At 45.8% G+C, this 456,190-nt stretch overlaps 3 protein-coding genes across 11 annotated transcripts; 1 reads left to right on the top strand and 2 right to left on the bottom strand.

Moving 5' to 3' along the window:
* Positions 1–70,760: 70,760 nt before the first annotated feature.
* RAB3A (RAB3A, member RAS oncogene family) lies at positions 70,761–207,235 on the top strand. 3 transcript variants are annotated; one of them, XM_029614339.1, is made up of 5 exons: positions 70,761–70,929; positions 118,874–119,101; positions 141,596–141,714; positions 167,870–167,994; positions 204,433–207,235. In XM_029614339.1, exons 1-5 carry the CDS (start codon positions 70,900–70,902, stop codon positions 204,621–204,623), a joined length of 693 nt encoding a protein of 230 aa, XP_029470199.1. In that variant the 5' UTR covers positions 70,761–70,899; the 3' UTR covers positions 204,624–207,235. The 3 variants fall into 3 exon arrangements, with proteins under 3 accessions (XP_029470199.1, XP_029470200.1, XP_029470201.1); XM_029614340.1 differs by lacking the exon at positions 70,761–70,929 and adding an exon at positions 71,149–71,400; XM_029614341.1 differs by lacking the exon at positions 70,761–70,929 and adding an exon at positions 72,356–72,497.
* MPV17L2 (MPV17 mitochondrial inner membrane protein like 2) lies at positions 164,964–334,332 on the bottom strand. 6 transcript variants are annotated; one of them, XM_029614345.1, is made up of 8 exons: positions 334,188–334,283; positions 323,557–323,816; positions 309,247–309,408; positions 277,705–277,781; positions 268,576–268,704; positions 237,670–237,753; positions 206,284–206,319; positions 167,510–167,604 (listed from the first exon to the last, which is right to left on the bottom strand). In XM_029614345.1, the coding sequence occupies exons 2-6, from the start codon at positions 323,744–323,746 to the stop codon at positions 237,670–237,672; spliced, it is 642 nt and encodes a 213-aa protein (XP_029470205.1). In that variant the 5' UTR covers positions 323,747–323,816; positions 334,188–334,283; the 3' UTR covers positions 167,510–167,604; positions 206,284–206,319. The 6 variants fall into 6 exon arrangements, with proteins under 6 accessions (XP_029470206.1, XP_029470203.1, XP_029470202.1 ...); XM_029614346.1 differs by lacking the exon at positions 206,284–206,319 and having other exon boundaries at positions 164,964–167,604; XM_029614343.1 differs by lacking the exon at positions 237,670–237,753 and having other exon boundaries at positions 167,469–167,604; positions 334,237–334,332.
* Positions 334,333–347,708: 13,376 nt separating this feature from the next.
* On the bottom strand, positions 347,709–373,890 carry IFI30 (IFI30 lysosomal thiol reductase). 2 transcript variants are annotated; one of them, XM_029614349.1, is made up of 8 exons: positions 373,682–373,890; positions 370,827–371,006; positions 370,005–370,079; positions 355,458–355,553; positions 351,633–351,786; positions 349,541–349,542; positions 348,841–348,909; positions 347,709–348,384 (listed from the first exon to the last, which is right to left on the bottom strand). In XM_029614349.1, exons 1-8 carry the CDS (start codon positions 373,808–373,810, stop codon positions 348,301–348,303), a joined length of 789 nt encoding a protein of 262 aa, XP_029470209.1. In that variant the 5' UTR covers positions 373,811–373,890; the 3' UTR covers positions 347,709–348,300. The 2 variants fall into 2 exon arrangements, 1 of the variants encoding a protein (XP_029470209.1); XR_003858397.1 differs by lacking the exon at positions 349,541–349,542 and having other exon boundaries at positions 373,682–373,886.
* Positions 373,891–456,190: the final 82,300 nt, after the last annotated feature.

Raw genomic sequence — 456,190 nt, 5'->3', positions numbered from 1 at the left:
TCTGACTCCAGCAGATGCGGGTGGGGGGACTTAAGTTCCCCACAACTTTGTCTTAGTTATTACTGTTTTTTCTCTCATTTTCTTTTAAGGGATCAAGTAAAAGGTTATATATTTATTGTGTTACTAATTTCTTTAATTGGAAAGTCAAAAAAAAAAATTTTTTTCTTTCACAAAACTTACGGTTTGAGTGACGGTTTGTTACCTCACCGGGGCTTGTTTACAAGCCTTTTTCTCTTTCTTTCTTTCTTTTCTCTCGTTTTGTCTTCGGCTGGGGTAAGTGTTTTCTTTTTTATTAAATTCTAGGTTACTTCAGCGTATTCTTCGTAGAAATTTCGACCGCGGGTGCATGCTGGTGGTCCAGCCTCTCCCCACACTTCCCCCTCCTCCCTCCACAACGCTCTCTATTCGACCCGCGGTCCCGCGAAGTTCATTCCCCGGGGCCGCCGGCTGCCGGGAAGGAGATTCCCCGGCAGTCCTTCGGGTCGACAGGGGGGAGTTTTTCTTCACTTCTCGCAGTTTTTCTCAGAGCGAGGCAAATCTTGCCGCGCTTGTTCGCCCCTCCCCCTCTCCCCTCAGCGTTTTTTTCAATGCCGCGCTCGGCAGCTTGTGTGGCCTGCGGCCGGCAGGGAGTTAAAATCACCAGGGAGGGGCGTTGTTCGGACTGCCTCCCCGATGGGGAGACATGTCCTACTGAGGGGGACGCCGAGAGAACTTCTGACCGCGACTCAAGAAAACGACAGGCCCCGTTCCCGATCAGCACAGAAACGGCGGCCATTTTAATGTCAGACTCCGAGGCGGGGTTATCAGAGGAGGATTCTCCGATTATTCCACCACCTCCTTCGAGGAGTCAGCGGAACTTAGCAGATTCTGGACACCGGGAGGGTGAGGCCTCGGGGGCCCCTTCCGGAGGTTTCTCTGCTTTTTCTCCGGAGTTTATTGTTTTAATGCACAAAGCTTTTCTTCATTTCAGGGATGCTTCTTCGGACATTCCTGGTCCCTCTCCTCCGAAGTTGGCTCGGTTAGGGGGTTCCCCCTCTCAAGGAACTTCTTCTCCTTCTGCTGTTCCACCTCAACCTTCCAAGGATCCTCCAGCTCCGGTTGGGTGTCCAGGGGGTGACCCTTCGTTAGATCCTTCAGGCGATGACCCCACTCTGCTTTCCCATCTTGAGGGAGATGATCCAAGGATCCTACGCATTTTTCAATCGGAAGAATTAGAGGACTTGATTCCTCATATTCTGACGGAAATGGACATCGACCCTCCACCAGAGCCTGTTGGACCACAACCAAACGTTAGGAAGGGTGACCCTCTCCTTGCTGGTCTAAGACCTTTGGCCAAGGCTTTTCCAACTCATCCTTCTTTTCTCCAACTCATTTCCCGTGAGTGGGATACTCCTGAGGCCACCCTCAGAGTTAGTAGAACTATGGAGAAGCTCTATCCACTCCCACAGGATTTTCTGGACATCCTCAAAGTTCCTGCCGTGGACTCGGCAGTATCAGCAGTGACCAAACACACTACCATACCGGTCACGGGAGGTACGGCTCTTAAAGACACTCAGGATAGAAAATTGGAAGTCTTTCTCAAAAGGATTTTTGAAGTTTCCGCACTAGGTATGCGAGCGTCCATTTGCAGTGCTCTTGCTCAGAGAGCAGGTCTGCGCTGGGTACAGCAGTTGCTTACCTCACAGGAGTTACCAGATGCTGAGGCCCTACAGGCGGATCGGCTGGAGGCCGTGATGGCATATGGGGCGGATGCCTTTTATGACCTTCTCAGAGTCCTCGCCCGTTCTATGGTAGCGGCAGTCTCAGCTCGACGCCTACTTTGGCTGCGAAACTGGTCTGCGGACGCATCCTCTAAAACGCGCCTAGGATCCCTTCCTTTCAAGGGTAAGTTTCTTTTTGGGGAAGATTTGGATCAGATCATTAAATCTTTGAATGAGAATTCAGTTCATAAGCTTCCAGAAGATCGTCCACGATCCTCAAGGTTTTCCTACTCTTCTTCCAGATCTCGATACAGGAATCAGCGGAGGACACGAAACACTCGTCAACAAGCTCCTCGGAATCCTTCCTCTCGTTCAGTCTCCTGGAACCGGCCCTTTCGAGGGCGCCGTCCCGGTAGGGAGGGTCAGGGACGGGGTTCCTCTAATTCCTCCTCCTTCAAGGCAAATCAATGATGCCAGTCGGACCCACGACCCGGTTCCCCGGCTGGGGGGCCGGATCTCTCTCTTTTACAGCGAGTGGGTCCAAATTACATCGGACCAGTGGGTCCTGGATATTCTAAAGAATGGCTACGCATTGGATTTTGTCCATCCTCCCAGAGACAGGTTCCTTTTCTCTCCTTGCGGATCCAGTTACAAGCAAGAAGCTGTCGCTTCCACTCTTGACCGACTTTCCAGACTGGGAGCGATATCACCTGTTCCTCCCTACGATTGGGGTCGAGGTCATTACTCCATCTATTTTGTTGTCCCAAAGAAGGAGGGTACTTTTCGTCCCATCTTGGACCTCAAGATGGTGAACAGGTCTCTTCGAGTTCCACGTTTTCGCATGGAGACTCTTCGATCAGTTCTAGCAGCGGTACATCGAGGAGAATTTCTAGCTTCCTTGGATCTCACCGAGGCCTACTTGCATATTCCTATTCTCAAGGATCATCACCGCTACCTAAGATTCAAGATCTTAGGTCAACATTTTCAGTTCCGAGCCTTACCTTTCGGTCTCGCGACGGCTCCACGGGTCTTTACGAAAATCATGGTAGTGGTGGCAGCTGCCTTGCGCAGGCAGGGCGTTCTGGTACACCCTTACCTAGACGATTGGCTCATACGTGCGAAGTCATGGGACCAGGGTTGCCGGATGGTCAGAATAGTGCTCCGCATGCTCCAGTCTCTCGGGTGGATTGTCAACTATGCCAAGAGTCACCTAGTTCCTTCCCAGTCCCTGGAATTTCTGGGGGCACATTTCGACACGAAACAGGGCATGGTATTCCTCAAGAAAGAAAGGGCTCAGTCCCTTCGCGATCAGGTTCTCCGATTCTTGGATCTTCGAGAACCCACAGCATGGGATTATCTTCAGCTCTTGGGCACGATGGCCTCCACTATCGATCTTGTCCCGTGGGCCTTTGCCCACCTCCATCCTCTTCAGAGGTCTCTGCTCTCCAGATGGAAGCCGGCCTCACGAGATTACCAGATGGTACTCCCAATTTCGATGGCTACCGTCAACAGTCTTCACTGGTGGCTAGAATACCGAAACCTAGCTCAGGGAGTCTCTCTGGACATACCGGAGTGGATAGTGGTCACCACGGATGCCAGTCTATCAGGATGGGGAGCGGTCTGTCAGGAGAGCTCCCTACAAGGTCGATGGACGGTGGAACAAGCCCGCTGGCCCATCAACCGACTGGAGACCAGAGCGGTACGTCTGGCGTTAAAGGGGTTCCTTTCTCGGTTGCGTCACAGAGCGGTCAGGGTTCTTTCCGACAATGCGACTACAGTGTCCTACATCAACAGACAGGGAGGCACACGAAGTCTTCAAGTATCCTTGGAAGCGGACAAATTAATGCACTGGGCGGAAAGACATCTGTCGCGTCTGGCAGCCTCTCACATTGCGGGAGTAGACAATATACAGGCGGACTTCCTAAGTCGTCGACGCCTGGATCCCGGAGAATGGGAACTCTCGGGGGAGGCGATGGATTTGATAATCTCCCGATGGGGTCCTCCCCACCTGGATCTCATGGCCACAGCAAGCAATGCAAAGACTCCACGTTTCTTCAGTCGCAGAAGAGAACACGGCGCGGAAGGAATCGATGCTCTAGTTCTGCCTTGGCCACGGAACATTCTACTTTATGTCTTCCCACCGTGGCCTCTTGTAGGAAAAGTGGTTCGAAGAATCGAGAATCACCACGGTCCAGTGGTCCTCGTGGCACCGGAGTGGCCTCGCCGACCGTGGTTTGCGGATCTTCTTCTCCTGACCACGGAAGGCCCTTTACGTCTCAGCCACATTCCACGACTACTACGGCAGGGGCCCATATTTTTGGAGCAGGCCGATCGCTTCTGTCTAGCGGCCTGGCTTTTGAGAGGCGCAAACTGAGGCATAGAGGCTACAAGGAAGAGGTCATTTCGACTCTATTGCTTGCTCGTAAAAGATCTACTTCAGTTACTTATGTAAGAGTTTGGAAGGTATTCGAAAATTGGTGCGGGTCTCACGACATTCAGCCTACCAATGTGTCCGTATCGCAAATTCTCTCCTTCCTTCAGGAAGGACTAGATCTCAGGTCTCGCTTATAACTCTCTACGAGTACAGGTCGCGGCTCTGGGCGCCCTCTTATATAGTGGTGAGGGATCGCGTCTCTCCTCTCATCCGGATGTGGGTCGTTTCCTTAGAGGAGTGCGTCACTTGAAACCTCCGTTACGTCCTCCTTGTCCTTCCTGGAATCTGAACTTAGTTCTACGAGCACTTAGCGGTTCACCTTTTGAACCCTTAAGATTTTCCTCTCTTAAGGATCTGACTTTTAAAACTATTTTCTTGGTAGCAATCTGTTCAGCGCGACGCATTTCAGAACTACAGGCGCTATCCTGTCGAGAACCGTATCTCCGTTTTTCTGATGACGGAGTATCTCTCCGCACGGTTCCATCTTTTCTTCCTAAAGTGGTTTCGGCCTTCCACCTTAATCAGTCAGTTGAGTTGCCTTCCTTCAAATCAAACGAACCCAGGGATTTGCGTTTTCTGGATTTAAAGCGATGCCTGTTGCGTTACTTAGAAGTTACTAATGAGTTCCGTCTTTCCGACCATCTCTTCGTTCTCTGGTCGGGTCCCAGGAAGGGTCACATGGCATCCAAAACGTCTATCGCTCGCTGGCTGAAGGGGATGATTGCTTCGGCTTATATTGGTTCTGGTAAGCAACCTCCTTTAGGGGTTAAGGCACATTCTGTTCGTGCTCAAGCGGCGTCCTGGGCAGAGTCTAGCTCTGTTTCAGTCCAGGAGATTTGCAGAGCGGCGACGTGGAAGTCTCTCCATACTTTCGCAAGACATTATCGTCTGGATGTTTCCGCACCACCAGACGGTTCTTTTGGGGATCGAGTCATTCGAGCAGGGCTATCCACGGCCCGCCCATAGGAGGGAAGCTTGGGTACATCCCATCGTCTGGAATGATCCTGGTATGTACAGGGAAAAGAAAATTATTCCTTACCTGCTAATTTTCATTCCTGTAATACCATGGATCATTCCAGACACCCTCCCGTTATTAATTAGGGTGGGCTATCTCTGCTCTACTGTGCTCGTCTCATTTTTCTGCTTGTTCTAGCACTCAAAGTTGTTTTGTTCAATATTTATATGTTAGCAAGTTTTTCTGTGGAGGTTATTATTCTGGTTATTTAACATTTAATTAAAAAAATTTTTTGTTGTTGTTTGGTTCAATACAGTTACTTGATCCCTCTCTTCCTCTTGGGCTTGGCTTTGCTAGGCTAGATACTGGGGATGGTGACGTGGGTAGTGAGGTAATGTAGCACCTCCTCCTAGAAATCTGTTCTGACTCCATCTGCTGGATAGGGAACATAACCCATCGTCTGGAATGATCCATGGTATTACAGGAATGAAAATTAGCAGGTAAGGAATAATTTTCTTTTACAGAAGTGCCTAGCAAAGAACCATCATTCCAGAAGCCTATTCTGGAGCGGATGTAAGAAGAACTAAAAGCAAACTTCCTACATCTTACTTTATCAAAGGTAAGGAGAAACCATTAACATATGAGAAGGGAAAACCATTGAAAGACGATGGTAAATCAAATTCAGTGACAACTTGACACACTATTGAAAGATTCACAAAATTCCTATGTAAGAGCCAACTAACTGAAATCCAATCCCCAGATCCACCACCTGACCCATCCCCAGAACCAGGGAGATCCTCAACACCACTGGAAGATAACACCTATCCAACTTTTCTTCAAAAAATGTCAGAGGCCATACCTTTCAAACTGGAAGAAGATTAAGAAAAGACAGCGGAACTCCAAGGGGTTCTACAATGTATACAGCCACCAAAACAATACCAAGCAGTGCCTATACATAAGGTGTAGTGGATGGAAGGATGGTGGTTTTGTCTTGTAATCTGGATCACACAAACACACTAAGAAAATCTGATTACAGCTTGTGTGAAACTATGAAGAGCTATATTTTCTGTATAATATATGCACAAAACCAAACACTTTGAGAACAAATAAACAAAGCAAAGGATATATATATATATACAGTATATCAACACAATAAGCAAAAGTAAACATCTTTCCCCAACTAAGAGGGAAATAATTATATATAAAAGCCTAGCGGTAAGCTACCACTTTCCTGAAATAGAGCCTTCCAAAACTCCTCAGTTGGTGTAGTTAAGCAGGTTCTCATTGGGAAGGCTGGACTGCACAGAGGAACCTTTGGTGGTGCCTAGGCTTGTCTTGCTAATCTTTCTTGGTATAGCTCTTTGACAGAAGTCCGTAAGTCCTACCATATGCTGAGGTTATATGACTTTTGGACTGCACATGCACAGAAGGGATCTCTTTCTCTACTAACTTCCTGAAATATTGCCAGGCTGCTGATAAGAAAAACTACTGTATGTGTTTTCAGGACCTCTCTAAAATGGTAGACTTCTTGTCTTTTTTCATTGCTTCTATGTTGCGCTCGGGGGTGGACCCTTGTCCTGAAGCAGTGGAGAACAGCTCCCTGGTAGGGACCAGGAAGCACCTGCCCCCAGGGGGTGGAGCACTGGAGGAGACAGAGGCTAAGGTGAGCTTCACCACTGGAAGCCTGAGGTCCCCCCGGGAGGAGCCCATAGGGACCCGGGCCGCTTGGACTTAGGTGGGCCTCGCAGGGTCTCCTGGAGAGATGGTAGACAGGTGTGCCCATAGACAGAAGAGGAGCGCAGTCAGTTCGAGACTGGAGGTCAGATGGAGCAATGAGGACCAGAACAGCGTAGGTGATGACAAGGCTAGGAACAGAGCCAGAATCTGGAGATGTGGTCGAGCAGGCAGAGGTCAGAATCCGGGGGTCAATCTGAGGAGTGGTCAACAAAGCAGGAGTCAGGTTCCGGAGGTCAAACGAGGTCACAGGCAGGTCGAGGTCAGAAGGTAGGCAGCAGGCAGACGAGTCTAGGAGCAGGCTGAGGTCATAAGGCAGACGGCAGGCAGGTCAAGGAGCAGGCTGAAGTCAGAAGGCAGGCAGCAGGCAGGCAGGTCAAGGAGCAGGCTGAAGTCAGAAGGCAGGCAGCAGGCAGGCAGGTCAAGGAGCAGGCTGAAGTCAGAAGGCAGGCAGGTCAAGGAGCAGGCTGAAGTCAGAAGGCAGGCAGCAGGTAGGCAGGTCAAGGAGCAAACCGAGGTCAGTACCAGTGAAACAGTCCAGAGGTACTACCTGGGGAGACGGACAGACGAACACAAGAACAGAAGGATGCTGGAAGAGAAGGATCCTGGAACAAGACTGGAACAATGTTCAGACGCAGTGACAATCTAGCAAAGTACAAATCCAATTGCCAAGGCAAGGAAGTACAGGCAGGGACTTCCTTATATCAGGGAATCAATCAGGGCGCACCTCGGAGCTAGGACCCGCCCCTAGCCCTACAAGAGGCCAGGCGGTCCGCATGCATGTAGGGGCGTGGCCAATGCCACTGAGGACGCCGAGCTCCGGCATGAGGCCTGGTGCGTAATGGAAGGCCCGGCGACCACTGCTGCGGGATGCCGAGGCCTGGAAGAGCTCGCAGCTACTGCTAGGGAGGCCAACCCGGGACCTGCCTTGGAAGCAGAGAGGTGAGCAGGCCTGTGTGCAGACGGGGTGCGTAACAGTACCCCTCCCCCTTCTAGGCCTCCCCCTACTTGGCCGTGGCTTGTCAGGGTAAGTCCTTTGAAAGATTTTCAGGTGTTCCATATCAAGGATGTTGTGGGAAGGTTCCCACGAATTCTCCTCAGCCCCATAACCTCCCAGGCTAGGAGATACTCCCATTTCCCTCGACGCCAACAGACGTCGAGGACCTCTCTTACCTGCAGGGACGAATCAGGTTCTGTAGAGACCCATGGAGGAGAGGTAACTATACGTGAGGGCCAGGAGAGGACCAACGGCTTCAATAAGGACACATGGAACGTGTTACGGATACCCATGGCACGAGGTAGCTGGAGTTGATATGATACAGCTCCTACTCTTCGGATTACAGGGAATGGTCCAATGTATTTAGGAGCCAAGCGATGAGAGGGAAGTCTCAGTCGTATGTGTCGAGCGCTTAGCCACACTTTCTGGCCAGAGCTGAAGAGTGAAGCAGGATGTCTATGGGCATCCGAAGTACGCTTAGAACATTCAGCTGCCTGGGAAAGGCATTCTTTTACTTGGTTCCACACTTGACGAATGGTGTGAGCCATGGATTGCGCCGCTGGAGAAGGAACGGTCAGAGGAACTGGAAGAGGCAACCAAGGTTGCCGTCCAGATACCACAGAGAATGGAGATATATCGGTGGCTGCAGCAACATGGGTATTGTGCGACAGCTCAGCCCAGGGAAGAAGATCAGACCAGTTATCCTGTTGATCATTTACATAGGAGTGGAGGAATGTCTTCAAGGTCCGATTGGTCCTTTCAGCTTGACTATTGGCTTGTGGATGATAGGCCAGTGTGAAACTTAGGGCAATATTAAACTTCTTACATAGGGAACGCCAATACTTGGAGGCAAACTGTAATCCCCAGTCGGATATAATCTCCTTGGGGAGTCAATAGATCCAAAAATATTTTTTGGCTAATTCTGGGGCCGAAGGGAGGCCCGGCAAGGGAATAAAGTGACCCATCTTCGAAAAACCGTCGATTATGACCCAAATTTCGGTATTATTCTGGGATGGAGGCAGGTCTGTAATAAAGTCCGTCGAGATGCTAGACCATGGCTCGGTAGGTGCTGGAAGTGGTTGAAGTAAGCCCCAAGGCTTCCCAATAGTCTGTTTCTGTTGGTCACAAACGGGACACGAGTCCACATAGTTTCGAGTCTTCCACCATGTTGGGCCACCAATAGTGTCTTCGGAACATCTCTAAGGTCCTGGCACGACCCGGGTGTCCTGCCAACTTGGAATCATGAGCCCATTTCAGAAGCCTAAGGTCCCCCCGGGAAGAGCCCATAGGGACCCGGGCCGCTTGGACTTGGACTCAGGTGTGCCCACAGACAGAAGAGGAGCGTGGTCAGGTTCAAGACTGGAGGTCAGATGGAGCAATGAGGACCAGAACAGCGTAGGTGATGACAAGGCTAGTAATCTACGTGGATCGACGGTCTTTCCAGTAGGGACTGTAGTGGTCACAGCAAGGGATATGCAGGTGGGGATCTATGATGAAGCTAGGGACTTCAGGGACATCTTCAGGTTCAAATGGTTACCTATACACTTTAGAATAATATACAAGGCCATCCTTACCACATACAAAAATATCCACCTACTGGCTCCCATCGACCTACAAATCCCTCTCCAACTACATAATTCATCAAGACCAACAAGAGATGCATACAAAGGATCGCTACAGGTACCACCGCCCAAATCTACCAGACACATCACACTAAGAGATCGGGCATTCTCTACAGCCATTCCACCGTTATGGAACTCCATCCCCTCAAACCTCAGACTGGAAACATGCATCTCAACCTTCAAAAAAAGACTAAAGACATGGATATTCACACAAGCATTCCCGGACTCAAACTGATCTATCTCATCCACGCCCATCCTTACCTTCACATACACCATGATTAACCATCTCCACTATCGTTCACATGTTTGAATTAATAACCTGTCCTTTCTCTTCTTTCTCTACCAAGTTCTAATCACCCTGTTATATGTAACTGCCTTTTTCCGCACCATTGTTTTAGTTTATGTTTACGATGCACCCTTGTTTTATGTGAACCAGCATGATGGGACTGCGTTCTCGAATGCCGGTATATAAAAACCCGAAATAAATAAATAATAAATAAATAAATAAATGATCTTGATAGTGTATCAACACGGAGGTTCTTGGAACCTGGGCGGAAACAGAGAACAAAGTTGAAATGACCAAAGAAGAGTGCCCATCGGGCTTGTCGGGGATTCAGGAGTTGAGCCTCTTTAAGGTGCTCAAGGTTCTTATGGTCAGTGAAGATGGTAATCTTGTGCTGCGCCACTTACAACCAGGGCTGCCACTCTTGGAGTGCCAACTTGACTGTGAGGAGTTCTCGGTCACCAACGGTATAACTTTGTTCCGTAGGAGAGAGCTTATGTGAGTAGAATGAACAGGGTATCAGCTTACCCTTGGGAGAAAACTGGCTCAAGATAGCTCCTGCGTCAATTGCAGAAGTATCAACTTCTACGACGAATGGACGTCTAGGGTCCGGATGCTGAAGGCAAGGGCCAGAACAGAAAGCCTTCTTAATCGACTGAAAGGCGGCTTGTGCTTTAGGTGCCCATACCCGAGTGTTGGCCCCTTTCCTGGTCATGGCGGAAAGCGGGGCAACTAAAGTAGAATAATTGGCAATGAAGCTCCGGTAATAATTGGTAAAGCCAAGGAAACGTTATAAGGTCCGTAGGCCTACTGGCTGGGGCCAGTGGCGGATCCCCTGGACTTTCTCTGGATCCATAGAGAAACCTCGATCGGATATGATATACCCTAAGAAGGGTAAGCGATTACGCTTAAACAGGCATTTTTCCAACTTGGCATACAGATGGTTCTCTCTCAGACATTGAAGGACAATCTGAACATGATCTCGATGAGATTCAAGATCTTTGGAAAAGATCAGGATGTCGTCAAGATATACGACTATGAAGGAGTACAGGAGGTCTCGGAAGATTTTGTTCATAAGGTGTTGAAAGACTGCTGGGCTATTGCATAGCCCAAAGGGCATCACAGTATATTTGTAGTGACAATTCCTCGTATTAAATGCGGTTTTCCAGATATCTTCAGGTTGGATGCGTACCAGGTTGTATGCACCTCTCAGATCCTACTTGGTGAAGATCCGTGCCCCTTCAAGGCGGTCGAACAGCTCACTGATAAGGGGCAGGGGATATCGGTCTTTGCGGGTTATGGCGTTGAGCCCTCTGTAATCAATACAAGGGCGTAGACCGCCGTCCTTTTTCTTAAGGAAGAAGAACCCCGCGCCAGCAGGGGAATCAGAAGGACGAATGAACCCCTTTCCTAGGTTCTCTTTAATATACTCAGACATAGCTTGGGTCTCAGGTTGAGACAATGGATAAGTTCTGCCTTTGGGAGGCGATGTGCCCGGCAGAAGTTCAATAGGGCAAATGAACTTGCATAACGGAGCAAGGTATCCACTTTCTGCTTCGAGAAGACATCTTTGAAGTCAGAGTACTGCGGAGGCAAACCAGGTAAGGTAACAGACTTCAGAACAGGACTACTGGAGATACAGAATGTAAACAGGTCTTCTGGCATTTAGAGCCCCACTGCACCAACTGCAGAGAATGCCAGTCGAACTGAGGTTCGTGGGCCTGGAGCCAGGGCAGCTCCAGGATAACGGGATGTGTTGATCGTTTTAATACATAGAAGGACATCTCCTCTTCGTGGAGAGTGCCCACGGTAAGAAGAACAGCCACTGTTTGCTGGGTGATGAGCCCTGGAAGATATTCTTCCTGGATGGAGGCGATGCAGAGGCTCACCTCTAATGGCTGAAGAGGAATGTTCAGAAGTTTGACAATGTCATCCATAATGAAGCTGCCACTTGCTCCGGTATCGACAAGAGCAGTGGTGGCGAAGGTGTGGGCCTTGATGCCCAGAGACACGGGAAGCAAGAGTTGAGGGCCAGTAACAGTTGCGCCTAAGCTTAGGACCCCTGCTGGGCTCAGGCGTTGCAGTTTCCCGGACGAACCAGGCAGAACTGCAGACGATGTCCAGAAGTGCCACAGTAAAGGCAAAGACCCTCCTTCCACCGACGGAGATGTTCAGTCGGAGACAACCACCCATGGTTCACCTCCATAGGTTCCATCACGGAAGAGGATGGAGGTGCTGAAGTCTTCGCTGGAGGACTGGGAACACATGGACATGATGTAGGAGAGCGGGGAGCCTTTACTTTTAGGCGTCTTTGCTGAAGGCGTTGATCAATCTTCTCGGCAAGGGAAATCAGGTCCTCTAGAGACGTGGGAGTCTCACGGACAGAAAGCTCATCTTTGAGAGCGCAGGAGAGTCCATCTAGGAAGATGGCTTGCAGACAATCTTCTTGCCACCCAAGCTCAGTGACCAGAGTCCTAAATTCCACTGTATACTCGGAGAGGGTCCGTGATCCTTGACAAAAGTGGAGTAGGTTATGGCTGGCAACAGCCTGGGTCTCCGAAGGTCTGCTTGAAGAGAGCGATGAATTCAGATAACTTGGAAAGTATGGGATCAGAGCGTTCCCATAAGGGAGAGGCCCATGCAAGAGCCTTCTCTTCCAGGCGAGACAGGATGAAGGTCACCTTGGTGATTTCCTTCAGGAACAACTAGGGTTGCAGTGCAAATTGCATGAAGCATTGGTTAAGGAAGCCACGACAGGAGCATGGATCTCCAATGTATCAAGGAGGTGCAGGAAGTGCCAACAATGCTTTGGGAAGCATGGAGGCCAGTAGGCCCACGGGATTAGCCAAAGCTGTATCTTGTAGCTGGGAACGAAGTTCTTCCACCGAAGAAGCCAGCGATGCCAAAGCTTGGTGGTGATGTTTGACTGTGGCGGCCAAACCCGGTAGGGCCCTGGAGGCGGGAGACTCCTCCAAGTCCATGGCCTTGGTAACCTGTTGTGCTCAGGGGTGGACCCTTGTCCTGGAGCAGTGGAGACCAGGTAGGGACCAGGAAGCTCCTGCCCCCAGTGGGTGGAGCACTGGAGGAGACAGAGCCTAGGATGAGCTTCACCACTGGAAGCCTAAGGTCCCCCCAGGAAGAGCACATAGGGACCCGGGCCACTTGGACGTGGACTCAGGTGTGCCCACAGACAGAAGAGGAGCGTGGTCAGGTTCAAGACTGGAGGTCAGATGGAGCAATGAGGACCAGAACAGCGTAGGTGATGACAAGGCTAGGAACAGAGCCAGAATCTGGAGATGTGGTCGAGCAGGCAGAGGTCAGAATTCGGGGGTCAATCCAAGGAGTGGTCAATAAAGCAGGGGTCAGGTTCCGGAGGTCAGTCAAGGTCACAAGCAGGCCGAGGTCAGAAGGCAGGCAGACAGGTCTAGGAGCAGGCTGAGGTCAGAAGGCAGGCAGCAGGAGGCAAGTCAAGGAGCAAGCCGAGGTCAGTACCAGTGAAACAGTCCGGAGGTACTACCTAGGGAGACGGACAGACTAACACAGGAACAGAAGGACGCTGTAACAGAAGGATCCTGGAACAAGGTTCAGATGCAGTGACAATCTAGCAAAGTACAAACCCGATTGCCAAGGCAAGGAAGTACAGGCAGAGACTTCCTTATATCAGGGAATCAATCAGGGCGCACCGCGGAGCTAGGACCCGCCCCTGGCCCTACAAGAGGCCGGGCGGTCCATGCACGCAGGGTCGTGGCCAACGCCACTGAGGACGCCGAGCTCCGGCGTGAGGCCTGGTGCGTAGTGGAAGGCCCGGCGACTGCCGCCGCTGCGGGATGCCGAGGCCTAGAAGAGCTCGCAGCTACCGTTAGGGAGGCCAACCCGGGACCTCCGTGGAACCAGAGAGGTGAGCAGGCCCGGACGTGGACGGGGTGCGTAACATTCTAATTGCCATATTGTCCAGACATTCTCACATGAATGACCACTAGCTCTGCACTTTCTCTAAACTTAACACATTCTGTAAAACACTGCAAAATAATAACCAAAAAAATCAGTATATGTATCACCAGTGTCATTTGTCAGGTAACAAATAATCACTTCTGTTAAATCACTATAAAAAGGACTTGTCTGTAATCTATTTTTTAATAGAGAAGTTTTACCAAAACGAATCTGGGTATATGCCAGGTGTTTTCAGCTTTAACCTTTACAAAACCTCTTATCAACTCTTAATCTGCTAGCTGGCTTTAAGTAAGTGATGTTCTTATGCTTTTAATTAAGTCATATTTCTATTTTATGTGTATGTGACCTTGAAGTTTGCAGACTTCAAGCTACACAAAGGGAGAGGAGGGGGGGAAGCTGTGATCAATGGCTGTGGGCTCCTGGGAAGGGAGGGCTAGCAGGGGAACTGAGGGCTATGAAGAGAGGGGGAAGCTGTGAAGAGGGGTCAAGGGCTGCAAAGTGTTACAAGATAGTTCTAGTAAAAGAGGGGGGAAGCTAAGGCTGAAGAGGGGGGGCTACCTAACAGCCCAGAAGCCTGTAATTTCCTTAAACAGTGCTGTGTCTGTTATCTTTCCAACAAGCTACTTGCTGATATTGTACATAATAATGGAGTCTAAGTTGTACTTTATCTCTCTAATATCCTCCTTCTCCATTTCCACCATCTTAACCAACTCTACTAAGGGAGGAAAAGGGGGCTGGGAGGGATGTGAAGCAAGAACTGTAACAAGGTATATTTATTAGAGAACATAAAACACAAAATTACATGCAATAACTGTAACTCATTATAAACTAATCATAACTATAGAATTTCTCTAGGGACAAAATTTCCTAGCATGTAGAGATGGACTCAGGACCAATGGGTATAGTGTGCTCCTGATAGCAGTTGGAGACGGAGTCAGATTTCAATCTGATGTCAGCACTACATATTCCCATGCAAGAAGCTCTGCTCTTCAGTATTTCGCCGTCTCCTTAGCAGTTTGGGACTATACACATGCTTGCACAGCGTTAGAAAATCCAAACCAAGGAAGAAAATTCCAAAAATACAGAAGAAATAATCTTACCTCTACAGATGAGACCCGCTCTCCTGCGGTGATATCTAAGGGTCCCTCCCCTAGTCGAGAATTCCTGAGGTGATTTCCAAGATCCCTCAGAGGTAAGCCTCGGTCCGATAGCCGGCTCCTGGCGCGGACTTAGCCCCCAGTAACGAGAGTGGCTGAGAGGCAGCGAGTGCAATACCGAGTGCGGCGGTGAAGGTAATCTCCCTCTCCCCCCGCAGCCGGAGACCGCCCGCACGAGACCGGGAAGCACCGAGACAAGGTAAGGTAGAAAACTTTCTTAAAGTCTCCGGTCTCCGAGGCTCGGATAGCCGCACAGATCGTCCTTCCAGCGTCTGTTCAATCAGGTTGAGCAGCCCCATCCGGGCTAGACCCCAATCCGGCGCGAGGGTCCTCCCACATGGAGACCCTCCGGTGGGCCGCCATCTTGCCCACGTGGTTGCCGGCACCATCTCGCCCCCTTGATCGCTGTATTGTCCGCACAACTGAGCCGTGTGCACAGCGGCGAGCCGGGCACACAAACTACTTGTGCGCACAGCAGTGCGCGCATATCTGTGCCGTGCGCACAGCAACGTGCTTTTGAATCCCGCGTGCACAGCATTGGCGCACCTGGAGCGCACAATTAAGCCTCTCAGCGGGTGCATATATGCGCACAGACAAGTTTTGAACGAATCCACGCGCATAAATCATGGCACTGCCGGCCAAGAAAGCCAAGGGGCAAGCCCTCTGCCCAGCCTGCCACCTGAGAGCTGTGCAACACGAAGTGGCTACTGCCCTGTGCCTACAGTGCAAGGCGGCTCTGGGGGACCGGGACAAGACCCTCCTCTACCAGTAGAGGAATCTGGCTCTACCAATGATAGTACCCCGGCCCTCTATCCCCGGCTCAGCCCCTCCTCAGTCGGGCCCCTCGGGGAATGCCGCTGGGTTCAATATAGACCCAGGAACCTTTTCCTGGTGTTGCGTCCGTCAGGCTCAGACGACTTCGCCCGACATGCCTCACCTTTCTCTCAGCTTTCTCCACCACCTTTTGGAGTATGGCGTCCGTGGTGTCTCCCTGCTGCACCCTCTGGCTTCCCCGGAGCAGCTCTGGCATGGCATTCAGCCATCTTGACCCGAGGTCTCCTAGAGCGTGCGCGCCCCTACCTTTGTATCATTGTTGGCACGTACCTCGGGGGCGTCCCCCTTGAGTGACATCACTGCTTCCGCATATTTAAGGTTGCCCATTTGTTGACTCTCGCCGAGTTAGCAACGGATCGGTATGCCCTGGTCTGAAGCTACTCTGCCACTTCTATCCACTGGAAGCTATCTTCACCCTTTGGGGTTCTCTAACCTGGGTACCTGCTCTTCGGGGGCCCTCTGCTTATTTAAAGGTGCCTATCCTCTTACAGGAACTTGCTCCTGAAGGGCCTGTGTGTCTATCCTGGTGCCTGCTCCATTCTTCAACCTGCTGGAAATCCATCTATCAACTACAGAGAGTGAGTACAACTTCTACCAGTTTCCTACAGTGCCTTATTGGACATCTGCATCGGGGCCTTACACCACCATTGTGGGATGGGTCTCCCTCGCCAAGGATTACAGACTGCTACCAGCTAACCTGCTTTCTACTGCTACCACTGGTGATCATCCTAGCTGTACAATAAAATAAACTATCTCTGTGTTTGTGCTATTGAGTCTAGCCCAGTGCATCAGTCTCCCTACGGGGCTCCTCCCCGTAGGAGATAACATCACTGTTGCCCCTGAGAATCCACCAAACACCTCGATATCATAACACCTGGGTGGGATTCTACAGCCACAGGCTCCAGCAGAGGACCAAATTCCAGGCCCCTCTCGGCCTCCCCAAGATGTGCCTCCTCCGGACAAAAGCCTCCCCTTAGGGGACACGGACTCCTCAGAGGAAGAGCCAGATTCCCTGGAGGAAGGGGAAATCCCTCAGGGAACGGAACCATACCGAACCGTGATGCGTTTCTTCTCCAAAGACAAGCTCTCAGACCTTGTGTCTCTGTGCCTGAAAACATTGGCACCGCAGCGGAGCCAAAGACGAGCCCTGTTTTGGTCGGGCTCTGTCAGGTCTCATGCCATTTCCCAATGATGCAGGCCGTACACAATTGATTGACCTGGAATGGAATGCTCCGGAGGCCAGCTTCAAAGGAGGGTGGGCCCTAGAAGCCCTATACCCCCTGGAACCCTCAGCCAAAGAACTACTGGGGTTTCCCAAAGTGGTCGCCATGGTCTGCGCTGTCACAAAGCGCACTACCATTCCAGTCAAAGGAGGAGCGGCACTCAAGGATGCCCAAGACAGTCGTCTGGAATCCATCCTTAAACAGTCATTCGACATTTCAGCTATGTCACTGCAGATTGCTACCTGCTGTGCCGTGGTGACATGCGCCTGTTTGTCACTTGCCAGGAACGCCACCACGCCCGTCGAAACACTAGAACCAGCAATATCCTTCCTCATGGATGCGACTTCCGACCTGGTGCGCACCTCAGCCAGGGCAGTCTCATCCATTGTGGCAGCCAGAAGGCAACTCTGGCTCCGAAGCTGGTCAGCCGAAGCGACTTCCAAGATGAAACTCACGAGAATGCTCTTTAAAGGAGCCCTCCTGTTTGGTAGTGAACTGGAGAAGTTAGCCGACAAATGGGGCAAATCCCCAGTACCTCGGTTACCGGAGGACAAGAACAAAACGCCCCTCTCCCCGAACATCTAAGGGCAGAGGATCACAGCGTTTTAGACTGTACAGAGATACATAACAAGCACCTCACCCCGCAGGCAGGGGCCAGTCCTTTCAGAACAAACACAACAAGAGGGGAGCCAGCTCAGGCCCAGGCCCCAGCTGCACCCCACAATGAGTACCAACAGACCCATCCACAGGAAGAAGCCATGGGAGGCAGGCTTGCCCTATTCTACCAAAGATGGGTTGAGATATCATCGGACAACTGGATCCTAACCATCATTCGAGAGGGATACTATCTGGACTCACACAGCATCCCTCCAGACAAATATATGTGATTGTTAGAGCACATGGCATCAACAGTTCACACACCCCTAGCAAGTTTCAACATGAGATATATGTATTGGCATCTAAAGAACAATTGGAATCAACACAGTCAACCTCTCAGTCACAAGATCCCAGTGACCAAAGATCTGCTGAACTTCCTAAATTGGTGGACAAAAAGAAAACAACTTCTTTTAGGTCAAGTCATACATCCCTTAGACATACAGAAGATATTAACAAAGAATGTCCCACCAGGTATAAGGAGCACATGTCAAACTTAGTCTGTACCCAGGAACTTTGGACAAAGCAGGAAGCAACTCTACACATCAACCTTCTAGAATTGAGAACTATCCACAGTGGCCTGAAAGTATTTGATCCTTGCTAAGAACAAAACACTGCAGATTTGGATGGACAATCAGGTATCTATGTTGTATGTAAACAAGCAAGAAGGGACAGGATCCTTCCTACTTTGCAAAGAAGCCCATGGAAAAGGGCAATCAAAAGGAAGATTCATATCTCTGCTATTTCCCAGAAAAGGACAATATCCTAGCGAACAAGCTGAGCCATCAGCTTCAGCCGCATGCATGGTCACTCGACAACAATACACTACAGTAGACTTTGGGCAACACCAACTGTAGATCTGTTCACATCGCCATTCAATCACAAATTGCTATATTATTATTCCAAAAGGCCAACCAGCCAAGCACTAGCAACTGATGCATTCATCACCCCATGGGACAAAGAACTGCTGTATGCTTTCCTACCAATTCCACTAATAAAGTTCTAAAACTGAAAACAGAAAGGGGTACAATGATTCTAATAGCCCCGTTCTGGCCACACACAGACTTGCAATAGCTCCGCCAGTCAATTTGCTGCTAATACCAAATCTCCTGACACAGTTCAAAGATTCAGTACTAGATCCCAGTCTACAATCGCTAGAATTAACAGCTTGGATGTTGAAAGCAAGCTGATTCAGACTGTTCACCTACTCCAAGATGTGAAAGAAATACTGCTGGCAGCAAGAAAACCAGCTACTAGAAATCTTACAGTTATAAATGGAAGAGATTTACACAGTGGTGTCATAGGCAGAGAACAGACCCCCTTTCACCTGTTCTATTCCAACCGTACTTTCTTATCTAATGCACCTAGTAAACTCAAGATTAAAATCAAATTCTATGAGAGCATAGTTAAGCGCCATTGTAGCATATCATCATGTAAGACATCAACCAACAATATCGAAATGTATTTAAGTTCTTTATAATGTTAAACCTCCTATAAAAACACCACCACTGCAATGGGAACTAAATAGAGTGCTTCATCAATTAATGAAAGCACCATATGAACCCATGACAATGGCACAAGTGAAATTTGTCAAATGGAAAACTCTTTTCGTAATAGCCAACCCATCATCCCAAAGAATAAGTAAACTGCAAGTTCTAGTTATATATTCTCCATACACCCAGTTATTTAAAAATAGAGTAGTGCTCAGAACTCATTCACAATTTCTACCAAAAGTGGTATCACAATTCCATTTAAACCAAAACTACATCAGACAGCAATAGAGTAAGCGTTACTTGTACTAGATTGTAGAAGAGCACTACTATTCTATCTAGAAAGAACTAAACCATACCGAAAGTCAACACAACTATTTATCTCTTATGATGAAAATAAAAAAAGAACACTCAGTTAAAAAAGAGGACTTTATCTAGATGGCTAACTCAGTGCATATCCTATTGTTTTACAGCAATGAATTATGAAAGGCCCATCAGTTCAACATGGCACATCTAAACTCAATCTCGGTGCAAGGTATCTGCAGAGCAGTGACATGGTCAATGATACGTCTTTACTCAACAGTGCTGTTTAGAACAGGAGTCACGGAAGGACAGTGCATTTAGACAGTCTGTAATCAGAAACATTTTAAAATAAATGTCCAACTTCCCGCAGTTGCAATGGGTTGCAAAAAAACAAAGTGCACCTAAAAGCAACCCTTAGCTGGAGAGTCCCATCTTATGTGGCTAGGTTTGTTATACTTGTCCACAGAGAAAGCGGAGTTACTCACCTGTAACATGTTCTCTGTGAATAAAGGAAAAAACAACCATACAATTTCTCCCTCCTCCCCGGAAAGTTGATCTTAGCTCTAGAGTGAACTGAGGGAAAGACATGCATCAACAATAGCATGGAATCTCCTGTGCATGCTCAGAAGTTACAATTATAAATAAATTTCTGAGCTAGAAGAGAGAGATGATTGACTTGACACCGTCGGATGATGTCATCTATCTTGTGTGGCTCTTTTTTCTATCTATGAAGAACATTTATTACAGGTAAGCAGCTCCTACCTGGCTAATAATTGTTTATGGACTTTACCTCTTGGAACTTGTATAAACCCTGCTATGCTAGTCGCCTTGACCACATCCTCTAGCAACAGATCTCACAGATTGATTGTGTGGAGAGTGAAAAATTACTTTCTATGATTTGTTTTAAATCTGCTGGTTGTTGGTTTCATTAGACATCTCCTTGTGTTAGTAATATTTTAAAAGATAAATAAACTGTCCCCTATTTACCTATTCCACCCATAGTTTATAAGGAGAAATTACTATTTACCTGATAATTTCCTTTTCTTTAATGAAGATAGGTGGATCCATGAACAGTGGGCTATGCACCTCTACCAGCAGATGAAGAGAGAGCAAAGCTGATGTCATGGTATATATACCCCTGCAGTGACATCAGCCTGCCAGTATAGCCTGCAAAAGCCAACTGTGGACAACTAACAAAAACTAACAAACAACCACTCCAGCACTCAGCGAACAGGAAATGACTGAGCTCAGACAAGGAGTGGAATAACAGTAGTCTAGGGACTGGAATGCACTTACCAGTAACCCCTGGAACATGCAGCCACACAGGACAATAGCACCACCATCTGGCAGCCAAGGGTGGGAGGATAGATTCACCTATCTTCATTAAAGAAAAGGAAATTATCAGGTAAGTAATAATTTCTTCTTTCTTAGCATTCAGTTAGGTGGATCCATGACCAGTGGAATGTACCAAAGCTGCTCCCACCAGGGCGGGAGGCTGCTCGTGGCCCGAACAGTACCACATGTGTGAAGGCTATGTCCTCCTAGGCCTGCACATCCAGGCAGTAATGCCTGGAAAAGGTAAGAACCACGTCGCAGCTCAGCAAATCTCGATGGGAGGCGGCAATCTAATCTCTGCCCATGCCAATGCCTTGGTCCTAGTGGAATGAGCCCTAACCTGAATAGGCAACGACTGCTCAGCATCCACATACACGGCTGTGACTACCTCTTCAATCCAGGAGGCTACTGTAGCCCGTGACACTAGCTCACCTTGTTTACTCCCACCATGGAATATAAACAGCTGGTCTGTCTTCCTGAGAGGTTCAGAAACTTCTAAATACCTCAAGATATGCCTCTTGACAACCAAGGACCATAACAGGCAATATTTATCCACATCTCTCTCCCTGTCCAGAGTCGGCAGGGAAATTGATTGATTCAAGTGAAAATCTGAAACCACCTTTGGCAAAAGGACAGAATAGTATGCAATTGTATTGCCCCCAGAGTCACTCGCAGAAACGGTTCCTAGCAAGACAAGGCCTGCAGTTCAGAGACTGCAAGAAACACCATTGCAGTTCAGAGACTGCAAGAAACACCATTGCCACAAGAAACACCATTTTCAAGATAAGTAACTCAACATAGTTCTATACAGCTCTGTTGTGTTTGAGGCATTGTGGACCCTTGGTCACAATGGAGATGACTCCGCCCAAGTGGATGAGCCCCATGGGGAACCACTGCGATAGGCTGACACAGTTAGCAGACACTGCTGTAAATAGATGGTAAGGCAAGAAGGTAAGGCACTGATCCACGAGGTGCCAATACGCTCAACAGGCTCAGAAGTATAGTCTCACCCAGATGTTCACGATAGGCAGGAGCCCGCAGTGCGGGTAACGCCAAGGATTGTGGAGCGAGCTAATGGCATAGTCAGACAATGTGGAGGTCCGGGCTTGGAGAGAGTCGATGGCGTAGTCAGGCAATGTGGAGGTCCGGTTGAAAGGTAGAATCTGCCAGAAAATCTGCCAGAAAATCTGCCAGAAATCTGCCAGAAATCTGCCAGAAAATCTGCCAGAAATCTGCCAGAAAATCTGCCAGAAAATCTGGCCATTTTTTCCCATCTCACTCCCAAACAAGAGTGATCCTTTATTATTATTATTATTATTATTTAAAACCTTTTATATACCGACATCCGTTTGCACATCGCATCGGTTTACAAGTAACTTAATAACTTTAGGCAAAGCCTTTACATTGAACGGTAACTGTGATATTAAGGAAACAAAAAACAACTAAATAAATATGGCTATAATTTACAAGGAGTAGGAAGATGGCTATAATTTACAAGGAGCAAGCACCTCTGGAGGGGGTGCTGCTTAGATGAATGGGAGGCAAAAGGATATGTACACAAAGGTTTAATAAAAATTGAGAATGGCATTATATAATACTGTTTGACAAACAATAGGTGGAAAATACATTAGGAGCAATTAAAGGGCAATTTCATAAGTTTAGACTTTGAAATTATAACGGCCAACCAATTCCTGAACCATAGCTGGCGCCTGGCCGCTATTACCAAAGTCAGCTCTCTGGCCGAAATGCGGACCAGGTCACAGCCTGCATCTGCTAAAAAGGTGGCTGCCGGTTCCATCACTGCCCTGGAATTTAAATCAGATTCATCGACTTTCTGAGAGAGAAGTAAACAAGAGCGAGCCACCAGGGAGCAACAGGAAGCTGTCTGTAAATTCATTGCCAACACTTCAAAGGTTAACTTAAGGATAGCCTCAATTCTTCTATCTTGTGGCATCCTTAATGCTGCTCTCCCTTCTACGAGGACAGTCATCCACTTGCTGACGGCACCACACAAGCGCATTCACTTTTGGAAAGTGCATTTTCTCTCTTGCAGCCGGAACCAGTGGATATAGCCTCTCCAAGGCTCATCCCCCTTTAAAATTAGCTTCCAGGGCGCCCCATTAAAGATCAATCAATTCTTAAATGGCCTCCATAATAGGGAAGAAACATGAGGCTTTACACAAAGAAATCAAAATGGGATCTTTGGCTCAGGCATAGAATCAGCCAGCATCTTCGATGTCTAGGAAATCAGAGCCGGTAACATCTCTATGAAAGAAATGCAACATAGTTCTATACAGCTCTGTTGTGTTTGAGGCATTGTGGACCCTTGGTCACAATGGAGATGACTCCGCCCAAGTGGATGAGCCCCATGGGGAACCACTGCGATAGGCTGACACAGTTAGCAGACACTGCTGTAAATAGATGGTAAGGCAAGAAGGTAAGGCACTGATCCACGAGGTGCCAATACGCTCAACAGGCTCAGAAGTATAGTCTCACCCAGATGTTCACGATAGGCAGGAGCCCGCAGTGCGGGTAACGCCAAGGATTGTGGAGCGAGCTAATGGCATAGTCAGACAATGTGGAGGTCCGGGCTTGGAGAGAGTCGATGGCGTAGTCAGGCAATGTGGAGGTCCGGTTGAAAGGTAGAATCTGCCAGAAAATCTGCCAGAAAATCTGCCAGAAATCTGCCAGAAATCTGCCAGAAAATCTGCCAGAAATCTGCCAGAAATCTGCCAGAAAATCCAAAACCAGATTAAGATGACCCAAGGGCACTGGTAACTGCAGAGGAGGAGGAAGAAGCTCGACCCCGTTTAAGAAACAAGCCACATCTGAATGAGCCAACAAGGGTCCACCATCCACTTAACCTCGGAAACAGGCAAGAGCCGCCACCTATACCTTCAAAGAATTAAGGGCCCAACCCTTTACTCAATCCATGCGGTGTTGACTGGACTGCGGGCAGCCTCCCACCCTGTTGAGGAGTAGCTTGGTACATTCCACTGGTCCTGAGTCCATCTGTCTACATGCTAGGAAATGGAGAAATTACTTACCTGATAATTTTGTTTTCCTTAGTGTAGACAGATGGATTCAGCTTCCCGCTCTCGACTACGTGTCAATAGGTTCAGAGTAGTTAAATCACAAACAGATTGTGATAAATTGCAGGAGGACCTTGCGAGACATTAAGATTGGGCATCCAAATGGCAGATGAAATGTAAGATGAAATTTAATGTGGACAAGTACAAGGTGATGCATATAGAGAAAAAGAATCTATGCTGTAGTTACATGTTAGGTTCCGTATTAGGAGCTACCGACCAGGAAAAAGATATAGGCGTCATTGTGGATAATACATTGAAATTATTGATTCAGTGTGCTGTGGCAGTCAAAAAAGCAAACAGAATGTTAGGAATTATTAGGAAAGGAATGGAGAATAAAACGGAAAATGTCATAATGCCTCTATATCGCTCCATGGTGAGACTGCACCTCGAGTACTGTGTACAATTCTGGTCACCGCATCTCAAAAAAGATATAATTGCGATGGAGAAGGTACAGAGAGAGGCTACCAAAATGATAAGGGGAATGGAACAGCTCCCCTATGAGGAAAGACTAAAGAGGTTAGGACTTTTCAGCTTGGAGAAGAGACGGCTAAGGGGGGATATGATAGAGATGTTTAAAATCATGAGAGGTCTAGAACGGGTAGATGTGAATCGGTTATTTACTCTTTCGGATAATAGAAAGACTAGGGGGCACTCCATTAAGTTAGCTTGGGGCACATTTAAAACTAATCGGAGAAAGTTCTTTTTTACTCAACGCACAATTAAACTCTGGAATTTGTTGCCAAAGGATGTGGTTAGTGCAGTTAGTATAGCTGTGTTTAAAAAAGGATTGGATAAGTTCATGGAGGAGAAGTCTAATAACTGTTATTAATCAAGTTGTCTTAGAAAATAGGCACTGCTATTACTGGTATGAGTAGCATGGGATCTACTTAGTGTTTGGGTACTTGCCAGGTACTTGTAGCCTGGCTTGGCCACTGTTGGAAACAGGATGCTGGGCTTGATGGACCCTTGGTCTGACCCAATATGGCAATTTCTTATGTTCTTATGTTCATCCTGCAAAAATGCTAAAATGTGTGGGATCTTAACCGAACAAGGATGAACCCTTCAATCCTCACACCAAGCCTCAAACACTCACCAAACCTGTATATACATTAAGGAAGTGGAGAACTTTCTTGCTTGTAGCAATATGGACCACGGGGGTAAAGGCATTTAGTAACTTGCCCTCTGGCCACTCCTGCACAAGGTGATCGATGCCAAAGAACTTTTGATCTCTCCTGCAGCTAAAAAAAACAGGAACCTTCACACTGTGAGATGTCATCAGCAGGTCTAGAAACGGGAGGCCCCAGTGACCCACTATGAACTGGAACTTCTCATTTGACAATTCCCATTCTCTTGGGTCCAGACTCTTTTTGTTGAGAAAATTGGCTCTTACATTGTCTTTTCCTGCAATGTGGGAGGCTGAAATCTCCTGAAGATGCCCTTCAGCTCATTCCATGAGTTGGACTATTTCCTGTGACACTTGCTGGCTCTTTGTTCCTCCCTGGCGATTAATGTAAGCCACTGTTGTCGCATTATCTGACATTATTCAGACTGCTTGAACCTGCAAAGGCTCTCTTCCAGAATCTTGGACTGAATTGCCAGTCATCTAAGTACGGTGAACCAAAATGCCATCCTTTCTCAACACTGCCACAACCACCACCATAACCTTGGAAAAGGTTCTGGGCATGGTGGCCAACCCAAAAGGCAGTGCTCAAAACTGATAATGTTGCCCCAAAACAGCAAAATGCAGAAACCATTGATGATCCAGATGGATGGGAATATGAAGGTACAACTCTGACAAATCCAGAGATGTCAGAAACTCCCTTGATTTTCCATGCAAAAAGAGTCACCTGCAAATGACAGTTTACCCCCTTGAGATCTAAGATGGGGGTGAAAGGAGCCCTCCTTCTTGAGCACAATGAAATAAATGGGACATCAGCCTATATATTCTTGTGACATGGGTAATGGAACTACTGCCCACAGGCTGAGAAGCCTAGACAACGTACACTCCACTGCTTGTCTCTTCTGTGAAGAGTTACAGGAAGATACCATGAAAAGTCCCGAGGGACACTGAGAAACTCCAGAGCATAGCCATCTCTTATCACCTCCAGAACCCACTTGGGGGGCACCACTACCCAAGTCTGTGCCCCTTCTGGGCTGCCTGGGACAAAAGGACTGAGACCTACCTAAAGGCCGGTCCTCTGAGAAGCTCCTCTGTAGGGTCAAAAGCATCTGAAACCCCTAGAACGATCTCTCATGCCGAACGAGTGCGGCGTCTGCTTCTTATCTTCTGGCAACCAAGGAACCTGGGACTCACCCCACTTATTGGCCATTTTTTCCCATCTCACTCCCAAACAAGAGTGATCCTTTATTATTATTATTATTATTATTTAAAACCTTTTATATACCGACATCCGTTTGCACATCGCATCGGTTTACAAGTAACTTAATAACTTTAGGCAAAGCCTTTACATTGAACGGTAACTGTGATATTAAGGAAACAAAAAACAACTAAATAAATATGGCTATAATTTACAAGGAGTAGGAAGATGGCTATAATTTACAAGGAGCAAGCACCTCTGGAGGGGGTGCTGCTTAGATGAATGGGAGGCAAAAGGATATGTACACAAAGGTTTAATAAAAATTGAGAATGGCATTATATAATACTGTTTGACAAACAATAGGTGGAAAATACATTAGGAGCAATTAAAGGGCAATTTCATAAGTTTAGACTTTGAAATTATAACGGCCAACCAATTCCTGAACCATAGCTGGCGCCTGGCCGCTATTACCAAAGTCAGCTCTCTGGCCGAAATGCGGACCAGGTCACAGCCTGCATCTGCTAAAAAGGTGGCTGCCGGTTCCATCACTGCCCTGGAATTTAAATCAGATTCATCGACTTTCTGAGAGAGAAGTAAACAAGAGCGAGCCACCAGGGAGCAACAGGAAGCTGTCTGTAAATTCATTGCCAACACTTCAAAGGTTAACTTAAGGATAGCCTCAATTCTTCTATCTTGTGGCATCCTTAATGCTGCTCTCCCTTCTACGAGGACAGTCATCCACTTGCTGACGGCACACACAAGCGCATTCACTTTTGGAAAGTGCATTTTCTCTCTTGCAGCCGGAACCAGTGGATATAGCCTCTCCAAGGCTCATCCCCCTTTAAAATTAGCTTCCAGGGCGCCCCATTAAAGATCAATCAATTCTTAAATGGCCTCCATAATAGGGAAGAAACATGAGGCTTTACACAAAGAAATCAAAATGGGATCTTTGGCTCAGGCATAGAATCAGCCAGCATCTTCGATGTCTAGGAAATCAGAGCCGGTAACATCTCTATGAAAGAAATGCAACATAGTTCTATACAGCTCTGTTGTGTTTGAGGCATTGTGGACCCTTGGTCACAATGGAGATGACTCCGCCCAAGTGGATGAGCCCCATGGGGAACCACTGCGATAGGCTGACACAGTTAGCAGACACTGCTGTAAATAGATGGTAAGGCAAGAAGGTAAGGCACTGATCCACGAGGTGCCAATACGCTCAACAGGCTCAGAAGTATAGTCTCACCCAGATGTTCACGATAGGCAGGAGCCCGCAGTGCGGGTAACGCCAAGGATTGTGGAGCGAGCTAATGGCATAGTCAGACAATGTGGAGGTCCGGGCTTGGAGAGAGTCGATGGCGTAGTCAGGCAATGTGGAGGTCCGGTTGAAAGGTAGAATCTGCCAGAAAATCTGCCAGAAAATCTGCCAGAAATCTGCCAGAAAATCTGCCAGAAATCTGCCAGAAATCTGCCAGAAAATCCAAAACCAGATTAAGATGACCCAAGGGCACTGGTAACTGCAGAGGAGGAGGAAGAAGCTCGACCCCGTTTAAGAAACAAGCCACATCTGAATGAGCCAACAAGGGTCCACCATCCACTTAACCTCGGAAACAGGCAAGAGCCGCCACCTATACCTTCAAAGAATTAAGGGCCCAACCCTTTACTCAATCCATGCGGTGTTGACTGGACTGCGGGCAGCCTCCCACCCTGTTGAGGAGTAGCTTGGTACATTCCACTGGTCCTGAGTCCATCTGTCTACATGCTAGGAAATGGAGAAATTACTTACCTGATAATTTTGTTTTCCTTAGTGTAGACAGATGGATTCAGCTTCCCGCTCTCGACTACGTGTCAATAGGTTCAGAGTAGTTAAATCACAAACAGATTGTGATAAATTGCAGGAGGACCTTGCGAGACATTAAGATTGGGCATCCAAATGGCAGATGAAATGTAAGATGAAATTTAATGTGGACAAGTACAAGGTGATGCATATAGAGAAAAAGAATCTATGCTGTAGTTACATGTTAGGTTCCGTATTAGGAGCTACCGACCAGGAAAAAGATATAGGCGTCATTGTGGATAATACATTGAAATTATTGATTCAGTGTGCTGTGGCAGTCAAAAAAGCAAACAGAATGTTAGGAATTATTAGGAAAGGAATGGAGAATAAAACGGAAAATGTCATAATGCCTCTATATCGCTCCATGGTGAGACTGCACCTCGAGTACTGTGTACAATTCTGGTCACCGCATCTCAAAAAAGATATAATTGCGATGGAGAAGGTACAGAGAGAGGCTACCAAAATGATAAGGGGAATGGAACAGCTCCCCTATGAGGAAAGACTAAAGAGGTTAGGACTTTTCAGCTTGGAGAAGAGACGGCTAAGGGGGGATATGATAGAGATGTTTAAAATCATGAGAGGTCTAGAACGGGTAGATGTGAATCGGTTATTTACTCTTTCGGATAATAGAAAGACTAGGGGGCACTCCATTAAGTTAGCTTGGGGCACATTTAAAACTAATCGGAGAAAGTTCTTTTTTACTCAACGCACAATTAAACTCTGGAATTTGTTGCCAAAGGATGTGGTTAGTGCAGTTAGTATAGCTGTGTTTAAAAAAGGATTGGATAAGTTCATGGAGGAGAAGTCTAATAACTGTTATTAATCAAGTTGTCTTAGAAAATAGGCACTGCTATTACTGGTATGAGTAGCATGGGATCTACTTAGTGTTTGGGTACTTGCCAGGTACTTGTAGCCTGGCTTGGCCACTGTTGGAAACAGGATGCTGGGCTTGATGGACCCTTGGTCTGACCCAATATGGCAATTTCTTATGTTCTTATGTTCATCCTGCAAAAATGCTAAAATGTGTGGGATCTTAACCGAACAAGGATGAACCCTTCAATCCTCACACCAAGCCTCAAACACTCACCAAACCTGTATATACATTAAGGAAGTGGAGAACTTTCTTGCTTGTAGCAATATGGACCACGGGGTAAAGGCATTTAGTAACTTGCCCTCTGGCCACTCCTGCACAAGGTGATCGATGCCAAAGAACTTTTGATCTCTCCTGCAGCTAAAAAAAACAGGAACCTTCACACTGTGAGATGTCATCAGCAGGTCTAGAAACGGGAGGCCCCAGTGACCCACTATGAACTGGAACTTCTCATTTGACAATTCCCATTCTCTTGGGTCCAGACTCTTTTTGTTGAGAAAATTGGCTCTTACATTGTCTTTTCCTGCAATGTGGGAGGCTGAAATCTCCTGAAGATGCCCTTCAGCTCATTCCATGAGTTGGACTATTTCCTGTGACACTTGCTGGCTCTTTGTTCCTCCCTGGCGATTAATGTAAGCCACTGTTGTCGCATTATCTGACATTATTCAGACTGCTTGAACCTGCAAAGGCTCTCTTCCAGAATCTTGGACTGAATTGCCAGTCATCTAAGTACGGTGAACCAAAATGCCATCCTTTCTCAACACTGCCACAACCACCACCATAACCTTGGAAAAGGTTCTGGGCATGGTGGCCAACCCAAAAGGCAGTGCTCAAAACTGATAATGTTGCCCCAAAACAGCAAAATGCAGAAACCATTGATGATCCAGATGGATGGGAATATGAAGGTACAACTCTGACAAATCCAGAGATGTCAGAAACTCCCTTGATTTTCCATGCAAAAAGAGTCACCTGCAAATGACAGTTTACCCCCTTGAGATCTAAGATGGGGGTGAAAGGAGCCCTCCTTCTTGAGCACAATGAAATAAATGGGACATCAGCCTATATATTCTTGTGACATGGGTAATGGAACTACTGCCCACAGGCTGAGAAGCCTAGACAACGTACACTCCACTGCTTGTCTCTTCTGTGAAGAGTTACAGGAAGATACCATGAAAAGTCCCGAGGGACACTGAGAAACTCCAGAGCATAGCCATCTCTTATCACCTCCAGAACCCACTTGGGGGGCACCACTACCCAAGTCTGTGCCCCTTCTGGGCTGCCTGGGACAAAAGGACTGAGACCTACCTAAAGGCCGGTCCTCTGAGAAGCTCCTCTGTAGGGTCAAAAGCATCTGAAACCCCTAGAACGATCTCTCATGCCGAACGAGTGCGGCGTCTGCTTCTTATCTTCTGGCAACCAAGGAACCTGGGACTCACCCCACTTATTGGCCATTTTTTCCCATCTCACTCCCAAACAAGAGTGATCCTTTATTATTATTATTATTATTATTTAAAACCTTTTATATACCGACATCCGTTTGCACATCGCATCGGTTTACAAGTAACTTAATAACTTTAGGCAAAGCCTTTACATTGAACGGTAACTGTGATATTAAGGAAACAAAAAACAACTAAATAAATATGGCTATAATTTACAAGGAGTAGGAAGATGGCTATAATTTACAAGGAGCAAGCACCTCTGGAGGGGGTGCTGCTTAGATGAATGGGAGGCAAAAGGATATGTACACAAAGGTTTAATAAAAATTGAGAATGGCATTATATAATACTGTTTGACAAACAATAGGTGGAAAATACATTAGGAGCAATTAAAGGGCAATTTCATAAGTTTAGACTTTGAAATTATAACGGCCAACCAATTCCTGAACCATAGCTGGCGCCTGGCCGCTATTACCAAAGTCAGCTCTCTGGCCGAAATGCGGACCAGGTCACAGCCTGCATCTGCTAAAAAGGTGGCTGCCGGTTCCATCACTGCCCTGGAATTTAAATCAGATTCATCGACTTTCTGAGAGAGAAGTAAACAAGAGCGAGCCACCAGGGAGCAACAGGAAGCTGTCTGTAAATTCATTGCCAACACTTCAAAGGTTAACTTAAGGATAGCCTCAATTCTTCTATCTTGTGGCATCCTTAATGCTGCTCTCCCTTCTACGAGGACAGTCATCCACTTGCTGACGGCACACACAAGCGCATTCACTTTTGGAAAGTGCATTTTCTCTCTTGCAGCCGGAACCAGTGGATATAGCCTCTCCAAGGCTCATCCCCCTTTAAAATTAGCTTCCAGGGCGCCCCATTAAAGATCAATCAATTCTTAAATGGCCTCCATAATAGGGAAGAAACATGAGGCTTTACACAAAGAAATCAAAATGGGATCTTTGGCTCAGGCATAGAATCAGCCAGCATCTTCGATGTCTAGGAAATCAGAGCCGGTAACATCTCTATGAAAGAAATGCAACATAGTTCTATACAGCTCTGTTGTGTTTGAGGCATTGTGGACCCTTGGTCACAATGGAGATGACTCCGCCCAAGTGGATGAGCCCCATGGGGAACCACTGCGATAGGCTGACACAGTTAGCAGACACTGCTGTAAATAGATGGTAAGGCAAGAAGGTAAGGCACTGATCCACGAGGTGCCAATACGCTCAACAGGCTCAGAAGTATAGTCTCACCCAGATGTTCACGATAGGCAGGAGCCCGCAGTGCGGGTAACGCCAAGGATTGTGGAGCGAGCTAATGGCATAGTCAGACAATGTGGAGGTCCGGGCTTGGAGAGAGTCGATGGCGTAGTCAGGCAATGTGGAGGTCCGGGCTTGGAGAGAGTCAATGGCGTAGTCAGGCGATGCAGAGGTCTGGGCTTGGATAGAGTCAATGGCGTAGTCAAGCAATGCGGAGGTCGTGTCTGAGAAAGCAATCCGAGGAGAGGTCAGAAATCAGGAACGAAGGGGAACAGGAACTGGAACTTGTGAGGATCTGGAACAAGGAACACAGGAGGATCACCAGGAGGCAACGAGTACATTACCAGCATGGAGACCTGTTGCAAAGGCAATCATTGGAAGCAAGCCCAGCCTTAAGTACCGGAGCTCCGGCATCATCATCATCTGGGGCTGCGGCCAAGTTCCCACCGCGGGCCCTTCATAAGAGTCAGAGATGCGTGCGTGCGCCTAGGGAGGGGCGCGGGGCTGAATGGCGGCATCTCTCCACGGGCCACGCGGATAGGCCCAACACGGACCACAGGAATTGGCAGCTGAAGCTAAGGCACCGGGGGCAGCCCTAGGACGGAGCCGGCGGCCCACCACCACCAGGGATGAGGAATCAGGCACGGTATTAGAGAGAGGTGAGGGGGCCGGGCTGTGGGTCTGCTGCGGCCAGCACTCGTAACAGTACTCCCCCTTTATGCCCCTCCCCCCTTGGAGGTCTGGGTTTGCCCGGATAGGCAAGGTGCAATTGAGGAGATTTTTATCAAGGATGTTACGAGCTGGTTCCCATGAATTCTCTTTGGGGCCGTAACCCTCCCAGTAAAGGAGGTATTCCTACCGGTGACCCCTACAGCGAACATCAAGGACTTCATGAACCTTGTAGGTAGTGTCAGTTTCCGCAACCAGCGGAGATGGTTCAGGAGTTTTCCGTGAAGGCCAAGATAGGACCACTGGTTTCAGAAGTGATACGTGGAATATATTATGGATTCCTAATGTTGGTGGTAACCGAAGCTGGTATATAACTGGTCCAACACGACGAATAACTGGAAAAGGTCCAGTGTACCTCGATGCAAACCTTTGGGAAGGTATCTTAAGCCAAATATACCGAGTGCTTAACCAGACTTTCTGACTAGGAAGAAACTCAGGAACCGAGCGTTGATGGATGTCCGCAGACTTCTTGGCCCGGGATGCGGCTTGGCGTAAGCGAAGGTTTGTCTCATTCCAAAGTGCCTTAAGGGCATCAGCAATGGCTTGCGCAGCAGGAGTGGTGGTCGTGGTTGCTTCCTGTAAACGAATGAAAAGGGTGATGTACCTGTGGCAGCGGCAATATGGGAGTTGTGGGAGAACTCTGCCCAAGGAAGGAGTTAAGACCAGTTGTCTTGGCGGTCATTTATGTAGGCACGGAGGAAAGATTTTAAAGAGCAATTCATTCGCTCAGCTTGTCCATTGGCCTGCAGCTGGTACACTGTTGTTAAACTGATGTTGATGCCAAATTTATTACAGACAGCGCACCAGTATCGGGCAACAAATTGTGGACCCTTGTCAAGACAATGTCCTTGGGCAGACCGTGTAGCCGAAATATATGGAGAAAAAACAGGCGTGCCAATTCAGGAGCAGAGGAACAAAATGGGCCATTTTAGAAAAATTATGGACTTACTGCCATCCAAGGGTCACCGTGTGACCCTTGGATGGCAGTAAGTCCATAATGAAATCCGTGGAGAGATGTGTCCACGGTTCTTCGGGAGCTGAAAGTGGTTGAAGCAAACCCCAGCGTCAGCCGACTGGGTTTTCTGTTGAGCGCAAGTGTTGCAGGAATCGACGTACGCTTTAGCGTCAGAGACCATTGTGGGCCACCAGAAGAACTTCTGGAGCAACACTAGAGTTCGCGCTTGCCCTGGGTGACCAGCAAACTTAAGTCATGTGCCCACTGGAGGACTCTTTCACTGAGGCGACGGGGCACAACGGTCTTCCCAGTCGAAACTGGGTGAGTTGCAAACAAACAAATGCAGGCTGGGTCAATAATGTGACCGGGTTCTTAAGGAGTATCTTCTGGTTCGAAGGAATATGATAGGGCATCTGCCCAAGGATTTTTCCCAGCTGGGCAGTAGCGAAGTTCAAAGTTGAACCTAGAAAAAAAACAAGGACCATCGAGCCTGACGAGCATTAAGGCACTGGACATGGTTCAAGTGTTCCAGATTCTTGTGATCTGTAAATATAGTGAATTTATTTATGTTGCGCGCCCTCTAACCACGGGCGTCATTCTTCTAGAGCTAACTTGATGGCGAGCAATTCGCGATCTCCAATGCTATAGGTTTGTTCCGCAGAGGAGAATTTGCATGAGTAGAATGAGCACGGAACTAGGGATCCAGAAGTTGAATGTTGGCTTAAAACCGCTCCAGCCCTGATAGCAGAGGCGTCCATCTTGACCTGGAAGGGGCGGTTTGGGTCTGGATGGTGGAGACATGGTCCAGCTAGGAAGGTCTCTTTGAGGTGTTGAAAGGCTGTAATGGCTTCCGGGGTCCATTTCCGGGTATTTTGGCCCTTACGGGTCAATGCGATAAGAGGAGCCGCCAACATTGAGTAATGAAATGGCGGTAATAATTCGTGAATCCTAGAAATCGTTGGAGGGCTTTAAGTCCCACGGGCTGAGGCCAATCTTGGATTCCTTTGAGTTTTTTGGGGTCCATTGAGAAACCCCATTGCGAAATTATATACCCTAGAAAGGCAAGCTGGATTTTTCAAACAGGCATTTATCTAATTTTGCGAAAAGATGGTTTTCACGGAGACGTTGAAGAACCATGTGGACATCGGTGCGATGTGCAGCCAAGTCTTTGGAGAGGACAAGGATGTCGTCAAGGTATGCCACAACCTTAACATATAGTAGATCTCTGAAAATTTCATTAATCATTCGTTGAAATACCGCGGGAGCATTACAGAGGCCAAAGGGCATCACCAGATATTCGTAATGCCCGTCTCTGGTATTGAAAGCTGTTTTCCAGATGTCATCGGGGCGGATACGCACCAAGTTGTAAGCTCCACGTAGATCCAATTTGGTGAAAATGGAAGCTCCATGTAATCAATCGAATAACTCAGAGATCAAGGGCAACAGATATTTATCTTTGTGGGTGATGGCATTTAAGCCGCGGTAATCGATACACGGCCTTGGGGATCCGTCTTTCTTCGTAACAAAGAAAAATCCTGCACTGGCAGGAGATGTTGAGGGACGAATGAACCCTTTAGCAAGGTTCTCTTGGATGTACTCCGTCATAGCCTTGGTCTCAGGAAGGGACAGAGGATAAGTACGCCCTCGGGGAGGCGTGGTCCCAGGCAGAAATTTGATAGGGCAGTTGAACCTCCAAAGAGGTGGTAGAAGGTCCGCCTTCTGCTTTGAAAAAACATCTTCAAAGTCCGCATAAGGAACTGGTATGCTTGAGGAGGTGGTTGCCAAAGGAATCACAGGAGGTGGCACCACCTTTCGTAAGCAGGACTGATGGCAGGTGGCGCCCCATTCCACCAGCTGGCGTGACCCCAATCAAAGGGGGGGGAATGACTTTGGAGCCAGGGTAGTCCTAAGACTACAGAGTGGATAGATTTCTCTAACGCCAATAGTTCAATTTCTTCAATATGAAGGGCGCCAGTAACAAGTTGAACTGGCTCAGTGGTCAGGGAAATTCGACCGGGTAATGGTTCCCCGTAAATTGAAGCAATACACAAGGTCTCCAAAGGACGGGTTTTTATACCCAAAAGTTGAACTAGATCTTTGAGGATAAAATTTCCTCCTGCTCTGGAATCCACCAGAGCAAGGACTGGAAAGGACCAGGAGTCCCAAATTAGAGTAACTGGCAAAGACAGTTGAGGGGCCAGTGATGTTGCACCCAAGTTCAGGACCCCAACTGAACTTAGGCCGGGTAGTTTCCCGGACGGACTGGCCAGGTGCTCCGCAGTACAGACACAGGCCAGTTTGTCTCCGCCAGAGGCGCTCTTCCAGGGACAGCCGCCCACGGCCCAACTGCATGGGTTCTTCTGTCTTGGCCACAATGGAGACCCTACCAGCGGCAGGGCTAGTGGCCGGTGGCGAGCGGGAGCGAACCTGAGAGGGCCTTTGGGCATCCGATTCTCCCGGTGATGCTCTTGGAGACGACGATCAATTCAGCCAGTCAGATCGATGAGATCCTCAAGTGAGGAAGGGAGCTCCCGAGCTGCCAATTCATCCTTCAGCTGCGGGGATAGCCTATGCAGGTAAATCGCACGTAGGCAGTCTTCCTGCCAAGAGAGTTCTGTAGCTAAGGTTCGAAATTCAATCGTATGATCAAATAGGCTTCTTTGGCCTTATCGAAGATGCAATAAATTAGTGCTTGCCATGGCATGCCGCCCAGGATAGTCAAAGGTCCGCCAGAACATGGCCACAAATTGAGACAGTTCCTGTAGGAGCAAATCCGATCGCTCCCATAAGGCCGAAGCCTAAGCCAACGCCTTCCCTTCCAGACGAGACAAGATAAAGGTGACTTTTGTGAGTTCATCCTGAAAGATAGAGGGCTGCAGAGCGAACTGCATATAGCATTGGTTAATGAAACTTCTGCAGAGCTTGGAGTCACCGTTGAAACGAGGCGGAGCTGGGAGAGCCAGCAAGGCTCTAGGATTGGAGGGAGACAGCTGTTGGTGAGAGGAAGCCGGTACTGGAACTGAATTACCGGACAGGGTATCAAGCTGGGCATGCAGATGCTCAAGGGAGGAAGCCAGTGCCTCAAGAATCTGTTGCTGTTCTCATACCTTTGAAGCCAAGCCAGGAATAGCCTGGAGGGCAAACGGCTCTGCCAAGTCCATGGCCTTTGCAACCTGTTGCGCCGGAGGAGTACCATTGGGCCGAGGTGGGGTTGACAAAACCCGTAGGAAGGATTCTATGGGTCCCCACCATCGGCAGGCGGAGTGGGCTGAAGGACGGAGGCTGGCTGGCGCTTCACCAATACCAGCCCTCATTCCCCGTGGGTTGAGCTTTTGGGTACCAGGGCTGGCTGGAATTAGGTGGGCCTCCATCTGCCATCATCAGTGGAAGAACAGGGATCAGCCCAGAGGCAGCAACAGTGGAGTGGAGAGATCTGTACTGGACGAGGCGGAGTCCTGGAGACCCGGGCACCAATAGAACCAAAGTCAGAAAGGGGGCGCCCGAACAAAAACAGGCTGAAGCCTGAATAGGCCAAGTCCAGGACATAGACTGAAGAGGTGTCGTAGAGCAAGTTAGAGTCAGGGCCTGCGGTAATCAAGAAGTGGTGGCAAGACAAAGCTGAGGTCTGGTCGAGGAGAGAGTCAATAGCGTAGTCAGGCAATGCAGAGGTCCGGGCTTGGAGAGAATCAATGGCGTAGTCAGGCAATGCAGAAGTCGGGGTTTGGAGAGAGTCAATGGCGTAGTCAGGCAATGCAGAAGTCCGGGCTTGGAGAGAGTCAATGGCGTAGTCAGGCAATGCAGAGGTCCGGGCTTGGAGAGATTCAATGGCGTAGTCAGGCAATGCGGAGGTCGTGTCCAAGAAAGCAATACGAGGAGAGGTCAGGAATCAGGAACGCAGGAATGGAGGAGAACAGGAAATGGAATTTAAGAACATAAGAACATGCCAATCTGGGTCAGACCAAGGGTCCATCAAGCCCAGCATCTTGTTTCAACATTGGCCAATCCAAGCCATAAGAACCTGGCAAGTACCCAAAAACTAAGTCTATTCCATGTTACCATTGCTAGTAATAGCAGTGGCTATTTTCTAAGTCAACTTAATTAATAGCAGGTAATGGACTTCTCCTCCAGGAACTTATCCAATACTTTTTTAAACATAGCTACACTAACTGCAAGGATCAGGAACCAGGAATGCAGGAGGATCACCAGGAGGCAATGAGTACATGACCAGCGTGGAGACCTGTTGCAAAGGCAATCACTGGAAGCTGAGCCTGGCATTATGTACCGGAGCTCCGGCGACATCATCATCCAGGGCCACGGCCAAGTTCCCGCCACGGGCCCTTCATAAGTGTCAGAGATGCACGGCGCTGGACGGCGGCGTCTCTCCGCAGGCCACACGGAGAGGCCCGACGCAGAATACTGGAATCGGTAGCTGAAGCTGAGGCACCGAGGCCGGCCCAAGGACGGAGCTGGTGGCCCACCGCCGCCAGGGATGAGGAACCAGGCACTGGATTAGCCAGAGAGAGGTGAGGGGCTCGGGCCGCGGGTCTGCCACGGCCGGCACTCGTAACAGGCGCAAGTTAGAGGGGACGCCAGGCTGAGATGCCCAAACATGGCAAGCAGCACAAAGGGCAAGGCGCGAGGCTTCTTTGCTATCGGTGCCAGAGTTGTCAGTACGCTCCAAAAGGCATCTGAGAACTGTGCACCCAGCTGTGCTCGCAGTAGACACTTGAAAAAAAATAGGCACTCAAAAAGTAGGTGCTCAAAAATTAGGCCTGGGAGGGAACAGGAGAACAGGGGAAGGCAGCACAGCTCGGCGCATGCAAGATGCACAATTGTGCATCCCCTTGTGTGCGCCGACCCCCGATTTTATAACATGTGCGCCCATGTTATAAAATTGGGCGCACATGTGTGCGCATCCTTTTAAAATCTACCCCACCTTGCTTGTTTTCTAGCCAATGTCCCAGAAAGTGAAGAAAGCTAGTGGCTTCAATATGTGCCTCAAGTGTGAACGCATCATGTCTATCTTATATAGAAGTGACGGCAGAAGAAGACCAAGCGACCCATCCAGTCTGCCCAGCAAGCTTTCACACCTATTTGTTTTCATACTTATCTGTTACTCTGACCTCTGAGGTCAGGGCCCTTATTGGTAACTTTTTGGTTCCAATTCCCTTCCACCCCCACCATCGATGCAGATAGCAGTGCTGGAGCTGCATCTAAGTGAAGTATCTAGCTAATTGGTTTGGGGTAGTAACCGCTGTAATAAGCAAGCTACTCCTGTTTGTTTACCCTGCCTGTGCAATTCAGTCCTTGTTGGTTGTCTGAATATAAATCCTCTTTACTTCATTCCCCCCTGTTGTTGAAGCAGTGAACTGCGCTGGATATGTATTCCAAGTGAAGTATCGTGCTTAATTGATTCGGGGTAGTAGCCGCCGTAACAAGGAAGCTACTCCCATGCTTATTTTATTACCCAGACTATGTAATTCATTCCTTGTTGGTTGATGCTGAATATAAATCATCTTTTCTTCATTCTCTCTGCCGTTGAAGCAGAGAGCTATGCTGGATGTGCATTGAAAGTGAAGTATCAGGCTTATTTGGTTTGGGGTAGTAACCGCCGTAACAAGCATTAGTATCAGGCTTAATTGATTCGGGGTAGTAACCGCCATAACAAGCAAGCTTACACCCATGCTTATTTGTTTACCCAGACTATGTAATTCATTCCTTGTTGGTTGATGCTGAATATAAATCATCTTTTCTTCATTTTCCCTGCCGTTGAAGCAGAGAGCTATGCTCGATGTGCATTGAAAGTGAAGTATCAGGCTTATTTGGTTTGGGGTAGTAACCGCGCTAACAAGCAAACTACTCCCCTGCTTTTTTGTGGATGCAAATCCTTTTTTCCACATTTCCTCTTGCTGTTGAAGCATAGAGCAATGTTGGAGTCGCATTAACTGTGTGTATGTTTATTGAATAAGGATATTAATCTCCAGGTAGTAGCTGTCATTCCCGCAAGCAAGCCACTCCCTTGCCTCTTCTCTTCATTCACATCCTCTAGACTTTATGGATCCACAGTGTTTATCCCATGCTCCTTTGAAATCCTTCACAGTTTTGGTCTTCACCACTTCCTCAGGAAGGGCATTCCAGGCATCCATCATCCTCTCCGTGAAGAAATACTTCCTGACATTGGTTCTGAGTCTTCCTCCCTGGAGTTTTAAATCGTGACCCCTGGTTCTGCTGATGTTTCTGCAACGGAAAAGGTTTGTCGTTGTCTTTGGATCATTAAAACCTTTCAAGTATCTGAAAGTTTGAATTATATCACCCCTGCTCCTCTTTCCTCCAGGGTGTATATATTTAGATTCTTCAATCTCTCCTCATAAGTCTTTCGATGAAGACCCTCCACCTTTTTGGTAAGACGTGTGCTGTGTCTAAGGGATGGCCATGCTGCCTCAAGGTGTTTCACATGCAGAAAAATTAGGACATTGTTCCCAATTTATTTATTTACTTTTTTATTTATTTAAAAGTATTTATTAATCATATACTCAAACACTGTGGCAATTTACAATAAAAACATACATATTACATAAAAAACACCTACAAATCACCAGAATAATGAAATCTATATTGAGTCAGGACGCCCAGTGATAGTAATGGAGTTTGTGCTAAAAATGTGTCACTACCTCATAAAATAACATCGCCCAAAAAAGCTGATGGAGATACTATATGGGAGCGTTAAGTCCAGTCCATCAGCATTAGAGGCACTGGCATTGCAGGACCCCAAAAGCTGCATCATCCACTGGGAGGGCATTGATCACCAATGTTAAGCACCCATAGCAGCCAGGAACATAGCCCACCAACCAGCTCCTCCCAGCCAAAGAAAGTGAATGGCTCTGCTTTGGTTCTGACACTGATGAGCTCCAATGACGTGCATCGAACAAAAGCCAAGAAGCATCAGCATCGGCCTCCATTGGTGTGCAGTGCCAGGCGAGTAAAATTTCTGGCTGCTGCCCTAATTCAACAAAAGCATTCTCATAGAAAAGACAGCTCATCCTTGCATCATTCTCAAGAATCTCAAGTTTCCAAGGGTTGAAATGCCAGCCACTGATCTTTATCAAGTGACCCAAGAATTTGTGACCTTTTCTCCTGATTCTCATACAGAATTGACATCATTGGTTTTTGAGGAAAAACAGGATCGAAAGATGATAGGCATTGGTAGCTTTACAGATTGGTCCAACCCCTGTCAGAGGCTAAAAGAACATCCGGCAGAGGGGCCCATGCTAGTTCCCAGAGGGGCACTGACATTACAGAAGCATAATAAAATGATGGCAGATAAAGACAAAAAGGCCCATTTTGTCTGTCTAGTAGAGATGTTATGCACATCTACCCAAAACCGATCAAATTCCCACATGGAACCCAACCCCCAATCCCATTGTGTCCCCTTTCGGGATTCAACTGCTGCTCTATACAGGTTATCCCATGCCTTCTAGGATGCACAATGCAGCCATATCATTGCTGCCTTGGGCTGCAACTGTTGCTCAGTGAAAATTGCCCAGTGCTTCATTTCCATTCTCTTGCCATTAGGGATCCTCTGGTTATGCTATGCTTATTTTTAAGTCTGTATCTGTCCTTGTAATCAACACCTCCTCCGGGAGGGCATTCCAGACATCCACCACCCTTTCTGTGAAAAAATACTTCCCGACATTCTTCCTGAATCTACCCCCTTGGAGCTTCATATTGTGGCCCCTAAGTCTACAGCTTCTTTTCCATTGAAAAAGCTTGGCTTCCTGTACATTAATATCTTTCAGGTATTTAAATATCTATATCATACTCCCCTGTTACACTTCTCTTCTATATTAAGTACCTTCAGTCTCATCTCACAAGACTTTTGGTACAAACTCTGCACCATTTTGGTTGCCTTTCTCTGGACTGACTCCAGCCTCTCTATATCCTTTCTGAGGTGTGGTCTCCAGAAATGAACAAAGTACTCCAAGTGAAGCTGTTGCAGAGGTGGACCCTTGGCCCAAGGTGCTGTTGGCACCACCTGTGAGGCAACCCCCCCCCCCCCCCCCCGGCTCCCCACCATCTGGAGGCGAGGCCAAATGGAAAGCGGAGGCCAACTGGAGCTTCGCCAATACCAGCCCTCGTTCCCCACAGGTTGAGCCCTTGGGTACCGGGGCTGGCTGGAGTTAGGTGGGCCTCCGCGTGGTTGATCCCAGAGACACAGTGTCCAAGGCAGGGTGCCAGGAAGCAGCAGAGAAGCAGGATTCAAAGGAAAAAGCTGGATCCAAAGTCCGGACTGACTGGAGCAGAGGCAATGCGGTTGAAGACTGGATCAAGTCTGGACTGCAAGTCAGGCAGGCCGGGGTCCAAAGTCCGGACAGACTGAAGCAGGCAGCATGGTTAGGAATAAGGTTAAGTCCAGACTGCAAGTCAGGCAGAAGCCTGAGACAAAGTCAGGTCCAAGCAAGAAGTCAGGGCAGGCGGCTTGAGACAAGGTCAGGTTCAAGCGAGGGTCAAAGCCAGGGAGATCCATCCAAAGGGTAGAAAGAACAGGTACTGGAACAGGAACAGGTACTGGAACGCTGGAAAAGGAGCTGGAAAAAGAACTGGAACGAACAGCAATGAAATTATTCAACATTTCCTGTTTTAATTCGTTCAGACGTTTAGTGAGATCTAGGATATCTTGATTTAATTCCTTTTTCTTCGCTATAACATAGCTAAAGATATCCCCACGGAGCACTGCTTTCACAGCTTCCCAGAATAAGACTGGGTCCTCCTTATGTTGGGCATTTAGCTGCTCATACTCTTGCCAACGGCTCTGTAAAAAAAATGCGCAAATGCCTTGACAGAGCCAAGGTGGCATCTTCCAATCAGCAAAGTGTCGTCTTGGGTTGGGCCCCCAAAGAGCACAAACCACAGGGCAGTGATCGGATATAACTAATGATTCCATGTTGGTTTCAAGCAATTGAGGAAATAAATTTTCAGAGATTAATACATAATCCAGTCGAGACTTAGAATCACTGGCTCTGGCTAATGAGTAAAGTCAATAGCACCGGGGTGTAATACTCTCCAAGAGTCCAAAAGTCCCAAGACATTGCATAGAAATGGGATCCCTTTAGGCTCCCATTGACTGGAAGGACGACCCACCCCTGTCGGTGACCTGTCCACCAGTGCATCTGCCCCTCCCAGGATTGTAGTTACACTACCCAGGGCCAGAACGTGAGAAACAATTTTCGTAAACACTGCATGATCATAGTTATTAGGGCCATAAATAGAGCCCAATACGTATGGTTTCCCAAACATCAAGCCCCGCACCAATATATAACACCCGGCAGGGTCAGCCACCTGTGTTTGCAGTTGAAAGGAAACCGACTTATGGATAAGGATCGCTGCTCCATGACTGTGGGAGGAGCCGGTAGCTGCGAACACTTGTGATATACCTCGTCATTTAAAATGCTCCTGGTGGGACATATGGGTCTCCTGCAGCATCATGATGGAGCCTTTTAGTCTATTTAAATGGGAAATTACCTTTTCACACTTGATTGGGGTGCCCAATTCCACGACATTCCATGTAACAATTTTAACCGGGCTACCCGTCATCAAACTAACCGACTAACAACTGAGGGCTGGTAATGCAAACGCCCCGAGTTCCCTGCTGCAGAGTAAGATCCATATATCCAGCTGCGTGGCAGGGCCTTGTCATCTTAGTCCTGAAACATAGCCATATCTCTCCTGGGTAAATAGTGAAATGTAATAATGATTTACCAGCATAAACTTGAGTTGGGTTGTCCCCCCAAAAAAAAACCTCCCCCCTCCCCAGTCAAAGTGTACATCCTCCTAATGCTCTCTTCCATGTGAGAGCATGAGACACCCCCCCCCCCCCCCCCCGATGCTCTTGGGTGCTCTCCCTCAATGATTTAGACAAGTTCAAACAAGGGGATTCAGGCCCAGGATTCCCTGCCCGTACGTTGCAAAGAACGCCGAGTGGGCATAGTGTTGATAAGAATCAGCAGCAAGTTCCGGGTGCCCATTGTTGTAGAAAAAAGAACCCTTCAAGGGGTGAAAAACTTGGCCCCCTTGACAGCCAAAGTAGCTCTGAAGCTCTGAAAGAAGTCCTCTGGATGAACATTCTCAACAGTTGAATAGAAACAAAATAAAGGGGGGCGCGCTGACGTCACCAGCGGGAATGGTCGCATAACCCGAGAGCTCCCGGTGTCTTTCTTTTGCGGGCGATCAAACCCACATTTACCGCACCCAAAATTAACTCTACGCTGCTGCAACCTGCTGAGCGAACACCCGTGATGGCGAAAATGAATCCGGGCTGCGACTTGGCGCGTTTTGTTTATGCGAAATCGGGACCGACAGATGAGGAGCCTGTAGCAAGTGCGACGGTAGGCCCCAGTGCTGAGACCACGGCGGAGCACCCAGCCCCGGAGATGATTTCGGACTTACCGTCGAGAGCAGAAATGCGCGACTGGTTCATCGGTCTGCGGGCCGATATGAAGCAGCAAAAAGCTGACTTGTTACAGCATATGGACGAGCTTCGAGACGATTTAGCCGCCCTCAGATATCGCGTGGATGGCCTGGAGACTAAGATCGAGGGACATGATGACACGCTCCACAAAATGGCCGACGCACTGCAAAACAGCATGAGAGACCAGGCTCAGTTGGCTGACAAGGTGGAGGACCTCGAAAACAGGTCCCGCCGAAATAATCTGCGCATTCGGGGAGTGCCTGAAGTTGACAGCTATGCAAACTGCGAGGTCGTGGTGCAAAACATCTTTCGCCATCTTATGCAGGAGACTGCCACTGAGGGAGAGCGGACCGAGGATGGCGGCCCCAGCTTCCATATTGAACGAGCGCACAGGACCCTAGGGCCCAAGAAGACAGAAAAGCCTCGGGACATTTTGGTATGTCTCCAGTCCTACAAAGAAAAGGAGCTGTTGTATACCCGCTCCCGCAATCAGCGTGAGTGGGTCTGGGACGGACATAAAATCGGCATTTTCAATGATCTTGCGGCCTCCACATTGCGCAAACGTTTTGACTTCCGCCCGATCACCAGCATATTGCGGGACAAGAACATCAGATATAAATGGACCTTCCCTTTTGGACTTCAATTTGAGTATCTGGGCACTTTTTCTAGGGTCCGTACATTGGAGGAAGCGTCCGAGGCCTTTGCTAAGGTACAGCTGCCTTTGCCACCGACCTCCACGCTCAATGCTCCGCAGCTGCCCCATTTGCCGAAGACACCACGTTGGCAGCGGGTGGGCAACAAACGCAGGCTGGAACGCCAGGGACGGACGCCCCCTGGACCTCGGACGACCTCCACTGCTGGCCCCACGGGCTGAAGGGACTGGTGCACTTTCATGTCCTTCCAGGAATAGAGGTTTTGGGCATTTTGCCTTTTTGTCTAATGTTTGAGACTTTTGCTAGCAATGTCTTACTGTATGTGGGTTTTGATCCAGTTTAGGTGGGCATTTTCCATGTTTAGCCGGGGAGCGACTTTTCTCGTTGGTTACTAAGACCCCCGGTAATAGGAGTTATCCCAATGGGGGATATACAGGGATCTGAAGGGGGGGGGAGGGGGGTTTTCCATCCATGTGCTCAGGGGGAAGTATCAGGGGTATTCAATGTGAAGGGGAAACCAGAGATGGAGCTAGGGCCTTATTGCAGCAGCGTGGCATTCGTCGACCCATTAGGTTTTATCCATGGCGTTAAAGATCTGGTCCCTGAACGTGAAGGGACTTAATACCCCCATGAAAAGACAACACCTACTTCGAGACCTTAGACGCCAACAGGTAGATATCGCCCTGATCCAGGAGACACACACTAGGAAGCGTCATGCGCATCTGTTGTGTTTTGCAGGCTACCCACACGGTTATTTTGCTTCTAGTTCCCCTACCTCAAAATACGCAGGGGTGGGTATATTAGTGGCTCATTCTGTCATTTTTGAATATAAATCCCACATCGCCGATCCCGAGGGTCGTTACATTTTATTGAAGCTGCAGTTGGACGGCCGCATGTATACCATAGTCAATGTATATGCCCCCAATGTGGACCAACACCTCTTTTTTGAGAAAATGGAGGGAGTGTTGTCCGCGTTTGCAGAGGGCATGCTCATTTGGGGTGGAGACCACAACGTAGTGCGGAATCCTAGGGTGGATTCCTCCAATCCGCGAAAGGCAGGGAGCTGGAAAGCCACCGCCTCTTTAAAGAACTTAATGCGTGGGTGGAGCCTTCTCGACATCTGGCGACAGCGGCACCCTACGTCCAGATCCTATACCTTCTACTCTAACCCTCACAGCACCTACTCACGCTTGGATTTTTTGTTAGTGGACAAGGGGGTTCAGAATCAGGTACTGACTACTGGCATAGGGGACATCACGTGGTCGGATCATGCTCCCGTGTGGCTTACGGTAGGCTTGCGGGACCTTGATCCGGGGTGCAGATTTTGGCGCCTTAGAGATGACCTTTTACGGGACCCAGGACATAGTGCTCGCTTGACCGCACACCTGCGGGAATACTTGACTTTGAATAAGGGGACAGTTCGCGATGCGGGAATTTACTGGGAGGGGTCCAAGGCGGTCATGAGAGGACATTTGATCGCACTCTCTTCAGCTTTACGGAAGCAAAGAGACGCGAAGCGCACCGCCCTTTTGGCCGATATCGCCTCTCTGACGCGCAGCCATTCCCTTCACCCAAAGCAGGCCACTCTCGCACGCCTTCGGGTTAAGCGTACTGAACTGCACCTAATAGATACTGAGCAGATCACACATGCCATGCTTCGGGCCAAGCAACAATTTTATGAGGGAAATAATAAAGCAGGGCGGTTCTTGGCAAGGCTGCTCAAACAACGTACTTATTCAACCCTTATAGCCAAGATTAGGGACAAGACGGGTACTATGCTGACTGTGTCTAAAGATATACGCCGCTGTTTTACTCAATATTATACCCAGCTATATGAGAGTGACCCTACCAAATCGGCGGCCCAAGTAGATCGCTACCTTGAGTTGATGCCTCTCCCTTCTTTGACTAAATCTCAACAGACTTATCTAGACTCCCCCATTCAAACAATCGAGATCCACGAGGCCATTCGGGATCTTAAAGCCGGAAAATCCCCAGGATTGGACGGTTTCTCTGGGAGTTACTATAAAAAGTTCACTGCCCAATTAGAGGGACCTCTGACTGCATATTTTAATGGCCTACGGGAGGGAGCCCCACTACCCCTGCACTCCAATGTAGCGGGTATTACGGTCATTCCAAAGCCAGGTCGGGATCCAACGCAATGTGGGTCGTATCGACCCATTTCCTTACTTAATGTTGACTTGAAACTTTTGGCAAAGGTGTTGGCCGCCAGGCTTAATACTGTACTCCCACTACTAGTGCATAGTGACCAGGTCGGTTTTATTCCCCGCAGGATGGCTGCCGACAACGTACGAAAAGTGGTTGATGCGATCTGGTGGGCCACTACGGCAAACGTCCCTATGGTATTGATGGCCATCGATGCCGAAAAGGTGTTTGACTTGGTGCACTGGGACTTCCTGTTTGCCGTATTGGAAAAAATGTCCTTTGGCTCGGGATTCTTGCGCTGGCTTCAATGCCTCTATCAGGACCCCGGTGCCAGAATTAAGGTTAATGGACAATATGGGGATCTCTTTTCGGTTAAAAGGGGGACACGCCAGGGTTGCCCTTTGTCCCCATTATTATTCGCGCTGTTTTTAGAACCTCTGACGACCCGGGTGCGCGGCTCTATTGCGATTACTGGAGTGCCCATGAAGCCTGACCCCATAAAGGTCTCTCTATTTGCAGACGACATTCTTCTCACTCTCACCCATCCTTTGACATCTATTGAAGGCGTAACGGAAGAGCTGCAGGCTTTTAGCGCGGTGTCTGGATTTAAGGTTAATCTGGACAAAACGGAAATTTTGAATATTAATACACCGTCTGATGCCATGGGCGAGTTGGCGCGCCTTTACCCCTTTAAGGTTTCGCAGAAGGTATTAAAATACTTAGGGGTCCATCTGGGAGCGAATCTCTCTGACTTATATCGCCTCAATTATATGCCACTGCTGCAACGGATTAGACAGGACCTCCATCTCTGGGACAGGGGACAATATTCCTGGCTAGGGAGGGTAGCTATTGTAAAAATGAATGTTATACCTCGTTTTTTGTATTTCTTCCAAACAATCCCTATATTCATTTCCTCTGCAATACTCCGCTCCTGGCAGAAGATACTTTTTGATTTTATCTGGCGCAAGCGCCCACCCAGGGTGTCGAGACGTCTGCTGTTTCAGCCTCGTGACCGAGGTGGACTTGGAATACCGAATTTACTTTGGATGTATGTAGCAGCCCAATTGAAGGCCATTCCCGATATTCATAGCCGGCGATCCCCTAAACAATGGGCCTCCTTTGAGGAGCAGGTCCTTGGGGGTATACCATTAACCGCTCTTATTTGGCAACCGCGCCCCACCTGGCTATCGATGGGTCTAAAGACGGGGGCCCTGGATACCATGTTACGCCTCTGGGACCATTGGAAAGTGAAGCTGGCCGGTGATCGTTACTATTTTCACTCTACTGGCCTTTATCATCACTCCCAATTTCCAGCCGGACGTCAGCACGGGGTGTTCCAAGTTTGGCGGAAGAAGGGGATCACTCGCATAGAACATTTGCTTAAGGGCGAGACTCTGATGACCTGGCCAGAACTCCAGGCTCTTTATCGGTTACCCTCCTCTGACTTTTTAGCAGGCAGTCAAATGCTTCACTTCCTACGATCTCCCAGAATGCTGGACTCCATACGCAGAGGAAAGTCGCAGTTTGAACATTTTTGTGCTGCAGTTGACAAGACTAATGGGATGATATCTAAGCTTTACGCCCTTCTTGCTGAGACTGACGGGACACCCTTTCCTCATACGGGTCATTGGGAACGGGACTTGGGCCTGGCGTTGACGCCCAAAGACTGGCATTCTATCTATCAGCGAGCCCACCGGTGTTCTGTCTCAGCCCTTTATCAGGAAAATTGCTATAAAATGATCACCCACTGGTACCTCACACCTCAACTCCTGCAACGGCGCTATCCCCACTTGGACGCTCAGTGTTGGCGGGGCTGCGGATATCCAGGGACCTTTTTTCATATTTGGTGGCAATGCCCAAGGATCAAGGGCCTTTGGACTGCCGTGGCACAGTGGTTGGAGAACCTGTTGGGTGCCACTGGCCTATACAGGGCTAGTTTTATGCTTCTCCACCACCCACCTTTGACCCTCCGAAAGAACCATATCCATTTCTGCCAACAAGTTTTTATTGTAACCAGATTGACAATTGCTCAAGCATGGAAGTCAGCGGAGGTGCCCTCGCTGAAGGTGGTGCAGCATAAAGTTCATCTTTCCTGTCAGCTGGCGGCGGTTACAGCGGAACTTCATGCGGACATCACCAAGTTTCAAGCCGCTTGGTCTCCTTATCTGCGTTGGGAGAAACAACAGATCATGTCTTAACAATGGGATATACTTTGCATTCTGCAGGTTTTATTTTGTTGACTGCCACCTTGGTTTTTTCTCCATTTCTGAAGTTCTTATCCCCTTCTCTTCACTACAGCTTTTGGATCTTATCCCCTGTGATTCGATGAGCACATGGATGTCGGGTGGGATGGGAGGGATTATATGGGGGGGGTGGGGGGGAATGGCACCGCATATGCAACTGATGCGTTATCTGCTATGTATTGTTATGCTGTTTCACTTTGTAGTTTTTGAAAATCTAATAAAATTATTAGTACAAAAAAAAGAAACAAAATAAAGGAATGTCGTCTGTTGTCTCCGGCACAACAGCGAGTTATCCATGTGCAGACAGTTGCAATACAGCCGGCGAATAGAAAATTGTTACGCTCACTGGCTGCGGGACTCCGCGGCCGACTTCACTCACCCCTCGCCGCCCGCTCACGGCAGCCCTCGGTTTCCTGGCTGGGGCGGGAAGCCGCTGCCGACGCACATCGTCCCAGTCTGGGTCCTCCGAAGCGCCCGCCTGCGTGGCGGCCGAGACGCTGCCAACCTCCTCTCACGACCGGGTCCTCCCTAGGCGAGTGTGCGCACGCCGCTCCGGCTCATTTAAAGGGCCAACGGTGGGAAAGGGTGCTCAGCCCCCACTGGTGACGTCAATCCCTCTGACCTACTTAAAGGCCGCCTCTGGCTCCAGCAAACTGACCTGGCAACATTTCCCACTTTCCTGTTTCAGTGGTCCTGTCCCAGCGTTTCTATGGCAGCCTTCCTGCTCCAGCACTCTGATCCTGGCTGTCTGGTCTCAATGCCTCCACTCCAGTTCCGGTTCCTGCCCTCTCCAGGCTCTTCTCTGGCTTCGGATCTCGGACCGCCCTTGACCTTGAACCGGACCTGACCACCGCCTACTGCTGCCTACCTCTGACCTCGGACCGGACCTGACCGCCACCTACTGCTGCCTTGCCTTCCTCTGACCTTGGACCGGACCTGACCACCGCCTACTGCTGCCTGCCTCGGACCGGACCTGACCATACCTCCTTCTGCCTTCCTCCAGCCTCGCCTGACCTGGGCCGGTCCACCTCTGGTCCCGGCCCCAGTGCCTATGGATTGGGCTTGACCTGCCTCTCGCCCACCTCGGGCTCAAGGCCCCGTGACATCTATCTCTTCTGGCCACTCTCCCGGGACCAGCCACTCAGAGGCCCACCTGAGACCAGCCGGCCCCAGCACCCGAGGGCTGGTAGTGGCAAAACTTCTGCTGGCCTCTGCTTCCCATCCAGCCTCGCCTCCCGACAGTGGGGACCTGTGGGGTCCATCCCCACAGATAGCGCCAACACCACCTCGGGCCAAGGGTCCACAATCCCTAACAAAAATAGGTGCCACTTCCCCATGGCCCGTACTCACAGTCATGCATCACTACAGTTCCAGGTGCAAATCGTCATATGGTAAATAGTCCTGGAGATGCTTCGCAAATAGAACATGACGCTAGGCTCCTGCAAGTTTACTGCAGTCTTTTTGTCTCCCCGAATTCATGTTGTGGTAGTGCCGTCATTTTGTTCAGGCATTGATTGTACAAAAGCTTTGGCGTCCCGCTCAGATTCACACTACTTGATTCCCTGGTTGGACCAAATGTTTAACTTGGCTGGGTAAATCAACGCAAAGTACATCTGCCGCTTGGCCAGATCAGCGCAGATTGTCCCAAAAGCTTTGCGTTTGGCAGACAACCTCGCAGAGAAATCTTGGAAGATCATAATCTGGCGGCCGTCATAGGAAATCTCTTTGCGTTTGCAATACTCTTGTAGTATGTGGGTCTTATGCGCAAATTTGAAAATGTTCGCCAGCACTATGCGCAGACGAGCCGGGTTTGTGCTCGCTGCACCCCCTTGGTGCACTCGCTAAACACGCAGAAGATCTTTCAGATCCAACAGGCCTAGTTCAACAGGCAGCCATTGCTCCAGAATATCTTGAAGTTTCCCATCGGAAACCTGATCCTCAAAGCCCAGGAACCACAAGTTAGAATGCCACAATGTTTTCCAGGTCATCAATTTTCAGTTCCTGTGCTCCCACCAGCCTCTCTAGTTTTTCTACTTTGGCCCTGAGCGTGAGCATGTCATCTTCTACTAAACTGACCCGGCCCTTGATGATGTCAAATCGGATCTGAAAATCAGAGATAGAGTTTTTTACCTCTGCCATCTGGGTGGTCAAGTCATCAAAGCGGGTTGCTAGCGCTGCGACCATGGCGTTAGTCAAGTCAGTTCCGGCTGACTCGTTAAGGGCCACTTGCAGCGCCGGTTCCTTGTTAGCAGCCATTTTCCTCTCTGTGCTGTTAAGCCTCTTGGCAGTCTCACAGGACACTTCGGCGGGGGGTGAAGCACCTCTCTGTGAGTATAGCGGGGAGAGAGGAGAGGCAGGGATCCGGATGTTACTGGATCCAGAGGGAAGGCACCCAGAGCCCCAGGGAAGACGACCTTCCTCGTTCACCATATCACGTGGTCTCCATTTATTCGTTATTTTATGAGAAATTGTGATGTTTCGGTTTTTCTATTATTGCACTGCATGTAGAGTTGCATTTCCAGTTCAGGTCATATGTTTTTATTTATACTATGGTCTCTTTATTCTGTTTTTGGCAAGTGTCTGACTCTGCATGTGTGACTGAGGTGAGGTAGCTAGCATGTAGCTATGTTTAGGAATCTATTGCAACTTGCTTCGTTCTTTTTCCATAATAGGAAGTGTATTGGTGTTTTAAGGTCTGGTATAGGGTGGCCAACTGACCAGTTTTGAAGCGGACAGCCCGGTTTTAAAGCTTGCTGTACAGTGTCCGGTTATAATGGGTAACCGGACACTAAATCCTGGTCAAGTAAGGGAAGGCAAGGCATCTCAAGAACCAATCAGCTGGCTAAGTCTTAAATAGGGCCTATTGACCCAGCCAAAGAGTTGGAAATAAAGTAGCATGCTTTTCCTGACTGCGTGCTTCTTGTCCCGGCACCGCTGCTGCTGTTATTGCTGCTCTGTGCGCCTGCCAGTAGCATACCAAAGGGGGGAGGGGTAATGCCCCCCGGGTGCAGGGCCATAGGGGGTTGCTGATGGCTGACATGGAGGCTCCTGCAGCCATGGGTGGATGGACACATACAGCAGGAAGATCAGCAGGGCTGTGATGGAGCTCATCTCACTATAGCCCAAAGAAAAATGTCACATCCAAACCTGCAGGTTCTCGTCCTCCTTCCTGTCCACACGGCCCCGGAAGAAAAATGTTGCCTGATCCGTGCGGGCAGGAAGGAGAAGGAGCAGCAGCCACGTACAGAAGAGGAGCAGGGCTTATGGGCTGCTGCGAATCCCACGTTGTGTTGGCCTGAGAAGAGGAGGAGGCCCGGCAGCAGGGCCACCGCGGATCCCACATTGCAGTGGCCTGAGAAAATCAGGGCTGCTGCAGAGCCCATCCCATGGCAACCCGTGAAGAGGAGGCCCATAGGCAAGAGAGAGGCTGAGGGCCTGGAGAGCGTGTCTGTGTATGAGAGTGAGTTGAGAGATTGTTCGTGAGAGTGAATTGAGAGAAAGTGTGTGGGAGTGAGAGCCTGAATGTTTGGAGACACAACATATGAAAGCCTCTAGTGTGTGAAAGAGACAGCATATGTCAGTGAGAGCCTGTGCTTGAGCAAAACGGCATGTGGGAGCGAGTGAGCCTGTGTGTGTGTCAGAGTGAGACAGCATGTGCAAAAGAGACTGTGTAAGTATGTATGAGAGAGAGCATGAGAGTGAGAGCTGTGCATGTGAGAGACAGCATGTGAGTGTGAAAGCCTGTGTGTGTGTCAGCATGCATGTGCATAAGAGAGCATGTGAGAACAGTGAGAAATGTGTGTCAGTAAGCATGTGAATGAGTGTGTGAGGGTCATGTGTGTATGTGAGCATTCCCGCTTCTTAACCCAGCTTTGATTGAGCTTGTATATGAGTGATCATGTGTGTTAGAGAGTGCGGGTGTGTTATATGAGAGATAAAGGAGAAAGTTTGACTAATGCACAATAACTTATTTGATTTTATTTTCCCCCTTTCAGCCACTTCAAAGTGGATTTCATTCTCAGAATGACTGTAAAAGAAGTTCCCAGGTTTGGGGAGTGGAGGTTGTTTTTAATCATTATTAGTTTTAACTATTAGGTGTTAATTAATATGAATCCTGTTTTGAAGTATGTTGTCAGTGTTTAGGAATTTTTGAGAAATGAGTTTTTAATTATTGGATGTTCTATTTGTTAGCTGTTTTGAAATATTTTTTATTTATGATTTTACTATAGGAAAATTAGTTTCTTACCTGATAATTTTCATTCCTGTAGTACCAAGGATCAGTCCAGGACACCTGGGTTGTGACTCCGCACCAGTAGATGGAGACAGACTAAAACTTGTGGGCGGAGCCATATATGCCCCTGTGCCAGTCACAGCCCCTCAGTCTTACGGAATGTCAAAGTAGAACACAACCAGAGAAGTAAACAACTAGCTATAAACGCTAATAAAACGGGGAAAGAAACACCCCTCCTGGAAACGGACTCTCCAACCGAGAGAGCTAACAAGCGGAACAGAGCAATTCAGAACACAGAGCGGACTCTCCATTACTTCAGCGTAGCACTGCGGGCGGGATCCTGGACTGATCCTTGGTACTACAGGAACGAAAATTATCAGGTAAGAAACTAATTTTCCTTTCCCTGTACGTACCAGGATCAGTCCAGGACACCTGGGATGTACCAGAGCAACCTACTGAGGGTGGGAAGCAGAGAGTCCCGCTCGGAGTACCCTCTCTCCAAATCCCCCGGAATCGGTAGCCCGGACATCCAACCGGTAATGCCGGATAAAGATATGCAACGACTTCCAGGTGGCCGCCCTACAAATCTCTTGAGGCGACACCTGAGAAGCTTCCGCCCAAGACGCTGCGTGAGATCGAGTCGAGTGAGCCCGCAGCCCCACGGGAATAGGTTTTCCCCGCACCAAGTACGCTGAACCAATGGCCTCCTTGAGCCAACGGGCGATCGTTGTGCGTGACGCTGCGGCTCCTTTCTTTGGCCCAGAGAACAGGACAAACAGATGATCTGTGACCCGAAACGGATTAGTGACCTCCAGATATTGGAGAAGGGATCTCCGCACGTCAAGCCTCCGTAACTCCCTCGCTTCTGGAACAGAGGACTCTCCGCACGCAAAAGCGGGCAACTCCACCGATTGATTCACGTGAAAAGACGAGACCACTTTCGGTAGAAAGGAAGGAACCGTCCGCAAGGAAACTCCAGAATCGGAAATACGCAAGAAAGGTTCCCTACAGGACAGGGCCTGTAACTCGGAAACACGCCGTGCCGAGGCAATCGCCACCAAGAATGCCGTTTTTAAAGTGAGATCCTTAAGAGTTGCGCATTTCAAGGGCTCAAACGGCGCCGCACATAGAGCGGAGAGAACCCAATTGAGGTTCCAAGCCGGACAAGGAAGACGTAACGGGGGGCGAAGGTGCTTAGCACCCCGAAGGAAACGAGAAATATCCGGGTGAAGCGCCAGGGACGTACCACGGACCTTACCTCGCAAACACCCAAGCGCCGCCACTTGGACCCGTAGGGAACTGCACGCCAGACCTTTGGCTAGACCTGCCTGGAGGAACGCCAGAATGTCGGAGACGGAAGCCGAAGTGGGGTCCACCCCACGCTGCGCGCACCAGTCCTCGAAAACCACCCAGACACGGACATAAGCCAGAGACGTCGACTGCTTCCTGGAACGCAGTAGCGTGGCCACCACCGCATCTGAATAACCTTTTCTCTTCAGCCGATTCCTCTCAAAAGCCATGCCGCGAGACAGAAGTGATCCGCATCCTCCAAACAGACGGGGCCCTGATGGAGCAGGGCCGCCATTCCCTGGAGCCGAAGGGGTGCCGTTACTGCCAGCTGTACGAGGTCTGCGAACCACGGCCGGCGCGGCCACTCCGGTGCCACCAAGATCACATTGGCCGGGTGCAACTCTATGCGCCGTAGAATCTTGCCGATCATCGGCCACGGGGGAAACACGTAGAGCAGCACATCCGTCGGCCAGGGAAGCACCAACGCATCGACGCCTTCTGCCCCCCGCTCTCGACGTCGACTGTAAAATCGCGGGGCCTTCGCGTTGTGCCACGTGGCCATCAGATCCATGTGGGGCACACCCCACGTTTCGCAAATGAGAAGAAACGCTTCGTCCCCCAGCTCCCCCAGGCGATGACGGCTGAGATAGTCCACCTGCACGTTGTCGACTCCCGCAATGTGAGACGCTGCAAGGTTGCTGAGATGTAGCTCCGACCAGGCCATCAAGCGCTGAGCTTCCTCCGCCACCTAGGGGCTCCGTGTCCCGCCCTGACGGTTGATGTATGCCACGGTGGTCGCATTGTCTGACAACACTCAGACTGCCTTTCCCCGCAGCAATGGTAGGAAGGCCTGCAGGGCCAGACGGACCGCTCTGGTCTCTAAGCGATTGATAGACCACTGGGCTTGCGACACTGACCATAGGCCTTGAACTGAGCTCCCTAGGCAGACCGCTCCCCAACCGGAGAGGCTGGCATCCGTTGTCACCACTGTCCAATTGGGCACCAGGAGAGAGACTCCGGCGGACAGATGATTGGGGTCCAGCCACCAGAGCAGGCTGGACCTCGCGTGTCCCGCTAGAGGAAGCAGTAGATGGAAGTCCTCCGAGACCGGCTTCCAGCGGGATAGCAAGGATGACTGTAATGGTCGCAGATGAGCGAACGCCCAGGGAACCAGCGCCAGCGTGGAAGCCATAGACCCTAGGACCGTAAGGTAGTCGCAGACCCGCGGTTGGCGGAGAGACAACAAGCGCCGTACCTGAGTTTGCAGTTTGCACATCCGTTCGTGGGACAGGAACACCTTGCCCTGCTTCGTGTCGAAAACAGCACCCAGATATTCCAAAGTCTGCGTGGGCGTCAGATGACTTTTGCTGAAGTTGACCACCCATCCTAGGGACTGCAACAGATGGAGGACCCTGGCCACCGCCATCCGACACTGATCCTCGGACTTCGCCCGAATCAACCAATCGTCCAGGTAAGGATGGACCAGGAGACCTTCTCGGCGCAGCTGCACCGCCACCACGACCATCACCTTCGTTAATGTACGGGGGACCGTCGCGAGCCCAAACGGGAGCGCTCGAAACTGGTAATGCCATCCCAGAATGCAGAACCTGAGGAAGCGTTGGAACGACGGCTGAATGCCTATGTGAAGATACGCCTCCGTGAGGTCCAGGGAGGCCAGGAACTCGCCGGGCCAGACCATGGCGATGACTGACCGGATCGTCTCCATTTTGAAGCGAGGAACGCGAAGGCATCGGTTCACCCCTTTGAGATCCAGAATTGGTCGGGACGTGCCGTCTTTCTTTGGGACGATGAAGTAAATGGAGTAACGGCCTTTGCTGTGTTGGCTGACCGGAACGGGGGAGATAGCTCCCAAGCCTTCTAAGCGGCGGATGGTGTCTAGCACCGCCGCCTTCTTCTCGGGGGCCTTGCAGGGTGATACAAGGAACTTGTCCACTGGAATGCGAGCAAAATCTAACGCGTAGCCGTGTCTTATCACGGTGAGGACCCACTGGTCCGACGTTATCCCGGCCCATCTCTCGTAAAACGACAGCAACCGCGCCCCGACGTTGGGAACAGCGTGCTGAGGCTGCGGCGGGAGATGGGCCGACCCCCTTTCATTGCGAAGACTTGGGTGCCGTGATCGCCAGGGCACCCCCTGGTCTACCAAAGCGCCTCCCACGAAAGGACTGCTGCTGCTGCCACTGTGGGGTACGGGAGGAGGAAGACCTGTACGATTGCCCAGACGACCTTTGAGGACGTGACTTCCTGGGACCACGAAAGCGGGACCTGGCTGAAAACGAAGACCGCAACCTGGATCTATCCTCGGGCAGCCTGAAAGCCCTATTTTCCCCCAGGGAAGCCATTAAATCATCTAATTCCTTGCCAAACAGTAACTTACCTTTGAATGGCAGCGCCCCGAGGTGAGCCTTGGAAGAGCCATCCGCCGCCCAGTTGCGTAGCCACAGGAGGCGGCGCGCCGAGACAGCCGCCACCATGGACCTAGACGAAGTGCGCAGCAGATCGTGGAGCGCATCTGCGCCATATGCTATTGCCGCTTCCAACTTATCCGCTTGCGCTGCCTCGTCTGCAGAAAGATCCGCATTGGCTTGGAGGACCTGAGCCGAGCGCAAGCTAGCTCTCAGAGCGAAATTCGTGCAGATGGCGGCCCGAACTCCTAGCGCTGAAACCTCAAAAATCTTCTTGAGCTGTACTTCCAGCTTCCTGTCCTGAAGATCCCGGAGGGCTGTCGCTCCCGTAACCGGGATAGTAGATCTCTTCGTTACCGCAGAGACCGCTGAATCCACCTTGGGAAGCTTGAGAAGGTCCAGCGCATCCTCCGGGAGCGGGTAAAGCTTGTCCATGGCCTTGCTGACCTTCAAACCCAACTCCGGAGTGTCCCATTCTCGGAACATGATGTCCGTTGAAGAAAAATGGAACGGAAAAGCAACTGCCGGACCCGTGAGGCCTAACAGGACAGGATCCATGTTCGCTTCCTGACGAACCACCGCCGGAGGGGCCTCTATTCCCAGTTCCTGGAGAATGGCCGGAATTAGAGGTGGCAGTTCCTCCCTACGGAATAGCCGGACCACCTTGGGATCGTCTCCCTCCACCGCCTGTGATCCTTTTCCTACGCCGGACGTAGCGGAGCCGTCCGCTCCCACCTCGTCGGCTCCCTTCTGGGTCTCCTCAGGGGAATCAGTGTCTGCCCCAGGGGAGGAATCGGAGTCCGCCTCCTGTGGGACGCCACGTGGAGGCCGCTTCCCCCGCAAGGCGCCCTGGGGCCCCTCCGCGACCCCTGAAGGCTTCTTGGACTTCTTCTGCGGTGGAGCCTTGCGAGTTTCACTCCGGCCGCGCTTGCTTTTTTTATATTTCAGGACTTTGCGCAACAAAAGCGCAAAGTCCTCCGAAACTGAGCCCGAATCCGAAGAATCGTCAGCGGGACTCCCCGGGGACCCCGGGTCCCCCGAGGGACCCCCTCCGACTGCGATCCGTTGCGGAGAAAGCGCGGGAGGCAAGGCCAAAGGCCCTGCCGTTTCCCGCGCCATTTCGCGGCCCGTGGCCAAAATGGCCGCCGCTCCCGCGCTGAGCGGGAAGAGCTCTTGGGGCCTCTCTACGGCGCCCCCCCCCGCGCGGAGGCGATCGCGCGGGTCGCGAACGAGCCCCCCGAGGTGCCCCGGACGACCCCTCTCTGCCCGGGATGCAAGAAACGCACAGGCCCGGCAGACCGAGCCGCGAGGCATGCCGGCGAAGAGGCGCGAAAACGGGGCAACAGGAGCAACAAAAAAATTTTAAAAAATCGAGCGAACGGCCTCCCCCCGTCAGCGGCGCCCCCCCCACGAGCGGCGACGCGAAGCAAGAGGGAGCCGGCACAGAAAATAAAAACAAACCTTTTTTTTTTTTTTTTTTAACAAAAACGCCTGTCGCTGTCCACGGTCCTGGAGCCCTAATCCAGCAGGGGTGAGTGAACCGGGCTCCCCGGTGTCACCCCTGACGCTGCTACTAGGCCAGCTGGGTCCTCGACCCTAGCAGCGGCCTCAACCAGGGGGGGGTGGTCCCCTCAGAACCTCACAACCCTCCTGGGAGGCAGGGCGAAAGGGACCTAAGTGACAATTTAGAAAAAATTTCCCAAATAGAAAACACCGTAGCCTAAACTGGCCTAAAGAAATCAAAAAGAACCGACCCTGACGGAGTACCAGAACCAGGGCAGGCAGGGCTGTGACCGGACCTGCACCATCTACTGGAGACAGAGTAAGACTGAGGGGCTGTGACTGGCACAGGGGCATATATGGCTCCGCCCACAAGTTTTAGTCTGTCTCCATCTACTGGTGCGGAGTCACAACCCAGGTGTCCTGGACTGATCCTGGTACGTACAGGGAATATGTTTTATTTTTCTTGAATTTATGGTTTTTTTGGTTTTTTTTTGTCAAAATAATTTTTATTGACAGGTGGGAAGGAACCTCCGCCACCCAAGTAAGTACAAAGTACAGAATGGAACAGTGACAGCACAAATAACACAGTACAACCATAGGTGCGGCAAACTTCCCACCTTAATTTTTATATTTCCACCCCAATACCCTTTCCCCTTCCCAACCCCCAGCCCCCCACAGACACCACATGCATTCTCCATTCATACCGTAACCCCCCCCCTTCCCTGTCCCTCTTTCCTTAGATGACCAGTGCGTGGTGTACCCAGTGTGACGTAAGTCCTCTTGAAGAGAGGTAGGAAGATTGGCAAACCAAACATCCCAACAAGTGCAATAATGTTTATCAGGCCGCCTCTTGCCAGCCAGGTAGTCCAGTCTTTCCATTTGTGCAAGGGAGGCCATTCGTCCAAACCAAGCAGCAAGCGTAGGCACCGTCAAGGGCTCTGTCCAAACAGCGAGAATAGTACGACATGCCATCAAAATAGCCACTCGTTCAAATCGAGCCTTAGAGCCACTGCCCGGCGTGCGTCGAGGTGCAGTACAGGTAAGTAGCAACCAGCCAGTGAGACGGATGGGTTCACCGATACAAGTTCCCACCACCGTCAACACGGCCTGCCAAAAGGAACGGAGCAAGGGGCAGTCTATCAACCTATGGAGCAATGTGCCCGCAGCATTGCCACACTTAGTGCAGTTGGGAGAGGTAACCAGCTTCATCCGGAACCGTCGAACATCATCATAGTACAGACAATGCAAAAGCTTAAACTGAAGCTCTCGGAGGCTCAAGTCAGGTAGTAGCTTGTACATTCCTCGACACCAGCTCGCCATTTGCCAGTAACAGGAGCTCCCAAGACATTGGACCACCGAGCAGCCAGGTTACGGAATGGAACAGCACCACCCAGTTTCTGGCCCAGCTTTTTCCAACAGGTAATAGTGTTTCGCAAATAGGCAGTGTCAAAGATGGCATTAGCAAATTTCAGCTCCGCTTCCAATTCCGACTTCGTCCAGGCACAAGCAGTCAAGTAATGGCGGGCTTGAAGAAAAGCATAAAATTGCTTGGCGGGTAGTTGAAAGGTGCGTGCAAGCATAGCAAAATCCAGTAGCGTACCTGTAATAGAATCATACATATGAAACGCAAACAGCACCCCATGGTCCGCCCAAGTGCGAAACACCAAGCCACTCTCACGACCTGGGAGAAATTCTACATTTTTCAAAAAGGGCATCAACAGGGACCTCCCCCCCGATAAGTTATGTTTTTTCCGCATCCAGCGCCAGGCACGGATACAGGGCAAGATTAGGACTTTTGGATAATAAGCACTGCGACGCTGCCCAGCCCGTACTTGTATAAGGCTTAAAGGGGACCCCGGGGTTGACATACAACCCAACATCCCCTCTTCACAGTAGCGATAAGTGCCCGTTAACCATTCTCCTATAAACCTCATTTGACAGGCTACGTTATACAACCGGAAGTCCGGCAGATTGAGCCCTCCCCACTCCTTTGGATATTCCATAGTCACATAGGCTAAACGGGCACGCCTCTCCCGCCACATAAAACGCTGAATGCTGGAGCGTAACCGACGGACATCCGCCACCGTCAGCCAGCAGGGGAGCATATGAAGGAGATATAACAGTTTAGGGACCAGCACCATTTTGATTGGAGCGCCCCTGCCCAAAAATGAGAGCGGTAATAGTTTCTACACAGCTAATTGGGCCTGAAATTTGGCAATGCAGGGGGCTATATTTAGGGAGTACAACTTCTGTAAGTCCCTTGGAATCCATACCCCCAGGTACTTGAGCTTGCCCGAGGCCCAACGAAAAGGAAACTCCCCTTCCCACGTAGCTGGGAGATCCGCCTGTAAGGCCAATGCCTCGGATTTATCATAATTTATTTTTAGACCGGCTATCAAATGGAACCGATCAAACAGATTAATGATAGCCGGTACACTGGTGCGCGGTTTCCCCACAAATAGGAGGAGGTCATCAGCAAACAGAGCTAGTTTTAAGAGGTGACCATCCAAGCTAAGGCCACTAATGGACCTCTCACGCCTCAGGCAAGTGGCTAAGGGCTCCAGCGCCATAATAAATAACAAAGGGGATAGGGGACACCCCTGGCGGACTCCCCGGGAAATAGGAAAAGCCTCAGTAGGTATCCCATTAAGTAAAAGAGTAGCGCTAGGGTTTTTGTACAGGATCTGCAACCATTGTAAATAAGCCCCTGAAAACCCATACTTTTGCAATACCCAAAACATATATTCCCATGAAATAGAATCGAACGCCTTTTCAGCGTCGAGGCTTAAGATCAGTGCTTCTGCATCAGACTGATAACTCAATGTGGCCAACAAGCGCCTAACATTCCGCACCCCTTGTCGTCCCTGAATAAATCCAGTCTGATCCTCATGAATTAGTGTTGGTAAGATAGCAGACACACGAGCCGCTAAGACCGAGGCTAATATCTTTATATCTACATTTATCAACGAGATGGGGCGATAGGATCCCACCTCCAAAGGATCTTTCCCCAGCTTGGGAAGAACTACAATAACAGACTGATTGGAGGCGGGGGAAAGAGAGTCTACTTGCAACAAGTCAGCATAATAAGCTTGCAATGGAGCAAGCACCCCAAAGTTAAGGATCTTATAATACTCAGATCCAAACCCATCTTGCCCCGCCGCTTTCCCGAGCCGCAGCGTCTTAATCACTGCATAAATTTCCTGGGTAGTAACGGGACAATTTAACAGCTCCAGGTGGTCTGACGTTAACTGGGGCCAGGGGAAGTCCGCAAACATCTGATCTGCAAGGTCTTGAGTCATAGGCCGGGAGGTGTAAAGAGTCCGGTAGTATTCTAAGAACCGGGTTGCTATGGCAGTAGGGGTAGTTTGATGCACCCCGTGCTTGTCTCGTATACCAACTATCGAGGCTCGTTGACCCCGAGGCCGAACCAGGTGCGACATAAGTCGACTTGCCCGATTGCCATATTTGTACAAGTGGTATCGATAATATTGAAGGGATTTGGAAGCCCTTTGATGTAACAAATTATTTAAAGTCTCCCGCGCCCAATCTATGCGGGCCTTGGCATCGGGGGTCACACCCTCCATATGGGCACTCTGAGCTTTTTTAAGGATTCCCGTCAATCTTAAAATTTCAGCGTTACAACGACGGTTTTTCTTGGCGACATAAGCAATGACCGCCCCTCGCATTACCGCCTTCCCCGCTTCCCATACAGTCGAGGGGGAAACCTCCGCAGTTGAGTTATGTTCAACATATTCCTTCCAATGGGCCTGCAAATACCCATGAAATTCTTTATCTAAATAGAGATCGGGTCTCAGGCGCCAAGAGTGCAGAGGTCGAGTCCCCAAACCCCATTGGAGAACCATGGACACTGGCGCGTGGTCTGATACAGAGATGGTCCCTATAGAGGCGTCATGTACCTTAGCAAAGCACTGATCAGAGATTAGCAAATAATCAAGTCGAGAATATACATTGTGAGGGTGTGAAAAAAAAGTAAAATCACGCTCCTGTGGATGTAAAATCCGCCAAATATCCAGCAACCCAAGCTCTTGACACAGTAGGTTTATACCCTCCCCCCCCTCCATCCGGGAGGCTAACTTAGGGGGTGCATTATCAAGTTGGCGGTTTGCTACAATATTAAAGTCGCCACCCAGCACCAAACTATAATTAGAAAAGTCTGCTAAGAGAGTGATCAAAGAAGCAAAAAAGCCATGGGAATATACGTTAGGTGCATAAATAGCACAGAACACAATACGTTGTTGATACAAAGTGCCTGCCACCAGAACATATCTGCCTTCCTCATCCTGGCAAATACGCTCAAGTTGGAAAGGTTAATTTTTGTGAATAAGGATGGCTACTCCCCGTTGCCGCCTATTATAAGACGAGTAATAGGCCTGGCCCACCCAATCTCTTTTTAGTTTAGCATGCTCCCCATCTCCCAAATGGGTTTCTTGCAAAAGCGCCACCTGTGTTTTCATACGCTTAAATAGGGCAAATAATTTAGACCTCTTGATTGGGGAGTGGATGCCATCCACATTCATGGTAACAATTTTAACAGACGCCATCACTTGAAGGGAATACGAGCATCAAAAGACAGTATAGGACCTGGGCCCCCTGGACCCCGGACCTTGCACACAAAAAATCCCTCCAGGCCTCCCAGCCTAGGCCCAGTGGGGAAAGGGACTGAGTCTACACCAGTCTCCAAAGAGAGCGGTAAGACTATTAGCACTTGAGTCATCTCCCCTACCCACCCCTGCTTACTATCACACATACCCACAACCACACAACACATCCATACAATCACCAAAAATCCCCCCCCCCCCATACCTCATGGTACTCAATTTACCGAGCTCCATAAGGGTGCCACACAAAGCCGCTACTTCCCCCACTCCCGCCTCAGTCCCCCCGTCGCTGCCAGAACAAACTTCAGAGGCTTCAAAAATAACAGGAAGCAAACAGTAAGCTGGTGCAGTGTCCAACAAGTAAGAGGAAAACTTGAAACAAACCAGTTTTAAGTAGGAGGTATAACTTGCACATCCACCCAGGCAGAGTCCAACCGGGACACTGAACAAAAGAAAAAAGAGTGGATCTCCACGAGGGCTGCCCCAAGGTAGCACATCAGACTCTCTGGCGGTGCCCCCTCAAGTAGGAAAAAGAAAAATAGAGGTCTCTCCAAACACAATGGGGGAGGTAAACTCACCCCTAGGCACGCCAGTAACCATACTTTTGAACATTTAAAAGATAGTAATCCAAGAGCTGAGTAGCAGGCCACCGAGAGTTCGCTCTTCAGTCCCCAGCCGGCTGGGGAAGGCTCGCCACAAAGCGCTCCGCTTCCTCTTTAGAGTTGAAAAAGAGGGTTTTATTTTCATGCTGGACCCGCAGTTTTGCTGGGTAGAGCAGGGCGAATCTGATGCCACGGTTATGTAATGCTGTGCAAGCCGGGGCCATGGCTTTCCTCTGCGCAGCCATGCTAGCCGAGAAGTCATTAAACAGCAGTAGTCTGTGTCCATTGTAATCCACCTCTTTTTTCTGGCGATAGGACCGCAAGAGCCGAGTCTTATGGTCCCAATTAAGAATCCTGGCCATGACTGGTCGCGGCCGCCCAAGGCCCTCGCGCACGGGCCCCACTCGGTGTACTCGTTCACAATGCAGCTGGTCTCCCGCAAGAAGAAGGCCTACCTGCTGAGGGAGCCACTTCTCCACCAAATCTTTTAGGTCCCCTTCCCTCACCTCCTCTGGCAGGCCGATAATTTTTAGGTTATTCCGGCGTCCTCTGTCCTCCTGTTCCTCCACCTTAGCAAGGATATCACGCTGTCGGGCTTGGAGGTCCGCTATGGTCCTCTCTGAAGTTACCAGCCGGTCACCCAGATCAGAAATCAGCCCCTCCGCGGTATCCAAGCGCTTGGCATGGCCTTCAACCGCAGCTTTGATGTCTTCCATCGCGGTCTGAAGCTTATATAGCCGGCCGTCTAGCACTTCTGTCACCCTCTGTGAAATTTTTTGCAGGGCCTCTTCAGTCACAGACGCTAGCAAAGGCTCCCCGGATTGGGCTGCAGCGGCCATCTTGGCCGCATGCGGTCGATGCAGGCGGCGCTCAGGTCTCCCTTGAACGCTCGATCTGCGCATCCCCCACAGGCCAGCCCGGGCCAGAAAATTGCAGCAATATCTCCGGCAGCCCTTCCGTAGGTCCGGCAGCGAAACAGATGATTTTTAAGGTATTTCTTTACCGATTCCGGGGAGCGAGGCCACGGAGCTATCCCCGTTCATTTCCGCCTCCTGCACGTCATCGCCGGAAGTCCGAATTTATGGTTTGATAGTTTATGAGGAATGGTGATGTGCCTGTTTTTCCATTATTGCACTGTATACAGAGTTTAGCTTGTAGTGTCCAGTTCATTTTTTGTCAGCACACTTTCTGTTTATATTTCATGGTCTCTTTGTTTGTATTTAGTGAAGGTCTAGCTGTGTTCTGCATGTTTGATCAAGATGAGGTATTTATTCTGCTAGCATGTAGTTCAATTTATTTACTTTCTAGATAGCTTTTAGACCCCTACACCAGAAAAGAAGCTTGGCTTGGTCTGTTTTCCTTTAGGAGGTGTATTGCTGTCTTAGGGCCTGATTTAATATGTGCAATGTTGCTTTTTCAGAGGTAGGGTTGTTACTGTTTGATTGCTGGCAGTTAGTCCTGTTTGGGAATGGGAATTTACTATATTGTAATGGTAATTGTTTACCATTACTTTTCTGAGGGCTAAGCCCATATCCAATGCATGTTACAATAGACCTAATCAAAAATAGGAGGTTGTGTGGCATCAAAGAATAACCATTCAATATATATAACTTCAGCTTTATTAATTTTAAGCCAGCAGGAACTACACTTTTTTAAATATACAATTATTGAAGTGAAAGAATAATATGCAGTTATTGAAGAACAATAATATACAATTATTGAAGTGCTTTTCACTTCAATAATTGTATATTGTAAAAAAGTGAGTTCCTGCTGGCTTAAAATTAATAAAGTTGAAGTTATATATATTGAATGGTTATACTTTGATGCCACACATCCTCCTATTTTTTATATTTATTTGCATGTGTGAGTTGTTTACTCCACATCTTCAGTTTACAATAGGCCTAATACCATATGGACTCCAAGTTGCATGGTATGAAAAAATGCAAATTGGTGCAAAAGAGGGGGAGAGAAGAAACATCACCCTTGGTCCTCAAGTGTCCAGATGTGATCTGTGGAAAAGTTGGCAACCCTAGTCTGGTGTAATATTTGCAGTGTTGCCTTTTTATGAATAAAGTTGATACTGGTTGAGCCTGGCAGTTCATCCTCTTTTTCTCTGGGAAGTTTACCATTTTGTAATAGTAATTTAATTTATTCATGGCTTTCTGAGGGCCAAGCCCACAAACAATGCCTGTTACAATAGGCCTGATACCTTGAGATCAAGATGGATGATCTGAAATGTATGCAAATGAGGGGGGATTCTGTGTGATTCCTTTCCTCTCTCCCCTCCTTTCCCCCGTACTTGTGTCCAGTCCTGCCTGTGGAAAAGTTGGCAACACTACTGTAGACATAAAGAAAAAAAAATGGGCAGTGGTGGAGCTGAAGGGGAGCTATAGGCGGAGCGTGGTTGCCTGCTGCCCCTGTTAGGGTTAACACCAGGGTATCTCGGGCCTCGTAGTTCCCCTCGCCTCCCTCTTTTGGAGACTTGGAACCACAACTCCCTGCATCCAATGGGGAAAGGGGCGGACGTCACAGGCCCTCGTGGCAGTGTTTGCGCTGCCGTACCTGCATCTCCTCCCTCAGTGCAGCCTCCGCTTCCCCTGAAGCACACGTGTGGTGAGTTATTGAACAGAGGGCGGTTGGGAAGATCGGAGGGCGGCGACGCGGCCGAAGGTTTGATTTAAATGGATTTAAAACGGAAAAGGGTGGGGCGGCTCGTCCTTGCGCCTCCTTTGACTGCCTTAACATAGGGACTTGATACCAGCTGTTCGTGCAATACATACACATACTTGCCCTCTCTCCCTGAACAAAATGCGCAGAACAACAATGTGGCATTAAATAACGGCCGCAGTTTATTAAAACATAACCCGAGCCAGCAAATTATACAAAATTCCAAAGTTAATTCCCCCAAACCTCCACCACCCCCATGCCCCTCCTCGCTTACCACCGCGTCCCAATGGTAAGCCGACTTTAGGCACCCCCCCCATCACTCACCCCGCCACGGCACCAGCGAGGGTAAGCATGCGGCCTGAGCATCGGCCCCCCCTTGCTCTTTAGGCCTTCCCGTGTAGCAGCCCCAAACTACACGAGCATTTCCCCCCCCCCGCCAACTTTAGGCACCCCCCCATCACTCACCCCGCCATGGCACCAGCGAGGGTAATCATGCGGCCTGAGCATCGGCCCCCCCCTTGCTCTTTAGGCCTTCCCGTGTAGCAGCCCCAAACTACACGAGCATTTCCCCCCCCCCCCCCCCCCCCCCCCCCAATGTCCTTTACAATTCCAAATAATACATTAAACATATGGCTCGGGGTTTTCCGCCACAAACAAAGGCAAAATATTTGCCTTTGTTCCCCCACTGCGGCCACTTAACCTAAAAGCTGCTGCTTGAAAACTTTCTCCAAAGCATTATTAAATAAATCAATGCCCACGTCAGAAAGATGAACCCCATCTCTCAAGAAAAAACCACCTAAGGTTTCCCATGATCCTGTGTGTCTAACCCAAAAACCACCTTGTTGAACTAACCATTTACCGACTTGCCTATTCAATTCATTTTCCAACACCCTTTCGCCATAAAGGCTCCATGGAGTGTTTAATACGAATTATAATATTAGACCAGCCAATTTTAGTATTATGCATGTAATTCAGGATAGTAGCCAAATCTTTGCGTATGATCGCTACTAATTCGCGACATGTGAATTTATCAAAATCATTACCCCCCAGATAAATGATAACAATCTCCGGGATTCCCCATCTTAGCATTTTATTCTGGAGAAAGGTAAGCAGATTCCCCCAACGCATTCCCCCGTTGCCAAACCAGCGAACAATCCATTCTTTATGATTCAGATTCTGGTGTTCGCCATAAGGCCTCTTCCCCGCTCTTCGCAGAGCACGATGCAAAAGAATGACCCACGACCGAGCACATTCACTGATCCACGCCACCCTTTTTATTTCTGCAAAACAAATTTTTTCAATTATTTTCATGCAGAACATCGTATTCCCATATTCCAAGAAAAAGCTATTTCCTTACATAACTACGATAAACCTTCGACTTCCATTTTCCCAGCGCTTGAATTCTCTGGGCAGACCACCCCAATTCTGCGGCTGTAGTTGCTGCGCCGCTCCTAAATGAATGTGCCGAATATTGCCCCGCTTCCCACCCCAAACCAACAACCGCACAGAATAAACTGAACTACCGCTCTTTCATCTCCTCCCCCATTCCATCTCAAAGAAAACAACAAAAAAGAGACCCTAATCCTCTGCCTGCTAAGTATGAGCTCCATATAGCTGGAGCCAGGGATTGTCTGATCAAATTCCACGTTTCTTCGTGCCAAGATGCCAAAGGTGTTCTGGTATGCTCTCTCCCAACCCACTGGCATGAGGAGCTTCGGCCCTGAAGACATCCCACTTAAAACGCGAAAGAGCATCAGCAATCATATTCAAATTCCCCGGTACATGTCTTGCCCTTATGGTTACATTCAATTTTAAACATAACATCATCATTTCTCTTAACAAAGCAGAAAATCTCGGACACTTTGCTGTTTGCTTATTGACTACTTGGACCACGCACATATTGTCACACCACCAAACTACTTTCTTGTTAGACAGCTCCTTGCCCCATATAGTTAAAGCAACGATGATAGGAAAAAGCTCCAAGAAAGTTATATTCGATACTCAACCATCTGAAACCCATTGCTCTGGCCACTGCGCTGCACACCACTTGCCCCTAAAATACACACCGAACCCAGTTGCACCTGCTGCATCTGAATACAATTTCAAGTCTATGTTAGAAATCTCATTCTCCTGCATCAACAAATGCCATTAAAAGAATTAAAAAAAAAAAATCTCCCATATTGCTAATTCAGCTTTGACTGCTTGTGTAATCCGAATAAAATCGCGAACAGCACGAATTCCTGATGTTCTGGCAGACAACCTGCGAATGAATGCTCTACCCATCGGTGAATGAATAATAACCGAAAAGCTGATTCAATATCAGCTTTGGCCAAGTCCATGGCCAAGTCCATGGCCAAGTCCATGGCTTCATCGAATGATGCATACTTGACTGAGCACACCTGTTTAGGGATGAAATCATTAACTGAAGATCTCTCAGGGTATGACAAATTAAAAATTAACCTAAATTTTCCCGGCGTTTTTTTTTTTTAATTACTGCTAATGGTGATAAGTGCATATGCTCAAAAGGTTTACAAGGAAATGGCCCGGCTACTCTTCCACACTGAAGTTCCACCTGTATTTTATCTCGTGCGACCTCAGCCATCCGATAAACGGATTTAGAATTCTTAGCCCTCCCCCCTACCCCGGGACCTTCATAACGGATATGGAAGTCGCATCGAAATCCCTCAGACAACATAGCAACTGCATCTCTGTTGGGATACGATTTCAAACCTTCAACTAAAGCTGCAAAAAACTATGGGAGAGTCAGCCTTGCTATACCATAGAGATTCACTTAGCGCTTTTGATAACATTAGCACCTTGACCTTGCTAACATTTGACAGCCGAATGCGCCCCCCCCCGCAAGTGGCACATGCGTACCTGAATTTACATTCAGGGAACAGGCAAGTGAGCTTATTAAACCTCCAACAGATGTCAGACTCGCTTCCCGTACTTTTCGTACCAGACTCGATTTTGCGAACAGTTCCGAGACCACAAAAGGAAGTATTCTTACCAATACTGGAGGATAAAGTACCGGAACTAGCACTAAAGCCAGCACTCCCTGTCCCACTTTACTAAATTGGTTCCGTTGTTGGTCATCAGAGTTAACCATAAATGAATGTCCTGAGAACCCCATGACATAAATTTGTTCCCAGCCATTTTATCCCAGAACTTTTCTTCATAATTGGGCCATGCCCAACCCTCATAATCCTTAAAAGCTCCTAGAATACTATCCGCGTAGGACAGAAGTGCTCCGTACTGAGTAGGATCAAAATGACTAACAACACTTGCTAATCGCAAAAAACCCCTGTACCCAATTGACTATATTCTTAGACATTTTTGGGCCCGCACTACCTTTCTTATTCTTCCTTTTAGACTTCTTAGATGTTTTCCTCCCCCTTTTCTTCCCTCTAACAATTAAAATACTAACAGAATTTTTTATTTTTTTTTGCCTAATCCTTTTAACTAACCGGGTAGGCACCTCCTCCCAAAGCTCCATTAAAGAAGCTAAAGCCATATCATAACATGGCCCTACAGATAAAGCCGTATGCTGACCTGGCCCCTTGTCGCTAGTACTCGAGGAAAACGAAGAAGAGCTTAAACTACTACTAGAATGAGCCCTCCTTCTCCTCTTATTATCTTTCTTACTCTCCCGATCACTATCTTTTGAAGTCTTACCTTGCTCAGCTCCCAAACACTGCTGCCTTGTGTTCCCGATGCCATGCCACTCCTGTCGTCCGCAGCATTCCTCTTCATTCCTTTCTGATCTCCCTGAGCAGTAAAGGCTTGCGCTGCCGTATCCAACTCCCTCCAGGCCTCACGACTGGAAGGTCCAGGCACCTAATCATCTGCTTCATCTGCAAAACAACCTGTATCCTCAACAATCCCCCCCCCCCCCCCCCCCCCGGCCACCAAATCCCCCTTTAGTGCTCCTAAATGTAAAGGGATCTTTTGTAAAGGAGCCCCTTTTTGCTTGCCCACAAGGGGCCACCCTTTTATTCCAACATCCTGAGGATAAATCTGATTGCCTAAAGATGCTCCTAATTCTGAGGGCCAACCTCCTATACCTTCCACACCTCTCCCGCCACCCACCGCACCTGCTGAAAATTAACAAATCCAGCTTTAGCCATGTGACCTAAAATATTTGCAATAAAGGCAGCTGTATCCTCCACGCTAGCACCAACTGGCACCGAAGGGGCAACTGGCTGACTGGGAAGTCTGCTATCAGATTCATTATCCCCTGCTGGGAACTTGCTCTGGGAAGAATCTATTAACTCGCTCTTTACTCTGCTGCTTGCCTGTTCTAGCAGCTCTTTTAAAACACTGCCTTTAAAAGAATATCCCGTCATAACAGGAGACATAGCAGGCAGGCGCCGGCTAGAGAATGGGGTTTTCTACTGCCACTAGAGCAGGCACGCTCCTTCCGTTTCTTAGCCTTTATCGCATTCACATTTAAATATAAATCACTCTGTAACCGGAAACCAATAGGTTTTTTCCCAGTGACCTCAGCACTGACTGCCTCCTTCACAAAAATGTTGCATGAGCCTAGCTGAGGCGAAAAAACAAGTACAAGGTTGTGGAAACCTTAAGCAGTAGGAACACTGACAGGAGGCTGTCCCATAAGGGCTGGGCTTTGCCTGAGGGAAAAGAGGAAACAGGGGGGGAGGGAAACAGCAGGTTCTGGGCCGCTTTCACCTGAATCCGTGGGGGGGGGGGGGGGGGCGGGACAGCAGGGCACAAGGGAATTGGGGGGGGGGGGACGTCAGTTGGTGAAGACGAAGCCGGCTGGGGTCAAGACCGACAGTCCCTTACCTAATGAGGCCTGCTGATCTGTAGAGACCGTCACCTGCCAGCCCCTGACGACCTCGCTGAGGAACGGGATGAAGTTCTACCCGCTGCGGCCACCTCCGGTTTGTTTTTGGCTCTCTTCATTTTGCTAAATAACTAACTAAAAGACGGCAAAACCGCGAAAATGACAGTTGGAAAATCCCCAGCGCAGCAAAGCAAAAACCTGCCCTCTGCTTGCTGTTGAATTCCCAACTGCCTTTCTAAACTCTGCTCCAGCCTATTGTTTAACTACTGACCAATAGCTTAACGGCATTCAAATTGCTGATGCTGCTATCGGTTACCTAACTCCCCTTTTTTCCCCCACCCCCACCTGCCTTTGCTAATCCTATCCCTTACTCACAGCTGCTCAAGCCCATGTTAACTGCGTCGGGCCGGGACAAGCCCGGACCGCCTTCCCTTCTCTCCCGCCCCTAGCTCTGTAGCCGTCAATCACGCTGACGTCAGCATGGGCTCTGCAGGTGCGCGAGCGCCGCCGCCGATGCTGCATTGATGCAATAGGAGCAGAGGGAGGAAAAAAATAATATATCTCTGAGGTAAGACGCGACATTATTTGCATTGTAGACCGTTGCAAAATGCACAAAACCCAAAATCCCTTCGAAGTGCTTTGTTGTCTTGCACATTAGAATATTCTCCTTTTCGATCTGTTTTATGGTGTTATATAATGTTAATTTCCTCTTGTATCTCATTCCAAAGTGGAGTAACCTTCATTTGACATATGAGGATACAGAATAACAAGAGATGCTATAATGGAGTTGGGTGTCTGGGAAAAAAAGGGTGGTGTATGGAGGGCGATGATTTATTGGGGGAGGAGAAGGCAGCTGAATAGATGATTTTTTTTTTCCTTAAGCAGACATTAGGTACAGTAGTGTGTGGAGCTGATCCAGGGCTGCTTCCTTGCAAGAGGAACAAGCAAAAAGCGACGATTCATTGAACAGCATCCATGTCTCCATCCTGAAAGGGAGAAAACATTTTTTAAAAAAAACCTGCCCCCACCTCAATTAATTAAAAGCACCAGCATTTATTCGGCGATCTTGGCAGCATTAGTAATACACTGTGTGTTATTGGGTTCTTTTGTGATGGAAATTTAGTTTGCCACGCTGGGCACGTCCACTCCTACCGTTGTTGTGCGGGCATCTGCACCTTCAATTTAGATAGCCAGGAAATTAAAAAAATACAAAACCCCAGTTCTCTCTATCCGGGGAAGATGGAGAAATTCTTGCGTGATGATCAGGCCCCGGGTTTGTGGTCCGGTGAAAGAATCGGGCGGGTGCTGTATCTATCCGTAGGGGCCGGCGCGGAATAAGGAGGACCGAGCAGCCTGCATGCGGTTGGACTGGGCGGGGGAGCTTTCGTCCCCCTCCCCGAAGGTCGCTCGCTAACGCGTCCGCCAGAGCAGCCTCTGAGTCGGATTAAGAGCGAGGAGCGGGCTCTTTCCGCTGGTGCTGAAGAGGGGAACCCGGATGACTGCTTAATCGCTTTCATCTGCCTTGGAGCCGGCGACTCTCCTGACCACTGCAGGGAAACGGCAACCCCGGCCGCTCTCTTGGATGCCCGCTGAGCCTGGTGTAAACACGGAGGCTAGAGGAAACGAGAATTAAGACTGCTAAAAGGAGAATCGGTTTTTGCTCAGGTCTGTTCCGAGGGCTGATTTTTGTCTGCTTAAGTGACTTTTTCGTGTGTGTGTGTCAAATCACTTACATTTTAATTGCTTTATTCGGTCGGTGGCTCACTAGGTTGGACAAAGACTAAAAAATCAACAGTTAATTCATGTGGATTTTTTTGGCATGTTTGAAAAAATATGAACACAAATGTTTGTTTTGGAAACATTATTTTTCTGCTATTTGGTAGATTAGTAGTTAAGTTTGAGGATGTATACTTAACCAATTGGAACCATTTCTTTCTTGTGGTTAAACGAAAAATACTGATTACCTTTCTTGTCCAAGATTACTGGTGCATGAGTGTAGTCTGCATTAGTAGTTCATAAGTATTTGAATACAATTGTAGTCAGGTTTGATAACCATTTTATCAAAAACATGATGGTAAGCCAAAGCCCATTTTAATATTCCAAGAACTGCACATCCTTTTTGCATCTTATCCTCTGTGTGACGTTCTCCCTTAGCATGCTGTGTACAGGATCTCAGAGTAGTGGAATTCAAATATTCTCTTTTTAATCTTACACAACGGAGCATGTTCTTGAATTGTATCTCCCTGGGGGTGGGATTGATATGGGTGCACATAGGCCCTTAGGGACCCTGACTGCAGTAGGTGCTTTCTGCTTTTTGGAGCAGCGCTCGGTTTTCCTGGGCATAGGAACAGTTATTATTCTGAAAACTATTTCACTAACAAATTCTGTTCTGATTATGTATAGAAAATTAGAAATGACAGCAGAAAAGGACAAAATAGTCCATTCAGTCTGTCCAGCAAGCTTGTGGTAGCATCAAAAGTATAAGGCTTATTGGTTAAGGGTAGTAACAGCCCCATCAGCAAGTTACCCCCATTCTTATTTGTTTTCCCAGACCTTAAAATTTAGTGTCCTCATTGGTTGCTGTCTAAGTTTGATTTCCCCCCCCCCCCCCTTTATTTTTTTCTTCCCCTCCTACCATTAAAGCAAAGAGTAATATCGGAGCAGAAAGCAATACTGGAGTTGCATCAACAGCATGAAGGCGTATTGGTTAAGGGCAGTAACCGCCACATCAGTAAATTACCCCCATGCACTCTTTTCTTCATTTCTAACCTTTTAGTCCCTAGGGATCCACAGTGTTTATCCCATGCCCCTTTGAATTCTTTCACTGTATTTGTCTTCACCTCCTCCTCCAGAAGGGCATTCCAGGCATCCACCACCCTCTCGGTGAAGAAATATTTCCTGACATTGGTTCCGAGTCGTCCTCCCTGGAGTTTCATTTCGTGACCTCTAGTTCTACTGATTTCTTTCCAACGGAGAAGGTTTGTTGATTGTGCATCATTAAAACCTTTGAGGTATCTGAAGGTCTGTATCCTATCTCCCCTGCACCTCCTCTCCTCCAGGGTAAACATATTCAGGTCCTTCGACCTCTCCTCATAAGTCATTTGATGGAGGACCCCCCCACCACCACCACCATTTTTGTTGCCCTTCTCTGGACCTCCTCCATCCTGTCTCTGTCTTTTTTGAGATATGGGCTCCAGAACCAAACACGGCACTCCAGGTGAGGCCTCACCAAGGCCCTGTACAAGGGGATTATCGCCTCCCTTTTTCCTACTGGTTATTCCTCGCTCTATGGAGCCCAGCATTCTTCTGCCTTTAGCTATCGCCTTGTCACATTGCTTCGCCGTCTTCAGATCACAGACACTATCACTCAAGATCCCTCTCTTGCTCAGTGCACAACAGCCCTTCACACCCCCGCCCCCCCCAAGACATACATCCCTTTTGGATTATCACACCCCAGATACATGTCTCTGTACTTCTTGGCATTGAATCCCAGCTGCCATGTCTTTGACCACCATTCAGGCTTCCTTAAATCCCATCTCATCTTCTCTACTCCTTCAGGCATGTCCACACTGTTGCAGATCTTAGTATCATCCACAAATAGACAAACTTTACCTTCTATCCCTTCTGTAATGTTGCTCACAAAGATATTGAACAGAATCGGTCCCAACATTGATCCTTGTGGCACTCCACTTAACACAGTTCTTTCTTCAGAGCAGGTCCATTTACCATCACACGCTGCCTTCTATACATCAACCAGTTTGTAATCCACTCCAACAGCTTTGCACTCACTCCCAAGCTTCCATTTTATTCATAAGCCTCCTGTGTGGGACTGTATCTAAAGCTTTGCTGAAATCCAAGTAGATCACATCGAGCACTCTTCCTCGATCCAATTCTTTGATTTTTTTTGATTGGGTGACTAGACTTGTCCAGCAGGACCTTCTCCTGGTGAATCCATGCTGCTTCGGGTCTAGCAATCGTCCTGACTGTAGATAGTTCACTATCCGTTCCTTCAGCAGTCTCCATTAATCTTCCCACCACCAAGGTAAGGCTAACCGGCCTGGAGTTTCCAGTCTCCTCTCTGCTTCCACTCTTGTGAAGCGGGACCAGAACCGCTCTTCTCCAATCACTCGGCACCACTTCCGTTTCCAGGGATCTATTGTACAGGTCTTGCAGTGGACCCGCCAGCACATCTCTGAGCTCTCTCAGTATCCTGGGATGAATCTCATCAAGTGCCATGGATTTGTCCACTTTCAGTTTTCCCAGCTCTTCCCATACCTTCTCATCTGTAAATGGAGTTTCATCTACCCCATTCCCATCCATGGTCTTGTGAATGAGCAAAGGTCCTTCTCCAGGGTCTTCGTTAGTGAACACCAAACTAAAGTATTTGTTTAATATTTCCGCCTTTTCTTTGTCTCTCTCCACACATTGATCCTTTTCACCCTTTAAATTCACTATACAACTTTGGAGCTTTCTCCTTTCTCTGATGTATCTGAAAATTTTATTTATTTTTATTTATTTAGATTTTTTATATACCGGCATTCATGAACAGGTCACATCATGTCGGTTTACATAGAAAACAAGGGGTGCAATGAACAGTGCACCCCTTGCAGTTACAAAAAATCAGGGGTATAATAACTGGGAGAGAGAAAGATAGGAACAGAGGGGAGTAAGAGAACTGTAAGGGGATAAAATAAATAACTTAAAGTTTATTTACAATACCAAATGGTAACATTGATACAGGAGTTGGAGGTGGTTATGAGTTGTCCGAGAAGGCTTGTTTGAAAAGCCAGGTCTTCAATCTTTTGCGGAAAGTTGGTAGGCAGGGTTCTAGGCGCAGATTTGTGGGGATGGAGTTCCAAAGAGAAGGTCCAGCTGTCGAGAATGCCCGCTCTCTTGCCATTGTGTGTCGGGTGGATTTTGTGTTTGGAACCTGGAGGGATCCTTGGTAGACTTCTCTGATTGGTCTTTGAGAGGTATGAAGGCTGAGCGGATGTTGAAGGTCCAGGGAGGTGTGGTGATGGATTGACTTGTAGATGATGGTGATGGATTTGTAGACTATTCTGGCATGGATGGGGAGCCAGTGAAGATTTTTTTTAAGATGGATGAGATATGGTCTCTTCTTTTGGAGTTTGTGAGGATTTTGGCCGCTGTATTTTGTACCATCTGTAGTGGTTTGGTGTATGAAGATGGTAGGCCTAGAAGTATAGCGTTGCAATAATCTATTTTTGCGAAGATTATTGCATGAAGTATGGTTCTGAAGTCTTGAAAGTGGAATAGAGGCTTAATTCTTTTTAAAACTTGTAGTTTATAAAAGCAGTCCTTGGTGGTCCGGTTTATAAAAGCTTTCAGGTTCAAATTATTGTCAATAATGGCTCCTAGGTCTCTGACTTGAGAAGATAGGGGGATGTTTGCTGTGTGAGTATGGTGGTAGTTGTTTTCAGGAGTAATGATAATTAGTTCGTTTTGGAGGTGTTTAGGATGAGATTTAGGCTGGAGAGGAGGTCCATTAATTTTTGATTGGCAAGATTCCCAGTATTCAAGTGTTTTGTCTAATGATTCTTTAAGGGGAATCACTATCTGAACCTTGTCTGCATATATAAGGTGTTTGAGCTTGAGGTCCGTTAGAAGGTGGCACAGTGGGCGTAAGTATATGTTGAACAAGGTAGGTGATGGGGAGGATCCCTGTGGAACTCCTATGGGGGCCTTGAAATGGGAGGATTCCTTATTGTGTATTTTCACTTTGTATCCTCTGTTGTTAAGGAAGGTTTTGAACCAGGCTAGGGCAGTACCTGAGATTCCAATGGATGCGAGTTGTTTTCTGAGGCTGGAGTGGTTGACCGTGTTGAAGGCGGCTGAAAGGACCAACAGGATCAGCAGGTATGAATGGCCTTTGTCAAGGCCCAGGATCAGGTGGTCTGTTAGTGATACCAGGAGGGATTCTGTGCTGGAAGCTTTGCGAAAATGTTTTGTCCCCTCTCTTTACCTCTTTGGCAATCCTTTCTTCCACCTGACTTTTTGCTTGCTTGATTTCTTTCTTCATTTCCCTCAGTTTCACCAGATATTCTTCCGTGTGTTCCTCTTTTCGGGATCCTTTATACTTCTTGAATGCTGTTTTTCTTGCTTTTATTTTATCAGCCACCTCCTTTGAGAACCAGATTGGTTTCTTATTTTTCTTGCTTTTGTTTACTTTTCTAACATATATAGATTAGTTGCTTTTGTAATAGCTCCTTTTAATTTTGCCCACTGCTGTTCCACCTCTCTCATTTTCTCCCAGTCTTCTAGTTCTACCTCCAGGTACATCTCCCATTTCGACCAAGTCTGTATTTTTGAAGTTCAAAACTCGGATCTTCATGTGACTTCTCCGTATCCTATTTGCAATATCAAACCATACCATTTGATGATCACTGGTGCTGAGGTGGGCACCCACCTGTACATTAGAGACATTCTCCCCATTAGTGAGCACTAAGTCGAGTATAGCTCCCTCCCTCGTGAGCTCCATTACCATTTCTTTGAGCAGAGCCCCTTGCAGGGCATCCACTATCCCTCTACTTCTGTTAGATACTGCAGATGGGATTCTCCAGTCTACGTTCGGCAGATTAAAATCTCTCAACAATCAACACTTCTCCCTTCTTTCCCACCTTTTGGATGTCTTTGACCAGCTCTCTGTCTAGTTCTTCCGTTTGAGTCGGAGGCCTGTAAACTACTCCAGTAATTATGGATGCACCATCATCTTTCTTTAGGTCGACCCATAGTGCTTCTTCTTTGTCCCATCTTCCTTGCAGTTAAGATGCTTGGATATTGTTTTTGATATAAAGAGCTACTCCTCCCCCTTTTCTGTCCTCTCTGTCTTTCCTTAACATGTTATAGCCTGGTTAAATGTCAGAGCCTAGACCCTGGTCATAAATGTGACTAAATCGGGAGAGGAGTCCCCTCTTTTTTTTTTAAGGGAATTTCTAAATGTCTGTGTTTGTTTTTTAAATTAGCTGTCATTTTGGATTATTTAACAGGAGAAAGGATTAAGTATAGGACATATGAGACATTTAGGGCAGTTTAAGACACTTCACTTGATGACCCCTATGTCCCTGTCCCAAAAGCTTACATTTTTAAGAGCAAGGGGAATTGAGTAACTTACTCATGGTCACACAGCAATAAATGGAAAGGGGGAATGGTCTCTGGGGCTGACTCCTCTAATTGTTTGTATTTATAGTGCTTTAGGTGAGCAGAGTGCAGCTCTGAGGTACAAGAGGGGTAGCATGAATGATCACACCCTCACACACTATTTCTGTAGACATGGGGACCTGAATGCAAGATACAGCCATGAATAATACATAAAAATATAAATGCCATACTGGGTCAGATCAAGGGTCCATCAAGCCCAGCATCCTGTTTCCAACAGTGGCCAATCCAAGTCAAAAGTACCTGGCAAATACCCAAATATTAAAAAGATCACAAGCTACTTTTGCTTATTAATTACCATCATAGCAGTTTATGGATTTATCCTCTAGGAACTTAACCAAACCTTTTTTTAAACCCAGTTACACTAACTGCTGTAACCACATCCTCTGGCAATGAATTCCAGAGCTTAACTATGCATTGAGGGAAAGAATTTTCTTCGATTTGTTTTAAATGAGCTACTTGCTAACTTCATGGAGTGCCTCCTAATCCTTCTATTATCTGAGAGTAAATAACCGATTTATATTAACTTGTTCAAGTCCTTTCATGATTTTGTAGACTTCTATCCTATCCCTCCTCATTCGTCTCTTCTCTAAACAGAACAGCCCTAACCTCTTTAGCCTTTCCTCATAGGGCAGCTGTTCCATGTTCCATGTTATCATTTTGGTTGCCTTGTTTTGCACTTTCTCCAGTGCAGCTATATTCTTTTTTAGATACAGTGACCAGAATTGCACACAGTATTCAAGGTGTGGTCTCACCATGGAGCGATACAAAGGCATTATGACATTTTCCATTTTATTTTCCATTCCCTTCTTAATAATTCCTAACATTGTTTGTTTGCTTTTTTGATTGCCACAGCACACCAGGCTGACTATTTCAATGTATTATCCACTGTGACGCCTAGATCTCTTTTCTGGATGGTAACTCCTAAGATAGAACCTATCATTGTGTAACTGTAGCAAGGGATATTTTTTTCCTATATGCATCACTTTGCACTTGTCCACATTGGGCTTTCAATGGCAGATGAAATTTAATCTTCCAGTCTCGCAAGATCCTCCTGTAATGTATCACAATCCGCTTGAGATTTAACTACTCCGCATAATTTTGTCATCTGCAAATTTGATCACCTCACTCACAGGCCGATACAGTACAGTGCGCTCCGGTGGAGCGCACTTTTAACCGGCATTTGGACGCGCGTTTTCGATGCGCTAGCTTTACCCCTTATTCAGTAAGGGGTAATAGTGCGTTGAAAACGCGCGTCCAACCCCCCCAAGACAAATAGCGCCCGCAACATGCAAATGCATGTTGATGGCCCTATTAGTCATTCCCGCGCGATACAGTAAGTAAAATGTGCAGCCAAGCTGCACATTTTACTTTAAGAAATTAGCACCTATCCAAAGGTAGGCGTTAATTTCTGCCGGCACCGGGGAAGTGCACAGAAAAGCAGTTTTTACTGCCTTTCTGTGCACCCTCCAACTTAATATCATGGCGATATTAAGTTGGAGGTCCCAAAAGTTTAAAAAAGAAAAAATAATTAAAAAAAAACAAAAACTTTAAATCGGCTTGCGGGTTGAAAACTGGACGCTCAATTTTGCCGGCGTCCGGTTTCCGAACCCGTGGCTGTCAGCGGGCTCGAGAACCGATGCCGGCAAAATTGAGCGTCGGCTGTCAAACCCGCTGCTCCTGTCCAAAAAGAGGCGCTAGGGACGTGCTAGCGTCCCTAGCGCCTCTTTTTACCGCGGGCCCTAATTTAAATATTTTGGTTTACTGAATCACGCGCACAGGACACAGGCCTGTGCATGCGCTGGGAGAGCAGGTGCTTGCCTGCTCTCCCGCGAACTTTACTGTATCGGCCTATCATTGTATTACTTTCTAGATCACTTATAAATATATTAAAAAGCACTGGTCCAAGTACAGATCTGAGGCACTCCACTAATTACCTTTTTCCAGTGTGAAAACTGACCATTTAATCCTACTGTTTCCTGTCTCTTTTAACCAACTTCACTGCACAAAAGAACATCGCCTCCTATCCCATGACTTTTTTTAGTTTCTTAGAAGCCTCTCATGAGGGACTTTGTCGAATGCCTTCTGAAAATCCAAATACACTACATCTATCGGTTCACCTTTATCCACGTTTATTCTCCCCTTCAAAACATAGTAAGATAGTAGATGATGGCAGAAAAGACCAATTGTTTTATCCAGTCCCCCAGATATTCTTTTCCACACTGACAAGAATATATCCCAGCTGCAAGCTCTAGAGCATGACCATCTGTAGAATATTGCTGTTTATCCAAGATAACTTTTGTATCTGAGCACACATGATCCCTTTATTAGTTCACACTCAGCACCCTTCAGTCCAGTCACAATAGTCCAGAGTCACCAGCACAGCTTTAGCAGAATACTCAGTCTCTTGGAGACCCATGGCCTTTCGAGGCTAATCGCTGCTGCTGCCGCCACCAACACACTGTACTAACCCGATCACCTCAAGGAGGGCTTAGCCTGCCAGACAGACCCGGCTACATGAGCACTTGAGTTTCCACTAGGATTTCTAGTTATTTTGGCTGCCTGCCAGATGGAGCCAGTTAATTATTTCTAGTTTCATACTCTGCCAGACCCACCTGACTACATGAGTGCCTGTCTCTTATTTTTTTTTTTTTTCTTTTTCTGGGTCTTCTGGTTATTACTATGTTTGTAATCCAGCAATGTTGTTAATTCATTCTTCTGCTGTCTGTTCTTTTTTTTTGGCAACTAAGGATTGTCTGTGCTTATCCCAAATCTTCTTGAAGTCCATTATTGTTTTAGCCTGGCTTCCAGCAGGAGAGTATTCCTGGCATTCACTACCCTTTCTATGAAATATTTCCTCACATTGCTCTCAATTCTTATCTCCATGGAGCCTCATATTATGATTCTCTTGTTCCTTCCACTGAAAAAAGTTTTGCTTGTGTATGCACTACTAGCAAAAGTGCCCACCGTTGCTCGGGGTAGTCTGGTCTATAACAGCCCGTGTATGTGTGCGCGCACGCATGTGTGCCTGTGCCTGCTTGCCCTGTGTGTGGGAGCATGAGATGGGGCTTCACAGACAGAGCATATTAGCAATCAGCAGCCGGCATTGCTCGGGTTGTCTGTAAAAAAGCTCTAATGGAGTCATTGGATAAGTTTTAATGTAATTCTCTATCATCTTAAAATGGAACAGGATTGGCAGTCTGTAGTTGCTACACAATACTGATTCTTTATTAAATGTACTGGCTCATTTAATTTGTTATACTCACTTCCATCCCTTTATCTATTGTATCCAGAAAAGCTTTTTTTTTCTCTTTGTTTGGTGTAGCAGACAAAGTGCTGAATAAAATTCAGGTGTTTTGAGAATACTTCTGCTTCTTTTTAGGACTGACAATTTGTGACTGAGATATTTCCCCCAACAAATGAAGGATAGAAAGACAAAGGGTTTCTAGCAGTAATGTGAGGTTATGCATCTCACTTTTTCACGCAGACAGGATACCAGGACCCTTTGTAGTTTGCTGGCTTCAGTAATGTGTGTGCAGCCACCTCTGGTGTGCATGGCCTGCTGGCAAGTCATGCACTCTTAGTCAGAACTGGAGCTGTGGCTATTAAATCTCTCCTGGGATAAACCTACTCTTGCCAGCTGAAGACACTCAACCTGTGAAAATTTCCAAGAGTGTAAAGAAGTGTAAATATTACTTGGTCTGAATGTTTTGAAATTGGCTTCAGATTTGTAGGACTGTTCCCAAAGAACTTCAAAAGTGATGTTTTCTCTTAATCCTTTTGGGCTTGTCATACATTCCACCACCAGTCTCCATTTTGCGTTGAACGTGGGCAGCAGAGCATTTAAAAAAAATAAATAAATAAAAAATGCGCTGATTCAGTGGCTCAGGTGCAGCGCTGCTACATGGGAGACCTGGGTTCTGCTCCTGGGGCTGGGAATGATTGATTTCTGAAAAGAGAGGTCAAGATATGAAGCACCTGGTTAGGGGAAGGTGGGAGGAGGAGAGAGAGAGACTCGGAAGTAACATCAGAAAATGTTTCATCACAGCAAAGGCAGTGTAGGCATGGATTGACTTGCCAGAGGAGGTGGTGGAGGCTAAAACGGTTATGGGATTTAAGAAGGCCTGGAACAGGCCAGATTGCAGCTGGGGTCCCTGGCATTACACCAGGAAGTAAATTGGTGAGAGACTGGGTTTTTATGGTCATGTTCTTCAGAGGGAGACCTGGCCGGTGCACAAAGCTGACACCTAGTGGCCAAACTTGGGTTGTGGCACTTGGTGGAGGGCATGTCCTTGTGAACAGTTTTATATGGGAGACTCTGAGGGTTAAAAATGTGGTTGGGAAGGGACAGGGCGTTGTAATTACAGCATGGGTCAGTTCCAATTTGGGCTGGAAGCTCCCAGAAATAAGGAGCGAGAGAAAATGGTCAGCCCCCTCCTTTTGTATTTATTCTCTAGTTCCTTACTGGCGAGCTCCCACTTGTCTACTGAATTGCTCGCCTGGGTTAAACGCTTCACGACTCTCCCTGTTGCTGTATACGTGCTGAGACGGCGTGAGCTTGAAATCAAGTGACTCCTGGATTCTGATCCGGACCAGATAGTTGTGTTATAGGGGACGGATGAGACAGAACATAAGAAATTGCCATGCTGGGTCAGACCAAGGGTCCATCAAGCCCAGCATCCTGTTTCCAACAGACGCCAAAACCAGGCAACAAGAACCTGGCAATTACTCAAACACTAAGAAGAACCCATGCTACTGATGCAATTAATAGCAGTGGCTATTCCCTAAGGGGCGGATTTTAAGAGCCCTGCTCGCCTAAATCCGCCCAAAACCGGGCAGATTTAGGCGAGCAGGGCCCTGCGCGCCGGGAAGCCTATTTTACATAGGCCTACCGGCGCGCGCAGAGCCCCGGGACTCGCGTAAGTCCCGGGGTTCTCCGAGGGAGGCGTGTCGGGGGGCGTGTCGGGGGCGTGTCAGGGGGCGGGCCCGGTCGCCGCGGCGTTTTGGGGGCGTGTCGGCAGCGTTTTGGGGCGGGTACGGGGGCGTGGCTACGGCCCGGGGCGGTCCGGGGGCGTGGCCGCGCCCTCCGTACCCGCCCCCAGGTCGCTGCCCGGCGCGCAGGAGGCCCACTCACGCGTGGGGATTTACGCCTCCCAGAGGGAGGCGTAAATCCCCGGAGAAAGGTAAGGGGGAGGTGTAGACAGGGCCGGGCGGGTGGGTTAGGTAGAGGAAGGGAGGGGAAGGTGAGGGGAGGGTGTTAGAGGATTCCCTCCAAGGCCGCTCCGATTTCGGAGCGGCCTTGGAGGGAACGGGGGTAGGCTGCGCGGCTCGGCACGTGCCGGCTATACAAAATCCATAGCCTTGCGCGCGCCGATCCAGGTTTTTAGCAGATACGCGCGGCTCCGCGCGTATCTACTAAAATCCAGCGTACTTTTGTTTGCGCCTGGAGCGCAAACAAAAGTAGGCTATTCGCGCTCCTTTTAAAATCCGCCCCTAAGTATAATTGATTAATAGCCATTAATGGACTTCTCCTCCAAGAACTTATCCAAACCTTTTTTGAACCCAGCTACACTAACTGCACTAACCACATCCTCTGGCAACAAATTCCAGAGCTTTATTGTGCGTTGAGTGAAATAATTTTTTCCGATTAGTCTTAAAGGTGCTACTTGCTAACTTCATGGAATGCCCCCTAGTCCTTCTATTATTGGAAAGTGTAAATAACCGAGTCACATCTACTCGTTCAAGACCTCTCATGATCTTAAAGACCTCTATCATATCCCCCCTCAGCCGTCTCTTCTCCAAGCTGAACAGCCCTAATCTCTTCAGCCTTTCCTCTTAGGGGAGCTGTTCCATCCCCTTTATCATTTTGGTTGCCCTTCTCTGTACCTTCTCCATCGCAACTATATCTTTTTTGAGATGCGGCGACCAGAATTGTACACAGTATTCAAGGTGTGGTCTCACCATGGAGCGATATAGAGGCATTGACATTTTCCGTTCTATTAACCATTCCTTTCCTAATAATTCCTAACATTCTGTTTGCTTTTTTGACTGCTGCAGCACACTGAGCTGACTAATTTTAAAGTATTATCCACTATGATGCTAGATCTTTTTCCTGGGTGGTAGCTCCTAATATGGAACCTAACATCGTGTAACTACAGCAAGGGTTATTTTTCCCTATATGCAACACCTTGCACTTGTCCACATTAAATTTCATCTGCCATTTGGATGCCCAATCTTCCAGTCTTGCAAGGTCCTCATGTAATGTATCACAGTCTGCTTGTGATTTAACTACTCTGAATAATTTTGTATCATCTGCAAATTTGATAACCTCACTCGTCGTATTTCTTTCCAGATCATTTATAAATATATTGAAAAGCACCGGTCCAAGTACAGATCCCTGAGGCACTCCACTGTTTACCCTTTTCCATTAAGAAAATTGACCATTTAATCCTACTCTCTGTTTCCTGTCTTTTAACCAGTTTGTAATCCACGAAAGGACATCACCTCCTATCCCATGCCTTTTTAGTTTTCGTAGAAGCCTCTCATGAGGGACTTTGTCAAACGCCTTCTGAAATCCAAGTATACTACATCTACCGGTTCACCTTTATCCACATGTTTGTTAACCCTTTCAAAAAAAAATGAAGCAGATTTGTTAGGCAAGACTTCCCTTGGGTAAATCCATGTTGACTGTGTTCCATTAAACCATGTCTTTCTATGTGCTCTACGATTTTGATCTTGAGAATAGTTTCCACTATTCTTCCCGGCACTGAAGTCAGGCTCACTGGATCGCCCCTGGAGCCCTATTTAAATATTGGGGTTACATTGGCCACCCTCCAGTCTTCAGGTACAATGGATGATTTTAATGATAGGTTACAAATTTTAACTAATAGATCAGAAATTTCATTTTTGAGTTCCTTCAGAACCCCCAGAATTGGGGTGCCCTGCTGGGATCCCACAGAGCTGGCATGGCCCAGCTCCCCCTCCCCCCTCAGCCTTCCGTGGCAAATCCTATGAGGTTTTTTTCTGAATTTCTGTTTAGGTTTGCCAACTGTCATGATTTTGCCAGACTGTGCAGATTTTGGGGGGAGTTGCAGCTTTAGCATCCCTGTGAGCAAACAGTACAGCGTGCACTTTGGTAGCTACTCCATATTAAATGTGTGGATGCACAAATTTTGTGCCACTTACATAGTCTTCAGTCCATGTTTTAAACCGAGGCCTAAAAATATTCACAGAGCAGTGGTTTGGCCCCTGGGCTGGTAAAAGAGAACTCTCTTTTTGGAGTAAAGAAGTTTGAGAATAGAGATCATGGTACGAGGCTCCAAAAGGGGCAGACTGAGGAGTAAGATCAGAAGATGCATCTTCACAGAAAGGGTGGTGGATACATAGTGACGGAAACAAAAATGAGAGAGCACAGGACAAGTACAGAGGACCATTAATTGCAGGGAAGCGAGGGGAAGGTTGGAGACTGACTGGGGTCCTCGGCACTGTAGCAGGAAGTAAATTGGCACGCTAGATGGCTCCTTACCTGCTGTTATATTCTCTGTTTCTGTGTCTTTCTAATGGGGGTGAATGGCAACAAAAGCCACACGTGATGAAGATATTAAACAGCATCTCCAAGCGTCCGTATATGTGACAGCTGAAAGCTGGCAACCTATTTCCATTGCAGTGCATTGTGGGATTTGTGGTCCCTGTTTCTCCGAGGACGAGCAGATGAGTGACATTGGGTTAGAACGGGGACTGCTTTCCGCCATGCTCCACTGAATGCATCAGATGATTTGGGGGGGAGGGGGGTTGTCAAAAAGGGAAAACCAGTCGGGAGCAGCCTCCAAGTCTCCCTTCAGAAACTGGGGCACTGTGCCACCCAAAGCTGGTACTGGCTTCCAGATGGGAGCTGTTCTTCCTGCTTTTCTTCTTTATAGGGGGCACGTCGGGGACCACCAATTGCTGGTGTTAATGTCCGTGCTGTTGCAGCAGTAGCAGCATAGATGCGCACATTGAAACAGTTGGGCCCTTCTTTCTAAGCTGCTGCTGCTGCAACCTTTTTTTTTCTTTCTCCCTCTTATCTCCCAATTTCCATGTCTTAGGTGCTTTAGAAAGTGTCGGTCACTGCCATGTTCCACTTGGTGACCCTAGAACTATATAGATCTTCTTTTTAAAAGCTTTAGAAAAAGCACTAGCCCCCAAAAGTGCCAAAGGAAAAGTTCCTTAAATCATTTTCCAAAATCGATCTCCCTCCCCTGCCTCTCTGCACCCCAAACAATGCACGGATGGCGTTTGTAGGACTTCTGTCCGATTAGAGAAAATCCATAACACCCCGGGGAAGACTCCGCCCCACCTCCAGTATTCACACCAGTGATGGCTCATTTTTCACACATTCCACTTGCCGGGGCATACACGTACCGCCGCCAGCGATGAATCATTTACTCGCTTACTGTTCCCCTGGAGAAACCTGTGGAGTGAATCGGCTGTCAGGGTGCCTGAGCAGGCAGAGAGCGGATGGAGTTTTGCATGCGAGAACGTAATGGCACATTGCCACAGTACACGTCAGTGCGGCTCCTTGGCAGTACTCCACCCCAGGGTCAGGAACCGCATGAGTCCTGGACACACAGGTGCGCGCGCGCACACATGCACAGGCTGTTATAGACCAGACTACCCAAAAAAAGATCAAGCCGTGGTGACAGTGTGGCCATTTCTGCAAGTTCTTCTGGCATTTTCGGGTAGCCAAGGTGGTGAGAGTCTCCACAGAGGCGGGATGTGGTTGCTGTGCTTACCCCTAAGTGGTTTGTTTTTTTTTTTCCTGAATTTCTTGAATGGATGATGAGAGAGCACATTCTGCTCAAATTCAACAATGTCTAAATTTGCAGTATGTGGGGGCCGTAACAGCCCCATTTTTCTTAGCATCCAGTCAGATGAATCCAAAACAAGTGGGTTATGCACCTCTACCAGCAGATGGAGACAGAGCAAACTGATTTCACAGTTTATTTACCCCTGCAGTGACATCAGCCTGCCAGTATTCTGTCTCCAGCAGATTGTGGATGTGCATCTCCCTACTGGGGATTGCTTTGATTTAAAAAAAAAAAGAGAAATAAGGAAAATAAATTCACCCCGCTCTCCTGCGGTGATACCAAAAGGTCCCTCCCCCAGTTGAGAATTCCTGAGGCGATTTCCATGGTCCCTCAGATGAGTGCCTTGGTCCGGTAGCTGCTTTTTCAGCCAGCATAGACTTGGCTGTTAGGCAGCTGAAAGGCAGGAGGTGCAGGAAGCAGAGTACAGCGGTGACAGCAAATGCCTCTCTTTCCCCCCCCCCCCCCCCCGCCCCCTCCCCGTGCAGCCGGAGACTCTCTGTACTAAGCCAGGTAAAGCTGAGCTCAGTTAAGTTTAAAAGAACCCAAAAAACTACAGAGAAGGAGGGTTTGGTTTTGTTTTGTTTTTTTTTACTGTAGAGCTTCCTCCTTCCCCCGGTCTCCAGCTCAGTGCGCCATTCCAACGTTCGTCCCGCTTCGTGGGAGGTGGATGGATATGGGTAGCCTGGCGGGTTAAGCAGCCTTCATAGGCTAAGCTCTACTCTGAGGCTTTTTCACTGCACGCCGTGTGGTGGGCGTCAACGGTGTTTCATGCGCTTTCTTTAGGCTGCCCTGAACAGGATTGTCAGTTTGGTTTGTGTCTGTGTGTCTAAGTTGTGTGTCCAGTTTTCGGATGCTTAGGCAGGCCTATTAGTGTGTGCATCCAAGTTAAGCAGCACCTTAAGTGGCCATCCGCTCGCCTGTGTGCACAAGTTGAACGTTGCTGTGCGCTTAATTTTTACAGCGTCTATTCTAGGGATGCCTAAGTTTGGGACACCTAGGTGTTGGACGCCTAATTTTTGGATGCCTAGGTTGCGTGCCTAAAGCTTTTGGACACCTAAAAAAAAAAGCTAGATGCACGCTTTCAGGTGCCAGTCTAATGGCACCTGTATCTAAGAAACCTAAGCACCTTTCTCTTTGCACTGCCTATCATTCGGGCATCTCAACCAGGAGTATAGCTGACGTGTGCCAGTGCTGTTTGGAAGCTCAGGGAGAATTGTCTTCCTCTGACTTCACTAAGCCTGGTTCTTCCCAGCCGAGTCTAGGTCTGGGTAAAGACTTTTCAGCTGGGGCACCTGATTTTGGAACTCCCCTAACTGGTTCTTCAGCAGGGGAAGGCAGCTCAGTAAGTTTGCCTCTGCTACCTTCTGGTCGGGATACTTCTACATTTTCATGGGTAAAATCTTTTTCCAAGGGATTGCAATCCTTTCTTCAGGTGCAGTCCTCAGCCTTGTCCAATACTCCTAGGGCAGAGTTGCAGGTACAAACCTTGCCTGGACCTACTGGTAAGTGCCGGAGTACTCCTAGAGCGGCAGTGGGATTACCCGCTAGAGATCCAGATGGCACGGATGATGATGCCAATCCTGACTCTCTTGAGGATAGTGAAATTCCTCCAGGATTACAACCGTATAGGACTATGCTACAGTTCTTCCATAGAGATGAACTGCTGACCTTGAAAATGCTGGGAGTACCTGGGACAGATTCTGTCTGAACCAAACAAGAATCCCATTTTGGTTTCTCTGTGTAAAGCCTCTTGTTGTCATCCCTGTGATGGAGGCCATTCAAGAATTGATTGATCTTGAATGAGGCACCCCAGAGGCTAATTTCAAAGGAGGTCTGGTTTTGGAAGGCCTGTACCCTCTGGATCCAGTGGTGAGAGAGCGATTACATTTTCTGAAGGTAGATGCACTCGTATGTGGAGTCTCCAAGTGAACGACTATCTCCGTGGAGGTAGGAGCGGTCTTGAAGGTTGTACACGATAGGATTAAACTATCTTTAAGCAGGCATTTGAAGCAGTGGCAATGACTTTGCAAATAGCTTCTTGTTGTTCCCTGGTGGCTCGCTCTTGTTTACTTCTCTCTCAAGAGGTTGATGATTCTGGGGTGAATTCCAGGGCAGTTATGGAACCAGCGGCCTCCTTCTTGGCAGATGCAGGCTGTGATTTGGTCCACACATTAGCCAGATGGGTGGCTTTGGTAATAGCAGCCAGGCATCTCTTATGGCTGAGAAATTGGTCGTCTGATGCGACCTCCGAGGCTAACCTCATGAAATTACCCTTTAAAGGCTCACTCTTGTTTGGGAGTGAGTTGGAGAAACTGGCCAGCAGTGGAGCGAATCATCTGTTCCTTGATTACCGGAGGATAAGAAGCAAACACCACGCTCCTTTAGCATGAGTGGTCATGCTAGGGGATCAAAGAGTTTTCGACCCTGTAGAGAAGCGATCTTTCAGAAGACTCTACCTTTTGGTGAGTTTCAGAAGGGTGCGGGCTTAGGTAGTGGATCTTTAAGCCTCCCAATGAAGGTTTGCTGATCCACTCTCAGGTGCAGGAGATTGGGGGTCGCCTCTCTTCTATCAGAGGTGGGCCGAGATCACATCCGATCAATAGGTCCTGGAGGTGATACGAGATGGATATACACTAGAGTTTCACAGTATTCCTCATGGTCTCTCCTTGCCACTCCCCGCCGAAAAAGCAGGCAGTGGAGGATACATTGGCAAGGCTCCTCAGTCTGAGGGCTGTGATTCCGGTACTCATGTCTCAAGAAAATACAGGGCAATATTTAATTTATTTCATTATGCCCAAGAAACAGGGATCCTTTCATCCCATCCTAGATCTCAAGGGTGTCAACCGTCATCTGCAGGTGTCTCATTTTTGCATAGAGACCTTGTGCTCAGTGATAATGGCCGTTCAGTTGGGGGAATTTCTGGTCTCTTTGGATCTGCTCGCTTCACATTCCCATTTGACTAGAGTATCAGCGCTTTCTGCGGTTTGCAATTCTGGGACGCCACTGCTCCCAGTACCTTTTCCAAGGTATTGGTGGTAGTTGCTGCAAAATTGAGACGGGGTGGGATCCTAGCACTCCCATATTTGGATGATTGATTTGAGCCAAGCCGCTGGAGGAGAGCTGCCTGGTGACCCACCAGGTGATCTCCCTATTGCAGGAGCTCAGCTGGGTTGTGAACCTAGTCAAGAGAAGTCTTCAGCCTGCTCAGTTTTTGGAATACCTTGGGGTTCGGTTCCACATGAAGCAGGGCAAGGTTTTTCTGCCAGAAACTTGTATTCAGAAGTTGATGGCACAGCTTTGTCTATTAATGAATACTCTTCACCCATCCATATTCATCCTACCTTCAGCTACTTGGTTTAATGGCGGCAACTCTGGAAGTGGTTCCATGAGTGAGAGCATATATGCATCCTCTTCAGTGCTCCCTGTGGTCTTGGTGGAACCAGCAGTCTCTGCACTATTTGATTCAGCTCCATCTGCCGACGGAGGTCTCCTCCCGACTGTGGTGGTGGTTACAACCAGATCATCTAAAGAATGGAAATTCCCTGGCACCACCAGACTGGCTAGTACTGTTGACTGATGCGAGCCTTTGTGATTGGGGAGCTCACGGTCAGGAGCTGACAGCTCAAGAGTCTCTCTGGAACATTAATCTTTTGGAAGCCAAGGCAGTCCGGATGGCATGCCTGAAGTTCAGCGAAAGGCTGCAGGGTTGAGCGATCCGGATAATGTCTGACAGCGCAATGACTACCTTATGTAAATTGGCAGGGAGGAACCAAGAGCCAACCAGTGTTGCAGGAGATATATCAACTTATGGAATGGGCCGAACTAACTCTCCAGATCTCAGGTTTGCATTTAGCAGGAAAAGACAATGTAAGAGTAGACTTTCTCAGCAGGAAAAGTCTGGACCTAGGAGAACGGATGCTATCAAAATAGGCATTTCAGCTGATTCTGGATTACAGGGGTTTCCCGTTTCTAGATCTGTTGGCTACTGCTCGCAGTGCGAAAAGTTCCACGATTCTTCAGTTGCAGGAGAGATCCAACATCGTTGGCGATAGTTGTCTTGGTGTAGGAGTGGTTGGAAGACAAGTTGCTGTATGCCTTTCCCCTATGGCCCATGTTGGGCAGATTAGTCCAAAGGATTGAGCAACACAGAGGGATGGTGCTCTTGGTTGCTCCAGATTGGCCCAGGAAACCATGGTATGCAGATCTGCGGTGGCTCCTGGCAGAATTGCCCCTTCTGTTGAGACAGGGTTTCTTCACGAAGATCCGACTTGATTTTGTCTTATGGTATGGCCCTTGAAAAGGGCTCGCTTGCTGAAAAATGGATACTGTGCAGCAGTGATTTTCACCTTGCTAAGAGCAGGAAAGTTCTCTACTTCCTTGGCCTATGTGTGGGTTTGGCAAATGTTTGAGGCCTGGTGTGAGTATTGAGGTACTCTTCATTGTTCGGTCAAGATCCCGCTCATTTTGGACTTTTTGCAGGATGGCTTGAATAAAGGCTTGGCCCTCTATTCCTTAAAGGTACAAGCATAGGCTCTCGCCTGTTTCAGGGGTCAGGTGAATGGTGGTTCCCTGTCAGCTCATCCTGATGTGGCCTGTTTCCTGAATGGAGTGAAACATCTTCGTCCTCCTTTGCAGTTTCTGGTGCCCTCATGGAGTCTTAATTTGGTATTGGATTTCTTGGTAGGTCCTATGTTTAGACTGCTGCGTACTCTGTCCTTGCACTTACTGATCTCGAAAACTGTGTTTCTTGTGGCAATTTGTTCTGTGCATCGGGTTTCCGAACTGCAGGCCTTGTCTTTCAGGGAGCCAGTTCTCCAGGTGATTTCCAGGTGCGGTATAGCTGTGTACTGACCCTTCCTTTTTTTTTACCGAAGGTGGTCACTGAGTTTCACTTGAATCAGTCCAACTCCCTGCTGTCTCTGGATGTAGAAGAGTATAGTCTGTTGCAACCCTTGGTTGTCAAGAGACACATTGTTCACTATCTGGAGGTTACTAATCCTTTAAAGAAGACGGATCACTTGTTTGTCCTTCACGGCAGTACTAGGCAGGGAGACCAGCCTCGCAGGCTACCATAGGTCGATGATTAAGGAGTTAGTCATGGCTGCAATCGTTGATGCTGGGAAGCAGTTACCTAGTCAAGTTAGGGCTCATTCCACTAGGGCTCAGGCAGAATAATGGCAGAGGTGAAATTGTCTTCCATTAACCCTTGCCAAGCTGTAATGTGATCCTCCTTACACACCTTTTCCAGGTGTTCAAGCCAGAAGGACACAGCCTTTGCACGTGCGGTTTTGACTCGACTGCGGGCAGCCTCCTGCCCTATTCAGGAGTAGCTTGGGTTTCCTTTTCTTTAGGACAGTCAGATGAATCCAGCTTCCCTCTCTTGGCTTCCGAATGATTGCATAATGATCCTCCTGTGTGCCTATGTGTTACAGAGATTACTGGTAAGTGTTACTCCAATCCCTAGACTAGTGTTATTAGATTCTTGTCTAAGCTTGGTGTTGGGAGACTATTGAAATGGTTATATGTTTTTAATAAGTGTTTTGCTAGCCTGTTCACAGTTGCTTTTGAAGAGAATACCGGCAGGCTGATGTCACTGCAGGGGTATATGTACTGTGACGTCAGCTTGCTCTGTCTCCATCTGCTGGTAGAGGTGCATAACCCACTGGTTCTGGATTCATCTGACTGTCCTAAAGAAAAGGAAATTATCAGGTAAGTAGTAATTTCTCATTTCTGTTCCCTTAATTCACCTATAATAGTGTTAATCAGAGTGAAAAATATTAAAGTACTTTCTGCCAGTTATTTATTGAGATTTAGCTCACATCTTTTTATTGGTAACTCATGGCAAGTTATATTCAGGTACCGTAGGTTTTTCCCTGTCTCCCAGAGGGAGGCAATGGGCAAGTCACTTTACCCTCCCCAAGATCACAAGGAGCTGCAGTGGGATTTGAAGTCTGGTTCTCAGGCTCCTCCACTCCAAACTCACTGAGGGAATGACTTAAATGAAGGATCATATCATATATATATATTTTTTTTTTAATTAAAATTGGATCACCTAAGTGGCAGTGGCTGGATTCAGGGCCTATGACTGCAGGGTTCTGGAAGGAGCCCTGGTGCATTTTCCACGGCTGAGGACTAGAATAAAGTAAATTGGATATAAAATAGGGGAACGTGTGTACCCCCCTCTCTCATTTTATGATCCATCCTGTTTGAGAACCACTGCTGTAATGTCGTGCATAAATCTCTATTTTTGCAATCCGACTCATCCCATGCAAACGTTCCACGTTTGGAATTGCTTATGTGCATAGAGTATGATGGCAGATAAGGACCCTCGAGGTCTACCCAACTCCAACACTATTAGCTATGCACTGGTTTGGACGCGCTAATCCCCTTGTTGCATAAGGAGTTATGGCCGCATGTCCAACCACGGGTTAACCTGTGCACTAACCTGTATGCACGGTATTACATCGGTGTGTTTGTGTCTTTTTTCTTTGCTCTGAATTGTCTGCTTCAATATCACTCCTTCCCCTTCTGTTCCCTGCACTACAGGAGGAGAAGTGGAGAGGGCAAAAGTGTGTGGGGGGGAGTACCTGGGTTAGGGAGGAGAGTGGCTGTTCTCTTCTCTGTGTGCTCCAATATCACTTCCTCCCATTCTTTTCCCTGCAGGCTGTCTGGGTTGAAGCCACCTAGAGTAGAGCACACTCTTAAGCTTGAAAACAAGTGCTGGAACTGCAATCCTGGCCAGTCTCCCACAAATTGAGCCCTGTTTTTATGTAATTAACTTGCTAATTTCTTGCCATTTTAGAGCCCAGGTTATTGGGATTCGGTGAAGTATTATGTAAACTTTTTATAAAGTGTTCATTCGAATAGCTGGGTGTGTCGTCCTCAGGGGCAGGATTAGCACTCAGCACACAGGGCCATGCCATGGGCAGAGTAGAAGAGGTCCTGGGGGGCTTGTTGGCATTTCCGTCCAGCCAATGTCTGAAGAACATGCCCTGCAAAGCCGCCAGCATTTCCCCTGCAGCTGGTGGCTGAAGAAGAGAGAGAGTGAGATGTGTGTGATATACAGTGAGAGAGATGCTGCCTGTCACATACAGGCAGTCTCTGTGTGTGTGAGAGAGACTGCCTCTCTTTCAGTGTGTGCGTGCACTTAAAAGGACAATAACGAGGGCAATTCCCAAGTTTCAGTCTGGTCGAATGGTTCCTGGTCAGACTGTGTTTCTGGCCTACTAAAAGGATATTGCATACTTTGTTTCTGTCACTGCTGTTCCTTCTGTTTTCCCCAGGATTATGCAGAGATTTTCCTGCTCTTCCTTTTGTGGGAAGTCTTTGATGTTCTCTGTTAGTTTTGGAAAATGTGTGTCTCTGATATCTTTGTTTTGCACGGTATGGGAGGAAATGCTTTGCTGTTTCTCTTTTCCAGCGTTGCATTGCACGCAGAGTCTGACTTCTTGGCGTTTTCCAGTTCTGCTTTTCATCATCACTTGTTGTTTGTTCCACACTTTTCCAGTTAGAGAGCTCAAAGCATGTTACAGGAAGTGAACATTTTACATTTTTATTTTGTCTGTATATTTCTAGTTTGTGGTCACTTATTCTAAAATGTTTAGCTTCCTCTATGCTTATGGCCAGGGACACAAGAACACTTAGACTCAGTAAAAAGTATAATGTATTTTTATTAGTCAATATAAGTGTTCTCGGGAGATGCTGGGTACTGGGTGCCCTTAGTCTTACAAACTAACCGCGTAAGACTAAGGGCACCCAGTACCCAGCATCTCCCGAGAACACTTATATTGACTAATAAAAATACATTATACTTTTACTGAGTCTGTGTTCTTGTGTCCCTGGCCATAAGCATAGAGTAAGCTTTACAGTATTTGGTGACAGTCTGTCTGGGTTTTGCTTGTGTGACTGATGTGAGGGATTTGACTAGTATGTAGTTTCTCTGTTGGGATCTGTAGCAGTTGTTTGCTCTGTTTTCCAGTCTGCACCTTTCAATAAGTGGTGTGTTGGTGTTCTAGGGCACAGTGCAATATTTGTTTTGTTTTATTTCAGAGACTTCTGTGCATATCCAAAATTCAGATTACAATGTAACATTCATAAATAGTCAACATAAAAAATAAAAATAAAACATAAATACAATGAACACTTAAACTGATAAATACTATAAAAACTCAAGCCAAGTTATGGACAGATAAAAATCTAATTAAAAAAACCTATAACAAAGACATTAAAAACAATATAAAAACATAAGGGTAAAATACTGGACCATACGATTACACTGTCTACTATGCCGAATGCTTCCTTATAGAAGAGAGTCTTAACTGCCTTTTTAAATGTAGGTATACAGGTTATACTCCTGATGTCAGAGTATTCCGTAAAGCTGATCCCACAAGCAAAAATGCTTACTCTCCAACCTCATCCAGGCCTACCAGCCTCAATGAGGGCACCTTGAGGAGACACCTACTAGTGGAATAGAGAGGACGTGCTGGAGTGTAGATCCAGCATATTGCATTGATCCAAAGTTCATTGCCACCTTTTCATAGGCAGGGTTGTTTTGAGTTCTTGGTGTTTATGCCATTTTGATATGGCAGGTTGCCTCATAGGTGCTAAATGTATATTATTTATTTATTTTAAGTTTTGTGTTAACTTCACAGACTACCTGGTGGTGGAGAGAGTTTATATCACTGTTACTGAAAACACCAGAATTTGGATATTTTTTTTTTTTGTATGGTGCATAGTAAAGCAAAGTTGCTTACATGTAACGGGCGTGCTCTTTCTACAAGCTGGACAATATAGTCACACGACAGTGCTGAATTAAATACTGCTCTCTTCTAGAACTTTTTATGAGCATGCATGGTCCTTCCAGTGTTAATGCCATCGTATGACCTGCCTCGGCCTAAAATTATCAGCTTCACGAATAGTTGGATCATTGTCTCTCTCCTTCATATTGCCGTGAAAACTTTAAGCCTCTTCCTTTACTTTCTTTAAAAATTAAATTAAACGATTCAGAGTTGGTGTAAAAATAAGATGTCGCAAGAAGAGATTTTGTCATAGAATTAAAAATAAATGCCTTTTCAGGCTCTGAAAAAATTCACAGAACGTCTATTTGCAATCAACATGATCTGTGCCTCAGATGTCTAGGGCCAGATCCTGATATGCAAAACTGTGGCTTGTACATAATCAACAGGCTCCATGCCCCTTCATACAGAGACTCACTTTACAAGATATTAAATCTCAACATGGGTGATGGAAAACCTGAGATTTCAATATCTCCAGAAAACACCGCAAGTTACAAAAATTGCAAAGTAAGAGTAACTCTGGAGTTTCATATGCACACATATGTGACGCCCAAGAATCAGCGCATGTTGCATTCAGCGCTGAAAGAGCACAGACGCCAGGCACGTTCAGTGTAGAGGAAAATGATAGCGCTGAAGAAATATCAATGCCGAGGCACAGTGCTGATGAATCATCACCAAAAAGAAACAAGCATCCAGCTACAGCCACCATAAAAGAACAGAAACCTTTCAAAAAAAAAAGAACCAAGACTGAATCTAGTAGTAAAGACTCTTCTCCACTCGTGCAGCTGATATATCACACACCAAAAGGAAGAAAAGGCCTTCCTAGCACACCACATCCAGTGTGTCACTCCTCAGTGAAGAAGCTATGGTCGGACTTTTGTGTCCATTTGTATGGCTAAGGCACCAAATATAGATCAACAAGCAAAGCACAGTCTTAAAGGAGAAAAGGAAAAGAATTTCCTCACTTTGCAAGACCTAGGTCATTCAGAGGATGACTCAGGCGCTCTGCACTCATCAGAATTTTCAGACAAACCATCAACACACGATATTCCTTCAGGACCATCTCCAGAACCAACGGGTTAGAACAACCCCGCTTGAGGTCACAAAATTGTCTGACATAAATTTAGCCTACAAGAGGATGAGTTTAAATCTAAGGAATATGAAGGCTTTTATCAATTCATTCAACCACCAGTTCAGAGCAGTGCCAGTGCACAAAGTGTTAAGAGGTGCAGAACAGAATGTGGAAGATACCATTTTGCATAATATTGACACAAAGTAATAAGGTTCGAAATTGTCCAGGACATACCAAAATCCACCTACTCCCATGACTGTAAAATTGTAAAATGTGTTAAAAAGGGCCAAAAAACAAGATCATACTCCTCCACTCCATCAGGAAAAGATGGCAGAAAGAGGCAAGAAACTGTAACCTTATGAATAGGTGCTCATCAGATGGTTGAATTCTAGTTCAACAACATCCAGAAGGTAGAAGAAATTGTGCATCATTTTACTTGGAACAGCAGATGACGATCAGTCAAATAACACAGGAAAGACCCTACAAAGCTTGTGACGTGATCCATCTTTAAACGTTTTGAAATGGCTTCCAGAGCATTAGCTATAGCAGTCTCAACCAAAAGAATGGCTTGGTTTAAGGCATCTGGACTCAAGAGAGGACATGAATGGACAACTGGCAGATACACATTGCACCAGAGAGAACCTATTTGGAGACTAATAGAACACCTAGAAGGGAAAAATTCATCCCCTCAATCCTTCTTTACTTCAGATAAGTCATTCCTCAGAGAGAAGGTACAGTCAACTCAACTACCACACAAAAGAAGATGTTACAATCCATAGTCTTTTAATTAGACAACATCTAGTGGTATTACAGCAGCTACACAGCCACAGTAGCAGCAACCACAACAGCCTACCCTCTTGGAGTTTTGACAAACACAAAATCACAACAAAGCTTGCATATTTACATATTCCAGTAAGGCGACTTCCATTATTTCCAGACTTACTGGAATCACATCACTACAGACAAATGCATTCTCAAGTTAATTGCCAAGGGATGTTTTCTGAACTTCAAGAAACCACCACCAATCAGTCCTCCAATTTATCAACAGTACCCGATAAAGCAACAATAATTCCTCAGAAGAGAGTTAGACCACCTAGTATGAATCAGAGCAGTAGAACCTGTCCTTCAGCTGCAAAGAGGAACAGGATCCTATTCTATTCTAACTTTTGGTTCCCCCCCCCCCCCCCCCCCCAAAAAAAAAAATACAACCCAGATCTCCTCAGCTCAATACTGGGACCTTGGAGAACTAAACTTTTATCTAAAAAGGTAAAATTCAAAATGAACTTAAGTACAGTTTTTTCCCTCTGTTTCTTGGCAAAAAAGACTGGTTAACATCCATAGATGTCAAGGATGCATATACCAGTCCCTGTGCAACACAGACGATATCTGAGATTCACTCTACATGATTGACATTATCAGTACAGAGTACTGCCAGTGGCTGCTGCTACAGCTAGACCAACTGAGGAAAAATATTCTTCTGAAAGAAGAATTTTCTAGGGTTTAAAACTCCCCAACTACACAGTGCCCAGAACATCTCCCTGAACTCCCACAGAAGATTCAGAAACCCAGGAATAAACATTACAATGGGCTGTGGTAGAGCAAGACCTGTGACCAAGAGATACCCAATCTCCTCTTCTGAGTAGCATCCAGGATATCTGCCCCCGTTCCCACAGAGAAGTCAGACACCCAGGAATAAATGGATTACTGTGGGCTTGGGTAACATAAGGCTGTGAAGAGGAGACACCCTGTCTCCCCAAAAGTATTTGATCCACTAAAGTCAGCAGACTTGTGTGAATTACAGATGATACCTAAACAGATTGTTTCAGATAATGTTTATTCAATCCAATATATTCTTAAGGTAAATTTTCAAAGTCGCAATTCATTATTTCTCTGCATTTTATGTAAAATAAAATTAAAAATAAAAAAATACTGCTTGCTTAAGTATTCAATTCCTTCAGACTAGTACTTGGTAGAACCACCTTTGCTGCAATAACAGCTTTAAGTCTGTTGGAGTAAGTTTCTACCAGCTTTGCACATTGTTTGGGAATGACTTTTGCCCATTCTTCCGGGCAGATTTTCTCCAGGTTGTTCAGGTTGGTTGGATGATGCTTATGGACTGAAATTTTCAAACAGTGCCACAGAACAGATGATTGGATTGAGATCTGGACTTTGACTTGGCTACTGTAGAACATTCACCTTTTTGTTGTTCAACCATTCCTATGTTGCTTTGGTCTTGTGCTTGGGATCATTGTCCTGCTGGAAGGTCAACTTTCTCCCAAGTTTTATTTTTCTTTAGCAGACTGAAGCAGGTTGTCTTGCAGTATCTTCCTCTATGTTGCTCTATCCATCTGTCCTTCGGTTTTAACAAGATGCCCAGTCCCTGCGGAGGAAAAGCATCCCCACAATATGATGCTGCTACCCCCATACTTTACTGTTGAGATGGTGTTTGCTGAAGCAGTGTTAGGTTTGCGCCACATTCAGCATTTTAAATTTTGGCCAAAAAGTTCCATTTTTGTCTCATCTGACCATAAAACCTAATCCCACATTTTACCTGGGTCACTCTTATTAATGGCTTCTTTCTAGCTACCCTCCCATGCAGGCCAGCTATAAACAGAATTCTTGATATGAGTAACTGGTGCACCTCCATTCCAGTCTCAGCCTCTGAACTCTGTAGCGCCTTCAAAGTGATTCTTGGCCTCTCTATGGCTTCCCTCAGAAATCTCCTCCTTGCTCAGATGCTGAGTTTTGAAGGACGGCCTTGTCTAAGCAGTATCTGGGTGGAAAGATGCAGCTTCCGTTTCCTCACAGTTGATCCAACAGTGTTCAATAAGATATCCAAGCACTTGGATGATATTTTGTAGCCTTTTCCTATCTTGTACATGTCTATAACTTTATCTTTAATTTCTTTAGCATGCTCTTTTTTCTTCATTTTCACAGCTTTCCTTCAGATTCACAGTCTGACCAATGGTACTAGAATTAGGGGGTCTTTTATCCAGAAAAGCTGACCTTTTTTAATGATTCACAGGTAGAGGCCAATAGCAATAACTTTCATCTGTGTAAACTTGTGGCTTGCACAGCACAGGGGTTGAAAACTTATGCAAACAGCATTTTTCATTTATTTTACAAAAAATGCAGAGAAAAATGAATTGTGACTTTGAAAATTATGCCCAGTGTCCTAGAGGAGATCTTCTTAAAAATGTTGGGATGTAATAGGTTAAGAGCATACTGGTTTTCAATAAACATTGTTTGGAGCAATCTGTGTAAGGGTCCTTTGTAATCCACACACATCTGCTGACTTTGGGGGGGTGTCGAATACATCCGCAAGCCACTGTATATATCCTTTCAGCATTGGAAAATGAAGATGCACTAGCAATTGAAAACGACATGTCTGAAAGGAAAGAAGACACTCAATGCACCCAGAAACCCTTTACCATTATCAAGTGTCATAAAAGAAGGCTGCTTCTGCTGGAAGACTGTCATTAGAGGCAATAAGCTGAGAACTCATTTTGAAGGAGACTCAATATTTAAATGTCTTCTAGAATCTTCAGCAGGCAGAAATGCAAACCAGGTAGTCGGTGCAATTGTAGAAGAAAGTACGGACTCTACTCTGTTATCTATCTGGGGATCAATGACCTCCTTAGGAATCGTATCCAGGCAGTACAGAAAGATTTCCAGAATCTAGGGAAGAGGATTAGATACGTGGCAAAAACTATTGCCTTTTCTGTAGTGCTACCTCTTCATGGAAAGGAAAGACTAAGCCGTATAGATTATTTCAACACATGTTAAATGTTGTGGTTTAGATGTATTGGAGGCTGGGGCCATGTATGGAACAGTAAAAGGCTCTATGATAAGGACGGACTATCTTTGTTCATGGCAAGGAAGAGGATCCTAAGCAAGAAATTCATGTCATGTTATCAGACATTTAAACTAGAGAATGGAGGTGGCAGAATGTGACCAATGATGCTGGAATGTCACCTCCAAACAATAAAAGAAACGGGAGGGGAAAAACCAAAGAGCTCAATTTTCCACATTTAAGTGAAAGATCAGTAAAGGTGACTCTGAAAGGAGAACAGCTGGAAAGCTATGAGCTCAGATGCTCCTAGTGTGGGCAATAAAATTCCAGATCTGTAGGCCCTAATGGTGGAGGCGGATTTGGACATAATTGCTATTAGAGACATGGTTTCGCGTAATAGTCATGTTTTGTTTTGAGGATTTCAGTTCTATAGTAATGTAGATTAGTTCTCTATGTGGCCAGAAGGCTGGGGGAGTGGGAGTTCCGCCATTTCTTTTCGATATTTTTTTCTGAGGTTTTTTTTAGTTCCGGGGAGTACCAAGCGTTATTGAGCTTGTGAGGATTTATATCTTTGGTTACTAGAGGGCAGAATTGGTTGGCAATGTTATTCATGATGGTGTTCCATGTAGTGAGGGCGGATTCAGGGCTGGTTAAATCTAGATTGTCAAGTGCGGGAGGGAACGCTTCAGTCAGGTCATCGGTTTTACATGGTTTCCTGAATTGAACGGTGGTGGTGTGATTAGGAGAGGCGCATGCTGGGTTGTTTAAGGAGAAGTTTTGTTGAATTAGTGAGTGGTCAGACCAGGGGACTGGTGTGCATGAGGGGGGCCAAGAGGATTGTATGTGTGAGTTTATAAAGATTAGGTCTAGGGAGTGACCTGCTTTGTGGGTGAGTCAATGATTTTGTTTGAAGCCTATGGTTGAAAGGGAGTTGAGGATGGCTTCACAAGAGGGGGTTAGGGGGATAGTCAACGTGAAGATTGAAGTCGCCTAGTATGATGGCAGGGGTGTTTGTCTGTTTTCAGTAATGAATTCGAAAAGCGGAGAGGCATCGCGTTCAAGAAGGCCTGGCGGAGTGTATACTAGGCAGATTTGGAGATTGATTGATTTGAAGTAGGCGATTTCCTATTTAGGGTCTGTGTGGGAAGTAATTAGTTTGGTGTTGAGTTTTTTCTTAGTGGCTAGTAGAAGGCCACCTCCTCTTTTTTTGATCCTGGGGATGGAAATGATGTCATATAGGTGAGTAGGGAGTTGGTTGGTTAGGACTATGTCAGTTTGCTTGAGCCAGGTTTCCGTGATGGCGCATATGTCAGGTTTGTTGTCAGGATGTCATGTAGGATGGGGGACTTCATTAGTGATTGGGCATTGAATAGTATATGAGAGAATAGCGTGAGACCGAGTAGTTGGGTCATGGGGGAAATTAGGATGGGGATTAGGAATCTCGGGATTAGGACCGTTCTTACATTGTGGGGTTTCTTGTGTCCATGGGTTATTGGTTTGTTTGCCAGAAATTGCATTGTGGTAATGGAGGGGTGTAAAGTTGAACTGAGAGGGAATGGGAGAGGGTGGTCTATAGTGGGAGAGGGGTTGAATAAGGGGGTGACTATGGAGGGAGAAAATTATGTGCTAGTTCTGGGATTAGGAGGGGGTGAGAGAGAGCAGAGGGGTATGAATGATGGACAGGAGCATAGGGGTGTGATCTTGCCAAGGGTGAATGGAGATGTTCTCTGAGGGGAAGGGCAGGCGGATTGTGTGACTGATGGGAGCAGGGAATAGGGGAGGCAGATAAGATGAGATGAGTTTAGATTTTGGGTGTGAGTAGGAATCCCTGTGTGGGTGTTGATTATGGGGTTGGAAGGGAAAGGGTGCTGCGGTAAGGTTCAGAGTGAATATGAGGGGGTGGGCAGCACAGGAGGGGTCAGCACTAAGGGGCATGCCCCTTTGGTCGCACTCCTTTAGGCGCGCGATGCCAGCGGTTGCAGCCTTTCTTTTAAGCCGATCTTGTGGTGCCGGAGTGACGCAGGTAGGGGGGCGGGCCTCTTGCAGAGAGAGGAGCGGCCTTTCCTGGAGTTGCTCCGATATCGGTCGGGTGGGCGGTGTGCTCTTGACTCTGATGGCTCCACGCTGAAAGCGCAGCGCGTCGGATGTGCTGGGTGGTTGAGGGAGCCGGCGAGAATGGATGTTCTTGATGTAGATATTGAAGAGGGAGGGGGCTCAGGCTACATCACTGTTGGCATGTTTTTTTACCTTATAGTTGATGGATGAATATATGAATTGTATTATTTTATAGGTTTCTCTTGTTCCAGTTTATTGTAGTTTAAAGTTGAAGCAAGGGTGCCAGATAGAATCAATAGCTTTTATAAAGTCAATAAAACATCCAAATATTCTTCCTGAAGGAATTTTTTTTAATGGCCTAGATCCCTCCCTAATTATTTGGGTAAATGGAATGCTCATGTCTATAGACTGTATAATTTATCTCCTCTGACCATGTCTTAGAGAAATGTCCAGAAAGTAGAACTCAGGTTAAATAATTAGTGCTTAAGATCATAAGAAATTGCCATGCTGGGTCAGACCAAGGGTCCATGAAGCCCAGCATCCTGTTTCCAACAGAGGCCAAACCAGGTCACAAGAACCTGGCAAGTACCCAAAGGTTAAATAGATCCCAGGCTACTAATGCCGGTAATAAGCAGAGGCTAATCCCGAAGTCAACTTGATTAATAGCAGTTTATGGACTTCTCCTCCAGGAACTTATCCAAACCTGTTTTAATCCCGACTGCACTAACTGTCTTTACCACTTCCTTTAGCAATGAATGCCAGAGTTTAATTGTGCACTGAGTGAAACAAGAATTTTCTCAGTTTTTTTGAGAGGGGATGATCAGAACTGCACCTGGTACTCAAGATGCAGTGTCACCATGGAGCGATACTAACTAAGCAGGCGTTTAATTTCTGCCATTTGGATGCCTGGCCTTCTAGTCTTGCAAGGGCCTCCTGCAATTTATCACAATCCGCTTGTGATCTAACAACTCATACATTGCTTCCTGCTCCAGCCCATCTCCTCCCAGGCAGCTGCAAAGGAGGGAGAGGAGCAGTCAGAGCAAAGCAAAGAAAAGCTGCTCTGATTCCTAATTCAGCTCCAGCCCTCCCCCCCTCACGACTTGTGGAGGGAAATGTGTGTGATTGGCGGGCGGGGAGCGACAGTGCCTGGAAGCTGCAAAACTCTAAATCTGTCACTGGGAGTAACATCAGGAAATATTTCTTCATGGAAAGGGTTGTGGATGCGGGCAAAAGCAGTAACAGAATTCAAGAAAGCCTGGGATAAGCAGAGAGGATCTTTAATTGCAGAAAAGCCAGACTGGGGTCTGTGCCGTTGCAATGAGAATTAGGGCCTGAGGGTCGCTTTCCGCCATCATGGACTGTTTCTGTGGCTAATAATTCCATTAAAATAGTTGTTGCATAGGAAGTTTAAATCCATGGTAAGCCAACTCAAACTATGCAAACATTGGGGGGGGGGGGGGGCAGAAACAAAATGACTTGTCCTGTGCCTAACAGTTGTGTTTCAGCAGAACTGTGAATGTAAGATTTTTGGTGCCATGGTTGTGGGGAAAAAAAGAAAATTTGAACTTATCACAACAAAACAAGTCTGCTACTATATCTAAGTGTGTTGATTGATTAATTTTATACTTGTCCAAACCTGGTTTGAAGAAGTAATTTTTGTTCCCCCGTATCTAATCCTACAGGGTAAATAAAGAGTCTAGCTAAGGGTGGCCAGCCTGTGGCAAAATGTGGCTCTTGCCCTCCTGGCCACATAGGAACTGAGCAGCCCTGCAGAGTACAGGAGGGGAGGGGCTGGAGCAGGGAGCACACAGTCGCCCTCCTGACCTCCCACTGATGCCGGTTGCTGCAGAGAAGTAGTGAGGGGGCGTGGCTACTCCCCCCACCTTCTGACAGCAGCAGAGGGGAATAGGGCCTGTGCAAACAGTGTGCTGCCCCCCTGGTGATTCATTCAACTCCCTCCAGTAATCTAAAATCTGACATTGCTCCCTACCCGGGTCCACCCCCTCTCCTCTGAAACCCATGGCCAATGTATTAGATGCCCTAGCACCCCCTCCCCCACTCCTGCCCTCTACAAACACACAATTACAAATTATGCAGCTATAATAGCAGATTTTACATTAAAGTAACATTCAGAGTACAGTCTTTTGAGGTGAAAGTGTCCTTACAACAACCTGTATATTATATTTACATACACTGCTGTGGTGCCAACCAGAAAACCTTGCAAAAATACCCATATGTTGTTAGGTCTATTGTAATTGTTTACTCATGGCTTTCTGAGGGTCAAGCCCACATTCAACATGCATTACAATATAGCAAACCTCCCATGCCAAAACAGCATTAACTGCCAGCATTCAAACAATAACAATCTTGCCTATGAAAAAGTGACACTGCAAATATAACACCAGCTTCTAAAATACCAATTCACATCCTGTTAGGAAAACAGAACAACCCTACACAATCTATATACTATGGTAGCAGAATACCTCACCTCTGTCACGCATGCAAAACACTGACAGACCCTCACCAAATACAGAATAAAGAGACCATAAATTAGAAATGTGCAGACAAAAACTGAACTGGACATTGCAAAAAGACAGAACCTGTTACAGTGCAACAATCCAAAAACATAAACCACCATTCCTCATAAAATATCAAATAAAATCAAGAAATATAAAATATCATAACAGTAAAACCAAATTAATAATGAAAAATATTTCAAATCAGCTGAAAAATAATCATCCAATATTTAAAAACTAATTTAAATTGTTTTTTTTTAAATTTCCCAAACACAAGTAAAATATTTCAAAACAGAAGACATATGAAATAACCAATAATTAAAACTCATAAGGATTTTAAAAAATTCCCACTCTCCATACCTGGGGATTAGTGGTGGAGGGAGAGCGCACAAACTTTCACCTTTCTATCTCTCAGATATGCGCGCACACTTTTTCTCTCATACATACTCAAGCTCTCACACTCATGCTGCCTCTCCCCCGCACGCACGTGCGCACACACTGTCTCACACACACAGGCTTCACCTTTTCACAAACTTTCACCTTTCTATCTCTCAGATATGCGCGCACACTTTTTCTCTCATAAATACTCAAGCTCTCACACTCATGCTGCCACTCCCCCGCACGCTCTCACACTCACGGGCTTCACCTTTTCTTTTCTTCCAGTTGCTCCCCTGGGAGCCTTGGGCCCGTCTCTTCACTTTGGCCTCTATCGGGTCGGGATCACAAGATGGCTTCCACGCCACTTGAGCTGCTGGTGGCATGCGGTCTGCCGGCAGCCGAAAGCCTCTTCTCCACTTAGGCCATTAGTGGTCAGATGGGGTCCACCGGGCAGACTGTGGCCTCACTACTTCAGCTCTTTCCTTTACTTATCTCCTATCATTAAATCATCCGATGTACCTAAGGATTGGAAGATGGCCAATGTAACCCCAATATTTAAAAAGGGATCCAGGGGTGATCCGGGAAACTACAGACTGGTTAGCCTGACTTCAGTGTCAGGAAAAATTGTAGAAACTGTTATAAAGAATAAAATCACAAAACATTTTAGATAGACAGGGTTTGATAGGACACAGCCACTAAGGATTTACCCAAGGGAAGTCTTGTCTCTCAGATGTTTATTCATCCCTTCAAAAAAAACATAGTACATGTGTACAAATGTGAACCGGTAGATGAGTTGTATTTGGATTTTCAGAAGGCATTTAACAAAGTCCACATGAGAGGCTTAAAGAAAACTAAAATGTCATGGAATAGGAGGCGATGTCCTTTTGTGGACTGCAAGTTGGTTAAAAGAGAGGAAACAGAGAGTAGGATTAAATGGTCAGTTTTCACAGTGGAAAAAGGTAAATAGTGGAGTGCCTCAGGTATCTGTACTTGGACCGGTGCTTTTCAATATATATATAAATGATCTGGAAAGGAATATGACGAGTGAGGTGATCAAATTTACGGATGACACAAAATTATGCAGAGTGGTTAAATCACAAGCAGATTGTGATGAATTGCAGGAGGACCTTATGAGACTGGAAGATTGGGCTTCCAAATGGCAGATGAAATTTAATGTGGACAAGGAAAAGTGATGCATATAGGGAAAACTAACCCTTTCTCTAATTACACAATGTTAGGTTATATCTTAGGAGTTATCACTCAGGAAAGAGATCTAGGCATCATAGTGGATGATACATTGAAATTGTCGGCCCAGTGTACTGCGGCAGTCAAAAAAGCAAACAATGTTAGGAATTATTAGGAAGAGAATGATAAATAAAATGTTGGATGTCATAATGTCTCTGTATTGCTCCATGGTGAGACCGCACCTTGAATACTGTGTGCAATTCTGGTCACCGCATCTCAAAAAGGATATAGCTGCACTGGAGAAAGTGCAGAGAAGGGCGATCAAAATAAGGAACATGGAACGGCTGTCCTATGAGGTAAGGCTAGGGCTGTTCAGTTTGGAGAAGAGATGATGAGGGGGGATATGATAGAAGTCTAGAAAATCATGAAAGGACTTGAACAAGTTAATGTAAATCGGTTATTTACTGTCTCAGATAATAGAAGGTCCAGGGGGCACTCCATGAAGTTAACAAGTAGCTCATTTAAAACAAATAGAAGAAAATTAAACTCTGGAATTCATTGCCAGAGGATGTGGTTACAGCAGTCAGTGTAACTGGGTTTAAAAAAGGTTTGGATAAGTTCCTAAAGGTTAAATCTCTAAACTACTAATGCGGTAATTAATAAGCAATAGTAGCTTGTGATTTATCTAATGTTTGGGTACTTGCCAGATTCTTGTGGCCTGGTTTAGCCTCTATTGGAAACAGGATACTGGGCTTGATGGACCCTTGGTCTGACTCCGTATGGCATATCTTATGTTCTTACCTCACCACCTCAGCTCTTCCTCCCATGTCCCTCACTATCTTTCCCCCACTTTTCGCCCCCTTCTCTCCCTCCAGAGGCTCTTCCCTCCCTCCCTTTCTTCCATTTCTGTCCCCCTAGAAATTCTTCTCCTTCTCATCCCTTACTATCTCAGATGATTCCTCTTTCTCACCTCATTTCCTCATTACCTCAGTTTTTTCCCTCCATCCCATGCAATTTCCTCCCCTCCCATACTTTTATCACTTTCTTCCTTCCCCTACCTTCTCACCCAGTCAATTCCAGACTCTTCGTCTTCCCACTCCAAGCACTGGGACTCACTAGCACGGTTTTAGTGTCAGGCTTATCCCTCATCCTGTACAAGCCGGCAGCAGGAGCAGCATTTGAGTGACAGTTTCGTGGTAGGAGCTGTGAAATCTCGCTGCTCCTTTTGTGAGACTGACCAAGCAGCAGCAGGAGATAACATCACTCAGATGCTTTGCTCCCCCCCCCCCCCCCATCGGATCAGGCAGGGATTTGGCAGGCCCTCCTATGCATCCTGCTGCTTTTTTCTTTACTTTGGCTGCCCTTGGTTCAGAGTCCTCCGGGTGACCCCCGCAGCCTCTGCTCCATTTTGGCCACTGGTGAACCCAGGCTGCTGCCTTCTTGGAGCTGCCGCCCTGTGCAAGTGCACGGATTGCACAGTTTGTTGTACCAGCCCTGAAGGAGAAGGAAGGGGTGAGGCTAGAGGCAACAGGACAGCAATGAGAGAGTCAGCAACCTGCTCCAGCTCTCACCATCCTGTCCAACCCCCCCCCCCCCCCCCCCCGCCACAGCTGCTGCCTGGAGTTAAGGGCTCTTCTTTGGGCTGCTGTCTGAAGGGAAGGAACTGGAGTACACAGCCCCAGCAGCTCACTATGCTTCTAAGACATGATTCAGCTGACAGCAAAGGGCAGGAAAGAGCTGCAATCTGGCCAGAATTATTGTGGCAAGGAAAAGGGTGATGCATCTAATGAATAGTTTAGGGAGCAGTGCATGAAATGAATGTTGGGGAAGGAGAGGGGTTTGAATGCTTGAAGGAGACGTGGGGCAAGAGGGAATGAATGTTTCAGAGGGCAATGATGGGACAAGGCGTGAAAGGGGGAAGAGCTTATACTGTGTGGAAGATGGGGGGTGGTGTTTGAATATTGTTTCCTTCCTCATCTTCCAGAAGTCAGCAATGCAAACGGGACGGTCTGGCACCTTATTCCTCCCTGAGATCCACGCTATCACCTGTTCTACAATAGGTGTGAGGGGACCAGGGCTTGGGTGGGGGAAAGGGAAGGAGGAAGAGAGGGCCAGAATAGGGTATGGTATGAGAGCCATGTGAGGGGACTGTGGAGGTGAGAGCCCTATGGGGGGAGCGGAGCGGCCTTGAGAGCCAGTAATGGGGATAGAATGGGGAAAGGCAGTAGAGGGGTGTGAGAGAGCCAGTGGGGGAGGGCATGTTTGCAAGAAAGACTGATGGTCATTGGGGGAGGGTGAAAAAATAGAAATGGTTTCAGGATGGGGAAGAAATGTGTTTGACAGAGCCATGGGTGGGGGGAAAGGAGGGTGAGGATGGGTGACAGTCATAAGTAGTGATTTTGGAAGGAAGGGCAAGAGAGTTAAGGGGATGAAGGGGAGGGGGTGCAGGATGGAGAAAGGAAGCTAGAGGTGTGATTGGCATCTAGGGGTGAGAGAGCCACAGATGGTGATTGGATGGGGAAGGATTTGAGAGACAAACATGGGGGTGGGATGGGGCGCAGTGCAAGAGATGGTGGGAGTGTAAGAGTTAGAGGACATTGGAGGGGAGGTGAAAGGGGAAGGAGAGAGAGAACAAGAGGGGGTGAGAATAAATACTAATGGTGGGCAGAAGTTGAGGAGAGGGGGAGCAGGGTAGCACAAGTGGCAGGAAGGGACGGTTAATGTTGGAGCCACTGCACCCGTCATTGTTTTTGTGGGGTTTGGGGAATGTTTTATGCTGGGCTGCTGAAGGAGGGGGGATTGAGAGAGACATTGGGCAGAGCATGGGCAAGAGAGAGAGGGAGATGCTGGTCAGAGATGGGAGGACAGAGACGGTGGGGATGGTGAAGGCATTGAGAGGGAGACTGTAGGAGGATTGAGAGAGTGGAGGAGAAAGGATGAGATTAAGAGACTGGTGGGGGATAGGGCTGGGAGGATTGGAAGGGCAGAATGGAACTGAGAGAAAATGGTGAGAATGGAGACATTGGTAGGCAAAAGGTGGGAGGATGGAAAGACTTGGGGAGATAGGGTGGAGGGATTGAGAGAGGCTGGTGTGGATGGGGTGGGGGGTACTGAGAGAGAGGGAAGGGGGTACTCTCCCCAGCCCCTTGTCTTCTGGAAAGGTGAGGCTCTTTGGTAGTGGGCTCTTGCTGTGTGAAAGGTCGGCCACCCCTGGTCTAGCTTTCTTTCTAAATTCAACCTCCCACAGACTTTTCTTTTGATATGAGAGATGTTTTGAATGAAGCCAGATTTGGTTTTTGATTCTGGTTTTAGTGCAGTGATGGCAAACTCCAGTCCTCGAGTGCCACAAACAGGTCAGGTTTTCAGGATATCCACAATGAATATTGCATGCACTGCCTCCATTGTATGCAAATCTATCTCATGCATATTCATTATGGATAGCCTGGAAATCTGGCCTGTTTGTGGCACTCGAGGACTGGAGTTTGCCATCACTGGTTTTAGTGGCATAGATGTTTGCGCACTGGGAACAGACCTGAGACCTGCCAGCCCATTTCATGTGGTTCACCCTTTTAAAAGTCCTTACGAGGAGTCACGTGATGTGGTGAGCGGGATCGGACGCTTCTGAGCTCGCTCCGGCTGCCCAGGCTCCTCTTCTCCTCCTTCTGCCGGTCAAAGAAGTCTTTAAACCGCCACATTGCTCGGACACCCTCCGCTTATGTCGATTACCTCCTTCATGTCCAAATCGCCATCGCCCATGCCTCCCAAGTTGGCGAAACGCGAGAAGGACAAAAGTAAGGGGCCGGATCCTAAGATGGCGCCGGCAGCAGTGGAAAAGGTAACGGACGGGCACCCACCGATTCCTGCAACGCCATCACTCACTGTCACCGAAATTAAAGACGCGGTTTTAGCGGCCTTGGACTGCAAACTCACGGGCATATCGGATCAAATAGGGGCCCTCAGAGAAGTTCTCACCGATTTTACTCCGCGGCTCAACCACGTGGAGGAGCGGACGTCCGTGTTGGAGGATGACCTTACAGCATTGCAAGGGAAAGTGAGTACCCTCGATCAATTGCTCCAGGAACAAATTGCAAAAACGGATGATCTCGAGAACCGAGCTCGTAGATCTAATATTAGATGCCTGGGTATACCTGAAACGGTAGAAGACACTTCCCTTCGGACCTCCCTGCTAAAATGGCTGCCAGAAGCTCTAGGCTTACCTGAGTTGGCAGGGGTGCTGGATATCGAGCGGGCACACCGCGTGGGAGTAAGGAGCTCAGATTCATCAAGACCCAGAGTGGTTATTATGAAAATCTTTAACTTTCACCACAAGCACTTGATAATGCAGGCTGCGAGGAAGTGCCGCACGCTACAATTCCAAGACGCAGATGTTCGTTTAGCACCGGATTATTCAGCAAAAGTGGCTGCACTACGTAGAGCGTTTGCTCCAGTGTGTAGTAAGCTCATCGAGAAAAATCTACGCTTTTCAATGCAGTTCCCAGCCAGGCTGCGTATAAACTACGAAGGGAAATGGCATACATGTGCTACTGTCGAGGATGCAACGAAATTTCTTGCTTCTTTAAACACTGCTTCCTGAGCAACAAGTTTATATAGCGGTATATCTATCTTATGGAGGGGGAGGAGGAGTCCTGGGACGCCGAGCACTCACGTTTGACTCCATTACCCTGACCTATGTGTCTGGGTGGGAATTTTGCTGTTGGGGATATGGGGGAGGGGGAGGGGGGTAGGGCACTGGTATCATTTGCTATGTGTATGTGTGTGAAGAATTATTTTCCTTTTTCTCTCTGTTTTGTTGGTATACGGGCCTGCCTATTTAGGCGAGTTATCAGACAGGTTTGGAGGGGTGAGCTAGGCTGGGAGCTTGCCCTTCTGCGTATTCGCATGATGTTCTGGTTTATGGCTCATGCTGGTAAGGATGGGTAGTAAATGCAGGATAATTTCCTGGAACGTAGATGGCTTGGGTACTCCTATTAAGAGAAAGAAAGTTTTCCAGCATTTGAAGCGGTTGAAGGTGGGGATAGCATGTCTTCAGGAAACACACCTAAATGGGGCAGAAAGTAAAAAGCTCTGTGGGGAGTGGGCCGCTGCCTGCTATTTCTCTGAAGCGAAAGGGAAGAAGGGTGGTGTGGCATTACTAATAAATAAAAATGTGCCCTTTACCTTGATCAAGGAATTGAAAGACCCCGATGGTCGGTTCATTATTGTTACAGGCACCTTAGCAGGTAAAATGGTAACCATTGGCACTCTGTATGCCCCGAACGTACCAGATCCCCTATTTGTTACCAAGGTGGTCAACCTGTTATTAACCAACGCACAGGGGGATATTTTTCTTACTGGAGACTTTAACAGTGTTTATCAGGCTGAACTGGACAAATCCAATCTCCCTAAGAGTTTTACACAAACAGCGGACTCAGGGGTTCGTCAGTTTTCCCTGCGCTTAGGCCTCTTAGATGTGTGGCGTTTACTCCATCCGGGGGAAAGAGAGTACACTCACGTCTCCAGGGCGCACGCTACACTGTCCAGAATAGATTACATACTGATCCCTAGAGCTGTATTTGATAGGGTGGACAAAGCACATATTGAATCTATTGTGATAGCAGATCATGCCCCAGTGTGGGTTGACCTCTGGCTCTCTACTATTCAGGGGGGACGAAAGTCATGGCGTTTCCCTGGGTCTTTGCATACAGATAAGGAGTTTCACACTTACTTGCACAAAAAGTGGGAGGAGTTTGCACAGGCAAATGAGCAACATCAGAGTAACCCTGCGTTGTTTTGGGAAACAAGTAAGGCGGTCCTCCGGGGGGAAGTGATAGCCTATTCTATTGCGCAACGGAAAAAGTTAAATGCCCGTATTTTGCAATTGGATTCGCAACTCCAGGCTGCACGGCGCTTATTAGCGCATTCCCCTTCACAGTCCCATAAAGAGGCCTATAAGGCTTGTTTGCTTGCCCTAAACTCACATCTTCATCTCCGAGCACAGAAAGCGTTAAAGGCCACTGACCAATTTTTCTTTCACTATGGGAATAAATCTGGTAAACTACTGGCTCGGATGGTGGCTATAAACGGAGGAAAACTTTTATAGGGAGTCTCAAGAATCATTTGGGCCACTCTGTCACGTCCAGTATGGATATTTGTACTGTCTTGTGTAAGTTTTATGAAAATTTATACACGGAGGACAGGAAGGGGGGCAAGACTGAGGAAGAGGCGTTTTTTCAGGGTCTCCAGATACCTCAGGTACCGGAGGACAAATGGGATTTTCTTAGCAGGCCCATTACTGCCGGAGAGGTCCGAGGGGTTATTCAGACAGGGAAGAACCATAAATCCCCGGGTCCTGATGGGTTCACAATAGAATATTACAAAATTCTTAGCTCCTCCCTGGTGGACCCACTAGCGGCTTTCTACAATCAGGCACGCGAATTGAATAGTTTTCCCCCGTATTTCAACACGGCGTACATTACTGTCCTACCTAAACCTGGGAAAGACGATACTTTAGCATCCTCCTACCGCCCTATCTCTCTCTTAAATTGCGACTTGAAATTGTATGCCAGGATTTTGGCTGTGAGAATTAATTCTGTCTTGCCATCCATCATCTCCACCTATCAAGCGGGTTTTGTGAGAGGCAGGAGTGCGGGAGGTCATGTCATCAGGCTGCTCTCTGCTATAGAAATGTCGCACTATTATAACATTGACTCCCTGGCAGTGGGGTTTGACTCAGAAAAGGCCTTTGACAGGGTCTCATGGGACTATATGTTTTCAGTCCTTGGGCGTTTTGGGTTTCCTGTCCAGCTGATTCGGGCGATTTCAATTTTATATCAGCGGCCTCTATCTCACATTGTAGCGAACGATACCATCTCAGAAGCGTTTTGCGTTGCCCGTGGGGTGAGGCAGGGGTGCCCATTATCCCCTATATTATACATTTTGGCCTTAGACCCTTTGTTAAGGAAACTGGCAGAATCCCCCTTTATTCAAGGGCTTCATTACCAACATGGGGTGTTTAAGGTGGCAGCTTTCGCTGATGACATGTTAGTTTTCCTATGCAATCCTGCTGTCTCGCTTCCCCATGTGTTAGACTTCCAAGCTATGTTTGGGAAATTTGCTGGGTTAAAAATTAACGTGGAAAAATCTGAAGCTTTGGATATACGAGGGACTTTAAAATCCACCTGGTCTGGTACTTTTCCATTGAAGTGGGTAACTACCTCCTTAAAGTATTTGGGCATCTATATACCTGCTTCTCCCAGTAAACTGTATGGGTTAAATGTAACTCCCCTGAAACAGAAAATGCTTAAACACCTTTTGGACTGGAGGGATTTGCCTTTGTCTCTCTCAGGGAAACTCCTCTTGGTAAAAATGATGGAAATTTCGAAATGGTTGTACCTTTTTCATATGCTTCCGGTTTGGCTCCGGAAACAGGACGTTAAAGAAATCAATAAGGGGTTACAACACTTCCTTTGGAATGGAAAGAAAGCCCGTATACCTCTAAAAATACTAATGTTGCCAAAAGGTCAGGGGGGTCTCAATTGTCCGGACATAGAACGCTATAACTACGCATGTTTGGTGCGCCACCTCCGAGATTGGGTATGTCATACGACTCTGTACTCTCCGATGGATCATTACATAGCTTGGATGGCACCTCATGCTCCAGGGGCTATTCTGCACCTTCCAGATTCTTTAATCCCAAAATTAATCAGTGGCAGTGCAGTGGTCCGACCTCTACGTCAGATGTGGCGATGGTTATGTCAGCAGCTCCAAGTGTCTCAGAGTTCGTCCTCTTGTCTACCTATCAGAGGATATAAATTATTCTTACCTGGCATGACGCAACCGATATTTCGGGCGTGGATTTCAAAAGGATTGCATAGTATGCTGCAATTACTTACTCAAGGGACAGATCAACATCAGATTTGTAGTTTCCAGGAGTTAATGGATGCGTTTGCTGTTCCAAAAACGGATTTTTACGGCTATTTACAGCTTCGACAATTTCTGTTGGCTGAATTGAAGACTAATCCGGCCTTTGCGCACGGATACAAAGTGCGGGATTTTCTAATGGGGGAAGATGGGAAACGCCAGTCAGCCTCCCAATATTACCTAGCTCTGACGAAGCTGCTTCCTATGCAACATTTGGACAGGGTAGTAGCGAAATGGAATAAGAGCTTACCCCAAGCTATATTTCCAAGTGATTTGCAGGATTGTTTTCTCTCTATACCTAGATCAGTGGCTAATGTTACGCTTCGTGATCAGGCATATAAGTTTTTGCATCAAGCCTTTTACTCTCAGTGTCAAGCTTATTGTATGGGACTTACTAAAGATAGGCAATGTACTAGATGTACTACTGAGCGCCCAGATTTCTATCACTGTTTTTGGACCTGTCCCAAGGTGCAGATTTTCTGGACAACTTTACAGAACTTGGTTTGTTCTATGTGGGGAGTTCCTCTTCCCTTGGACCCAATCATTTGGCTGTTTGGATGTTCCAGGATGACAGATTCATTATTAACAGGCAGCCAAAACTGCATTTTCCAGAAGATCATCCTAATTGCTCGGGCTGCGATTTTGGCGCAATGGATACAACCAGTGCCGGTTTATAATCAGGTGTGGAAGACCAAATTTCATAAATTACTGCATATGGAGCTGCTGATGGCGAAATCTGTTTCTCAAGCAAAATATACGAAAGTCCGCTTTCTGTGGCAGTCATATATTGTTCTTCTACCAGCAGAGGACTCTGGAGTGCTACCTTGATAAGGCCCAACATCATCTTGTTCATATTAGGTTTGAGCTTTACATATTTGGCCTTATAACGAACTGATATGGCAGCCTTGTACCACCAATGACCTTATTCTTCACTGCTCATTAATTATGACTTTTTCCTTACTCATTTTCCTTTACATTTCTATTTTTATATATTTTTATATTTATATTTGATGCTGGTGCAGAGTGGGAGGGAGGGAGGGAGGGAGGGGGGGAAATAAGGGGTTAAGGTTCTTCAAGGTTCTTTAGTGTGTTAAAAATAAAATGGTTGACAGTTGGATATAACGTGAAAAATGTACTATGAGAGTTCGATAGTGCTGAGCTTACGATTGTGCTACCTATTTGGACTTCTTATGTGGTACTCAGTCTCAACTGATGTTTCCCTGTGTGGTTATTACTGTTTATTCTCTGACTGTTCCAATAAAGATATTTACACAAAAAAAAAAAGTCCTTACGAACTCCAGCTGGATTTGAACTCTACTTCTGAGCCCCTATGCCCCAGATCACAGCAGGAAAATGGAAGAACTCTCCGTGGCTTCAGTTTGGCTTTGGGTAGTGCAAAATGATCTCCTGCTCCTCTTGTGGGATGGCAACCAATCTTTGAAGCAACAAGACTTAGATTGCAACAAGAAGCTTAGATTGCAGGCTTGCATCAGCAGGGAGATCATCTCTCACCAGTTCTTCACAGAGAAAAGTCCTGGAGTCAAATAAAGCCATTGCTAGTTTACATGGGAAACATAGGGGTAGATTTTCAAAAAACGCGAATAGGCGTACTTTTGCTGGCGCATCAGGCGCCAGCAAAAGTACGCTGGATTTTAGTAGATACGCGCGGCTCCGCTAAAATCCTGGATCGGTGAGTGCAAGGCTATGAATTCTGTGTAGCCGGCGCGCGCCGAGCTACACCTACCCCCGTTCCCTCCAAGGCCGCTCCGAAATCGGAGCGGCCTTGGAGGGAATCCTCTAACGCCCTCCCCTCACCGTCCCCTCCCTTCCTCTACCTAACCTACCCGCCCGGCCCTGTCTACACCCCCCCCTTACCTTTCTCCGGGGATTTACGCCTCCCGGAGGGAGAAGTAAATCCCCGCGCGCCAGCGGGCCTGTTGCGCGCCGGGACGCGACCTGGGGGCAGGTACGGAGGGCGCAGCCATGCCCCCGGACCGCCCCGGGCCGTAGCCACGCCCCCGTACCCGCCCCCAAAACGCTGCTGACACGGCCCCTAAACACTGCGACGACCGGGCCCGCCCCCCAACACGCCCCCCTCGGAGAACCCCGGGACTTACGCGAGTCCCGGGGCTCTGCGCGCGCCAGTAGGCCTATGTAAAATAGGCTCACCGGCGCGCAGGGCCCTGCTCGCCTAAATCCGCCCGGTTTTGGGCGGATTTAGGCGAGCAGGGCTCTGAAAATCCGCCCCTTAAGAACATAAGAAATTGCCATGCTGGGTCAGACCAAGGGTCCATCTAGCAGCCCAGCATCCTGTTTTCAACAGAGGCCAAAACCAGGCCACAAGAACCTGGCAATTACCCATAACACTAAGAAGAACCCATGCTACTGATGCAATTAATAGCAGTGGCTATTCCCTAAGTATAATTGATTAATAGCCATTAATGGACTTCTCCTCCAAGAACTTATCCAAACCTTTTTTGAACCCAGCTACACTAACTGCACTAACCACCTCCTCTGGCAACAAATTCCAGAATTTAATTGTGCGTTGAGTGAAAAAGAATTTTCTCCGATTAGTCTTAAATGTGCTACTTGCTAACTTCATGGAATGCACCCTAGTCCTTCTATTATTCGAAAGTGTAAATAACCGAGTCACATCTACTCATTCAAGACCTCTCATGATCTTAAAGACCTCTATCATATCCCCCCTCAGCCGTCTCTTCTCCAAGCTGAACAGCCCTAACCTCTTCAGCCTTTCCTCATAGGGGAGCTGTTCCATCCCCTTTATCATTTTGGTTGCCCTTCTCTGTACCTTTTCCATCGCAACTATATCTTTTTTGAGATGCGGCGACCAGAATTGTACACAGTATTCAAGGTGCGGTCTCACCATGGAGCGATACAGAGGCATTATGACATTTTCCGTTCCATTAACCATTCCCTTCCCTTCCTAATAATTCCTAACAGATTTTAAAAAGTGGGGTTTTTTTTCCTTTTGAAGATGCATGGCCACCACAGAGCTTTTATGGAAAGTTAGGAGCTGTTGCTGACTGGTGGCTGTTATATATTATTGTCACCTCCAGGCAAGTCTCTCTATCTGTGAAGTGATCCAAACCTGTGCACTGAGAAGATCTTAAACATTGACAAGACACCAACAGCATCATTGGGCACCTATGAATTGTAGATTTTATAAGTGCTACATAATCCCTTTTTTTTTTTTTTTTTTTAATAATTCTAAAACATACCAGAGGGAAAGACTCCCTGGCAACACACAGTGGGACTGTGCACAGTGACTCCCCCTCTCCCCTGGACACAGTACCCAAAATACAGATGCGCAACCTATAGCTCTGTAAGAGTCACCCCATCTCCTAACAGCTGCATTTGACTATTAAGAAATTTGTTTCCCCTGATACGTTGGCATTCTGACTTCTGCACCTTTCCATATGGTGTCTGTAAGGAGACCTCTGTCTGTGGTGGTAGATGAAGGATCAGCCTCTGCAGGGAGCAGAAATGAGAAAAAGAGGGGATGCTGAGCACTGTGGAAGGAATACTAGTGTTGGGCAGAGAGTGAGGGAAATCGTGTGTGGGGAGGAAGAGATGGGAGGAGTATGCCAGAGCTGTGCCAGTTAGACTAGAGCCAGTCCTGCTTTGCCTACCTGCCTGGCAGTGATTGAAGTCTAAATGTTAATATTGCATGGTACAGAGCAGGCCTCTGATCCTGCTGCAGCTCATGAAAGCATCTTTATTGTGTGCAATGCATCAACATCTTCAGACTGCAGCTCAATTGCTCTGCTGGTGACCTGCCAGAATATTATCCTAGGGCTGACAGAGGATCTGGTGCACTGGCTCACTTTGTTTCTGCAGTTTGCAGGGTGCAGACTGGCCAACTCCCCTAGGGCAACCCAAAGAGGCCAGTCCGCTCTTGGCGTTTTACCCTTTTTTTTGGCATGGAGATGTAATTCTTTTCCCAAAGAGACAGAGTCCTACAATGCTATGAAGGCAATGGGGCAAAAACCAGGACTGGGCTGCTCTCTTGGAATTGCCTTGGGTGACGTAGTGGCAGTAGTAATAACTCTGCGCAGAGCTTCCCATACTGCTGGGATCAGGCTGGGGAAGGAGGGAAGTTCACAGGCTCCGCCAAGCTCTACATTTATGTTGGTTCAGGAGCTGACACCCCCTCCCCAGGCGAGCTTGTATTTATTGGGTGCTCCACCACTACAGAGCTTATTCTAGGCTGAAGACTTATGTAGTCTTTTTGGTTCTGTGCGCACACACCCCCACTGCTCACGTGTCCACCCCCTTTTTTTGCAGATGGCTTCAGCAACAGACTCCCGCTATGGACAGAAGGAGTCCTCTGACCAGAACTTTGACTATATGTTTAAAATTTTAATAATTGGTAACAGCAGCGTGGGGAAGACCTCCTTCCTCTTCCGGTATGCGGACGACTCCTTCACACCCGCCTTCGTTAGCACGGTCGGCATCGACTTCAAAGTCAAAACCATCTACCGAAACGACAAAAGGATCAAACTGCAAATCTGGGTAAGGTTTCTATTCTCTTTAATTCAGCAGGCTAATGCTGTAACCCGCTTCCTATCTGAATTTAGTCAGTTATCCTAATCCAAGCCATATGTTCTAGTTCAGCTAATTGTATGCTTTGCTTTTCCTGAGGTTTGCCAAGCTCTGAGATTCAAGGAAAAAAAAAACCCTTTTCATTTACAAGCTTAAATGTATATGATCGATGGGATGTTTGTTTTTGGTAAATAAAAGGTAACTGAAACAAAACAAAAAAATAAGCAGAGTGCAAGTGACTGTTTTTTCAATTTATACATATAAGAAAAATTCAGTGTGATGGAAACAGGCCCAGTTGGGTTCTGGAGTTCACAGGACTGAGAGACCTGTTTGAATTGGACAAGTGTAGGCCTCTCAGGCCATGTCCTTTCCTTCTCAGTGGATCTATTTGGCCCCCGAAAGGTTGTATGCAACACCCGTCGTTGGTTTTGTCTGCTGTCTCACAACCTGTCTGAGATCCCATTGAGCCAGCTGTGTGGGCAAAGGTTTGTACCAAGAAGGCTAAAGTTGGTTCCAGGGCTAGGTTACTGTATAACTAGATCTGTGGGTCATTTTTAGCAGGGGGTTGGTTTTTTTTTTAATCGCTCATGTATGTGCTCTTACACATATTATCTTCTGAACCATTCGACTTACAGCAGCCACAATTTGAGTAGTTATATATCTGTATTAGTTAGAATTGAAATTACACCACAGAACTTATTCTAGGCTTGATGGACCCTTGGCCTGGCCCAATAGGGCAACATTTTTTGTACATTTTCCCATACAACTTATGAATCTAGCACAAAATTGAAAAAACTAATTTTAGGAAAAAAGCTATCATACCAATTGCACTGTTTCTTTTCTTACTGGTTTTCTCGGTAGTGTAGGAGATATTATGGCCACATATATTTAGCTAAAAATGTGTATCCCAGCCAATAAAACAATCTGAATTCACTAAGAACAGAATTATATTACACCTTTTTTCTTTTCTAATATGGATTTTTTAAAATATAATTTATTTATAAATATTTCAAACAATTAACAGAACAGTGCACACACAATTTTGAAGCTTCCTAACATCAATGTACATTTCTCCTCCCACCCCTAGAACCTATACAATGTACATAGAAAGGACGGCAGAAAAAGACCAAACAGCCCATCCCGTCTGCCCAGCAAGCTCCCACACTTATTTTCCCATACTTATCTGTCTCACTGACCACCAGGTTCAGGGCCCATGTTGGTAACTGTTTGATTTGAGTTTCCTGCCACCCCCTGCTGTTGATGCAGAGAGTAATGTTGGAGCTGCATCAAAAGTGAAGCATAAGGCTTAATGGTTAAGGGTAGTAACCGCTGCATCAAGCAAGTTACCCCGATGCTTGTTTACCCAGCCTGCACAGATCAATGCCTTGTTGGATGTTGTCTGAACGTAAATCCTCTTTTCCACTTTTCCCCCTGCCGTTGAAGCAGAGAGCTACGCTGGATATGCATTAAAAGTGAAGTATCAGGCCTAATTGGTTTAGGGTAGTAACCGCCGCAACCATCAAGTTACCCCCACGCTTATTTGTTTACCCAGACTGTGCAGTTCAGTTGTTGTCTGACTGCAAATCCTCTTTTCTACATTGCTCTCTGCTTCAACGGCAAGGGGAAATGTTGGAGTTGCATTAACCGTATGAAGGCTTATTGAGAAGGGTAGTAATCACCAGGTAGTAGCCACCATTCCAGCAAGCCACCCCCATGCCTCTTCTCTTCATTCCCATCCTCTAGCCTTTATGGATCCACAGTGTTTATCCCATGCCCCTTTGAAATCCTTCACAGTTTTAGTCTTCACCACTTCCTCTGGAAGGGCATTCCAGGCATCCACCACCCTCTCCGTGAAGAAATACTTCCTGACATTGGTTCTGAGTCTTCCGCCCTGGAGTTTCAAATTGTGACCCCTAGTTCTACTGATTTTTTTTTTTTACAACGGAAAAGGTTTGTTGTTGACCATGGATTATTAAAACCTTTCAAGTATCTGAAAGTCTATATCATATCACCCCTGCTCCTCCTCTCCTCCAGAGTATACATATGAGGAAAGATTGAAGAACTTAAATAAGTAATTTTATGAAGACCACCTTTTTGGTCGCCCTTCTCTGGACCGCCTCCATCCTGTCTCTGTCCCATTGGAGATACGATCTCCAGAACTGAACACAGTACTCCAGGTGAGGCCTCACCAAGGCCCTGTACAAGGGGATCATCACTTCCTTTCTCTTACTAGATATTCCTCTCTCTATGCAGCCCAGCATTATTCTGGCTTTAGCTATTGCCTTGTCACATTGTTTCTCCGACTTCAGATCGTTAGACGCTATCACCCCAAGGTCTCTCTCCTGCTCCATGCACATCAGCCCTTCAGCCCCCATCAACTACAGTTCTTTCGGATTTCCACACCCCATATGCATGACTCTGCACTTCTTGGCATTGAATCTCAGCTGTCATATCTTCGACTACTCTTCCAGCTTCCTTAAATCCCGTCTCATTCTCTCCACTCCTTCCGGCCTGTCCACTCTGTTGCAGATCTTAGTATCATCCGCAAAAAGACACACCTTACCTTTTATCCCATCCGCATTGTCTCTCACAAAGATATTGAACAGGACCGTTCCCAACACTGATCCTTGCTGCACTCCGTTTAACATCGCGCTCTCTTCAGAATAAGTTCCATTTACCATCCCACATTGTCTTCTGTCCGCAACCAGTTTGCAATCCAGGCCACCACCTTGGCACTCACTCCTAAGCTTCTCATTTTATTCACAAGTGCACATAGGAAATATCTGTATCTGTTACCTGTACGGTAACCATGTCTGTTACCAGTACAAATTCCAAAATTTGCAAAAGACGTGTGGACCTTAATCGTTGAAATAGGCCACAAAACGATTCAGCAAACTCATGTACTTTGTCCACATCCAAACAGAAGCTACTATGTATCAAGAAGTGCACTGTGGGCTCTGGCATTCAAAGACATAATATAGGGATTCCAGATATTAAGGTAATTATCATATTTCTGAGATGACATGGATTTTTTGGAGGATATATGTTCAAACACGGCTAATTGATGGAATTTCAGACACAATAAGGTGGCTTCTCGTCAGTGATCCACTTGTTCAAAATAGTCTGCTTTGCTAGTAGGAAAGCTTTTACCAAGAGTGAGCATTGAGATGCTAAGGTCCATGGTGTAGTTTCTGGTATGCAGTTGAATAAACATAACGCCGATGATGATGGAAGATTTTTGTCCAATAAACCCCCTAAATATCTAAGGATTTGGTTCCAAAAACGTTGTCACTTTACACACCCAAAAACAATGAAAGAAAGTAGCCTTGATAGTACCACATTTCAGGCACTCTTCAGTTGGGGCTAACCTAATTTGAAAGGCTCTTGTAGGAGAAATATAGACGCTGTAGAAATTTTAAATTGTATTTCCCTAACTTGGGCATTTTCTGTAATGTTGGCCAGGGTCTTAAAACAGGATGACATACTGCTCAGAGAGCTGAAAATGCAAATCTGCATTCCAACAGTTCACCAAAGGCAAGATCAGGCCTACATCTTCTGGAAGCCATAATCTTTGCATCATGGAGGCACAAGAGACTCGCTGTTTTTGAAAATAAAAAAAACTTAAACAATGGAGAGCTCTTGGAGAATGAGAGAGGCTTTGGAAGACTATGATCTATGAAATGTCTTACTTGAAGATAAGCATAAAAGTGGCTTTGTGGCAATGCGTTGACAGATTGCAATTCAGAATAAGAGCGCATCTGGCCGGTATCTTTGGAAAACAGTTGACGAACTGTGCTCAACCCCTTTTGTTCCCAAACTCTAAAGAAAGGATTCTCTATGCCCGGTTGAAAGGATGGGTATCCAATATAGGAGAGAAACGGCGATGTTCTCCAAGGAACATGAAGCTTGATACACAGTTGCCTCCAGGCCATGCGACAGTCTTCCAAGAACGGAAAGGTTGTCAAGCTGCTCAGTAGTTCTGTTCGGTTTAGATCAGGGGTGGGAAATTCCAGTCCTCGAGGGCCACAAACCTGTCGAGGTTTTAGGATATCCTAATGAATATGCATGACATAGATTTGCATACAACTGAGGCAAAGTGCATGCAAATCTCTCTCATGCATATTCATTAGGGTTATCCTGAAAACCAGACTGGTTTGTGGCCCTCGAGGACCGGAAGTGCCCACCCCTGGTTTAGATGAAGAAGATTGCTTAGAGAGTAAGTTCTTGTAGCAACTCTGTCAGGGAGAAAGCCTCTGTTCCAGCCAGCCAATCACTTACATGTCTTAGTAAACAAGCAATGTTATACAGTTGTCGATTGGGGCAGGCCAGCCCACTTGCATGCAGGGGTTTCATTAATTTGGATATACTTAAACGTGCTCTTTTATTGTTCCACAGAAAACATCCAAGAGCTTTATTCAAAGCCAAGGGGTGTTTTCTCTTGACCTACAATGGTAAAATTTTAAGTACATAGAGTAATTTTGGGAGCTCCACCATCTTAAATAATTGAATCCTGTCTGATAGCATAATGGGAAGGGAGCTCCACTCCTTTAATTTTTGTTTAGTTTTTGTAAGGAGAGGGAGAATATTGGAGTCATAAATGTTCCAAATATCCACTGGTATTTTAACCCCAAGATACTTCATTTCAGATTGTACCCATCTCAGGGGAAATGAGCCCGGCCAGGTGGTCTGTAGGGCACCTATTACATCCAGAGCTTCAGATTTATCTTTAGCCTGGAGAATTCACCAAATTTTGTTTGCAAATCTAGCACTGCAGGTTTTGCAGAAAAACTAACACATCATCTGCAAAAGTAGCCACCTTAAAGGAGGCTAGTCCTAGTTGTAGCCCTTTAATATTTGGATTTTTGTCAGTGGCACTTTGTTTTTATTAACTTTTTGTTATGGTTTTTGTAATTTTTAATCGTTTTCATTTTATGATTTATTAATTACCATTGTAAACCATTTTGATTAAATTATATTTGTAAAAGCGGTTTATAAACACTTTAAAATAAATAAAGTATGATAAACAGGGGAGATAGAGGGCAGCCTTACCTCACCCCCCCTCCCCCTTTGGAGTTCAAAAGGAGAGGACATAAGACCATTGGCCAAAATGATAGAACTAGGATGTTGGTAAAGTAATGATACACGATTGTAATATGTCTCCCTCAAATCCAAATCCCTGTAAAACCGAGAAAAGATACTCCCATGATTTTGCCGGCTCTTCTAATATGGGTTTTTATTTTGACATGCTATAACTCACAATGAATGGCAGTTACATGAGACGCGACTTAGGGAAATGCCTTGTCACCAGCATTGGAATCTGGACCCAACCCACACTTTTAATACTTTTATGCTGGGCAGTTAGCTTTGTAATGAAAGTAATACTAGCCCTGGTGTTATGTGTACATTCAGAAAGGAGTGTGCAGCGTCTAGCAACCTCTCAGCAGTAGTCTGGCTGTCCCATCCAAGATCCACTCTCTAGGGCTGGCCACACGTGCAGGGACTTAACGACCCCATGGCTTAGCTGGAAACAATTCCACAATGTGCATTTAGACAGGAATCATTTCTCATCCGTCCCAGGAAGGCAGAGGCTTTTCTGCAAGGAATGACTGGCAGATGGACCTTAGCATGCTAACAATAAGACATCAGAGACTAGCCTGGCTTGCAACATCTGCAGACAGGAACCACAGAGTGCCCTTGGTATTCAGGAACTTTGTAGCAACATGGATGGGTTTGGCTCAAACTGGGAAGAAAGGAACTAAAGAAGAAGAGGGAACCTAGACGTGAGTGCCCCCTATCTCCCAGAGGTGATCATTTATTGATTGGATATGCCCTGTCCATGGGTACTTAATTGGTGAGTAATTAAAAGCTGATTTTTCTACTTAGCAGCAGATACGCGTGATGATGGATGTGCTGGGAGAGAGCTTATTGATCAGAATGTCCTGTTTAACTGAATACAATGTCTGTGTAGGCCACTGCAGCCTCAAACAGTTCATGTCAGCTGGTTTAAGCAATGTCCTGTTTATGGCATAATAGCAGTTCTTTGTCTCATACATTGCTATAATGTCCACCTTTTGCTTCAGAACCACTTTTGTTTGGTTCACTGTCAGCTCCTTTAAGAGTAACTTCGGCTACAGTAGGAGCCTTTAGCCATAATAGTGTAATGACCCCCTTGTGACTGCATGCCCTATGGTATTGTCAGTGCTTTGGGGTGAGGGAGGAAATCCACTGTCACTGCAGTTGTTAGGTTCAACCAGGTCAAATGCTTTCGGCTGAGGAGAGCGCCTGGAGCCCACCCAAGGCCCCAACCGGACCGGTACCTACCCGCCGACACGAGGCCTGCGAGCCCCCCAGGCACGCGATCAAGGCTGGCCTCCCGTCCTCCAGCCGTCGAAGCTGCCGCCCACTGACCCACAACGGTGAGATGACCACCCCCTTTCGGCCGAGGAGAGCGCCCGGAGCCCACCCGAGGCCCACGAGCCCCCCAGGCACGCGATCAAGGTCGGCCTCCCGTCCTCCAGCAGCTCCGTCCTCCAGCCGACACCCAGGCCGCTGCCCACCGACCCACGACGTCAGCGGAAGCGACAAGGAACATTTAAAAAGACCACCAGTTCACCGAGCGACTAAGGAGCCTGCCCCTTAGTGTGCCCCTTTGTACCGCACCAGAAGCACCTGAGGCGCATCACCACACAGCTTGCTCAAAGGCCACCTAGAACCGGCACGGTACACCCAAACCCAAACAGTAACTCCATCACACCAATAGCAAAGCAAAACAAAGAACAACCCCAAAAATGGATTCAAAGTACAACATCCCAATCATCTCATACAACAGAGACAACACACACAATGAAAAGCTCAACCCTACCAGGCCATGACGCCTGACCACTATCCCTACACACACCCTCCCACACCTCACAACCCTAACCATCCTAACACTGACCTTAATCCATGCTCAATCTATTGCAAAAAAGATACCATTGATACCCACCCCGACCTTTTCTGTATCACCGAATCGTGGCTCAAAAGCTCCGACACAGTACTCATCAATCAACTTCCCAAGAAAATCTACAATATATTCTCCATACCCCGACCAAAAAAAAAAAGGAGGCGGCCTACTGTTCATGGCTTCCAAAAAACTCAAATTCAAAGTCCATCCCATCAACCTTCCACCCCCTTTCGAAATAGGTCTCTTTAAATCAAAGAACCTCCAAATCCTTCTCATCTACGCACCACTGGGCCTCCTCAAACACAACTTATCCCCACTAATAGAAACCATTGCAAACAATATTAATATGAACATCCCGGCAATAGTACTCAGTGACTTCAACTTACATATGGACAAAATGCCCCCCACAGCCACCTGCCAACTCCTCACTGAATCCATGAATGCAATCGGCTTCGCAAAAATAAGAGACTCACACACTCGACCTCATTTTCACCAACAAAAAAATCCCAAACTACACCCCACCAACAGCTCCCGCAATCCCCTGGTCAGCCCATAAACTGATACAAACCAAATTACACCTTGGAAACCCTACTCCTGATCCAAAGAAAGTCGGCAAAATCATCAAGTTCAATAAAGTATGCACCAGCGATGAGCTAATCAAAACACTCCCAGCCTCCCTGGAAGCCCTAAACCTAACTGACACAAACTCCGCCATAAACTCATGGCTCAATATCAACTCAGAAATTGCCAAAATCAAATGTCCTCTCATCACAAAAGAACTCAAACCATCCTACAAACAAAAAGCTCCTTGGTACGCCCCTGAACTGAAAAACATCAAACACCTACTAAGACAAGCCGAAAAGAAATGGAGACTGAACGCCACCCCCAACTAAAAGATCGTTTCAGGACCATACTTTACATATACAAGGCCGACATTGACAAAGCCAAACGCAACTTCTATGCAGCAAAAATACATAACTACCAATTCGACTCCAGAACCCTATTCACATTTGTCAACAACCTCACCCAACCAACGCAAAACTCAAACAAAACAGAAAACCAGACAAATGCCTGTGATGAGTTAGCACAGTTCTTTAACAACAAAATATTAAACCTAATTGCAAAAAACCCCACCTCAGACAATGAGATTACATCAGAAACAACCACAAATAATGTCAAATGGACACACTTCGAAAACGTCGCATCCACCGAAATAGAATCAATTATCCTTAATATCACCCTTGCAGCCCATCCCATCGACCCAATTCCTGTCAAGTTCCTTAAACAAATACCGAACCACATTGCCAAACCAATAGCAAGCATAATCAACCTATCCCTTGACCAAGGCACCTTCCCGGATCAACTAAAATGCACCATCATCAAACAGATTCTCAAAAAACCTCAGCTAGATGAAACCGACCCAGCCAACTACAGACCTATCTTGAATCTCCCCTTCATTGCCAAGATCCTTGAAAAAAAATAGTAAATCGTCAACTCTCCGAATATCTGGACACCCACAATATACTATTCCCAGCCCAACATGGCTTCAGAACATCCCTCAGCATCGAAACCCTTTTATTGTCACTATCAAACACAATTCTCAGAGGCCTGGACTGTGACCACTCCTACTTACTCATCCTCCTTGACATCTCTGCCGCCTTTGATATGGTCAATCACAAAACTCTAATCCACAGGCTAAAGGAAATCTGCCTCCGCGACACAAGCCTCAACTGGTTCAACTCTTTACCCATCAAACAGATCCTACAAAGTCAAAATCAACAACACCGAATCCAAATCCCTTCCACACGGGGTCCCACAAGGCTCTTCCCTGTCTTCTGCACTGTTCAACCTCAGGCACTGTTCAACCCCAGGCACGCGATCAAGGCTGGCCTCCCGTCCTCCAGCCGTCGAAGCTGCCGCCCACTGACCCACAACGGTGAGATGACCAACCCCTTTCGGCCGAGGAGAGCGCCCGGAGCCCACCCGAGGCCCACGAGCCCCCCAGGCTCTATGCAAACTACTAAGCGAAATAGGATTATTATACTACATATACGCTGACGATGTTCAAATTCTACTCCCAATCAATTACTCAATTGACCACACTCTAAATTTATGGAACTCCCACCTGAGCACAATAAAACACCTTCTCTCTCAACTATCCCTCACCCTCAATCACAACAAAACAGAAATCATCTACATATCCAACAATCCCACACCACCTCTCAGTACGGACCCCAACGCACACCAACCAAACAACCAACTACTCTCCTCAGCAAAAAACCTGGGCATTATCATAGATACCCAATTTCACTTCAAAAAACACATCAATACTTTGAAAGATGGATTCTATAAACTCCAGATCCTACGCAAACTCAAAATACTCCTCTACCCACAAGACTTTCGAACAGTCCTACAGGCCCTCCCGTTTTCCAAGCTCGACTACTGCAATTCCCTACTCCTAGGCCTCCCAGCATCATACCTCAAACCCATCCAACTTCTACAAAATGCTGCCGCTAAAGCTCCCACCAACAGCAGAAGAACAGAGCATATAACACCTATACTCAAACAGCTACACTGGCTGCCCATTCATCAAAGAATCCAATACAAAGCTTTAACCATTGTTCATAAAATTCTCCAAAGCAACAATTCCAACTGGCTAACTACACCCCTTTACCTCCACACTCCACCAAGGAGCCTTCGCTCATCAAACACCGGATTCCTACAAACACCATCACCAAAAGAAACACACAAATTATCAACAAGAGAATGATCGCTTTCACTTGCCGGACCCACCCTGTGGAACAAGCGCCCCACAGATCTCAGAACAGACCCATCACCCCAATCCTTCAAGAAAAAGCTTAAAACCTGGCTATTTCTTAAAGCCTTCGCTGCAATAACATGACCGAACTCTAACACCAGAACAAACCCCTACAGCCCAGTCAACAGCCAGCCCCCTATCAACCGACATACACCCTTACTATTCTATTAACCTCTCACTGACCACTGAGACTCCAATGTAAGATATTATTTCTGGGCATGACCACTGTAAAATAGAAGCTCTTCCACCTTGTCCTAACTATAAGAAGTAAATCCTACGCCTGACTACAACATAAGAGTTCCTTTCACTTTGACCTCCATTAATGTTCCTCTCCCTCGTTAACCATTTCCATGTTCCATTCATATCCCTTGTTAACCACTTCCATGTTACAATTGTTCAATGTATTAGACAAAGGAAACGCCTGATTTCCTGCAGTTTTTGGTTGAATGTAAACCGATGTGATATGTAAAATCGAACACCGGTATAGAATAAATAAATAAATAAATAAATGATAGCTTGTGCGGACAACCAGACAGTATGTGGCATTTGTCGCCTTTTCCCTCCTAGTTACTACTGGCATATGAGAAACAATAAAACTGTCCATCCCCTCTCAACTTTTAGATGAAGTGCTTTTGTCCTTGGGGTTTTTTTTTATTTTTTTTACCTTTCCATTGTTTCCTGTATGGCTGCACTTTTCCCCCCTTCTCCTGAATATTATCATTGAGACTATTCTACCCAACTCTTTCATAGAGGATCTCCAGCCTGGCAGCACTCAAAAAGCCAGAGGAGACTGAAACGCTGCCCAAAGGTGCATAGTACTGTAACCAGTGGCAGATTTAGGATTTTTACCACTCCCAGGCACTGACTGTGCTCTCACCCCCCACCCCTTAGTAAGGTTGGACAACAGTGAATAGATGTAAGGCACAGCCCCAGAGTGTACTGCTGTGGCTCCAGGGTAGATTCTGTGGCAAAAACGTGGAAATTCTGAAGTACACTGACAAACCTTTCCATCCTTTATATTACATTATAAATTATAAACCTTGCATGTGTCTCTAATTTCTTTTTCTATTTTTTTTTTTTGGGGTGAGGAAAAAGGGATATCAGGTATCAGTATGGGGAGAGGAGGAGGGTGAGAGGACCAGAGATGGGAAGAGGACGAGGAAGGGAGAAGGACCGGAAATGGGGAAGACTGGAGGAGAGGGTGGTAATCAGGAATCTGCGATGGGAGAAGAGGGAGAGGTTCTGGGAGTGAGGAAGGCGTGATTAGGCGGTGTCCAGGGCTAAGTTCTAAGACCTGGGGAGGGGGAGGTAGGAAGGGTTTTTGGAGGTTCGTGGATCTGGGGCATAGAATCCAAGATCAAAGGAGAGGATGTGAATTGAGGGGGTGGGGGACAGTGGAGGGAATGAGGAGGAGGCAGGGGTCATTACTGTGTTCTGGTTCTGCTTTCCTTTGTATCCTATCCTCTCACCCCATCTAGTACAGATACCCACATACCCAACACCAATCCCTTCTTTCTCATACTCAAAATCACTGCCTCTCTCCCCCAATTCCCCCTCTCTCATACACATACCCTACAGCTGGTCCCCACTCACCCCTTCCCAACCTCCTCAAAATGATCACCTTTGCTCTGCTGCTCCAGGCCCACCCCCTCCTTTCCTGTTCCCTGCAAGGAGCTGGATCAAAGAGCAGAGAGCTCTTCTCTACTGAGTGAGAACTGGCACAGCTATAAATAAGGCAGTGAATCTTCAGTCCTCCTCTTGCTGGTTAACAGAAGTTATCCAAAGGTGACAGTGTACATGTACTTTTGAGACCACATTGGGTCCCTCCAGAAAGGAAAAAGCTCACACTCTGCATCTTTGGCCAATCCTTGCATGGATCCAATGAAAGTTATCACAAAGACAAACAATCCAAGTTTCTCCAGAAACAAGCCAGTTACTACTGCGCTAGAAGACTGCTATTATATGTGATGGTAAAATGTTTGGGGGGGGGGGGGGGGTTTGCTTTCATTAATCACCATAGAAGAAACTGTAGTTCTGTAGTTTCAATGTGGTGGCAACACCTTCTTCTAATCACAGTGACCTGCATGACTTCTTAACCTACTAACAAACGAAGGCTCTGACTTTTCTTCAAAGACAAGCAGGATGTTAGTCCTCACACATGGGTGACATTATTGGATGGAGCCCAGCACGGAAAACATTTGTCAAAGCTACTAGAAGCTTTGACTGGCACACTGAGCATGCCCAGCATGCTGCTAACCACACATCCACCCAGGGTCACTCTTCAGTCTCTTCCTTTCCACGAAGCTGCTGCCTCGCTGGTTGTGAGCTCGTGCTTTTTTCACAACTTTTTCTTAAGTTTCTTGCTTCCCACATCGCGTAGGGTCCCTCCAATTTTTCATCAGTTCCATTCTCTGTGTCCTGGTAAGTTTTGTGCTTCTTCGCAGTTGATTGCCAACGATTTTTTCCATCAACCGTCTGCCGCATACTTTTTCCAATGGCATCGACCAGCTTCCGCCGTTACCTCCCAGTGCCCCCGGACTATGTCCATCACAGATCCGCACAAGGTCTGTGTCCTTTGCCTAGGGGCGCCCCCACAATATCCACGGTTGCGACCTTTGTGCCCAGGTGACCCTAAAAGGCCATTAGGCACATTTCAATAAGATGGAGAAATTATTCGGATCCAAAGGACCAGATCCCTCATCTGCATCGGGAACCTCAACTCCTCTTGGTAAGGAGGTTCAAATTTGTACTCAGGGGTCGCCTCCGCAACTGCTCCCCAGACGCGATTTGGGCGCAGGAGACCGTCTATAGTCTCTGTCATTCTGTTCCCAATTGGATTCCTCTCTCTTCCTCAATCCCAGGAAGAGACTGTGGTGACCACAGACAGCAGTCGAAGAAAAATAGTCACCGCTCATTGTCATCAAAGCCGGACCACGGACAGGCATCGACATCTGTGGCTCCTCCGAAGCGGTCCCAGGCAGAGGAAACAGTTCCCTTCGGTCCTGCTGAAGCCTCTCTGCAGTCTCCACTAACACCGGTGGAGGAATCTGTGCCCCCCCCCTCTCTCCGGGGATTGTCCCGATTCTGCCCTCTCCTCCTCATACAGTCTTGCCATCGGCTGCTTTTGAGGAGGAGTTAGAGAGGTGCGTGCGGTTGGTGGTTGGCCAGGCCCTGTAGGGCTTTGAGCCTCCGGTTCCACTGGAACCGCCACAAGAGCCTGCCTACTCCATGCTTGCGCCCTTATTGGAGCAGCTCGATTTGCTGCTCGGTGTCTTATCAATGCAGCCAGCTCTGGTGCCCCCAAGCTCCTTCATGGCCAAAGGGAGCACCGCTGCCACCAGCTCCCATACCGGTGAGCAACTCTGAGGAGGAAGGGCCATCTGATTTGATGGCGGCTCAGAGATGCATGGTGCTTCTCCACCTTCCAACTCTTATAGGACCATCAGGCTCTGTTCCACCGGTGCTATTGATGTCGCTGATCCTGTCTATGCCAGCAGTTCCCTCTGCACTCCTGCAACCTCGAGGCCCATCAGTACCTCCAGCGCCTTTCTCTGTGCCCTTGAGGCCCACACTCCGGACACAGCTGGGTCTCCCAGCCCCTGCATCCCTGGGGGATCGCAAATGAGGGAAAGGCCCCTTATGATCCCTGGGAAGGGGAGGCGGCCATATCCTCCACTGAGGAATCAGAGGATCTTTCCTCTGAGCCTTCTCCTCCGGAGCAATGGTGAAAATCTCCCCCAGAGGATCTCTTCTTCAAGGGGTTTGTGAAGGCCATGGCAGAATCTGTGCCTTTCCTACTTTTAACTGAACAAGACTCTAGGCACAACATGCTCGAGATTCTGCAATTCCTGGATGTTCCGAAAGAGGTTGTGGCAGTACCAGTCCATGACATTTTCAAAGACTTGGTGGGTCTGCCTTTGGGAGCATCCCATATCGGTACCTCCTGTAATTCGTAAGATGGACGCCGTTTACCTGGTCCAACCTACCACTGGTTTGAGTGCCATCAGCTCCCCCACCAATTGGTGGTAGAATCCGCTCTGAAGAAGGCAAAGAGGATCCGTACCCATGCCTTGGGCCCCCCCACCCCCTCAGGGCGAGAGCATAGGGCCCTTGATGCCCTGGGTCACTGTATTTTTCAGGGCGCAATGTTGTCAGCCCGTATTGCTTGTTACCAGCTATACATGGATCAGTACTCCAGAAACCTGTGGAAGCAGGCCCAGGAGTTCAGTGAGCACCTGCCACTACAATTCCAGGATGAATTCCAAAAAGTCATTCAACAGGGCCTTGAGGGCGACAAGCACGAAGTACACTTTGCCTATGATGTCTTTGAAACAGCCATGAGAACCACTGCGGCAGGCATCGGGGCTCGGCGGACTGTGTGGCTGCGCACCTCTGATCTTCGCCCTTAAGTCCCAGGACTGCCTGACTGATTTGCCATGTTCAGGGGACAGTCTGGTGAAAGAATTAAAAAGGCGGTGGCACTCAGCCATCCAAAAAGCCCCCTTGGCAATACCCGAAGTGCCCTTTTTATCGGCCATGCAAATACTACCTGCCAGCTCTAAAGTCCTGCCAGGGCGAGGCCAAGCCAACCTCAAATTCCACACACAACTATAGTCCCGCTGCAGAACCCACCACAGGGTTTTGACTGGGAGATCGCAGTGCGGAAATGGCCCCTTATAAGCCAATCTCCTCCGCAGCTTGCCGACCCCATTGGGGGCAGACTCCAGATTGATGGACCTTAATTACTTCAGACCTTTGGGTCCTGTCCATTGTGTGTCAGTTACCAGTTGCACTTCCAGTGACTTCCACGTCACTCACTTCCGTGTCCCCGGAGGCAAGCAGCAGGGGATTTGCAGATACTTTGGATAGACTTCGCTGCCCTTGTACTGACTCAAGGGGGAATAGAACCCCTCTCCCAGCCAGCAGGGAGAGGGGTTCCAGTCCAGGTATTTTCTAATCCCCAAGAAAATAGGTGGCCCCTGACCCATTCTGGACTTGAGAGCCTTAAACCGTTTTTTAGTGAAGGAAAAGTTCAAAATGGTTTCACTGGGCACACTGATCTCCCTTCTCAAAGCGAGAGACTGGTTCTGTTTCCTCAGTCTCTAAAAGACGCATACGCCCATATCCCCATCTTTCAGAGGGATCAGCAGTACCTTCGAATTCTAGTTGACTGGAACCACTATCTGTATCGAGTTCTCCCCTTTGGCCTGGTGTCTGCACCCAGTGTCTACCAAATGTCTGGTGGTGGTCTGAGCCCATCTTTGAAGGCGGGGGATTCACATTTTTCCATACCTCGGCGATTGGCTTGTAAAGAGCAACTCCCGACAAGGGACACAGGACGCCATGCACATTATGATCTAAATTCTGGAGACCTTGGGATTTCTGATCAACTACCCAAAATCCCACCTCCAACCCTCATTACAACTGGACTTAATTGGAGCTCGTCTGGATACTGTCCAAGCAAATGTTTTTCTGCCTCAAGACAGGGCGGAGACCCTTGTGGCTCTCGCTCCACAGATCTCAGACTGCTCATGGTCTTTGCTCACCAATTCCTTTGCTTGTTGGGCCCCATGGCAGCGACTGTGCATGTCATCCCTCTGGCTCGGCTGCACATGCACAGAGCACAATGGACGTTGCGTTCCCAATGGTGTCAATCTACTCAGGACCTGTGTGCTCATGTTCTGGTCACAAAACTGTTGCAGCAGTCTCTCCAGTGGTGGGCAACCCCCTCAAATCTGGAGTGGGGATGCCCCTTTTGGAGACCTCAACCCCAGGCTACCCTTACCACTGATGCATCCCAGACGGGGGGCACATGTTGTGGGCCTCCACATCCAGGGGCTTTAGTCTGCACAGGAATCGCAGTTCCAGACCAACCTTTTGGAACTGCAAGTGATTCAGTACACCCTACAGGTGTTCCAAGAGCAACTCCTGAACAAGGTGGTACTTGTGAAAACTGACCATCAGGTAGCCATGCGGTATCTGAACAAAACAGGGGGGAACAGGGTACTTCACCCTCTGTCAGGAGGCGGTCCACATTTGGTCGTGGGCCATCAACTGTGGCATCACTCTAGCAGATTCCTTGAGCCAAGCATTCTAGCCTCATGAATGGTCCCTTAGTAAAGAGGTAGTGCAATGAGTCCATAGGGCACAGTAGCGAACCAGATTTTTCGCTCCTGGGGGGCCTCGGACATAGACCTCTTCGCCTCCGTGGAAAACAGGAAAGTACACAGTTTCTGCTCCCTAGGTTGGAGGAGTAGCGGATCGGTGGCAGATGCCTTTTTGATTCACTAGGGCAATGGCTGCTGTATGCTTACCCTCCCCTTCCTCTCACATCGAAAACACTCCAGAAGTTGCAACAGGATCAGGGCTCCATGATCCTGATCGCCACCTACTGGCCTCGTGCCATCTGATCCGATTGGGAACAGCTCTGGATCTAATCACCCAGGACCCCAGAGCAGGCTCTGCCACTCCAACCTACAAGCCCTGGCTCTCACAGCTTGGATGTTGACCAGGTGACTGTGCAGGCCCTTGGCCTTTTGGAGGGGGTGTCGCATATTATTCTGGAGTCCAAAAAAAATCCACTAAAAAAATCTTATCTAAAGTTGAAAATGTTTTCATCTTGGTGTGAGGGACATGACTTGGACCCTTTTTTCGTGCTCCCTTTCCTCACTCTTGGACTACCTGTTGTCACTCTCAGAGCCTGGTCTGCAGACCGCTTCTGTGAGAGTACACCTCAGGGACATTGGGGCATACCATCAGGGTATGGATGGTACAGTGATTTCTTCCCATTCACTCATGGGTCGATTCAGGTGGGGTTATTGCAGCTAAAGCCTCCAACTCGTCCTCTAGCGGTTGCCTGGGATCTCAACGTGGTCCTCTTGCAACTCATGAAACCTCCGTTTGGGCAATTGCGATCTTGCAACCTGAAATATCTTTCCTGGAAAGTTATATTTTTGGTTGCGGTTACATCAGCTCACAGGGTTGGTGAACTGCAAGCTCTGGTGTCATACCCAGTTTTGTCACGACAAGGTGGTCCTGTGAACGCACCCAAGGTGATTTCAGAGTTCCATCTCAACCTTTCTTCCCAAGGTCTCATGCTCACCAGGGTGAACAGACCCTATCCCATTGGCTAGCAGACTGTATTGCCTTCTGCTATGCTCAGGCGGGCTTGTCGCTTGATGGTCACATCAAAGCCCACTCCGTATGGGCCATGTCCGTCTCGGTGGCTCACTTGCGTGCAGTTCCCATCCATGAGATTTGCAGAGCAGCGACTTGGAGTTCCCTCCACACATTCGCCTCACGTTTTTGCCTGGACAAAGATGGCAGGTGGGATGTTGATTCGGACAGTCCGTCCTCCGAAATCTCTTTCAGCTATAAAATCCAACTGTTCCTCCATGGGCCCTATTCTTGGGTGCAGGCCTGCTCCTGTGATTGTTGCCATGCCAGTTGTTGTGCACGTTGGCACCAGTTGTCTGCAGCACATGTTCGGAGCGGCCTGAAGCTACTTAATCATCCATGTGTAAGGACTTCCATCCTACTTGTTTTTGGAGAAAGCAGAGTTGCTTATCCGTAACAGGTGTTCTCACAGGACAGCAGGATGTTAATCCTAATGAAACCCACTCACCACTTGCAGAGCTGGGTTTCTCTTGGGTTTTTGATTTCCTTTTCCTCAAACTCTTTTCGAAGACTCAAGAGGGACCCAGCGTGGACAGGTGGTCAGCAGCATGTTGGGCATGCTCAGTCTGCCAGTCAGTTTCTAGAAACGTTAAGAAAAGTTTCCCAAGCTGGGTTCCATCTGATGATGTCACCCACGTGTGATGACTAACATTCTGCTTTCCTTGGAGAACACTTGTTACAGGTAAGCAACTCTGCTTTCTATCTTTGTAACTCTGAACTTTTTAAGAGGATGTGGTTGACACTATGAGGTGAAGATGGTTAGGGTGACTGTCTTCCAATATGGGTTTGCATGATGGGTGTTAAAGGGTTAGAGAGTCATGGGCATGGATATGCCTAGCTACCAGGCATAAGAACATGCCATACTGGGTCAGACCAAGGGTCATCAAGCCCAGCATCCTGTTTCCAACAGTGGCCAATCCAGGCCATAAGAACCTGGCAAGTACCCGTTGCTAGTAATAGCAGTGGCTATTCTCGAAGTGAACTTATTAGCAGGTAATGGACTTCTCCTCCAAGAACTTATCCAATCCTTTTTTAAACACAGCTATACTAACTGCACTAACCACATCCTCGGGCAACAAATTCCAAAGTTTAATTGTGCGTTGAGTAAAAAAGAACTTTCTCCAATTAGTTTTAAATGTGCCACATGCTAACTTCATGGAATGCCCCCTAGTCTTTCTATTATCCGAAAGAGTAAATAACCAATTTACATCTACCCTTTCTAGACCTCTCATGATTTTAAACACAGGGAGGGAAAGTGAAGGCCCTGTGCAGCGGATGAAAGAAGGGCACAAGCATAATCTGAGGGAGGGAAGGGACGCTGCAGAGGCGAAGGGGGAGATGGGTTGTGGGGAGCGAGAATTGAAGGAGCAGGAGAAAAATCTGGGAGGAAAAAAAGAAGGGAGGTAATAGCATTTTCTGTCACATATAACAGTATGTCACACACAGGCAGTATTTCTAGCTCCCTCCGTGCTCTCTCTCTCTCATGCCCTTATGGTGTCTCATTTCTGGCGCTTGTTCTTTGAAACATGTTTTTCACACTGATTAGATGTTGATGTTTGTAAGACCAGCAACCTTGACTGCTAGCAGTGCAGATTTTCTTCTGGAAATCTGTGATGCACGACAGCTCAAAATATCAAGATTCATAGTTATAGGATCTTTGTGGATGCAGCAAACCTCTTTTCTGCGTTATTATATGATCCATATAATTTTTAAAATTTGTTTTGAATGGGCAGAGTTGCTTTATGCCAATAGTATTTTAGAGCTACTTGTTTTGTGAGCAGAATTGCACAATGATGCTATAGGTAATGTTAACAAGGCATGCCACGGCTCTACCTCTAAGGGTGTATGAATAATAGAGGAGAGCCACTTAAATATCTCAGCCCAGAACTGCTTATTTTCCTACATTTCCACCAAATGTGATAAGTTCTAGTCCCCCCACACTGCCTCCAACAATCCGCAGAGATGGTGGGTATAAATCGATGTAAGAGTGAAGGTGTGTAGTGCCACCGGTACATCATTTTGCAACAATTTTCTTGGAGATTCGCTGAAATAGGAAAATTAGTTCTTACCTGCTAATTTTCGTTCCTCTAGTACCATGGATCAGTCCAGACTATGGGTTGAGCCTCCTGTCCAGCAGATGGAGAAAGACCAAAACTGAAAGGGTATCCTATATCAGGACAGAGCCTACCCTGCAGCCCTTCAGTATTTGTCTGTCTCCAGCAGATGCTGGCAGCTCACCCTGTGGCTCCCTTTCCTTCTTAGCTTGCCCTTACCCTGCGGGGTCCTTTCTTTCTTTCTTGTGGGGTAAGCTCAAGCAAGTATTTGATTTGTATTAACTCAAGTAAAAAAAAAAAAAAATTTAGTTCCTTTGTGTTTAGGGAGACAGTTATCTCCCTCGCTCTTAGGGGGCCTAGAAGGGCTTGCCCCTTGAATTATTTCAGCCTTGGCTCTCTCCCTGGTGACAGTTATAGCTTGGGACGATACTGGTGGTCCAGTCACTCCTCCTGATCCGGGTATGTACAGGGAATGAGTATTTATAGGCTGATGTGAATATTTGGGCCCATTCTTCATTTTCCAAATTATGTCCAAAATCAGCTAACCAGGCCTTCTGTTGTCGGAACTGTCCCTGCTTCCTCCCTGATAATAGTGTGCATATTTTGGATATAAGACCCCTCATCTTATGTACATTCATGCAGTAGTTTTCAAACAATGAAACAATAAGGTGCAGCGTACTATTTCTTGTAGCCCCTTTTACAAAATGATAGATTTTGGCATACAATAGAAAATCCACACTCCCTAATTTGTAACAAGAGCTAATATCTGCCTGTGTCATTAGAGAGCCCTGAATTTGGATGTGATCAATATATTTAATGCCAGCATCAATCCATAGTCGGGATGCTTTGGATTTTGTGGTATGAGGGAAAATAGCATTTTCAAAGAGATGCGTTAAGGGAGTATATGGCTCTCTTCCTGCGTCTTTATGCCAAAGACGCAGGGTAGTGCTCAGCGCAAAGGGCAGTAGGGAATCGATGCCCAAGAGGATGTAGGCTGCCACGGGAGAGCTGAGAGTGATATGTCCCCCAAAATTGTTTATTCTAGTAGGACCCACTGTGGGGCATTTGTCGATGTAAGAAGAACAACCAGAGCGTGATAGGTGGCCTTGCGTATGCACCCTAAGTTCCTGCCTAAGGTGGTGACGGATTTTCATCTTAACCAGTCAATTCTACACTGACCTTCATACTTCTGAACATCCTAACTCCCAATCGAACTTTCATCCAAAAACCTCAAAATAACTTCTCTCCAACCAGGACAAACAATCCCTCCTCCTCCCACATAATGATACTTTCTGGACTTAAACAGAGGTTAAACATTTCAATATGCACATTGTTATACTTTTTCCACAATTGTTAAGAGAGTTACAATTTAAATTTTGTAAACAGTTATGATGGCTTTACCGAATGATGGTATATAAAACTCAACAAATAAATAAATTGTCCTGCCAACATTCTGTCCCGGACCCCATTCGCACCAAGGTGAACGAATCCTGCACAGTTTGGATTGCAAGAGAGCCTTAGCCTTCTGTCTGGAGTGGACAGAAACCCATAGACAGTCCACCCAACTTTTTCATTTCCTTTGATAAGAATAGATTGGGGGTTGCCGTTGCCAAACACACTATTCAATTGGCTAACAGACTGAATCTCCTTCTGTTATGTCCAGGTGGGACTGTATCTTGGGGGTCATGTCAAGGCTTAATCTGTCAGAGCCATGACAACATCAGTGGCCCACTTGCGAGCAGTTCCTGTGGAAATCTGTAAGGCTGCGCTGTGGAGTTCTCTCCACACATTCACATCTCACTACTGTCTGGGTAGGAATGGCCGACATGACAATACGTTCGGCCAGTCTGTCCTTCGGAATCTTTTTTAGGTGTAGACCCTAACTCTCCCTGCCTAGGGCCCACTGTTCGGATTCAGGCTCTCTCCCCTGTGTTACCAAAGCACTGTGGTTGTTGTGCCCGTTGGCCCCTGGTTGGTGCTTGTTGGTCCCCTTTTGTGTTGGGGAGCAGCCTCTAGCTAGGGATTCACCCATGTGCAAGGACTACCATCTTGCTTGTCCTAGGAGAAAACAGAGTTGCTTACCTGTAACAGATGTTCTCCTAGGACAGCAAGATCTTAGTCCTCACAAAACCCGCCCACCACTCTGCGGAGTTGGGTTTCTCCTATTTTTTGTTTTAATTTTTATCGTAATTCTATGTTACAAGACTGAAGAGGGACCCTGCGTGGACACTTGGAATAGGATATGCTGGGCATGCTCAGTCAAAGTTCCAGAAACTTTGACACAAGTTTTCTATGCTGAGCTCCATCTGATGATGTCACCCATGTGTGAGGACCAAAATCCTGCTTTCTCCATTTTACTCACCATTCCTTTCCTAATAATTAAGCAAAATTGCTTACCTTGTAATAGGTGTTATCCCAGGACAGCAGGATGTAGTCCTCACATATGGGTGACATCAGTAATGGAGCCCTATACGGAAAATCTTCTGTCAAAGTTTCTAGAAACTTTTGACTGGCACTGTGTGCCTACTGAGCATGCTCAGCATGCCATGATATTCCTGGCTACAGGGGTCTCACTTCAGTCTCGTTTGTAGCAATGAGCGGTAGCCAAAAATAAATTAATAAAAACGTATCGGACCCAACTCCGCGGGGTGGCGGGTGGGTTTCGTGAGGACTACATCCTGCTGTCCTGGGATAACACCTATTACAAGGTAAGCAATTTTGCTTTATCCCAGGACAAGCAGGATGGTAGTCCTCACATATGGGTGATTAGAAAGCTACAGGCTGAGTCATCTTTGTACTGGACCAACAGCGTACAACTTGTGCAATAGGCACAACTGGCATACTGTTGGAAAAAATGAGGCAGCCTGAAATCACGAAAAGTTGGATGTGGAAGGAGTTGGGATTATGCTGGAAACAAGTTTTTTAAGACAGATTGTCCATAGGCTGAATCTTGTCGTCCTTCCTTGTCGAGACAGTAGTGGGCTGCAAAGGTGTGAAGAGAACTCCATGTTGCGGCTTTATAAATGTCAGCTATCTGTACTGAACGATAATGTGCTACTGAGGTTGACGTTGCCCTTACTGAATGTGCCTTTACTCGACCTTTGAGAGGAAGGCCTGCTTTTTCATAGCAAAACTGTATGCAGTCTGCTAGCCAATTGGATAAAGTCTGTTTACCCACTGCTTTGCCTGGTTTGTTTGGATCGTAAGATAGAAAGAGTTGAGTGGATCTCCTGTGGACTGCAGTTTGGTTTATATAAAATGAGTGCACGTTTACAGTCCAAAGTATGTAAGGCAATTCCTTAAGACTTGTTTCTCCCCAAACAGCAAGGTTAATTACCACTCACAGGAAGAATTGCTCCATAAGGGCGATGGCCGTGTTAAATCTGCGTGCACTCGTCAGTCAGCTGATTACGTGGGATTCCTTTGGAGCCCCCCTGGGTTTTATTTTTATTGTCCTCTGCCTGTTTTCACAGGACACTGCAGGCCAAGAGAGGTACAGGACCATCACCACAGCTTACTACCGGGGAGCAATGGGTTTCATCCTGATGTATGACATCACAAACGAGGAATCTTTCAACGCTGTACAGGACTGGTAAGGGAGACTGGTTTTCTATGCCGCCAAATGTTTCGAATTTACAAAGCACCTCCTGCACTCACCTCTTTGGAAGCAGTCAGATCCTGTGTACTAACTTATTTCTTTTCTCTAGTTACAACTGGGTAAGTTGAGTTATAGGCAGGTTTAAGAGACTCATCCAAGGCTATGAGCCAGGCCTACCATCTCAGTCTGACATGTGGATTTTACAGTCCCTGATTCATCCCTCTTTCTGTTTTGCCACTGCACTGCATTGTTCCTGTGGTTGCCAGGAGGACGGTACTCGCTTTTCTATTTTTAATCACACTCAGTAGAGGAGAGAAAATAATACCACAGCCTGTCCTACAGCCATTGTAGCACTGGGTTCTCATGTTCTCTAGGGTATCATCAGGCAAGGTGAAATCAAATTAGAGACCAGATATGCAGAGTGTTCTTCCCAGGCAAGCCAGCTCATTTTTAGGCCTCAATCATTTACATTTACATTTATTAATATTTATTAGTTGCCTAACCACAAACAAGGCTTAGGCAGTGTACAAAGTAAAACATCCATAAAAATGTTACACATGATTAAAACAAATCAAGTATAAACAACATATATAAACAGACCTGAAACATGCCTTAAGGTTAAAAGAAAAAAAAAATAAGCCTGGGGTAATCAAAAAAAGGCCTTCTTAAAAAGGAAGGTTTTGAGAAGACCTCTAAATGTTTTTAATACAAGCACTGAGTTGCAGTTGTTCGGGAAAGGAATTCCATAGCATAGGGGCTGCCACTGAAAAGGCAGACTCTCTAGTTACAAAGAGATGAGTGCACCTTCCACTTTTTGTGGATGTGCTGTGGCTGATCAAGACCTGAAACCTAGAAGGATCTGTAAGTAGCATATCTGAGAGAGCCGAGTCCTTCCTCTTAGCAACCACCCAAAGTTGTCTGTTTCTGCTAGCCCAGGGATGCCCGATAAACATATATGCACACCTCCATTATACTGACAATGTACTTCTAAAATTCACAAACTATGCAACCATCTTGGTTTTCCCTCATTCTCTGTGCATGACTTCCGTGAGCTGGCTGCACAGTATGTTGGACTCAGGTACAGAATATAATTCTGTTTCTGCAGAGTTAAACTTCTGAATTTTTTAAAATTCATCTGAAGTTGCAGCTTTTGATGATGAAGAGGTTTATTTTTAAGGGTAAGGTACATCATTTACTTACACTTTAAACACGTTTTAAGGAGCAACCCACATAGCAGCTCTTTCTCCTGGCTCCGCACAGACTTAAAAAGAAGTACATTGGTGAACGGAACAATCTACAATCTGTAGAAATAACAAAACATGGTGTATAGTTGCCAGTTTCTCTGTGGAAGAGGAAGCCACCCTCATTTCAATACATTTTGCCAGTTTTTTTTTCCTTCAGCTCTCATTTGTAAAACTTCTCTGATAATTATGGAGTGGCAGAGTTGAATCTTTTTTTTTTTTTCCTACCCCTGAGCTTCCTCTTGAGAGCTTCCAGATGTTTACATGCATGTGTTCAGATGGCAAATCCACGTTTTTTCATTGTTTTTTTTCAGTAGAGAAATTGACAGACAGTACCCGCTGATAGGGCATCGGCAATTTCTCAGTGCTTTGTCTGTTGCTAGGAAGCTCGGCTGGCATTGCACCAGTTCTGTCCCTTCTGGGGAAGATGCCAAGGATTGTAATAGAACAGATTAGAAGCGGCTGTGTTTGGCAATAATAGCAAACGTCATAGGTGCCAACAATTTTTTTAAATTGAGGACAGTACCGTATGCTGCTGGCAGGCATTGAAGGCTGAACAAAGCACTGCCCTTGCCTTGTAATGAACTGCCTGGACCTGCCAGTTTGGTAATGTCCTGCACGTGGGGACTAAATGGACATCTTTACTATAACATGTCCTCATGCAATATATATGACCAAAAGTATCTATTTTTCACCAATAAAGCCCAAGGAAATTCAGTGTACATAAGATATGAAAAGTCTATTAGTTTTCAGAGCTTTTTTAAATGAAGAAACACTATTTCAAAGGAAAAACAGTATGAAGGATTTGAGGAGCACAGCAATACCGTTTTGTTAAAGGTTAGGAAAAAGTGGAAGAGGGGAGGCAGGAGAGGAAATATGCCACATTATTATAGTCATTTCTCCGAGGACAAGCAGGATGGTAGTGCTCACACATGGGTACATCAGATGGAGTCCCGACACAGAACTTTGTCAGAGTTTCTAGAACATTGACGGGGGCACACTGAGCATGCCCTAAACCACTTGTCCCTCTCCAGCCTTTCTTTTTCCGTGGAGCTGTAAGCATCGTGGAGAGTGACTCAATTGGCTGTTTTTTGGCCTTTTGGAAAACTTAAGTTTTTCCTCACGGTTTTCATGGTTTTTCCTCGCAGTTTGCAAACCCTGACTAGGACACCTAGTCAGGGTTTGATAATTCTGGTCTGTTTCCTTTCATGGTCGATTCCCCCGTGGCAGAGATGCTTCGGTGCCCACTGGCCATTGACACCCGCCGCCATAGATTTTATTTATTTATTTATTTATGTTTTAATTTACTACTTTAAAGAATTTTTTGAATGAAAATTGAATAAACAAATATACATAAGTAATATTGATACTAATAACTAAAGAAACAAATATATACTTATCTCAATATCTTGTATCTCAATTATATCACCAATAAAGGGGGAGAAAACATATTATTTAACCATAAATATCATTTTGAAGAGAGAGAGATATTAACTTTCTTTTTGACCATCTATACTACCTCCTTCTATATTTTTATCTTGCAAAAACGTCTCCAAATGTTATGAGTCTGAGAAACTATACTTATTTCCTTGAAAAATTACATAACACATACATGGATATTTAAAAAAAAAAAAAAGTTTGTCCCAATTGCAAGCGGTTTCGTTTTCAAGGTAAGGAAATGTCTCCTCTTAGCCTGCGTGGCTCTTGAGACATCAGGAAACATAAATATTCTCTGACCACAGAAAATAAGATCTTTATGTTTGAGAAAGTCTCTAACAGTTTATCCTTGTCGGATTCTAATTGAAGAGAAACAAATAAAAATGCTCTTTTCTGTATGATATCTATAGATTCCTCGAGGAAAGTAGAGACTCCAATAGTTGAAGTCTCAACTTTTTCCTCTCTCTGTCCTACCAATTTTTCTGGAAAATAAAAAATCTTAGATATTAATGGCATATCTTTATCTTCGTATTGCAATATATCTCGCAAATATTTTTTAAGCATTTCTATTGGGGATAATTAATCAGATGTAGGTTTTTATACCTCATCATATTTTCTATCTTCTCCAATTCTTTATGGATAGAAAAACTCTCTCTTATATGGATAGTTTCAGTATCTTCCAATAGTTTTACCTTAGTTGTTACCTTCACCATTTCTTCCTTTAAATTAGACACACCCTTTTTTTGTTCCTCAATCTGTAATCTATTTGAATTCACTGTGGCTGACAGGGATGTTTTCATTCATTTTTTACAACATTTTCCAAATGTCCTTTAGTGTTACATCTTCAGGAGGATCAATAGGCCATTGCTCAGGCCTCTTTGATTCTCGTTCAAGATTAGATAAATGATCACTCGTTTTTGAATCTCGAGAATTCACACAGTCACTTCCTTTGTGGGGGCTGCGAGGTTCTAGATGCAAAAACCCATCTGGTAATGTTGCCAACGATTGTGGGGGGAGTGGTGGTCTTGCGCCAGGACTCAGGGAGGCCAAAAACTGCCCTCCTGAACTGTCCTCTAGTGGCGATTCAACCCGTCGAAAAACATGGTCGTCCATCGGGCCTCTTGGTGTTATAGGAGATATGGGAAAACTTTTAACTTTTCTTTTCCTCCCCTTGAATCTGGGAGGAACTAGACTAGCAAAGTTCACCAATATCCAAATTCCTGGACTCACAAACTGCTTCCACCGGTCTTCGTGTGCTGCTTACCTGCCGGTTTTATGAGCAGTCTCTCATCAGTGACGTCACTAGTCCCGCCTCTCACTCAGCGCCCAGCTGTTCTCTCGCCGTTGATGGTAAGTGTTGGAGCCCCGTCGAGGTTCCAGGAACGCTGAGGGGCCTCTCTCTCTCTCTCTCCTCACAACAGGCTCCCCAGCTCTTTCGCCACTTGCCTGCGAGTTTTATGGGCAGTCTCTTACCAGCGACGTCACTGAGTTTTATGGGCAGTCTCTTACCAGCGACGTCACTGAGTTTTATGGGCAGTCTCTTACCAGCGACGTCACTAGTCCTGCCTCTCGCTCGGTGCCCAGCTGTTCTCTCACCGTTGATGGTAAGTGTTGCAGCCCCGTCGAGGTTCCAGGAACGCTGAGGGGCCTCTCTCTCTCTCTCCTCACAACAGGCTCCCCGCCATAGATTTTTTTAAATTTTGCGGCCCTTTTGTTTTTGTCCCATCATGGCTATGTCTGGTTTTCAGTGATGCTGCCAGTGCCAGAGGACCATGTCCATTGCAGACCCTCAAGAGATATGCATACTCTGCCTGGGGCTATCGCATGACAGCTGGGGTTGCCGCTTATACACGCAGATGACTTCAAAGGGACGTCTAATTTGGCTCGAGAAGATGGAACAGCTCTTCAGGTCGAAGAAGACAGAGCCATCGGCTTCGATGGACTTTGGAGCCATATAGACTCCGCACCATTGACATCGGTGGGACTGTCTGTTCTGCCGGTGGATAGGGGCGCCGGAGATGGACCACGGTCTCTCTCCTCCAAGCTGAGGATGTCTGGGTCCTCGTGATTGGCCTTGGCACCAAGGAAGGACTGGTCTGAGCATCAAGGGAAGCCGAAGAAGCATCAGCACCAGTTCCTGTCGATGCATGGTGTAGGGCACCGGGCATACTTGCTCATGCACGATGCCCCCGAAGCACCCCCCGGGGTGAGAAGTGTCAGTCCTCCACCAGTGCCAGGGCTCTGCGACTGTCTCCATTGGTCCTGATGCCAGTCACCAATCTGCCTCGCAGGTCAGATCATATGGCCACCCCCTTTCCTACCAGTCTGTGTTGGCATTGACAGTGTAAGAGGAGGTGCTGGAATGGTGAGTCCAGCTGGCAGTGGAATGGGCGCTGCATTGCATCAGTCCTGTGGCACAAATGGCAACAGAGCCGGTACCATCCATCCTGGAACTACTGCTGGAGAAGCTCAATGTGCTTGTTGTTGCAGTACCAACCTAGCTGGCATCGCTTCCTGGGGCACCGATGCCTCCCTCTTGCTATGGTGGACATTGCCGGTTCCTCAGAGGAGGAAGCTCCACCTAGGCCAGCAGAGACACTGAGGCCTATAGCCCCCTGTCCAGCTTTGCTGATGCTCACATCTCTGGATGAAGGCCAAGCACCTAGGGCCCCATCCCCTGTGGCTTACAGTGAGGATGAGGGTCCCTATGACCCAGGGGGAGGATACCTTAAAGTCCTCTGACGAGGGCTCTGAGGGTGTCCCCTTTAGACCCTTCCTTCTCCTCCAGAAGAGCAAAGGATGTCCCCGCCTGAAGGGTTTGTGATGGTGGAAGCCATCCCATTTCAGTTGCTGACTGAGGAGGATGCCAGGCCCAAAATGCTTGATATTCTTCGGTTCATAGAGCCTCCTAAGGAGATCATGTCTGTCCTGGTACACGAGATCCTTAAGGAGCTGCTGTTGAGGATATGGGAACACCCCCTCACAGTGCCTCCTGTGAATAAGAAGGATTTCAGGGTTTACCTCGTCCAGAAGGCTCCTGGATTCGATAAGCAACAGCTGCCCCACCAGTCAGTGGTGGTTGAATCTGCTTTCAAGAGAACTAAGCAGTTTTGGACCCATTTCTTAGTGCCCCAGGGAAGGACCACAGAGTGATGGATGCTCTTGGGAGGAAAAACTTTCAAGGGGCCATGCGTATAGCCCACATTGCTTCCTACCAGCTCTATATGAGCCAGAACTCTCAGGATATCTGGAAGCAGGTGCAGGAGGTGGCCAAGCAGCTGCCTCAACAGCAGGACACCCTCATGCTGCTTGTGCATAAGGGCCTGGAGTGCAGAAAACACGAGGCCTGAGCGATGCTTTCAAAACTGCCTTGAGGGTTTCTGTAGTGGAAATCCATCCGTCAAGTGTACCAATCAAATCTATTGGGAGTCCTGCCAAATTGCCCTCCGAATCCATTTTGGGGGCCAGTAGCACACTAGGAGGTACTGTTAACGGAACTCTCCTCAACAGCCAGAGTGGTAGATCCTGTCCCACCAGGGCAAAGAGCAGGGGCATTCTACTCCAGGGTACTTCCTGATTCCAGAGAACAAGAGGACTCTTGTTCCCATCCTAAACCTAAGGGCCTTGAACAAATTTCTAAAAAAAAAAAAAAAAAAAAAAAAGTTGGTTTCCCTGCACACTTTGTTCCCCCACTTAGAAAAAGGGGACAGACTATGCGCTCTCTATCTAAAGGATGCATACACTCACATTGAGATCTTCCCCAATCACAGGAAGTATCTCCGATTTGTGGTGGGAAAACAGCACTTCCAGTACTAGGTGCTGCCGTTCAGGCTAGTGTCTGTCCCATGAATCTTCACAAAATGCCTGGCTGTGGTGGCAGCTCACCACTGCAGGCTAGGGGTGCATGTTTTCCCCTATCTGGAGCGCATCTTGGGCAGGGGCCGTCAGGTCCGTGCGCTTGACCAGCTGGGTGTTTGAGTCACTAGGGTTCGTCATCAACTAGTCAAAGTCCCATCTTGGCCCGTCACTTCATTTGGACCTCATAGGAGCCCAGCTAGACACTGCTCAGGCTAAGGCCTTCCTGCCTCAAAGGGCTGTCACTTTAATGACCATTGCAGCAGGGATTCAGCAGAACCAGCAGGTGTCAGCCTGGCACATGTTGAGGCTGTTGGGCCACATGACCGTAACAGTCCATGTCACTTCTTTGGCACGATTACACTTGCATAGAGCCCAATGGACCCTGAGGTCACAGGCCACACAGAACATCCAGGACAGTGACTTCCGGTGATGATATCATAAGGGTAGGAAGCACACATGTCGCTCCCTTGGATCCAACAAAGAAAGAAAGGCTGTTTGTTTTCTTCCACTCAATTTCCAGCATACAAAAGAAGATTCTTATCGCCTGCAGCTTGTGAATACATGGACAATTTTGTGTTTAGATTAAATGACGATATGCCTATCCCCACGAAGAGAACAGGCACGGAGAAACTAGGGCCTGTAAATGATGACAAAATAGTGCCAGGCAGATCTGTTAACTCAGAAGGGCTACCTGAAGCTAGAATCAGAAATCTCACTAAAGTAGTTAGTGCTGCTATCACTGATCAACTCAGGAAACTTCAGTCATCGGTGGATGAATTAAAAGAAAAATTTGAATCCTAGTGCAACTATCGCTAGGGTCAGTGAAAAAGTTAACGTGCATGAAGTCCGTTTGAAAGTATGGATGAGTCTATGGCAGAGTTGAAAGATCAAAATGACAATTTATCTGAAAAAATTGACAAATTGGAAAACAGAAATAGGAGAAGTAATCTTTGTCTAGTAGGGAGTATCTGAACAACTCCAAAATGATGGTCTGCTAAATTTCTGTTAAGTATGGCTGCCTGGGGTGTTAAGTATGAGTGTGCAGGAAAAAAGAATTTGGTGAAAAGGGCACACCGAGTAGGCTCTATGGGCAAACCTGGTGCTAAACCTAGACAAACAGTAAAATTCATAAACTACAGTGAAAAAGAGAAAATCCTCACAGCTTTTAGAAAAAACAGGGACTTCTTTACGATAACAAGATTTTAATATTCCTAGATTTTTTGAAACAGATTATGGTGGCCAGAAAAGCGATTATGACCTATTGCACTCAACTATATAAAAAAGTTGTAAAGTTCTCGCTACAGTTCCCAGCTCGGCTAAAAATGTATCCTAATGGAGAGTCAAAAACAGTCTCCATGGGAAAAGAAGCAAAAAATGTCTTAGGGCAATTGGAAAAATGAACATATTGGTGCCTAAATGGAAACTCGTTCCTGGTTTGAAAATTAGACAAATGGTTCTCTTGAACTAACTTTTTGCAAACTGGAAAAAGAATCAGGAAATTTCTTATTTTTGGAATCAGATGTTGATGACTGCAGTTTTTCATTATGTTGACGGGGAAGCTTGTTGCTTAACATGGTCACACTTTAATACTGTGTCACTAACAAGGAAGATACTTACTGTGGAGTATTGAGGCTGAAGGCAGACAAACTGCAGCACCCAATTAAGATCTTCACTTTGCTGGATCCTGGAGATCTCTGGTATTGGCATGGGGTTAGTGCTCGCTGACACCAAGGCTTTGAGGACTGACCACCCGCCTGGACCTGGAGATGGACGACAGGGACTGGAATAATGGAGAGAGGGACTTATTTCTTTGGAATGCTTGTATGAATGTGTGCACAAGGTATGGATTGATACATTCTTTGTACTCATGGATATCTTAGTACCTATTTCCACACTCAAGGATGACATTTTCAGAGTGCAGAAATAAGGAGGTGGGGGATCTGAGCTGGGGGGGGCCCCTGCCTACCTAATTACAAGATCTTTGCTTACACTTATATTGTAGATTTACTATCTAGCCGATAAAGAAAAACCCGCGGGAGCCGGCGAGCGCCCGCTCTCTCGGCGCGCACCCAGGCCACTCTCCTGGGCACGCGATTCAGAAAGGAAAAAATATGCACATGAGGGCCCACGGTAAAAGGAGGCGCTAGGGACACTAGTGCGTTCCTAGCGCCTCCTTTTTGACAGAAGCGGCGGCTGTCAGCAGGCTTGACAGCCGACGCTCAATTTTACCGGCGTCTGTTCTCGAACCCGCTGACAGCCATGGGTTTGGAAAACGGCAAAATTGAGTGCCAGTCTTCCAACCCGCGGGCAGATTAAAAAAAATTTTTTTTTGGGGGGGGGGCCTCAGACTTAATATCGCTATGATATTAAGTCGGAGGGTGTGCAGAAAAGCAGTTTTTTTTCTGCTTTTCTGTAAACTTTCCCGGTACGGGCCAAAATTAAAGGCAGGCGTTAATTTCTGAAAGTAAAATGTGCGGCTTGGCTGCACATTTTGCTTCCTGTATCGCGCGGGAATAACTAACAGTGCCCGCAACATGCAGTTGCATGTTGCGGGCACTGTTAGTTTCAGGGGGGGCGGTTGGCCGCGTGCTTTCCACGCGCTATTACCCCTTACTATATAAGGGCTAAAAATAGCGCGTGGAAAACGCGCGTCCAACCGGGGGCTAACAGTGCGCTAGGCCTGAGCGCACTGTACTGCATCGGCCTGTATGGTATTAGTACATTTTAGATTCTTGAATGTAGATGGTCTGCACTCACCAATCAAATGCAAAAAAGAGTTAATGGGGCTTAAAAAGATGGGATCAGACAGTTTTTCTTCAAGAAATGCATTTGGTAGGCACAGAGCATGTGAAACTGAGAATGGGTGAGACAATGCTATTTTTCGTCTCTTTCTTCCGGACAAAGAGGGGTAGCAATATTAATTAGTAAACCTTTGCCGTTTTTTCAGGAGCATCAATTTACAGCTGTCACTAGCTGGTGTTGTATTGTACTAAGATTGCTAGATGGGTTAAGTTTATGTTAGTAAATGTATTGCTCCAACCAGTATTCTCATAGGTTTGTTTTTTTCTCCACTTTAGTAGCTAATATATTACAATGGAATGAATATATCTGCATCATGGGAGTTGATTTCAGTATCACTGATAGATTGTAAGTCAGCCAAACAACCTAGAAAAAAACAAAAAGAAATTGGAATTGGTTTTCTGGCACAAGAATTAGGGTTAATAGATGCCTGGCATTTGTCTCACACTGGGAATTCAGATTTTTCTTTTTACTCTAATGCCCACCATATTTATTCCAGGCTGGATTATTTCTTAGTTCCTGAAATTGGTTTGATAAAATAAGTAAGATGCAAAATGTATCCTATTCTGATCATTCGGTGATTTTATTTTCTCTAAAAATTTGCAGATGCCAAGGTGAGTAAAATGGCTTGGAGATTACCTCTGGAACTATACTTATAAAAAGCTCTTGGTTGAGAAGTGGAAAGAATATAGCACTGACGATGCTTCACCAGAGATAAATGCGTTAACATACTGGAATGCTGCCAAAGCTGTCATTCGAGGACATTATCTCTTACTGAGGGGGGAGTATTAGCACTATCTAAAATTGGCAGAACTCACATACGAGATCTTACTTAGGAAAATAAAAGGAAGAAGGAAGTATTGGACAACAAGGTAAAAAGTAATTTGCTTTATCATCAACATAAACTATTCCAGTGGGGACATAAGGCTGGGAAACTTTTAGCAAATTTGTTTAAAGAATCCAGATCCCGAAAAACTATAATGAAAAATTAGAACCAAACTAAAAATACTACAGTTACCCACCCAGAGGACATATTACAGGAGTTTGTTTCATTTTTCAAGAAGTTATAAAATAACAAAAGATTCAAAGACAGCTTTAAAAAGACCCATATAAGATGCTGAAATACTAAGTGTTAAGGCTGTTAAAACTGGGTAAGCCTTTCAGGCCCAGATGGATTTGGGCCCGAATTTTATAAAACATTAAATACATCTGTTGTCACCCCTCTGAGGGAAATGTACTCATGTGCATGTGAACGAGGATCTTTTGAGACAGGGCATAATTTGGCCAGTATAATATTACTGAAACCTGGTAAAGACACATTACTTCCTGAATCTTACTGTCCAATTTCACTCCTTAACTATAACATACTAGCAGCCGTGTTGGCCTATAGATTAGGAGGAATACGATTAATAAATTCTGCTCAAACTGGATTTATTAAAGTTCGTAACTACTCTACAAACATTTTGAAGGCCATATTAGCCTTACAGAGCAACAAGCTGCAAAACTGTACTAGTATGTATGTTAGCTTAGACTCCGAAAAAGCTTTTGACTGAGTCGCTTGGTCCTGTTTGTGGCAGATACTTGAAAAATATGGATTTGCTGATGTTTTCCTAAGCTGTGTAAAATTATTATTACATGGCCCCCTGGGCTCATATTCAAGTAAATGGAATTGTATCGCAAAAATGTTCAATTACACGTGGCATCCATCAAGGTTGTCCTCTTTCCTTTACTATATGTAATGTCCTTGGAAACCTTGCCTATTAAATTGAGGGAATTGCAGATCTTTCAGGGCATTGAAGTGAGAAACAAAAAGTTAAAACTTAAGTCTGTTCACGGACTACATGCTTCTATTTTTAGGCAACCCAGAATCTTGTTTAGCTTCTATAATCCAAATTATTCAGCAATTTAGATCTTTTTCTGGTTTAAAAATAAACTGATAAATCAGAAGCCTTTCCTATATTGTCCTCTTTAAAATATATCTGAAGAAGGTTCCCATACCCCTCACTCCCGAGCAAGTGCTGCTTAGCGTTCCGTCCACCACCTGCCGCCTGGAATGGTTGCTTATGCAGCAGATTTTTATTGCATCTAGATGCATCATAGCGACAAAATGGAAGAGTGACAGTACTCCCATATTACATATGCTTATTCAGAAGTTAGATCAAATGCAAGACCTGTACAAATGGACGGCACAAAAACGTAGGAATCAGCAAAAGTTTTCTGCAATATGGGCCCGTCTCCAGCCCTACCAGGGCTGGAGACGGGCCCATATTAATCAACCCTAGGGAGGTTGGGCAGTTGCACATTAGGTCCCCAAGCAGAGACCCGTTATCCAGCCCCAGTGAACTGGAATGGGATGAGTCTGTTTGCTCCTGATCTGGGGAATCTAAACATTCCGACCATGACCTGCTGAACCTTCTTTCTTATAACTATATGCTGAGATTGTACCCATGACCGCTAAGTTTTTCTTTTTATTTCTTTTACTAGTTCTGTTAATAATGGAAAAGTTATCCATGTACCAAATGTTTAAATCATCTGTATTTTGTTCTATTGGATAATAAAAGACAAATGATAAAAAAAATAAAATATATCTGGCAACAGCATTTTCCATTTAAATGGAATATTTGCCCTGAAACAGCTGGGTATCTGGTTAATACACTCAGCGGAAGATTGGTATAGAATGATTATTATAAAATCTTTAATTTGTAAAAGGCTATTAAATGTGTGGATTATCCTATATCGTTATGAACAGTGTACAGTGGTCAAAATGCTTATTTCCTAGCGTGTAGCCAGATGGACTCAGGCCCAATGGGTATTGTGTTCTCTTGATAGTAGATGGGAGACTGAGTCAGATTTCAAAGCTGACGTCACTCTATATATACCCATGCAGTAAGCTTAACTCTTCAGTATTTCTCAGTCTCCTTAGCAGATGCGGACACTATTCCACACACTAGAATAGTGTTAGCAATTACAGCAAAGAGAGAGAAATCTACAGCAAAAAAAGAGAGAAATTTACCTTTAAGAAGATCGAGCCCCGTTCTCCTGCGGTGAAACCTAAGGGTCCCTCCCCCAGTTGAGAATGCCTGAGGTGATCTCCGATATCCCTCAGAGGTGTGCCTTGGTCCTGGCATGGAATTAGCCCCCAGAGTGGCTGAAAGGCAGCGGATGCACATCCGAGCGCGGCAGTGAAGGTAAAACCCTCCCCCGCCGCAGCTGGAGACCGTCCGATGCACAAGCGGTAAGCAACGAGACCAGGTAAGAAGGAAACTTTAAATTCAGGTCTCCGGTCTCCAGAACTCGGATCGCCGTACTGACTCTGCTTCCAGCAAGTTTAAAAAAAAAAAAAAAAAAAAAAGGGAACACCGATCGGGTTGAGCAGCCTTGGATAGGCTACGCTAGGCCCCGATCCAGTGCAAGGGTCCACACATGTGGAGGCCCTTGGGGGTGCCATCATACATGTGGTGGTCGTTGGTGCCATCTTTCCTTCCCATCGGCAGTACTCGCAGGATCTTCCGACGGCTGATGCGCATAACTTGTGCGCATCCCATAGAGTCGCACGCAGCGGTGTGCACAACTCGGAGCCGCGCACACCTGAGCGCACTATAGGCACATAGCTACGGCCGCACACAAATACTCATCATGCGCATAGCTACGGCCGCGCACAAATTCTCACACACAGTGTAACTTATGCGCCTATACATTTATTCAATAGCACCGGCGTCTAAGAAGGCCGGAAGGCCCTCTCCTTGCACAGCCTGCCAAATAAGAGCCACGCAGACTGAATTGAAGTCCTGCCTGTGCCCGCAGTACGAAGAACCCAGAGGGAACTGACTCCCACTGTCTGAGGGGTCTGGAACTACTGATGATTGCTCCCCAGACCTACGTACCTTGACACGGTCTCCCCACAGGAGGACACCTCTGGGGCCCCTACTCCACCCCTGGAGTCAACATGGACACAGGGACCTTCTCCTGGGTGGAATTCCTCAAAGGGCTACAACCAGCCCCGCTGCGCACCAGGCTCAACCCAGGCCGGAAGCACAAGATCCTCCCGGCACTACTCGGATGCCTCGAGACAGGCCTCATCTAACCAAGAACCAGACATCTCAGTGTGATGAGTGACTCCCTGGAAGAAGGAGAGATCATAAGAACATAAGAAAATGCCATACTGGATCAGACCAAGGGTCCATCAAGCCCAGCATCCTGTTTCCAACAGTGGCCAATCCAGGCCATAAGAACCTGGCAAGTACCCAAAAACTAAGTCTATTCCATGTAACCATTGCTAATGGCAGTGGCTATTCTCTAAGTGAACTTAATAGCAGGTAATGGACTTCTCCTCCAAGAACTTATCCAATCCTTTTTTAAACAAAGCTATATTAACTGCACTAACCACATCCTCTGGCAACAATCCCTCAAGGAATGGAACCATACCGAACCTCGTTTCTCAGACTCCGTAGACGAGGGGCATTCCGAACACTGACCCTATGGCAGAACCAAAGAGAAAATCTATCTTGGTGTCCCCTCGTAAGGCCTCATGCTACTTTCCTATGTTGGAAGCCATCCAGGAACTGTTTGACCTGGCATGGAAGGCCCCGGGGGGCGGTCCTTGGAAGCACTATACCCCCTGGAACCCATGTACCCCCTGGAACTTGCGGCCAAGGAGCTCATCAAGCCCAGCATCCTGTTTCCAACAGTGGCCAATCCAGGCCAAAAGAACCTGGCAAGTACCCAAAAACTAAGTCTATCCCACACTATTGATGCTAGTAATAGCAGTGGCTATTTTCTAAGTCAACTTAATTAATAGCATGTAATGGACTTCTCCTCCAAGAACTTATCCAATCTTTTTTTTTAAACACAGCTATACTAACTGCACTAACCATATCCTCTGGCAACAAATTCCAGAGTTTAATTGTGCGTTGAGTTATCTGAAAGAGTAAATAACCGGTTCACATCTACCTGTTCTAGACCTCTCATGATTTTAAACACTTCTATCATATCCCCCCCTCAGCCGTCTCTTCTCCAAGCTGAAAAGTCCTAACCTCTTTAGTCTTTCCTCATAGGGGAGCTGTTCCATTCCCCTTATCATTTTGGTTGCCCTTCTCTGTACCTTCTCCATCGCAACTATATCTTTTTTGAGATGCGGCGACCAGAATTGTACATAGTATTCAAGGTGCGGTCTCACCATGGAGCAATGCAGAGGCATTATGACATTTTCAGTTTTATTCACCGTTCCCTTTCTAATAATTCCCAACATTCTGTTTGCTTTTTTGACTGCCGCAGCACACTGAACTGACGATTTCAATGTGTTATCCACTGTGACGCCTAGATCTCTTTCTTGGGTGGTAGCATATAATATGCAACCTAACATTGTGAAACTATAGCATGGGTTATTTTTCCCTATATGCATCACCTTGCACTTATCCACATTAAATTTCATCTGCCATTTGGATGCCCAATTTTCCAGTCTCACAAGGTCTTCCTGCAATTTATCACAATCTGCTTGTGATTTAACTACTCTGAACAATTTTGTATCATCTGCAAATTTGACTACCTCATTCGTATTTCTTTCCAGATCATTTATAAATATATTGAAAAGTAAGGGTCCCAATACAGATCCCTGAGGCACTCCACTGCCCACTCCCTTCCACTGAGAAAATTGTCCATTTAATCCTACTCTCTGTTTCCTGTCTTTTAACCAGTTTGTAATCCACGAAAGGACATCGCCACCTATCCTATGACTTTTTACTTTTCCTAGAAGACTCTCATGATGAACTTTGTCAAATGACTTCTGAAAATCCAAGTACACTATATCTACCGGTTCACCTTTATCCACATGTTTATTAACTCCTTCAAAAAAGTGAAGCAGATTTGTGAGGCAAGACTTGCCTTGGGTAAAGCCATGCTGACTTTTTCATTAAACCATGTCTTTCTATATGATCTGTGATTTTGATATTTAGAACACTTTCCACTATTTTTCCTGGCACTGAGGTCGGACTAACCAGCCTGTAGCTTCCCCGATCACCCCTGGAGCCCTTTTTAAATATCGGGGTTACATTAGCTATCCTCCAGTCTTCAGGTATAATGGATGATTTGTAATCCAGGGGAGGTGGACCAGGGACAAGCCTCTCGCGAGGCCCCGAGGTGAGGAAAAAACAGCTGCAAAAACGCGGCGAATTTAAAAAATAAAAAAGCAGCCGCATTTGGAAGGGCACAGCTAAGCCCTCCCCGGAAGCCCCGACGCCTCCCCAGAGCCCTTTAAAGGGCCGAAAACGACTGCAGGCGATCCTTTCTCTCCGGCGCCGCCGCCCTGCACTGCCCCCTCGATCCGGGTCGGCCCTCCCCGCGCGATCGGCGTAGGCCCATCGGGGCCAGGGGAGGTGGACCAGGGACAAGCCTCTCGCGAGGCCCCGAGGTGAGCGAACAAACGTCCCGCCCACCGACACAGCTCCTCCAATAGGAGCCAGCCCTTGAGGGGTTTTAAATCATTTCCAGCCGCGCGCCGAACGCCGCGCGCCGAAGGAGCGCGACAAAGGGGCTTGCCCCTTTGTGTGCCCCTTCGTGTAGCCCCTTGGAGTGCCCCAGGGCCTATCCCTATAGCAGTCAGCCTCTATTTCTCCCAGGCAAAAGACTAATATCTCTAACACGCCTTAGAACAGCAGTACCTGTGCCTGCACTGTGAGGCCCCTAAACCAAATCTATCCAAAGAAGTCCAGTAACTCATTCTTACTCCGACTCATCTCGGTGAGCCATGGCAGCGCTCATTTAGTAAGCAGCCATCCAGATCTCACCCAGTGCCCAGTCTGCACTTTACCATCCAGCGCTCATTCAACTAGCAACATCCAGCGCTCATTCAACTAGCAACCATCCAGCGCTCATTCAACTAGCAACCATCCAGCGCTCATTCAACTAGCAACCATCCAGCGCTCATTCAACTAGCAACCATCCAGCGCTCACTCAACTAGCAACACCCAGCGCTCACTCAACTAGCAACACCCAGCGCTCACTCAACTAGCAACCATCCAGCGCTCACTCAACTAGCAACATCCAGCGCTCATTCAACTAGCAACCATCCAGCGCTCATTCAACTAGCAACCATCCAGCGCTCATTCAACTAGCAACCATCCAGCGCTCATTCAACTAGCAACCATCCAGCGCTCACTCAACTAGCAACCATCCAGCGCTCACTCAACTAGCAACCATCCAGCGCTCACTCAACTAGCAACCATCCAGCGCTCACTCAACTAGCAACCATCCAGCGCTCAGTTACGAAACCAATCATGGCGATCTCATCCATCCCCATCATCCACAACCTCAAGAGACCATCAGCAAAAAAACAAGCCTTACCACACTCTTTACAAAAAAGACTCATCCCTATTGTCATCTCACCTTTAAACCAACTACTGGGACTGTCACTTTTCACCTTATCACTGCTGAACGCACAGTCTTTGACTAAGAAAACTCACCTGCTTCATGACTATCTGCTAGAAACAAACACAGACATATTTGCAATCACTGAAACCTGGTTAAAACCAGAAGACATCGCTACAATCAACCAACTCCCTACTCACTCGTACAACATATTCTCAATCCCCAGACTCAAAAAACGAGGAGGAGGTCTTCTTCTGGCAGCAAAAAAAACACTAGGAATGTCACTACAAACTTCAATATCTTCACATTCTCTAGAATTTGCCGTATTTAAATCCTCTCACCTTCAAATCGGGCTCACATACGCCACCCCAGGATACCTCGAAACCGATCCATCACCTTTGATTGAAAATATAGTAAAACACATCAACTCCGACACACCAGCGATACTATTGGGGGACTTCAACCTCCATGTGGATGTATCTCCCCATTCTCACAGCTGTGAAACTCTCCTAAGCACACTAAACTGCATGGGTTTCAAACAAATAATTAAGGAACCCACCCACAAAGCTGGTCATACGTTGGACCTCATTTTCATTAACCAGGAACTTACTCTTTCCTCTCACCCTACATGCCTTCCAGTTCCCTGGTCAGACCATAAGCTGATCAACACAACACTAAAGATAAACCTACCTACACTCCCAGAAAAGCAGAATAACACAATCCAATTCAAAAAAATGTGCAGCCAGGAAATTCTCAGCAACAGACTATCGGATGAACTTAACCAACTGGACCTTACTAACGCGGACTCAGCCATTTTATCCTGGAACAACATTACCAAAAAAGTGGCCGATACTACATGCCCAACTATTACCAAAGCTCCTCAAGCAAACAAGGACAACAGAAAACCTTGGTACACACCAAAACTAAAATCCTTAAAACAGGATCTCAGAAAAAAAGAACAACACTGGCGGAAAAACCCAACATACACCAACATCACAGCATTCAAAACCATGATGCACCATTACAGAATATCCATCCTCCAAGCAAAAAGAGACTTTTACTCACAAAAAATCCACCACTTCATTTTCGACCCTAGAGCGCTTTTTTCTTTGGTCTCATCCCTCACTAAACCCCTACCAACATCCATATCAGATGATAAAGCAGCAAGCAAAGCAGAAGAACTGGCAACCTACTTCAAAAACAAGATACCAAATCTACTAACTCAGTCCATTAATAATAACAATAATAATTACACTACGCCAGTAATACCTCGAGCTGCAGTCTCATCACAAAAGGCTAGCCTTAAGGAGTTCGAACCGACCTCATCCTTAGAGATCGAAAATATCCTAAAAAAGCTCAAACCTTCTTCTCACCCTCAGGATACCATACCCACCAATCTCCTCATCTCTTGTGCTAAAATCATATCCAAACCCATCGCACAAATCATAAATTGCTCCTTCTCTCACGGGATTGTACCTGACCCACTAAAAATGGCAATCATAAAACCACTCATAAAAAAACCTAATCTTTCTCCTGAAAACCCAGCCAATTTTCGCCCAATAGCTAATCTACCCTTCATCGCAAAAATCTTGGAACGAGTTGCAAACAAACAACTAACAGAATACCTAAACGACCACAAAATTCTTTCCCCATCGCAGTTCGGTTTCCGCCAATCTCGAAGCACCGAAACCCTCCTAATCTCATTAACGGACTCTATATTACTTAAACTTGAAAACAGACAACCGTGTCTTCTCATCCTCCTAGATCTAACAGCAGCTTTTGACACGGTCAATCACAAACACCTGGCAGAAATTGGCATCAGAGATGAGGCCCTCAACTGGTTCAAATCGTTCCTACAGAACAGACAGTATAAGGTCAAGATCAACAAGGAAGAATCTCCACCAGTCACCTGCAACTTAGGAGTCCCACAAGGATCATCACTCTCTCCAACCTTATTCAATATTTACCTTCTGCCACTCTGCCAGCTCCTCATCAACCTGAATCTCGTCCACTACTTATATGCAGACGATGTTCAGATACTGATTCCAATTACTGAATCTCTCCAAAAAACTCTGGACTTCTGGAACTCTTGCCAACAAGCCATCAACAACTTACTCACCAACCTCAACTTGATCCTTAATCAAAACAAAACAGAATATCTCCTCATTTCCCAAAACGGAACCTACACACTTCCAAGTACCATCTTGTCAACTCAATTAACAATAACTCCACAAGTCAGAAATCTAGGAGTTATACTTGATAACCAAATGAATTATAGATCACTCATAAATAACATCGTAAAGGATGGATTCTTCAAATTACAAGTTTTAAAAAGACTGAGACCACTCCTACATTTCAAAGACTTCCGATTAGTTCTACAAGCAATCATTCTCACGAAAATAGATTACTGCAACTCACTTCTACTGGGTCTCCCTGCCAACGCCATAAAACCGCTACAGATGCTGCAGAACGCTGCAGCGAGGATCTTAACCAAGTCCAACAAAAGAGACCACATCTCACCCATCTTAAAAAGCCTACACTGGCTTCCCGTCAAATTCAGAATACTATTCAAAGTGCTCTCAGTAACCCACAAGGCAATACACAACCTGGCACCACTCGAGCTCACATTCCCTCTCCAACTCCACACATCTTCCAGACCAGTGAGACAAGCCTACAAAAACAACCTTCAAATTCCACCGATGAAATCAGCATTAAGTAAAAGAGCTTTCTCCACAGCTGGGCCTAAACTCTGGAACTCTCTCCCAGCAGAGCTCAGATCACTGCAATGCTCCACTACATTTAAAAAAAGACTCAAGACTTGGTTATTCAACCAAGCTTTCCCATAACATCAACCTGCGAAATATCCCTGCCAATATCCCCTCAGTGGTAACACGCTAGAGAACTATATAGATCTTCTCTAGAAATCACATGATCTTTGGCAGTCTCTTATCTTCGGCAGTCTATCATTAAAACCCAGCCTCTAGCCTATATTAGGCACCGCTCATGTTAATTATGTTATTACCCCCTTATATCTTAATCCAAGTTAATTCGACCTGTTCATTGTAAGACATTTACTTGTCATTGTTGTTATTGTTTAAAATGTAAACCGAATTGATCAATAATTTTGTTATTGGAAAGTCGGTATAGAAAAATGCTAAATAAATAAATAAATAAATGATTTTAATAATAGGGTTACAAATTTTTACTAATAGGTCTGAAATTTCATTTTTCAGTTCCTTCAGAACTCTGGGGTGTATACCACTCGGTCCAGGTGATTTACTACTCTTCAGTTTATCAATCAGGCCTACCATATCTTCTAGGTTCACCGTGATTTGGTTCAGTCCATCTGAATCATTACCCATGAAAACCTTCTCCGGTACGGGTACCTCCCCAACATCCTCTTCAGTAAACACTGAAGCAAAGAAATCCCCTTAAAGGATCTATCTTGTTCGGCAGCAAATTGGAGAAGTTAGCCAACAAATAGGGCGAATCTCAAGTGTCCCGACTACCGGAAGACAGAGGTGAAAGACCCCAGCGTTCCTCCCCCAGAAGGACCAAGGGCAGAGGATCGTAGCACTTAGGCCCTACAGGAATGCACAGTTCCAGGTACCTAGCCCCTCCGGAGGGACCCAGTCCTCTCGGAACAGACACACACCAAGAGGGGAGCAGGACTGGGGGCAGGTTCCAGCCATACCCCACAATGAAAAGAGACTGACCCATCCACAGGAAGAAGCCATAGGGGGTCGACTTGCCCCCTTCTACCAAAGGTGAGTCGAGATAACGTCGAACAAATGGGTCCTAAACATCCTCGAGAGGGGTGCTCTCTGAAATTCCGCTGCATCCATCAAGACAAATTTGAGATCACCCTGCCATTCCCACAAGAGACTGGCAGTAGAAACCACATTAACAAGACTACTCAGTCTGAAGGCAATAACTCTGGTGCCCATGCCCCAGCAAACAACTGGGTGCTATTCCATCTATTTTATCATCCCCAAGAAGGGAAGGGTCCTTCCGACCCATCTTGGATCTCAAGAACATCATCCGTCATCTACGGATACCACACTTCCACATGGAAAATCTGCGCATTGCGATACTGGGTCACCATTACCAATTCTAGGCGCTACCCTCTGGTTTAGCATCCGCCCCCAGGATCTTTACCGAATTATGGTGGTCGTGGCAGCAATACTGAGGAAGGAAGGGATCCTGTTACATCCCTAACTGGGCGATTGATAGATCAGGGCAAAGCCTTTGGAAGAGCACAGACAGGTGATCGGCAGAGTCAAGAGCCTACAGGAGCTCAGATGGGTCGTGAATATGAACAAAAGTGGTCTACAGCCCTCTGTCACTAAAGTACCGGGGGGGGGGCATGCCCTGTTCGACACCAAACAGAACAAAGTTTTCCTTCCCCCTCCGAGGAGAAGGAAACTGGAACAATCACGACAATTGATGACCAATGCACGCCCCAAGGTATGGGACTACCTTCAAGTCTTCAGCCTCATGACATCAACCCCAGAGGTCATTCCGTGGGCAAGGGCCCATATGCGATTGCACCAGTGCTCCCTATTGTCACGATGGAACCAACTGTCCCAGGACTACTCAATTCACCTCCAACTACCAGCAGAGGTTCGGGCTTAACTCCAATGGTGGCTACAAGAACACCACCGAACACACTCAGCGGAGATTGGTCTAGAATGAATATTATAAAATCTTTGATAATTTATAAAAGGCTATTAAATGGGTGGATTATCCTATATTGTATAGTGGTCAAAATGCTTGTTCTGCCAAAAATATTATATGCCCTTTAGATGCTTCCCATGTGGGTCCTTTAATCAGAAAGATACATTTGAACCTACTTGTATATAGACTCCTGTAAGTAACCTGTTTAAGCCTTTATATATAGACCTGTAAATAGCCTGTTACAGTTTTATTGCTTTAATTTCATTACCCTCTGCTCTATGTATATTCCTCCCTGTTTCCCCTCCCCGTTGATTGTAATTTCAGCCTTTCAGTTACAATGTGAACCGGTATGATGTATGCTTACTAATGCCGGTATATAAAAAGTTTCAAATAAATAAAATGTACAATTTACTATATGTGCCTCTATGTAAACCGTTGTGACGGTAATATACTGAACGACGGTACAGAAAAGATTTTAAATAAATAAAATAAAGTTTTAGGTCCGCTATTACTACCTTTATATGGCACAAGAAGCTATTCCTTATTGTGTAAGGAGAAAAAGCAGGGTGGTCAAGCTTTACCTGACTTAAGGGCTTATAACGTAGCTTCTTTAATTTGTTACGTTCATGATTGGGTCTCAAGACATTCCAAATTTGATCCAGATCATCTGCTGAAGGTTTTTGCTACTCCATGGCATCCAATCAGTTTATTTTATCACCCCAAAGTACAATCCTTAATGTTAAATAAGTGGGATTTTTGGTTTAGATCTATTCATAAGGCATGGAAGTGGTGGAGGATTAAAAATGATGTCACCATGGATTAAAAATTGTCACCATTCCTTTTGCTGACGGGTAATCCAAATATCCCAAGTAGTATGGCATAGAGAGTATATAGGGAATGGAGGGAAAAGGGACTATATTTTTTGGGACAATTAAGTCAGACAGACATGCAAAGTCTAAGTTCATTCCACCAATTAAAAGAAGACTGGGATATTCCTAACGTTCTTAAATTGGCTACTCACTGGGGAAATGATTTAGGAGTGCAACTAGATATTAAAGATATCTTGGCGGCTTTCTCTTATCTTTATAAATCTGTCAAACCAGCTAATTTGAGGGAGGTACAATTTAAAATCCTATACCTATCAGAGCCAAAGGAGCTAAAATCAGATTATGGATGTCCAATCTTTGTTTGAAATATAACAGCACTAGAGGTGATCTTTGGCATGTGTTCACTGAACGTTGTAAATTGGACACTTTTTGGACACATACATAACATACTTACAGGCTGAGGCAGAATGGTGTGCTTGGCCAAGCGCACCGTTTACCATGTAACTGGCTGTGCGTTTCCGACCCACGTTAAATTCTAAGCAACCCAGAAAAGGGTACAGAAAAGCAAAAAATACTGCTTTTCTGTACACCCTCCAACTTTTTTTTTTTTTTAATTTGCCCGCCACTTGGTAGGCTAGAAAAACGGTCACTCAATTTTACCAGCATCTGTTTTCCTAATGCGTGGCTGTCTGCGGGTTCGGAAACAGACGCCGGTAAAATAGAGCGTTGGTTGTCAGGACCTGCTGACAGCCACCTATTCGCTAATAAGGAGGCGCTAGGGATGAGCTATTGTCCCTAGCGCCTCCTTATTAGCGCACCACCTCATTTAGAGAATCGCACGTCGGGAGAGCAGGCACTCAACACTCACTCTCGCATTTTTTACTGTATCAGCCTGTTTATGTTGAATACTACTATAATTTGGAATGGTAAAATGACTTATTTATATTTGAAGATTTGCAAATTACCTGCAGGTAGCAAACAATCAATTTGCTAAAAAAAGTTATTCTGCTGTGCTGGCATAATGAAGAACTACCTTGTTTTTCTGTATGGAAATTAGAAATGTTGAAATATGCTCATATGGAACAATTAAGATGAGCCTTTTGGTCTTAATGAGTTATTAAAAACATAAAATGCTGTATGAATGAGGATGGATGAATGGGAAAGTCTGCAATATGGGTGGGGGAGCTTAAGAAATTACAAAAAATCAAGCAGCATAAAAATTTCTGTTTAACAAGTTGTATTACTTGGATAAAAGTTGTTCTCTGAGAGTTTATGGATTTAAAATGTCATATTGTTCAAACTTTTTGCTTCAATAAAGAAATATTTAAAAAAAACAAAAACCTCCAGGACTGCATCAGTCATCCCGTCTCTCTGGGACTCGTTGTCCTGATGACAGGTACTTTCAAATCTGGAATGGGGGATCTCTTTTCAAAATCCGCCTACCCTCACCACAGATGCATCCACCCTGGGCTAGGAGGCTCCTGTAGATGGGCTCAGTACCCAGGGGCTCTGGTCTGCCCAGGTAAGCTGTTGCTAAATCAATTTCCTGGAGCTCTGGGCGAGCAAGTATGACTGTGGGCTTTCAGAGATCAGCTGTCCTACAAAGTTGTCCTGATCCAAACCGACAACCAGGTAGCTATGTGGTATGTCAACAAACAGGGAGGCACAAGATCGTACCTCCTGTGTCAGGAAGCGGTCCAGATCTGGTTGTGGGCCCTGTCTCCAGGATGGTGCTCAGGGCCAGGTACCTTGTCAGACTGGAGAATGTGGCAGCAGACAGGCTGTCGAGCTTTCAGATCCCATGAGTGGTCCCTGGACCAGGAGGTAGCGAATCGGATATTCCACCTCTGGGTGTAGATCCATTTGTGTCTCCCTACAACAGGAAGGTACCTTGGTTCTGCTCCCTGTAAGGTCAGATGGCAAACCAGCCTTGGATGCCCTGGCGCATCATTGGGGCAACAGTTTTCTGTATGCATATCCTCCAATTCCTTCAGTAGTGAAGACCCTTTTGAATCTTCATGAGGACATGGGACTATGATCCTCATAGTCGCTTACTGGCCGAGCCAGATCTGGTTTCTATTCCTATGGGAGTTCTGCAACCACTCGATTTTTGAGGATGTGTCTCGAGTCCTGGTGGGTTTTAGAAAGTCTTCCACTAGAACGTCCTCTGGACTGAAGTGGAGAAAGTTTTCTGTGTGCTGTGAGCAGAAGGCCCTAGATCTGTTTTCCTACCCCACACCAAAATTGCTTGATTACCTTCTACACTTATCATAAAGCAGCCTAAAACCCAACTCTGTTAGAGTTCATTTCAGTGCAATTGGTGTATACCACCAAGGTGTAGATGGTATGCCTATCTCTGACAGCCTACAGTTGTGCGCTTCATGTGGGGCCTCCCGCTGTGTCTTGGGACTTCAATGTGGTGTTAGCTCAGCTGTTGAAAGCTCCTTTTGAGCCACTGCACACCTGTAATCTGAAGTACCTGATCTGGAAGATCATATTTTTGGGGGTGGTCACTTCAGTGCACAGGGTCAGCAAGCTCCAGGCCTTAGTGACTTATCCACCTTACACTAAGTTTTATCATGACAGGGTGGTCTTGCGTATACACCCTAGGTTCCTGCCTAAGGAGGTGTCGGATTTCCATCTTATCCAGTCCTTTGTTCTGCCAACATTCTTTCCCAGACCCCATTCGTACCAAAGCGAATGAGCATTGCACAGTTTGGTCTGCAAACAAGTCTTAGCCTTCTACCTGGAGTGGACAGAAGCCCATAGACAGTCCACCCAACTTTTTATTTCTTTTGATAGGAATAGATTAGGTGTTGCTGTTGACAAACAGACACGATCTAATCGGCTAGCAGATGGCATCACCTGTTATGCTCAAGTGCGACTGTATCTTGGGGGTCATGTCAAGGCTCATTCTGTCACAGCCATGGCAGTGTCTGTGGCCCACTTGCGAGCAGTTCCCAAGGAGATCTGCAAGGCTGCAACATGGAGTTCTCTCCACACATTCACATCGCACTATTGTGTGGATAGGAATATCTAATGTGACAGGTCAGCCAGTCTGTCCTTCAGAACCTGTTTAAGGTGTAGAACCCAACTCTCCCTACCTAGGGCCCGTTGTTTGGGCTCAGGTTGTCTTCCCCCTCTGTTACCAATAGCACTGCTGTTGTGCCTGTTAGCACCTGGTTGGGTGTTTGCATTGGTCGGCCACCTGTAGCTAGGGATTCATTAACATCCTGCTTGTCCTTGGAGAAAGCAGAGTTGCTTATCTGTAAAAGGTGTTGGGTTTCTTCTAATTTTCAGTTAGCCAAATCAGTTCTAGAAACTTTGACTTAAGATTTCCGTGTTGGGGCTCCATCTGATGATGTCACCCCTGTGTGAGGACTAACATCCTGCTGTCCTCTGAGAATACCTGTTACAGGTAAGCAACTCTATGTTCCTATTCTGACTGGTATTTCTCCTTTAGAGTTTTGCTCATGTCTTTATAGTAGTGATAAACAGCAATAGTGTGTTTAAAAAAAAAAAGTGGGAAGGAGGGGAAGAATCAATCCAAAATTCTGAGGTCTGTGTATTAGCTGGTAGAGAGGATGCATTCAGGAATTGGGAAGATGGAAAACAAACAAGTGAAATAATAGTGCTGTAGGATTCCAGCAGGGGCGAAACTGACATCTCTGAATGCAGCCATCCTGGAGAAGAAAGCAGAAAAAAAAAGAATGACATTAGCTTATTTTAATATTTCTTCTGATGTCATTATTCCAGCCCAGGTGGGGAATGAATGAGTCTGGATTTGCTTCCTACTTTGATCAAATTCCTATTGCTTCACTTTTTCAAAGTCTTGTCCGAATCCCCAACAGTATCGTTGGAGATTCGGACAAGCTTTTAACGTTTATCAATGTAAGAGTTCATTAAATTGATCCAATATGATCTTTTCTTTCATGCAATCACATGAAGGTCAACCCAGATCAAGACATACTCCTGGGATAATGCACAAGTGCTGCTGGTCGGGAATAAGTGTGACATGGAGGATGAGAGAGTGGTGTCATCAGAGAGGGGGAGGCAACTTGCAGACCACCTTGGTAAGTAGATGCTGCTTTGCAAGACAGAAAACACTCAGGTCACCAATTAGATTGACTCCACATCAGCATTTGATTAGACATTTTAAGCAGCAGTCGGCACAATAATGCATTGAATTGTTGTCAAATTATTTTGATAGTTATTGCTAGGACATCCTAACTTACATGCTTAGCTTGGAGTATGTTGAAGAAATCAGCAGTCTGTGGATTCCAAGTTAATATGGTATGTGGTGTTGAAGTAACACTTATTTTTAATTAGTAAAATCTCTGGTCCGGGTGAAGGACAGCAAATGAAGCAAGCAGTTCTCAGTACCCTGGGCACTTATATACAAACTTTGGTTGATCAATAACCGCTTATTTCCCCCACTATGGCATAATGGAATGGTTCATTGTCATTCCCTGCTTGGTTGAATGCATTTAGGAAACTAGTCCTGGGGCTATACTTACAATGTACCGTATTTTCCAGCGTATAAGACGACTGGGCGTATAAGACGACCCCCCCCTTTTTTATACATATTTTTAAGAAAAAAAATAATTTTACACTCAAACAGGAGCAACCCTATCTATGAAAAAGCAACACTACAAATACCGTATATCAGGCCCTAAAAACCAATACACCTCTTATTAGGAAAACAGAACTAGCAAGCAGCTATAGATCCTCACACAGAAATAATTGTAAAACTATACTAATAAGCAGAATAAATGTTTCAAAACAGCTATGAACAGAATAACATCCAACAATTAAAAACTCATAAAAACTATTAAACATTCTCCAAACACCAATAAAATATTTCAAAAAAGCAGACACATCACATAATATTAAATAATTAAAATGGCAGTCAATCAAGAAAAATAAACTTTAAAAGCCACCTTTACTTACCCCCTCCAGCAGCCTACTCCTCTTCCATGCAGGCTGTAGCACACACCAGAAGCAGCAGTAATGGCTAAGCTCTATACTCATGGTCCTCTTCCTTAGGGCCCATGTCTCTCACACACACACACACACACACCATACCAGTCATGCCCCCATGACCAGTTTCTGTCTCTCACACACCAATCATTTCCCAAACAGTCTTTGACACACCCACCAGACACCTTCCTCAACAGTTTCTCTCATGCCATACACACACACAGGCTTCCCACTCCCGTGTTCTGCTTACCGTACATATACGGGCTTCTCACTCTCATAATCACTTTCTCTGTCTCTCTCACACACACACACACACACACACACACACACACACACACACACCAGTCTCTCTCTCATTTCCATGCTTGCTCTCCACGTGCACAGGCTTCTCATTCCCTGAATCACATTCTATAGATTGTTGGCTTCTCTTCATGGAAAATTTTGAAATAAAGTTGGAGGAGATGTCTACTGGGCCTATGGGAATGGGTACGGGCAAACATGCTGGTGGAGGATAAAATGGTGCAGGAAGTAATCTCTGCAGTGGAGAGAATTTTGGACACCTTAATGAGGGAGCTAACTAAAGTGGTGTTAGCTGCTATTAACCAGAAACTAAAAAAAAAATAGTAACATAGTATTGTCGGCAGAAAAAGTCCAAATATTTCATCCTGTCTGCCCAGCAAGCTTTCCATATCAGCAACTGCCGCTCCATGCAGGTTACCCTCAAGTGTCTGCCAAAGGCAGTAACTGCTGTGCATGTTACCCTCATGCCTTATGTTAACAACTGTCAAACCCATAACAAAACTACTGCAAATTGTTTACATGATGAGCAGCCTTCCTGATAAATCAATCGATGCTGCTTGAATGTTCTTTGCTTTTGGACTTGGCCATAGAAGCTTTATCCCCAGTGTCAGCATATCAGTATCCCAGACCGTAAAAGTTAGGGTCCAGCATTGGCTGTCTTCAGAATGCAATACCCTTTTTTTCCCTGCCTTGCTGTCAGATTGGAGAGTGATGTTGCACTTGTGTCTAAATCAAGGCTAATTGGTTAAAGGTATTAATCTCTCATGCTTTCTGGTTAAGAGTATTAACTGTCGTTCTGTGCAGGTTTTACCCCATGCTTCCTTTTCTTTATTAATATCTTCAAGCCTTTAGGGATCCACAGTGTTTAACCCATACCGTTTTGACTTCGTTTACTGTTCTTGTCCTTACTACCTCTTCTGGAAGGGCATTCTGGGCATCCACCACCTCTCCATGAAAAAATATTTCCTTTTGTTGGCTCTGTCTTTCCCCCTGGATTTTCATTTTGTGACCCGGAGTTCTACTGTTTCCTTTCCATCAAAAAAGGTTTAAAGTTTGCACATCGTTAAATCCTCTCAGGTAACTGAAGGTCTGTATCATATCCCTCCCTGCACCAGTTCTCTTCCAGGGTCTACATATTCATATCCTTCAGCCTCTCCTCATAAGTCTTTTTATACAGACCCCATATTATGGTCGCCTTTTTGGGACCCCTCCATCCTGTCTCTTTCCTTTTTTAGATATGGGCTCCAGTACTGAACACTACTCCAGATGAGGCCTCACCAAGGATCTGTACAAGGGCATTATCACCTCCCGTTTTCTTACTGGTTTTTCCTCTCTGTTAATCCCAGCATTCCTCTGGCTTTAGCTATCACCTTGTAGTATTGCCTCTCTTCCTCCCGATTGACAGACACTATTATCCCAAGGTCTCTTCCAGTCTGTATATATTAATCTTTCACTCCCTATCACATACAGTTCTTTTGGATTACCGCACCCCAAATGCATGACTCTACATGTCTTTGCATTGAATCCCAGCTACCAAATAAGAACATAAGAAAATGCCATACTGGGTCAGACCAAGGGTCCATCAAGCCCAGCATCCTGTTTCCAACAGTGGCCAATCCAGGCCATAAGAACCTGGCAAGTACCCAAAAACTAAGTCTATTCCATGTAACCATTGCTAATGGCAGTGGCTATTCTCTAAGTGAACTTAATAGCAGGTAATGGACTTCTCCTCCAAGAACTTATCCAATCCTTTTTTAAACACAGCTATATTAACTGCACTAACCACATCCTCCGGCAACAAATTGTGCGTTGAGTAAAAAAGAACTTTCTCCGATTAGTTTTAAATGTGCCCCATGCTAACTTCATGGAGTGCCCCCTAGTTTTTCTACTATCCGAAAGAGTAAATAACCGAAAGCAAATCCTTGAGCAGTCCTCTTTGGATGAATTACATGACAAATTGGAAGCAAATCACAACACACTTGCAGTAGTTGAGCAGAAGGTGGAGCACTACAGCAATATAATTGTGGGAAAGCTTTTCTAGATTATGTCCGAGTATTGTATAATAAATAGTCCCATGGCACAGATCTGGGTTTATGGCTCCTTATCTGATAAATTGGAGTTGGGTCATGGCACAAGGCAGGGCTGTCCCTTGTCCCCCTTATTATTCATGTTATCGCTAGAGCCTTTAGCAATTAAATTATACTCATCATCAACATTTTGAAGGGATTCAGTTGGGGAGAAGACTTGTCTGGACTGGTGTAACAGTACTAACAGGAATAAGATTTGCCAGACTGGGTCAGACCAAAGGTCAATGCAGATCACAAGTACTTGGCAGAATCTCAAAATGTTGATAGATTCCATGCTGCTTAGCCCTATCAACGTCTCTATTTGCTTTCTTGGCCTTGCCACACACTACTAAGCAAAGGATTTCAACATATTATCCCCAATGACGTCTAGATCCTTTCCCTGGGTGGTGGCGCCCAATATGGAACTTTGCATTGTGTAGCTATAATTTTATTTGTTCTTCCCTAAGTGTATCACTTTGCACTTGTCCACATTAAATGTCATCTGCCATTTGGATGCCCAGTCTTGCAAAGTCCTCTTAATTTCTCACAAAGTTTTTGTGCTTTAGCAACTTGAATAATTTTGTATCATCAGCAAATATGATTACCTTGCTTGGGTTTATGGCTTCCAGGGTCTACATATTCATATCCTTCAGCCTCTCCTCATAAGTCTTTTTATACAGACCCCATATTATGGTCGCCTTTTTGGGACCCCTCCATCCTGTCTCTTTCCTTTTTTAGATATGGGCTCCAGTACTGAACACTACTCCAGATGAGGCCTCACCAAGGATCTGTACAAGGGCATTATCACCTCCCGTTTTCTTACTGGTTTTTCCTCTCTGTTAATCTGTAGGTCATTTACTGGTTTTTCTGTAGGTCATTTACTGGTTTTTCCTCTCTGTTAATTTGTAGGTCATTTATAAATAAGTTAAAAAGCAGTGGTCCCAGTACAGATGCCTGGGGCACTTCACTATTTGCTTTTCCAATTAAAAAATGCTCAAGGCGAATTAGCATAAATTACATAAAGTACAGCAGAATTAAGAGACTCGTGATAAAACACACAATTTAAAATAAAAACCCATCATAATATAAATAAAATCCTTCATAATGTGTGATGTTTATTAGAATAACGGTATAAAAAAACCAATCAATAAATAACTATACAACAATGAAAAATATAGCTTTTCTTTTAAAAGCCAGTTGGATGAGCCATGTTCTGACTAACTTTCAAACTGTTTTAAACATGTCTTCTCCTGGAAATTAGGGAAGTTTTATAGTTGAGCTGATGAAAGAATGTCCAGAATGGCGTAAGACGTTACACTTTATAGAAGGTTAATATTACTAGTGATATTTACTTTTCAAATATTGAGTGTCTGACATAGATGGTATGGCTTTCTTTTAAGACAAAAGTATTTTAATAGCCAGCAGAATTAGCAGTTGGTGCTCTGCATTACCAAGCAAAAGACTAGATCATTTTTTTCTGTTTGCACGCCATAGTTGTTTGGGAGTGCTATTCAGAAGTCTTGCAGGCCTTCAGGAGAAAGTTAGGCCCAATACTGCATTCTTCTGTTGGTGCCAAAATCCTTCTCACAGCCACAGGAGGTCACTGTAGGAATTTGTCTGTCTGTGGGAAGCAAGGAAATGCTATAGTTCTTTATAGCATAACCTTGCAGGAAAAAAAATAAAACACAGCAAAATGTTTTGGGGTTTTTTCATTTGCCCTAGAAGTGCATAGTCACTGTAACAGTTACAATGTCCAACTCTGTTTCCACCATTAGAGCGTGCAGATTTGGGATTTTGTTGTCCAGACTATGGGCATTTGTGCTCATAGCTTCCCAGCTTCTCTCCTTGCACATCTTTTCTTCCCTATTCAATTGTTTTTTGTTAATGTCTTCACGCACTTCTTGGAGATGTTGGGGGTGACATTTCAGTTTCCTTTGCCACCCCCATCCTCTAGTTTAAATGCCTTAGGGTATATGATTTAAATTTTTCACTTAGGATCCTTTTGCCTTCCACAGACTGATGTAAACCATCTTTGACATAGATGACCCTAGCCCCCAATGTATCTAAAACATTCTTTCTGCGCTGAAGGACATTTGCAAGGTGGCTACTTGGTCATCTTTACATTCCTTTGTGAAGCATTATTGATTGGACGTTCCTGCTAAAGAGGACACAGCTTTTGGGGTTGGCGTTTATAAAGCAGCTATTACCTTCTTTTTCTATAAGTAGTTGGGTATTTCCAATCTGTTTGGACTAAACTGGACTGATTATAGTAGGAAGAAATGGAAGGAGAAATTTGTATCTGTATAATTTTCTTTCCACGAGTCCTGCTACACCAGTCCAGGACCCTCCTGGGAAGTTTGGGCGTATTTGAGTCTGAGTCGCTTCTAAGCTCAGATGTAGAACTCTGAGTAACAGGTCTTCCTTTCTACCTGTTGTGGTTTCCCATCCTGTTTGTTGCTTTTTCTCCCCACAGTTCTTGTACTGGAGAGTGGATATGAGAGGATTTCTTGCCATGTATGTTTGACATTTCTTATTTTTAAATTGAATAATATAGTTTTGTTTTCAATGCTTTGTCATAGGTATATTGTGTTTTATCTGTGCTGCACCACCCTACATGGTGGCAAAGATGTTATGGAGGAAATGTGTGTTATGCCTCCATCTGCTTGTAGGGGACATAACCCATCTATTTGGACTAAACTGGACTGGTGTAGCAGGGTTACTAACAGTTTCACATTTCTCACTATACCAAAAAGTCAATTTTTTAATGAAATCCTTTTATATTTGGTTTTAAACGTTTAAACTATACAGCACAAATACAACATTTCTACCATATACGAATATTGGCTATTTATCAAATAAAGACATATAAGTTACTAAACATTAATTGTGAAATGCCACTTTTTAAATTTTGCTTTGAAATACAGTGCAACCATACTTTTTATCTTTTTGAAAAAGTCGTGATCATCTTTCCAAGTCTATGAGGTTATATATACTGAAGCTGCACTCAGCATCAGCAGAGTTTGTCATGCTGTTAATTCAAATTAATGCCATCTCTGCCAGTTTTGTAATATAAATATCTGCAGTCTTCTAAAATATATGGAAGGGGAGAGGAGGAAGAATGTAATCCACAGCTCCACAAGACTTTTTTTTAGTTCTTGGTGTCAACAAATGGCAGTGTCATGGGTCGGGGCTCTGTGGATCTTTGATCTGCGCCCTCTCCCCACGCAGTGGGCCGCAGGCCGTGTTCAGCCTTTAGAGTATTTTTCATTCATTTAGGAAGTCTTTCTTCACGGAGAGGGTGGTGGATACCTGGAATGCCCTTCCGGAGGAAGTGGTGAAGACCAGAACTGTGAAGGACTTCAAAGGGGCGTGGGATAAACACTGTGAATCCATAAATTCAAGAGGCCGCCAATGAAGAGTGGGGGACTCGCCAGAATGATGGCTACTGCCTGGAGACAATACCCTTATTCAATAAACATATACATGGTTACTGTGACTCCAACATCACTCTAAGCTTCAACAGCAAGAGGAAATATGAAAAAAAGGATTTGCACTCACAAAGCGGGGAGTAGCTGGCTTGTTACGGCAGTTACTACCCCAAACCAAATAAGCCTGATACTTCACTTTCAATGCATATCCAGCATAGTTCTCTGCTTCAACGGCAGGGCTGAAGAAAAACTGATACTTCACACATCCAGCAGAGCTCTCTGCCTCAACGGCAGGGGAGAAGAAAAAAGGGTTTGCACTCACAAAGCGGGGAGTAGCTGGCTTGTTACGGCGGTTACTACCCCAAACCAAATGTGCCTGATACTTCACTTTCGATGCATATCCAGCATGGCTCTCTGCTTCAACGGCATGGGAGAAAGACTGATACATCACGCATTTCCAGCATAGCTCTCTGCTTCAACGGCAGGGGAAAAGAAAAACAACCAATAAGGGCTGTATAACATAGTCTGGGTAAAACAAATAAGCATGGGTGTAGCTTGCTTATTGCGGCGGTTACTACCCCTACTACCCCTAACTAATCAAGCTAGACATTTCACTTGGATGCAGCTCCATCACTGCTCTCTACATTAATGGTGGGGGTGGAAGGGAAATAGAACCAAGAGCTAAGAGAAACAGATAAGTATGAGAGAAAAAATGTGTGAGGCTTGCTGGGCAGACTGGATGGGCCATTCGGTCTTCTTCTGCCGTCATTTCTATGTTTCTATGTTTCGCTCACATTCACACACACCGTCACCTTATCAACCAGTCTCTCTCTCATGCACGCACACACACACACAGCCCTCCCGCTCCCATGCTCTCTCTCATGCACGCACACACACACACAGCCCTCCCGCTCCCATGCTCTCTCTCACATAATCAGGCTTCTTACTCCCATGCTTTCTCACATACCCAGATTTCTCACTTCCATGCTTTTTCTCTCTCTCACACTCACATACACATCAGTCATCTCTCTGAGCAGTCACTTTCATTGTCTCTCACATATACACACACATGAGCTTGCTGACCAGTTTCTCTCAATCACACACATGCTCTCAATCAAATGCATTCTCTCACTTATACACAGGCTGGCTGCTTCTCTCTCTCTCTCTCTCTCACTCACTCACTCACTCACTTCCACTCCCCCCCCCCCCCCCCGAGCACAAATAGTAGCTGCAGCAGCCTCCTCCTCCAGCCCCCGCAGGCCAAGAAAGAAGAAACCCATCGGCTGCGGGAGGCTCATGCTGCTGTCTCCTTTCCCGATTACCAGCTCCTTCGACTGCTCGGGGGCTGATGCTGCTGTCGCCGCTATTTTTTCACACGGCACGGCTCTTTCTTCTTCCCGCGCATCACTTCCTGTTCCAGTTCAAAGGGGGGGGGGGCGGGAAGAAGAAAAGGCCAGCCGCAGATGCCACAGCTTTTTTTTTTTTTGCACCGCTGCCGTTCCCGCTGGGCTTGAACGTGCTGATAGCCCAGCGGCAACGGCAGTGCGGTGCGCGGGAAGGAGAAAGCCGTGCCGCATGAAAAAATAGCAGCGGCGACAGCAGCATCGGCCCCCGAGCAATCGAAGCAGCTGATAATAGGGAAAGGAGACAGCACCATGAGCCTCCCGCGGCCGATGGGATTCTTCTTTCTTGGCCTGCGGGGGCTGCAGCTACTATTTGTGCTTGGGGGGCAGGGGAGAGGAAGTGAGTGAGAGAGAGAAAAGCAGCCAGCCAGCCTGTGTGTTAGTGGGAGAATGCATTTGATTGAGAGCATGTGTGTGATTGAGAGAAACTGGTCAGAGAGCAGGTGTGCCCTATATGACGATACCCGGCGTATAAGACGACCCCCGACTTTTGAGAAGATTTTCTTGGGTTAAAAAGTCGTCTTATACGCCGGAAAATACGGTATTTCTAAAATCCACAAACTATGCAACAATCTTGGTTTCCCTCATTCTCTGTGCATGACTTCCCTGAGCTGGCTGCCTAGTATGTTAGATTTTTCTGGGAACTGTACTGTTCACAGGGAGCATGTCTTCCTCTTTCTCCCCCACCCTGCCCAATTTAATTCTGGATTTCTGGCTTTATATAGTAGTCATAAGCAGCACCGAGCCTTACAAACTGTAGTTTAGGAACCTGGTTTTAAATGTCCTAAAAATATTCTCCATGCTATGAAGCAGGGATGAGCAGATTTGTACAGACGATAGGAGCAATGAGTTGTTTGGGTAATATAGTGGTGTGTTTTAATGTTGTTGAAATCAGGGAATATCACTGTCAGATTCTATTACTTCTGCCTAGCATTACTAATTATAATACAAGAGGAATGTCCGAGAGGAAGATTATGGATTTTGGAATATATTTTCTGTGTAGGCAAGGGGCTCATAAGCATTTGTAATTCAAATGAGAGAAGAAAGAAGGAACTGTTTAGAATATGACTTAAATGTGGGCTAGAGCTACCTGTTTTAATATTTTGTTTGTACTTGTAAGCAACTTACTATAGCCAGCTTCTGGTTAATTACATTAAAATATTACATTAACATGAGCAGCTATTATTATGGTAGCCAATAGGCTGTACAGACTAGAGAAAAGTAAGAAACTGGTAGTAAGCAAATATAGGTTTTAATAACACAGGATTAAATTAAACAGCTAATTAACTTCCAGTGGTAGTATTTTTCATAGAACAAGAAACTCGGGACCGAAGGATTTGAGTTGAAGCTTGGAAGGAGGTAGGCATAAGTGCTTTTCTCTAAGTGGAATGGGGCTGTTCCCTTTAGAGCTGACATAGCAGTGCAGGGTTCGGCCAGAGTGGGAACCTCCTTGCCACTGACACAAGACATAGCCTCATTGGCACAAGTGTGCTGTCTTCGTTCATGGTGCAAAAGATCCACATGGCATCAAGTCATCTGTTTTACCTAGGGCTAAGCAGGCGCTGTTAATGTCGTCAGGTGCGTAGCTGACATTCCAGCGCGCAAGCAATACCCTTAGCACTGCACCTCATGGTGCCATCAACGATGACAGAGCAGAGTCCAAGAGTCCACACTGGGTGTCATGGTTCTATCAATGACTGACTGGCACCTTGTTTCAATAGTTATCAATCCAAGTGGGGCAGAGTATTTCTGAGCCAGCCACTAGCACAGAAATGGTTTTGGTGCCAGGTCCCTCTTCATCTTCACCGGCAACCCTGCGTTAGGATGAGCCAATCTAGGATTTAAAGACTCTCTCTCTCCTCTAACTCTGGTGCAGAGGGCTCCCAGTTATCGGAGCTAGTAAAAAATTTCCTTGCCTGGTTAAGCCTTGAAGAAAGAAAAAGGAAATTTAGAACTTTGCCTAGCCAAAAAGGACCTTTTCCCAAGTAGTAGGGCTGCTCCAGAGTCCATGTTGGTGCATATTTCACTGCAATGAGCTTCTTGCAGTGGGAGTAAACTCTCACCAGGCGGTCGTAGATTCTCCTCCTCCATGAAGTGTCCTTTCCTAGATTGGTGATGAAGTGGGCTCTGACTACTCAGAATTTTTTCCTAGTTGTTCCCCTGCTGGACCGTAGAGGTCTCTACTTTGATCACCTTTTATCATCATTGAGGGTGTGGTGTAAGTGATCTCCTGGGCTTAAGGGATGAGGAGGATGCAGCATGGATGCCATCTGATCACCTTCAATACTTGCCACAGCATACCTCCCTTTCCAATGAATCTCTGCTATTTATTTGATTTATATGCAGCTTTTTGGTACCTCAAAGCAGATTACAGTCAGGAAGGGTAGGTATTACCCTGTCCCTAACGGGCTTACAATCTATACTACTCCCAGGTTCTTGGATAAGCTGGTGAAGACTGTCTTATCAGTGTCAAGAAAGAAAAGGATCCAAGAACAGTCTTTGGGCTCCTTTAGATTAACGCCTAACGGATTCTACAGGTATCCCGATTCTCAGCTGCAAGCTGGACAAGTTTGTGAATGTGGCAGACCTAATGCATGCTGTCTGGTGGCTTGAAATAGAGGGCAGGCTGCTCTGAGATTTTGGGCAGTCTAAGAACATAAGAAATTGCCATGCTGAGTCAGACTAAGGGTCCCTCAAGCCCAGCATCCTGTTTCCAACAGAAGCCAAACCAGGTCCCAAGAATCTGGCAATTACCCAAACACTAAGAAGATCCCATGCTACTGATGCAATTAATAGCAGTGGCTATTCCCTAAGTATAATTGATTAATAGCCATTAATGGACTTCTCCTCCAAGAATTTATCCAAACCTTTTTTTAAACACAGCTACACTAACTGACCTAACCACATCCTCTGGCAACAAATTCCAGAATTTTAATTGTGCGTTGAGTAAAAAAGAACTTTCTCCGATTAGTTTTAAATGTGCCACATGCTAACTTCATGGAGTGCCCCCTAGTCTTTCTATTATCCGAAAGTGTAAATAACTGATTCACATCTACCCGTTCTAGATCTCTCATGATTTTAAACACCTCTATCATATCCCCCTCAGCCGTCTCTTCTCCAAGCTGAAAAGTCCTAACGTCTTTAGGCTTTCCTCATAGGGGAGCTGTTCCATTCCTTTTATCATTTTGGTAACCCTTCTCAATCGCAATTATATCTTTTTTGAGATATGGGGAGTAGAATTGTACACATTATTCAAGGTGCAGTCTCACCAAGGAGCGATTATAGAGGCATTATTACATTTTCTGTTTTATTAACCATTCTCTTCCTAATAATTCCTAACATTGTTTGCTTTTTTGACTGCTGCAGCACACTAAGCCGATGATTTTAAAGTATTATCCACTATGATGCCTAGATCTTTTTCCTGGGTGGTAGCTCCTAATATGGAACCTAACATCATGTAACTAAAGCAAGGGTTATTTTTCCCTATATGCAACACCTTGCACTTGTCCACATTAAATTTCATCTGCCATTTGGATGCCCAATTTGCCAGTCTTGCAAGGTCCTCCTGTAATGTATCACAGTCCGCTTGTGATTTAACTACTCTGAATAATTTTGTATCATCCACAAATTTAATAACCTCACTCATCGTATTCTTTTCCAAATCATTTACACACACACAGCTTCCTATCCCATGACATTTTAGTTTTGGTAGAAGCCTCTCATGAGGGACTTTGTCAAACGCCTTCTGAAAATCCAAATACACTACATCTACTGGTTCACCTTTATCCACATGTTTATTAACACCTTCAAAAAAATGAAGCAAATTTATTAGGCAAGACTTCCCTTGGGTAAATCCATGTTGACTGTGTTCCATTAAACCATGTCTTTCTATATATGCTCTATGATTTTCATCTTTAGAATAGTTTCTACTATTTTTCCCGGCCCTGAAGTCAGGCTCACTGGTCTATAGTTACCTGGATCACCCCTGGAGCCTTTTTTAAATATTGGGGTTACATTGGCCATCCTCCAGTCTTCAGGTACAATGGATGATTTTAATGAAAGGTTACAAATTGTAACTAATAGATCAGAAATTTCATTCTTGAGTTCCTTCAGTACCCTAGGATGCATACCATCCGGTCCAGGTGATTTGTTACTCTTTAGTTTGTCAATCTGGCCTACTACATCTTCCAGGTTCACAGTGATTTCGTTCAGTTTGTCTGATGCATCACCCCCTGCAAACCATCTCCAGAACTGGTATCTCCCCAACATCCTCATTAGTAAACACGGAGGCAAAGAATTCATTTAGTCTTTCTGCAATGGCCGTATCTTCCCTAAGAGCCCCTTTAACCCCTCGGTCATCTAATGGTCCAACCGACTCCCTCACAGGTTTCTTGCTTCTGATATATTTTAAAAAGTTTTTATTATGAGTTTTTGCCTCTATGGCCAACTTAATTTCAAATTCTCTCTTCACCTGTCTTATCAGTGTTTTACACTTAACTTGACAATGCTTATGTTTTATTCTATTTTCTTCAGATGGATCCTTCTTCCAGTTTTTGAAGGATTTTTTTTGGCTAAAATAGCCTCTTTCACATTCCTTTTAACCATGACTAATCGTTTTGCCTTTTTCCACCTTTCTTTGTGTGGAATACATATGGACTGTGCCTCTAGGATTGTATTTTTAAACTATGTCCAAGCCTGTTGAACACTTTTAATCTTTGCAGCTGCACGTTTCAGTTTTTTTTCTATTTTCCTCATTTTATCAAAGTTTCCCTTTTGAAAGTTTAGGATTAGAGCTGCATATTTGCTTATTGTCCCCCTTCCAGTTATTAGTTTAAATTTGATCATGTTATGATCACTGTTGCCAACTGGCCCCACCAGTTACCTCTCACCAAATCGTGTGTTCCACTAAGAATTAAGTCTACTTACTCCATGGTGGTGGAAGCAGCATAGAAATGGGAAGGACCCAAAAGTGTTGGATGAGGTTAGAAAGAAGTTGTTCCAGGATTCCTTGCAGAGTGCCCAGCTGGTGCCATACCAGTTCTACATGGTGCAGTATTTGCACAAGGTGCCCAGAAGATAAAACCCTTGATGGAATTATCAGACCCAGAACAGGTAGACTTTTGCCAAGCAGTGGAAGGCATGTAAGAAGCACTTTCTATCTATTCTGTAGACAAAGCTTTTGCTAGTGGTGCCAGGACTGTAACAGCTTCCCCTAGGGGCTGAAGACTCATGTGGTTGGAGGTAAGCGGTGTAGAAAGGATGTGTATGATTGTCACCAAACACGTTGGCTCCTGTACAAGACACATCTGTGAGATTAAGTTAAAAAATGAGTGGCTCTACTTAAGGAACATCCATCAACCCTACACTTGTTATTGACTGTTGATGGATGTAACTTGTCTTGAGCTACAATGAAGATGCAGGAGCTAAATGCACTAAATAAACTGCAGTAGGGGACCACCCTGCTCAAGGCCAGTACTTCTCTTACAAGTGTCAATTCTTCCACACACATCCCTTCCACTGTTGTCAAGCACTGCCCCATCTTCAGCAAGAGCAGCTGCCTGGCAAGGTCAGCAAGAGGGAAATGCATCAGGCCAAGACTCAGCAGCAGGCACCTCTTTTTTATGAGTCTAAGGCTCATCTCCCCTAATATGGGGGGGGGGTTCCTTCCTTTCAGAATGGCTCCCACAGTGGTAGGGCCTGAAAATTTTAAAATAAGGCCTTGAGTTTATACTTCTCTTGCCCTCCTCCAACTCCAGCGAGTTCAGTCATCCATGTTGACCCTTCTTAATCTGCCCAACTGTAGTTAAAGTTGATTTGCTCCTCCTCTAGAAGGCATTTAAACTGGTACCTTTTGTAAGAATAGGGCCAGGGCTTCCATTCCTGATATTTTCTAATACAAGAACGCAGGGGCATTAAAACCTATACTGAACTTGCAAAGACTAAACAAGCTGCTAGTTCAGGAGTGGGTCAAGATTAACACCCTCTAGAAGATGCTCCTTTTCATTCAACAAAGCTTGGTTGTGTTCTTTGCATGGGAGATGCTTATGCTCACATACCCATTCATCCCATCTATTGGAAGCTCCCTAAGTTTGTAGTAAAGGGTGCACACTACCCATACAAAATCTCACTTTTGGCCTCTAAGCAGCTCCAATGGTATTCACAAAATGTCATGCAGTAATGGGGTATAGCATGTCCGCTGGAGTCTGAGTATTTCCATACCCTGGACAGTTGGTTAGGCCATACCTTCTGCAGCCTGAGAAACATGCTTCAATATCTGTTTTCTCTGGTCTTTGTACCTATTCAGTCAAGGCTCATCTCACTGCCATTGTAGTGTATCAGTAGCAGGGGGAAGAGCTCTGATCACTCACCAGCCTTTGGTATTCAAATTCATGAAACCTCTTTTTGAACTGTGGCAGTAGGTGGACTTGAAGTTTCTCAGCTGGAAAGTGTTATGCTTTGTGCTAAACTGACTAACTCAAAAGTGAGCTGCAAGCTGTAGTTTCATATTCATCATACCTTCATTTTTTTCACAGAAAGGTGAGGATGGAGGACTACCCTAAATCTCTTCTGAAAGTGGTAGCTGAGTTCTACATTAATCAAGCTATTATGCTACCTCCATTCTTTCCAAGATCACATATGCATAAAGGAGAATAGCCACTTTACTCCATTACCTGCAAGAGAGCCCCTAGCATAATTACCTAAAAAGGATTCAACATCACTATCAAGCTTCTTAAAGGTCTTGTGTCTTTTGAACCCAAGAGCTTGGGAATCATAATTACCGAACACTGGCCAGTTGGCTACATAGCACATTATGTGCAGATTGGCTTTCAGATTAACCTGTTAAGATTCATCAAGTGAGAGCCATGGTGACCTCACTAGTTCATCTCTGGGCTATTTGTATTACAGATTCCTACAAAGCTGCTAATTGGGCATCTGTTGATACCAGCCTGAGGAGACTATCACTTTACAAAAGCAGTTCACCCAGTAGTCCATGCTCTCTACCTGCTAGGGTAAGGTTGTCTTAAGTAAATACTTGCACAGTGCAACCTTCAGCATGAGACGCCCAATGTGTAAAAGCTAATTCATGGCTACTTGTAAAAAGAGAAAGCAGGTTTACTTACCTGATAATTACCTTTTTATTAGGATAGACAAATGAATCCAGAACCAGTCGGTTATGCACTTCTACCAGCAAATGGAGAGGGAGCAAAGCTGACATCACAGTATATATACCCCTGCAGTGATAGCAGCCTGCCACTATTCTCTACAAAAGCCAACAATCAATCCAATCACAGTCTAACTACCATCTGATTGCTTCTTTAACCACTCCTGCCAAAATAAGAGAAGCTATGGTCTTACTTCAACTAAATGATTACATTGAAGAAAATATTTTGCATCCTAATCAACACAGCTTCCATAAGGGCCACAGTACGAAATCTCTTCTTCTTTCATTGTTCAACTCCATTATCCATGGATTTCATTCTAATGTAGACGATATTCTTATACTCCTTGACATTTCTGCCACCTTTGATACTTTAGATCACAATATCCTATTCGCAAACCTTCTAACTATTGGTATCAGAGGCAAAATTCTTGACTGTTTAGGTCCTTTCTTTTCCATAGACAACAGATTTAACCTTGGACATGATCACTCAAATTGGTACTAAACAGATTCCGGAGTCCCGCAAGGCTCAGCCCTTTCCGCAATTTTCTCTCAAACTTCAAAATATACGCTGAAATTCAATTTATCCTCCTATATGACACTTCATGGAATCACACATTATCCTTAGCAGCCCTCTACTTAAAAACAATAAAACACCTGGTTAACACAACAGTCTTACCCTTAATGCAGTTAAAGTTGAAATTATTCATCTATCTACTATCCCAAACTCCTCCTCTATACAACCCCTTCAACTGATCCAAAATCGTACAGCTCAACTTCTCACTAACACTCCTCGCAAAGCTCATATTACCCCAACTCTAACACAACTACATTGGCTGCCCATTCATCATCGCATTCAATACAAAATTGTAATGATCCTTCACTCTCCAATCCACAGTGTTTCCTCAAGCTGGTTATGTTCTTCATTATACCTCTACCAACCTCATCATCACCTACATTCAGATAAAAAAAAACCTATCTCCAAATTACAACAGTTAAAACTGCTAAACTAGACCGAACCTGCAATCGTGCCTTTTCAGTTGCAGGTCCCAGATTATGGAACTCACTACCTAACTTCATCCCTCAACACACCACCAAACATGAATTCAAAAAAGCCATAAAAACCTATTTATTCTCATTAGCTTTTCTAGATTCACAAACATAGATCTCCCTCTCCCCTCCTCCTCAACTCCATCATACACCATCGCTTTTCATTCCCTTCGTAGCTCCTATCCATTGTCTTAATTGTATTTGTATTGTTGTGGTTTTATATTTATCATCTTGCTTTATACAATTTATGTATGTTTTAATCTGTAAACTGCTTAGATCTACAATAGTCTGGATATGTGGTATACAAAATTTTTTAAATAAACAAACTGTAGCCAGACTAACAAAAACTTGATTAATAATAGATAAATGGTCTAGTACTCAGTCAACAGGAAACACTAAACTCTGACAAAGAATGTATTAACACTAGTCTAGGGACTGGATTAACATGTACCAGTAATCCCTGGCACAAGTAGTCAAACAGAAGGACCATAGCACAATCATTTGGCAGCAAAGTACAGGAAGCTAGATTCATCTATCTGTTCTAAAGAAAAGGAAATTATCAGGTAAGTAGTAGTTTCTCATTGCTTAGCATCTAGACAGATGAATCCAGAACCTGTATGACTCTCTCAGATAATAGAAGGACTAGGGGGCACTCCATGAAGTTAGTAAGTACCTCATTTAAAACAAATTGAAGAAAATTCTTTTTCACTCAATGCTGCATAGTTAAGCTCGAATTCATTGTCAGAGGATATGATTATGGCAGTTAGTGTAACTGGTTTTAATAAAAAGTTTGGATAAGTTCCTAGAGGAAAAATCCATAAACTGCTATTAATTAATAGCTTGAGAATTATATAATATTTGGGAACTTGCCAGGTTCTTGTGACTTGGATTGGCCACTGCCTAAGCTCTAGTGGAATGAGCAGTACCATTGGCAGAAGTAAGATTGTTGTCTCCCGTCAACATTTTCTGCCATGTGGTCCTCCTTACACACCTTTTCCAGGTATTATCGTCTGAATGTGCAGGCCCGGCAGGATGCAGCCTTTGCATGTACAATTTTGACTGGACCACAGGCAGACTGCCACCTTTTTCGGGCATAGTTTGGTATAAGATATGCCATACTGGGTCAGACCAAGGGTCCATCAAGCCCGGTATCCTGTTTCCAACAGTGGCCAATCCAAGTCACAAGGACCTGGCAAGAACCCAAATAAACTAACTAGGCAATGGCTGTTTGGCATCCACCTATGCAGCTGTGCTTACCTCCTTAATCCAGCGAGCTATTGTAGCCCATGAAGCCAGCTCACCCCGTTTACTACCACTGTGGAGAACAAACAAGCACTCCTGTCTTCCTGAGAGATCTAGAAACATCCAAGGGCTGCAACAGGTGATATTCCTCTGCATCTCTCTCCCTAGCCAGAGAAGGCAGGGAAATGGACTGATTCAAATGATGATCTGAAAACACTTTTGGCAAAAATGAAGGAACAGTCAGCAGCTGCATCACCCCTGGAGTCAATCAGAGAGGTTATGCATAGGCCAAAATGTAGGGCCCAGTAAGAAATCCAAAACCAGCTTAAAACTCCACAAGAGCACAGGTAACTGTAAGGGAGGACGAGGATGATTCATGCCTTTCAAAAAACAGGCCACATCTGGATGAGCTGACAAGTGTTCACCATTCACGTAACCCCTGAAACAGGCAAGAGTTGCTACCTGCACCTTTACTACCCCTAACCAATTAAGCTACATACTTCACTTAGATGCAGCTCCAGCACTGCTCTCTACATCAATGGCAGGGGTGGAAGGTAACTAGAATCAAAAAGTTACTAATAAGGGCCAAGAGTAATAGATAAGTATGAGAAAAAAAAATAAGTGTGAAAGCTTGCTGGGCAGACTGGATGGGCCGTTTGGTCGTCTTCTGCCATCATTTCTATTTTTCTATAATATGATCAAATTTGAATTAATGACTGCAACGGTGACAGTAAGCAAATCCACAGCTCTCGTGCTAAACTTTCAAAAGGGAAACTTTTGATAAAATGAGAAAAATAGTTAGAAAAACACTGAAAAGAGCAGCTACAAAGGTAAAAAGTGTGCAAGAGGCGTGGATATTGTTAAAAAAAAACAAACCATCCTAGAAGCACAGTCCAGATGTATTCCATACATTAAGAAAGGTGGAAGGAAGGCTAAACGATTACCAGCATGGTTAAAAGGTGAGCTGAAAGAGGCTATTTTAGCCAAAAGATCTTCGTTCAAAATTGGAAGAAGGATCCAACAGAAAAAAATAGGATAAAGCATAAGTGTTAGCAAGTTAAATGTAAGACATTAATAAGACAGGCTAAGAGAGAATTTGAAAAGAAATTGGCCGTAGAGGCAATAACTGACAGTAAAAACTTTTAAAAATATAGCCAAAGCAGAAAGCCTGCGAGGAAGTCAGTTGGACCATTAGATGATCGAGGGATTACAGGGGCACTTAGAGAAGATAAGGCCATCGCGGAAAGATTAAATGATTTCTTTGCTTCGGTGTTTACTCCCGTTCCAGAGGTTTTCATGGGTAATGATTCAGTCGGACGGAACCAAATCACGGTAAACCTAGAAGATGTGGTAGGCTTGATGGACAAACTGAAGAGTAGTAAATCACCTGGACCAGATGGTATACACCCCAGGGTTCTGAAGGAACTCAAAAATGAAATTTCAGATCTATTAGTAAAAATTTGTAACCTATCATTAAAATCATCCATTGAACCTGAAGCCTGGAGGGTGGCTAATGTAACCCCAATATTTAAAAAGGGGCGATCTGAGAAACTACAGACCAGTTAAGCCTGACTTCAGTGCCAGGCAAACAAGTGGAAAGTGTTCTAAAGATCAAAATCACAGAACCGATTTGATATATTTTTTGAATGTTGGTATATAAAAACAAACATAAATAAATATGGTAAGATATGGCTTAATGGAACAAAGTCAGGATGGCTTTACCCAAGGCAAGTCTTGCCTCACAAATCTGCTTCACTTTTTTGAAGGGATTAATAAACATGTAGATAAAGGTGAACTGGTCGATGTAGTATATTTGGATTTTCAGAAGGCAATTGACTAAGTTCCTCACGAGAGGCTTCTAAAAAAAAGTTAAATGTCATGGGAAAAGTGGTGATGTCCTTTCGTGGATTACAAACTGGTTAAAAGACAGGAAACAGAGTAGGATTAAATGGACAATTTTCTCAGTGGAGGGGGCTGGGCAGTGGAGTGCCTCAGGGATCTGTACTGAGTCCCATGCTTTTCAATATATTTATAAATGATCTAGAAAGGAATATGTCGAGTGAAGTAATCAAATTTGCAGATACAAAATTATTCAGAATAGTTAAATCACAAGCATATTGTGATAAATTGCAGTAGGACCTTGCGAGAGTGTTAAATTGGGCATCTAAATGGCAGATAAAATTTAATGTGGGTAAGTGCAAGGTGATGCATATAGGTAAAAATAACCCCTGCTATAGTTACATGATGTTAGGTTCCATATTAGGAGCTACCACCCAGGAATGAGAACTAGGCATCACAGTGATAATACACTGAAATCGTCGGCTCAGTGTGCTGCAGCAGTCAAAAAAGTAAACAGAATCAGGCCGATACAGAACAGTGCACTCAACCGAGTGCACGATTTACCCGTTTGGCCGCGCTGTAAAGGAGTAATAGCGTGTGGAAAACGCATGACCAACCACCCCGAAGTAATAGCGCTCATCACATGCAAATGCATGTTGGTGAACCTATTAGTTATTACCCCAGAATACTGAAAGTGAAATGTCCAGCCAAGCCACACATTTTACTCTCAGAAATTAACGCCTGCCCAAGGGCAGGTGTTAACCTTAGAAAGCACCAGAAAAGTGTACAGAAAAGCAGAAAAAATTACTTTTCTGTACACCCTCTGCCTTAATATCCTAGTAATATTAAGTCAGAGGCACCAAAAATAAAACAAAAATCCAAAAACAAAAAGGTTCGAAAATGGATTCTCAATTTTGCCAGCATCCATTTTCCGAACCCATGGCTGTCAGCAGGTTTGAAAACAGACGCCGGTAAAATTAAGTGTCAGTTGTCGGACCCACTGACAGCCGCTGCTTCCACTAATAAGGAGGCGCTAAGGACCCACTATTGTCCCTAGCACCTCCTTATTAGCGTGACACCTAATTTAAATAGAATTGCGCATCCAGCAGCAGTACCTGGGCACGCATCTTGAGAGCGGGCGCTCAACTCAGAGCGCTGGCTCTCCCACATATTTTACTGGATCGGCCTGAATGTTAGGAAGGGAATGGTGAATAAAATGGAAAATGTCATAATGCCTCTGTATTGCTCCATGGTGAGAGACTGCACCTTGAATACGGTGTACAATTCTGGTTGCCACATCTCAAAAAGGATATAATTGCGATGGAGAAGGTACAGAGAAGAGCGACCAAAATGATAAAGGGGATGGAACAGCTCCCGTATGAGGAAAGACTAAAGAGGTTAGGGCTGTTCAGGTTGGAGATGGGGTGGGGGGGGGGGGGGGGGGGGGGGATATGATAGAGGTGTTTAAAATCATGAGAGGTCTAGAACAGGTAGATGTAAATCTGTTATTTACTCTTTCAGATATAGAAAGACTAGGGGACACTCCATGAAGTTAGCATGTGGCACATTTAAAACTAATCTGAGAAAGTTCTTTTTCACTCAATGCACAATTAAACTCTGGAATTTGTTGCCTGGGGATGTGGTTAGTGCAGTTAGTGTGGCTGGGTTTAAAAAAGGTTTGAATAAGGAGAAGTCCATTACCTGCTATTAATCAAGTTGACTTAGAAAACAGCGACTGCTATTACTAGCATCAGTAGCGTGGGATAGACAGTTTTTGGGTACTTGCCATGTACTTGTAGCCTGGAGTGGCTACTGTTGGAAACAGGATGCTAGGCTTGATGGACCCTTGGTCTGATGCAGTATGGCAATTTATGTTCTTATGTAAAACCGTGAATCACAGAAAACGTTGGTGCTCTAGCCAGATGGGAATATGTAGGTACGCCTCGGACAGATCTAAGGAGGTTAGAAACTCTCCCAACTGCACAGCCATTATCACTGAGTGCAAAGTTTCCATGCGAAAATGAGTCACCTGTAAATGACAGTCAACCCCTTTGAGATTCAGGATGAGATAAAAGGAGCCATCCTTCTTGGGTACAACGAAATAAATGGAATATCGACCCGTATTTTCGTGAGATGTGGGCACTGAAACCATAGGCCTCAGACTGAGAAGCCTTGACAATGTACACTCCACTGCCTGCCTCTTCTGCGGGGACTGGCAAAAGACACCATGAACACATCCCGAGGAATATTGCTACACTCCAGCGCATATCCATCTCATACCACCTCCAAGACCCACTGGTCTGACATGATTTCAACCCACCTCTGATAAAAGAGAAGCACCCCCCCCCCTCCTCCAATCACTTGTTCCCGGGGGTGGGTCAGCACACCTTCCACTGGGAGGCTCGGGAAGTTCCACTACCCAAGCCTGCACCCCACCTGGGCTGCCTGGGACGAAAGGCCTGAGACCTACTGAAAGGCGGAGTCCTCAAAAAGGTCACTCTTTTATAGGGTCACTCTTTTAAAGGGGCACGGCCTCTGCTTCTTAGCTTCTGGCAATCGAGGAACCGGAGACGTGGCCCACTTATTGGCCATTTTTTTCAACTCGCTCCCAAACAAGAGTGAGCCTTCAAAGGGCAGTTTCATAAGGTTAGCCTTGAAGGATGCATCAGCTGACCAATTTCTCATCCATAACTAACACCTGGCCGCTATTTCCAAAGCCACTCTTCTGGCTGAGGTGGAGACCAAATCACAGCCCGTATCTGCCCAAAAGGCGGCTGCTTGGCTCCACAACTGCCCTGGAATTTACTCCAGATTCATTGGCCTCCTGAGAGAGACGTAAACAGGAGAGAACCACCAGAGAAGAAGCAGCTATCTGCAAGGTCATTATCACTGCTTCAAATGCTTGCTTAAGAATGGCCTTAATCCTATCGTGAGCATCCTTCAAGGCCGCTCCTCCCTCCACGGGGATAGTCAACTGCTTAGAGACAGCACGCACAAGCATATCCACTTTTGGAAACGCCACTGCTCTCTCGTCACTGGATCGAGGGGCTACAGGCCTTCCAAGACTCAACCCCCTTTGAAATTAGCTGCTGGGGCGCCCCACTCCAGATCAATCAATTCTTGATAGGCCTCCATACCTAGGAAAAAAGAAGAGGCTTTACACAAAGAAACCAAAATGGGATTCATCTTTGGCTCAAACATAGAATCACCCCCAGCTCCTCCCAGCATCTTTAATGTCTGGGAAATTGGAGCCGATAACTTATTTCTATGAAGGAACTGCAATCCTTATGGTTGCAGTGCTGGAGGAATTTTCCTATCCTCCAGAGAGTAAGGATCAGTTTCATCAGCTGTGCCTTCTGGATCTCTACCGGGAAGACCGGTTGCTGATCTAGGTGTACTTCGGCGCTTAACCATAGCATCAGGTGTATAGGAGGTCACCACCTGCAACTCTGACCAGGCAAGACTGGTCGGGGCCAAGGACTTTGGCTGAAGAAAGGATTATAATCCTTGAAAAAATTCCACCCACGAAAAAGCAGAAGGATCCATGCCAAAACCAAGACGCATCTGTTGCGTCTCCACTGAGCTACCGCTGATGAACTAGTTAAGGGCGTTCTAAGGTCAGGCACTTTGACACGTCTTTACCCAGGCCCTCCTCAGGCTGGGAAGAACTGGGCTTAGTAAAATCAGATGAAGGCAATTCTCCATGAGCTGAGATGCCCAAATATGATAGACAGCACAGAGAGAAAGGCGCTTAGGTTTCTTAGCTATAGGTGTCATCCATCTGTCAGTACACTGTGTAAAAATAAATAAATAAAAATTGCGTCCAAAACCTCGGCATCCCACACTTAGGTGAACAACCTATTTCCCAAAAACTGAGTGCCCTAGCCCAGATCTTGCATACAGGCAAATGTATGCCAAAATCAGATGCCGCTACCACCTAGGCATCCAAAAACTGGAAGCACAGCCGGACGCACTTGCAAAAACAGACTATCCTGAAGAGGGCAGCCTAACTTACAGGAAAAAATGCATCCAAGGCCTACCATGTGGCGCACAATGAAAAGCTTGAGAGCAGGGCCTAGCCCAAAAGGGCTTCTCAACCCACCAGGCTGCCCATGTCCCTTAAACTACCTCTGGGGTGGGAGCAAACATCAGATGGACACGTCGAGCATGGACACCAGAAGAAGCCCTACAAAAAAACCCTCCTTCAGTTTTTTTTGTTTTTTTTTTAAATTAAGCTTTACCTGAGCTCAGCCAATCCCAGCTGACTACAGAGTCTGTCTCCTTCTGCCGGGGGAGAGGGCATAGACATCACCACCGCACTCTGTTTCCTGCACTCACACCGGCTGAAAAAACAGCTACAAGATGAAGGCACTCATCTGAGGGACCATGGAAATCACCAGAATTCTCACCTGGGACTGAGACCATTTGGTATCACTGCAAGAGAGCAGGGCAAATTAATTTCCTTCTCTTTCTCCTACTAAAATTTAAAGCAATCCCCAGTAGGTAGATGCACGTCCACCATCTGCTGGATTCAGAGAATAGTGGCTGGCTGATGTTACTGCAGGGTTACATATATTGCGATGTCAGCTTTGCTCAGTCTCCATCTGCTGGTAGAGGTACATAACTCACTGGTTTTGGAGTCATTTGTCTAGATGCTAAGAAAATAGGGATATCCATAGCAGCAAGAATTAGCCATTAGTCAACTACCTGACTAAAGCTTAAGCTCTGAAAGAGAGGAAAATTGGTTCTTACCTGCTAATTTTCATTTCTGTAATACCACAGATCAGAACAGACAAGTAGGATTTGCCTCCCTTCCAGCAGATGGAGGCAGAGAACAAAAACTTTGAGGCACTGCTACATATCAGAAAGTGCTACCTGCAGTCCCTCAGTATTGACCTGTACCCAAGCCAAAGACTTGATCCATTCCCCCTTCCAGGGCAAACCAGAAGCTGGAGGCTCACCTACATCCAAAAAAAGAAACATCTTGATAATAGGACAGGTCTCTGGATTGATCTGTGGTATTTCAGGAATGAAAATTAACAGGTTAGAACCAATTCCTTTCCTGTTCATACCCAGATCAGTCCAGACAAGAGGGATATACCCATGCACACCTATAACAAGCAGAAACCTGAAAGACCTGCTCTTAACACACTTTCACCGAAGACTGCATCCTCCTGCGCCTGAAAGTCCAACTGGTAATGTTTGGTGAAAGCATGAAGCGAGGACGACAGCGCAGCCCTACATATCTCTGGGGAAGACACCACCTGACACTGCCCAAGAGGCTGCCTGCACTCTAGTCCAGTGCTTCTCAACCTTTTTCTGGCCGGGACACACCTGACAGATGGTTCTCACATGCGTGACACACTGAACATGTGACCCTCACGGGGCTAAATGTAAACATGCACTCTGCATCCACAGGAATCCCCTCAGCCCCCAGCAATGAGTGCAGAGCAGATCTAGGGCATTACCCTGTACAACTCGCCATACGAAAAAGATATTCTGGTTCTGATGACATCTCAGTAAAAGCAAAACAAACTCCCTTTACTACCAGGCACAATAGCCTTCCTTATGAAAAGACAGTAATTTACCACTAATGCATGTTCTATTGAGAAAACACAATAAACAAGATTGATACAAATACCTACATGCTAGTAAAATACCTCACCTCTGTCACACACCCAGAACTGACCTTCACTAATAACAGAAAAACCACAAATTATAAATATGGAGACAGAAACTGGAATGGAAAACCAAAAAAGCCACTCTGCATGCAGTGCAAACCTGGAGAAATGGAAAGAGAAATATAGCACCTAACAGACTCTCAGGATTTGCAATAATGCACACAAACTAACCCGCACAAAGTTACACCTGTATTATGGAACACAATCACAGTAACAACCCTATCTAAGAAATACAACTATTAAACCAGGCCCTAAACACTAATACATTTCCTATTGGGAAAACAGAATAAGCCAAGCTGCTATAGAGCCCCACACAGAAATAATTGTAAAGCTATACTAAAAATGTTACAAAACAGCTGCTGAACAGAATAATATCCAACAATTAAAAACTCATAAAAATTATTAAAACATGTTCAAACATCAATAAAATATTTCAAAACAGCAGACATCGCATAATACTCAATAATTAAACTGGCAGTCAATCAAGAAAAATAAATTTAAAAAGCCACCTTTACTTACCTTCTCCAGCAACTCTCCTACTCCTTTCCCTTCCAGGCCAATAGCACTCACCAGAAGCAGCAAGGACTGCTGAAGCTCTGTCCTCACAGTCCCCACGACCAGTCTCGGTCTCTCACACCAGTCATCTTCTTGACAAGTCTCTCTCTCTCACACACAAACTGGTCAGGGAGGTGATATGTTTATCTCTCAATCACACTCATGCTGTCTTATATACAAGCTCTCAATCACACACAAATGATCTCGCACCCATTCACACCCACAAGCTCTCACCCAGGCATCCATTCACACCCACACACACCAGCTCTCACCCAGGCATCCATTCACACCCACACAAGCTCTCACCCAGGCACTCATTCACACCCACGGACACACAAGCTCTCACCAAAAACTTCTTCCTTCACTGCAGGGATGGGCTCCAGTTCCGCTACGGCTTTACTCCGGCGGGCCTTTTTTCGCCGCCTGGGGCTCCTGTGGTGGCCTCGGTTGGGTTTCCTCTTCGCCGACACAGGGATGGGCTCCCTGGCGGCCTTGCTTGGTCAGGGTCGGGTTTTCCTCTTCGCCGCTACAGGGATGGGCTCCCTGGCAACCTTGTTTCGTCGGGGTTTGACACTGCCATTCCTCCCACCCCACCACTGGGCTAGGCGATGCCTGTCTCACCAGCCAATCAAAGGCTTCCTCCCTTCTTCCTACTCCCACTAGCAGGTAGAAGGGAGGAGGCTTCCTATTGGTCTGCACGGGGGCAGGCAGAATGAAGGAGGCTTCCCATTGGGCAGTGGGGGTAGGAAGAAAGGAGGCTTCCCATTGGGCAGAGGGGGTAGGAAGAAAGGAGGCTTCCCATTGGCCCACGGGGGCTGGAAAAAGGGAGAAGGAAAGTACAACGGAGCAGTGGGACATCGGGAGACGCGACACACCTGCCGGTGTTTGGCGACACACCGGTTGAGAAGCACTGCTCTAGTGGAATGCACCTTGAGGCCTGTCAGCATTTTGCAACCCTTACAAATATAGGCTGAGCAAATGGTCTCCAGCCATCTAGAAATCATAGCCTTAGAAGCTCTGTCCTTTTTTTGCTCCACTAAGGAGATGATCCAACCACCGAAAGCCATCAGTGACCTTCAAATAAAGCAACAGAGTGCGACACACATCCAGAAGATGAAGATCTCTATACTGTGGAAGACTCTCTAGACCACTCCGGAAATGCTCGAAGCTCAACTTTCTGATTCACATGGAAAGAAGACAACTTTCAGCAAAAAAGGAGGGAACCTTACACAACATCACCCTATCATCTGCAATATATAAAAAAGGATCCTGCCAAGACAGCAACTGAAACTCTGAAGTCACCTGGCTGAACATATGGCAACCAGAAAAATTGTCTTCAAAGAAGCTCGTCTTAAAGGCTCAAAAGGCACCCCACAGAGAACCTACAAAACTAAGTTGAGGTTCCAATCTTGACAGACTTTCCAAACCGGAGGCCGAAAATTCTTAACCCCCCTTCAGGAAGCAAACTATTGGGCCGATACAGTAAAGTCTGCAGGAGAGCGGGCGTTCGCGATTCAGTATTTAAATTAGGTCCGGCGGTAGATCCGGGTTAAAAGGGGGCGCTAGGGACACTAGCGCGTCCCTAGCGCCTCCTTTTTGACAGGAGTGGCGGCTGTCAGTGGGTTTGACAGCCGACGCTCAATTTTGCCGGCATCAGTTCTCGAGCCCGCTGACAGCTACGGGCTTGGAAACCGGACGCCTGCAAAATTGAGCGTCCGGTTTTTGGCCCAACAGTCGCAGGCCGAATTCAAATTTTATTTATTTAATTTTTTCTGAAAGTAAAATGTGCGGCTTGGCTGCACATTTTACTTTCTGTATCCCGCGCGCATACCTAATAGGGCCATCAACATGCATTTGCATGTTGAGGGCGCTATTAGGTGCCATGGGTTGGACGCGCGTTTTCCTCCCCTTACTGAATAAGGGGTAAGGGAAAACGCGCGTCCAATAGCAGGCTAACAGTGGGCTCCTTCGGAGCATACTGTACTGTATCGGCCTGTATATTTGGATGAGAGGCCAAAGACCTCCCCCACAATTTTCCCTTAAGACAACCCAAGGCTGAAACCTGGACACAGAGTGAACTATAGGCTAGGCCCTTGGACAAGCCCTGTTGCAGAAAGGAAAGGGCAAAGTGGAGGAACTCACACCGACAAAGGGTCCAGCTGCTTTTGAAGACACCAGGACTCGAGCACCTTCCAAATCCAGACATATGCCAAAGATGTAGATGGCCTCCTAGCCTGGAGCAGAGTGGAGATTACTGGCTATGAATATCCCTTCAGGCGCAACCGGTGCCTTTCAAAAGCCAAGCCGCAAGTCAAAAGCAATCCTCCCAATCTGAAAATATGGGTCCTTGTTGAGGCAATTCCAGCAGGTGAGCCAAATGAAGAGACTTGTCTATTGCGAGATTCGCAAACCATGGACGAGGTGGCCATTCCAGTGCCACCAACACCACTGTTCCTGGGTGTCTTAATACATCGCAATACTTGACCAATGAGTGGCCAAGGAGGAAACATATACAGAAGAATGCCGGTTGGCAACGGGCACCCCAGAGCATCCAGCCCTACCAAAATGGACTCCCTTCTGTGACTGAAAAATCTGTCTTTGCATTGGTCCTAGAAGAGGTATCGACAGGTAATATTCCTCTGACAATGGATTCCACCTGGACAAAAGTGGCTTTTGCAATGGATGCATGTGAGCAAAGGCTCACGGAACCAAATTCAATGTTGAGGCCATGGAACCCAGCACCTGTAAGTAATTCCAGACCTTTGGTATTGACAGGTTCAACAGACGCATCACCTGCGCCTGCAACTTCGACAACCGATCCGCTGTCAGAAACACCCTGCCTTTCTGGGTATCGAAGCGGGCTCCTGAATACTCCAACAGAACCAGGTGACTCTTTGCTACATTGATCACCCAATCTAGAGAACTCAAGGTACACATCACCCACTGTATGGACCGACTACACTTCTCCTCAGTCTTTGCCTGAATGAGCCAATTGTCCAGATATGGATGGACCAGAATCCCCTCTCGTCTCAAGGCTGCCGCTACTACCACCATCACATTTATTTTATTTTTTTTTATTTATTTAAAAACTTTTTTTAAATTTAAAAACGTTTCTATACCGTCGCTAAGTTATATACCATCGCAACGGTTTACAAATAGGCACATAGACTAAGGTATTTAATGTAGGTTATTGTACATTCTAACAGGTGCCAATAAAGTTCGGTTACAATTTCATAAATAAAATCAATATTTGAGCGAGGTTGGTCTAGTCCAGGTATATTATTGAGTTACTATCTCTTTGAGATATTACTTCTTAAATGTAGGATTGCATAAAATCATTCTCATCTGCGTTTCAGTGTACTTTCATTCTCTATCCTCCAGACTCTTTAGTGAAGGCTTTTTTAAAGAGCCATGTTTTTAAATTTTTCGTGAAAGTTCGGCGAGCCATAGCCAACCTGAAAGGGAGAGCTTGAAACTGGAAGTGCTAACCCAGCACCATGACCTGCAGAAACTTATGATGCTGTTTTCAAATGGGAATATGGAGGTAAGCTTCGGTCTGGTCCAAAGATGCCAGGAACTCTCCCTTGCAGTACGCTATCACTGTATGTAAGATCTCCATGTGAAACTGTGGGACCCGTAAGGCTACGTTTATCTTTTGCAAATTCAGAATTGGACGGAAGGTGCCCTCCCTTCTTTGGAACCATGAAATAAGTGGAGTAACTCCCCAGTCCTCTCGTCCAGCAGGACAGGAACTATCACGCCGAAGCTTAGTAACCTCTGAAGAATCCCCTCCACTGCTTCGCATTTGCTTTGTGACGAGCAGTGGGAATCTAGAAAGGCTTTCCTGACCTGGCACGTCCCAGTTCAGACGGCTGGCATTTGACCTGCGCCAAGCCGATCTTCGCAGTGAGATGCACCCCGGGAATGGCGGACTGGCGGGGAGCTCAGGCTCTGCCGGCGGAGGACGATACATGGCATGGGGGTTTGGGGTTGGTGCAGGCCATTTCCTTCTCATTTGTTTGGATGTATTGGAGGGTCATGGGGGTGGTATATTGCCTGGGATGGAGGACACATGACACAGACCTTTGCTTTTTTGGTTCTTGGTGTGGTTCAGTGATTTGTGATAAAATGTTTCTTGCTTATGAAGCAATGTGGCTTTTCAGAACTGATTAGCAGTTTTTGACAGCTGAAATTAATAAAAAGCAAATAGAATTACTGCCTGTGCTGATTAAGTGGCTACCTGTTGAAATATTAGGAGCAAATTGCTCTCCTAATCAATGTAATATAGCCCTGACTATTTATTATGGAACTTAGGAGCAGTCATGAAAGTTTAAGATAACTGGTGTGAGAGAGCTGTGTGTATGAGGGAGAGAGTCTGAGTGTGTGATTGTCTGTGGGTATGTGTATATGTGAGGGAGAGCCAGTGAGTTGAGTGGGAGAGAGAGCTAGTGAGTGTGAAAGAGCCTATGTATGTATGTGAGGGAGAGAAAACCAGTGAGTGTGAGTTCCTGTGTGGATGTTCTCTGTCTTACTATAAAAAACAAAACTAAAAAAATATCCCACGAACAGCCACCAGGGGGGAGCTCCATACAGAGCCCGTCATGGGGACAGAATTTTTTTTTCTTATTTTCCTCCTCTAAGAATATAAGAACATGCCATACTGGGTCAGACCAAAGGTCCATCAAGCCCAGCATCCTGTTTCCAACAGTGGCAAATCCAGGCCATAAGAACCTGGCAAGTACCCAAAAAACTAAGTCTATTCTATGTTACCGTTGCTAGTAATAGCAGTGGCTATTTTCTAAGTCAACTTAATTAATAGCAGTTAATGGACTTCTCCTCCAAGAACTTATCCAATCCTTTTTTAAACACAGCTACACTAACTGCACTAACCACATCCTCTGGAAACAAATTCCAGAGTTTAATTGTGTGTTGAGTGAAGAAGAACTTTCTCAGATTAGTTTTAAATGTGCCACATGCTAACTTCATGGAGTGCCCCCTAGTCTTTCGATTATCTGAAAGAGTAAATAACCGATTCACAACTAATCGTTCTAGATCTCTCATGATTTTAAACACCTCTATCATATCCCCCTTCAGCCGTCTCTTCTCCAAGCTGAAAAGTCCTAACCTCTTTAGTCTTTCCTCATAGGGGAGCTGTTCCATTCCCCTTATTTTGGTTGCCCTTCTCTGTACCTTCTTCATCGCAACTATATCTTTTTTGAAATGCGGCGACCAGAATTGTACACAGTATTCAAGGTGCAGTCTCATCATGGAGCGCTACAGAGGCATTATGACATTTTCCGTTTTATTCACCATTCCCTTTCTAATAATTCCCAACCTTCTGTTTGCTTTTTTGACTGCCGCAGCACACTGAACTGACGATTTCAATGTGTTATCCGCTATGATGCCTAGATCTCTTTCTTGGGTTGTAGCACCTAATATGGAACCTAACATTGTGTAATTATAGCATGGGTTATTTTTCCCTATATGCACCACCTTGCACTTATCCACATTAAATTTCATCTACCATTTTGATGCCCAATTTTCCAGTCTCACAAGGTCTTCCTGCAATTTATCACAATCTGCTTCTAATTTAACTACTCTGAACAATTTTGTATCATCTGCAAATTTGATAACCTCACTCATTGTATTTCTTTCCAGATCATTTATAAATATATTGAAAAGTAAGGGTCCCAATACAGATCCCTGAGGCACTCCACTGCCCACTCCCTTCCACTAAGAAAATTGTCCATTTAATCCTACTCTGTTTCCTGTCTTTTAGCCAGTTTGCAATCCACTAAAGGACATCGCCACCTATCCCATGACTCTTTACTTTTCGTAGAAGCCTCTCATAAGGAATTTTGTCAAACACCTTCTGAAAATCCAAGTATACTACATCTACTGGTTCACCTTTATCCACATGTTTATTAACGCCTTCAAAAAAGTGAAGCAGATTTGTGAGGCAAGACTTGGGTAAAGCCATGCTGACTTTGTTCCATTAAACCATGTATTTCTATATGTTCTGTGATTTTGATGTTTAGAACACTTTCCACTATTTTTCCTGGCACTGAAGTCAGGCTAACCGGTCTGTAGTTTCCCAGATCGCCCCTGGAGCCCTTTTTAAATATTGGGGTTACATTTGCTATCCTCCAGTCTTCAGGGACAATGGATGATTTTAATGATAGGTTACAAATTTTTACTAATAGGTCTGAAATTTCATTTTTTAATTCCTTCAGAACTCTGGGGTATATACCATCCGGTCCAGGTGATTTACTACTCTTCAGTTTGTCAATCAGGTCTACCACATCTTCTAGGTTCACCATGATATGATTCAGTACATCTGAATCATTACCCATAAAAACCTTCTCCATTACGGGTACCTCCCCAACATCCTCTTCAGTAAACACCGAAGCAAAGAAATAATTTAATCTTTCCGCGATGGCCTTATCTTCTCTAAGTGCCCCTTTAACCTCTCGATCATCTAAACGGTTCAACTGACTCCCTCATAGGCTTTCTGCTTTGGATATATTTTTAAAAGTTTTTACTGTGAGTTTTTGCCTCTACGGCCAACTTCTTTTCAAATTCTCTCTTAGCCTGACTTATCAATGTCTTGCATAAACATTGGCAAGTTAAATGTATTATCCTATTATATTATATATCCTTTATTATATAATATCCTATTATATTATATAACAACCACCGAACAACGTGCGCTTTCCCTAGCTGGACCCTCCTTATGGAACTCTATCCCCACCTATCTACGCCACGAAACCTGCCCCAAAAAATTCAGACATAACCTCAAGACGTGGCTTTTCGCACAAGCATACACTTGAACCCCCCCCGCCTTTCACTCCTCCACTCCTCCTCTCCAAACACCTCCCCTGCCCCTCTCCCCTCCCCCCTTACCCAAATCATCTTCTTTGTAAAAAATTTACTTGTATATAATTTTTGTATATAATTTTATTGCCTATATATAATCATGCTCCCACGCTTATAATCATATTACCTCGCTTATATTTTTCTTGTACAATAATTTCCGTTCAGGTTTCCCCCCTCTTACCACCCCCCAGTTCTTTTTATCAGTTTCATTGTAAAGCCCTGTTGGCAAGTTTTATGTTACATGGAAACCGATGTGATGTTTGCATAACGAACATCGGTATACAAAAATTTTAAATAAATAAATAAATACATCCATCCTATTTTCTGTTGGATCCTTCTTCCAATTTTTGAATGAAGATCTTTTGGCTAAAATAGCTTCTTTCACCTCCCCTTTTAACCATGCCGGTAATCGTTTTGCCTTCTTTCCACCTTTCTTAATGTGTGGAATACATCTGGAGTGTGCTTCTAGAATGGTATTTTTTAACAATGACCACGCCTCTTGCACACTTTTTACTTTTGTAGCTGCTCCTTTCAGTTTTTTTCTAACAATTTTTCTCATTTTATCAAAGTTTCCCTTTTGAAAGTTTAGCACGAGAGCCGTGGATTTGCATACTGTTCCTCTTCCAGTCATTAATTCAAATTTGATCATATTATGATCACTATTGCCAAGTGGCCCCACCACCATTACCTCTCTCACCAAATCCTGTGCTCCACTAAGAATTAGATCTAAAATTGCTTCCTCTCTCATCGGTTCCTGAATCAATTGCTCCATAAAGCTATCATTTATTCCATCCAGGAACGTTCTCTCTAGCGTGTCCCGATGGTACATTTACCCAGTCAATATTGGGGTAATTGAAGTCTCCCATTATTACCGCACTACCAATTTGGTTAGCTTCCCTAATTTCTCTTAGCATTTCACTGTCCGTCTCACATCTTGACCAGGTGGATGGTAGTATACTCCTATCACCATAGTCTTCTCCGACACACAAGGGACTTCTACCCATAAAGATTCAATTTTGCATTTAGTCTCATGCAGGATGTTTATCCTGTTGGATTCTATGCCATCCCGGACATAAAGCGCCACACCGCCTCCCGGGTGCTCCTCTCTGTCATTGCGATATAATTTGTATCCCAGTATAGCACTGTCCCATTGGTCGTCCTCCTTCCACCATGTCTCTGAGATGCCAATTAAGTCTGTCATCATTCACTGCTATACATTCTAATTCTCCCATCTTACTTCTTAGACTTCTGGCATTAGCATACAAACATTTCAAAGTTTGTTTTTTGTTTGTATTTTCATTCTGCTTTTTAATTGACAGGGATAAGTTAGAATTTTTTTTTTTAGCTCAGATGAGTTTTTAGTTAGAGGCACTTGGACTACTTTTCTTATTGGACCCTCACCTAAATCCTAGGTGCATCTTCTAGTGTGAAAAATATGGTAACTTCAGTCACAGAGTCCTTACTCAAGTGTCTAAACTGACAAGTGTTTATTAGTTGCCCTCTCAAGAAGAATAAGACACTATCTCATAATCTCATGTGTTCTGTGTATATCAAATGAGAGTTCCAAATTGTTAAATAAGCTATTCTGTTACTATGTAAAAATAAGACACTGTTGTCATATTATTCCATGAGTTACTCTGTAAACAGATGTGATATTCCATATCGAATGTCAGTATATAAAAACAAATAAACAAATAATAAAATAAATAAAGGGAAGATTACACAGCTGGGCCTTGGACTACTTGTCTGCTGACCAATTGTGCAACCACAAACGCCTGCGTGCAGCCACCACCGAGACCATGCTACATATGCCACTTCAGCCTCCAACTGTGCTGAAAGCACAGGGCTGAGCATCCCTGTAGAAGCCTGTTCTTGTGTCTTCTGAACCCGGCACAAGCAGGCATGCTGTATCATGCTGCCACACACCGCAGCCTGTAGACTTAAGGTAGACACCTCAAATATGTGCTTCAGTTGGATCTCCAACTTGCGGTCCTGAACATCCTTTAGAGCAGCCGAACCTGCAACCGGGATTGTAGTCTTCTTAGTCACCGCAGAGACTGCCACATCCACCTTAGGAATCTTTAGGTGATCCAGATTCTCTTTCAAAGGATAAACCGTTGCCATAGCCCTACCGACCTTCAAGTCTGCTTCCAGGAAATCCCACTCCCGGCTAATCAGCTTCTGAATCTTCTTAGGCAATGGGAGGATCATGCAGTCCATCCAGGACCGGATTCACGCCTTCATTGTCAGACACTTCCTGAGTCATCTTAACCCCCAATTTTTCCAACACCTGAGGAATGAGAGGGTGCTGCTCCTCTTTTTTAAACAGGTGGACTATCTGACTCATCTCCTTCTGCCAGGGGACCCTCATCTGGATCATCCATGTTTGAATCAGGATTCTGACCTCATCTGTGTCCAGCCCCTGCAGTGAGGGCCACATCCCCCTGCATCTTTTCAGAGTCATCCAGATCCCTGGGTTGCCCTCAGCTCCTGCGTGACGCAACCCCAAGTGCTTGAGCAGATCTCCAAACCTCCTGCCGACACCATCCTTGGCTGCTCGGAAGGGGCACTTGGCTACCTATCTCTGGATCTCTTCTCTCCTGCATCCTAGCCAGGAAGATGCTATGCAACAGCAGGCCAAACTCCCCCGGATCCTCGGTGGGAGGAGGCTACCTTACAAGTCCGCTCCCCCCTCCTGATCCTCCTAAGCATCCTGCACCACATGAGAGAAGGGAAGAGGGGAATCACTGGACTCCCAGCAGGGTGAAGATCCCTGGATATGATCCCCCCGGGACCGCATCCGAAGCCCGGGAGGCCCTCCATTCTTTTGATCCTCCCGCAATACACAACCAGTGCAGAGGGAGCAGGAATTAAGTCAGGCCGACCAGAGCCTGTAGGTCCTGCCAGCCGCCATGCATGATTTAGGCACCATGAGTCAATGGGTCCAAAACTCAATGCGGCTCAAGCACAGTGACACAAAGATAGGCTGCACTACATAACAGCTCCGCTGAGCCGTGCTATCGTTTCGGCCCAAGCGATGTGCAAAAAGGCCTTTTCTAACACAGCTTTCCCCGCCGGGGAAATTAAAACCACCCGCAGACACTCCTACCTTTCCCTCTTGCAGATTCCGGCAGCTCCTGCTTGCTGACCGCTCCGGTCACCGAGCCGCAGACTGAGTCCTTATTAACTTTTTTTTTTTGTAAAACAATTTACCAGAACAAAAGGATAGTTCCCTGATCAGAGACAGTGGCTAGCAGGAGGAGACTTCAGAGGCAAAGAGGGAGCCAATCCCCTGGCTATCAAGGCCTCCAGGGGCAACAGGCTGCACCAGTCAGGAATTTCCAACCCCAGTCGCCTGGCTCGACCGGGATGGCCCACAAAGGAACCTAGCTCCTCATGGAGCTCATCCAACTTCTCAAAATCAAAAACCTGTTCATTATCTCCCAAATTTAACTTTCAGACAGAACTGCAGGTTTGTACCTCTACCATCTTGCTGGAGACAAAGAAATACTGAGGGATTCAGGTGGCACTCTCGGATATGTAGCAGTGCCTCAAAGTTTTTGTTCTCTGCCTCCATCTGCTGGTAGGGATGCAAAACCCACTTGTCTGGACTGATCTGGGTATGAAAAGGAAATAGGGGATTCACATAGCAGCATGCGTGCACGAGCACCCGTTACCCATACTGCAAAAAGCCTCGAACAGTGCCAACATGGACCCATCTCTCAGCTCAGTAAAATATCACCAATAATTATTAATTCATCCTGCTGTCTATGGAGAATCCTATTTACTGGTTTTGGTAGTCTGGGGTATGTATTGCTAGAAAAAACTTCTGTTACCCAAAAAGGGACCAGCTGTGCATTTCTGATTTGCTATTTTAAAAAAAAAAAATCCTAATATTTTCTCTCTCTCCTCTCCAACCCCCATATCTATAGGTTTTGAATTTTTTGAAGCCAGTGCCAAGGATAATATTAATGTGAAGCAGACTTTTGAACGACTTGTGGATGTCATCTGTGAAAAGATGTCAGAAAGCCTCGACACTGCAGACCCAGCAGTCACTGGGGTTAAACAAGGACCACAGTTGACTGACCAGCAGGCCCCACCACATCAGGACTGTGCCTGCTGAAGTCTCCCTCCCATCCCAGCATCTTCTAGGCCTTCCATCTCACAAGGCCAGTCAAGTAGCTCTAGATTTACCCTCCTTGTTTTCCCCCTACTTAGCTGGTTCTGTAACTTGTGGATAAGTCATCTGTAGTGAGTTAGGCAAAGTCTAGCATTAGAGGACTTAAAAAAAAGGTTTACAAAAACAGCTAGATTCCCTCATTCTGAACAGAACACAAGTATAAAAATATCCCCAAATATCCTATCTTGTTGAATAGGAGATTGTTTTGGAAGAATTTTTTTTTTATTATTGTTGTGACCTGAAAACTTAAATGCTGAATTCATCTCTTATTTATTTAGTATTTAAATAATTTTACATTTGACCTTTGTCTCTGTAGGGTGAACTAGGTATTCAACAGCTCCAAAGGGAAAAGTATACAAGCTCTTAAGAGCTTCTTATGAAATCTGACTTTTTAAACAGGGTTCAACATATTACTTTTTAAATGCACTCAGCTGCCATGTTGAAGCAGGCTCAATTACTTAGCAGTGCTAGGTTTAATTTTCTATCTGTTTGAAGGCAGCTCCTCATTACCACTTTTGTAGATAGGGTTTTGCCTTTGCTCTCCTCCTCCTATGCATGCATGCCTGCATGCTGGGTCAAATGCTTAACCAGCAGTATGGTACTTCCATTCCCTATAATTTCAAGGTTTTTATATAAACCTACTGCATAGAATTAAATATTCTAACAGGGATGGACAAAATCCAATGTAGGTTTTAATTTGGAGTGTCTGAGAATTTTTTCCTATAGCTAGTTAGTATCTTACTCCTCCATTTCTCCTTTTCAAATCCCCACAGGTAAACTTACCTGTGTCAAAGAGGTTTTGTTGATAACTGTCCCTATGTCCAACATGGTTATTTTCCACCTGTTTAATAAACTGATTATACAAGACCTACTCTCCAGAAGAATGTTCTCTGCTACTTAAACCACTGCAACAATCAAGATAGCAGCTGCCCCCTCCTCCCCCAAACCTGGAAGTACTGCCTCCAATGGTATTAGCCTTGGAGCATGCCTTTCTGTAACATGAAGGTTAGACTACTGGTGCTTCAAAGCAGGCTGCTGGAAACAGGGAGTGGTGCATATAAATATTTCAGACATAGTTGGGATATCTTGAAAAGCTGGGATGGGCTTGAGAACCAGAACTATTGCTCATATACAATCTGATCTTTTCCTGCTGTCGTGTGGATGAGCAGATTAGCTAGAAATATAACTGCTCTGCTCTACAACCCTTACCACTCCCTCAGCGTTCTGCCAATACTTTCTTAAATTCAGATACTGTCCTTCTCTACCACCTCCTCTGGGAAGCTGTTCCATGCATCCGCCACCCTCTCTAAAGGAAACAGAAGCATTCTTCACCCAGGGACTGAGCAAGATTTGGATTTGAGAGCAGACAGAGAGAGAGAGTAAAATGAGACACAGTGCTGATCCATAGGAACCCAGGATTTCTTTCCCAACAGCACCTTAGTCTGACATGAGGAAGAGGGGAGTTGAGGCAAACCACCTTGCCTCTCTATTTGATCATGTCACTCTAATCCAGATTGTGTAAGTTTGCTAAGATAGTACTGCAGCTATCAACAGACAAGGAATTTTTTTTCCAAAATCTTGTCACTGTATAAAGAGATCCTACCTTCTTCTGCTGCTGTCTTCCTCCTTGTACATGGATCTGTAAATACAAGTAGCACATGCTCAGTTGTGTGCGCTACATGCTGTGTGCTGTGCCTGTGCTGCTTCTTGTATTTCTTTTAGCAAAGTGTTGTTAAAATGCTTGTGAATTACTTAGCATACAAGCCCACTCCACAAGTTCTGTAGCAGGTCTGAGCAGTGTTGTCTGTATACACTACAGGGGCGTTTGTTTAGCTCTTCCTATTAGCCATAGCTGCATACAACAATTTTAAACTAAGAGTAGATCAGCATTCATTATTTGATTTGACTGTTAGTTTGGGTTAGTACAAATGACTTTTGAAAGTCAGCTTTGTCAACCTTGTTTCCTCTAAGAGGAAACCCACACCATGAGGCAGCTTGTCAGCCTTACAGCTCTCACTGCTTTAGATACTGGTACCAGTATGCAACTGGCTGTGTCACAGCTTCTGGCAAGAATGTCCTAATAATTACCTAGGGCTAACAAGGTAAGCAGGAATGAATTCCGGTCACTAGCTGACTTCTTAAATCTCCGCATGTTTCAAATAAAGAACAGCAGCTGCTTCTCTCCCTCCTTGTGCTTGGAATGAAGAAAACAGACTTTTCTGCTCAATTACTACAGACCTTACACTTCCTGCCTCTTTACACCCAGTGATGTTTCTTAGGTGCAGAATGTGAACTTGTGAAAAAATATCAAAACCTGGATGCTTCCCCTTTCAAAGCAGTGTGTTTTCATTAACAAATACCCAACAAGAAATATCGAGACCTTATTTTTGTGATGTTTACTGATAGATATATAGAGAGAGAAATATATACACACACATGAATGGAAATAAATTATATGCTGTTCTGTAAAAAATTAAAAAAAAAAAGTTGTGTCAAAAGTACAAATTTCCTAAAAACACTGTATTAAAGATCTGTTGTGCAAATAAATGAGTTTACTGCTTACCATAAGCTTTATACACAAGTCTTATCTGCTGACACTACTATCAGTGAAGAGTTCATTCTCAGGGTGATGTCACCAAATGGGTTAGGTTTTGGGCAAGCCATGAGCGGAATGAATCTCATGCGTAAGCCAAGGTATGTTGGGAATGATCTCAGTCTCTCAAATTGATTGCTAATGCCCTTCTTAATACTTGCATTGTACCAAAGAAAGTCTCCTCCTGGCCTTCAGAAGATGTTTTTAGTCAGCCTGGTAGGACTATGGCAAATGCTGCCATGCAGAGGACCGGATTAATTCCCTAGCCTGGCTAGGTAGACTACAGAGAGAAAAATCTCCCTTTCTGCTATTCAGGTTATTCCTAAGATTTGCATCCCGTATGATGGATGCACATTTCATCACTATTCATTAGGGATATCCTGAAAACCCCACTGATCTACAGCCCCCCGACCCCTACCTTACAATAATGACTACTTTCAGGGCTCACACATTCCAGAAGGAGCCTTGGTTAGTGGCTGTGCTCTGGGCTAAAGTAAGTGGGAGGGACTACACTAAGGCAAAAAACCTTGATGTAGGTCTGGATGAAGGTACAGGGCATAGCGTTATAGACCAAAGAGAAATTGGTTCTTACCTGCTAATTTTCATCCCTGTAATATCACAGATCAGTCCAGACAAGTGGATTTATGCATTCCCAATGGCAGATGGAGGTAGAAAACAAAACCTTGAGGCACTGCTACTTAACTGAGAGTGTCACCTGCAGTCCCCCTCAGTATTGACCAGAACCCAAGCCAAGATTTGAACCAGAAAAAAAATTATTCCCCTAAAAATGGGGCGAACAAAACCCCCCAGGTTGGAAAACACCAGAAAACAAACTGCTAACCACAAACTCTTACCAACTGCTGAGCTCGAAAAGACCAATACGATCCTATTGAAAGAACTCTTCAAAAAGCATTCCAGTGAATACTAGGACAGTCAGTCTTTCGGAAGTACCACAGGGTGGGCCCTCTGGACTGAACTGTGGTATTACAGGAACGGAAACTAGCAGGTAAAACCCAATTTCCCTTTCCTGAACATACCTAGATCAGTCCAGATAAGTGGGATGTACTCAAGCACCCCTAACCTGGGCAGGAACCCGAAAGAACCACTCTCACCACACTCTCAAAGAAGGCCGCTTCCGGCGCACGCACATCCAAACAGTAATGCTTAGCGAAAGTGTGAAGTGAGGACCAAACCATGGCCTTAAAAATCTCTTGAGGAGAGACCAACTGACACCTGGCCCACGTTACTGCCTGCACACGTGTAGAATGAGCTTTAAGACCCTCTGGTACCACGCGGTCCTTAGAAACATAAGCCAAGGAAATAGTTTCTATCAACCAGCGGGCTAAGGAAGCTTTAGGTGTTTTCTCTCCCTTCTTAGCTCCACCGAACACAAAAAGATGATCTGATCGTCAGAAAGAATTGGTAACCTTCAAATAACACAACAGGGCGTGCTGTATATCAAATAAATGGAGATCTCTACCCATAAAGGAATCTCGGGCCCAGTCCGGAAACCCTGGCAACTCCACCGTCTGATTCACATGAAAGGCAGAGACCACCTTAGGAAGGAACGAAGGTACCATCCAGTTCAGAAACCTTGTTGGAGGAGATCCGCAGGAAAGGATCACGGCAAGAAAGGGCTTGTAATTCGGAAATCCGCCTGGCCGAGCAAATGGCAACCAAAAATACAATCTTCAAGGTAAGAACTTTTAAAGAGGCTCGATTCAAAGGCTCAAAGGGGGCCTCATAGAGGACCCTCAACACCAGATTGAGATTCCAGTTAGGACACACCTTCCGGATTGGAAGCTTCAAATGCTTTACTCCTTTCAGAAAACTGACGACATCGGGATGAGAGTCTAACGGCCTGCCCTGAACCTTACCCCTAAGGCAACCGAGGGCAAACACCTGAACTCTCAGTGAACTGTAAGCCTAACCCTTCGACAAGCCCTGCTGAAGAAAGGACAACATATGCAGAACTGAAGCCAACAGAGGATCTACCTGTTGAACACACCAGGTCTCAAACACCTTCCAAACTCGGATATACGCCATGGAGGTCACCGGGCGCCTGACCTGAAGAAGGGTAGTAATGACCGACTCAGAATAGCCCTTCAGTCGCAACAGTCATCTCTCAAAAGCCAGGCCGCGAGCAAAAGTGATCCTCCCGCTCTGAAAAGATGGGGCCCTGACACAATAACTCCCACAGATGAGCTAGTCGAAGGGGGCCGTCCACGGCCAGATGAACCAGATCCACGAACCATGGACGTCGCGGCCACTCAGGAGCCACCAGAACCACAGAACCGGGATGAGCATCTATGCGTCACAACATGCGCCCTATGAATGGCCACAGAGGGAAGACATAAAAAAGGATCCCCCTTGGCCACGGGGCACACCAGAGAGTCGAGTCCCACTGAACCGATGGCCCGTCTGCAACTGAAGAATCAAGCCGTTTTTGCATTGAGCCGCGTCGCCACGAGATCCATTTGAGGAACCCCCCCCACCGGGCACAAATGAGATTCCAGGCTTCCAAGGACAGCTTCCATTCCCCCAGATCCAGCTGCTAACGGCTGAGGAAATCCATCTGCACAATGTCTACTCCAGCGACGTGGAACACGGATCTCTTTTAGGTGTAGTTCTGCCGACGCAAACAGCAAATGCGCCTCCTGAGCCACCGCTTGACTCCTGGTGCCGCCTTGACGGCTGATATATGCCACTGTCGCTGCATTGTCAGAGAAAACCCAAACCATGTGACCTTGCACCAGCAGCAGAAATTCTTCCAAGGCTCTACGCATGGCCCTTGTCTCTAGTCGGTTTATGGACCAGGACCTTTCCGCTGGAGACCAAAGTCCCTGAGCTGAACGACCCAGGCACATCGCTCTCCAGCCCCTGAGACTTGCATCGGTGGTCACTACCACCCAATCCGGGATTTCGAAACTCCCTTCTCCAAATGGGGCTGGGATAGCCACCACGACAAGCTGGCTCTGGGTTCCTTCCCTAGCAGCAACGGGAGAAGGTATTGCTCAGACACCAGATTCCAGCGGGACAACAGGAATCTCTGTAGCGGATGCATGTGGGCAAAGGCCCATAGACCAGTTCCAACGTCGAGGCCATGGAGCCAAAGTCCTATAAGTAAACCAGACCTTCGAAACTTGGAGACGTAACAAATGCTCGACCTGCCACTGCAACTTGGCCAACCTGTCTGCCATCAGGAACACCCGGCCGGACTGGGTATTGAATCGGGCTCCCAGGTAATCCAGGGATTGAAACGGTGTCAGCTGACTCTTCGTCAAGTTGATCACCCACCCCAGAGAGTGTAACGTCTGGAGAACATGGTCCACTGTTCAAACACACTCCTCCTGTGACTTGCCCCGGATGAGCTAATCGTCTAGGTATGGTGCACTAGCACCCCTCCCTTCTTTAAGGCTGCCGCTATCACCACCATCACACCTTGGTGAAGGTTAATGGAGCCGTGGTAAGTGCGAATGGAAGTGCCCGAAACTGGAAGTGTTGCTACAGCACCTTGAACCGCAGAAACGTCTGATGACCCTGAAGTATGGGGGATGTGCAAGTAGGCTCCAATGACGCCAGAAATTCCCTTTGCGGATTTCTGTGATCACTGTGCGGAGTATCTCCATCTGGAAATGTGGAACCTTCAAGCTCCTGTTCACCTTCTGGAGATCCAAGATGGGACGGAAGGTGCCCTCCTTTTTTGGAACCATAAAGTAGACGGAGTACCGTCCTTGACCTTGCTCATTCCTTGGCACCAGGAGAATAGCCTCCAGGCTTAATCTCCACAGGGTTCCTTCCATGGCTTCCCACTTGCTGCCAAAACACAGTGCGACTCCAGAAAGGCATCTTTGAGCGAACGAGAAAACTAAGGCATAGCCGTCCCTGATCATCTCAAGTATCCACTGGTCAGATGTAATCTTCACCCTCTCCTTGTTAAAAAAAAAATAAATAAAAAATGGATAAATGGTCCCCCGACTGCTACTGGAGAGGAATGGGTGGGCCATCTCTCATTGTGATGTCTTACTGCCTCTGGCCCCCTGGCCAGATCCACCTCTGGAGAGTCGGCTGGAGGGTCAAAAGGACTGCTGGTGGCCAGCCGGCTGCTTAGATCCCAAGGAAGCCACTCCTCTTCCAGAGTGAAAATGCCTTGACTCCCGAAAACGAGAGCGACCAGAGAAAGACCTCTTAACATTCTTCCTGTCTTCTGGCCCTTAGTCTCTCCCAAGGTCTTCATAAGTTGATCCAGCTCCTCCCCGAAGAGAAGCTTCCCCTTAAAAAGCAGGTGACATAGCTGGGACTTGGACCACATGTCCGCTGACGAGTTGCACAGCCACAAAAGACGCTGTGCCGCCGCCGAGGCAATACTGCGAGCCGCTGTGCATACTAAATTCATAAAGCTTCAGCCACATAGGCCACCTGAATAGGAGAGTGTACTCCCGAAGCTGCCAGCTTCTGAATCCAACAGAGACAAGCACATTGCATCATACTAGCACAAACTGAAGCGCGGAGATCCAGTGTGGAGACCTCGAACATCCGTTTGATTTCAATCTCCAGCTTACGATCCTCCGCATCTTTCAGAGATCGAGAATCGTGGTCGTCTTGGTAACCGCAGAGACTTTTGCATCCACCTTAGGAGTCTTAAGGCGGTCCAAATGCTCCACCAACAGGGAGTAAAGTTCGTAACGCCTTTCCCACTTTTAAGCCCACCTCCGGCGTATTCCACTCCTGGCTAATCAGCTTTTGAATCTTTTTTGGAATAGGGAAAGCGCTCGGCGGACCTCTGATACAATCCAGGACTGTATTAACTCCTTCGCTATCAGACTCTTCCTGAGCCAGCTTCACTACCAATTCCTCCAAAACCTGGGGAATTAGAGGTCTCAGTTCCTCCCTCTTAAATAGGCAAACCACCCGGGGGTCATCCCCATCAGGTCCGGCACCTTCAAGGAGGGTCTTTTTGTCTTTACTGGCATCCGGAACGGGGGCGAGATCCCCATCTGGCTCATCCGGATCCACTACCGGAGAGGAGTCTCCGTCCCCCTGCGGATCTTCCAAGTTCATCCCATTCTCCCTGTCCACCTCTGGACGGTCAGGACAAAGCCCCTGAGAAGCGTCAAGGCCTCTTAGAGGAACCCAAGCCTGTCTCCCTGGATCTACACTTGGCTGCCTTCTTAGCCAAGAAAGCCTCATGTAACAGGAGAATGAATTTGGGCGAGAACCCCCCCCCCAGGGCCCAGAGGTATGCCCTCAGAATAACTGGAAGTCGAGCTAGAATCACCTGCTCGATGCCATGAACCACAGGAGGGGGGGGTTCATCATTAGCTGTCCCTTCACAGAAAGCATTGAGGTCCATAACCCCTGCGGAGGCTTCAGGAACAGAGACACTCACCTTGGGCTCTGCCCAAGCCCCTGAGGATCGAGCAGACTTCCTGGACTTCTGAGTCCTAGAGGAGGATCCCTCTCCTCCCCGAGCACAAGTAGTGCAAAGAGAGAGGGAAGTTTAGATACATAGACATGGACATCCCAGCCATTATATTAGACAACTTCAATCTTCACGTAGACTCGGTCCCATTAACTCCCAATTGTGAAGCCCTCCTGACCTCCCTTAATGCAATGGGTTTTAATCAAATCATAAACTGCCCCACTCACAAAACAGGTCACTCCCTCAACTTAATTTTCATAAACTCACACATACAAAACTCCCTAACACCTTCCAGTACCACCGTCCCTTGGTCTGACCACTCATTGATACAAGCCAATCTCTCCATAAACAACTCACCACCAACTCACAACTCTACAATCCAATTCAGAAAAACCTGCAACAAAGATGACTTAATCAAATTGCTTCCTGACGCCCTTAACGAACTAGACCTTACTAGCACTGAATCGGCCCTCTCTACATGGCACAACATCACACTCTAATAAAAGAGATCATATCACCCCAATCCTTCGTAACCTACATTGGCTTCCTATTAATCACAGGATCCTCTATAAAGTTCTCACAATCATTCACAAAGCAACATACAATCTTGCTCCGATCATGTTAAGCACCCAACTTCAACCTCACACATCATCTAGACCAATAAGAAGCGCATACAAAGGCACACTGCAAGCCCCACAGGTAAAATCATCACTGAGCAAAAGAGCTCTATCTTCAGGAGGCCCACACCAATGGAACGCACTCCCCCCAGATCTAAGACTAGAACCAAGTCATCAGGAGTTCAAAAAAAAGCTAAAAACATGGCTTTTCCGTCAAGCTTTCCCAGACATGTAATGCTACCTAGTCAAGACTATAAACCCAAATTTAGGGTAACTCACTGTTTTTTGCTATTACGATTTTTTCCACTGCACCTTTATTTTGAGCGCTTTCATCTTTTGTATTTATACTGTATTTACACTATATTTATATATTTATATTTATTTTCTATATAATATTTTATTATTATATTACTATGTTTAATTAGTTATTTGTTCTATCTGTTCCATTGTTATTGTTACTTTTCTATTGTTATTTGTTCTATTGTTCTATGTAAAGCCCCTACTCCTTTTGGGCATTTAAAAGTTATATGTAAACCGGAGTGATTTGTAGCTCCTACAAGAACTTCGGTCTATAAAAATTAAAAATAAATAAATAAATAAAATAAACAACATAGTAAACAAATACTGCCCCCTAATAACCAAAAAACTTGACCCATCCCATAACAAAAAAACCTGGTACTACAAAAACTTAAACGCGCCCTAAGAAACATCGAAAAAAATGGCGAAACAACCCCTCTCCCAGCCTAATATTTTATTTATTTATTTAAGGGTTTTTTATATACCGAGGCACGTTTGCAAAACATCACCTCGGTTCACAATGTAACATAACTTAGCAACAGGCTTTACAATAATAACATTTTTTTAACAGGGAGAGGGTTAACAAGGGCAGGAGTAGATAATACGAGAATTATATACATATGTACAAGTTAGTTTTAACAAGTGAGTTCATCAAAGCAGTCAGAGTAATTAGCAGGGGAAAGTATTAAAAGGGGAGGGGAAGAGGGGAGTATACCCCCAGAGGGTGGAGGGTAGGGTGAGTAAGTAGATGGGGCGAGAGTCAGTCGGGTGGTCATGTCGCATCTTTGGGGGGGGGGGGGGGGGGGGAGTCAATTCGTTAGTCAGGGTACGCTAGTTTGAACAGCCATGTTTTAAGATTGTGCTTGAATTTTTTGTGGCAAGGTTCCTGGCGTAGTTGGGAAGGCATTTTATTCCAGTGGGCGGTTCCTGCAATGATGAATGATCGCTCTCTAAAGGTGGTATGCTTCATGAGCTTGGGAGAGGGAGTCTGGAGTTTGGCCTGGTGAGGCGTTCTTGTGGGGCTGGTCGGAGTGTGAAGCAGGAGATGTTCTGGGAACCATTGCATGTCGTGATTATGAATGGCTTTGTGTATAAGCGTGAGTACTTTATATACTATCCTGGAGGTTACGGGGAGCCAGTGTAATGATTGGAGGACGGGAGTGATGTGGTCATGACGGTGAGTATTGGTAAGGATGCGTGCAGCAGCATTTTGTAATAACATAATTGTGAAGGGGGAGGCTCCACATAGGGAGCCTCCCCCTTCACAATTACAGAACCACGATTCTTAAAACCAAACGTGACTTCTACTCTAAGAAAATTCATGATTTCCAATTCAATGCCAAAGTCCTCTTCTCCTGTGAGGCCGGCCTAACTTAAACCTCTCCCCCCCTATATCGGATGAAGACTCCCAAGCCAAATGCAACGATCTTGCCCACTTCTTTAATGACAAAATCACTAACCTAACAGGGAACTTTCCCCTCAGCTAACACGAACGAAATCTCTCTCCCAAAAAACCGAAACACGATTCTAGACCACATCCTCCATAGAAATTGAATCAATCATAAAAAAAATAAACCCTGCAACACACCCAGCTGATGCTATCCCCATAAAATCCCTAAAAACTATACCTAACTTACTGGCAAACCCCTATCCGAAATCATTAACACATCCCTAACACATGGAAATGTCCCAGACAATAAAACAAGCCATAGTCAAACCCATCCTAAAAAACCCAGTCTGAACCCAGAAGAGCCAGCTAACGTCAGGCCAATATCCAATCTCCCCTTCTTAGCCAAACTCCTTGAGAAAGTAGTAAACCTCCAACTCACGGAACATTTAGAGAAACACTACATTCTATACCCTTCCCAATTCGGTTTCCGCCAATTCTTTAACACTGAAACTCTTCTAATCTCCCTGACACACTCCTCAAAGGAATAGACAAGGGACAATCTTACATCCTAGCAATGTTAGACATCTCAGCAGCCTGTGACCCCATCAGCCACAAAATTCTTATAGACAGACTCTCTGAAATTGGCATAACAGGCACTGCCCTACTCTGGTTTGAATCCTATCTAGCAGACAGACACTATAAGGTCAAAATAGGAAATAGTGAATCTGCACCTATCAAACTAACCCGAGGCGTGCCCCAAGGTGCCTCACTATCATTTACTCTTTTCAACATATACATGCTGCCCATATGCAAGCTCCTATACAACCTAGGTCTCACACACCATCTTTGCAGATGACATCCAAATTCTAATCCCTATCACTGAATCCATTACTAAATCTCTCCAACTCTGGGAAACTCATCTCACCGCTATCAACCAACTACTTACCCAATTGAATCTTGCCCTAAAATACATCTAAAACCGAACTCCTAATATCTCACAACCCAAAGGAAAAGACCCTGACCGATTTCAACTCCCACCATCCTAAACACTTGATCACACATTATGTAAGAGATCTAGGTGTCATCTTAGACAGCAAACTCAACCTAAAGAAATTCATAAACACTACAATGAAAGACTACTACAAACTAAATGTACTAAAAAAACTAAGACCCCCCTCCTACATCTAAATGACTTCCGAACCGTCCTCCAGGCAATTATCTTCTCCAAAATAGACTATTGCAACACCATTCTACTAGGTCTCCCAGCAACAGCCCTCAAACCCCTCCAAATGTTACAAAATGCCACTGCCAGAGTCCTGACCGACACTCGAAGAAAAGATCATATCACACTCATTCTAAAATACCTCCACTGGCTCCCTATCCACTCCAGAATTCTCTTTAACAGTCTCTCAATAATACACAAGACCATACACAACCAAAACATACACTGGTTAAATGACTCCTTCCAGTTCCAAACCCCCAAAAGACACACCAGATCCGCCAACACCGGTACCATACACATACCCTCACCTAAACTAACCCACCTCAACTCCACCAGAGAACGAGCACTATCCCTTGCCGGCCCTTCTATCTGGAACTCAATGCCCCCCGAATTAAGACTAGAACCCAGCACACAAAATTAAAAAAAAAAAAAAAAAACCCAACCTAAAAACCTGGCTATTCAAACATTCTTCTCATAACACCTCCCCTCACCTTCCAGCAAGACATCTAACCCAAGTATCTATTGATAAAACACCTGTACAAAGTTCCTCCCCTTATTGCACCCATGTTTTACTGACACAAAGTATATAAAAAATGCATTTGAATTGTTTTAATCACTCTCTGCGCACCCTTAAACCCCCCCCCCCATCTGTCTTCAACCCACCCTCCCTTAATTATGTGGCTGTCTCTTATAATGTTGAGATGTAATTTCTTATTCTTAATACCTCAAAACGTTTATCTATTTGTTCCTTGTAAACCGGTGTGATGTGCAAATGAACGTCAGTATAAAAAAGCAATAAATAAATAAAATAAATAGATAGGCCGACCACACTCCACAGGCTTTGCAAGGCGCAACCCAGTAGCTTGTCCACCATCACACAGCCCCTGCGGGAAAAATCCAGGCCAAAATGGTTGCTCCACGTGGTCTAAAGGCTGCCAGAGGTGCTGCCACGCTGAAACCTGAAGGCCTGGAGAAGAAGCAGCAGAGAAGAGAAAAGCCGCACGCACGCCAAAAATAACCCACTGAACGAGGCGTGAACTGGCGCATCGGAAAAAGGCCTATCCTCCCCCGGGGGGGGGGGGGGAAACCCACTGTCCCCGCCCCCCCCGGGCCTGCCTGCTCGCGGCACTACTGTGCAGGCCGACCGTCCCACTGAGCCTCGCTGCTCCTGAAATAAGAAATTTTTTTTTTCCCTCTGGAAACTTTAAAGCACCAAAAGCTAAAGAGAAAGAAAAGCCCCACTTGGGAGGACACTTTCCTGAGCGGGTCAGCAGCAGCTAGGAGGGTTCCTCAGGGCACAGAGAGGGAGCCAGTCCCCTGGCTATCAGGGGCCCCGGGACTTAGGGACTAACACCGGCAGAGGTATTCGCCCGGCTCGACCTGAGGGATGGCCCGAAGAATGCCACCTTGGGGAGCCCTTTCCAGTCTCCAACGCCAAACAAATCAGGACTGTAGGGATGCACCTCTACCATCTGCTGGAGACAGAGAAATACTGAGGGACTGCAGGTGGCACTCTTGGTTAAATAGCAGTACCTCAAGGTTTTGTTCTCTGCCTTCATCTGCTGGTAGGAATGCATAAACCCACTTGTCTGGACTGATCTGGCTATGTTCAGGGACAGAGGCTAGGCCTGATTGAGTTTGAAGACCAAAAATGGAAAAACAAACATATTTCATATGAAACCTGGTAGACAGCAGCAAATAAGGCCCCCTTAGCCCACCCAGACAGTCTGATTGCCGCTGCCTATATTACAATTTATAAATATTGCAATTAAGTAGTTGTGTTAGTATCCTGATGTTCTTCATCCTAAACTCTTTTGGAAAGGGCAGATTATAGGTGCAAGAATAAAGAAATAATGCTATGTAAGAATACTGCCCAGCTGTCAGCTATACATCCTTGAGTGTCTACAGCAGTTTGCTCCTTAGCCAGTTTAATTTTGCTATCCCTTTTTGGTACTTTGTCACTGCAACCTGGTTTCAGATTTGGCTTTCAATAAATTAACACCGCAATGGCTCATTTTAAGTAAGAATAATGTTCACTGGGCCATACACAAATCTACTTTCTTGGATCAGCCGGGTACCTGTGCTGCAGCCTGGCTTCTGTCAGAGATAGGACACTGGGTTAAATAGAGCATGGCTTGCCTTATGTTCATATTTAATACATGCAAAGATACCATGGGATGAGAAACATGCCTTTATGTTGATTTATTGAAGTTTTTTTTCCTTAAAGGAACATAAGAGGGACAAACTCATTGTGTCCAGCATAATCCTAGAGCAAGGGTGGCCAACTCCAGTCCTCAAGAGCTACAAAACAGAGCAGGTTTTCAGATAAAATTTGCTTATGTTCTTTCAGTTAGATTGGCACACAGGGCAGAAACTCAGGGCCAAACCTTTTCTATTGCAGGCTCTGTACGGGGGATCATGCTCCCTGCGAATTTACAAGATGTTTTCAACACTTGAAAATGATGTGAGAGTGTACTGTGGTGCTATTACTTTCTGGATTGACTGCTGTTTAATATAAGATGCATTGCTAGTCAGCACCTACTGCAGTAGCTCATGTGTTTGATTGTTAATGTGTATCTAATTTCATTTTATGACCTTTTTAAATTTGTGCTCTGCAGAGAGTTAAGATCTGCATAACAGTCCAATCTCACCCATATGCATTGTGGATAGCCTGAAAACCAGACCAGTTTGTGGCTAGAGGACTGGTGTTGGCCACCTCTGCCCTACGCAATTACTACATTTTGTGCACAAACTAAAAAAAAAAAAAAAAAAAAAAAAAGTCAACCATACTATGCTGTGCTTTTAAAATAGATTTAATGCTTGTAACTTGGTTTCTACTTTAAGACAAGAAAATCTGTTTGCTCCAGTCTAGAAAAGGGACTTCAGCATGCAGTCTAACAGTATATAACATGCATCTTACTTACATTAGTAAAGTTCTAGCTCTGCAGTGATAGCTGGAAAAAGCAGCAGGCAGCCTTAACAGCAGAGTTTTCTGCCACCTTCCAGATCACCACAAGGATACAGCTACCCCGAAAAGTGCCAAATTCAATGGCTTCCTTTACTCAAGCCAGAACTATAAATGTCTCTCCAACATAAATTTAAAAAACAGGTACTGGGAGCTACTGAAAATCCTCCATCTGTTGCCAAAACATGTGTAAGCCCTACATTTAATGGGGACAATGCTCAAACTCCCTACAATGCTTATTTTTAAAGGGAAACTCTTTGGAAAATCAAATCTACAACCTGCTATGGGTACTCACAGTAAGCTTGGGCAAATAAAAGAGGCCATTTTATATGAGTGAACATGTTTACCTGTGTAAAACCTTTTGAAACAGCTCTCATTGTGTTTAAGCATGTGATATATTTTCTTACCCATGGAAGACGGCAGCACTTGAGCAAGAAACAACCGTGTGCTGTAGAAATAACTGAAAGCCAAACTGACATCTGCAACCTAAAAGACCTTCAGTAGTTGCTAAAAATTCTCATTTTACTTGCACTTTTAACCGAAGCACCAGCCTTATCAACATACAGTTTGTTACTATCCTCATTGTCAAGGTTATGGGGGGGGTTAGTTGCACATCAGCTACACCGTGGTAGACAGCAACCTGCAATGTGCGGTCCCAATTCACACAAGCACAAGAACGTTCCACTCTGCTTTAGTCAGGAGAACAAAGTCAAAGGCACAAACCTCCATCTGATGACTAAACGTGTATTTACTGAGTACTGCTATAGGCCAGAAACTATTTTCTTCTTGTTTTGAGTGCTGCCAGCTAACCCTGGGAAAAACTAACACTGAGGGTACCATAGAGAAAAAAAGTTAACAATGGAGAAATTACTTACCTGATAATTTTGTTTTCCTTAATGTAGACAGATAGACTCAGGACCAGGGGATATTGTGCTCTCCTGATAGCAGATGGGAGACTGAGTCAGATTTCAAAGCTGGCGTCACTCTACATATACCTCAAGGATCCTCCCTGTCCCCCACCCTTTTCAATATCTACCTCCTCCCCCTGTGCCAACTGTTAACAAGTCTCAACCTTATTCACTACATTTACGCAGATGATGTGCAGATCCTGATCCCCATAACGGAATCCATTACCAAATCACTCTCGATCTGGAACAACTGCCTACAATCTATCACTAGTCTCCTCAACAGTTTAAATTTGGTCCTCAATGCTAACAAGACTGAACTCCTCCTCATTTCCGCCAACCAAGACAACTACCAATCACAGACCCAACATAACCACGCCCTCACTCACACTCAGGTTAGAGACCTCGGGGTAATACTTGATAACCATCTTAACCTAAAGAGTATGATTAATACTATTACCAAAGACTGCTTCTTCAGACTACAGGTATTAAAAAGACTCAAACCTCTCATATTTCCACGACTTTAGGACAGTTCTTCAATCCTTGATATTTGCCAAAATAGACTACTGCAGCGCGCTCCTCACAGGACTACCCAGCTCAACCATTAAGCCGCTTCAGATGATACAAAATGCTGCTGCCAGAATCCTAACAAGCACCAACCGGAGTGATCATATTACACCCATCCTCCGAAATCTACACTGGTTACCAATCAACCACAGAGTCCTACACAAATCTTTATCTTTAATACACAAATCCATCTACGATCTCCTTTATCTCGACCTTGAAATTCCATTAAAACTCCATACTTCTAATAGGCCAATGAGAGAAATATCCAAAGGAACACTACAAGCCCCTCCAACCAAAGCCACGCGACTCATTGCATCCAGGGACCGAGCATTTTCGACAGCAGGCCCAGCTATCTGGAACAACCTCCCTGCTGAACTCAGGCTGGAACCTTGCCTGCTAACTTTTAAGAAAAAACTCAAAACGTGGCTGTTCCGCCTAGCCTTCCCAGAACCTTGGGATACACATTAGACGTTATCTCACGATCAATTATACCTCCCCTCCTCTGATTACCTGGACAGCATGGATACCAACTCTAACATGTGGACTAACTCTAATCTGAACTATCTCTAGTCCGGAATTTGTTATTTCTCCTTTTAACTTAACTTTATCTTTTTTCTTCAAGCTACCTAAGCTTCCAAGTTCACGGTCCTCGTTTAATGTAACTTTGTCTCTTCCTTTACCTAGTTTTTTTTACCCCTGTTCGATGTAAACCGTCCTGATATGGACTCAGGACCAATGGGATGTACAAAAGCTACTCCCTGCCAGGGTGGGAGGCTACCCTTGGCCCACTTAATACTGCCCTTGGAAGGCTGTGTCGTCCCGGGACTGAACTTCCAGGCGGTAGGACCTGGAAACGGTGTGTATGGAGGACCATGCTGCCGCTCGACAGATCTCGGCAGTCGACAGCAGCTTGGTTTCCGCCAAGGAGACTTCCTGGGCCCTTTTAGAATGAGCCTTAACTTGTAGAGGTAGGGGCTTTCCTGCCTCTGTGTAGGCCACCTTGATTACTTCTTTGATCCAGCGGACTATGGTCGCTGGTGAGGCTGCTTCCCCTTGTTTCTTCCCACTGTGAAGAATGAACAGGTGGTCTGTTTTGCGCACAGGTTCCGGTCTTTCCGGGTATCGGGCTAAGAGTCTGCATACGTTTAACTGGCGATGAAGGCCTGAGTCTTCAGAGTCCCTATGTTCATCTGGAGATGGTAACGAGATGGATTGGTTCAAGTGAAACTGGGGAACCACTTTCGGTAAGAAGGAGGGAACAGTGCGCAGTTGTATGGCTCCAGGCGTGAAGCTAAGGAACTGTTCCCGACAGGATAGTGCCTGATGTTCGGAGGTGCTAGAGCTGAACATATTGCCACCAAGAATGCCGTCTTCAATGTTAAGGGATGTAGTGACAGACCGCATGTTGGTCTGAAGGAAGCCCCCACTAGGAAGTCTAATACTAGATTGAGATTCCATAGAGGCACCGGCCGCTTTAGGGGTGGTCAGAGTTGTTTAACCCCTTTCAAGAAACAGGACACATCTGGATGGGTTCATAGCTTGATACCGTCCGCTTCGTCTCTGAAGCAGGCCAGCTCGAATTCACGACCCACCCGAGATCCTGCAGTAGACTCTTGACTCTGCTGGTCACCTGTCAGCTCTCTTCTGGAGAGTTTGTCCAGATCAGCCAGTCATCCAGGTAAGGATGTACCAGGATTCTTTCCTTTCTCAGTGCTGCCGCCACGACCACCATAATTTTGGTGAAGGTCCTGGGGGTGGTTGCTAGGCCAAAGGGAAGCGCCCGGAACTGGTAATGGTGGCCCAGTATTGCGAAGCGCAGGAGTGCTGGTGATCCTGATGGACTGGGATGTGAAGATAGGCTTCAGAGAGGTCCAGGAGGTTAGGAACTCTCCCGGTTGTACTGCTATTATAACAGAACGAGGAGTTTCCATGCGGAAGTGAAGTATCTGCTGACAATGGTTGACGTTGTTGAGATCCAGGATGGGCCAGAATGACCCTTCCTTCTTGGTGACAACCCCTTCTTCATACTGTCCTGCAGGAACTCCAGGATAATGGGAGCTTTAGCTGTCTGCGGGAGAGTCCCGCAGTTGTCACACCAGGCCTCGAATACTCTCCAGATCCGTATGTAAGACAGGGATGTGGAGAACTTGCATGCTCGGAGCAGGGTGTCAATCACTGCCTTTGAGTAACCGCACTTCTTCGGGCTAGTCCTTTCAAGGGCCAGACCGTAAGAGAGAATCGAGACGGATCTTCATGGAGGATTGGGCCCTGCCGGAGAAGGTTCCTGTGTGAAGGTAGGTACAGAGGGTTCCCCGCAAGTAGTCTTCGCATGTCTGCGTACCATGGTTGTCTTGGCCAGTCCGGGGCAACTAGTAGAACTAGCCCCCTGTGATGCTCTATCTTGCGGATGACCCTGCCCAGTAATGGCCATGGAGGGAAGGCATGCAGGTGGTCTTCCTCTGGCTAGGTCTAGACAAGAACATCGATTCCTAAGGATTGTGGTTCTCGTCTGCGGCTGAAAAACCTGGGAACTTGGGCACTGAGATGGGTGGCCAGGAGATCTATGGCTGGGAGAACCCAGCGATTTACTATCAGTTGGAAGGCTGTGGCCGACAGCATCCATTCCCCCAGGTCCAGGGTGTGTCTGCTGCGGTAGTCTGCTGAGACGTTGTCTTTTCCCACGATGTGGAAGGCTGAGATCCATTGAAGGTTTATTTCTGCCCATGCCATAAGAAGTTCTATTTCCAGAGACACCTGCTGGCTCTTGGTTCCTCCCTGGATGTTGACATAAGCAACTGTTGTGGTGTTGTCTGACATTATCCTGATTGATTCTCCATGGAGTCTGTGGCTGAATCTCAGGCACATTAGTCTGACTGCTTGTGTTTCAAGGCGGTTTATGTTTCAATCCGCCTCTTTCTTGTTCCACTGTTCCTGGGTTGTCAGTTCCTGACAGTGGGTTCCCCACCCTCGCAGGCTCGCATCCGTAGTGAGCAATATCCAGTTTGGTGGGGATAGGCTTACTCCTCTGCTTAGGTGGTCTTCCTGTAGCCACCATTGGAGCAGGGTCCGAACCTCTGCTGGTAGTTGGAGGTGAATTGAGTAGTCCTAGACAGTGGGTTCCATCGTGACAGCAGGGAGCGTAAGTGTGGTCGCATATGGGCCCTTACCCACAGAACGGCCCCCAGGGATGAGGCCGAGGACTTGATGCATTGGTCATCAATCATCACAATTGTGCCATCAATTTCCTTCTCATAGGGGAACGATAAAATAGATGGATTAGCTCCCAGTATTTTGTTGGGGCGCAGGAACCAGAGTTATTGCCTTCAGGCTGAGTAATCTTGTTAGAGTGGCTTCCACTGCCAGTCTTTTGATATGGGAGTGGTAGGGGGACATAATAAATTTGTCTCAAGGAATGCAGCGAGACTCCAGAGAGTAACCTTCTCAAATGATGTTTAACACCCATTTGTCCAATGTGATCTCAACACATCTTTGGTAAAAGAGGGAAAGTCGACCTCCTATTTCCTCTTACTGTGGATGGATCGGCCCCTTCTCATTGGGGGGCATGGCTGGAGCCTGCTCCCGGGCCTGTTCCTCTCTTGGTCTGTTGGTGCCGAAAGGACTGGGGCCTTTCAGAAGGATGGGGTGCTTGGAACTGTGAGTTCCTGTAGGGCCTAAAGCATTGAGAACCTCTGCCCCTTGCTCTTCTGGGCAAGGGGCGCTGGGATCTTTAACTCCTGTCTTCTGGTAGCCAAGGCAATGGTGGTTCGCCCCACTTGCTGGCTAACTTTTCCATTTCATTTCCGGATAGGAGATCCTTTTTTTTTTTCTTTTTAAAGAGCATTCTCATGAGGAGTCGTGTCAGCAGGCCAATTTCACAGCCATAACTGTCTTCTGGATGCCAATACCAAGGGTACTCAGGCTGAGGTACGCACTGGGTCTGAGCTTGCGTCCGTTGGAAAGCTGCTACAGGTTCCATCGTCTCGACAGTATACATTCCGGAGTTATTTGCCTCTCTCGAGAGGAGTAAGCAGGAACGTGCCACCAGTGCGCAGCAGTAAGCAATCTGCAGTGTCATTGCTGTTGCGTCAAAGGCCTGCTTAAGGATGGACTTCTGTCCTGAGTGTCCTTTAATGCAGCCTCTCCCTCTATGGGAATGGTTGTTCGCTTTGAGACAGCATAGACCATGGCGTCCACTTTTGGAAAGCACAGGCTGTTCCTTGGCCGCTAGTTCCAGAGGGTATAAGGCTTCCAAAGTCCTACCTCCCTTAAAGTTGGCCTCTGGGGCATCACACTCCAGGTCAACCAGTTCCTGGATGGCTTCCATCATTGGGAAGTAGCATGAGGCTTTACGAAGGAACACCAGAATGGGCTTCTTTAGTTCCGCCATAGGTTCCGTGCCTGGAAAACCCAGAGTCTTCAGAGTCTGGGAAACAAGGGCTGGTAATTCATCCTTGTGAGAGAAACGAAGCATGGTTCGGTATGGTTCCAGGTCTGGAGGGATTTCTCCTTCTTCCAGAGAGCCATCAACAACCTATTGCAGCCCCTTCTGAGGTATCCGGGTCCCTGCCCGGGAGTGTTTTGTGCTTCCAGCAGGGGATGAGCCTGTGCTGCAGCCAGGGCTGATTGAGCCTGTACAAAGGCTTGCAGCCATTGGAAAGGATTCTAACCAGCGTCCATGTTAATCCCAGGGGGAGTTGGAGTAGGGGCCCCCTGAGGTGCTCTCCTGTGGAGAAGTCTTCTCGGAGTTGCATAGGTCCGGGGAGCTATCCTCCAGACTCTCCTCATACTGAGACGGACCAGGCTTTGGTCCCCCTTGGGCTTCTTTACAAGGCCGACACAGGCAGGCCTCTAGTTCAGGCTGCGTGGTTCTTATGTGGCAGACTGTGCAAAGAGAGAGCCTTTTGGCCTTCTTAGACGCTGGTGCCATTGAATCTATGTCTAGGCGCACGAGTTTCACTGCATGAGAGGCTTTGTGTGCGTCCGTAGTTATGCGCCGGGTAGTATTTGTGCGCGGCCTGCGCAGGGAGTGCACTCCACTGTGCGCGCGGCTAACTTGTGGTCGAGGCTGTAGTTAGGCGCACGGTAGTATTTGTGCACGGCCGTAGTTATGCTCACGGTGATTATTTGTGCGTGGTCTACGCTCCGGTGTGCTTGTGGCTAACTTGTGGTTGTGCGCACGACTCTATGGGATGCGCACAAGTTATGCACATCGGCCGCCGGAATGTCCTGCGCGTACCGCCAAAGGGAAGGGAAGATGGTGCCGACGACCCCTGCGTGCAAGATGGTGCCCCTGTGAGGGTCTCCACATGTGTGGACCCTTGCACCGGATCGGGGCCTAGCCTAACCAAGGCTGCTCAACTTGATCGGTGTTCCCTTTCGACTCACGGGAAGCAGAGTCGGTACGGTGATCCGAGTTCTGGAGACCAGAGACCTGAATATTTATTTATTTATTTTTAGTTGTTTTTTTTTATACCGATGTTCCTGTAGCAAATACATATCACACCTGTTTACATTGCAACAACAACTTTCGCTCAGGGTGAATCAGAGAACAGAGGAGTCAAATAAACGGGAAAAACAGGACGTAACGTAACATTAGAAATAAGCGTTATAAAATAAAATCAAACAATGCCTGGTCATAACGTAGGATTATCACATTAAACATTATAAGATATATTCAATAATACTGTACAAAAACATCTCTGAGAGGAAAGGATGAGGACTGCCTAAGAACAATGAAGGTAGAGATCGGGCAGCGGAATCCGCAAGGGAGGATTACTTGAGGGCGGAAGATATAAATGGGTAGGATTGACAGTCCGGGAAGGCTTGGGTGAATATAAAGTTTCCTTCTTACCTGGTCTCGTGCTTACCGCTTGTGCATCGGACGGTCTCCAGCTGTGGCTGGGGAGGGTTTTACCTTCACCGCTGCGCTCAGATGTGCACCCGCTGGCCTTTAAGTCACTCTGGGGGCTAAGTCCACGCCGGGACCGAGGCACACCTCTGAGGGATATTGGAGATCACCTCAGGAATTCTTGACTGGGGGAGGGACCCTTAGGTTTCACCGCAGGAGAGCGGGACTTGATCTTCTTGAAGGTAAATTTTCTAATTACTAACACTATTCTAGTGTGTGGGATAATGTCCACATCTGCTGTGGAGACGGAGAAATACTGAAGAGCTAAGCTTACTGCACAGGTATATGTAGAGTGACGTCAGATTTCAAAGCCGACTCCGTCTGCCATCTGCTAGCAGGAGAGCACAATACCCATTGGTCCTGAGTCCATCTGGCTACACTCTAGGAAAATCTCTTTTAACAAATGTATTAAACAAAAAAAATCAGGTAAACAAGATGGATGCAGCTTTTCTGTTTGTGGCAAAACCTTTGTTTTCCCTTATCTGGATGAATTATGGGTTTTTGGGAAAGCACGTGCGGCTCCCAGCTGGCAATATGCTGCTCCAGTTCTCAGCACGCCGAGGGGACTTGAAAGTGTGCCTGCTGCAGCAAAGGGGAACAGGTTGTACCATCCAGCCAAAAGAACAGACAAATACTCCCTCACACAGGGAAAACATCATGCACATATGATTATTGCTTCATTTTAAACTGAAAGCTAAGTATGCTGCTTAGAAGGTAAATATGCATGTTTTTATATACCTATCTAATTTATGCAAGTCCTGCATTTTGGCATACATTCAGTCTTCCACAGTAGCAAGTAACTTAATCAATATGTTAAGGTAAAGAATCATCTCTCGTCCAACACACACATAAAATAAATTATGCTATAATGGAGAAATTACTTACCTGATAATTTTGTTTTCCTTAGTGAAGACAGATGGACTCAGGACCAATGGGTATAGTGTGCTCCTGATAGCAGTTGGAGATGGAGTCAGATTTCAATCTGACGTCAGCACTACACATACCCGTGCAGGAGGCTCTGCTCTTCAGTATTCTCCTCGAAAAGCAATTGTGGATATATGTGTGTTTGAATAACTTGATTAACTTGAACTGGTTGACATGAATTCTAGCTGGTGACCGCCAGGGCACTCAACCGAGAAACAGTGACACCCGGTAATTATGGGTGTCTTGACTAGGGGTAAAGCGTGGCTTACTCGTGCTTGTCTTGCTCTCGGGGATTGTCACCCGAGGGTTCTGTATTCTGAGGCAGCCGTGGGAGGGATACTGAGTCCATCTGTCTACACTAAGAAAAACGAAATTATCAGGTAAGTAATTTCTCCATTTCCTAGTGTGTAGCAGATGGACTCAGGACCAATGGGATGTACAAAAGCTACTCTCGAACCGGGTGGGAGGCTGCCCGTGGCCCACTTAGTACTGCCCTTGCAAATGCTGTGTCTTCCCGGGCCAGAACATCCAGGCGGTAGAACCTCGAGAAGGTGAGAATGGAGGACCATGTTGCCGCCCGACAGATCTCGGCAAGTGACAGCAACTTGTTTTCTGCACAGAACACTGCCTGGGCTCTGGTGGAATGGGCCTTGTCTTGTAGAGGTGAAGGCTTTCCTGCCTCTACATAGGCCACCTTGATTACTTCTTTGATCCAGCGGGCTATAGTTGCCTGCGATGCTGCTTCCCCTTGTTTCTTCCCGCTGTGAAGGACGAATAGGTGGGCTGTTTTTTGTACGGATTCCGACCTTTCCAGGTATCGGACTAGTAGTCTGCCGACGTTAAGATGGCGAAGAAGGCAAGAGTCTTCAGAGTCCTTATCCTCATCTGAAGATGGCAGCAAGATGGTTTGGTTTAGATGTAAATGAGAAACCACCTTTGGAAGGAAGGAACAGTGCGTAGCTGTATGGATCCCGGTGTGAATTTGAGGAATGGTTCCAGACAGGATAGTGCTTGAAGTTCGGAGATGCGACGGGCTGAACATATTGCCACGAGGAACGCAGTTTTCAAGGTTAGAAGCCGTAGAGACAGCCCATGGTTAGGTCTGAAGGAAGCTGCCGCTAGGAAGTCTAGTACTAGGACTGAGGTTCCATAGTGGTACTGGCCACTTTAGTGGTGGTCGGATTTTTTTGACACCTCTCAGGAAGTGGGAGACGTCTGGGTGTGAAGATAGACTGATGCCATCCAATTTGGCTCTGAAGCAAGTCAACGCGGCCACCTGAACCTTGATGGGAGTTGAAACAACCCCTTCTGTAAGCCGTCCTGCAGAAATTCCAGGATCGTGGGGATTTTGACTGTCCACGGAAGTATGTCGTAGTCTTCACACCAGGCTTCGAATATTCTCCTTATTTGTATGTAGGTTAGAGACGTGGAGAACTTGCATGCTCGGAGCAAGGTGTCAATCACTGCCCCCGAGTATCCGCTCTTCTTCAGGCATGTCCTCTCAATGGCCAGTACATAAAAGAGAATAGAGTTGGGTCTTCGTGGAGGATCGGTCCTTGCTGGAGCAGATCCCTGTGTGGAGGTAGGGACGGGGGGCTCCCCTACAGATGTCTTTGCATGGCTGCGTACCACGGCCTTCTTGGCCAATCCGGCACCACTAGAAGTACTAACACCCTGTGGTGTTTTATCTTGCGGATGATACTGCCCAGTAGTGGCCATGGAGGAAAGGCGAACAGCAGGTCTTCCTGTGGCCAAAGAAGTTGGGACTTGGACATTGGACCGGGTTGCCAGAAGATCCTTGGCTGGAGTTCCCCAGTGGTTTATTATCAACTTGAAGGCTGTGGTCGACAGCATCCATTCCCCTGGGTCTAGACTTTCTCTGCTGAGGTAATCTGCAGTGACGTTGTCTTTTCTCGCGATATGGGCGGCTGAGATCCCTTGCAGGTTTGCTTCCGCCCACGCCATTAGGGAGTCTATTTCCAGGGACACCTGTTGGCTTCTGGTTCCTCCCTGGCGGTTGATGTAGGCCACTGTTGTGGAGTTGTCAGACATGACTCTGACCGATTCTCCCCGGAGTCTGTGACTGAATCGCAGACAGGCTAGTCTGACTGCTCGGGCTTCCAGTCGGTTGATATTCCATCCTGACTCTTCCTTGTCCCTGGGCCGTCAGCTCCTGGCAGTGGGCTCCCCACCCTCGTAGGCTCGCATCTGTGGTGAGCAAGACCCAGGTCGGAGGGGATAGCCTTACTCCCTTGTTCAGATGGTCTTCTTGAAGCCACCATAGGAGATGGATCCGTACATCCGCCAGTAACTGGAAGCGAACGGTGTACTTCTGGGACATCGGGTTCCATTGTGACAATAGGGAATGTTGTAGTGGACGCATGTGAGCCCTTGCCCATGGGTCGACTTCTAGGGTTGATGTCATGAGGCCGAGGACTTGGAGGTAGTCCCATACTGTGGGGCGAGCACCGTTCAAATGTTTTCTCAACTGGTCCATCAAGAAGAGCAGTGGTGGTCCTGCTTCTCAACTGGTCCATCAAGAAGAGCAGTGGTGGTCCCGCTTCACAAGAATGGGAACAGAGAAGAGGGTGGTAACTACAGACCGGTTAGCCTCACTTCGGTGATGGGAAAAGTAATGGAGTCGCTGTTGAAAGAGAGAATAGTGAAATATCTACAGTCGGGACAATTGCTGGATCACAGGCAGCATGGATTCACCAGGGGAAGGTCCTGTCAGACAAATCTGATTGACTTTTTTGACTGGGTAACCAAGGAATTGGATCAAGGAAGAGCATTCGATGTCATCTACTTGGACTTCAGCAAAGCTGTTGATACTGTCCCGCACAGGAGACTGGTGAATAAAATACGAAGCTTAGGAGTGAGGGCCAAGGTGGTGGCCTGGATTGCAAACTGGTTGAAGGATAGAAGACAATGTGTGATGCTAAATTGAACTCTCTCTGAAGAGAGAGCGGTTTTAGGCGGTGTACCGCAAGGATCGGTGTTGGGACCGGTCCTGTTCAATATCTTTGTGAGCGACATTGCGGACGGGATAGAAGGTAAGGTTTGTCTTTTTGCGGACGACACAAAGATCTGCCACAGAGTGGACACGCCGGAAGGAGTGGAGAGAATGAGACGGGATTTAAGGAAGCTAGAAGAGTGGTCGAAGATATGGCAGCTGAGAATCAATGCCAAGAAGTGCAGAGACATGCATATTGGGAGTGGAAATCCGAATGAACTGTATTCGATGGGGGGAGAAAGGCTGATGTGCACGGAGCAGGAGAGAGACCTTGGGAAGATGGTGTCTAATGATCTGAAGTCGGTGAAACAATGTGACAAGGCGATAGCTAAAGCCAGAAGAATGCTGGGCTGCATAGAGAGAGGAATATCGAGTAAGAAAAGGGAAGTGATTATCCCCTTGTACAGGTCCTTGGTGAGGCCTCACCTGGAGTACTGTGTTCAGTTCTGGAGACCGTATCTCCAAAGAGACAGAGACAAGATGGAGGCAGTCCAGAGAAGGGCGACCAGAAAGGTGGAGGGTCTTCATCGAATGACTTATGAAGAGAGATTGAAGAATCTAAATATGTACACCCTGGAGGAAAGGAGGAGCAGAGGTGATATGACACAGGCTTTCAGATACTTGAAAGGTTTTAATGATCCGAAGACTACGACAAACCTTTTCCGTCAGAAAAAAATCAGCAGAACCAGGGGTCACGATTTGAAACTCCAGGGAGGAAGACTCAGAACCAATGTCAGGAAGTATTTCTTCACGGAGAGGGTGGTGGATGCCTGGAATGCCCTTCCGGAGGTAGTGGTGAAGACCAGAACTGTGAAGGACTTCAAAGGGGCGTGGGATAAACACTGTGGATCCATAAAGTCTAGAGGACGTGAATGAAGAGTGGGTGGCTCGCAGGAATGACGGCTACTGCCTGGAGATAATACCCTTATTCAATAAACATTCACACAGTTAATGCAACTCCAACAATGCTCTAAGCTTCAACGGCAAGAGGAAAAGTGAAAAAAAGGATTTGCATTCACAAAAAAGTGGGGAGTAGCTAGCTTGTTACGGCGGTTACTACCCCAAACCAAATAAGCCTGATACTTCACTTTTAATACATATCCAGCATAGCTCTCTGCTTCAACGGCAGGGGAAAGACCGATACTTCAAGCATATCCAGCATAGCTCTCTGCTTCAACGGCAGGGGAGAAAAACCGATACTTCAAGCATATCCAGCATAGCTCTCTGCTTCAACGGCAGGGGAGAAAGACCGATACTTCACGCATATCCAGCATAACTATCGCTTCAACGGCAGGGGGAATGAAGAAAAGAGGATCTATATCCAGACAACAACCAACAAGGACTGAATTACATAGTCTGAGTAAACAAAAGCATGGGTGTAGTTTGCTTACTGCGGCGGTTACTACCCCTAACTAAGCTAGATATTCATTTACATGCAGTTCCAACACTGTTCTCTACATTAATGGTGGGGGTGGAAGGGAAATAGAGCCAAAAGGTTACTAAGAGCCAAGACTAACAGAAGTATGAGAAAAAAAAGTGCAAAGCTTTCTGGGCAGACTGGATGGGCCATTTGGTCTTCTTCTGCCGTCATTTCTATGTTTCTAATTTCCTTCTACTTGTAAGGGGAAGGACGACCTTGTCTTGTTGGGTGTCGAACCGGACTCCCAAGTATTCTAGTGATTGGGAGGGCTGCAGGCAACTCTTGGTTGTGTTGACGACCCACCCGAGATTCTGCAGTAGATTCTTGACTCTGGTGGTCGCCTGATGACTTTCTTCTGGAGATTTTGCCATGATCAGCCAATCGTCCAGGTACGGGTGTACGAGGATTCCTTCTTTCCTCAATGTCGCTGCCACTACCACCATGATTTTGGTGAACATCTGAGGGGCAGTAGCTAGTCTGAAGGGTAGCGCCCGGAAATGATAGTGATGGTCCATGATTGCGAAGTGTAGAAAGCGCTGGTGGTCGTGATGGATAGGGATGTACAGATAGGCTTCTGAGAGGTCCAGGGAGGTCAGAAATTCTCCCGGCTTTACTGCCCTTATGACCGAACGTAGGGTTTCCATGCAGAAGTATGGTACGCTCAGGTAGCGGTTGACAGACTTTAGGTCCAGGATGGGCCGGAACATTCCCTCTTTCTTGAGGACGATAAAATAGATGGACCAGTGCCCAGTATTTTGTTGGTGTGTGGGCACCGGTGTTATAGCCTCTAGGGCAGGGGTCAGGAACCTTTTTGGCTGAGAGAGCCATAAACGCCACATATTTTAAAATGTAATTCCATGAGAGCCATACAATATGTTTAAAACTAAATACAAGTAAATGTGTGCATTTTATGTAAGATCACACTTTTAAAGTACAATAAGTCTCTGAAAATATTACACCAGGCCTTAAGACACCAATACATCTCCTATTAGGAAAACGGACCAAGTCAGGCTGCTATAGAGTCCTACACAGAAACTACACGCCAGCAGAAAACCTCACCTGAATCACGTGCTGTCCCTCACCTAACATAGAATAAAGAGACCAAAACGCATAACAAGAAGCATGCAGAAAAAACTGAATTGGAAACTGCAACAAGCCAGAGTCTCTGTATGCAGTGTAACAAAGGAAAAAAGAAACATCACCCATCCTTATAAAACAAATCAAGAAATATAAAATCATCAGCAGTAAAACTGTACTAACAAAAAGAACATATTTTGAAACAGCTGATGAGTGGAATATCCAATAATTAAAAACTCATATAAAACATTTCCAGATACCAACAAAATATTTCAAAATAGCAGACACAAAGACCCAGTAATGAAAAATAAGGATACAAAAATTTTTTTGCTCTGCATACCTGGGAACGTTTGATATCCAGGTGTCCTGAGATTGTTCTGAATTAGCAGGAGGAGGGGTGGTTTGCTTGGAACTTTCTCCTCTCTCAGTCACATACCAGCGCTCTCTCTCACACTGGCTCTCAATGACACATGCTCTCAGTACTCACATATACACATGTTTTTTCTCTCTCACTTATATAGGCTCTTAATTACACATTTACACACATGCTGTCTATCTTTTCACGCTTACACACACACACAGGCTTTCAATCACATAAATACATGCTGTCTTTTTCTCTCACACACAGACTCTCATTCACATGCTTACAAACATGTCCTCTCTTTCTCTCATTTACACACAGGCTCTCAATCACATACTCACATGCTCCCTCACCTAAATCAGCTCTCAATCACACACAGACACACATGGTCTCTCTCTCTCATTTAAACACAGGCTCTCAATCACATACTCACATGCTCCCTCACCTAAATCAGCTCTCAATCACACACAGACACACATGATCTCTCTCTTACTTATACACACAGGCTCTTAATCATACATACACATGATTTCACTCACACACAAAGGATCTCAATCATACACACATACTCTTTCACACAAACAGGTTTTCAATCACAAACTTTCACATACAGGTTCCCAATGGTAAACTTACATTCATGCTCTCTCTCTCTCTCTCTCTCTCACAGGCAGGCTCTCAATCATTCACATACATGCATCTCTCACACACACACACACACGCGCCCCCCCCCCCCCCCCCGCGGCCCGGAAGAGGAAGTGGAGAGTATCGGGTGCCTGCGCGGCAAGAAGAGGCCACGCTAGTGCGCTCGGCATCGGCCCGAAGAAAAGAAGACTGCAGCGCGGCTCGGAGGAAAATGAAGAGGTTCAGCCGCGGCCGATGGGACTCCGCCTCCGCGAGGGCTGAAAATGAAGAGGTTAGCGTTGGGAGGAGGCTGCTGCCGCGAGTTCCCGGGGTGGGGGAGAGAGAGAGTGAATGAGCGAGCAAGCTGTGTTTGCTCGCTCATTCACACTCTCTCTCCCCCCCCCCCCCCCCCCCGGGAACTCGCGGCAGCAGCAGCAGCCTCCTCCCAACGCTAACCTCTTCATTTTCAGCCCTCGCGGAGGCGGAGTCCCATCGGCCGTGGTTGAAGCTCTTCATTTTCCTCCGAGCCGCGCTGCAGTCTTCTTTTTTCGGGCCGATGCCGAGCACACTAGCGTGGCCTCTTCTTGCCGCGCAGGTACCCGATACTCTCCACTTCCTCTTCCGGGCTGCGGGGGGGGCGGGAAGAAGAGAGCACGCCGGTGCCGCTGACTCCAGCTGTCCTGCCGCGTTCCGCCCGGGCTGACAGCATTTTAAGCCCAGGCGGAGGAGGACCGGGAAGCAGCTGGGTCAGCGGGAAAGTGTGGCGACTGTCTGCGAGCCAGATGCAACCCTCAAAAGAGCCATATCTGGCTCGCGAGCCATGGGTTCCCGACCCCTGCTCTAGGGAGAGCAATTTTGTCAGTGTGGATTCCACTGCCGTCCTCTTGGAGGGGGAGTGGCAAGGGGATTTCACCAATTTGTCTGGAGGGATGCTGTGGAAGTCTAGATAGTATCCCTCTCGAATAATGGTTAGGACCCACTTGTCCGATGTTATCTCGACCCATCTTTGGTAGAATAGGGAAAGCCTGCCCTCTATGGCTTTTTCCTGTTGATGGGTCTGTTGATTCTCATTGTAGGGTGTGTGGCTGGGGCCTGGACCTGAGCCGGCTCTCCTCTTATTGTGTTTGTTCCGAAAGGACTGGCCCCTGCCTGCGGGGCGAGTTGCTTAAAATGTATTCTTGTATGGTCTTAAGCGCTGTAATCCTCTGCCCTTGGATGTTCGGGGAGAGGGGCAATGGCTTCTTTTGTTCTTGTCCTCCGGTAGCCGAGGTACTGGGGATTCGCCCCATTTGTCGGCTAACTTCTCCAGTTCGCTTCCAAACAGGAGGGCTCCTTTAAAGGGCATTCTCGTGAGTTTCGTCTTGGAGGTCGCATCGGCTGACCAGCTTCGGAGCCAGAGTTGTCTTCTGGCTGCCACAATGGATGATACGCCCCTGGCTGAGGTGCGCACCAGGTCGGACATCGCATCCGTGAGGAAGGATATCGCTGGTTCTAATGTTTCGACGAGCGTGGTAGCGTTCCTGCCAAGTGATAAGCAAGCACAAGTCACCACGGCACAGCAGGCAGCGATCTGTAGTGACATAGCTGCTGCATCAAATGACTGTTTAAGGATGGATTCCTGACGTCTGTCCTGGGCATCCTTGAGTGCCGCTCCTCCTTCGACTGGAATGGTAGTGCGCTTCGTGAGAGCGCAGACCACGGCGTCCACTTGGGGAACACCAGGAGTTCTTTGGCTGAGGGTTCCAGTGGATATAGGGCTTCTAGGGCCCGTTCTCCTTTGAAACTGTCCTCCAGCGCATTCCATTCCAAGTCGATCAGTTGTTGTGCGGCCTGCAGCAATGGGAAATGGCATGAGGCCTGACGGAGCCCGATCAGCAGAGGGTTCGTCTTTGGCTCCGCTGTGGCACTTGTGCCTGGGATGGCCAGCTCCTTCAGGCTCAGAGACACGATGTCTGGTAACTTGTCTCTGGAGAAGAAACGCATCATGGTTCGGTATAGTTCCGGTCCTGGAGGGATTTCTCCTTCCTCCAGGGAGTCTGGTTCTTCCTCCGAAGTGTCCATGTCCCCTAAGCGGAGGCTTTTGTCTGGAGGGGGCATGTCTCGGGGAGGCCGAGAGGGGCCTGGAAGGTTTTGATCTTCTGGTGGAGGCTGTGGCTGTGTCACCGGTGGCACAGATTGTGCTGGACATATTGAAGCCAGCGGCGTTCCCAGAGGGGCCCAACGGAGTAGGGGCCGAGCTGGGGATAGAGAGGTCCGGGGTACTATCGTTGGTGGAGCCGGATTCCTCTACTGGCTGATGGGGGCCTTGTCCTGGTTCTCCCAGGGCCTCTTCACACTGCAGGCACAGGGCCGAAGCCACTTCGTGTTGTGTCACTCTCAGGTGGCTTGTCCCTTGGCTTTCTTGGCCGGTGGTGCCATGATTTGAGCGAGTGGAGTCGATCAAAACTAGTCTATGCGCCTATATGTGCGCAGCAGGAGGCTTAGATATGCGCTCCGGGTGCGTCGAAGATGTGAGTGCAAGAAGCAGAAGGTTGTGCTTGCAGGCCGCTATGGGAGAGTTGCACACGCCGCTGTGCGCACCGGCTTAATTTGTGTGCCCGACGCCGTTGAGCGTGCCGCTGTGTGCCCGGCACCTTTGTGCGCGTCGCTGTGCGTGCACCGCTATGCACACAAGTAGTTTATGCGCCCGGCTCGCCGCTGTGCACACAACTCGATTGTACGAACAATTCGGCAATCAAGGGGGGGGAAGATGGCACTGGCGAGCACGCAGGCAAGATGGCGGCCCCCCCCCCCCCTCCCGTAGGGTCTCCACGAGGGAAGACCCTCGTACTGAATCAGGGTCTAGCCTGGGCAGGGCTGTTCAACCCGATGGGACAGACGCCGGAGGGCGATCTGTGTGGCTATCCAAGCCTCAGAGACTGAAGACTTTAAGAAATTTTCTACCTTACCTTGTCTCGGCGCTTCCCAGTCTCGTGCTGGGTGGTCTCCAGCTGCGGGGGGAGAGGTGAATACCTTCACCGCCGCGCTCGGTATTGCACCCGCTACCTCTCAGGCACACCTGTTCCTGGGAGCTAAGTCCACGCCGGGAACCAGCCTCCGGACCGAGGCTTACCTCTGAGAAATTTCGGAAATCACCTCAGGAATTCTCAACTGGGGGAGGGACCCTTAGGTATCACCGCAGGAGAGCAGGGTTCGTCCGTAGAGGTAAGATTATTTCTTCTTTGTTTTGGATTTTCTAACGCTGTGCAAGCATGTGTATAGTCCCAAACTGCTATGGAGACGGAGAAATACTGAAGAGCAGAGCCTCCTACACGGGTATATGTAGTGCTGACGTCAGATTGAAATCTGACTCAGTCTCCAACTCCTATCAGGAGCACACTAAACCCATTGGTCCTGAGTCCATCTGCTACACGCTAGTAAAGTAAGACTTATCCGGCTATCTAGCGGCCAATGAATATTTACTTATTTCAGTGGCCACTAGATAGCCGGAGAACTCGTTGGGTGGGCAGATCAGGATGGCACTACTTAGCCAGATAACTTATCCAGCTAAGTGTTTATATTTAGACTTAGATAAGTTGTCCGTCTAAGTTAGACCTGCTCAAAAGCAGGTCTAACTATCAATTGTTTCAGTAGACAGATGAGAGAATACTTTCAGATACCAATCCTAGAAAGAACTGTGATGCTTACCTAGCTCTTTTCCTCACCCATCGCCCAAGTCTTCCTCTGCAGCTTATGATAAAATGAAGCTTCAGCTTTCTTCTGACAACTGGTCTGATGGATAGTAGCACAAAGATTACAAACATTTTAAAAGTTGCATTCTTAAGGGAAAATTAACCCAACAGAACAGGTCATTCAGAAGGCAGCTCCAGGAGTCAATCAGTGAAGAAAGAAGGCTATACAGAACAGAGCCTTCACAATCCCATCACCCACAGGAAAAGCAACTTCGCACTTCGGCCAGGAAAGGCAACACACATCTTAGCCTACAAAAACAAACCTCACAGAATGTAGAGGTGATCTTTTTTGTATTCAAAGGATTCACATGTCAACACAGAACAGAGAAGTACACTTACATGACAGGAAAAAAAACACATCTCACCCCACCCCCAAAACCAGAAACAGTTATACAAAATCCAAAACACCAAAAATGTTCCATAAGAGCTATGACAAAATACAGTGCTTTGTTAACAAAATACAGCAATTTTGTTTTTTGCTAGTTGACTTGATATAGGAACAGAAATAGAATAGCAGGTTGTAGGACTTGCTTTGCTAAGCTTTGATTCCAATTATCACCATCATAGCAAACAGGAAAAAGCCTTTGTGATTCAGGCCATGATTAGATATTTTCTTCTCAACAGCAAATTCTAAGTTCTTAAACTTTTTTTTCTCTGTTTGGTCAAAGTGGCTATTTTTAAAGAGCCAGAATGGTCTATCTGAAACCCACTAAAAAGCAAGTAGACTCAGATAGCAAAGATAAAGTAGAAAAAAAAATCAAGTCCAAATTAGAAAACTAAAACTAAAGCATACTGTTGGTACTTCTGAAATCCTGGCTGTTTCAAGCTAAACATAATTATTAATCAGACAAACACATTACCTGATGGTTCTGCTAGTCAGGAGACCACTAGACTTTTAGATCTTAAATCTATCTACAAGTAGATCTTAAATCTAGCAGCTGCTCCTTCAAAGCTGTAAGGGAGACTTCATGGACAAAACAAAATGTGAGGGTAGATTTTCCACCACTATATCCTTATATGTTTGAGACCAAGAGGATGGGTAATCTAGTGATCAAAATGCAGGACATTTTAACATAATTTCTGGATATAACTTTAGAAGGCAGGGTTGGTTTTAAAAACATCTACAGACATTTAACAGTCTACTCTAGGAAAAATATACTAAAACTGATCAAGACGAGAAAGTGCACTATCACCCAAAGTAACTTAATCCAGGATAAAGAGGAACAGAATACCCAGCACGAAAATGGAACAGGATATGTGGCACTTCAGGTAGACAGCAGACACCTGGGCCTTAACTGTTGCTACAATAGTTCAGGCTCTGGTTGGATCATTAATCCCAAGAAAATATATGTCACGAGTGGGTCAGCTCTTGTTGGCAGCCAGACTTACGATTGCCACCTTTTAGAAATGTAATCCCGGATAGATCATTGACGTATTCAAGTAAGAGAGGTGGCAGACCTTGAACGCCTAGGATATGCACTGAAAAATGAGAGTTTTAAACATGAGAAGATATGGGGCATTTACCATCGATATTGTAACGCTTAATGTGTTTTGTACGTATAAAGGTGTTCTTTTGGAATGGAGGATTATGCTTTGTATCTCCTAATTGGGAATACGAATGTAACCAGAAGACATTGTTTTTGTATGTATTTTCTCCTTTGGAAGCCACAAAAATGTTTAAAGAGTTTAAAAAAAAAAAAAAAAGCAATGTTCAGGCTCTGTAGAGTGCCCAGGTTCAAGGTGCAGTACTGAGTGAAAGCTTGACCCACGTATGGGAGGGATAGATGTGTCACCACGCCCTTTTCCACTCCCCACGAGGAAGACCAAAGATGGAAAGATTTGCATGCCTGCCTTATGGTGCTTTAGCCTCAGGGTCTCCAGTCTTAAGACAGTCAGTGAATCAGGGTTTGAGGCATCTCCCAGGAACAGGTGTGGAAGAGACCTTTCACAAGAAAGCCATATAATGAAAGGCCAAAAAAAAAAAAAAAAGGCGGCAAAACAATTACGGTGCAGTCGAGGAATGTCCTGGATCTTGTGGGTGTTCAACATCAGAAAATTTTTTTAAAAAGCATCATATCACTGCTTTTCTTCTATTCTCTGAATATATCCATTCTTTTAAATATATGTGGGTCTTTACAGCAAGTTTAGAATAAGTCACTAGAATGTATTATCCAGCTGTTTAGGTAAGGATGGTGAAGTGTGCTGATGAACAGAAAGACTATCTTTGGACTCTGTATCAAAGTCGTCTTGTCACTGCGTCCACCTGCAAAGAAGAGGCAGAACCTGTGAGTTATGGGGGTGCTGAAGACTGGGGAAGGTGGGTTACACGTCACACATTAAAACGGGGCTGCATGAAAGCAATCCAAGGCTGCAGAAGAGCATATACAGTGGGCTTATGCATGGGGACTCTAAGAGAGCTGGCTGCTGGTTCTCCCTGCTGGCATACATTTCTCCAGTTCTTGGACAGCAAAGAGAACCTCAGCCCACTAAGATATCTTGGAAAAGGGGCATGAACAGAAATAGAAAAGGCAAAACAAAATAGAAAAATTATGAAGTCCCTCAAAATAAGGGACTTTATCATTTTATCCCGATTTACCATGTTTTAATTAGTGCTATTGACAAGCCCTGCCCACAAGCGGGTGAATATCCAGACTGGAAGCAGGGCTCACTCATCCACCTCTAATAGCTTCACAAAGCTTTCCATTATATTATTGAAAAGGGGGGAGGAGAGGTTTCAACAGGAAAAGCCCCCTTAAAGATGATTAAGCAAAGTTGCTTACCTGTAGCAAGTGTTTTCCATGAACAGCAGGACATACAGCCACACGACTGGGTGACAGCATCCAATGGTAAGACCGCACCTGGAATACTGTGTACAATTCTGGTCGCCGCATCTCAAAAAAGATATAATTGCGATGGAGAAGATACAGAGAAGGGCTACCAAAATGATAAGGGGAATGGAACAGCTCCCCTATGAGGAAAGGCTGAAGAGGTTAGGGCTGTTCAGCTTGGAGAAGAGGCGGCTGAGGGGGGATATGATAAAGGTCTTTAAGATCATAAGAGGTCTTGAACAAGTAAATGTGAATCAGTTATTTACACTTTCGAATAATAGAAGGACTAGGGGGCATTCCATGAAGTTATCAAGAAGCACATTCAAGACTAATCGGAGAAAATTCTTTTTCACTCAAACACACAATAAAGCTCTGGAATTTGTTGCCAGAGGACGTGGTTAGTGCAGTTAGTGTAGCTGGGTTCAAAAAAGGCTTGGATAAGTTCTTGGAGGAGAAGTCCATTAACGGCTATTAATCAAGTTTACTTAGGGAATAGCCACTGCTAGTAATTGCATCAGTAGCATGGGATCTTCTTAGTGTTTGGGTAATTGCCAGGTTCTTGTGGCCTGGTTTGGCCTCTGTTGGAAACAGGATGCTGGGCTTGATGGAACCTTGGTCTGACCCAGCATGGCAATTTCTTATGTTCTTAATGCTGCCGAGTCAGGTACTGCTCTTACTAAGCTCTAATTCTTCAGCATGTACGGACCTTCCCATGTGAACGCTACCGCGCACCCAGTCTCAGGTTCATGTGGTTGTATGTTCTGCTGTCCATGGATAGCACCTGTTACAAGTAAATAACTTTGCTTTCTCTGTGGATATGCCAGACAATGCAGCCACATGATTAGAACTCCCAAGTTGAAGGTTGTAGGCAAAGCATTTGTGTGGTTTCAATTGACCTACAACCTGTCCTTCCGCTGGTTATTTAACTTGTGCAAAATGACGCCTCATCCATCTTCCTTTTTGTATGAGGCATAGTCACACTTTTTGTTTTATATTGGAAATGGGACAAGTTTCTCAGGTCCCAGGAATGTCATACACTCCATTGACAGCCACAGACTCCAGAGATGTCAGTCTTCTAAAGTATATGGAAAACCGAAAACAAAATCCCTGGTTCCGCAAGAATCAATGCAACAGAGGAGAAAAGCACAGGTATGTCAAGAGGTTTTAGAAATGGAAACAAGTCATCACCAGTAGGAGTCCCAGATGGTTATGCATTAAAAATTTGCAGGAAGGGCTGCGTGGAAGGAACATACATTTAGAAGGCATGCATAATGCTCATTCCTGCCATGGGAAATAACCTCAGGAAAAAGGCACACCTAGAAGCATACAAGTAAGAAGCCCCAGAACTATGCTCTGGAATTTGTTGCTAGAGGATGAGATGAGAGCTGTAAGTGTAGCTGGGTGCAAAAAAATGTTGGGACGAACACCTGGAGGAAAAGTTCATTAACCGTTAAGGTGGATATGGGGAAATCCACTGCATAGAACAGGGATAAGGAGCATGGATCCATGGGGGAGGAGGAATAGCCTAGTGGTTAGAGCAGTGGACTATGAACCAGGAGACCAGGGTTCGAGTCCTGCTGTCGCTCCTTGTGACCTTGGGCAAGTCACTTTACCCTCCATTGCCTCAGGTACAAACTTAGATTGTTATCCCTCTGGGGATAGAAAAATACCTACAGTACCTGAATGTAAACCGGTGTGATATCTCAATTGAGATCAAATGTCAGTATATAAAAATAAATAAATAAAAATAAATGTTGGGATCCTGCCAGGTAGGTACTTACACAATCTGGATCAGCCACAACATGGAAAAGGATACTGGGTTGGATGAACTTCTGGTCTGACCTAGTATGGCAAATCCTAAGACGTTATGCGTGACTCAGCCATAACACATTAGTTTGGCTTCCTGTTCTGGTAGATTGATGAGTATGATTGTTTTTTATTTTGTATCAATGTTTCATGCCATTGATATGCAGACACTACTCTCTGTGTCCTTGCCCCAACCATACTGAACTATTGGGTAGATCATGAACTGCCTTGATGGTAGAAAGCATCAATAATTTCCTTGACATGTCCTATGGTGGTGCTGTTCTACAGGACGGAGTCAAAAATGACTCTAAGGAAGAAAACAAGACACAAGGACTTGATGTTTTGCTGTGGAAATATACAAAGTCCAGCAAAAACTGGAACCATAGTCTGCTAGAATAGAAGGCGTTGATCTTTCCCCATGGCATAGGACACATTGGCTGGAATATGAGAGAAGCCAGTATTTGAAGCAGCACAGAAATTTCTGCTCTGGTCTGTGGCACCAATATGTCCATGCTGTGTAGGTCGACCAATGTGACTGTGCCGTTCAGCACAAGTATACTGTGCCATGGGATCGTGCCAACAGCATTGCTCTGTGCCCCTCGGGGCAGATGGTGGCCAGTGCCGTTTGGACACACATGTCCTGCTTCATGGTTCAGAATAGACAGAAAACCATGCAGTGTGTTTCAGGCTGATGGCGTCTGTGCCACTTGGACATATATGCTCATTGGTGGCACTGCAGCAGTAATAAGCCTTGGCATTATTTGAATATGCACCATGAGGCAGCCCTAATGGACTGTAACTGGAGCTTGGCAGTGCCATGCATCAGAACCTGTTTCCTGCACCTAGCAGTGCATGTAAAACGCCATCATCAAAATTGTCCTTTGGCATGCAATCCTTTGCAATGCAGAGAGGAATTATCCTGAAAGATTCAAATACTCTAAGTATGTCGTAATTGCTAGACAACTAAACAAACTAAAGCTAGAAATGAAAAACTAAATCCCCATGACGATGTAGAGGGAACGTGAACCAATTGTTCATGATCACAGATAAAAATCTAAGGCACCAGCGGTATTTGCATGGAAAAGTCTGCATGTGCTCGAGATTTTAAGGTTGGAAAGAGCAGTGCCCAACTCAGCGATGTCGGATGACGTCACCCAGTTGTGTGGCTGTACTGTCCGGCTTGCAAACGAACAAACAACTGTTTTCTTCCCCAATCAAATTCCAAACGCTGCCATCATTATGTCAGAGAGGAACACAGCAACTCTGACCAATCTCAAACGGATTGATTATGTTAAACCTTTTGAATATAACCTGCTTGTCCTTGATTTTATTCAGCAGGAATACTTAGCTCATATATCTGCTTTAAAAGGCAAAGCAACACTCTGGAGAATCGAGTTTTTGCTTGCTCTTTGGTAAATTCAATATTGCACCTAAGATTCTAATCTCAACAACCACAACAAATAACTTAAAAAGATCTTTGCCCTTTACAAATGTTGGCTTACTACAGTTAGTCATTTTATTTTTTTAAAATGTATATTCCGTTCGATGTAATGAAACATTCTGAGCAGATTACAATAAGAACATTAAAATGTGTGTACAGTTTAAAAACACTAATCTCCAGAATTCACAAAAATAACCCTACATCACCAGACCAACATTTAACATTAATGAAATAAAGGCCAAATAAAAAGAATACCCTCTAGGACAGTGGTTCTCAATCTTTTTTCTGTCGGGACACACCTGACAGATGGTTCTCACATGCATGACACCCTGACCCATGATCGTCACGGGGCTAGATGTAAAAGTAAAGTTTGCATCCATGGGAACCCCCCTGAGCCACAATAAATGGATGTAAAGCAGAATTACGACATTCCCTATACAACTCACCCTACAAAAAAGATATTCTGGTTCTGGTGTCATCTCAGTAACAGCAACTCAAACTCCTTCTACTTCCAGGCTCAATAGCCCTACTTATGAAAAGACAGCAGTTTACCACCAATGCATGTCCTCTTGAGAAAACGCTTACATGCTAGTAAAATATCTCATCTCGGTAACAGACACAGAACCGACCTAACATACTCCCAGGATCTGTAGGAATGCACATAAACTAATCTGCACACAGTTACACCTGATTTATGGAATACACTCAAACAGGAGCAACTCTATCTATGAAAAGGCAACACTACAAATATTAAATCAGGCCCTAAAAACTTAAAAAGCCATCTTTACTTACCCCCTCCAGCAGCTCTCCTACTCCCCTTCCATGCAGGCCATGGCACACACCAGAAGCAGCAGTAGAAGCTAAGCTCTATACTCATGGTCCTCTTCTTTAGTGCCCATGTCTCACACACACACCATACCAGTCATGCCCCCATGACCAGTTTCTGTGTCTCACACACCAATCATCTCCCAAACAGTCTTTGACACACACACACCAGTCACCTTCCTGAACAGTTTCTCTCATGCCATACACACACAGGCTTCCCACTCCTGTGTTCTTCTTACATATATGGGCTTCTCACTCTCATAATCACTTTGTCACACACACACACTCACTCACCAGTCTCTCACTCCCATGCTTGTTCTCTCCACATGCACAGGCTTCTCATTCCCATAATCACTTTCTTTCTCTCTCACACACACACACATACCAGTCACCTGATCTCTCTCATGCATATACACACACAGGCTTCCCACTCCCATGTTCTCTTTCAGATCTACAGGCTTCTCCCTCCCATGCTGTCTCACACACACCCAGGTTTCTCACTCCCATGCTCACTCTCTTCACATGCACAGGCTTCTCATTCCCATAATCACTTTCTCTGTTACACTCACACCGGTCTCTCATTTCCATGATCGCACTCTACGTGCACAGGCTTCTCATTCCCTGAATCACATTCTCACTCACAATCACACACACCAGTCTCTTTCTCTCACACACACCGACACCTTACCAACCAGTCTCGCTCTCTCATGCATGCACACACACAGGCTTCCCATTCCCATGCTTTCTTTCACACACACCCCCACACACACACAACACCAGGCTTCTTACGCCCATGCTTTCTCACATACCCTGATTTCTCACTTCCATGCTTTTTCTTTCTCACACACAGTCACCTCCCTGACTAATGTCTCACACTCTCACATACACATCAGTCATCTCCCTGAGCAGTCACTTTCATTGTCTCTCACATCAGCTCTCTGACCAGTTTCTCTCAATCACACACATGCTCTCAATCAAATACATTCTCTCACTTACACACAGGCTCTCAATCACACACACATTCTCTCACTTACAAACAGGCTGGCTGGCTCTCTCTCTCATTTCCTGCACCTCCCCCCCCCCCCCCCAGAACAAATGGTAGCTGCAGCAGCCTCCTCCTCCAGCCCCCGCAGGCCAAGAAAGAAGAATCCCATCGGCCGTGGGAGGCTCATGCTGCTGTCTCCTTTCCCCGATTACTGGCTGCTTCTATTGCTTGGGGGCCGATGCTGCTGCCGCCGCTATTTTTCCACGCTGCACAGCTTTCTCCTTCCTGCACACCGCGTATCACTTCCTGTTCCGGGTCACGGGGTGGGGGGGGGGGGCCGCAGGAAGAAGAAAAGGTCAGCCGTAGGTGCCACTGCTTCTTCTATCGCGACACACCGGTTGAGAAGCGCTGCTCTAGGATAGTACAATATAAATACAGACAGAATGAGGCTACTAAGCTCAAAACATTACTAACAAGTGAGAGAGGATACACTTGTTGAAACAAAAAACTTTCCAGTTTCTTCTTAAAAATCTGCCCAAGTTCAATTCTTCCTTCAACTCTTGTGGAAGTGCATTCCACACCACTGGCCCTACAATAGAAAAAGCATGTTTTCAAATAACTTGAAGCCAACAAGCTTTAAAAGAAGCGGCTTTAAATAAGGACTTTAGCAGATTGTAATTGCAAATCAGGGGAATATGCAAAAATCAATTCCTTTAGATAATAAGCTCCATCCTCTTGCAATGCCTTAAAAGACCAATAGTAGTAGTTCCCTGTATGTACCCGGATCAGTCCAGACTCCTGGGTTTTGCCTCCCCACCAGATGGAGAAAGAGAAGTTTTTGACTGACTCTGCCCTGTACCCTGAGGTGCCACCTACAGTCTGTGAAGAAAGTTTAGGAATTAGTTTAAAACAAAAAGGATAGACAGGAATTTGTCTTTCAATTTAATTAGTTGCTATTTCCTTAAAAAAAAAAAAAAAAAAAAAAAAAGTTTGGCAGATTTTTTTTGTCAGAAGCCGGCAGGAACAGCGGCCTTTAGCCTCCCAGGGGGTTGGCAGGTCCTGACGGGACCATCCCCCCTGGTATTGAGGCTTGACTGAATAGGGGTTGAGAACCCTGTTGCTCAGCACAGTCCTGACTTGGGGGTGATACCGGGGAGCCGGGCTCACTCACCCCCCGACAATCAGGAGCCGCTCCTCCTCCCGGCTTCGGAAACAGTAAGGATTCCTGCGCTTGTCAACCTTTTTCCCCGCCGCTGCTGCCGTTTAAAAAAGAGAGACTTATTTTCCTCACTGATTCATGATGCCTCGCGCCACGGCATGTGAAGCTTGTGGGGATGCGCGAGCATCACACGTCTTTCTTTGTTCTTCCTGCCTTCCCTGAGGGGAGGGCACGGCGGCAGCGGTCAGCAGTAGCATTTCTCTGCCGCGGTAGGGTTCAGCACAGTTTGAACGCTCGTGGCCCCAACCTGTAGTCCCATTCCCGCTAAGCGCGGGAATGGAAGCCATTTTGGCCACATTTCGCGCTTCAGCTCGAGCCACAGAAGGGGGAGGGATTTCCCCTCCTCTTCTTTCCCCGAAGCCTACTGTCCCCGAGGGGGGCGGCCCAGCTAAGGAATTCCCAGAACCGATTGAGGAGAGCCCCGAGGGGGCATCAGACTCTTCTTATTTTTCCTCCAAATTGGTTCTGTTGCTGCATAGGGTCTTTAAGGCCCAGAGAGCAGCTCAGAGGCATTTAGTGCAGGGTCCTAAAGTGTGCGCAGTCCACGGGGCCAAGAGCTCAGGGAGTCCAGCAATCAAGAAGTCCTGGCCTGCAGTAGCAGCGGGGAGGTCCAAAGGCTGCGAGGGGTCCAAAAAGCTAAAAGGCCGCTTCGGATCTTATTCCCCTGCCGTCCGGAAGATTCGCCCTCCGAGGTATCAGAGCAAGAGGATCAGGAGGCTAGTGGAGTTCCTCCTCAGGGCAGGCATTTGGTGGAAGATGAGACCCTATCTCCCACTCATGGGGGTCCGCAGGTTGTCGAAGATGGTGGGCCTGCGGGGTCCAACCAAGTCCTCCCCCTTTCATCTTTCTGTTACAGACTTGCTCTTCTGAGGATGGGATACTCCTGATCTGAGCTGGAAGGTCAGTAAGGCGATGGACAAGATATGTCCTTTGCCAGAAGAGGCTTTAGACCTTCTCCGCGTTTCTCAAGTGGATGCGGAGGTGTTGGCGGTCACAAAAAAAAAAAAAAAAAAGACCACTATCCCTGTGACGGGTGCAACGTCACTCAAATTTCCAGGGACGGAAGCTGGAGGTGCAGCTCAACAAGATTTTTGAAGTGTCGACGCTTGGTCTGAGCTGCCATGTCTAGTAGTTTCTCCTTGAGGGCAGGTCTACGCTGGGTACAGCGATTGCAAATAGTACTGCCCTGACAGAAGAAGAAGTGCTGCAAGCGGGGCATTTGGAACCAGTGGTCACTTATAGTACTGGTGCCCTTTATGACCTCCTCCGTACGTCAACTAGAACTATGGTATCAGCAGTATCGGCCCGCAAGCTTCTCTGGTTGAGAATTTGGTTAGCAGACGTATCCTCCAAAGCTCAGTTGGGCTCCTTGCTCTTTAAGGGAAAGCTGCTTTTTGGGGAAGGACTTGGAGGGCATGATTCAGTCCTTGGGGGAGAACATGGTACCCCGCCTACCAGAGGATAGGCCTAAAGTGAGGGGCTCTCTCTCGTCTCGCTCAAGCCTACGAGGTAATCAAAGATTCCATTCCTCCCGGTCTTCGGGATCTTCCTTTCATCAGCCCTCAGTAAGGCAACAGTCCTGGTCTCAGACTTTGAGTCTGGCGCTTCGGCAGACCAGGTGTTCAACAGTCCTCCACTGGAAGCAAGTCCTCCCAGTGATGGGAGGCCGGCCCATTCCTCGGCTCCAGTGGTGAGAGGTAGACTGTCTCGATTTTACGAGGAATGGGCCACTCTCACTTCTAACCAGTGAGTCCTCAATGTGATATGGCAAGGTTGCACATTAGATTTTGTGCGGCATATCCCAGATTGGTTTCTTGTCTCCCCATGCTCGTATGTCGAGAAGGACACATTACAGCGTCTCCTCGACCTATAGGCAATTGTGACTGTTCCGCTCATGGAACAGCGGAGGGGCTGTTACTCCATATACTTGGTGGTGCCAAAGAAGGAGGGTACCTTCCAGCCTATTCTCGACTTAAAAAAAGAGTAAACAGGAGATTCTGACTGCAGGGTCGGCTTGGGAAGACGTGGGAGATTTGAGATCTTCTTTTGTGGCAGCTGCGTGGTTAGTGGAGCAACAGAGGAGCTGAGGGACAGTATCAGCACAGGCTCAGCTTTCTTCCTGGCAGCCATCTTGCAGCACATAACACAGCAGGGACTCAAGAAAGGGAAAATAGCTGCAGGCACGTTGGTACTGTCCTGTGCTGGGGGAGCACAGCTCTTTTCATAGGGGACCTTCTATATTGGTTTTTCACGCTGTCAAGGAGGGCAATTCTCAGTGATTGAGATATTCTCTGGGTCCAGAAGCGCTGCTGCCGCTGTGTTTGGAACTCTCTCTTGGTGTCAGCCCCCCCCCCCCCCCCCCGTCCTCCATCCTCCGCGACACTAATTCATGCAGTAAAATTTCTGCAGCCACATTAAAGCAGCGAAACTTCCGCAGCGCAATTCCTGCAGTAACGCTCCCATTACTTGCAGCATCTAATTCACGCACCATACTTCCAACAGCAGCTAAATACTGGCAGTACATTCAAGCAGCGTAATTTAAGGAGCAAGATTTAAGCAGCCCCATATCAGTTGCTAAACCCACGTGGAAATTTACAGCAGCAAACTACAAGCAGCACCCTGCAGGCAGCAAAGTACAAACACTGATCTTCAAGCAGTATAATATAAGAAAATAAGAAAATGCCATACTGGGTCAGACCAAGGGTCCATCAAGCCCAGCATCCTGTTTCCAACAGTGGCCAATCCAGGCCAAAAGAACCTGGCAAGTACCCAAAAACTAAGTCTATTCCATGTTACCATTGCCAATGGCAGTGGCTATTCTCCAAGTGAACTTAATACAGGTAATGGACTTCTCCTCCAAGAACTTATCCAATCCTTTTTTAAACACAGCTATACTAACTGCACTAACCACATCCTCTGGCAACAAATTCCAGAGTTTAATTGTGCGTTGAGTAAAAAAGAACTTTCTCCGATTAGTTTTAAATGTGCCCCATGCTAACTTCATGGAGTGCCCCCTAGTCTTTCTACTATCCGAAAGAGTAAATAACCGATTCACATCTACCTGTTCTAGTCCTCTTATGATTTTAAACACCTCTATCATATCCCCCCTCAGTCGTCTCTTCTCCAAGCTGAAAAGCCCTAACCTCTTTAGTCTTTCCTTATAGGCGAGTTGTTCCATTCCCCTTATCATTTTGGTAGCCCTTCTCTGTACCTTCTCCATCGCAATTATATCTTTTTTGAGATGCGGCAACCAGAATTGTACACGGTATTCAAGGTGCGGTCTCACCATGGAGCGAAACAGAGGCATTATGACATTTTCCGTTTTATTCACCATTCCCTTTCTAATAATTCCCAACATTCTGTTTGCTTTTTTGACTGCCGCAGCACACTGAACCGACGATTTCAATGTGTTATCCACTATGACACCTAGATCTCTTTCTTGGGTTGTAGCACCTAATATGGAACCCAACATTGCATGGGTTATTTTTCCCTATATGCATCACCTTGCACTTATCCACATTAAATTTCATCTGCCATTTGGATGCCCAATTTTCCAGTCTCACAAGGTCTTCCTGCAATTTATCACAATCTGCTTGTGATTTAACTACTCTGAACAATTTTGTGTCATCTGCAAATTTGATTATCTCACTCGTCGAATTTCTTTCCAGATCATTTATAAATATATTGAAAAGTAAGGGTCCCAATACAGATCCCTGAGGCACTCCACTGTCCACTCCCTTCCACTGAGAAAATTGTCCATTTAATCCTACTCTCTGTTTCCTGTCTTTTAGCCAGTTTGCAATCCATGAAAGGACATCGCCACCTATCCCATGACTTTACATTTCCTAGAAGCCTCTCATGAGGAACTTTGTCAAACGCCTTCTGAAAATCCAAGTATACTATATCTACCGGTTCACCTTTATCCACATGTTTATTAACTCCTTCAAAAAAGTGAAGCAGATTTGTGAGGCAAGACTTGCCCTAGGTAAAGCCATGCTGACTTTGTTCCATTAAACCATGTCTTTCTATATGTTCTGTGATTTTGATGTTTAGAACACTTTCCACTATTTTTCCTGGCACTGAAGTTAGGCTAACCAGTCTGTAGTTTCCCGGATCGCAGCAAACTTCACACGGCAACCTTTTAGCAGCAAAATATAAGCCGCAATTGCACACTTTCACAGGAAATCTGAGAACTTAAAGTATGGGGATTGAGAGGAATGTGACGTCAACCAGCATGGAGTCTAGCCCTACTTCTCTCCCTCCCATGGCGGCAATTATAAGCTTTTTGGTCTAGAATCTCATCCTGCTGCCCCCAGAACTGCAGCATAAGAAGCAGAGAACTTTAGAGGTTATGACTAGCAAAAAAAAAAAAACACAACCGGTGGATCTCGCTTGCTATTCCTATGATGCCGATGGATCCAGGTATGCCGCTCTCGGTAAAGAACCCTTAGGATCACATGCGGAGGCCCAATCAGACCCTGGCATACTGGTCGAGACGATTAATGGTGCAGCGGTGAACTCCCTCACTAAACAGGACTTTGACAAATAGTTCTCAGAAATTAAATCTGATATCTGATCACTCAGAGAAGATGTAAATACTAATTTGGAAGGCATCCAGCAGGACATGCGAGACTTAGGCAGCAGGGTGGAGGACACTGAAGGATAGTAGAAGGACAGGTTTTGAAGATGGCAGCGCCTACCACAAAAGTCCAAGAAATACAGAACCAGCATGAGGATATTCAATTAAAATTAGAGGACCTAGAGAACAGGTCCAGACGCTCTAACATCAGGATCATGGGCTTACCGGAGCAGCCTGAGTATTCAAATGCTATGGATGTATCTAGGAAAATATGTGCCGCCCTTCTATCCTCAGCCCCTGAAGCGGGGGAGAAACCGAGATGCACAGAGGTGGTTATAGAACGGGCTCATCGTGCTTTGGGGGCAGCCCCCCGTAATGCCCCGAAAGATCTTATCATCTGCCTTCACAGCTATTTAAATTAAAGAAGATATTATGCGCAGTGCACGTTGAGTGTCACCCTTCAGCTGGGAGGGACACGAACTACAAATATATAATGATCTAGCCCCGGCCACACTCAGACGACGCAGGGAGGTGCAACCCCTGACTGCAATCCTTCGGAACGAAGGTATACAATATCGATGGGTCTTTCCTTGGGGCCTTACCTTTACTCTGAAAGGAGTTACATCGCTGGTGAAATCAATGGCAGAAGTTGTACCCCTTCTACAAGCGGCTGGCATCGAAATTACTTCTCTAGACAAACAACAGAAAGCTTTTGCTCCTAGCCAGCCGCAATGGCAACGCGTGGGTAAGGGCGGCCGGTGCCTTACACGAAATTCGGAGAGTCAGCCCACAACCACGTGGGGAGCGCCATCTTGAGGAGAACATAGCCTGGATGGCAGAGGGCGGAGTTTTGACACATCACTTCAAATCGACAGCAGAGAGCAAGGCATTGATCGACACGTCATGGGGCCTCAGGACTGCTTCATAGAACCCAGATGAGGAACCCCGGAAAGCTGGGGATTCACCCCAGGAAGCAATGCTGATGACTGTTCTATTTCCTAGTGGTTTGGATTTTTGTATTGTTGACTTCTTATTGGTATTTACTGTTTGCTAAGTTTTCAAATGTTCAAAGTTTACTTAATATGGGGTCTATAAAATCGTCACAACTCGTTTATAGCGGTGGGATGGGTTAAGTTAGGCTGCGGGGGAAGGAGGAGGGCTATCCTCCGTGGTTAGGGGCTCACCGATCTGGTGGGTGATTGGATCCGAGGGGAGGGGAAAGGGGGGGGGGGGGGGGACAAGCGTGACTAAACGGTCCATACTCTCTGTTGACATATCTAGGGGTTCAGGGGGGACACACAACAGCAAGACGACCCAGAGGTGGGAATGAGCCTCAGAGGAAATGTTTAGAGCTACGATGTGACTTAGAATTTCTTATTTGGGCTATGCTGTGTTTGGATGTTAACTATGTCTATGGGTGAGTACTATGCATTATGTTTAATGTTAAAGGGTTAAACTCCCCGTTTAAACGGCAACTGTTGTTTAAGGAGCTAACGAGACTTTCTGCATCCGTACCGGTAGTTTTCCTCCAGGAAACTCACCTCCATCACTGTCATGAAAGAGTTATAGTCTCAAACTGGTATCCACTTCAATACTATGCTCCAGCCACCAATCAAAGGAGATATAATGGAGTGGGAATCCTCTTTGCACAAGGATTATTGGTACAAGTCTCTCAGTCATATGCAGACCCTCAGGGCCATTTTCTCCTACTTAAAGTCATAATTCATAATCGGGAACTGGTGCTAGTGAATGTTTATTGCAGACCCACTCAGCAAAGGGAGACTTTAGAAGAAGTACTAAACCAGACCAAAAACTTTCCTGGGCAGCACATAATTGAGGCGGGAGATTTTAATATCGCCCTCTCCCCATCCCTAGATACTTCTGCACAGATCATTTCAGGGTCACATGGAGCGCGCAAAGCCATGAAACATTTTATGAAGACTAGCAACGTGGCAGATATTTGGAGGCTGTATTTTCCCCACAGTCTAAATTATTCCTTTTATTCACATGCCCACAACTCATATACCAAAATTGATTATTTTTTCATAATTAAGGCTCTTGTGGGAGTTACATCCAGGGTAGATATCGAGCCTTTCACCTGGTCAGACCATGCCCCAGTTAGTTGGACGGTGAACCTGACAGCAGCAGATACTGGAAGGAAATTCTGGAGGCTCAATGATTCATTACTGCATGAGCCAAAATATTTTGATCGTATCACGGAAGTGATTGAAACCTATCATCTCCTTAATGGGGTCGAAGAGGTCTCCCCTATTGCACAATGGGAGGGCTTGAAGGCAGTCCTCCGAAGCTATTTTATTAGTATAGCCTCCTATCATAAAAAGCAGAAACGGGCCAAGAAAGAAATTCTATTACATGAGTTGAGGGATTTAGAAGGATGTCATAAGAGGCGGCGGAGGAGTAAGGAAACGCCGGATACCTGCCTGTCTTTCTTCGAACTTTTTGGCTGGAGGCAAGGAAGGGGTGGGGTGATTCCCCTAACCCCCAATCTATAGCTACATTTCCTGCGCTGACGTCATCAAGGGGTGACTGGCTATTACATAAAAGCCAGCCCCCTGCGGCGTATTGACGCCACCGGCGCATCGTCAAAGGGGCACGCGGCTTTGTTGGGAAGTCCCTTTTCCTTTCTCTTCAACAAACCTTTGAAGTTTGGAATTCCATCGATGGTCAACTGTGAGTAAAGATTTTTCCTTGTCATATTTCTTCATTTCCTCACTCCAAAACCTCCGCCCAGGAAGGAAAATTTGTTTTTTGAGATTACAGTGGGAAAAGAGTATTTGGCACGGAGGCAAACGTTTCCTTAGATATGCCTCACACAAAAAGAAAGGCAAAGATTCAAGAGGTGATTTCATCATCTCCATTATCTGAGCCTTCACAGCCTCAAATACCAGCTTTTTACCCTACCTGCTCCTAGTAAAGAACCGGTGAACAGAGTCATTGAGGAATTAGACATGGAGTGGATGCCTATTCCTCCGGCTGAGACATCTCTAAGTCCCGGTGCCCTGAGTACTCCTCCTCCACCTTCAGTTATTCCTCCTGACTTCCTACAATTAAATACCCCACAAGGGATGAGAGGAGGAGACCAGGTTAAAGAGGGACAATGGGAACCGAGATCTGAGAATGCTTTATTACAACAATTGGAAAAACCAAATGTGATTACATTTGACTCCTCATGGTCTGCCATTAAATCGCTAGAAGTTGCGATTACTAAATTAACTTCAGATTCAAATCAGCGATTTATGGATATTGAGACTTCTATTATTAAATCCAAAAGAGAAAGACAGCAGATGGAAGTGAGGATGATTAAATTAGAAACCTGTCAAAGATTTACAAAAACTGAAATATTGTATGACAAAAGACGTGAGGCTATTGAAAATTCACAAAAATATTTAAATCTTAGGGTATTAAATTTTCCTAGGCTGGTTTTAGTATCGCCATTAGATATGTTTAGAGAATAATTAACTCAAGTCTTAAAGATGCCTCAACAATCTCTGCCTTCTGTTTCAAAGATTTATGTTTCTAATAGAGATGATATATCTTCAGAAAATAAACCAAAGGATTCATCATTAAATTTGACGGCTATATTAGAAGCAACAATAGAAACAACTATTGTTACTAGATCTGTATTGCATGTTACTTTCGCATTTGCATCTGATAGAGATGCAGTATTCCGCCTCTACATGAGAAGGAGAAAGGAAAGTTTTCATGGGGAAAAAGTTTGGATACCTTGATCTCTCTAGGTTAACACAGGAAAGGAGGAGGAAATTCCTGGCACTTAAATCTGAAGTGGAGAATAAGGGGGGTAAAATGATTTTGAAGTTCCCATGTAGGTGCGAGATTATGCGTCAAAATCAGAAATTTATATTTTTTGAAATTCCACAATTACGCAATTTTCTCGATTCCCGTTCCCACGAGGCTTTAGCTTTAGGATCAGAGGCAAAGTAAATGAGATTCTAGATGCAATCTTATTTTTTTCAGTTGTTCAATGGGGAATTCCTCTTTTTTTTTTCCTTTAACCGCTTTATGTTGGTTCTTCCTTCCCTGGGGATTACCTCTAATTAACACAGATATGTAAATCTGAGATGTGTATTATTACAATAAGCATTTCTGTTTATGTTAGATTATGGAATATCTGTAATTCCTTATATTTTTTTATATGTATTTTCAAAAGCATAAATTAAAAAAAAAAAAAAAAAAGGACGTCATAAGAGGAATCTGGGGTCCTTTCCAGTTCGATTAGTAACTCAAAAGCAAGAGGAGATTGCAGCCCTAGATATGGCAGACATCGCCTTTTCCCTAGATCTCCTTAAACAGCGGCACTATGAATTTGGCGACAAGCATAGCAAACTTTTGGCCAGATGCCTACAGATAAAAAGAAATAGAGAAATGATATATCGCATTAAGGCTAAACAGGGAATGATGCTACTGCAACAACCGGAGATACGACAAGTGAGGTAATCAAATTTGCAGATGATACAAAATTGTTCAGAGTAGTTAAATCACAAGCAATTTGTGATAAATTGCCGGAAGACCTTGTGAGATTGGAAAATTGGGCATCGAAATGGCAGTTGAAATTTAATGTGGATAAGTGCAATGTGATGCATATAGGGAAAAATAACCCATGATATAGTTACACAAAAGAAAATTGGTTCTTACCTGATAATTTTCGTTCCTGTAGTATCACGGATCAGTCCAGACTCCTGGGTTTTGCACCACTCCCCCCCCCCCTCTAGCAGATGGAGACAGAAGTTTATCAACAAAAACTTTGCCTTATATAGTCTGGCAGTATTACTTAATGTCAAAGCAGATTCAATGACAAAACACTAACTATATACAGCAACCTAACAACTACAAACCAGCTCATCCATTCCCAAATGGATACAGAACTTGAGTTTGAGCAATAACCAATCAAAATATCAGATCTGCCAATAAAAAAAGGATAATGTAGTGGACTCTCCATTCCCTTCAAAGGACAAAAGGGTGGGACTCTGGACTGATCCGTGGTAATACAGGAATGAAAATTATCAGGTAAGAACCAATTTTCTTTTCACTGTACGTATCCGGATCAGTCCAGACTCCTGGGATGTACCAGAGCTAACCTTACTTGGGATGGGAACTGGAGAGGCCCACTCGCAGCACTCCCTCTCCAAAGTCACCAGTCCCTGGAGCTCAAACATCCAACCGGTAATGCCTGGCAAAGGTATGCAGGGACTTCCACGTAGCCACCCTGCAAATTTCTTCCGGGGAAATCTGCTGACATTCAGCACAGGACGCGGCCTGCGAACAAGTTGAATGAGCCCGAATTCCCAACGGTAAGGACTTACCTGTCAACAAATACGCAAAATTTATGGTCTCCTTTAGCCACCTAGCTATTGTCGTCTTTGAAGCCACATTACCCTTTCTGGGGCCACTCCAGAGTACAAACAGGTGATCGGAGACCCGGAATCTGTTGGTAACCTCTAGGTAATACAACAATGCCAGACGAAAATCAAGCTTTTTCAAATCCTTATACAAAGGGTCCAATCTATCCAAGTCTGAAAAAGCCGGCAATCCGACAGATTGATTTAAATGGAAAGCCGACACTACCTTAGGTAGAAAAGAGGGCACCGTTCATAGAGACACCCCTGAATCTGAGATTCTGAGAAAAGGCTCTCTACAAGATAGAGCCTGAAGTTCCGATAGCCGGCGTTCTGACGCAATAGCCACCAGGAATACCACCTTCACAGTAAGATCTTTCAACGTCGCCCTGTGTAAAGGTTCAAAGGGAGCCCCAAATAAAACTTTCAGAACCAAATTCAGATTCCAGGAGGGACAAGGCTGCCTCACTGGCGGGCGCAAGTGCTTTGCCCCTCGAAGAAATCGAGAGGCGTCAGGATGACTTGACAAGGGCATTCCTTGAATGGTACCGCGCAAGGAACTGAGCGCTGCCACCTGCACACGCAAAGAACTACACGACAACCCCTTAGCCAAACCGTCCTGAAGAAAAAACAAAATTTTCGGCACAGACGCCTGAGTGGGAACCACATCCCTGGCAAGACACCAGGTCTCAAAAATCTTCCAAACACGGACATATGAAATGGAAGTAGAAACCTTACGAGATTGCAAAAGCGTAGTTACTACCGCATTGGAGTATCCCCTAGAACACAGTCACATCCTCTCAAAAGCCAGGCTGCTAGATAAAAGCGCTCGACCTGGTCGAAACAGACGGGTCCCTGATGAAGCAGATCCGGAATGTCCGGGAACCGAAAGGGTGATGCTACCGCTAGGTTCAGAAGCTCCGCAAACCAAGGACGGCGTGGCCACTCGGGAGCGATCAGGATAACCTCCGGATGAAGCTGTATTCGACGAAGGATTCTGCCTAAGAGAGGCCACGGTGGAAACACAAAGCAGAACGTCCGTGGGCCATGGGAGGACCAGCGCGTCCAATCCCTCGGCCCCCGTGTCCCTGCGCCGAGCAAAGAACAGAGGAGCCTTCACATTCTTGAACGTCGCCATAAGATCCATCGCAGGGCACAAATGAGGTGAAAAGCGTCATCCGCTAACTCCCATTCGCCGGGATCTAGATGATTGCGACTGAGGAAGTCCGGCTGGACATTCTCTACCCCGGCAATGTGAGACGCCGCTATGCAGTCTAGATGGCATTCCGCCCACGAAATCAAGAGATAAGACCTAAATCCGGAGTATCCCATTCCTTGAAAAGCAAATCCATCGCAGAAAAATGGAAGAGAAAAGCTGAAGGGGGACCCCTTAGACCTAGGACCACCGGGTCCGTGGCCCCTAACCTGGATTGTTCCTGGGGAAGTTGAATCCCCAGTTCCCCCAGGATAGCACGAATGAGCGGACCCAGTTCGTCCTTCCTAAAAAGACAGACCACCTTCGGGTCATCTTCGTCCATCCCATGGGACCCCTGCAGGGGGCTCGGATTCACCTTCAACCCCCCTCAAGGGCTGGGTGGGCAAGTCTTGGCCCTGCTGGCCATCCGTGCCCGAAGAATCCGTATCCACAAGAGGAGTCCGTAAACCCAAAGGACATGGCCCCTCTGGAAGGCCCGGGTCCTGGATGGACCTAGCCCGCTTCCGGGACCCTAGTGGGGAATCCTGACTATGAACCCTCTTTTTTCCGGCCCGCCGGGCCTTTAAAGGCCTTGTGCATGAGCAAAACAAATTCAGAAGAAAAAGAGGAATCAGAGGACAAATCAGCCCCATCCACATCGGGGTCCGTATCAATCTGGACGCCCGTCCCCGCCGATCTGTCCCCCTCAGGGACCTTGCGTTGCAGCGATAAGCAAGGCAGATGGTCCTCTTCCCCAACCCCTGTTTGCGCCGCGGAAAGAGCCGGCGCGAATGGGGACAAAATGGCGCCCGCTCCCACGCTCAGCGGGAACGGGACGGGGATGAAGGCTGCAGGACCCCAAATGCCCCGGTCACCGTCTGGACCCTTAGAACAACCCTCACCCCCTGGGAGGCAATCCGTGCAGACCCCGTTGCGCGATAATCGCGGCCGCCCTGTCTAGTTGGTATAATAAACGCATTTAGCAACATTAATTTATGTGCCTCATTGTTAACCGTTGTGACGCCTCCCAGCTTAACGACGGTATATAAAAGAATTAAAATAAATAAATAAATAAATAAGCCACCAGGCTTAGATGGGTTCACGCCTCTTTTTTACAAAAAATTCAGAGACTTACTACGGGGCCCATTAGTAGCCATGTTTAATAAATTGAGGGAAGGGGCAACCCTCCTACCACAAGGGAATATGGCGCGGATTACACTTATTCCCAAACCGGGAAAAGACCCTAATATCTGTGCCTCATACCGACCTATCTCACTCATAAATGTTGATTTAAAAATCCTGGCCAAAATTTTAGCGTTTCAATTGAGAGGTTATATAGGGACATTTATTCATGCTGATCAAGCAGGCTTTCTGCGGGGTAGAGTGACATCTGATAATATTCGAAAGATAATAGACTTAATACATATCGCTAAATCCACTAACGCCTCAGCGGTCTTTATGACCCTAGACGCTGAAAAAGCGTTTGATAGAGTTTACTGGCCCCATCTATTTGCTGTTTTGCGGAAGATGGGTCTGGGAGGCCCCTACGCAGTTTGGATTCAGGCGCTCTATCGTGAGCCATCTGCATGTATTAAGATAAATCATGGATATTCGGCGCCTTTTCAAATTTGGAGGGGTACAAGGCAGGGCTGCCCTCTTTCGCCGCTCTTCTTGGCTCTTAGCCTAGAATCCTGGGCAGAGTGGATTAGGAGGGAAAGAGAGGTGCATGGGATCCAGTCTGGCAGAGAAACACATAAAATTACTCTCTACGTAGATGTTATCTTGTCTCTCTCTCAGCCTATGACTTCCATGCATAGGGTCGAATCTATGCTGGCCCGATATGGAAGAGTGTCGGGATTTCGGGTTAATCCCGATAAATCGGAAATTCTCCCTGTGCATATTACTGAGAACCTGCTGCAGCAAGGTAAGAGTGAGCTCCTATTCCAGTGGACCACCGGTCCTATACGGTATCTGGGGGTTAATCTTTGTTTGGATTCTTCTCAATTAGTATCTCTAAATTATAAACCTTTGATTTGCAACTTGATGGGGGATATAGATAGATGGGAACGCCTACCTTTTTCATGGTTTGGCAGAATGGCTGTGATTAAGATGAATCTTCTACCAAAACTTGGCTATCTTTTTCAGGTTCTGCCATGTCCCTTTCCTGTTGCGGACCTGAGGCCTCTTCAGCGTAAACTGTTTGCCTTTATATGGCACAGGAGGCCCCCAAGGGTCTCCCGTCTGATTCTCAGCCAAACCTATAGAGACGGAGGCTTGGGACTGCCTTCCCTAGTACAATATTATGTCGCAGCCCAGTTAAAATTCATTGTCGATAGCCATGATTTACAATCGCCTAAACAATGGGTGGGGATCGAGAGCCAAATGATAGGGGGCACGCCCATCCCAGCTCTATTTTGGCCAATGACCAGCACCCCCCAGGAAATTGAAAACCTTTCCCTTTAAGTATCCAGACCTCTCTGATGGTCTGGAAAAAATAGAAACACAAGTTGATAGGCAGCAAACATTACTCTGCCCTATCCGATACCTTCGGGATTTCGTTGAGGGACAGAAAAACTGACTTTTAAACGCTGGGAATCCCGGGGGTTAACACATTTAGGACAGGTTTGGTGCCAAGGGATGGTTCCCTTTAGAGAATTACAGGATAAGTTTCAGATACCTACCACTGATTTTTTAGCATATGCTCAGCTGCGACACTTTTTGGGATCCCCAGGGCCCAGTTCTGATTTATCCAGTCCACGTTCGATGTTTGAAGGGTATTGCCTTCAGGCATGACACTTTCGAAAAGGGATTTCTAAGCTTTACCGGTTATTGGTACACAACACGGATGCGGTCCCTTGGGATCCGGACTTGGGCCCTCACTGGGACTGCAACAACTGGGAGGAGTGTTTTCAAGCATTAGGCCAATTTTCAATGTCCGCATCCATGATGGAGAATAGATACAAACTTCTTTATCGCTGGCACTATTCCCCAGTGACAGTGGCCAAATGGTTCCTAGGCCGCTCACCTAATTGCTGGCGACAGTGTTCCCAGATAGGTACCTATTGCATATGTGGTGGCAATGTCCTAAGCTGCAGGGGTTTTGGAGTGCTTGTCAAGGATTAGTGGATAAAGTGTGGTGAGTTCAGGTTCCCTTACAAGCAGAGTACTGGTTACTTGGACTACTTTATTCAGATCTAGATGATGAAAAACAAAAAATGTTTTATTATCTTACTACTGCTGCCAGACTAGTGATCGCTGCCCAGTGGAAATGTACAAACCCACCCACACTCACGCAGCTCTACGGCAAATTAAGGCAAATACATTACATGGGGAAATTAACGGTCCATAGACGAGACACCTTACGCAAATTTTATAGGATGTGGACACCGCTGATTCAATACCTAGCCCAGATGGAACAGCGTAACTGATAGTATGAGGAGAGTCTGAGAAATGGCAAGAGGAGGGGGGGGGGGTAGGGGGGATTACTGGGGAAGAGTGGGGAAGAGTGGGACATGGCAATTCTATATCTGGATATATGATAACCTGAAGAAAAGTTATTGCACTGGAACTGTTATGTATTTTCTACTAAGGAGGCAAAACTAAAAGTTCTGTATTTGCCTATATGTTTGTATTACTGTTCTCATCTCTAATATACTGTTTGTAAGCTTTACAATATATTGGATAATTAAAAAAAAGAGTAAACAGATGCCTCCATGTTCCATGGTTTCGCTTTGAGATCCGTCATCGCATCGGTGAGAGTTCTTGGCGTCTCTGAATCCCACGGAAGCGTACCTGCACATTGGCATCCGGCCTGACCACCAGAAATTCCTGAGGTTCACCGTCCTGGGGCGATATTTCCAGTTTTGTGCCCTACCGTTCGGCCTCACCATGGCGCCCAGGACCTTTAGCAAAATAATGGTCATTGGGGCAGAATAGCTTCGGAAGGAGTGGTTCTTCGTTCATCCGTATCTGGACAATTGGCTAATTCGGGCAAAGTCGGAAGTGCTATGCCACGCAGCGATCCGTCGGGTTGTTCAACTATTGGAGTCACTCGGATGGGTGGTAAACTTTGCCAAGAGTCACATGATTCCCTCTCAGTCTCTGGAATTTCTAGAGGCCCGGTTCGATACACAGCTCGGCCGGGTTTTTCTGACGGAGGAAAGTATTACCATACTGCAGGAGCAGGTTTGGAATTTATTGGGCAAGCAACCTCCCAAGGTCCGGGATTATTTGCGGTTCCTTGGATCCATGGCGTCCACCCTCGAGTTGGTTCCCTGAGCCTTTTTGCTCATATGAGGCCTCTGCAGTCAGCGTTGCTTTCCCGTTGGAGTCTGGTATCGAAGCAATTTCTTCTCCCGCTGCCTCTTACAGCTTCTGCTTCTTCCAGTCTCAACTGGAGGCTCAACTCGATTCATTTGAGCCGCGGGGTGTCCTTGGAAGTCCCAGAATGGACTGTGGTCACTACAGATGCCAGCCTTTCCGGCTGGGAAGCAGTGTGCCAGGACAAATCTGTACAAGGCCATTTGGTCGAAGAAGGAATCTCAGTGGTCGATCAATCGTTTGGAGACCAGAGCGGTCCGATTAGCTCTGCAAGCCCTGCAGTCGAGGCTGCTAGGGAGGTCGGTCAGGATTCTGTCCGATAATATGACCACAGTAGCCTACATCAATCGGCAAGGAGGAACCAAGAGTCGTCCAGTAGCAAATGAAGCACATCAGTTGATACTCTGGGCAGAACAACACTTATCCTGGCAGGCTCTCACATCGCAAGAGTCGACATGGTTCAATTCGACTTCCTCAGTCGGAACAGACTTGATCCCAGGGAGTGGGAATTCTCTCCAGCAGCATTCAATCTGATCTGCAAAAAGTGGTCCAGACCCAGTATGGACCTCATGGCAATGTCAAGGCTCCTCGTTCTCTTCAGTCATCGCCGTGAGACAGGAGCAAAGGAAGTAGTTGCCCTGGCCGCGAAACGTGCTCCTGTACATGTTCCCGCTATGGCCTCTAATAGACATAGTGTTGCAACGCACAGAGTCCCACCCGGAGGTGATATTGGTAGCTCCGGAGTGGCCACGGCATCCATGGTTTGTGCCACCTGGTCAACCTCGTGGTGGACGGACCCCTCAGGCTGAGAGACCTCTCAAACCTTCTTCAGCAGGGGCCCGTTTGTTTCGAAGAGGCAGATCGCTTTTGTTTAGCAGCATGGCTATGAAAGGCAGCGTTCAAAGAGCAAGGGTCACTCGGACGCAGTGGTAGCTACTCTCTTACAGTCTAGGAAGCCCTCTACTTCCCTGGCCTATGTCAGGGTTTGGGAAATTTTTGAATCGTGGTGCCTGGATCAACGGGTGGCCCCTACGGCAGCTTCAGTTCCTCCTATTTTGTCCTTCTTACAGGCGGGACTTGCGAAGGGCCTTTCATGCAGTTCGATACAGGTGCAGGTGGCGGCTCTTGGTTGATTCCACGGTAAAGTTGGTGGATCACAGTTGGCTGCGCATCCAGATATCGCTCGTTTCCTCAGAGGTGCTAAGCATTTACGTGCCCCAGGCAGGCCTCCTTGCCCGTCATGTACATGATACTCAAGGCTGCGTGGGGCGCCATTTGAGCCAATGAAAAGGGGTACGCTAAAGGATCTTATGTAAAAGACTTTTTTCTGGTGACTATTTCCCCAGCTTGTAGAGTGTTGAGGCTTCAAGCCTTATCCTGCAGGGAACCCTTCTTGAGAATTTCAGACACAAGGGTTTCCTTACGGACGGTTCCTTCTTTCTCCCAAAGGTGGTATGCTCCTTTCATTTGAATCAGTCAGTGGAGCTCCCGTCCTTTCCGTTCTTAGATAGTTCCGATCCCAAGTCGAAGGATCTGAAGAAGCTGGACAAGCGTCACGTTCTTTTGCGTTATTTGGAGGTACTAATAGCCTCCAGATGTCCGATCATTTATTTGTATTGGGCAGTGGATGCAACCGGGGGGGGGCAAAAGGCATCCAGGGCTATGGTGGCCTGCTGGTTGAAAGAGGCTATTGCTTCAGCATATATGCTTCAAGGCCGTACGATCCCCGTTGGACTGCAAACGCATTCTACCCATTCGCAGGCGACTTCTTGGGCTAAATGTCAGCTGGTATCGCTGCAGGAAATTTGTAGGGCGGCTACAAGGAAGCCATTGCACACGTTTGCGAAGCATTACAGGTTGGATGTCCAAGCCCCAGACTCTGGGGGTTTTGGTGACGATGTGATCCAAGCGGGGCTCTCAGGGTCCCAGCCTAACTAGGAGAGCTCTGGTACATCCCAGGAGTCTGGACTGATCTGGGTACGTACAGGGAAAGGAAAATTGGTTCTTACCTGCTAATTTTCATTCCTGTAGTACCATGGATCAGTCCAGAGTCCCGCTCGGTATTCGGTTTTTTTGGCGAGTCCGCTCATTCACTTTAAGATAAATTTTCTGCAGAATTAATTAGTCTTTTTTATATGCTCACGGGTTCAGTTTGCTTAAGGTCAGTGAGCAGGTTAACTACCGGTTTCTTTCCCCCAAAATTTCATACGGGGCTGTTAAAATTGTTCTGATGGTTTATCTAGTTCTGCTTTGATACATTTAAATACTGACAGACTGTAGGTGGCACCTCAGGGTATAGGGCAGAGTCAGTCAAAAACTTCTGTCTCCCGCTGGTGGGGAGGCAAAACCCAGGGGGTCTGGACTGATCCATGGTACTACAGGAACAAAAATTAGCAGGTAAGAACCAATTTTCCTTTTGAATTGCACCCAAAAAATTACTGGGACATAAGAACATGCCATACTGGATCAGACCTAGGGTCCATCAAGCCCAGCATCCTGTTTCCAACAGTGGCCAATCCAGGCCATAAGAACCTGGCAAGTACCCAAAAACCGTCTATTCCATGTTACCGTTGCTAGTAATGGCAGTGGCTATTTTCTAAGCAACTTAATTAATAGCAGGTAATGGACTTCTCTATACTAACTGCTATACTAACTGCACTAACCACATCCTCTGGCAACAAATTCCAGAGTTTAATTGTGTGTTGAGTGAAAAAGAACTTTCTCAGATTAGTTTTAAATGTGCCACATGCTAACTTCATGGAGTGCCCCCTAGTCTTTCGATTATCCGAAAGAGTAAAAAACCAATTCACATCTACCCGTTCTACAACTCTCATGATTTTAAACCCTTCTATCATATCCCCCCCTCAGCCGTCTCTTCTCCAAGCTGAAAAGTCCTAACCTCTTTAGTCTTTCCTCATAGGGGAGCTGTTCCATTCCCCTTATTTTGGTAGCCCTTCTCTGTACCTTCTCCATCGCAATTATATCTTTTTTGAGATGCAGCGACCAGAATTGTACACAGTATTCAAGGTCCTTCAAAAAAGGGAGCAATGTGCTCATCGTGCTTACAACCAGCAATCATCCTTGCTGCAAAGTTCTAAATCAACTGCAATCCATGCAGACAACTTTTGGAGTGCCCAATATATATTGTATTGCAGTAGTCCAGTGAGCTTAAACCAAGCACTTAAAGTACAGAAGTATTTCCCGATCAGTGTACCATGGAAAAGTCATCACTGCCTCATGCTCAGATCCAGGCCATTGCCTGACCTCTGCTCTCAGCATCAACATACATCAGCAGTGTCTCTTAAAAGTATACAGCTCCTTTCCTACATATGCATGTGTAATCATGCATACGTCTCCTTCCTAGCTACAGCATAAGCCCTGGGCTATTAATTAATGGGCAGCATGTGGGGCCTAGATAGCTAGGACCTGCTTTACACAGCACACACATTGCACACAGCACCTCATCTTCCCAATTTTTTTGTCCTTCCAGTCTCTGTCTTATCACCAATCTGAATAAGACAGGGAGAGCATGCACCAAGCATTGGATGTGACTCACTGTAAGTGCTGGGAGCAGCAGCAGTGAAGGAGCTCTGGCAGCTGCATGTGGCAGCCAAGGTAACCGAGTTGGCTGCCTGCATTACACCAACTAATCCATTTTGACAAGTTTGTGCATGTTTTTGCATTTCTCTCCCTTTGTTTAAAAATTTGGAAGAAAGGCTGATGGGGCTTTCAGGTTGATGTGCCATACATATTTGTTAATGTAGGTGTCCCTTGAGCAAGAAAATGTCAGAAACCCTGACCTACGGTATGATAATTGAACCCAAACATTTAAAATGGCACACAAAATGCAGACTATAAAAAGAGGCCTTAAACCCACTACTGATTTGAGGCATAAAAGAACATGAAGGTTCAATAAACCCTAAATCCCAGACCCTCAGCAAAAATGGGTAGACAGCAACTGGAAGCCTCACAAATCAGCAGGGCCAGAGGAGTGACTTAATACCATATGTCTGCTTTATTATGTTAATCACTAACTTGTTAGCATGCATCCACCTCTCATCCCTCATAATACAAGCTGCTACTACCCCATTAAGGCAGTAGCAGCTTGAATTGTAGATGCAACGGGAATATACAGTTGTATATCATTTGCATATATCTTCCAGTGCACCCTAAACAAGGAAAATTACCTTTTCCATTGATCCAGGAGGGACTCCTGACATGATATCCTTTGGAGGTAGCTAGTCCATCTGCAAAATATTAGGACTCAGCCATTGTTGACCCATTGTCTCTGCTACACTGTTCTTATTTAACAATTACTGGATCCTGCAGTGTTCAATTCTTTGGCCTGCCAAGGTTGGAGATGCTGCAGAGGAAGCATTCCCAGGCATCATGCCAAACCGGGGATGCATGACTACTAGGTTATGGAGGGAACTGCAGTCTGTGGTCACTGGCCAAAGATAGCTGGGCTGGATGGGAGGGAGGGTTTAAAATTACCAAATGAAGAAAATAACCCAGGAAGATGCAAATGAAGGTTCATGTTACCATAGTCCAATACAGGCTGGTTCAGACTGAACTGAAAGTCCAAAAAAGCAGAAGTGGGCTGCAAAGCAAAACACACACACACACATATACATGTATATACACACTGCAAACATTTCTGCACTGTAAGCTGGCAAAATGATTCTCTCAATCTGAGAGAATCTGCGCAGAAAATGGCAGAGACCCCGGCATGCTGCAAACCGAGCGCTCCGTTCACGGCGAAGATGAAGGCCCCGGCGCACTGGTCGCGGCAAACACGAAGGCCCGCGCGTGCCTCGGGATGCACTCCACTCGCAGCAAAGATGAAGGCCCCAGTGAGCATGAATGTATGTAGAGAGGTGTGTGTGTGTGTGTGTGTGTGTGTTATATTTATTTATTTATTTTGCATTCTTATATACAGACATTCCTGTAAAGTATACAGATCACACCGGTTCACAATAAAACAGAACTGTTGCGGGAGGGCGTTACATTAAACAATAAACCTTAGAGCATAAGAACATTCGAACATTTGGAGAAACAATGGAACAATTGCAAACTATTAGAAGCTTAATGCGGAATGACTATAAGATTTCAATACCGAATAACAGTATGTAAAATAGGGATGTGAATCGTTTTTTGACGATTTAAAATATCGTCCGATATATTTTAAATCGTCAAAAATCGTTAGAGGCGATATATATAATAGGAATTCCCCCGATTTATCGTCAAAAATCGTAAATCGGGGGAAGGGGGAGGGCAGGAAAACCAGCACACTAAAACAACCCTAAAACCCATCCCGACCCTTTAAAATAAATCCCCCACCCTCCCGAACCCCCCCAAAATGTCTTAAATTACCTGGGGTCCCGGTGTGATGTTCCACTCTCGGGCCACGGGTGCATTTGATAGAAATGGCGCCGGCGCTACCTTTGCCCTGTCATATGACAGGGCAAAGGTAGCGCCGGCGCCATTTTGGTTCCTGTCCCCCAACGTCGCGAGCGTAGGAGATCGCTCCCGGACCCCCGCTGGACCCCCAGGGACTTTTGGCCAGCTTGGGGGAGGGGCCTCCTGACCCCCACAAGACTTGCCAAAAGTCCAGCGGGGGTCCGGGAACGACCTCCTGCACTCGAATCGTGTTGCCGTACTGCAAAATGGCGCCGGCCGATCTCCTACGCTCGCGACGTCGGGGGACAGGAACCAAAATGGCGCCGGCGCTACCTTTGCCCTGTCATATGACAGGGCAAAGGTAGCGCCGGCGCCATTTCTATCAAATGCACCCGTGGCCCGAGAGTGGAACATCACACCGGGACCCCAGGTAATTTAAGACATTTTGGGGGGGTTCGGGAGGGTGGGGGATTTATTTTAAAGGGTCGGGGTGGGTTTTAGGGATGTTTTAGTGTGCCGGTTTTCCCGCCCTCCCCCGATTTACGATTTACACGATATTTAAAAAAACAAAACTGCGACGATCCGATTCCCTCCCCCCCCAGCCGAAATCGATCGTTAAGACGATCGATCACACGATTCACATCCCTAATGTAAAACATTAGACGTGAAGTTTGGATTCAGGGGATATGAGAGAGAGGAGGGGAGGGTGAGAGAGAGAAGGGGGAGGGAGTATTCTGAAGGCTATACAAAAGATACTGAGATATTATAACAAGCTATCCAAACCCCACTCCTCGCAATCAAGCGTATTCTTGTGAATAAGATTATTAATGACTGCAGAGCTCCAAATTAGATTGAAATAAATTCTAAGCCTCATCTGTAAGGCACGCACCCTATGCTTGAGGTAAGAGAGGTATGTGTCCCAGCCCACAGTAATCAGATTCACATATACCACACGATACTTGGGCGCGAGGAAGTAGAAATTAATCATCTGGGCCGCCGGCCATACGCAACAATCCATCTGGAAAGAAGAGACAGAGACATGAACCACAGGGCACATCTGCTTCTATGGAGAACAAAATCCATTTTACTACCTAGCTTTATTTTTAAAAGACTAACTAAGGGCCTGATTTATTAAGGCTTTTCTCCCATTTTGGGTCTATGGGGAAAATGCTTAGTAAATGAGATCCTAAATTTGTAGGAGCAAATAAAGGCTCTCTTATATGGAGAAGCATGTCAACAAGTGATAACATTTTTCAATGATTATTCTGAAATTCCAGGGATCCCTAAAGTCAGGACAGGGTCAAAATTCAAGGCATCTTATTTGCAGTCAAGTCCGGCTAGGAATAAGTTCATTTAGATCCAGATAGATTGTAAAATCAGCTTGTGTATAGAAAGGAAAATTGGTGCTTACCTGCTAATTATCATTCCTGTAATACCACAGATCAGTCCAGATAAATAGGTTTTGCATCTCTACCAGCAGATGGAGGCAGAAAACAAACTTTGAGGCACTGCTACTGCAGAGCGCAGAATTTGCGCAGAATTCCTCCCCCTGCGCAGAATTGCCAAATTCTGCGCAGAAAATGGCAGAGACCCTGGCATGCCGCGAACGGAGTGCACTGTTTGTGGCGAAGATGAAGGCCCCTGGTGCGCCGGTCACGGCAAACATGAAGGCCTGCTCGTGTCTCTGGATGCACTCCACTCGCGGCAAACACGAAGGCCCCAGTGAGCATGAATGTATGCAGAGAGGTGTGTGTGTCAAGGGGGAGGGGTGTGAGAGGAGAGGAGGGTGAGAGAAAGGGGAGGGAATATGAGAGATTAGGAGGGGTGAGGGGGTGAGAGAGAGAGCAGAGAGAGGGGGTGAGCAGGCGGGTGGGAAAGAGAGCAGAGGAGTGTGAGAAAGACCAGGGAGGGTAAGTAGGGGCGGGTGTGAGAGAGAGCAGGGGGGTGTTTGAGTGTGGGTGCCAGAGAGAGGGAGCATATATGAGGAGATTGTGAAGGAGTGTGTGTGTGAGATTGGGAGCTGGTGTGTATGAAAAAGGGATCCTGTGTATGTGAGAGTGCTGGCCTGTGTGAAGGGATTATGTATGTGTGAGAGAGGGCCTGTGTGAAGGAGTGCGTGAGAGAGAGACATAGGTAGCCTGTGTGAAGGTGTATGCATGAGAGAGAAAGGGAGCTTGTGAGAGTGTGCATGCAAGGGAGAGTGTCCCTGTATGAGGGGATGTATGTGTATGAGAGAGTGAGGGAGGGGACAGTACTGAGAACAGGGTCAAACTCTGGGAATGGAGATAGAGTGGAAGGGGTTGAGCCTAGAGATGGAGGGGAGAGTTACTGGCAGGTGGAAGAGTTGGGGCCTGAGAGGGCAAAAGTAGCCAGGGGAGTAGGGAGGGAGAGAGAGTGGGACACTTACAGTGAATTTCTAGGGAAATTCTGCTCAAAATATTTAAAATTCTGCATCTAAGTAATAACCTTTTTCTGTATTTGTGCACAGAATTTAAAATTTTTTTGCACAGAATTCCCCCAGGAGTAATATTGGAGAGTGCCACCTGCAGTCCCTCAGTTTTGACCTGTACCCAAGTCAAAGAGTAGATACCATTCCCCTTTCCAGGGCGAACCGGCAACACAGGGTTCAAACCCCCTGAAATGGAGGCTCACATACTATCAAAAAAGAAACACCCTGACAACCGCTTAACTCAAAAAAACTCAACTTCTGAATAGATTATAAAATTTCTGATGTAAGGTGTACAAGATCACCAGGAAATTCAGTCTTTCGGCAGCAAACTGGATCGGTCTCTGGACTGATCAGTGGTATTACAGGAATGAAAATTAGCAGATAAAAACCAATTTTCCTTTCCTGTTCATACCCAGATCAGTCTAGACAAGTGGGATGTACCCAAGCATCCCGCCACTGGGCGGAAACCCAAAAGACCCGCTCTTAACACACTTTCACTGAAGATCGCATCCTCCTGTGCCCAAATATCCAACCAGTAATATTTGGTGAAAGTACAAAGGAGGACCACACTGCAGCTCTACATATCTCTTAGGGAGATACCAATTGACACTTCACCCAAGAGGTTGCCTGCGCTCTAGTCGAATGTGCCTTGAGACTCATTGGAATTTCACGGCACTTACAAATATAGGCCAAGCAAATGGTCTCCTTCAACCATCTAGAAATCGTAGCCTTAGAAGCTCTCTCTCTCCTTTCTTCGCTTCACAGAATAACACAAAGATGATCAGACTGCCGAAAGCTATTAGTGACTTTCAAATAAGGCAACAGAGTGCGACTCATAACCAGAAGATGACTATCTCTATCTGCGGAGACTCTCTAGACCACTCTGGAAACTCAACTGTACGATTTACATGGAAAGAAGACAACATCCAGCAAAAAGGAGGTAACCATATGTAACATCACCCTGTCATCTGCAATATATAAAAAAGGATCCTGAGAAAACAGCGCCTGAAACTCGGAAATCTGCCTGGCTGAACAAATGGCAACCAGAAAAACTGTCTTCAACGTCAAGTCCTTCAAAGAAGCTCGTCTTAAAGGCTACCCCACAGAGAATCCACAAAACTAAGTTGAGGTTCCAATCGGGACACACTTTCCGAATCTGAGGCTGCAAATGCTTAACTCTTCAAGAAGCGAACTACATCGGCATGAGAGGCCAAATACCTTCTTTGCAATTTGCCCCTAAGACAACCCATGACTGCAAGCTGAATGTGGAGCCAACCACAGGCTAGGCCCTTGGACAAGCCCTGTTGCAGAACGGACAAAATGTAAGAAACTCCCACAGACAGAGGGTCCAGCAGCTGTAGAAGACACCTGGACTCAAACATCTTCCAAACCCTGACATACGCCATAGACATAGAGGGCCTCCTAGCCTGGAGTAAAGTGGAGATTACTGGTTCAGAATATCCCTTCAGATACAACCGCCGCCTTTCAAAAGCAAGCTACGAGACAAAAGCGATCCTTCCGATCCTAAAATATGAGTCCTTGTCACAGCAATCCCGGCAGGTGAGCCAACTGAAGAGGTCCGTTTATCACCAGATACACCAAATCTGCGAACCATGGATGTTATGGCCACTCCAGTACCACCAGCACTACTGTCCCTGGGTGCATCTCCATGCGCCGCAAAACTCGACTGATGAGTGGCCACAGAGGAAACACATACAGAAGCACTCCAGTTGGCCATGGATACACCAGAGAATCCAGCCCTACCGAACCGGACTTGCTTCTGTGACTGAAAAATCTTGCAGTCTTTGTACTGCCTTGCTTCGCTATGAGGTCTAACTGAGGAATGCCCCACCTGACACAGATGTGATTGAGGCTTCCGGAAACAGTTCCCACTCCCCGGGATCTAGTTTCCTGCTGAGGAAATCCTCCTGCACATTGTCCACTCCTGCGATATGTGAAGCCACAATCCCCTCGAGATGGCACTCCCCTCACACAAACAATAACTGAGTCTCCCGAGCCATAGCGTGACTCTTCGTCCCTCCTTTGCGGTTGATATATGCCACCATCGGCGCATTGTCCAAACACAAGCGGACCATCCGCCCCTCGATTGAGGGGAGGAACACCTCCACAGTCTTGCTCACCGCTCTAGTCTCCAGATGACTGATCGACCAAGACGCCTCTGCTGTGGACCAAAGACCCTGGGGCGGTACGACCTAGGCACACCATCATCCAGCCCTCGAGGATGGCATCTGTGGTCATCATCACCCAGTCCAGGGCATCCAGGTCCACTCCCTTTTCCAGGTTGTGCCGCAAGAGCCACCATGAAATACTGGACCTATATTCTCCTAGAAGAGGTAACGGCAGATGATACTCCAACATCAGATTACACCTGGACAAAAGCAACTTTTGCAAAAGGACACGTGAGCAAAGTCACAAGGAACCAAATCCAACATCAAGGCCATGGAACCCAGCACCTATTTATTTATTTTTATTTAAAATACTTTTATTCCACACCTCAATAAAATGTTTGGTGTAGATTCATACAAAATAAAATGTAACCAACATATATTATGTTATTATAACAATTTTTAAAGGAAAACAGCACACTTCAGCCAAAAGTGACTTAAAAAAAAATACTGCCTTCAACGCCTTTCTATTTAAAATAATCCCAGACCTTTGGTATTTACAGGCTCAGATGTGTCATCTGCGCCTGCAACTTCGACAACCTGTCCAATGTCAAACACCCTGCCTTTATGGGTATCGAAGCGGGTACCTAGATAATCCAACGACTAAGACAGAACCAGGTGCCTCTTTGCTACATTGATCACCGAACCCAGAGAGCTCAGGGTCTCCATCACTCACTGTACAGACTGACTGCACTTCTCCATCTTTACCCAAACGAGCCAATCGTCCAAATATGGGTGGACCAGAATTCCCTCTTGCTTCAAAGCTGCCACCACTACCGCCATTACTTTGGGAGGTTCGGGGAGTCGTAGCCAACCCGAAAGGGAGAGCTTGAAACTGGGAAGTGCTGACCCAGCACCATGAACCGCGGAAACATCCAATGCTCCTTTCAAATGGGAATATGGAGATAAGCTTCGGTCAGGTCCAAAGACACCAGGAAGTTTCCTCTGTGGACCGCTGCTCTCACTGTACGCAACACCTCCATTTGGAAACGCGGAACCCGCAAGGCTATGTTTACCTTTTGCAAAAGCAGAATGGGGCAGAAGGTGCCTGCCTTCTTTGGAACCATGAAATAAATGGAGTACGTCCCTCTTCCTTGTTTGCCCAGCGGGAAAGGAGCAATCGCATCCTATCTTAGTAACCTCTGCAGAGTCCCCTCCACTGCTTCCCGTTTGCTTCACGATGAGAGGTAGGACTCTAGAAAGGTTTCCCTGACCGGGCCTGAAAATTCTAAGGCGTAACCCTCTCTTACTATCTCCAAAATCCACTGGTCTGAGGTAATCTTGGCCCACCCCTCGTAAAAGTGGGACAATCTGCCCCCTACCGCTTCCACTGAGGAGTGGGCGATCCTGGCTTTATTGCGAGGACTTTCCTCCTCCAGTTCCTTGACAAGCACCGTCCCTGGAGGATATGAGGGAACCCCAAAAGGATTGCTGACGTCCCGAAACAGGTTCCCTTGCCAGAACGAAACCTCTGCGAATCCCGAAAATGGGACCGGGATGGAAAGACCTTCTCATTGCTCTACTTATCCTCTGGCAATCTGTTCCCTTTGGTTTCTCCTAAAGACTTATCAACTGATCCAGACCCTCCCCAAATAGAAGCTTCCCTTTAAGGGAAGATTATACAGCTGGGACTTGGACCACATGTCCACCGACCAATTGCGCAACCACAAAAGCCTGGGTGCAGCCACCACCGAGACCATGCTCCTGGCGGAAGTACGCACCAAATCATATAGCGCATGTGCCAAATATGCCACTCCAGCCTCCAAACATGCCAAAAGCATGGGGCTGAGCGTTCTGGTAGAAGCCTGCTCTTGTGCCTTCTGAACCCAGCAGAAGCAGGCATGCTGCATCATGCTGCCATACATGGTGGCCCACAGACTTAAGGCAGACACCTCAAATATGCAATTCAATTTAATCTCCAACTTGCAGTTTTGATCATCCTTCACAGCAGCCAAATCTGCAACCAGGATCGTAGGCGTCTTAGTCACTGCAGAGACCACCGCATCCACCTTAGGAATCTTTAGGCGATCCAGACTCTCCTCCATCAAAAGATAAAGCTTCGCTATAGCCCTGCCGACCTTCAAGCCTGCTTCCGGGAAATCCCACTCCTGGCTGATGAGCTTCTGAATCTTCTTAGGCAACGGAAAGGCACTGGGAGTACCAAGCAGTCCATTCAGGACTGGATTCACTCCTTCTCTGTCAGACTCTTCCCTGAGTCATCTTAACCTCCAATTCTTCCTGAGGAATGAGAGGGCGATGTTCCTCCTTTTTAAACAGGTCATCCCCTTCTGTCACGGGTCCCTCATCCGGATCAGTATCATCCCTTTAAGAATCAGGATTCTTTTTTTTTTTTTTTTTTGCAATTGGTATTTTATTGAAAGTTGAAAACATGAACATTAAGCAAGCAGAATAACAGGAATACAGCTTAAAGAAGAATACAACTCAGAGTACAAAGAGCAATGAAATATCCGCTGCCAAAACCAGCAGGCATGTTGCACTCTAAATGAGCTAAGTAAGGTTTTATTTTTTCAGCTCCACCCCCCCTCCCCCCCCCTTTCCAGGTACATACACAGGATCAACATGTGAGGCAAAGAGAGAACTGTATTGGCTGCAATAAAGAGGTATAAAATCGAAATAAACGGTGTCAGATTTTTTATTTGTTTTTTGTCCACCTTCAGAAGTGTGTCGGTAGATCATCCTACCCTTAAGTACTGGGCTAAGGTGTCCCACCGCTATTAGGCCGTCCCCTGAGTAGGACCCTTCTGAGTACGTAGCCATTGGGTCAGAGGGTGCCATATAGCTGAAAAGGGTTTCAAAGTGTCATTTTTAACCGCAGTGAGGTACGACAAATGATACTGGCTATGTAACCTGTGCAGGACCTCTGCCCTGGATGGGATGTCCGGAGATTTCCACACCTTAGCTAATGTAGCCCGAGCAGCAATATATACTTGTGTAAGGAATTTATGAGTATGCTTAGGATAGTCCTCAGAGGGCTCATGTTAAGAATCAGGATTCTGACCCCATTCGGGTCCACCCCCTGTGGTGAGACAGGATCCTCCTGCATCTCGACAGAGTCATCCAGATCTCTGGGGTCGTCCTCAGCTCCTGTGCAACGCAATCCCAGGCCCTGCCGACCTTCAAGCCTGCTTCTGGGAAATCCCATTCCTGGCTGATGAGTTTCTGAATCTTCTTAGGCAACGGAAAGGCACTGGGAGGACCAAGCAGTCCATTCAGGATGTCTAAAAACTCCCACAGACGCTATCCTTGGCTGCTTGGAAGGGGCACTTGGCCGCGTTTCTCTGGCTTTCTTCTCTTCTGAACCCTTCCTAGCCAGGAAGGCTCTAGGCAACAGCAAGAAAAACTCCGGAGAAAATGCCTCCAAATCCTCGGCCCCCTGCGCGAGGAGACTGCCTTCCAAGTCCACTTCCCCATCCTGATCCTCAGCATCCTGCACCACAAGAGGGAGGGGAGAAGGGGAATCACTGCACTCCCGACAGGGTGGGGTCCCCTGGATTCAATCCCCCACGGGTGTGGCTGAAACGGCAACCCCCCCCCCCCCCGGGACCACAGCCACGACCCCCAAAGCCTGGGAGGCCCTCCTTTCTTTTGATCCTCCCGTGGAGGTTCCTTTCTCACCCGACACACACCTGGTGCACAGGGAGTGGGAATTAAGCCAGGCCAACCAGAGACCGCAGGTCCTGCAAGCCGCTATGGGTCTCGCGGCATGGTTCAAGCACACAGACACAAAAGTAGGCTGCACCACGTGGCTGCCCCGCTGAGCCGAGTGATCACATCAGCCCAAGCGACACGCGAACAGGACTTGCCTAATATAGAAGAAGATTTCCCTGCCGGGCAAAATAAACCACCTGCAGACTCTCCTTCCTGCAGACCTCGGCAGCTCCCGCCTGCCGCCCTCCCCATCACAGAGCTGCAGACTGATTCTCCAACACTAGGTCTTTTTTCCTTTTTTTTTTGTAAAACTTAATTTACAAGCGTATAAGGATACTTCCCCTGATCAGAGACAGAAGCTGGCAGGAGGTGACTTCGGAGCAGAGAGGGAGCCAGGCCCTTGGCTATCAAGGCCTCTGGAAGAAATGGGCTATGCCAGTCAGGGAATTTCCAAACCCCGGGTCGCCCGGCTCGACCCGAGGGATGGCCCACAAACGAACTTAGCACATGGGGGAGCTAACAACTTCTCGAAGCAAAATACTGTTCACTATCTCCCAAATTTAACTTTCCTTCAGAAGTGCAGGTTTGCACCTCTACCATCTGCTGGAGACAGAGAGATACTGAGGGACTGCAGGTTGCACTCTTGGATAAGTAGCAGTGCCTCAAAGTTTTTGTTCTCTGCCTCCATCTGCTGGTAGGGATGCAAAACCTACTTGTCTGGACTGATCTGGGTATGAACAGGAAAACAGACCAGGCAGTGATACCAGTACAGCTCCAGCTGCCACAATGGCAGGGGCTTGCTAACATCAATACTGCTTGGGCTGGCCCAAAATGGATGCCAGCACCAACAGGGTAAGCTGGTCTACCGATCACTCAGGCCTGATATTAACTCCCTATCTAGCCAGAGGCAGTTTCCACCACCATAACATAGGGTATGCCATACTGGGTCAGACCAAGAGTCCATGAAGCCCAGTATCCCATCTCCAACAGTGGGCAATCCAAATTTCAAGTACCTGGCAAGTATGCAATCATTACATAGATCCCAAGGTACTAATGCCAGAAACCTTTTTAAAACCCAGTTTCACTATCTGTCTTAACCACATCATCTGGCAATGAATTCCAGAGCTTAATTGTGTGTTGAGTGAAAATTAATTTTCTCCAATTTGTTTTGACGACAGAGTTCCACTTTATGTTTGGAATGACAGAGTTCCACTTTAAGTACAGAAAAACATATTTCCTGTAAACACGAGGAGACAAGCACAGCAGATAAGATTGCAAAAACCCAACCTTGAAAAAAGAAAAAGAAAACACACCCACACACACTATTCTTGAATTCATTTTCAGAAGATTTCTGGTCACATTGTCTGTGGGAAGGGGGCAGTTGCCTTCTTGCTACTCCTGTGCTGCTCCTCCTCACCCCTGCTGGTGCTTCATCACTTTCCCTTTGCATGGCTCAGTTACAATTTAGGATTTGACCAGAGGGAAATCAATAAATCCACAACATGAAACTGAGGAAGTGCAAAGGGGTGAAGAATATGCTCTTCTGCCTTCTCCCAAATAAAGTTCAGTGCCAGAAGCTTCATCCAGGGATCAACAGAAACAGCTAAATGCATTTTACAAATTATCTCTGGAATGGCATTAATCATACTAACCCTTTTAACAGTTTTGTTTTGTTTTTCTTTTAATTCCTCCTTGAAGAAAAATCTTTCCTTACCTTATATAATTCCAAGAACTTGCCCGTGAATTCTTTCCAGCTCACCTCCATAGTATGTCCTTCCATTACTCCCATGCCTAAATTTAACAGATATTAAAAAAAAAAAAAAAAAAGTTATTCAGTGCAAGAAACTGCTGCATTTTAAATACATAGATGTGTGCTATGCCAGGAGTTTTCAGCCAGCCAGTCAGGTTCTTAGGATATTCATGATGAATATGCATGGAAGAGATCTGCATACAATGGAGGCAGTGCATGCAAATATGTCTCATGCATATTCACTGTGCATATCCTGAAAATCCAACTGACTAGGGGGTAATCGAGCAGAGTCTGAAACACCTGTGCTATGCCATTCTTCCATGGAGCTTTCAAAGGTAACAGCCCAAATCAGGTTTCAAATGATGGTGTTCCACAATAGAACATGCTTGTGGCCACCCTAACCTGATTTTGCCCAATCTCATCTGATTTTAGAATGAAGCCACATGCACCTAAAGGCGGCTGGTACTGAATATTTATCATGGCCATTACATGTTTAATGAGTTGCACTGGCTTAGTGGCTGTGCATCACCATGCAACAACCTAGCTTCTCTTTTGATGTGACCGCTGCGAAAAAAAAAAAAAGGGGGGCCCAGATGAGGAGGAAGGAGAAAACGGCGGCGGTGTGTTGGGTCGCCAATCAGGAGCGGCTGTGCCAGATACTGCATTGCATCAGCTTGATCCTCCCTTATCCTGGGAAGATTTTCAACACTGGTTCAGTGAACTGCAGGAAGATATGGGATCGCTAAAACAGGAGCTCAACTCTATGGTGGCTGAGCTGTGGCATGAGTGTGCTGAGCACAGGTTAGATGAGGAGAGTACATATGAAAGCAACCAGCAAGAGCTGAAGCATTTGCAAGATGATAATGCATTGCTTAAAGACTGGGTGGAAGATTTGGAAAATAGAACCAGAAGGGGAAAACTGCAGTTCAGGGGTGTTTCTGAGGAAGCTGCCTATTCGGACTGTGCACAAGTAGTCGCAGCAATATGTACACTTATCCTGAATACTGCTGAAGGAGAGGAAGCGACACCTAAAATACTGTTGGATAGAGGGCACAGATCTTTGGCTCACCCGAGGGGTAATGCTCCCAGAGATATCATGGTTTGTTTTCATGAATATGCTGTGAAAGAAATGGTGATGACTCAGGCAAGGAAAATAAAAGATGTACAGTGGCAAGGTCATAAGGTGGAAGTTTTTCAGGATCTTTCTCCGATCACGATCAAGAAAAGAAGGGACTTCAGAGAGAAACTCCAAGTGCTGAGGAACGGTAATCATCATTGTAAGTGGTTGTGCCCTTTTGGATTACAGTTTACCATAAATGGGCCAAATCTGTGGATGAGTGGGTGAAGATTCTTCAAGCCGCCGGATTGGTGAAGAACATGGGCCCCATCATGAGATAGTCCTCCGCTGCGTTCAATAGCGAGCGTAGCTCCAGATGGCAGAGAGTACAATCTGGAAGGAAGCGTCTGAGAAGACATTCGGGAGGAACTTCATCTTCCAGAGATGCTGTGACCTGAGCAATGATCTGGTACAGTGGAGTTTTGCTTTTGGACTTTCTGGGTCTGATCAGATGCAGAGGTTTCATACTTGGCATTTCTTGCTGGTTGCTATCGGACAGGTTTCTTTGGGGGGGGGGGTGCATAAGGTTTCTTCTAGCAGAGGGTTGGTGGGGGGTTCGAGGGCAGCCAAGATGTGATGAGTGTCATCACTCATTCAGGAGATGATAGGAGTGACTTGGGAGGGGAAGGGGACTGGGCAGGGTGTTTGTGGGAAGGGAAAGGTAATTGGGAGGTTAGGGGGTATGTGTCTCTGGCATGAATACCAGTAGGGTTGGGTAGATGAGTTTGTGAGCAAAATGCAGTATATATGAGGGAGAGGTAGCAGTTATAAAACTGTTTCCAGATTTGATGGAGGGTACAGAGAGTTATGTTTGATCCGGAGTAATGGGGGAGTTAAAGATTATGTCCTGGAATGCTAAAGGGCGCAATACAAATAACTAAGAAGAAAAGATTGCTGCAAGATGCTATCAGAAAGAGGGCTGATATTCTGTTATGCCAAGAAACCCATTTAAGGGAGAAATATGAAAGGTCGATGGCATCTAATTATTATCCATTACAGTTTTTTGCAGCAGCAACAGCAATTAAATACAGTGGAGTGTGCATTCTTTTTTCCAAAAATGTGGTGGTGGTTGTGATCTCTATTATGAGGGATTTGAAGGGTAGGTACATTATAGTCAAATTGAAGATGGGTAATGATATTTATACGCTAGTGAATCTTTATGCTCCTAACACTGGACTAAGGGAAATTTCTGGAGGAGCTTTCGAAAACACTGCAGCAATGGGCAGGTAGTCATCTTATAATTGGGAGGGATTTTAATCTCACGAGCTACACATTCTCGGATAATAATGGGGGGAGGGGCTTCACAGACTAATAGGAAGAGATTGAAATTACTTATGGCAGATTGGGAGTTGGTAGATATTTGGTGCCTCTCATCACAGAGTGGAATTATACCTTCTTTTCCAAGGCCCATAGGGTTTTTTCTAGGTTTGACTTTTTTTCTGATCAATAAAACCTTGGTCAATAAGGTGGGGACAAGAAATAACATGGTCTGATCATGCAGCTGTTTGGTTGGGAGGACAACTTGGGGAGAGATTTTGAAGACTTAATGAAAGTTTATTAGATAATGACTTTAGTGAGCAACTAAGATGCGAGATGAGGCATTATCTGGTATACTTTGGGAAGGATTTAAAGCAGTAGCTTGGGGTAAATTAATTGCCAGAACATCTTAATAAAAAAAGAAAAGAGGAGTGGCAAACTGTTACAAATGTCCTTAGACCTGGCCTTCCAGTTGAAGCTTAACTCATCACAGGTCAGTTTTGATGTCGAAAAGACCTTTGACCGGGTCAGCTGGGCATTCTTATTGAAACCCTCAATAGATATGGTTTTCATGGTCTATTTATTTATATTTTATTTATTTTTAACTATGCTATATGCAAACCCACAAGTGGCAATTTTGGTTAATGGGGAATTTTCTAATGACTTCACCCTAGAGAGGGGCACCCGACAAGGTTGCCCACCATCTCCTGTACTCTTTGTTCTATCTCTGGACCCACTGTTGCGAATTCTGAATGACAAACTCATTGAGGGGATAAAAATGGGCAAATCGGCCTTCAAGATAGCCACCTTCGCCAGTAATTTATTACTTCATGTGGTTGACCCAGTCAACTGTCTTGCTAATGCTCTGACAGCTGTTGCAGACTATGGGCCTCTGGCAAGCTTTAAGTTAAACTTGGATAAATCAGAAGCTATGATGGTCAGATCAGATAGCTGTGAATTATGGGGGGATAATTTCCCTTTGAAATGGGCAGGGAGCACAATCAATATCTTGGGGTGTGGATAACAAAAAACATTACTAAGCTATACGGAGCAAACAGACCGAATATACAAAAGTCGGAAAGATTGCTCACCTCCTGGAGGCATTTCCCTTTATCTATAACAGGCCAAATATATTTACTTAAAATGACGATCCTACCCAGATGGTTATATGTCAAAGGGGTCCTGCCCATACTCTTAACTACATCTTCCGTTAAAAAATTTCATGGAGGCGCTAGAGAGCAGCTCAACAAGATGGCCGCCTGAATAGCTTGCTCCTTCTCACCCCTGATTAACAACGACTTTTTCAGCAGCAGTTGCGGTCCCTGAAGCGCTAAAATAACGGGCTGGGTTGCCGGTGCAGTGCGCGATGGCGGCACGAAAAAAAACGGCGGATTTAAAACAGTTTGCGTTCAGCAAACTCGCGGAGGAGCTTCTCCCGGAGGGTGAGGAACAGGCCGCGGCGGGCCCCGACCACGAGGACGCAGTTGCTGGCTCCAGCGTTGCTGCGCCTGGTGCAGCGGCAGCACTAGCGACTTCAGAACCGCCGGAGTTCCCTACACGCACCGAACTGAGGAACTGGTTTATTGAGCTAAGAGCTGACCTAAAAGCCCACAAAGCGGATATCGTGGCCTCAATAGCAACTGTCCGGGAGGACTTGAACGCCCTGGGACGCCGGGTAGATGACATAGATGGCCGCCTGGATGGCCAGGAGGCACTAACGGATTCGCTCTCCGCCCAAACTACCCGGGTGGCCTCAGATGTGGAAATGCTCTCCGAGAAGGTGGAGGATTTAGAGAATAGATCAAGGAGGGCAAACCTCCGCCTGAGAGGTGTCCCGGAGTCTGATTTATATACTGACTGTATGGCCACGGCTGTAGCCATCTGCCAGCACATTTTAACTACTCATAAGCCAACTTCAGAAGGGGATCGGGGCTCCTCCACGGTGGACCTCGAACGCGCACATAGGGCGCTGGGTCCCAGAACAGATGGTCGGCCCCGGGATATTATTTTAAAATTCCATCACTTCCGCGTTAAGGAGGACATATTGTCGGCGGCTCGAGCGCAGAATGCAGTAAAGTGGCAGAACTTGGAGATCTCTGTATTTAATGATCTCGCACCAATCACTTTGCAGAAGCGCTACCAGCTCCGGGAAGTAACAGCGGCTCTTCGGAATGAAGAAATCAGGTATCGCTGGGCGTTTCCGTTCGCCCTCATCTTCCAGCGCAAGGGTGTCACCTATCGGATTAAGAGCATCTCCGATGCCGTGGAGAGCTTCAAGCAAGCTGGATTGGATGCCCCATTTTTGGCAGCGGTGCCGCGGCAACAAGGGCCCGGGCCCACCAGAGCTTCAAAATGGCGACGGCCAGCACCCGGACGGGGCAGACTACGCAGGCAACAGTCGCAGGCCGAGGTTACACCGAAGGGACTGGGTTGAGAGTGGACTTGATGTGCTGTGCGGGATATTCCCTTCTTTCTTACTTTCAGTGCTGGCTGAGAGGTACAAGCTACATGGCCTAGCGATGACCAGGTTTATGGTCTTCAAGGGAGCAACAGCTCATTGCATGTTTATGGTTACGTGTCGTTGTAAGTTTCAGAGGTTAATGTTTGGAAATGTTTATATTGAACGGGGGGGGGGGGGTGGTCTCTGATGGAGGCTTGCGTTGAGTGCATGGCGTTCCCCTGTTTTTGGTTCGCAAGCATACCGCGAACCTCCATAGAATTGGGGGGGGGGGGGGTTTCTGGCAGGGGTTCACTACTTTGTTACTAGACTACACATAAAGGTATCACTATTTTCAATTTATTGCAAGGCTCGTATGGCAGGGGGTCTGGATTTCGAGGGGACAGGCTTTCTGATCACTTTGTCTGTTATCTTTAATGTCTCCGTCTCTGAGGTACTGTTATTGAGCAACGCTCAACACTCATTACTCTATGGTTAAAATAATATCTTTAAACGTAAAGGGCCTCAATACCTACAAAAAACGTTTTCTTCTCCGGAAAGAGCTTGTTTATCTTAAGGCGGACATCGCTTTCATACAAGAGACCCACCTCAAGGGTAGATATGTTCATTTGCTGGGCAACAGGGAGTTCCCACGTGTACGCCGCTGCCAGCTGTGCCAAGCATAAATATACTGGGACGGGAATTTTGCTCTCGTCAAACCTCATTTTTGACGTTCTATCACATGTGGAGGATCCGGCTGGTAGATACCTACTACTTAAAATACGAATGGGTTCTCAAATTTATACACTTGTCTCCCTCTATGCCCCAAATACGGAACATAGGGCCTTCTTTCGGACCCTGCAGGACCTACTTTTGCAGCATGCTGAAGGATCCCTTGTTGTGGGGGGGGGGATTTTAATTTGACTATAAATCGGGAGTTAGATAACTCGAAGCCACAGGGGGCGTCCCTTCAGATCCCTCGGTCTCACTTACAGGATATTATGCGTGATTGGCAGCTGGTAGATGTTTGGAGAAATAGGTATCCATATTCCCACTCCTACACTTTTTACTCCTCACCACATGACAGCTACTCGAGAATTGATTATTTTCTGGTAGACAAGCGTTTGAGCAATCGGGTTACTTCTCCTGATATAGAACCTATTACCTGGTCCGATCACGCCCCTATCAGTTTAGACATTAATATGGGAGACTGCGATTCGGGTTCCAGATTTTGGAAATTGAATGAGTCCTTACTTCAAGATAAGGATTTCTCTGGAGTCCTGGAGTCCCAATTGCAGGAGTACTTTCTCAACAATGACAGCCCTGATATCTCCCCGAGTATTCGCTGGGACTGCTCTAAAGCTGTAGTTAGAGGTCTTCTCATAGCAAGGGCAGCCGCCTGTAAGCGGCAGAAAACCCAAGCCAGAACCGAGCTTCTGGCTCAACTCAGTCAGCTCACTAAAGCGCACATGCAACACCAATCCCAGAAGTGTTACCATAAGATTTTGGCCCTCAAAACACAATTGCAGCATCTAGACAACCAACAGCTTCTTTATGCTATGGATATGACTAAACAAATATACTATGAAGGGGGGGACAAGGCGGGGAAGCTTTTGGCACGCCAATTAAAAGCGAAAATATCCCAGACCACTATCACTAAGATTAGACATTCTATGGGTGCCCTTGTCACGGATTCCGGTGGGATTCGGGAAGCCTTCTCCAGCTTCTATGAACAGCTGTATCTGGCTGAGAGCACTATTTCCCTTTCTGACATAGAGGATTATTTGGCTACCGTGTCCATGCCATGCCTCACCGAGGAGCAGAGATGTAGCCTTGATGCTCCTATATCGATAGACGAAGTGGAGGCAGTAATTCGCTCTCTTAAACCACATAAATCACCAGGGTTGGACGGCTTGTCCGGGGCCTATTACAAAAAATGCGTAGACACGGTGGCCGGGCCCTTGGCGGCCTACTTCAACAGCCTTCAGGCGGGAGGCTCTATACATCAGCAGGCCAATGTAGCGGGAATTACGGTACTACCCAAACCGGGCAGGGATCACACCCAATGCAGTTCGTACCGACCTATATCTTTAATAAATGTCGACCTTAAGATATTGGCTCGAGTGCTGGCGCTGCGTCTAAACACCTGTCTCCCGGACTTAGTGCATAACGATCAGGTCGGCTTTGTTCCAAAGCGCATGGCTGCCGACAACATCAGGAAGGTAATTGACCTCATGTGGTGGCACCCACCACATGAGGTCAAGGAGAAGGAGGAACCAGCGGTATTGTTATCCCTAGATGCGGAAAAGGCCTTTGACCTCGTGCACTGGCCTTTTTTGTTTCAAACCCTGCGGAAATTGGCTTTTGGGCCTTCTTTTATTACCTGGATACAGAGGTTATATGAGCGTCCACAGGCTCGAGTCAAAGTTAACAATGGTTATGGCGAGGTGTTCCCCATAGGTCGTGGCACTCGTCAGGGGTGTCCCTTATCCCCACTACTATTTGCCCTCTATCTCGAACCGCTTACTACCCGGGTGAGGGAGTCTACTGACATTCACGGGGTCACCATAGGGGATCAGCATTACAAACTCTCGTTGTTTGCAGACGACATTCTTATGATTATTACAGATCCGATGCGCTCCTTGCGGGGAGTGATGAGGGAACTTTCCAGTTTTGGTCGGGTGGCAGGATTACGTGTCAACTTTGACAAATCGGAACTGCTTAATATTAACCTGCCCCCACACATGGTAAGCACCTTGGGTTCTACCTACCCCTTTCGCTGGGCCAAGAAGCACATTAAATATTTGGGTATTCTGCTGACCTCCAACCTAACTGCCTTGCGGGACCTCAATTACACTCCATTGATACGTAAGGTGACTATTGACCTCAGCAGATGGAATAAATCTGCCTTTTCTTGGTTGGGCCGGATTGCCATCACTAAGATGACGGTATTGCCGAAATTTTTATATTTATTCTCCTCACTGCCGGTGTTTGTCTCTTCACAGATGTTAAAGAATTGGCAAAAGAGAATATTTGATTTTATTTGGCGGCGACGACCTCCACGGATATCTACATCCGTACTCTACCTTCCCAAATTGCAGGGGGGCATGGCAGTGCCGAATCTATCCTGGTACTATAATGCGGCACAAATGCGGGCGGTCTTGGACGTGTCCCGGCGTGCTGACCGCAAGCAATGGGTTACTATTGAGCAGGCTATTTTGGGGCCTATGGCTCTCTCTGCTATTTTCTGGCAACCACGCAGCACCTGGAGACCGATTGGTCAGATAACTTGGTCTTTGGGGATTACTCTGAAGGTTTGGGCACATTCCCGACAAAAGCTAGTGGGTGTTCACAAATATTATTATCACTCTTCCTTGGTGCACAATGCCAGCTTTTCCCCGGGATATCAAACTTCCCGTATGCGGCATTGGACGGCGCAAGGAATCACTACGATGGGTCATCTATTGCAGTTGGGTACTCTGCTTTCTAGGGATCACTTTTTCACCTTGTATGATCTGGATAATAGAGATTGTTTGCTATATGAACAAGTTGCGCACTTCATACGCAGCGTACTCCACACTCAGTCCATTCGTACGGGGAGATCTTTATTCGAAATCTATTTTACTCAAGGGGATGTTCTGAGTGGATCTATTTCTAAAATTTACAAATTATTTCATCCCCCGATGCGTTAATAGGTGCGCACATTGTTCAATGGGAGCGGGATCTGGGATGCAGCATCAGCCCTGAATTATGGAGGCTTATTGCGCACCAAGCCCGCTACTGCTCTATTTCGGCTAATCTACAAGAGAATTGCTATAAAATGATGTACCGCTGGTATCTCACTCCTGTTAGGCTCCATAAAATGTACGGGACCGTATCTGACTTATGTTGGCGAGCTTGCGGGGAAGTGGGCTCATACCAGCATGTTTGGTGGTTATGCTCCTGTATTAAGCCGCTATGGGAGGGGATTTTTCAAATGATTAGCGATATGCTAGGGATCACTATTTCTCCCGAGATGGAGATGGCCTTATTGCACGTATTCCCTGATACATTAGACAAAATGCAACAGAAATTATGCGTCCAAGTGTTCATAGCTGCTCGCAGTCTTATTGCCCGCCATTGGCGGTCCTCTCAAGTGCCTGCCCTTTCAGATGTTTTAGTAAAGTTACACTCCTACAAAAATTTGGCCTCCCTCACAGCTGATAGGCATCATCGACATGCCTCTTTCCACAAACTTTGGAAGCCCTTTGCGGATTATATCTCTATGTTGTAAGCGATGCTTGTTATTTCTATTTGGTTTTGTTCTTTATTTTGCAATTGTGTACCTCATATGGAGGCTTGCGTCTGGTTACTGGACGCCTGGATCACCTTCTGTTAGAGCGTGATTTTCAACCTGTGTATGTCTACACTGTTGGAGTTGTCCATGTTGTGTTACTCTACTTTGTATACCTTGTACGATTCTGCCATGTGGTGGGAGGGAGGGAGGGGGGGGGGTCAGAGAGAGACTACATGTTGAACAACAAAATTTTTATTGAACATTGCACTGTGAAACCAAAAGTGTTCTCTATGCTTGAGTATTCTGTATGGTTCTTTGTACTGTATGTTACTCTTGTGCTGAATAGTTCAATAAACGAAAAAGTTTAAATTGAAAAAAAAAAATTTCATGGAGTGGTTGCAGGGTTTTTGTGGAAGGGGACGAGGCCTTGATTAGCCTTACAAGTCATCATGAATCCAATTTCCAAGGGAGGTCTTGGTGTGCCAGATATACGAGTTTATAACCATGCCACTAACTTGAGACATATAGGAAACTGGTTATTCAATAACGTATTTTGCGCTCCATAGGATTTAGAGGAGGAAAATAAGAAAAAAAAATTTCTGTCCTCATGACGGGCTCTGTACGGAGCTCCCCCTGGAGCGAATGTAGTGTCTCTCCCTCTCGCACGCCATCCCCCTCCTCCTCCCAATCAGTATGGTGGCGCAGGTCAAATGCATGAAACATTTTATCATAATATATATAATATATTAGAAAATCTTTATGGTAATATATCTAAACAAATGAGAAGAAAATGGCCTGTATTAACTTTGATGCCATGTATCGTCTTCTGCCGGCAGAGCTTCAGCTCCCTGCCAGTCTGCTGTTCCTGGGGTGCATCTTACTGCTGTTCCTGGGGAGCATCTTACTGCGAAGCTCGGCGTGGCGCATGTCAAACATCAGCTGTTTGAACCGCATGCGCTACGGAGGCCCGTCCAATTCAAACAGCTCCCTGCCGGTCTGCTGTTCCAGGGGTGCCGCCATCCTTCGCAGTAAGATGCACCCCGCAGCACCCCGGGAACAGCAGACCGGCAGTGAACTGTTTGAACTGGAGGGGCCTCCGTAGCGCACATGGTTCAAACAGTTGATGTTTGACCTGCGCCATACTGATTGGGCTGAGTTGGGAGGAGGGTGACGACATGCGAGAGGGAGACACGCTATATTCGCTCCATAAGACGCACAGACATTTTTCCCCCACTTTTGGGGGAAAAAAAGTGCATCTTATGGAGTGAAAAATACGGTACTTCTTATTTCTTGGACACATACCTGGAGGCACAGCTGGTTTCCCCTTTGTCCTTAAGATATGTGCTCCAAGCGCCATAGTCCTCGATTTCAGCTTATGTAAAATCCAAGTTTCTCCTATCCCCACTGCGTGGCACAAGGCAATGGGTGCTGTCCCAGACCATTTTACCATATGGGAGCTCTCCCTTCCTCCCACTAAGAGGCAATGGGGACTTCCTTCCTAGAATGAGTTCTTCTGTGTATCAGAAATGGAAGGCTAAGGGATTATATTGTATATCTCAATTACTCACTGCTGAGGGTACTCTCCTAACCTTTCCTATCATTTGCACTCAATATAATCTTCCCCCAATGACCTCTTATTACTACCAGGTGCAACACTATATTACACCTCTCAAATCAGCTCATCTTCAGAAGTCAAATTGGAAGCTTCTTCTGGACTGGTTTGACATTGAAGATCCAAAACATCACTCAATTTCATTTTACTATAAATCCTTGGAACATTCTTATAAACGATGGGCGCTGGAGAATGCATGGACCAAATGGCAACAGGAGTGACAATGTTCTGTTAATCTGGATACTTATATGCCTTCTCTTCTGATCTCTCCAAAGATCTCTTGCAACGTTCTCCTATGAGAGACTAGCTACCAAGTGTTCAACAGGATGTACTTTACACAACGTCTAGCTTTCTTGGCCAAAGTCACAGATTCAGACATTTGCTTAAAATGTAAGAAGGAAGTCTCCAACCTAGGTCATGCGCTTTGGAAATGCACGCTTCTTCAACCATTCTGGAAAAAGGTATTTCAATTTACTAGTAAAGTGCTAGATCTTATGATCCCTTACACGCCGACTCTGGCTCTTTTTGGAGTTTTTGCTCAAACATTTAAAGGTTTCTCTTGACAATAAATTATGGCTGATGAAAGTCTTCACTTTGGCTGTCATCCTTATCCTTAAACCAGAAGGTCCATCGATCACTCACCTTCACTCTCTAATCTTACATCTTGTGACCATGGGAACTTTCATTGATAGATATACTTCTTTCTCTTCCAGAAGGAAACTAATCTCCGTGTGGATGCCCTACCTAATGACTGCCACATGAAGTTCATAGTATGATCCTCAATCATATGGATTGTTAGTACCTATTCTCTTTTCTCGCACCGTTACCTCAAATATTATCTGTCAGAGCCTTGATTTTTACTTTTTTTTTTTTTTACTTTTCACCTGTTGCCTCTCAGCAGGGATAGAGTGGGTGGGATAATCAACCTAGAAATCTGTTTGATAAAATTACACTCACAACACGAGTTTACAATTCATGTGATATGTAACAGAACCCATTACGTATCACGTGTATTATATGTTAAATTGTAAGGTTTATGTACTTCGTTGTAAATAAACAAATTTGAACATAAAAAAGAAAAGGGAGAATAAGAAAGTGGAACTGCTAGAACAGATTAGCATTCAGTTGGAGAAATTGAGAGTGGAATTGAGGAACATGGCAGAGGGGGAGACTGTTTTTCAGTTAGATAGGGCTAAACAAGAATTCTTTTGAAGGAGGTAATAAGGCTTGCAGATTATTGGCAAGGCGGCTTAAAACAGGTGACAAAATCAGATTCTCAAAATTAAAGATAGAACCGGTGAGATGGTGTCTGATGATAATGCTAGTATAAGGGCTAGGTTCTCACTGAGTTATCAAGAATTATATTCCAAACATGAGGATATCTGTCAGACCGACATAGATGCGTACCTAGCAGGAATTACTTTGCCCAGAGTTGATCAGGCACAACAGGATCCGCTTAACAAGGAAATATCAGAATTTGAAGTCAACCAGCGTCTCATCCCATGGATGCCATCCCAACCAACCTCCTCATCTCTTGTTCTAAAACCATCTCCAAGCCTATCGCCCAAATTATCAATTGCTTGCTCCCTAGCACAGGGGGCTAGTTCCTGACCCACTCAAACTCGCCATCCTAAACCTCTCTTGAAAAAACCAAATCTCTCTCCAGATAACCCGGCCAATTTTCGCCCTATAGCAAACCTCTCTCTCATTGCTAAAATCCTGGAAAGAATTGTAAATAAACAACTCTCAGAATTCTTAAAAACAACAACATACTCGCTTCGTCACAATTTGGTTTCTCCGCCAATCCCGCAGCACAGAATCTCTTCTAATTTCACTAACGGACACCATCCTCCTGAACCTTGAAAAAAAACAACCTTGTCTACTCATCCTACTTGACCTAACAGCAGCATTTGACACGGTCAATCATAATATACTTATAGACCGCTTATCGGATATTGGCATCAAAGGTGTCGCCCTCAATTGGTTCAAATCCTTCCTCCAGAACAGGCACTATAAGGTCAAGATCAACAGAGAAAAGTCTCACCCAGTCAGCTGCACACTGGGAGTCCCACAAGGTTCCTCACTATCCCCAACCTTATTCAACATATATTTGCTCCCATTCTGTCAGCTACTCATCAATCTAAATCTAATCCATTATTTATATGCTGACGATGTTCAGATTTTGATTCCAATTACTGACACACTTCACAAAACTCTAGACTTTTGGAATACCTGCCTACAAACCATCAACAATATGCTTACAAGTCTCAACTTGATTCTCAATCACAACAAGACAGAATACCTACTCATCACCCATGAAGGGAATCACCCATTATCTAACTCAAGCCTCGCCTCTCAAATAAGTCTATCCCCCCAAGTCAGAAATCTGGGCGTCATCCTGGATAACCAAATGAACTGCAGATCCTTCATCAACAACACAGTAAAGGACTGCTTCTTCAAACTACAAGTCTATAATTACACAATGTTGGGTTCCATATTAGGTGCTACAACGCAAGAAAGAGATCTAGGTGTCATAGTGGATAACACATTGAAATCGTCGGTGCAGTGTGCTGCGGCAGTCAAAAAAGCAAACAGAATGTTGGGAATTATTAGAAAAGGAATGATGAATAAAACGGAAAATGTCATAATGCCTCTGTATCGCTCCATGGTGAGACCGCACCTTGAATACTGTGTACAATTCTGGTCGCCGCATCTCAAAAAAGATATAATTGCGATGGAGAAGGTACAGAGAAGGGCTACCAAAATGATAAGGGGAATGGAACAACTCCCCTATGAGGAAAGACTAAAGAGGTTAGGACTTTTCAGCTTGGAGAAGAGACGACTGAGGGGGGATATGATAGAGGTGTTTAAAATCATGAGAGGGTCTAGAACGGGTAGAATGTGAATCGGTTATTTACTCTTTCGGATAGTAGAAAGACTAGGGGGCACTCCATGAAGTTAGCATGGGGCACAATTTAAAACTAATCGGAGAAAGTTCTTTTTTACTCAACGCACAATTAAACTCTGGAATTTGTTGCCAGAGAATGTGGTTAGTGCAGTTAGTATAGCTGTGTTTAAAAAAGGATTGGATAAGTTCTTGGAGGAGAAGTCCATTACCTGCTATTAAGTTCACTTAGAGAATAGCCACTGCCATTAGCAATGGTTACATGGAATAGACTTAGTTTTTGGGTACTTGCCAGGTTCTTATGGCCTGGATTGGCCACTGTTGGAAACAGGATGCTGGGCTTGATGGACCCTTGGTCTGACCCAGTATGGCATTTTCTTATGTTCTTATGTTCTTAACTCAATATCATATTAGACTCACACCAGTGATCTTAGCCTTTGGCAACCCCTTAAGAGAATCTTTCGCCCTATTTTTTGCACGATGTAATCAAATCTTGTTTCCTTGTCCTACTATTAACTCCCGATTTCTATCTTATTTATGCTGTTAAACCCACTTCGTTGTATCCAAGTTCGATAAACCTGTTTATTGTAAGACATTCTCATGTCAAAATGGCGCTGACAGCCCTTTGCCCTCACTATGTCACTGGGACCGACCAATCCAGCGGTCGGTCCCAGTGACATAGTGAGGGCAAAGGGCCGTCGGCACCATTTTGAATACTGGCAGCCGACGGCCCACGCCCTGGAGATCGTTCCCGGACCGCTCCTGGACCCCCGCTGGACCACCAGGGACGTTTGGCAGGTCTTGGGGGGGTCAGGAGGGTGGGGGGTTGCGGTAAATTAAGTCGGCAGGTCTTGGGGGGTCAGGAGGGTGGGGGGTTGCAGTAAATTAAGTCGGCATGTCTTGGGGGGGTCAGGAGGGGGGGTTGCGGTAAATTAAGTCGGCAGGTCTTGGGGGGGGTTGCGGTAAATTAAGTCGGCGGGTCTTGGGGGGGTCAGGAGGGTGGGGGGTTGCGGTAAACTAAGTCGGCAGGTCTTGGGGGAGTCGGGGGGGGGGGGGGTTGTTAGATTTTTGTTTGTTTTTTTTATATTCGCCTCCATAAGACGCACATACATTTTCCCCCCACTTTTGGGGGAAAAAAAGTGCATCTTATGGAGCGAAAAATACGGTATATCGCAATGATAGGGAGGATCAACTTGGTGGGGGTGTGGCACTTTATGTCCGGGAGGGTATAGAGTCCAACAGGATTAAAGATCATACAAGAGACTAAATGCTCAATAGAATCTATATGGGTAGAAATTCAATGTGTGTTGGGTAAGAGTATAATGTTAGGAGTATACTACTGTCCACCTGGACAAAATGGTCAGACAGATGATGAAACGCTTAGAGAAATCAGGGAAGCTAACCAATTTGGCAGTGCAATAATAATGGGAGATTTCAATTACCCCAATATTGACTGGGTAAATGTAACATCAGGGCTTGCTAGAGACATAAATTTCCTGGATGTAATAAACGACTGCTTCATGGAGCAATTGGTTTAGGAACCAACAAGAGAGGGAGCTATTTTAGATTTAATTCTTAGTGGAACACAGGATTTGGTGAGAGAGGTAACGATGGTGGGGCCACTTGGCAACAGTGATCATAACATGATCAAATTTAAACTAATAACTGGAAGGGGGACAATAAGTAAATCTGCAGCTCTAACACTAAAGTTTCAAAAGGGAAACTTTGATAAAATGAGGAAAATAGAAAAAAAAAACTGAAAGGTGCAGCTGCAAAGGTTAAAAGTGTTTAACAGGCATGGACATTGTTTTAAAAATACAATCCTAGAGGCGCAATCCCATATGTATTCCACACATTAAGAAAGGTGGAAGGAAGGCAAAACGATTACTGTCATGGTTAAAAGGTGAGGTGAAAGAGGCTATTTTAGCCAAAAAAAACATCCTTCAAAAATTGGAAGAAGGATCCATCTAAAGAAAATAGGATAAAACATAAGCATTGTCAAGTTAAGTGTAAAACATTGATAAGACAGGCGAACAGTGAATTTGAATTGAAGTTGGCCATAGAGCAAAAACTCATAATAAAAACTTTTTAAAATATATCCAAAGCAAGAAACCTGTGAGGGAGTCGGTTGGACCATTAGATGACAGAGGGGTTTAAGGGGCTCTTAAGGAAGATAAGGCCATTGCAGAAAGACTAAATTAATTCTTTGCTTCTGTGTTTACTAATGAGGCTGTTGGGGAGATACCAGTTCCGGAAATGGTTTTCAGAGGTGAGGAGTCAGACGAACTGAACGAAATAACTGTGAACCTGGAAGATGTAGTAGGCTAGATTGACAAACTAAAGAGTAGCAAATCACCTGGACCAGATGGTAAGCATCCTAGGGTACTGAAGGAACTCAAGAATGAAATTTTTGATCTATTAGTTAAAATTTGTAACCTATCATTAAAATCATCCATTGTACCTGAAGACTGGAGGGTGGCCAATGTAACCCCAATATTTAAAAAAGGCTCCAGGGGTGATGCGGGTAACTATAGACCAGTGAGCCTGACTTCAGTGCTGGGAAAATAGTGGAAACTATTCTCAAGATCAAAATTGTAGAGCACATAGAAAGACATGGTTTAATGGAACACAGTCAACATTTATTTTATTTATTTATTTAAAGCTTTTCTATACAGACTTTTGTGATACAAATCAAATCGGTTTACAGGGCACAGATACATTAACAATAAATTAACAATAAACAGTGAACCATAACCAGAAGGAGCAAAAGTAACAATAAAACAAGGGAATTCAGCTGGGGAGATGGAAAAGCAGAAGGGAAAGTATTCAATAAACTAATTACAACTATAGATGTAGTGGGTACTTGAGAAACCTACGTCTGATCTAAGGCAGGCAATGCTATAGCCACGCTAGTCTTGAGTTAGGGGAAGGCTTGTCCGAATAACCAAGTCTTAAGTTTTTTTTTTAAAGTCCGAAGACAAGATTCCTGCCTGAGGTCCGGGGGTATGGCGTTCCAGATAGAAGGACCCGCTGTCGAGAAGGCCCGTTTTCTAATGGTTGATCGGTGCACCATTTTGATTGGAGGAGCATGTAGAGATCCCTTATAAGCTTCCCTAATGGGTCTGGCCAAGATGTGAAGTTTAAGCGGAAATTGCAGGTCAAGGGGGACCTGGTGGTGAATGGTTTTGTGAGTAATAGTGAGAGATTTAAGGATTCTAAAGTTAACTGGGAGCCAGTGCAGATCCTTGAGGATAGGCGTAATGTGATCTCTCCTATTGGTGTTCGGCAGGATTCTAGCTGCTGCATTTTGGAGCATCTGAAGGGGTTCTATGGTAGATGCTGGGAGACCTAGAAGAATAGAATTACAATAATCTACCTTAGAGAACAAAATAGCCTGGAGAACAGATCTGAAGTCATGGTGGTATAGTAGAGGCTTTAGTCTTTTCAGCACCTGTAGTTTAAAGAAGCAATCCTTGGTAGTGTGGTTTATGAACTTCTTTAAACTCAGGTGTCTATCAATTATAACTCCCAGGTCTCTTGCTTGTGTGATTTGAGTGTTAGCGTGCGACTATTGGTGATAGTCAACGTCTTCTGGGGTGATAAGGAGTTCCGTCTTGGCTGCATTAAGCACCAGGTTAAGGCCAGTAAGGAGAAGGTTAATCATTTGTAGGTAGATGTCCCATTGCTTGAGTGATATTGCCAGGGATTCAGTTACGGGGATCAAAATTTGCACGTCGTCCACATAAATGTAGAATTTCAGATTTAAAGTCATGAGCAGTTGGCACAGGGGGAGGAGGTAGATATTGAACAGGGTGGGAGATAGGGACGAGCCCTGGGGGACTCCAAATGGGGAACTGATGCGTGGTGATTCCTTATTATTGACTTTAACTTTATAACCTCTGTTGCTGAGGAATGAGTCAAACCATCAGAGTGCTGTTCCTGTGATCCCTATGTCTGATAGCCGATTTAATAAAATGGAGTGGTTTACTGTGTCGAATGCTGCGGAGATATCAAGGAGCACTAACAAGAAGGAATGCCCTTTGTCAAAGGCCCATGCTAAGGTAGTCTGTAAGGGAGATGAGGAGGGTTTCAGTACTGTGTGATTTACAGAATCCGTATTGTGAAGGATGGAGAATTTTATGTTCTTCAAGATAATCTGATAGTTGGTTAACAACCACTTTTTCCATGATCTTGGCAACAAACGGCAGGTTGGAAATAGGGCGGGAAATTGTTAGGGTCACCAGAGTCCAGGTTCGGTTTCTTGAGTATGGTTTGAGAGTAGCCAGTTTAAGAGCATCTGGGTAAAATTCCTTGTTGAAAGTAAACAGTTAATATCGGCTAGATATTTGGAGATAGAGTCCAGCACTAGAAGTAGTAATTTGGGCTGGGAATTTGGTCGAGTGGGTTGTGTGGAGGGTTTCATTCTCTTTAGAATGGTTTCAATCTCCTTAGCATAAATTGGTTCAAAGTTTCCAAAGCAGCTTCCGAGTTTGAAAGGGAGGATGAGGAATGGGCGGCGTGTTAGGGCTGGGATGGCAGTCTTGTGAGAATGTGGGAAATTTTATTCTGGAAGAAGAGCGCCAATCATTAGCTTTCGATTGAGCTTGGTCTTCCGGAAATGGGGTGAAATGGTGGTTTTAGTGAGTTCTGATATGTAAGAGAAGAGGGCCTTCGCGTCAAATACCAGATCGTGTATTCTGAGCGCGTAAAAATCCCTTTTTGTTCATAGTGTCGCATTTCTGTAATAGTGGAGAGCAGCTGTTAGAGTAGCTAGAGAGCAAGGGTTAGGAGTCTTCCGGCCATTTCTTCTCTTTCTGTCTGAGATCTGTGTTTAATGAGCGGAGTACCTTTGAGAACCAGGTTGTTTGTTTTTTTGAGCATGGTTATTTTCTTTGTCAAGCGGGGGTATAAGCTGTTAGCTATTGCTTCCGTGATGTTTTGCCAAGAGTGTAGGGCTGAATTGGGGTTTGATAAATCAAGATTAGGAAGTTTCTTGACCAAGAATTGCTGAGGACTTCTGGAGTGCAGGATTTCCTGTAATGCAGTGTGGTGAGGGGATAAGCTAACGGACTTCCTATCATCTTGACGGTAAGATAAGTGATAATAGATGGTCAGACCATGGAACAGGGAGGCATGAGGGGGGTGAAGTGCTGTGCGAAGCTGGAGTTAATGAAATGAGGTCGAGCGTATGTCCGGCTTTATGCGTGGGCATGCTGACGAGTTGTTTGAAGCCCATGGCCGTGAGGGAGGTTAAGAAAGCTTCACAGTTGGGTGAAAGAGGGGTCGAGTTGATATGTAGACTGAATCCCCTAAGATTATGCGGGGGAATCCAGGGTTAGGTATTTGGCTATGGTTTCTACTAAAGGTGAGGCATCAGAGTCTAGAAATCCTGGCGGGCATATGTGAGGAGTATTTGGAGTGATTTGGATTTGAACAAGCCTACTTCTAGCTTAGATACCGTATTGGTAGGTTGTAGAGTAAGATTGAGATCTTTTTTGGCCACTAGGAGAAGGCCTCCACCTCTTTTCCTTTGTGTAGGGAGTGAGAAGACATCATATAGGTGAGTAGGAAGCTGATTTATCAAGGTTGTATCCGTCTGTTTGAGCCAGGTCTCTGTAATAGCACAAATGTCTGGCTTAGAGTCAAGTAGGTAGTCATGGAGTATGTGGGTTTTCTTGGTGATCGATTGGGCATTGAATAGAGTAATGGTGAATAGGGCCAGTCCAAGAAGTTGGGTAATAGGAGAGATCATGATAGGAATGAGATTTCTATTGGATCAGATTTAGTGCTGCATTGGTAAGTTCTCCCTAGTGAGGGAGCTGTAGTGTAAAGATGGGTATTGAATAGCCTTGTGTCATGAAAAGAAAGACTTGGGTAAGCACGTACTAGAGTATTGTCGAGGGTGGAGAGGTAGCGGATATCCTGATGTAGCTGGTATGGTGAGTTAGCCTCCATCAATCTTGTCTCCGTATACTAGAAGATTACTGGTGGGGATTTGACCACTAAGTGCTGCTAGGTACTGGGCCTTGCAGTGGGACGCACAAAGGGGCGCACAAAGGGGAAGGCCCCTTTGTTGTGCGGCGCTGAGGTAATGGCCCTAATTTAAAGGGCTGCCGCTCCCGGGTAAGTTCTGGCGTCCGATTGGCCGATGTCGGTGCGTGGGCATGGCTTCGGGCAGCCTCGGAGCGGTGGGGAATGAGTCGGGGCGGTCGAATGGAAGAAGGGGTCTCTTACCCCGTGAGTAACGCCGAACGGTGCAGGTCTCCTGACCTGTGCTGCCCTGCTCCTTCTTCCCTTCCTCGTGGCAGCAGGAACATGGATTTACCCAAGGGAAGTCTTGCCAAACAAATCTGCTTCATTTTTTTTTTGAAGGGGTTAATAAACATGTAGATAAAGGTGAACCGGTAGATGTAGTGTATTTGGATTTTCAGAAGACATCTGACAAAGTCCCTCATGAGAGGCTTCTAAGAAAACTAAAAAGTCATGGTTAAAAGACAGGAAACAGAGTAGGATTAAATGATCAATTTTCTCAGTGGAAAAGGGTAAACAGTGGAGTGCCTCAGGGATCTGTACTTGGACTGGTGCTTTTCAATATATATATAAATGATCTGGAAAGGAATACACTCCATGGTGAGATCGCACCTAGAATACTGTGTACAATTCTGGTCGCTGCATCTCAAAAAAAGATATAGTTGCGATGGAGAAGGTACAGAGAAGGGCAACCAAAATGATAAAGGGGATGGAACAGCTCCCCTATGAGAAAAGGCTGAAGAGGTTAGGGCTGTTCAGCTTGAGAAGAGACGGCTGAGGGGGATATGATAGAGATCTTTAAGATCATGAGAGGTCTTGAACGTGTAGATGTGAATCGGTTATTTACAATTTCAGATAATAGAAGGACCAGGGGGCATTCCATGAAGTTAGCAAGAAGCACATTTAAAACTAATCGGAGAAAGTTCTTTCACTCAACGCACAATAAAAGCTCTGAATTTGTTGCCAGAAGGATGTGGTTAGTGCAGTTAGTGTAGCAGGGTTCAAAAAGGTTTGGATAAGTTCTTGGAGAAGTCCATTAACGGCTATTAATCAAATTTACTTAGGGAATAGCAACTGCTATTAATTGCATCAGTAGCATGGGATCTTCTTAGTGTTTAGGTAATTGTCAGGTTCTTGTGGCTTGGTTTGGCCTCTGTTGGAAAGAGGATGCTGGGCTTGATGGACCCTTGGTCTGACCCAGCATGGCAATTTCTTATGTTTGGCAAAAGTGTGAAGAGAAGACCACGTTGCGGATCAACAAATCTCATGGCAATACTAGCTGTTACTCCACCCAAGAGACTGCCTGCCGCCCCTAGCCGAATGTGCCTGCAACCCCTCCGGCACAGTTCGACCTCTTCAGAGATAGGCCTAAAAAAAATCATTTCCTTTAACCATTGCGCAATCGTGGCCTTGGAAGTCTTACTTCCCTTCATTGTTGTTGTCGATCTACTCCTCCAGGGGAGGAAGAGTTACAATCTGCTGTAGCTCAACCCGCCAGGAGGGCGGAGTTAGCAATCTGTTGACGACCAGCTCTGCCAGGAGGGCGGAGCTAGTAATCTGTTATAATATGCGCCGCCAGAGGGGAGGAGTTAGCAACTGTTAGGATCTGCTATGCTGATGAGAGGAGCAAGCAGATGAGAGTTAATAGACTGTTGTGCTCAGCTCCTGAAGTGGGAGGAGTGAGCACTCTAATGTAAAATGGTGAATCCTTGGGTCGATGGCAGATGACAGAGCCCTTAAGAGGATATCAAGAGAGGGACCACCGACTAGGCTGGAGTATGGAGACAGACACAGATAGTTCTTTATTAGACAGGTAGTAGAACCACCAGAGGTGGCAGCAGTGAGCTGATGTGCCCGGCAGAGCTGAAGTCCCTCAGGTCGTGGAACTGCAATCTCTAGGATTAGCTGAGCTGTAGACAGGGACTCATAGATAGTGAATAGACAGTATGCTGGATACATAACCAGACGTAGATGATACACTCACATAGATATTAATAAAGCTCAGTAGCTAGAGAGAGTTAGGCCTTCGAGGAGCAAGTACCTGGTTCCAGGAACAGCTCTGAGAGAGCGATGGTAACTCACAGTTAATTATCTCTGTAATGGTTTCTAGGTAATCTGTAATAAGAGCTCAATATCTGTATATGAAATACTTCTGAAATAGAAGAGAGTCTTTGTAAGGTTTTAGGAATATAGGCCCTCGAGGAGTGAGTACCGGTTCCTATCTGCAATCTGTAATAGCTCACGATCTCCGTACCTGCGATAGCATCTTAGACAGAAAGAGTCTTTAGAGTTCTAGGAACTTGGGCCCTTGAGGAGTGAGTATCGGTTCCTAAATGTAACTGGAAAGGAAACTCACAATGTTCACATAAGAACATAAGAAAATGCCATACTGGGTCAGACAAAGGGTCCATCAAGCCCAGCATCCTGTTTCCAACAGTGGCCAATCCAGGCCATAAGAACCTGGCAAGTACCCAAAAACTAAGTCTATTCCATGTAACCATTGCTAATGGCAGTGGCTATTCTCTAAGTGAACTTAATAGCAGGTAATGGACTTCTCCTCCAAGAACTTATCCAATCCTTTTTTAAACACAGCTATACTAACTGCACTAACCACATCCTCTGGCAACAAATTCCAGAGTTTAATTGTGCGTTGAGTGAAGAAGAACTTTCTCCGATTAGTTTTAAATGTGCCCCATGCTAACTTCATGGAGTGCCCCCTAGTCTTATCTGAAAGAGCAAATAACCGATTCACATCTACCCGTTCTAGACCTCTCATGATTTTAAACACCTCTATCATATCCCCCCTCAGTCGTCTCTTCTCCAAGCTGAAAAGTCCTAACGTCTTTAGTCTTTCCTCCCTATCCACAGCCTCCTTACATGGCTCCCCTGCCCCTTCTCAGTCCTCTACAGCATCCTGACACACCTGAGAGAGAGGTGGTGGGGAATCCCTGGGCTCCCTAGTTATTGCCTGCTTTGCATCACGTGCAGAAGATAAGGCCGCCGCTACCCCTTCCGCTCCCCCCCCCACCTCCCCCACAAAGCCTCTGGAACAGCTCCTGCTGAGTGGGTGCAGCATTTTCTGCCTGCAGTCTCTGCAGAAGTTCCCTCACCTCTGGAGATATAGGAAGCACAAAGCGAGGCCATATTTAGGCACAATCGTGCAAACCACAGGCCCTGCACAGCTTTCTCGCACACCGCGGGAAGCGTTATCACTCTAAACAGGTTGCCATGGTTGGCCTGCTAAAAAAAAATAAAATCAAGTGCACACAATTCCGCCACTTCCCACCAACACATCCAAACAGCCCTTCAACCACCAAGAAGACCCCAAGGGCTGCTATGGAGCCACAGCTCCCTCTCATACCCCGATGCGGTCCTGGACACACAGCTCTGCACTGCACGACTTCTTTACCTTTTTTTTTTTTTAAAACAGTGCCCCCAAAAGAAGTCAAGAAAAATAAATACTTTTCTGCTTCTGTTGCTTTCTGGCTGAGGTAGAGAAGACAGAGAGGACAATGGATCCAGGACCCCTGTCTGACACACCCCCTCCGGATGCTGAGGGGTCGAGCCAATTCAGGGATCTCCAGCCTCCTGTTTCGCCCTGCTCTGCCTCAGGGGATGGCCACGAAGAAACCCAACTCCTCAGGGAGCTTCCATGAACCCTCATGCTACTCTTCTTTGCCTTGTTCTGTCTCTCTCTTGTGTTTTTCTTTTTTTTCCCAGAACTCCAGACTGCAGGGTTGCACTTCTACCATCTGCTGGAAACAGGTCAATACTGAAGGATTGCAGGTGGCACTCTCGGTTATATAGCAATGCCTGAAAAGTTTTTATTCTCTGCCTCCATTTGCTGGTAGGGATGCAAAGCTCACTTGTCTGGACTAATCTGAGGTATGAACAGAGAAATTACTTACCTGATAATTTTGTTTTCCTTAGTGTAGACAGATGGACTTAGGATCAATGGGTTATGTGCTCCCCTGCTAGCAGATGGAGACAGAGTCAGGTTTCAAAGCTGTCACCTTAGATATACCCCTGAAGTGACCTCAGCCATTCAGTATTTTCTTCAAAAGCCATTGTGGACATGCTATTGAAAAACTGAAATAAAATTTGAATACAACTTAACTTTATTAAAACAGGTAACCGTAACTGTACTCAACCAAACATAAGCGCTGAATCCCAGCAACATCATACATGCCCTGATCTAGGGATAGGGTGACAGCTTACCCATAACCTCTTGGAATCAAGTTTCGCCTCATGAGCGATTCATTGGCACCATTCATGGGCAGCTGTCGGCGGGATACTGAGTCCGTCTGTCTACACTAGGGAAAACGAAATTATCAGGTAAGTAATTTCTCCATTTCCTAGCGTGTAGCCACATGAACTCAGGATCAATGGAATGTACAAAAGCTAATCCCGAACGGGGCGGGAGGCTGCCCGCAGTCCGGTTAGCATCGCCCTCACAAAGGCTGCGTCCTCTCAGGCCTGGACATCCAGGCGATAGAACCAGAGAAGGTGTGCAAGGAAGACAACGTTGCTGCTCAGCAGATGTCGATGGGAGACAGTAGCTGAGCTTCCGCCCAGGATATTGCCTGGGCCCTAGTGGAATGAGCTTTAACCTGAAGGGGTAAAGACTTCCCTGCCTCTACATAAGCTCCCATGACCACTTCCTTAATCAATAACTCATGAAGCTGCTTCGCCTTGTTTCCTTCCACCGTGAAGAACAAACAAGCGGTCCATCTTGCGCACCGGTTCTGAACATTCCAGACACCGTACTAAAAGCCTAATGATATTTAAGTGGCGTAGGAGGCGGTAGTCTTCCGTGTCCTTACGTCTTTCTAGGGAGGGTAAGGAAATGGACTGGTTCAAGTGAAACTTCAAGACTACCTTTGACAGGAAGGAAGGAGCGGTGCAAAGCTGTAACATTCCTGGAGTCCACTGAAGGAACAGCTCCCAACATAACAGCACCTGCAGTTCAGAGATGTGGCGAGCTGAGCATATCACCACCAAGAAAACAGTCTTCAGTGTTAACAGGCGAAGAGACAGACTGCGCAGTGGCCGAAAGCAAGGCTAAAAAATCCAATACTAGAACTGAGGTTCCATAAGGGGACTGGCCACTAAGGGTTGGTGGAGGTGTTTAACCCGTTTTAGGTAACAGGTCAGGTCCGGATGTGTCGACAGGCGGGCTCCAGTCACCTCGCCTCAAACAGGAGAGAGCCGCCACTTGGACCTTCAAAGAGTTGAAGGACAATCCTTTGTTCAGGCTGTCCTGTAAAAATTCCAGAAACATGGGGATCTTGGTCTTCAAAAGGGGCAGCCCGCGTTCCTCGCACCAGGCCTCAAAAATTCTCCAGATCCGCACATGTGCCAAGGACGCCGAAAACTTCCACGTGTGGAGCAAGGCGGCAATTACTGCCACCGAATATCCATGCTTCATCAGGCGAGCCTTCTCAAGGGCCAGACTGTAAGACAAAACTGAGTTGGGTCCTCATGAAAGACTGGACCTTGTTGGAAAAGTTCCCTGTGCGCAGGGAGGCATAGGGGGCTCTCCACCAGAAGCCTCCACATGTCTGCATACTACAGGCATCTGGGCCAATCCAGGGTCACCAGAAGGACTCTGTGGCATTTGATCTTGCGAATGACCTTGCCCAGCAGAGGCCACGAAGGGAAGGCATAAAGTAAGTCCTCCTCTGACCAGGTCTGGACAAGGGCATCGATCCCTTTGGAGCACTGATCTTTTCTGTGACTGAAGAATCGGGGGACCTATGCATTGTGAGATGTGGCCAGTAGGTCGATGGATGGGAGGCTCCAGCGATCTACCAGGAGCTGGAAGGCTCTGGTCGACAACGCCCATTCTCCTGGATTCAGACTCTCTCTCTGCTGAGAAAGTCTGCATGGACATTGTCTTTTCCCGTGATGTAGGAGGCCGAGATCCCTTGTAGATTTAACTCTGCCCATTCCATAAGGGGGTCTATTTCCAGAGACACTTGGTGGCTTTTGGTTCCTCCCTGGCGGTTGATGTAGGCTACCATTGTTGTGTTGTCAGACATCATGTGGACTGCCTGGCCCTGGAGTCTGTGGCTGAATTGCAGACACACTAATCTGACTGCTCAGGCTTCCAGGCAGTTTATGCTCCAACGCGCCTCTTCCTTGGTCCATCGCCCCTGGGTTGTCAATTCCTGACAGTGAGCTCCCCACCCTCAGAGGTTCGCGTCCGTCATGAGGACTAGTCAGTTCAGTGGAGACAGGCTTACATCCTTGCTTAGGTGCACTTCCTATAGCCACCACTGGAGCCAAGAACCTACTTTCATCAGTAGGTGAAGGCAAATCGAGTAGTCTTGAGACAGAGGGTTCCAACGTGACAGCAGGGAGAGTTGGGGTGGCTGCATGTGTGCCCTCGTCCACAGTACTTCCTCCAGGGTTGATGCCATTAGGCTGAGGACATGGAGATTGCACCCCAGGGTGTGGAGCTTTGTATTCGTCAACCAACTCACTTGGCACATCAGCTTAGTTATCCTTGAGGGAGGGAGGAAAACTCTGTCCTGCTTGGTTACTAGGTCAAAGGGCAACGCCTGGAACTGATAATGGCAGCTCAGTACCACAAAGCGTAGGAAACGCTGGTGGTTTTGATAGATTGGAATATGAAGGTAGGCCCCCGAGAGGTCCATGGAGGTTAAGAACTCTCCCAGTTGTATGGCCATTATGACGGAACGAACAGTTTCCATGTGGAAGTGAATTCTCCGCAGATGACCACTAATGCTCTTGTGGTCCAGGATGAGGCGAAAAGAACCCTCTTTCTTGGGTACAATGAAATCGAAGGAATAACAACCCGTATTTTCCTGGGGTGTAGGTACCAGAGTTATAGCCCTCAATGTAGATTTCACTGCCAGTTTCTTGTGCTGGAAGTGGCAAGGTGACATCATGAACGTGTCCCGAGAGATGCTGTGCAATTCCAGAGCGTATCCTTCTCGTATGATGTCCAGTACCCATTTGTTCAATGTGATCTCAACCCACCGCTGATAGAAGAGGGATAGTCGGCCCCCTATCTTCTCGTCCCATGGATGGGTCGGCCAAACTTCATTGGGAAGTTCGGATCGAACTTGAGCCCAAACCAGTTCCTCTTTTTGGTTGTCTGCTCTGAAAGCATGGAAACCTTCCTGAGGGTTGAGGTGTCTGAAATGACGAGTTTCTGTAGGTCTGAAAGCCCTGGGAGCCCCTGGCCCAACCCCTCATGGGCGAGGGGCACTGCCACCTCTTTTTCTTAGCCTCCAGTAGCCACGGCACTGGAGATTCACCTCACTTACTGGCCAACTTTTCCAATTCGCTTCCAAATAGGAGGGAACCTTTAAAAGGCATCTTTGTGAGATTTGCCTTAGAGGTCATTACATTGACCAATTTCGAGGCCATAGCTGTCATCTAAGGCTACTCCTCTGGCCAACATATGCAATAGGTGAGAGCTTGCATCTGCTAGGAAGACCGCGTCTGGCTCCATCGCCTCTCTGGTATGCGCCCCTGAGCTATCTGCCTTTCGAGAGAGAAGCAGACACAAGCGATCTGCAGTGTCATTGCTGTCGCGTCAAAGGCTTGCTTAAGGATGGACTCCAACTGTAACATGGTCTGTTATGTCTTCAAGCCTGGAGAGATTTCCCCATTCTCCAATGAGTCTGCATCCCCTTCATTGTCCATGGTGTCTGGGTCCCTATCAGGGATACTCTTGATGAGGCAAGGCATGTCCCAAGGTATGCAATTAGGGCTGGGAGGACAAGGCCTTCCCAGCTGGGGCTCAGTACGGGAAGGGGCAGCAGCTGACTGCACCTGAACAAAGGCTTGAAGGCCCTGAAAGAATTCCACCCAAGAAAAGGTCGCTGGATCCATACCTAGCCCAGGAGGAACTGAGGTAGGCGCTGCTGAACTGCCCTCTCCCGAGGAGGATGCAGCTCTGGGACTGCTCAAATCCAGGGTGCTACCGGATAAGTTTGTGGCTGATCCGTCCTCCGACTGGGAGGGGCCAGGCTTGGAGAAGTTCTGAGAGTCCAGCCCTCCCTGGGCCTCATCACAGTGTTGACACAGGAAGGATTCTAGGTCAGACTGTGCAGCCCTAATTTAGCAGGAAAGAGCGTCACTTGTGCTTCTTTGTTGCTGGAGCCATAGTTCAGTGTGGCTTGCGTTCAGCCGGTTATCGCTTGGACTCGAGCGTGCACAAATCCTCTGAGGGATCTCAGAAATCACCTCAGGAATTCCCAATTGGGGGAGGGATCATTAGGTATCACCACAGGAGAGTGGGGCTCAATCTTTCTCCAATTTAAAGGTAAACTTTCTTCTTACACAGAAACATAGAAATGACGGCAGAAGAAGACCAAACGGCCCATCCAGTCTGCCCAGCAAGCTACGCAGTTTATCCATTTTTTTTTTATCTCCCCCCCCCCCCCCCTTTTTTTTTCTCCCTTCCACCCGTCACTATTGGCTTCCAGCACCCTCCGGCCCCAATACCCTTCCACCCCTCCACCAATGCAGAGAGCAGCGCCGTATCTGCATTCCAGTGAACATCCAGCTCAATCAGGGGTAGCAACCGCCGCAACAAGCGGCCACACCCCTGCCCCATACTCTTACCCACCTCTGTTTTGTTTGTTTGTTTTTTGTTTTTTTTTTGTTTTGTTTTTGGAGATGGCAGCCCTCCATCCTTCCGCTCCGTGAAGGTGGAACACAAACCACTGGCCACTGGCATCCCGCTCCGTGAATGCCTCTGTGGCTACTGCTGCTCCGTGCAGTGTTTTGCTGCCTGAAGGTGGAACACCAACTACTGGCCACTGGCATCCCGCTCCGTGAATGCCTCTGTGGCTACTGCCGCTCCGTGCAGTGTTTTACCACCTCCTCTATATTTACGCCCACTAGACTTGATGGATCCACAGTGTTTATCCCACGCCCCTTTGAAGTCTTTCACAGTTTTAGACTTCACCACTTCCTCCGGAAGGGCATTCCAGGCATCCACCACCCTTTCCGTGAAGAAATACTTCCTGACATTGGTTCTTAGTCTTCCTCCCTGGAGCCTCATCTCTTGACCTCTGGTTCTGCTGATTTTTTTCCGACGGAAAAGGTTTGTCGTCGTCTTTGGATCATTAAAATTTTTCAAGTATCTGAAAGTCTGAATCATATCACCCCTGCTCCTCCTTTCCTCCAGGGTGTACATATTTAGATTCTTCAATCTCTCCTCGTATGTCATCCGATGAAGATCCTCCACCTTCTTGGTCGCCCTTCTCTGTACCGCTTCCATCTTGTCTTTGTCTCTTTGTAGATACGGTCTCCAGAACTGAACACAGTACTCCAGGTGAGGCCTCACCAAGGACCTGTACAAGGGAATAATCACTTCCCTTTTCTTACTCGATATTCCTCTCTCTATGCAGCCCAGCATTCTTCTGGCTTTTGCTATCGCCTTGTCGCATTGTTTCGCAGACTCATATCATTAGACACTATCACCCCACGGTCCCTCCCCTGCTCCGTGCACATCCGCCTTTCCCCCCCCCCCCCCATCGAATACAGTTCATTCGGATTTCCACTCCCCATATGCATGACTTTGCACTTCTTGGCATTGAATCTCAGCTGCCATATCTTTGACCACTCTTCCAGTTTCCTTAAATCCCGTCTCATTCTCTCCACTCCTTCTGGCGTGTTCACTCTGTTGCAGATCTTAGTGTCGTCCGCAAAAAGACAAACCTTACCTTCTATCCCGTCCGCAATGTCGCTCACAAAGATATTGAACAGGACCTGTCCCAAAACCGATCCTTGGGGTACACCACTTAAAACCGCTCTCTCTTCAGAGAAAGTTCCGTTTACCATCACACATTGTCTTCTGTCCGTCAACCAATTTGCAATCCAGGTCACCACCTCGGCACTCACTCCTAAGCTTCTCATTTTATTCACCAGTCTCCTGTGCGGAACCGTATCAAAAGCTTTGCTGAAATCCAAGTAGATGACATCGAGCGCTCTTCCTCGATCCAATTCCTTGGTTACCCCAGTCAAAAAAGTCAATCAGATTGTCTGACAGGATCTTCCCCTGGTGAATCCATGTTGCCTCTGGTCCATCAATTCTCCGGACTGTAGATAGTTCACTATTCTCTCTTTCAGCAGTGACTCCATTACTTTTCCCACCACCGAAGTGAGGCTAACTGGTCTGTAGTTGCCAGCCTCCTCCCAGTTCCCACTCTTGTGAAGCGGGACCACCACCGCTCTTCTCCAATCTCTTGGTACCACTCCTGTTTCTAGGGATCTATTGAACAGGTCACACAGCAGACCCGCCAGAACATCTCTGAGCTCCCTCAGTATCCTTGGATGAATCCCATCAGGCCCCATGGCTTTGTCCACTTTCAGATTCTTTAGCTCTTCCCATATATTTTCTACTGTAAAAGGATTTTCATCTATTCCACTTCCCTCCAGTTTCTTGTTGTGTAGAGATGGTCCTTCTCAAGGGTCTTCTTTAGTGAACACAGAGCTGAAGTGTTCGTTTAATATTTCTGCCATTTCTTCGTCTCTCTCCACACATTGATCATTACCACCTTTCAATTTCACTATACCACTTTGGACCTTTCTCTTTTCGCTGATGTATCTGAAAAATGTTTTGTCACCATTTTTTTTATCTCCTTGGCAATCCTCTTCTTCAAACAAGTACTGCAATCACGCTAAACACCAATGCTGATGTGGGGATAACATGTTCACATCTTCTAGGAGACTGAGAAATTCTGAATGGCTGATGTCAATGCAGAGGTATATCTAAGGTGACGTCAGCTTTGAAACCTGGCTCCATCTCCATCTACTAGCAGGGGAGCATATAACCCATTGGTCCTGAATCCATCTGGCTGCAAACTAGGAAACACAGGATTCCAGCACTGATTTCAAATGACAGCAAGACACTGCAGTGTCAAAAGAAATAAATGATCAAAGGAAATGACTTTTCGAAATTGGACCTTGGCAGGTCCAGATTTTTTAACCAGAAGTCCTAACTCGTGAACATTTGAGAAATGTCTGCTCTTGAGAAACTTGTAATTTGTTCTCCCTTCCATGTTACATGACAATCTGCTTACAAAGCAGATAGCCAAAGTCAAATGTATCTATTGCAGACTACCAATTACCACATTTATCAAAAGTCGGTCCTAGCTCATTCACTCTGTGCTACCCACCCAGCTCCACAATGATACAAGACTCCAGTATGATGCTAGCTTTCTAACTCGCAAGCAAAAGAATCCTTTGCCAAAGCATGTGTGTAAGCAAAGGAATTAAACTAGGCCTGGTCTCTTTACAAAGTCAAGTAACTACATTGCTAGAGCAGCTATAATAAAATGATTTCTTTATTCAGAAACCACACTGCAGCCTTATGTGCTGCTCTCATCACCAATCAGACAATCCTATTGATAGATTGATCAGAGTAGCACTAAACATTTAAAAAAAAAAAAATCAGAATCTATATTGATTTAAATTTCAAGTTCTTACAGCCTATTTATGCAACATTCTCAAGCACAACAGGGCAGAGGAAACTTTTCAGGCCTATGTCTTGCTGATATATATATTGTAAGGGTAATTTTCAAAACTTTTTATACAGGTAAATGGATGTTTATCCGCATTAAAATCTTGTCTGAAGATTTGCCCCGTCACCCTGCCCAATGCACAACTTTCCTACAGGGAAAAGGAGCAGGATTTCATTTTGAAACCCTCCTGTATATTGTCGCCCACATACTCTAGGCCTGCTTGTAAGCAAAGTACCCGCAGTTGCCTGCTGGCCCAAAGTTCCCCGTTGACAATTAGCTTGCAGGCCATGATAGTCTCCCCCAACCATAATATGTGCAGTTATTTGTTGCAAAGCTAGACTGGTACATAAGTTTTAAAATCTTACCCAGGAAATACCATGCTCCCAAGAAAGGGGAACTTATAATTTGATCAATAAATACTTTCTTCATCACAATTTTTATTCCTCTTCCAGGAAATTTTCCATCTAACCACAAGTACCAGAAATGCATTAATGGGCCCATGGAGCAACCGATAGCAAACATTCTTCCTAAGAAAACAAAAAGTTATTAAAAAAAAAAAGAGTTCAAGGCATTAAGTCAAATAATTTAGCACTTTTAAATTACAATAAAAAGGAACTAGGTTTCACATAGTGCTTCCCAATCAGACTGTGCAAGATAAGATGTGCTGGTGGAGCCACGATGTACTTTACAAAGTAAAAGACAGGATACACAAAAGATTAAGGAAGGCAGAAAGGTTAAGCCAGAGGAGAGAGTTATACTGCATGAGGTAATCTCTCTCTCTATCATAAGAAGTCTCCAGTGCTTGCCCATTTCATTATTTTTGCCACTGATTTTCAATTTTGTGGTTTATAAATATGAACAAATAAAATTCCACACAGAGCACTGGAAAAGCATATATGTGAGCTATTTTCCTCTTGTTCATAGTGCATGACTATTTTCTAATGAATTCCAGACTTGCTACATATACTTATGAGTACTTAATGGGAAGTGACCATTTTCTTTTTTTTGTAATTAACATTTTTAATGTGAAAAATTGCATACAAACAATTTTACATGTAATACAGATAAAAGTCCAAACTGGTAGGACATAACCAGGTATTTTCAAACTGAAAGACATTTAGCCATAATCAGATAACATTATTCCACAAATCCTGTTTTTCTCTCTTAATCCCTCTCCCAATCCACCCTTCCCCTCCCCCCATGCTTAAGGATACCATAGTGCTCTCATTACGCTAATGAAGGGGCAATGTCTGGTTAATTTACCATCTTGCCAAACACTGTATCTAATTAGGCCTATTCCAATAATGTTACATCTTAGGGATTTTCCTAATTTGTTCAGTAGCGGCTACCGTCCAGGGGGGGACACCAGATTTTGTACAATTTTGGAAGTTTGGCCTTGCATATAGCTATTAATTTTTCCATATACGTCACTCTTTGTATTCTGGTGGGGATCTTATCGCTTTTCCAGTGTGCCACTGCCAACATCCTTGCTGATACTATTAGGTAGGAAAACAAACGCTGCTGATCCTGAGATAGGTCCGGACGTGGAAGCCCCAACAGCCATGCATCTATTCATAGGGACACTTGGGTGTCCAATCTGTCGCCTACCAGGCTCTGGCACTCCTCCCAGACAATCCCACCACATTTGTAGGAATGTATCTTCAATGGTACAGTATCTCCAGCAGGGGAGCACCTAGCCACTCTTATTGGTGTAAGGTACCATCTGAAAAGTATCTTATAGTTATTTTCTGACATAGCTGCAGGTAAGGACTTGCTCAAATGCCCAAAACATTCCTCCCATTTTTCTTTTTGCCAGTGCACACCCATATCTTTCTCCCAAGCTACCATGTGTTTAGTCTTGAAGGGAGTCTCATTTAAAATCTGGTAAATTTTCTTCATCTTCTCAGCCTCTGCATAAAATCCTTCAAAATAATGATAAGAACATGCCATACTGGGTCAGACCAAGGGTCCATCAAGCCCAGCATCCTGTTTCCAACAGTGGCCAATCCAGGCCATAAGAACCTGGCAAGTACCCAAAAACTAAGTCTATTCCATGTTACTGTTGCTAGCAATAGCAGTGGTTGTCAACTTAATTAATAGCAGGTACTGGACTTCTCCTCCAAGAACGTATCCAATCCTTTTTTAAACATCCTTCAAAAATTGGAAGAAGGATTCATCTGAAGAAAATAGGATAAAACATAAGCATTGTCAAGTTAAGTGTAAAACATTGATAAGACAGGCGAAGAGAGAATTTGAAATGAAGTTGGCCATAGAGGCAAAAACTCATAATAAAAACCTTTTAAAATATATCCGAAGCAAGAAACCTGTGAGGGAGTCGGTTGGACCATTAGATGACCTAGGGGTTAAAGGGGCTCTTACGGAAGATAACGCCATTGCAGAAAGACTAAATGAATTCTTTGCTGGAAGATGTAGTAGGCCAGATTGACAAACTAAAGAGTAGCAAATCACCAGGACCGGATGGTATGCATCCTAGGGTACTGAAGGAACTCAAAAATGAAATTTCTGATCTATTAGTTAAAATTTGTAACCTATCATTAAAATCATCCATTGTACCTGAAGACTGGAGGGTGGCCAGTGCAACTCCAATATTTAAAAAAGGCTCCAGGGGCGATCCGGGTAACACTAGACCAGTGAGCTTGACTTCAGTGCCGGGAAAAATAGTGGAAATTATTCTCAAGATCAAAATTGTAGAGCATATAAAAAGACATGGGTTAATGGAAAACAGTCAACATGGATTTACCCAAGGGAAGTCTTGCCTAACAAATCTGCTTCATTTTTTTGAAGAGGTTAATAAACCTGTGGATAAAGGTGAACCGGTAGATGTAGTGTATTTGGATTTTCAGAAGGTGTTTGACAAAGTCCCTCATGAGAGGCTTCTAAGAAAACTAAAAAGGCAAGGGATAGGAGGCGATGTCCTGTCATGGATTACAAACTGGTTAAAAGACAGGAAACAGAGTAGGATTATAAATGGTCAATTTTCTCAGTGGAAAAGGGTAAACAGTGGCGTGCCTCAGGGATCTGTACTTGGACCAGTGCTTTTCATTCTGCTAGATAAAGGAGCCCTGACCGACATGCCACAAATGCGCAGTAGAGAGCAGCTCTACCACGCATGCTCAGTAGAGCACGTCGGTCAGAGCTTGCCTGTTAACAAAAATGGCGCTGGGAGGACCAGTAGCAGCAGCGGCAAGGACCAGCAGCGGCGGCAGCAGCGCGCGCGAGGGAGGGAGGAAAGGACACCCCCCCCCCCCCCGGAGATCTTCCATTTGCGCCATCCGAAGGGGTTGTGAATGAGCTGGGAGGGGAGGGGATTGAGAGAGTGAGGTGAGAGGGAGGGGGAGGGAGAATAGGGGGGAAGCAAATGCACCGAAAATTTTTTTTTAATGTAGCCCATTGTTACGGGCTTAATGGCTAGTATATATATATATATAAATGATCTGGAAAGGAATACGATGAGTGAGGTTATCAAATTTGGGGACTTTATTTCTTCGGCATTAATATGCCACATACCAAAAGGAAGGCGAAACTGAGAGAAGTTGCATTGACATCTACTCCAGCAGACCCTTCTCAAGGTAAAATTGAGAGCTTTTTCAGTCCCACACACGAAAAAACTCCCGGAGGCGCTATAATTCCAGAAATTGAGCTAAGTACGGAATTATCTGCCTCATTAGTGTCACTCAGTCCGGGAGCACCAGTAACCCCCTTCTCCCCCTCTCCAAACTTCAACACAAGAAATTGATCACGTCAAAGGGAAAATAACAACTGGTTTTAGTGAAAAAATCTCCCTTGATGGTTGAAGAGAAAGAACAAATGGAGATGATGGATAAGGAGGGGAAAGGACTGGCAATAATCCCCCCAATGAAGAAACTTGAGAAACCATCAAAAATTACTCTGGATTCTGTTTGGACGGCGATAGTAACTTTAGAGAAAACTATTTCTAAATTGACTATTGTTCCATTAGAAATGATAACAGAGTGCTTAAAACAGAAGAAAGTTTGGATAAACAAAAATTACAGCTGGTAGAATTGGAAAATAAAATTTCTCAAGTACAGAAAGTACAAACAAATATGATTCAAGGGGAGCTGATACATGTTAGAAATCTAGAAAGATTAGAGAATGAAAACAGATATTTAAACTTAAGGGTAATTAATTTTCCTTTGTTAAAAATTCTCTAATTTACAAGATCATTTTAAGAGATATTTAAAGGAAATATTAAAGATTCCTACTGAAGCTCTTCCTGTTATTGCTAAGATCTATTATATAGTATCCACCTCAGTAAATGAGGAACAAACTTCTGCTTTGAATGTTTCAGAAGTACTAGAGTCTTCTACTGATATTAATATTGTTGAAAAGAAAGGAACTGTTCTAGTTAAATTTGTTTTTCCAACAGACAGGGACACAGTTCTGAGATTATTCTTACGTAATAGATCAGTAAAATTCTGTGATCACCAAATCTGAATCTATCCAGATATTGCAAAAACAACTCAACGTAAAAGAAAAGAATTTCTAACTTTGAGAAATTTAGCAGAGCAAGTAGGTGCACATATTCTTGTATGATATCCAGCTAAATGTATAATGCGGTTTGAAAATCAGAGATATATTTATTATGATCCAGGAGATTTTAAAAAAAATTTAGAATCTAAAAGTTTAATTGGAGGGAATATAGGCCAATCTAATACTGGCTAGAATAGAAGGTAGGTGTGTGGAACTTTCATATGCTATTCGAACTATTTCTTATTTATGCTCATTTAATTCAGATGTCACTGTAAAATTTCATAGTAAAAATTGATTTTCATTGTTTAAGTGGAAAATCATATTTGTATTGACAGTTTTTTTTGTCATGATCATTTCAAAAAATTAATTTTATTTATTTATTTATTTTTAATTTTTATATACCGAAATTCTTGTAGGGACTACAAATCACTCCGGTTTACATAAAACGAAAACGAAAAACTGCCCAACAGAGAGAGGGGCTTTACATAGAACAGTAGCACCGATGGAACAATATAACTGGATGACAATTAAACATATTAAACATAGTGATAAATAAATATTATAGCTTAACATAGTAATAAATAAAAATTATATTATATGATAATAAAGAATAAATGGAAAAAACACATTTGCGGATGATACAAAATTATTCAGAGTAGTTAAATCACAAGCAAACTGTGATACATTACAGGAGGACCTTGCAAGATTGGAAGATTGGGCATTCAAATGGCAGATGAAATTTAATGTGGACAAGTGCAAAGTGTTGCATATATGGAAAAATAAGCCTTGCTGTAGTTACATGATGTTAGGTTCCATATTAGGAGCTACCACCCAGGAAAAATATCTAGGCATCATAGTGGACAATACTTTAAAATCGTCGGCTCAGTGTGCTGCAGCAGTCAAAAAAGCAAACAAAATGTTAGGAATTATTAGGAAGGGAATGGTTAATAAAACGGAAAATGTCATAATGCCTCCATATCGCTCCATGGTGAGACCGCACCTTGAACTGTGTGTGCAATTCTGGTCGCCGCATCTCAAAAAAGATATGGTTGTGATGGAGAAGGTACAGAGAAGGACAACCAAAATGATAAAGGTGATGGAACAGCTCCCCTATGAGGAAAAGCTAAGAGGTTAGGGCTGTTCAGCTTGGAGAAGAGACGGCTGAGGGGGGATATGATAGAAATGTTTAAGATCATGAGAGGTCTTGAATGAGTAGATGTGAATCAGTTATTTACACTTTCTAATAATCGAAGGACTAGGGGGCATTCCATGAAGTTAGCAAGTAGCACATTTAATACTAATCGGAGAAAATTCTCTCTCACTCAGTGCACAATAAAGCTCTGGAATTTGCTGCCAGAGGATATGGTTAGTACAGTTAGTGTAGCTGGGTTCAAAAAAGGTTTGGATAAGTTCTTGGAGGAGAAGTCCATTACCTGCTATTGAGTTGACTTAGAAAATAACCACTGATATTACTAGCATCAGTAACATGGAATAGACTTAGTTTTTTGGTACTTGCCAGGTTCTTATGGCCTGGATTGGCCACTGTTGGAAAAAGGATGCTGGGCTTGATGGACCGTTGGTCTGACCCAATATGGCATGTTCTTATATATCTAAAAACGTTTTTACTGTGGAGTTTTTGCCTCTACAGCCAACTTCTTTTCAAATTCTCTCTTAGCCTGTCTCATCAATGTCTTACATTTAACTTGCCAATGCTTATGCATTATCCTAGTTTCTTCTGTTGGATCCTTCTTCCAATTTTTGAATGAAAATCTGTTGGCTAAAATAGCTTCTTTCACCTCCCCTTTTAACCATGCCGGTAATTGTTTTGCCTTCTTTCCACCTTTTATAATGTGTGGAATACATCTGAACTGTGCTTCTAGAATGGTATTTTTTTTTTTTTTTTTTTTTTAAAACAATGACCACGCCTCTTGCACACTTTTTACCTTTGTAGCTGCTCCTTTCAGTTTTTTTCTAACAATTGTTCTCATTTTATCAAAGTTTCCCCTTTTGAAAGTTTAGCACGAGAGGCTTGGATTTGCACACTGTTCCTCTTCCAGTCATTAAATCAAATTTGATCATATTATGATCACTATTGCCAAGCAGCCCCACCACCATTACCTCTCTCACCAAGTCCTGTGCTCCACTGAGAATTAGATCTAAAATTGCTCCTTCTCTCGTCGGTTCCTGAACCAATGGCTCCATAAAGCTATCATTTATTCCATCCAGGAATGTTATCTCTCTAGCGTGTCCCAATGATACATTTACCCAGTCAATATTGGGGTAATTGAAGTCTCCCATTATTACCGCACTACCAATTTGGTTAGCTTCCCTAATTTCTCTTAGCATTTCACTGTCCGTCTCACCATCTTGACCAGGTGGACAGTAGTATACCCCTATCACTATAGTCTTCCCTGACACACAAGGGATTTCTACCCATAAAGATTCAATTTTGTATTTAGTCCTGTTGGACTCTATGCCATCCCGGACATAAAGTGCCACACCTTCTCCCGGGTGCTCCTCTCTGTCATTGCGATATAATTTGTACCCCGGTATAGCACTATCCCATTGGTTATCCTCTTTCCACCATGTCTCTGAGATGCCAATTAAGTCTATGTCATCATTCACTGCTATACATTCTAATTCTCCCATCTTACTTCTTAGACTTCTGGGATTAGCATACAAACATTTCCTGCTTGCGAGGAATAGAAAACACCATAAGTCTACCAATTGCCATTTTTTCATTAAATTCTTTAGGGAAGCTCTGTCTTTCTTTCCCCCTCCCATAAAACCCTTAGAGGTATCTAGCGAAGGTGAACTTGTAATATTGAAATCTCCCGCGATAACTCTCCCTCTGTATAATCTCCCAGCCTACTGTTTATCTCATCCAGAAAAGTATTCTGAGCTATATTAGGGCAGAATAAGTTCACTAGTATATATCTGTTACCATTTATATTTGCATTTAGAATTCTATAGTGACCATTAGGGTCTTCATAACATTGAGAAACCTGAACTACTACATGCTGCGCAAATAATATCCCCACCCCACAATATCTGCGGTGGACAGTGGATGCCGCAAAAAACTGATATGGGAATTTGGCGGAGACTAAGAGCGGCATTAGTGCATCTCCTGGACAAACACCACTGTAGCTTTTAAACGGTTACACTCCCTGTACAGCATTTGGCGTTTAAAGGGGGAGTTTAATCCCTTTACGTTAATAGTCACAAATTTTATGCTACTCATAATCACTACCTTGTACCCCCGCCCAAGCCTTCCTTAACTGCTCCCTCCCATCTAACTGTATTCCCTTGACCACCCGTTGTCTTAGTTCTCCCCATCCTAATCTGATTATATAAAACCCAAAACATTCCCAAGAGCTCTGATCCCCCCTCTCCCCCCCCCACACCCTCTCAGCCCCTTCCCACCCTTCCTTCCCTTAACCCCATTTTTTTCCCCTTCCACTATACCCGTAGACCCCTAAACAAGGAAGAAGGATCCATCTGGGTACTCCCCTCCCCATCTTATTCGTAATTTCAACGTAATTCAAATTTTCCCAAAAACCTTTTAAAGTGAGGTAGTAAAACAACTCTAAGCACCAGAGCATATAAATCAATTTTGAACCATATTGAGATCTAGGTACCCTCGTTCAGACCCATAAGTTCCAAACATACTTATTGTTTATAGCGTTAGTGTTTGTCCATGTGTCTCGTAAACAGAGTCGTGGATCATGTCTTCGCAAGAAAATGTCAACACTCCACTCCCCTGCTCGGTTCAAGGGAGGAGAGTCCGTTATTTCAAGGTGGTATTTCTTGTACTTGGTCAGTCTGTCCTTCAGGGTGTCAGGTGAGGCGTCTCCCACCTGGTCCAACTCTCTTCCATTTGGGTGCCACTGGTGCAAACTCTCAGACCGTTGGGAGTCTCTAGAGATGGTGTTGTTACTCCTGCCACAGACAGGATTGTGAAGGCCTCTTCATTGGTTTTAATGTTGGAGGTTATCCCCTGAATTGTAAATGCCAAACTCCCAAGGATACGTCCACTGATACCTGATGCATTATTTTTGCAGTAACGCTGTTAATGGTTGAAGCTCTCTTCGTTTTAACGTTGCTGGTGAAATATCATCTCATAAGCCATTCCTTAACCAGAAAGCTGTGCATGCACACTATTATGTCTCTGGGGACATTTCATAGGGCCCGACCCAGCACTCTCTCAATCACTACTCCTGCATGACCTGGAATCTGGTCCTGCTTCTTCTAAAGCAGTCAGCAGTGCGTAAAATCTTATGGGCAAGTTCCATGGTATTCGCATATTCTGAGTTTTCTGGCAGTCCCCTTATTCTTATATTGAACCTACGCGATCTATTCTCAACCGCGACATACCAGTGTGTTGCCAAGCACCGGAAGGTGTGTCGCAGCTTCCCGGTGTCCTGCTGCCCCAGTTGCGCTTCCTCTCCCTCTCTTTCTTCGCAACGAGTCACATATATTCTTGCACTAATACTGCTGCCGTTCCATTTGGGCAGGAACAGCAGCAGTGTTAGTGGAAGCCAGTGGTGTACTAAGGGGGGAGGGGTGACATCAGGAGTGTTTCGTAGCACCCATCAGTTGATTTTACGTACAATCTGGCTGCGCAGCTGCAGAAGAGAAAAGAAAACATGCTTTGCCTGCCCTGAGCGCATGCTTCTCATACCAGTTCTGCTGTGCTCGCTGGCTCCCGTCCTGTCCCTCTCCTGGCACCTCCTTTGCTTTGGCCAACAATTAGAGGCCCAGCATGGCAAAGATTTGTGATAGGCAGGCGGGAGTTCTCATCCTCCTGCCAGCGATTAGAGGCCCCCAGCACGGTAGCACTGTGGTGTCCTACCAGCGGGCTTCTTGCACCTCACCGGCAGGAAGGAACGACCACCTTGGTGCAGAGGTGAGTCACACAGTGTTGTGACAGAGAGAAAAGGAGGGGGTGTGAGTGAAGGATGAGAAGGGGAGAAGGTAGTGACTGAATGGAAAGGGGAGGGAGTGGAAGTGAGAATGAGGGGGTGAGTGACTGAGTAGGAAGGGGATGGGGTGAGTGAGAGGGAAGCGGGGGAAGAAGGTAGTGGGAGAGGGGAATGAGAGTGAGGGAAGAGGGTATGAGTGACTGGGGCGAGGGATGGAAGATGAGTGGGAAGGAAAGGAGGTGAGTGGGGGAAGGTGGATGAGTGTCAGAGGTGAGATGAAGGGGGAGTGAAGGAGAAGAAGAGTGTGGAAGAATGACAATATAAGAGAGCAGAGAAAGTTTGTGTGCGTCCTCCACTAATCCATGACAATCTCAGGGTTACTGGAAATCAAAAGTTCCCAGGAACGGCATGAGGGAAAAATTGTATCCTTATTAGTTTTAGTTATTGGTTATTATTTGATATGCCTGCTGTTTTGAAATATTTTACAGATGTTTAGGAAATTTTAAAATATTTGTATAGGATCTCTAATTACTGAATGATATTCATCAACTGTTTTGATATGTATATTTTTTAGTATGGTTTTACTATTCTGATTTATTTTTCTTGATTGTCTTGTTTTGAGGAATAGTGATGTTCTATTTTTCCATTGTTGCACTGCTACAGAATCTGCCTTGTTGCAGTTTCTGGTTCAGTTTTTGTCTCTGTGAGTGTGTATGCGTGCCACCAGTCTATGATAATCTCAGGATGACAGATTTGGAGAGTAGGGTATTTTAAAATCCTTATTAGTTTTAATTATTTGGTGTTCTTTGATGTGTCTGCTGTTTTGAAATATTTTATAGATATTTAGGAAATTTTAAATGTATATATGGGTTAGGGGTGCCAAAGAAAGTATCCGCCCCATGTGCCAAATATTTTAGGTACGCCACTGGTGGAAGCTGTCATCAGCAGCAGCATGGCCCTTTCTTCTCCCTATGAAAAACAAACTGGCTAAATGCATCTATAAAACCCTATTCACCAAAACGAAATCTCCGTTCAGCCAACAAAGGTCTATTAAAAATTCCACTGGCTCGCCAAAAACATACCTCAACTCGGAAGAGAGCCATATCCCTAAGAAGCCCCAAACTCTGAAACACCCTCCCAGCCAAACTGAGAACACAGCAAAATTTAAAAACCTTCAAAAAAGAAGAACTAAAAACTTGGATGTTCATCAAAGCCTACCAATAACAGAGTCTTCGGTGTTTAACTTCTTCTACCAAAACTTGTTATAACTTCCCTACCGACCCATATAAACATGTAGATCTAATCCTTAACACATAATTTAACCGTACAGTTCAACAACCGAACTATGTTAACAAGCACGTGATTTTTTAATATCCTGTTAAACATCGAAACTTTGTAAACCGTTGTGATGGCGAAACTGGACAGTATACAAAACTCGATAAATAAATAAAATACTCCCACAGCCCGGAACAGGAAGTGATGTAAGTGGGGAAGAAGAGAAGAAGAAAAGACCATGCTGCATAAAGTAGTGGCAGAAGCGGGACCCAGACCAAAATCAAGCACAGTCAGCGATCAGCGACAGGAGAACAGAGTTAGCCCCCTCAGCCAATGGGATTCTTCATTCTCGAGCCATAGGAGCTGGAGGAGGCGGCTACTGCAGCTGTCATTTGTGCTAGGGAGGAGAGGGTTTGTGAGTGAGAGTGAGCCAGAGGGAAAGAGAACATGCATGTGTGATTGACAGCATGTAAGTAAGAGAGCATGTTTGTGCAAGTGTGACTGGCAGTATGTGTCAAAGTGAGAGCGCGTATGTGTGATTGAGAGAGAGACAGGTCAGGGAGATGACTGGTGTGTATATATGTGAAAGAGAGATACACTGGTCAAGGAAGCGACTGGTAAGTGTGAGGGAGACAGAGACTGGTCAGGGAGGTGACTGGTGTGGGAAGAGACAGAGTGTGTGTGCGACTGGTTGTGGACCCTAAGGAAGAGGACTGTGAGGACAGAACTTCAACAGCCACTGATGCTTCTGGTTTGTGCTATTGGTCCGCAAGGGAAAGGAATGGGAGAGTTGCTGGAGAGGGTAAGTAATGGTGGCTTTTTAAGTTTATTTTTCTTGATTTACTGCTATTTTAATTGGGTATTATGTGATTTCTGCTGTTTTGAATTATTTTATTGGTGTTTGAAGAATTTTTATGAGTTTTTAATTGCTGGATGAAACATTTATTATAATAGCTTTACAGTTATTTCTGTGTGGGGATATATAGCAGCTTGGCTTAGTCTGTTTTCGTATCAGGAGGTGTATTGGTGTTTAGGGCCTGGTTTAATATTTATAGTGTTACCTTTTCATAGGTAGGGTTTCCATAATGCAGGTGTAACTTTGTGCGCATTATTGCAGATCCTGGGAGTGTGCTAGGTGCTATATTTCTCTTTCCATTTCTCCAGGTTCGCACTGCATGCAGAGTGGCTTTTTTTGTTTTCCATTCCAGTTTCTGTCTCCATATTTATAATTTGTGGTCTTTCTGTACGTGAAGGTCAGTTCTGGGTGTGTGACAGAGGTGAGGTATTTTACTAGCATGTAGGCATTTGTATCAATCATATTGCGTTTTCTCAAAGGAAATGCATTAGTGCTAAATTACTGTCTTTTCATAAGGAAGGCTATTATGCCTGGTAGTAAAGGGAGTTTTGCTTTTACTGAGATGTCATCAGAACCAGAATATCTTTTTTGTATGGTAAGTTGTATGGGTAATGTCCTAGTTCTGCCCTGTACCCATTGTTAGGGGTCGAGGAGGTTCCAGTGGATGGTTACATTTAGCCCCGTGAGGGTCACATGTTCAGTGTGTCACACATATGAGAATCAACTGTCAGGTGTGTCCCAACCGAAAAAAGGTTGAGAACCACTGCTCTAGATCTTCTATTTTTAGAGACATGTCCTCTTGTTTCTGGTGATATTCTTCCATAGCTGCCGCCATATTTGTAAGCTGAGTCCCTTGTTCCTCCACCATTAGCTCTGCGTCCTCTACTCTCTTTCCGAGATCCATCAAGTCCGTACGGATATCCGCTATGGACGAACAAAAGTCTTCCCTCAACGTATGAATATCTTGTTTGAGATCTTGGAACCAGTTGTCAAAATCTTGCTTTGTTAGCGTATCTTTTAGCTCATATTTTCCCGAGCTCACTCGATCTTTCGCCAAGACAATGCCAGTAGTCTCCTCCACGGTGGCTATGCTGGACAAGGCCTCATATCTCGATCTGCTCGCATCGAACGAAAATGAGTCAAATCAACATACTTTTTTTTTTTTTTTTGTTTTACTGGTCACCGTGTCAAATTCGATGCAGGTATGCCTGGTGCTCTTCAACTGTAATAACCATGATTAATGGGAAAATGCAGAATTTACCAGCGGAGGGGAGCAGAGAAGGAAGCTCAAGCGTCCATTCTCACCGGATGACGTCACTTCTTCCCTTCATTTTCAGTTTAAACCAATTTTCAGCCTAATTTTTGTGAATTATAAGAGCTGCAGATGCAGTGTTAACACCTTCTTCTGTCACTGCAGGTAGAAGAGCGTGTTGCATGCAAAAACTGTCCCCACTCCTCCCAAGCAGCCAAAATGCCTTAGACCTTCCCAAGACAGCTACCACGCTCTCCTACAGGAGCCAAGAGAAGTTGCACAAGCTCTGTTCCGTGTGGCCTCATCTCCATATGCCGGGGGTAGCCACCACTGATTCAGATGCGATGCTCTCACCTAAGCAGGGGCATCCCCAACGTACAGAGATGAGGCCACAAGACTCCTCATGGCTCTTGCAGTAGAGTGTGGTAGCTGTGGGGAGAAGGCTTGGGCCACTGGTTTAATGCTGGAAAAGGGCTGGAGCCGCAGCGCTGACCAACGTGCAGCTCCGCAGTCACCCATCTGGAATCAGTTTGTTTCAAACTGTGCCAAGGTGCTGCTTTTGTTTAATGAATTTTACTTATAAACCACTTAAAATATAGGATAAAGTGGTATAAAAAATTGTAAATACACACACAAGCAGCAGCCTGGCAAGAAAAGCAAAGCCCCCACCTAAAGAACTTCCCCAGTAGGCTCCCTGGCTCTGCAGCGCTGAAGCCACATGAGCATGCTGCCAGAAAGAGGGCGGAGAAAGAGCCTAAAGCCACCACAGCCAGTAAGAATGCATGCTGTCTGGGGGGGGGGGTGACTTTCTGGCATGGTAGGGAAGGAGATAGTGGGATTCTTGGTAATGTGGGGAGACAGAAGGGGATTCTTGGGAGGTGGAGGGGAGAAAAAATTTGGAAAGAAGGAAGACAATGAAAGAACAGGAGAGGAGCAGAAAATGGGGAAATGCTGGGGAGAGGAGGAAACGGATAAGGGGAAGTCATATAAGCGGGCTGAGAGAGAGATGACAGTGGGAGAACACAAAATGGCCTGTCCTGGCTTCTGTCCACCAAAATAAACTCGGATACAAATACCTGGAAAAACTGATTTTCTCACATTTTTGTTCTTGTCATAATACACCTTGATAAATTCCCAGGAAAAATAAAAAATGAAAACCAAGGTCCCTGTTAATCGATCATAAAAAGAAGTTATGAAATTAAGCAAGATAGTTGATTAATCCAAGTCAGGTAACTGGTACCTCAATTAAACATATTCCTTTGCAGCAGTTAAAAAAAAACACCACCAAATAAATAAAAAAAAGTTGTTTAACTGCACCGGTGGGCAATGAAAATCATTTAAGCCAACAGCACAATTTGGGTAGACCTCAGCAATAAGCCTTGGATGTCAGGCATACAAACATTTGCATCAGTAGTAGTGTGGGGAGAGGGGGGGGGGGGAGGGAACGACACACAAGCCCCCTCATTTTGACATTGCTCCTTCCCCCACTTCAAAACTGTTATCCAATCCAGCTGCAAAACAAAGTAGTAATTTACCAGGTAAATTGCTTTCCTACTTCATGATACTGGGTAGAAGTGGCAATTTGGTCATAATATTTGAAAGGTTAGAAGCCTGATGCTCATTAGAATTCGTGCTGTTCATCCATGCAGGATCTCAGCTTTTACCTTATAACTGTAACCCTTGAGTAACAATGCAACCACAATATTTAGAGCCAACATACTAAACCACATGACAATGCCTAGAATGAAAATTGTGTTCTTCCACCTGTTTTGAAAGATTTTCCAAAATGCAGGAATCAAAGTAAATGAAATTAAGCCAACCGAGCAAGTGAAAATAGATAAGACCTAAAAACATTTACCTGTTCGGATCCAATCCCGTTTGTACTCAGGATTTTTCTGGACTTCCCTGGTTTGCTGAAGTGTGTCACCGGTGGCAAGGAGTGCTCCACAGGTTACAGTGTTAGTAACGAGCAGAAATCTGCCTTTAAAGAAAGGTTTCCAGTAGATAGAGATATGGGTCAGGAATACTCTACCCGGGGGAAACATCATTCCTGATTTTTAACTGTGCTCGAACAGAAAACCACATTTACCAGCAGAAGCTAGAAAGACTGCTATTCACCTGCAGAACAATAAAGGGGAAAAAAAAATACTTCAGCAAATGTATTATGAAAGTGAACCTGCTGTTGCTTAGGGTTCATTTATATTGTAAAAGCAAGTTTGCTTACTGTAAACGGTATTTCCGTAGATAGCAGGATGAATTAGTCATGCTGTCTGGGAGCGCGTTATGACCGGTCAGTAGGCAGAGTTTTCTCAGTTAGTACAGAGTTTTGAACTCTGTACGGCTGCAAGGTGAGCTTCCCGCGCGACTGCCTTGTTACCTCAGTCTCTTGTAGCCAAGCGAGATGTACGTGGAAAAGGTTTTGGTAGAACCTGTAGACTGTCTAGGGAGGCGGGAAGGGATCGCATGGCTAATTCATCCTGCTATCTACGGAAACACCACCTACGGTAAGCAAACTTGTTATTTCCCCGTTGATAGCAGGGCTGAATTAGCCATGCTGTCTGGGAGTCCCAAAGCTCCCGGGTTGTGTCCATGTAATATGTTTCCTTAGGTGAGGAAACCACCCTTGAAAAAGGGAGACAGTCTTATTCAGGTGCAAGGGTTGACAGGATCACCGAACCCAGAGCTGCATCGGAAGATGTTTGCTGTTCGATACAGTAGTGTGATATGAAGGTATGAAGAAAAGACCAAGTTGCCGCTTTGCAGATGTCTAGCAGCAGAACTTTCTTTAAATGTGCAATAGACGCTGCTGTTGTGCGAATTTGGTGTGCTTTAGGTTTTGCATTCAAAGGAAGAGCACGTTTATTGTAGCAGAATTCAATGCATTAGGATAACCAACTAGCAATAGTTCTTTTGGAGACGGGTTGATTTGGAGAATTTGGATTAAATGAGGGAAACAGCTGGGATGGTCTGGATTGAGACTGGGTCCTTTGTTTGTAATAAGCCAATGCTCTTTTACAGTCTAAGGAATGGAGAAGCCTATCCCGGTCATTATCATGAGGCTTAGGTTCGAAGACTGGCACTGTAATGGACTGATTGATGCGAAAAGCCTATACCACTTTAGGAAGGAAGGCAGGATGAGGCCAAAGAGCGACTTTATTATGGTAGAATTCTAAATAAGGAGAATAATGAACTAAGGCTTGAAGCTCACTTACTCTCCTTGCTGTTGTGACAGCTACTAGGAATACTGTTTTCCAGGTTAGGTATTTGATGTGGCACAAACCTAATGGTTCAAAGGGAGGTAGAATTAATTGTTCTAGGACAATATTGAGATTCTATGGTATAGGTGGTCGTAGACAGAGCATGCCACGCATGAATCTGGAAATTAAAGGATGGCTGGAAATGGGAAGTCCATTATGAGAATGGTGGAAAGCTGCAATGGTGCTAACATATACACAAACTGAAGCGGATGTCAAACCAGCTAAGTAGAGAGTATGCAGATACTCCAGAAGTTGCTTGACTTTTGAGGAGTAAGGGTCCCATTGCCTTGGTTTGCACCAGTCCAAGTAACGACGCCCCTTTCCGGCATAGTTACACCTGGTTGAAGGCTTTCTGGATGTGATAAGAATGTCCTCTAGTTGAGATGGAAGACCCAGGTGTATTAATACTTGCCGTTCAATCTCCATGCCATCAGGTGAAGGAAACGATGCATTGGATGAAGGAGGGACCCACCCTCCTGAGTTAACAGACGTGGATGGTTTTCCAGTGATATTGGTGGGCGAATGGATAGTCGCATGAGATACGCATACCATGGCTGCCTTGGTCATGACGGAGCTATGAGGATCATTTCCGCTGTGTCTCGGATGCATTTTTGAAATGTTCTTGATATTAGTGGAATGGGAGAGTAAACGTAGAGTAAGCCCCCAGTCCATGGGATGAGAAAAGCATCCGGAGCGTGACGAAGTTAGCTTGGGTAGATGGAGCAAAATTTCTGCGTTTGATGGTTGTTCTCTGTGGCAAACAGGTCGATTATTGGGTTGCCCCAGCGTTGGAAGAGTCTGGATGCAACGTCCTGATTTAAAGTCCATTTGTGTGGATGGAAAATTCTGAGGCAGTTCGCCATGACGTTGTCTAAACCCGGGAGGTAAGTGGCTTGTATCGAGACTTCGTTTGATATTGCCCAAATCAGTATCCAAAGTGCTTCCCGACAGCATATCCAGGAACCTGACCCTCCTTCCTTGTTTATGTAGAACCTGGTTGTCTGTGTATACCAAGAGATGTTTTCCTTGAACTTGGGGAGAGAAGGTTTGAAGTGCTCTCCAAATGGCTCGAAGTTCCAGAAGATTGATCTGGTGTGCGCTCTCCTGAGGAGACCAGAGGCCTTGAGTTTTTAAGTCGCACAGATGGGCACCCCAGCCCTTTCTGGATGCATCTGTCGTGTGATTTGATGGGGAGGTAACCGAAAAGGTGCTCCCGAGTTCAGGTGGTTGGTGTTTATCTACCATTGAATGTCGGTTCGCATTTGTGTTGTAAGATGTATTTTGGTTGAGAGTGGTTGTAAGTATTGAAACCATTGATTCTTGAGGTCCCATTGTAGGTGGCATATGTGTAGTCTTCTGTAGGTAACCACATGAATAACTGCTGCCATGTGACCCAGTAGCTGGAGGATTTGGCGTGCCGATGCACGCGATTGATTGTATAGACGCTGAGCTAGCGAGGATAGCGTTCGAATCTTGTCTTGCGGGAGGTATGCTCTCTGCTGCGTTGTATTGATGAGCGCTCCAATGAATTGTAGGGTCTGGGTCGGTTGAAGGTTGGACTTTTCGTAATTGATTAGAAAGCCAATGTCTGAAGACAGTTGATTGTTTGGAATGTGTGAGTTTGCAGAGTAGCCGGATCTGAGGCTACTAACAGCCAGTCGTCCAGATAGGGAAAATCTGGATCGAGAGCTGACTGAAGTGAGCCACCACCGCTAAACATTTTGTGAATACTCTCGGGGCTGAGGACAGGCCAAAGGGTAGAACCTTGAACTGATAGTGATTGCTTTGAGCCTGAAAACAAAGGTAGTGCCAGGAAGAAGGGTGCATGGGTATATGGGAGTAAGCATCCTTCAGGTCTATGGAACATAGCCAGTCGTTGGGTTGTAAGAGGGGAAGGATACTCTTGAGGGAGGTCATCTTGAATTTTTCTTTTTGGATGTGTTTGTTGAGGTTTCATAAGCCTAAGATTGGTCGAAGACCTCCAGACGTTTTTGGAATGAGAAAATAGTGGGAGTAGAATCCCTGATTTTCCCATGATATTGGAATTCTTTAAATAGAGTTCTGTATCTGTAGAGTGAGTAACTGTTCCTGAAGGTACAGAGAGTGAGATGATGTACTTCGGAGGGGGGGGTACACGAGGGAGGCACGGAAGCATCAGAAAATTTATTCGGTAACCTTCTCTTATAATGTTCAGTACCCAACGATCTGAGGTATTCGCCTCCCAATTGGCATAAAAATGCTGAAGGCAACCCCCTATGTATGGTGGTGGAGGTGGCTCGGGATAGCTCAAAAAGATGGAGTCTGTTTTAGAGGAGCTGCTGGTGCTTGTTTTTGAGGGTGTTGTTGACTAGGTCGTCCATGGGATGGATGAGATTGAGGGTGGTATCTCTGGTGGGAATAATTCTGTGTTCGAAAGGTGTTGTATGGTTTGAAGGGCGCCCTGGAATAGGATTTTTTCCTGAATGAAGGATATAATTTCCTAGAAGAGATACGGGGGTCTGCTGGCAATGTTAGTGACAGTACAGCCGTATTCTGTTCCTTTAAATAGGTAACAGTTTCCCCAAATTTATCCCCAAAAAGATTGTCTCCTAGACAAGGTATGTCCACCAACTTGTCATGGATGTCCTCTCTTATTGCACTCGCTTTCAACCATGCCACGCGCCGTGCTGCTATCGCCGTAGCTGAGGATTTTGCAGAAGACTCAAATGATTCATACACAGAATGAAGTAAATGTCGAAGACCTTCCTCCATGTCTGTAAATGGTTGTGGTAAGGTGTTATCCGAAGCTAAACATAATGGGCATAATCTCTGAAGACATTCAAATAAATACTGGATTACGTAAAATTGGTGGTGTTGGATTTTTGAGGCTAGCATGGACGAGTGGTATACCTTGCGGCCGAAGTCATCCATCGATTTATGGTCTTTGCATAAAGTTTTGTTCTTTTGGCTCTTGATAGTGCAGATTCCACTACTATTGAGTTGTGGGGTAATTGTGTGGAATCGTAAATTGTGGAATTACGCATACGGTACTTTAAAGTCCATTTTCCTGGATGCGGCTGTGGTGGTAAACGGTTTCTCCCACATTTTGTGAAGAACTGCATCCAGTATTGCAAATGGTGGTGGAGCTGTAGGCTCTGGCCGCATTTCAAATATTTTCAGGATTCCAAGAACCTCTGCTCGAGGATCAGGTACCTTTCCCATTTCAATATTTAGAAGAGAGCCTACTTTCTCGATGAACTTTGCGTAGGACAGGTCTTCAGGAGGGGAATAAGGTTCCAGGAGACCCTCAGGAGGATCTGATGGGAATCCGGTAGATAGCCCGGCGACGATGATGACCATTGCGAATCCAGAGAACCTGTCGGGTCTGGAATTGGAGATGGTGCTGCTGGTTGAGTTAGAAGGAGAGGACTCGGTACTGCTGGTGGCGAAGGTGGAACTGGAGGCTGAGACTGTGTGGACTCTAGATCCTGGAAAAAAGTATTCAAAGCCTGCGTAATTTGCAACATCGCTTTTGATGCGAGATGATGCTGTGAAGGTCCTGGAGGCAATGCTGCTAGAATCAAATCTTGAGGAGGCAGGCAATGTGTTGGAAGATGAAGGGAATGTGGTCTAAGTAGTAAAGACCAATTAGATTGAGAATCCTCGCTACAGGAAGAGTCGTGGTCAGACACTAGTTCCACATCTAGTTCAGATTCCGTCTGTGAAGTTTTAGATGACTCCATATGTTTAGTTTTATGAGTCTTCTTAAGAGGTGTTTGACCATGTAGTGAGGACTGTGATGAGGCAGGTGTTAAGAGTCCGAGGTTGAGTCGAGAGCTTCGCACGTTTTGTATCCTCATGCTTAGAGGTATGTGCGGCACGCTTTGATGCGTCGCGTTTTGAGTCAACTCCTTTTGGTGCGCCATTTGGTGGTGCGCCGAGACCTGATGTGTTGTGTAATGATGCGCCATGCACCGACGCGCCGTGCTTTGATGCGTGTCCTGATGCGCCGTGCTTTGATGCGTGTCCTGATGCGCCGTGACTTGCGTCGTGCATGGAATGCTTCTGTAGTTTAGACTTCCCATGCTCTAAGTGCTTCAGCATTGAGGAGCGGGAGCGGACGGGTACAGGGCCATGTGACCCGAACGGCGCATCAGGGGCCTTCGGCGTAAGCGGAGTCAAGGCTTCAACATCCTTCACTGGCCCTGATGGTATTATCGACCTAGCTGAGGCACCCTCCAGCGACGCTGACCTTTTAGCTGGTTTCTTCTTTGGTCTCTTCGACGGTCCCGGCGAACACTGTGTAGTTGATTTTAGATGCGCGATTTTTTCAGCGTGTTGCCTTTGGGCCCGGGGTGACATAAGACCACAGTTTCGACATGAGGCTTGGTCGTGCTCGGGGCCCAGGCAAATATAGCAGTAAGTATGTCCATCTATTATGGACATAATTTTACCGCACTGGCAGTATTTAAAACCAGATGGCTTAGGAGCCATCACTGTCAAGAAAAAAAGGTGGAAAAAATTTCGAAAAATTTCTCTTCAGAGACGAGGAGAAAAACCCCACGTGCAGTCCTGCTTGCGGGAAAAAAGGGGACTGAGGTAACAAGGCAATCGCGTGGGAAGCTCACCGCGCAGCCGTAGAGTTCAAAACTCTGTACTGAGAAAACTCTGCCTACTGACAGGTCGCGACGCACTCCCAGACAGCAAGGCTAATTCAGCCCTGCTATCAATGGGAAATGTATGGATCAATACCATGCTCAGGTTGCAACATGCCAAGGATCACCAAAACTTGGATGCCCTGCATTTCCACAGAAGAAAAAAAAAAACTGTCCCACAACACATGGACCCTTTTTGACCCAGCAGTCCCTCCTGCTCTTTTGGACTTCTAGCTCAATCAAAACCAATGCAGAGATCCTAAAGCCATGAGCCTTCATCTACAAATACCTGGGGATTTTTTCTCTATTTTATACCCCATCCAGTCACATTTCTGGGCTGGGGGGCCATGAACCACAACTCCTCCTGGAATCTGATCATGAGCTGTGAATCTGGCCACTAGGTCTCACTCTTAAGCAATGATCATGACTCCCTCCCTACGGCTGTGAACATTATAGTACGGCAACTAAATATTGTGAACTAACCAGTGTATTTAGAAATTACAAAGCCTTCTGTGTATGCATGACATCCTTTTAATACAGAACAAATTAACTTAACTTCACACATCCGTTTCTTGTTGCTGATTTTTATGTGACAGTTCTAATCCACTTCCCTAGTGTCGCAAGCTACTTATAAACCAGGTTCCTTCCCCCATGAGCTTATCAAGAGTTGAAATCCTACAGTGTGGACCAAGCTATATCTGGATCTGAGTGATGCGTTTTGAACCTGTCAAAAAGGGGTTTTCAATCCTGCAGAGACTGCAAGCCGCTGCAGCCAAGGTGAAGGAATATAATACGTGAAAACCCATTGTTCTCCTGTGAATTACAAATGTTCTGCAAGAACCAGCATCCAGCACTCACAGTGTTAAGTTGGGAAAAGGGCTGTATTGCTTAGCCTGCCCAGAAAACAGCACTACATAGCCAGCAAAGGAGGAAGCCAAAGGAATGCTAGGAGGCCATTTAAAGGTAGAAAGGGCACAATTTGGTTCATTCTGTGTGTGGGGGGTGGGACGGCCAGGAGTTGGAGCCAGAAAGAGAAGAGTGCATCTGGCAGCCCTGCAATCAGTTCTTCCCCTGAAGAGCTAATTATCAAGAGGGAAAGACAGAAGTCTGTGCTCTGAGGAAAGAGAGACAGACAGCTGTTCTTGCTTCATAGCTGAGGTGCATGTAAAATCCCAACAAGGGACAGAGGAGCCAGGAGCTGAGAGACTAAGAAATTTCCTATCCAGGCCCAGGAGCATATAGCTGGGTCACCCTCCTAATATACTAGGTTAAGTAATCTAAACTTTGCACAGAGGAGGGAGGAGGTTTATTTCCTTGCCTTTTGGGAGACTGAGGTCTTTCTGTAAGAGACTGAAACCAGGCCAGCTTTCTGTTTACTACCAAGCACACCATTTGGGGAAACTCCCAGGAGAGACCTTTCACACACTGCACTGCTCATCTATTTGGTCTGTTATCTAGGCAGCTCCATCATCAAGAGGGACTTCATTTTCTTGTTTTTAAGGGGTGGGAAGGGGTGTACCCTTTACAAACTAGTGACATTGGGGTGGATCTGTTCCCCATCAACTTTTTGAGTACTCAAGGATAAAAAAAAATGTTAAATTGTGTACCTAACTGCTTCCCCCCCCCCCCCCCAACCTCTACTGCATTCCTTATTACATAAGCTATGCCACACTGGATCAGATCAAGGGGTCCATCAAGCCCAGCATCCTGTTTCCAACAGTGGCCAATCCAGATCACAAGTACCCAAACATTAAATAGATCCCATGCTACTAATGCCAGCAACAAGCAATGGCTATTCCCTATTGATTAATGGCATGGATTAATGACAGTTTATGGATTTCTCCTCCAGGAACTTATCCATACATTTTTTAAACCCAGCTACACTAACTGCACTAACCACATCCTCTGGCAACAAATTCCAGAGCTTAATTGTGTGTTGAATGAAAACATTCTTAGATTTGGTTTTAAATGTGATACTTTATAACTTCATGGAATGCCCCCTTGTCCATGTATTATCCGAAAGAGAAAAATAATGTACATTTACCTGTTCAAGTCCTTTCATGATTTTGAGGACCTCTATCATATCCCCCCTCAGCTGTTTCTTCTCTAAGCTGAACAGCCCTAACCTCTTTAGCCTTTCCTCATAGAGTAGTCATTCCACCCCCTTTATTATTATTTATTTTACTATTCACATGAATATGTTGGCTGCCCTGGCTAACAGGCCACACCCAGTGTTATTTTTGCATTGCTTGATTTAAAATAAGAAAAGTGCAAGTTTATATTTCACTAATGTACTTTTTCCAAGTAATGTTCAGAGTGGATTTACTGTCTACTTACACAATACTAGTAAAAAGATTAATTACGGTTTTACTCTGGTGTGATGGTTTTTATCTGGTTTGTGGTGCCACAAGTGAGAGGTTGTTTGAGAAGGGCATAGAACTGTGGCATGTGGATGACCCCTTCTCATCCCCAACTCAGGATAAATCATATTAGTAAATATAATCTCTCATGTGGTACTCCTCACCCTAAGCAAAGGGGTAAACTCATAGTCTGGACCAATAAGGGCGGGGCACACTTGTTTGCAGTGTACAGCATTTACCAACTGAGCCACCATCCAGCATACTTTTTAGATGTAATTAATCACATTTTCAAAACAAAAAAAAAGACCTGAGGCAGATCCATCATGGTCTCCCCCTTGCGGGTTGTTAAATCTATTAAATAGGAGTGCTAGGGAAAGGAAAAAGCACTGGGGTATTTACTGCCCAGTAGTTTCCTCTCATTTTAAATACAGAAAAAAATTATATAGAGATGCAGAATTTTATTTTATTTTACTTATTTATTTAAATTATTTTAATATACCGATGCTCAAGACAATGTCTTATCGTACCGGTTTACAATCGAACTGGGGAAAAACCAATTAACACAGAAGAGAAAGACAAAGTTACAAAAAAACAGGGAGTGTAAAAACATGGCTGTTAGAAGAGAAAGAAATAGTTAAGCAAATTCAACTAGAGGGAGAACTGCAGAGAGCAATTGATTAAATAACAATACATATTTGGTTAACATAGAGGTGCTGTTTTAGCATGTTGTTTAAATAAGCAGTTTCTTGCATAACAGATCCTTTGTGTAAGGTGCAGAGGGCACAACCGAAGGGGCAAGGGAGGGCAGGGACCGGAAAGGGGTCATTTTCCTAGAAATTCAATGTAAGTGTCCCTTCCACTCTCCCTACTCCCCTGGCCACTTTGCCCTCTCATGCCCCAATTCTTCCACCTGCCATTATTTCTCCCCTTTACCTCTAGGCTCAACCTCTTCCACTCTATCACCACTCCCAGAGTTTGACCCCGTTCTTAGTACTGCCCCTCACAAAGGCTCCCTCTGTCCCTCCCTTTCTCACACACATGCTCCCTCTCTCTAGTACACATACACACACCCTCATACAGGCTCCCTCACTCTCTCACACACACACACATCCCCTCAATACAGGGTCCCTCTCTCTTGCATACACACACACATAAGCTCCCTTTCTCTCTCACACATGCATCCTCTCACAGGCTAGCAATGTGTCTCTCTCTCATGCACCCCTTCATACAGACTGTCTCACACATACGCAATCCCTTCACACAGCCTAGCACCCTCATACACAGGATCCCTTTTTCATACACACCAGCTCCCAATCTCTCATACGCATACATACTCCTTCACAATCTCCTCATATAGGCTCCCTCTCTCTGGCACCCATACTCAAGCACCCCCGCCCACACACACACACACATATATTCACTCTCACCAGGCCCTTCACCTTCACCGCGAGAGGAGCACACTCCGTTAGCGGCACACGGAGGCCTTCATTTTTGTGGAGAACGGCACGCATCCCACGGCACATGGGGGGGGGGGGGCCTTCATTTTCCCCGCGAACAGCGAGCAGGGGCCTTCATCTTCGTACGCTCCGTTCGCGGCATGCTAGGGTCTTTTTTGCCAAATTCTGCAGTGGCAATTCTGTTTGGGGGGGGGGGGGGAATTCTGCACTCCTCAGTAGCACAGAATTTCCCCAGATCTAAACCGTGTCCCAACTGGTCTCAGGAGGTTTTTCTTAATTAGCCGAAATCAAATTGAAAGAAAAAAAAATACAGTGCTGGGAGTCTTCATTGGTCGGGGGCGTGTAGTCCCATCACTATTTTTAACCTTCCCCAGCCCATCGCAGCCACAGTTTATGGCATGCTATGATAGAGTGAACACAGGCAGCGGCTCCATCCAGAATCATCCACCCAAAGTCCGGCCACCAGGCGTCGTTGCTGCATTAAAACCAGGACTCCGCGAACACCTGCGGTAGTGTGTCCATCCTAAAGCCGAGTGTGGGGACCGAATCCCAACCCAGGGACGGAGTGGCTTTTTTAGTATGTGGAAGGAGCGGAAAAGAAGTTTTCGGTTTTCGGGGATGTGCTTTTAGAAAAAAAATTTCACATTTGGAGGCGGACTTCACTTTTTCTAGACATAATATTCCGAGACAGAGGGATTCCAACAGCGTCATATCGATATCGTACAGCCTGGGCTGGATCAAAACACACGATAGCAGAGCCCTTCCTGCTTCACATACATACCAGAGGCCCAGACGCACCTCAGTCACTCCACAATTCCGACTTGCCTTACCCCCATCTCAGCCGCTTCCGGTCTGCAACCGGCTCAGTCACGTGCCCACCATCATGCCCTACACCAGAAATGACGTAAGAGAGGAGCCGGAAGCAGCGTGCTGGTCTGCTCAAGGGCTCACCGCTGTCCTACGCTGGAAGTTGGGTAAGACCGAAGCCGGAAGCCAGCTGGCTGCCATCTTTGATACGGGTAAAAACTGCTTTGACATGAAGAGTAAAATCCCAAAAAACGACTACCGGGTGAGGTAATGCTAAAAGTATGAAAGCGGGAGTTTTATTAGCAAAGCAAAAATAAAAAGGTACATTTTTTAAAATTCTCTTTTAAAATAACAGTGGCTTTTTTTTTATTTTAAACACGATTAAGAGAAATGTTTTCAACTGAGTGAGGTCCAGAAAATTAAAGTGACTTGTACAAAATAGCAGATAATAGAAGACTCTTCACGTCAGTGCTCAGGGCCTTCTTCATAATTAATGTGCAGGCTTTCAAGTGCTGATGCGTTAGGATTACCTCTTTTCCCCAGGTCAAATAGCTTGATCCTATCCTTGCCAGGTTTTGCCCAGGTTAGTGCATGCAGGGATTTGTAATTCTGATTTGTACCACTGATGTCCTTCAAAACAAAAAAATTCAGCGCCCAGCCACATTAACACGTGGGGTGGGGTCTGTTTAAACGGATCCTGAGGAAAACAACCGTAGCAGCCCCTAACCTTTTCACAACATCTTGAAATCCCCAAAAATGCAACTTCCTGTACGTTAACGCATATGGTCTGTCGGTAGACGCCCCGGGGACAGTACTTGTGATGGGGGTGGCTACCTAATTTGTTTAAACACATCCTGAAGAAAACACCCGTGGCAAGGGCTGCTCTCACCATGTTCACCAATGAATTGGCATAAGTCCCGAAAACAAATTTGCCAGAAATAAGATTCATGAATAAAAACAAAAATATGTAAATATAAAGGTGATTCTTAAAGAAGAGGTTATTAGCTCTCAAAAGCTATTCAGGAAACATTAAGTTCAGACTTCATCAGCCTAAAAATATCAGAACTACAAATCCCTGCATGCAGTAGGCAAAACAAGGCCTGCCTCCTGCATCGCTGAGATGAGGTGGGAGCCCTACAGTATGCTGCTAACTTCTTATCAAGGGGATCACACCAACTTTGTGAGATTATGGGTGTAAGTCAGAGTCTTTCTTTCGTTTTCATTTTTCCTGGGAATTTGTCAGTGTTTATTACAATAAAAATAAAAATGGGAGACATTAATAGAAAAAAGGAGATTCAATTTTTCCAGATAAAGTCATTCTTATTCTTGTAATAAAAACTGAAATTCTCAAGAAAAATAAAACCTGAAAACAAAGTCCTATCTATAGATGTTTTACTGTGCCCTACAAGTTACAAGTAATTAGGACCTGTGGGCTGTGTTTTTAAAGAAGTAAATAAAATGGGCATAAGATAATTTTATTTATTTATTTAAAGCTTTTCTATACCGGTATTCATAATACAATCATATCATGCTGGTTTACAGATAACAAGGGGTGCAATAACTTTGTTCTTTTAACCAGTGCCAAGGATGTAAAAAGTTACAATATAACAAGGTTGTTGAAACTGGGGGAGGAAGGAGACAGGGATAGACAAGAATTATATAATCTTTACAGAGATAGATTATTTACATTGTGCCGTAATGTGTCTTAATGGAAATTATTTACATTGTGCAGAAGGATCTCTCAATTGTGCAGTAAGGTCTCTCAATGGGTATTACCATAGGTTCTCTCCCTGCTGTAGGATCTCTTCTGGCTATTAGACTCGGGAAAGGCTTGTTTAAATAGCCAGGTCTTAAGCCTTTTTCTGAAAGTTAATAGGCAGGGTTCAAGTCTAAGAAATTGAAAGCAATTGATGCTTTCCAGCCTACAAAAGGTTTCCACAATCGCCATGGCATTTGAAGATGATGATGCTTTCTTGGAGCATTATTTTGATCAGGTGTGAAAACAATGCAAGTGATAAATAAAACTTCAGGAGCTGAAAATTGCATTTTAAATATTATTTTGGCACCCTGTTAAAGGTGTCAGCTTCATCTTTACCCAAAGTATTTTCTTTTTTAACACATTTTCTTTTTGGTAATACAATATGATTGATATTACTTTTTTTTCATTATCGAAAAAGAATATTGATTAAAAAATGGATTTCCAATTAACTTAAAAAATATGGTAATTGTTATTATCTAGATGAATAGATATAGATGTATATACATTTTTTTTGTTCAACATTTTTTTTTATTAAGAACAGATAAAGGTACAATAATTCAAATAACATGGTCACAGTAACAGGTTGCTTGTGCACCCCAGTAAATAGATAAGCCACAGCTTTAGATGATAAATTATTTTGGCTAACAGTTTCTGGTCCACATTTAATAGTGAGATGGACCTATATGATGTTAGAGACATTGGATCCTTCCCAGGCTTGGGGGATAAGGGTGACATGGGCCAGCTTAGTATGGTTGGGGAAATGCCCTTCTTGGACCAATGCATTCGGGTCAAGGGTGATGTCAGATTATCATTGAGGCTTTTATGGAATTCCACTATGTATCCATCAGGCCCTGGGGTCTTATATCGCTTCATTGTTCTGATAATGACCCGTACCTCATCCTCCGTTATGGGTCTATTCAACCAAGCCTGTTGATCGGAGGACAAGCAGGGAAGATGTAGGTGGGCAGAAAATTCCTCACTAGCAGAAACATTTGAGCTCCCAGCTGTATATAGGCCTTGATAGTAATCTCGGAAGAGCTGCAGTATTTCTGGGGTTTCAGTCACCACCTGCCCTGTAGGGGGAACGCATAGCTGTTACATGGCGGGGAGCTCTCTGGACTCTTATTAAATTGGAGAGCAACTTGCCCGATTTATTACCATATTGATATAGTTTATATTGGTAATAGAGGAGGCCCTTTTTGGCCCTCTGGTGGAGCAGAGAGTTCACCTCACCTTGTAAAGTGAAGTATGCTTCCTTATTAATGTGAGTATTGGAGCCCATTAGGGCCCGCTTTGCCTGACTCAGTTTTGCGGTCAGAAGAAGTAGATTCTTGTCCAATAATTTCCACCTTTTAGCTACATAAGAACATGCCATACTGGGTCAGACCAAGGGTCCATCAAGCCCAGCATCCTGTTTCCAACAGTGGCCAATCCAGGCCATAAGAACTTGGCAAGTACCCAAAAACTAAGTATATTCCATATTACCGTTGCTAGTAATAGCAGTGGCTATTTTCTAAGTCAACTTAATTAATAGCAGGTAATGGACTTCTCCTCCAAGAACTTATCCAATCCTTTTTTTAAACACAGCTATACTAACTGCACTAACCACATCCTCTGGCAACAAATTCTCAAGACCCCCTCTCAAGACCACCTTTGCTGTGTACCAGAAAAGTATGGGGTTGTCAATATGGCTCTGATTATGTCCCTGATACTCATTCCACTTCTCTCTCAAATAGGATTGAAATTTGGCATCTTCAGCTAGGTAGTATGGATATCTCCACATATGCTGAGTTTGGGGGGCTAAAGCAGTGACAAATTCAGCCCAAACTGGGGCATGATCGGATATGTGAATCATGTCTATCCCTGCCTCCCGAAGCTTAGGGAAGTGGTGTGCGCTGATTAAAATATAATCAAACCGGGATTGAGAGTCATGGCCCTAGAAATGTGTATATTCCTGTTCTACGGGATGTAGGGTAGGCCAGGCATCGGTTAGGTGGAGCATACGTTCCAGAAAAAGGATCCCATTATTGATCGAAGGATGGGCGTGGCTGACCGATTGTCTAACTGTGGGTCTTTTGGTGTATTTAAGTCGCCCCCCACGATTATGGTGTTCTCCAGGTATGGGATAAGATGCGTATAGATGGCTCTGAATAAGTCTAGGTCTGGATTATTGGGGGCATATACATTGCAATACACAGTAGTGACTTGGTGATATTCTGTGACTAAGATAATGTACCTCCCCTTAGGGTCTTTTGTTTCTTTGGTCACCTGGAGTGGCAGTCGCTTGTTAATGAGGATAGCAATCCCAGCGGAGTGAATTGTAGCAGAAGCGAAGTAATCCTTTCCAACCCACCTTTGAAATAGCTTTAAATGCTCTTAATCATTCAGATGCGTCTCCTGCATCATAGCTATATCTGCTGACTGGTTTTTGTTTTTTTTTTTTAACAATGTAAGGATTTTTGTTTTTTTAATTGGGGAATTTATGCCACAGACGTTCCAGGTATTCATTCGATATCCACTCTTAGCCATTTATCTGGGTGTAAGCCCATTCCTGAAAAAATTTGTCATTTTGTGAGGTATGAAGGCCGTCCCAGCTAAGACTTCCACACCAATGGCCAAAATCATGTGATTGCCAAATGTTCCCTGCAAGCGATCTGAATGATCTAGATTCACATTACTGCACTGAATCCTTCCAGGACTGACCTCCCCTCCCCCCTGTACTCTACTACCTCCTTAGTACCCACTTAACTATCAGCTAACGAGAGATCCTGGGCGTGTTTATCCCCCCCCCCCCCCCTCCCGAGCACAATGCTTCACATGGTTAAACTTCTAACTGTAGGCCTATTTAGCAACAGAAAAACAACGGGAAGAACCTGGAAAGTTCCTGCGATAGTGAGAAATCAGTGAAGCTTCCAAATGATAGGAACTGCAGCTAACAGTCCAGTGCAGGAATAAATCTCAACCATCTTTCAGAACAATGAGATAATGCGGTGCGGCTTCTTCAGTCACAGGCTTGCAATCTCCAGTGAGAGTAGTGCTGTGCATAATAAAGGTGCAACTTTATTACCAGGCGCAGCTCCTCAGGAAGGTTCTGATTGCGGCATCTGTGATCTCGCTTTCTTGCCACTAGCCTCCTGGGTTGTTAGAAATATTTGGGCCTCCACCTCTGTTTCCAGCCAACACGCACCGCTATCCATCACCACTCGGATACGTGCTGGATAAACCAAGTGGGCCCTGTTTCCCAGGGCAAAACCTTTTGCACAATATGGAGCCATTTTCTTACGTTGCTGGGATAGCTGTGCCGAGAAATCTTGGAACACCAAGATCCTCTGATTATCATAGTGGATCTCTTTCCCCGCCCGCAGTGCCTGCAGAATTTCTCCTTTGTGAGCATAATTAAGGAGTTTAGCAATGACCACCCTGGGTCTAGGTAGATTGTCTTTCCTGGGTCCCAGTCTGTGTGCTCTTTCAATGTGAAGCGGACCAGACTGCATCGTGAGAGCCAGCTCTCAGGTGAGCCATTTTTCCGGGATCTGTGAAAGATCTCTAACAGGGACTCGGGCAGACCGACCAGCCTTATGTTGGAGCGCTTGGACCTATTCTCCAGGTCTTCAAGCCTCTCTTCATGTTTCACCAGCAGACTTTTTAGCTGTTGCAGGTCCGCCTCCGCCTCGCGGCAGCCATCTTGGATATCTGATACCCTCTGATCAAGGTCCTGGAAACACTGCTCAAAGCCCGTAATTGCAGAGGTAAGCTTCGTCAGTTTGTTAGAAATATTTTTGAGTTCGGGCTTCAGTGTGGCTTGAATTGCGGCTTTAATTTCTACCAGCGTTCCTGTCTGCATCAGTTCGGGTGGCCCCGCCTCCTCCTCCTGCAGCGGGTCCGCCGGTTTAGGCCTCTCCCGTTCGTTTTCTTTTTTTTGTAAGTCGGGTCACCATTAGCCGACTCAGAAGGCTCCTGTGCCTGTTGGGGGTTAGCTCCCAGCAGAGTTAAGACTAATTTCGGCTGCGAACACAGCAGATGAGATCGGACGGGTAGCTGGGGGTTTGCAGTGAGGGATACCCACATCCGTGCACGTCAAGGCATCACGTGATCTCCAGATGTATATACATTTTTATAAACGAGATGCCAGCACTATTTTTGAACAGTTCCCCCGCAGCCGGAGACCGCCCGGTACGAGACCGGGAAGCATTACTGCAGCTTTTCTGAAACATTGCCAGCAGTCGGCTGATATTAAGAACATAAGATTTGCCATACTGGGTCCAGACCAAGGGTCCATCAAGCCCAATATGCTGTTTCCAAAAATAGCCCAACCAGGTCACAAATACCTAGCAGGATCTCAAATAGTAGACAGATTCTTAGCTGCTTATGCTTAGGGATAAGCAGTTGGTGACTTAGATAATATGTTCCCTGTACGTACCCAGATTGGTCCAGATTCCTGGGTTTTGCCTCAGTGCCAGCAGATGGAGACAAAGAGTTCACTAACACTGTATATAACCCAGTGTGCCACCTGCGGTCCCTTAGTATTTCTCTGTCTCCAGCAGATGGTAGAGGGTTAAAACCTGCAGTCTGGAGAGAGAGAAAAAAAAAAGATTAAAAGACAAAATTTCCGGATCCTCCCAGGGGGTTGTGAGGTCCTAGTGGGAGCCATCACTCCTGATTTGAAGTGGACAAGCAGGGGGTTGGTGACCTTTCTGATAGCTCAGGCCAGAGGTCCATGAGGTGGACATCTGGTGGTCCAGATCCCTCATCCCCCACAGGACAGCGGTGGAACCTGTTGGCAGTTCTGCACTGCAAGCCCAGTGGAGCAGGGAGGTATCCCTTTTATATGGTTTGTTCTGGGGTGGGTCACTAAAGTTGGCGAAAGGAGAAGGATATAACCAGTGGTCTACTTTCTAATATTCCATGTGGCCTGCACTTCTGGAACTGGAAGCTCTGCACCAAAGGAAAGTATTGGTTTCTATGTATCTTTATTTGTTCTCAGAGAGTAAAGAGAAAAAAAAAAGGAACTAGTCTGGAATCTGCGGCAGCAGGGTTCCAGGAGGGTGCTACCTTAGCAGCTCTGGGAGCTCAGCGATGAAGTCTTTCAGCAGCTTCTCTGCCTGCGGAGGAAACCAGGCATTAGCTCCGTGGCGCTGAAGAACTGTTCCCCTGATTGCTGTTGAGGTGCTGGTGGTGCTGCGGGTACAGGAAGGAACAGCATGCAGCAAAAACAGTATAGTGTTTGGGGTCTACTTTAAGCATGACTGCAGTGCTACAATAAGCCTTGCGGGTGATGAGGTCTAGCGCAGAAACAGTGACCATTTTAGATTCCCTAGCAGCATCTGCTGGTGAGGCAGGGGAATTGCCGCCTCAAATGTTGCCGGCGGTTCCCTGTCCCGTGGAGGTGCAGAGAGGTCTTCTGCCGGTTTTAATTTGCTTATGCACAAAGCTTGCTTAGCGGAACATGCAGTGGGGAATGTTGGTTTACGGCCTCAGTCTGTATGAATTCTCAGCCAGTCAAGAGGCCTGAGCTGTTGAGAAGCTTTAGAAGTTTACTTAGTAATTTATGGTTGTTGCTGTCATCTTGGCTTGGGTACAGGTCAGTACTGAGGGACTGCAGATGGTTTATGTACAGGGTCAGTGAAACTTTCTCTGTCTCCATCTGCTGGCAGGGAGGCACAACCCAGGAGTCTGGACTGATCAGTGGTACTAGAGGAACGAAAATTAGCAGGTAAGAACCAATTTTCCTTTACATTGTATTGTGAATTACTTAAAAAAAAATAAACTTTTCCTAGCATGTAGCAGATGGACTCAGGACCAATGGGTATAGTGTATTCCTGATAGCAGTTGGAGACGGAGTCAGATTTCAGTCTGACGTCAGCCCACATATACCCCTGCAGGAAGCACTGCTCTTCAGTATTTCTCAGTCTCCTTAGCAGTTTGGGACTCTACACACGCTCTCCTGCAGTGATACCTAAGGGTCCCTCCCCCAGTCGAGAATTCCTGAGGTGATTTCTGAGATCCCTCAGAGGTAAGCCTCTGTCCGGTAGCCGGTTCCCGGTGTGGACTTAGCCCCAGGAATGGGAGTGGCTGAGAGGCAGCGGGTGCAATACTGAGTGCAGCGGTGAAGGTATTCCCCCCCCCCCCCCCCCCCCGCAGCCGGAGACCGCCTGGTACGAGACCGGGAAGCGCAGAGACAAGGTAAGGTAGAAATCTTTATTTAAGTCTCCGGTCTCCAAGGCTCGGTGAGCCGCACAGATCGCCATCCAGCGTCTGTTCCAGCGGGTTGAGCAGCCCCGTCCAGGCTAGGCCCCGATCCAGTGCGAGGGTCCTTCCATGCAGAGACCCTCGGGGGGGGGGTCGTCGGAGCCATTTCCCCCCCCCCCCAGTTGCCGTATTGTCCGCACAACTGAGCTGTGCGCACAACGGTGCCGGGCACACAAATAAACCTGTGCGCACAGCGGCGCGCGCATTTCCCTAAGCGCAGGCCTGCATGCACATCTCCAGCATCTTGCACACACAGCGTTGGCGCACCCAAAACGCACAAATAAGCCTCCCAGCTCGCACATACACACATAGACGAGTTTTGAATAGCTCCACGTGCACAAATCATGGCGCCAAGGGACAAGCCCTCTGCCCAGCCTGCCACCTGAGAGCTGCGCAACATGAAGTGGCCTCTGCCCTGTGCCTACAGTGCGAAGAGGCTCTGGGGGAACCGAGGCAAGGCCCCCCTCTGCCAGTAGAGGAATCCGGCTCCACCAATGACAGTACACAGGACCTCTCTATCCCCAGCACAGGCCCTCCTCAGATGGGCTCCTCAGGGAACACTGCTGGATTCAATATGGACTCAGGGACCTTTCCCTGGGTGGAATTCTTCAAAGGGCTGCAAACCTTCGTCCAGGCGCAATCGGTGCCACCTGTGACAGCCACAGTCTTCGCCAGAAGAGCGAAACCTTCCAGGCCCCTCTCGACCTCCTCGAGACGTGCCTCCCCTTTGGGGACACAGACACCTCAGAGGAAGAGCCGGACTCCCTGGAGGAAGGGGAAAGCCTCCAGGGACGGAACCATACCGAACTATGATGCGTTTCTTCTCCAAAGACAAGCTATCAGATCTCGTATCTCTGAGCCCAAAGATGCTGGCCATCCCAGGCACAAGCTCCGCAGCGGAGCCAAAGACTAACCTGGTTCTGGTCGGGCTCCGTCAGGCCTCATGCCATTTCCCAATGCTGCAGGCCGTAAAACAACTGATTGACCTGGAATGGAATGCCCGGAGGCCAGCTTCAAAGGAGGATGGGCCCTAGAAGCCCTATACCCCCTGGAACCCTCAGCCAAAGAACTCCTGGGGTTCCCCAAAGTGGACGCCATGGTCTGCATGGTCTCAAAGTGCACCACCATTCCAGTTGAAGGATAAGCTGCACTCAAGGATGCCCAGGACAGACGTCAGGAATCCATCCTTAAACAGTCATTTGATGTCACAGCTATGTCCCTGCAGATCGCTGCCTGCTGTGCTGTGGTGACTCGTGCCTGCTTGTCGCTGTCCAGGGACGCAACCACGTCCATCGAAACAGAACGGGCAATATCTTTCCTCACGGATGCAACCTCTGACCTCGTGCGCACCTCAGCCAGGGGTGTCTCATCCATAGTGGCAGTCAGAAGGCAACTCTGGCTCCGAAGTTGGTCAGCCGATGCGACTTCCAAGACGAAACTCACGTGAATGCCTTTTAAAGAAGCCCTCCTGTTCGGAAGCGAACTGGTGAAGTTATCTGACAAATGGGGCGAATCCCCAGTACCTCGGTTACCTGAGGAAAAACAAAAGAAACCAACGCCCCTCTCCCCGAAGATCCAAGGGCAGAGGATCCCAGCATTTCAGACGTTACAAAAACACATACCAAGAACCTCTCTCCACAGGCAGGGGCCAGTCCTTTCGGAACAGACACAACAAGAGGGGAGCCGGCTCAGGTTCAGGCCCCAGCCGCACCCCACAATGAGAATCAACAGACCCATCCACAGGAAGAAGCCATAGGGGGCAGGCTTGCCTTATTCTACCAAAGATGGGTCGAGATAACGGACAAGTGGGTCCTAACCATCATTCGAGAGGGATACTACCTGGACTTCCACAGTATCCCCCCAGAAATTTGTGAAATCACCGTGCCACGCCCCCTCCAAGAGGACGGCGGTGGAAACCACACTGACAAAACTACTCGCCCTAAGGGCGATAGCACTGGGGCGCACGCACCAACAAAATACTGCGCACTATTCCACCTATTTTATCGTCCCCAAGAAAGAGGGAACGTTCCAGCCCATCCTGGACCTCAAGTCCGTCAATCGCTACCTGAGGGTACCACACTTCCGCATGGAAACCCTACGCTCGGTCATAAGGGGAATACAGCCGGGAGAATTTCTGACCTCTCTGGATCTGTCAGAAGCCTATCTCCACATCCCGGTCCATCACAAACATCAGCGCTTTCTACGCTTCGCGATACTAGACCATCACTACCCGTTCCGGGAGCTGCCCCTCGGACGTTCACCAAGATCATGGTTGTGGCGGCCACACTGAGGAAAGAAGGAATCCTCGTACATCCATATCTGGACGATTGGCTGATCAGGGCAAAATCTCCAGAGGAAAGTCACCGGGCGACCACCAGAGTCAAGAATCTACTGCGGAATCTCGGGTGGGTCGTCAACACAACCAAGAGCTGCCTGCAGCCCTCCCAATCACTAGATTACCTGGGAGTCTGGTTCGATACCAATCAAGACAAGGTCGTCCTTTCCCTTACAAGGAGAAGGAAACTGATGGACCAGTTGCGAAACCTGATGACCTGTTTTCGCCCCAAGGTATGGGACTACCTCCAAGTCCTCAGCCTCATGACATCAACACTAGAAGTCGTCCCATAGGCAAGGGCCCAAATGCGACCACTACAACGTTCCCTACTGTCGCGATGGAACCCAATGTCCCAGAACTACTCTGTTTGCCTCCAGCTACCGGCAGAGGTGCAGACCCAGCTCCAGTGGTGGCTACAAGAAGACCATCTGAGCAAGGGAGTAAGGTTATCCCCACCGACCTGGGTCTTTCTCACCACGGATGCGAGCCTATGAGGGTGGGGAGCCCACTGCCAGGAACTGCCGGCCCAGGGGCAATGGGACAAGGAAGAATCGGGATGGAACAATAACAGACTGGAAGCCTGGGCAGTCAGACTAGCCTGCCTTCGATTCAGTCACAGACTCCAGGGCGAATCGGTCAGAGTCATGTCGGACAACGCCACAACAGTTGCCTACATCAATCGCCAGGGAGGAGCCAAAAGCCAACAGGTGTCCCTGGAAATAGACCCCCTAATGGCGTAGGCGGAAGCAAACCTACAAGGGATCTCAGCCGCCCACATAGCGGGAAAAGACAACGTCACTGCGGATTACCTCAGCAGAGAGAGTCTAGACCCAGGGGAATGGATGCAGCCTTCCAGTTGATAGTAAACCGCTGAGGAACACCAGCCATGGACCTTGTAGCAACCCGGTCCAACGCCCAAGTTCCCAAGTTCTTCAGCCGCAGACGAGAACCGTAATCCCAGGGAATCGACGCCCTCGTCCAGACTGGCCACAGGAAGACCTGCTGTACGCCTTTCTCCAATGGCCACTACTGGGCGGGATCATCTGCAAGATAGAACACAACAGGGGGCTAGTACTTCTAGTGGCCCCTGACTGGCCAAGAAGGCCATGGTACGCAGACATGCGAAGACTTCTGGCAGGGAACCTTCTGTGTCTACCCCCACACAGGGACCTGCTCCAACAAGGACCGATCCTCCACGAAGACCCAACTCTATTCTCTCTTACGGTCTGGCCATTGAGAGGACTCGCCTGAAGAAGAGCGGATACTCAGGGGCAGTGATTGACACCTTGCTCTGAGCACGCAAGTTCTCCATGTCTCTAACTTACATACGAATATGGAGAATATTCGAAGCCTGTTGTGATCTTTCCTGGAATTTCTGCAGGATGGCTTTCAGAAGGGGTTGGACGGCATCAGTCTATCATCCCATCCAGACGTTTCCCGTTTCCTGAGAGGGGTCAATCAAATCAGACTACCATTAATGTGGCCGATGCCCCTATGGAATCTCAATCTAGTACTAGACTTCCTGGTGGGATCTTCCTTCAGACCTACACGTGGTCTCTCTCTATGGCTCCTGACCTTGAAGACTGCATTCCTGGTGGCAATACGTTCAGCCCGTCGCATCTCCAAACTTCAAGCACTATCCTGTCGGGAACCATTCCTTAGATTCACACTGGGATCCATACAGCTCCGCACTGTCCCCTCCCTTCCAAAGGTGGTTTCTCAGTTCCATCTAAACCAAACCATCTCGCTGTCATCTCCAGACGACCATAAGGACTCTGAAGACTAACTCCATCTTAATGTTAGTCCGATACCTGGAAAGATCGGAATCCATACGAAAGGCAGGACCATCTATTCGTCCTTCACAGCGGGAATAAACAAGGGGAAGCGGCCTCGTGGGCAACCATAGCCCACTGGATCAAAGAAGTAATCAAGGCAGCCTACATAGAGGCAGGCAAGCCTCCACCTCTACAAGTCAAGGCCCATTCCACAAGGGCCCAGGCAGTGTTTGGGCAGAAACCAAGACGCTGTCACCTGCCGAGATCTGTCAGGCGGCGACGTGGTCCTCCATCCACACTTTCTCAAGGTTCTACCGCCTGGATGTTCAGGCCAGGGAGGACACAACATTCACAAGGGCAGTACTAAGTGGGCCACGGGCAGCCTCCCACCCTGTTTGGGAGTAGCTTTTGTATATCCCATTGTCCTGAGTCCATCTGCTACACGCTAGGAAATGGAGAAATTACTTACCTGATAATTTCGTTTTCCTTAGTGTAGACAGATGGACTCGGCATCCTGCCCACGGCTGCCCCAAAATCCGGAAATCTCGGGTGACAATCCCCGAGACCAAGACAAGCATGGGTAAGCCAGGTTTTACCTCTAGTTAAGACACCCATAGTTGCCAGGCGTCGGCGTTTCTCGGTTGAATGCACTGGCGGTCTCCAGTTTGAAATCAGTTCAACCAGTCCAAGTTAATCTACTTAGCCAAGTTAATCAAGTTATTCAAACACACATATATCCACAATTGCTTTTCGAGGAGAATACTGAAGAGCAGTGCTTCCTGCACGGGTATATGTAGGCTGACATCAAATTAAAATCTGACTCCGTCTCCAACTGCTATCAGGAGTACACTATACCCATTGGTCCTGAGTCCATCAAACTGTTGTTACACCTGTAAACCGGAGTGAAGGCCTTTCGCTAAACTTCGGTATATAAAAGCTTACAAATAAATAAAGAAATATACTAAGGAAAACTAAATTATCAGGTAAGTAAGTTCTCCAATAAAAGACTTCATAGGGCTTAGGATAGTAGTAGCAATTCTAGCAAACTGGAGCATGTACTATAGCATTTCAGAAATTGTAATCTGATTTCTAGCTGATGCCAAGCCTGCTCAGAAAAATGTATTGGTACTTTTTTAATCTCCAGGGAAGTGGAAGGCTTATGAAAGGTGCCGAATTGACAGTACTGGCAATGGACCATTCATCCACAGAAGAACAGTTGCAGTGCAGGATTTCTGCATTACCCCACCCCCACAGGGTGTGCAAGGTTACTTCAGTTTCCACAGTAATTAATTTGGACTTCAGATTCTCTGCCCAAACCACCAGTTATTGTGAAGTTATTTAGTAACTGAATACCATCATAGCCTGCAGTGGAAGCAATTCAGAAAAAAAAAATCAATCACTTTATTCAATGTCATGTTTTGGCATATTTTCAAGCATGAAGTAATGAATCAAATTCATAACCTGAAAAATTCTCCTCTCTCCCCATTAATAAAACATAAAAGATCTATTCCATTACTGCTGGTTTTATCAATAACCTAGAAAGATTTTGAAGATTCTTTTTCCCAGTGCATGATCCTAGCTCTTCTCCCCTCCCCCCGTAGTCCATTTTTCAGGGGCTTCCTGCCAAAATGCTACATTCTCCTACAGAGTCCTACTGTCAGCACTACACCTAAATGCAGGTAAGGAGCTTGGTGAACAGCATCTTTTGTGATCTGGAGATGGTTTTCCCCCAACGCATGCATGGAGATGTAGCTCCTACTTTGCTTAGGGAAATCAGAACTATAACTCCATGCATGCAATGAGGCAAAAGCAGGAGTGAGTCAGCCTCTTTGCATTGACCGGGGTGTGGTGACAATAGTTCTCTACAGTACGTGCGACAATAAAATCTACGTTCTGGGTACAGCAGCATTCACTGTATTACTGGACAAGAGTAGGACCTCGGGCTTCCAGAAGAGTCTTGCAGCAAGGGTTAATGCCAGCACAGACTGCCTGCTTTTATAGAAGCTGAATTCCTTTCATTGTTTTTGCATTTACAGGCTACCGGTTTTTCCCCCTGCAAGAAAGAAGAAAAATCACAAACACAGAAATGGAGAAAGACCTGCTGGTAGTGCCATCTAATCCCACCTACCTGCTGCACTACACCATAGGTTCTACCTGAGTCCCACATTTACCATCAATGCCCACCGCTAAAGATCATTCCCCTTACCACCTCCGCAAATGGTTAAGTTCATTATTTCATGCCCAACCTTAGGTCACCGGGTTTCAAGTTTTAATTTAAGATGTCTATGGACTCCAAGATTTGGGGGTGGGGTTCAGATTCTTCTTAAGCCAAGCTTGAACCTGTTCCAGGGCTTTTGATGGTCAATCTGAATTCTACAGGGCACGATTAATGTCTGAAGCAATAAGAAAGGAAGTGTTGCCTCGCAGGGTGTGGAAGGTAGCTAATCTTCCAGCGCCAGTCAAGACAGAGAGACTGGAGAGAGCATAACACTAAAGAGTCTTTACTTACAGTGTACAATCTGCAAATGAGGTTATACAACCCTTCTAGGGCCTCAGCCTGAAGCTCATCACTGTGTTTCTGCAAGGAGCAGTCAGAGAAAAATCCAAGTATTAGACACTGGTGGAATCGGCATTTACCTAGCCATCTTTATTAGTGTTTTGAAATTTGCATTTCTGAAGGTTTCATCATCCTAGCAGGATCAAAACTTACTTTACAATGGTGGTGCTTCAGACACAAACATGTAGCTACCTCTGAGGTGGAAAGCTCAGCTACCATTTATCTCCTTGATCGGTAAAACACTTGTACAAGGGGTCATTTTTACTGATGGTTGATTTAATTGTTTTTTTTTTTTTTGATGTATTATTTTCTTATTATCATTTAGTGCAGTGGTTCTCAACTGGTGTGTCACCACACTTCCCGGTCCCCTGCTGACCCAGCTGCTCCCTCCACCCGGGCTTAAAACGCTGAAAGCCTGGGCGGAACACGGCAGGAGAGCAGGAGTCAGCGGCACCAGCATGCTCTCTTCTTCCCCCCTCCCCCCCCCCGCGGCCCGGAAGTGATGAGCAGCGGGTGCGTGCGCGGGAAGAAGAGACCATGCTAGTGCGAGCAGCATCGGCCCGAAGAAAAGAAGAAAGGCGCGGTCTGAGGAATGAGCAGCGCGGCTCAGAGAAAAACGAAGAATGTTGTCAACCCCCGAGGCCGATGGGACTCCTTGCTCCGCGAGGGCTGAAAATGAAGTAGGTTGATGCTGCCATTAGGGTTAGACGTGGAGGAGGCTGCTGCTGCTGCTGCTAGTTCGGGGGAGAGTGAGTGAATGAGCAAGTATGTGTGTTTTGAGATCCTGTGTGTGTGTGTGACTGAGAGCTGGTTTAGGTGAGGGAGTATGTGATTGAGAGCCTGTGTGTAAATGAGAGAGAGCATGTGTGTAAGCATGTGAATGAGAGTCTGTGTGTGAGAGAAGAAGACAGCATGTATGTGTGTGATTGAAAGCCTGTGTGTGTAAGCCTGAAAAGATAGACAACATGTGTGTAAATGTGTAATTAAGAGCCTATATAAGTGAGAGAGAAAAAGCATGTGTATATGTGAGTGACTGAGAGCCTATGTAAGTGAGAGAGAGAGAGAGGAGAAAGTTGCAAGCAAACCATCCCTCCTCCTGCTAATTCAAAACAATCTCAGGGCCCCTGGATATCAAACGTTCCCAGGTATGCAGAGCAAAACATTTTTTGTATCCTTATTATTTTTCATTTCTGGGTCTTTGTGTCTGCTATTTTGAAATATTTTATTGCTATCTAGAAATTTTTTAAATATTTTTAATTATTGGATATTCCACTCATCAGCTGTTTTGAAATCTGTTCTTTTTGTTAGTATGGTTTTACTGCTATTGATTTTATATTTCTTGATTTGTTTTATGAGGACTGGTGATTTCTGTCTTTCCTTTATTACACTGCATGTAGTCTGTTTGGCTTGTTGCAATTTCCAGTTCAGTTTTTGTCTGCATGCTTCTAGTTATGCGTTTTGGTCTCTTTATTCTTTGCTAGGTGAGGGTCAGCACATGTGATTTAGGTGAGGTTTTCTGCTGGCGTGTAGTTTCTGTATAGGGCTCTATAGTAGCCTGGCTTAGTCCGTTTTCCTAATAGATGTATTGGTGTCTTAAGGCCTGGTGTAATATTTTCAGTGTTGCCTTTTCTTAGGTAAGGAGGTTACTGTTTGAGTACTGGAAATTGGTGCTGTTTTGGTGTGGGAAGTTTACCGTTTATGCAATTTCTGTTCAGATATAATATGTATCTTTTCCTTGTGTCATTCTTAACAATAAAAATAATACTGGACCTTTATTTTTTATTTCTGCCGTAAATTGTAATGAGCAGTGTGTCCCACATGTGAGCGTGGTCTGTCAGGTGTGTCACGATGGGAAAAAGGTTGAGAACCACTGATTTAGTGTAAAGGTTTGTGACACTATTGGTGTATGTTTGTACATCCGAATGATATCACAAAGACAAGAGACCCTTCATCCAATCTAGACAACTGGTATCCAACCCTTATTAAAATATGCACCTACATTGCATCCTTCATCCAAAATGGATCCCATAGCATTTTGAAATTACAGCATTTTTGAGGACATACAATTAGGCACTCCCTAGCAGGAAGTAGTTTTGTGTTATTTATAAGCCATAAGTGTTATCCTGTATAGGTTTGATGAGCAGCAAGGAGCACAGTGATTTAGGTTAAGGAGAGGATGAGGAAGGAACATCAGAGTGCTGCTTCAGGAGGAGCCTGACTTGTTTCATCTGGTTAGCTCCTACCGCTTCCTTCAACTGGAAGTCATGCTAACCCTGTTTACTGCCATTTAAGACCAGGGCCTTCATTTTCCAAAGCCAGGAATTTAGCCCCCAAACTTAGCTTGGCCAGTGCACTAATGAACCTCGACCAAGAGGCACAGATCACAATTCTTTCTACAGCTTTGCAGCGATCCCAATCCTGCTGGCCCAGTGAGCAGGACTTGGGGTTTGGGACTCAAGCTCAGGTCTCCAGCATCGCACCACGAAGCCCTGGCCTGCCCCCCTCCCCCGGTCATCAGCACTACATTTCTGGTACTGTCACTTTTTCCACTTGATAGTGGTACAGTTACTGTCCGAACCATGTAGTATTCTGAAGATTTTCTCTTTTAAGCTTGGAAAGTCATAAAAGAAGTAACACTATACCTCTGTACTAGCCCCTATTTCTTGAAGCAGAAAAGAGGACGTGGGATTATTAACAAAAGGCATAAGATGGCTGACAGCTAGCATGAGAGTTTATCCTCTTACCCCAATTGATGAGAATCCATGGAACGTACTGATGCGGAGGGCTGAGGCCTTCGGTGAGAAGAGCATTTTGGTGCATGAGCTGGTTCCCAAGGTCCCCATTTGCACATGCCATGACTTTATCCATGGTCAGGCTGGGTGCATAGATCTGAAGGCACTGCAGAATCAGAAGAAAGTGCACAAGTTTAGTAACAGACTCAGGATCTGTCCTCACAATCCACTATTGATGGCAACAGCACGCAGGGTGCCCCTTATGTCATTCCACTTAGTACATCTTGAGACAGTTTATTAGCTGTGTGCATGGCTTTTAAGCTTATCAGATGGCTCCATGTGATAAGGGATAGCTTAAGCCAACCCTAGTTTTACCCCTCCACCCCCCTCTGCATCTATGGAGTTGTAGCTCCAATTTCTCTAAGAACAGTAGGGGGCGGATTTTCAGAGCCCTGCTCGCCTAAATCCGCCCAAAACCGGGCGGATTTAGGCGAGCAGGGCCCTGCGCGCCGGTGAGCCTATTTTACATAGGCCTACCGGCGCGCGCAGAGCCCCGGGACTCGCGTAAGTCCCGGGGTTCTCCGAGGGGGGCGTGTCGGGGGCGGGCCCGGTCGTCGTGGCGTTTCGGGGGCGTGTCGGCAGCGTTTTGGGGGCGGGTATGGGGGCGTGGCTGCGGTCCAGGGGCGTGGCCGTGCCCTCCGTATCCGCCCCCAGGTCGCGGCCCGGCGCGCAGGAGGCCCGCTGGCGCGCGGGGATTTACTTCTCCCTCCGGGAGGCGTAAATCCCCGGAGAAAGGTAAGGGGAGGTGTAGACAGGGCCGGGCGGGTGGGTTAGATAGAGGAAGGGAGGGGAAGATGAGGGGAGGGCGTTAGAGGATTCCCTCCAAGGCCGCTCCGATTTCGGAGCGGCCTTGGAGGGAACGGGGGTAGGCAGCGCGGCTCGGCGCGCACCAGCTATACAGAATTCATAGCCTTGCGCGCGCCGATCCAGGATTTTAGTGGATACGCGCGGCTCCGCGCGTATCTACTAAAATCCAGCGTACTTTTGCTTGCGCCTGATGCGCCAGCAAAAGTACGCCTATTCGCGTTTTTTGAAAATCTACCCCTAGGAATTCAAACACATTGAGCTGGATAACTAAGAAGTTATCCAGCTAAATGAAACTTTAGCCACAATTCTGGCTAAATTCTAGCTGGATAAGTCAGAGGCATTCTGGGGAGGAGCTGAGTTAGCCGGATAACTTATCCTCTGGTCAGCTCATACACCTGTCTTAAAAGTTAGCCAATAATCTTATCTGCCTAAATTTATGACAGCTACACCGCTTAATATACAGCACTAATTAGCTAGATAAGTGTATCTGGCTATCGAGCAGAGAGACAGCCACTGAATTTGGACCCCTAAGAAGTCTATAGATGCAGCATGGGGTAAAATCAGGACTGGCTCAGGCTGCTCCTGCTAACACACAACTATCTGTCCACCTTACTTTAGGGGAAGTAGGACTGACAACTTAACTGAACTCAGGTTTTCTAGATCTCCACAATAAATATGCATGAGATAATTTGCATGCATTGTCTCCAATGCATGCAGCTTTATCTCATGAATATTCATTACTGATGTCCTGAAAACCTGACTGGCCCTCAGGGCAGGTTTGGGAACTACTGCTTTAAACTTTCAGGAAAGACAAATATTTGTGAATTAAATACACCAATTCAACACCTGGCTCATTCAGTCCTGGTTTTGCCTCCACTGCATGCATGAAGATGACATTCTGATTTCCCTAAGAAAAGCAGGAACTACATCTCCCTGCATGCACTGGGGCAAAACCAGAATTGGATCAGCTTCAGCTTGGTCCAGTTAAGTTGGCAGCCCTAGTTCCCATTGCATGTCTAAGCCCAGCCAGCCCCTTCAGAGGAAGTGAAATATGTTTTATTTTAAAAATATGCCTGCAAAAACTACAATTGAGCCACAAACAGGTCTGGTTTTCAAGGTACTCATACTGAATATGCACCAGAAATGTACATGCACTGCTTACAATATATACAAATTTATCTAATGCATATTCATTATGGATATTCTGAAAACTAGGCCTGTTTGTGGCTCTTGAGGTCTAAAATTGGGAACCCCTGCAATATATATATATAATTTATTTATTTTTTTGTTTTGTTTTTTACATGCATAAACGGAATTAGGCAACTCTGTTCCTGGAGTGTAATAAACAGGTCTGTTTCTCAGGCTATCCTCAATGAATATGCATGATGTATATTTGCATGCACTGCCTCCACTGTATGGAAATATATCTCATGTATATTAATTGTGGATGACCTGAAACCAGACCTGTATGCGGCACTCTAGGACCAGACTTGCCTACCCCAGACCTTCCTGAATCAATCGAAACAGGATGAAACAGAAAAAAAAAAACATGAAAGATACAGCATATTTTTTAAACGCTGTGAAGTATGAATACAACAAAAGCTGATCAGCTGACTCAGAAAAGGGAAAATTAGTTCTTACCTGTTAATTTTCTTTCCTTGAGTGCCACAGATCTGTCCAGATGATTGGATTTTCCCCCCTACCAGCAGTTAGAGACATAGAATAAAAACTTCACAGTACCTATGGTACATAAAGCAGTGTCCTACCTGGTCAGTATAATCTAACCAAACAAGACCCAAAGAACCTGCCCCTCCTAATCTTGAGCAGGTAAAAACTAACAAACCAAGTCCAACAAGAGGATCATCAACCAAATAGCAGATCGATATATATCAGAAGTCAAGAGGGATCTTCAAAATTGCAAGGTGGGACTCTGAACTGATCTGTGGGACTCAAGGAAAGGAAATCCTTATCATCCCCCAGATCAGTTCAGACAATTAAGATGTACCTAAACTGGGTGGGCACTCAAAAGACATGTTCGCAGAGCACTCACCAAACCTGTGGCATAGCGAGGGTCTCCGGCATCAATGCACTGGTGCACCTCCCTCACGCCCCTTCCCCACCTCCATCCTTCTTATATTAATGCTTAAGGTTACAAAAAGTCACATTAATACAAATCCCAAAAAAGAAATTAACTGTGCCAGCATTAGTGGTTTGTGAGCCCGACCAAAACGCTGAATGTCCTCAGCAGTCTGGCAGTTAGAAAACATGATGGGGCCAGGTCCTGGGTTGTTCACCCCATTCCGATGCCTCTGGCTGCTGTTCCGGAGTCCTCAGCCACGCCTCCCAGACCGCCCCCCGGACCGTCTGCCCCGCCCCCTGCCTGCCCATTCAGAAAAGCCCCGGGACATACGCGCATCCTGGGGCTTTATGCGCGCCGCCGGGCCTTTTGAAAATAACTGGGTGTGGTCAGAATTAAAAACACACACCTTTTATTAAAATAAGAAAGTCTAAAAAGGGCAAAAAGGTAAAAGGGGCAAAAAAGATAGGAGATAGGAGACGTGGGAATAAAACCAAAAGAGGCATTCTAGTCAAACTAGTAAGTTGCTAAAGTAATTTGACTTAGTTATGATATGGATGTGGCTTTAGTGAGCAGCCAGTTTTTTAAATGATGTTTTTATGTTATTTGTGGGTATTTTTTTTTTAATATATGCGTATTGTTTTAATATGTTTTATAATTATGTTGCCCATCTAGAATTGCAGATAGTGCCAGCTACAGATTTATTTATTTTTTTTAATAAATCAGTAAAATAAAATACTTTTTCTTTAAAGTCCCCAAAACTGGGGTTTGATACACCACAATAACCACGGTGTATATATATATATATATATATATATATATATTTTTTTTTTTTTTTTTTTTTTTTACCATTCATTTCTGCCATACATAGAGTCTAGGTTGTCTCTACTTACAGATTCTGTACTGTTTGTCACAAATCTGGATGATTCGATGCAGAAAATCACTGGAAAATAGTCCTTGATCTCACCCAGATAATGCATCACGCAGGTCTGAAAAAAATATTGAAAAACGTATTTGAGTTCATTTGGAAACGCCGACCCCCAAGGGGGTCCTGGTTAGCTTTGATTCAACCCAAAGAGTGGGGAGGGCTGGAAACTCCCAATTTACTCTGGTACTACGCAGCCTGTCAACTTAGAGCTCTGCTTGATTTTCATCGTACCTGTACGGGGAAACAATGGGTTAAGATTGAGCAAATGTTAGTAGGATCTATGCCACTTTCCGCCTTGTCTTGGCAGCCTAGGGCTACTTGGCGACCATTGGTTAACTTCCCACCTTCCTTAAGTTCTACTCTGAAAGTGTGGGATCAATGGTGGGGCAAGGGAAGTATTTTGATTTAACGCATCTTTTTCATAGTGTCTCCTTTCCAGCCTGCTTGCCTGGGAGAGCTTTTGACCTTCGGAAGAAGCAGGGCACTCTTTGGATTGAGCATCTACTATCACAGGGTCAGTTCATTTCACTGGGAGAGTTAACTGAAAAATATAATTTCTGCTCATCAGATTTTCTAGCTTATGCACAGATACGACACTTTATTCTTTCTCAGAAGTCTGTTTCTTTGTGGGAGAAGGGCAAAACTATATTTGAACATTATTGTGACCAAGCAGATAAGCTGCGGGGTTCTGTATCCAAGCTTTTCTGATTACTTAATTAAAGAAATAACTGCACCTTTCACACACATGCGTGCCTGGGAGGGAGATCTTGAGGAAACTTTGAGTGAATCTGACTGGGCCTTAGCATTTTTGTGTGCCAGTAGGTGTTCTGTTTCTGCATCTTTACAAGAAAACTGCTATAAGAATCTGTACCGGTAGTATTTGATTATACTACATGTACTCCTCTATAGAGGACACTTGCTGGCAGCTATGTGGTCAACGTGGCTCTTTTTTTCACATAGGGTGGACCTGTGGGTTGGTTGTGGCATTCTGGCAACAGATTTCTAGGGTGAGTATCTGCTGTATTGGGAGTTAGGGTTGAGTTTATGTTGCAGCCCATAGTGAACTGGCTGTGTATTGGCAACAAACCACTGTCCCTTCCCCACAGACAGTTCTATCTCGATTGCATTTTAACTATCGCATGGCTTATATTATGGCTACCCGTCGCCACCAACTGCCCTCCTTTCAGAAGATATGGCGGCCGTCCTAATATCCTACACCCTGAGGGCACTTTTTTTTTTTTTTACATATTGTCAAGTTTGATTTGTTTCTCCATGGGTGTTATCCCTTATCAAAATGTTTATCAGAGCTAATATTTTACCTTATTGCAATTGTTGTTTTACGTGTCCCTTCATCAAGACATTGCTTGTCAGTTATTCTGAGACCACATATTATCTACTACCATGTATACACATAGCTGTTATTGCTTGGTGGGTTGGAGGGGGTGGGTGGATGTTGGTGGGATAACTAGACTGATTGCTTCCTGTTCTATTTTGTTGGTTTGTTATTGTGCATCAGTCAATAAACAATTTAATTACAAAAAAAAAAAATTTAAAAACACAAAAGGCAGAACATGATGGATACTTTATAAATATCCAGCATACAGCAGAGCTCCAAATTATATATGTATATATACACACACACACTGTGTATATACTGTTTAGTTTCTTCATATTTAGGCATTATGCAAATACCCCAGACCCAGCCCTTTTATAGTTATTCAGATCAGGAAGCAGCTACACTCTTATCAGGCATTAGACTATTCAAATCCAGTTCCACAGAAAATATTGTAGAAACTGATTGGATCACTATTATGTTAAAAACCAAAAATGTCTTGTCTTAGACCAGAACTTCATCTGCAGCTCTTAATAAGTACTGCCGAGTTAGAAGAATACCGAGAGGTCTTAGAATAAATAAGGAACCTTTTTGCATCTAACAAATGAAAGATTTGTCACCAGATGGAATGCGATGTTAAACAAGTGTTCCTACAACATGATGTTATTGATCATGGAAATAACAACAATGCGAACTGATATCCAAACTCTTTTAGAAAGTATAAAACCTACAATGGTTTTGGATGTATATACACAAAAATTATCTCTAGCATAAATTGATATTGATCAGTTTGCAATGATTTGAAACGGCTAAAGATTAAAAGATTTAAACAGGATGAAGGAGATTACACCCAGGGTTTCATCTATCCTTGGATGAATACTCATAAGCGGGTGCCTGTCTAAATCATTTGATCCATCGTCTAGTGACTCCTCAGATGAAGATGTAACATCAGTAAGAACTAGATTGGGGATTTACTCTGCCAAATGCCTATCCCAGAAACAATGGTAACACTGAATCTGTTTTAGACCTACGTGCAATAACTTGGCACGGTTTGAGTGGAGAGACTCCCTGGGATGCATGGGGTTTTCCCACTCAGATGGATCAGCCAAGGAGAATAATGAGGTCTTAACTAACTAATATCCAGTCTTTTAATCTTATTTCCTCCTTAAAGGAGAGTAATCAGGTCTTGCTAAACAATAAGATGAATGTCTTTAATTTATCTAGGAAACATTTGTCATCTACACAGGTAAAATCCTACAGCGTGGTTCATCGTTTGTTCCCACCACCCATCATGACCCTTTCACAATTAGGATGTATTACAGAGATTTATGCGAAGATTGAGGTTACCTTTGCATTTTTCTGATCAACCAACCATATTACAAGAAGAAATATTCAGAAGGAAATCTAAATGGAGCCAACTGGGCCCAATAGATCCTCACATAGCAACTTTTAAGAAACTGGTGTGCAATGATATCCAGACTATGGAAAGCACAAAGTTTCCAATTCAAAATAACTTGAATAGACAGGAAAGGTTAGCATTTGAAGCACTATAGAAAGATGAGACTGGCAGATAAAGGAGGAGGGGTGGTAATGTTATATCGAGAGAAACACAATCTGGAAGTATATAGGCAGCTTATAGATGCTGAGTTTTATACACCTCTTGTACAAGATCCCACGGATGCATTAAGAAATAGAGATATGCATAGAAGCTGGGAGGAGAGAGTGGTTGATAACACAAAGAATTTTATTTTCTAATTGAAAAGTATCCAGTGGTGCCTATGTTCTATCTAGTACCTAGGCCACATAGTCTATCATAAATCGCTCCGGGACACCTCTCTTTAAATACATCAACTCTTTTTTTAAGACCATGGGTCTTGCAAAGTAGATCTATCTCATTCTGCACATTTAATACAGATATTAAATACAATAAACTATAGTGATCGGTCTTGGATATTATTAACAGGTGATATTCAGGCTCTATATTACTAATGTCCCCCCATATGGCAGTACTGGTCCATTCTAGAAAACACCTTGACCTCAAAGTGAATATCACAAGTTCATCCGAATTTCATAGTGGATTTGGCACAAATAGCTTTAACCAAAAAGTTGTTAGGTTTGTGACCAATATTATCAACAAATTAAAGCTATAGCCATGGGGGCCACCATGGCCTCCTCGATGCTGCCTGTATGTCACCAACTCTGATAACAATTTGTTTACACTGCTCCCTCTGGAGCCTGTCAAACTACTGGCTCAGATTCCTAGACGGATGTTTTTTGTATATGGACAGCCGCTAAGATGCTGCTCAAGTTTTTCATATGGCTCAAGTTGAGGGATGTTAACAGTAAAACTGTTTCTTACCTGCTAAGTTTCATTCCTGTAGTACACAGATCATGCCAGACTCCTGGGTTTTGTACCCCTGCCAGCTGATGGAGTCAAAGTTTTACTGACACTGCTGTATAACCAAGTGGCCACCTGCAGTCCCTCAATACTGACTTGTATCCAAGCCACGAGAAAAAACTATAGCAAACTTAACAGCCCACCCCCCTCCCCAACGAACAGGAGGATGATGATGCTGTAACCTACTGTAAACAAAAAATTCTGTTCTGGAACATATATAAACCAAATGAAACAGCTTAGCGAACTGTTAACTCTGCACTACATACGGACCATAGAACAAGCGGCCAACTCTCCCACCTTCTTTTCCTCGGTGGGTGTGTGGACGGATCTGTGGTACTACAGGAATGAAAAGTAGCAGGTAAGAACCAATTTCCTTTCCAGTACGTACCCAGATCAGTCCAGACTCCTGGGATGTACCTAAGTCCACTAAACTGGGTGGGAACTGGAGAGTCCTGCTCACAGAACACCCTCTCTAAAATATGCTGCAGCGAGAGCCTCAACATCCAAATGATAATGCCTGGCAAAAGTGTGCAGCAACTTCCAAATTGCTGCTCTGCAAATCTCCTGCAGCAATACCTGCTGCACCTCGGCCCAAGAAGCTGCCAGCAAGCAAGTCGAATGAGCTCTCAAAATTTCTGGAACCGGCGGGCCCTTAGAGATATACTCTGAACCGATCACCTATTTGAGCCAACTTGCAATGGAGGCTTTGGAAGCTTGACATCCCTTCCTTGAACCATTCCAGAGGATGAAAAGATGATACACACGAAATTCATTAGTGACCTTCAGATATCTCAACAAGCCCACCGGACGTCCAAAAGCCTCAGCTCCTTCGCATGAAAAGCAGAGGAATCCAAGTCCGGAAAAGCCGGAAGCTCCACTGTCTAACATGGAACCCCAAGACCACCTTCAGGAGGAAAGAGGGCACCGTGCGCAATGAAACTCCTGACTCTGAAATCTTCTGGAAGGGATCTCGGCAAGACAAAGCCTGAAGCTCTGAAATTCTCCTCGCCGAACAAATAGCCAACATAAAAGCCACCTTAAGCGTCAAATCCTTCAGTTGCTCTCCTCAGATGCTCAAACAGAGCTGCACACGGTAACTAACCACCAATTAAGATCCAAGATGGCCGCATGCTAAGGGTCATCGCTCCATCGATTCCCCTCTTGCCTCCAATACTTTGCCTAATAAAACTCTTTCCTCTTTTCATTATGGGTAAGAGGAAGGGCAAGGCTAGAGCGTTCCCATATGCATCAGATGGTCCGTCTTCAGCCGGCCCAATGGATAAACATGTTTTCCCGGAGCCAACATCTTCTTCCTTGCTCCGTTGAAGCGTCTTTGGGCAGATTGTCAAGAAGTGGTCTGTTGCTGGCAGCCCCAGACTTCAAATAATCTTTAACTCTGGAGCAGCACCAAGTCCCTCCTCAACCTGGCCCCCCCATGGATGGCGCCGATGCGAATACTTTGCTCCAGTCTCGCTTTGATGATTTCACACTGCCAACTGCTTCGGCGTCTGGGAGAGCCTGTATGGAGGAGGCAAGTCAAGGAGCTGGTATCCAGTCTGCTGGGGGAGCTGAATTCCTGCCTGTTTCTTCTTCCTCTGCTTTTTCAATGACTGGGACTGGTTCCACAGAGGTAATTTTTTTCTCCTTGGTTAAACCCCCCCAACATCACACTGGACATAATCTGGGAAGCTATAGCTAATTTCTCTAACCAGGTTTCACAGTTTGTTTTACAATAGCATGAGTTGTCCAATTCAATCCAAGTTTCTCCGTCTCGGTTACTTGAATTTAAATCAAAAGTGGACTCTTGGGAGTCGTAAATTGTAAAATTCTGTTGATACTATCTCGGCTGGCCATGTGTTTCTGCAGAATAAGCTGGAAAAATCTGGAAACGTACGTCGTTAAAATATAAGGATAATCAATTTTTCTAAAAAAAAAAAAAAAGGCTTATTTCTCCTGTGGAAATGTTACACAGACATTTTATGGAAACTTTGTCTATTAAGGAAAGTCTGCTTCCATCTATTTCCAAAGCCTATAATCTCCCTGCGAATTTGAAAGTTTCTCAGTCGAGTGATACTCCTGCTCATGCTGGCCTGGTTGATTCTTCTCATCTTTCTTCTTTTCTTGAAAGTTCAATGGACGAAGCTGTTGTGCCTTCTACCTTGTCACTTTTGCCCTGGCCTCTGACCGGGACTTTATTTTGAAATTCTTTCGCAAGCGAGATATTGCTTTTTTAGGGCTTAAGATTCATATGTTCCCAGATGTATCCAAAGTAATCCAGTCTAAGAGAAAACTATTTCTGCTGGTGTGTCCTGCTGTCTTGAATTTGGGGGCTTTTTTTTTTTGCTTTCCTTTCCTTGTAAATGTGTTGTCAAGTTCCAGGGGGTTAAATATGTTTTCTTTGATCTTTTACAACTAAATGTTTTCCTCCGTGATAAAATCAGACAGGATATCGTACCCTCAATTTCTAGCTCGTAACTCCTGTGATTTTCTGGTGCTCTTTACACTTGAAGATTCTTGCCCTTAGCAATGCTTGGCTTTTTTCCTGGCATTTTTCTTTTTTTCTCCTCTTATTTGCATTTGGATCTCACCTTGTTTGTGCTCTGACAGTGTACTGTTGAGATCTTTTATTTCCTATTGTTATTTCTTTATTTTATTTAATCTCATCTCTACTGTATCATTTCTTGTCAAGTTGTAGTAACTCATTAACAGATTTAAAAATGAATAAAGTGTTTAAAAAAAAAAAAAAAAAAAAAAAAAGGAGCAATGCACAAAGCCGTAAGCACCAGATTGAGATTCCAAGATGGACATGCCTTCCGCACCAGCAGCCGCAAATTCTTTGCTCCGCGAAGAAAGCGTATGACAGCCAGATGCACAGACAGGGAACAACCAAGTGGCAGGTTCCAAAATGGCCACCGCAGCCGGGCTGCCGAAGGGAGCCCCGGGTGAAGGCCTGGGCCAGTGCGCCACTGACCTCTCTCTCACTCGACAAGGAGCACTCGTTGACACGTTCTCCCCCTCAGCTGCGCATCTGGAGCAGAGATCCTGGCAGTTAAGGTGTGAACCCAACTCCCTGCAGGCCCAACAAGAAGCGCCGCGTGGCATAGCCCCAACCGTGTGCTTAGCATCATACACTTCTGCACCCGACCGGAGTGCTGAGGGCCACCTGGGGAAATGCTGCCGTGCTGCGAAAAAACCTCCCGGGCACCAGCCCCAGCCTGAGCACTCTGCGCTACAAAGAGAGAATAAGGAGCCTCCCTCTTTTTTTTTTTTTTTTTTAATAACTTTAACAAGGATACTTTCCTGCTCCTTCCAAGGCTTGTAGGCAAAGCTACAAAGACTGCAGGTTTTGCACCATCTACTGAAGACAGAAAAATACTGAGGGACTGCAAGTGGCACACTAGGTTATACAGCAGTGTCAGTAAAACTTTATCTGTCTCCATCTGCGGGCAGGGGTACAAAACCCAGGAGTCTGGACTGACCTGGGTACACACTGGAACTACAGTTTAGTTTTGTCACAGACACTCATAAGGTTTCTTTTTTAGATACAGTTAGCTATAAACAGGGATGCAACTACACCTCATAAACCAACAGATCAGAATATGTTATTACATTTTACTAGTCATCATCCACGTGGATGAAAGAAAACATCCCCATAGGTCAATTTCTTTTCTTAGAATAAGGCGCCTATGAACGGATGTGAATGAATATAGAGCTCAGAAAAATCGCATGAAGGAACGCTTTACTCAGTGGGGATACTCCCAATCCTGCATAAAGCGGAATTACAAACAAGCCCTTTATGCAAATAGAGATGTATTACTACAACCATTAGACAGGCAGTCTCCTCAGCGTACTACACCTGTTCTCCCATATACCACCCGTACACAGGAAATACAAGAAATCATCTCAAAACATCGGAATGTGTTGTCACTCTATGAGGTGTTATGGTTATGAGGTGTTGGAGTGGATTCTTGGGTACTGCGGTGATGGCCACTCCCACGGGGAGGAGCCCCGTGAGGAACCGCAGTACTAGGCTAGGCTCTTTACACGCAGACACAGAGAAGTTTGTATTTATTATACAGGTCGATGGTACTGCCCAGGGAGCGGGCAGCAGTGGAGGTAACCCAGAGAAGTAGTCCAGGGGTCCTCAGCAGAGGAGACCAGTCTCACGCTCGAGTAGGTGATAGGCAGTGCGGCGTAGCAGGGACATGTCCCAGATGTAGGCAAGGAGCGCTGAAGCTGGAGATGAGACAGACTGAGAGGGTTAGTACTCACTGAAGCAGAAGCTGTATAGTTGAAGGTCCTGGCAGGCAGAAGTGGTTCAGTGGCAAAGAGCAGGTCCTCGAGGAGCGAGTACCCGGTATCCCAAGATAGGTACCTGAAATAGAGCAGAAGGGCCCCCGAGGAGCGGGTACCCAGGTTAGGAGAATTACCCTGAAGGACAGAGAGAGCTTCCTACGGCAGCTAGGAAGTGGCAGAGCAGCTTAGACCGGAGGCAGTCCAATCCAATCCTTGCTAACTCAGTTTGTTAGCAAACAAAGGGCAGGCTAAATACCAGGATGTGATGATGTCACTCGGAGGGGACGCCCCTGAGGTTCCCGCCATGAGGTGGATAAAGACGTGAGTGGCGTGCGCACACCCTAGGAGGCCCTCAGGAAAATCACGGCGAACACCGTCGCCGTTGCCGATCCGGGGACGCCAGAGAGAGCGGCATGAAGACGTGGCAGCAGCCATCTTCCCAAGGTTTGAGGAGAGAGAAGGAAGAAAGGTGAGGCACAGAGGTCGAAGGCGTCTGAGACCGACAGACGCAACATGAGGTTTTTAAGGATATTTGCAAAAACTACTAGAGGGTGAAACCTCAGAGACAAGCTGGTACACACCAGAGGGCTGAGCGAGACATCTACAGATGACAGAGTAGGGACAATTTGCATGCAAATCCTGTGTGGTCTGTAGAAATGTGAAGCAGATTCATATTTTTCCGCCTCCTTTTTTGTCTTATCAAGTATGTTTTAAAAGATCATTTTATTTGCACAAAACAAGTAGTGTATGTAATTTCTTGCCCTTGCAAGAAAATATATATTGGGCATACTTTATTAGAGGTAAAGACGTGCATTATTCAGCATAAATCCTGTATCAGAACTAAAAAGCTGTATGCTCCTCTAGTAAAACTTTGGTTGGCTTTCAGTCATGATATAGATCAGTTAGTTTTGTGTCATATACCAGGTGACACTTACTTCAGGGGGTAATCTCCTAATGTTATTATTACAACAAAAAGAGAGGGAACAGTTATTTTTAGGTGGCAAACTGTTTATCCCAAAGGTTTGAATAGAGCCATCAAATGGGAAGGGGCAGGAGCAGTTGGCGATGGTTTGAACAGAGTTACTGAATGGAAAGTTGTTGTTTTTTTTATTAAGTTTTTTTGGTTGAAAAGGGAGGGAGTAGCTGGAGATAAAATCTTGTGGTTGGAATGGTAACTGTACCTCAGCATTCTGAATGGCACTGCACGTTGACGATTTGCAAGAACAGGTATATTCTCTGGGTCAGTATTAGGGGTTATAAATATTTGAGAAGAGATTTTTGTTAGGTTTAAATTTATATCATTTCTGCTAAAGATATTATAAAACATTGTTATTTGTTTTGTTGAGAGTGATTGAACTGATGAACACAACGTTTTGGTGTTTGCTGACATCTGGAAAGAATGTCCGCACAGCATTTAAAGATCTGGAAGTGAGAATAGTAGCATTTGCTGAGATCTAAGAGAAGCAAAGCAAGACATATATATAGAAATGACGGCAGAAGAAGACCAAATGGCCCATCCAGTCTGCCCAGCAAGCTATGCACTTTTTTTTTTCCTCTTAACTTGTTAAGCTTGGCTCTTAGTACCTTTTAGTTCTTTTTCCCTTCTACCCCACCATTAATGTAGAGAGCAGTGTTGGAACTGCATCTAATTGAATATGTAGCTTAGTTATGGGTAGTAACCGCCTCAATAAGCAAGCTACACCCATGCTTTTGTTTACTCGACTATGTAATTCAGTCCTTGTTGGTTGTTGTCTATATATAGATCCTCTTTTCTACATTGCCCCTGCCGTTGAAGCAGAGAGCTATGCTGGCTATGCGTTGAAAGTGAAGTATCAGACTTTCTCCCCTGCCGTTGAAGCAGAGAGCTATGCTAGATATGCGTTGAAAGTAAAGTATCAGGCTTATTTGGTTTGGGGGAAGTAACCACTGTAACAAGCAAGCTACACCCTGCTTTTTTGTGAATGCAAATCCTTTTTTTTTTTCCCACATTTCCTCTTACCGTTGAAGCTTAGAGCAATGTTGGAGTCGCATTAACCGTGTGTATGAATATTGAATAAGAGTATTATCTCCAGGTAGTAGCCTTCATATGAGTGATAAAAGCGGAGGAAGATACACAGATAGGTTTGAAGCCTTAGACCATAAAACAATTGATATAGCGCCATTGTTTGAGAAGAGGAGGCCAATGCTACATGTGCACTAACACACAGAATTTAAAACTTCCCCTGAAGAAGCCCTAGCAGCAGGGCCGGCAGGACACCATCTTCAAAATGTGAAAGGAGGGCGACAGCAATCGCAGAGCACTCACTAGGTTTGTGTGACATCAGACAGAGAGAACTGTAAGAGGGAGACCCTAACTCTATATAAATCTACCACTGACAGAGGGCACATTAAATTCAGGGCGAGTTGGGGGGGGGGGGGGGGGGCAGCGTTACATTGGCCTGCCTAGGGCATCACAGACCCTTGCACCGGCCCTGCCTAACAGAGGGTGAAGCAAGGGCCTTTGTCGGGGTGTTATCAAGAGACTTGCGTCCAGCACAAAACGGAGACAAAGAGAGCATTATGAAGAGTCTTGCACAAAGCTGAGCAAACAAGTTCTCTATCATTGTGGATATAAGAGAAGTAATATTTTACACTTGGTAAAAGATGCCGTACTACATATTGATTTTTTGACTCTCACTTTATGAAATAAGGTTCTGTGGACTTGGGCAGAGCCATTTGAAAAAAGGATAGTGCATGGGTGCTGTGTTTCTTTTGAGAAATAAGGAGGTCAAAATAATGTTTGTTTACGTTGTGAATATTCATATTAGGGTAGATTTTAAAAAGTGCGCGTACACATGGACATGGCTATTTTATAACATGCGCACATTAGCACGCGCATGTTATAAAATACAGTTCCCGCATTTAAAAATCCGCGCACGTATTTGCGGGCAGGTTTCCTCTAACGCACGCAATGGGAGGGGAATATTAGAAAAAAAAAGTGCGGTGACGCAACAGAACCTTCCCCAGTTCACTCCTTTAATTCCCTACCCATAACCCTATCCTTTCTCCCTCTTCCCCTCTGCTCCCCAACCCCTAAACTAACACTACCCATCCCCATTTTTTCTTTTTCTACTTACTGCTCCTCAGGAGCAGAAGTAAACTGTGTTCCAGCCGACTGCTGGAGCTCACGTCCCCAGGACAGCGTCTAATGGCGCTGTCCCGGCCTGCCCCCTTTCTTTAGGCCCAGCACTTCTACGCATATCGGGAGTTATACACGTGGCCAGGCCCTTTCCAAAATGCGCACAGGACGTGCTTAACCCCCAAACTTTATATGCGCAGGCTTCTGAAAATGAGGCTGTTAATGTATTATCAGTAATGTTAATGTGTATAATTTGTATTATCCATATAAATTGATATGGCTTTATGGTTTGGGTATGATTGAAAAGATGTATGAATGAGAGGTAGATGAAGAGTGCACAGATCTGCTTTTGGAATCGTATTCAAGAAACGTTTCAATAAAAAAAAGATAAGAATATAAGTCGTGTGATAATTTATATTGGGGGTTCAATTACCAGTTTTGTGGCTGACCAAGCACAATATAAAAAATCCAATATAAAGTACAGCTGACAAATGCTATCAACATTTCAGGTTTTTATTGGATCTTCATCAGGGGCAACAGCTACAATGCTCTTGCCCATCAGAAGGCACAGGTTAGCCTATGTAAATATGGGTTATGTTCCACTATGCAGTCTGCCAATGGAACTAGTTTCACAGACTCTCGGGCACAATTCTAGCTTTCTGATTGGCCAAATGCCTTCACATCATTGCCAACTGGCTGCATCTGAAAATGCACTACTCCTCCAGGTGTACTGACCACCAAAATTTCACTAAGCAGAGTTTAATGCTGTTCTTGTCTGAATTTTAAAATATTTAAATTCAGACGTATTGATATATATGGAGACCCCTAGGTCTCCAGTGGCCATTTTCCCTAGCTGAGCTTAGGTTAGGATTTTTTTGCAGGGAGAGAAAGTATTTTGCTGTCTGTCCGCACCTCCATCGAGGTTTGTCCGGATTGATAAGCAGTGCACTATAAAAGCAGGGTGTGCACATGGAGAAGGGTGGCATTCGGAGTTGACTTTTGGCGTTTTGAGAAGCAGGAGAATTTGTTGGAGTGTTCCCCATATACTGGGCCCCACAGCCTGACACAGGGAAAGTGGCATTTTTTGTTGAGAGTAGCTGGAGAGATTTCCCATGCTGGACCCTCAGCCTGAAAGCAGGGGGCCAGCACCCCACCGTCTGGAACGGATTGTCTGGGAGGCGTGGAAGAGGAGGTTTTGGAGAGAGCCGTTCTTTTTCTTTTTCCCTTTGAGCCTGCTCCTGCCTTGGGAGGTCAGGATAAGGCGCTGTGAATCTTTGCACCCAGCTAAGGAGAGACAGCAGCAATGTGTCAGAGAAGAAGAACTTTGCAGAGAGTTTTGTTCCTGTTATTTTGGGAAGAATTCTTTTGCCACCAGTTCCTGTCCACTGAGGAGGAGGAAAGATTTTGAACATTTTTTGGGACTTTTACCATCAGGGGTCCAGCTTACAGCATCAGAGAAAGAGAGAGGAGATCACAGCCCCACTAACAGCTCGCTCTCTCTCGCTCAGGAGAGTTGGGTCTTTACCTAGTGCCTGCCATCCCTGAAGGACATTGACTCAGCTGACAAATCTGAGGAAAGAGGTAACCCTCGCACTGTTTAATTTTTTGTATGAAGATAAATTGGAGAATTTTTGTTATGGATTGCATTTCAAATATTTTTGGTAGCAGTACATTTTTTTATTGAACATCCCATCAGAGTGCCCAGCATTTTTCTGAAGAGTCAAGCAAGGGCCATGAGAGCACAACCAAAGGAAGACAGAGACTGTGTGTTGGGATCCAACCCTGCAAGCCTAGGGCCCCGAAGGTTAAATCCTCCTCCCTGCCAGAATGAACCTCAGTACCCCGGGGCAAGTGGAATGTGTTTGTGTGAGGACAGAGAGACCTAGCAGTACAAGTGGACCCGGGGTCAACAGTGTGCCCCCAAAGAGGGGATTACATATACTTTTCATTTAGGCTGCAATGTATTTTAAGCATTAAAAAAATGCACACAGCACTGTGCATCCATGGAGTCGGATGCAAACCTTTTCTTTTAACACTAAAATAAGATCTTTCATATATCTGGGGCTTCCCCCAGCCCAGTGCTCCTCAAGTGCCATGCTTCCAGTTGCCCTCTCTAGGACCTATCGGGCAAGGACAAAATATTCTTGTGGAATTGGCAAATCCCATATTTCAGATTACATTGAAAAATAATTTTGCCCCAAGGTTTGCCCCTGTTTCATGCTATCTGGACAGGCTGAGCCAGTCCTGGTTTTACCCCATTGCATCAAGGGGCTTGTGATTCCAGGGTCTACAGAGGCAGCAAGTACAAAATGAGGGTAAAAGCAGGAGTGGAGTCAGCCTGTCCAGGCACAGAAAAGGACCAAATGGTCCATCTAGTCTGCCCAGCAAGGTTATGCTAACACCAGCCGTGCCATACAGGTCTCCCCCATAAAGGTATCATCAGGGGATGGCAACTGCTGTGCCTTACAAGTTACCCACACTGTAAAAGTAAGGGCCCTTGTTGATTGCTGTCTGAATCCAATTCCCCTTTACCTCTTGCTGCTGAAGCAGAGAGCAATGTAGGAGTTGCATCACAAGTCTAAGGCTAGTAACAGCTGCATCAGCAAGTTACTCCCAAGCTTATTTATTTTCCCAGACTGTAAAATTCAGTGTCCTTATTGGTTGTTGTCCGAATCTAATTCCCTTTTCCTCTTTTCCCCCTGCTGTTAAAGCACAGAGTAATAATGAGTTGCATCAACAGTATGAAGGCTTATTGGTTAAGGGTAGTAACCGCCACACCAGCAAGTTACACCCATGCATTCCTCTCTTGTTTCATCCTCTAACCTTTAGGGATCCACAGTGTTTATCCCATGCCCCTTTGAAATCCTTCAATGTTTTTGTCTCCACTTCTTCCGGAAGGGCAATCCAGGCATCCACCACCCTCTCGGTGAAGAAATATTTCAGACGTTGGCTATGAGATGTCCTTCCTGAAGTTTCATTTCATGACCCCTAGTTCTACTGATTTCTTCCCAACTGAAAAGGTTTGATGTTTCTACATCATTAAAACCTTTCAGGTATCTGAAGGTCTGTATCCTATCTCCCCTGCACCTCCTCTCCTCCAGGGTAAACATATTCAGGACCTCCGACCTCTAGTCTCCTCATAAGTCATTTGATGGAGACACCAACCCCCCTCCCACTATTTTGGTCGGCCTCCTCCATCCTGTCTCTGTCCCTTTTGAGATACGGTCTCCAGAACCGAACAGGTGAGGCAAGATGAAACCAGTTTCTAACCACTCCCCATCCCCACTTGAGGGCTCCTAGAGCTATGCACATGCCTAGTCAGCTTCTTCTGAATTGTAAATATCTCCATCCTTTAAACTGAACTCACCTCTATCAAGTTCACCAAACATTCATCAGGTCCATGCTGGCACGTGAACTCCCATTTACCACTGACATTTTTTTCCTGCCAGACAAAATCAAGAAATTGTTCCACAAGTTATATCATTACTCCGCCCTCTTCTTACACCATCACTTGGAAACAATGAAGATACCACTACAGCACTACGCAATGTACACAGCACTGTACAAAGGCACATAAGGGACAGATCCTTTTTCGTTGATCTTACACTCTAATCAAGACACACATACAGAATAAAACAGACTTTGGAGAATTTCATTTATTAAGAAAACGGTTAAAACCGTGGGAGAATCAGAGGTTAAGATTTAAAAGCAGAGATGTGGAAAAGAAATAAAGTGCAGTTAAGACAAGAAGAAAAACCCATTTTGCACAGTCCAGTGCAGTTAAACAGCTGCTAACAAGGTCAGTCCATTTTTCAGTCAAAGGCTTTTTGGCCAGTCCTGGTTTTGTGAATTTATAGCCCAGTGCATTCTGGGATTTATAGTCCCAGTTCCTTTCAAGCACTACAGGAAACAATGCAACAGGAAGGGGGAAGAGTCAAAAAGCCAGGACTGCCCTAAAGCGTCCCCCATCAGGGACAGGGTCTCTGGGCAGCTCTGCGCTTGGCACCTGGTTTCAGGTCATGAGGGACCAGTGAGCCAGTTCCTCATTTAAATTCTGGAAGCTTCTCAAACTGAAGCCTCCCCTTCCCCTCACTCATGGGAGTCAGCAGAACCAGAGGTGGCTTATATGTCCTTCTGACCTGATCCAGGCAGCTCACCTCATGCACAGCAGAAAATGAGACCCCCTCACCTCTGCATTTCCATAAGGGACCAGGCTGACGTTCATGATTTCTCCGAGCATGAGCCAGGTGGGGAAAAGCTCCAGGACGAGGAACTCGCGACAGCCCCCACAGAGCCCCTCATAAAACAGCTGGATGGCTACAGGCTGCCCAGCTTTGCGGGCCTGGAATTCCACACACTGCTCCTCGACCTGCAGGCAAGGGGGATAATAAACAGCAAAAACAAAAGAGAAAGAAAGGTACAGTAACTTCCTGCATGGAAAACAATCGGCCTTTTAGTCCAGCAGGGTAATTTCCCTCCAAGGAAAGGTTGCCAAGCTTCTCTTCTAAGAGGGGGAAGTGAAGCAGAGACAGCTTCTGCAGAACTGGTGGCAAGAGTCACAGGGACTTTCCTGTTCCTTTTTCTGCTTTCGTAATGACACCAGCCTTGATTAGTAAAAATAAGTCTTTTCATTCCCCTGACTTCTTTTGAAGGGCCTTCAGCCCAGTGAAGACAGTACCCAAGTCTCTTGCACCCCTTGGAGATGGGGCAAACATGACTGAAGAATTGTTGCCAGACAGAACACGGAAGCTGCAGTCTCGTTTTAGCTGATAACGTTGACTTAAGTTACAAAAAAAAATGAGAACTACAAGTCCAAGCATGCAGTGGGGCAGGACCAGGATTGGCTGAGCCTGTTCTTTATGACATGGAGGCAGATGGCAATCGTACATGGGGGTGAGGAACAGGCCACAAAGATGATCCCGAGACTCCCTGAGGTAAGACAGCAGCGTGTGTGCCCATTCACCCCTGCCCTGCACCCCGAACATTGCTAGCCTCTCATTTCCAAAGAGTAATATATGTACACACTCATGCTGCCTAATAACCAGGCTGGACACGTGGCGCACTGCCCCATGGCATGCATGCTTGCAGGGGCAGGGAGGATAGAATGAAGTCACGTGCCCCTCTCTGACTAATGATCTTTGTAATTATTTCTATGGTTTGGGGAGGGTTATCCTTCCTCCCCTCCTCCTTCCCGTCCTAACCCAGAAAAGTTTTCTGCAGGCATTCTTGCCCCATTCCTTTCCAAAACCTTCTTTTCTCAAAGACACTGGGGGCGGGGAGAGCTGGGGTTCACCTTAATATTAGCAAGTATCAAAACAAAAGGTCAGGGCAAAGAGACAAGCTGTTAATTGCTGCAATAAGTATTATTAACTTTCATCTCTTCCTTAGACATACATAATAAACCTCTTTCTAACCAGGAGAGTGAATTATTAAACCACCAGGTTACCAGTAAAATAACACATGGGCTGTACAGATATGAAGTATCAGCATTCTTTCAATTTCTCAGAAGCATCAGGTGAATCCATCTTAAGAATTTTTTTTTTGACTTGGAAACCAAAGCATTAAATCCGAGTAACTGTTGGAGTAATATTCAGTCACTGGCTGGATTATAAAGTTAACCGGGTCGCTTTATCTGGCTAACTTTAGGACGGCTCTTTGGCATGACCAAAGTTAGCCAGATAACTTATCCGGCTAGCTGAATGTGGGAGTTAGCTGGATCACTTAGCTGGCTGATGTAACGCCCCCCAGCAATCCCCCACTTATGAGATATCCAGCTAAAGTATAGCCAGTGCCCAAAGCATTCAAAAGTCAGCATTTAGCCTGCTAACTGGTGAGTTATCTAGCTAAACGCCACTGAACATGGATATCCCTGTAGTAAAAACATGACGGCAGCAACTCCAAACTCTCTAGCATGGATCCAAAATCTGCCACTTTTCCTTCCCAGGCCTGAAAGAGGGACGTTGGGAGCAGGCGACAGTAATAGGCACACCTCGAAAAAACCAAGTGGTAAGTCAGGCACTGTCCTGGATACACATGCCAAACATTTGTATCCAGTCTCAATTTTAGGGATTTTTGTTGTACGTTCTTCATGGGCTCCCATTTCAAATGCCATCACTTCTCCCCACCAGGAAAATTAGCAATCCAGGATCACTGTCACTTCCCGAGGGGTCACCCTGTTGGTCTGTAATAGCAACAGGAAGTCCCACACCGAACACAACTGCAGGAATAAGTGAATCCCCACGCCGCCCGTAATTACCCTGCTCAGGATCCTCTCGGACATCGTCGCATGTTCTGAAAATTTGGTGTGGACAGGACAGCAAACACAAACATTACTGCGGTGACCGGGACACATGGACACCCACAGGCATGGTGATTTCACAAGCCTGAAAGCAGGCTAAAAATGACACAGGCTGATGGCGCCCCTTCGGGGTCAAACATTCACCTTGTATGAAGTGCGGGGCAACCAGGGCAGGGAAACACAGTACACATCGCTAATCGATGCGTGCAGCAGGGTAAAAGCAGGGCTGGATGTGCAGAAATGAATCATCTAGACAGAGATAGACGGACACAGTCAGGCAGACAGAGTCCTGCCAGCTCTGTGCATGATGGGATATTAAGCAGAGGCAGCACTACAGAGCCCAGCGTGCTGTGCTTAGGGGTGGGGGAATTTAAAACCTGCAGCTTGGACCCTGAAGTTTCTCTCTCAGCCAGGGATGAGCCGTGAGCTTTGCCGTCACTATAAAACCGCGTCCTTCCCCCTTCTCGCCTGTGGCTTTCCCCAGATGCTTAGGATGGGAGTTGGAAAGTAGGAGAGGAAATCCTGTTTCTGGGGAAACCGGCAAGGAAGAGGTGGGGGAAGGGACACAAAAAAAAAAAGGCTGAACCTGCTGGCTCTCTGGGTACTTTCAGCCTAGCCAGCTATGAAAGTACAGGCAAGCCTTGGGGGCCCACGGAAGCCGTCGCCGAGAGCGCATCCCGGGGGTCGCTACCGGGGCATTCACCCCTCTGGCCAGAGAGAGGCAGGCGCGGCCCTGGCTCACTTACCTGGCAGGCAGCTGCTATTTCTCGAGAGCTGCACCACTGCTCCGGGGGGTAGTTACAGGGCAGCTGAGAGGTGCCACCCGCAGTCCAAGGGGCAACAAGCAGTGCCAACAGGGGCAGAAAAGTCCTCATGGTGGCAGCTGGAAGTCAAGGCAGCAAATGTGAAAGTCAGGAGGAAGGAAGATAGAAGGCAGCCAGTTCTCTCCCCCGGGCCCGCCTTCTTCCCTGCCCACACACAGCCTTGTTCCTGCCCCTGCTTCCCTGATCGTCTTGAGTTACAGCGGCAGCAACTCCTTTAACTTTCACCAAGAGTCAAACAAAAGATACATTACAATCACACCCCCCCCCCCCCCCCCCCGAAAAAAAAAAAAAAGCAGCAGCAGAGAGCTGTAATTTCCTGTTTTCTGAAGGGAGTTATTTCGGTTGCCTGGCCCCAAATTTAATCATGTAGAACTAGCCAACAGGTGCTCTCTTAAAGTAAAATGTGCCAATGATCCTTTTTTGTGCACCATGCCAGTGGCCCAGTGGCAGTGCCTTACAATGGCCATAAAGTGTTCCCAAGCCTGGCTTCTCCTAGAGCTCCTGACTAAGGCCTGGGACGCCGCAGAGGAAGCGCTCACAGCCTCCTAGAAGAGATCCCCAGCCGTCACACAGCATTGATACCTACTGGCCAGGTTTAGAGTGCATGTGGACCCGGTTCTAAAGCCAGGTTGTGGCTCCTGGCTCAGGACTAGGATTACTACCTTACATGAATAACCTGATCCAAGCTTGGTTTTGCCCCAGTGCATGCTTTAGAAATGTTAAGTAGAAGTGATTTCCCTCAGAAAATCAAAACTACAACTCCCTGCATGGAATATGGCAAAACCATACAGTATCAGTCTATTTGGTGATGTAACCAGACCAGAACCAGTCTGTTTAGTAATGTAACAGCTCCAGCTGTGGAGAGATGCGGTATAAAAATGGGGCAAGAAAAAAAAACAGATGAAGAAAAAAAGGTCCTCTGACAACTAAAGTTTGTGCAAAACTGAGACTTTCCTGTTGCTCACCTCAAACTGCACAGGAGACATGGAATACAAAGCTTGAAATGTAGCCTATTCTTTGCCATGACCAGCGACATCAGCTCCAGGGTGAACACATCCAGAGCTTCAGTTGCTCTTTCCACCAAACTGCAATGCTGCAATTTTTATTTTTGTTTTTTAACCAGAGAAACCGATTGGACAGGTCGCAGGCGAGTCACCCGAAGCTCTTCATTTCTATAACAGGGGCTGGTATTGCAGGAGGGACTCAGCTCATTTCTCCCTCGGGGGTTCAGTGCCTCAAAATGGATCTGTTTTGTGCATACAGTGACAGGAATGACGCTCACTCTTAAGTTCAGGTTATTTTGGGCACGATCTCAGTCTCTCAAGTTTACACACGTATGCTCGTCTCAGGGCCACTGCAAAGGTGGGCAAGAAGGGAAACCACCCTGGGGTGCTAAGCTTGGAGGAAAGGAACACCACCCCACCCTTTCGAGTCAGTCTGTGAGGCTGTGAGTATGAAAAGGAAGGGGGGCACCGAAAGCAACCCTCGCATGGGGCTGCCATTTTGTCCTGGCTCTCTGTAAAACTTGCATTGGGCTAGAATGCTTCTTTCTGGAGCTCCAGCTGGTCACTCCCTCACTGGACTGGAAATCCCCCTCTCACAGTATGAGTTGCTTTCCTAATAATTCTGCAAAACCTTAAGTACATCCTATGTTTGCTGTATGAGAAATCTGAGGGCAGCTGCAACCTCCCACATCTCCAGTGGAACGTGAAAGCTGCCCCTTATAATAAGCCCCAACTAGTGACACGAGATAGGAACTGCACCCAAAGGAACATCTTCACACACACAGGCCCACATTTGTTTCCTTTTCCATCAAAAATAATCATAAAATATATTGTGGAGAAAAAAAGGAAGTTAGGAATAAGACCCAAAAGAAGCAGCAGCACAGGCAAATTTAGTGCAATACTATCAAGGTCTAGAATAACTTGATTATCCCGGCTGGTAGAGCAGAGCTGGAGGGAACAAGAACCCTTGACAAGGACCTTCAAGTCCCCTGCTGTAGTGTGAGGACAAAATCATGACTGGCCCAGCCTGCCCCCGATGACTATCTGATATAACTCCTGAGTCCCTCACCAATGTTTTTTAAAGGAAACGCACTACTGATACTAAACACCAGATCTGCTGTAGCACGCTACAAACTGGAAAAGTGTGATAGAAATGTGATGATGAAATAAAGTAAAATGAACAAATATTCCCTTTGAATATCCTGAGAACCAGACTAGCTGTGGGAGGTGACCAGGACTAGTGTGGGAAGCCCCTCTTCATTATAACTGGACTGTTTCACTGCAACGGCCACTGGGGTATTTTCTAATAACATTTGAGAACTGATAAGATGTTGCCACAGCTTCTGGGACTTTGGGACTGGTAGGGCAACATCTGACCAGCTGCTTATCTTAAAGACAAATCTCATTTCCTTTACTTTCACCATCAGGGCGTCTAATCTTTGAACGGTTTCTGGAGGATAAAGAATCAGGAATCTGAAAGAGGTTCTGTCTGCCTTCTCTGACCAACAGAAGAAAGCCACATGGGGCTGGGGGGAGCGAAGTGGGGAGAATGTACATTTCTGGAAGCACAGGCCAGAAATGACAGGAGGCTCACACCACAGAGCTCGCGGATGTGTTAAATAACTGCATGAGGAAACAATGGACAACGAGGATTGTTGGATGACCACACTTCAAACACTTTCAACGCACGCTGAAACGCAACCTGAAGAAAGAGTCAATGGGCTGGCGGAAGTCGCCTCCATGGAACAGATGACTTATCTCCAGAAGGATAAGGTCGCTCATTAGGACTGAATCTGGGAGCCTTATTGGACTTGGCATACATCTGTTGTGCAATTTATTTGGCATGTATTTGGGGTAAACTGAAACCACTATATTGGTATTTTGGCTTTTGGCATTTGAACACTTTACTTGAACCTGAATCTGTCATACATGGAGCCAGGTAGCAACCCTAGGGTCCGGTGTCTACACTGGGTGCATTAGCCTTACCTTTGGACATACAATGGGAGCCTGGCTGGGGACTAGAAAATCTTCAGGAACTCAAATATATTTTGGCCATGCTAAAACCTTCTGCAGAGACAATAACAGGCCGATACAGTAAGGGCACGTAAGAAAAAATGCGGCAGTGCCAGGCGCATCCTCGTTTGCCGCATGCACAGTTCGGATCACATATCGCTCTATACAGTATTTAAATGGCATGCAAATGCAAGCCGCGTCCAAAGCACGTCCAAGAAGCGTCCATGAAGCGCAATCCGTTTTACTATATAGGCGCTTAGCGCCTATACAGTATCCTGGGTGAACTGGAACCTGTCATTTCAAACGTCATTTCAAATGACGTCTCTCTCTGCTAGGGCTTGGATTGGGTTGGTTTGGTTTGGTTTGGGACTGTGAAATTTCGTCTCTCTCTGCTGGGGCTTGGATTGGGTTGGTTTGGTTTGGGACTGTGAAATTTCATCTCTCGCTGCTGGGGTTTGCTTGGATTGGGTTGGTTTGGTTTGGGACTGGGCGGCTAAGTTCACCACCCTAATGCCAGGGTCAGGGTAGGCGGTAAATTAGCAGGTAAAAGTCGCAGCAAGATAGGTTAAAAAGGAGATAGTCGGGGCGCACGTTACTGTATGGGAGGGAATAGCTAATTGGATCGTTTACATATCATATACATGCCGCGGGTGGAAAGGGATACGCGTCGAGTTAAAGAAGTGGTAAGGATCGGTAAAAACAGATAGTGAATCGCGGGTTAGACTTACGCGGCCAAATTGTGCGTACACAGCGGGTTAGAAACGGGGTAACTGCGGCCGCGCTTTACTGTATCGGCCTGTAAGAGAGTAAAGCCCCTGGCTGCTTTGGGTTGGGAGTGAAACAAATTGCCAGACTGAATGGGGATCCCTGGGCACAAAAGGGATAAAGACCTTTATTCTGCAAGCATTTACCCTCTACCAATGAGGGGATGAGACCGTTGTAGCTGAGGAGGTAGCAGAAAACAATGACAGGTTTGCTCCTGCTGCTACATAAACCTCTAGGCTAGGAATGCCAATTGTCTTCATGGCTTTGTCATACAAAGTGGCTAATTTAGTCCTGGTTTTACCTCCTACTGCATCTACGGGACTTGTTGCCCTGATTTTCATAAAGAAATTGGAGCTACAATTCTACATGTAACCCCATCCCCAGGTACAGACTGCACTCCGATGGGGCCATAAAATAATTTAGTGTCTCTTTGGGGCTGGAACCACGTATGGCTCACTGCTACAATGTCTCTTACCCCCAGGGTGTGGATCCTTTGTTGGGTGGGGGAATGAAGGTTTTTTCAAGGACCAGAGTGCTAAGGGTGACTTCTTATAGCTCTCTTTTCCCTGGGAGAGGTGTACCTGTCCTCATTGTGTGTGCTGCATGTGCCCAAAAAATACACAGGAGCCACTGGTTAAGTTTCCAAAATTAAAATCTTTACTGATGGGTAATCAGATGAAATGTGGCACATTAAACTTAATCCTCAGCACCACCAATTTTCTCTCTTGTTACAGTTCTTTTCTTCTATCTGTGTAAGTGTCTCCATTACCAGGGTAAGGGAAACATAGCCCTCCAGGGCTTGGAAGTGAAGTTCCCAGAGGGGCAGGAAAACAATCCTCTCAGTAACTGGTAACATTGTTAAATCACGATCTCTGCACAGGGCAGTCACAATCCTCTCTCTCCCCCAGGATGAAGACTCCAGAATGGGTGGCCTCAATGGTCTCAAAGGTTCTTATTCACAGTTAGTTGTTGTTTGTTCTTTTTTTTTCTCACTTTTTTTTTTTAATTTGGATATTTTTATATACCGTTGTTTGGTGCTGGCCTTCACAACGGTTTACAAGTATAACAGCAATACATATAACATTTTTATGAATAACGAGAGAACATATGGAGAGAATCAATCTGTGGTCAGTTCACAACAGTTTACAAGTATAACAGCAATACATATAACATTTTTATGTATAACGAGAGAACATATGGAGGGATACAATCTGTGGTCAGTTCAGAGGGTTACAACAAATGTATCTTGAAGAATTCAAACTGTACAGTAAAACAGACACTAAATAATAATACTAAGGTCATGTAAAATCTTATGGAATGACAATAAATGGGATCAAATTGTACAGTAAAACAGACACTAAATAATAATACTAAGATCATGTAAAATCTTATGGAATGAAAATAAATGGGATCGGTTTGAATGTATTAGTGAGGGTCATGTGAGAGCGGGATAAAGGGGGGGATTAGATTAATCTGTTTTTTTCTGTTTAGTAAGAGGAAAGGAAAAGAGACAACAGATCACTAAGAACTTTAGAACTTATTTACAATATACAATAGCGGCTTAGTTAGTATGAAGGACTGAAGCTGGAGAGTGTGATGGGAAGAAATTGTGTTGGTGTTGTTTAGCCTATGCCATCTCTTTAGGTTTGTTGGAAGAGCCAGGTTTTGAGGTGTTTTTAAAATAGTTTTACATTGCTCTGGAGTCTTAGGGGTTCGGGGAGTGTATTCCATAGCTTTGGGCCGGCCAGTGAGATCGCTCTCTCCCATACCATATTGAGTTTGGCTGTTGCGACTTTGGGGATGGTTAATAAGGCCTAATTAGCTGATCTCGTTTTCCGCCCTGGTGTTTGTAGCTGGATTATATTATTTAGCCATTCGATTTCCTTCCCATATATTGATTTGTGAAGCAAGGATAGTACTTTGAACTCTATCCGTTTGTCGATGGGAAGCCAGTGAAGTGCTTTTTAGTACTGGGGTGATGTGTTCTGTTTTTTTATGACCAGTTAGGATTCTAGCTGCCGTGTTCTGTAAGATTTGGAGGGGTCGTGTAGTTGATTTGGGTAAGCCTTAAATCAGGGAGTTACAGCAGTCGAAGCTTGTAAAGATCAGAGATTGAAGTATGGTTCTGAAGTCATTTTGGTTTAGCAGTGGTCAAATCCCTGATGGGAGGGATCATCTCAGGAGAAAGCAGTTTCAGATGTTCCTTGATAGGGTAGGAAAAGGGGCAGCCAAAAATTCCTCCCGGACCTTCTCAACAAAATTCTTCCCTAAACAGAGGCAAACCATCAGAAGGTCCTGGCAACGGGTTACCTCCAATCCTTTGCCCTCACTGCGGTGGCAAAGGGGCAGATCTTCCCTAGGCTGGGACTCCCAGAGAGGGGGTTCCCCATGCCTTCTCCCCAAGCAGTGTCCAGGGGTCACACCAAGCTTCTTACAAATAAAAGTCTTTTCCAAAATCCCAAAACACAATCCACTAGAGAGTGTTTAAGCAGGGCAGATCCCCGACTTGTCTCACAGACTCCAAGCAGTTTGCTTGAATCCTAAGAGAAGGCCCAAAACTCTAACTCAGGCAAAGGCTCCTAAACACCTCCAATAACTCAAAAAACCAACTACATTGCCCCCAGAAATCTCAGAAGAGAACTGCTTATAAAGCCTCAGTCATTCCAGCATCCTCAATGGGAGGGACTGTACCAAATGGAACCTCCCCTCACCAGTCCAACCTCTACTGTCCCTAGCTAAATGAGTTAACCCAGGGCACTAATGAAATGCGCCAGAAAAGGCCATTACATCCCCTCCCACTTTTTTATTTTTTTTTATTTATTTAAAATCTTTTCTATACCGTCGCCAAGTTATATACCATAGCAACGGTTTACATGTAGGCACATATTTAATGTAGGTCAAAGTGTACTATAGTACATTCTAACAGGTGCCGTCAAAGGTTCGGTTACAATATATCATTAGACAAAATAATTTTTAGAGAAGTGGGTCATGACCGAGTGTACTGAAAGTACTTTTACGGGTAAATTTATCATACATAGTGTTATCAATATGCTAGTTGTGATGTGGGGTTCATAGACTACTCTACTGTATTGTCCTAAGTACTGTGTGTCGGTGCTTATCTGCTTATTCCTGAATAATTTCTATTCTCCCGTCTCCTTGTAAAATGCCTGTTTAAAAAGCCATGTTTTTAAACTTTTCTTAAATGTCTTGAGATCACTTTGTAATCTGATCTCTGGAGGCATTGTGTTCCAAAATATGGGTATGGGTATGGGTGTTGAAACGCATGCACAAATTTTACATAAACTGAACAATACACCAATATTGCATTGCAAAACACATACCACCATGAACATACAACTTAAGACACCAGAGAGCTAGGCACCCATTTCTGTCTGGGCTGGATCCAAGGCCCATGCAGGCTCTACACCTGGTATAGGCACTGTCTTGCATGACATGCTGCTCCATCCTACAAATGAATGTTAATTGTTAATTGCTTATCTGTTCAATGTAAACCGCCAACTAGGCGATAGTTATTTCCTTGTAAACCGGAGTGATATGTATATTATACAGGAACTGTTGGTATAGAAAATCCAAAAATAAATAAAATAAATAAATGTTAAAACACAGTACACTCATAGCTTCTACCAGATATGGATGGATAATGTAAAATTGGACTGACTTAAAACAGGCCAGCCCTGCCACGGATGGTTGATGAGGGTACTCCAACCACCATTAATGTGCTGGAGGATGTTCTCACCATCCTGTAATGTAAAACAAAAGCAAACCTCATGCTCTTTACTCTAATTACTCCGTAAGGGGAGAACAGATGACTCACTCAGCTCCAACAACAGAAAGAAATTTTGAAGGAGGTTCCTCCAAAACCTGGGTAGAGAAACAGCATTCATTTTTCAGATGGTTACTCTTCCTTGTTGCATCCTCCTGAAGCATAGCATTAGTAAGGCACTAGATGGATGTCCTGCACAAACCCAACCCAACCCAGCTCTGAGGTTCTGTTGCGTTTGTGCCTCTTCTCGCCCCTCGCTCCACCCTCTTCTATCTTTCTTACTGCCTTTTGGTTACCCCATCGCCCAGTTTTCTCTCCCTGTTGAAATGTACTTTCCAAGCCTGCAGTTATTATGTGAACCGGTATGATGTCCCCACAAATACCGGTATATAAAAGTTTATAAATAAATAAATAAATAAATAAATAAATAAATAAATAAATACCTTGGGAGTGACTCCCTTCGGCTCTGAAGGACAGATGCAGCCGTGGCTTCTCCCTGCCTCTTGGTCCCAGTGCCCCCGGGCTGGCTTGACGCTACGGATCCACCATGTTCCTGATGATGTAAGGGCGTGTGCGCGCTCCAGACTTTGTACCAGCAAGGGCGCGAACCTTGGGGGCGTCCCCCCGTAGTGACGTCATCCATTTTCACTTTAAAAGGTCTTTGTTTGCTAACCTCTGATGAGTGGGCCTGAACAGAAAACCAACATGGAGAAGGAAATCCCCAGAATCCTCTGCTTTTCTTTAGCCTGCCTGGGCTGAATGAACTCTAAGTGACTCTCTGAGCATGACTTGCAGAATTTCCCTGGATATCTATAAAGGCAGACAAGCTGGCACCAGAAAGGTGAGGCCTATTCATTGGGTCACAAAGAAGAAACCAACGGCGGGAGCTTCAGGCACTATTCTCAGGAGTTTTTATCAACACCACCACAGATGTGTTAATTATCTTGACCAGTAAGATTTTAACAGAACAAAGGACTATCTCGAGAGTGAGGGCAAATGGGCCACGCCTGGGAAAACTAATCGGGGCAGTTCAGAGATAGTCACATCATGCTGTTGACAAGACAACCTATGTAAATGATTCTTTGGCAGTCACGCAAGTCTAGAAGCTTCCACAATATTGTATGTTATCTATAAAAGAAGGATCACTTCCTGTATAAGATGAGATGCTGGTGGACAGGTTGTCAGAGGCATGGCATCAGTATCTCCCGGGAATACTTATATTGTTCAATAAAAGATTATGGTTTACACTGAAAATCTAAGTATTCTTGTCTCCCTGGCCATAAGTGTCCTAAAAAATGGCATGGCGCTTAACACCTTTAACAAGTTAGCAAGGAACTCCAACAGGACTTGCTTCGGCAGTCCACGCTACTTGCAACAACGATCCGAGTCAGCCAGGGGAATCCTTCTCCACTGCTCAGCCTTTTCAAACTTACCAGGAGTACCCGCTCCACGGGGGCTCTGCTCTCTCTTCTTGATTTCAGATTGCCAAGACGGGATCTGGTACTCGCTCCTCGAGGGCCTACGTCCCTGAATACTCAGAAGACTCCTCAGTGAGTTCTATTATACATAGGAATCGGTACTCGCTCCTCGAGGGCCTACATTCCTATAGCTCTGAAGACTCCCTTCCGTCCAAGACGTTATCGCAGGTACGGAGATCGAGAGTTACATTGGCAAGATTGCAGATAGGAACCGGTGCTCACTCCACGAGGGCCCATGTTCCTAGAATCCTTTACAGACTCTCTTCTGCTCTAGAAGCCATTTCATATACAACAATTGTGAGTTCTTATTACAGACTGTTTATTGAAACCAGTGCTCGCCTACGGCTCCTGTTCCTGAATGTACTGAAGACTCTGTGGCACAGAGACCATTGCAGACATCTACTATTGTGAGTGTATCATCTTGTATCCAGTATACCCTGTCTACTCACTACTTCTAGTCTCTCTCTACAGCTCAGCAACCCAGAGATTATATTCCAGTATCAGAAGGACTTCAGTCTTGCCGGACACATCGACTCATTACTGCCACCACTGGTGGTCCAGCTTCCAGTCTAATAAAGAATTATTTGTGTTTATTTCATATTCTAGCCTAGCTGGTGGTTCCTATCAGGATTTCCTCCTAGGGGCGCTGTCATCTGCCATCGGCCCAGGGATTCACCATTTCCTCCAAGTGGTCATTCCTTACACTACTGTCACTCTGTGGGAGCCAACCACTACTCACCACTAACACCGCTTACGGAAGTATTATATAGATAGCTAACTTCTCTTTCTATGGGACTTGCCAGCAGCCTATATATAACAGATTGCTACTCCGTAGCGGAAGCATGATAGATTGCTATCTCAGTAGCAAAATACAATATATCTATTGTTAGCTCCTCTCCTCAGAATAGTATCATTGAACAGATTGCCAACCCCTCTTCCCTGAGAGAGTTGATCCATAACAGATTGCTACCTCCTTTCCTTACAGGAGCATCTAACAGCAGTTCGCTAACAGGTCTACAGATAGCTAACTCCTTCCCTCTGGAGGAGCAGATCATGACAGATTGCTACTCCTCCCCCTTTCAGGAGAAAAGCAGAACAGATTGCTAACTCCGCCCTCCTGGTGGGGTGAGCGATAACAGATTGCTAACTCCTCCCCTCTGGAGGAGGACCGCGTAACAGGTTCTTCAGTGTCGATGCCTCTGATGCTTATGCTGATGGCTCAGACTTCTTCGACCCAAAGAGCTGATCCATCTTGTCGAGTCAAAGCCAACATCCCTTCAGGGTCATTTGGGCGCACAAGCAGCAACCCCAGACGTCATGCGATGCCCCCCAGGCAGAGGATGCAAACTTCATGAGAATCAGTGATCAACATGGTCCTCGGGCACTGGGGGCATCGGCAAAAGCCAGACATGGCAATGATGGAGCGAAACAAAAGGGTAGAAGGATGGAATGATGGTGATGGGCATCAATGGCCGGCGGGCACCGAGTGTGGGAAATTACTTTAAGCAGCTAGCTAGCTTTCATGAAGAATATTGTACCACAATAGAAAGTACTGAAGCAGAGAATCACTGATATTATTAGTGTAATTATTTGATATAAGACCTATCAATTCTGAGAATAAATATGCTATTTTTCTTAGCTTGCTTGTAACAAAAAACAAGTCATGAGATCAGATATATTAAAGTGCAGTTACTCAGGAGGCTAACTGTGCAGATATCAGAGGAAAACAGGACAGTAGCTACTTGGCCACACCTAACTGCTTGCTGATGTGATAAGAACAGACAGTTGGGGCCACAAGTACACATGGGAGTAACCCAGAGAAAAAGTGAAACTAGGACAAAGGTCAGCAAAATCAACAAAAAAAGACCTACTTCAAGCTAAATGTTTGAAATCAGAGAAATGATAGCTCAGAAGAAAAACTTTTGGACATTAGAAGTGGTTAAAGAAGTGCCGATGAGTTGTTGCTTGTTTCCCGGCATTGTGTTCCCAGATTTCCAAAGGTATACCAGACTCACATTGGGAACTGTGAGGGGAAGTATTTTTGTATATATTCTTTAATGCAAACTCGAATCGTGTATGTTTTATGGCTTATTCTCAGACTTATTTATAAGTATAGAAGTGTGATGTCATTTATGACAAAATAATCACCGATTTTCCTACCCACTAAACTGAGGCACTGCCACCACGGGGTGGGGGGGGGGTGGGGGAACCAACCATGAAAAGAAACGTACCTGAAACGCCAAAAACCCTAACTGGTGACACTAGGGGAGGCACCTAGAAGGACCCAGTGATGGACTGAAGAAAAAGATCATGAAAAACCATGGAAAAAAAAAAAGTTTTCCAGAAGGCAAAAAGCAAAGATTTAGTGCTCAATCAAACTATGAGGTTCACAGCTCTGTGGAAAAAAAAAAGATATGGAATAAGGATCCAGCATGGATACATGGTATAGGGCATGCTGGGCTTTTATAAATTTTCTGTATCTGGCTCCATCTAATGATGTAACTCATGTGTGGGGACTACCATCCTGCTTGTCCTCAGAGAAAATATTTTTATAACGCAGTTAAGCTTTGGAATTTATTGCCAGAGGATGTGGTAAAAGCTATTAGTGTAGCTGTGTTTAAAAAAAGGTTTGGATAAGTTTCTGGAGGATAAGTTCATTGACTATTATTAAGGTAGAGTTGCAGAAACCCACTGCTTATTCTTGGGATAAGCGGCTTTAATCTATCTACCCTCTGACGACCTGGCTTGGCTGCTGTTGGAGACAGGATGCGGGGCTTGATAGACCTTTGGTCTTACCAGTATGGCAAATCTTATGTTCTCTTGCCCAGCCAGATCATCTTGTTGATAGGTGATCCAGTACTGGAATAAAGCAGAGTTGTTTACCTGTAACAGGTGTTCTCCTAGGACAGCAGGATGTTAGTCCTCACACATGGGTGACATCATCGGATGGAGCCTGGCAAGGAAAACCTATGTCAAAATTTCTGGAACTTTGACTAGGTACACTGAGCATGCACAGCATGCCCTATACCATGCGTCCACTCGGGGTCCCTCTTCAGTCTCACAATATGGAATTACGCTATAATAAAAAATAGGAGAAACCCAACTATGCGGGGTGGCGGGTTTCATGAGGACTAACATCCTGCTGTCCTAGGAGAACACCTGTTACAGATAAGCAACTCTGCTTTCTCCTGGGACAAGCAGGATGATAGACCTCACACATGGGTGAATCCCTAGCTACAGGTTGCTCCCCAATACAAAAGGGGACCAACAGGCACCAACCAGGTGCCAACAGGCACAACAATCACACTGCTGTTGGTAACAGAGGGAGAGACGGCCTGAACCAAAACAATGGGCCCTAGCAGGGAGAGTTGGGTTCTACACCTCAAAGAGATTCCTGAGGACAGACTGGCTGACCCTACTGTCACGTCAGCCATCCCCATCCAGACAGTAATGGGATGCAAATGTATGGAGAGAACTCCATATCGCAGCCTTGTAGATCTCCACAGGATGGCAAGAGGGCCACCGACGTTTCCATGGCTCTGTCAGAAAGAGGCTTGATATGACCTCCAAGATGCAGCCCCGCCTGGGCATAACAGAAGGAGATGCAATCTGCTAGCCAATTGCCAATTGGATAATGTTTGTATGGCAACAACAACTCCTAATCTATTCCTATCAAAAGAAATAAAAAGTTGAGTGGACTGTCTATGGGCTTCTGTTCACTCCATATAGAAGACTAAGGCTCTCTTGCAGTCCAAACTGTGCATTGCTCGTTTACCTTGGTGCGAATGGGGCCTGTGAAAGAATGTTAGAAGGACGATTGACTGGTTAAGATCAAAATTCGTCACCACCTTAGGCAGGAACTTAGGGTGCTTATGCAAGACCACCCTGTCATTAAAAAACTTAGGGGCGGATTTTAAAAGGCCTGCGTGCGTAAATCCTTCTGGATTTACGTGTGCAGGGCCCTCGCACGCCGGCGCGCCTATTTTGCATAGGCTGCCGGCGTGCGTAAAGCCCCGGGACACGCGTAAGTCCTGGACCTTTCGAAAAGGGGCGGGAGGGGGCGTGTCCGGGGCGTTCCCGAAATGACGCAGAGTTTTGGGGGCGGGCCCGGGGGCGTGGTCGAGGCCTCCGGACCAGCCCCCGGGACCAGAGGACGGAGCGGGGCTTACGGCCGGCGCACACAAAGTTACGCCTGCTTTCAGCAGGCGTAACTTTGCCGACAAAGGTGGGGGGGGGGGGAGGGAACAGGCAGCGCGCGCTGGGCTCGGCGCACACAGGTTGCACAAATGTGCACCCCCTTGCACGTGCCGACCCCGGATTTTATAAGATACGCGCGGCTACACGCGTATCTTATAAAATCCAGCATATTTTTGTTCGCGCCTGTTGCGCGAACAAAAGTACGCGATCGCATATTTTTTAAAGATCTACCCCACAGTGTAAGGTGGATAAGTCACTAAGGCCTGGAGCTTGCTGACCTGCGTGCTGTCTTTTAGCCAGTTTGCAATCCACGAAAGGACATCGCCACCTATCCCATGACTTTTTACTTTTCCTAGAAGCCTCTCATGAGAAACTTTGTCAAACGCCTTCTGAAAATCCAAGTATACTATAAACGTAAACGTATTCTTGTTACAGAATTACAAAGCTTACTATAACCATGAAAGAAATTACTGAGCGTGAGCAGAATGTGGAATCGGAAAAGGCTCACAGTGGTCTGGGTGAAGCTTTAGTATAGACACCCCCACAGGGCAAACCACATTTGATTCAGTATTCTGTAGGTGGTACCCAGTTTCTCTCTATCCCTCTGTCCGGCATCATTCCTCTATTCTTCCCCCAGCATCTTCCATTTTTTCCCCTTCACTCCCTGTTCAGCACACCATCACCACCCCAATCTTTGTCCCTTATCTGCAGTGTCCATCTTCCCTCTGCAACCCCTACATGCCCAGAATCCACCCTCTCCTGCCCAGCATCTCCACTCTACCCACCCAGCACCCTTCCTCCATAACTCCCCCTGCCCACCCATGTTCCTCTGCCTCTGCATGTCCCCAGCATCCATTCCGTTTTCTCTTTAAGTGCTGCGCCTTAAATTGGGTAGGCAGCATCTGAAGGCTTCCTGGTTTGTTTTTTTATGCTGCCTAGTTCACCTAATGGAAGAACCAGTCCTGGCTAAGCCTGCTAATGAAGGGAAGCCTAATGTACCGAGGAGGGGTAAGGGGTGGACAGCAGTGAAAGGAGTGGGTGAACCAAGCATGCAGAGGACAGGAGCTGACTGAGCAGAGATTTATTTTATCTATTTATTTATTTAAAAGCTTTTATAGACCGGTATTCGTGAGAACATCATATCGGTTTTGCATGGAACTTGCAAACAATAGTACATAGAACAGGGTGCAATAAAACTGGGAGGAGGAAAGAAAAGTAAGATAGGAACATTGAGATATAACTAGATTATATGTTGAATAAGGTGACAGTAATTGCACAGGGGGCATTAAACTAGGAGAGGGAAACAAAGTTTGCATGGCGTCTTACAAATATAGGGGTACATTTTAAAACACAGTGCGCACGCGTACTTTTGTTCGCGCACCAGGCGTGAACAAAAGTACGCCGGATTTTATAAGATACGCGCGTAGCCGCGCGTATCTTATAAAATCTGGGGTCGGCGCGCGCGCAAGGGGGTGCACATTTGTGCAACTTGCGTGCGCCGAGCCCTGCGCGCGCTGCCCGTTCCCTCCACCTCCCCCCACCTTCCCCTACCTAACCCACCCCCCTGGCCCTATCTAAACCCCCCCCCCCACCTCTGTCGCACAAGTTACGCCTGCTTGAGGCAGGCGTAACTTTGCGTGCACTGGGCCGGCTGCCGCGCGCCATGTTCCGGTCCGGGGGCTGGTCTGGAGGCCGCGGCCACGCCCACGGAACGCCCCCGGGCCGAAATCACGCCCGCGGCACCGCCCCCGGATGACGCGCCGATCACGTCACGCCCCCCGATACGCCCACCCCAAGAAAGCCCCGGGACTTACGCACGTCCCGGGGCTTTGCGCACACCGGAAGCCTATGTAATATAGGCTCGGCATGTGCAGGGGCCTTTTAAAAGGGTTACGCACGTACCTTATGCACGTAACTCTTTTAAAATCCGCCCCAGAGCGTATGGCATCTTACAAATATAACTCTGCTAAGGGGTAGGTGTTCACGATCTTAAGGGAGATGGGGGGAGGGGGGCCATTATTTAGGGAAGGTGGGGAGTGGCGCTTATTCGGGGAAGGCCTGTTTAAAAAGCCATGTCTTTAGATTTTTTTTTGAATTTTTGAGTACATGGCTCTAGCCGAAGGTCTGGCAGCATGGAATTCCAGAGCGTGGGTCCTGCAATAGAAGGGGCGCGCTCTTGCGTGGAGAGTAGGCGGTAGGTCTTGGGGGAGGGGGTGTGAAGGGGGCCTTTGTGTGCTGTTCTAGTGGGGCGGTTGGAGGAGTGGAAGTGTAGGGACTTGCCAAGCCAGTGTATATTGCAGTTGTGTATAGTTTTGTGCATGACAGAGAGATTTTTGTAGCGGATACGGGAGGACATCGGGAGCCAGTGGAGTTCTTTGAGGATAGGGGTGATGTGATCAGATTTGCAGGAGTCAGTTAGTATTCTAGCTGCGGCATTTTGCAGCATTTGAAGTGGTTTGATGGTGGAGTCAGGGAGGCCTAATAGTAAGAGATGGGAAGAAAAACTTGGAGAACAGAAAACGCTGGATGGAAGGGAAATGGGAAGAAGGGCAGGATGAGGGGGTGAATGGAGAGAAGCAGGTAAATGGGTATTAAACCCTTCTCCTCTAAACCTAAAAGTAATGCGGGCCAATGCTATACCGTGCACTGGCTGCAGCACACGGTTAATCCGCGACTGGAGGCACATCCATATCCCCCGATGCAAAATGGGAGTTAGCACATCCAAAATGTGCGTTGTATCGTGCGCGTAGGTAATAGCGCTCATGGCATGCAAATCGATTCCTCCTCCATGCAAAAAAAAAAAAAAAGTGCGCCTTTGAGGCACATTCTTGCTCTCAAAAATTAACATCAGCTCTGGAGCTGGTGATAAGTCTTGAGAAGCCCAAAAAGTGTACAGAAAAGCAGAAAATACTTCTTTTTTGTGCTTCCTCTAACTTAATATCGTGGTGATATTAAATTGGAGGAAAAAAAAAAACAACAAAAGCTAGAAATGCCCCCCCTAAAAAAAATTTTTTTAAAGTGTGCCAGCGGTCAGATTAGGAAAACGGACACTCTAAAATTGAGCGTCCGTTTTCCTAAGTGACTGACAGCCACATCTTCTGGGCGCCTGCTGCCGAGGAGGCGCTAGGAGCTCGCAGTTTCCCCTAGCGCCTCCTTTTTAACGCGGCAGCTCATTTGCATGTAGCATTGGGCACCCCAGAGAGGTGGGATCGGTGTACATTAAGGGAGCGGGTGCTCAATCATGAGTGCCCCTTTAACGCGTGCCCGAAAGTATTGCTCATGTATAAGAGAGACAAATAACAAAACAATGCAGAGGGAGTAAAGAGAGGAAGCAGAATAGAGGAGAAGATGCAGAGAAGAGGAAGTAGAGATTAGGAGAATGAGAGAGAAAGGGGGAGAAAGGGGGAGGTGAGAGAGTACTGGTGTGGACAGGTAAGAGAAGGGGGCAGAGACTGTGGTGTGGATGGGCTGCGGGAGGTGGGGGGGAGGGAAGGGGAAGGAGATTGGAGAGGATGGGTTGGGTTGGAATGACTGGTGGAACTTTGAATACTTCCATAGCTTTTGTTTTGACCTCATGGCTCTCCCTTGCTCCTCTCTGCATATTTAAATACAGGCTGATCAGTCATGTCTACGTCCCACTGTATATTCTTTTACCTTTTTTGCTGGGGAGGGGAGTGCCACAATTTATGTTTGGTTCAGTACCCCCCCAATCATTTTCAAAAGTTGGCTCCTATGGCCTCACTGTTCTGACCTGTTTTCATTCAGATAAATTTCCTCTGGCTGAAGGCAGAGATGAGCAACTCCAGTCCTCGGAGAGCGAGAAAAGGGGTCTGGGTTTCAGACTGTCCAGTTGATCTTGGAGTTGGTTAAATAAATACACACATATATTAGTAATTCTTTGTAGAAAATGGGCGTCACTGCTTGGAATGGCCACTTGAGACCTTAGCTCCTCGTTGACGGCTTAATCCTCCTCCATCCCCGCTCTCTGGTGCTCGCAATTTATCTATAAATATCACCAGTGCTGCAGAAAAACGCCTGGAAGGCAGCCCAAAAGAAAAGAATTGACCTCCAGAAGTTCTCCTTTGCTAGCTTGGCGGAGGTGTCGGAGGCTGGCCCTGATGAGGACTCTATGGTGGATCATGTGGCTGCTAGAAGTAAGCGGAATAGGAGAGGGAAAGGCAGACATGCCTGCCCCAACTAGAGCAGATATTATGAGCTGGTTCGGGGAACCGAGGGCCGAAGTGGCAGGCTTGCATTCTGAGCTGCAGGTCGTCCTTAGATAAAAGCAGACATTGCAGAGCTGGGGAGGTGGGTTGAGGACACAGAGGCCCACTTAGAAGATCAGGCCTCAACCCTAGAAAGCTGCAAAATATCATAGGACAAATTACTGCAGAGCAACCAGGAACTCCTCACCAGAATAGAGGACCTGGAAAACAGGTCTTGAAGAGTAAATTTAAGATTTCGTGGGATACCAGAAGGCCCTGAATTTATGGATTGTAAACGTGTGGTCATTAATATCTGCGAGCAGGTCCTTCAATCTTGTGGGGGAACCTCGGAGACCATGGTGGTGAAGTTAGAGAGGACGCATAGAACACTGGGGGCGGCGCGGAGCAACCAGCCACACGACATTGTTGTCTGCTTCCATAATTTTTCCGTAAAGGAAGAGATAGCTACAGCAGCGCGGAAGATGGTAAGGTGGAAATTTACCAGGACTTCGCTGCTACCACTATCCGGAAAAGGAGGGAATTCCGGGAGGTGATTCCAACACTATGCGAAATATCATCAAGTATAAATGGCTTTTCCCATTCGGACTGAGCTTCAGCATAGCAGGAGTGTCGTTCAGAGTGACCACGGTTTCTGAGGCGATGGAGGCCCTCCAAGAAGCAGGGCTAATTGTGTCATCAACGGCTCACATGACACCAGCCCCCGGAGGAGGAGTCCGCGCTGATACCCCACGCTGGCAGCGAGTGGATAAAGGAGGCAGGCGATTGAGGAAACACTCGGGCGGCTCACGGCCATCCCAGGAGAACTTTCCTTGAATTATTATCTGGTTCTGAGTTAAAGTTTACTTTTATAAATATTACAATGGGGAGTTCTTGCACCATTCGCTTTGCCGTGCAATACACACACCTGCTGCTAAAGGTGGGAATGCACCAGAGATGTTCCTTTATGCAACCTTTTGGTTAAATTTTACTATGTCTGTGGGGATGGGGAAGGAAAGGCCGGGAGGGGGGTGATCTCACTCCTCATGGAGTAGATCCACCTAGAAGGAAGATGGATATTCGCTGGGGGATGGTGAGAGGGAATATGGGGAGGAGTGGGAGGTAGGGTTTTATGATTTTCACTATGCTTGTGTGATACGGTTGGTTACTCTCAATGATTGGGATGTGGTGCCAGAGGGTGAGAGCAGATTAAGCAAGTTATATTTCGAGGTAACCCTCTTATGATGGCGGAATTACATATTATATCGCTTAATGTTAAAAGGTCTAAATTTACCAGTTAAGAGGAAACAATTATTCCAAGAAGCGAAGACCTGTGAGGCAAATGTTATCCTATGCCAAGAAACCCATTTGTTTAAATGTAATGAGAGGCTTTTGTGGGACAGGTCCTTCCCACAATCAAAAATAGGTACTGCGGAGTTGGGATTTTGTTTGGGAGCACCTTAGTAGTGAACATAAAGGATGCCCTTCGAGATCCTGAGGGGAGATATATAGCCCTTAAAGTTAGTACCCCATTAAAGCCTTTCACCTTTCTTACTATCTATGGTCCTAACATTAAGCAAGGCCCGTTTTTCGAACGGGTTTCAGCTTTGAAACAAGACTGGGCGGAAAGTCATGTTATAGTGTGTGTGGGGGGGGGGGGGGGGGCATTTTAACTTAACAAGGTATCCTTATTTGGACAATTCTGGATCAAGTCAGAGTAATACCAGTTGCCATAGACAGGATCTTAAGCATCTAATTGCTGATTGCAGACTAATCTGCAATCCCTCCCCCCACTGTACTGATACCATTAACTGAACGTGTAACTAACTGAACGTGTAAAAAAAAAAAAAAAACAAACCTGCCACTCACTCATCCGACACCATCCCCACAAAAACACTCCTTACCATCCCTGCAACTATTGCAAAACCACTGGCCGATATAATCAACTGCTTCCTTTCTCATGGAAAAGTTCCTGACTCCCTCAAACGTGCAGTAGTCAAACCCCTCCTCAAAAAACCCAACTTCGATCCCAGCAATCCAGCTTACTACCGTCCCATTTCTAACCTGCCCTTCCTATCAAAAATTATGGAAAAGGTAGTGAACGCACAGCTCACCGACTTCCTGGAAGACCACAACATACTACACCCCTCCCAACTCGGCTTTCGCAAAGCTCGCAACACCGAAAGCCTCCTTCTCACACTCACTGACATCATACTCAAGAGCATGGACCACGGTCAATCATATTTATTTATTTATTTATTTAACAGTTTTATATACCGACCTTCATAGTAAATAACCATATCAGATCGGTTTACAATAAACAAGAATAACTGGGGTAGCAATTCAAATAAACGAAAGGTAAACAATAGGTAGGAATGAGTCAAAAAAGTTACAATCAACAGGGTAAGTGAACTTGGAAGCTTGCATGAAGCTGGAAGGAAGAGAAGGCAGGAAATAAATACATACAAAGTGATAACATAGTGCGTACGGGTTAAAGCTTAATGGTGCTTTAATCTAGAGGAGTCAGAGTCCGTTCGTGAGAATAAACACCGAGACAGGCAAGCGTGAAGGACAACTAGTGATTGTCTGGTGGGTTGGCGAAGGCTTGGTGAAAGAGCCAGGTTTTAAGTCGTTTTCTGAAAGTTAACAGGCAAGGCTCTACTCTGAGGCTTGATGGGATGCTATTCCAAATAGATGGGCCAGCTATTGAAAAAGCTCTGTCCTTTGTCATTGAGATGCGTGAGGCTTTAGTAGGAGGGAATTTCAGAGTGCCTTTGAGAGTATCTCTGGTAGGTCTGTTGGAGGAGTAGAGTTTGAATGGGATTTCCCTCCTTGACATCTCAGCGGCTTTCGACACAGTCAACCATAATATCCTCCTTACTCGCTTTACCAAGATTGGTATCTCAGGCACAGCCCTCCATTGGTTCTCTTCCTATCTCAACAATAGAGAATATACCGTAAGAATCGCTAACTGTGAATCCTCATACATTCCCCTCACCCAAGGCGTACCTCAAGGCTCCTCCCTCTCTTCAACACTCTTCAATATTTACTTATTGCCACTCTGCTACCTCCTCTCTGACCTAGGACTAAAGTTTTTCTTGTATGCTGACGACGTTCAAATCCTCATCCCTATCCAAGAATCCCTCCCCTACACTTCTGGGAATCCCTCCCCTACACTTCTGGGAATCATGTCTAGCCTCCATCAATACACTTCTCTCCAACCTACACCTCGCTCTAAATGCAACTAAAACAGAACTCCTCACTATTTCTTATCCCACAGTCCGTACGCTCCCAACATTAAGTAACTCTCCCCCTTGCCTAGATGCACTCTCTTACGGCGTGAGAGATCTCGGTGTTTCTCTAGACCAACAACTAAATTTCAAACATCATATCAACAATACCATAAAAGGAGGTTTCTACAAACTCCACATCTTCAAAAAACTTAAACCGCTACTGTATACCCAAGATTTCCCCACAGTCCTATAGACGACTATATTATCTAAACTGGATTATTGCAATTCCTTACTACTGGGCCTCCCTTTCTCTACAATTAAACCTCTACAAATGCTGCAGAATGCCATGGCTAGAATTCTTACAAACACCCGTAAAGCTGACCACATTACCCCTATCCTAAAGGACCTTCATTGGTTACCTATTTCCTACCGCATAAGATACAAAACCCTCACCATACTCCATAATTTACTGTACAACCACAATCACGCCTGGCTTGAAGATGCACCACACTTTCGCTCATCCAGCCGTCTATCCAGATCAAACCTTGCAGGAACTCTTTACACCCCCACTCTCAAAACCGCACACCTTACTTCCACCAGAGAAAGAGCTTTCTCTATCACCGGCCCCTCCCTCTGGAATACCTTGCCGACAGATCTCCGCTTAGAGTCTTGCCTACGCAAATTTAAAAAAGGTATCAAGACATGGCTCTTTAAAATGGCCTACACAGACGTGGACCAAACATAGCTTAGACCTAAATCATTGGACACCTCCCCCGGATGTTTTTTCCCTTGTCTTTCTTACAATGTATAAAGTATGATGTATAAATCTTAGTCGCTCTACTCAGTTTATCTTTATTGTACCCCATGTCACCCCTAGTACTGCCGCTCAATTCACCTTTTCTATCTCCCCCCCCCCCCTGCTGCTTTTTTCAATTGTTATTAATCCTCCATCGCTGTTTTTGCTCCCCCCCTTTACTCCATCTGTTGTTTATCAGCCAATTATGGTTCTCACATGTAACTATCTTTATAACATGTACTTATATTGTTTTGTATATCCTGTATATAGTTTGAATTTATCCTGTAGTCTCAGCGATGTACCCTGGGCCACCGACAATGGTCCACTGCTATAGCATCTCCAGCCCCCAGTTCTGTTCCTATCAGTTTCCTACTTTCCCTATCTTTCCTACTGCTGCTCTCACCTCTCTCTTTTCCTCTGCTCCCGCTCCCCCTTCCTGTTATTTGTATTTCACTCCTTTTTTAACAGCTACATTGTAAACCGGCATGATGTACCCACAAATGTCGGTATATAAAAGTCAACAAATAAATAAAAAAAATAAATAACTAATGCTATTTATGATCGATGTACTTCATATGTAAATTGTCCTACACCGATCGAAACTTGTAAACCGTTATGATGGCGAAACTGAATGACGGTATATAAAACTCGATAAATACATAAATAATCAACATCTGGCGCTTGTATAATCCGTAAAATATGAAACCCTTAATAATATAACATGTAATCTCAACCTGAATTATATAAGACCTGTTACATAGATGTCTAATTGGAAATATGTGATGCTGAGTGTACCTTCATACGATGCTGATAATTGATCAAGCTATCGTGACTGTGAGCCTAAATGTAAGGCTTCTAATCATTAGGTACCTCAGTGATGCTCTTTAAAAAGTCCACATCCAAATTTTTTATAATGATGGTGGCAACAGAAGTGCCATTGCTGTTACTTATCTTGAATCCAGTCTGTCACAGCCGACAACTAGGTGTTTCGGAGGCTGGCTCCTTCATCAGGGGCTGGTTATTTGGAGAGAGACTCGTGGAATGTAGATTATTGTACAGTGGCCGCTGTCATTCATCAAACTTGTGGACTGCGCCGCTGAAACCACGGTTTGTAGAGCTCCGTGCTTTGACAACCGGCTGCTCCTGCGCCAATAAAGGAGCTTGTATAATCCTACATTGCGTAATTATACTTATTTTTCACATTCACACCAGTCCTTCTCCCGCATAGACTTTTTTTCTCATTGACAGGTTGCTTGTATCAAGGTCATTGATGCGGAGGTAGGCAATGCAACCTGGTCAGATTATGCCCCCATCCGGTTAATACTAACCCTGCAGGGAGGGAGACACGGTCAACGCTACTGGCACCTTAACGATAGTTTGTTGTATGACAAGTCTTTTACAGACTCCCTCTCTAAAGAGATCGAGGAGTACCTGGTTCTTAATAAGTCTGGGGAAGTCTCAGTGAGTACGATATGGGAATGCTTAAAAGCAGTAGTGCGGGAGAAGTTTATCGCTAGAGCGACGTTTATCAAGCAGAAGAGGAATACTGACAGACTACGCCTTATGCAGAGTATCACTTAACTGGCCTCAAGTCATAAGAGAACCTTAGATCCTGGAACTTTGGAGGCATTGAGGGTGACGTGATGGGAGCTACAAGCTAAAACTGCATTCCAATTGGATGTGCTCAAAGATATTTTGAATTTAGCAACAGAGCAGGCCGGAAACTAGCCAGGAGGTTGAAAGAACAGATAGCACAATCCCATATCACTAAAATTAAGGATATTTCTGGGTCCTTCTTGTATGAATCAGGGGATATATGTAAATGATTTCTGGCCTTTTATGAGGAGTTATACACACAGAATGACTCAGTGAGGGACTCAGATATAGATATGTTTAAATCCTACTTATCCAACAGAAAGTTCGCCGTTAAAATAGGAAATGCCAAATCAGCGCTCTACCCCCTGTCCCAAGGTGTCCCCCAAGGCTCTTCTCTCTCCTCTACCTTATTCAATATTTACCTCACACCCCTCTGTCAGTTCCTCTCAGACCTTGGCCTCAAATTCTACCTCTACGCAGACGATGTGCAAATCCTCATCCCCATCCACAACTCTCTCACTGATGCCCTTGCTTTTTGGAACACAACCCTTGCCTCTATAAATGATTTCCTCACCAACATCCACCTTGCCTTAAACTCCACCAAAACGGAACTGCTCCTTCTCTCTCAACACCAACCCCCCAAACCCCTGATCTCCAATGACCCAGCTTTCAACACCATTTCATCCCAACTCTGCGTTCGAGACCTTGGAGTAATTCTAGACCAACAGCTCAACCTAAAAAAACAGATCAATTCTATCCTCAAAGAAGGTTTCTTCAAGCTCAGTGTCGTAAAGAAACTCATACCCCTCCTCCATTATCATGATTTCCGCACTGTCATCCAAGCTACCCTTTCTTCAAAGCTAGACTACTGTAATGCCCTTCTCCTCGGACTACCCTCCTCTACCACGAAACCCCTACAAATGTTCCAAAATGCCATAGCCAGGATTATTGCCAACTCACGGAAATCCGACCACATCACTCCCATACTCAAAGACCTCCACTGGCTCCCCATAACATCCCGCATCCTCTTTAAAACTTTAACCATAATTCACAAATCCATTTACTCCTACAACTCCAACTGGCTTGATGAACCTTTTTGCCCCATACGCACTGACCGACCCATGCGGTCTGTCAACAAAGGGACCCTATCAATACCCCCCATCAAAAAATCCCACCTCTCCGCCACAAGGGACCGCGCACTCTCTATTGCAGGCCCCAAACATTGGAACTCCCTCCCGACTACACTCAGACTTGAGCCATGCTACTCCAAGTTCAAAAAAAAACTAAAGACCTGGCTCTTCCGACAGGCATACCCAGAATAGGTGTCTCCCTCTACCTTCTCCCCTTCAACCTTTATCACCAATCCTCTCAAAGGCGACATCTAAATTGTATATAGTCTATAGTCTCCTGTATCTATATTGTATATAGTCCCTTGTAATTAACCTATCTGTTACCTTTCAAAGTTGAGGCTTCTACACTTACTGCACTATGTATTTACTCTCTCCTCTTCCCTGCCCTGTTAATTCTTTTTCAATCTTTTAGTTACAATGTAAACCGGTATAATGTTTGCATACTAATACCGGTATATAAAAGTTTTAAATAAATAAATAAATAAATAAATATGTATCTTCACAATGTGGAGTTGCCCTTCCTGTCGGAGTGTTGTGTCCGTCGCTGTCCGATGTCTCTGCTCCGCCCACCTTACCTTGTTGGCGACTCCCTTCGGGGTTGATGGAAGGCTAGCTGCTGCGGCATCTCCAGGCTGTCCTCCTCCGGCGTTGCCGGACCAGCTCGCTGCTGCAAGCCGCCATGTTGACCAGATGCCTAGGGGCGGGCACGCACGCGCGACCCGACTAATGTGCCAGCGTTGGCGCGAACCTCAGGGGCATCCCCCTGAGATGATGTCACCAGCTCCAGATATTTAAGGTCTCAGTTTTCGCTAACAAGATGAGTTAGCAATGGTTCGCTTCCTCCTGGTTGCTGCGGATAGGATTCGCTCTCCGCAAACTCAGCTACTCTGCCTCCTCGGACTTCACTAGAGGTAACCGCTCCTCGGGAGCCTCGCTCTCTCTCTTTTTCTTTTCAGGTCGCAGTCCGGAACCGGTACTCGCTCCTCGAGGGCCCACGTCCCGGACTTGCTCCTGAATACCACTTCTGCTAAGAAGTCATCACTGCTTACAACATTAGTGAGTTTCCATCTATCTCTCAGAGCTTTCCCTGGGTCCAGGTACTCGCTCCTCGAGGGCCTAATGTATACCATCTCCTGGGCTGCCTCAAGAAACTATTGTTGAGTGTTACCATCAAGGACTTGTTCCAGAACTCTGCATATACTGCCTACTCACTTTCTTAGTTTCTCTACAGCTCAGCCACCCTGGGATCGGTGTTCCAATACCTGAGGGACTACAGCCCAGCCAGGTGCTTCCAGCTCACTACTGCCAACTTTGGTGGTTTAATATATTGCTTCTAAGAAGTCTTTGTTGCTTAACATCAGTGAGTCTATATCTATCTCTCAGAGCTTTCCCTGGAACCAGGTACTCGCTCCTCAAGGGCCTAATGCATACCAGCTCCTGGGCTGCCTTAAGAGACTATTGTAGGAGTATTAACATCAAGGACTTGTTCCTGAATGCCGCATGCTTTGCCTACTCACTTTCTTAGTTTCTCTACAGCTCAGCCACCTTAGGATCAATGTTCCAGAACCTGAGGGACTACAGCCCAGCCGGGTGCTTCCAGCTCACTACTGCCTCCTCTGTTGGTTTACTATATTGTCTAAGTTGCCCAAATTTGAGAAAGTATGGTGCCATTATACTCAATGGAAGTCAGCCAACCTCTTATGATTGCTAACTGCTGATATTACAGAGTAGATATAGTAACGATCATGTTTTGTGAGGCTCCCCGCTCATTAGGCAAAATCACTGGTAGTACCCTCCATGGCAGTGGTAGGGAAATAATGTACTTGGCCTGGCATGATTTATTTATATCTGTGATTGCCTCTTAAGCACTCACCTCCAGAGATATATCTTGTATTTACCGCCCGCACTCGAGAGTAAACCTGCTATGTTGTTGCTTTATGGGGGGAGGGGGGTGTTGGAGGATAATATATAGCAGAATTTGCATGAGATTGTACTTTTTCTGTTTTATTATTATAGTAGACATGTGATTCAAAGTATTTCAACGTTATCGTTTGTTTTATGTAATCTATGTCTGTGGTCTACTTAATAAAAATTTAAATTACAAAAAAAACTAATTCTGTTGGCCAGGATTGCCTAAAGGTGGCAAAGGATTCATTTTCAACAGATTCCTAGAGGCACAAGGAGAGACAGTGACAAGGCCCAAAGGTCAGCGAGAGTATCAAAGGCCAAGGGAAATCACAAATTCATGACCCCCAGGTCACCTCCTGATTTACAGACAACTGCTCTCACCTACTAGGCCATGCCTATTCCTTAGTTTAAAAAAAAAAAAGACCAGTTTGTAGCTCTTGAGGAGCAGCCCTGCCTACCTGTGGCCTAGGGTCATAATCTCTGATATAAGAGTCATGCTGGGCCTGGCTTTTACACTCAGTCCCATGCCATCATTATTAGCAATTTAAAAAAATCAGTAGGAAGGAAACAATATGGTGACAACCTATAATGCTCCAAGATTAGAAATCAGAGATAAGAAGGCCAGAATGTAATTGCAAGGCTTTTACTAAAGGTAAAAAACAAAACAAAATAGCAAACATTGGGGCGGATTTTAAATGCCCTGCGCGCGCCGGCACGCCTATTTTGCATAGGTCGCTGGCGCGCGCAGAGCCCCAGGACGCGCGTATGTCCCGGGGCTTTGTAAAAAGGGCGTGTCGGGGGCGTGCCCGGAGAGACGCGGCATTTTGGGGGCGTGTCGCGCGTGACGCAGCATTTTGGGGGCGGCGACGTGGGCGTGGTTTCGGCCTGGGGGTGTTCCGGGGGCGTGGCCTCCGGACCAGCCCCCGGGACCGGAACACGGAGCGGGGCTGCCGGCCACCGCGCGCAAAGTTAGGGGGGGGTTTAGATAGGGCCGGGGGGGTGGGTTAGGTAGGGGAAGGGAAGGGAAGGTGCGGGGGAGGGCGAAGGAAAGTTCCCTCCAAGGCCGCTCCGATTTCGAAGCGGCCTCGGAGGGAACAGGCAGCGCGCGCTGGGCTCGGCGCGTGCAGGTTGCACATTTATAAAATCCTATTATAAAATCCAGCGTACTTTTGTTCGCGCCTGGTGCGCGAACAAAAGTACATGATTGCGCAAATTTTTAAAATCTACCCCAATGAGAAGACATATGGACAACATGGCCAATCCCCTGCCACATCTTAACAAAAAAATAAAACCAACCTGACAAACTCAGACGCTTCCCATTCATTAAGTATCACAATCTTAAATCCAGTAACAACAACATTTTTGCATAGTAATTTGTGATTGTACATTGACCGATGCTGGATATTACTGTAACCCCTGGGTGTGTAAACCTTGGTAACTGTGCCCAGGGGCACACATTCATAAAATAAACTCTATTCACCCAGTTCTCCAGGACAGCTGAAACTGCTGAGCTCAAGGGCAAATGGCACCCTATGCAATAAGGGGTAGATTTTATAAAAGTACACCCGCGCGTACTTTTGTTCGCGTACCAGGCGCAAACAAAAGTACGCCGGATTTTAATAGATACGCGCGTAGCCGAAATCGGAGCGGCCTCGGAGGGAACTTTCCTTCCACCCCCCCCCCCACACCTTCCCCTCCCTTCCCCTAACTAACCCACCCCCCCCCCGGCCCTATCTAAACCCCCCTCCTACCTTTATCACGAAGGTTATGCCTGCCCAAGGCAAGCGTAACTTGCGCGCATTGGGCCAGCTGTCGGCGCGCCATGGTCCGGTCCGGTCCGGAGGCCGCGGCCTGCCCCCGATGACGCGCTGGCCGCGACACGCCCCTCTACACTGGTACCCATATAGAGAGGGTCAGACTGACCCTATACAGAGGTGCTCTCTCTCAGGTGCAAGAAATTTGTGGAAATTGTCTATGCAATGTAGGAACAGGGAAATTAGCCTAATCACGCCCCCCCCCCCCCCCCCTTTTTTTTTATCATAGGCCTCTATATTTATATTTTATTGTATTTCCTCTATATTTATAGCATTTTGATAAATCTAGGCCTTAGACTGTAAGCCCTCTGGGGTCAGGGAAATACCTACAGGAGTTGAATGTAATCAACTTCGAGGTGCCAAAAAGCAGGATATAAATAAATAAATAAATAAAAAGTAGAGCACGCCCCTAGACTATGCACATCTTGGCCTGCTATTAACTGTACCTGGCAATTTGGCTATAAGACATTACAAGAAAACTCCATTTAACAGCTTTGTATAGACAATTTTAGAAAATGGATCTTATTCAAATGATATTCAATACTTCATAGATTAAACAAAATATACCCAAAGTGTAACTGTTGGAGACAAATACAGAACAGATACTATAAAGCATAAATAGAAATGTGCAGACAAAAACTAAACTGGAAATCTCATCAAAGCCAGAAGATGTATGCAGTGCAATATTACCATTCCTCATAAAACATGGAGTAAATATTCAAAAGCCATTTAGACGGATAACTCACGTTATCCGTCTAAATGGCTTATACGGCATATTCAGCCTCTTATTCAGCTATAGTTTAGCCAGATATAAAAGGGGCATTCTGGGGAGGGGTCCGGTTATCTGGCTAACTTAGCCACATATCAGGTATATCCGGCTTAATTAGCCACATAACTTTAGACCTGCTCGGAAGCTGATCTAAAGTTATCTAGCCTCACGGGGCGGGATAACTAGCTACTTATCTGGCCCGATGCCCATCCTCCACCACGTCTCAACCCCCACCCCCAACTAAAAAATGTGCCCCAATCTTAAAAAAACCCAACAATGTAAAATGTCCAAAAGATGAGTGCCTCTAGCCCGGGCCTTGTTCTGGGTTTAGACCAGGCACACTGCCATTCTGCCCGGGGGCTCATCATCTGCATACACACAGGACTGCCTCGGGGGCTTTCCCAATGTAAACAATCACTACTGGGATCATTCCTGGGGGCTTGTACCCAGGAACTTATTCCCCACACAAATAGTCACACTGATTTAGTACCTCATGGTTTCAGGTATTTAGGAAAGTAAGTTTATTTGAGCAATAAGAGGGTAGAACAAATAAAATCAGATCATACAGAAAAATTAGTTGCAGATAATTGCTACTTACATATAAAGCTTACAGGCTTCCAAAGGATCCGCCTGTGCTATCACGTCCAGAAGTGCTCTCTTCCTCTCTAGCTGCTATTTCTCCTTATACACTAACTGGTAAATTTTAAAAGAAACACAATACGCCTCATTTTATAAAGTATGCGCATAGCATTTAAATTACTCATGGCGCACATATGCCAACAGCCTTTACATGCTCACACGAGAGACAGAGAAAGAGTAAGCGAGAGAGAGAGTCAGACTTTGTATAGGGTCAGTCTGACACTCTGTAAGTACCACTGTAGAGGGGCACTTTGAATCGGGGTGGGTTCAGGTTAGGGGAGGTGGTGTTACAGACACAGTCAGAGGTATTCATTGTAAAATTGACATCACTAAAGAACTGTAGTCTTTATAAGCGATGAAAAGTCTAACAAGAGGAGTTAATTTGTACTCTGCAGTATCTGCTAGCTGCATTGTACAAATCAACTCCTTGTCATTGCTTATAAGGACTACAGTTCTTTAGTGATGTCAGTTTTACAATGAATACCTCTGACTATGTCTGAAACACCACCTCCCCCACCCCCAACCCACCTCGATTCAAAGTGCAGTGGTACCTATATAGACTGAGTCTATACAGAGGTGCTCGCTCTCCCTCCCCCCCCCCCCCCCCCCCCCCATGTTCAGGACTCCTGTGCCTCATAAGGACCAGAAGCAGATTTAGCTGTAAGTCTTGGCCTGCCCCCAGAATGCTCACGCCCTGCCCCTTTTCCGCCCCCTTATTCTGAATGCGCATTCTTCCCAGCTTCTTAAAATTTGTGCGCGGCCCAGATTTTTAACCAACACTTTTAAAATCTACTTCTATATGCTTGGGAGGGCAGCAGTGTCCCCACTTTCTGTCTTCTTATCAATTTTAGGCCCAGCTGTGCGGCCTTTAGTACTAGTTAATTGCTACTTTCTCACCATAGAACTACTGGCATAACTACAATAAACATATTCCTGCCTGTTCATAAGCATTTCATAGTGCAAAACAGTAAATATGAGTTCACTTGGAGGTTGGCCTGTGGCCTTCAAAAGCAAATATTACACCAGGTCCTAAAACCCCAATACACACCTCCTATTAGGAAAACAGAACAAGCCAGGCAGCTTTAGACTCCTTCACAGTAACACAGTACACACAGTACACACAGTAACTCCTCATCTCAGTCACACATACAGAACATAGACAGAACCTCACCAAATACAGTATAAAGAGACCATAAAGCACACACAGAAATATGCAGAGAAAATCTGAACTGGAAACCGTAACAAGCCAGACTGTATGCAGTGCAACAATGGAAAAACAGAAACATCACCATTCCTCATAAAACAAACAATACAATCAAGAAATCTAAAAAAGCAATCATAATAGTAAAAACACACTAAACAAAGAATATTTTAAAACAGCTGACAAACAGAACATTCAATAATTAAACTTATAAAAAATTTAAAACAATTCCCCAAACTCAATAAAATATTTAAAAATAAGCAGACACATCATATAACACGCACTAATTAAAACTAGCAAGGTTAAAAGAAATTCATCACTCGTCATACCTTGGAACTTTTGCTTTCCTACTGAGATTGTTGTGGGTTAGTGGGAGGAGGGGCGCTACACATAAAACTTTGTCCTCACTCTCTCATATACACACACTAACACACATTCATTCTCTCTCACACACGTCACACATACACATTTTCCCCCTCTAACACACAAGCTGCAGTCTTCCCTCTCACTTAATCCCCTTCCTTTTCCTTCCCTTCTCCCTCCTTGCTTTCTCTTCTCTTGCTTCCCTCACACCTTCTCCCTTCCTCTCCCTCACCCCTTTTCCTCCCCATTTCCCTCTGTCTCCCCTACACCTCCTCCCTTCCCCTGCTCCTCCACCCACTTCTCTCCCCTCCCTCTCCATTATCTCACACCTCCTCTCTTCCCCTCCATCTCCCCTACACCTTCTCCCTTCCCTCCCCTTCTCCTCCCTCATACCTCCCTCTCTTCACTCACACCTTCTGCCTCCCTCACTCCTCTCCTCACTCATACCTCCTCCCTTCCCATCCCTCTCTCTCCCAACTCCACTCCTTTCTCTTTCTGCTCACTCACTCCCTCTTCTTCCCTTCTTTCTGAGATGAGAAAGTAAGGGAAGCAGAGCTATGTGAAGGAGGGGAAGAGAAGGGTGAGTGAGAATTTCCCTTTCAGTCAGCTCAGCCCCCACCTCCCTTCACTCACTCTCTCTCCTTCCTCCCAAAAGCGTGCCACTGCTACCTTTCTTTCCTTTTGCCCTCAGGAGGATGGGAACCCCATGGGCAGGCCACCAAGAATGCAACCGCCACTGTATGCAGTGCAAAATTACTTTCCTTATAAAACATCAAACAATAAAATCAAGAAATATAAATCATGAATCATAAAAGTAAAACCATGCTAATAAAAAGAACAATTATTTAAAAACCTCTGTTGAACAGAATATCCAATATAATTGGAAAATGTATACATTTCCCAAACACCAATACAATATTCCAGAAACAAACACCACCCAATAATTAACACTAATAAGGATTTAAAATCTCTCTCCATACCTGGGATGGTTTCATTTCCAGTCACTCTGAGATTGTTGTTGGATTAGGGGAAAGGTGGGGTGGTGGTATGCACAAACGTCATTCTGTCTCTCACATACACTTATAAATGCTGAATCTCTCACACACTCCTCAAACACGCAACCACACTCACACAAGGTCCCTCTCTCTCACATACACAAACTCTGTTCTCACGCTGTCACACATATACTCCATACTCATATGTGTGCATATATGACACAGCCTCCCACACACATACGCATTCATTTACATATGTTCATTCTTTCATACACACACACAGGCTCTCGCTCTCTCACCAATGTGTGCGCATACACACACGCTCTAAGAGCTTAACCATATCTTCGAGCCACGTTGGGATGGGGTCTGCTGCAGCCCCACCAGGCTTCTTTTCGGGCTGCAGCAGGATATGTGATACTAGTGCTGCACAGAGCGACCCACCGCTCAGCATGTCCTACCCAAAGGTCAACACTGCTCACTCACCAATCACTGTCACCCCCTCCTCCCAGATCACTCTCTCCTGCTCTCCCCAGTCACTGTCATCCCTTACCCCCTCTCCAGATCAGTCTCTCCTGCTCTCACCAGTCACTGTCATCCCTTACCCCCTCTCCAGATCAGTCTCTCCTGCTCTCACCAGTCACTGTCATCCCCTCCTCCCAGATCAGACTCTCTCTCTCACCAGTCACTGTCACCCCTTGCCCCCAGATCACTCTCTTGCTTTCACCAGTCACCCACTCCCCACATATCACTGTCTCTCTTGCAGTCACTGTCACCCCCTCTCCCCAGATTTCTCTCTCTCATTTGTCACTGTCACTCCTTCCCCCAGATTAGTCTCTCTCTCACACCAGTCACTGTTACCCCCTCCCCCCAGATGTCTCTCTCTCACCTGTCAGTCACCGCCTCCCCCCAGATCAGTCTCTCTCTCTCACCAGTCACTATTACCCCTTCCCTGCAGATCAGTCTCTCTCTTGCTCTCAGTCTCTGTCACCTCTCTCTCCCAGATCATTCTCTTGCTCTCACCAGACACTGTCATCCCTCTCCCCAGATCAGTCTCTCTCCAGTCACTGTCAACCCTTCCCTGCAGATCCGCCTCTCACCATTGTCACCCCCTCCCCGCAGATCAGTCTTTCTCTTGTTCTCACCAGTCATTGTCACTCCCTCCCCCCAGATCAGTTTCTTTCTGACTCACCAGCCACTGTCACCCTCTTCAGTTACTTGTCATCCCCTGCCCCATATCAGTCTCTCTCTTCTCAGTTATTGTTAATCCACTCCACTCCCTTCCCTCCCCAAACCTACCTCTTTCTCCCTCTCCTCTACAGAAGCGGGGAGGAGCTAGAGTGCCGTTTGGTCAATTCAGACCAGGAGGAGTTTATCACCAGCTCTCCCCAGTGCTGCTACAGAACAGCGGGGCCTGCAAATCAAAGCCGTGCTTCTTATAGCGGGTCTCCTGCGGCTGTTCGCTCCCCTCCGGGTATAGCGCTGCCCCGCCCTCCGATCCCTGTGTGCGGCTCTCCCAATCCTCCAGTTCTATGGCCATGGTCCCGCCTCCCCCTCTGTCCTCTTCCTTTTCCTCAGGCCCCCACCGAGCCGTGCACTGACCAAGGAAATGCCCAAGCTGCTCAACAACTTTTTAAAAATAATAATCAAGCTGTCAGCTTAACCAGTTTGTTTTTTTTGTCCTTCTATCTCGTGGGGACAGGCAGTAGGGCAGCGCAGCGCTAGCACACAGTACAGGGTGCAAACGGTAGCCGCACAATTTCAGTAGGGCAAGACGAACTAGCAAGGAAAGGGGACACCAATCGCACCTTGGCTTCAGCCTTGCCGGCTGCTAAATGAAGCGGTACAGCACGAAGCAGAACAAAGCGATGCGCTTGGGCGTCGCAGTGCCGTGGGACGCTCATGCTGCACCTCTGTTTTGAAACCTATGCCGCTCTGATAACGAGGAACTCCCTGCAGGGGCGTTTTTTTTTTGAAGGGGCAGCATTTTTTGCCTCCTCAAAATTCTGCCGCCTGAAGCAGCTGCCTCACCCTGGCTCATTGTAGAATCGCCCCTGCCGGATAAGTAGCTACCGGTAGTTATTCGGCCACATGAGGCTGGATAACTTTAGATCTAACCCACCATATTCAACTACTGGCCAGTTAGCATTAAAGTTATCCGACTATAGGTAGCTGCATGACTTTAAACAAGTATATTCAATGGGATGGTTCTCCCACTGAATAGACGGGCAAGTTTTCCGGCTACTTTTAGCTGGATAACTTATGCACTAAATGGCCTACTGAATATAGACCCAGAAATAATAAAATAAAGAAATATAAATCATGAATTACAATAGCAAAACCATACTAATAAAAATAATATTTCAAAACATCCAATCATTACAAAAATGTTATAAAATTCCCAAAATACCAATAAAATATTTTAAAACAGCAGAAACATCAAATAACATTCAGTAATTAAAACATAAGGATTTAAACATTTCCTACTCTCCACACCTGACATCTTTTGAGTTCCAGTCATCCTGAGATTGTCCTGGACTGGGGGAGGTGGGGCCGCCCAAACCTTCTCTTTTCTCTCACACACACATCACTCGTTACATCTCTCACACACTCTCTCAAACATGACTATGCTCTCACCTACGCTTCTTCTCATTTATACACAGGCTCTCTATTCCTTACATACATACAGGTTCTTATTCTCACTCAAACACACACAGGCTTTCATCCAGGCATGGGGATCATTCATACACTCACAGAGCCTTCCCCTACCAGGCCTCCTCTTTCTTCATGCTGCGGCCCTTCTCTTTCTTTACGCTACATTGGAATCGGCTTGGTCGCAGCCCCCTCTTTCTTCAGGCTGTGGCCTCATCGGGCCACCTCTTTCTTCAAGCCTTGGTGAGATGGGCTTGGAATACATATCCAGCGCAGCTCACTGCTTCAACAGCAGGGGGGAATGAAGAAAAGATGATTTATATTCAGACAACAACCAACAAAGACTGAATTGCACAGGCTGGGTAAACAAATAAGCGTGGGAGTAGCGTACTTATTGCAGCAGTTACTACCCCTAACCAATTAAGCGTGATACTTCACTTAGATGCAGCTCCAGCACTGCTCGCTACATCAATGGCAGGGGTGGAAGGTAACTAGAACCAAAAAGTTACTAATAAGGGCCAAGAGTAACAGATAAGTATGAGAAAATAAAAAGTGTGAAAGCTTGCTAGGCAGACTGGATGGGCCATTTGGTCTTCTTCTGCCGTCATTTCTATGTTTCTATATGTTGGGGAAGACTATAGTGATAGGAGTACACTACCGTCCACCTGGCCAAGATGGTGAGACGGACAGTGAAATGCTAAGAGAAATTAGGGAAGCTATCCAAATTGGTAGTGCCGGTAATAATGGTAGATTTCAATTACCCCAATATTGACTGGGTAAATGTATCATCAGGACATGCTAAAGAAATAAAGTTCTTGGATGGAATAAATGACAGTTTTATGGAGCAATTGGTTCAGGAACAGACGAGAGAGGGAGCAATTTTAGATCTAATTCTCAGTGGAGCACAGGATTTGGTGAAAGAGGTAACGGTGGTAGGGCCGCTTGGCAATAGTGATCATATTATGATTAAATTTGAATTAATGACTGAAAAGGGGACAGTAAGCAAATCCACGGCTCTCGTGCTAAACTTTCAAAAGGGAAACTTTGATAAAATGAGAAAAATAGAAAAAAACTGAAAGGAGCAGCTACAAAAGTAAAAAGTGTGCAAGAGGCGTATTCATTGTTAAAAAAATACCATCCTAGAAGCACAGTCCAGATGTATTCCATACATTAAAAAAGGTGCAAGGAAGGCAAAACTATTACCGGCATGGTTAAAAGGTGAGGTGAAAGAAGCTATTTTAGCCAAAAGATCTTCATTCAAAAATTGGAAGAAGGATCCAACAGAAGAAAATAGGATAATGCATAAGCAGTTAGCAAGTTAAATGTAAGACATTGATAAGACAGGCTAAGGGAGAATTTGAAAAGAAGTTGGCTGTAGAGGCAAAAACTCACAGTAAAATCTTTTTAAAATATATCTGAAACAGAAAGCCAGTGAGGGAGTTAGTTGAACCATTAGATGATCGAGGGGTTAAAGGGGCACTGAAAGAAGATAAGGCCATCGCGGAAAGATTAAACGATTTCTTTGCTTCTGTGATTATTGAAGAGGATGTTGGGGAGATACCTGTACCGGAGAAGGTTTTCATGGATAATGATTCAGATGGACTGAACCAAATCATGGTGAACCTAGAAGATGTGGTACGCCTGATTGACAAACTGAAAAGTAGTAAAGCACCTGGACCGGATGGTATACACCCCAGGGTTCTGAAGGAACTAAAAAATGAAATTTCAGACCTATTAGTAAAAATTTATAACCTATCATTAAAATCATCCATTGTATCTGAAGACTGGAGGGTGGCTAATTTAACCCCAATATTTAAAAAGGGCTCCAGGGGCGAACCGGGAAACTACAGACCAGTTAGCCTGACTTCAGTGCCAGGAAAAATAGTGGAAAGTGTTCTAAATATCAAAATCAAAGAACATATAGAAAGACATGGGTTAATGGAACACAGCATATCTTTACCCAAGGTAAGTCTTGCCTCACAAATCTGCTTCACTTTTTTGAAGGAGTTAATAAAATGTAGATAAAGGTGAACCGGTAGATGTAGTGTATTTGGATTTTCAGAAGGTGTTTGACAAAGTTCCTCATGAGAGGCTTCTAGGAAAAGTAAAAAGTCATGGGATAGGTGGCGATGTCCTTTCGTGGATTACAAACTGGCTAAAAGACAGGAAACAGAGAGTAGGATTAAATGGACAATTTTCTCAGTGGAAGGGAGTGGGCGGTGGAGTGCCTCAGGGATCTACATTGGGACCTGCATTTTTCAATATATTTATAAATGATCTGGAAAGAAATATGACGAGTGAGGTAATAAAATATGAGGATGATACAAAATTATTTAGTGTAGTTAAATCACAAGCAGATTGTGATAAAATTGCAGGAAGACCTTGTGAGACTGGAAAATTGGGCATCCAAATGGCAGATGAAATTTAATGTGGATAAGTGCAAGGTGATGCATATAGGGAAAAATGTTGTTATGTTCTTATACTGATGCAATTAATAGCAGTGGCTATTCCCTAAGTAAACTTGATTAATAGCCGTTAATGGACTTCTCCTCCAAGAACTCATCCAAACCTCTTTGGTTCTCCACTTCAATACAGAGGATAATTTCAAATGTAGACTAAGGGGCGGATTTTAAGAGCCCTGCTCGCCTAAATCCAGCCAAATCCGGGCGGATTTAGGCGAGCAGGGCCCTGCGCGCCGGTGAGCCTATTTTACATAGGCTCACCGGCGCGCGCAGACCCCGGGACTCGCGTAAGTCCCGGGGTTCTCCGAGGGGGGCGTGTCGGGGGCAGGCCCAGTCGTCGCGGCGTTTAGGGGGCGTGTCGGCAGCGTTTTGGGGGCGGGTCCGGGGCGTGGTTACGGCCCGGGGCGGTCCGGGGGCGTGGCCGCGCCCTCCGTACCCGCCCCCAGGTTGCGTCCCGGTGCGCTAGCGGCCCTCTGGGAGGCGTAAATCCCCCAACAAAGGTAAGGATGGGGTTTAGACAGGGCCGGGCGGGTGGGTTAGGTAGGGGAAGGGTGGGGAAGGTGAGGGGAGGGCAAAAGAAAGTTCCCTCTGAGGCCGCTCCGATTTCGGAGCGGCCTCGGAGGGAACGGAGGTAGGCTGCGCGGCTCGGCGCGTGCCGGCTATACAGAATCCATAGCCTTGCGCGCGCCGATCCCGGATTTTAGCGGATACGCGCGGCTCCGCGCGTATCTACTAAAATCCAGCGTACTTTTGCTTGCGCCTGATGCGCCAGCAAAAGTAGGCCAAATCGCACGGTTTGAAAATCTACCCCTAAGTGCAGTGTTTTTGATGATGGCTGAGAAGTTTTTTTGCACTATGATGTTTAGGTTCTCTGTTATTTTGCTGATTTTTTGTTTGAAGAAGTTGGCTAGTTCTTGGCACAAGTTGGAGCTTGAGAAGGTAGAAGTTGAGTTGGTATCCATGATTAGCTTGTTCACGATATCAAATAGTATTTTGGGATTATGGGAAAAATTTTGAATTTTTTGCTGTAGTATTCTCGTTTGGCCTTATTTAGTATGTTTTTATAGTATGCTAGGTAAACGCAGTAGTTGGATAGGGTAATCTGGCATTTCTTTTTGCGCCATTCTCTTTCTTTTTTTCTCAGGGTGCCTTTGGTATTCTTCAGTTCTTTATTGTACCAGGGGTTGGAGTTTATTCGGTTGACATTGAGCCGCTTGGTTTTTTCTGGGTTGATGGTGTTAGTGATTTCTGACGTTATTTTTATCCATGAATGGGTGGCGATGTTACTATTTGAGAGGTTGATATTGGGAAGCTATTTTTCGAGTTCTTGTTGTAGTGTCTCTGTCGGGAAAGGAGGTCTGTATTTGAAGGTGGTGGTGTTGCTTTCATTTATCTCATTTTTAGGGAGGATTCCAGTTTGGCAGGTTAGGAGGAAGTGGTCTGACCAGGGAACTGGTGCGCAGGAAACTGAAGTGTTGCATAGGTAGGTGTCGTTGATGAAGACGAGGTCTAGTGAGTGTCCGGCTTTGTACGTTGGTTCTTTAACTTCTAGCGAGAAGTTCAGAGTGGAAAGTACGTCTATGAGTGTTTGGCATGAATGTGATAGCTGAGTCTCATCAGGGTGGAGATTGAGACCAAGGATTATAGTGGGTTTCTTGTAATTAATGTTTGTAACGAAAAATTCTATTAGTAGGGATATATTGTTTTCTAGTATTCCTGGGGGGCAATATATTAGGCAGATTTGTAGGTCAGTTGAATTGAAGAGGGCTACTTCATATTGGGGTAGTAGTGTGTGTAGGATTAACTTCATAGTGAATTTCTTTTTTATAATTAGCATTATTCCTCCTCCTTGTTGTTGTGTTCTGGGAATTGAGAAGAGATCATATTGGTTATTGGGTATTTGGTTAGTTATTACAGAGTCTGTTTTCTTAAGCCAGGTTTCAGTGATCGCTATGAAGTCTGGTTTTTGATCATGTAGTAAGTCGGAGATCAGCATAAATTTTTTTGTCAGAGATTGGGCATTGATGAGCAGGAAGATGAGAAAAGAAAGTTTTTTCAGTGTGTCTTTGGTTGGGATATATAACAGATGCCTAAATCTGTTGGGGGGGAGGGGTGGATGGTTGAGGAGGGTGTTTTATTATGAATTAGTGGAGGCATATTGTGTGACTTTTGTGAGATCGGTAATAGTTATGGGAGGCTTTTAAGGTGGTTTAGTTGATGTCACCTTCTTGTAGTCTGGGATTGAGATGTTGGCTGTCAAATGAGCACATGGCGTGGGTTTGGAATGGAGGGAGGGCTACGGTTATGATGTAGAGCTGGTGAGGGATCCTTGATTTTTTGTTGGGCTGTTGAACCAGCTGAGTTTCACTTCGTTGACGTCAATCTGTTGTAGATTTTTTGACTTAAGTGGGTCTGTTGGGGGCTGCACTAAGGGGCGCACCAAGGGGCAGGCCCCTTTGTTGCGCTCCTTATGCGCGCGACACCAGCGTTGCTCTTCGCCCTTTAAAGGACTTTTCTGCTCGCGTTGATACGCGATTGGGTGGGCGGAACTTCCATCCGGGTGCGGCGAGGTGCAGGTCAGTTCGAGGCGGTCGGTCCGAGATGGGCGGTCGGAGCAGGCCTTGGACCTTGGACCCAGGTGGGTCAGCGCTGGCAGCTCAAAATATAGAAATGCGTAGTAATAAATACAACAGTCAAACATTAAAAATAAATGTAAGGACCCATGGTTTCCTTCCCAGAAGGAGCATACTACCTAGCTGAGAAGGTGCAAAGAGATTTAGTGACAAGGGGATGGAGTTTGCTTCCCCATGTAGGAGTCCGAGATGGGGTTGCCTTACCCTTTTTAACCACCATGAACCATTTTAGGGTGTGGGATTTTTAGTTTGATTTTTTGAAGGCAGGCGCTCTCTGTCTTCTGTCTGTTAATTTTGTTAACTTATTGGAGAGGGATTTTGCTGACAGCCTGTTTAGACTTATCTAATTTGTCTGTGTTTACTTTTTAAACTATTTTTTGGAGACTTTCCTTGTAAGAGCCTTGGTACCCCTTCACAGAGCATTGGGGCATCCCCGTGTAAGGTTAGATCAGGGGGTAGAGAAGATTTTTCAGTGTACGATCATGCCTCCAGGCACAGGCATTGGAACGGAACGGAGAAGGGGGTCACAGGGGCCATGGCTCCCCCGAAATTCCCACTGGCAACAGAAGGAGCAATCTCATTGGTGGCAAGTGGTATAGTCATGTCCTTTCCATCACATTCCCCTCTCCCTGGTGCTGTCACACTCCCTTCACTCACTCTGCCTGATCCTAACATATCAGAAGATTGTGGCCTTGCAGTACTTCTGGCCGCTTCCTCCTTCTCAGCTGCTGGTGCCTAGTGACAAATCCAGGCCTGACTAATAAACAGATTTTTGCCTATTCGCAAGCATTTCACATTGGAAAACAGGAAGTATGAGTTCACTTAGAGGTTGGCATGTGGCCTTCAAACTAATCTGTGTCTGGGTGAGAACTCTGAATCCTCTAAATACTTCCTCAGCCAGGGTAGTCAGAAATAATTCCATTACAGGAGAGAAGGTGATCACTTACTGACCAACATTCCCCCCCCGTAGCAGGATTTGATTAGCTCCATCATTGGTTTCCACCAGAGATGTTTCATCAATCTCTGGAGAAACGAGGAACTCCTTTTAAATTTCTACTAACGTGAGGCTGCTTGGGCTACTCTTACCAGACAGCAGTTTGTCACCGGAAGAGATTTGTCTGTGTGGGGCTCTCCTTCTTTTCACCTAGCAGAGATGTCGCACTCCTCATCACTACTGTAACTGATGTTGAATTCTGAAATCCCCAGAAGAAGGTATTGCCAAAACATGACCATGTCAGGATTTTGTATTTTTATTTTTGTTTATTGACTGTTGTACTTATTACTATGCCGTTGTGGATTTTATACAATGTGATTAAAATTTATTACACTACATGTTTTAGTTTGATTTTATTGATACCTGCTTCATTTATAGTAGTGTTCATTCCTTATTAATAATTCCATTTTCATATTTGTCTTTGAAGTGTTCTACTTTTCTGTTTTTTTTTGGCCACAAGAAGAATGCCTGAACATAGTCACTTTGGTTGTTTACAAGTTTAGAGCTATGAGGAACTTCTCACTTCCCTTATCCATCTGCAGTTTCACACCAGATCCTTTCCCTGATTGTTACCAAGAAGAGCATCTGCACGGCCTCCAGAGTTCTGTAAATGGCCTGCATGTGTGCTGCACTGCATGAGCATGAAGGCAAAGGCATGCGATCTGCACGGCCAACGAGAATTACAGCCAGCGCTAATCAAGCCAACTTTCTGGGATACGCGCTCGCATCCACACATACGTATGGCTTCCAAAAAACACCCACCACTGCCCAATCACAATTCTCATGGTCCCATTGATATAGTCTCAAAATTTCATGTTGATAAGACATCAAATAGAAAAGTTATTAGAAACACACACAGAGCGATCTCATAAGTCTTCCTTCCCTTTGGAAAGTAGGATAAAAACCACATGCGACAGTGTGCCAACGCTTTGCATAAACAGCTTAACTGAGGGCCAATGTATCTGCCTTAGCATTAGGCTCTTCCCTAACCTTCTCAGTCCCAGTGTAAACCAGCAGGGCCTGGGACCTGAATCAGGTTTCCTCAGGCTTCCCAACCAGTTCCTTTACATTGTTTATATTATTCAAACAAGCTGATCCAGTCCCATTTTTTTTTTAACTGTCCCTTTTCATGCTCCACCCCTGCCCTCTGAATGCAGGAACATGTAGGTCCTACTTTTTAACCATAGAATATATCAACAGATAAGGACCAGAAAGCCCATCCAGTTTTCTCATTTTTATTCCTGGTGCAATGCCTTAGACTCACTGATCTCGTTTTCCCCTCACTTCTTCAAAACGAGGGACACCCTGTGCTTCTCCTGGGGTTTCTTGCATTCAGTGCGCCTCAGTTCCATTAATACTACTGGTCAAAAAAACCTGAAGAGCTCCTCAAATGTGTACTTCATAATAGTGCACAGGTAGACAGCAAAGCAGAGTTGCTTACCTGTAACGGGGGTTCTCAGAGGACAACAGGATGGCAGTCCTCACACCCTGGGTGACATCATCCAATGGAGCCCGGCACGGAAAACAAGTCAAAGTTTCTACAACTTTGACTGAGCCTCTCTGGGCATGCCCGGCATGCAATATACCACACAGGATACCCTCAGTCTTATATCATAGAATTCTAGATAAATTAATAAAAGAAGAAAACCCAAGAGGTGAAAACCAGCTCTACAGGGTGGCAGGTGGGTTTTGTAAGACTAACATCCTGCTCTCCTCTGAGATCTCCTGTTACAGGTAACTAATTCTGCTTTCTACAAGGATAAGCAAGATGGCAGTCCTCACAAATGGGTGAATCCCTAGCTACAGACCACCTGCCTAACAAAAAAGGGGACCCACAAAACAGGAGCCAATGGGCACAACCACAGCAGCATTTTGTTAGTAATGGGGGGGGGGGGGGTGGAGGGGGGGGGGCACAGCCTGAACAGAAAGAATGGGCCCAAGTCAGGAACAGAGTTGGGTTCTAAACCTCAAACAAGTTCTGAAGAACAGATTGGCCAAACCCGCTGTTGCATCGGTCATCCCTAGCCAAACAGTAATGTGATGCAAATTAGTGGCTAGAACTCCACATCGCAACTCTGCAGATCTCCTCCATGGGGACTGCTCACAAGTGGGCCTCTGACGCTGCCATGGCTTGAACAGAGTGAACCTTGACATGACCTCCAAGATGAAATCCAGCCTGAGCGTAACAGAAGAAGATGCAGTCTGCTAGCCAATTGGAAAACATATGCTTGACAATGGCGATCCCCAACCTGTTCTGATCAAAAGAAACAAAAAGTTGGGTGGACTGTCTATGGGCTTCTGTCTGCTCCAGATAGAAGGAGAAGGCTCTTTTGCACTTCAAACTATGCAGAGCTCGTTTGCATTGGTGCGAATAGAGCCTGGCAAAAAATGTTGGCAGGACAATGGACTGGTTAAGATGGCAGTCTGACACTACCTTAGGCAGGAACTTAGGGTGCGTACACAAGACCACCCTGTCATGGAAAAACTTATTGTAAAGTAGATAAGTCACTAAGGCCTGGAGCTCGCTGACTCTGCGTGCTAAAGTGACTGCCACTAAAAATACGACCTTCCAGGTCAGATTCTTCATGTCACAGGAGCACAGATTCTCAAAGGAGCTTTCATCAGCTGAGCTACAACCACACTGAGGTCCCAAGACACAGCAGGAGGCCTTAGGGGAAGCTTTAACTGAAGCAAACCTTGCATGAACCGTACAACTATGGGCTGCACAGAGATGGGCTTACTCTCTACACTAAGGTAATAATCACCGATTGCACTCAGGTGAACCCTATCAGATTTGGTCTTCAGACCAGCTTACAAAAGTTGCAGAAGGTTGTCAAGCAGGTTTTGTGGAGAACAAGCAAAAGGATCTAAGGCCTTTTGCTCACAGCACACAGAAAACCTCCTCTTCTTCAGTGCACAAGATTTTCTAGTGGAAGGCTTTTCTGAAACTGAGACCCATCCTCCAAGAGATTGAATGGATGTGTCCCAGGTCCTTGTGATTCTTTTTTTCCTTTTGCTACAAGTCCCTGAGGCAGCAGCAGATAGCAAATAAGAACATAATAAATGCCAGGCTGGGTCAGACCAAGGTCCATCAAGCCCAGCAATCTCCAACAGTGGCCAGTCCGGGTCAAAACACCCAGTGGACAGTGGAGTAGCGAGGGGGGGGGGGGGGAGCCCAGGGGCAAGGGATCCCCTCCCATCTGGGAAAAGGGGAGGCCCGTGGCTGCAGGGGAAGCCCATCCCATCCGGCAGCAGAAGAGGAGGAGGAGGCATGTGGACGCCTGACAGGCAGGGGGGGGGGGGGGACGGGACGCTGCGAACAAGCGTCCAGAGGGCTGTCTGTAGCAGTGACCCGGGACTTTCTATACCACGGGGGAAGGTACATGCAGCCACTGGTGGACTCGATCCCACCAGTGGCTGAAAAATGGTGCTGGCCCACAGGATAAGAATGTGCGAGTAGCACGTTCTTATGCTGATCTCGCAATGCACGAGATCAGCATGGAGGAAGTGTTTGCCCCACATATTTTTAATATGGTGGGGCCTGCACAGAGGAAGCAGAAGGAGCGATGAATGATCGGCTCCTCCCCAACAGCAACAGCAGCAGCAGTAGAGAAGAGAGAAGCTCTGAGGCTGCCGGCAAAACAAAGAGAGGGGGCCTGACTTCAGTGTGTGTATGCATATGAATGGGAGCTTGTGTGTGTGTATGTGAATGAATTGGTGCCTTCCTGAGAGTCTGTGAATATGTGTGTGAGAAAGAATGGGTGCCTGCCTGGGGGTCTGTCAGTGTGAGAGAATGGGTTCCTGCCTGGGGTTCTGTCAGTGTGAGAGATGAATGGGTGCCTGACTGGGAGTGTGTGTGTGTGTGTGTCTGAGAGAATAGGTGTCTGCCTGGAGTTATGTGTGTGAGAGAGAGAGAATGCATGCCTGCCTGGGGGTCTGTCAGTGTGAGAGATGAATGGGTGTGTGTGTGGGGGGGTGGTAGAGTGTGGGGGGTGGGGGGGGTGGTAGGGTGTGGGGGGGGTGGTAGAGTGTGTCTGTGTGTGTGAGAGAGAATGGGGAACTGTCTGTGTGTGTATGTATGTGAGAGAGAATAGATGCCTGCCTGGGGGTGTGTCTGTGAGAGAGAATGGGTGCCTGCCTGGAGGGGGGGGGGGTGTATATATAAGAGAGAGAGAAGGCATGCCTGCCTTGGGGGGGGGGGTGTCTGTCCGTGTGTGAGAATGAATGGGTGTCTGCCTGGGGGTCTGTATGTGTGAGAGCCTGTGTATTAAGGAGTCTGGAAGAGTAAAAGCTTTTGTGTGTGTGTGGGGGGGGGGGGGGGGGGAAAGGTGGGGTGAGAGGGTCTTAGAGCCTTTGAATGAATAGGCGTGTGCCCACCTCAGCACCAGTGATCATCAAACGGTATGGTTTCATATCACTAATACAATACGGAGAAGTCGCACAAAGACCAGGGTTTTGTGTTTCAAAAACATGGACTTTGTTGAAATGGGGAAATACCTGGAGGAAGAACTAGAAGGATGGGAGAAAATGAGAGATGTGGAACAACAGTGGGCCAAACTAAAAGGAGCAATTACTGAAGCGACTAATATACATGTAAGAAAAGTAAAGAAAAGCAAGAAAAGAATGAAACCTATTTAGTTCACAAAGGAGGTGGCTGATAAAATAAAAGATAAAAGAACAGCATTTAAGAAATATAAAAGATCTCAAAGGGAGGATTACAATGAAGAATATCTGGTAAAACTGAGGGAGACGAAGAAAGTAATCAAGAAAGCGAAAAGTCAAGCGGAAAAAAGGATTGCCAAAGAGGTAAAGCGAGGTGACAACATTTTTCAGATACATCAGTGAAAGGAGAAAAGTCCAAATTGGTATAGTGAAATTCAAAGTTGAAAAGGATCAATGGGTGGAGACAGATGAAGAAATGGCAGAAATATTAAATGAATACTTCAGTTCGCTGTTCACTAAAGAAGACCCCGGAGAAGGAAAGTCACTAGTTAACAAGAAACTGGAGGGTAGTGGAATGGATGAAACTCCGTTTACGGAAGAGAACGTATGGGAAGAGCTAGGAAAACTGAAAGTGGACAAAGCCATGGGGCCTGATGAGATTCATCCCAGGATACTGAGGGAGCTCAGAGATGTGCTGGCGGCTCTGCTGCGTGACCTGTTCAATAGATCCCTGGAAACGGGAGTGGTGCCGAGTGATTGAAGAAAAGCGGCGGTGGTCCCTCTTCACAAGAGTGGGAGCAGAGAGGAGGCTGGAAACTACAGGCCGGTTAGCTTCACTTCGGTGGTGGGAAAAGTATTGGAGTCGCTGCTGAAGGAAAGAATAGTGAACTATCTACAAGCAGCAGAATTTCTGGATGAGAGGCAGCATGGTTTCACCAAGGGAAGGTCCTGTCAGACAAATCTGATAGACTTTTTTGATTGGGTGACTAGGGAATTAGATCGAGGAAGAGCGCTCAATGTCATCTACTTAGATTTCAGCAAAGCTTTTGATAGGGTCCCACATAGGAGGCTTGTGAATAAAACGAGAAGCTTGGGAGTGAGTGCCAAGGTGGTGACCTGGATAGCAAACTGGTTGAAGGACAGAAGAGAATGTGTGATGGTAAATGGAACTTATTTGGAAGAAAGTGCAGTGATGAGCGGAGTGCCGCAAGGGTCGGTGTTGGGACCGGTCCTGTTCAATATCTTCGTGAGCGATATTGCGGATAGGATAGAAGGTAAGGTTTGTCTATTTACAGATGATACTAAAATCTGCAACAGAGTGGACACGCTGGAAGGAGTGGAGAGAATGAGACGGGATTTAAGGAAGCTGGAAGACTGGTCGAAGATATGGCAGCTGAGATTCAATGCCAAGAAGTGCAGACTCATGTATATAGGGTGTGGAAATCCGAAAAAAATGTATTCCATGGGGGGTGAAAGGTTGATGTGCACGGAGCAGGAGAGACACCTTGGGGTGATAGTGTCTAACGATCTGAAGTCGGTGAAACAATGTGACAAGGCGATAGCTAAAGCAAGAAGAATGCTTGGCTGCATAGAGAGAGGAATATCGAGTAAGAAAAGGGAAGTGATTATCTCCTTGTACAGGTCCTTGGTGAGGCCTCACCTGGAATACTGTTTTCAGTTCTGGAGACCATATCTCCGAAGGGACAGAAGCATATGGAGGTGGTCCAGAGAAGAGCGACCAAAAAGGTGGATGGTCATCATCAAATGATTTATGAGGAGAGATTGAAGAACTTAAATATGTATACCCTGGAGAAAAGGAGGAGCAGGGGTGATATGATACAGACTTTCAGATACTTGAAAGGTTTTAATGATCCAAAGTCAATGACAAACCTTTTCTGTTGGAAAAAATCGGGAGAACTAGGGGTCACGATTTAAAGCTCCATAGAGGAAGACTCCGAACCAATGTCAGGAAGTATTTCTTCACGGAGAGGGTGGTGGATGCCTGGAACGCCCTTCCGGAGGAAGTGGTGAAGACCAAAACTGTGAAGGATTTCAAAGGGGCATGGGATAAACACTATGGATCCATAAAGTCTTGAGAATGTGAATGAAGAGAAGAGGCATGGGGGTGGCTTGCGGGAATGTTGGCTACTACCTGGTGATTAATACACTTAATCAATAAACATGCACACGGTTAATGCGACTCCAACATTGCTCTATGCTTCAACAGCAAGAGGAAATGTGGGAAAAAGGATTTGCATTCACAAATAAGCCTGGGAGTAGCTTGCTTCTTGCGGCGGTTACTACTCTCAACCAATTAGGCTTGATACTTCACTTTGATGCAGCTCCAGCACTGCTCTCTACATCAATGGTGGGGGTGGAAGGAAATTAGAACCAAAAAGTTACCAATAAGGGCCCTGACCTCAGCGGTCAGAGTAACAGATAAGTATGAGAAAAATAAGTCTGAATGCTTGCTGGGCAGACTGGATGGGCCGTTTGGTCTTCTTCTGCCGTCATTTCTATGTTTCTATAAGAACATGCTATAATGAGTCAGACCAAGAGTCCATCAAGCCCAGCATCCTGTTTCCAACAGTGGCCAATCCAGGCCATAAGAACCTGGCAAGTACCCAAAAACTAAGTCTATCCCATGCTACTGATGCTAGTAATAGCAGTGGCTATTTTCTAAGTCAACTTAATTAATAGCAGGTAATGGACTTCTCCTCCAAGAACGTATCCAATCCTTTTTTAAACACAGCTACACTAACTGCACTAACCACATCCTCTGGCAACAAATTCCAGAGTTTAATTGTGCGTTGAGTGAAAAAGAACTTTCTCCGATTAGTTTTAAATGTGCCACATGCTAACTTCATGGAGGGCCCCCTAATCCTATTATCCAAAAGTGTAAATAACCGATTCACATCTACCCGTTCAAGACCTCTCATGATTTTAAACATCTCTATCATATCCTCCCTCAGCCGTCTCTTCTCCAAGCTGAACATTCCTAACCTCTTTAGTATGTATGCAAGCGTGTGTGAGAGAGAGAGGATATAATTTGTGTATCCCTCTAATCCTCAGCAATCTCAGGGTAACTGGAAATCAAGAGTTCCAGATATGAACAGCAGTGGCTTTTTTAAAAAAAATCCTTAGTTTTAATTATTTGATATGTGTGTCATTTTGAAATATTTTATTGGTGCTTGGGAAATTTTAAATGTATATGACTTCAATTAATAGAAGTAGTTTTAAAATATTCTTTTATTAGTATGTTTTTACTATTATAATTGATTCTTATTTGTATTATGAGGAATATTTCTGTTTTTCCATTGTAATCATAGAGTCTGGTTTCTTGGGATTTCCATTTCAATTTTTATCTGCATATTGCTGGTTCTAATTTGTGATCCTTTATTCTGTAATTGGTGAGGTTTTGTCTGTGTTCTGCTTGTGTAATTGAGGTTAAGTATTCTGCTATTGTGTCATTTCTATGTAGGGATCTATAGAGGCTTGGTTTGTTCAATTTTCCTAAAAGGAGGTATATTGGGGGTAAATATTCAGCCACTAAGAGGCTAGTTAAGTTAGATACCCATATCCGGCTAATTTAACCGGGATATTTGGCAGCACAGTTGCGCCACTGAATTTACCCAGATACGTTACAGTTAGCAGCTAAATCAACTTAATTATCCAAATTATCAGACTAGAATTTAGCCAGGTAAGCATTAAAAAAATGCAGCTAAGCTATTTAGATGGATAACTTTCCTATTATCTGTCTAAATGGCTTTTCAATATGTACCCCACTGGTGTTTTAGGGCCTAGTGGAATTTTGCAGAGTCACCTTTTCATAGGCAGTCGGAGACCACAGACCCCTCCGGGGAATCCCGAGGAAGGGAAGGAGCGGCTTAGCAAGGCATAACATCTGTTGGACTCACCATCTCGGAGCAAACGGCAAAGGTACAGCCCCTGAGGGGTAATGGTGGTACGGGACTGTGCACTGCCGATATGCTGGGAATCTCGGGCCTGGGAAATGGTGCTGTGCAACAGTGGGAGGAGGCAGCAAGGGGAAGGAATTCCCTAAGATGGAAACAATTTCGCTACCTACAACAGAAATAGCACTTTGTACTATATGGACAGCGTTGCAGTCGTTGGAAAAATCAATTCTGGTACTTACCAAAGAAGTTATAGACATAAAAAATCAACTCCTGAATGCCAATGGAATAGCACAACAAAATGTAAAATTGGAAACAATGGAAGGACGACTGAAAGAAGTGGAGAAGGTGCAGACTAACTTAATACAAAGTGAAATTGAGGTTAATAAGAGGCTCGAGAATATTGAAAATTCTTTGAGAGCACACAATTTAAGATTCCTGAACTTCCCTGTCTTGAGGAATATTTCTCCTTTAGATTTGTTCAGGCTATATATATCACAGTTTCTAAAGATCCCAGACGAGACAAAGCCAGAAGTAACTAAAGCCTACGATCTCCATTATGTTGAAGCTAATTGTGAAAATTTTGAGGAACAAATATTGCCTGATGTGACTTCATTACCTGAATCTTCACAGGAGATGATTGTAGCGCAAAGGAGACCACTGCTTATGTCTGATGGACAACAATAATGTATTTAAGCATTACTTCAGGAACAATCAAGCTATGTTTTTCAGTCGTAAAATATGGTGTTACCCGGATTTGGTAAAATGTACTCAAATCAGAAAATTTTTTCTCAATATGATATTGGAAGCATTGCAAAAGGGAGCGTGGTTTAACTGCAATTTCCCTGTAAACGTAGTATAATCTATCAGGATCAAAATGATGTGTTTCTTGAACCATCACAGCTTCGGGCTTTCTTAGATTCTCGCTCCAAATTGTTCCACTCTTTGTTTGGTAAGGTAGGAAAGAAGGTGTTGAATCTGCTCAGGCCACCTTTACATATAATGATTGTAATATTACTTATTGAAGTTATAACGCTCTGTTATGGGAAAGCCCAAGGTATTTCTTTTATTTTAAGTACAGTATGACAATTAGAAGTGTTACAATTACATTTACTACTTTATAAATTTTTCTGTACTTTCAATTACAAAACAAGTGGATACTTGTCTATAGTTAAAATATAAATTAAAAATTAAAAAAAATATCATAATAGTATAATCATATTAATAAAAAGAATATTTCAAAACAGCTGGTGAACGGAAGATCCAATAATTAAAAACTCAAACAATTTGTTTTAAATTTCTCAAACACCAATAAAATATTTCAAAACAGCAGACACATCAAACAGCATCCAAAAATTACAACTAATAAGGATAAAATAATTCACACTCTCCATACCTAGAAACTTTTGATTTCTAGTCACTCAGATTGTTGTGGATTAGTGAGAGATGCATAAACTTTCTCCTCTCATAGATATATAGCCATACGTACACATATATACATATGCTCTCTCCCTCATACGTGCACGTGCCCTCTTACACACGTGCTCACACGCACGCTTCCTCTCTCACACACACATGCTCATATGCTTCCTCCTACATATACATGTTAACTAACATTCCCTCTTACACACACACACAAGATCCCTCTGTCACATGCTGACACCCACACATATGCTCAGACACCCACACTCCACTTATGCTCAGATACACCCACCCACTCACTCACCCACCCACATGCTCTGACACCCACAGACACTCCACTTATGCTCAGACACACACACACATTTCTTCCTGCTCATACATACACTGAGGAACCAAGGCCTCTCCCAGCAGAGCAGAATAGGAGCTGCCTGGTGGTTTGTTTGGTTCCTTCTGGCCACCTAACACGTGGGCCTGCAGCTCATCTTGACCTTGCAGCTCTGCAACTCTTTGCCGTGCAACCCTAGGGCTCCTCCTTTTCTTCACAGCGCAGCAGGTTGGGAACTGCCGCGCAGCCCTAGGGCTCTCCTCTTGTTCACCTCACGGTGCTATGGCTCCTTTTCTGCTTTGCCGCACAGCCCTGAAAATCTCATTTTTGCCGCTCGGCTGCTGTGAACTGCCACGTGGGCCCTAGGGTTCTTCTTCCCCACGCAGCAAAGAGGAGGAGGAGCTGTTCCGCCACGCGGTCCTCCACTGCTGCCTCATCTTCACTGCATGATGGGTTGGGAACCGCCACAGGGCCCTGCAACTTCCTCCTCTTTACCGCTTTGGCCTGCAGCTCCTTTTCTTTGCAGGGCGGCAGTGCCAGCAGCTCCTCAACTTGGTCACGGCCCTGAGGCCATAGTCCTGTCCAGGCCACCTCCCTGTGCAAGTGCACGGCTTGCACAGTGGGTTGCACCGGTCCTGTCTAGAATGGAACTAAGGGCATTTAGTGGCAGACTGAGGGGTACAGCCACACATCCATAGCCAAAAAAGTAGCAATTATTGTGCTCACATGCCTGCATTGCTGAACCGTTGTCAGTAATAACTTTGGGGTATGCCTTTTACCCAACCCCCTAATTCCCCACAAAACAGTGAACCTTTCCCATCCCTGAATGCCCCATGCTAATCCATCAAACACACACATAACAGGGTAACTACCCAACCTTTCAAAGAATCCACCCCAGCACCTCCATGAGGCTTTAGCCAAGATGCCTCAGTCACCTCAACACTCTCTGATGGGAACATCCGAATCAAGGCAGTCCCCATTCCCACCCACTTAACCTCAGCTCAGCCCCACATCCATACCCCCCTTCCCTCAAGAACTCTTCCCCACCCAAACTCTTACAATTTTAAGAAATAATATAGTTGTGCTTATAAGTTTACAAACCTCTGGCAGAATTTGTAATATGTGTAGCATTAAGAAAACATGAGTAATCAGACAAAACACATCTGTTATTTTTTTGTGTGTTTCAAATTAAACAATTATGCATCACAGAATAGCACAATCATTAAATAAGCCATAGCAATAAGGGAAATAATAAAATGGTCCTGTTCAAAAGTTTGCATACCCTTAGTTCGTAATGTTGTGTATTGTCCCCTTTTACATCAATGAAGGTTGCGATAGTTGTGAGTAAGGCCCTTTATTTTCTCATGGGGTAAAGCTGCCCATTCCTCTTGGCAAAAAAGCCTACAGATCCTGAACACTCTTTGGTTGTCTGGCATGAACTGCATGTTCGAGTTTTCCCCAAAATGGCTGAATGATGTTGAGTTCAGGAAACTGTAATGGCCACTCCAGAACCTTCACTTTTCTTCAGCTGCAGCCACTGAAAGGTCAACTTGGCCTTCTGTTTTGGATCATTATCATGATGGAAAGGCCAAGGGTGCCCCATGTGTAGCTTCCTGACTAATGAATGTAAATTATCCTCCATTATTTTCTGATAAACTGCTGCATTCATCTTGCCATCAATTTTGACTAAATTCCCTATGCCGCTGTAGCTCACACCCCCCTAAAACAGCTGAGATCCACCTCCTTGCTTCATGGTAGGGCCGGTGAGCTTCTCTTCATAGCGTTTATGGTTGTGACCATAAAATTAAATTTTGGTCTCATCACTCCAAATTTAAAAAAAAACTTCTGGAAGAAAAAACAATCTCTTTATTACAGTGAGACATTAACATAGAACATCTGGCAATGAAAACCAAAACTATTTATCATAAAACTGCAAATACTTAATACAAAGCTAGATAAGTGTATTACATATCTTCTCACTGCATACATATTATATCCCCCTTCCATCACCATACAAACCCAGTCACATCATTCACCCCATTCATCCACACACTCTCACCATATTCCAGTGAAATGCCACTAGAGATATCTCATCCATGTATTCAGGATAGCTGACTTTATTTAATGATTTTATATACCGTCATTCGAGAACCATCACATCGGTTTACATAATTTGTAAGCACATAATAGAAAAAGTGAAACAATACAATATAGTATGAGAAATATCCTTTCACAGCCCGCTGGGCTTTAGATCAGTGATGTCCTCCTTCCATAACACCATCAGGGAATGGGAAGCCATCAAACTCCTACACTACTTGCCATTGGTGCTTCCTCCTCCTTCCATGATGAAAGAATCACTTTTTTTTGCCATAGTGAAAACGACACTCAAACTTGCTGTTCCCACTTGGCTAACCAACAGATGAAGGTTTATCATTTTACCAGAGCAATCAAGATGAACTCCCATGATTCTTTCCAGAAATTCTAAAATTTGCACCCAAAAGGACTCAATTGGACAATCTGAAGGTGTGACACAGATTTGTTTTCTGAATATCTGAGAAACAAGTCCCACAGACCCATCCTCACCCCCTTGCCCAAGTAAGATAAGTTCAATGCCAAACCCTAAATTGAACTTCAAGATTAACTGCTTTCAAATTCTGATATATCGCCCCCAAATGCTGCTAACACATCTTCGGCCCTATATCCAGCTGTAGATCTGCTTCCCAAAGTTCCACCAATTTGTCTGTGCTATCACAGAAACCTGGTTAAAACCCACCGACACTGCACTAATAAATCAGTTACCCATACAGGATTATGATGTTCTCTCTATTCCCAGACCTAAAAAAAGAGGAGGTGGACTTCTCCTCGCAGCCAAAAAAACGCTGGGTCTGACTTTGCAGACTTCCAATAACATATCAAAGATTGAATTTGCCCTATTCAACTCAAAACATCTGACTATCGGCCTAATCTATGCTCCCCCCGGAATACTGGAAGCTGACCCATCTTCCATCATAGAACTTACAGCAAAACACCTAAATTCCACGAAACCTACCATCCTCATGGGAGATTTTAATCTACATGTAGATATCCAACCTCATTCTACCAACTGTAAAACTTTTCTCTCCTCTCTCAACAATATGGGTTTCAGACAAATAGTGACTGAACCAACCCACAAAGCAGGCCATACGCTGGACCTTATCTTCATAAATGAAGGTATCACAACCCACACCACTCCAACTTGCACTCCAATACCTTGGTCAGACCATCGAATTATATCATCGGTTTTAAAAATAAAAGAACTTCCACCACAATCTACACAACCTATAACTATATCACTTAGGAAACAGTGCTCAGGAGACCAACTCGGTGAACACCTAGCCAAGGAACTTGAGCACCTAGACCTATCCGACGTAAACTCAGCAACTTCATCATGGACCAACATCACTAAAAAGGTTGCAGATCAAATTTGCCCCATGACAACTAAATCTATCAATCCAAACAAAGACAACAGGAGACCCTGGTTCACACCGGAGCTAAAAAATCATAAACACGAGTTGAGATGCAAGGAACAAAATTGGCGAAAAAACCCATCTACAACCACCCTCCTCATCTACAAATCATGCCTTAACTCATACAGAAACAACATCAACACAACAAAGAGAATATTCTTCTCCAAAAAAATCCACCACCTCATCTTTGATTCAAGAGCTCTTTTCTCCTATGTATCAACCCTCACAAAACCCCCGGCACCGACCATTCCAGACGATCAAGCACTCACTAAAGCGAACGAACTAGCAGACTTTTTCGACAACAAAATCACTTCACTTCTAGCTCCCCTCAAGGGACCATCTACACATCCAAAACACGTAATCAACCTCACCCCCCAATCTTCGCAATCACCCGCTCAACAAACACCTCATTCAACCGCTCAACCACCACTCCCAACAGATCAACAACCATCGCACCCAAATGTCAAACAACCTAACACTTCACTAACACTACTCAACACTTTTGAGCTCACATCCACTCTAGAAATAGAGAATATTCTCAAGAAGATAAAACCATCCTCTCATCCATCAGACCATATTCCATACAACAAACTGTGTCTGATCTCCAACACCATAGCCAAACCTTTAGCAGACATTATTAACTGCTCCTTCTCTCAAGGACATGTCCCGAACCAACTCAAGTTAGCCATGCTCAAGCCGCTCCTCAAAAAACCTAACTTACCCACCTCAGACCCAGCAAACTTTAGACCCATAGCAAACCTCCCGTTGATTGCCAGAGTTATGGAGAAAGTTGTAAACAAACAACTTACAGAATATCTTGACGAAAACAACATCCTCACCTCAAACCAATTTGGCTTTCGTAAGTCTATGAATACCGAATCATTATTAACATCATTATCAGACACTATCATTTTCAACCTAGAAAAGGGCCAACCTTGCCTCCTCGCTCTCCTTGATCTTTCATCAGCGTTTGATACCGTTAACCACTCATGCCTCCTGCAACGCCTAATAGACATTGGCATTACAGGAGTAGTTTTTAACTGGTTCAAATCATTTTTGGAGAACAGAACATACAAGGTCAAGATAAATAACAAAGAGTCCCACACCATCGAATCCAAAAGGGGGGTACCACAAGGATCATCCCTCTCCCCGACTCTTTTCAATATTTATCTACTCCCACTTTGTCAACTTCTCACTAACCTTAAGCTAAGACATTACCTATACGCGGAGGATATTCAAATCCTCATCCCTATAGAAGATTCCATATACAAAGCCATATCATTCTGGAATAAATGTCTGTCAGCTATCAACAATCTACTCACCAGCCTCAACTTGGTTCTAAATAAAAACAAAACTGAAATCCTCATTATAATTCCGGAAAACTATACCCCTTCCTCACATTCTAACACTAATCAACATCCGGTCACCACAGGGCTCTCCACCACACAACAAGTTAGAGATCTGGGAGTCATCATAGACAACAGACTCAGTCTCAACAAATTCGTCAACAACACAACAAAAGAATGTTTCTTTAAACTTCAAACATTAAAGAAACTCAAACCTCTCCTCCTATACAGAGACTTCCGCATGGTTTTACAAGCCATCATACTCCCAAAGCTGGATTATTGTAACTCTCTCCTCCTAGGCCTTCCAGCATGCACCATCAAACCACTTCAGATGGTCCTGAACGCCTCTGCAAGAATTCTATCAAATGCCAAAAAGAGAGATCATATCACCCCAATTCTCCACCATCTCCACTGGCTTCCAATTAAATACAGGATCCAGTTCAAGTCTTTAATGATGATACATAAGGCCTTACACAACATCGCACCTCTCAACCTAACATTCCAAATTCAATTACACACATCTGTGAAACCAACCAGAAGCGCCTATCAGAACAGACTAATCACACAACCTGCGAAATCCGTTCTGAGGAAACGTGCATTATCCACAGCGGGCCCTTCACTTTGGAACTCGCTCCCTCCAGACCTTCGTTTAGAACCATGCCACTCTACATTTAAAGGGAAACTTAAGACTTGGCTTTTCAAACAAGCTTTCCCCTAGAGCCAAGAACACGAAGAAAAGTCTTTTCAAGCCCACAACGAGTTATTCAGATCTATTTTTTTCTTCCTTTGTTAATCAGAAATTTACACATGCTGACTTCAATGTAAAACTTATTACTTTGTTTTTGTTCAATGTAAAACTTCTTTTATTCTGTTCTATGTAAACCGCTATTTGTAGCGATAGTTACTGTTCTTTGTGAACCGGGGTGATATGTATATTATACAGGAACCTCCGGTATATAAATTAATTTAAATAAAATAAATAAATAAATGTTCCGTAGAAAGCACTTTCTTTAAGAGAGGGACCCCATACACCAATCCTATTGAATCCTGGGACAGTCTCTAAAAAGGTTTCTTCATTCAGAAAAAGTAACTTGCAAAAGATCACCATTGCAAACCTTTAAACAATAATGCCATGCCTACAGATAGCCATAGAATTGCTTAGTAGTGAGAGACCAACTCTCCTGCAATCGCTGAAAAATATATAAACAATTCAATTCTGGATCAATCAGTTGCCCCAAACAAGACAGCCCATTCTGCCTCCAATTATGAAATACAGAAGTCTCCAGACCACTTGGGAAATCTCTATTCCCCACAAGAAGCAAGAACAGGGAAACAGTACTTCTCTTATGTATATGCACTCTCCACCATTTCCACACCTTTCATATGGCATTAAACCAAAAAGTATTAAGGTGTAATGTACGTGCTACAGGTTTCAGGTAGTGTAAGAGACTGACTAATTTATAAGGCTGAGTGCATTCCTCCATTAACCCTTTGATGTCTTGTTTATTGCAACCCAAAGCATATTCCTGAATATAGCAGAGCCGACAAGCAACATTGTAAATACGTAGATCTGGCAATATCAGCCCCACTTGTCCTTATCACCACTTAATAAACTGGCCAGGCTCTGGGTGGATGTATTACCACAAATGAAACTTGAGACCGTAGATTTAAAGCTCTTAATATCTATCTCTTTCAGCCAAATAGGTAACATTTACAAACAGGATAGTATCTTAGGTAAGATCACATCTGCCCATTAATGAGCGTAAATAGTGCATCCAACTGGTAAGCAAGGTCTTAAGCTTCCCTAGCAATTTAGTAACATTCAAACTATAAAGATCATGTACCGAGTGAGCCAACCACATACCCACATATCAAACAGAAGTCCTAGTCCATTTCAAAGAACATCCCTCCTTCCATATCTGTTAGGTAAGCCTGGGTCTAAGCTAAAGGCCTCTGATTTATTGTAATTTATGTTTAGCCCCAAAAAGGATCTAAATGCCCATATGCTTTCCATAATAGTTTGGAGGCTCTCCTTCAGATTGCCAACAAACAGCAACATATCATCTGCAGAATTATTCTGATATGCTTGAAACACCTCCAAGGATCTTAATTTTATAGCTTGAGATTCTAATGTCAAGGTATACAACAGTGGGGACAGGGGACATCCTTGCCTAGTTCCCCTAGTCAGACAAAAAGTCTCTGACCAGGCCCCATAACCAGAATTTGTGCCTGAGAATTAGCATATAGTAAATGGATCCAATTTATAAACCGTTTCCCCAAATTATACTGCAATAAGACCCATCACATGTAAGGCCATTCTACTTGATCAAAGACCTTCTCCAAATCTAAGCTGACCAATAACCTCTCCTGAAGTCCTTGTTAACCACGACACACCATTAAAGCTTTCAGTAAGTTAGATGAAGAATATTTACCTGTACAAATCCAATTTGTTGAACTCCCACTACCAAAATGATAAAGGGGATGGAACAGCTTCCCTAAGAGGATAGGCTGAAGAGATTAGGGCTGTTCAGTTTGGAGAAGAGACGGCTGAGGGGGGATATGATAGAGGTCTTTAAGATTATGAGAGGTCTTGAACAAGTAGATGTGACTCGGTTATTTACACTTTCGAATAATAGAAGGACTAGGGGGCATTCCATGAAGTTAGCAAGTAGCACATTTAAGACTAATCGGAGAAAATTCTTTTTCACTCAACGCACAATAAAGCTCTGGAATTTGTTGCCAGAGGATGTGGTTAGTGCAGTTAGTGTAGCTGGGTTCAAAAAAGGTTTGGATAAGTTCTTGGAGGAGAAGTCCATTACCTGCTATTAAGTTCAATTAGAGAATAGCCACTGCCATTAGCAATGGTTACATGGAATAGACTTAGTTTTTGGGTACTTGCCAGGTTTCTTATGGCCTGGATTGGCCACTGTTGGAAGCAGGATGCTGGGCTTGATGGACCCTTGGTCTGACCCAGCATGGCAATTTCTTATGTTTCTTATGTATTTTCACAATCTTGGTAAATCTATGCACTAATAATGATGCCAACAGCTTAATATCAAAAGTAACCAAGATAAGTCTGTAGACTTCAGGAAGGTGTACCAGAGTATTGTCCTTGCCTTGTCTCACCCTTGTCTTGTCTAGTTCCAGCCTTGAATTCTTCTGCCTGTCAAACCAGCCTGCCTTGTCCAAGCCTTGCCTGTGTGGACCACCATCATGATGTACTGCTGCCACAGAGACCTACTGGCCCCCAGAACCCAAGGGCTCCACCTGCGAGGGAGGGGGCTAGATAGGCAGACTAAAGAATACTGTTTTTCATCTTTTTCCCAGTAATTTTTTCTTTTATATTAACTTATTACTGCTCCATTATACTAGTTATATTGGTATTATAAACTCACTGTGTCCTGTGGAACACATGATAAACTACAGTGTCCAGAACTAAAGTGAACTAAAAAAGTGTGTGTGTATGTTGGGGGCCAGGGAGCATAATTCTGAATATGTTCCGGGCATAGAAAAAGCTAGTACCACCCCTGCTTGCAGTGGCCCAGACGGATGTTCCTTCCAACATGATCCCTCAGCCTTCATCTATGGTTAGAAAAAAGCAAGCCAAAAAAGAAAAGTGCAGATATCTGGTAATCTTGTTTGGTAAGGTGAGGCCCTACTGATCATTAGGCATCTAGCTTGGCCTGGAAAGTAGTTTAACTTTTTCCTTCCTCTTGCAGTTGTCTGATTCAAAGCTTGGCTTCCTGTGAATGTAACCATACAGGGGAAGACACTTGTGTTCTAATTGGGTTTTTCTTCTGTGAAAGTCTTGAAGAGGTTCATGAACTAGATTCAGAGATTTAGAATCTGCTTATACGGTTTCTAATCAGGATAACATGGGGTGCCATGTCTGAAAGCTTTAGGGAGTCATCACCTGCCACTTTCATATGGACTTATTTCTGCAGGTTAGTATGATGTATCACAATAGCCCCAATCATAAAACATTGGTCTGGAAGACAAGAAATCTGCTATACAAGAGTTAGTTACACTCAGCAAAAGTTTGATTGTAGTAACAAATACCTAGGAGGAGGGGCAAGGCAAGACTTCTATTAGTTAAGAACAGAAAAGGTGCTGTACTTGCTGAGACCAATGGTCCAGCCAGTCCGGCATCCTATTAGACAGTGGCCAGTCTGGGTCACTTGAAAGAACTTGGTAGAATCTAATGGGGAGATCTATTTCTTGCTGCTCACTTCCAGAAGTAAGAGTTGGCGATCTGTCCTCCAGAAACTTCCCCAAATATGTTTAAGACCCAGTCACGGTACTATTCTTGACTACATCCTCTGGCAACAAATTCCACAATAGGCAAGGTGTGATTGCACCAAGGATCCTTATATATAGAGGCATTATGATATTCTGAGTTTCAGTCTCTATTCTTTTCCAATGTTTGTTATAAAGCTCTATGATTGACAGGTGCTTATACTGACATAGGCTGTTTATTACACATGGAAGCTCAGAGCTGGTCTGGCAGGAAGAATGCAGGAATACTTAAAACCCTAAAAGGAATCTAATTTTTGTCAGTACATTACTCTGTGGAAACTTAAATGGGAACTTCGGTGGTGGGAAAAGTAATGGAGTCACTGCTGAAAGAGAGAATAGTGAACTATCTACAGTCCGGAGAATTGATGGACCAGAGGCAACATGGATTCACCAGGGGAAGATCCTGTCAGACAAATCTGATTGACTTTTTTGACTGGGTAACCAAGGAATTGGATCAAGGAAGAGCGCTCGATATCATATACTTGGATTTCAGCAAAGCTTTTGACACGGTTCCGCACAGGAGACTGGTGAATAAAACGAGAAGCTTAGGAGTGAGTGCCGAGGTGGTGACCTGGATTGCAAATTGGTTGACGGACAGAAGACAATGTGTGATGGTAAATGGAACCTTCTCTGAAGAGAGAGCGGTTTTAAGTGGTGTACCGCAAGGATCGGTGTTGGGACCGGTCCTGTTCAATATCTTTGTGAGCGACATTGCGGACAGGTTTGAAGGCAAGGTTTGTCTTTTTGCGGATGACACTAAGATCTGCAACAGAGTGGACACGCCAGAAGGAGTGGAGAGAATGAGACGGGATCTAAGGAAACTGGAAGAGTGGTCGAAGATATGGCAGCTGAGATTCAATGCCAAGAAGTGCAAAGTCATGCATATGGGGAGTGGAAATCCGAATGAACTGTATTCGATGGGGGGGGAAAGGCTGATGTGCACGGAGCAGGAGAGGGACCTTGGGGTGATAGTGTCTAATGATATGAAGTCTGTGAAACAATGCGACAAGGCTATAGCAAAAGCCAGAAGAATGCTGGGCTGCATAGAGAGAGGAATATCGAGTAAGAAAAGGGAAGTGATTATTCCCTTGTACAGGTCCTTGGTGAGGCCTCACCTGGAGTACTGTGTTCAGTTCTGGAGACCGTATCTACAAAAAGACAAAGACAAGATGGAAGCGGTACAGAGAAGGGCGACCAGAAAGGTGGAGGATCTTCATCGGATGATGTACGAGGAGAGATTGAAGAATCTAAATATGTACACACCCTGGAGGAAAGGAGGAGCAGAGGCGATATGATACAGACTTTCAGATACTTGAAAGGTTTTAATGATCCAAAGACAACGACAAACCTTTTCCATAGGAAACAAATCAGCAGAACCAGGGGTCACGATTTGAAGCTCCAGGGAGGAAGATTCAGAACCAATGTCAGGAAGTATTTCTTCACGGAGAGGGTGGTGGATGCCTGGAATGCCCTTCCGGAGGATGTGGTGAAGACCAGAACTGTGAAGGACTTCAAAGGGGCGTGGGATAAACACTGTGGATCCATAAAGTCAAGAGGCCGCCAATGAAGAGTGGGTGACTCGCCAGAATGATGGCTACTGCCTGGAGACAATACCCTTATTCAATAAACGTACACATGCTTACTGTGACTCCAACATCGTTCTAGCTTCAACAGCAAGAGGAAATGTGGAATAAAGGATTTGCACTCACAAAGAGGGGAGTAGCTGGCTTGTTACGGCGGTTACTACCCCAAACCAAATAAGCCTGATACTTCAATTTTTATGCATATACAGCATAGTTCTCTGCTTCAACGGCAGGGGAGAAGAAAAACTGATACTACACACATCCAGCAGAGCTCTCTGCTTCAACGGCAGGGGAGAAGAAAAAAGGGTTCACACTCACAAAGCGGGGAGTAGCTGGCTTGTTACGGCGGTTACTACCCCAAACCAAATGTGCCTGATACTTCACTTTCGATGCATATCCAGCATGGCTCTCTGCTTCAACAGCATGGGAGAAGAAAAAAAACTGATACTTCAAGCATATCCAGCATAGCTCCCTGCTTCAACGGCAGGGGAGAAGAAAAACAACCAATAAGGGCTGTATAACATAGTCTGGGTAAAACAAATAAGCATGGGTGTAGCTTGCTTATTGCGGCGGTTACTACCCCTACTAGCCCTAACTAATCAAGCTAGATATTTCACTTGGATGCAGCTCCATCACTGCTCTCTACATTAATGGTGGGGGTGGAAGGGAAATCGAACCAAGAGCTAAGAGAAACAGATAAGTATGAGAGAAAAAATGTGTGAAGCTTGCTGGGCAGACTGGATGGGCCGTTTGGTCTTCTTCTGCCGTCATTTCTATGTTTCTTCTAGGTTTAAAAGTTTACTAACAGCAGATCTGTATCCTGAATTGGAAACAGGGATCTGCACATACGGTGTCTAAGTTTATAGCAACTTATTTTGAAAAACAAAAAGTGGAAATGTTATACAACATGGGCTATGGGGACTCCATGGCCATTTAGACCCATTCCTGGCAAACAATTACAGAGACAATACCGGCTGTGGGTTTATTGAGATATAGGAGATATAACTACTTACCTGATAATTTTGTTTTCCTTAGTGTAGACAGATGTACTCAAGACCAGTGGGTTATGTACCTCTGCCAGCAGATGGAGATAGAGCAAACTGACATCACAGTATATATACTCCTGCAGTGACATCAACCTGCCAGTATTCTCGTCAAAAGAACTGTGGACTGAATAGCAAAAAACTTGATTTAAAATAATCAACCATTAATGTGCTCAACCAACAGGAAACTCTGAACTCAGGCAACGAACATATGTACCCCAATCTAGGGACTGGATGAACACTTACCAGAAATTCCCTGGAATATGTAGCCCCGCAGGAGGACCATTAACACAATCACTCGACAGCCAAGGGGCGGACGCTGAGTCCATTTGTCTACACTAAGGAAAACAAAATTATCAGGTAAGTAAGTAAGTAATTTCTCCCTTCCTACCATGTAGACAGATGGACTCAGCACCAGTGGGATGTACCCAAGCTACTCCCGAATAGGGTGGGAGGCTGTCAAGGCTGCACCCTCCCAGGTCTGCACATCCAAACAATATCATCTGGAAAAAGTGTGTAAGGACGACCATGTCGCAGCCTGGCAAATGTCAACAGGAGACAACAATCTAACCTCCACCCATGACATTGCCTGAGTCCTAGTGGAATGAGCCCTAACCTGAGTAGGCTAGAGCTTTTCAGCATCCACACATGCAACTGTGACTACCTTCTTAATCCAGTAAAGTTATTGTAGCCCATGAAGCTGGTTTGCCATGCTTTCCTCCACCATGAAGGACAAACAAATGATCCATCTTTTGGAAAGGTTTAGTAACCTCCAGATACTGCACAACATCCAAGGGATACAAGAGACAATACTCTTCTGCATCTCTGTCCTTAACCAAGGACAGCAAGGAAATGGACTGATTTAAGTGAAAATCCAAAACCACTTTAGACAAGAAAGAGGGAACAGATGTATTGCTCCTGCAGTCACCCAAAGGAATGGCTCCTGTCAAGACAAGGTTTGCAGCTTGGAAATTCGATGAACAGAACATATCACGACCAGAAACACTGTTTTCAAGATCAATAACCACAAGGAAAGGCTATGCAGAAGTTGAAAGTAGGGCCTGCCAAGAAATCCAATACCAAGTTAAGATTCCACAAGCGAACCAGGTTGGATGAAGATGTTTCATTCCCTTCAAGAAATAGGCCACATCAGGATGAGACGATAAGGATTCATTTGGCCCCTGAAACACGCAAAAGCCGCAACCTATACTTTCAGAGAATTAAGTGCCAACCTTTTATTTAACTCATCCTGCAAAAATTCCAAAATGAGCGGGATCTTAACTGAACGAAGAAGAACACTTTAAATCCTCACACCAAACCTCAAACACTCGGTAAACCTGCACATAGGCTAAGGAAGTGGAGAAGTTTTGAGCTCGTAGCAAGGTGGCTATTACCGTAGAAGAATATCCACGCTTCAGCAAGCGAGCCCTCTCAGGGGCTAAACCCTAAGACAAAACAGAGTTGGATATTTGTGAAGGACAGGCCCCTGCTGCAACAGATTCTTCTGTGGCAAAAGACGAAGAGGGGTCTCTATCAAGAGTCTTTGCAGATCTGCATACCATGGTCTTCTGGGCCAATCTGGTACCACCAGGAGCACCTTCCCCCCTATGGGCCTTTGATCCTGAAAACTATTCTGCCCAACATGGGCTAAGGGAGAAAGGTATACAGCAGCTTGTCTTCTGGCCAGCCCTGTACGAGAGCATCGATACCCAAGGACCTCCACAATATCTCCTGCGACTGAAGAATCCAGGAAACTTTGCATTGCAAGAAGTTGCCAACAGGTCTAGAAACGGAAGGCTCCAGTGATCCACTATCAGCTGAAATGCCTCGTCTGAAAATACCCAAACTCCTGGGTCCAGACTCTCCCTGCTGAGGAAGTCTGCTCTTACATTGTCTTTTCCTGCAATAAGAGAGGCCAAGATCACCTGGAGATGCCCTTCCACCCATTCCATAAGTTGGTTTATTTCCTGCAACACTTGCTGGCTCTTGGTGCCTTCTCTGCCGATTGATGTAAGCCACTGTCATTGCGTTGACAGACATTACACTCAGACCACTCGACCCTCTAGTCTGTTGCTGAACTGCAAGCACACCAACTGGACTGCCCGGGCTTCCAGGTGATTGATGCTCCAGAAGGACTCTTCTGTATTCCAGCCCCCTTGTGCCATTAGTTTTTGACAGTGAGCTCCCCAACCCTGGAGACTCACATTTGTCATGAGTATCAACCAGTCCAGCGATGTCAGGGAAGCTCCCTCTCTCAGATGAGGCTCCTGCAACCACCACTGGAGGCGAGAGCAGTTTTCCATCGGCAAGTGGAGCTGAACCGAATAGTCCCGAGATAGTGGGTTCCAACGAGACAGCAGGGAGCACTGAAGAGGACGCATATGCGCTCTCGCCCACAGCACCACTTCCAGGGTTGCCGCCATCAGAGTACCTGTAGATAGGATCACAGTGTTGGGCATATAGGGGAGATTTTCAAAGGACCTACCCCTGCGCGCGCCAAGCCTATTTTGCATAGGCTCGGTGGCATGCGCATGTCCCAGGGCTTTCAAAAATGGGAGGTCCGGGGGCGTTCCCAAGTCCTCTGGGACAGCAGCCGGCCGGCAGGCGTAACAGCGAAATAAGGGGGGGGGGGGGATTTAGGTAGGGCTGGGGGGGGGGTTAGATAGGGGAAGAGAGGGAAAGGTGGGGGGGAGCTAAAAAAAAGTTCCCTCCAAGGCCGCTCCAATTTCGGAGCGGCCTTGGAGGGAATGGGGAAAGCCATCGGGGCTCCCCTTGGGCTCGGCGCGTGCAAGGTGCACAAGTGTGTACCCCCTTGTGCGCGCTGACCCTGGATTTTAAAACATGCACATGGCAGCGTGCACATGTTTTAAAATCGGGTGTACATTTGTGCATGCCGAGTAGCACGAACAAATGTACCCCACGCGCGTAATATTAAAAATCTGCCCCATAGTGTTCACCAAAAATGCACCTGCGACATCAACTTCTAAATCTGAACTTCTGGCAGGAAAACTTTGTCCTGTCTCATGTCGAACCGAACACCCAGATACTCCAATGACTGAGTTAGCAGAGGACTGTTCTTGGCTAGGTTCACCACCCAACTGAGCTCCTGCAACATGGAGCTCTCCTTGCGGGTCACCAGGTGAGCTCTCTTCCAGAGACTTGGCTTGAATCAGTCAGTCGTCCAAATATGGATGGTACTAGGATTCCATCCTTTCTCAATTCTGCCACCACCACCACCACACCCTTGGATAAAATTCTGGGAGCGGTTGCTAGACCAAAAGGCAGCACCCGAAACTGATAATGAAACCCCAACACCACGAAACACAGAAAACATTGGTGCTCCAATCAGATGGGAATATGGAGGTAGGCCTCGGACAGATCCAGGGAGGTCAGAAATTCCCCCAACTGCACAGCCATTATCACTGAGCGCAAGGTTTCCGTGGGAAAATGAGTCATCCGCAAATGACGGCTGGCTCCTTTGAGATCCAGGATGGGACAAAAGGAGCCCTCCTTCTTGGGCACAACAAAATAAATGGAATATTGCCCCATACTTTGAGACTTAGGCACTGGAACCACAGCCCTCAGACTGAGAAGCCTTGACAGCGTAGATTCCACTGCTTGCTTCTTCTGCAGGGAGTGGCAAGAAGACACCATGAACACATCCCCAGGAACACTGCAAAATTCCAGCGCATATTCTTCTTGTATCACCTCCAGAACCCACTGATCCTATGTGATCTCAATCCACCTCTGATAAAAGAGGGAGAGGCATCCCCCTATCTCTTGTCTCCAGGGGTGGGTCGGCAAACCTTCATTATGAGGTTTAGAAGGATCTGCTTCCCGAGCCTCGCTTGGGCTGTCTGGAATGAAAGGACTGAGACCTGCCAAAGGCCAAGTCCTCTGAAAGGTTGTCCCTCTGTAGTGACGAAACCACTTGGAACCCCTGAGACGACCCCTCATTCCAAAGGGGCACTGCAACTGCTTATCTTCCGGCAACCGAGGAACTGGGAATTTGCCCCACTTACTGGCCAGTTTCTCCAACTCACTCCCAAACAAGAGTGAGCCTTTAAAAAGCAATTTCATAAGATTAGCTTTGGAGGTCACATCACCTGACCAATTTTGCAGTCATAATTAATGTCCGACTGCTATTACTGAAGCCACTCCTCTAGCTGAGGTAGGGACCAAATCACAGCCTGCATTTGCTAAAAAAGGTGGCGGCGGGTTCCGTAACTGCTCTGGAATTCACTCCATAATCATCAACCAGATGAGAGAGAGCCACTAGGGCACAACAGGACGCTATCTGCAATGTCATTGCTACTGCTTCAAGTGCTTGCTTAAGTATGGCCTCAAACCTTCCATCATGCACATCCTTCAAGGCTGCTCCTCCCTCCATGGGGACAGTCTGCTTAAACATGGCACAGACAAGCGCATCCACTTTTGGAAAACGCAGATGCTCTCTCACCACTGGATCCGTGGGGTACAGGCCTTCCAATGTCTGACCCCCCTTTGAAATTTGCCTCCAGAGCATCCCATTCAAGATCAATTAATTTTTGAATGGCTTCCATAACAGGGAAAAAACAAGAGGCTTTGCGCAAGGAAATCAAAATGCGATTTTTCTTTGGCTTAGCCATGGAACCTGCCCCAGGCACTCCCAGCATCTTCAAAGTCTGGGAAATCGGAACCAGCAGTTCATCTCTATGAAAAGAACAGCAAGTCTCAGAGGAATTCTAGTCTCAGAGGAATTTCCCCATCTTCCAAGAGAGTCCGGATCTGCCTCATCTTCGTACAAATGTTTGGCGCTCCAAATCTATGCGCCATAAAACTAAGTGCACCGACACTGCACACAATTGATACGTTTTAGAACGTGCGCACAGATTGCACACACAAAAGAAACTGGGTGCACAATTTGGATGCGCAGCCATACACACTGCGCGCACTGACTGTCCTGTAAAGGGCAACCGAACATGCAGAAAAGCATGTGAAAACGCTGCTGCAGCCTATCACACGGCGCACAGGAAAAAGCCTAACAGCAGGGCCTAGCCCACACAGGCTGCTCAGTCCCTTAACCCCAATGAGATTGGGAACGAATGTCGGAATGGCACGCCGAGCACGGAGACCGGAGGAAGTCCTACTCAATCCCTCTACTCTGACTTTTTTTTTTTTAAAGTTACTTGAGCTCAGCCCTTCTCAGCTGAGTACAGAGCCGGTCTCTGGCTGCAGGGAGAAAGGGCATCGGACGTCACCACCACGCTCGGCTTATTGCACCCACTGCTTTTAAGCTGTACAATCAACTAAGTCCACGCCAGCTGAAAGACCAGCTACCGGACCAAGGCCCACCTCTGAGGGACCATCTCAGGAATTCTCAACTGGGGGAGGGACCGTTTGGTATCACCACAGGAGAGCAGGGCTTTTTCTTTTCTTTAAAAAAATTCTCCTTCTAAAATTTGAAGCAATCCCCAGTAGGAAGATGCACCGCCACCAACTGCTGGAGATGGAGAATACTGGCAGGCTGAGGTCACTGCAGGAGTGTATATCCTGTGACGTCAGTTTGTTCCATCTCCTGTCAGAGGTGCATAACCCACTGGTCCTGAATCCACCTGTCTACATGCTAGGAAAATTATATTTTCAAAAAGGTTTGTTATAATCAACTAGAGACAGCTCAGAAGTCATTACTATTGATGAAGCAAGATGTAGGCCAGGTTGGGGATGAACCATGAAGAGAGGAAAAAAAGTGAAGCTGTGGATGAAAAGGAAAAGTTATGGACTCAACCATCTACTGTTCAGGATGTACCCTTGGTTAGGAAGCACACGCTGGAGTGATTTCCCTTGGAGGACGTGTATATTCATTGTGCAACCTGCATTGTGGCTTAAGTATTTCTGCTTATTGCTTTGAACCTGCATCGTGGCTAAGTATTTCTGATTATTCTTGAAGTTGTGTAGAAAGCTTCTGTGCCTATTTATAGTGTGTTTCATTTCTTTATAGTAAGAAATTATTCCAGTAAGTTCATTTGCTGTTTGCTTGCACAGGGCTTACTGCTTTGTATTTGTGCAGAAAGCCTCTGTGCCTAATTCCTGCCTGTTTTAATTTTCTTTATAGTAAGATAATAATTTTCTAGTAAGTTAAATTGCTGTTGTTGCACAAGTTAGAACCCCCCCCCCACCCAACAAAAACTCTCTCCAGCTTGTAAACTGTTATAATCTCTCTGTTTTGGGGTTAGCTGGCAGAAATAATCTATTCAAACTAAAATATTGGGGCATAAAGACTGTTTTTTAAAACAATTGACCAAAAAGCAAAGATAACCGTCCAGAAGTGCCCTGCTTTACCCAGCTTGTCCCAGGCTTAACTGTTTAACTCCCACCCACCCCTGGGGCTTGTTTTCTAATAAAGTCTACCTAACTTGCCATTGGCAGCGACATAAATTAGTACATTGGTAACAGTCAAGGACATACAAATCATAAATTACCAGGATGAGGACTATCCAATGTAACTGCTGTGGAGCCTTTATTTTGAGGGAAAGCATCTGGAAACTTAGAGCTTGCCCAATTTGTGCACAACTCTCTTCCCTGAAAAAGGAGTTGACTGACATTAAAAATCAATTAGCTTCAATTAAAAATAATACACCCACATTGCATTACTCAGAATATAATTCCCCAATATCACAGAAAAACCAGGAGTCAAGAAAAGGAAATTCATTAGGCTCAGGAAGGACCCACAGTCACCCATTCTTGACAGAAGAGCAGTCAACAGGTATACCCCCCCACTCAAACAGGTCATTAAGAAACTCTTTAAAATCCAGGAATACAGTGGGCTCTGGTAGAATTAGACCTGTGATGAGGAGACACACCATGTACCAAATGCAAAAAGAACAAGCCTTCTCTATATTAAAAACTGAAGAAGTTCATGAGAAAAACATTGAAGCGTTACCAGAAAAGAGGGAAAAAACACAATGCATGCAGTATTTCAGGATCCATAACCAAAAGAAAAATCTAATTGAGAGGAATAACTCTGTCAACAGTGGCACAACTACAAAAAGAAAGAGTGAAGTAAATAACAAATCTCAACTAATATCTTATAAGGAGTCCAGGAAATGCAATAACCTTAAAGAGAGTACCTGGAAGGTAATGACCACAAATGCTCATAGTTTGGGAAATAAAATCCCAGATCTGCAGGCCCTAATGGCTGAGGCAGAATTAGACATTGTTGCTATAACAGAAACATGGTTCACAGAATCTCATGAATGGGATACAACAATACCAGGCTACAACTTGTTAAGGAAGGACAGAAAGGATAGAAAAGGGGGAGGTGTGGCTCTTTATGTCAGACAAAACATCCAAGCAACTGAGCTACAAGGAAGTTGGGGTAAGGAAGAAGCTCTATGGCTCGACCTAAAAAAGATGACGGAGCATCCATTTATATTGGAGTGGTTTACAGGCCTCCAAACCAAAAGGAAGAGCTGGACAGAGAGCTGGTTGAAGACATCCATAAGATAGGTAAGAAGGGAGAAGTGGTGATCGTGGGTGACTTTAATATGCCAGATGTAGACTGGAAAATCCCATCTGCAGAAACTAAAAATAGTAGAGCGATAGTGGATGCCATGCAAGTATCCTTGTTCAAACAAATGGTGTTGGAACCCACGAGAGAAGGAGCTATACTCGACTTAGTGCTCACTAATGCAGATAATGTCTCAGATGTCCAGGTGGGAGCCCACCTCAGCAGCAGGGACCATCAAACGGTATGGTTCAATATCAATAAAAGAATAGGGAAAAGAACCACAAAGACCCGAGTTTTACAGTTCAAAAACACAGACTTTGAGGAAATGGGTAAGTACCTGGAGGAAGAACTAAAAGGATGGGAGAACGAGAGAGATGTGGATCAGCAGTGGACCAATCTAAAAGGAGCAATCACCAAGGCAACTGCTCTATATGTTAGAAATGTAAAGAAAAGCAAAAGGAAACTGAAACCTATCTGGTTCTCAAAGGAGGTGGCTGACAAAATTAAAGCTAAAAGAACAGCATTCAAGATATATAAAAGATCCCAAAGGGAGGAGCACAAAGAAGCATATTTGAATCAACTGAGGGAGACAAAGAAATTAATCAAGTTGGCAAAAAGTCAAGCGGAGAGAGAGGATTGCCAAGGAGATAAAAAATGGTGACAAAACATTTTTCAGATACATCAGCGAAAAGAGAAGGTCCAAAGTGGTATAGCAAAATTGAAAGGTGGTAATGATCAATGTGTGGAGAGTGACGAAGAAATGGCAGAAATATTAAACGAATACTTCAGCTCTGTGTTCACTAAAGAAGACCCTGGAGAAGGACCATCTCTACACAACAAGAAACTGGAGGGAAGTGGAATAGATGAAAATCCTTCACAGTAGAAAATGTGTGGGAAGAGCTAAAGAACCTGAAAGTGGACAAAGCCATGGGGCCTGATGGTATTCATCCAAGGATATTGAGGGAGCTCAGAGATGTTCTGGCGGCTCCACTGTGTGACCTGTTCAATAGATCCCTAGAAACGGGAGTGGTGCCGAGTGATTGGAGAAGAGCGGTGGTGGTCCCGCTTCACAAGAGTGGCAACAGGGAGGAGGCTGGAACTACAGACCAGTTAGCCTCACTTTGGTGGTGGGAAAAGTAATGGAGTCACTGCTGAAAGAGAGAATAGTGAACAATCTACAGTCCGGAGAATCGATGGACCAGAGGCAACATGGATTCACCAGGGGAAGATCCTGTCAGACAAATCTGATTGACTTTTTTGACTGGGTAACCAAGGAATTGGATCAAGGAAGAGCACTCGATATCATATACTTGGATTTCAGGAGACTGGTGAATAAAACGAGAAGCTTGGGAGTGAGTGCCGATGTGGTGACCTGGATTGCAAATTGGTTGACGGACAGAAGACAATGTGTGATGGTAAATGGAACCTTCTCTGAGGAGAGAGCGGTTATAAGTGGTGTACCGCAAGGATCGGTGTTGGGACCGGTCCTGTTTAATATCTTTGTGAGCGACATTGCGGACGGGATTGAAGGTAAGGTTTGTCTTTTTGCGGATGACACTAAGATCTGCAACAGAGTGGACACGCCGGAATGAGTGGAGAGAATGAGACGGGATCTAAGGAAACTGGAAGAGTGGTCGAAGACATGGCAGCTGAGATTCAATGCAAAGAAATGCAAAGTCATGCATATGGGGAGTGGAAATCCGAATGAAATGTATTCGATGGGGAGGGGAGGCTGATGTGCACGGAGCAGGAGAGGGACCTTGGGGTGATAGTATCTAATGATATGAAGTCTGCGAAACAATGCGACAAGGCGATAGCAAAAGCCAGAAGAATGCTGGGCTGCATAGAGAGAGGAATATCGAGTAAGAAAAGGGAAGTGATTATTCCCCTGTACAGGTCCTTGGTGAGGCCTCACCTGGAGTACTGTGTTCAGTTCTGGAGACCGTATCTTCAAAAAGACAAAGACAAGATGGAAGCGGTACAGAGAAGGGCGACCAGGAAGGTGGAGGATCTTCATCGGATGACGTACGAGGAGAGATTGAAGAATCTAAATATGTACACCCTGGAGGAGAGGAGGAGCAGAGGTGATATGATACAGACTTTCAGATACTTGAAAGGTTTTAATGATCCAAAGACAACGACAACCTTTTCCGTAGGAAGAAAATCAGCAGAACCAGGGGTCACGATTTGAAGCTCCAGGGAGGAAGATTCAGAACCAATGTCAGGAAGTATTTCTTCACGGAGAGGTGGTGGTGGATGCCTGGAATGCCCTTCCGGAGGAAGTGGTGAAGACCAGAACTGTGAGGGACTTCAAGGGGCGTGGATAAACACTGTGGATCCATAAAGTCAAGAGACCGCCAATGTAGAGTGGGTGGCTCACCAGAACGATGGCTACTGCCCGGAGACAATACCCTTATTAAATAAACATACAGATGCTTACTGTGACTCCAACATCGCTCTAAGCTTCAACGGCAAGAGGAAACGTGGAAAAAAGGATTTGCTATCACAAAGAGGGGAGTAGCTGGCTTGTTACGGCGGTTACTACCCCAAACCAAATAAGCCTAATACTTCACTTTCCAAGCATATACAGCATAGTTCTCTGCTTCAACGGCAGGGGAGAAGAAAAGAGGGTTCGCACTCACAAAGCGGGGAGTAGCTGGCTTATTACGGCGGTTACTACCCCAAACCAAATGTGCCTGATACTTCGCTTTCGATGCATATCCAGCATGGCTCTCTGCTTCATGGCATGGGAGAGGTTGATACATCAAGCATTTCCAGCATAGCTCTCTGCTTCAACAGCAGGGAATAAGAAAAGCTGAGGCTTCACGCATATCCAGAATAGCTTCAACTGCAGGGAGAAGAAAAAAAAAAAAAAAAAGGATTCGCACTCACAAAGCAGGGAGTAGCTGGCTTGTTACGGCGGTTACTACCCTAAACCAAAAGGGCCTGATACTTCACTTTCAATGCATAACCAGCATGGCTCTCCGCTTCAACGGCAGGAGAGAAGAAAAACAACCAATAGGGGCTGTATGACAGTCTGGGTAAAGGGAATAAACATGGGTGTAGCTTGCTTATTGCAGCAGTTACTACCCCTACTACCCCTAACTAATCAAGCTAGGTATTTCACTTGGATGCAGCTCCATCACTGCTCTCTACATTAATGGTGGGGGTGGAAGGGAAATAGAACCAAGAGTTAAGAGAAAATGATAAGTATGAGAGAAAAAAATGTGTGAAGCTTGCTGGGCAGACTAGCTGGGCCATTTGGTCTTCTTCTGCCGTCATTTCTATGTTTCTATGTAAGCACAGGTCAATGCCGATACAGCTAAAATGTTTGCCCTGAAACAAAAGAGGTCAATAAAGATCCAGAACCAGCCATGCTGAAATTATAAAAACAAACACAAACGTTAGATGTTCTACAACTTAACACATTAGTTACAAGAGATGCACACAGCAGCACTGGAGACTTAAGGTCTTCTCGTTATGCAGATTACAGAATAAGGTGGTCAGTGGCAGTCCAAGAGTCCCATGATATCTTGCCAATCTGCCTCAGCTTTGCTCTGGGGGTCAAGGTGCAGAGGTGGTAAGACAAATAGATTTCATATTTATTTCATCCTTGGTCTCTAGTTGGAAATAAATCAACTAAAGTACCAAATCCTTTTTATGTGATCACAACTCCTTTCATCTCCCCCCAAAATATGGCTCACCCAGGACCACTGGATGACAACATTTGTTCACCATTACATTTCAATTTATATAGCACCTTTCCTTCCAAACAAGATCCAAAGGTGCTTTACCACATAACTCAATTTCTCAGATATGTGATCTAAATTAATAAAAAAAAACCCCAAAAAACAAAACCTACTACTCCATATCATTTCTAAAGCACTACTAGTTGTATGTAGCACTATACAGATACACAAGAGACAGTCCCTGCTCCATGGAGCTTATAATCTAGTCAAGACAAGCAAACATATAAACAAGAGTCTATGGGAAAAGTATTAATAGTAGAAAAGTGGTTAGGATTTGAAAGTAGCCCTCAGAGATGAGCTTTAGACTGGGATTAAATATTGAACAGTTAGAATCCTCATCTTCCCGGGACATGTCCTGAAAAATGGGATTGATAGGGCACAAAATAAAAAAGTTATTAAGGCACACACAGACATAATAATCTCATAAACCTTTTTCTTCAGAAAGTAGGCTGCCACCCTCCCTCCCCAAAAAGAGACACATCACAGCCATTAATTTGTTTTATTGATTATTTTTTAAAGTACCATACAAAATGTGTTTTCTTTTTACATTTCCGTAGTACCAGGTTTTAAAACAAAGACTAGGTTTACATTAGTAAACTTTTAAACAAAAAGCATAAAACATAACTTTTTTTTTTTGCAACAGATGAAACATGAGCTGAATATATCTAAACCTCGTTCCTCACCCCCCTCAAAAAAAAAATGGTGTAATAGAAAATTCAACAGAGCTTACAGCAATGTTCCTTCCTCAGTAAAACCGTCCTCCAGACCTAAGGCATGCAGGCAGCCCACCAGTGTCTCTCCTGGGCACCACAAACCTTGAACAAGAACAGCCTGCCGCTTGCATTTCTATGCTTTTTGTTGAAATACAGGTGAAAAAAGATAGCTGTAGGGGATATTACTCCATACATTTGTGTCGAGCTTTAGGGTACTGATGGAGGAGCGTGGCTCTTGAAAGCTCATCACAGATGTATTGCGTTAGTCCAAGAAGAAGGCCTCGCCTACACAACTTGACCATTGTTTCTACATATTTCAAGTGGACCTAAGATGGCAAACCCTGCTGTCTTCTGAAGTCCCATTTTGGTGTGGGGCACACATCTGCCTTACAGATGAAAAGGAGAGGGGCGGGTGGGCGGAAGGAATAGAGGGACTGGCTCACCCAGCCCAAGCAAAGCTTACTTCCATAAGCCCAGCCATTCTAGGCCTGGTTTTCTAAATCAGAGACAAAGTGTACACCATGCAAACTTTTGTCCAGCCTCTGACGCCACCCACTGCACACAGGAAACCTTTGAGAAATGAAAGCACGATTCCAGAGGAGCTGGAAGCAAAAATAGCTTATAAAGTTCCTTCTTACGATTTCATTTAAAAAAAAAAAATCCCTAAGTACATTTGTCAACATGTGACTGTACGCAGACCCTACTGTCAGTCCAACCTAGAGTGAAGCTTTAGCTTTTCCATTTTGGTTTTTTTTTTGTTTTTTTTTTTTACATTTGTTTTAACAGCTTCACCCATGAAAATCCCCAGATTCTGTTTAGCTTATTTTTGAACACTGACACAGAACGTTAGTTGGATACTCGCAGTGGTTTAAAAAATAAAATTCCAACAAACACCAAGTTGCAATTGCTCAGATCAAAAATTCAGCCAATTGGTTAATAAAACAAAAAAACCCCACTCCAGAGGAATGAGCTTTACCTGAAACCACAATTAGCAAAAGATACTGAAGAGCATGCCTCCCTTTGAAACATTTTCATCCAGTTTTTTTTGAGATAGTTCAATTTTGGCTTGGGCTGAAAAGGGCCACAGGACCTGGGATACCTCCTCCTATAAACCTGCACACGTGGAAGGAAACATTCTGGCAAGGATCCCTGCAGCCAAATTGTGGTTTGCAGTTATTCTAACTCCGTCCGCTCTGTGTCCAACATTTTAAAGTGGGTATGAATTATGCTTTTCTTTTGCTGGTTTTTTTTTAAGGCATGGAAAATAAAGGCCAATAAGTAAACAAACAAAAATTAAGGTGATACTTTACTAATTGAATACGTCTGGACTAGCTTTTGAGCCTTATGCTCCCTTCATCACATCTACACAAAATGACATGAGTGGAACTCCCAAAAAACTAGCCAAAGAAATGTGTTAGGTTAGTTCCATAAAAGATCACTTCATGTTAGGTTTTGTTTTTTTTAAATTGACCTTTATTTTCACACATTCCATGGACTCAGATGCAACCAAAATACTTTCGTTTTTGTTTTTTTTCCAATGAAACCCTTTTGTCTTTGCTCTGCATTAGCAGGGAGAGGGGGCAACCATATTCTGGAAGATGTTTGAGATCAGGGCCTGTCCTTCCCTCCCCACTACAAAAAAAAAAAATCCCTGAATGCAGCACCTGGAAACACTGAATGAACAATTTAAAAAACTCAACTCTCTCATCTTAACTCTTCAGAGGTATAAGAGGCAACAGCTAAAAAGGTGCAGATTCTGCTGCTTAGCTTCCACAGTGCTTTTCCAACTCTATTGAAATTAGGAGAATGGGAGCACTAATTGTCTCCCTCCCCTTTTCATTACACTTAAGTCGGCTGAAAGTCAAGGCAGTGGTGCTGGTGTGAGCGGGACAGTAGTGGAAATCCAGTTAATTTCTATGGGAATGCCCGAGGGCACACGACTGCATACCCACTTCCCCCAGAATAAAAACTTACCAGCTCCAGCTGGAAACTCTGGCCTAGGCAAGGTGCACACAGAACATGTCTTCTATCCTCTCTACCAACACCCCACCTGGAAAACACAAACTAGATCCCATACCAAGAATAGAGGAAGGCAAATCAACAGGTCTTAAAACTAAGTTTACCCTGTGCAACCAAACCAGGTTACAAACAATCTTTACTTTTGTTAAAAAAAAAAAAAAAAAAAAAAAGAAGTTTTAAACTGCTCTCCTGCATTTTCCCTGTGGGCTGCCACAATGGCAGGTCAGCCACCAATGACCTCCTCCCCACTACCCCACATGCTGGATACCATGCTGCCAACCCGCTCCCCTTCAAATCATCTCATTCCCTGTAACAGTGTCACAAATGACCTCAAACACAGCTGCCCAGCCCTGCCAGGCTTAGACCAAGAAATTTCAGAAAAAGAAATGCCAGTAAAATGTTTTTAAAAGCTTAGGTGTTACATCAACCAGGTCAACCTGAAGAGGCTTCCAGGGTTTACCCTTCACACCACCCCACTTCGTTCCAATTTCCCTGAAGCAGGAATGACATCTTCTATGCAGGCCTCTCCGGGTTGATCCAGGCGAGGTAGCTGCCTAAGGCCCATCTGCACCTTGATCAATATGCAATACACAGAGAAAGCCCCCAGCTTCCCTTTTTAAGCAGTTTGAAAAATGTTTTTTTCCGCTGAGCAAGCTTGCTAATTAGGCCAGCCTGTACACTGCTGATGAATAAAAGAGCAAATCAAGCGTTTCCACGAAACTTGCTAGGAGCAAAGTGACTAGTCCCAGAAAAGGGTTCTTTGGGTTTGTTGCTTCAAAAGAGAACACTGCTTTGCAAAATCATCATCCTTAAGGAATCACAAGTTGTTCAATGTTTACTCCTTCAGTAGAAACAAAAATACGCTATAGGGCCTAACTTCATAGCCAGCACAGCATGGCTGATAAAATTCAAATGTATCTTCCTATTTGGCTAATCTAAAGATAAAAAAAGCATAAATACAATATTCTAATGCATCACAGAAGAAATATCAAACTAGCTTATTTCAGAAGGTTCTGTATATTTTTTTTTTCAACTAGATTCTTATCAGGTTGGCATACCTTTAATTGGCACATACAAATAATCAAAAAACTTGGTATACAAGTTTCACCTACCTAAAGGACCATGGTGCTCTAAAAAGCTCATGTACCAGTGTTGATTACACCTACACTGGGCCTACTTAAAGGTATCATAATTATAACCAAGATTATCGGATTTAAGCCTTCCCCCCCCCCCCTCTATTTGTATGGATCAACAAAGTGGGGGAAAATAAGGCCAGTTTAAACAGACCAAGGTCAGATCCCAATAGGGAACAGCAGAGTTGCTTTACCTGTAACAGGTGTTCTCAGAGGACAGCAGGATGTTAATCTCACACATGGGTGACATCAGATTGGAGTCCTGACACAGAAAAACCTATGTCAAAGTTTCTAGAAATTTGACTTGCACAAGGAGCATGCTCAGCAGCCCTATAGCATGCATCCACACAGGGTCCCCTCTTCAGTCTTATAACATAGAATTATATGAAAATGAAAATTAGGAGAAACCCAACTCTGTGATGTGGTGGGCAGGTTTCATGAGGACTAACTTCTTGCTGCCCTCTGAGAACACCTGTACAGGTAAGCAACTCTACCTTCTCCGAGGACAAGCAGGATGGTAGTCTCCACATGGGTGAAATCCCTAGCTATAGGCTGCTCCCCAACACAAAAGGGAACCAACAGACACCCAACCAGATGCCAATGGGCACAAACAACAGTGCTGTTGGTAAAAGAAGGGAGAGACAGCTTGAATCCAAACAAATGGGCTCTAGACGGGGAGAGCTGAGTTCTACATCTCAAACAGATTCTGAAGGACAGACTGGCCGAACCAACTGTTGCGTCGACCATCTCTATCCAGACAATAGTGAGATGTGAATATGTGGAGAGAAACTCCATATCACAGCCTTGTAGATCTCTTCCATGGGAATTGCTCGCAGTGGGCCACTGATGCTGCCATGGCTGACAGAATAAGCCTTGACATGAACCTCAAGATGCAGTCCCGCCTGAGCATAACATGAAATGCAATATGCTAGCCAATTGGATAATGTGTTTGGCAACAGCAACGCCAAACCTATTCCTATCAAAGAAATAAAAAGTTGGGTGGACTGTCTATGGGCTTCTGTCTGCCTCCAGGTAGGCTAAGGTTCGCTTACAGTTCAAACTGTGCAGTGCTCTTTTGCCTTGGAGCGAATGGGGCCTGGGAAAGAATGCTGGCAGGATGATGGACTGGTTAACATGGAAGTCCATCACCACCTTAGGTAGCCATGACCATGACCACCCTGCCATGATAAAACTTAGTGTAAGGTGGGTAAGTCACTAAGGCCTGGAGTTCGCTGACCCTGCACGCTGAGGTGACCGCCACCAAAAACATGACCCTTCCCAGTTCAGGTACTTCAGATCACAGGTGCACCAGCAGCTCAAAAACAGCTTTCATCAGATGAGCTAACACCACATTGAGGTCCCAAGACGCAGTGGGAGGCCTAAGGGGAGGGCTTCAATTGAAGCAGGCACCACATGAATTGTATAACTATAGGCTGTAAAGAGATAGGCTTAACCATCTATACCTTGCTGATATGTTGCCATTTGCACTGAGATGAACTCTAGCGGAGTTGGTTTTTAAGCCAGCTTCCGATAGGTGTAGAATGTAATCGAGCAGGTTTTGTTGTGGGGCAGGAGAATGGATCTAGAGCCTTCTGTTCACAGCACACAGAACCTCCTCTTCAGTCCACATGACTTTTTAGTGGAAGGCTTTCTAGAAGACACATCCTCAGAGATCGAGTGGTTGCAGAATTAACCTCTCAACATCCAGGCTTTGAGTTTCAGGGCCTGGAGGTTGGGATGCCTTAACCTGCCTTGAACTTGCGTAATGAGATCTGGGAAGTCCCCAGACTGATCAGTCTCCAGATGGACAACTCCCGTAGGAGTGGAAACCAGACCTGTCTTGATTAATAAGGGGCTATGAAGATCATAGTCCCATTGTCCTCACGAAGCTTTGAGAGAGTCTTCGCTACTAAGAAAATTGGAGGATATGTATACAGAAAACCCTTGTCCCCAATGATGGGCAAGGGCATCCGAGGCTGATATCTGACCTATACGGCCCTGAAGCGCCCGTTCCACTGCCAGCTCAACTCGCTTCTTCAGCTTCTCCTCAAATATTGCCGATGCCAACACTGACTGGGAGTAAGCAAGAGTGGCCAGATCCTCTTCGGACCTGTGAGGCAAAACTGATGGAGGAATGGCGCTCCTCAGCATGGTCATCAAGGCATGAGCCGGTGCATCCCCATTCCCGGCACCATACATTGATGGGGACTGGTGCTGATGTTTCTTTGGCTTCCCTTATGCTCAGCCTCATGCTTCCCTCGGTGCAGAGGCCAATGACGAGGAACCAGATTGTCCCCAGCCTAGAGGAGATCTATGGTGGTTGGCCAACAACATTGACGGAACCGATGATCCCAACGATGTCGATGGTGCGGTGTCCATCGGTGCTGATGCCTCAGTCTTCTTCGGCCCGAAAAGCTGCTTCATCTTATCGAACCAAAGACGATGTCCCTTCGGGGTCATTTGTGTGCATATGTGGCAACCCCAGATGTCATGTGATGTTGCCATGCAGAGGACTCATATCGCATGGGGGTCCGTAATGAACATGGTCCTCTGGCACCAGGAGCACTGCTGAAAACCATACATGGCCATGACAAGATGAAATAAAAGGGCCGCAAAGTCAAAATCAATGGTGGTCGGTGTCTATGGCTGGCAGGCACCGAAGCATTGCCACCTCAGTGGAATAGACCGTGAAAGGAAACTTACCAGAAGCATCAAAAACCCTGACCAGGAACACTATGAGGAAGCGATGAGAGGGACCCAGTAAACCACTGCGAAGAAAACCCATGAAATGCTAGAAAGAGAAAATAAGGAAAGTTTTCCATAAGGCCAAAAAGCCAAACTGACCTGACTCACACACAATGCTTACAGCTTCACAGAAAAAGAGAGTCTGGAATGGGACCCCGCGTGGATGTGTGGTATAGGGCATGCTGGGCATGTTCAGTGGGTCAAGTGAAAGTTCTAGAAACTTTGACATAGGTTTTTCTGTGTTGGAGCTCCATCTGATGATGTCACCCATGCGTGAGGACTACAAACCAGCTTGTCCTCGGAGAATAGCAAATATTTCACAGCCAACTTGCTGAAACATCTTTCCTCCTCAAATATTCAGTTCTGCAACATAAGAGGGAGATGGTTCTATTCCCAAAACTGGAAAAAGATTTTTTGTGCTGCCTTATCTGCCCCAGGTCAACCAAAAAAGCTGATCTAGTGCTGGTTTTGCCCCATGGCATGCACGGAATTGCATTTCTGATTTTTCTCATTGAATTCGGGGCAAACCCAGGACTGAATCAGCCCATACTATTTCTCTTTTTGAGTGGGCCCAGAGTTCAGGATCACAATATTGCAGAGACTTTTGACTGTGCTGCACTAAAAGTTCTCCCAGGACAACACAGGCCCTTTCTTGAATCTTCCATACTATGAATGGAGCAAGGTTAAATTCCAACTGGATACAGCAATGGCTTGTTGCAGGGAGAATCTTCGTCCCTCCCCCCCCCAACAAAAAAAAAAAAAAAGAAAAGGTGTATCCTGCAAGGACAACGCAAAGCAAAGACTGCACATTTTAGGGTACCAAATGGAACAAGCCACTCAGAACTGGAAGCAAAAGCACTCCAATAGTCTTCTTTCTTTAGGATAAAACTGCCCACTAATATTTGTTTCCCTTTTAGTGGTCTGGACTGTAACATGGAAAGATGAAAATCCATAAATGGTGGCTTCACAAAACTTTCCACTCGGATTTTCACTCTATACACCATGAAAGTGCATGAGATAAATTTGAATATACTAGGTCTCCAGTGCATGCAAACTTATCTCATCCATACTCAGTATAGATATCTTGAAACCCAACTGGTTGGGGCCTATCCAAGACAGGTTTTGGAAGCACAGTCATGCGCGACCTCTCTGTGTGGCCAGGTAACAGAAGCCCAGGGATACTGGGCATCCAACAGAACACTGGCAGTTTCCCACCCCCTCCCCCATCCCACCAAGATTGCCAACCAAGCCTCTTGGTCCAGGCTTTCTAAGATGGGGATGGAATGGGTCACCCATCAGTCTATTCCATTTCCTTGTCTGCCTGTAGCTAGAAAATTTTTTTAGCTCTTCTGTGGCAGAGATACCAAACATAAAAAGAATAAACACACAAAATTTTTCAACATTCCTAAAGTGCTAACAGCTTCTTAAAAAAAAAAAATCTGATTTCACACAAGATCCTGTACACCTGCTGTATAAGCTGCTTCGTTCAGCAAAGGTAGCTAGCTAATGCAGGCAGGCTAGTTTCTTAAGGAAGCCAAGCCAATGATGCAGTCAGTCAGCGTGGTGTATCGCTGCATGACAGAATACTGGCTCCCTGCTAACCAACAGCTCCAAGCTCGGAAGAGAACCGTAAAGACAGCTCTGCTTAGCATCTGCATAGATCATACCGACACAAGTCACACAGATAGGGAACAACTTCTACCCCGTAAAAGGCGTGCTGGTCTCCAAAGAACACACGTGTGTGTAGATCCATATTATATACACATACATATAGGTATACATATACATACAAACCACTACATGACAAAACCTTCCATCTAATTTCGATGTAATTTCAAGAGTGAAAGGGAAATTAAAAAGGAAGCAAGGTTGGTAAACATCCACAATTCCGAAATTCACAGGTGGATTTGAGGATGTCCCGTCACACACTGCAGTTAAGGGCGTCTTTATTTTGTACGAGAAGGCGCATCCTCTCTTTAAAGGGTCTTTGCCAAAAATTTCTCCTAGCCATTGGGAGGGGTGGGGAAGGGTCAGGGTACATAAACTTGTAGAATGGGCTTTTGTACACATGATGTAAGCA

This window comes from Rhinatrema bivittatum, chromosome 8 (assembly GCF_901001135.1).
Source record: "Rhinatrema bivittatum chromosome 8, aRhiBiv1.1, whole genome shotgun sequence".
In the NCBI taxonomy this organism is placed as follows: Eukaryota; Metazoa; Chordata; class Amphibia; order Gymnophiona; family Rhinatrematidae; genus Rhinatrema; species Rhinatrema bivittatum.
This window is presented reverse-complemented; position numbering and strand designations above follow the sequence as displayed.

Bases quoted from the DNA above. Each gene is read 5' to 3' on its own strand.
- RAB3A (XM_029614339.1), top strand. From the start codon at position 70,900: ATGAAGTTCTACCCGCTGCGGCCACCTCCG. The intron at 70,930-118,873 runs GTTTGTTTTTGG...CTTTTTTTGCAG, and splicing joins ACCCGCTGCGGCCACCTCCG to ATGGCTTCAGCAACAGACTC. The intron at 141,715-167,869 runs GTAAGGGAGACT...AATCACATGAAG, and splicing joins TTCAACGCTGTACAGGACTG to GTCAACCCAGATCAAGACAT.
- MPV17L2 (XM_029614343.1), bottom strand. From the start codon at position 323,746: ATGATGTTTCCCCCGGGTAGAGTATTCCTGACCCATATCTCTATCTAC. The intron at 277,782-309,246 runs GTAAGATTTTAA...TGTTAAATTTAG, and splicing joins GGGAGCATGGTATTTCCTGG to GCATGGGAGTAATGGAAGGA. The intron at 206,320-268,575 runs GTGCGTGCCTTA...TTGTATTTACAG, and splicing joins TCTCTTACCTCAAGCATAGG to ATCCATGTACAAGGAGGAAG.
- IFI30 (XM_029614349.1), bottom strand. From the start codon at position 373,810: ATGAGGACTTTTCTGCCCCTGTTGGCACTGCTTGTTGCCCCTTGGACT. The intron at 355,554-370,004 runs GTGAGTTCAGTT...TATTTTTTTCAG, and splicing joins GTTTGGTGAACTTGATAGAG to ACCTGCGTGATGCATTATCT. The intron at 348,385-348,840 runs GTAAGTAAAGAC...TCTTTCTTGCAG, and splicing joins TCATTTGCAGATTGTACACT to GGGGAAAAACCGGTAGCCTG.